This window comes from Toxorhynchites rutilus, chromosome 1 (genome assembly GCF_029784135.1).
Source record: "Toxorhynchites rutilus septentrionalis strain SRP chromosome 1, ASM2978413v1, whole genome shotgun sequence".
Lineage (NCBI taxonomy): Eukaryota > Metazoa > Arthropoda > Insecta > Diptera > Culicidae > Toxorhynchites > Toxorhynchites rutilus.
Window position 1 is genome coordinate 51,647,188 of NC_073744.1, and position 576,716 is coordinate 52,223,903.

The 576,716-nt window shown below is 38.8% G+C and overlaps 5 protein-coding genes, 1 long non-coding RNA gene and 1 pseudogene across 7 annotated transcripts; 1 reads left to right on the forward strand and 6 right to left on the reverse strand.

Moving 5' to 3' along the window:
- Nucleotides 1-10,459: 10,459 nt before the first annotated feature.
- Nucleotides 10,460-330,359, reverse strand: LOC129765293 (octopamine receptor beta-2R). Of its 2 annotated transcripts, XM_055765460.1 has the most exons (9): nucleotides 328,925-330,359; nucleotides 246,650-246,669; nucleotides 47,763-48,009; nucleotides 46,747-47,617; nucleotides 46,591-46,689; nucleotides 46,204-46,302; nucleotides 45,617-45,738; nucleotides 12,155-12,608; nucleotides 10,460-12,082 (listed from the first exon to the last, which is right to left on the reverse strand). In XM_055765460.1, exons 4-9 carry the CDS (start codon nucleotides 47,220-47,222, stop codon nucleotides 11,764-11,766), a joined length of 1,569 nt encoding a protein of 522 aa, XP_055621435.1. In that variant the 5' UTR covers nucleotides 47,223-47,617; nucleotides 47,763-48,009; nucleotides 246,650-246,669; nucleotides 328,925-330,359; the 3' UTR covers nucleotides 10,460-11,763. The 2 variants fall into 2 exon arrangements, with proteins under 2 accessions (XP_055621435.1, XP_055621426.1); XM_055765451.1 differs by having other exon boundaries at nucleotides 46,747-48,009.
- Nucleotides 222,621-232,567, reverse strand: LOC129780792 (DNA ligase 1-like; annotated as a pseudogene).
- Nucleotides 232,913-233,848, forward strand: LOC129780808 (probable cyclin-dependent serine/threonine-protein kinase DDB_G0292550). Its single transcript, XM_055789142.1, has one exon. It carries the CDS (start codon nucleotides 232,913-232,915, stop codon nucleotides 233,846-233,848), a length of 936 nt encoding a protein of 311 aa, XP_055645117.1.
- A 14,017-nt stretch (nucleotides 330,360-344,376) lies between the features above and the next one.
- Nucleotides 344,377-347,233, reverse strand: LOC129762382 (uncharacterized). The gene is made up of 5 exons (XR_008740607.1): nucleotides 346,670-347,233; nucleotides 346,360-346,606; nucleotides 346,207-346,293; nucleotides 345,792-346,149; nucleotides 344,377-345,736 (listed from the first exon to the last, which is right to left on the reverse strand). It is a non-coding gene; the product is annotated as an uncharacterized LOC129762382 (long non-coding RNA).
- A 60,252-nt stretch (nucleotides 347,234-407,485) lies between these two features.
- Nucleotides 407,486-409,162, reverse strand: LOC129780840 (uncharacterized). Its single transcript, XM_055789143.1, has one exon. It carries the CDS (start codon nucleotides 409,160-409,162, stop codon nucleotides 407,486-407,488), a length of 1,677 nt encoding a protein of 558 aa, XP_055645118.1.
- Nucleotides 409,163-409,958: 796 nt separating this feature from the next.
- LOC129780856 (uncharacterized) lies at nucleotides 409,959-412,763 on the reverse strand. The gene has a single exon (XM_055789144.1). It carries the CDS (start codon nucleotides 412,761-412,763, stop codon nucleotides 409,959-409,961), a length of 2,805 nt encoding a protein of 934 aa, XP_055645119.1.
- Nucleotides 412,764-551,475: 138,712 nt separating this feature from the next.
- Nucleotides 551,476-553,851, reverse strand: LOC129780887 (uncharacterized). Its single transcript, XM_055789146.1, has one exon. The coding sequence runs from the start codon at nucleotides 553,849-553,851 to the stop codon at nucleotides 551,476-551,478; it is 2,376 nt and encodes a 791-aa protein (XP_055645121.1).
- Between the last annotated feature and the right edge of the window lie 22,865 nt (nucleotides 553,852-576,716).

The window sequence follows — 576,716 nt, forward strand, 5'->3', positions numbered from 1 at the left end:
ATGACATATTTTTTTTATCATGAATGTCTGTTCTTTTTGATTACAAGAAATAAATATTCGCTCGATTAATCGAATACTGAAAGACAATTATTCGAATGAATCGAATATTCAAAAATGACCCCACGATTAATCGACAATCGAATAAACGAAAAATTTAGACATCTCTTTTTGCAGTCAAATCCCTTTCCACAGTCCTCTGTATATTTATACCGTTTCCCCTCGCGCACTTATTGACGACACGGTCACACCTTTATTCCACCATCTTGGGTCGGACATTGCTAAAGGATCGTATCCTATGTTTCAAACTAACCGGGCATTACATTGACCCCAGAGAAAATTGGGAAAAACGAAAACGAGAAAATGAATTTATAATGGAAATGAGGCATACACCTAATTTTTTTTTATTCTTCATTATAGAGACTTTCAGCCGTAGGCTGGTTCATCTCTTTAGATGCATACACCTTATATTTTTCCCGCGCCTCAATATTTCTAGCCTACTACACTTTTTCAAAGCGGTTGTTTCTGTTGCAGTTGTTTACTGCGGCGACTTATTCCGGTCACGTAACAGTAACGTAACACGTAACAGTACAGATCACTCACATCTTTATAAAACGATGTTTTTATTCATAATCTTGCGGAAAAATCTATATAAATAAAAACGTAAGGCAATATCTGTTGGTAAGCGGAAACCCCGCAGAAGGGATGGTCCAATTGTAGCCTTCTTTATTTTGTTGTATTCGTCTCTTCCCGTAGATCAATATAGTGGAGTGAAAAACCGGAAAATTTTCAGAAAACCCTGAAGGGAGGTCGGAAAATTCGGAAAATTGAATTCCCACATGTTCGAAAATTACATCATAATAATCGTTTTTAGTCCATTCGATATTTGCGCTATCGAAATTGATCTTCGTTCGTAAGTGGAAATGGATTTTCAGGCGAAATAATGCATTTCCATATCTTATATCTATAAATAAAAATGGATGGCCAAATGTGTTGGTAAGCGTAAAACCCGAGGAAGGAATGGTTCAATTGAGTCATCTATATTCCGTTCTATTCGTCTCTTCCCGTAGATCAATATAGCGGTGAGAAAAATCGGAAAATTCGGAAAATTGAATTCCCATATGTTCTACAATTAGCTAAGCGTTGTTAGTCCATTTGATGTTGGCGCTAACGAAATTGATTTTTGTTCGAAAGTGGAAAAGGATTTTCAGACGGAATAACGCATTCCTATATCTTCTATCTATATAAACAAAAATGGAAGGCCAAATGTGTTGGTGTGATCAAAACTCGAGGAAGGAATGGTCCGATTTGAGCTGTCTTTATTTTGTAATATTCTCTGTAGCAAACGGAGAAACATGTTATTTCCAAATGCTTGAAGAATCTTGAACGAGAATTGTGTCTGAAAATAATTTTATATTATAAGGACGAATTTTTGTACTAAACAATTTATAGTAAAAGGAAATTGTAAAGGGTCAAAGGGTAATCAATCAATGAAGAGTTCAGTGATTGGGCTCACTAACGTTCACTTAGTAAAAAAACGTAGATGTTTGAAAGTATTCAAATCAAAAAATCGGGACGAAGTTCGTCGGGTCAGCTAGTATAAAATAAAATTGTTCGTTCGACCGTACCGTTCTGAATCATATTTCGGACGCTTAAGGCATATGATGCAGAAAACAGATCTCAACTTTACGCACAGGTTTGGTTGATATTTTTCATAAATTAGTTCAATATGCTTTTAAGCTTTCTACTTTGGTACCTATTTGATTAAAAACATTAAAAAAATCATCGAATAAAATGCTTTTCAAATCAAGCGAATAAGAATCAAACTTCGGACACCATTTATGAAAAAATCAAATTTCGGACAGATTGAATTCAAATTTCGGCCATTTTATTTTGTAATTTTTTGAGCGAAAAATATAATAAAAATATAATTAAGTGTAATTTTATAGTCAACTGCGAAACACTTACCAAGCAATCACAGTAATCTGATAACGATGATGAGAACTGATGTAACACGAGAGAAGTTTGAATATTCATGAAATTCTACGTGCTCACGTTAAGCAAACGTCAAACACAAACGATAATGAGTGGATTTTGGATTTTGGATGGATTTTTTCCTACTATGTAATAATTCAAATGTAATTATCAAATGAAGTGATAGTGAAACCAATGGTTTACTCTAAAGAAGCAATTGTAATATTAATTTTATAGTTATATCATCAGTGCATCAAGCATTTCAAGATATTAAAACAAAGTGTCCGAAATATGATTCAGAACGGTTATTAAACTGGATTGATTCAAGTGAGGGGAACTTTTCACATTTCATTAGACAACAGGTTACTGTTTATGAAAAATCCGGTGTATTAGTATGTAGCAATATATAATTGACTAGCTGACCCGGCAAACTTCGGCCCGCCCAAAATTTATTTTTCGTTATCACTAAGCGCACGTTCATAGGTTCAATCGCAGAACTGTTAATTGATTGATTGAATAATCTACCCTTTAAAATTTCCTTTTACTATAAAATTCCTAGTACTCCTACCAAAACTCGCCATCGTACAATTCCTTTCTCGAGTTTTTCTTTCTCTTATCAACACATTCGGTGACCCATTTTTATTTAGATAGATAGAAGAAGATATAGGAGTGCGTTTTATCACATTGAAAAATAAAACAATTGTCATGTTTGGTTGAAATATGTGTATTATTTTTACGGGACTCCCTCTCCATTTCAGAGGAGGGAAGGGTGTCATACCATCATTGAAACATTTCTCATATTCAAAAACCTCCATATGTCTAATTTGGTTTTATTTGCTTGATTAATTCTCGATTAATGCAGAAATTTGTGTTTCATTTGTATGGCAGCCCCCTCTTAGCGAAGGGGGTGGAGTGTCTAACCACCATAGAAACATTTATTGCACCCTGAATCATCCATATGCCTAATTTGGTTTCATTGGCTTGATTAATTCTCGAGTGATGCAGAAATTTGTGTTTCATTTGTATGGCAGACACTTTATTTATTAGACTTTATTTCGTTTTCACTGTGAAATGGCGCCCTCAGTTTCTATTTTGCGCATGGAGAGATCATGAAAAATCTCGTGTTATTCCCACGAAAACAAAAATGAATCATGTATCAAACATCTTCAGTTGCTTTTACAAGACCAGTCAAATTCCATCCGATCGTTTCGGGACCACCAACAAGTTCGAAAGAGTTGAATTTTATGTTAATAACAATTCCATACTTATACTCATCCACCCACACACTAACAAAACAAAAACTTTCAGCAATCTTTCAAAATATTCATTCATTCATTCATTAAAAATTTATTCAGATACAATTTCAAATAAATGATTACCGAGCCAACGGTAGTCGTACGTCTACTTCTTGTTTTTTCATGTGAGAAAGGTATTTTCTGACTTCAAGGGGATGAATAAAAAATTTTCAAAAAAACGAAACATACATGCAAAAAAAGAATAAAATAAAATTGTAAGGGGTTGTATCTAGGACACGACCGCATATTTTCGACGTAGAACTACGCAATTGCATTCTGCAATCCACTTGTTTACCACTTCCAATATTATTTCAGAATGCATCGAAATTTTTGTAATAGATTATGTTCATCGTTACAAATAAATTTGATGAACGTTCTTTTACGTTTGACGTGATGCCTAGGACTACCAAAATATGTGAACGGAAGAATTGTCAAACGATCATTGTATTTTACATTTTCCTCTGCAATTTTTGCACATCTCATGTTTACGTAGTTCTCGAAGCACGAAAGTTCATTCATCTCAAGTATTTGAAATGACGATTTTCCCAGGCTTCTCAGTTCAAAAGTAAGTTTTAGGGAAACATATTCCGGTCTGCACAACGACAACCGAGTACCAAAGTAATCAACACCAAAAACTACCCCCGACTTGCATGTATTTGCAAAGCGGATTCCCCCAGGCACATTAATTTTGAAGCCCGTGTTAGGGAAACACAGCACAGTGGGGAAAAAATACCACCGACTTGCATGTTTTGACAAAGCGGATTCCCCCAGGCACATTGATTTTGAAGTCCGTGTTAGGGAAACACAGCTCGGTGGGAACAAAAATACCCTCGACTTGCGGATTTCCACAGGTACATCGATTTTGTAGTGTGTGTTGGGGAAACCGTAAATCGGGCCAATCAAAACTTGGCAGTTAGAGTGTTTAGATAACGCTTGACATTTTACAGTTATTCAATTGTTCATCTCATTAAAAATAACATTTTATTAATTGTGATAGACGCGTAGAAATATTTTCTATTAATTGTTGCAAACATCTTTCCGATCTGTTAAGAAATGTTCGAGTTATAAGCATTCGAAATACGGGTAGGGTTAGCACGCAAATTGGCAGAACAAATGTATGGGAAAAAAAGTTGTTTCCAGTTTTCATGAATTTAAACCGTTTAAAGATTAGCGAATTGTAATGTATAGCATATCAAACAAATCTTAGAAAATTTCCGATTCGATTGGTATGCAAATCATGAGAATTCGTTCACAGTGAAAATAGTTATTAACGTTAACTTTATTTCATAAAAACGTGACCGGTTTTCTGATTTGGCACCCTTCCTGAAAGACGTAGTTCTACGTCAAAAATTTCTTTGATTCGATTATATACAGGATTCGATTATATACAGTGAAAAGAAATCAAAAACTGTTTATAATCGAGTCCGCCTTGTATTTCGGTTTATGAGTTAACAGAGAAGCGATATTACGTATGTAGGGGAGCCGCGGGTAAGAAGGACAGTGGGGATATAATGGACAGGTGGTTGATTATGAATTTCAAATTTCTTTTGATGGGAAACCCTTCTGCATGCTATTCTAAAATATAATTCTATAAACCATCATATGACAATAAATACTGATCAAAAGTGGTATAGAGAAACAAAAACCGGAAATCGAACATGATTCCGCGTGTGGATGTAACTTTTGCGGCTTCGATATTAAGCATTTTGAGTGATTCAATTGCAAAATTTAATTCGCTGATGGTTATATTTCGGTTTGTGAGTTGACAGAGAAGCGATATTAGGTATGTACGGAAAAGTAAATTCATTCGTAAGTGGTAAATTTAAATTATTGACATAATTGCACTGGGAGGGTTGAATGGACAGTCACTTCCATAATCACATCCAATGCATGATGGAAATTGAAGGGAGGAATATTGAACTCTTTTTTATATTGCTTTCTCTTTTTGTTCTATTTCAGTTACTGGACGCACAAAAACTGAGAGAGAGTGAAATTATTCCTCTCGCGAGCGATAAACCTCTACGCTTCGTATATTATGCAGGGGTTAGACACCAGTTCAATATAGGCTACCCAAAATCAAAATCAATATGGCGTCATTTGTTTACCAACACATCATTTGCGAGGATTGAAATCGTTGAAATCACGGAGATAGTAATGCGCTGCTTTATTTCTAACTGCATGAGCGATTTTCAGGTGTTCACATGTAACATGGAGTTTAAAGTTAGCCACTATTCGACTATATAACCGGACCGAGTTGTAAACAATAGTAATTGACAGAACCAAAATGTCAGTGAACCGCAGCAATATTGGGTACACTGGCAATATGAGGGATTTGACGTTTTAGTCATACCTCTGATATTATGAACCTGTCCATATCCCCCCCACTACATGTCCATTATACCCACACCGATAAAAATGTTCTACTTTTCGGCTTGTTTTATTTTCACTAAAAAACATGGAAAAGCACATTTTTATAAAACATTTGGCCAGTTATTTCGAAAACCAGTATATTGAACTGTGAGAAACTGCATTTAAATTTTTGAAAACATGAGTTTCCAAAGATAAAATTGAAGTTTTCCTTAACATGTCCGTCTTACCCCCATCTCCCATACAGAAAAGTAAATTCATCTGTGAGTGGTAAATTTAAATTATTGGAATAATTGCACTGGTGGGGTTGAAATGGACAGTCACATCCATAATCAGATCCAATGCACGATGAAAAGTGAAGGAAGAATATTCAACTCATTTTCCTATTGCTTTTTCTGTTTGTTCTGTTTCAGATACTGAACACACAAACACTGAGAGAGAGCGAAATTATCTCTCTCGCAAGCGATAAACTTCTACGCTTCGTATATTATGAACCTGTCCATATTCCCCCCACTACACGTTCATAATACCCGCACCGATAAAAATGTTTACTTTTCGGTTTGTTTTAATTTCAGTAAAAAAACATGAAAAACACATTGTTTTATAATGATCGATCAATTATTTGGAAAACCAGTATATTGAACCGAAACTAGGTATGACGGTATGACGAAAAGAAACTGCCTTTAAGTTTTGAAAAACATGAGTTTCCAAAGATACAATTAAAGTCCTTCTTAACATGACCGTATTACCCCCACTTCCCGTGTTTGGACATCATGTGCGACATTGGGATCAAACAACGTATCCAAAAATACTACGTATACAAACATCTCACATGTTCAAACACAGGTACGAGAAATTCTTGTTTGTGTGCAAACACAAAACTGCGAAAACAGCGTGAGCATGTTCATCTCGTACGCAGTGTTTTATGTGCGACACGGAAGACTGATCGCAACACAACAACTCGAACTGTTCCCATCCTGCATTATAACACGCCGTTAATGTCCAATTATAACGGTATTTTTAATTTTTCATTTCATTTTCATGTTCATTGCTGTTAATTTCGCTGCAGCTGTTCATGGTTGCATTCACATAATCCAACACGCAACACAATATGCGCTCACTCACGAGTGGCACTCACCAGCCGACGAACAACACATATATACATAGTAATGTTGGTGGCAGACTGCTCTTGAAGAACTAACACATACACGAGGGAAATCACTGCGCATGCCTTAAGCGGGATTTGAGAGATCATTGGTAGTTCTACCACGATCGGGAGCAGATCATTTTTCTCCTCCCCGAGGAAGCACGTGGCGTGCTAACGCTGCGGCGTCGTTGCAGCCATAGCCGCGGAAGAAAAGTTATTTGATGGCTGAGTGTTATTCCGCCAAGGATAAAGGTGTCGTTGCGGTCTTCATTGCAAAATCTGTTCGGCGGTTGTATTTACGAAGATAAAGCGTGATCGCGAAATCATTATTTCTCACGGCCATTGTCGCGAAATTCTCGCTTAATGTATATTCATTCACGGAAATTAAAAGCTTGGTTATGGTCATAGCCGCGAAATTTGAAAGTGAATTCAGAAAGAAATAAGAAGTTGGATAATCGGTATCCTCTGAATAGTCGTTATGATGCTGCTGCCTTATTATCCTAGCGGAGAAGAGTTGAAGTCACGGATAATAGCTTGTTGGTGGTGTTGCTACCTCATGGTTAACGCGGAGTGAAGAAAAGCTGGTTTTCGTAGAGCAACAGCTAGCTGTGTATGCAGCTGATTTTGTGACGCTTGGTGGCGGGATTGTCTGACCGTGGTGGCGGAATTTCCGGTTCAGCAGCATCTTGATAGCGGCCATCTTAGTGAAAAGAGTACCGACCGTAGAAGGACAAAGGACGCTGTGAACAGAATACGCCAGAGCAGCCAATTGGAGGAGCACATGGGTGGGTGCGCATTTAGTTATTTGTGCATGCGTGTTGATGCTCATGTGTGTGTAAGTGTCAACTTAAGTTGCGTTGTGCTGAATTAACTTTGAGCATGATGGCGGCTCAATAATCTGCCGCATCATGCATTTTGTAAACCAGAAACGAAGCTAGTTAGATAAAATAAATTAGTTGTCACATGGTCCGAAAAATCAACTTTTTCCTTTTATTCACAAAAATTCATCACTTTTGAACCACTGAAACAACTCAGATAATCGACATATTGAATGAACTATTCTTCTATGAAAAAATATCAGATTTATTCGGAAAAATAAGATTGGATTCCAATCGCATAGATCTAGTCTAGTCGCATATGAATATTGAATGAAGACTGAAAACATCTTTTAAAAATCATAACTCATAAATGAAAAAATAACACATCTCTAATTTTTGGATATGTTATGTAAAAATACCTCAGCTTCAAAAAAATATATATAGCCCCCTTGGTTCCGGAACCATGTACACTATAAAAAAGCAAATACAATCAATAGTCACGAAGACAAAATAAATTTTTTTTCGCCAATATTATATTTTTTTTCAAAGAAAGCTGGCTCATTGGCTTCAATTTGATATGATTTTTGGAGAAAGTCATGTTTTGAAAAAAAGGAAAAGTAGATTTTTCGGACCACCCTAAAATGAAAATGGACAACCTAATGAAAAAATAAGAAATACGGGTCTAATTATCAGAATGGCTGAATAATGATTTTCATTGACACAACGCACTCTCTCACATGACTGAATATTATCTTGTTTTCGCCAGATTTAACCCCCGATTATCCGGGATTCGATTATCCGGAGTTTTAGACTCGATTATCCGGAGTATTTTAGTTTTGATATTCGGAAATTTTGAATAATTTGTATAATAATTCCATATTGAATAGCTAATATGGGTATCAAAAGAAAGCGCTTGACTAGTGGAATGCAGTTATTTATGCAAAATGCAAATCCAAGATGGCGGCCACTACAAAATGGCGGATTGCATATTTTCTCAGAACTCCATCAATATTGGTATCAAATGAAAGGGCTTGACTAGTAGAATACAGTTATTTATGAAAAATTCAAATCCAAAATGGCCACCACCACAAAATGGTGCCATATATATTTTTGTCACAACCCCATCATTATGGGTATCAAATGAAAGGGCTTGACTAGTAGAATACAGTTATTTACGAAAAATGCAAATCTAAGATGGTGGCCACTACAAAATGGCGGATTACCTATTTTCTCAGAACCCCATCAATTTGGGTATCAAATAAAAAGGCTTGACTAGTAGAACATAGTTATTTATGAAAAATGCCCAAAATGTATCAAAAGAAAGTTCTCGACTAGTAGAACATAGCAGATAATGAAAAAACCAATTTCAAGATGGCCGCAGTCCCCAAACAACTAATTATTGTTTGAATGGTTTCATTCAGCTTGACCTGTTTCTATGTATGTTTGAGTGTTTGTTGGGTTGTCCCACATTAATAGAAAATTGACCCCGTTCCTGTTGACTGATTGATCTGAAATTTGGAATATACATTGAATTCTACTGTCATTATAAAACTGCGTATTTTCTGATCTTTAAAAATTCAATTTGACCGCCGCAAAAAAATGGCTAAATGGCTTGATTTGGAGAATACACTACACTATGAACAACATAAGTTCGAAAAGGTCGCCGCCACAAAATGGTCGACTATGTATTTTTTTCAATCCCCTCAATATTGGTATCAAATGAAATGATTTGACTAATAGAATACAGTACAGGTCGGGCTCGATTATATACAGACTCGATTAGATGTGATTCTATTATATACAATTTTGAACTCGATTATATTTAGTTTGGAAAAAAAAATTTTTTTTTTTATATTTTTTGAAATGGCTTATTTCATGAAGAAATGTAACTTTTCAACGTTAAGGTGAAGTTGAAGCGGCTATTACATGTACAGTGGGGTAAAAATCGTGATTTTTTCAGATTTTTCATCAGCAATTGTTTATATCGATATTGCAGGCAAATTAAGAAATATAGAAGTTGTGCGTCAAAGAACAAATTATGGAGCGGTTAAAGAAATTCATTTTAATTGATAGAAACAATCTAGTTTAATATAAATTTATAGGATAAAATTAATAATAACACATTAAAAATTATTAACTTTTTAGTGTTTCACTTCCAAAATGTTATTAAAATTCACTAATATATCCTGTACTAAATTTTCTCATCTTTCAAATGAAATCATCATAATCGTAGCGTACTTTTTAATGTAGAGCCAGTCCGAAACAAAAAAAAGTTCTGTAACTCTGTCATTGTTGAAATTCGAACATATGCGTAGGAGGATTTTTTTCATCAAATATGATCGTCTATCACCTCCTGAGGGAATCTGGATAAATTTTTTTTTTTCATGTGATAAAGGTGTTTTCTGACTTTAAGGGGATGAATCAAAAATCAAATTCCTCTTTTATTCTCGAAAAACGAAAAATACATGCAAAAAAAACAAATAAAGAAAAAAAATTGTTTTGACTCGATTATCCGGAGAATTCGATTATCCGGAGTGAAAAAAAAAATCAATACCCCGGATAATCGAGTCCGACCTGTATTCCTAATTTTCATTTCTGAAATGGCATCCACTAATTAAAAGATCATCGTAGAATATCGTAGTTCAGAAACGTTATATTGGTTGAGAAAATGCATTTCAACTCAAATCATTGGGTTATTTTCACAGGTTTAGTATAGCAAGCCAGCCTAATTATTAATATAATATTAAAACGAAAAGTCAAAACATTAGAAATTTTGCCGACTAAACCAAACGATAATTGTATCAATAAATTTCCCCCTCGTCAGGAATGACATCAATCATACCCATATATCGGAAAAAAATATGACCATTTAACATTTAAACGAAGACTCTGGCCCAGCTTGAATTGCGCAATTATAATGACTTGATAGCACCTGAAACTTAAGTATGACATCATCTCTGTTGGTCTACATTATGCACTACGAAATAATAACGAACAAACTGAACTGAATCGCGAGTTTATTTAGCACCACGGAATCATAAAGTCACACGCTGAGACTATCACAAAACCTTACCATAAACTATTCAACACGTACCGTTCAGCTCATGATAAACATCCGAGATTAATAACAAAATCATATTTCTATCTCTCCGCTATGGCGTGTACCTTAGTTTGTTTTTTTACTACTTATTTTTTTTCACTTATCCCTAGCATCCGTTCACTCTAATGGGAAGGATCTCATGAAATGCACGCTCGTTCTCACAACAAAATTACACTAGCAATTATTTCACTCGTTTACTCTCACTCTAAAGTGGGGTAGAAAAACTTTCTCCGCCTCATTTCCGCCCAAGATGAGACCACCTACGAACGACGAAGGTTTTTTTCCCCCTAACGGGTAATTAAATGTAACTTAGTTGTTTTGGTTAAAGCTATATTTTTTTCCCTTTTTTGAACCCTTGCCTCTCGTTTCCATTTTGCTTTTTCTCCTTTTTGTGCTTGTGACAACAATCTGCAAAACGATGGGGTAGAGAGGCGCACTAAACTGACAATGCGGAAGGAAGCCATTTCGGAGATTCGCTTCGTTGGCAGCCCTCCGGTCGAAACGCGATCCATTAGAGCTTTATTTTTTGTTTGTCTCACTCTCCATCGCTTCCTAGCTGCAAAACCAGAAGCTCTGTAATGGAGGAAAAACGAAATAAATCCAAGTGCATAAATATAAAAAAATTCACTTCGTTCCACATTGTTTGTTTGTCTATTTGCTGAGCTTCCGTGTCGCAAAAAGTGTGTCATTTTTGTGGCTTTTTCCTGTGTGGTTTTTCCAGCAACACTTCACGTTTGCAGTTTCGCCAAAAAAACAACTCTTGCTGTCACTGGAAGAAGTTTACTCCCCGTACATTCGGTACTCGTTTCTAGATTTGAGCGGAAGAAACTAACATCGTTCACACACGCTAATGGGACTCTCAACGAAGATTGCCGTCCATTCACTTAGCCGCATTAAATTATTCTAATTAGCTTGTCTTTGTTCTAATTTTTGGTATTTTTAGCCGTGTTGCATTTTGTTGTTGTTATTTTTCGTGCTAAATCTAGCTTTCTCCCTTAACTCTACGAACTCGATACTCTAACGTCACACACGGGACTGTCGGGTAGGATTTGCCGGTAGGAGGTATTAGAGACTCTCACCGACCTCACTGTTGAAGCGATCGTTCTGCGACGGCCGCAGATAGCTCTCCGAGTAGACACTCTTCGCTCGGCAGTCATAGCGCAGGCTGGACCTTCGCACGTTGATGTCCAGCGGAGACGTCTCCCGGCGCCACCAGGCGCAGAACATACAGTCCAGGGTATTTCGGAAGGCTTCCCGAAAGTCCCGATTGAAGTAGGCATAGATCAGTGGGTTCAACGTCGAGTTGAAGTAGCCGACCCAGAAGACTAGGGCGACCACGATGTCCGGATTCGGACAGGCATCGCAGAGCGACGTGATGATGTACCTAAAACGAATCGATTGTTTAGTTAGCCATTCCTTAAAGGTAGCCTTGCGGCGTGTGTAATTCAGGTTCAACCATAGAAAAAACGGAAGCCAGCAGAGGATGAACGTCCCCATGATGATCCCGAGCGTTCGTGCAGCCTTATGTTCTCTTTTCATCTTGATCAGATGACGGTCCTTAGTGGGCGTCTGCTCGGCGTCCACCTCGTGCATCGTGAGCGTCTTCGACGAACCGGATCCACTAAGGGCTTCTCCGTTGGTGCCGCCGCCTGCGCTGCTGCTCCCCACTCCCCCACCCCCTCCTGTGTTGTGCTGATGCATCAGCATGGCAGTACCTTGGCGCAACGCCAGCTGCTTCTCCTGCCGATTGGCCTCGCGGAATATCTGGAAGTAGGTGAACACCATGATCGTGCACGGGATGAAGAACGAGATCGAGCTGGAGATGACGGCGTACGGTTTGTTCACGATGAACAGACAGCTGTCCGGATTGTTGAGCACATCCTCCTTGTGCTTGTCCGTGGTGTACCAACCTGGAGAGGTGAGAAAAATAGGATTATACATGCTGAAATAGAATGTTTAGACTATTTTTGTTTTTCATGGAGACGGGGAATATATTGGAATGAAAATACGATAGAATTCGATGAGCGTAGAGTGTGAGGTATTCTATGAGATCGTAAAACGATATAGAGCAGGAGTGGCCAAAGGGTGGAACTATGTGGACAGGGTTGCCAACTATAATTTAAAAAAAATCAGGAAGAATGAATATAAAAATAAGGATAAATCAGGATAACTCATATTGGGTTGTCCGAAAAGTTATTGTCGATTTTTGGGAAAACAAAAACATCATATTCATTCAAAGCATTATAATTCAATTTTATATCCATAGTTCTGTTTCACACTCCTTTGTCATCTTTCACACAGCTTAAATATTCTATCCTCCCAGAACATGTTTGCTTTCTCGTCTAAAACTTCTGCAAGCAATACATGTGTGAAACAGGTTGCTTGGTAGTAGCTCATAATACAGAATCCATTCCAAATCCTACCAGAAACAGAGTATATCCTCCTTCGGGCGAAGATCGGATATGTAAAAGAATTAATGAGCATGGTATAAATCCTCTAATAAGCGGAAATACTAGTGTTTCGCTTGACTTTTTGACCGTTTTTTCCCCGAAAAACGTACAGCATCACTACAGCCAATTGCAGAGAAATCAATATTCGAATTTTCACTGAATTCATCATTCATGCTTTGGAATGAATATTTACTCAACAAATGAGGAAGGCATATCAGCAGTGGAAGACTTGTTGAATTTTTCCTAGTTTTATGATATTTAGTACGCCTCTAAATATATTTACCATAGTCCCATCATTTAAAGTTATTCTACTTTGGATCAGACGAACAAATTACATATAAAATCTTTTTATATTGACTGTGGATTCAAAAAGATTCTCTTCAATAATTTTAACTCTGAAACGTATTCCTACATTAATAACTCTGGGGATACATCTACATTAGGGTGCCAATGAAAATTGTCATATCTAGTTTCAAAAAGTTACCCCATAAAAAATGTTCACCGCCTCGAAAAAACACCCTATGCCAAATATCAGCTCGATCGAACTTAAAGGAGAGTGGCGCAAAGCTGCCAAAGTTTGAGTTTTTTGAAAATCGAAAAATCACCCAAGGGGGGAAATCGGGTTTCGAAAACAAAATTTTTGATGTCTTAAAATTGCATGAAACGTCGAGATCTAATGTCGAGTTCGGGTTTAGCTGCGGTGGAAGACAGACGAGTCCGTTCGCGCTGTTATTTTTTTCAATTATTGTGCTTCTGTGTTTTTTTTTTTTAGTTTTTTAGTGATACAAGAAAGTGTGATAGAAATTCCAAATGGATCTGGAGTTTGTTGGAATTCTCAGATCGAATAAAATGTATTTAGTTATCCACTTTTTGAACACTTTTATTTTGTTAACGAGACGCTGAACATTAATAGACATGCTATTGCTTTGTCCGTTTTGCAAAGTTCATTTTGTGTTCGCAGTTGTGTGTGTTTCAAAATATACAGTGCAATGGTGGCTAAATTTCTAGAATATTATAGTGTATCAGTTAATTTTAATTTAGTTGTATTATTTTGAAAATGCCCACATTCGGTCGTGTTTATTTTCTTTGCTCATTTCATTTAACGATGCCCGCTATAAGTGTGAGTGTGTGAGTGAGGTACAGAAAATTCTCGGTGGCTGCCAGAAGAGCGGTCGAATTGTATTTGATTCCTTCAGTGATTCTATCACCATTACGTGATTTTCAAATTCATATGTGAAATAAAAATATATTTAAGTCGCTGGGCGCAATGAGAATCGCGATGGTGAAATAAAGTGAAAAAATTAACAACTTACGAACCATGCTTTGATTCCATGTGTGTTTGTGTTTCTTGATTTCAACCTAATGAAGAGTGCAGTGTGTGCAGTAATGATATTATCGCAAGTAACGGGATCGTGCATAGCAGGATAATTTGTTTTAGGCTTTTGACGTGGGACTACGTCTAACCGGAATATATGGAGGGTAAAATGAAAACCTAAACACAGAACATGCAGGAAAAAATGAAAGATTTCGAATGCTTATAGCTCGAACATTTCGTACTGGATAGGAGAGATGTTTGCATCACTTAATAGGGAATATTTCTACGCATCTATCGCAACTAACAAAATGTTGTTTTTCATTAGATAAACAATTGAATAACTGTAAAATATTAGGCGTTATCTAAACGCCCTAACTGCATCGTTTTGATTGGCCCGATTTACGGTTTCCCTAACACAGCCATCAAAACCAAGCAGCCTTGGGGAAATCGGCATTGCAAATACATGAAAGTAGGGGGACTTTTGTTCTCATCGAAAAATGTTCCCTAACACAGACTTTAAAACCAAGCAGCGAAATCGGCATTGCAAACACACGAAAGAGCCTAGAGGCGAGTGAACTGAAAAGTTTAAACCCTCTTAAAGCCAAAAAGAAGAAAAAGAACACACGAAAGTAGGGGGAGCTTTTGTTCCCACCGAAATGTGTTTATTTATTTGTTTATTTGTCAATTCATCAACGGGCTGTAAGGGCCCCAATGATGTGCTTAAGGATATATAAAATTCTAAATCTACATTTAAATCTAAACATGAATCAAATGACATCGTGTTACAACTGATTACATCGAATTACAGTCATCACATATTAAAGATACACTTAAAAACAATAATCACGTGACTGTTTGTTCAGTAAAAAAAGTGCTAAATCTCCGACGAAGAAGCGTTCGGGATAAATGGTAATCGAACAGCTGGGCTACCCTGTTGAAAAGTCTTTGTAGACCATTTAATCCACCGAACATGCCGTAGTTTGTACGTAGGGCGGGCAATCGTAACATCAAGTTATTTCGGAGAGCCCGAGGTCGAACGTTGAAATTAATTTTTTCCAGAAGACCGGGACAATCGATGCGTCCTTGTAAGGTATCAGCTATCATCAAAGCCCTGGCTGTGTCTCTACGAACCGACAAAGTTTCCAAGCTGATCAGCTGACATCGACTCTGGTAACTCGGTAATCGGAGGGGGTCAGTCCACGGCAATCTACGCAGAGCATATCTTATAAACCTTCGTTGAACTGATTCGATCCTTTCGACACCGTTGCTGTAGTGTGGAATCCAAACAGCTGCACCATACTCTAAGATGGAGCGAGTGAGGGAGCAGTAAAGGGACTTCAGACAGTAGATGTCGGTAAAACTTTTAGCAATCCTGAAGATGAACCCCAGAGTTCTGGATGCTTTATTCACCATGTATGTGATGTGTGGTTTGAAAGAGAGTTGCACGTCTAAAATGACACCCAGGTCCTTGACTTCGCTGACACGCTCAATTTCCGTGCCGAACAGGACATAGTTGTGCAATATGGTCTGTCTCGTGCGCGAAAACGAGATGACAGAACATTTAGCGGGGTTAACCTCCATTCGGTTTAGAATACACCAATCGGCAAAAGCATCCATCTGTCGTTGAAGGAAGCGACAATCTTCAATCGAGCTGACCTGAAGGTAAATTTTTAAATCGTCAGCATATGATAGCCGTGGACCTTCAATTACCAGATTTACGTCATTAAAGTATATCAGAAATATCAAGGGGCCCAGATGGCTACCTTGTGGTATACCAGACGTAGCAGCGAAAAAAGGGGATTGGCAATCACCTATAACGACGGCTAGTCGAAGGCCAGTGAGGTATGATTGAAACCATTGTAGAAGGTTGCCGTTAATCCCAAGCCTGTCCAGTTTGGCGACAGCTATACTGTGGTTTAATCTATCGAAGGCTGCAGTCAGATCCGTATAAATAGCGTCCGTTTGGGCATGCTTCAACATGCTGTCGGTAATGTAAGAAGTGAGGCACAGTAAATTTGTGGTGGTGGAGCGGCCCGTCATGAATCCGTGTTGGTCAGTACTTATGTACGGTTTGCTGAGAGCGTCTAGCGGTTCCAAAATAACGAGCTCAAATAGTTTTGCCAAAGCGCAAAGCGAAGTGATGCCGCGATAATTGTTAATATCTCGTCTATTTCCCTTTTTATGGACTGGGAACATATGCGATATTTTCCAACAGGTCGGAAAAACACCGGTGGCTACAGAGAGTTGAAATATGTGGAGCAGCGGGATCAATAGGTCATTCATGTGCGTTTTGAGAAAAGCTGAAGGTGACCCAGATCCGGATAAAGGAAACCGTTGCGTGATTTCTTCCAGGAGATTCCTGGGATATTATAATCACCCATCAAGATGATTTCATCTGTTGCTTTAGCGACTTCCAGAACGGAGAAAACTGACTGGCAATGGATCTCGATAAGTTCACGTTCTCGTGTTCGGTCAGGAGGGATATACAATGCGCATAGATATAAAGTGCGGTCGCCAAGTGTGATCGCCGTCCATACCTGCTCTAGACAAGACCATTTTTGGTTTTCTACAGCCCTCGTCTCAAGTCTAGAGTTCACGGCTACTAAAACGCCACCGCCTCTAGCCTTACGACTATTATCAGCGTTCCTATCGCAACGAAAAATAGAGATAATACAGATTAATAGAGATTTCTAAACCAAGGTGCCTGGAGAAATCGGTATTTCAAATTCATGCAAGTCGGGGGTATTTTTGTTCCGACTGGAATGTGTTTCCCTAACACAGACTTCAAATCCATGAAGCGTGGGGAAATCGGCATTGCGAATTCATACAAATCGGGGGTATTTTTGTTCCGATTGAAATGTGTTTCCCTAACACAGACTTCAAAACCGAGGTTTCTGGGGAAATCGGCTCTGCAAATAAATGCAAACTGCGAGTACTTTTGTCCTCGTTTGCCTTTGTGCAGAGTGGAATATGTCTGTCCTAACATGATCTTCTAAACTTAGGAACCTGGGAAAATCGTGCAGCCACTAGAAGCGAATGAACTTCCCAGTTTCAAGCAAATTCGAGATTCGAGAAGTATGTACACTTTTGGGATGTAAACTTCAGAGGGAAATGTAAAATAAAATAATCGTTAGATAATTTTTTTTTTGTCTTTATTGGAAAGATTTTCAGCCTTAGGCTGGTTCATCAAACGTTTGATAATTCTTCCGTACATATATTTTGTTCTAGTCATCATACCAAACGTAAAAGGTCCGTCATTAAATTTACTTGTAACGAAGAACAATCAATCACAATAAATTTACAAAAAAAACTTTACACGGCATTTGTTAATTTTTTTCACTCACAGAGCAAATATATTGAACTCAATTGAATTTGGAAACTGTTTCATTCAATCAAGAATTTAATCAATACAAACGAATGATTGCTAAGCTAAGGTAGTTCCACGTGAACCTTGCGGTTATATAATAGATATAACCCACTCATTTTTTTGTTTCAATATCATTTTTTATATTAGTGGAGCTGAGCAGCCGTTCAGACCAGATGAGCTTGTTTGCACTCTGCCTTCTTTTCGCGGTATTTATGTTTATTCAACATTTTATTTGTTCTGAGAAGTTCATGATAAAAGTATTCCCTGCCTTGTGGATTCGTAATTTAGTGAAATCTATTTAGGCTCGCTTGCTAATTATCGAAAATGTGAATTGTAGTGATCGGTGTAAAATTTTCATTCCCGCATATGTAGTAGTTCACCCGCGTTCGTTGCGTTGCTCTAGCTCGCGGATGTGTATGGAATAAAGTTTTATACTAATGAATGTGAATACATAGGTTACGTAGTGGAGCAATGTTGCCTAGCAGAGAATCTAATTGGATTTCGATTCTTGCGCGAGTGATGTTGGTGTATTGGTATATATCTATTCAGAGAGCGTAAATATAACGGGCTTGAGTGATTCGCAGGTTTTAAAATCACAGTCTGTTTCTATGACTTTAGTATTTTAGTTGTAGTTCAAATATCACCAAAGCAATGAAGCGTTGCACTGTAATGACACTGGAAATCATGGAAGTTTCTATATTAATTATTTTATAATTATGAGTATTTGATCTGTATTTTCAGTTTCGTTTTTCAGTTGGTGTGTCTATGTAGAAGTTAATGTATTATTCTGCCGTTGCGATTGGAGTTCTTGAAAGGGTACCTGCAAAATACATATCGCGGATACGTTTGATTATGGAGGAGTTCTCTCGGTTACCTTCTCTCTCTTTCGTCATTTGTTTAATAGTTTACATAATTGTATCACTTACCATAGTGAATCCTGATGCTTACCTCATCCCACTAACAACTATCCCTTCCATGATTATGGCTAGGGTACCACGTTATAGAGGCGACCCTTCTGGCCTTCGGGCGGCGATTATCATACTAACATTCCTTCCTTTCCCCTGGTGACTGTAAGGACGTGGCCGGCGTCGTTATTGACCATTTAAAGCTCGAATTACCGAAAATTGCACAACGAGAATAATTTGCTAGTCCCAAGCGTCATTCTATGTGTTCTTTGTGCAATTTGGTTGGTTCAGGTCAATCACGGAGAGCAACCACGAAGTGTACAGTCTACCAAAGCTCAAGCTCAAGAAACGTCGAGATCTAATGTCATCTCGAAAAAAAAATTTGTCAAAAATTTACACTCTGGGACTTAGTTTTTTCCGAAATACGAGACGAAACCTATGGTTCTGGGTACCAATAAAAATAGTTATCTCGATTTTTCATTCGGAACTTGCTGTGAAATGTTGATTAGCACGATAATATACCCTATGCAAAATATAAGCTCATTCGAACTACATTTATTAGTTGCAGTGCAGTTGTTAAAATTTGAGTTTTTTTTTTTAAACAAAAGATCACCAAAAATCGGGGTTTTCAAAAAAATTTGTTGATGCCAATGTCTTAAAATTACATTACTCGTCGAGATTTAATGTTATCTCGAAAAAAAATTTAGTAAAAAAAAATTTATTTTGGCGCTTGGTTGTTTTTCCGTCTGGAAAGTCGATTTTTGATAAAAAAAATTTTTCGAGATAACTGTAAATCTCGACGTGTCATGCAATTCTAAGATATTTGGCACAAAAAAAAATTTGAAAACTCCGATTTCCGGTGATATTTCGGTTTTCAAAAAACTCAAATTTTAACGACTGCAACACTGATAAATGAAGAGCTAATACTTTCGTGCAAATCAACATTTCGCAACAAGTTCCGAATGAAAAATCGAGATAACTATTTTTATTGGCACTTAAAACCATACGTTTCGTCTCGTTTTTCGGAAGAAAAAGTCCCAGGGTGTCGATTTTTGACAAAAAAAAATCGAGATGACACTAGATCTCGACGTTTCATGCAATTTTAAGACATTTGGCATCAAAGATTTTTTTTTTCGAAAACCCCGATTTCCTATACCACGCCCTCCTTGGGTGATTTTTCGATTTTTCAAAAAAACTGGTGGACATTTTGTATAGGGTAACTTTTTGAAATTTAAGGGTCGATTTTGTCCCATACATTCATTGGCACCCTAATCTACATACACATTATCCTCAATAAAGCAATGTTGTAACTCAAACTTAATCTCGTTGTAATTTCATAAATTCGTCAGAAAATCTGGTTTCATGAGATGAACTGATCCATATTCTGAAATGCGATCGAGTCAGAATTATCCGATCGGATCGTACTTTTTCAATCTGAAATCCCTTCGACTCAAGTCCAATGGAGTTGTGATAATGTGGTAATCTCACATAGACGACATTGCGCTTCGTGTTCCATTTCTGTAAAAATGGTAACGGATTTTCGGGTAGAATAAACACGCTTTTAAAACGAAAAATATAAATGAAAAAGATAAAAAATAAAGAAAAATAGTTAAATTAAAGTGAGGATTATGTCTAAGTATTTTAGTAACATCGAATAATAACTTACTTCCAAATGTTAATGGCTAACAAGCATACCTAAATATCAACAATGCAGACATTGATACTAAACATAGTATCATATTCGCTTAAACTGAGCAAAACATTCAATGCTCATATTTATGTTGAGTTTCGCATTTCGATGCTTTATTTGTATTTTGTTGTTGACAAAGTTGTTGAAAAATAATGGACTATTTGGAAAAAATTATATTTTAAATACACTGTTAGAAAAACTTACTGAAAAATTAAATTTTATTTCAAAAACTTTTATATTTCAAAACACCTCCCTTCGATACTTTGTGGAATCGTGACTATTAAGGAAAAGTAACATGAAAACTAAAATCTTCACGCGACTCCACATGAGAAACTATATAAAACTATATGTATTGAAATTGCATAAATTTTTTAAAATTCATATCTTCATTCTGGTGAATCCGACACGTCACCACTATACGTCGAACTTTGTAAAATTAGAACTGTTTTCCAATAAAAATTTACACAAACAATATCGAGATATAAAAGTTTTTAATATTAAATTTAATTTTTGAGTAAGATATTTCAACAGTGTATTTATAATATTATTTTTCTTAACTAGTTTCGTTGATTTTTAAACAACTTTGTCGAACATTATGTTTCAATCATGCATCTGGATTTTGAGTTACGATTTTTTGAAAGAAATATCAATGATTTTGAATACGCCGTTTTCAAAAATCAGTTGTAATTTAAATTGGTCATATAACAATGAAAATTGTGATTTGAGGTAGTTTCCATCATAAGTACCAAGCTTCAAAAAATCAGTGTTTTTCAACCAGGAATTTTGGTGGAGGCTCGTGCATGGTTTGGGCGGGATTCTGTGCAACCGGAAAGCTCAAAATAGTTTTCCCAGCATTCAGGGATTACACACATGTTCTGAAATCCTCTCTCCTACCGTTTTTGCCTGGATATCGTCAAAAAAAATCACATTCCAGCAAAACAATGCTAATATTATATACCAGCAAGTAATCTAAGCAGCGGATTAAGGACCAAAAACTTATTTTTTTGGACTGGCCAACTCGCTTTCCAGACTTGAATCCTGTTGAAAATCTTAGGGAGGATCCTTGTACACAGAATTTACACTGAGAGAAAACGATACACCACGATTGAAGAGAACAAGGTCACAATTTCCGAAAAATGGAAAAATATCGAGATGAACGGATTTCTCGAATTTGGTAAATAGTATTCCAACACGAATTTTCAAGGTTATTGGTCGAAATGGCAAGATTCACAATAATTGACATGTAAATCAGCCGATCGTTTTGAATTTTTCGTTGATAATACTTATGAATTTTGAAGTGGTCTTATAGAAACTGGACAGCTAAAATTATCATATTTAAGTACAATAAATAAACAAACAACTTTTTTGAACGAAATTGACGTTATATACACTTTATTCTAAGCATTCAACAATGTATGAATGTATCTTGTTAATATTCTAAATGTTTGTGTCGCAACGAGATAAGATTAGGGTGGTCTTATAGAAGTTGGACAGAGTGTTCATAGTATTTTTTTTTTGAATCTAGATTGCCACCACGATGTTTGACCAATTATTTTGATCTCAAAATAGCGTTCATCGTATCGTTGCTCAGCTGATTTCAAAGTTTATTTTTGTTCTGATTATATTCAGAAAAAAATCGCTCGACAGTTGCGAGTAGTGAAGCATAGTGAGAACGTTACAAACAAGGCATCGAAAAAGGGAGCGAACCGTGAATTCTTATTAGGCATCCCAATTTTTGTCCACTAACCCTGTATATGCTTGTTTTCTGAAATTGTGATTTCCTTACGAAGTAATTTTATCTTTCGGCTACATAACTAATTCTCCACATCTTGTACATTCCCATTGAAGAATCCTGGAAATGCTTCTAATACAACATTAATGATAGTCAAATTGGAAAAGTTTCTGGGCCCTAACATTGCTGTAGACTTGAGCGTCGAATAATCAAAATCGTATTTTTTTCTCATTTGTTTGATCAGCTCCACGAAAAAAACTGCGATAAATATCCTTTGAAATGATCTGCCTTTCGCTGTCCATTTTTGTGATAATTTTTCCGCGGCTATTCCAACCTAAAAATTCTTATCGCTTTTCAAATGATCTTCGTATTTAATAGCATTGGACATTCATACAACGTTAGATTCCTCGATATTAGATATTAGATATTAATATTAAAAACAAACGATTCAATCTGTTGGTCTGGGGCAAAACAAACGTCGCAACGTCTGACGCGAATCCTTTCAGACGATCTTGGTAAGGAATTTCGTCCTTATGAAACTGATCAATCATTGCATTGTAAATGCTTTTGAGATCAGCAGCACCTAGCGATACTGCGGCGTAAAATTTGTCGTGTACCTTAACGTTGCTTTGTTCAAATGTAAGAAATTTCACAAATGTAGACAAATCTGTACTAATCTGTACTCTGTACCGCAGAAAATCTGTACCAAAAATAACGGAAAAATCTGTACCATTCCAGATAAATCTGTACGTGTGGCAACACTGGTTGTGTATTATAAGGTTTAATCAACTGTGAACATCTCTTCACCCTCAACTGATTTAAATTTTTGGATACTTACAAAAACAGAAATTTGAGCCATAAAAGATAGGGGGAGCTGATTGAAACGAATTGATCGAAGAATTGTTGTACAAGAATCCCGTCCTAGAGCAAAATAATAAATTGCATTTTGCAATAAATTTAAAAATGAATGTATTGTTTACGCAATTGTTATATGGATAAAGCTTTTAATATCGAATTCAGACAATAACTTGAAGTATCGTTTGTTTCACTTAGAAAACATTCACTGCACAAAATGAGTTGAAATACATGAAAATCTTTAACGCTGAAAATAAATTGGACTTGATTCAAAAGTTCTAAAAGGGTACTAAAAAGACAACATTGTCTAATGAATTCAATGTGCCGCACAACGCGAATATTCAAATTCATCCATTTCAGAAAAAATCATCATCAAAAATATGGAGTCGTGAAAAGGGTAAGAATAAAGGCTTCAATGATGTTCAATTGGTATATTTTGCCTGGCGATGAGATTAAAAAGGGGCCTATTGAATGTATTTTTTTTTTTATTAATTCGTTTATTTTTACAGGCTCAGTTACTTAAGTTTAAAGGAGCCGAATTCTTAAATATAATTTAAAACTATATATATAAACAATTTTTCTTACATCTATGGTTAGTAAGGTGGAAAACCGATTACTCGCGGTGTACTCGAGTTTAGGAGGGTGACACATTTTTAGGAGAAGGATGGGATAAATGGAAATTGTAACAATGTTGATGAACACTCATTTCTAAAATCTATTCGTATATCTATAGTGTATTTACATTTCAACTTATTCTACTATTTATAGCAAGGGGACGAATTACCCGCGAAGGAAGGAAAAGAGGGTATAAGGATGTAGGGACAATCACACACGAAGATCTATAGCTTTAAGGAAAACATATATATGGGACATGTAATCAAGGTCTAACCGAGCCAACACATCTCTCACCGGCACATTGGGCTGTCTTCCTCGGGCCCGAAGGGAGTTTTCTAAATTCGATCTGGCGACCAGATACACCTCGCAAGACCAAACAATGTGCTCGATGTCGTGATAACCTTGGCCACAAACGCAGAGAATGCTGCTTGCAAGATTGAAACGGAAGAGTAGTGCATCTAACGAACAGTGATTGGACATGAGTCGGGAGAAGGTGCGAATAAAGTCCCGACTCAAGTCCAGACTTTTGAACCACGGTTTGAGGCTAACCTTAGGGATAATCGAGTGAAACCACCGGCCCAATTCATCTTCATTCCACTTGCGTTGCCAGTTAGCGATGTTATTTTTGCGGACTAAAGAATAAAATTCATTGAAGGCGATTTGACGCTGATAAATGTCGCCTTCAATTGCACCTACCTTTGCCAATGAGTCAGCCCTCTCATTACCCGGAATTGAGCAATGTGAAGGGACCCAGACAAAGGTAATGACATAACAGCGTCTGGTTAAAGCACTCAAATTTTCTCGTATTCTCTCAAGGAAGTACGGCGAGTGCTTTTCCGGCCTCACTGAACGGATAGCTTCGACAGAGCTAAGACTATCCGTTACAATGTAATAGTGTTCAACAGGTCGTGAGGCGACGCTGTCCAGCGCCCAGTATATCGCTGCCAATTCAGCAATATACACAGAGCAAGGATTCTGAAAACTGTGGGTGGTGCTAAAAATTTCGTTGAACACTCCAAATCCTGTGGACTCATTCATAGAGGACCCATCAGTAAAGTACATATTATCACAATTAATACGCCCATACTTTGCATTGAAGATCGTAGGAACGAACCCCAATCTAAGATAATCTGGATTTTCATGGATTTCCTCCTTCATGAACAGATCGAAATGTACAGAGGAATTGATGTAGTCAGGAAAACAAACACGGTTGGGAATATACGAAGAAGGAACAACCTGCATAGAGGTGAATTCATGATATGAACTCATGAATCCAGAATGAAAATTTAGCTCGATCAATTGCTCAAAATTTCCGATCACCAATGGGTTCATAACCTTACACCGGATGAGGAACCGAAGAGATAATAAATTGAAGCGATCTTTTAGTGGGAGTACGCCTGCCAAAACCACGAGGCTCATGGTATGCGTTGAGGGCATACATCCCAACGCAATACGGAGACAAAGATACTGAATTCGCTCGAGTTTAATTAAGTGTGTTTTGGCAGCTGATTGAAAACAGAAACTGCCATACTCCATCACTGAGAGAATAGTTGTTCTATACAACATTATAAGATCTTCGGGATGGGCTCCCCACCAGGTGCCGGTAATTGTACGGAGAAAGTTTATTCTTTGTTGACATTTTTTACTCAGATACCTAATATGGGCCCCCACGTACATTTGGAGTCGAACCAGACCCCAAGATACTTGAATGACATAGCATGAGTGATCGGTTTACCCAAAAGTTGAAGCTTTGGTTTTGCTGGTCTATGCTTCCTAGAAAAAACCACCATCTCTGTTTTCTCCGTGGAGAATTCGATCCCTAGCCCAATGGCCTAGGTTGAAAAATTGTTCAAAGTATCTTGTAAGGGTCCTTGCAGGTCGGATTCGTTTGGTCCTACGACAGACACCACTCCATCATCTGCAAGTTGTCTTAGGCTGCAATTTTGTATAAGGCAATTGTCGATGTCGCTTACATAGAAGTTGTACAAAAAGGGGCTTAAACATGAGCCCTGGGGGAGGCCCATGTAAGAGACCCGACTTACTGCCGAATCTCCGTGAGAAAAGTTCAAATGTTTCTCACAAAGCAAGTTATATAACATATTATTCAATAGAGGTGGCAGACCCCGAGAGTGTAATTTGTCCGACAAAACCTCTATTGAAACAGAATCGAAAGCCCCCTTTATGTCCAAGAATACTGAAGCCATTTGTTTTTTTTCGGCGTAAGCCATTTGAATTTCTGAAGAAAGCAACGCAAGACAATCATTCGTCCCCTTGCCCCTGCAGAACCCATATTGTGTATCTGAGAGTAGGCCATTCGTTTCAATCCATCGATCAAGGCGAAACAAGATCATTTTCTCCAACAATTTCCGTATACAAGACAGCATTGCTATTGGGCGGTACGAATTGAAGTTGGACGCGGGTTTTCCGGGTTTTTGAATAGCTATAACTCGTACTTGTCTCCAATCATCTGGAACAATATTATTCTCCAGAAACCGATTGAATAAATTCAACAAGCGATGTTTCGCCACATCAGGGAGGTTTTTCAGCAAGTTGAACTTAATTCTATCCGATCCCGGAGCAGAATTGTTACATGAAAGCAGAGCAAGAGAGAATTCTACCATCGAAAACTCGGAATCAAGATCGCACCTATCTTGTGGTATATCTCGAACAATTTTTTGCACAGGAGCGGAATCAGGACAAACCTTCCGTGCAAAATTAAAAATCCATCGATGTGAATATTCTTCGCTTTCATTCGTTGAAGAGCGATTTCTCATGTTTCGAGCCACTTTCCATAATTTTTTCATTGACGTTTCTCGTGACAAACCTCCCACGAAATTTCGCCAATAAGCACGTTTTTTCCCTTTGATTAAGTTTTTAAATTGATCTTCAAGGGCTAAATACGTTTGAAAATTTTCAGGGGTTCCACGTTTCCGAAAAGCTTTAAATGCATTCGATTTTTCTACATAAAGCTTGGAACACTGGCTATCCCACCATAGATTGGGAGGCCTTCGACGAATAGTGGAGCCTGGGATGGGTTTCGTTTGAGCGCGAACCGCGCTGTCATAGGTCAAACGAGAAAGGAAGTTATACTCCTCCAATGGAGGTAAACCATCTCTGGAATTGATGGCTAGAGCAATCGCGTCCGCATATTTTTTCCAGTCAATGTGTCTTGTGAGGTCATATGCCATGTTTATAGATTCAGAAGAATTCGACCCAATGGTGATGGAAATTTTGATTGGCAAGTGATCACTACCGTTGGGGTTCTGGATTATATTCCACTTGCAATCTAACGATAGTGAATTCGAGCAAAGCGAGAGGTCAAGAGCACTTGGGTTAGCAGGAGGTTTAGGTACACGTGAGCACATGTTCAGGAAGGAGTGAGCACATGTCATCCAGTTGTTTCCGGCTAACCGCAGCTCTCGGAGGCCAATACAAGCTGACAATACAGAGGTCTTTGCCTCTGATGTTTGCATGACAAGCAACAGCTTCGATCCCTCCAATAGGTGGAAGGTCAATTCTAAAAAATGAGTGGCACTTATTGATCCCCAAAAGCACCCCTCCGTATCTATCATCACGGTCCAAGCGTATAATATTAAAATCGTGGAAAGAGATATCATCTCGCGAAGAAAGCCAAGTTTCGGACAGAGCAAAAACATCACAATTGAAGTTATGAATTAAAAATTTTAATGTATCCAATTTAGGGATAAGACTACGACAATTCCACTGTAAAACAGTGATATCTCCAACCTCTCTATTTGAATTAGACATCAAGAGAGATAATCATTGCAAGGAGGGGCCATGTTTGCATCAATTGTTGCAAAATTGTCTTTAATACTGGAAGCATTGAGATGACAATGGTTCTGATGGGGTCGGGAACATTAAAACACTTGAAGATTTGATCCAAAAGGTCAGACAACTTTATAAATCCCGATTGGGAAGTTGAGCTGGACGGAAAAATAGGGACAGTTGGGGTTTTTGATGTCCCCTCGAGTGCTGGGTCGTTCGAAGGTGAACTATTCCCACGGAAGCCAGGAGGAACCTGATTTTGCTTGTCCGCTGCACTCGATTTTTTAGGCAAGCTAACATGGGGTATCACCGGCGGGACTTGTTCTTGAAATTTGGGAGTGGTCACATTTTTGCGCCGTGGATTCCCTTTGAAAATAAACGGTGTGCCCCCGTTACCTGTATCCGCGTCCATTTCGTCAACTGGCAACGTAGCGAAGACATTTTGTGTGTTGATTGGTTGTTGTTGTTGAGCCAGTGGAGAAGCGCCCTTTAAAATTTCCGCAAAAGTGCGTTTTGAGCGTTCCTTCAAAGAGCGCTTCTGTTTCTCCCAGCGACTCTTATAAGTTTCACAAGCTGAGAGCACGTGTGGGGATCCCCCGCAATATGGACACTTTTGCTCAGTCGCATTGCAGGATTTCCCCACATGTTGCTCTCCGCAAGTGGCACAGCGCTCCTTGTTGGCGCAACAATCTGCTGTATGACCAACTGACTTGCATTTGTTGCAAGTCATGGGCTTTGGCACGAAGGGTCGCAGTGGTAGCCTCAATTTGTCCACCATAACGTAGTCAGGGAGGGCGGAACCAGCAAAAGTTACTCGAAACGAGTCGGACGGCGTGAATTTTGTTTTTCCCTCTTCCCGGGACACTTTTCCTAATTGATGGCAGTCCAAAATTTTAACTTTCGTCAAAGGGAGTTTTTTGAATCTGCCATCTCCTTGTTTTATGAATTCGCTCGTCAGACCCGTTTCTGTTATCACCCCCGAAATTTCTACGTTATGGGAAGGTACGTACACGCGATATTCTAAAATGAACCGATTGTCAGCAACAATCTCGTTAGCTTGCTTCCGATCAGTCACGACAACACGCAGTTTGTTCGGTCGAACCTTGGAAATTTCGACCATGGAGGAATAATTTTTTGTCAGATCTTTCATAATCTGAATGACATTCAAAGCTTTTCCTTGTGGCTTGGGCCGGAAGAAAACAACCCACGGGCCTGTTCCAGGTGCATCTTCTGGGTATATCTTGACACGGGGAGCGGAGACAACTGAGGGGGCAGACGAAGACGAGGATTGAGTGGAAGAGGATAAAACAGAGGGGAGGGACGAGGTAGATGGTTGAGTGGGATCGGAAGTAACAGGTGAGGAATGCGAAGTCGTCGGCTGAGTGGAAGCGGGAAGGTTAAGGGTTTGAGAGGAGAGGTTTGCGGATTTCTTAGAGGGGGGCTTTTTAGAGTGGCTTGAATCTTCTTCGGAAGAATTATCTTCCGGTGAGGGAACGCGCTTGAGCGACTTCCCGGCCCCTTTTTGTGCAACCGAGGGGGAGTCAATATTTTCATCGTAAGAGATCTCCATATTTGGAGATCTCTCACACTCTTCCATAGTTTATACGGATGATAATTATAATAATATTTTATAATAATTTCTATAACCTAATAAAATAATAATAACAATAATAATATTTATACAAAATACTTGGTAGTGCACACCAGTGCAGCTAATCAGAAAGCGACTGCTCCTCAATCGATTGGTCGCAGGCACAGCTGTGATAGCTAAACAAACAATCACGCTCCGGTCCACACTAAACGCACACACCAATGCAGATGAACTGGAAACTTCTCGATCGGTTGAACACGTGATCGACGCTCGCCGCAATTGAAATTTTGTATCACACACACACGCACTGTCGGCGGTCACACAGTATCCGAATGCGGGATAATGGCAAAACACGGCGAAATAAATCGTCACTCCAGCTTTCTGCTGATAACACTTTGTTTTTTGTTGTGCTCAAACGAATTGTATAAACAAAGCGTATGGATACAACACGGCAGAAAATACACCAGCTAACGGTAACCGAGAACGATAACGATAACGGAGTGACACAATATACGTCTGATTACTCGAAGGTCTCGACGCGGAATCCTATTGAATGTATTGAATGAATTGAAAAATCATTCATGAAAAATCAGGGAGTGATTGAGCATTCAACAACGAAACTATAAGCCCACCCTCTCAAAACCAGCCAGCAGGTGCTACGGTAAGTGTCATGAAACAATACATGTTGTATGCTTACCAAGCGCGGTGCGGGAAAATATCGATGTTTTGAGAAAAATAAAAAATGCCGTTTTTGTTTGTGATACTTGTCTCTTGTTACATGAAAATGGTTTCGGAAATAATCACTATGATGACTCCGTCAGTAAAATTTTGAGTAATATAAATGAGCTGAAAGGTTTAGTTGACTTGGCCAACAACTTTGAGCTCAAAGTCAAAGAGGCAGTACGGACGGAAATTGGTAATCTATTAAAAAACAATATTGATATTAACGCAGATGCAGAGGAAACACCTCAGCGGTACAATCTGCGTTCAAATTCGAAAAAGCGCCGACGTGACGAGCCAGCAAATCAAAATGAAAATACAACTCCATTGAGTTTTGCTGCGGTTTTGAAAGATGCTAGGAAAACAACAAATGAGAGTGTAGCTGATAAAAAAACTAGTACAAAAAACAAAATTTTGACCAGGGAAAAAGTTTTAATCATTAAGCCAAAAACAACGCAAGAGTCAGATGTTACAAGACAAGCTTTGAAAGAAAATGTTAATCCCAAGGGATTAAATATAAATGGCCTGCGAAACGGGAAAAATGGCGCTGTTGTTGTCTCTGCTATGGATAAAAACTCAATAGAGTTATTGAAGGATAATTTTGAAAAAAAATTGGGTCAGGACTACGAGGTTAAAATACCAGAAGCACTAAAACCGACCATTAAAATAATCGGATTTAGCGAGGAATTAAATGAAAATGATTTAAAAATAACGTTGATGAAGCAAAACCCTTTGTTGCATAAAAATAAGCATTTTCAAGTGAGAAAAATTTACAGTAACAACGCTATGAAATACAATAAATACAGTGCAATTATAGAAGTCGATGGCGATACATATAATAAAATTATGGAAGCCAAGTCAGTATTTTGTGGTTTCGAAAAATGTCGGGTAGTTGATGGGTTGATGGTTCTTAGATGTTTCAAGTGTTGCGAATATGGCCATAAAATTGTCGATTGCAAATCAGAGCTTAGTGTATGCCCAAAATGCGGTAAAAATCATCAATTCAAAGATTGTAAATCCGAAGAAATTCAATGTTCCAATTGCACCAAAATTAAAAATGAGCGAAAATTAGACATAGATACAAAGCATTTTGCTTTGTATCTATGTCTAATGTTCCTTCGCAACTACGAAAGGAAAAAGGGGCAGGTGGATTTCTCCATCTAGCCATCCAAGAAAGGAGCATATGATATACTTTACCTGAATGTGGCAGGATTACGCACACATTTCGACGAAATTGAAATCTTGGTATCCAACAAAAAACCGAAAATACTAATATTGGTTGAAACACACTTGACGGTTTCAACCGATCTAAATGAATTCAATGTAGCTGGTAATTCAATGGTAAATTGCTTGTCGAGATCTGAACATACTGGAGGTGTATCTATGTACATTTCGAACCTTATGAAATTTAAAGAAATCTATAAAGATACATACGGGGACAATTGGTTTCTAGCTGTAGAAGTCAGAGGATGCAAAATGGCTGAGATATACGCTGGCATATACCATTCGCCTAGTAGTAGCGATAGGGACTTTTTAGAATTTCTGGAAGATTTGTGGCTGCAACACATTCAAATTCATGAACAAAAGAGAATAATCATTACTGGTGATTTTAATATTGATTGGGCCGAACGTAAGAAATCTCATGAATTGAAAGCAATCACACAAGCGCTGGATTCAAACAGAGAACTAATGATCACACCAGAATAACAAGGACAACTTCGACGACTATTGATTTAGTTTTTACTAATTTTGACGATGGTGTTATCGAGATTCTTCATGACAGCAAAATCTCGGATCATGAAACAATTGGTACAGAACAAAATAATGCCGATTGGAGAACACTCCTCTCTTCATGATGTTGCAAAAAATCTTGAGGAAGCACTTTGCTCTTCAATGAAAAAGATATTGACCCCTAGAGGATCAGGCATTCCAGCACAAAGACAGAGCGGAGACAAAGCTTGGTATACCACTACGCTAGCTTCCATCAGAAGAAAACGGGATCGTTACCTAATAATAGCTAAACGTACAAACAGTATTAAATATTGGGACATGTACAAAGTATGGAGAAATATTTATGTACGTGAACTAAAGAATTCCAAAAATAAATAAATTCAAAGTGAAATAATGGCAGTTCAACATGATCCAAAGAAGCTGTGGAAAAAAATAAAAGATTTGTGTAATCCATGCGGAAGTAAAGATATCGACATTGAATTTGACGGTAATACAGAATGTAATTTCATAACAGCTGAAAAATTGAACAAATTTTTCACGTCAAGTGTGGAGGAAATCCACAATGGTATTGTGCCTCCTACAAATCGACTAAATCTTGCTTTTCCTAGTTTGTCTTCACAATGGAGATGCTTTAGAACCATCAGTATGGAAACACTGAGGAAGGTTGTGATGGATTTGAGAAATTGTGCGGGTGTTGACGATATCAATAAAACGGTATTAGTAGATGCATTTGATTTAATCAAAGAGAATCTACTATATATAGTAAATGAGTCGATGATTCGAGGTGAATGCCCACATAGTTGGAAGAAATCGGTTGTCATACCGATTCCAAAAAATCCGAAATCGACCAAACCAGAAGACCGTAGACCAGTTAATATATTACCAATGTACGAAAAAATCCTAGAAATCGTTGTCAAAGATCAACTTCTGGAACATATAACGGAAAATGAAATACTGGTAGATGAACAGTCTGGATTTAGGAAAAACCACTCTTGTGAAACGGCTCTTAATTTGTTGCTTCTAAAATGGAAACAGGCTATAGAGGAGAAGAAAGTTATTTTGACGGTATTTATTGATTTGAAAAGGGCCTTCGAGACAGTAGACCGGTGTAAATTGATAAAACTACTTTCCAGTTATGATGTAACTGGACCTGTATTGACGTGGTTTGAAAGCTACTTAAGCGGGCGAACACAAATCACTATTTATAGGGACAGTAGATCATCGGCGGGATCAGTGAATCTGGGTGTGCCTCAAGGAAGTGTTCTGGGGCCGTTACTTTTCTTGCTTTATATCAATGACATCAAACAGGTGTTAAATGACAGCGACGTGAATTTGTTCGCTGACGACACAGCGATATTTGTTGTGGCAGATACATTGCAAGACTGTTACAGAAAAATGAATCTTGAACTACAAAACTTAGATGACTGGTTAAAATGGAAAAATTTCAATTAAATATAAGTAAAACGAAATACATGGTAGTGTCGACACGCAGTCTTGATAGTGGCAATCTAAGTATAAGTATAGATGGGCAACCCGTAGAAAGAGTATCATCAATCAAATATCTTGGCGTTATTCTAGACGAAACGCTGCTTTTTGAAGAGAACATTAATTATACTATAAAGAAGGCAGCTCAAAAATATGGAGTGCTTTGTAGAATAAATCGTTTCTTGACTTTTGAAAGCAAAATAACGATCTACAAAGCGCTGATCGCTCCACATTTTGATTATTGTGCATCTGTACTATTTCTTGCAAATAAGAGACAGATGCAAAGAATGCAAATGTTGCAAAACAAGGCTATGCGCCTGATATTGAGATGTGATCGACGAACTCCGCGGAGATTCATGCTAGAATGCCTACAATGGATGTCAGTCAGTCAGCGTAAATAATATTGCACGCTCACGTTTATATACAAAATGACTAATAATATGACGCCGAATTACCTACGAAACACTATAATGTATGGAAGAGACATGCATCGATATAATACAAGACAAGCAAGCGACCTCAGAACCATGAACTTCCGAATGTCGTGTACCCAAAATTCATTTTTTTATAAGGGATATCGACTGTATAATACCTTACCCATTGAGGCAAAGACAGCAACAAGCCTTCGAATGTTTCGTAGTATTTATAAAGAGTTTTTGAAACATGATTTAGATTTTTGACCTGGTGTGTAATCAATGTTAGTATGTAAGATGACGAAGCTATTACGGATTAAAAAAAAAAATTTTTTTTTTTGTGCTTTTGTCTTTTTTATCATTAGACTATGATGATGGTGGTATTTTATTTGTTTGTACTCGTTTTTAATTAATTTATTTTTTTTTTATACATTTCGAGTAGTCTACAACAGTTTGAGCATCGTGCACGTGAAACGGCATAGAGAAGCTTAACATTGAGCATTGGCTAAAAAAATTATTCTGTTTTTAAGAAAATCATATTCTAAGGGATTGAAAGTGGAAATTGCGAACAAGCTAGGGATAGCTCAACCGGAATTCTTGTAAATTTTTCTTTTTTTACAGATGATTGACGAGATCTTTCTGTGTTGTGGCAGATCTCATTGCAGATTCTGATTGAAGCGAAGCCAATTTGAATGAAGGGCCTGAAGTATCGGCTGGAATTAGGCTTAGGTTTGCTCAGCTGTCTGGTCTCGAAAACGACTAACAGATCGTTGTCGGGTATCCAGTAAAGCGGGATTTCCTTTGTAAATTCAAAGCTGGTATGGATATAGGTATTAGGTTCGATTCCTGATCGGTCAAGGGTCTTCCCGGATTGGAAATTCTCTTGACATGCCTTGGAATATCTAGCGTTCATATAATGCCTTTACTTGCTCTTTCGAGTGACAATCTATGTATATGCTCTTAACTAATATACTGGTTTTGTTTGTATTATAAAAGAAATCCATATATATATATGTATAGTTATCAAAGAAAATTCGTCCAGCTCAAATCGTTGTAGGAAAATAAAGTGGGACCGTCATCATTATTACATAATGAATAGAGTACTGTTTTAGGTGTAGGTGCATGTGTGTGTGTTTTTTTTTATCTTTAGACTATGATGATGATGGTATGTTGTTTTTATTATTTTTTTTTCTTCAATTTTTAATAATTTTAGTTATTAGATTAGTTTAAAAATAATTGTGAAGTCTACAAGAGTTTGAGCATCGCGCGCGTGAACCGGCATAGTAAAATTTGAAATTGAACATTGGCAAAAGTGATTTTTTTCTTTGTTTTTGTTTTGTTTAATAAGATCGATCCATTCCAAGGGATTGAAAGTGGAAACTGAAAAGAAGCTAGGGATAGCTCAACCGGAATACTTGTAAATTTATCCTTTTGACAGATGATTGACGAGATCTTTCTGTGTTGTGGCAGATCTCATTGCAGATTCAGATTGACGCGATTATACCCCAGGTTGAATGAAGGGCCTGAAGTATCGGCTGGAATTAGGCTTAGGTTTGCTCAGCTGTCTGGTCTCGAAACGATTAACAGATCGTTGTCGGGTATCCAGTAAAGCGGGATTTCCTTTGTAAATTCAAGGCTGGTACTGACATAGGTATTAGGTTCAATTCCTGATCGGTCAAGGGTCTTCCCGGGTTGGAAATTCTCTTGACATGCCTTGGGAGAGTTACTGGGCCTGAAGTGTCGGCTAGAATTAGGCTCGGGGTTGCTCAGTTGTCTGGACTCGAAAGCGATCGCATTAGTAGATCGTTCTCGGGAATCTAGTAAAGCGGGAAATCCCTTGTAAATTCATGGCTAATGCTGATATAGGCATTGGGTTCGATTCCCGATCGGTCAAGTGTCTTCCCGGATTGGAAATTCTCTTGACATGCCATGGAATATTTAGCGTTTAGATAATGCCCTTACTTGTTCTTTTGATAAACAATCTATGCCAGTGGTACAACCAGACCGTTTTTTGTTTTTAACTAGCTTACTGGTTGATTTGATATTACAAAGAAACTCCTCCATATAATTATCCACAAGATAACTCGTCCAGCTCAAACCTATGTAGGGGAAAGAGGTGGGACCATCATCATTATTTAAGGTGCTTTCCAGATTATCTATGCAATTTATCAATAAAAAAAAATAACCAATTATCCTTTTTTTCTATCTAAGGAAAATTTCTATCGGACGAATGAGCTAAATTTCATATTCATTGTTTAATGTTTTTTGTTCCAAGATGGTTAGACATCAATTGCTTTTGTTTCTAATGTAATTTGATTGCTTTGCGTGAGCTTGGTCGTTTCTCTCCCTATAGCGACATCTGAGCTCTCTATAACGACAATCTTTTATAGCGACAATTCTCTATAACGAGGGTCCCTTGTGATGTCACTATAGAGAGCGTTCACTGTATAAAAATTAATCAAACCATCCTAATCCGTTGAACATCGCATCACGGGAAGCAAGGTTAGTGACAATTTTGATGAGGTTAATGTATGCATACATTATATGAAAATATCGTTGCACATGTTCACAATGTACCCATCGACGTTACTAACCGTAGAAAATATTCCTACAAGCCGTTCGTGACCCTTCAAGGTTCCATTAATTTAATTAATCATCACCGCAGCAAAAACAAACTCTTCCAGCAACACAACCTTTCTCCGCGCGGAATGAGCAGTCGAAGAAGGGCCAAAAGAAAAATCACGACGAAAACTACTCCTAATCATGCAATGTCACAATCCGCTACATAAACCCACCCCGCTAAGGGCGGTCAAAGGTGATGATAATCCCCACGTGCCGCCAAAGTTTTCTCACCTCCCGTCAATCGCGTCTGGGCGCTGAACATGAATGTCCGCGTCCGTGCATGTTTGTCGTCGAAAAGGACTACCTCCTGGAATCGTGCCATCGGAATCGGTTCGAACGCAAAGGTCAACCAAAACATGTGTGCGGGCTATAAATTATTTATGTCGCCACTGAACCTTTGGGTCCCTAACACAGCGATTGCGCCGGCTTAGAGCTGCAGAACTTTGCAACGCAGAATTTATTTGCGCTGGGATGGCCGTAAATATTAAAATACGAGTGTAAAATCCACAGCAGCTGTAACGGGAGTGCTTTCCTCGTGCGGCAGTCGACAAAGTTAAACGAGGATGGATAAAAAAAAAAAGAATAGTTTTACGACCTGGTTCAGTCGGTCGGAAACAGCTAACGAGTCCCCCGAGAGACTTTCGAGTGAGATATTTCCCCGAATGATAGTTAAAATGTTAGTCTCCCCCTGTGCGCTGACTCTGGGCCCCTCCCCAACGACCAGTAGGCTGACCATATTTTTTGCCGACGAGAGACGTTTAATTAGCTCGTGTGGTCATTACCAACACTACCCGCCCGATTAGTACATGACGAATGGATGTTTAGATGAAAGATTGAAATGGCATGGTTTACTGTTTCGGTTGAAACCGGGAACTAGACTGGGGTCGTTTAGGTGCGATTCTGGGTCATGAAGACAAATTGCATTTTAATACGGTGTCGTGTCGAATGCGTTAGCGTGGTATTTTCTGTACAGGTGATGCCAGCAATTAATATATTTTAACGGCTCGTTTGCGTAGGAATGAAGCGTGCAATGGTAGCAGCTTATGATTAGCCTTTCATAAATTATTTGGAACCACATTTTAGCCAAATGATGGTAAAAATTTGAAAATACAATGAATAATAGCGCAACATTGCTGTGTGTAATATTTTATTTATCAGCCTTTGGCTGAAAATCTCTTTAATAAAGAAAGAAAAAGAAGAAGAAAAAAATTATTTATACTCATACCCATGAAGCAACGATTTACGTAGAACTACGTCTTTCATTAAGGGTGCCAAATCAGAAAACAGGTCACGTTTTTATGAAATAAAGTTAACGTTAATAACTATTTTTGCTGCGAACGGATTTTAACGATTCGCATACCAATCGAATCGGAAATTTTCTTATTTCCGATATTCTAAGATTTGGTAGCAAAACTATTTCCGCCAAGGATAACAGCTAAGCTAATCCAGACAGGCAATAATCATAGAAAGGGCTTGTGTTGAGAAGAGCGCAAAACAGAGATAAGTGTGTGTATATTTAGATGCTTCAAGCCATCGATATATTTGTGTGCGTACGTGCGTGCTTCATAACCCGTACGTAAAAATAGTGCATCTTCGCTACGCTGAAACCCCATTTGTATCTGCTCCCGTATGCATTGGTAGTGCAAATTATGCAGCCGTAATGATAAATTTCAACAAGGAGGGGAGATAACGGGGGGGATATTTGTGCTAGGGTATTAGAAATGAATCTCGGCTGAGGCAAATATTCAGTCTTTTCCCAAGCAGTTAACATTGTTTGTTTTCCGTCATCATAAATGTCACGAATGGTTGCTTGACATTGCATCAATGCATTGAACTGACGCCATGGCGAAGCAGGCGTCAAGGTTGTGCGCCAAAAATTATTTGGGGAATACATCTCGAATGTCGTGCTTGAATGTTATAAGTTATTTGGCTTCGCAAAACTGCCTTCAACTAGGATTGCAGTTGCGCTAATCTTGATCATAATGAAGCCATGCTACTCTCTTCGAGGTTGTTGAGAATAACAGAAAGAGATTATTTCGTTTATTTATTCACCACTAGCTGACCCGGCAAACTTCGTCCCGCCAAAAATTTGTTTTTTTGTTATCAATACCTTCACACATTCACGTTTTTTTACTATGAGCAAGTTCATGGGTCCAATCGCAGAACTGTTCATTGATTGATCTTCTGTTCGTCTCCGTTGAATTTACTTTTTACTATAAAAATCCTAGTATTTCTAACAAAACTCATCATATCAGATTATTTTCAGGAGTGCGTTTCATCACATTAAAATCCATTTCCAGTTTTGAGCAAAGATCAATCGCGCTAGCGCAAACATCAAATGGACTAACAGCACTCGTCACTTTGTAATTGTAGAACATATGGGAGTTTAATTTTCCGAATTTTCCCTTTCTCATTCAGAGCTTTCCGAAAATTTTCAATTGTCATGTTGGCTGGAATATTTTTGATTGAGATATGTGTAATATTTTTATGGGACCCCCTCTCCATCCCAGAGGAGGGAGGGGCGTCATACCATTATAGATACATTTCTCATACCCAAAAACCCTCACATCCCAAATTGTGCTTGATTAGCTTTCGAGTTATGCAGCAATTTGGTTTCATTTGTCTGACACCCCACCCTTAGAGAGCGGGAGGAGTGTCTCACCACCATAGACATATTTATTGCATCCTAAAACCTCCGCATGCCAAACTTGGTTTCGTTTGCTTGATTAATTCTCGTGTAATGCAGAAATTTGTGTTTCATTTGTTTGGCAGTCCCCTCTAGGAGAGGGGGAGGAGTATCTAACTACCGTAAAAACATTTATTGCACCCTAAAACCTCCACATGCCAAATGTGGTTTCATTTGCTTGATTAATTCTCGAGTGTGTTTCATTTGTATGGCAACCCCCCCTTAGAGAGGGGGGTGGCGAGTCTTACCATCATAGAAATATTTATTGTACCCTAGAACCTCCACATGCCAAATTTGGTTTTATTCGCTTGATAAATTCGCGAGTAATGCATAAATTTGTGTTTCATTTGTATAGCAGCTCCCCCTTAGAGAGGGGAGAGGGGTCTCAAACTGTCACGAAAACCTTCCCCGGGCCCAAAAACCCCTACATACCAATTTCCATGTTGATCGGTTCAGTAGTTTCCGAGTCCATAAGAATCAGAGAGACAGACAGACAGACAGACAGACAGAAATCCATTTTTATATATAGATTAAGTCAATGGGAAAAAAATCCGTTTGAAGGTAGAGGTGGAGGCTGGAATAGGGGTTGTCCCATACAATTAGTTTCGATTGTCCGCAGTAGATCTTTATACGTAGAAATTTCTAAATTCAAATGAATACTTTGAATTAATATTTAAACATACCTAATACCTAATTTATTGAAACATGAGTGTAGTTAGGATGATCAGGGTACGTTTAATGTATTTAAATCTGGTTATCAACAGCGTACTTTTTGCTTCAAAAATCATAAATTCAAATGAGAATATTCATTCAATAAACATAAATAATATGATCATTCGAAAATTCATGGACGCAGTAAGGAAAAGAAAAAGTTTGGGTAGGAGTGTTGAAATTGTTCCAAAAAATACAAAATCACTACCTTTGATTTCGCTTGGGTAGTTAAAGATGTTTTTGTGATTCTCAAAATATGTCTCATCATCATTTTCATATGTTGCGATATTATCGCGAAGTAACAATTCGGCTGAAACGTATAAAAGGTAACACAGTAAAAGTATTTTTTTATGCAAAATTCAATTTTATTATTTACCATAATTGCCTTCGAGAGCGATACATCGATTATAGCGATCTTGGAACTTGATACCATTTTTATAGTACTCTTTCGATTTTTTCGTTTCAGTAATCACTTCATGGTCGGTCTTAAATTTCTTGTCAGCGAGCATTCTCAAAAGGTCTGCGAACAGAAAATAGTCGCTGGGGTCCAGATCTGGAGAATACGGTGGATGCAGAAGCAATTCGATTCAAATTCATGCAATTTTGCCATCGTTTTCATTGATTTGTGACAAGGTGCATTATCTTGATGAAACAGCAATAACAAAAGTTGCTTCACTATCAATGCTGTAACTCAGGAACCAGTTGAACGATCGCTGTCAAATTGTGACACGTATCTATTAAAAGATGGTGCTTTGTGATAGTCAAGTAGATTTTTGCAAGAGCCGCCATCTAGACGTTAACCTTATGAACTTTTCAGCAGAACTGTTAAAATTATTAAAACTTGTTTGGCAAATAATTATTTTATTAATTATAATTTAATTTAAAATTATGTATTATTTTTTTGCGTGTATATCAGAGTGCTAATGAAAATTGTCATTTCAAATTTTCGAAAGGGACTTCCTGAAAAATGTTGATTCCCGCAAAAAACACTACACAAAATTTCAGCTCAATCGAACCTGAATTACTAGTGTAGCTGTAGCTGAACTTGACCATTTGAATAATATTTTTATCCATGAGTTATAACAAGGTAATGAGTATTTTTTTTCGATTTTCAAAACACAACTCCTTTCCCCAGGAAGCGCAAAACAATTACTTTACATACTGTTTTTTTAATTTTTTTAAATTTTTTTTTATTTAATTGAATAATTATCCGGAATGAAAAAAAACAATACTCCGGATAATCGAATCCGATCTGTACAGCAAAAGAAATGCTTGTTATATTTTTGAAATAATGGTTCCACCATACTATATAAAATACACGTTTTAGACAATAACATATTTAATTCGATTTTATCAGAATGTTTGTATCGACAGTTTGGTGTGACATAAAAAAAACACCCGATTCATGCCAAATCGACGAAAACTCATCAAGAGACCCCTCGATATATTTTGTTTTGACATTTGGAAACACAACATCGGCACAGCGAATTACGTTAGATGAGTCGAGTTACAGTCGAGTTTTTTTTTGGAGGCGATTAGCATGACATTTGTCACTAGACGAGATTTGCAGTCGTATCCTTTTCTGTTATTGACTCGGATATGAAATAAGAGAACAATTTCGCGTTCAATTTTTTTTAAAAGATCAACTTGACAGTTGTCTTTTAAAAATCACTAAATCACTTAATTTAAGTCTGTTCGCAACATATAAAAGGTATGAGAAACGACTTTCGATTTAAAAAAAACAGAGATTCTCACTGGAAGCTACGATAAACACGATTCTTCTGGTACTTCTGGTACGATTTGCGATTAAATGTTCCTCTAATTTACTTCATATTTTGCAAAATCGGCTAGAAAAAACGGCTGAACGTATCAATATGAAACGTTTACAGATATTTAGGGAACACATTAGGCTACAAATCTGCCTGAAAACATTAGAACTTACTGCGATGTTTGCCGAATTACAGTGGATTTTGTAAACCACCATAAAAATCCTGTTTTTGGCAATTTTTAAAAATCGATGCAAAAAATTTACATAATTTTTCTTTCGTCGTAGAGCAATTCCAAATGAAATCGACAAATGATAAAACATTTGTATTTTTGATTCGAATGAAAGTTTGTATTCCGTTTGGGTTGGAGGAAATATGAGTTTTCCACAGCAATTGGGAATTTTTTGACTGAAGTGTAACTTTTGAGAAGGGCGTATCAATTTTAGTAAGAGAAATCTTTGATAATCTATATCTTAAGAACTATGAGTCGTACCGAAATAGTGTCTTAGAAAGAGTTATAGAGTATTGATGTTAAAATGCCCTATATTGCCCTGTCCTATATTCCAGAAACTATACAAAATAGAAAGTTGATGTCTTCATATATTTTTCATATTTTTTAAAGATCTAAAACTTTGTCGAACATAATATATTGCTATCTGGACTTTAAACAAAAATTAGGATTAGTTGTAATATTTTCAAAGAAAACATGAAAAAGTTGTTGTTGGAAAACCTTTTTCCTCGTAAAAGTACCCATCCTCCAATGTATGGATGACTTGTTGAAAATTGTAAGGATTATTCATATAATTTTTTTGAGAATTAAAAAAAAAAGTTTTTAAGAAAAATGAATTTTAATTTTTAAAATATTTTTTTTTCAGAGAAATTTTAGTTCAAAAAAATGTTGGTATTTTTTTTTGGAAAACAATTTTCTACATTTCATCCTTTGACCGAATTTTGTAGGTATTATACTTTTTGAGTTATAATTTTTTGTTAAAAATCAAGAAAAAATTGTTGGCCCTTTTAAAAAAGTGGTATAATTCTTGTTTGAATATTTCAAGTATGCAAATTTGTTTAAAAGACACACGTGCTTACACCCACAACGTTTCGTTGCTATCTGAGATGGTGCTGCCAACTCCTAAGACGAGTGGCATGGAATGCCGCTGTACCACTCCGTTCAGTTGGCAAAGAGGTATTAACATTCAAAATCATGCACTCCAAGCGTCACGCTCTCGTTTTCGAAACATTGAACTTACCCCCCGGTATAGAAATGGAACACGTAGTCCTACGTCGAAAAAACATTTTATTGTTTTCTGTGTAATTTTGATTTTCATATTTTCACGTTGATCCCCGTTTCGGATCCTAGGGAATGGCATTGAGCTTTTCGTTAAAAACTGTTGATCACTGGAATTATATATAGTTGCACAATAAGGAAATATAAAAAATGGTCTGTTTTTGGGTGTTCTGTGATATTTGATTATTTTTAGCCGAATTTCTGACTATTTTCTTTTTGTTCAATAAATAACTTTGGGAGCAGGGACCGACACTGATATTATGCAAATATTCTTTGCACCGGTTAAGTGAAAAGCGCAGCAAGAACAATGCGTGTTAATAGTTCCTTACAACTCGTTATAGACAGTGATGCCTCTAACCAGAGCACGTTCCCTAATATCCTGACGAACACTTAATTTTGCCTGATTTTTCTGAAATGATCCTGGTTTTTTTCTGGTTTTGGTACATTTCACTTAATCTGAATGAATATTATCCGTAATAAATATACAAAGTACAACTGTCAACAAGTACAAAGTACAACTGTCATATTAATTTTCATTAAAAAAAACTCTCCGGTTCGCATTTGTACAGTGTTTAATTCTTCCGTTCATTATCTATCTATTCCAAAGCGATCCGCGTTTTCGAATCGCATTTATCAAAGCATTTAAAAACATTTATTAAAGCTTGAATTTGGCGTGAAAGAAATATAAATAACCACTCGATGTTTTTCGAATGCTTAAAACACGCAGTTCTAACACTTACCTAACCATTTGTTTTTATTTTTTTATGCTGTTTTCATAAAAACTAATCATTATGGTATAAATTGTTATTCGATACAGTTTTTGTTCTATACTTGTCACCATTTGCGAAGAAACGTGTTCCTCTATTTCGTAGAATTATACGTAGAATTATGTATTCGATACGGAAAATTAAATTTTCATTTTTAATTTTTATTCTAAAAGTGCGTTGCAAACCCTATAAGATTTTCGCTTCACAATGACAGAAAACAAAACTCAATGCCGTCAACGCGATTCATGCAATTCTAAGACATTTGGCATCAACAAATATTTTTTGAAAACCACGATTTCCTTTACTCGAGGGGTTGTATCCGAGACACGACCGCTTAGGACGTAGGACTACGTAATCTTTGTTTTTTAATTTGTTGGTTTATCATCACGGATATTATTTGCGAATGCGTCGAAATTTCATAAATAAGTCTTCAGTAAAAAAAGTTCCGGGGACCTGAGTAGGTTTAATGGCTTGCGTGGTTTTATAGAATCATTTCGAGAATCAACGATTCTTTTTGCCTTTGCGAGAACAATACACTAATTGGTCATATGTCGCAATTTGTTTCTTTATATCAATGCACGCAATGCACTGAGTATTTAACGATAGACATCTTCCGTGCATCGCCATTCATCAAGCATCAAATACGCGTCTAACAGATGTACACAGTTGCAGCGATAAAAATTAAACATCGCGAGAATGACCGTTTATGAAAAATCGTTCCTCGACTCTCGGTCAAAACCGTCAACAAAGCTAGGAGTTTGTTGCATCAGAGCTGTTATCTCTATTCTACCGGCTGCATAAGTTGCCCGTTATTGATAGCTCTGTTCGGGAAAGCACAGAACTGGACAAAACAAATGTGTGGGGAAATGGGAATGCTTCCAATTTTCATCAATTTAAACCATATACAGCTCATAGTCTCATTGTAATATATAGTACAATATAAAACAATTTAATATAGCATATATTAAAATCCGTTCGCATCAAAAATAGTTATTACCGTTAACTTTATTTCATAAAAACGTGACCTGTTTTCTAATTTTGCACCCTTAATGTAAGACGTTGTCCTACGTCAAAAACTCAAACTTTGACGGCTGTTCGACACTAGTAAATGAAGTCCGACTGAGTTGATATTTTTCGCTTTGAAAATTCAAAGGTCACATTTTTCCCATACATCCATTGGCACTCTAATGTACAGCATGAAAAATACCTTGAACAGTTTTCGACGAGAAAGCAATATTCCGGGAGGATAGACTTTTTGAGCTGCGTAAAAAATGACGAAAGATTGTGAAACAAAACTGTGCCTATAAAATTGAATAAGTGTATAGAGAAAAATGATGCTTTTGTTTTCCCAAAAATCGACACCAAATTTCAGGACAACCCAATATGAGCTATTCTGATTTCCTCCTGATTTTTGAAAATAATAGTTGTCCTCTAACAATTAACAGAATTTGCGGATCCTTCGGATTGAGAAGATATCGATTTTGGCTGCTCATTGTTTACACGGAAGAAATAGTGCATGTTCAGTCCACCGCTCAGCGCAGAGCACTGAATTTACGAGCGACAGGAAGGTGGTGGAAGGAAGACAACAAAAGGACGATCGCGAGGATACACACACCAACATACGCCCCACCCGTGGGGAGAGTGCATTGCGAGCGACAACATCCTGCACTGCGTGCAGGGAGAAAGGGACTTCTATTTCAACCGCCAAAGGAAGAGGTTTATTTTATGTGCTGAACTCACGATAGAAGAAAGAGCTTAAAAGAAAGTTTGATATTTGATCTTGTAAAATTTGCTGTAAATATAAAATGTGTATAAAGAATTAAGTGACTTATTTGCTACCAACCGATTAATCCCTCATTCGGTCCGTGGTATAGTTTTTGGTTTTGGATTGGTCCTTAACAGGACCAAAGAAGCGAATGGAATGTTCCATTTGCTTCGCATCGCACGCGGCACTGGGCCGCTCGGAATCATTTCCGTGGAAACGCATTCTCTCCTAAGTAGCATAACTGCTACTTTGGTTGAGATTGCCATATTCGTTGACCTTGCGTGTCAGCCGCATGGGCGGCTGTGGAGAAATTTGGATCGAGCACGCACAAACATGATCGCAGCAAAATACAGTCCACTGCTTGGTGAAACAACAGTGCACTTCAAAGAATGTTCCAGCTGGCATTCGAATGACCCTATTTTCTGAAGAACGTTGAAGTTATTGCACCCCTACATACGACATTGGTCGCATAGTTGCTGTCGTAATTGGTCATAAGGGAGTACGCATTGGAATATTGCGTAGCCGGCACCGTATGATAAAAAAATTGAAAAAATCGAAAAGAAACGCCAATTTAGCCATCCTATATCAGCAAATAATATACCACTCGTCTCCATGAAAATGTGAATTTCCGCTCCATATTCGCAATATTGATACTTACCGGCGAAGATCGGTACGAATGACAACAGTGCTGGTGATATCCAGGTATTGAGTAACATTATGGCTACGACTCGTTTTGTCATGCTTATCGGATACTTAAGTGGTTTCACTATCGCATAATACCTGTGTGTGTGCGCGTGTGTGATACGTGATGCATATCGGCACAGATGAGGAAAAATAGAAGAAAAAAAACCGTGCATTCGAATCAGTAGAGCCAGCAAGCGAACATACTTTCGGTGGTTTATTATTTAATTAAATTTGAAATGAAATTGACAATTGAATATTCGATCCACATAATCTGCTTATCGTCAATGGCGCTAGCGGATGCAGATATCCATACCATACCGCACACGGAAGTGATCCTCATCCGCGTCCATGACATGTGTAGGAGAGCCTGTCGAATCCACACGATGTTCGTTGCATTTTCGACCCATTAGGGAATATTTTTATCAATATTTATCATTGGATTTGGTTATCCCATCGTTACGAAGAGCATGGTAAGGTTTTTTTTTCTATCATTCACATACAACGGAGAATATTCAATTGCAATTGCAATACTCAACGCTATCAACCCCGGGACGGACTCACCTATCCACTGAAATACAACACAAGTGCAGTATGCTGGCGGTTGAGAAGTACACATCCAAGCTGTTCCACACATCGCACATGAAGGATCCAAACTTCCAACTTTGTCACCGGGGGTGGATTTAAATTTCATTACGTTTTCGTTGCGCAGGAATGTCGTTGGCGGGTTTTTACAGCGTGATGAACCATTTCCACGATGTCCCCAATGGATTAGGAGCGGTGGTTGAAAACGAATACAAAACAAAAAAGCACAAATGAATACATTGAAACGAGGGATAGTTATATTCTGCGCCATTATCTGAACTGTGCTTAACATTCTCGTTTCGCGAACTTCAAAGGCGTGTTTGTTTCAGTTGGAAGTATGTTTATTTTTTTGTATAGCAGACTTACCTTCCCGTAATTTGTACGCTAAAATTAAATGTCATGGCCATCATCGCCACCATAATATCGGCCATGGCGAGTGATACCACGAAATAATTCGTAATGACCCTGCGAAGTGAAACGATAAAGTTAAAGCATTTCGAGTGCATTGAACAATTTTCTTACCTTAATTTTCTATGACGCTTAACCGATATGATGACGAGCAGGTTGCCAAAAATGGCAGCCACGATGATGAACATCATAATCGACGCCTTCAGGACTAACAGCACGACGTCCAGCCATTCGCCGCTGGCAATGCTTTCGTCAATGACGGTTTCGGTTCCAGCGATTTCCATCGGATCGAGCGAGGGTGCACTGGTGCTGTACCCCCGGAGGATCATGTTACCCCCGACTGAATCAACTGATCCGCCGCCTCGACCAGGACCCGTTCCAAGAGCCGCGTTCGAACCGATTCCAAAAACCGCTGCCGAGGAAGAACCGGCGGCCGAGGCCAGCGCCGAACTTGTACCGTTGAAGAACAGTCCGATCCCACCGCCACCACCGCTGGTGGAACTGTCCTGTGCGAAAGATGACCGGGAGAAGGAAGATGCTGATGCTGAATACATATATTTCGATAGATCATCGTTGGAAGGATTCATCATACACCGTACACGACGACACACACAGCAACTGGAGCACGCAAGCCTGCCTAAAAGCTATTTCACACTAAATTAGACCAAGTGGATCTACTACCGAGGATCGATATAACGCTCACAAACACCTATTATTTTTAAACTCACAACCACGACTTTTCAATTATTTCACACTCAACTGAACCTTTTTTTTTGCCTCCACCTGCGACTGATTTGCACTCAATTGAAATTTATATTTATTGCTAATGAACACCCACTCATGTGCCGGAACGTGTAGTCGCGCCCTCCCTCATCTTCTGCCGTTTGCACCTGCAGGACGATTATTTTGAATTACACCCATCACTTTTGAACTTTCCGGTTCTACTGCACCGATAAACTGCAAAAACTTTCGCTGTATTCTCCACCTGTGTGTATATATATTTTTTTTTATATTAATAACAACATTTATGTGCACTCTCGGCACAACACAATTCATCCGATTCCACCGGATCGTGCTCACTGATGCTTCAATTTAGACCTGATAGTCATTAATTTTCGCGTAAACTTCACCTTCGCGATAGTCATCATGATTGCCGTTCCACGGTGGGGCCGCCCCGGCAATTGCCGCCCTCATGGAAGATCCTTGCGTTTGCTTGCACGCTGTGAACAATATCGACCCAACGCAGCCGCCTAGCGCCGGCTGGTGATGGTCCCGTCGTTCGGTGCTGACCCGACGAACGAGACGAGAGGCTCCATCCTTGGCTTGTTCCGGATGTTTGCTTGTTCGCGTCGTTTGTAGGCGCCTGTGGGGGGTGATCTGGAAGGGGGACAGGAGATGACAAATGGACCGTGAATGAAATTATATTAAAGTACAAGCGTATTGTTTGCATTTATTCTGTTGAAGTGCTGTATGATTCTAGATCGTTTATAAGGTTCCTAAAAAAATCGGCATTACATCGTACATACGGTGAAAAATGTAGATGAAGCGAAATGAAACATAAAGTTCAATAGATTTGTACATATGTATGTAGTTCGCCTTTGCTATCATTCAGAATACAGTTAGTGTGGCGAAACACAACTTTTTCCGGAATATCATCTAAAATTGTCACCGAAGCATACTATAGACGGATTCCAACCCAACTAGGAGTTGGCAACACCATCTCAGATAGCAGTGAAACGTTGTATGTGTAAACACATGGATCTCTTATGTAACTTTGCATACTTGAAATGTTCAGAAAGGAATTAGATTACTTTTTGGAAAAGGCGAACAAAAAAAAGTCACAGCAGGGCTGTGTCCGAGACACTACCGCATAGTTGACGTAAGATTCCGTTAGGCTATCTGTTGTTTTGGATATGTTTGAATAATCACATTATTAAACTCTTCGATAATGGTTTGGTAGCCCGGAAAAGGGACGTTTGTTTATTCAACCCATTTCCATTTTCGCTTCAAACCCAACGGAACACGGAACTCCTTCATTTTCCCAATTTTACTCGTCGCATGAACTTTCCTTGGGAGAAAAAAAATCGTTTCATATTTCAAGTCATTTTAATACAACCACTACCATACAATTTTACACTTTCACTTGTGCTAAAAGTTTTACAACGCATGATCGGTCACTGATATGAAATTCCACGAAGCAACCAACATAAAACTTCCGAATTTAAATTTTATTTATATTCTATGAAACATAGGTTCTATTCAGTTCATTGAAACATCATTGTTCAATCAATCCATCGGAAGATTCTTATTGGAACGAAAATAAAAAAAACACTCGTTCATCGCTCCCAACTTTTTCGCCAGCACGTATGCAATCAGCAATGCTCACGCTAGTTACAATGAGCACTATATATTTATGCGCGTCGTTTGTTAAACTATCTTTCTTTCTTTCTTTGTTTTTAAGAGGCTTTAAACTTTGCAGTTCATTCGCCTCTAATTAAACTATCGACAACGAGGTTATTTATATGCTGATTTCCCCCAGGTACCTTGAATTTGAAATCTTTGTTAGGAAATACATGTCGGAATAACAAAAGCTCCCCCTACGTTCATGTGTTTGTAATGCCGATTTCTCCCAGGCAGCGTGGTTTTAATGTCTTTGTTAGGGAACACGCTTCGGTAGGAACAAAAGTCCCCTTTACTTTGATGTATTTGCAATGCCGATTTCTCCGTATCTTCAATTTCGACCAATCAGAACGAGGTTTTTCGTTTGAAGATTTTTCGATTGTTTGATAGTTAGTTTCATATGATATATTATTTTATCCATTGTGATGAATTGTTATGGAGTGCTCAGATCGATTGATGCAAATATCTCGTAAATCCATCAGGAAATAACTGGCCAATAATTGTAAGTACACGAGCCGCCGCATGTATCGTCAATGTCGACCAATCAGAGGTGGGCATTTCCGTTAGGATAGGGGTTGAAATTATTCAATTGTTCGATAGTTAGTATCATGACATATATTATTTTATTCAATGTAAAAAATTGTTATGGAGTGTCGAAATTGATTGACGCAAAAATCTCATCAATCCATCATTAAATGACTGAGCAATAAGCGTTTGAAATTGGACAATTTTCACGATGTGCTCGATTTTCGATTTTCAATTTGTACCCCAATATGTTCCCGAAAGACGTTATCCTACGTCAAAATTCTGGTATTTTTTACAATAAAAAAAAAATCTCAAATCTATAATCTATAATACCTACAAACTTTTGTTCAATTTATTCAAACTTCCATAAAAAACACCGATAAAAAGATAAAAAATAACGAATGAAACGATTTCGACGGAAGTTGGTATGATGTTTCATGATGCCATGTATTTCATTAATGTAACTGATATGTGTGAGCTCTCAAAAGTTAAATTTAACGAAAAAAAATGGGTGGGTTATATCTTAGACATAACCGCAAGGTTGACGCGGGACTATCTTAGTTTAGTTAGTTAGGGACTATCTTAGTTAGTTAGTTAGTTTAGTAATCATTTATTTTTATTGAATAAATTTTTGATTGAATAAAATAATTCCCGAATTTAATTTAATTCAATATATTTGCTTTGTGAGTAAAAATATTGAACAAATGCCTTGTAAGGTCAATTCATACATTGTACAATTACTGCCCTTTTACGTTTTGTATGATGCCTAGGACTTAAAAAAAATAAAATATGTCAACGGAAGAGTTATCAAACGATTATTGTGTTTTACATTTCCCTCTGAAGTTTGTATCTCTTGTGTGTACGCACTTCTCGAATACTGAATTTACTTGATTTGATGAACTTCAGGCACTCATTTTCTATTTTGACATGTACTTCGAGCGCATATTGTTTAATCAATAGGCGTTCTCGCAGCAAATGGTTATCAACATTTTGCCTAATCTTCCAATGATATGCGTAGAAATTCAGATTGCAGAAGACATGCAGGCATATCCTTCAATGCTATCTTGAATAGCTGAGCCAAAACGTTGTGTAATCCGTATTAGGAAAACACTTTCCGGAAAGCAAAAAAAAAACATGCGGGTGCAAATATATCATATTCATATACTATATTCCAGTCTGCACAAAGGCAAGCGAATACAAAAGTATTCGCAATTTGCATTTATTTGCAAAGCCGATTTCCCCAGACACCTTGGTTTTGAAGTCTGTGCTAGGGAAACACATCTCAGTCGGAACAAAAATACCTCCAACTTGCATGTGTTTGCAGTGCTGATTTCCCCCAGGCACCTTGCTTTTGAAATCTCTGTTAGGGAACACATTTCGGTGGGAACAAAAACTCCCCCTACTTTCAGGTATTTGCAATGCCGATTTCTCCAATGCTGCTTGGTTTTGAAGTCTATGTTAGGGAACACATCTCGGTGAGAACGAAAATCCCCCTACTTTCATGTATTTGCAATGCCGATTACTTCAAGGCTGCGTGGTTATGAAGTCTGTGTTGGGGAAACCGTAAATCGGACCAATCAAAACGAGGCAGTTAGGGCGTTTAGATAACGCTTAAAATTTCACAGTTATTCAACTGTTTTTCTAATGAAAAATAACATTTTATTAATTGCGATAGATGCGTAGAAATATTCCCTATCAATTGATGCAAACATCTTTCCGATCCAGTAAAAAATGTTAGAGAAATAAGCATTCGAAATCTTTCATTTTTTCCTGCATGTTCTGTGCAGGAAAAAATTTTCCATTTTACCCCCCATATATTCCGGTTAGACGTAGTCCCACGTCAAAAGTAACTTTTGTCGTAAAGTTGAAAAATGAAATAAAGAAAATCAATATTCATATCGTTCAAATGCTGTCTCGTTGGACGAAAAAAAAATGGGTGGGTTATATCTATGATATAACCGCAAGGTTGACGTGGGACTACCTTAGCTTAATAATCATTTGTATGTATTGATTGAATTTTTGATTGAATGAAACAATTTCCGAATTAAATTGAATTCAATATATTTGCGTTGTGAGTAAAAAGTTTGAACAAATGCCATGTCTCTAGTGTCTGCACGATCTTACCAGGTACCTAAGTTTAGGAGACCGTGTTAGGGAAACGCATTCGAGTCTGCACAAAAACAAGCGAGTATAAAAGTACTCGCAGTTGGTTTGGAAGCCTTTATAGGTAATCGGCTTTCAGTCGGAACAAAAATACTCCCGACCTGCATGAATTTGCAATCCCAATTTTCCTAGACACCTTGGTTCTGAAGCCTGTGTTGGGGAAACACATTTCAGTCGGAACAAAAATGCTCCCGAATTGAATGTATTTGCAATGCCAACCTTCCCACGCTCCTTGGATTTGAAGTCTGTGTTAAAGAAACGCATTTCGGTGGGAACAAAAGCTGCCCCTACTTTCATGTATTTGCAATGTCGGTTTCGCCAATGCTGCTTGGTTTTGAAGTCTGTGTTAGGGAACATATTTCGGAGAGAACAAAAGTCCCCCTACTTTCATGTATTTTCAATTCCGATTTCCCCAACGCTGCTTGGCTTTGAAGTCTGTGTTGGGGAAACCGTAAATCGGGCTAATCAAAACGAGGCAGTTAGGGCGTTTAGATAACGCTTAACATTTTACAGTTATTCAATTATTTATCTAATGAAAAATGACATTTTATCAATTGCGATAGATGCGTAGAAATATTCCCTATCAATTGATGCAAACATCTCTCCGATTCAGTAGAAAATGTTCGAGTTATAAGCATTCGAAATCTTGCATTTTTTCCTGCATGTTCAGTGTCTACGTTTTCATTTTACCCCCCATATATTCCGGTTAGACGTAGTCCCACGTCAATATACGCTTCCCTTTCCCTTAAATTTATAACTGATGGGTCTCGTACATGAATTTGGAAACCAACGATACGCCAGACAACAATGGAGCTGATGTATCGTTCTTATTTGGAATCGCATTTCTTCGTTGTTGTCATTCAATCACGGAGTATTCACAGCGGTATTCTTATTTAGAATCACAGCCATATTGCCAGTTCCTTTATTTACGGACTTGCAGTTATATAAATTGCTCTTTGCTGAGGCTTAGGCGAATATGGTACTACTCAGTGATTTTTAATTTCAATGTCTGCGTTGTTGATATTTGTGAATACATTATCAGTATTTATTCGTTGATATATTAGATATTCGCCTACGCTAAGAAAACACTTTGTACATATTCCATCTACCGTGTAAGACGATAAAGATTTCGAATTACCGCATGGATCATACACCATTATTGTGGTAACAGTATCGAACAGTGATTCATTTTCCGGAATCCGATTGGTTTGAAACTGGATCGAATTTCACGATCACTCGATGTCATTTAAATACGTAGAAGACATAGTCCTGACCAGGGATGGTAAAAAATCACATTCAACGATCAATGAATAAGTATATCCCTCTAGTCGGATATTTCTAAATCACCCCCAGCAGGCGATGCTCTTTTATTCTTCATATGTACACAGAGAGAATACTTGGAACGGTGAGCTACCAAGATCTCAAAAAAGCAATATGAAAGCGGAATCCTCACTGCTTGCACTCTCGAAACATTACTTCTACTACTCAAGTTTTATCGTGAGTGCAAGCCACAAACGGTTAATCCCATTCCATAGAGCGGATGATGAGTTCTTGATCGGAAAGTGTAACAAGAGACGATCAACTGAAATCTTACGACACTCGTCGAGGGATTTTTAATTCTCTATTGCATTGTCCGCAGTGAGTGGCTGACTCAGTCTCGTGTCGATTTTATTTTTCTGTCGTCTCCCGCCCGATGAACAGCAGACGGGTAATGGATGCAAGTGATTAATTTTATTACCAGCAGATTTGGGCGAATCTCATCCCGCCCGAAATCGTTTTTAGATACCAATAATTCTGAACATTCACAGTTCTCTCCAAATAATTTTTCCAATAGTAATTCAATTAGTGACTTCACGAAACACCTTTCGAATTCGATTGAATGTCAGACCCTTTCTTATTTTGTAGAGAAAACGGATCACATATTTGATTAATTCAATTCTGTGTGGTTACGTTCTTCGTTGCGAATAAATGTAATGAATTAGTATGGACGTATTTTATTCATATATCGTGGACTTCCGACATATCTGGCAGTAGATTTATCGAACGACTAATGTTTTTTATATCCCTTCAAACTTGTTGCATCTCTCAAGTGTACATACTGCTTTGACCGCAGATTTGCATGGTTAAATCTGGTTAATTTCAGGTATTCAGTCTTCATTTTGTCGAATGAATACTGTTGGAAAAATAGGTATCGCAGCAAATGATTATCAACATCCTACCTTATCATCAAACGGTATGCTAAGAATTTCAGTGAACTGACGGCATTGGAATATATGCTTTGTGGGGACCACACAATTATTATCAGAGCTGATAAACACCCGACTGGAAGTCATGAACATCAATTCAATGTGCCCAAGATAAATTTATCCTTTAAAGGTCTTTAATCTTTCTAAAGATGATCATATGGAATATATTCCAATGTCGTCTGGAATAACCTATCCAACACCTTATGATCGTAATATTGTTTTTGCTATTATTCTGATGTTTCATAACACGGCACTCTATTGATTATTCGCCGAAAATGAATAAAAAATATCCTTGAAGTTAGCCTACGGTTTTAGTAGCAGTGCAATATGGTGAGCCAGTCTCAGGATAAGAAAACATTTAAAAATAAAGGTTTTTTTTTGAATGAATCAATAGTAAAACAAAACGTCAAAAAATTACTCAGCTTTGTGATAGCAGAGAATCATTATCCATTTGAGTTGTATGAGTATTCGCCCCCCCCCCCCCCCCCACACTAACTGTGGATAGTCTAACTGCATACAAATTATGTAGAGTTTTTACAATCCAAAAATTTTATGAGTAAATATTTACGTGCTTACACAAAAAAAAAACATATGTTGACATATTTGCGCTAATTTATGTTTTTTGATTAATTCAAGGTAATCAAGGTCTTTTCTAGCCACCAGTTTACTCGGGCCCGAAAAAAGAGGTCTGTATTTGGGCTGGCGGAAAAATATATCTCGCAAGACCACGTGTTCGATGTCGTAATAGCCTTGGCCAATAACGCATTTACATTAACTCATAAAATTAGTGATTTGAGGGGGATTATTGTTTGTAGTCTCTTGTAGATTAATTTAAATACCATCTGAAAAATTCTCTGTGAAACATTAAACATTAAAGTCGTCCTATCTGCTGTAGCGCATTTTTTTATTTTACCCAGATTCATCGAAGTAAACGCACTCGGAAAGGAAAATTGAACGCCCGGACGAGAGAGCGAGAATCGTACGTCATAGAGACACTCATTCCCATGGAGCAAATTCTTGTTAGGAGTTGTAAACAAAACGAGGACGGAGAGTAACTCAATTATTCGAACTACTTTCAGTCTAGCAATGCTTTGGTCAACTCAGAGTTACCAAGAGAAAATCATTTGGTTATGATGGGTGAGGATTAATAGTTAGTCGCAGTTTGCACAGATTGCGATCTGTGCAGTTTGCGATTAATCGTAAATCACATCATGCTCCCTTGTTTTCCATCCTTGGTCCTGACATTAACTTAACTTTTTGACGTAGGACTACGTCTAACCGGAAGATATAGGGGGTGAAATGGAAATCTAGGCACTGAACAAGTAGGAAAAAATGCAAGATTTGGAACGCTTATAACTCGAGCATTTCTCAATAGATCGCAAAGGTTTTTGCATCAATTGATAGGAAATATATCTACGCATCTATCATAACGAATAACATTTCATTTTTCTTGAGATAAATAATTGAATAATTGTGAAATATCAACCATTGTCCAAATACACTATGTGCCCATTTTTGATTGGTCCATTTTGTGCTCCTCAAATCGTACCGACCAAAACGGGCAACCAGAGCAGCAGCGAAATAGAATGAAGCACGATTGGAAAGGAAAAAGAAAAAAATGAGGGAAACATTGGTCGCAGTCTCACACATGCGTAATTCTCGAGCCAGCCAGTCAGCTTCAAAATCCCCTCTCCGCTGCCGTAACGATCATTCTCATCCGAACCGTACACCACATCGTTTCGCATCACCTCACATCAACAAACCAACACAAGCAGCCATGGTTGGATATGGCAAAGGAGGAAAAGTGAAGGGAAAGGCAAAATCCCGCTCGAACCTTGATCTGGAGTTCCCGCTCGTGTTGATCTGGAGTTCCCCGCAAGGGTAGCTAGGCCGAGCGCGTTAGTACCAGTGTACCAGTCCACCTAGCCGGCGTTATATAGCTTCGGCCGCCGAAGTGATCGAGTTAGCTGGCAAAGCTGTTCGCGACGATAAGAAAACCTGCATTCGGAACAGAACACATTCGGTTCGGTGAACATCAAGACAACAGGCAGTTGCAGCGAGTGGCGAGTGGCAAACGCAATCGCAAAACGGCATCAGGTAACAGAAGAAAAAAGTTTGTTCTTTATACAAACTGCTTTGGCGGCAAATCCAGAACAAGGCGGCATCGAGGGCGTTCGAAATGGTTTTTTTCAAAACCACGAGTACTAAGTTTTCTAAATTGGAACCATTCCATAAAACAAGGCGCTTTTCAGGGCCATTAAACCTTCCAAAAAAGAGTTTAGGAAATAAAGTTCAATGCTTTCTAAAACATTATCCAAAATAATAATAAAACACAAATTGATGTTTTCATAATTTGTTTGCCAGGATCTGATGAGTATGTGAATTTGGCAGTTGTTCTGAGCTTATTGATAGTTGGGGACTTTCCTGATTATTCAATTTTCACCAATTCTTAAATTGTTTCGAGATTGAAAGTACAGTAATCTACAATTAGTTCGACATTTAGCTAATTGGACGGACATGTAATGTGACTTATTTAGTTGGACATTTTTGTAAACATAGAGATCCAAATTATGATCCCACATTGAAAGTCGACACTGTACCACTGTCATCGCAAATGTTCAATTACAGGTTAAAATTACCTCCAATCCGGCACTGAGTAGTGGTAATGCGACGTGTCATTGAATGTAATTTACTGTAAAATATGTCACAAGCTGGATGGGAAGAAATTTTCCAACTGTGAAAGCTGTGGCGAGTGACAACAAATCGCTAAACAGGAAGGTTTAGCCGAACAAGATGGGGATATCGAGTGATAACAAAACAATAAACTCTTTAGACTTTTTGTGATCCTGAAAAGGACCCTTTTTAGTCTGTATGTGAATCCAACGAGCGAACAAATCGTAATGAATGTATTTTTTTGCCATCGCTCCCTTTTAACGCTCATTCGTTCGTCTCGTTGGACCCGCCCCTTTGGCTGAGTCTGCCGATTTGTCTCTATCCTGTGAGTGTGTACCGCTAGAGTATAAAACACGCGGACCCCAAAAAAATATCTTATTTTCCTTTAAACCGTAAACCCGTGTGGTTGTACGGCATCGGCATCGTGTACTCAACAAAGGAGGAAAAGAGAAGGGAAAGGCAAAATCCCGCTCGAACCGTGGTGGTCTGCAATTTCCCGTAGGTGTATCCGCCAATTGCACCGGAAAAGGTAGCTAGGTCGAGCGCGTTAGTACTTGTGTACCAGTCCATCTAGCCGGCGTTATATAGTTTCGGCCGCCGGAGTGATCGAGTTAGCTGGCAAAGCTGCTCGCGACGATAAGAAAACCTGCATTCGGAACATAACACATTCGGTTCGGTGGACATCAAGACAACAGGCAGTTGCAGCGAATGGCGAGTGGCAAACGCAATCGCAAAACGGCATCAGGTAGCAGAAGAAAAAAGTTTGTTCTTTATACAAACTGCTTTGGCGGCAAATCCAGAACAAGGCGGCATCGAGGGCGTTCGAAATGGTTTTTTTCAAAACCACGAGTACTAAGTTTTCTAAATTGGAACCATTCCATAAAACAAGGCGCTTTTCAGAGCCATTAAACCTTCCAAAAAAGAGTTTAGGAAATAAAGTTCAATGCTTTCTAAAACATTATCCAAAATAATAATAAAACACAAATTGATGTTTTCATAATTTGTTTGCCAGGATTTGATGAGTATGTGAATTTGGCAGTTGTTCTGAGCTTATTGATAGTTGGGGACTTTCCTGATTATTCAATTTTCACCAATTCTTAAATTGTTTCCAGATTTAAAGTACAGTAATCTACAATTAGTTCGACATTTAGCTAATTGGACGGACATGTAATGCGACTTATTTAGTTGGACATTTTTGTAAACATAGAGATCCAAATTATGACCCCACATTGAAAGTCGACACTGTACCACTGTCATCGCAAATGTTCAATTACAGGTTAAAATTACCTCCAATCCGGCACTGAGTGGTGGTAATGCGACGTGCCATTGAATGTAATTTACTGTAAAATATGTCACAAGCTGGATGGGAAGAAATTTTCCAACTGTGAAAGCTGTGGCGAGTGACAACAAATCGCCAAACAGGAAGGTTTAGCCGAACAAGATGGGGATATCGAGTGATAACAAAACAATAAACTCTTTAGACTTTTTGTGATCCTGAAAAGGACCCTTTTTAGTCTGTATGTGAATCCAACGAGCGAACAAATCGTAATGAATGTATTTTTTTGCCATCGCTCCCTTTTAACGCTCATTCGTTCGTCTCGTTGGACCCGCCCCTTTGGCTGAGTCTGCCGATTTGTCTCTATCCTGTGAGTGTGTACCGCTAGAGTATAAAACACGCGGACCCCAAAAAAATATCTTATTTTCCTTTAAACCGTAAACCCGTGTGGTTGTACGGCATCGGCATCGTGTACTCAACAAAGGAGGAAAAGAGAAGGGAAAGGCAAAATCCCGCTCGAACCGTGGTGGTCTGCAATTTCCCGTAGGTGTATCCGCCAATTGCACCGGAAAAGGTAGCTAGGTCGAGCGCGTTAGTACTTGTGTACCAGTCCATCTAGCCGGCGTTATATAGTTTCGGCCGCCGGAGTGATCGAGTTAGCTGGCAAAGCTGCTCGCGACGATAAGAAAACCTGCATTCGGAACATAACACATTCGGTTCGGTGGACATCAAGACAACAGGCAGTTGCAGCGAATGGCGAGTGGCAAACGCAATCGCAAAACGGCATCAGGTAGCAGAAGAAAAAAGTTTGTTTATACAAACTGCTTTGGTGGCAAATCCAGAACAAGGCGGCATCGAGGGCGTTCGAAATGGTTTTTTTCAAAACCACGAGTACTAAGTTTTCTAAATTGGAACCATTCCATAAAACAAGGCGCTTTTCAGAGCCATTAAACCTTCCAAAAAAGAGTTTAGGAAATAAAGTTCAATGCTTTCTAAAACATTATCCAAAATAATAATAAAACACAAATTGATGTTTTCATAATTTGTTTGCCAGGATTTGATGAGTATGTGAATTTGGCAGTTGTTCTGAGCTTATTGATAGTTGGGGACTTTCCTGATTATTCAATTTTCACCAATTCTTAAATTGTTTCCAGATTTAAAGTACAGTAATCTACAATTAGTTCGACATTTAGCTAATTGGACGGACATGTAATGCGACTTATTTAGTTGGACATTTTTGTAAACATAGAGATCCAAATTATGACCCCACATTGAAAGTCGACACTGTACCACTGTCATCGCAAATGTTCAATTACAGGTTAAAATTACCTCCAATCCGGCACTGAGTGGTGGTAATGCGACGTGCCATTGAATGTAATTTACTGTAAAATATGTCACAAGCTGGATGGGAAGAAATTTTCCAACTGTGAAAGCTGTGGCGAGTGACAACAAATCGCTAAACAGGAAGGTTTAGCCGAACAAGATGGGGATATCGAGTGATAACAAAACAATAAACTCTTTAGACTTTTTGTGATCCTGAAAAGGACCCTTTTTAGTCTGTATGTGAATCCAACGAGCGAACAAATCGTAATGAATGTATTTTTTTGCCATCGCTCCCTTTTAACGCTCATTCGTTCGTCTCGTTGGACCCGCCCCTTTGGCTGAGTCTGCCGATTTGTCTCTATCCTGTGAGTGTGTACCGCTAGAGTATAAAACACGCGGACCCCAAAAAAATATCTTATTTTCCTTTAAACCGTAAACCCGTGTGGTTGTACGGCATCGGCATCGTGTACTCAACAAAGGAGGAAAAGAGAAGGGAAAGGCAAAATCCCGCTCGAACCGTGGTGGTCTGCAATTTCCCGTAGGTGTATCCGCCAATTGCACCGGAAAAGGTAGCTAGGTCGAGCGCGTTAGTACTTGTGTACCAGTCCATCTAGCCGGCGTTATATAGTTTCGGCCGCCGGAGTGATCGAGTTAGCTGGCAAAGCTGCTCGCGACGATAAGAAAACCTGCATTCGGAACATAACACATTCGGTTCGGTGGACATCAAGACAACAGGCAGTTGCAGCGAATGGCGAGTGGCAAACGCAATCGCAAAACGGCATCAGGTAGCAGAAGAAAAAAGTTTGTTTATACAAACTGCTTTGGTGGCAAATCCAGAACAAGGCGGCATCGAGGGCGTTCGAAATGGTTTTTTTCAAAACCACGAGTACTAAGTTTTCTAAATTGGAACCATTCCATAAAACAAGGCGCTTTTCAGAGCCATTAAACCTTCCAAAAAAGAGTTTAGGAAATAAAGTTCAATGCTTTCTAAAACATTATCCAAAATAATAATAAAACACAAATTGATGTTTTCATAATTTGTTTGCCAGGATTTGATGAGTATGTGAATTTGGCAGTTGTTCTGAGCTTATTGATAGTTGGGGACTTTCCTGATTATTCAATTTTCACCAATTCTTAAATTGTTTCCAGATTTAAAGTACAGTAATCTACAATTAGTTCGACATTTAGCTAATTGGACGGACATGTAATGCGACTTATTTAGTTGGACATTTTTGTAAACATAGAGATCCAAATTATGACCCCACATTGAAAGTCGACACTGTACCACTGTCATCGCAAATGTTCAATTACAGGTTAAAATTACCTCCAATCCGGCACTGAGTGGTGGTAATGCGACGTGCCATTGAATGTAATTTACTGTAAAATATGTCACAAGCTGGATGGGAAGAAATTTTCCAACTGTGAAAGCTGTGGCGAGTGACAACAAATCGCTAAACAGGAAGGTTTAGCCGAACAAGATGGGGATATCGAGTGATAACAAAACAATAAACTCTTTAGACTTTTTGTGATCCTGAAAAGGACCCTTTTTAGTCTGTATGTGAATCCAACGAGCGAACAAATCGTAATGAATGTATTTTTTTGCCATCGCTCCCTTTTAACGCTCATTCGTTCGTCTCGTTGGACCCGCCCCTTTGGCTGAGTCTGCCGATTTGTCTCTATCCTGTGAGTGTGTACCGCTAGAGTATAAAACACGCGGACCCCAAAAAAATATCTTATTTTCCTTTAAACCGTAAACCCGTGTGGTTGTACGGCATCGGCATCGTGTACTCAACAAAGGAGGAAAAGAGAAGGGAAAGGCAAAATCCCGCTCGAACCGTGGTGGTCTGCAATTTCCCGTAGGTGTATCCGCCAATTGCACCGGAAAAGGTAGCTAGGTCGAGCGCGTTAGTACTTGTGTACCAGTCCATCTAGCCGGCGTTATATAGTTTCGGCCGCCGGAGTGATCGAGTTAGCTGGCAAAGCTGCTCGCGACGATAAGAAAACCTGCATTCGGAACATAACACATTCGGTTCGGTGGACATCAAGACAACAGGCAGTTGCAGCGAATGGCGAGTGGCAAACGCAATCGCAAAACGGCATCAGGTAGCAGAAGAAAAAAGTTTGTTTATACAAACTGCTTTGGTGGCAAATCCAGAACAAGGCGGCATCGAGGGCGTTCGAAATGGTTTTTTTCAAAACCACGAGTACTAAGTTTTCTAAATTGGAACCATTCCATAAAACAAGGCGCTTTTCAGAGCCATTAAACCTTCCAAAAAAGAGTTTAGGAAATAAAGTTCAATGCTTTCTAAAACATTATCCAAAATAATAATAAAACACAAATTGATGTTTTCATAATTTGTTTGCCAGGATTTGATGAGTATGTGAATTTGGCAGTTGTTCTGAGCTTATTGATAGTTGGGGACTTTCCTGATTATTCAATTTTCACCAATTCTTAAATTGTTTCCAGATTTAAAGTACAGTAATCTACAATTAGTTCGACATTTAGCTAATTGGACGGACATGTAATGCGACTTATTTAGTTGGACATTTTTGTAAACATAGAGATCCAAATTATGACCCCACATTGAAAGTCGACACTGTACCACTGTCATCGCAAATGTTCAATTACAGGTTAAAATTACCTCCAATCCGGCACTGAGTGGTGGTAATGCGACGTGCCATTGAATGTAATTTACTGTAAAATATGTCACAAGCTGGATGGGAAGAAATTTTCCAACTGTGAAAGCTGTGGCGAGTGACAACAAATCGCCAAACAGGAAGGTTTAGCCGAACAAGATGGGAATATCGAGTGATAACAAAAACACAACACCAAAGGTTCTTTTCAGAACCATCAACATATTCATAAAGAGTAAACAGTAAACTAATCCATTTTTCAGGTAGATAGGTAGGTATTCACGTAGGTGAAGAAAATAAAACAATATATTTAAAATATATATTTAACAAAAGCTGTCCCCTTTGTATAGTCCTACGTCACTCCGGTTATGTCCCCGACATTACCCACCCGTCTTTTTGTCTATAAATTTCCTTCCATTTCCGCCAAAACTGTATCCACAACATATAATCATCGTCAGACACAAAATTCGTTCAAGATTTTTCCCCCGAATGCAGATAACGTGTTGCCTTTTCACATCGAACACATTTCACATATGTAGAATTAACTTTCATTCGAAAAAATTGGTTTAGAAGCGTGTTTCTTCCTCCCGTATATCCATTTTACATTTTGTCTATGTCGAATTGCGTCGCAAGGCTGACACATTTGCACAACTCGATTGGACTTTCGTGGAACGGATTTCAGAATGCAAAATCGCAATCCGTTCGGATAATTTTGACTCTGAATATATGTTGTCGACACAACATAAAATTCATCGATCGTACTCCTTTCTTTTATTCGTCTCATATAGCTATTCATAAATATTATTTCAAAATGATTAATGATGTTCATAATGAAGGGAGTACCTGTGACAGGATCACGTGGTCTAATGTCTGTGCAACATTCATCTTGTTCTTTCAGAACGGTCGGGCATCTTTCGTCAAACATATTTATTCTGACTTGCATTGTGGTCACACACATTCTAGAGCTCGCCACTCATAATACATTCAAGGTGTATTGTTTGGTGTTGAAATCTCAACTAAGTACTACTAAAAATGATGCAAGTAATATTACGATGAAAAGACGAACGTGGAGAACGTTAGTGCTATCGAAGAAGAACATGGAGAGAGTCGTATGAACGATGTGCGTTAACGATGAATTCCAGATTATTGTTTTTTCTTCGAATCACAATTTCTCGCGTCATTGTGCAGACACCTTCTATGATTTTAGTAATACATGTGCACTGAATCTAGACACGTGCTTTCCAGCAGATGTTTTATCAGAATTGATGACAATAATGTGATTGTCATTTTGTAAACCGAGCATGTGTGATTTGAAGTATTTCAATAATTCGTTGTGCTCATGCAAAAATACTTCCAGCACGCCGGCGATACACCTTCTTTTAGACGAAGTGAGATTACTTGTGAATGTGTGGATGAAAGTTCGATCTAGCGCCATCTGCGCCAACATAAATAAATTCGTTCTGTTTGAAAAACGACCGACGGGTAAATTTTTTGAATATTGTTTGAACAAAACAACTAAAATCGCGATTAAAAATAAGGTTTGGGGGTTTAAATTTGTGGTTATATGTATTGTTTGAAGTCATATTTAAGAAAAAAAATCTGATTTTTTTTCCTGTATAGAGGCACTCTAATCGGTATTAAATATTTAGTAATCGGTATCATAGAGGTATCGTATAGAGTTTACAACCTATTTTCATGCTTACCAAGTTTTTTGTGCATTATTTCATCAAAATCAGTCGAACCATCTCGGAGGAGTTCTGTAACAAACACCGTGACACGAGATTTTTGTAAATAGATATGTAGCTATTCCATGCCAAACCGGTATAGTGGCTCTCAGATTTTCATCAAAAGTAGTAATTTTGTTCTTTATCGCAAAACCTTACACCCATTTTTTTTTTTTCATTAGGGTGCCCATTTCCATTTTATAGTGGTTCGAAAAATATATTTTTTTACTTTTTCCCAAAAATTATTTTTTTTCAAAAATTCATAACTTTTGAATTACTGAACCGATTTAGATGGTCGGCATATCAAAATGTAGCCAATAAGCCAACCTTTTTTGAAGAATGGTTCTAGTCGCAAAGATCTAGTCTAGTCACATAGGAATATTGAACGAAGACTTAAAACATGTTAAATTTGCAAAATAATAACATAACAAATTAGCATCTCTGATATCGAGAAATGTTATGTAAAAATTTTCTGCTTTCCATAAAAAATATAAATAATATGGCGTGCTCTAGTCCAAAGCCATGAAAACAATAAAAAACGACTACAATCAATAATATGGAAAATAAAATCCATTTTATTTGCAAGTTGAATATTTCATATATATTTTTGAAAATTTTTTTTTTGGCTTCAATTTGATATGTCGAAATCGGTGCAGTGGTTCAAAAGTTATGGTTAAAAAGTCATTTTTGAGAAAAAGTGGAAAAAAATATTTTTCGGACCACCATAAAATGGAAATGGACACCCTAATGAAAAGATAAAAAATACAGGTCTAATGTTTTGCGCTAAAGAACAAAATTACCACTTTTGACGAAAATCTGAGAACCACTATATCGGTTTGACATGGAATGACTGTATGAATACATTAACTTCCGATGTTTGGGTTACTTGTTGGAAACTGTATGGGCTATGTGTTTTCGTGAAGAAATAAGTTTGATTTTTTAAATTATTTTTTTTCAAATTTTTTTTCGAAATTTTTCGATGAAAACCAAAATAATTTCCTACATTTTATTTTTTCATTATCATTTTGTAGATCTTATAGTTTTTGGATCGAATTTTTTCAAAAAAAATGTTGAAAAAAACTCAAATTAAAAAAAAATCTCACACAAAACCTGTTAGATCTACAAAATTTCAGTCAAAGAATGAAATGTAGGAAATTATTTGTTTTTTGTTATCAGATTTCAAAATTTGTTTTTTGTTATCAATACCTTTAAACATTCACGTTTTCTTACGAAGCGCAAGTTCATGAGTCCAATCGCAGAACTGTTCATTGATTGATCTTCGAATCGACCCCGTTGAATTTACCTTTTACTATAAAATTCCCAGTACTTCTACCAAAACTCATCATTATCATATCAGATTATTTTCAGACACAATCCTTGTTCAAGATTTTTCAACCACTTGCAAATAACATGTTTCTCCGTTACATGGAATAAATGTTTGATACAGAAAATATGATAGAATAAAGACAGACCCCTCCCCTCTTCAGCCTTAGAGAGGGGGAGGAGTGCCTATTCACCACAGAAACGTTTCGTGTCCCCTAAAATCTTCACATGCCAAATTTGGCTCCATTTGCTTGATTAATTTTCTAGCTATGCAAAAATTTGTTTTTCGTTTGCATGACAGTCCACCCTAAAAGAGGAGTATCGAACCACCATAGAAACGTTTATTGCATCCTAAAACCTCCATATGCCAAATTTGGTTTAGTTTGCTTGATTAGTTCTCGAGCTATGCAGAAATTTGTGTTTCATTTGTATGGGATCCCCACCCCCTTTAGAGAGGGGGGGAGTGTCGAATAAGCTGAGAAATGTTTCTTCCCCATAAAACCTCCATATGCCAAATTTAGTTCCGTTTGCATGATTAGTTCTTGAATTATGCGAAAATGTATGCTTCATTTGTATGGCAGCACCCCTTAGAGAGGGGGGTGGAGTGTCTAACAACCGTGAAAACATTTATTGCGCCCTAAAACCTCCATATACCTAATTTGGTTTCGTTTTCTTGAATAATTCTCGAGTAATGCAGAAATTAGTGTTTCATTCTTGAAGCCTACCCCCCCTCCTAAGAGAGGGGGAGGAATACCTAACCACCATAGAATCATTTATTGCACCCTAAAACCTCCATATGCCAAATTTGGTTTCATTTACTTGAATAGTTCTCGAGTAAAACAAAAATATGTTTCATTTGTATTGCAGTCCCCCCTTAGAGTATCTTACCACCATAGAGAAATTTATTGCATTATTACATATTGCATATTATCTGAGAGGCAATGAAGGCATGAAAAAAAAAAATATTGAATTTAAGAATTGACCATGTTCATTTTGTTTATTGGCCCTAAAACATGACCTGTTCAAAGTTTCACCTCAATCGGACATGATTTAGCGGTGCCCCAAATTGGTTTTTGAGTAGGGCGTATTCAAAATCGTTGATCTCGTTCAAACAACCATGTCATCCAAATCCAGATGTCAGATTAGAATATGATATTTAACAAAGTTGTTGGAAATATATATTAAAACGTTGGAAATAAATATATAAATATTCGAAAATTTACTAAACAAAGATTTCACAAAGTATTGAATACTTTGTGAAATCGTAACCATTTAAGAAAAGTAACAATGATAATAGAATCTACATGCGATTCAACATGAAAAACAATACATAACATTTTCTCACAGGACATACCGTTCTCGAGATATAACCAATTTAAACTAGTTCGTGAAACATCAGAAAATGGATACTGCTGCTACTCACTAGGACTGAGATTCCGAAATTTTACTAACATTATTTTCATAATAAGAGATTGATTATATCTCGCCCCTTTGTGATTCTCATGCCAGTCAGTATACATATATTTCGCTGCAGTGCTGCGAAACGATCACTTCGCATTGATTGTTCATCCGAGGAGGTCACTTTGGGTTTCCTAAGAGTTGTATTGTTGATTTTTCAGTTTTTTCTGCCACAACCGGCTGAATGCTGAAGTCAGTCAGTGCTAAATACCGTTCGTTTTTGGTTAACAACATGCATACATGCAGACCGGAATGTGTTTCTCCAACACAGACTTCAAAATCAAGGTGGAAATTTGCATTGCAAATACATGCGATACAGGCGATCTGGCGTAGTGGTGATATCAGCACCTTCACGCTAAAGGTCACGAGTTCTCACTCCCGACATTCTTCCGAAATGAAAGTAAAGTGACGAACTAGCCGAAGGTGCTGAAAGTCACTATAATACAGAAAGGAAGGAAAACACAAATTCAGAGGGGAATGTAAAATGCGATGATCGTTTGACAGTTCTTCCACTCATATACTTTAATAGAAGGATAACGGATGCATACTTGCATACTTATTCATCAAATTTACTTGCAATGAAGAACTTAATTTATCGCAATGCTTGAATTGACCTAACATGGTTTCTGTTCAAACTCTTTACTTACAAAGTAATGACGTTGAGTTCAGTTGAGTTCGGAAATTGTTCCACTAGTTTAATCAATAATTAAATCAATACAAACAAATGATTCTTAAGCCAACGATAGTCCTACGCTATCCTTGCGGTTATATTATATATATAACACAGCCTTTTTTTTGATAAACTATTGAATACAGGTCGGACTCGATTATATACAATTTGAGACTTGATTTTACTTTTTAATTTTTTTTTATATTAAAAAAAAAATAGCTTATTTCAAGTAAAAATATAATAATGCTACGTTAAATTGAAAGATAATTTGCCTTTTCAATACAGTAGAGTAAAAATCTGAAAATTTTGAATATTTTAATCGAAGGCTTACTAGCAGGTGTTTAAATTATTTTGTAGCGACATTAAAAAAAGATAGAAGCTGGGTGTTAGAGATCAAATTGTAGGACGTTTAGAGAGTTTTAATTTGGTTGATAGAAACAAAAATGTTACTATAAAAACAATTAACTATTGATTTTTGACGTAGGACTACGTCTTTCATTTCTATACCGGGGTGTAAAATCAAAGTTTCGAAAACGAAAGCGTTACGCCGGAGACCGAGATTTTGAGCGTTAATAGCTCCTAAACAACTGAACGAAATGGTATGATAAACACTTCATTCGAAAGATAAAATGTCTACGCGTTATATACTTGTTACTTTTTGATCCAAAAACTTGTTTCAATAGTCTTAAAATTGCTTTCAAAACAGGCTATTGAAATCACCAATCGGTATATAAGCGAGCGGCGCTCGGAAATCCACTCAGTTCTAATTGAACAGCGATTGGAGCATGTTGTCGCTGTTGCGGTGAAGCTCTTTATTTATCATGAAAGCGCGGATGAACGGTGTCACCAAGAGCCTGTTTGTGCACCCTAGGCCAGAAGGGAATCTATCAGGAGGAGAGTGATGCCACAAACGGTTCCCTGGGAAGACATCGCTACACACACATACACGCGCGGCTATTAACAGGTGGTTATCGAGTTGACATTAACCACTGGTGGGCTTCCAGTATCGAGGAAAATGTGGAAATATCTAATCGTTACTGAAAATAATCTGCCAGTTCCTTTGGGAATTTTCAAAATATATTCATGTGAAAGAGTTTAATTGAATGTTTTCTATCCATGTAACACTGTGACCAAATATGTTTCAATCAAGTGCTATTAACAGGTGGTTATCGAGTTGGCATTAACCACTGGTGGGCTTCCAGTATCGAGGAAAATGTGGAAATAACTAATCGTTACTGAAAATAATCTGCCAGTTCCTTTGGGAATTTTCAAAATATATTCATGTGAAAGAGTTTAATTGAATGTTTTCTATCAATGTAACACTGTGACCAAATACATTTGGTTTTGTGGTTTTTCAAACAATCGCAATTAACAGGATAGCTTCAGAAGATTATTCTTCCCCATCAGTAGGATATTTCCGTATCCAATATTGTATGCGCCCGCAATCGATTATTGCTCAGTCGCCGAAAGTTCCGAGCTCAGAGAGTTCATTCCCCTCTAGTTTGCCTTCCAAATTGCCATCGTAAACCACACCTTCTCTCGATTCAATCACACACAAAAAGCATACTTAAGCGATATTCTGGTGGTGAGACACATTCATTTTTCGTGAGGACATCGACAAGACAACATCGTTGCCTAACGTGCTGGAGGAGGTGGACGGCGAAGGATCGACACATACACGCGCAGAACTCTTTCCGTTAGGATGCCATTCAGCATCGGGAAAGTTCCGGAAAGATCTAATCATTGCTGGAAAATAATCTGCCAGTTCCTCTGGGAATTTTCAAAATATATTCATGTGAAAGAGTTTAATTGAATGTTTTCTATCCATGTTACACTGTGACCAAATATGTTTCAATCAAGTGCTATTAACAGGTGGTTATCGAGTTGGCATTAACCACTGGTGGGCTTCCAGTATCGAGGAAAATGTGGAAATATCTAATCGTTACTGAAAATAATCTGCCAGTTCCTTTGGGAATTTTCAAAATATATTCATGTGAAAGAGTTTAATTGAATGTTTTCTATCCATGTAACACTGTGACCAAATACATTTGGTTTTGTGGTTTTTCAATCAATCGCAATTAACAGGATAGCTTCAGAAGATTATTCTTCCCCATCAGTAGGATATTTCCGTATCCAATATTGTATGCGCCCGCAATCGATTATTGCTCAGTCGCCGAAAGTTCCGAGCTCAGAGAGTTCATTCCCCTCTAGTTTGCCTTCCAAATTGCCATCGTAAACCACACCTTCTCTCGATTCAATCACACACAAAAAGCATACTTAAGCGATATTCTGGTGGTGAGACACATTCATTTTTCGTGAGGACATCGACAAGACAACATCGTTGCCTAACGTGCTGGAGGAGGTGGACGGCGAAGGATCGACACATACACGCGCAGAACTCTTTCCGTTAGGATGCCATTCAGCATCGGGAAAGTTCCGGAAAGATCTAATCATTGCTGGAAAATAATCTGCCAGTTCCTCTGGGAATTTTCAAAATATATTCATGTGAAAGAGTTTAATTGAATGTTTTCTATCCATGTTACACTGTGACCAAATATGTTTCAATCAAGTGCTATTAACAGGTGGTTATCGAGTTGACATTAACCACTGGTGGGCTTCCAGTATCGAGGAAAATGTGGAAATATCTAATCGTTACTGAAAATAATCTGCCAGTTCCTTTGGGAATTTTCAAAATATATTCATGTGAAAGAGTTTAATTGAATGTTTTCTATCCATGTAACACTGTGACCAAATACATTTGGTTTTGTGGTTTTTCAATCAATCGCAATTAACAGGATAGCTTCAGAAGATTATTCTTCCCCATCAGTAGGATATTTCCGTATCCAATATTGTATGCGCCCGCAATCGATTATTGCTCAGTCGCCGAAAGTTCCGAGCTCAGAGAGTTCATTCCCCTCTAGTTTGCCTTCCAAATTGCCATCGTAAACCACACCTTCTCTCGATTCAATCACACACAAAAAGCATACTTAAGCGATATTCTGGTGGTGAGACACATTCATTTTTCGTGAGGACATCGACAAGACAACATCGTTGCCTAACGTGCTGGAGGAGGTGGACGGCGAAGGATCGACACATACACGCGCAGAACTCTTTCCGTTAGGATGCCATTCAGCATCGGGAAAGTTCCGGAAAGATCTAATCATTGCTGGAAAATAATCTGCCAGTTCCTCTGGGAATTTTCAAAATATATTCATGTGAAAGAGTTTAATTGAATGTTTTCTATCCATGTTACACTGTGACCAAATATGTTTCAATCAAGTGCTATTAACAGGTGGTTATCGAGTTGGCATTAACCACTGGTGGGCTTCCAGTATCGAGGAAAATGTGGAAATATCTAATCGTTACTGAAAATAATCTGCCAGTTCCTTTGGGAATTTTCAAAATATATTCATGTGAAAGAGTTTAATTGAATGTTTTCTATCCATGTAACACTGTGACCAAATACATTTGGTTTTGTGGTTTTTCAATCAATCGCAATTAACAGGATAGCTTCAGAAGATTATTCTTCCCCATCAGTAGGATATTTCCGTATCCAATAGTGTATGCGCCCGCAATCGATTATTGCTCAGTCGCCGAAAGTTCCGAGCTCAGAGAGTTCATTCCCCTCTAGTTTGCCTTCCAAATTGCCATCGTAAACCACACCTTCTCTCGATTCAATCACACACAAAAAGCATACTTAAGCGATATTCTGGTGGTGAGACACATTCATTTTTCGTGAGGACATCGACAAGACAACATCGTTGCCTAACGTGCTGGAGGAGGTGGACGGTGAAGGATCGCCACATACACGCGCAGAACTCTTTCCGTTAGGATGCCATTCAGCATCGGGAAAGTTCCGGAAAGATCTAATCATTGCTGGAAAATAATCTGCCAGTTCCTCTGGGAATTTTCAAAATATATTCATGTGAAAGAGTTTAATTGAATGTTTTCTATCCATGTTACACTGTGACCAAATATGTTTCAATCAAGTGCTATTAACAGGTGGTTATCGAGTTGGCATTAACCACTGGTGGGCTTCCAGTATCGAGGAAAATGTGGAAATATCTAATCGTTACTGAAAATAATCTGCCAGTTCCTCTGGGAATTTTCAAAATGTATTCATGTGAAAGAGTTTAATTGAATGTTTTCTATCCATGTAACACTGTGACCAAATATGTTTCAATCAAGTGCTATTAACAGGTGGTTATCGAGTTGGCATTAACCACTGGTGGGCTTCCAGTATCGAGGAAAATGTGGAAATAACTAATCGTTACTGAAAATAATCTGCCAGTTCCTCTGGGAATTTTCAAAATATATTCATGTGAAAGAGTTTAATTGAATGTTTTCTATCCATGTAACACTGTGACCAAATACATTTGGTTTTGTGGTTTTTCAATCAATCGCAATTAACAGGATAGCTTCAGAAGATTATTCTTCCCCATCAGTAGGATATTTCCGTATCCAATATTGTATGCGCCCGCAATCGATTATTGCTCAGTCGCCGAAAGTTCCGAGCTCAGAGAGTTCATTCCCCTCTAGTTTGCCTTCCAAATTGCCATCGTAAACCACACCTTCTCTCGATTCAATCACACACAAAAAGCATACTTAAGCGATATTCTGGTGGTGAGACACATTCATTTTTCGTGAGGACATCGACAAGACAACATCGTTGCCTAACGTGCTGGAGGAGGTGGACGGCGAAGGATCGACACATACACGCGCAGAACTCTTTCCGTTAGGATGCCATTCAGCATCGGGAAAGTTCCGGAAAGATCTAATCATTGCTGGAAAATAATCTGCCAGTTCCTCTGGGAATTTTCAAAATATATTCATGTGAAAGAGTTTAATTGAATGTTTTCTATCCATGTTACACTGTGACCAAATATGTTTCAATCAAGTGCTATTAACAGGTGGTTATCGAGTTGGCATTAACCACTGGTGGGCTTCCAGTATCGAGGAAAATGTGGAAATAACTAATCGTTACTGAAAATAATCTGCCAGTTCCTCTGGGAATTTTCAAAATGTATTCATGTGAAAGAGTTTAATTGAATGTTTTCTATCCATGTAACACTGTGACCAAATATGTTTCAATCAAGTGCTATTAACAGGTGGTTATCGAGTTGGCATTAACCACTGGTGGGCTTCCAGTATCGAGGAAAATGTGGAAATAACTAATCGTTACTGAAAATAATCTGCCAGTTCCTCTGGGAATTTTCAAAATATATTCATGTGAAAGAGTTTAATTGAATGTTTTCTATCCATGTTACACTGTGACCAAATATGTTTCAATCAAGTGCTATTAACAGGTGGTTATCGAGTTGGCATTAACCACTGGTGGGCTTCCAGTATCGAGGAAAATGTGGAAATATCTAATCGTTACTGAAAATAATCTGCCAGTTCCTTTGGGAATTTTCAAAATATATTCATGTGAAAGAGTTTAATTGAATGTTTTCTATCCATGTAACACTGTGACCAAATACATTTGGTTTTGTGGTTTTTCAATCAATCGCAATTAACAGGATAGCTTCAGAAGATTATTCTTCCCCATCAGTAGGATATTTCCGTATCCAATATTGTATGCGCCCGCAATCGATTATTGCTCAGTCGCCGAAAGTTCCGAGCTCAGAGAGTTCATTCCCCTCTAGTTTGCCTTCCAAATTGCCATCGTAAACCACACCTTCTCTCGATTCAATCACACACAAAAAGCATACTTAAGCGATATTCTGGTGGTGAGACACATTCATTTTTCGTGAGGACATCGACAAGACAACATCGTTGCCTAACGTGCTGGAGGAGGTGGACGGCGAAGGATCGACACATACACGCGCAGAACTCTTTCCGTTAGGATGCCATTCAGCATCGGGAAAGTTCCGGAAAGATCTAATCATTGCTGGAAAATAATCTGCCAGTTCCTCTGGGAATTTTCAAAATATATTCATGTGAAAGAGTTTAATTGAATGTTTTCTATCCATGTTACACTGTGACCAAATATGTTTCAATCAAGTGCTATTAACAGGTGGTTATCGAGTTGGCATTAACCACTGGTGGGCTTCCAGTATCGAGGAAAATGTGGAAATATCTAATCGTTACTGAAAATAATCTGCCAGTTCCTTTGGGAATTTTCAAAATATATTCATGTGAAAGAGTTTAATTGAATGTTTTCTATCCATGTAACACTGTGACCAAATACATTTGGTTTTGTGGTTTTTCAATCAATCGCAATTAACAGGATAGCTTCAGAAGATTATTCTTCCCCATCAGTAGGATATTTCCGTATCCAATATTGTATGCGCCCGCAATCGATTATTGCTCAGTCGCCGAAAGTTCCGAGCTCAGAGAGTTCATTCCCCTCTAGTTTGCCTTCCAAATTGCCATCGTAAACCACACCTTCTCTCGATTCAATCACACACAAAAAGCATACTTAAGCGATATTCTGGTGGTGAGACACATTCATTTTTCGTGAGGACATCGACAAGACAAAATCGTTGCCTAACGTGCTGGAGGAGGTGGACGGTGAAGGATCGACACATACACGCGCAGAACTCTTTCCGTTAGGATGCCATTCAGCATCGGGAAAGTTCCGGAAAGATCTAATCATTGCTGGAAAATAATCTGCCAGTTCCTCTGGGAATTTTCAAAATATATTCATGTGAAAGAGTTTAATTGAATGTTTTCTATCCATGTTACACTGTGACCAAATATGTTTCAATCAAGTGCTATTAACAGGTGGTTATCGAGTTGGCATTAACCACTGGTGGGCTTCCAGTATCGAGGAAAATGTGGAAATATCTAATCGTTACTGAAAATAATCTGCCAGTTCCTTTGGGAATTTTCAAAATATATTCATGTGAAAGAGTTTAATTGAATGTTTTCTATCCATGTAACACTGTGACCAAATACATTTGGTTTTGTGGTTTTTCAATCAATCGCAATTAACAGGATAGCTTCAGAAGATTATTCTTCCCCATCAGTAGGATATTTCCGTATCCAATATTGTATGCGCCCGCAATCGATTATTGCTCAGTCGCCGAAAGTTCCGAGCTCAGAGAGTTCATTCCCCTCTAGTTTGCCTTCCAAATTGCCATCGTAAACCACGCCTTCTCTCTATTCAATCACACACAAAAAGCATACTTAAGCGATATGCTGGTGGTGAGACACATTCATTTTTCGTGAGGACATCGACAAGACAACATCGTTGCCTAACGTGCTGGAGGAGGTGGACGGCGAAGCATCGACACATACACGCGCAGAACTCTTTCCGTTAGGATGCCATTCAGCATCGGGAAAGTTCCGGAAAGATCTAATCATTGCTGGAAAATAATCTGCCAGTTCCTCTGGGAATTTTCAAAATATATTCATGTGAAAGAGTTTAATTGAATGTTTTCTATCCATGTAACACTGTGACCAAATATATTTCAATCATGTGCTATTAACAGGTGGTTATCGAGTTGGCATTAACCACTGGTGGGCTTCCAGTATCGAGGAAAATGTGGAAATAACTAATCGCTACTGAAAATAATCTGCCAGTTCCTCTGGGAATTTTCAAAATATATTCATGTGAAAGAGTTTAATTGAATGTTTTCTATCCATGTAACACTGTGACCAAATATGTTTCAATCAAGTGCTATTAACAGATGGTTATCGAGTTAGCATTAACCACTGGTGGGCTTCCAGTATCGAGGAAAATGTGGAAATATCTAATCGTTACTGAAAATAATCTGCCAGTTCCTCTGGGAATTTAAAATTACATTCATGTGAAAGAGTTTATTTTAATGTTTTCTATCCATGAAACACTGTGACCAAATACATTTGGTTTTGTGATTTTTCAATCAATCGCAATTAACAGGATAGCTTCTGAAGATTATTCTTCCCCATCAGTAGGATATTTCCGTATCCAATATTGGATGCATAAAACCTTGTGGCTCCAACGTAACGCTCTCGTTTTCGAAGTTCTCCAAATATTCATTCATTCATAATGAATTCAGATTCAACTTCAAACAAATGATCTCTAAATCAACGATAGTCCTACGTCACCCTTGCGGTTATACCATAGATATAACCCACTTCCTGTTTTTTCATTTCCAAAATGTTATTAAAGTCCACAAATTTATATGTTTCACTACTATAACCTGTACTAAATTTTCTCATCTTTCAAATGGGAGCAACAGAATCGGCATACGTAGCGTACTTTTTGAATGAGAACCTATTTGAGGCAAACAAAGCACGAAACAAAACAAAAGTTCAATAACTCTGTCGTATTTATGACTTTGAAAGAATTAGTCAGAAATTCCATTCTTCTTTCCTACACAAAAAACAAGAAATATATGTGTATGAAACAATTTGAAAAATATTTTGTTTTTGATTCGGTTATATACAGTGAAATGAAATCGGAGTCTGCATATAATCGAGTTCGCCGTGTTTGTCAAGCATTATCTAAACGCCCCTAATCTACCGTTTTCATTAACCCAATTTGTGCTGCTCGAATTGTACCGATCAAAAAAAAGTATCTAGGGTAACAGCGGGATACAATTTGAGTATACCACGATACCACTGAGAAAACAATCGTAGTTATCCAAAACATACGTAGCGAATGTTGTCCATGCATATAATTCTATCCAAGAGGAATATGAAAAATAAGACAACGAAGCCGACACACACATGCTACTTTGCTGCTGGAAGCCTGAAGGGAAGCGAAACATTGCGTCGTAAGCCACACCCTTTTGCTAGTCTTTATGGATAAACTTCGATACTCCGTTCCAAAACGACTATTCATTTTCTAACCGAGAGGCAGTTTACATCAAGCGAAGCGGAGCAACTGAGATCAGTCCAAGAGACATCCCACGACTACTTCATAAGGTGTAATTGGAAAGGATTTGACTACGTCTAACCGGAAGATATAGGGAGTTGAAATGAGAATCTAGGCACCGAACATGAAATCCGGAAAAAATTATAGATTTCGAATGCTTATAACCCGAGCATTTCTTGATAGATCGCAAAGGTGTTTGCATCAATTGATAGGAAATATTTCTTCGCGTCTATCACAATGAGTAACATTTTATTTTTCTTGAAATAAACAATTGAATAGTTGTGAAAGTTCAAGCATTGTAAAAACACATGTGCCTCGTTTTGATTGGTCCTTTTTATGCTCCTCAAATGGGTCTGACTAAAAGGAGCAACCAGGGGGTCTCCGTAGCCACATTGGTTGCGCGTTCGCTTAGTAAGCGATCGATCGTGAGTTTCAAAACTCAGGGCCCTCATTGACCATGTTTGTGTTGTTACAGAATAACTACGTCCACGCAACAATCATCAGCGATGGAGATCGATCCACGGTCGAAATAAGATCGATTCATCCATACAACTGCTCTGCTCTGCAAGACACATCGGGCTGCTGTTCTATAAATAACTCAACAATGATCAATCAACTGTCTCCGCTGTTCGGTCTAACTGGATAATGGAAGAACAGATAGAAAACTCTTACGCCTAAATGGCTACTGTGTAGATGTACCATATGCAATGGTATAGCAGGAATACTGAGAAAATGGCAACTGTGTAATGTGCTAATTATAGATAATGATAATCATGTGACCAGTACACGATTAAAATTCGGCTCTGTTTCAGATAAAATGCTAATGAGCCTAAAATAAATATATGGGATAAAAAAAAGGAGCAACCATAGTAACAGCGGGATATAATTTGAATAGAAGCAAAGAATTATAAGAAGTAAAATATAAAAATTGATTTTTGTTTGCTTGTGTTAATTAAGGTGTATTTTTGAGCTTATTGGTGGTTGGGGTATTTCAGATCGATCATTCAGTTCGTGCATGGTTTCCAAATTGAAAGCGGCATCGAAGTACAACACATTCCAAGCCGGATAGAAAGAAGAATTTTTCCAACAACGAGGGCAGTGTTCATTATTATTGTTACCACCAACACCATCGATTTCAGATTTTTGTTGCTGTTCTGCGAGAGATGCTGAATAGTATAATTGTGGATTATTTGTTTGGGAGCGTTAGAGATGTAATTTTGCTATTTACGTACTGAAAAACCACTCAGATATTCGATAAGTTATTTAAATTGACAGCTCTTGTTATAGCCCTACGTCTCATCGGTTATGTTCCCGACATTACCCACCTATCTTTTTGCACAAAATCGTAACACGGGATGGAAGATGACCCCCTACAATCCAGAGCACAGAAAATCGTGAGGTATACCTTGAATCAACGGCAAAAAGTGACCGATCCGAATACTTGTGGCAAAACAGCGAAGCTGTGCCTGTACTCTTTGCATGGTATTAAAAATGTCACTGAAATGAAACAGTTATTTTTAATTTAGCTTCATTCCACTTAAATTTTTCCGAACCTTTCCCAAAATTACTTCATTCAACAGCACCAGGCAATATATTTGCCCAATGCCATTCGGATCCTATGTGAATCCGAGCTTCCAATCTACCACAGATAAACCACCGAAACTAACTTCGAAAACCAGCTTGATATCAAACAATTTACCATATTGTCGGGCCCTCCTACGCGCTCGAAAACAAAGCTTGCGAAAATCCTGTTTACGAGCAAAAGAACGATCTTTTTTCCGCTTGGCAGCCGGCCGATATCACGGGCAAAATCAGACCATCTTTTCCATCGTGGATGGGACGCTACGAGCCAACCATATGTGTACCGAGGGTGCGGATGCGGATGTCATTAGGCCCTGAGGCGACAGAGTACATTAGGGAAACCTTTGTAGTCTTCCAAACAACACAAAACATCAACCGAGGAAATGAAAACATAACCACGGCTGAGAGACACTCTACAGGCTCTGCGACACAGGTATAGCTTATTCACTGTTGGTTCCGTCGTACCCTCCGGATGGGGACGCTAAGGAAATGATGTAGAGTGTGGTTTTCCATAATGAAAATAAAGAAAACTATGGTTGAAGGATGTGACGCACATCTTGAATAGGAAGAGGAGGAAAAAAACTGTTAACAGCACTCTGCAATGAGATGGGTTATGTTTTTTCCCTCATCTTTAATTGGGTTTTTGATGAATGTTTTTCGATGGAAATTTGAGTCTGGGACATCGTAGATTCGAGCAACGATGATTTTGAAGTAATTCACAATTCCAACTCACCACCCAAGCACAGTTCGTCTGATGTACCAACGTCATGACTTACGCAAATCATTCGTAATCACTTTAAAGTCAAGAAAGGAATGAAAAACTCGGTAAAAACTTATCTCGCCTAGCATTTGCATAGCTGACGGAATTCTACGAAATCAGCCATCATCGGTCTTCCATTACCGAAATGAGCTTTCCATTCATTGGCATGCCGGTGAGGCAACACAAACACAATCGCTCAAACCACCCATCGCCTCACCATCTTTCTAGAAGAGAAATGCGACCACATTCTTCCATGTCTCTTCCTGTATGTGTGTTTACACCGAAAGCACTCCGGAGCAGCTTTCGCGTTCGGGTGCTTCGGGTGCGTTGAACATTGTGACGTTGCTTCCCCCAACGAACGAGCGATAATTTTTGTGCGCTCTACGGGAATGTTAATTGTGTTTCATAGCCTGCAGCTTACTCTTCCCCGCTCGATGGAGGCCCTGTCCCGAGGAATGTCCAACATTTAAAATATGTTCACATTCTTCCTTAGGCGTCTGTATGAGAGACAGTCTTTCGCTCTGAAGTCATCGTCCTCCTCCCTGAGCTGTAGTCAGCTTTTACTTTGTCAGTCAGTCAGCATGCATAGGTTTCCAATCTCATCCAATATTCACTTCCCCGAAGCGATGTGAGTTCTGTTCGACTTATGGCGCTGTCGGTATATGAATGGTGCCCTTAGTATCTCTAACGCTACACAAAGGCGGAATATCACCTCAATGAAGACGTTTGATGATTGGTCACTCGGGCTTTGGGAGGGCTTACGTTGGAAGCAAAATTTGTTATGTGTATTCGCTAGAAATTGAAACAATCGGAAAATACTCGGAACTGTTTCGATGATTAATGTTCAGATGGAATTTCCATAGAATTAATTAAAGGGTGTGTCACATCAAATTGCATCACGGAAAAAACGCTGTAGAAATTTAATTTTTAGGAATTATATCTTCAGCTTTCGCTTATAATCAGATAAGAGTGTATAGATCACGTTGGCCATGCTTCACTGTCAATTTTTCGTAAATTTGGAAAATGTCGTCGAACGAAAAAGAGCGTCGTGAATTAATCCTGTGCACTAATTTCGAGAATCCGGAGTTGTCACATCGGGACATCGGTAAGATGCTGGGAATCGTCCAATCCACGGTCAGCAGAGTACTAAAACGATACTTCGAGAACCTAACCATCGACCGGAAGGTAAAGAACGGCAAAAATGGATGCTCCGTCAGTGAAAAAGATCACAAGCGCGTAGTTAAGCAGTTTAGACGTGATCCGAGAAGGTCGGTCCGGGATGTCGCCAATAAGCTGAATTTGTCAAGTTCATTCGTCCAGCGGACCAAGCAGTGGGAGGGCCTGCGTACATACAAGGTTCAGAAGGCTCCTAACCGCGACGAAAGGCAAAACATGGTGGGGAAGACGCGAGCTCGGAAGCTGTACACCGAAATGCTGACGAAGCCGCATTGCCTGGTAATGGACGACGAAACCTACGTCAAAGCGGACTTTCGTCAGCAGCCGGCCTGTTGTTCTTCTCCGCAGAGGACAAATTCAGCGTTCCGGAGGAGATTCGCAAGCAGAAACTATCCAAGTTTGCCAAAAAGTACATGGTGTGGCAAGCGATCTGCTCTTGCGGAAAGCGGAGCACCCCCTTCGTGAAGACCGGCACGGTAAACGGGCAGGTTTACCTTAAGGAGTGCCTACAGAAGCGCTTACTACCACTATTGAAGCAGCACGAGGGCCCGACCATCTTCTGGCCGGATTTCGCTTCGTGCCACTATTCAAAGGACGTGTTGGAGTGGTACGAAGCCAACGGGGTCACCTTCGTGCCAAAGGAAATGAACCCGCCCAACGCGCCGGAGCTTCGCCCAATAGAGAAATATTGGGCGATTATGAAGCAGGCCCTCCGGAAGAACCCAAAAGTTGTCAAATCGGAGGCGGACTTCAAGAGAAAATGGATTTCTGTTAAAAAAAACTACAACCTGACGTTGTACAGAACCTTATGGACGGGGTAAAGAGGAAGGTGCGAGCATACGGGCTTGGGCTCGAAGTATGAATAAAAAGAAAATGCCAAAAGTTGTTTAATAGTTTTTATTTTACTGTCTAAAATTTTCAAAAGGATCGGTCTACTGGGCGAATTTCTACAGCGGTTTTTCCGTGATGCAATTTGATGTGACACACCCTTTATTAACTACATTTCTTCTGAGGACATTCTTCTATACAGACAACAATGACATTCGGTAATTGAAGTCTATTTAAAAGAAATCCACATTCGAAAAAGTGTTCAAATGGAGTCCAGAAAATCTGGAAAATTGTCAAATTTCCACGAATTTCAATCAAATAAACAACCACTGGTACAATTTAGGTTCGATGAAGGTAAACAAAAATACTAGTTTATACACTCGACAAATAATAGAGAAACAGATGCTTGATCAGACCCAGGAACAGGATATCCAAGTACAGTCACCTCCGATTGTGGCAAATATATTGGACTGCGTCGTCGTGTAAAAAATATCGCTTGTGTTTTAGATGGATTCACCTTCGTTTTCCAACGTCGCTGAAACTCCTCGAGTGCATCCTGAGGATTTTGTAGCTGGTCTATGACCCTTTATGTGTTTTTATCTGCGGCAATGTAGCCCGTGTCCATTTAGGTAACCTAATCTCCGGCGTCAGGGTCCGCGTTAACATAATCACTTCACTTACCGCAGTGAATCCTGATTCTTAATCCTCCCCACTAACAACTATCCCTTCCATGATAAACGCTAGGGAACCACGCTATAGAGGCGACCCTTCTGGCCTTCAGGCGGTGACTGTAAGGATCACCGAAAATTGCACAACGAGAATGATTTGCTAGTCCCAAGCGTCTGTTCTGGGATCGATACCAGGTGTCTTGGCCAGATTCCAGACCAGAAAAATTGGATTGAGACCATCTCGAATTCTGCATAGATCTTTTCACTGCTTTTCGAGCATTTTCAAACACTCCGTTCTTGATGGCCTGCGTTGCTCTTTCAAGCTCTCCCTTCTTCTAACGTTGTCTGCCTATCCTTTTTTGTAATTCAGCGGCATCTGAAATCAATTATACCAAAACCTGTAGGACCAATTCACCCCACAGAAACGTGTCCATGTCACCCCATAAACATGCAAAAATTGAAATGCAATTAATTCCATTTATTGTTATCAAACTGACAGTTTCGCTGCATCAAATTGTTCCTCTCCTGTAGACGAACAGAACTTTACTGTACAATACACGAAAAGTTTGTTTAATCAGCGGGAAAAACCTTAAAACCACGATCGGAAAACTCACATTTTTTGACAATCAAAGTGCTTGTTGTGTTCATGCTACCGTTTCCTTCCACCTATCGAATTTTACCAAAGTTTTTTTTACGTTAGTTACATGCGGTTCAACAATAGAAGGAGATGGCACTATAAAAAATCTAAGTTGAGCCGTACTTTTTGAGATAAAGGGGTGGTCCAAATCACCCCATATGCCCAACTCACCCCGTGTTACCCTACTCCGAGATTTTTGAGGATCAAAAAAATCAAAACTTTGGAGGTGGATTGTTTTTTCCGGATGTTAGGAATAAAATGAAGTGTTCAGGTATTTGAGGTGTATTTGTGTATTGGTTATTATTTAAGGTATATTTGAAGATGTATTTTCCATTATTTGAGTGCATGAAAAATAATTATTACACTGTTGACAGCTGGATATGCAGTTGCTGTTTGAAAATCGGTACCTTGCTGGTTGTATCGGTTTTGAAGCAACGGGGTGTAAGAGGACGAATTCCAATGAACATTTTGAAATTTCAGGACAATATCTAAAACGTTACATAGAGGTTTTAGAAAATTAAAAAATTGCCTCAATTGCCACAAAAAATTGCAGCATTTGATAAAGCACAAAAAAATGGTGCCATTTTTTGTTAGATAAAAATAGATATCAAAAAACGGTTTCGAAGAAAACGCGTTTAAAATTCGTACAGCAACACTATATCCCTTGAGGTGACCTCATACTTTTGGTTGTAGCTTTCCAACGAAATCAAATATCGAAAAATCTTTTCAGGACAACATTTCTGAGGGCATAAGCTTCCCAAAGTAGCAAAAAAAATCCATTTTGTCGACCTTCCAGACCGGGGTCCCTCTTAATATTTTGAGCCAGGTTCTCGTCTAATCTTTGGACATAATTGCTCTATTGTCACCAAAGATTAGACGAGAACCTGGCTCAAAATGTTAAGATAGACCCCGGTCTCGAAGGTCGACAAAATGGATTTCCAAGATTATCTCCAAGATCATCCCTTTATTAATTCTGCCAACTGATTAATGCCTATCATTGTAATGCATCGAGATCCGGACACCTCAACGCTCACGATAAGTTGAACTACTAAAATATATTTACGTATCATAGCAAGAAAAATTACCGTTCCTATAGAATAAGAAGACTTTTTGAACAAAAATAACATGATTATGTTATATTTGTTCAAAAATTACTGTATCGGCAAAAGGAGAATAATTCTCAATACGCATCGACTCGCAGGAAAAAGATTGCTCGTTGCGTTGTGGGGGAAAAGGAGTGGCTTGTGACATCGAAAGAACAAACTCATGTTAATGGTCTAATTATTAGCTTTATTTGACGTAGAACTACGTCTTTCATTAAGGGTGCCAAATCAGAAAACAGGTCACGTTTTTATGAAATAAAGTTAACGTTAATAACTATTTTTGCCGCGAACGGATTTTGGCGATTCACATACTAAACGAATCGGAAATTTCGTAAGATTTATTTAATATGCTATACATTAGAATCCCCTGGTTTGTAAATGGTTAAAATTCATGAAAACTTGAGGCGTTTCCATTTTCCCATACCTTTGTTCTGTCCATTTGTGTGCTTTCCCGAACAGACCTGTCAATAATGAGCAACTTATCGACGACCAACGGAGGGGAAATCGTAGGATTCAAAGTGAACAAAGGAAAAGTAGAAGAATGAAGGGGAATACTTGCCTAGAGTATAAACAGTGGATCTCGCTGAGGCAAACTTTCATTCGGCATCGGACTGTTGAGCAATCCAGTTCACTTTGCTTTCGCTGCGCTTCGATCTAAGATTAGAGCCCACCAGTGGTAATTCAACTTGGATATCGTCGTTTGGTTTTTCTGTTCGTTTTTCGCGTTATTCGTATCGTGTGTTTTTCTTTCCGCGTCATAAATTGGACGCTTCGCGTAGTGTATGATGAGCAAGAAGAAGAGGAAGGCAGGCTCGAGTCCTGCAAAAAACGAACGCATTGCCAGGGGCAATAATATTTCGAGGCAAGCGTCATCCAATGATGCACGCGATGTTGGTGCAGTGAAAAGCGCTCGCACTGAACCGAGCTTTAGCGAGTGTGACACCGCATCGCACAACAGCGAAGTAGGCGATTTCGGCGCGTCGGTCGAAAATGTAAACGTCGTTACCCAGGCAGCAACCAAAATCAAGCTCCCCCGCTGGTGGTGAAGGCGGTCGCTCTTGACAAACTCATCGACGAATTCGCATCGATGGGTGTTACAGCAGAGTACAAGCTGTGTGGCATAATTCAGTCTTTTTCCAAGCAGTTAACATTGTTTGTTTTCCGTCATCATAAGGGCTTCGTTGGTGCCTTTGAGAATGCATCAATGCATTAAACTGACGTTATGGCGAAGCAGGCGTTTAGGTTGTGCGTCAAAAAAATATTTGGGGAATACCAAGCATCTTGAATGTCTTACTGGAATGTAATGAAAGTTATTTGGGTTCGCGTGCCAGTTGCAAAACTGCCTTCAGCTAGGATTGCATTAGCGCTATGAAGCATTACTACTGTTTTCGAGGTTGTTATTAACCAAAAGAGTTTATTTCGCCTGTTTAGTCACCGAGAAAGAAAATGTCGTTCTGGAATTTTGTATGTGGTTTCGATTGCCAGTAGCAAAACTTCCTCCAATAAGGGTGATAGCTGCGCTTCTCTCGAGCATGAGAAAGAAATACAACTTTTTTCGAGGCCAGTAATATTAACAGAAGCGTTTCTTTTGAGAATAGCGCAAAATGATGAGAAGTGTTTATATTCCTAGTAGTTTCAAGCCACCAATGTATGGCTCTGTATGCATGCTATGGCGAACGCTTGTTTGGCGCTTGGTTTACGTTGTACGAACGATGCCTAGAGGTGCGATTCCTTTAAGGAAATACTAAACAACATGTAGCATGATATTTGATACTTGCAAGTGTTGTCATTGTTGTTTCCATGCGGTGCCAAAAATATATTGATGTAGTTATGAGATGTGGAATAATGGTGCTGGTGCAACATGTATATAATCGACTCTAGCCGAGTCTATGTCAATTGCGAAAAAGGCCAAAAAAAAAAGCGTTCGAGGTAAATTTTCATTGCATTGACATGAAATAAATTGCGACTTACGATCAGCTAATGTATTGTTTTGCGAGGGCAAGAATGAATCATCAATCAATTATCGTCAACGAATTCTACAATGAAAAAACCATTTCAGAGATTATTCTACTAAGCAGTTGTTTCTAAAATTTCACAGCATTATAGAATAATATCCGAAGGTATAAATAAGCGACTTATATAGAATAACAGCGTAGTTCTACGTCAACAATGCGGTCGTATCTTAGACACAACCTCCTATAATTTTTTTATTATATCCACTGTTTTATATATTTTAATAAAAAAAACAGGAAGTGGGTTATATCTATGGTATAACCGCAAGGGTAACGTAGGACTATCGTTGATTTAGAGATCATTTGTATGAAGTTGAATCTGAATTCATTCTGAATGAATGAATATTTGGAGATCTTCGAAAACGAGAGCGTTACGTTGGAGGCACAAGGTTTTATGCATTCAATATTGGATACGGAAATATCCTACTGATGGGGAAGAATAATCTTCAGAAGCTATCCTGTTGATTGCGATTGATTGAAAAATCACAAAACCTAATGTATTTGGTCACAGTGTTACATGGATAGAAAACATTCAATTAAATTCTTTCACATGAATATATTTTGAAAATTCCCAAAGGAACTGGCAGATTATTTTCAGTAACGATTAGATATTTCCACATTTTCCTCGATACTGGAAGCCCACCAGTGGTTAATGCCAACTCGATAACCACCTGTTAATAGCCGCACGTGTATGTGTGTGTAGCGATGTCTTCCCAGGGAACCGTTGGTGGCATCACTCTCCTCCTGATAGATTCCCTTCTGGCCTAGGGTGCACAAACAGGCTCTTGGTGACACCGTTCATCCGCGCTTTCATGATAAATAAAGAGCTTCACCGCAACAGCGACAACATGCTCCAATCGCTGTTCAATTAGAACTGAGTGGATTTCCGAGCGCCGCTCGCTTATATACCGATTGGTTTCCAACTGTGAAAGCTGTGGCGAGTGCAAACGCAATAGCTAAACAGGAAGGTTTAACCGAATATGGGAATATCGAGTGATAACAAAAACACAACACCAAAGGTTCTTTTCAGAACCATCAACATATTCATAAATAGTAAACAGTAAACTAATCCATTTTTCAGGTAGATAGGTAGGTATTCACGTAGGAGAAGAAAATAAAACAATATACTTAAAATATATATTTAACAAAAGCTGTCCCCTTTGTATAGTCCTACGTCACTTCGGTTATGTCCCCGACATTACCCACCCGTCTTTTTTCTCTCCTTAAAACACTCATCAACCATACCGATCAGTAGAGAACATGGTTAAGAGTTCTAGTATGCATTTCAATGCCTAAGTCGCGACTTCACAGTGACGCAAGAAATTGTGATTCGAAAAAGAAACCATAATCTGTAATTCATCGTTGACACACACGAACTACTGCAATTCCCACGACACACACAGCAATAGCGACGTTAGGAAGAATACATTACCTTGCGAGACGCTATCATAAGCAAAGCCGACACAGTCTTTTCTATTGCCTGGTCAAAACACAATGCATTGTGATGACATTACAGCGCGTGTGTTGGAACAAGTCCGGTCTGATTCAGTCCCATCTATTTCTGGATGTATTCGGTTGAATGGAAGAAGCGAGTATTACATTATACACACATTTTAAGTTTGGTCAGTCCAAAAAATACGCCCTGAGGAAATCGATAGTGTAATTCCCTCAGAAATCCCAGATCAACTACTCCCCCGTATTCTGAAAACCGATTGAGTCAGAACTTGAACGGATTACAATTTTGCATTCTGTGATCCGTCTCAAATGTAATCAACTCAATTCCAATCGAGTTGTGCAAATGTAACAACCTTGACACCTTGCCATATTTGACATATATAACATTGAGTACCGTGTTCCATTTCTGAGAAGCAAAAATGGTAATGGATATTCGGGTGAAACAAATAAGCTTTTAAAATATTATGGTCAGGACTTTGGCTTCTATGTATTTAAATGACATCGTGTGATAATTTTCATCCAAATTTCAACAATTTATCTGATAAAGAATAAATTGCTCCACAATTACGGATGAAGTACTTTAACGTTCATTTTGCAACAAGGCAAGATTGTCACATTTGCATAGAACGATTGAACCTGAGTCGAGCGGATTCAAGAATGCTAAAGTCGATGCGTGGAATAAGCTTAAGTTTTAAACCTATGGGATTCCGGAATGTGAATGACTGTTCAATACTGTTACCACAAGCATGGTTCATGGCCCATGCTGTGATTTGAAAGTTTTATCGTCTTGCATGGCAGATGGAAAATGTACAACGTGTTTCAAAATTAGAATGAAGTGAATACTCCTTAATTGAATGACAATGACGAAATAAGGCGGCTTCAAATAGGACGGTATGAGTTGTCTGACGTATCGTGGGCTTCCCAATTCATGAACGGATGAACGGGACCCAGCAGTCATGAATTTGGCCGTCCATTTTGAAAATAACAAGCGTGATTTTCCACCTGCTATTTTCTCTTTAAATGCAACTTTTAAGAGATCAAAGATGTCGATTACGTTAATGAAGTACATTGAATCAAGAAACATCATTCAAATTTCCGTCCAAATGATTTCATTGGTTTTTTTAATTCGATTAATTTTATAGATTGCTAAAACATTCAAACACACTTGCAATACATTAGTTATATTTTATTTAACACCCAACAACAATATTGACTATTGACTAGAATTAATTTATATGGCAGGACAACGTTTGCCGGGTTAGCTAGTATGTTAATAAAATGCTTTCTCTTCCAAACAAAAATCGCGCCTTCAAAACCACCTCAAGCAAACCTTTCTCCCCAAGAGTTCCTACTTGCATCTCTTCTTCAAACAACTCAACGGATTGGTATCGGCTTCTTATCACTGTGAGGATGGTTTCATGTCACGTGAAGCTTTCCCCTCAATAATGAAGCTTCTTGCAGCATTTGATAAAGCACACTCAGCCAACAGCAAAGTAAAGTTTGCAAATTCTTCGCAAACAAGCAATACAGGAATGCATTGATAATGGAATTTTTAGATATGTATGCACTTTCGTTTCTCCCTCGTCTGCGGTGGAATATTTGTTCGTGGAATGTATATTCCTAGTCGACTCGAAGTACACATCCCAAGGCAAGGAGGAGATGCTGATGCTTGTGAGGATTTTCCCTCGCAGCAACTGGGTCATTAGTAGCAAGAGCTATCGATTTTGCTAGTTTGGAACCCACATGCTTGCTCCTGATTTTGCCTAGTTCTCTCCATGAGTGTGGGAGGCAGCGATGAGAGCGGATGCTGCAAGGACGATACTCGGCGTGAGAGTTTAGGAGCGACATCTTCCTCCTAATAGCGAAATATTCAGGATGAAAGTTTAGGTGTATGGAAGGAAAGATATATGGAAGGAAAGCTCACTGCGAAGCTGTTATGATCTCTTACTGTTCAGTTGAAAGATTTTACGAACAGTTATCTAATATAACACAATCTATCGGTCAGCTGTTATCTATCATTCACACAGAGTACATCGTCTGCCACAACTGGTTCGCTTATATTAATCTGCTTCTGTTGTTCCAAAACCCACTCGTGTCGACTCGAGCAAGATTATGACGGCGCCGATTCATACGCGGATAAATCTTATTTAATAGCCATTTGTATCGTTGAAACGTTTCATGTATTCCGAAGAAAAACACCATTATGTCCACAAGTCACGCGAAAAGCATTATGTTGGCACTATTTTCTATGCCACCTACACTCAAATTGCACACCATCCATGTAAATAAACTTGTGAATGACATCTAAATAAACGAAGCGAGCGACAGTTTGAACACTAGAGGCCGATGACTTGGGTTCACGTCATGAGTCAAACAGCACAAAGCGTACAATCTGTTCTAAATACGGCTTTGAACGCATAAAAATAGAAAATTCTCCACCAAAATACTGCCACACTCACATAATCTTGGCCAGGCATTGATAAATTTATTTTCTTCTGTTAACCTCCCTTGATTCGATGTCCCACCTACTCGTGGCGTGAGCATTATTCCACGCACCTGTCACAGTGGATCATCCAGCTCTTGGTCATCAGAAGGTTGGGTGGTTGGCAGAACTAATCGCACGCCACTCGCACCTCGAACACTCGCCTCCCAACGGTCCGACGATGTTTCTTTAACTGCTTGCGCGAGATGATTGTTTGTTTGATGGTTCCCCTCGCTATCCTCTTCACGGACCCCGAGGAGCTCGGTCCATGTTGGCTAATCTTCATCATCACCATTATCAGCCCTATCCCCCCGCGCCAACATTTGGCGCTCAATATCGCTATCGTTGACGACTTTTGCCAGCAGAACCGATTTATCACCCATAGTGGGTGTGTTTTGAAACTGCGGGCGCTTCACGATTGGGCAATAATTCAACTTGAGTGGCATCGAAGATTAACTATTGGTTTGAGAACCGACAGCGGACCTTCATCGGGCTGAAAATTGGAACTTTCAAGGATATTGACTTCATACTATTTTCTTTCTATCGGGAACAACTTGTAACTAATTCTTTTTTCCACACTGTTTATCCGATACATTGCGACATATATAAGTTACTGTAATTGATGTGTTTTCAACATCATTTTCATGTCGTCCTTCTGAATCACAACGTTCGTTAAATGCGAGTGCGAAAACATCTAGGGGAGATGGGGGTAAGACGGACATGTTGAGGAAAACTTCAATTGTATCTTTGGAAACTCATGTTTTCAAAAATTTAAAAGCAGTTTCATACTGTTCAATATACTGATTTTCGAGGTAACTGGCCAAATATTTTATAAAAATGCGTTTTTTCGTGTTTTTTACTCAAATTCAAACAAGCCGAAAAGTAGAACATTTTTATCGATGCGGGTATAATGGACATGTAGTGGGGGGAATATGGACAGGTTCATAATATACGAAGCGTAGAGGTTTATCGCTCGCGAGAGGAATAATTTTACTCTCTCTCAGTGTTTGTGCGTCCAGTAACTGAAATAGCACAAAAAGAGACAGCATTATAAAAAATAGTTCAATATTCTTCCCATCACTTTCTATCATGCATTGAATGTGATTATGGAAGTGACTGTCCATTTCAACCTCACCAGTGCACTGCCCATGTTTGCATAGGAGACGTAATCACCATTAGTGTTGGTAAAACGCAATTTTGTTGTGCCTACAAGCGTAACCACGCAAATTTCCAATGAAATAATCTGTCCAGTAGAAGAACATTATCGGCAAAAAGAGGGCCTAGGAGATTTTGCGGATTTAAACATATTTTTTGACGTGGGACTACGTCTAACCGGAAGATATAGGGGGTGAAATGAAAATCTAGGCACTGAACAAGTAGGAAAAAATGCAAGATTTGAAACGCTTATAACTCGAGCATTTCTCAATAGATCGCAAAGGTTTTTGCATCAATTGATAGGAAATACATCTACGCATCTATCATAACGAATAACATTTCATTTTTCTTGAGATAAATAATAGAATAATTGTGGAATATCAAGCATTGTCCAAATGCACTATGTGCCCATTTTTGATAGGTCCATTTTGTGCTCCTCAAATCGTACCGACCAAAACGGGCAACCAGAGCAGCAGCGAAATACAATGAAGCACGATTGGAAAGGAAAAAGAAAAAAAAATGAACGAAACATTGGTCGCAGTCTCACACATGCGTAATTCTCGAGCCAGCCAGTCAGCTTAAAAATCCCCGCTCCGCTGCCGTAACTATCATTCTTTGTGTGGACACCGACTGGACAACATCGTTGCTGGACGGGCTGGACGGCGAGGGATCGAGTGCCTTTCTCAAGGCAAGAGCGTGGAGGTGGTAGCGCTGGAGTAGAGTAGAGTAGAGTTTTCAAAGGGCCTTTCTCAAGGCTAGAGAAGAATGAACTGCAAAAGTTTAAAGTCTCTATAATACAAGACCTTCCTTCCTTCCTTCCGTAACGATCATTCTCATCCAAACCGTACACCACATCGTTTCGCATCACATCACATCAACAAACCAACACAAGCAGCCATGGTTGGATATGGCAAAGGAGGAAAAGTGAAGATAAAGGCAAAATCCCGCTCGAAAAGTGTTGGTTTGCAATTCCCCATAGGTATATTCGCCAATTGCTCCGCAAGGGTAGCTAGGCCGAGCGCGTTAGTACCAGTGCATCAGTCCACCTAGTTGGCGTTACATAGTTTCGGCCGCCGAAGTGATGAGTTGGCTGGCAAAGCTGCTCACGACGATAAGAAAACCCGCATTCAGAACAGACCACATTCAGTTCGGAGGACATCAAGACAACAACGGGCAGTTGCAGCGAGTGGCGAGTGGCAAACGCAATCGCAAAACGGCAGCAGGTAGCATAAGAAAAAAGTTTGTTCTTTATACAAACTACTTTGGTGACAAATCCAGAACAAGTTGGCATCGAGGGCGTTCGAAATGGATTTTTTTTTTCAAAACCACGAGTACTAAATTTTCTAAGTTGGAACCATTCCATAAAACACGGCACTTAAAAGTATTAAAAGTTTTTCACAATACCAATGCATTCTAAAGTGACATAATATGACATATAATATAAACTGATTTATTTTGTTTATGCTTGTTTTTGAACTTATTGGTGGTTGGGGTCTTTCAAATTGATCATTCAGTTTTCACAAACCCATGCATGGTTTCCGAATTAAAAGTGGCTTCAAATTACAACACATTGTATGCAGGATGGTATTAACTAATTTTCTCGGTAGCAAAAACAGCCTTCTTTGGTTGATAACTGATGTTGAAAATTGACTGACGTTACATCTGCATTGTATAGAAAAATAACTAAGGAGCAACATGATGAGCTATGTATTTCCTGCTGCTCTGTTCTTATTTTAAAGGACTTTAATCCGAAGGTCATCCATCCCTGTATTTACTGTTGGTTTGTCAGAACGCTTATAGCTCGTAAGAACATAAAACAATATATTTAAAATATATATTCAGCAAAAGCTGTCCCCTTTGTATAGTTCTACGTCACTCCGGTTATGTCCCCGACATTACCCACCCGTCTTTTACATTTGGAAAACGCTTACGTCTATTAAGCGGACAATCAATCGTTTCAATGAACATTTGTTCGCATTGATAGACGTAATCATCAGGTTGCTCTGTCTGTAGCGTTAGTATTTACATTTCCGATAATAGTCAAAACGTTTTCTTCGGTAAGTTTAGTTGTTATCGGATAAAACCGAAAAGGCTTGGAAGAAATTTTGTGAAATGTCTGAAAAAAGGTTGTAGCACGGTACTGATTTCGACATATGGAAGCCCCTCGTTTCTTAAATCTGAAGTCAGATCCAACACAATCTCGTATGTGTGGATCTGAGTTCCTCCCTTCTGTTTGGATGAATGGCAGAGCGAGAGCCTCTCCGCTTTGTAGATTTGAGCAACTTGCCATAATGGGTGCTGGATGTGATTCGGCGGCTGTGTTTTAGCCAAGACACCCACATACCAATACACCCGAAAGACTCATGCTTTCCTTTATTTCACTTTTTTTCGTTTGGATATTTCCTCCAAACAGCAGAGTCTTTCGGCGGGGGTTCTCTTGTTCTTGGAACCTCAAAAACCCGGCAAGCGACTCGATTTGAACTGCGCTCGGGAGGTTAAAGGTGAATGTTTGAATATGAGACCGATGTAGGGGCAAGGGAATTTGACATGACTTGCGTGATTATTAACTTCGTTAATAATTACGCAGTTCCGGTTCCATTGATAAGTGCGCTGATCTGAGGACCAAAAATTATGTTCGTCCATTTCAACTTGGACCGTGGACCGAGGCAGGAGTGGTGATAGTTTTTTTCAAACCGCGAGAAAAGTTGAAGAAGGTAGTTGGTGCTTTGGTATCACGTGTTAGTTATACTCAAATGTGTGTTTTTTTTTGTTAATTTTCGATAGCTTCTTTAGTAACTAAAAGTTAGTAAAACTAAATTGTACCCTCCCACTCATCGGCTCAATAAATTTTGGAGGTAAGAACGACATTGTGGCTTTGTATAATGTGGTGTAATTTTGATTGGCTTTCTGTGTATGATGGTCTGTGAACGTCTTAGGAAGTGCCGCTTCTGACCCCACGGAGCAACGTTGAAACAGGCCGATCATCCAATCAAGGCTCATCGTTCTCGCACCCTGAGTGAAACGCGCTGCGCACCAAAACCTTAGCAGCCGCAGCAAGGCTCACCGGAAACAGCATCATACGCCCACTCATATTGGAGCAGAAGCCGACCGCTTATCTGCGCATAATCCCCGGTCGCGACGAACCCGCTCGCCTCTCGGGCGTTACGGGTTACAAGGTGCTCTGGATTTGTTGCGAGTCTAGAATAGTACTTTTTTCCTGAATACTCTGGGATATGATAAGAACAGCAGGTTCGTGCTTTTTTTTTCAATTATAGGAGAAGTGTATAATACGCACCCCCTAAGCGAAAATGGATTTATCTTGACCGTGCTCTTGAAATTTATGATAACAACTACGTCAGTACGTAGATTAGTTAACCCTCAGTCTTCTGTATTTTAGATACTGAATAACAAAAAAAAAATCGTAGTACTTTTGTTATTCAGTATCTAAAATACAGAACGATTACAGATGACTGAGGGTTAACTAATCTATGTACTGACGTAGTTGTTACCTTAAATTTCAAGAGCACTGTCAAGATAAATCCATTCTCGCTTAGGGGGTGCGTATTACACACTTCTCCTATACTACGAATTTTATTTCGTAAGGTGCCCAAATTCTAAATTTCCAGTCATACGGTGTTAAATGGCCCAGCAGAAGTATAATATGCCCATGAGTTGTCTCCTATACAAACATGGGCAGTGCAATTATTTCAATAATTTAAATTTAACTCTTTGTGGTCGTTTGTCTGCTCTCAGCCACCACAGCAAGAAATCATGCAAATCTTATATTTTACTCAACCAAGTATCAGTTTATGCTATTCCTAAACGAAGCTTGATGTCTAGTGACCCTGTTCACGAATCAATACGGTGCTCCTATGAGCAATAACGGGTGTTAAATAAAAAATGAGAATTTTTTCAATACCTTTCAGTAACTCAAATAAAGAGCGTAAAATTTTCTTTCTCCAAGAAAATTGCTCTTTGGGCTTCCTAGAAACAGTAGGCGTGTTTGGTTTTGCTAGTTTGAATTTAGTCAAAGCAAAGATGGCGTCGAAACAGCACGTGCTCCGCGAACGCATTGTACGGTTCTACGAAACGCATTTTCAGCAAGGAAAAAAGTTGCCACCTTGAACTTTTTAAGGAAGAAAATGTACCTGTCAGTACGGTATATCGTATCCTGGGTTCCCTGAACGTAGAGCGGAAGGTCGGAAGTGGTCGTCCGGTGACGATAATGACGAAGCAGAGGAAGACATCGTTAAAGAAGCTGTTTGACAACAAGGACGCAACCAGCCTGCGTAACGCCGGTCGGAAATATGGCTGCTCCCACGTATTTATCCATCGGACCCTCAAGATGGAAGGAATCGTCTGCAGGAAGAAGACGAGGTCGCCGGAGTACACGGAGGAGCAGATTGAGACGGTTAAATCACAGTGTCGGTGGATGACCAAAAAATACCGCGGGACGTCTTTCGTTCTGGACGACAAAAGCTATTTTCCGCTGTCCAAAACGCATACTCCAGGAAATGATAATTACTACTCCAACGACAAGTCATCCACACCGCCTGGAGAAAAAGATACCGTTCGTGCCGAAAGATCGTAACCCAACAAACTTGCCCCAGTGCCGCCCAATAGAGGATTTCTTTGGCTCACTCAGTGCCCTAGTGTATAAAAACAAGAAGACGAAGCAACTGACTACAAGAATCCGGAAAATGGACGTAAGTGCCGTACAACGTTCTTGTGAGAGCATCGCGACAAAGTTGCGTCGAACAGCAGACCACGGCCCTTACTCAAACATTCACTGACATTTTTTTGAAGAAAATACATTATGTTATTAATAAAAAATACTGAAATCCATGAAAAAAAAATTTATATGTGATTGAACAAATTCTCATTTTTTATTTAACACCCGTTAGATAACGGTACTCAGTATCAAACAAAGTAGTCACTCACACGAAACAACACACAGTACGTAGAATGCATAGGAATGTGGGACAAAAATCAAAACAGCAAAATTCAGCCATTGTAACACTTGGGTGTGATAGAAAAGATTGTTCATAAGTAACAAAACTACTGTTTGCATAAATGTCTAATGTTATTTGAATAATCGCATAAGTGCCTCAAGCGACAAAATCTTTGTTCATTTAAAGTGAGAAGTTCTGATCATTTCGGATACGTATAAATCATTATTTGAGCAACTGGTTCAAATTATGTTGAAGTTGCCTTTAAGAGCAGAATAAATGTTTGCATAAGTGTCTTATGTCATCTGAATAATTTCAAGTTAAAAAAGTCTTTGTTTTTAATGTAAAAAGTGCTGATCTGTTCGGATACACATTGCTGGCATTATTTAAACATTAACTGCATCGATGGTAAAAATGTATCATATCCAACGGATAATAAAAAGAAAATTATGTATTGATTATACTTCCTATGATTTACTCTAGGAGACTGTTTCTAAAGATTTCACATGAAGACGAATTATGAAATATAATTTTGATGTAAAGACATCACATTAAAATACATTGTTAAATTATTATATTGGTAATCTATAGCTCAAAAAAAAATGAAAAAATGTTTATAATTACATAATCTTGCAGGTATCACCGCTTTTTCAAGGAGAAATAATTCCGACCAGTACGACACCCATGCCCAAATTTAATACGACCGCAAAGGGTTAACAATTACGAATGAAATTATTTTTCCGTACATACCTAATATCGCTTCTCTGTTAACTCACAAACCAAAATACAGGGTTTTCCAACTTTAAATTCCGAAAGTAAATTGAAATAAAACACACTTAGAATTCGAATTTCGATGAAACTTTTATTTCAAATTAAAGTTTGGTTTATGCCATTATGTGTGAAATACAACATCATTCAAATGTCCACCTAGGGCTTCCTCGCACACCTTGATCCGGAACAGGTAATTTTCGATGACTTTTCGGCACATATGGGGCGGTATCTCGGTCATAACTTCACGAATGTTGTCTTTCAAATGTTCAAGAGTTTGCGGAGAGTTGGCATAGACACGGCCTTTCGCATAACCCCACAAAAAAAAGTCTAGCGGGTTCAAATCGCATGATCTGGACGGCCAATTGGCATCACCAAAACGCGAAATTATGCGTCCCTCAAATTTCGTTCGCAATATGGCCATGTTCGGTCGTGTTGTGTGGCACGTGGCGCCGTCCTGCTGAAACCACATGTCATCCGTATCCATATCTTCAATTTGTGGCAAAAAAAAATCGGTTAACATGCGGCCATAGCGCTCACCATTCACAGTTACCGTGTCGCTGTCCTCATTTTCAAAGAAATACGGCCCGATGACTCCACCAGACCATAATGCGCACCAAACAGTGACTTTTGGCGGATGCAATGGCCTCTCAACAATCACGTGTGGATTTTCTGAGCCCCATATGCGGAAATTTTGGGTGTTCACATAGCCACCGAGCTCGAAATGTTGCTCATCTCTGAAGAAAATTTGATGCGAAAATTCAGCATTTTGCTGCTGTTGTTCGTTCACCCAATCGACGTATGCCCGACGCATGCAACTATACAAATCAACCACCTGTCCATTATACCCCCACTGTCCTTCTTACCCGCGGCTCCCCTAGAACGCCGTAAATTTATTTTATGGACGGAAGCAAATTTCCTTTTTAAGGACTCATTTGTATACATTATATATTTATTTTTTACATGCAATTTATTATAGAAGAAGGAAAGTAGTCTGTGTTGTATACAAGAGCGAATTCAATTCGGTGAACCCCCTGGCACAACAAAATTTGCTACATAAGTCGAATAATTTAATTTCCGAACTTCACTCACCTATACATAAACATGGAAATAGAGTCTGGAAAGGAAAGGGATAGAAAATAGAAAAACAATAAAGACAAGGGAAAGTATTGTAACTATTGTAACTATTGAGGATATATTTCAAAAGGAATTGAGGAAAAAGGGTTTTAAAGGAGGAACCCATTACCCGAAGGAAAGATCACATCATTACAAGATTGGAGGCATAGGAGGATAAACCCATTATACAACCATGTAGCGCGTACCGCATATTTAAATTTGAGAGTCCCACTGCAAGCTCTGCAAAGCTCCCGAGACTTGACTTTCCAGCGACGGAGAGCCAATTTTAAGATTTTTTTTTCTTAAACTCGAAAACCCGGCACGAATTTCGGCTTAACCGGGACTAGGAGGGGAAGAGCCCAGTTCCTGGCCAATCGAGCGAGTGCTCACATGCCGGTCTACTTGGATGATTTCAACGATTTTATCGGTTTCCACGACGATTGGCTCACCAGTACGGGGTGTATCTTCGACAGCCACTATACCAGAAGGAAATCGATCAAACCAACTCTGTGCTGTGCGAATCGTTACAGTATCGGGTCCATAAACTACACGATTTTTTTCGGCCGCCTTCGTTGCAGTTTTACCTCGTTGCCATACAAGTCAAACACGAATTTCTGCATTATTCGAGAATTAATCAAGCAAATGAAACCAAATTTGGCATGTGGTTTTGGGGTACAATAAATGTTTCTATGGTGGTTAGATATTCCTCCCCCCTCTCTAAGGGTAGGCTGCCATATAAATGAAACACAAATTTCTGCGTAACTCGAGAATTAATCACGCAAATCAAACTTGGGATGTGAAGGTTTTTGGGTACGAGAAATGTTTCTACGGTGAGTAGACACCCCTACCTCCTCTGGAATGGGGGGAGGGCTCCATAAAAATAATACACATATTTCAATCAAACATATTCCAACCGAACATTACAATTAAAAATTAAAAATAAAAATGGATCGCCGAATGTTAGAGGCGAATGAACTGAAAAGTTTAGAGCCTCTTCAATCCAACATCATAATCATCATCATCGCGGAATGTGTTGATAAGAGAAAAACTCGAGAAAGGAATTGTCCGATTTAGGGCTGTCTTTGTTCTATCATTTTTTCTGTATCCTAAATTTAATCCATGTAAGTTTCTCCGTTACATGTTATCTGCAGGTGGTTGAAAAATCTTGAACGAGAATTGTGAAAATAATCTGACATTATAATGACGAGTTTTGGTTGAAGTACTAGGAATTTTTTAATAAAAGATAATTTTAAAGGGTAGATGATAACGTGAATGTGATAACGAAAAATAAATTTTGGGCAGGACGAAGATTGCCAGGTCAGCTAGTTCTGAATAATTTATTAATTGATTTCGATATTCATCAGTATACATGATTAAATTCCATTCCGCGATTAGTATTTCGTGTTGACAGGGAACAATGATTTGCCTTGGAGTCACACAGCAGATTTGTGTCAGCCATTGTGGAATAGATTATGATTGATATATTGGGGGAAAAAGGATAAGTGCTTTTGATAGCCGGTTTGAAATTTCGATTACTCATCCGTCTATCAAACGAGATGCGATGCTCCCTGGAGCCATGCGGAACGTTGTAGGTGGAATTTGCGTTACTATCGAATGATGCATGCCGTTTCCTGACGAAGCTACCTTTCATGAAACGGATCTGGAACTGTTGGCTGAATTTGAAGAATGAAAATTTTCCTGGAAACACAATTCGCCAGCGAACGTCCACCCCTATCAGCATTTTAAAAAACCTCTTGGAACTTTATTGGAAATACAAATGCAGAGTACTTATGAGAACGATTATAACTGGTAATTAAAGCACCCCAAAACTGTTCGACCGCAAACGAGATAAGCGTCGCGCAGTCACGGCTACAGGTCGACGCATCCCGTTGTCAGTCAGCGGAACATGAGTTCACGTTCAAGATCAATGACATCTATTTCTGTCGTCGTTGGGAAGACTGACGAAACCAGCCGAACATCAGGCAGATGCGAGCGGCCGGATGCAAGTGGTCAACCTTAAAGAACACCGATGCTGCTTTTTCTGTACTGCTAAAAATAGGATACGTTCCGATGCTTCAACGACGCAGAATGCCAATGAGCTGTCGTCGCGGCAAATTCACAGCCGGTATTATTTGTAAATCTGTGTGTTCATACACTCCACTAAACCGTGCAACGCACAAACCACTTTAGGATAGCTTTTCGGGTCGATTAGAATATATTTATCATGATGAGTTACCAATGGGAGAAGTGTAATTTTTTGAACAGCGTTTTCAACATCTGGCACCCTTGAGATAGTTGATTCCCTCACCGGAAGAGTATTCAATTAGTTATCCTGCCAAGCAGTTCGCAAAAAATGCCCTGAAAAGATCATTCTGATCATTGTAAGTCTCTTCCTGTCAGGTTTAACAATCCAGTACCGAGTCCCGTGAGGCTACATTTTCTACTACACTATACTTTTACATGACAGCAACAGTCCAAGTTTAATACTTGCACAACGATAGAGAATGCACGAATGATGACAGGCTCTGTGCAACGAATGTATTCATTCCGGTATATTGAAGCTATACTAGTTATGGAATGCAAATTTATACCGAAGAATCCATGCTGATTGTACTGCAGCATCCCTGCGGATCTACTATTTGAGATATGCTTAGGATGCAAAAAAAAACGGAACAATTAGCACATTTTTGTATTGTGAAACGATTCAAGTTATTCGACGATTAGAAGTCTTTGCAGTGCTGTTATAATGTCTCGTTAACAACATCGAAGAGATTTTCCAATTCAGAAATAGATTGGAGCACTCGAGCCGTTTCTGTGTCGAAATGGAAATTTATTGCCCCCGGGCTTACGACCTTTCCAATAGTGGTGGTTCGGTTGATTTACTATATTAACAAGACCGGTCGGTCACAAGTGGGGCGGATAGGCGTTAAAGTTCTAAATTTGATTTCAGTCTCGGTTCGTTTCGTACACCAACACATGACACCCTCCCCCTCAGCTTCAAACCAGAGCGCATCGATGGATGGCCAACTGATGGCCAGCCGCTGCTTCGAAATCGTAAATCAAATATTGTGAGTGAAATTGATTTATTTACTTCGTGCGGAGTAGATCACGTTCATCTATTGCTGGTACGCTTCGTTTACCAGCGATACTTTTGAGTCAATATTCGCTCTCCCGTCTGACAGTGAAAGATTATGCAATTATCGATGGTGAAGAAAAACGCAAAACACCCAGATATATGAGCTAGCGAAATGGAGTTGGCACCGAAGCTGCCACAATGTATCACATAGTTGCGAATTTCGGACAGTTCTGATCATCGCTCAAAGGTGAAAACAAAAAAAAAAAAAGAACTTAAAGGGAAAAGGAAAATATTTCGAATTTATTCGAGTCACAGAAATCAAGTGACCGGAGTGCTTAAACCAGAAACAGGGCCGATACAAAACATAAAATTTCTCCTCCTTTTCATGAACAGACATATAAGCGAGTCTGCATGCATTCACATCCTGCATTCTGCCTGCCTGTATTCGTGATGACGGTTTCTCCAGTTGCCTTAGTTTTGCGTCCGTGTTTGGGAACACATTCCGATCGCCACAAAAGCAATCATCATCAATGAACTAGATTGTAATGATTTCAATACTCTGTTTTCGGAGCAATTTTTAAGCTATTGAAAATATTTTTTGGAACAATAAGTGACAACCATATAACTCTTTGACATTTTATCTTTCGTATGAAGTGATTATTATACCACTCCATTCAGCCGGTAAAGAGGTATTACCGTTCAAAACCTCGCACTCCAGCGTCACTCTCTCGTTTCCGAAACTTTGAACTTACACCCCGGTACAGAAATGAAAGACGTAGTCCTACGTCAAAATGCGCTAAAAAAAAGTACAAACACAAAAGGTCTGGCCGGGTAAGGAAGTAAAAAGTGCCCCCAAACCAAACCACTAGCTGTATGGCAAATATTGTATAGGACATTAAATAAGAAATTTTGACGGTTTATTTGAACCCCTATGTAGTTTAACATAGGATCTATAGTGGAAAGCGTACTTTTTCGTTTATTTCACGCCATCCTCAAAAGCTTCGAGATAAAAATTTGAAAAAATACTGAATGTGCATCTTACTACGGTGTATCAAGAAAAGTTATAAAAAAAAATCATCAAAAATTTTAGTACTAAAACTTATTTTGAAATTTTGAATTTTTTTTTTGGGATTTGGAGATTCAGTACTACTCTAGTTGATATTTAAATGTGTTTCTACGGGTTTTTTTTAGACATGTGGGATTTTTTCAGATTTTTTTCAGAGAGAGAGTCTGGCTGGGTAGAGAGTGAGTGAAGTCCCCCAAACCAAATCACCAGCTGTATTGAAAATATTGTATAGGGTACTAATTAAAACATTTTGGCAGTAGTACCATATATTTGAGTCCTTATATGGTACACCATAGGATCTATGGTGAAAAATGCACCTTTTCGTTTTTTCACGCCATTCTCAATAGCTTTGAGACAACAATATGAAGAAAAAAATACTGAAAGTACATCTTACTTAGGTGTACCGATCAATATTTTCAAACAATTTTTTCATCAGAAAAACAAACACAAAAAAAAATTTAAATTAATTTTTATTTTTATTTTGAATTGAATTTAATTTTTTTTTATTTTGAGATTCAGTGCTACTCTAGTTTGCAATCAAATTTCTTCCTACGTCTGTTTTAGGTATGTGTGATTTTTTTCAGAATTTTTAGAGTGGTTTTCGCTGTACAAAAAAATTATATATATTTTCAGGCATTTCAAAATTTGGAAAAAAAATACTCTGAGACCAAATTTAACTCTAATTTTTATTTAAATGCGTTCGTATGTCTTGTTTTAAAACGGTTTTATTTAGTTTGCCCTGTAATCTGTATGTTTGTGACATGTTTGTCTGTAGCGCTGGCCCACACTAATAGAAATTTGACCCCCTTCCTGTTGACCGATTGATCTGAAATTTGGAACACACCTTTATCTCTGTAATCATTATAAAACTGCGTATTTCATGATCTTGAAAATTCAAGATGGCGGCCGCTACAAAATAGTGGATCACATATTTTCTCAAAACCTCATCAATATGGGTTTTCCAAAACCCCATCAATATGGGTATCAAATGAAAGGGCTTGACTAGTAGAATACGGTTATTCAAGAAAAATGCAAATCCAAGACGGCTGCCACTACAAAATGGCGGACTACATATTTTCTCAAAATTTCATTAATATGGGTATCAAATAAAAGGGCTTGACTAATAGAATACGGTTATTTATGATAAATGTGAATCCAAGATGGCTGCCACTACAAAATGGCGGACTACATATTTTCTCAAAACCTCATTAATATGGGTATCAAATGAAAGGGTTTGACTAGTAGAACACGGTTATTTATGAAAAATGCAAATCCAAGATGGCTGCCACTATCAAATGGCGGGCTGCATATTTTCTCAAACCCGATTAATATGAGTATCAAATGAAAGGGCTTGAATAGTAGATCACAGTAGATCATGAAACATCGAAATTCAAGATGGCCGCTATCACAAAATAGCCAATTACTTTATCAAACGGTTTTATTTAGCTTGAACTGTTCGTATGTATGTTTGTATGTCTGTAGGGTTGTCCCACATTAATAGAAATTTGACCAATAGGAACTGACCGAATTTATAAAATACCTTTATCACTGCTGTCATTTTGAAACTGCTTATCTTGAAAAATCCAATTTGGCCGCCGCTACAAAATAGCTGATTGAGATATGTGTATCAAACGAACGAACTTGACACACTATGTATTTTCTGCAATCCACTCAATATCGGTATCAAATGAAATGTTTTGACTGATAGAATACAGTACAATGGTTTTTCCCTTTTTCCTTTAGAGTTTTCCGAAAATTTTCAATTGTCATGTTTGGATGGAATATGTGTAATATTTTTATGGGACCCGCTCTCCATTCCAGAGGAGGGAGGGGTGTCATACCATCATAGAAACATTTCTCATTCCCAAAAACACTCACATCCCAAATTGTGCTTGACTAGTTCTCGAGTTATGTAGAAGTTTGTGTTTCGTTTGTATGGTAGCCCCCCTTAGAGAAGGGGAGGAGTGGATTCACCATAGAAACGTTTCCTGCCTCGTAAAACTTTCACATGCTAAATTTGGCTCCATTTGCTTGATTAGTTTTCGAGTTATGCATAAATTTGTGTTTCATTTCTGTGGAACACCCCCTCCCCCGTCCCCCTCAGAAAGGTGGGAGGAGTGTTGAACCACCTTAGAAATGTTTCTTGCCCCCTAAAACCTCCACATGCCAATTATTAGGTCAGTTTGCTTGATTAGTTTTATGAACTATGCAACAATGTATGTTTCATTTGCCCAATTTCCTCCATATGCCAAATTTCGTTTCATTTGTTTGATTAATTCCCTAGTAATGTAGAAATTTGTGTTTCATTTGTATGGCTTTTTACGCCCTTACCCGGCCAGGCCCTTTGCTTGCATACTAATTGGTTTTGTTTGGAATCAGCAAACCGCAAAACGAAGAGGATTGTTTTTGTAAACCATGTCAAGTGTTTCGCATCTCCGAACCAGAAATAGGGAAAATGCACAATGATTCGAGCATTGAGTGTCGAGTATCGATGATACTTTATGATTTAACATTATGATTACTAGCAACGGCTCCCACCGGTCCACTAGGAAGTTACTTCCGAACTCGTGGTTGCATGAAGTGGTGGAAAAATACGCTCCGATGCACCTGATTACCGGCTGTTTTCATTTTAAAAAGCAAACTCAGCCGCGCTGCTATCCTTGTCTCGTATACCCTTGCACATCGTTTTTCTTCATGGTCTCTCGATCGAAACTAGTAATTAATTTGTACACCGATGAGAGTGTGTGTGTGTGCAGGATCCTGTGGAGGCTGTGGGACCTGTGATGGCAACCGATGTCGAATATGTTGCAAGTTTACACCATAATTCACTTGCAATTCCGGGAAGTTGTTCGCAATCCAGTGAATAGCTGATTTAGCTGCCGGGCTCGTGCGGTTTTTGCGGTTTAGCTCAAATTCCAATTTCTAGTAGCGATGATAACGCTTGGAATGTTCTCTCTCTGCAATGTTTGCAACACGGTGGGCAATCCCATGTCAATGTAATTCAAATTCATATATCAGGAAACTGTGGTGCAGCGGCGTGTGGGTTTCCTTGTTCCCACGGGGATTATCAATTCGCAGTACAATCATATTTGTTTATCAGTGCACGATAATCCACGTCGGCGGGATTTGGTTTACTCGTGTTTTCAAAACTCCACCTCATCGTTTTGAGACAAGAGAAGATTATTTCGAAATTACGCCCACGTAGCTTCGCCTTGAATGGGCAGATAATTTTCAGAGATTTATCCCAAAGTTTGAAAACACTCTTCTGTGCTCGGTAGCCGGAGCGTTGTTTTAAGTTGGCTCATTCGTTCGATTCGCTTGGTTCTGTTCTTTCCTGGCGATCTGCAAAAATAACAGAAGAAAGTAACCGAGCGTGAAAACAACTCAGCTCACTCCGACGGCACTTGTTTGCATGAAATTATGATGTTTTCGCGGATTTGCAGCTGTTTTCGCTGGTGTGTATGTATAAATCCTATTCATTTTTATCACGGTTCCCCTCCACGACGCCAACAACGTCGGCTAGAGGGGATCGGTGGGCGGTTTCGCCGGTCGAGAGGTTGAAGTGTTTTCACAACATATCGGGGCGAATTTTGCTTGGCGACCGCCACATTCAGATTTAGCCGGATTCGAGCGACGGTACTTCCATTCATGTCGGTGGATTGTTATCTACGGGTCGTTTATCCCCTATGGGGAGCTTTCCTAGCACTCGTGTCAACGACTTCACACTTCAACGCTCTTTCTGTGGCGCTGCAATGTGCTCATTTTCTCGGAAGGTTGCCAGAGACCCTTATTTTGATCACTCGAATACCACAATAGGTGTTGGATAGTAGCGTTGTACATGGTTTTGGACGTGTCGAGTTGACGGCCGAGGCTAACATGATTCATTTCGCCGTTTGTATACAACTTAATATTGAATCTTTATTTGTATATTGTCTCAAAGGATTACTCCAACGAACATCAGCGTCTTAATTGGCATTGAAGTGGCTGGCGTGTTTGTTTATGTTCGCCTTTTCTACCTCGCTTGGTGGACTCACAGTGAGAGAGATTTTGAAGTGTGTTTTTCTCGAGTTTATCCATCAGAAATAATATTCTAGGATTAGCCTTATATTTGTTTGTCGGATGAATGTTTATTGAATGGACCGATGGAGGTAAGGTACGGTAAAAGGTACGATTAAGAATGGATTGAACTGATGCCTTCTGCAAAATAATCCCCATAAGTTGGTCCAGTCAATAAACAATTAAGAGTATATGTTAAGTATGAAGGTTCACTTTACGTATATGTTATGACTTTTTTCAAAAGTTCACAACTTTTGAACTAAAGGGTGTGTCACATCAAATTGCATCTCGGAAAAAACGCTGTAGAAATTTAATTTTTAGGAATTATATCTTCAGCTTTCGCTTATAATCAGATAAGAGTGTATAGATCACGTTGGCCATGCTTCACTGTCAATTTTTCGTAAATTTTGAAAAATGTCGTCGAACGAAAAAGAGCGTCGTGAATTAATTCTGCGCATTCATTTCGAGAATCCGGAGTTGTCACATCGGGACATCGGTAAGATGCTGGGAATCGTCCAATCCACGGTCAGCAGAGTACTAAAACGATACTTCGAGAACCTAACCATCGACCGTAAGGTGAAGAACGGCAAAAATGGATGCTCCGTCAGTGAAAAAGATCACAACTACGCGCTACTTAAGCAGTTTAGACGTGATCCGAGAAGTTCGGTCCGGGATGTCGCCAATAAGCTGAATTTGTTAAGTTCATTCGTCCAGCGGACCAAGCAGCGGGAGGGCCTGCGTACATACAAGGTTCAGAAGGCTCCTAACCGCGACGAAAGGCAAAACATGGTGGGGAAGACGCGAGCCCGGAAGCTGTACACCGAAATGCTGACGAAGCTGCATTGCCTGGTAATGGACGACGAAACCTACGTCAAAGCGGACTTTCGTCAGCTGCCGGGCCTGTTGTTCTTCTCCGCAGAGGACAAATTCAGCGTTCCGGAGGAGATTCGCAAGCAGAAACTATCCAAGTTTGCCAAAAAGTACATGGTGTGGCAAGCGATCTGCTCTTGCGGAAAGCGGAGCGCCCCCTTCGTGATGACCGGCACGGTAAACGGGCAGGTTTACCTTAAGGAGTGCCTACAGAAGCGCTTACTACCACTATTGAAGCAGCACGAGGGCCCGACCATCTTCTGGCCGGATCTCGCTTCGTGCCACTATTCAAAGGACGTGTTGGAGTGGTACGAAGCCAACGGGGTCACCTTCGTGCCAAAGGAAATGAACCCGCCCAACGCGCCGGAGCTTCGCCCAATAGAGAAATATTGGGCGATTATAAAGCAGGCCCTCCGGAAGAACCCAAAAGTTGTCAAATCGGAGGCGGACTTCAAGAGAAAATGGATTTCTGTTCAAAAAAAAAAACTACAACCTGACGATGTACAGCACCTTATGGACGGGGTAGAGAGGAAGGTGCGAGTATACGGGCTTGGGCTCGAAGTATGAATAAAAAGAAAATGCCAAAAGTTGTTTAATAGTTTTTATTTTACTGTCTAAAATTTTCAAAAGGATCGGTCTACTGGGCGAATTTCTACAGCGTTTTTTCCGTGATGCAATTTGATGTGACACACCCTTTATTGCACCGATCCAGATGATCGACATATCAAATTTAAAAAAATCTTCCTTGAAAAAAATCATGCCTGCAAAAATGAATTTTGTTTCCGTAATTATTGATTTTATTGTTTACGTGGCTTTGGAATAGAGGGCGCTATATATACTTTTTATGTATTTTTCTAATTTGAGGTTTTTTCTTACATAATATATCAAAAAATCAGAGTCAAGTCTGTCTAGAGTCAAGAAGACGCACCACGATTTGGGACGTTGCTGATTGATGGTCAGCTGCATCCCAATAGGAAGTATCCCGTGTCGGGCACTCGTACAGAGCATTGGAGACAGCAACATCACAATTACGAAAACACTTGTAATACAAACCTCGAGCCAACCGCGAGTAATCGGTTACATATCATTAGCATAGTTGTAAGGCAAACATTGTCGAAATATTGAACTCCCGGCCCCGTTAGGCTGACGCCATATGAGCCTTAATAAAAATATATATTTTTGGATAAAAAAAAATCAGAGAGGCTTTTTCGTTTTTGAGTTATGATTTTTCAAAGTTAACCGATTGGAAAGAAGATGGATTCAGATGATTGATATTAGAGATGGAACGGCCTATCCGGCCGGCTATCGGATAGCGACTCACTATCCGGCCGAATACCAGATATTAGAAAAAAAAAACTTATTAACACTTTAAGGACCGGGAAGAAATCTGTAGACATACGCCTGGGACCGCACGTTTTGACTTGTGTCAAGTTGCTTGATTTGCTTGCAAGTTCTTAAGAGGAAAAGGATCTGAGAAAAGTTATAGGCCAAGTTTTTTTCCCATTTATTTATTTTAGGCTCATTAGCATTTTAGCTGTAACAAAGCCGAATTTTAATCGTGTACATGTCACATGGTTATCATATCTATAATTAGCACATTACACAGTTGCCATTCGCCAGTATTTCTTCGATACCATTACATATGGTACATTCACACAGTAGCCATTTAGGCGTGAGACTATTCTTTCTGTTCTTCCATTATCCAGTTGGACCACCGGACAGCGGAGACAGTTGATTGATCATTGTTGAGTTATTTATAGAACAGCAACCCGATGTGTCTTGCAGAGCAGAGCAGTTGTATGGAGAATCGATCTTATTTCGACCGTGGATCGATCTCCATCGCTGATGATTGTTGCGTGGACGTAACGCGCATTGAATGGTCCACAACAACGTTATAGAAATCGAATGAAAGATAGTTGATAACGTTAATTGGATTTGCTATCATTGAAAAAAAAACAGAAAGAAATCGATTGTAATGACCATGTAAATTATGCTTTAAAGAGTTTTATATCCCATCTTCATGCGTTAATATTTCACGATTTTAAAGCATCTCAAAAATCGCCTCAAAATTTCGACTTCACACTCTATTGCTTCTTTTTTTCGGGGGTGAAAAAGTTCTATTTCCATTTTCGATAAATTTATTAATTTCCCTCCTACAACTTGTATACAGTTTGGCCCATACCATTTCTCAGACTCTTTTCCGGCCACCGAAAATTCGGCTGAATATGGATAAAAGTATTCTCTATCCAATGAATGTTATCTCAAAATGTGTTTCGGGTTCTTTCAAATAACTTTTTAAAATTTTCTTTAAATCAATTTATTTCCCCCATTCAAGTTATATAGGTTTTGGGCTATAACTTTCCTTAGACCCTTTTCCGACTAATGGAAATTTTGAGAAAGATAGATAAAAACATTCTATATCGAATAAGTACTATCTCGAGATTGTGTTTTGGGTCCTTTCAAATAACTTTTTTTCAATTTTCTTTAATATAAATAATTTCTCCCATATAACTTAGCTTATAGCTTTTCTCAGACCCTTTTCCGATTAATAAAATTGTGGCCGGAAGATGGGTAAAATATTTCTCTATGAAGTAACTTCGATAACTCTATTCGAACAACTTTTTTTGATTTTCAAAATTCTGTATCTATTCCTATATTGACCCATGCCCACGTTTCAGTCTATAACTATAACGGTAACGAAGGAACGCGAAAACGAGAAATCTCGTGAGCGGTCCGCAAAGTATTAACATAAGGTAAATCATAACACAATCTATATATCTATATATTTAAAAATGAATTTCTGTCTGTCTGTCTGATTCTTATGGACTCGAAAACTACTGAACCGATCGACATGAAAATTGGTATGTGTGGTTTTTTGGGGTCGGGGGAGGTTCTTATGATACATCGAGAACCCCCCCCCCCCCTCTCTAAGCTGCCATACAACTGAAACACAAATTTCTGCATTACTCGAGAATTAATCAAACAAACAAAACCAAATTTGACATGTAAAGTTTAGGGGGCACGAAACATTTCTATGGCGAATAGACACTCCTCCCCCTCTCTAAGAGGGGACTGCTGTTCAAATGAAACACAAACTTCTGCATAACATGAGAACCAATCAAGCAAATGGAGCTAAATTTTAGATGTGAAGGTTTTTGGATACGAGAATTGTTTCCATGATAGTATGACACCCCTCCCTCCTCTGGGTCCAATAAAAATAATACACATATTTCAACCAAACATATTCCAACCAAACAAGACAATTGAAAATTTTCGGAAAATTCTGAAGGAAAGTGGGAAAATTACGAAACATTTCGTACTTACGAGAGTGTTTTTTGCGGGAAGCACTTCATTACTTCAATTTGATGAAAAAAGCTGCGGAAAGTCATCGATACAGCCACAAACGCAACAAGAACTTACAGATACACTTGGAGAAGCTCAGCAATTCATATCCGATTGTTCAAAGGCAATGCGAATGATCCAAAAGAGAGGACATTGGGTGTCGTATGAATTGAAGCCACGAGACGTCGAAAGCCGTTTTTCCACGTGCGAAAAACTTCTCCAACGGCATAAAAGAAAGTTTTTTTTTGCATCGAATCGTTACTGGCTATGAAAAGAGGGTCCATTACGACAATCCTCAACGTCGGGTAAAGTATAGATACCCCGGTAATGCATCAACATTGACGGCCGCGTGGAATATTCACGGTCAGAAGGTTATGCTGTCTATTTGGTGAGACTAGCTGGGTGTTTGAGCTGTGCACTGAAGGAAAAACGGCCACAAAACGAGCAAAGACACGATAAAGTTATTTTGCAGCACGACAACGCTCAGTTGCATGTTGCGAATCCGGTCAAAACATACTTCTTTCTTCTTCTTCAATGGCACTAACGTTCCTAGAGGAACTTCGCCGTCTCAGCGTAGTATTATTTGCGTCATTTTTTATTAGTACTTAGTTGAGATTTCTATGCCAAATAACACGCCTTGAATGCATTCTGAATGGCAAGCTCTAGAATACGCGTGATCACAGTGCAAGTCGGAAGAAAATTTCTTTGACGAAAAATTCCCCCGACCAGAACGGGAATCGAACCCGAACACCCGGCATGTTAGTTATGACGCTAACCACTCGGCCACGGGAGCACTCAAAACATACTTGGAAACGCTGAAATGGTAGGTCAAATCCCACCCGCCGTATTCTTCAGACATTGCTTCGTCCAATTACTATCTTTTTCGATCGATGCAACCTGGCCTGGTTGACCAACACTTCTCCAATGTTGATGAAGCCAAAAATTGGATCGATTCGTGGTTAGCCGACAAACCGTTCGATTATTGCTGCAAATGGGTCCATGAATTGCCAGAAAGATGGGAAAAAGTTGAGACTTGCGATGGGCAATACTTTGAATATTGAATTTGTAACCATTTGTGCAGAATAAAGCATTAAGTTTTGAAAAAGAAGAAGAAACTCACCGGTACTACTAATAGAATAAAGACAGCCCTAAATCGGTCAACTCCTTTCTCGAGTTTTGCTCTTATCAACACATTCGGCGATCCATTTTTATGTTTATAGATAGAAGACGATAAAGGAGTGCGTTTTATCACATTGAAATCCGTTTCAACTTTCGAACAATGATCAATTTCGTTAGCCCAAACATTAAATGGACTAACAACGCTCGTCAATATGTAATTATTGAACATATGAAATTCGATATATTCGAAGTGGCAAAAAACTATGTTGTTTACGCTTCAACTTTTTGACATACACTGAAAAAGACGCGCAATGACAATAGCTTTCCAGTGAATGTCTGGAAATTTGATTCACTGGAATAATAATCAAGTTACGCCATCTGTTGTAAACCCGAAGAAACTTACCGGTACATCTAATATGATTTTTCAAATTAACCGATCGTGCAAAATATCAATTTGTTCCTCTTTTTCCAAAAATGAGTTTTCTCAAAAATTCATAACTTTTTAAATACTGGACCGATTCAGATTCCTCTATTCACGGACTCGCAGTTGTATTAATTGCTTTTCATCGATCTGCAGAACTCAACAGAAATATGAAAACTGAATGTTTTGCTCAGCTGAGGCGAATATGCAACGATTTTCAATGTTAATATCTGCGTTGTTGATATTTGTGAGTAATTGTCCGCCATTATCTGTATTGGTTCGTTGATATATTGGATATCCGCCCACGCCATGAACCATACTTGTGGTAACAGTATCGAACAGTCATTCATATTCCGGAATCCGATTGGTTTGAAACAAGATCGAACTTCAGGATTCGATCGATATCGACTTATACAATCTTAATTCCGTTCGACTTTTTTGTTTTAAGAGCGTATTTATTCCACTCGAATATACATTACCATTTTTGTGAAGCAAAAATTGAGCTCAATGCATAATGCCCGGAGGTGCATTTAAGTGGAAATTAACATTTGGAGCTCGACAGTTAGTCTCTAAACAAAAACTGTCTTCGATAAAGTTTTTACACATAATAGAGCGCCCATTTTTTATGTTATCAAAAATATGGTGACCAAAATTTTCGATGAAACAAAAAAAACAACTTTCTTATCTTGAAAGATAGAGGTAAACTAAATTCGACAATATTGTAGCTCCAGTTATTGCAAACAACTTTGTGAGACAAAGATTTTTTCTATCTCTTGAAATAGCCGATGTAGCACTTTTTCGTATGTTGCGTTTCCTTTTGTTTCCAATATCTCGTATTGTGTAGAGTGAAATATGCTCTTTCAAATGCTGCCAGTAAACAAAAAAAAAGTTTGAGTAAAAAAGCCGTTTTTCATGATGACCCTAACGCAACATACAAAAAAAAGCGCTAAATCGATTATTATAAGAGATAGAAAAAAGCTTTGTTCTACAAAGTTGCTTACAATTACTGGAGCTACAACATTACTCAACTACATTTATCTCTATCTATAACGATAAGAAAGGTAGTTTTTTAATTTAGATCCAAATTTCAATCAGCTGGACATTTATTAACCTAATCAACACGATACATATTCACACCGCGGATAGCTCAGTAATATCAGCAAACCTATGCTGTTCATCGGTTGGACGTCTGAGAGCCCTAAGAACCGTAAATTAACGTAAAGTAGGTAGAAAGCCGGGGGAGGCCCATAGGGAGCGAGCAGCAAAACCACTCGTACTTCCGCTAACAAGCTGAAATATAGCTTCCATTTGCATGATAACGCACCCCGCATTCCCCTGTGGCAAGTCGTAGTGCTCAACTGTGGCGGCGCATCATAAAACTGGCGATATGTTTGAATAAAGGTGAACACGAGAAAATCCGAACACGCCGAAAATGCTGCCATTTATTTAATGTATGAGTAAACTTTTTTTTTTTGGATTTCACCAAATTACGTTAGAGTTTATAGAACTCGCCAAATGTTGAACGCTTAAGCTACGTATGTTCATATATTCTAGATTTCTTCGTGATAACACATGAAATTACTGAAAACTCCCCACCATCACTATATAGCAACAATCAAACGTCAATTATTGTTATATTTATTATATTAGAACATTTGCGTAGTGTGACACACAACACTATCAATTGTTCAAAAACCGTCATTCATTTCTCTCTAAATGTAATAATCAACACACTCGTGCTGTAATACAAACTCCACTCCAAATCTAGAATACCACATCCTCCCCCCACATTAAAAATAACAAATAAATTCATCAGCTTTATCGATCATATTACAGAATCTCTGGGGTCTTCTGATCTGCTACGTGTCAAGGCGCTTCGTGATTGATTCTCCGTTATCTGGCACCTTCAGACGAACAGGACTTCTTAGGATCCTTTGTTAGTGATTTATGTGTTGTCAAAATGACTGCAATATCTTTGTGTTGATTCAAGAACTTCCTCCCGCGCTGTTTGAATAAAAATGAGGGTAAATTTAGAGAAAAGACAAAAAAAACTTTGCCTGCATGTATTCTTTGAAAAAAATTCATTTTATTAGCAAAAGTTGGCCTTGGGCTTGACCCGACTCAACTGTTTCGATCTTAGAGAAAACATTTTTCTGGCATCCCTTCTCGTTAGTTTCATTTCGAAATACTGGAAATACAGGTAATAAAGATAGTGGAGTTGCGAGCGACATCGCATGTGCTGCCATAACCAGCTTTCACATCGCAACGTCAATACTTGTGTCTACATTCAACTGCCGTGAAATACCTTGAACATTGCTGTTTCTTCCATATTCACATAGAACGCCATATTCACAACGACGCCATCACATTTTGCTTACCAATACTGATATACTTCTTCTACTACTTCACCTCGATATCTAACTCATTGTTTTCAACTGTTTCCCCGTCAGTGTTTGCCAAATGATCCACTCAATGAAAAAATCGCTTTCGTTCGTTCAAATATGATCTTTCAGGAAACATTTCCCCCAGCGGTATTCTATTATGGTTATGTGCTGCAAATCACGACACAAAAGAGAACGAGACAACTCTGCATCGGCTCGCACTTCATTGCACACCAGCATGCAAGCAAAGCTATCATATACGCTTTCAGTGCAGAAAGCTTATTTTCTTCTTTGCCTCTAACATATGCATACCGACCTCTCCATGCATCATGAAACAGCAGGATCATACGGACAACGCAAAGCGAAAGATTCATATTCAGCTAATGTAGCAGATCCTGATTTTTAAGTCTCAGAGAGTGCAAACTATATGATTATTTAGCTCGATAGAGGCTAAGGGAAGGGTAGTCAGATTATATTTTCCATTTTTAACGCCGCTATCCCTTTAAATGTGTATATTCATATAGACCGCATAGTTTTACTAGCAACACCGCTCCAGTGAGAAGCAAAAACTCTCGCGTTTTATCTCTTTTCCCATTCGCTGCTCTCCGCAAATGGTGACTAAATGATGACGTAATTTTTCTCGTATCATTTATTGCTTTGCACTTTTCTGTGCAGTGGGTTTCGCTATAGTAAAATGGGACAATATATGCGGTTCAAACTTGTATGCAGGCTTCGAAAATGGTATGCGATGTTTGATACAGATCGGATATGCAATCAACAGTCTTCATTCCTCTCTTAGTTTAATCACTAAATATTACACAAGTGATTACTGACATTCATACAAGTATCTGAATGATCCTCTCATATTTGGTTATATGTTCGGGAGAGTTTACTTGCATGACACATTGTGTATCATTCGATTTTGATCGAAATCCAAACACTGCAGAACACCATTGAGAAAATATGTTTTCTTGAACCACGTGTGGTATTCTAGATTTAGAGTGGGACGAACATATAACCAAATATGAGAGGATCATTCAGATACTTGTATGAATGTCAGCAATCACTTTTGTAACATTTAGTGATTAAACTAAGAGAGGAACGAAGACTGTTGTTTGCATATTCGAGTTGTATCAAACATGGCACACTATTTTCGAAGCCTGCATACAAGTTTGAACCGCATATATCGTCTCATTTTACTATAGCGAAACCCACTGCACAGACAAGTGTAAAGCAATAAATGATACAAGAAAAATTACGTCATAATTACGTCACCATTTGCGGAGAGCAGCGAATGGGAAAAGAGATAAAACGCGAGAGTTTTTGCTTCTCACTGGAGCGGTGTTGCTAGTAAAACTATGCGGTCTATATGAATATACACATTTAAAGGGATAGCGGCGTTAAAAATGGAAAATATAATCTGACTACCCTTCCCTTAGCCTCTATCGAGCTAAATAATCATATAGTTTGCACTCTCTGAGACTTAAAAATCAGGATCTGCTACATTAGCTGAATATGAATCTTTCGCTTTGCGTTGTCCGTATGATCCTGCTGTTTCATGATGCATGGAGAGGTCGGTATGCATATGTTAGAGGCAAAGAAGAAAATAAGCTTTCTGCACTGAAAGCGTATATGATAGCTTTGCTTGCATGCTGGTGTGCAATGAAGTGCGAGCCGATGCAGAGTTGTCTCGTTCTCTTTTGTGTCGTGATTTGCAGCACATAACCATAATAGAATACCGCTGGGGGAAATGTTTCCTGAAAGATCATATTTAAACGAACGAAAGCGATTTTTTCAATGAGTGGATCATTTGGCAAACACTGGTGTTCTGGCACCCAAATGATGAACACATATCCATCCATTCAACCAAATGTTGAACGATCCTCGCTAGATGTTGAACAGTTAGTTTCTTTGTTCAACAAAATTCGTTCGTGAGTCCAAGGCGCTTAGAAGTATACCCTAAGGTGGGCCAATATGTGAAAAACATTCTGTAGCTATTTTGAAAGTATACTGTTTTTTTTTGTAAACGAAACACAACACGGTTGTGCGAAACCTCGCTTATGATCAGCCTTTATCCTTAACGCTTCAGGGAAATAATTTCCATTCTTCTTTCATGTTTCCGTAACCAACTTAGTGACAAAACGGCCTCACCTAGTATCATTTACCCGTCTTGCGTGAAACAATCCGGTAAAGTAAATAAACCAGTGACGAAAGCAGGGATGCCAGATATGAGTAAAATGAATACCATTTTGTTTTATTATTTTCTTCAAATTCTTTTCTCTGCTAGAATTAACGAGTAATATATAAGAAGGAAAAAATGAGTATAGTCGCATATTCAAAATTATAAAAGGATAAAATTGAGTATGGTCACATACCTTAAATTGTTTTCAAAAGTGGACGTTTCAATTACATCGGATTGTTGTCTTCGTTATATTTTTTCTTTTGTTGATTTGCACACTAGAAAACACCAAAATAATTGAATTTTAGCTGCAGTTTTAATTACACTTGCACATTTCTGAACAAAAAATTATACGAGGTTGTGTTCAAGACATGACCGCATTGTTAACGTAGAACTACGCTGTAGTTTAATTCAAGTCTCTTGTTTATAACTTCAGATATTATTTTATAATGCTACGAAAATTTTGAAATAACCATTCTACCAGTTTGGTCGCCCTGAATTTTTTTTAATTGTAGAATCATTTGACAATAAATGTTTGATGATTCAATCTTGTGCTCGCAGAACAATACATGCTCGAGATAAGCGCAGCTGTCATCCATAGTGGAGAAAGTTTTGCTACTGGCAAGCGAAACCAAGTCACATACAAAATTCCAGAAAAAAATCCTTTTCCTTCGTTCACGGAGACTCTACATCTCACGATTTCCCCTTCGTTGCTCGTCGATAAGTTGCTCGTTATTGACAGCTCTGTTCGGGAAAGCACACAAATGGACAGAACAAATGTATGGGGAAATGGAAATGCTTCCAATTTTCATCAATTCAAACCATATACAGACTATGGGATTGTAATGTATAGCATATCAAATAAATCTTAGGGAATTTCCGATTCGTTTGGTATGTAAATCGCCAGAATCCGCTCACGGCAAAAATAGTTATTAACGTTATTAATTCATTTTTTCAAGTTTATTTCATAAAAACGTGACCTGTTTTCTGATTTGGCACCCTTAATGAACGTCAAAACGTTATATCATGTTCTTCAAAAATTACTGGCTCCCCTTCTAATGGGAAAGACAATTTGAGGTTATGGGAACGTTCGACAAATGGAATATGAGATAAAAAATAACAGAATCTGAAAATATATTATTCATATAATATTTTAGTGTAACAGGACCCGGATGATTAAAGAACTGTTGAAACATTCTTTCGGACGTTGTGAAAAAATAGGGGCAGTGAAAAATTCGCAACTGTTTTTATTATAAAGCTTATTTTAAGGATGCACTTTCTTGTTTCTATGTTTTGAAAATTGCAGAGCCAAATGATCATTGATTACACAATATTTTTCAATCGCATTTTCAAAGGTAAGGGTTATGCGAATGTTATCAATTTGGGCAACATAACATGTGTTGGGAACACTGCACTGAGCGCAAAAATCCCGCCGCTGAAAATTAGGTATATTTACTAAAGGCTGATTTAGACGATGCCAGTCAACGCTCTAGTTGAAGTATCCAGTGAATAGAGAATAGACACTCTGTTCCAGTTAGTGGCCAATTACTTGTTCGATACTGGTACAAGTTACTTGAACAGAGTGTCTATTCTCTGTTCACTGGATACTTCAACTAGAGCGCTGACTGGCATCGTCTAAATCAACCTTAAGTGATCGCAGACAACTTCGGGAGCTATATGTTCTGCGGTGTAAACAAAACAAAAGGAGGAAAGTAAACAAATGGAATTTGAAAAGTAAAAGAAAAGTTGGAGTAGAGAAAGAATAGGTATTCGAAATCAAAGTCCAAAGAAGTTGGAAGTAAATTAGATAGAGGTTTTCGAAGAGATTTTTTATTAAGTAGTAATTATTTGAAATCGCTGTAAGTAATCATTATAACATTTATTACACTATTCAATGTATAAATCGAACTTAACTTACAGCAATAGAAAATTGAATAGCAGCAGGAGAATCGGGAATTGAATTCGATTATTAAAATGCTGATAGTGAGTAATTAAAATATTATTATATTCATCCAAACTCATATAATTAAATCAAAACTAAACTCAAATTAGGTTTGAAAAATAATCCGTCGTTATTTGAGCGGCATCTGCAAGGAACTTCAGAACGAAACTATAATTGTAAGTTTTATTATAAAATTTGAAAACAAATTGTTACTAAACTAAATGCAATAAACTCCAGCTTTGATCTGTCATAAACAAGACTGATTCAAGGAGTTTCGAACTAAGTCCGAACAACATGTGTAACTTTCAAACGATGATGTTTTCGAAGATAGTGTTTGGAAAACAACAATTGAAACTGATTTCTAGTTAGAATTCCTCAGACTGTTCAACATTTGGAAAATGTTCAACAATTAGCGAGGTACCCTATAATTTGATTTTTTGTTTATTGGGATTCATATGTCATCGGAGCAAACGCGATGCGAATCGATCCCGAGCTCTCGTGCTTGAATCATCTTAAATATTCACGATTTGTGAAGTCTTGCAACGCTTCAGAAAGCCTCTCACCATCGCCAGGAGACCCAGAAGTGACAGAAACCCGAAGTTGTCATCGAGGGACGGAAGTTTATCAGAATGGTTGAGTAATACTGGTCGATTTTAGAGGAGAAATTGACGAAAAAATGTGAAACTGCAAACGACGAAAAGAAGTTGATGCAAAAGATGATGGGTGGTGCTCGGGGCAAATTCGAGCAATGGGCTGTGGTAAGAAGTAAGGCTGAACCAATGGTTTTATAATCAGCATAAAACAAATTCACTGGAAAACAGACAGTGAAACTCATGATAACTCTGACACAATTTTCGTGCCCAATTTTTTTCGTGCTCAACATTAACTGTGCCCCAGAGTACCGCTATGCATATGCATAATCCGTCCGATGTGACTTCAACCATTGACCATCATCACGCTGCACTGCACGGCAGATCGGTTGACTGGAGCAGAAGAGAGAAAAAAAACTCGATGAAAAGCGGAAAAGTAGGCAACTGGAAAACGCGCTCCACCGGCTCCACCGAGGGTATAAGTACTTTCCAAATGTGACGGAAATGAAACCTAGTGCTTGGAGAAATTTTAACGATTTTCATGGGGAAATTATTCGTCGTGCTCTCTGAGAGCACGAAGAGTAATAAATTCCGGCAAAAGTTGGATGCGTCACCGAAACGCTTTATTTGCCGCTGCTGCTATGGAGGACGAAATGATTCTGTTTGTGACCTCTGCCATTTGCAGCGACTTAGAGTATACTAAATCAATTGGAATGAGGTATAATTTAATGTACCCTAAATGTGCTCCACGATAGAGCAGTTTCATCAGAACCATATATATATTCACCATTCAAACTCTTGTTTAACCTCAATTGCATGTAACGTGGTTCCCAGCATTCGCGTGTTTGTTACGGGCGATGTTTGAAGGCCCAATTTTGGGGCTTGTCTCCACACCAGCACATCCAAACCATGTCATGTGTTATTGATTCAGCATCATTTGTCAATTTGCTGCACTAATCAAGCTACCAGAATAAATTGGTTATGCCATTTCACTTTATTGACTCCATCGGTTGGCTTTCGCCGGCAACTGATTTCAATCGATGCGATCATCGACGGCACCAACGCCATTCAACTCGGATGTTCGGGGACATGGCCGTGAGCCATACCGCAAGGTGACTACCACTACTTTCCACTTTGATATGGATAGCATTTCGATTATGTCACTTTGCACCGCTTGGGATTTTACTGATAACCATCGAACAGCATGCTGTTCTGCAGTAGTCACGAAACAGTGACCGTCATTGGAATCGGTTTTTACCAGAGGGCTGCACAAATGAAACAAAATATCGCCAACGGTATCGCGAAGACAGGTATGGAATTACAGAAGGGACAGGATGTTGTGAATATTGGATAACTGAAAAGCCGCACGCGTTGATGGCACTCAAATTTAATGCATTTTGACCCCGGGAATATAAAATAATTGAGATTGAGTGATTTTCGTTCGTGTTTGGATAATCCGATAGTTCCAATTTTTAGAAATTCAACACCACAAAACATACCGTTATCTCTCGATATGTTGCGGAAATGTGCTATTTTCGTGCACCACAAGATAGCTATAACCAAAAAAAATATTTAGTTCAATATGTTCCCGAAAGATCTAATCTTACATCAAAAATACATTATCCGAATAAAACTTTTCTAAATTCCTTGTAGAGAACATGATACACTATTGAATAGGGTTTTTGTTTAATTTCATTGGTTGCGATATCACCACTGCCCAAAGCTAAATTGGATACTTATTCTAAATGAAAAATTTAATATTCGTTCAAATTTTTTATTTAAAAATGTGTTTATTTCTTTCTTGCATTTAACACTTTATTTGCACCATGTCACATACCGTTTCTTTCAATTTTGTGTTTGCTAATATAGAGCAGAATAACATTTTGACGTAGGACTACGTCTAACCGGAAGATATAGGGGATGAAATGGAAATCTAGGCACTGAACAAGTAGGAAAAAATGCAAGATTTGGAACGCTTATAACTCGAGCATTTCTCAATAGATCGCAAAGGTTTTTGCATCAATTGATAGGAAATATATCTACGCATCTATCATAATGAATAACATTTCATTTTTCATGAGATAAATAATTGAATAATTGTGAAATATCAAGCATTGTCAAAATGCCCTATGTGCCCATTTTTGATTGGTCCATTTTGTGCTCCTCAAATCGTACCGACCAAAACGGGCAACCAGAGCAGCAGCGAAATAGAATGAAGCACGATTGGAAAGGAAAAAGAAAAAATATGAACGCAACATTGGTCGCAGTCTCACACATGCGTAATTCTCGAGCCAGCCAGTCAGCTTAAAAATCCCCGCTCTGCTGCCGTAACGATCATTCTCATCCAAACCATACACCACATCGTTTCGCATCACATCACATCAACAAACCAACACAAGCTGCCATGGTTGGATATGGCAAAGGAGGAAAAGTGAAGGGAAAGGCAAAATCCCCCCCGGACCGTGTTAGTCTGGAGTTCCCCGCAAGGGTAGCTAGGCCGAGCGCGTTAGTACCAGTGCATCAGTCCACCTAGCCGGCGTTATATAGTTTCGGCCGCCGAAGTGATCGAGTTAGCTGGCAAAGCTGCTCGCGACGATAAGAAAACCCGCATTCGGAACAGAACACATTCGGTTCGGTGGACATCAAGACAACAGGCAGTTTCAGCGAGTGGCGAGTGGCAAACGCAATCGCAAAACGGCATCAGGTAGCAGAAGAAAAAAGTTTGTTCTTTATACAAACTGCTTTGGTGGCAAATCCAGAACAAGGCGGCATCGAGGGCGTTCGAAATGGTTTTTTTGACGTAGGACTACGTCTTTCATTTCTATACCGGGGTGTAAAATCAAAGTTTCGAAAACGAAAGCGTTACGCCGGAGACCGAGATTTTGAGCGTTAATAGCTCCTAAACAACTGAACGAAATGGTATGATAAACACTTCTTTCGAAAGATAAAATGTCTACGCGTTATATACTTGTTACTTTTTGATCCAAAAACTTGTTTCAATAGTCTTAAAATTGCTTTCAAAACAGGCTATTGAAATCACCAATCGGTATATAAGCGAGCGGCGCTCGGGAATCCACTCAGTTCTAATTGAACAGCGATTGGAGCATGTTGTCGCTGTTGCGGTGAAGCTCTTTATTTATCATGAAAGCGCGGATGAACGGTGTCACCAAGAGCCTGTTTGTGCACCTTAGGCCAGAAGGGAATCTATCAGGAGGAGAGTGATGCCACAAACGGTTCCCTGGGAAGACATCGCTACACACACATACACGCGCGGCTATTAACAGGTGGTTATCGAGTTGGCATTAACCACTGGTGGGCTTCCAGTATCGAGGAAAATGTGGAAATATCTAATCGTTACTGAAAATAATCTGCCAGTTCCTCTGGGAATTTTCAAAATATATTCATGTAAAAGAGTTTAATTGAATGTTTTCTATCCATGTTACACTGTGACCAAATATGTTTCAATCAAGTGCTATTAACAGGTGGTTATCGAGTTGGCATTAACCACTGGTGGGCTTCCAGTATCGAGGAAAATGTGGAAATATCTAATCGTTACTGAAAATAATCTGCCAGTTCCTTTGGGAATTTCAAAATATATTCATGTGAAAGAGTTTAATTGAATGTTTTCTATCCATGTTACACTGTGACCAAATATGTTTCAATCAATTGCTATTAACAGGTGGTTATCGAGTTGGCATTAACCACTGGTGGGCTTCCAGTATCGAAGAAAATGTGGAAATATCTAATCGTTACTGAAAATAATCTGCCAGTTCCTTTGGGAATTTTCAAAATATATTCATGTGAAAGAGTTTAATTGAATGTTTTCTATCCATGTAACACTGTGACCAAATACATTTGGTTTTGTGGTTTTTCAATCAATCGCAATTAACAGGATAGCTTCAGAAGATTATTCTTCCCCATCAGTAGGATATTTCCGTATCCAATATTGTATGCGCCCGCAATCGATTATTGCTCAGTCGCCGAAAGTTCCGAGCTCAGAGAGTTCATTCCCCTCTAGTTTGCCTTCCAAATTGCCATCGTAAACCACACCTTCTCTCGATTCAATCACACACAAAAAGCATACTTAAGCGATATTCTGGTGGTGAGACACATTCATTTTTCGTGAGGACATCGACAAGACAACATCGTTGCCTAACGTGCTGGAGGAGGTGGATGGCGAAGGATCGACACATACACGCGCAGAACTCTTTCCGTTAGGATGCCATTCAGCATCGAGAAAGTTCCGGAAAGATCTAATCATTGCTGGAAAATAATCTGCCAGTTCCTTTGGGAATTTTCAAAATATATTCATGTGAAAGAGTTTAATTGAATGTTTTCTATCCATGTAACACTGTGACCAAATATGTTTCAATCAAGTGCTATTAACAGGTGGTTATCGAGTTGGTATTAACCACTGGTGGGCTTCCAGTATCGAGGAAAATGTGGAAATAACTAATCGTTACTGAAAATAATCTGCCAGTTCCTCTGGGAATTTTCAAAATTTATTCATGTGAAAGAGTTTAATTGAATGTTTTCTATCCATGTAACACTGTGACCAAATACATTAGGTTTTGTGATTTTTCAATCAATCGCAATCAACAGGATAGCTTCTGAAGATTATTCTTCCCCATCAGTAGGATATTTCCGTATTCAATATTGTATGCGCCCGCAATCGATTATTGCTCAGTCGCCGAAAGTTCCGAGCTCAGAGAGTTCATTCCCCTCTAGTTTGCCTTCCAAATTGCCATCGTAAACCACACCTTCTCTCGATTCAATCACACACAAAAAGCATACTTAAGCGATATTCTGGTGGTGAGACACATTCATTTTTCGTGAGGACATCGACAAGACAACATCGTTGCCTAACGTGCTGGAGGAGGTGGATGGCGAAGGATCGACACATACACGCGCAGAACTCTTTCCGTTAGGATGCCATTCAGCATCGAGAAAGTTTCGGAAAGATCTAATCATTGCTGGAAAATAATCTGCCAGTTCCTTTGGGAATTTTCAAAATATATTCATGTGAAAGAGTTTATTTTAATGTTTTCTATCCATGTAACACTGTGACCAAATACATTAGGTTTTGTGATTTTTCAATCAATCGCAATCAACAGGATAGCTTCTGAAGATTATTCTTCCCCATCAGTAGGATATTTCCGTATCCAATATTGGATGCATAAAACCTTGTGCCTCCAACGTAACGCTCTCGTTTTCGAAGTTCTCCAAATATTCATTCATTCAGAATGAATTCAGATTCAACTTCATACAAATGATCTCTAAATCAACGATAGTCCTACGTCACCCTTGCGGTTATACCATAGATATAACCCACTTCCTGTTTTCAAAACCACGAGTACTAAGTTTTCTAAATTGGAACCATTCCATAAAACAGGGCGCTTTTCAGGGCCATTAAACCTTCCAGAAAAGAGTTTAGGAAATACAGTTCAATGCTTTCTAAAACATTATCCAAAATAATAATAAAACACAAATTGATTTTTTCATAATTTGTTTGCCAGGATCTGATGAGTATGTGAATTTGGCAGTTGTTCTGAGCTTATTGATTTTCAACAATTCTTAAATTGCTTCTAGATTGAAAGTACAGTAATTTACACTTATCTCGACATTTAGCTAATTGGACGGACCTGTAATGCGACATATTTAGTTGGACATTTTTGTAAACATAGAGTTCGGGGTCCAAATTATGACCCCACATTGAAAGTCGACACTGTACCACTGTCATCACAAATGTTCAATTACAGGTTAAAATTACCTCCAATCCGACACTGAGTGGTGGTAATGCGACGTGCCATTGAATGTAATTTACAATTTACTGTAAAATATGTCACAAGCTGCATGGGAAGAAAATTTCCAACTGTGAAAGCTGTGGCGAGTGGCAAACGCAATAGCTAAACAGGAAGGTTTAACCGAACAAGATAGGAATATCGAGTGATAACAAAAACACAACACCAAAGGTTTTTTTCAGAACCATCAACATGTTCATAAAGAGTAAACAGTAAACTAATCCATTTTTCAGGTAGATAGGTAGGTATTCACGTAGGAGAAGAAAATAAAACAATAAATTTAAAATATATATTTAACAAAAGCTGTCCCCTTTGTATAGTCCTACGTCACTCCGGTTATGTCCCCGACATTACCCACCCGTCTTTTTTTTACATTAATTTTGATTTTATTCATATTAATTTTTGATATTTACAAAGTTCATACAGGCTAAGTGAGACCTAATGGTTTTCATCTTTGTTATAACGTTTTTTCAATAATTGTCAATTATTTAATTTTGAAATTAATTATGTTTCTAATAAATTGATTGATAAATGTATGAACATTTAGTGATGAGGAATATAAAATTATTAATAAAAAGAAAGCTACCTACTTAATCTAACTTAACCTATTGTACAGAAATCTTTTATTTACAGATTTTGGATAATCATATGTTCGGAAAATGAGCACCTCTCTCTGTATTTCTGATTGTAACGGGCAAATTTCACCTCTAGGGTATCCAGGAAAGCTTTCTCGTGTACCTCGCTTGTTCTCGTCCAAGGCGGCAGACTAAGGATCATCTTAAGGATTTTGTTTTGTACACGCTGGAGTCTCAGCCTGTGAGTCATGGCACATCCCTTCCATACCGGGACCGCGTATTACTTGTTTGTAGACTGCCAACTGATTTTCTAAGTTCAGTTTTGAAGTTCTACATATAAGAGGGTACAAAGACCGGACAAGTATGTTGCATTTTAAAATTATTTTATTAACATGAGACCTGAAGATCAGTTGTCTGTCTAGCGTGAGTCCTAAGTAAACTACCTCTTCGGACCACTGAAGCAGAATAACCGGCCGTCGGCTGTATTTATACAGCCATTCCATGCCAAACCTATATAGTGGTTCCCAGATTTTCGTCAAAAGCAGTAATTTTGTTCTTTATCCCAAAACATTAGACCCGTATGTTTTTCATTAGGGTACCCATTCTCATTTTAGGGTGGTTCGGAAAATATTTTTTTCCACTTTTTCGTAAAAATGACTCATTTCAAAAATTCATAACTTTTGAACCACTGAACCGATTTAAATGATCGACATATCAAATTGCAGCCAATGAGCTAGTATTTTTATCAAAAAATGTTGAACTTGCTAAGAAGATGAATCTTACTTTCGTTATTATTGATTGTAGTCCTCTTTTTATTGTTTTCATGGCTTTGGACTAGAGGTCGCTATATATTTTTATATTTTTTCTTGAAAGCTGAGGATTTTTTACATAATATATGTCGATATCAGAGATCCTATGTTTTCGTTTTTGAGATATGATTTTTCAAAGTTAACCGGTGGTTCGAAAAATAATGTTTCCCCCTTTATCCAAAAATGACTTTTTGCAAAAAATCATAACATTTGAACTTCTGAACCGATTTATATGATCGATATATTAAATTGAAGCGAATAAACTAAACTTCTCTAAAAAATAACACACTTGCGGGAAGATTGGATTTTAGTTGCATAGGTCAAGTCTAGTTACATAGGAATATTGAACGAAGACATGAAACATGTTAAATTTGCAAAATAATAACTCAAAGACGAAAAAACATCTCCGATATCGAAATATGTTATGTAAAAAATCGACAACTTTTCTTAAAAAATATTAAAAAATATAGCGCATTCTATCTTCAACCGAGAAAACTATGAAAAACTAACCAAATCAATAATTACTGTTTACTTGAAATATGGGCCCTCGCCCTCCGGGTGGTTCTTTTCTTGGCTGCTTCTCTCGGGTTTAGAGATCAAATTTGTGCAACAATAGGTTGATTGAAAATCCAATTACAAAATTCAATTTATTTTCTCTACTATCTGACAACGTCTGCAATTTAACAATTTATTTACAATAATTTGGTATAATATAATAATATAATAATATAATAATACGGCAAACTTCGTCCCGCCCGCACGTTCATAGGCCCAATCGCAGAACTGTTCATTGATTGATTTTCTATTTTACCATTTAAAATTACCCTTTACAATAAAATTCCTAGTGCTTCTACCAAAACTCGTCATTATGATATCAGATTATTTTCAGAGACAATTCTCGTTCATGATGTTGTAAACCACTTGCAAATAACATGTTTCTCCCTTACATGGAATAAAAGTTTTATACAGAAAATATGATAGAATAAAGACAGCCCTAAATCGGCCAATCCCTTGCTCGAATTCTGCTCTTATCAACACATTCGGTGATCCATTTTTATTTATATAGATAGAAAACGATATAGGAGTGCGTTTTATCACATTAAAAAAAATCAATTGTCATGTTTGGTTGGAAAATGTGTATTATTTTTACGGGACTCCCTCTCCATTTTAGAGGAGGGAAGGGTGTCATACCATCATTGAAACATTTCTCATATTTAAAAACTTTCACATGCCAAATTTGGCTCCATCTGATTAATTAATTTTCGAGTTATGCAGAAATTTGTGTTTCATTTGTATGGTAGCCTCCCCTTAGAGAGGAGGGAGGAGTGGCATTCATTACTCCCTAAAACCTCTATATGCAAAATTTTGTTCCATTTGATTGATTAGTTCTCGAGTTATGCAGATATTTGTGTCATTTCTATTGCAGCCTCCCCTTAGAAAGGTGGGAGGAGTATTGAAACACCTTAGAAATGTTTCTTGCCCCCTAAAAGCTCCACATTCCAAATTTGGTTCCGTTTGCTTGATTAATTCCCGAGTAATGCAGAAATTTGTGTTTCATTTGTATGGCAGCCCCCTTAGAGAGGAAGTGTCGATTCACCATAGAAACGTTACGTGCCCCCTAAAACCTCCATATGCCTATTTGCTTCATTAATTCTTGAGTAACGCTGAAATTTGTGTTTCATTTGTTTTCGCGACCAAAGCGCGAAGTTTGAGCAATTATTCCGAATTCCCAGATTCCCTAGTCCTTCCTTATTCTTTTTCCATACAATCCCTTTCCCATCCGACCCACTCCCTTCCTTTCAGAACGCAGTGTGTGGGGTATGGCACGAACACATCCAGTCTTGAATATACCCCGACGCAATGCAGAAGAAACGAACGCATACAAACAAATAAGTGTAGACATAATATCCTTCCCAATATAATATCATTCCAACTCCAACCTTTTAACGTGTAACGTCGCCATTAATAAATTCTGTTAGTGTTTAGAAGTTTTCTAAAGTGTCTTAATTTTCCACGCAAGTAAAATCCAAATGGTCTTCCAACAGAGCAGAATTTTATTTCGTTTGCTTGAATAATTCTCGAGCAATACAAAAATTTGTGTTTCATTTGTATGACAGCCCCCCCTTAGAGAGGGGGGAGGGTTCTCGAACTAACATAAGAAGCTTCCCCGACCCCAAAAACCCCTACACACCAACACACCAATTTATATGTCGATCGGTTCAGTAGTTTCCGAGTCCATAAGTATCAGACAGAAAGACAGAGAGACATCACATATATATATATATATATATATATATATATATATATATATATATATATATATATATATATATATAATAACTTATATTAAGGAAACATCTGTGCAACTGGCTGTTAACAAAGAATGGGAACATTAGAAGATGCATGCTCTCAACGCATTCATGACAAGGATCATGAGATAGGCCAAAGATTGCAAATAGCCAACAACAATCTAAGCAGCAGCGATAAGGACTCCCACGACGAAAGCGAGAATGCAGGAATCCTAAACAAACCGATGAAGATGGAAACTGGAGGAACACAAACAGAAGCGCAATACCACAACAACGGAGGAGACGGAGATAAGCATGTTGGCATGGCAAGAGAAGAAAAGGTTGAACGTTGTAGCAAATCTGAAAATAAATTAGTCTTAGTCCTAATGTCGTAGAGTAGAGTACTCTTTAAATCCGAAAGCCCGGATCGGGTCTTTAACTTATATATATATATATATATATATATATATATATATATATATATATATATATATATATATATATATATATATATATATATATATATATATATATATATATATATATATATATATATATATATATATATATATATATATATATATATATATATATATATATATAGATTTTTCATTTTCATCATTTTCATCATATTTTATCATGGGTAACAAATCATTGGGGCGCGCGGCTATGATGAAAAACCTTATGCGACCCGCGTCATGGCTTTACCTGGCCACCACTGCTCCAGAAGAATATGGTTTTTTTTATCTATATTGCAATAGATTGTTATGTCACGAGATTGTATGAAGACGTCTAGAATGAACAGAATCGTGAACCTTATGATGAAGATGCTCTCCGGCAAAATAAAATGCGATGAGTGCTTCCAGGACCGCCATCTAGAACCGACTATAAAGTACGGTTGTGGAAGCGTCATGGTGCGGGGCTGTTTCTCGTGGGCTGGAGTGGGAAACTTAGCGCTGGTATTATGATTGCCAATGGTTACATCGAAATTTTGTGCGAGAGCTTGGAATAATTCGTGTTGAAAATTGGGCTGTAGGATAACTACGGTTTCCAGCAAGAAAATGACCAGAAGAATACAGCAACATTCTTCCGATTGGCCATAATCAACGCATTGGTGTGGCCACCCCAAAGGCCAGACTTAAATCCTATTAATAATTTATGGGCGACTTTGGATAACAAGGTGGACAAAACTGACGTAACGAAAAAGCAAAACTATTGGCTTGGGACGAGCTGGACCCCCAACACCTCCAGAATCTCGTGGAGAGTGTGCCAAAACGTTATCAGTTGATTGTCGAGACCAAAAGAGGCTCGATTTTTTGTTTTTTTTTGTTTTTATTTTATTGTTTTTTAATTAACCTTGAAGCAGAGTCATACCCTAGAAGTACCCATTTAGGAACTAAAGTATTTTTATGTTTTCTATCAACGATACTCAAATGGCAAAATGGCCCACTTATGACTTACTTTTACGTAGTATAGTATACCGATAAGTACGTTACTGAACACCGATTTATTTCTATTAGCAGAATATTGATAGCGATTAGACATACCGAGAATGTATTAATCATATTTTCAATGAAAGTCTTGGATGATGTCTAATCGCTTTTTTGAGTTTTTTTAATCGAATCAGTTGTGATTGAATCGGTATACACTCTTAACTAAATGAAACATACGACGATGAGATTAGAACATCAAGAACAAGTACGATTATTGATTGCCATTAGAGAGCACGAGAGCAAATTCTTTGATTCTGCGTCTAAATTCAATATCACTAATGGACAGCAATAGTGGATCGGGACAGACCATATAAACTTCAAGGGTACAACCAATATGAAAGGTCTGGTTTGAACTTTTATAGTTTCTGGCTCGATGTTGTAGCCGGGGTCGACTGGGATTTCCTCAGCCCCTCTCCCCACCCACTGTGGTCCATACCGTAACTCAAAGTGCGCCAATACAGAAAGCACAAGTCCGTAAAGTGAGCGCTGTGGAATGGTTTCCTCTTGCTATTATCTAATTTGCTCTAATGTGATGCTGCCTTCCCTGCTTCATCTCCGATTACCCGTTTATGCTCCCATCCTTACCCGCATGTCGACCCTGATTCCGTACAATGCCGCAAAATGGTATATATCATGGCACATAAAAGTCTATATTAGATCGCAACCATACTGTGGTTGGCTTCGAAACAATAGTTCTAAGCTTCGGCACAGCTGGCTGACAAAACGGTGGCTGCTCCTCGAAAAATATAGTTCTTCTCTGCAGAAAAGCGGGTATCCAGCTGCAGCAGAATCCTTAGTCATGGTATTTATCATCCTTATAGCTGGAATAGTTGGGATTAACTTTCCCCTGGTTCCTACACGAGGAATAGCTAAAACCAGAAGGGGGCCTCCAGTAGTGCTACGTTAAACCATCTCATAAAGCTACGCCTGGATGAACATTGAAGTGTCGAAGCAATAAATCCGTGGTAATTAATTAACACTCAGTTGACGGAATATGATTTGAAGTGTGTGCTTACTCGAGAGCACACTCGATGTACATTTATATCTGTTGGATTGTTTTTGAGATTGAAATTAGACTCAACCTTATCGAACGATGATTCAAATCGAATTACCTAATTTGATTCATTTTGGTTGACAACTGAATTTCGGAGGTTATTTTTCAGTTTTTCAACTGAAGCTGTTTTTTTTTTTTTGACGTAGGGCTACGTCTTTCATTTCTATTGAGGGGGTAAAATCAAAGTTACGAAAACGAAAACGTTACGCCGGAGACCGAGATTTTGAGAATAGATCCTAAACAACTGAACGAAATGGTATGATAAACACTTCATTCGAAAGATAAAATATCTACGCGTTATATACTTGTTACTTTTTCATCCAAAAACTTGTTCCAATAGCCTTAAAATTGCTTTCAAAACAGGCTATTGAAATCACCAATCGGTATGTAAGCGAGCGTCGCTCGGAAATCTACTCAGTTATAATTGAACAGCGATTGAAGCATGTTGTCGCAGGGACGAATGACCTTTGGGTTAAAGTCCCTTCAAAAACAAGAACAGAACAGAACAGCATGTTGTCGCGATCATTCATCGTTCGATAGCCGAAGTGACAACATCACAGTAGGACTTTTTCTCTCGCTCGAGTTTGTTTTTTGATCGTGTTCGTTCAAGTTTTCTTTTTGCGCGTTGGCAAGTGACGCTCTGTTAGACCCAGCCATGGGTGATACGCGTGGTGGCGCGAGTGTAAACAATTCCGGGAAGCGCTCCCGGTCGGTTATGAACGTCGATCCGTCGACCGTCGCTGCTGATCCGTCGGCAAAAAGGCTTTTAGCAAACAATCGGTGTGCTGTGCTGGAAAATGGCGCTGAGAAGAAAACGTACAAAGGAGAAAGTGTTTCCTTTCTTAAATGTGCAATCCGTCTGTGCACAGAAGGGTTCAAAATAATGGTTCCGGCAATGAACCACTACGCTGCGGTGGAAACGCTATTAAAGAACCTGAAGGTCGAGAATTTCTCCCATGATATCGAGGCCAACAAGCCTCTCAAAGTGGATTTGCGCGGCCTTCCTGACATGGACGTAGACACGCTGTTGAAGGAGCTCAAGGAAAAAAGGCTGAAGCCAGAGATCATCCATAAAATGAAGGGGCATGACCAGAAACGTAAATATCGAGACCAACTGTATCTAGTAAACATGGTGAAAAATTCCACGTGTCTCAAGGATTTGGAAAACATCCGCACCCTTTTCCACTTCGCCGTGAAGTGGGAGCGCTACCGTCCGGTACACCGTGACGTCACGCAATGTAACAATTGTTTGTTGTTCGGACACGGCACCAGAAACTGCCACATTGCAAACCGGTGTATCAAATGTGGAGCTACGCACGCCGCTGATGCGTGCGGTTTAATGAAGGATGCTGACCCAGTATGTGCCAACTGTGGAGCTGGTCACCTGGCCACCAGTAGGGCTTGCCCTAAACGTCATCCTCGTCGCCCCCAGGACTTTCCTGGAATCAAGATCGTTCCACTCCAGTTGTGTCCGGAGAGACTGACGATTCCCCGTTCACCTCTCAAGAACTCGTCACTGTTGGCGGAGGTAATAAATATCTGCGAAACTGCGAAACACGATCTGAACAGCTGCAAGCGGCCTTTGCTCTCATCGACAAATATGGACCGTGAAAACCCCCGAATAGCAAACTGGAACGCTTGCTCGCTCAAGAGCAAGAGCATGGAGTTCATCGGTTTTCTCAACGAGCAGAACATCGACATCGCCATCGTCACAGAAACTCATCTAAAGCCCGAAGTCAACATCCTGATTTCCGGCTCCTTAGGCTTGATCGAACGAACTCTAGGGGTGGAGGAGTGGCTGTTATTTTGAGAAGGAATGTTTGCTGTAAGTTACTACCATGACTTCAACTGAGGACCATTGAAGCTTTAGGGGTGGAAGCTTCCACTTCTGTTGGCCCAATCACCTTTATCGCGGCCTATTGTCCGCGGCAAACGAATGTTAGAGATGGCTCGACAGCAGCCTTGAAACGTGACATTGTGAAGCTCACTCGCAGGAGCGAAAACTTCATTATTGCCGGCGACCTGAATGCCAAGCACCAAGCCTGGGGCAACAGTCGGCGTAACCAGAACGGAACTGTGCTCGCTGAGGATCTGCAGGCGGCGCAGTACACCATCTTGAGCCCGGACTCTCCCACCCGGTTGAGCCGATCCGGTGCTCATTCAACCATCGATTTCTTCCTCACCAACATGGCAAACATATCGAATCCCGTCGTCTACCAGGTTCTCAGCTCGGACCACTATCCGGTGGTGGCTGAGGTTGGCTCCACTGTCCATAGCTTCCAAGTATCCAGGCGCAACTACCATCATGCTGATTGGGTGCGGTTTCGGCAATGCGTTGATGAGTCCATCGATTACGAAGCCCAGCCGGAGACAACTGATGACATTGACCAGTGTCTTCATCGTATTAACGAGATGATTTCCCGCTCAAGGGAGAACAATATTCCATCATCCAGACAAGTGAGTAATACTCTGAACCTCGGTACAAATACCAAAAACCTCATTCGTCTCCGTAATGCTATTAGGCGGCAGTACCAGCGTACTGGTCAACCCAACTTAAAAACACATGGCAACCGCTTTACAAAAGTTATCCAAGCCAGGATGGTGGATCTTCGCAATTAAAATTTCAATAATTTAATCCCCTCTCTCCCAGATTGTGCTAAGCCGTTCTGGAAGATCACAAAAGTCTTGAAAAACAAGCCTAAACCCATTCCACCACTGATTCCACTGCATCGCCCGAATGATTTCGACAACATCCTGAATCTGGAGCTCAAACATTTGAGTCCCAGTTTTTTCAATCATCTGGCATTGATCTTCAACCAATATCTCCGACTTGGCTATTTCCCCTCGTGTTGGAAGTCATCCAAAGTCATTCCCATCCGGAAACCTGGGTAGGATCCCACGTCCCCTTCTAGTTACAGACCTATCAGCCTTCTTTCAGGGTTATCAAAGCTGTTTGAACCAACGTCTTTTGATATCTGCCGAAGGGAATAACATTTTGATCGATGAGCAGTTCGGTTTTAGGAAGGGTCGATCGACTATTCATCAGCTGATCCGAGTCACCAACATTCTCAGACGGAACAAGTCTGTCTCTAAAACATCAGCCATGGCATTGTTGGACGTGGGAAAAGCGTTCGATAACGTCTGGCATGATGGCTTGGTCTATAAGCTGCAACGATACGGTCTTCCAATTTTCCTCGTGAAAATCATTCAGAGCTATTTACTAGACAGGACATTCCGAGTCTCTCTCAACGGCTCCAACTCCGATGCTTTTTACATTAGCTCGGGTGCACCACAAGGAAGTATTCTTGGACCCATTTTATTCAACCTATTTACATCTGACATTCCAACTCTCCCTGATGGAGGAATAATGTCGATGTTCGCGGATGACACATCCATAGTATATAGCGGAAGAGTTATCGGACCTCTCACTGCCAAACTCCAGAGAGGCTTGAATGTCCTGTCTGAGTACTATAGCAGCTGGAAGATCAGTATCAATGCAGCGAAAACCCAGGTCATCATTTTCCCTCATTCTAGGTCTCCCAGACTTGTTCCGTCTGAGAATAACTCAATACGATTGAATGGCTCAGTGGTGGAATGGACTAAAGAGGCAGGGTACATTGGCCTCACACTAGACAGCAAGCTTCTTTTCAGGAAGCATATTGATAAAACGAGCACTAAGGGCAATTCCTAATTAGCTCATTATATCCACTCATACATAGGAGATCCACCTTATCCTTGAAAAATAAGTTTGCTGTCTATAAACAAATTATCTTGCCTGTCATCGAGTACGGTATGCCTATTTGGGAGAGTTGTGCTAACAGCCACCATCTCAAACTGCAGAGGATCCAAAACAAGATCCTCAGGATGATTTTGAATAGTCCCCCTCGAACTCGAAACTCTGAGGTCCACCGTCTGGCTGGTGTAGCGACCCTGGAGGAACGGAGAACGGTAGTTCTAGAGAGGTTCAGAGTTGCTTGTCTGCGATCCGCCCATTTGATTGTACGCGATCTTGTTCACTAGGTTAGGTTATCAAATTCTTTCAATTAGGTAGGTTGTCAAATTTTTCAATTAGTTAGGTTATCAAATTCATCTAATCCTTTACTTGCCTTCAAAGTATAATTTTGTATAACCAGTTGAAAACAACAAACTTTGAATATTATGATACTGTGAATTCCAAAGATGAAGAGCCGTTTAGGCTAAATCAATTGATATGTATAACCAAATTTATAGAACATTTGTTAATGTAAATAAAAGTTATTTTACTACAAGAGCATGTTGTCGCTGTTGTGGTGAAGCTAACTTTGTTTATCATGAAAGCGCTTCCGCTTGAGACATCGGAGCAGCCACCACACACACACAAACATACACGCGCGGAACTATTTTCGTGTGGTTGCCATCCAGCATCGAGAAGATTCCGGAAAGATGTCATCGTTGCTGAAAAATCATCTACCAGTTCTCCTTGGAATTGAAAAATTCATTCATGCGAAAGAGTTTGATGATTATTGCTTAGTCGCTGGAAGTTTCAAACTCAGAGAGTTCATTCGCCTCTAGTTTGCCTTCCAAGTTTCTATCGTAAACCACACCTTCTCTCGATTCAATCACGGACAAAAAGCATACTTAAGTGATACTCTGGTGGTGAAACGCATTCATTTTTAGTGAGGACATCGACAAGACAACAGCGTTACTGAACGAGCTGAACGAACTGAACGAGCTAGACGAGCTGGACGGCGAGGGATCGATGGATTTATACCTGGCCTGACCTGACCTGAAACGGATTCAGTTTGTTTGGAACTGTGAAGGAGCGCAGAAAAGCCGATCCATCAGGAGGAGAAGAGAAGGCGACCAAGAGAGTATCAGTATCGAAAAACATCGGAGACATCGGAGCAGCCGCAACACACACACATACACGCGCGGAACTATTTTCGTTTGGTTGCCATCCAGCGTCGAGAAGATTCCGGAAAGATGTTATCGTTGCTGAAAAATAATCTGCCAGTTCCCTTAGAATTGAAATCTTCATTCAAGCGAAAGAGTTTATTATATTTTCTATCGATATAATACTGCGACCACGTCTTTCGGCAATTTATTAGAGGTGCTATGAATCTTAAGAAGATATTCCCGCTCCACGCGCACTGGCAACCGATGTTTACTCGACAATTTCTCAAACGAGAAATGGGTGTTGTGAGAAAGGATGAGCGAACGCAAAAACTATGTAGACTGATTTGATGCAACAGATATTTTGTCTATAAGCAATGTATTATGTATTATACAACTTTCGTGTGATTGCTTCTTTTGCTGAATATTGTCCCTTCAACGTAATGCTCTCGTTTTCGAAGCCCCCAAATATTCATTTATCCATTCATTCAGAATTGATTCTGATGCAACTAAAAACAAAACAATCACTGAATCAACGATAGTCCTGCGTCACCCTTGCGGTTATACCACAAATATAAACTACTTCTTGTTTTATTTGAACACAATTGAACAAACAAAAACGATTGACTCCTTTTACGGATTTAAAGACAGGGGTCACTCTACGAAATTAAAAATGAACGGTAATTACGGAAACGGTCTGGCTGGTTAACAAAGTAAAAAGTGAAAGTGAAAACACATTTATTATATATTTCCTTTTCTTATACATTTCTTAAAAACAGTATGCGAGCTAAAAAAAAGTGATTCGTTCTGCACATTCAATTTTTTAAAAGTCGAATTGTTTATTGTCATTCTGTGTGAATTGCCTTCTGCTGATGTTATTGTATCATATATTCCAGAGTTGTTACCACGATGAAATTTCTTATTGAAGGAGTTGCATAAGAGTGTTCGAAATTGAAAGTAAAATTGTCCGGAATTCAAATCATGAATAAAAAAGTGTCTTGATTTAAAATCAAGGCACAATGAAGAAGTTTACAAATTTTGATCAAATATTACATGATTTTTCATGCTGAGATATATCAATATTTTTTAGTAGTTGATGTTACCATCGTAAGCGCCTAAGTGTCCGGATTTTGAAGCATTACTATAAATTTCACCCTTCTAAACTCGAGTCAGGGGGTCTCCGTAGCCACATTGGTTGCGCGTTCGCTTAGTAAGCGATCGATCATGAGTTCAAAACTCAGGGCCCCCATTGACCATCTTTGTATTGTTACAGGATAACTACGTCCACGCAACAATCATCAGCGATGGAGATCGATCCACGGTCGAAATAAGATCGATTCATCCATACAACTGCTCTGCTCTGCAGAAATATCGGGCTGCTGTTCTATAAATAACTCAACAATGGATCAACGACTGTCTCCGCTGTCCAGTCTTAACTGTGGATAATGGAAGAACAGGTAGAAAACTCTTTCGCCTAAATGGCTACTGTGTAAATATGTACCATTTGCAATGGTATAGAAGGGAATATTCTAACGCCGAAAAATGGCAACTGTGTAATGTGCTAATTATAGATATGATAAATATGTGACATGTACACGATTAAAATTCGGCTCTGTTACAGCTAAAATGCTAATGAGCCTAAAATAAACAAAAGGGATAAAAAAAAATAAACTCGAGTCGACCGCGAATAATCGGTTTCCTACCTTATTAACCTCAAAATTAAGGCAGTATTCTAGTCTAGAAATTTGAAAAAAAAAACAAAAAAAAAATTCCTTCATATTTCTGTAGTTTAGACATTCAAGAATATACCCTAGAAAGGAAATCGGGATCGAAAATCCCATTATTTATCGAGTTAGAGCCATTTTTGTGATGCGGTATCTAACCTGGTACGGCCATAACAATGAACCTCAAACGCGTTTTCCTCGAAACTAGTTTTTTTTTTCAATTTGGCGTACACGATATCTCAAGTTATACTGAACCGATTGATGTCGAATTTCTATGAATACAATAAGTATACATCTCTTTATCGCATGATAAAAATTATATATTATAATATTTTTCAAATTTCACTATTTTCAAAAAAAATGGGGAAACGTGAGAAAAAACGTTTTAAACTGCATTTTGTTTTTTAAACGGCCGCCATTTTGTCAAAAAAGATGTTTTTGACTTATCCGCGTTTCATGCGATAGCGGCAACTTTACTGATTTAGAATCTGTTCGATTTTTTTGTTTCAGATAACCACAAGGACTGGAATCGGATACGCGATGGCACAATTTTTTTTTGAACCTCCTCACTTTATCAGCCTGTAATTGTTCTAGTCAAAAATATTTTTTCTTAGTTCAATGTTTGTTTTATTGCTAAAAGATAAATGAACAAATAATGTATCATAAAAATACTTTTTGAGCTCGAAAACACGTCCGAAATTCGTGACTCTACACTAGAAACCCTCCTTAAGGAAAAAGGTTTATATTTATACATGTCGGACTCGATTATCCGGAGTATTGATTATTTTTCCCTCCGGATAATCGAGTAATTTAAAAAAAAGAATTTTCTCTCGGTAAACGTAATATAATTATGATTTGCACTTATTCAATAAACATTTTTACCTAGCTTAACCCGTTTGTACGATTGTGACTTTGTAACTTTGTAGCTTTGTCTGTAGCGCTGTGCCACATTCATAGAAATTTAACCCCCATCCTTTTGACCGATTGAACTGCAATTTGGAAAACATCTTTATTTTTGGTGTCATTATAAAACTGCGTATTTCATGATCTTGGAAAATTCAATTTGGCCGTCGCTAAAAATAGCTGAATGACATGACTTGGAGAACACAAAACGTAATAAACAGCATAAATTCAAAAAGGACCGTTTAACTTAAATGTTTTTTGACGTAGAACTACGTCTTTCATTAAAGGTGCCAAATCAGAAAACAGGTCACGTTTTTATGAAATAAAGATAACGTTAATAACTATTTTTAACGTGAACGGATTTTGGCGAATTACATACTAAACGAATCGGAAATTCCCTAAGATTTGTTTAATATGCTATACATTAGAATCCCTTGGTTTGTAAATGGTTAAAATTCATGAAAACTTTAAGCGTTTCTATTTTCCCATACATTTGTTCAATCCATTTGTGTGCTTTCCCTAACAGAGCTGTAAATAACGAGCAACTTATCGACGAGTAACGAAGGGGAAATGGGGAAGGGGAGAGGCGAATGAACTGAAAAGTTTAAACCCTCTTAAAACCAAAAAGAAGAAGAAGAAGAAGGGGAAATCGTAGGATATGAAGTCACCGTGAACAAAGGAAAAGAAGAAGAATGAAGGGGAATACTTGCCTAGAGTATAAACAGTGGATCTCACTGAGGCAAACTTTCATTCGGCATCGGACTGTTGAGCAATACAGTTCACTTTGCTTTTGCTGCGCTTCGATCTAAGATTGGACCCCACCAGTGGTAATTCAACTTGGATATCGTCGTGTGGTTTTCCAGTTCGTTTTTCGCGTTATTCGTCTCGTGTGTTTTTCTTTCTGCGTCATAAATTGGACGCTTCGCATAGTATGTGATGAGCAAGAAGAAGAGGAAGGCTGGCTCGAGCCCTGCAAAAAACGAACGCATTGCCGGGGGCAATAAAATTTCGAGGCAAGCGTCATCTAATGATGCACACGATGTTGGTGCAGTGAAAAGCGCTCGCACTGAATCGAGCCTTCGCATCGAACAACAGCGAAGTAGGTGACTTCGACGCGGGGGTCGAAAATGTAAACGCCGTTACCCAGGCAGCAACCAGCTCCCCCCGCCGGTGGTGAACACGGTTGCTCTTGACAAACTCATCAGCGAATTCGCATCGATGGGTGTTACAGCAGAGTACAAGCTGTGTGGCATAATTCAGTCTTTTTTCAAGCAGTGAACATTGTTTGTTTTCCGTCATCATAAGGGCTTCGATGGTGCTTTTGACATTGCATGGATGTATTAAACTGACGTTATGGCGAAGCAGGTGTTAAGGTTGTGCGCCATCATTTGGGGAATACCAAGCATCTTGAATGTCGTACTGAAATGTTATAAGTTATTTGGGTTCGCGTGCCAGTCGCAAAACTGCCTTCAACTACGATTGTATTTGCACTGGTCTTGATCATAATGAAGCATGGCTACTGTTTTCGAGGTTGTTGATATTAAAAAAGAGTTTATTTCGCTTGTTTAAACACCATGAAAGTGAATATCGTTCTGGAATTTTGTATGTAATTAGGTTTCGCTTGCCAGTAGCAAAACTTCCTTCACTAAGGGTGACAGCTGCTGTTACCGATGAAGTAACAAGACGGGGTTTCCAAAACCTGAATACTTCTTTATTAAGACGTATTAAATTTTCCTGTAATGATTTACATTGATTTCAATAATAGTTCATAGCAGTGGTTAATTCAATTCATATTGGTTTTGAATTCATTCCCGTCTATTCAATGCAGTCCGAAATTTACTGCCGGACGGTAACTGCTTTCTTAGCTGTGACCTAGTTCGCACTGCGGGTTTTATTTTTATGAGAAACTAAAATAATTATTCATCAATTGTTAATCATACCTGATTAGGAAATCAATTCTTAAGAATATAATCTAAGTTATATGATCGATTGTTCGTCACTTTTCGCAATCAGTGACTATCAAAATAAGTATGTGTTATTAATAATTTCACTTGCAGTTGGATAAACTAAATACCTCACTAAAGCCACTTAAGAGTTTAATTTAGAAAACTTCTGCCTATTGCGCTTGAATATAACTGAATTTTTTACACCTGTACGTTAAGAGCTATCACATGCAGTCCACTCGAGGTTCAATAGCACAATGCCATGTCCACACAATAGTACGTAAGTGCTATGACCTCTTCCGTAGCGTCATTGCGTGCGTATTTGTTCGAGTTGACCTACGCTGATGACCGATCGATGGCGATCCTTTGGGATCAAGAAGACTGTTTTGTAAAAAGGGCGCAACAGCTGCGCTTATCTCAAGTATGAGAAAGTAATGCAACTTTTTCGGGGCCAGTAATATAAACAGAAGTGTTTCTTTTGAGAACAGCGCAAAATGATGAGAAGTGTTTATATTCCTAGTAGTTTCAAGCCACCAATGTATGGCTCTGTATGCATGCTATGGCGAACGCTTGTTTGGCGCTTGGTTTACGTTGTACGAACGATGCCTGGAGGTGCAATTCCACTGAGGCAATACTTAATAACATGTAGCATGATATTTGATACTTGCAAGTGTTGTTATTGTTGTAGTTTCCTCGCGGTGCCAAAGATATATTGATATAATCGACTGTAATCGAGTCTATGTCAATTGCGAAAAAGGCCACCGGAATAGCGTGCGAGGTAAATTTTCAATGCATTGAGATGAAATAAATTGCGACATACGATCAGCTAGTGTATTGCTCTGCGAAGGCAAGAATGAATCATCAGTCAATTATCGTCAACTGATTCTACAATGAAAAAAACATTTCAAAGATTGTTCTACTAAGCAGTTGTTTCTAAAATTTCACAGCATTATAGAACAATATCCGAAGGTTTTAACAAGCGAGTTTTATAATATAACAACGTAGTTCTACGTCAACAATGCGGTCGTATATTGGACACAACCTCCTAAAATTTTTTTACTTATTTTATTTTCTAGTTTCAGATCATGGAAAACGCAGTTTTATAATGACAGTAGCAAGAATAGAATGTTCCAAATTTCAGATCAATCAGTGATCAGGAACGGGGTCAAATTTCAATTAATGTGGAACAACCCTACAAACACTCAAACATACATACAAACATGGCAAGATGAATGAAGCCATTAGAAATCAATTGTTTATTTGGGAACTGCGGTCATCTTGGATTTGGATTTTTCATGGTCTACTGCAGTGGTGGCCACACTTTTGGGCACTACGGGCGACTACTTGTTCAAATATTAGGCTGCGGTCTACCAATGTTGACTGTATCAAAAAGTCATTAGAAAATGAATTTAGTACTAGACAATAAAACAAAGTTTGAACTAGAATTGGGTGATCTTGCATCGATATTCAGAAGATCGATCTTTTCCTCTCCGATTTCCGATGTTTTGGATCGATTCATTGTACTCCAAAAAATCGCAAAAGTCGATCTTTTCGATCTTTTTGATATTTTTGATCGTAGATTTTTTTTGTAAATTTGTTTTTCAGCGAATAATGATTTTGACCGTTCGAGTGCGGAGGATAGCGCTCTTATAGGAATCACCTAATACCAATAATACAAGAAACGCGATTAATGCAAGAACACCTAACTTTTTTTTAGTAGGTCCCAAAATTCACTACTGTATAAAGGATTAAATACTTCAATTCGATGCCCAGAAATATCAAACGAGCGGCAACAATAGCTGAGTCCAAAGAATTGTGTCTCTCACATGTGAAATCTGTGTTGTGAACTTGTAAAAATGTTTCAATGTTTCTATGTTTGCATAAACTATCATGTTCGTATTGATGATGATGGATTTTTGTTGCATTATTGTTGTTGTGAATTAGATTTGAAAAAAATATTTATGAGTAGTCTACAAAAGCTTGAGCCACGCGCGCGTTTCGGTAGACATAGAAAACTTGATTTTGAACACTGGCGAAAATAGTTATACAATTAAATGTTCTAGGGTCTTCAGTGGAAACCGGATTCAAACCAGGGGTAGCCCAGACAGAATACTCGTAAACTATCGTATTAGAGGATGGGTTATATCGAGTTTTTTCTGTACCACGACAGATCGCAGTGTAAGTATCTAGTGGAAACTTGAGGATAACGGGTTCGATTCCCGATCAGTCAAGGATCTTCCCGGGTTGGAAATTTGCTTGACATGCCTTGGGATTATATCTTTATTTTTCGATGTCCATTCTTTTGTTCAATATTCTTATGATAGTAATTTATGTCTGCAACAGAACCAGTCCGTTTTATTTTGCATACTGGTTCCTGATGTGCTTTGTTAAACTTTAAAAATCATCTTAATGATAAATCGTCTTCCTCAAACCATTGTAGGGGTATGAGGTGGGACCATCATCATCATCATCATCATCAAACGATTTCGTCTTTCGCGAATATATTGGGTATACAAATTGAAAAATCTAGATACTGTCGCTGAAGGCTCATCCATTTTTCGATGAATTTAAGAAATGGTTTCAAGCGCCCCTTTTTGCTAAAGCTTTTTTGAATATACTCAAACTCATCCACATTTTTGGCACTTTCTCACAAAATATGTTCCGCATTCTAACGATTAATCTCATCAAAAACCACTCGACAAGCAGCAGTTTGTAAGCAGTTTTGTATGTTTGGTCATTACCAAACAAATTGATACGATTTATACTTACACCTCACTTGGGCGACAGTGAAAATTTTGACGAAATTGGATGGTGACATCAAGTCCAGCTGAAGCGTTCTTTTTTTAAACTGAGACTACCACCAAGATTTCGACTAAATGCCAGACGTATAGCACGATTGGATTTTATTGGATTATTGTCAGTGGATTTATAGATGAATATCAGTTGTTGCATTTCTAATAATAACTTTCAATTAATTATTTAATTAAATGATTCTATAACGGTACACAATAAATGCACTGGAAAATACAATTTGTGTCACAGACTGTGCGTGTCTCTGTAATTTTGCTAATGGGTTTTTGCTGATGCTATTTTTAGGCATTATTTGTATTCATTAAAAGCAAAAAAAGAATTACCTCTAATGGGTCATACCGAGACACCACTCAGTGTCGCAATAGAGGCGATTATGACCTGTAATTAGACTTATCAACGAACACAACAAACTGTGAAAAATATGTTAAAACCGGAAAATCTAACAAATAATCACTAGGAAAGTGTGCAAAATACATAATCTAGTAAAATGGTTCAAAACACTCCTAAAAATTCATCGCGTTGTTGAAACTTGCACAAAGGAGGTTTACAAAAACGTCCAATTAGAGAATCATATCAAAATATCCAATCATTCGTGTCGCATTACTTACTTGAATGGCGTTAACGTTCCCTGTGGAACTTTTGCCGTCTCAACGTATGCATTAATTAGCGTCATTTATTAATACTTAGTTGAGATTTCTTAAGCCAAATAACACGCCTTGAATGTATTCCGAGGGGCAAGCTCTAGAATACGCGTGACCACAGTGCAAGTCAAAGGAAATTTCTTTGACGAAAAATCCCCCGACCAGAACGGGAATCGAACCCGAAAACCCGGCATGATAATGTGAGACACTCGGCCACGGGTGCACACGTGTCGCATTACAGGTATGTCCAATTAGCTAGATGTTTTCTAATTAAATGAAAATTATTAATTCTCGGTCTGTGAGACCAATTAACCAATTAACTAGAAGTATAAGAACTATCCATCGGAAATATTGGCCCCTATTATGTAAATTGAATCGAACGATCAATTCGATCCCTATAACTATAACTATCATTTTGTAAAGCGATAGAATCTTATCGAATCGAGTTCTTTCTCTAAACTTTTTTTTTTCTTGAAACGTCTCTGAATTGTTTCTTAAAGCAAAGCATCAGGAACGCAACAAAAAATCCAAACAGCTCGAAAAATTATGCCGACAGCTTTCACCCGACTGTATCTATAACAGTAAAATAAAGCTAACAAGTAAAATTTTTTTCAACTATAATTACATAATAGGGCCCAATATTTAATTTTAGAAAATTTATAATTTCTCATTCATCACTGTTGTTCTATTCATGACTATGTTTCTTGAGAAAAACAATCTGCACAATTAATTCACATTACTTAAAATTTACTTTTAAAATTAAAATAACAATACTTCATTGAAACTCGCATACGCAATCTTCAAAAGCGAAGTTTTCTTCGAAAATTTAGTTTTTATTGATTTTAGAAACCTTATGCAGGATGTTTCCAACATTATTTAAGTTATTCCTTGTGACAATTCTTTAGTTTATTACAAATGGTCGAACAACTGGATGTGTTAATATTAAAGAACTAACAATCTGAAAAAAAAATATTTAAAACCGAAACTTTAATGAAGAAATACTCTTACGACTAATTTGTTTTATTGAGGTTAGCATAAACACCTTATAAAATGATCACGGCAAAAAGTGGAGGGATATTTACTCCATTGCATTCGGAGGTGACACTATCCTAGACCAGCTCTGCCGTAATCTCGCAAAGTGACGCAAGCGCCAACATTGACATTTTACGTTTTTTGTTATAGATCGATGAAGAACACCAGATCCTACCAAACAACTGTGAAAATTTACAGAAATGTGAAAAAATGACCTCGTGAAAGCTTGAAAACGGAGTGGCGCAAGCGCCATTTCCACTGTGATGGGGCGCAAGCGCCATTTTCCTTATGTTGTGACGTAATTTGATAGCGATGCGATGTGATTTTTTTATCTGTTCTGATAGAGTACGATGAACGAGCAGGGACAGTAAATTTCACATAACAACATTTTCCGTAATGAACGTTTAGCATAATAAAAGTCACATGCCTTCTTTTTTAAAAAAAAAAAACACTTTTCCGAAAAGCTTGTCATGCCAAAAATTTTAATCAAAAACAGTCCATCCCCATGAAATGTTACTTTTATAATAGCAATTTTGTTTCAGAATTACAAATCATGTACTAAGAAGCTCACAAAACCATGAGCTTGAGCTTGAACTTGGGTAGACTGTACAATTCGTAGTTGCTCTCCGTGATTGACCTGAACCAACCAAATTGCACAAAGAACACACAGAATGCTAAGAAGCTCACAAAACCATGTACTTTAAATTCATAAAATCAAACTCATCTTAAAGTAAAGTTTATTTTAGATTGAAGTGTATTGCTGTTCTCAGCTATAGCTCATAAAGATTAGAACTAAATAGTTCAAACTCATCAATTTAATTGTTGATTACAAGGATTCCCTAATATGTAGTGTCTTTTTTCTTCAGGCATCAAGGGACAAAGCTTCTTGACGATATTTACTTTCCTCGCCTGTTCAGTTTCTCTTTCGGATAAATTGAAGCTGATTGTTGATTGAAGGCAAATGTCGCATTTGGTGAACAGCTGCACTCTTCTAAATGCTCCAATCGAAACGAAACACATCTTGTAACAAAACTCAAAACATCCTCGCGTAAACTGTATTTGTTTTACTTCGGATAATTTCGGACGGCATTATGTTATTTAACACGGATGGTTTCAATTGCATTTTGAATTCAAAAAATCGGTGCTGTCCATAATTATTACAATCGGGTTCTCAACTACGTTAGCCTGCTCAACGTATTCTACAAAGTCGGAAAAGGTTGTGAATTCTTCTCCCTGATGCTTTCTCATGCTTCGCTCAACGGCGGCATGTTGGAGAAAATAATTGGAAATAGATTCTCACATACCTTGATGGATGAACACCAACCGGTTGTGGAAACAGCGAATTAAATTTGCTGTTTCCACAACAAACTGGCGTTGGTGGCATAGCTTAAATAAAACTGCATTTTTTTCAAAAATCAAGCCGATGGCAATGTTTTTCCATCAACAATACACATTTTGTACAGATCAGATTTTCATAATGTATGCGTATGCTGATTATACATGCAATTTTACAAAAAGTCCCGTACTGAAAATTCTTACCTCTGGCGCTTGCGTCAGTTTGCGAGATTACGGCAGAGCTGGCGGGCGCCTAGGAATACCCACGCGGGCGACCGGTAGACCGCGGACTACCGTTTGGCCATCCCTGGTCTACTGTGTTCTACCAGTCGAGCACTTTCATTTGATACCCATATTGATGGGGCTTTGAAAAAAATATATGGCGTCTTTTTGTGGTGGAGGTCATTTTGGATTTTGCATTTTTCATAAATAACTGTGTTCTACTAGTCAATCCCTTTCATTCGATATCCATATTGATGGGATTCTGAGAAAATATGTAATCCGCCATTTTGTAGTGTCCGCCAAATTGAATTTGCATTTTTCATAAATAACTGTGTACTACTAGCAAAGCCCTTTAATTTATACCCATATTGATTATTATACAAATCATTCAAAATTTCCGATCTAAAAGTAAGAAAAATCAAAAATAAAATACTCCTGATAATCGAGTCTAAAATTCCGGATAATCGAGCCTCCGATAATCGAGTCCGACCTGTACTAGTAAAATATAGTATAGAGTTTGGCTCCTTTAATCCTATTACAGGCTCTGTTACGTCTGTATGAATAAACGAATTAAAAAAAAACAGGAAGTGGGTTATATCTATGGTATAACCGCAAGGGTGACGTAGGACTATCGTTGATTTAGAGATCATTTGTTTGAAGTTGAATCTAAATCCATTCTGAATGAATGAATAAATGAATATTTGGGGGACTTCGAAAACGAGAGCGTTACGTTGGAGGCACAAGGTTTTATGCATCCAATATAGGATACGAAAAACCTTGTTCTTCAGAAGCTAACCTGCTAACTGTACTTGATTGACAAATCACAAACCCAAATGTATTATATGGATAGAAAACATTCATATAAACTCTTTCGCTTGAATGTAATTTTCAATTCCAAGGGGAACTGGCAGATTATTTTCCAGCAACGATTAGATATTTCCACATTTTCCTCGATACTGGAAGCCCACCAGTGGTTAATACTAACTCGATAACCACCTGTTAATAGTACTTGATTGAAAAATATTTGGTCACAGTGTTACATGAATAGAAAACATTCAAATAAAATCTTTCACATGAATGTATTTTTAAATTCCCAGAGGAACTGGCAGATTATTTTCCAGAAATGATTAGATCTTTCCGGAACTTTCTCGATGCTGAATGGCATCCAAACGGAAAGAATTCTGCGCGTGTATGTGTCGATCCTTCGCCGTCCACCTCCTCCAGCACGTTAGGCAACGATGTTGTCTTGTCGATGTCCTCACGAAAAATGAATGTGTCTCACCACCAGAATATCGCTTAAGTATGCTTTTTGTGTGTGATTGAATCGAGAGTAGGTGTGGTTTACGATGGCAATTTGGAAGGCAAACTAGAGGGGAATGAACTCTCTGAGCTCGGAACTTTCGGCGACTGAGCAATAATCGATTGCGGGCGCATACAATATTGGATACGGAAATATCCTACTGATGGGGAAGAATAATCTTCAGAAGCTATTCTGTTAATTGCGATTGATTGAAAAATCACAAAACCAAATGTATTTGGTCACAGTGTTATATGGATAGAAAACATTAAAATAAACTCTTTCACATGAATGTATTTTTAAATTCCCAGGGGAACTGGCAGATTATTTTCAGTAACGATCAGATATTTCCACATTTTCCTCGATACTGGAAGCCCTCCAGTGGTTAATACTAACTCGATAACCACATGTTAATAGTACTTGATTGAAAAATATTTGGTCACAGTGTTACATGGATAGAAAACATTAAAATGAACTCTTTCACATGAATGTATGTTTAAATTCCCAGAGGAATTGGCAGATTATTTTCCAGAAATGATTAGATCTTTCCGGAACTTTTTCGATGCTGAATGGCATCCAAACGGAAAGAATTCCGCGCGTGTATGTGTGTGTGTAGCGATGTCTTCCCGGGAAACCATTTGTGGCATCACTCTCCTCCTGATGGATTCCCTTCTGGCCTAAGGTGCACAAACAGGCTCTTGGTGACACCGTTCATCCGCGCTTTCATAATAAACGAAGAGCTTCACCACAACAGCGACAACATGCTCCAATCGCTGTTCAATTAGAACTGAGTGGATTTCCGAGCGGCGCTCGCTTATATACCGATTGGTGATTTCAATAGCCTGTTTTGAAAGCAATTTTAAGACTATTGAAACCAGTTTTTGGATCAAAAAGTAACAAGTATAGAATGCGTAGACATTTTATCTTTCGAATGAAGTGTTTATCATACCATTTCGTTTAGTTGTTTAGGAGCTATTAACGCTCAAAATCTCGGTCTCCGGCGTAACGCTTTCGTTTTCGAAACTTTGATTTTACACCCCGGTATAGAAATGAAAGACGTAGTCCTACGTCAGAACTACTAGTGACCTTGCAGTGATGCTAATACTTACCAGAGCTAATATGGCGTTCTGTCGATTAAAAAAAAACAAACACGAAATATCTTCAGTTGTCCATGAATGGAGAAAGTGGGAAGTAAGTTTGTAGCGTATGTTGAAGAGTAGTCGCCGCAGTATCGAACGTGATTGCGCGTGCCGTATGAATTGCGCTATCACAATTAGATCGTTCCGGCGCGATGCGGCAGCAAAAAAAAACACGTGCAATATCCACACACACACAACTACAGTGCTTAACCAAAATGTATGGTCAGTTGGATTTGACTATCAATAATATTGGTTCATTGACATTCGAGAAAAAAAAAGCAGCATTTCGCCCATTCGAATGCATGGAAACATTGGAACAGGAAATCGAACAACATTTCGATTGCACACTGTTGCCAGTGGGTAGGCGGGGACAGAATGGAAGCCAATTTTTCAATCAGAACAAATACGCGAACATGGCCGGCGAATTCGCTGTCCAAAGTACGGCCGACGGTTGATCCGTTCGATGGTTCCAGCGGTGGTGGAACTCAATCATTGCAATTTATTTATGTGTGACGAGAAAAGAGCACCGCACGTAAGACACGGTCAGAGGCTCAGAAGTTTTGTTGTGTCGCTCGGACACGTCCCGTGTGGATCGTAAAATTCAAACGATAATACGTTACGTGATGATGTAACCCTTTGGCAGGGCGCGAGGCTGGAATGCGTGAGCACTTCGCCGCTGGAGAATGCTATCGAGCGAGCTCTGGGGAGTGATGATGTTCTTTTTTTTTGTGCCTCACTACAAATACCACCATAACCCCAGTGGGGCTTTCCACGGAGCTCCAGAGTCGAGTGTTATGTTATCTCGTAAACGTAAACAAAGCGAACACTTTGTAGAATTGAACGGTGGCGGTTTCGGATCGAGGATTGAATGAGATGCATGATTGATGAGATGTTTCCATGTTGTTCAGTTTGTTGTTTTTCGCGTCTGTGTTTTATAACGGGGTAAAATTTAATTTACAGCAGTTTTTTTTTTGTATGATGGAATCGTGGCTACAATAAAAGCTTTGATTTTTGAGCTCTTCCTTTTGGCAGGTGTGTTATGAGATGAATCAGCCTACTGCTCGAATTTTTCAATGCAATTTTGGACTCGATTATATACAGTTCGAAAATTTTTTGTTTATATTTCATATACAGTCAACTCTCCCTAACTCGATATCCAAAGGGACCATCGGTTAGGGAGGTATCGAGATACAGAACATTTTTTCCTAATTTGTTTTATGTCTTAAATTGTCATATATTAGGGTAAGTGTCCCAATTATGGTATTAATTTGAATTTTTGATTCATTCCCTTAAAGTGAAAAAACACCTTTCTCATATAAAAAAAAAATATTTTTTCCAAAATCTTTCAGGAGGTGATAGACGGTTATATTTCACGAAAAAATCCTTCTACGCATATGTTAGAATTTCAACGATGACAGACTTATAGAACTTTTTCTTTGTTTCGGATTCTGTTGGCTCAAACTGATTCTACATTGAAAAGTATGCTACGTAATCCGATTTTGTTGCTTTCATTTGAAAGATGAGAAAATTTAGTACAGGATATAGTAGTGGAACATCTAAATTAGTGGATTAAAATAACATTTTTGAAGTGGAAAATTTAAAAGTTTTTTTTTATTTGTAATTATTAATTTTATCCTAAAAATTCATACTAAACTTGATTGTTTCTATCAATTAAATTAAAGCTCTCTAACCTCTCTACAATTTGTTCTTTGACGAACAAACTTCTATCTCTCTTAAATTCGCTGAAATATCGATATAAACAATTCCTGATGAAGAAATTGAATTCTGATTAATCCACTGTACTTATAAAAGCCACTTAAATTTCACCTTAATGCTGAAAGGTTAATTTTTTTTCTTGAAATTATTCATATTTGAATTATAAAACAAATATTTTTTGTTCAAACTGTATACAATCGAGTCCTAAATTTTACATAATCGAATCATATATAATCGAGTTTGTATATAATCGAGTCCGACTTGCACGAGGTACTAGGTTAATAAAGAAAATATTGATTAAGTATGTTACTCAAACTGTCAATTCTGACCAACCTTATATGCTATTGGTCTAGATACAATTTTCCATTCCGATTCCATTTTTACTTTAGTTTGAGTAGTGTTGATACCGCACTTTGTGCAATACTGAAATTATTTGCAGCTTCAGACCCCTTCCGTTCATATTTTTCGACCTGCTCGATGATGCTCAAACCTTGCGCTATGGTTAGCGTTTTGATTGTTCGCTTGAAAGGTTTCTCGTGGTTTTCCATACTTGAAAAGAAACTGTTTGATGACACGAACACTCCGTCTTCACTTTCAAGGGCAATTGAAATCTGAGGTAATAACGCACAAAAACATGTACGCGAAAATCAATCGAGTTAGGGAGGTGAAAATCCATGGAAAAATGAATCAAAACACATCGAGTAAGAGAGGCATCGAGTTAGGGAGGTATCGTGTTATGGAGAGAAGAATGCTTGTAAAATCGAAGGTGCCATGAAATCCATCGAGTTAGGGAAAATATCGAGATACAGAACATCGAGTTAGGGAGAGTTGACTGTATTGTGCGTCTATTCCCTAACTGGACACGACGGTTCGAAACAGTCGCATTTGAAACGGTCATAAAAATTGTCGCGTTTGCCGTTGACAGCTAAACATGTCAAAAATGACAAATCCAATTATAGTCATCGTATTCCGCCAGTATTTTCGATTATTCAATTATTGAAAACGTTCAGCATCGTCGGGCTAACATCAACACAAAATATCATCGTTTGTATGGCTACTACTTCCTAGGATTATCACGATCACAGTTAAGTACAATCTACAAGAAGTCCAAATCAACCATCAGTTCCTGGATTGTGGAATATGAACGAGAAGGAATAATAACTCGTAGCAAACGTCAGAGTACTTTTAGAAAGATTGATGTAGACAAACGAACTTGGTTGATAAACCTGTACCAGAAAAATCCTATCTTGTATCTCGACGAAGCTCGCCAACAGTTCATCATGCACTTTGGAGTCTCAATCAGCGCATCGTCAATTTGTAAAATATTAAACGCATATGGAACGACATGGAAAGTCTTGGAGAGGAGAGCTATCCAGATCTTCTTCTTCTTCTTCAATGGCACTAACGTTCCTAGAGGAACTTCGCCGTCACAACGTAGTATTACTTGCGTCATTTTTATTAGTACTTAGTTGAGATTTCTATGCCAAATAACACGCCTTGAATGCATTCTGAGTGGCAAGCTCTAGAATACGCGTGATCACAGTGCAAGTCGGAGGAAATTTCTTTGACGAAAAATTCCCCCGACCAGAACGGGAATCGAACCCGAACACCCGGCATGTTAGTTATGACGCTAACCACTCGGCCAAGGGAGCACAAGGGAGCTATCCAGATACGCCAAGTAGATATCGAAAGATATGTTAATGAATTGGGCTGTTTTCAATGGGATCTTCACCAACTCCTTTTTCTTGACGAAGTTGCCTTGCAAATACAGAGATCATGCGCAACCGAGGATACGGAATTATAGGACATAAGTTAATGTTTAGAGGAGAGTTTTGCAGGAAACCACGAATTTCGTGTCTCTGCTTTTTAGGGCAAGCTGGCATAGTAGAAAGTTTTGAAACAGAAGGTACATTCACGCGTCAAAAATTTTTCGATTGCGGTCGAAAAATGGCTCTTTTCAATGGTAATGTACGATCATATCCAGGTAAATTTTCAGTGTGGGTGATGGACGGTGCTCGCATTCATTGTGATGCGAATATCATACAATATTTGCGCTCTTTGGGAATAATTCTTCTCTTTTTACCAGCTTACTGTCCATTTTCCAATCCAATTGAAGTTATTTTTGGATTAATTAAGAGATATTTGAAGAGAACTTTCAAAGAGAGTGATAATATGCCACTATCGAGTGCTGTTCAAGCCGCACTTACCAAATTTACCTTATATAATTGCACAGAACTGTTTTCATAATGCGGTTATGCTTCTGGTGGTAAATTCGATTCATCGGTTATGTATCAATAAAGTACAAAAATTATAAATGTTTTCTTTTATTTATTCATCAGTTGAATCCATGTAAGAAAATCAGTACTAAATTAAATGATTATAGTTTTCTTCTGGCGGCAACGAAGAGTTCATTGCGTCCAACAATGAACGAGAATTTCTCACTTGAGCTTTAAGTTCGTGTATTTGTGCATGAACATCCGAAACATTAATAACGAGAGAGTCCGTTCACACAAAATATCAATAGATGACGAAATACTCTCGTTAATATTATAAGCCACTTGCAGCCCATGACGTGTGGCTTTGAGTTGGTTTCCTTCCGAGAGTGGCACAACTCGAAACAGGTGAAGATATTCATCCGGTGGAGCTTCCGTCATTAACTTTGATCGCACATCTCCCGGTTGTGCAAGGATGTAATTCGCCCATTTTTCCCACGAAGCATGTAGCGCAGTGTAGTGCGAGTGCATTGCTCTCAACTGTTCAATGCAATCGAAAATTTCCTGAGTGGCTGGCGCTCCTGTTTTGTCTTTTTGTTCGAAGTGCGGTAATTTCTTGTTCACCATTTGCCATAATGTATGTGATGTAATCGCAACGGAATGTTTAAATATGTGGACTTCAACTTCACTTCCACGCCATTTCGACAACAACTTTGTGTTCATACTCAAATCATGAAATGTGTATAGCTTTTCTGTCTTCCCGTGTTTCAGAAAAATGTATTTCTCAGTATCAGTCACATCCGGAGTCTGCTGGACTGCCCATCTTACATCTTTTTCGGCCTCAACATGTTCAACAACGACTTCGCGAGAAACAAAATCCTTGCAAATTTCCCAAATACACCGGCGTAATTTAGACAGTGTTCGTCCATACACATCTATTTAGTATATCGGATCCGTCAAATGTTGTGTTCGAAACAAACGAATGTAAAATATTTCAACAAAATGAAATCGATACTTTCTGTATTCCGTTGCTGATAGATTAATAGTGACGTGTTTTCGGGAACCCATTTCTCTGGATCCTTCATTTGCAGCTGTATCTTCCATTGAATCCTGAAAAAAATATAGGGTCTTGGTATCACTGGCTTACTTAGAGTTACAGTTGGATAGCAATGATATGTAATATGTTCTTACTATTTCGGAAGATTGCTCGTTTTCCTCAGTATTTTCATAGCCGTCACTATTATATACTGACTTCAGGAACTCCAAATCACAGAATTCAGCGTCCTCACCAGGAAACTCGTTTAAAGCGTCATCCATCTTCTGTAAAGTTAACTAAATTTTGACGTCCATCTTCTGTAAAGTTAACTAAAATTTGTTTTTCATTAGATAAACAATTGAATAACTGTAAAATATTAGGCGTTATCTAAACGCCCTAACTGCATCGTTTTGATTGGCCCGGTTTACGGTTTCCCTAACACAGCCATCAAAACCAAGCAGCCTTGGGGAAATCGGCATTGCAAATACATGAAAGTAGGGGGACTTTTGTTCTCATCGAAAAATGTTCCCTAACACAGACTTTTAACCCAACAAGCGAAATCGGCATTGCAAACACACGAGCCTAGAGGCGAGTGAACTGAAAAGTTTAAACCCTCTTAAAGCCAAAAAGAAGAAGAAGAACACACGAAAGTAGGGGGAGCTTTTGTTCCCACCGAAATGTGTTCCCTAATAGAGATTTCTAAACCAAGGTGCCTGGAGAAATCGGTATTTCAAATTCATGCAAGTCGGGGGTATTTTTGTTCCGACTGGAATGTGTTTCCCTAACACAGACTTCAAATCCATGGAGCGTGGGGAAATCGGCATTGCGAATTCATACAAATCGGGGGTATTTTTGTTCCGATTGAAATGTGTTTCTCTAACACAGACTTCAAAACCGATGTTTCTGGGGAAATCGGCTCTGCAAATAAATGCAAACTGTGAGTACTTTTGTCCTCGCTTGCCTTTGTGCAGAGTGGAATATGTCTGTCCTAACATGATCTTCTAAACTTAGGAACCTGGGAAAATCGTGCAGACACTAGAAGCGAATGAACTTCCCAGTTTCAAGCAAATTCGAGATTCGAGAAGTATGTACACTTTTGGGATGTAAACTTCAGAGAGAAATGTAAAATAAAATAATCGTTTGATAATTTATCTTTGTCTTTATTGGAAAGATTTTCAGCCTTAGGCTGGTTCATCAAACGTTTGATAATTCTTCCGTACATATATTTTGTTCTAGTCATCATACCAAACGTAAAAGGTCCGTTATTAAATTTACTTGTAACGAAGAACAATCAATCACAATAAATGAATTGACTTTACACGGCATTTGTTCATTTTTTTCACTCACAGAGCAAATATATTGAACTCAATTGAATTTGGAAACTGTTTCATTCAATCAAGAATTTAATCAATACAAACGAATGATTGCTAAGCTAAGGTAGTTCCACGTCAACCTTACGGTTATATCATAGATATAACCCACTAATTATTTTATCACAAAAAAAAATTCAGCAAAATTATTGTAATTCAACCGTAAAATTCAATTTCAAACCTGTTTTACTGTAAACTATTTCGCCAGTTCAATTCATCCGGGGTTTGTTTTGATTTGTGTTTTGACATTTGAAAGAAAGTTGAAGGGGTGATCAGTGAGGTTTTCCATGAATTTAATCAACCCTCTTAAAAAGCGAAGATTCAAATAGGAAGCTGAAATGACCTCAGAATCCAACAGTCAAGTAAATTCACAATATGTTTTTTTTTTTGAAGAAAAAATGTAATATTTCAACTTTAAGGTGAAATTTAATTGGCTATCATAAGTACAGTGGAGTTGAAAATCGTGGGTTTTGATTATTTGATGATCGAATTCTCACCACAAATTGTTCATAACAATATTTAACCGAAATTAAGAAAGATAGCAGTTGGGTGTCAAGGAACAAATTGTAGAGCAGTGAATTTGAGTGATAGAAACAATCAAGTTTACTATGATTTTTGGGATAAAGTTAATATGACGCTAACCAGGAATCCCTACGTTGTGTCCAATGAGGTACATATCGAGGTGGAGCAGTAGACGAAGTATATCTGTATTGACAAGCTAAACATCGTGTCGTAATTGTTCGCATTCAATATGGAATGTATATGGAAGAAACGAAAAGAATGTTCGAAGTACTCATGGTTGCATGATAATTTGAGCCAAAATTCTCGTGCAATCATTCAATTGTTTGTTTTTTTATCAGATAACAACTCTATTGTGGTTTATTTCGGTTATTTATGCGGCAAAAGGGTCCAGAGAGCAGTCGTATGCTTAGTTCTCGAAAGCAGCAACATTTTCGGTGAAATTTTGGTTAATTGGCGATAATTTTCTCACATCATACACACCGACACTGAGAGCCTTCGAAACATCAACTTTATAACGTTGAAATAATGAAACTTCGTTTGTATCTATGAACGTGGGGGATTTTTGGGGGACAGATGTCTTTTTCGACGTGATTTGACAAATATTCACTGAACGCTATCACATTAGCCTCATATTCAGCGGGGACTTCAACAAAGTGTACGTTTTTAATTGATAAATTACTTCCAGAAAATAGCATTTTCACTTGGATGCGGTGAGCAACGCCTGACGTCACTATTTGAGAAATAGTTATGGCAGCGCATGCTATTTTGCTCGAAATCCTACCATCTTCATTACCTTTTTTCCAGAACATTTCATTGTGTCTAACTAAAATTCGCGATGATCCACAGCACCACTCACCAGACGAAACTTTCAAACGAAAGAGCTAAGCTTTGTAATTTTTTGGTTAATTTTATTTAAGTAAAACTTTCATCCACACTGTTGAAGCTTTCTATTGGTACTGACCTGAATTCTTGGGTAGGGGAAGACGGGGTAAGACGGCCACCCAAAATTGAGGCATTTCATTGTATCAGCATCGATCTTTAGGATGTTTTCCGCAATCACGTTGACTTCCAAAAGTCTTTTTTTATTTCATAATGTTATATGATATATTAAAAAAGGTATGAAAAAGGTGCTACTAAAATCATGATGGGTCAGTTTGGCCACCATGAAACACATGGCCACATGAAATGACTTGTGAATGTAGGCGTATAGAGTATAACTGTATCTGGTAAAATTGTGCTACATATCAAGGTCGTTGTATTTTAGATCAAGCGTGACAAGAGTGGGAGGTGTTATTTTTCCTGAGTTACCTATCCCGTGCGTAATGCGCAATTATGCGAAATTATTATAATTAAAAATAATTATATTTGATATCTGAAAAAAAAGCATTGAATTTATCGTGAATGCGCCTTGAGTTATTCAACCAACAAATTTGAAGTGGTGTGATGTTTCTCATTCAATTCGTCAATTAGGCGCGTTTCAAAGGTGCGTTTATGGCAAATCACATCTTTTACAACAGTGGCCACCTTGCCCCCGCTATGAGTCAAGCAAAAGTGCTCCAAATAATTCTATGAATGCTTCAAAACATACCGTTTTCTACACAAACACACTTAACAGGTCTGTGTGTTTACTAGTGTAACATTGGTTTTACAGGACATGTCCATATACACCACTAAAACACTAAATTTCTTGCATGCAAAATAACAAATCGGTGCTCGTCCCCATCTGAAAAGTTTTATTTTTATTGTTTATCGTGACGTTTTTATATACACACGTAAAAAAGGGTATAGATGATTGAGTGTAATGCAATACACATAAATAATGTATTACAATTGTCCAATAGTTCATTGTTTCAATAATCTAGAGACTGGCCATCTTACCCCGGGTGGCCATCTTCCCCCGTCCTCCCCTTCAATATAGCTTTAGCCTAATGTTTGTTTTAGGGTTGTTAAATTGATTAGTCGATGCATCATTTTTTGGGCAACAATGAAGCTGGCTGCGTACTGCTGCTGAACATTACACTATTGTTCATCATCTTCTTAACCACAATCTTTTAAGTTTCTCACTTCTAAAATGTTATTTGACTATATCCTATACTAAATTTTGTCATCTCTCAAACGGGAGCAACAGAATCGTCTTACGTGGCGTTCTTTTTAATATAGAACCGAATGTTTGAGGCGAACATCATAAACAAATACCTGAAGCAAAAAAAAAGTTCTATTACACTGTCATTGTTGAAATTCGTTCATATGCGCAGAAGGATGTCGAATATGATCGTTTATCACCTCCTTAGAAATTCTGGATAAATTTTTTTTTTTTTTCATGTGAGAAATGTGTTTTCTGACTTTAAGGGAATGAATCAAAAATTAAATTATTGTTTTATATTCAAAAAACTAAAATTACATGTAAAAAGACGAATAAAAAAAATAATTTCTCGATTATATACAGGATTCGATTATATACAGAGAAAAGGAATCGGAATCTGTACATAATCGAGTCCGCCCTGTATATGCATCCATAGAATGTGTCCTTGGGTATAGTTTAATGAACAACGGTATCTTGCTCTATTGATAATGCAAAAGTTCTGAAAGTTCTACTTTGACTTTGATTTCTTGTCAATAAAAAAGTCATATAAAAATTAAATTTTATATCAAATGCAGGTCTACTGTGTAATTTTCTATTATTTTATCTGTCTATCAACATATTGGGCCTCATTCGGTAATCGGTAGTCATTCGTATCGGATGTATTTATTGATAGCTCCTGCGGTGGTTAGAACGAAAACGTCCATCATCGTTCTTTCTTAAGTCGAAGTGGTTTCTTTTGTTGTGGTTTCTTTTCTTTCGCATCAGACTGTGTTAGAACAATTGAGTTGGTGAATTGAGTTAGCCAGTGGTGCGTTCCGTACACGAAAGCGAAAACGCGCCCCGACTGCGTGCACCGGACCACATACGTGAATAAGTGGAGTGCGCAAGCAAATCTAAGTCAACGAGAGGAGAAATTATTCCACAGCGAGCGCTGTAATCTTTTGTTCGTGCATCGGCATTGATTGCCCGTTCGACACCAATACACTGACGATAGTGTGGAGAGCGTGGTCAGCGGAAGCAGTCATTGAATCATACGCACTGTGTGCAAATTTAGGTATAGTCATAAAAAATTAATTATAAGATAGTTTTTTTTTTTTCATTATTTTTATTTCATTATTATTTTCTATATATTATATACAAAAATCATAATTAGTATTAAAGTTCCACGTAATGGCAGAGGGTGGTGGGGAGTCTCCTTATATGGAGATCTCCGACATGGAAACAAGTGACTCCCCCTTATGTATGAAAAAGGAAACAGGAAGAGCACTCAAACGCGATAACTCTTCCGGGGACGAGTCAACTCACCCTACTAAGCCCCCCTCGAAAAAACTCGCAAGTCTCCCTCCCCAACTTTCCGATTCTCCCACTCTCCCTCCTCAGCCCTCTAATACTCCCACTCTCCCTCCCCCTTCCTCGGTTTCGCTTCCTCCTTCTGATATTACCGTTACAACTCAATCCTCGTCCTCGTCTTCTCCCTCTGTTGTCTCCGCTCCACGTATCAGAGTCTATCCAGAAGATGCACCAGGAACTGGCCCGTGGGTTGTTTTCTTCCGGCCAAAACCAAATGGAAAAGGCCTTAACGTGATTCAGATCATGAAAGATCTGACCAGATACACTTCCGTAGAAGAAATTTTCAAGGTCAGACCGAACAAATTACGAGTTGTCGTGTCTGAACGGAAGGATGCAAACGAGATTGTTGCTGATAAGCATTTCATCCTCGAATATCGCGTATGGATTCCCTCCAATGACGTAGAAATCGGGGGGGTGATAACTGAAACGGGTCTGACGTGCGAAAAAATTAGAAGTGAAGGAGTTGGCAAGTTCAAGAAGCTCCCTTCGGCGGAAGTCATAATCTTGGACTGTCGCCAACTCGGTAAAGTCTCCCAAGAAAAGGAAATAACAAAATTCACGCCGTCCGACTCGTTTAGAGTAACTTTTGCTGGTTCCGCTCTCCCGGACTACGTTATGGTGGACAAATTAAGGCTACCGGTGCGACTCTTCGTGCCAAAGCCCATGACTTGCCAAAAATGCAAGTCAGTCGGCCACACTTCAGCTTATTGTGGCAACAAGGAGCGCTGTGCAACTTGCGGAGAGCAACATGTGGGCGAATCTTGCAGTGCGACTGAGCATAAGTGTCCATATTGTGGGGGGACTCCACATGTGCTCTCAGCTTGTGAAACTTACAAGAGTCGCTGGGAGAAACAGAAGCGCTCTTTAAAGGAACGCTCGAAGCGCACTTTTGCGGAAATTTTGAAGGGCGCTTCTCCACTGGCCCAACAACAACAACAATCAATATCGACACACAATACCTTTTCCACGTTGCCAGTTGACGAAATGGAAGCGGACACAGCTAGCGGGGGCACACCGTGTATTTTCAAAGGGAATCCCCGGCGCAAAAATGTGACCACTCCCAAATTTCAAGAACAAGTCCCCCCGGTGAAAACCCCTGTTAGCTTGCCTAAAAAATCGAGTGCAGCGGACAAGCCAAATCAGGTTCCTCCTGGCTTCCGTGGGAATAGTTCACCTTCGAACGACCCAGCACTCGAGGGGACATCAAAAACCCAAACTGCCCCTATTTGTCCGTCCAGCTCAACTTCCCAATCGGGATTTATAAAGTTGACTGACCTTGTGGATCAAATCTTCACGTGTTTTAATGTTTCCGACTCCATCAGAACCATTGTCATCTCAATGCTTCCAGTATTAAAGACAATTCTGCAACAATTGATGCAAACATGGCCCCTCCTTGCAATGATTATCTCTCTTGATGTCTAATTCAAATAGAGAGGTCGGAGATATCACTGTTTTACAGTGGAATTGTCGTAGTCTTATACCTAAATTGGATACGTTCAAATTTTTAATTCATAACTTCAACTGTGATGTTTTTGCTCTGTCCGAAACTTGGCTCTCTTCTCAAAATGATCTCTCTTTCCACGATTTTAATATTATACGCTTGGACCGTGATGACAGATACGGAGGGGTGCTATTGGGGATCAATAAGTGCCACTCATTTTTTAGAATTGACCTTCCACCTATTGGAGGGATCGAAGCTGTTGCTTGTCATGCAAACATCAGAGGCAAAGACCTCTGTATAGTCAGCTTGTATTGGCCTCCGAGAGCTGCGGTTAGCCGCTCTTGATGACATGTGCTCACTCCTTTCTGAGCCACGATTGATCTTGGGAGACTTCAAGTCTCACGGAACTGCCTGGGGGGAACAGTACGACGACAATCGTTCATTGTTGATATATGACCTTTGTAACAGCTTCAATATGACTGTTTTGAACACTGGGGAAACAACACGTGTACCTAAACCTTCTGCTAAACCAAGTGCTCTTGACCTCTCGCTTTGCTCGAATTCACTATCGTTAGATTGCAAGTGGAATGTAATCCAGGACCCCAACGGTAGTGACCACTTGCCAATCAAAATTTCCATCATCATTGGTTCGAATTCTTCTGAATCTATAAACATGGCATATGACCTCACAAGACACATTGACTGGAAAAAATATGCGGACGCGATTGCTCTAGCCATCAATTCCAGAGATGGTTTGCCTCCATTGGAGGAGTATAACTTCATTTCTCGTTTGATATATGACAGCGCGGTTCGCGCTCAAACGAAACCCATCCCAGGCTCCACTATTCGTCGAAGGCCTCTTAATCCATGGTGGGATAGCCAATGTTCCAAGCTTTATCAGGATAAATCGAATGCATTTAAAGCTTTTCGGAAACGTGGAACCCCTGAAAATTTTCAAACGTATTTAGCCCTTGAGAATCAGTTCAAAAATTTGATCAAAGGGAAAAAACGTGCTTATTGGCGAAATTTCGTGGGAGGTTTATCACGAGAAACGTCAATGAAAAAATTATGGAAAGTGGCTCGAAACATGAGAAATCGCTCTTCATCGAATGAAAGCGAGGAATATTCACATCGATGGATTTTTAATTTTGCACGGAAGGTTTGTCCTGATTCCGCACCTGTGCAAAAAATTGTTCGAGATATACCACAAGATAGGTGCGATCTTGATTCCGAGTTTTCGATGGTAGAATTCTCTCTTGCTCTGCTTTCATGTAACAATTCTGCTCCGGGATCGGATAGAATTAAGTTCAACTTGCTGAAAAACCTCCCTGATGTGGCGAAACATCGCTTGTTGAACTTATTCAATCGGTTTCTGGAGCATAATATTGTTCCAGATGATTGGAGACAAGTGCGAGTTATAGCTATTCAAAAACCCGGAAAACCCGCGTCCGACTTCAATTCGTACCGCCCAATAGCAATGCTGTCTTGTATACGGAAATTGTTGGAGAAAATGATCTTGTTTCGCCTCGATCGATGGGTTGAAACGAATGGCCTACTCTCAGATACACAATATGGGTTCCGCAGGGGCAAGGGGACGAATGATTGTCTTGCGTTGCTTTCTTCAGAAATTCAAATGGCTTACGCCGGAAAAAAAACAAATGGCTTCAGTATTCTTGGACATAAAGGGGGCCTTTGATTCTGTTTCAATAGAGGTTTTGTCAGACAAATTACACTCTCGGGGTCTGCCGCCTCTATTGAATAATATGTTATATAACTTGCTTTGTGAGAAACATTTGAACTTTTCTCACGGAGATTGGGCAGTAAGTCGGGTCTCTTACATGGGCCTCCCCCAGGGCTCATGTTTAAGCCCCCTTTTGTACAACTTCTATGTAAGCGACATCGACAATTGCCTTACACAAAATTGCAGCCTAAGACAACTTGCAGATGATGGAGTGGTGTCTGTCGTAGGATCAAACGAATCCGACCTGCAAGGACCCTTACAAGATACTTTGAACAATTTTTCAACCTGGGCCATTGGGCTAGGGATCGAATTCTCCACGGAGAAAACAGAGATGGTGGTTTTTTCTAGGAAGCATAGACCAGCAAAACCAAAGCTTCAACTTTTGGGTAAACCGATCACTCATGCTATGTCATTCAAGTATCTTGGGGTCTGGTTCGACTCCAAATGTACTTGGGGGGCCCATATTAGGTATCTGAGTAAAAAATGCCAACAAAGAATAAACTTTCTCCGTACAATTACCGGCACCTGGTGGGGAGCCCATCCCGAAGATCTTATAATGTTGTATCGAACAACTATTCTCTCAGTGATGGAGTACGGCAGTTTCTGTTTTCAATCAGCTGCCAAAACACACCTCATTAAACTCGAGCGAATTCAGTATCTTTGACTCCGTATCGCGTTGGGATGTATGCCCTCAACGCATACCATGAGTCTCGAGGTTTTGGCAGGCCTACTCCCACTAAAAGATCGCTTCAATTTATTATCTCTTCGGTTCTTCATCCGGTGTAAGGTCATGAACCCATTGGTGATCGGGAATTTTGAGCAGCTGATCGAGCTAAATTTTCACTCCGGATTCATGAGTTCATATCATGAATTCATCTCCATGCAGGTTGATCCTTCTTCGTATATTCCCAACCGTGTTTGTTTCCCTGACTACATCAATTCCTCTGTGCATTTTGATCTGTCCATGAAGCAAGATATCCATGGATATTCAGATTACCAACGATCGAGGATCGCTCCAACGATCTTCGATGAAAAATATAGGGGTATCAATTGTGATAATATGTACTTTACTGATGGGTCCACTATAAATGAGTCCACAGGATTTGGAGTGTTCAACGAATTTTTTAGCACCTCACACTGTCTTCAGAATCCTTGCTCAGTGTATATTGCTGAATTGGCAGCAATTCATTGGGCGCTGGACAGCGTCGCCTCACGACCTGTTGAACACTATTACATTGTAACGGATAGTCTTAGCTCTGTCGAAGCTATCCGTTCAGTGAGGCCGGAAAAGCACTCGCCGTACTTCCTTGAGAGAATACGAGAAATTTTGAGTGCTTTATCCAGACGCTGTTATGTCATTACCTTTATCTGGGTCCCTTCACATTGCTCCATTCCGGGTAATGAGAGGGCTGACTCATTAGCAAAGGTAGGTGCAATTGAAGGCGATATTTATCAGCGTCAAATCGCCTTCAATGAATTTTATTCTTTAGTCCGCAAAAATACCATCGCTAACTGGCAACGCAAATGGAACGAAGATGAATTGGGCCGGTGGTTTCACTCGATTATCCCTAAGGTTAGCCTCAATCCGTGGTTCAAAAGTCTGGAATTGAGTCGGGACTTTATTCGCACCTTCTCCCAACTCATGTCCAATCACTGTTCTTTAGATGCACTACTCTTTCGTTTCAATCTTGCCAGCAGCAATCTCTGTGTTTGTGGCCAAGGTTATCGCGACATCGAGCACGTTGTTTGGTCGTGCGAGGTGTATCTGGTCGCCAGATCGAATTTAGAAAACTCCCTTCGGGCCCGAGGAAGACAGCCCAATGTGCCGGTGAGAGATGTGTTGGCTCGGTTAGACCTTGATTACATGTCCCATATATATGTTTTCCTTAAAGCTATCGATCTTCGTGTGTGATTGTCCCTATGTCCTTATACCCTCCTTTCCTTCCTTTGCGGGTAATTCGTCCCCTTGCTATAAATAGTAGAATAAGTTGAAATGTAAAAACACTATAGATATACAAACAGATTTAAGAATTGAGTGTTACATTGTTACAGTTTCCTTATACCCCATCCTTCTCCTAAAAATATGTCACCCTTCTAAACTCGAGTACACCGCGAGTAATCGGTTTTCCACCTTACTAACCATAGATGTAAGAAAATTGTTTATATATATAATTTTGAAATTATATTTAAGAATTCGGCTCCTTTAAACTTAAGTTACTGAGCCTGCAAAAATAAACGAATTAATAAAAAAAAAAAAAGACGGGTGGGTAATGTCGGGGACATAACCGGAGTGACGTAGGACTATACAAAGGGGACAGCTTTTGTTAAATATATATTTTAAATATATTGTTTTATTTTCTTCTTCTACGTGAATACCTACCTATCTACATGAAAAATGGATTAGTTTACTGTTTACTCTTTATGAATATGTTGATGGTTCTGAAAAGAACCTTTGGTGTTGTGTTTTTGTTATCACTCGATATTCTCATCTTGTTCGGTTAAACATGTTTAGCTGTTGCGTTTACCACTCGCCACAGCTTTCACAGTTGGAAAATTTCTTCCCATCCAGCTTGTGACATATTGTTCAGTAAATTACATTTAATGCGACGTGCCGGAGAAACACTTTGCCACTCACTGAAACTAATTGTTGTCTTGATGAGCGCCGAACCGAAGCTGCTCTGTTCTTGATGCGGGTTTTCTGATTGTCGTGAGCAGCTTTGCAAGCCAACTCGAGCACTCCGACGGCCGAAACTCTATAATCGCTGTTCGGTATACTGGTGCTCCGGCACCAATCCGTTCGGCCTAGTTACCCTTGCGGAGCAATCAGTGAATGCGACCAACAGGGAACTGGAGACCTGCACGGTTCGAGTGAGACTTTGCCTTTCCCTTAACTTGTCCTCCTTTGTTACGTCCACGATGCCAAGCCGTACAACCACACGGGTTTACGGTTTGAAAGAAAATAAGATATTTTTTTGGGGTTCGCGTGTTTTATACTCTAGCGGTACACACTCACAGGATAGAGACAAATCGGCAGACTCAGCCAGAGGGGCGAGTCCAACGAGACGAACGAATGAGCGTTAAAAGGGAGCGATGGCAAAAAAATACATTCATTACGATTTGTTCGCTCGTTGGATTCACATACAGGCTAAAAAGGGTCCTTTTCAGGATCACAAAATTATCTTCAATCTAAAGCGTTTATTGTTTTGTTGTCACTCGATATCCCCATCTTGTTCGGCTAAACCTTCCTGTTTAGCGATCACTTCGGCAGCCGAAACTAACGGCGGCTAGGTGGACTGGTGCACTGGTAATAACGCGCTCGGCCTAGCTACCCTTGCGGAGCAATTGGCGAATACACCTACGGGAAACTACAGTCCAAAATGGTTCGAGCGGAATTTTGCCTTTCCCTTCACTTTTCCTCCTTTGCCATATCCAGACATGGCTGCTTGTGTTAGTTTGTTGATGTGTTGTGATGCGAACCGATGTGGTGTACGGTTTGAACGAGAATGATCGTTACGGCAGCGGAGCGGGGATTTTTAAGCTGACTGGCTGGCTCGAGAATTACGCATGTGTGAGACTGCGACCAATGTTTCGTTCATTTTTTTTCTTTTTCCTTTCCAATCGTGCTTCATTCTATTTCGCTGCTGCTCTGGTTGCCCGTTTTGGTCGGTACGATTTGAGGAGCACAAAATGGACCAATCAAAAATGGGCACATAGTGCATTTTGACAATGCTTGATATTTCACAATTATTCAATTATTTATCTCAAGAAAAATGAAATGTTATTCGTTATGATAGATGCGTAGATATATTTCCTATCAATTGATGCAAAAACCTTTGCGATCTATTGAGAAATGCTCGAGTTATAAGCGTTCCAAATCTTGCATTTTTTCCTACTTGTTCAGTGCCTAGATTTCCATTTCACCCCCTATATCTTCCGGTTAGACGTAGTCCTACGTCAAAAAAAACATATTGGGCCTGATCACGAACTTCACTTCACGGTGAAAACGAAATTAAGTGCATACAAATTGCATACAATCCATTCCGTTTTCACCGTTTCAAGTGACATTCGTGATCAGGCCCATTCACTCATCTATATTGTTATAATATTGTACTATCTGTAGATGTGAGTTGTAAACAGTGTTGTCACAAGTAAACATTTATCTGGAAGGATACAGATTTTTTCGTTTCTTTTGGGAAAGGATTCTGTGCGGCTTAAATTACAGATTTTAGTCCTACAGTACAGATTGGTGCATATTTTTTTAGTCGAGATGAGAAAGATATTCGATTTCAATTATTCTACCCTAAAGGCTACTGCAATATTAAATCCCAGAAATTTTTCCAATCTTAAATTTATCAATGCAGTATTGTAAGCATTTCTAGCTTGCTGGGAATTTGCGAATATCGTTCCCTAGAAGTGAAATTGTGCAGGATTGATAAAAAGGAATTTTTAATTTTGAAATCATTATTTTTTTTACGATATTTTTCAAATTGTTTCATGTTTTTGAAAGAAACTCAAACAATTTTCTATATTTCATTACCAGACCAAAATTTTGTAGGTCTGATAGATTTTGAGTCAGTAATTTTTTTAAATTTAAAGTTATTTTTAACTTGTTTCGAAAAATTTTAACTAAAAAACTATTAGATGTACAATTTTTTTTTATCAGATAATGAAATATAGGAAATCACTCAATCTCTCATGAAATATCGTTAGAAAATCGTTGAAAAAATATCTTTGGAAAAAAATTATTTTAGAACTTAAAATTATTATTTTCGAAAACATATTTTTTCAAAATTATGAACGAAAATCATATGAAGAGTCCGTATAATTACCATCACAGGAAAAGAGTTTCTATAACAACGATTTTTTGATGTTTTCTTTGAAAAATTGCTTTTAATGTTCTACTCTTTAATTTTTTTATGTATAAATTTTCGTTATTGACACATTCTGCAAACTTTTTTTCTTTTTAGAAACATATCAAGAACATTCCTTACGCAAGAATTTACACACAAAAATGCTCCTTGAGTCTCCATATAAAAATAACATGTATTCCAAGAACTATAAAAGATGAATAGATGAAAAATAACCGTCGACAAAAGTCCATACTTTAATAAGAACTAAAACTTTGTCGAATACACTATACCGCTATCTTGTCTTTAGACAAAATTATTGATTTACATTTTTTTCAAAAAAAAAAAAATCTTGAAAGAGTTGTTGTTAGAAAAACATTTTTTTCCTGTGGAAGTGCTGGTAATTGAATGCCAATCATATTATTTTTTGAGATGTGAAAAAATACGTTTTTGAGAAAAATGAATTTCAATTTACATTTTTTTTCAATTTTGTATTCTTTTATGAAAACTCAAACAATTTCCTATATTTCATACTTCGACTAATATTTTGTAGGTAAATGACCAATGTATTTACATCCACAACGTTTCACTGCAATCTGAGATGATGCTGCCAATGCTGCCAGTCGAGTTGGTATGAAATTCGTCACATGCCATTTCAGCGCTCAAAAATTGAGCCGAGAAAGAGTATGAGGAGATGTCATTGTCGGTTTCTATTTTTGTCCCGTGTCCAGGTAGTGAAGATTGAACTCTTTTTATGGTCTAGAGTTAACACTAAAATTTCAGCAGTTTTGATTTTGTAAATGGTCTTCTCAAAAGCTAGAGACATGTCAACATTAGAATTTAAAACCTCTAAAACACAAAAAAGAACAAAAATAAGAAGTCGCAAATAAGAAGAACAATATATTTGACAACTGACGGATTTAATGTCAACTAACCATTGGCAACACCATCTCAGTTCGCAGTGATATTTCGCAGGTGTAAAACATTGTCCATTGAAGCAACTTTGCATGCTTTGCAAATCTCTAAAAATAATTAGACGACTTTTTGAAAAGGGCCCAAATTTTTTTTTTAAATTGATGAAAAAAAATTTGTTCAGAGAATTAAATGAATGAAATTGTTTAGATTAAAAAATGTCATATAAATTGAAAAAAAAAATTGAAATTTGCTAAAAATTAAATTCTCGAAAAAATTATATGAATAGGACATACAATAACCAACAAGCCAACCATACATTGGAAGATGGGCATTGACACAAGGAATTTGTTTTTCTATCAGCAACGATGTGGGATACTGTATGAGTTGTTCATATAGAACAATTCTACGCCCAATCAGCCCATTGCTGAGCTGACTCTCTCCATTTTTTTAACTTGTCTCTTATGATGGAGTGTACAAAAAAAAAATTGGTCATTACCATATAACCAACTTAAATTACGACTTGTTTTTTTAGAAGATCGTTTTGTGGTGAGCAGAAGCACTCCTCGCAAAAATACTCTCGTTGGTACGAAATTCGACACATTCGAAGTGAACTATGTTGTTTACGCTTCAACTGTTTGACATATACTGAAAAAGGCGCATAATGACAGTAGCTTTTCCATCGAATGTCTGGAAATTTGATTCACTGGAATAATAATCAAGTTACGCCATCTGTTGCAAAACCGAAGAAACTTACCGGTACACCTAATATGTACAAAGTTTTAATACAATCGAAGAGGGTCGTGTCAAAATTTGTTGTTTTCTGGATGGTTTGACGGGGAATTGCTCTATAATTTTTTCCATAATAAAAAAAAGATTTTTGAGAAAAATAAATTTTGGTTTTCAAAACTATATTTTCTCAGTGTACATTTGTTTCTTATAATATGTTTGATATTTTATTTAAAATTAAAATTTAAACAATTGTCTACACTTCATTGTTTGACTAGAACTATCGTTTCACTCCTATCATTTATGAGAGGAAATTCTCTCAGAAGAAGAATTGCACCGAGTAATACATAAGTAGTAATTTTTCAAAGATAACGTGAAAAATTTCGTTGTTGGAAAAACTCTTTTCCTGCTGCAGTTCTCTTTTGCTTGTTAGTTATTGAATGGGATTTTCATATTTTTTTAGAATTTAAAAAAAAAACATTTTTTTGAGAAAAATGAATTTTTTCTTGTTTTTTCTTCTTAAATGGCACTAACGTTCCTAGAGGACTAGAGGAATTTCGCCTTCTCAACGTAGTGTTACTTGCATCGTTTTTAACTAGTACTTAGTTGAAGTTTCTATGCCAAATAACACGCCTTGAATGTATTGAGTGGCAAGTATATGAGTGGCAAGTTTCAGAATACGCGTGTCCACAGTGCAAGTCAGAGGAAATTTCTTTGACGAAAAATTCCCCCGACCAGAACGGGAATCGAACCCGAACCCCCGGCGTGTTAGGTGTGACACTAACCACTCAGCCACGGGAGAACAATGAATGAATTTAATTTTTTCATATACTTTTTCCAGTGTCATTTTTATTTCATCAATTGTTTTACATTAGTTATTCAGGAGCCTGCTATATGCTGAAAAATGCTATATATTTTAGAAGTTATAACGGATGAAAAGATGAGCTCTTAATTTCGTTTAAAATTTTGCCGGATGCACCATATCACTTTCATGACCTTAAACTACATTATGATGAATTGTAACTTTTTCCAAAAAATCACGAAAAATTTGTGGCTGGTAAGCCCATCTTCTTATATATGGATGACTTGTTTGTTATTGTATGGGCTATTCAGTTTTTGTTCAAAAATTTTTGAGAAATTTAATTTTAAATTTGGAAAAATCAGTGTAGTCTTTTTTTTTTAAATTGATATTTGTTTGATATTTTTAAATAATGGTGTATGTCTTATAGTTCTTGAGTTAGAAAATTTCATAAAAAATTAAGAAAAAAAAGAACTAAGACCTTTTCTCAAAAGTCGTCAGATTTTTTTTTGAGATTTCAACTATGCAAAGTTGCTTAATACGAATTTCATGCCAACTAATCTCAGAGGTTGGTAGCACCATTTCAGCTAGCAGTGAAACATTGTGGGGGTAAATACATTGGTCATTTAAGCAACTTTGAATATTTGTAATCTTCAAAAAAGCATCTGATTATTTTTTGAAAAGGGCTGTAACTTCAAAAGTATAATATCTACAAAATGCTGGATGACATATAAAATGCAAAAAGTTGTTTAACTTTTCATAAAAAAATTTTAAAAATACACTAAAAAAAGGTATGAACTTTTGTCGAAGACGTCAACTTTCTATCTTTCTATCAAAGTAGAAAATTTTCATAAAAATACCAAACATGAGTCTCCATACAAAAATGCTTTATATTCCTGAAACTATTATAAAGCATTTTTGTATGGAGACTCATGTTTGGTATTTTTATGAAAATTTTCTACTTTGCATCCTTTGACCAGAATTTCGTAGGTATTAAAGATTTTGTGCTATAATTTTTTGTAAAAATTTAAGAAAAAAATGTTTTTGCCTTTTTTCAAAAAGTAGTCTTATTCTTTTTTTGAATGTTTGAAGTATGTAAAGTTGTTTAAATGGCACAAAGTTTCACTGCAATCTGAGATGGTGCTGCCAACTTCCAAGGCGACTTGGCATAATTTACTTCAACTGCTGCTCTCAGCGTTGCCAATGTTCAAGTTTAAACTGGATTCCTCCAGTTTTTTTTTCTCGATCCTGTCTTTCAGTTGAACCCTAAAATCATCCAGTTTTTTGGAATATCGTCCAGTTTTATCCAGTTTATTTTATACGTGTGGTTACCCATTTTATGTAAAATAAATTTACGATGATAAATATTATCTCTCCCCCTACCTTCCTATTTTTGACATTTATCGTTCGATCGATTTCGTTCAATTCGTCGGTGTTTTGTTGAAAATGCCAAAACAAAGAGATTTTCCGAATGCTGGAAACTCAAAAAACTACTTCAAAAACAGGGTATTACTCAATTTTTGTCTTATTAAACAGCCTACCCAAGAATCAACGTGCAATACTGTGTTTCAATTTATAAAAATATCAGATTTCTAGGTCCTCCAAACCATTCTGAAGTTCAGACTATTTGATCTGCCATTTCATCCACGACTGGTACAATGCTCATAGCAAGAAACTTACCCAAAATAGTTCATAGAGCCCGCGTGCTATGCTGGCTTTGAGTTTATATAAACATCAGATGTTACAGGTCTTTCAAATTATTCTAAAGTTCAGAAGGTCATAGAGTAAATGGTCTCCATTGTCTTTAATTGATATGAGTATAAAATCCAATCGTTTACATTAAATGGATATTAGTTTCTCATGGTCACTCAAAGCAGTTTTAGTTCTAAATATCATTAATTTATTGCATAATTTAAACTCCGCTAACGAGCTAATGCATACGTTGCATAAAATGCATATGAACCATAGTGTATATTTCATAAAAAGCATACTATTCATATTTTTTCAAAAATACTTTCTCGAGCAAGGGGAAGTATCTAAGGAAACCTTATCTTGATCTTGATACCGAAAATTGGTTTGGACACGGCTAATATAAGATGTAAATTAGCAATGAATAATACCAACAAAAATTGAGAGAAATAGCTTCTCAATTCCGAAATTTGATCATTTTTGGTATTTTGGTATTGGCAATACTTGAGCAGTGTTGTTTTGACATTGTAGTATTGAAACAATAATGTGGAAAGTTGTTTATGGTATTTTCTCATGATTATATTTCATGCTAATCCGTACCGAGACTCCGAGACTCTTCAAGTTTTGCCCAAAGAAAACCATCCCTCAAATATTGTTTCACAGTAATTACAGTTACAGTTTTATGAAAAAAAAATTCTATTTCTCAAGCATTGGAATAGGTAAAAAAATCATTTAAGATAAATCACAGCCGATCATCTCAAGGGGGTAGTACACTATGGAAACTTGAATAAAATAAAATAAAAAATATTTCTGGCTTAAAATGTTGTCTTAGATGTCTACTTTACTGTAGTTAAGTTACAAGCCAATTAGTGGACCTAAGTCTTTGCGTAAGGAGCGCGGATTCAAAATTTAAAGCCTGTTTTTCTCGAAACTATGTTTTGCAAACTCCATCCGATTTTAATGAAATAGATTTTCCAAGATTCTCCACTAAATTTCCTGTCATCGTACGTAGGATTTTTTGATATTTTGAAAAATATAATTTTGGTGAATGTTTTTGTTTCGATTTTTGAGGCAAAAACGCAATTTTTTTAACAAAAAAATGTTGCCATTTCGTCAAAAATTAATATTTTGAAAAAATCCTACGTACGATGACAGAAAATATATTCAAGATTGCGTAAAAAAATCATTGGTTGAAATGGGTCCTCTAGAAAAACTTGTAGAACTCCCACTATTTTACAAGGTTTTGGCCGCAAGAGTTCAACAAACCGGTTGCGGCTATTCAGGGGACAGTCCAATTGACACCATTTTATTTTTTGTTTGTTAAGTAATATATACCTATTAAAATTGTGAAAACTGTGATATCAAAAAATCGGGAAAATCACATACTTTTTATGATGTTCATAGTGTACTACCCCCTTAAAATAAAAAGGTTTTACAGGATCCAGTTTTCTTCCAGTTTTTTTAAGAGCAATCTTCCAGTTTTTTGAAAAGTATTATTGGCAACCCTGGCTCCTCTGCTTCCGTGCGGATTGTAGCTCATCAACAATTCCGCTATGATTTTTCGACGTAGAGCTACGTCTTTCATTAAGGGTGCAAAATCAAAAAACAGGTCACGTTTTTATGAAATAAAGTAAACGTTAATAACTATTTTTGCCGCGAACGGATTTTGGCGATTTATATACCAAACGAATCGGAAATTCCCTAAGATTGGTTTGATATGCTATACATTACAATCCCATAGTTTGTATGTGGTTTAAATTGATGATTTTGATTTGAATTTGAAGCATTCCCATTTTCTCATACATTTGTTCGGTCCATTTGTGTGCTTTCCCGAACAGAGCTGTCAAAAACGAGCAACTTATCGACGAACAACAAAGGGAAAATCGTAAGATGTAAAGTGAACAAAGGAAGGAGAAGAAGAAGGAAGGGGAATATTCGCCTAGAGTATAAACAATGGATCTCGCTGAGGCAAACTTTCATTCTTCGTGAGGGCATCGACTGGACAACACCGTTGCTTGGCGAGCTGGACGGCGAGGGATCGAATGCCTTTCTCAAGGCAATGGGGGTGGAGGAGTAATATAATGGATAAAGTAAAGTTTTTCAAGGACCTTTTCGAAGGTTAGAGACGAATGAACTGAAGATGTTAAAAGTCTCAAGCAGAGAAGGAAGGCAAACTTTCAGTATCGTTCTGTATTCAAAGCAATGACAATCGCTTGTTCTTCCTTGTTTTGTGTCATCACATGGTTTCGTTTCGGATTGTGCTGTGGACGCGACCAAATTACTCACTCGCTGATGTCTCTAGCATTGCAATCATTGCATCAAACTGACGCCATTGCATTAAAGTTCTGAGATACACAATTGTGTGGGGAATCATCAAGACTATCGTCAGCTCACCAAGAAAATAAATGTTCTGGAATTTTGTCAGTGATTCGGTTATATTTAGTTGCTTCAATCCATCTATGTATGGATGTTTGTGAGCGTACGTGCGTGCTCGTACGTTAAAATAGTTCATCTTCACTACGCTGAAACCCCATTTGTATCTGCTCCCGTGTGCATTGGCCCTGTAACGATGCAACAATCGCTTATTTTTTATGCTATGATTGTCGATTGTTTTGTGTTGCAAGTTATGCAGTCGTAATGATAAATATAAACATGGAGGGAAGATAGCGGGAGGTAAATATTTACGCTAGGGTATTGGTAATGAATCTCTGCTGAGGCAAATATTCAGCCTTTTCTCAAGCAATTAACATTGTTTGTTTTCTGTCATCAATGCATTGAACTGACGCTATGGCGAAGCAGGTGTTAAGGTTGTGCACCAAAAAATTATTTGGGGAATACCAAGTTATTCAATAAGTTATATTAAGTTATTAATTTATTTGGGCTCGCGTGCCAGTCGCAAAACTGCTTTCAACTAGGATTGCATTTGCGCTAATTTAGCATAATTTAGCGCATTATTGCTAATTTAGCAATAATGAAGCAGTGCTACTCTTTTCAAGGTTGGTGAGATTAACAGATAGAGTTTATTTCGTTTATTTAGTCACCAAGAAAGTAAATGTCGTTCTGGAATTTTGTATGTGATTTGGTTTCCCTTGCCAGTATCAAAACTTTCTCCACTAAGGATGACAGTTGCGCTTATCTCGAGCGAAATATTGTTCTGCGAGCACAAGAATTAATCATCAAACAATTATCATCAAATGATTCTACAATAAAAAAAACATTTCAGAGCGACCAAACTGGTAGAATAGATATTTAAAAATTGTCGTTGCATTATAAAATAATATCCGCAGTTATAAACAAGCGACTTGAATTAAACCACAGCGTAGTTCTACGTCAACAATGCGGTCGTGTATTGAACACAACCTCCTATATTTTTTTCTGTTAGAGATAGTTGCTCAGTTATAAGAAAACAATAGTTTTAAGTAAAAAAATGGTAATTGTTCAATGTTTCATGCTATTCAATGTCGAATATTTCTTCAGCAGCGTATGTGTAAGTGGAAAATGGAATTAAAGATAGCCAACATCATGACCGAAATCAACCGTATCTGGCCGATTCGGTGTGGGATTGCTTCATACTGCTGTCCTGAGCATTTACAACGAGCCTCATGCCCCCTTGATAGGATGTTATCGTCGATTAATCGAAATATGTATCAACTCTGATTAGTTCCCCAATTCTGGTCGATTCGTGACGTTGTCCGGTATCCTTTTATCTGCGGGGATGTTGGAAGCGGCTAATAAAGGGTGTGTCACATCAAATTGCATCACGGAAAAAACGCTGTAGAAATTCGCCCAGTAGACCGATCCTTTTGAAAATTTTAGACAGTAAAATAAAAACTATTAAACAACTTTTGGCATTTTCTTTTTATTCATACTTCGAGCCCAAGCCCGTATGCTCGCACCTTCCTCTTTACCCCGTCCATAAGGTTCTGTACAACGTCTGGTTGTAGATTTTTTTTAAACAGAAATCCATTTTCTGTTGAAGTCCGCCTCCGATTTGACAACTTTTGGGTTCTTCCGGAGGGCTTGCTTCATAATCGCCCATTATTTCTCGGGTTCATTTCCTTTGGCACGAAGGTGACCCCGTTGGCTTCGTACCACTCCAACACGTCCTTCGAATAGTGGCACGAAGCGAGATCCGACCAGAAGATGGTCGGGCCCTCGTGCTGCATCAATAGTGGTAGTAAGCGCTTCTGTAGGCACTCCTTAAGGTAAACCTGCCCGTTTACCGTGCCGGTCATCACGAAGGGGGCGCTCCGCTTTCCGCAAGAGCAGATCGCTTGCCACACCATGTACTTTTTGGCAAACTTGGATAGTTTCTGCTTGCGAATCTCCTCCGGAACGCTGAATTTGTCCTCTGCGGAGAAGAACAACAGGCCCGGCAGCTGACGAAAGTCCGCTTTGACGTAGGTTTCGTCGTCCATTACCAGGCAATGCGGCTTCGTCAGCATTTCGGTGTACAGCTTCCGGGCTCGCGTCTTCCCCACCATGTGTTGCCTTTCGTCGCGGTTAGGAGCCTTCTGAACCTTGTATTACGCAGGCCCTCCCGCTGCTTGGTCCGCTGGACGAATGAACTTGACAAATTCAGCTTATTGGCGACATCCCGGACCGAACTTCTCGGATCACGTCTAAACTGCTTAACTACGCGCTTGTGATCTTTTTCACTGACAGAGCATCCATTTTTGCCGTTCTTCACCTTCCGGTCGATGGTTAGGTTCTCGAAGTATCGTTTTAGTACTCTGCTGACCGGGGATTGGACGATTCCCAGCATCTTTCCGATGTCCCGATGTGACAACTCCGGATTCTCGAAATGAGTGCACAGGATTAATTCACGACGCTCTTTTTCGTTCGACGACATTTTTCCAAATTTACGAAAAATTGACAGTGAAGCATGGCCAACGTAATCTATACACTCTTATTTGATTATAAGCGAAAGCTGAAGATATAATTCCTAAAAATTAAATTTCTACAGCGTTTTTTCCGTGATGCAATTTGATGTGACACACCCTTTATATTAGCAAATTCATTGAATTCAGGTTGCTTTAAGATATATTTAAGTTTGAGGAAGCGTTTCGTTTGAAGCAGTGGCACGAAAAGACAGGTCGCAACAGTTGGAATGTGGAATATATCAATGTGTATAACCGAGTACGAATTGGGTCAATTTGTGTTTGCATTTTACCAGGAACCAAATTATTTTTCGAAATAAAATAAATAATGCTACCAGTTTCCTAAGAAACTAACATAAAAATATTGACCGGAATAGAACGGGGAAATGTGGTTTGTAAAGTCTTTAGGTATAATAACGCTAACACAAACTTCTCAATAGTCAGTCAAGTGATTCCTCGAGAATTAAGTATGTGAGATATGTTCCCTAGCCATGATTGAGTACTCCAGAAATGTCCATCAAATTAGAGAACGGTCTGCTTGCAAAGCATGAAAACCGACCAGACCCTCTTTGGTCTACCCATATTTGTATGAATCTCCAATCTCTAGTTGATCAGTGTAAGGTTTCTGTGCGGGAAAACCCAACGGAAGCTATTATTTCTCGTATATAAATATAATCCTCCCTCATGTTACTAATGTTTGCCGAAACTACTTGGGAATAAATCAGTCATATCCAGCAGTGGCCACTTTCCCTCAAAAGTGGAGCACACATAGAAAAGTTTACCAAACTAGTGTTTCCACTGAACTTCGGCTCTTGCCTCGCTAAATTCCTGGTTATCCTGGTTATCACACATACATACAACCATGTTCTAAGCCTGCTGAACGTAAAACTCATTTCGGTAAAACATTTCGTGCAACAGATCGCGCCAACTGCAGCCCGGAGAATGGATTGCGCACTTTTTCCGGATGTTATTTGGTGCCAAAACCAACGACAGCAGCCCTGTTGGAAAGTAGTTTTCCCGTTTTAATCTTGGCGACACCGGTTGCAGTGGCAGCACCCGGAAAACCCAGCACATACCCTGTTGTGGGACTGGCTTTCGGTGCGAACGGAACTGTGGGAACCGTTGGAGGGGCACCAACAGATGTGGCGAAAGTTTTTGCTTTTCGAAAAACTTCTCAATTCCGTAGCTACAAGCGGGTGGTGCCATTCGCTGAGGTAGCACTGTGTTTCGCTTATGTAGATGAAAATTTGCTGGGGTTTGAGTTCTTTACTAGCTCTACTGATAAAACTACAACTTGTTTCTCAAATTTCCGTATTGTGTTGGAAAGACGACTTCATGTTTTATTATATATTCTTTGTTTGGTGTTGGTTCCTATTTTTTTCAGTTAATCAAAATGAAACCATCAAAATCTAACCAATCATTTCAAATCGAATTCCACTTCACAACGGAAACATATTGGAATCCAATAATTTATTCGCAATGGTCCATTAGAAGAAAAAAGGTTTCTCTGCTTACTGCTAACTGGACGGATGCCAGAACTTGATGAACAAGTCTTGTTTACTTGGCCGCAACTTTTGCCAACGATTTAACCCTTTCTTTATTCCTACCAGAGCTCTCAATAAAGCTTAGCGAAGAAAGATTCCACCCGGCACCTCTCGTTCTCCCGCCCCACCAGGACTGATACCGTCTTAAGCTGATAACTTTTGCAATATTGTGCAGTGGCCAAACGTACGGTCTTCCGGGTGTGCGAGTGGGAGTGGGAAAGCTATTAAATCACTCCTTGCAGCCATCGGGGATGGCTACAAATTATGCTACCTAATCGTTATGCAGGTCAGACCATAGCGGTCGCAGGAGTTGCTCACACCACACGATTCCCGATGAAGTTTTCCAATCGGCCAATCTCCGACGGCTAACGAAGGAAACCAGTTTGTGGGCAATGTAAACAGTGCTTTCCGCAAGCTGTTGAAACATCGATCCTGAGGCGATCACAATTAGAGGATTGTTCATTTTTATTATTTTTACAAAGAAAAGTTGTTTTGTTCCGGGAGGGGAAGAGCTCAAAACACGAAACGTGATTCCGCCTGCAGCGAAACATTGTGGTAGGGACTGGAACAGAAGGAAAACTTGGCACCACATTTGAATTGTAATTCACGTTCGAATTCGAATAATATTTGTTCTGGGGTTTCGAATAAATTTGGTTCTGTTTAGAAGACTGTCGTGAAACGAAGCTTCGAAAAATGTTTTTTTTTTCTCCATTCGTTCTGGGAATACGCTGACTTTCAATTAACGATGGTAAGCATGGACGAACTTTGCTAGTACAGCGCGGACTCGATTATATACAGTTTTTGATTTCTTTTCACTGTATATAATCAAAAACAAACGTTACAGAAGAGTTTTGTCCGAGACACGACCGCATAGCTGACGTAGGATTCCGTTAGGCTATCTGTTGATTTTGGATATGTTTGAAGAATTATGTCGTTAAACTCTTTGATAATGATTTGGTGGTCCTGAAAAAGGCCGTTTTTTTGGTTGTTGGGTATTGTTTGTTCACTCCACCTGTGTTTACCAAGTGATTATGCCAGAAGGGTGGTAAACAATCGTTGGATGTCGCGTATCAGATAAAAGATACCGAACTGGAACGAGATATGATGAAAATCGCCCTCTGTGATTCTAGACAAGAAGCCTCCTGTGTTATGTATGGATGAAATAAAGAAAAAAAAACACCAATGTAATATAAAATAATTACCAATACCGAACACAATTATCAATTTTTCTCATCGGTAGAAAAATGTTACTTTAATATTGAGAAAACATATTTGAAATGGAAAAGGAAATTTTGTTTTATAATTTTTACTTTCTGAGTGTTTATTCAACCCAATACGAATTTTAATTGGATTAACAACACCTAATACTATATGTAGAGCATATGGGAAATCAATTTTTCTAATATTTCTTTACTTTTCCAATTTTTCTTGCCGTATAAACTTTCCTTGGGTGAAAATGAATACAGCCGGCTTAAACCAATCCGTTCTCGAGCGGGAACACACCTTCGTTTTTGTTTATGAAAATTGAAATAAATCGTTTCATATATCAAGTCATTTTTAACACAACTGCCACCATATACAATTTTATACTTACATTTGTGCTAAATTTTTCACAATCCCCGATCAGTCATTGATATGAACCTTCGCGAAGCAACCAACATTAAATTTTCAAATTTAAATTTTATTTGCAATGTCGATTTCCCCCAGGTAGCTTGGTGCTCCCTTGGCCGAGTGGTTAGCGTCATAACTAACATGCCGGGTGTTCGGGTTCGATTCCCGTTCTGGTCGGGGGATTTTTTCGTCAAAGAAATTTCGTCCGACTTGCACTGTGATCACGCGTATTCTAGAGCTTGCCACTCAGAATGCATTCAAGGCGTGTTATTTGGCATAGAAATCTCAACTAAGTACTAATAAAAATGACGCAAGTAATACTACGTTGAGACGGCGAAGTTCCTCTAGGAACGTTAGTGCCATTGAAGAAGAAGAAGAAGAAATACATAAAAGTAGGGGGAGCTTTTGTTCCTATCGAAATGTATTCCCTAACAGAGGCATCGAATTCAAGCTACCTGAAGGAAAACGGCATTGCAAATATATGTAAGATGGGGGAATTTTTATATTGCAAGTAAGGTGATGATACGATAAATTCTAACAAATAAAATTTAAATTTGGAGCTTTTATGTTGGTTGCTTTGTCAAATTCCGTATCAATGACCAATCGTGTATTGTGAAAAATCCAGCATAGGTGTAAGTGTAAAATTGTATGGTAGCAGTTGTGTTAAAAATGACTTGATGTATGAAAAGATTTATTTCAATTTTCATAAATAAAAACCAAGGTGTGTTCCCGCTCGAGAACGGGTCGTTTGGTTTAAGCTGTCTGTTTTGTTGTGTTCATTTTCAAAATTGGAAAAGTGAAGAAAAAGTGATTTCCCATATGCTCTACATGTAGTATTAGATGTTGTTAGTCCAATAAAAATTCGCATAGGGTTGAATAAGCAGCCAGAAAGTAAAAATTATAAAAGAAAATTACCTTTTCCATTTCAAATTTGTTTTCTATATATTAAAGTAACGTGTTTCTACTGATGAGAAAAATTGATAATTGTGTTCGGTATTGGTGATTATCTTATATTACATTGATGAGTTTTTTTTCCTTATTTCATCCATACATATCACAGGAGGCATCTCATCTAGGATCACAGAGGGCGGTTTTAATCATATCTCGTTTCTTCAGTATCTTTTATCTGATACGCACCATCCAACGACTGTTTACCATTCTTCTGTCATTATCACTCGGAACACACTGGTGGTGAACCAACAATACCCAACAACCAAAAAAACGGCCCTTTTCAGGGCCACCAAATCACTATCAGAGTTTAACAATGTAATTCTTCAAACATATCCAAAATCAACAGATAGCCTAACGGAATCCTACGTCAACTATGCGGTCGTGTCTCCGACGCAACTCTCGTGTGACTTTTTCTTGAAAATAAATTTGAAATCACATCAGAAATGTTAACAGATAACAAAAATCAATCTTCCAGTATTTGGTTTGGCCCTCTTTGGCGTTCAGCACTGTCTGCAAGCGCCGAGGCGAGATTTTTGGTCACTGTAAACGGAATGCTCTCCCAGATCTCCTTAATCGTCGTTTCGAGTTCTGCTTCGTTCCCTGATTTTTTATTCTTCAGACATTTCTTGATTCCTCACTATAGATGCTCAATAGTGTTCAAATCCGGAGTGATTGCGGAGGTGTTTGAGTTGATTGGGACATTATAGAGTAGGCACTCCCGCACGATGAGATCATTTTACTTCGGGTCATTATCCTGTTGAAAGTAGTATTCACGAAAGAGAGATTTCTGTACCGGACTTTGAAGGTTACGTTTCAGGATATCCAATGAAGCAATGTCCATCGCCGAATCGATAAACTCCATGGTTCCAGTTACAGAAACCGCCATCGTACCATACATCATCTGACTGCCACTGCCGTGTTTTACTGTGGGAACCATATGCTGAATCTGGAGCACCGATCCTGGTTTCCTTCACACCATCTGTCCTTCATCCGATTCAAAGGGATTGATTTTCATCTCGTATAAAGCACCTTGTTTCAGAACTCCTTAGGTCTGTTTACATATGCCTTAGCAAACTGTAGTCCTTTTTTCATATTCACCTTTGAGATGAAAGACTCTTCACGGTCAACACGACCTCTCAGATTGTTCCTGTATGCTACTCTCCGGACAGTGTCTGTGCTGACAGGTCTTCCAATGGTGCCGGCTACTTCGGTAGTCAATTTAGGAATTTTTGTTTTAAAGTTCGCATAATTACTCGTTCATCATCAGAAGACAAGATACGTTTTATCTTCTACTCGGGAGATTTTCCATGGTTCCTTCATATTTCCACTTGTTAATGTTTTTTTTGCTGTATAGTGGTTTCTTCCGGGTATAGCTGCTATTTCCTGCAATGTCTTTCCACGGAAATTCATAGTAATTATCGTGGTTCACGTAATAATATCTATTTCTTTCCTCTAACTTGATATTTTGATAAACACTTTTCCAAACAACAACAAAACATAGTAGAGAAAACAGAGATGGTGGTTTTTTCTAGGAAGCATAGACCAGCAAAACCAAAGCTTCAACTTTTGGGTAAACCGATTACTCATGCTATGTCATTCAAGTATCTTGGGGTTTGGTTCGACTCCAAATGTACTTGGGGGGGCCATATTAGGTATCTGAGTAAAAAATGTCAACAAAGAATAAACTTTCTCCGTACAATTACCGGCACCTGGTGGGGAGCCCATCCCGAAGATCTTATAATGTTGTATCGAACAACTATTCTCTCAGTGATGGAGTATGGCAGTTTCTGTTTTCAATCAGCTGCCAAAACACACCTCATTAAACTCGAGCGAATTCAGTATCTTTGTCTCCGTATCGCGTTGGGATGTATGCCCTCAACGCATACCATGAGCCTCGAGGTTTTGGCAGGCGTACTCCCACTAAAAGATCGCTTCAATTTATTATCTCTTCGGTTCCTCATCCGGTGTAAGGTTATGAACCCATTGGTGATCGGAAATTTTGAGCAGTTGATCGAGCTAAATTCTCACTCTGGATTCATGAGCCCATATCATGAATTCATCTCCATGCAGGTTGATCCTTCTTCGTATATTCCCAACCGTGTTTGTTTTCCTGACTACATCAATTCCTCTGTACATTGTGATCTGTCCATGAAGCAATATATCCATGAATATTCAGATTATCAACAATCGAGGATCGCTCCAACGATCTTCGATGCAAAGTATGGGGGTATCAATTGTGATAATATGTACTTTACTGATGGGTCCACTATAAACGAGTTCACAGGATTTGGAGTGTTCAACAAAATTTTCAGCACCTCTCATAGTCTTCAGTTTCCTTGCTCAGTGTATATTGCTGAATTGGCAGCGATACACTGGGCGCTGGACAGCGTCGCCTCACGACCTGTTGAACACTATTACATTGTAACGGATAGTCCTAGCTCCGTCGAAGCTATCCGTTCAGTGAGGCCGGAAAAGCACTCGCCGTACTTCCTTGAGAGAATACGAGAAATTTTGAGTGCTTTATCCAGACGCTGTTATGTCATTACCTTTGTGTGGGTCCCTTCTCATTGCTCAATTCCGGGTAATGAGAGGGCTGACTCATTAGCAAAGGTAGGTGCGATTGAAGGCGATATTTATCAGCGTCAAATCGCCTTCAATGAATTTTACTCTTTAGTCCGTAAAAATACCATCGCTAACTGGCAACGCAAATGGAACGAAGGTGAATTGGGCCGGTGTCTCCACTCGATTATCCCTGAGGTTAGCCTCAATCCGTGGTTCAAAAGTCTGGACTTGAGTCGGGACTTTATTCGCACCTTCTCCCGACTCATGTCCAATCACTGTTCGTTAGACGCGCTACTCTTTCGTTTCAATCTGGCCGGCAGCAATATCTGCGTTTGTGGCCGAGGTTACCACGACATCGAACACGTTGTTTGGTCGTGTGATGTGTATCTTGTTGCCAGATCGAATTTAGAGAACTCCCTTCGGGCCCGAGGAAGGCAGCCCAATGTGCCGGTGAGAGATGTGTTGGCTTGGTTAGACCTTGATTAAATGTCCCAAATATGTATATGTTTTCCTTAAATCTATCGATGTTCGTGTGTGATTATCCTTATTATCCGCTTGCTATAAACAGGAGAATGAAATGTAAATTCACAATAGATGTACGAATAGATTTAAGAATTGAGTGTGTGTGATTATCAACATTGTAATAATTTCCTTATACCCCATCCTTTTCCTGAGAAAAATATGTCACCCTTCTAATCTCGAGTCCACCGCGAGTAATCGGTTTCCCACATTACTAAACATAGATTTAAGAAAATTATTCATATATATAGTTTTAAAAATATATTTAAGATTTCGGCTCCTTTAAACTTATGTAACTGAGCCTGTAAAAATAAACGAATTTATAAAAAAAAAACAAAACATAAACCGATACTGCCCAAGCAGTGGTTAAGTGTTGACACCAATCACTGACGAAAAAATACGCTAATTCGCAAAAATCTTACTTACAAGGCTAATTTGCTCGGATAAATTTATGGGGTACTCTCAATTTTGCGATGCCTGGAATAGAGATTGTTTTAATTTTTTAGGAATGAACAATTAGCAGAAAAATTTTCGCGGAATTTTATTATTTTATATTATTACATTACATTATATTACATAATATACGTCCATCACCATAAGTGCCCGTAAAGGGCAAGTTCACACGCGGACCACACGAAGCTGGTAATGAGAATTAATAATGCACAGCTTGACAAACTTGACAAACTTGACATCGTGCGGTATTCTAAAAACGCTCTAGGTGGGAGTAAACGAAGAAGGGGGGGGGGGGGGGTGGTGTACCATTTAGCAACTGCACAAAAACAATTGCTGCTCGTTTCACTCCGATGCTGATGCTGCAAAGCCGCATAGAAATGCTCGGTAGCGAGATGGCTTAACGTGGGTTTTTGAGTAAGGGGCTGAAAGCGCCTCTGTATTCAAATCTACCGATTACGCTAATGCAGATGTTGTTGATAAATAATAGATATGCAGTGCTGTGGGATAAACCCCTCCTCGTATGACTCTATTCATTTACAGTCAATTAATTTTCTCTGCCCACGTTTAAGACCCACAGTGTTTGCGATAATCGAGTCGGAGCAATGATTATACGTGGCTTTTATGATTATGCATCACGGTCAAATGTTTGTATGGCAGAGTATCATCGACACAGGACTGCCGAAAAGCGTGAGAAATCGCTTATTGGCTACCCGCCGGTCATATGCAGAACCCAAGTGCGCCACACGGATGCATCCGATTGTATCCATCCACCAACGACAAGTGCAGCTGTCCAAAAGCAGCGCTTACGTCACGACCGAGTAGACTATCGGTTACCAATCACCGGAAGGTAATAATGATGGATGAGCATACTCGAATGGCTTTCGATGATCGGTGGCATTTACAAGCCGTAACCCGGTGGGAAATGGGAAAAATATAAATCAATCATATCGGTCAGCTCCCGGTAAAGCTAATGCAAACTAATCATACCCATTCGGGATGATATCATTCCGAGTGGTAATGAATACCACCACCCGTTATGGGTAACCATAAAAATAATTCACTTACCACTGATGGATTGTTTTATTGTCGAACGACGAGCAGCGATTATCAAATAAAGCATTGCTGATCACATCGCAGATAAGCCGCTATCGGCAATTAAAGCTGAGACACTGCAAATTATCAGTGACAGTTGTTCCAGGACATTTCACAACCACTCACTGTAACAGAGCATAATGCATTGTTTTATAGTGCGATGAATCGCGCACCGTGATCCGGAGCGAATAAGCGAAACCGATAGACGCTAATTGCGGCGTTAATTTGAATAATTGATTTCGCTGTAATTAAGCCAATCAAGATTATTATCGCCATTAAGATCTCTATCGGAGAGGATTTAAAAATAAGCGACACGCGTGGATTGTCGCAAACAAGCGATCATTGCCTGTCCAGAGTGAATGAATCCTTCCATAGTTGTGGGACCCTGGGGGACTTCCATAAATATACGCAAGTTATTTGCGAACACTTCATTCGGAGTAACGATTCTAACACAGGATACAATCAGTGGTACTGGAACTTGGCCATCCATGGGAATATAAACTTTGTCAGAATTTTTTTTTTTTTTTTTTAGTCAGTTACTGCAGTGCTGCTACTTTTTTTTTGTCAAGTATTGTTTATTTATTTCTAGTATTTACATCACAAATTCATTATAATTTAAAAAGAATTCAAGTTCAGTGATATCTATTGCATTGTTATGATTTTCGATATAGTTTGTATAGATTATGAATAACCTCAGAATTTCAATTTTACTTGCTGGTGCGATGTTGTTGAGTACCGGTCGTAAAAGATCGTCAAAAGTGAATCTTCGCCACCCACCCAGTGTCGTCGTAAATCGCAGTTGCATGTACCGTCATGCAGCAGTCACTCTGGGGCACTCGCTGAACTTATGCTTCAGCGTCTCCGTAGTCGCGATGCAGCGTTCACAATTCTGATCGCTTGCTCGCCCGATGATGTTGAACAATCTACGATGTTCTGTCTTTTCATTCACCAACAGATAAAGGTCACTGCGCTGGCTCGATGACACTTTTTTCGTGGAAATGTTTAGCCAGATTTTCTTCCAGTTTCGGCTCGGGTATTTTCGTTCCACTCTAGGCGGTTCCTGTTGTTCCGGATATAATCTGTGTATTTGGTCGCAGGTGGGGTTTTGCTGCATATGCTGCGGCAGCAAGATGATCTGTTGACACATGACTTTCAAACAGGGACATTCAGCGGGATAGGGGATGTTTTGGCTTAATACGGATTGATAAAACGGCATTGAATTGATTTCTTTCAAGTGGCGATTGACCAGAAGTGCCTTGCTTTTGATTACCGGTAAGTGTAGCTTAAGTCCGCCTTGTTCTTTGCTACGCGCAAATTGTTGCATTGGGACACGTGCTGACAAACCACGAAATAGGAAAGTTCCCATCATCGCAGTCAGTTTCGCAGTATGAATGCACTGTGGTGGTAATATCGATGCGACGTACCACGCCTTTGATGGGATAAACGTGTTCAGCAGCATAACCTTCTGTTGTAAGTTTAGGGATGGCATGTTATGCATCTCCATTATTTGCGCAATTCTGGATATCAAACTGTCCCAGTTCAATTTTGCCATCAGTCGCACTGAATTGACAAAAATAATGCCCAACACCTTAACCTTCTCTGCTGTCTGCAGCCCTGGTATCGTCAGCGGATCTTCATTGATGAAACCGACATCTATTGCCACTGTTTTTGGACGATTGAGTTTTGCTCCAGCTACTATCTCGAAATCGCCAAATACTTTAAAAATACGTTCAATTGTTGACGTTGAAGTTGCGATCGAGGGGGGTCTCCGTAGCCACATTGGTTGCGCGTTCGCTTAGCAAGCGATCGATCATGAGTTCAAAACTCAGGGCCCTCATTGACCATCTTTGTGTTGTTACAGAATAACTACGTCCACGCAACAATCATCAGCGATGGAGATCGATCCACGGTCGAAATAATATCGATTCATCCATACAACTGCTCTGCTCTGCAAGACACATCAGGCTGTGCTGTTCTATAAATAACTCAAAAATGATCAATCAACTGTCTCCGCAGTCCGGTCTAACTAGATAATGGAAGAACAGATAGAAAACTCTTACGCCCCTAAATGGCTATTGTGTAAATGTGTACCATATGCAATGGTATAGAAGGGAATACTCTATCGCCGAAAAATGGCAACTGTTCGGCTCTATTACAGCTAAAATGCTAGTGAGCCTAAAATAAACAAAAGGGATAAAAAAAAGGTGCGATCGCCGTAATGTCATCGGCGTACGCAACGCATAAATCATCACCACATATACGCTCCAAATGTGTAAGAAGTGGATGCAGATATATCACGAAAAGAAGCATGGACAACGGATCACCTTGACAGAACGCTCTATTCGGATCGGTTGTGACAGGCGCCCATTCATGAGCAGCCGCGACGAAGAGGCATCTTCCACCCTGGAGATCCAGCTACGGAGCTCGGATTAATTCCCAGAGAGAGAGAGTAAGGCCGGTGTAGGAACTCATGAGAAACCCGATCAAAAGTGTGTTCTAAATCGAAAGATATCAACTTTCCTTTCTGTTTGTTCGTTATCATTCGGACCAGTCGATCCTTCAGCGAAAGAGAGGCTTGAAAAATTGACCGATTGGCATTTGCGCATTTCTGTAAAAGTAAAAGTTCTAAGCGAGCTTTCATCACTCTACTCAGAATTTTGTAGTCAACATTGAGCAGGGTTATAGGACGGTATGACCGCGCTGTAGTTTCACCACCTTTCTTTTTCACCAACACGATTATGCCATCGGGGACCGCTGAGGGGAGCTCGTTTCTTCTCGCTTCATTGATTATGAAGTAGAGTTCTCTATATATTACGTCAAATATTCGCTGGTAAAATTCTACCGGTAACCCATCGGATCCGGGTGATTTCCTCTTTTGCGAGGTTCGGATGACATGTTTGATCTCACTGACGGTGATTTCATTCATCAGTGTTGTGTTAGCTTCATCGTTCTCGGGTATAGCTGTCTCGCATTCAAAGTTTTCTTCTGATATCGGCCTTTCCTCTTCCTCCGCATACAGATCCACGAAGTACTGAAAGATGTGCTGTTCGACTTCACTAGAACCCACTATTTGTTCTCCTCGCTCGTTCTGAAGTTCTGTCATTTCTGTTCTTTTTCGTCGTCTGTCAGCAAGTTGAAACGTGGATAAGTTTTCCCCCGCTACGAGTGTCTCGTTGATGCGTATAAAATTTTGCGCAAGCTTCCGTTGCAGAGAAAGCATTTGAGCTTTAACGCGATTGATTGTGACCAGCATGTCGAGATTTCTGTAGTAGTCATCATATGCGACTCGCAATTGTGCGTAAAGCCGTTGATGTTCACCCTTGAAGATGTTGAATATTTCTCTTGACTTCCATCGGGAAAAAGATCTAATTTTCGGTTTCGCGAACGACAACCACCATGCCATCCAGCTGGGAAAATTCCTCCACCGTCGGGTCCAAAATTGCCATCGAATTTGGAATTCTTGTATATTCTCGAGAGTCAAAAGATGCGGACGGATACACCAGAAACCGCGTCCTTGTTCGCGGCCAAGATGGGAAAGGCAAATACGAGCTGTTAACGCCTTGTGGTCTGTGAAAGAACACACGTGTGTTGAAGCGCTACGAAGCTGCTCGCGTAGCCCTGCGCTTACCTATATACGATCGAGCCTGGATGCCGCATTGTGTGTGATATACGTGGGCGCTTGAGTAGTGGGATATAGCTTCAGCCACAAGTCGTGTAGCTGCAGTTGCTGTACAGTCGCTTGCAGTGCCGGACTCCAGTTGGCACTCGTAGAGTCGCTTGGATGTAACAGGCAATTGAAATCACCAGCGAGAATTACGTTTCGTGTGTTGTAGCGAAGATAGTATGCAAAATCGCTCTCTCTCTCTCGGCACGTAAAGCTGTACCTGAAGGTGCGTAGACGTTGCAGAGAGTAGTATTCTGGATTCGTAATGCGATTAGACGGCCATCCAGACTCTTTTCGACGTGAGAGAATTGGATATGTTCTTTCAGCGCTATCGCCGTTCCCCGTCTTGCGTGATCTACGTTGCAGACGACGTTAAAATTGGGAAGAGATAGCCGCTCATTTTCTACCTCCTGTAGGAACACGATGTCTAGCTCCTGTGTTCGGACAAACGTACGGAGTGCGTCAATCTTCGTTGGGTTCGTTATCGTGTATATATTTATCGAGGTAATATTGTAGCTGGAGAATTCAGCCATTAGGATAGTATATTATCTCCTTCGCGCATGTTGTCCTCATCATCAGTGCTGAAAATATTCACGTTCACGACATTCAAATTCAGCGAATTGCTGCCTTCCTTGTATTGATAACCTACTGCTCAAGCGAGAGTCGATAAATATGGAACAACACTGTCAATGAACCCCAGTGGAATGAACATCAACATCAGCTTGTCATAAAGTTCATTTTTCATTTGCACCTTCCTCATGGTATTCGTAAGGTCGAAAAAGAAGATCATTGCGTGTTAGTGAAAATCAAAGCATAAAATTCAATGTCACCAATTGAGAGTAAAATCGATTAATGGTAAAGGATGGCAATCCATCACACAAAATTCTTGTTTTTGGCGAGTTCGGCAATAGAATGTATAGAATAACTCTTGCTACGTTTAATGAATCTACTCACGATTACCCGGAAATGACATACACCACCATTTATATGTGCAGTGGGTGACACGTTTTCAATAAAAATTCACTGCAAGCGATGAAGATCAACTTAACGTTCGTGATAATCACCTGAAATTATTGACAGTAATGGAAGTGCCTGAATGCAGGCTTTTCGAAATTCGTTCATGCTGTTTTCGATCAATATACCAGACAAAGCTCATGCGTCTCGACTCTTGTGTTATACTCATTATGACAGATATGATGTTGAGTTTCAACAGAAGAGAATTCATCCGATACTGGGAAAAATCTAATTCCTTAATTCGTGAATAAATTTTGATAATTTGTGGCACTGCTCATCATTACTGCGAAGCTTCTTGCCTGGTGGGCGATCGCGGAGATTTCTCGTAGAGCGAGAAGAACCAACAGATGAGTCAGTATCGTTCCCATCGGACTTGCTGCTAACAGTTTTGCGTGTCACTCTACTGTTAGCAGGGGGTAATTGACCTGTTGTGACGGTCAACGACCTACTGTCCGATGGTTGAGTCAAACCCCAGGTAGAGGGTAACGTAGGGAAGTTTTGTTCGGTGGACTCCGGTGATGGTAACGGCTGGTGCTGAGTAGTTTTTTTTTTGGTGGTGGCATGGTTGCGGACTTGGAAGCGCTTGTCTTTTTTTGTTCTGTTCTAGGAACGAGTTCCACAGGGTCTTTGTTGGTTTGGTTCGTTGTTTTCGGCGGTATCAGTGAGGTACCCATCTGCTTTGCAGCTTCGGCATATGACTTTTGCACGCAAGTAGCCCCGATGTGTATGTACTCGCGGCAGTGTCGACAAGTTTGTCGTTGTCCAAAATAAGACACCTGTGTCATCTCTCCGTCGATGCTGACCCACGACTCGATGTTTTGTTTAACGATCATTTTTACTATTCTAATACCGGTTGGTGTACCGGAAAAGAAAACGTTGGCTCCGTTTAGTTGCTCCCGAATTGAGATGACATCACGGTATTTTGAGAGTAATTCGGTGATTTTTTTATCCGACACATCCTCGCACAAATCGAAGAGCCTCACTTCCACTGCTCCCTCCTCTAGCGTGATCCTCAACGGATAATTTTTACCGTCGACGATTAACTCGTGTTTGTTGTCGTGCTCTTCGCAGATTTTTTGCGCCAACGATAGGTCGGTGACTCTCACAAAAGTAACACCGAGAGTTCTGCTGTTCTGGATACGTAGTACATCACTTTGTTCCAACCCCAGAATAGTCGCACAGAATTGGTGGATTTTTACATTATCCGGCTTCTTCGGCACATTCGAAAAATCTATTCGAAAGGTATTTTCTCGGCGGCCCATCGCGAAGTCGTTTGGACGCACAGCGACACGGAACGGCTCAGCGATGAGCAGAAAGCGTAATGGAAATATTCCCTATAGAACTGATATAAATTTAGCTTGTGTTCGACTTCCACGGAACGATAGCAAGAACGCTTTTGTTCAGCACGGAAGTTGAGCGCTCACTGTATAACAACAATCCCTCGCAAAATCGTCAATTTTTTATGTGATGCTCTCAGAATCAGAATTCAGAATGGAATTCAAATTTGGAATTTATAATCAAAGATTTTTTGTTTGTTTTCGCCAGTTAAATTTGTAGTTCTGAACCGACTTCTCTTGGGACTTAGGAACGGCGTTTATTCTATATTGTCAGTAGTGTCAAAAGAAAAATGTGACAATTTGGTTACATCCTTAGCGCTGCTCTATCCATTCTAGCGTTTCATTACCATTGTGTGTTTTCAGGGCTTTGAAAAAATGTATTTTAATGTCTATGGAATTTCGATTGAATGCTCTTTAAGATTGCGGTAGTTTCCAAAATTATTGCAATTTAGCAATAGTTTTGATGCGGTACTACTTACAACCGGAGTATATTGGGGTGATATGAAAACCTACACACAGAACACCCAGGAAAAAATGGAAGAATGCTTTTAACTCGAACATTTCTTAATAGATCAGAAAGATGTTTGCATCAATTGATAGGAAATATTTCTACGCGCCTATCACAAGTAATAAAATGTTATATTTCATGAGATAAACAATTGAATAACTGTTAAAAGACAAGCGTTATCAAAATGCCAAGTTTTGATTGGCCCGATTTACGGCCTCCTCAACACAGACTTCAAAATCAATGTACCTTTGGGAATCCGCTTTGCAAATATATGTAACCTGCGAGTACTTTTGTTCTCACTTGTTTTTGTGCAGACCGGAATATGTTTCCCTAAAACGTCATTTCAAATACTAGAGGTGAATTAACTTCCGCGGCTCGAGAACTACGTAAACATGAGAGATGCAATAATTTCAGATGGGAATTTAAAATACAATGATCGTTTGACAATTCTTCCGTTTACATTTTTTTGTAGTCGTAGACATCACATCACACGTAAACGGACGGTCATCAAATTTACTTGTAAGAAACATAATCTATTACAATGCATAAATCGATCTTACATGGTAACTGTCCAAACATTTTACTTGCAAAGTAAATATGATGAATCCAATTGAATTCGAAAATTGTTTCATTCATTCGATAATTTAATCAATACAATACAAATGCTCAAAAATATAACCCACTATTTTTTTTCCTCGATGACATTCTCTTCATTTGTTGTTGTGTTTAGAACCGTACGTGCGACAAAAAATTGTAAAAAAAAATTGGTAGGTTATATCTATGATATAACCGCAAGGTTGACGTGGGACTACCTTATCTTAGTAATCATTTGTTTGTGTTGATTAAAATTTTGATTGAATGAAACAATTTCCGAATTCAATTGAATTTAATATATTTACTTTGTGAGTAAAAAGATCGTATAATGCCATGTAAGGTCAATTCATCCAATAGATTTTTCTCCGTTACAAGTAAATTTAATGACAGTCCTTTTACGTTGGGTATGATGACATCTTGGTTTTGATGTCTCTGTTAGGCCTGACCTGCACTTGCAATGCCAATTTCCTCAGACACCCTGGTTCTGAAGTCTGTGTTAGGGGAACACATTTCAGTCGGAACGAAAATGCCCCCGACTTGTATGTATTTACAATGTCAATTTCCCCACGATCCATGGATTTGAAGTCTGTGTTTGGGAAACACATTTCAGTCGGAACAAAAATACCCCCGACTTTCATGTATTTGCAATGCCGATTTCTCTAACGCTGCTTGGTTTTGAAGTCTGTGTTAGGACACACATTTCGGTGCGAACAAAAGTCACCATATTTCATGTGTTTGCAATGCCGATTTCCCCAAGGCTGCTTGGTTCTGATGGCTGTGTTGGGAAAACCGTAATTCGGGCCAATCAAAACGAGCTAGTTTGGGCGTTTAAATAACGCTTAACATTTTACAGTTAATCAATTGATTATCTAATGAAAAATAACGTTTTATTAATTGCGATAGAAGCGTACAAATATTACGTATCAATTGATGCAAACATCTTTCCGATCCAGTAAGAAATGTTCGAGTTATAAGCATTCGGAATCTTTCATTTTTTCCTACATGTTCTATGTTTAGGTTTTCATTTTACCCCCCATATACTCCGGTTAGACGTAGTACCACGTCAAAATTGTTAACATGTTATGGACTATCTTCTGACAGATAAGTGATCGGATAGTGGAATACATATGTTATTCTTATTACTTTCTATCCACTTTTCCAAAATTTGATGATTAAGAAGCGAGCGCTGACGTACAAATAATGAAATATCTTTTAGAACCGCAGGTAACTGCACCTAAGCCATATGTGTCCTCAAAGAGAACATATGCCATAGAACTACCATAGAAACGTTTATCGATCCCTAAAACCTCTATATGCTAAGTTTGATTCCATTTGTTTGATTAGTTCTCGAGTTGTTCAGCGCCCACCCCCCTCTTTAGAGAGGGGAAAGGAGTGTCAAACGCCCATAAAATCATGTATTGCTCCCTAAAACCTCTATATGCTAAGTTTGATTCAATTTGCTTGATTAGTTCTCTCCTTGATAGGTGGGTGGAGTGTTAAACCACCTTAGAAATGTTTCTTGCCCCCTATACCTCCACATGCCAAACTTGGTTCCGTTTGTTTGATTAGTTTTTGAATTATGCAGAAATGCATGCTTCGTTTGTATGACAGTCCCTTCCCCCTCTCAGAGAGAGGGGAGGAGTGTCTATTCACTATAGAAACGTTTCGTGTCCTCTAAAATCTTCGCATGCCAAATTTGGCTCCATTTACTTGATTAGTTTTCGAGTTATGCAGAAATTTGTCTTTCATTGTAATGAAAGAGATGGAGGTGGAGTATCTAACCACCATAGAATCATTTGTTGCACCCTAAAACCCACACACATTTACATACACCCCCCCTCCCCCCCTGAAGAGGGGGAGGAGTATCTATCATAGAATCATTCATTGAACCCTAAAACCTCCACATGCCAAATTTCGTTTCATTTGCTTGATTAGTTCTCGAGTAATGTAGAAATTTGTGCTTCATTTGTATGGCAGCACACGAAAATGTATTTTTTCTGCCGAAGATGAAATGTTTTCTGCCAACGCTAGTTTGGGTGTAGCTTATAATGAATTACTGGGATAAGTTTATTTAAGTTTATCACTTCCAACATGTTATTTAAATCCACTAATTTAAATGTTTCATAATCAGTTCAGTTCAGTTCTTTGTTTTTAAGAGGCTTTAAACTTTGCAGTTCATTCGCCTCTATTCAAAATCATATCCTGTATTAAATTATATCATCTTAAAAATGGAAGCAACAGAATCGTCATACGTAGCGTACTTTTTGGTGTAGAGCCAGTTTAAGGCTAACAGATCAAGGAACAATAAAGAAGTTCAATAATTCTGTCATTGTTGAAATTCGACCATATGCGAAGAAGAATGTTTTTCGTCGAATATGATCGTCTATCACCGTCTATCATGTGATAAATATGTTTTCTAACTTTAAGGTGATGATTTCAAAATAGAAATCTTTTTCTATATTCAATAAACGAAAAATATATGTATAAAAAACAAATGAAAAAAAATTACTCGATGAAGTATAGTGGAAAGAAATCGGAAACTGTATATAATCGAGACCGGCCTATATATCGCCATTTTGTTGTTGCGGCCTTTTTGGAACGGCATTTTTCATAAATTACTGTGTTCTACTAGTCGATACCCATATTGATGGGGTTTTGGAAAAAAATTCAGGCATTCCATGTTAAATCGATCAAGTGGTTCTCAGATTTCCATGAAAAGTGGTAGTTTTGTTCTTTATCGCAGAATATTAGACCCGATTTTTTTTTATCGTTAGGTTGACCATTTCCATTTTAGGGAGGTCCAAAAAATATACTTTTTCCCAAAAATGACTTTTTCAAAATACTTTTGAACCGCTACACCGATTCAGATTATCGATATATCAAATGGAAGCCAATGATCTAGTCTTTTATTAGAAAATATTGAAATTGCAAAAAATGGATTTTATTTCCGTAATTATTGATTGTAGTCATTTTTTATTGTTTTCATGGCTTTTTATATTTTTCCTTGAAAGCTGAGATTTTTACATAACATATCTCGATATCTGATATGCTATTTTTTGTTTTATTTTTAAGATATGATTTAAGATAAGATTTCAAAGTTAACCGCTGGTCCAAAAAAATATTTTTCCACTTTTATCCAAAAATGACTTTTTGCAAAAATTCATAACACTTGGACTACTGAACCGATTTAGATAATCGACACATTGACTATCTTACCGCAAGTGCGATATTTTTTCAACGAAGTTTAGCTTCAATGGCTTCAATTTAATGTTTATTTATTTATTTTATTTCGTCAATCAAATGTAGACTACATACATATGTTATTACAATGTTTTCTTATAGACTAACTAGCTGACCCGGCAAACTTCGTTCCGCCCAAAATTTGTTTTTTGTTATCAATATCTTCAAACATTCACGTTTTCTTACTATGAGCAAGTTCATGGGTGCAATCGCAGAACTGTTCATTGATTGATCTTCTATTCGACCCCGTTGAATTTATCTTTTACTATAAAATTCCTAGTATTCCTAGTTTCTAACAAAACTCATCATTATAATATCAGATTATTTTCAGACTTAATTCTCTTTTCCTTTTTCCTTCAAAGTTTTCCGAAAATTTTCAATTGTCATGTTTGGTTGGAATATTTTTGGTTGAAATATGTGTAATATTTTTATGGGACCCCCTCTTCATTCCAGATGATGGTTAGGTGGTTGGGAATATTGAACGAAGACTTAAAACATGTTGAATGTGCAAAATAATAACTCAAAAACCAAAAATAACACCTCTCTGATTTTCGAATATATTGGGTTGGGTAAAAAGAAATGTCGTATATTGTCAATATATGGCAACACTTAAACATATCTTGTGTTGTACTTATCGCATCGGGTCATACTATACGGCTATTCAAAGACGACAATCTGTGCTACAAGTGTCGTTTTGACAGTGTTGTGATTGTCCTTTTTCAGTCTCAAGTTATAGCGCGTCAAAGATGTAGTCCACCAAGCAAGAAATTCGCCATATTTTACGTTTTTACTACCTGCGAGGTAAAACTGCAACGAAGGTGGCCGAAAACATTCGTGTAGTTTATGGACCCGATACTGTAACGATTCGCACAGCACAGCGTTGGTTTGATCGATTTCGTTCTGGTGTAGTGGCTGTCGAAGATACACCCCGTACTGGTAGGCCAATCGTCGTGGAAACCGACAAAATCGTTGAAATCACCCAAGCAGACCGGCATGTGAGCACTCGCTCGATTGACCAGGAACTGGGTATAGACCATAAAACCGTTTGGGGCCATTTGCAGAAAATTGGATTCCAAAAAAAGCTGGATGTATGGGTGCCACACGAGTTGACGCACAAAAAACTTTTAGACCGAATCAACGCCTGCGATGCACTGCTGAAACGGAACGAACTCGACCCATTTTTGAAGAAGATGGCCACTGGTGATGAAAAGTGGATCACGTACGACAACCTACAGCGAAAAAAGTCGTAGTCTAAGCGCGGTGAGCCGGCCCAAGCCATCGCCAAGCCCGGATTGACGTCCAGGAAGGTTTTGCTGTGTGTTTGCTGGGATTTGAAGGGAATCATCCACTATGAACTGCTCAACTATGGCCAGACCCTCAACTCGGTTCTCTACTGTGAGCAGCTTAACCGTTTGAAGCAGGCGATTGACCTGAAGCGGCCAAAAATGATTTATAGGAATGGTGTTGTTTTCCACCAGGACAACGCTCGGCCTCACACATCTTTGATGACCCACCAGAAGCTACGGAAGCTCGAATGGGATGTCCTATTGCACCCACCGTATAGTCCGGACCTGGCTCCAAGTGATTATCATCTCTTCCGGTCCATGCAAAACGCTCTTGGTGATACTAAGTTGGCCTCAAAAGAGGCTTGCGAAAACTGGGTGTCTGAGTTTTTTGCAAATAAGGAGGGGGAAGGGGAGGGGGGGTTATAAGGGGGGGTTTGATAATGAAGTTACCTTCTAAATGACAACAAGTTTGTGAACAAAACGGCGCATATTTGACCTAAATTGGATAATTTTAAGTATGTTAAATAAAGCGTCAAGTTTCGATCAGAAATACGACATTTCTTTTTCCCCAACCCTATATTATGTAAAAATACTTTAGCTTTTCAGAAAAAAAAATATTAAAAAATATAGCGCCCTCTATCTTTAACCGAGAAAAGTATGAAAAACCAACTCAATCAATGATTACAAAAACAAAAATCAAAATTTTTCGCAAAAGTAATATTTTTCCAAAGAAAGTTAACTCTTGAACTTCAGTTTGATATGTCGATCATCTGAATCGGTTCAGTGGTTCAAAAGTTATGAACTTTTGAAAAAACTATATTTTGGAAAAAATGGGAAAAAGTTGTTTTTGGACCACCCTGAAATGAAAATGGTCACCCTAGTAAAAAATTAAAAAGATGTGGGTCTAATGTTTTGCGATAAAAAACAAAATTACCACTTTTGACGAAAATCTGAGAGCCACTATTTCGGTTTGGCATGGAATGGATGTATATTTAAATCGCCATTTTGTGGTGGCGGCCATTTTGTATTTGCATTCCTCATAAAAAACGGTGTTCTTCTAGTCAATTACACAATTTGATACACATATTGATGAGGTTTTGAACAAATATGTATTCCGCCATTTTGAAGCTACCGTCATTTAGGATTTTCAAAATGATGAAATACGCAGTTTTATAATGACTGCAGAGATAAAGGTCTGTTCCAAATTTCAGATCAATCGATCAACAGGAAGGTGGCAAAATTTCCATTAATGTGAGACGGCGCTACAGACAAATATGTTACAGGGCAAGCCGAATAAAACCGTTGAAAAACAAATACAATAAATAATAACTAATTGGGTTTAATTTGATATGTCGATCATCTGAATCGGTACGATAGTTGAAAAGTTATGAATTTTTGGAAAAAGTTGATTTTTTGAACCACTCTAAAATAGTAATGGGCACCTTGAAGAAAAAACTAAATAAAAACGGGTCTAATATTTTACGATAAGGAACCCATTTTCACGCTAGCGTTTGAACGTCCATAACGTCCTCGTCCTTATCAAATTGATAATAGTTTCAACAAAGGCAACTTTCGAAAAACAGCTTATTAATGGAAGCATAAAGTCAAACTGAAACTGACCATCGTTTGTTCAATACATACTGTTCCCCAAGCCCATATCAAACATCCTTCCTGTTTCCCATGTTGGGCACGACATCCGCTGCTGCTTTGACAGATGACCCGGGGACGACTCCCTCTAGCGTTATTATGAGCTCATTTCGGTTTTGTTTTTTTTTCTTTCTGTTCTCTGTGGTGGCATTCCCAGCCGAGTAACCGCAGATGTACGAGTCCTAAATAAATAGACTTCAAACGAGCGCACGTCCGTGCTGTTTGCGCAAAAAGTTTACCAGGACTACAGTTGTCTTTCGTTAGCTGGTAGAGATAATTAGGCATGAACATGAGCATAGCAATTGATATGAAGAGCTACGTGTTTGCAGGTTTCATTAGGCGTCGTCCATTGTCCGAATCGGGATGGGGACATTATAACAAAAACAAAACGACTAAACGGCAGAAAGTTACATCTGGCTGACGGATGCCCATCGAACAATGCCGAGAACCAAGTGAGAGGGGATGTCGTTTGACTCAACAAAACTTCCGATACAGCATTTATGGTGTGCGCCATGGTGAAGCAAAGGCTACTTCCGATTTCACCGGAATGGTTAACTCGTGTGTTTTATTTGTGCCAACGCTAGACCAAAACGGGGAAAGATGCCTGATAGCGTCATTAGCGTTAATTCCACGCCAACGAATTCAATCCACATATAATGCCTTGAGTTCGGGCTCAAATTAATGCTAGAAGCTAGCCGAAATGGAACGGGGAACCAATGACAACACGCGATGTCGAAAGAGTTGACTCATATCGGCGGCTCGACGGCGGAGACCAGACGGCGCCAAGAGTGGGAAAAAAATGACAACGTCATGGAAAGCATTCAGGCTGGTGGAAAGAACAGACATCCCCATGTTCTGCTGTGTGAGAGATAAACGAAAATTATATCTCTATGCGAGTAGGAAAAAGTGTTATGATCACGCGTGAGTGGATTTGGCTCGAGGTCAAACATTTATGAGCAATTAACGCGCTCAACAAATGAAGAGGAGAACTGTGGTGTCGTTTACCGAATATGTGAGTGTTGTGTTGTGTTGTTGTACATCTTGCTCGTAATAATATTCTCTCTAATTAAAACCTTGTTATTTTTGAATTAATTTCTTGAACCACCGTCGCTGTGGTTGGGGAATGACGGTAAAAATGCTCAAACCAACTTTCCGAACTATCAGCCGAACTTTTACACCATGGTAAGACCGATAGTAGATACATAATCCGACCACTCGTTCCGGTTTGTCAGCCTTGGAATGGGTGCGAAAACAGTGGTTGCCACAGATTATTTTTACCCCATCCAACGGTCGCAGCTGGTGCATCGTCACACCGCAAGCCAGGCCCAGGCACCGGCAGTGATTTGTATTCAAATCTTCGACTCAATGTAACCATCAGTACCCACCGTCACCACAACATATGTAAACGAGGGAGCCACGGAGACGGAGATGAAGAATGGAACGGATGTTTCATCCCGGTGCCATTGAAAAAGGGTGAACGGACCGCAGGAGAACCGGGGGTTTTGCATTAAAAAACCACAAAAGTACTGTCGCAGCATTATATAATAACTTACTTCTATGCAGCTGAACGAAACGATGTGCTCGTATTCGTATGCACAGTAGCGGACGGAAAAAAGATTACATTATCAATTCTCGCTTACTGTCCGGGACCCGTAAGTTACCGAAAATAAATTACAACAGGTGACATTCGTGCATTGATTTACGAAGAAGATAGCGTTCCAACAGTTGTGCCCTTTCCTTCACATTCGAACGTAAAGCAAACACACGGGAAAAGCGACTGAAATAAATGAAATAGACGGAAGTGATAGCGAGAGTTTGTCGTTCGTACTTTTGAATACCTTTGCCTCCAAGGCCATTTGTATGTGTGGGTAGCCCACATACACACACCGCACCGCTTCATTCAGAACACAGTTTATGTTCGACCGAATATACTTAAGCAATGCATTTGTCTTTATTTCTCAGCTCATTTTTTTACCGCTGCTTCCACCAGCGTTGCTTCCCGGCTATGATAATTTTATGGAGATTATTTGTGGAGCTATCCAGATAGCTTGTACGGTTCCGTGGTAGCAACTGTATACGGCACCATTCTCGAGATTGAAATCATTTGAATTTCAGATGTAGCACGTGATGGCTGTTAACGAATGATTACCTTCCGCATCTTAAGGGACATTGAGCAGTGTGGAGTGAACAGCTGGCAAACTGTGATCGGTTAGCATTTTTCATCTACCACAAACCACGGCGGTTGATGGACCAACATGACAGCATAAACCACACCCAACGGTCACACGAGTACAACACCTGGAAAGACGTTACCCATACGCAAATATATCATCAAGAGCCAACTGCTGCTTTGGAAAGCAATTAATGTCGTTGCTATTTGCAAAAATGGTTACAAATTTAATATTTGAAGTATTCCCCATCGCTAGTCACAACTTTTCCTATCTTTCAGTCAATTCTCGCGTAACTTTTGAAAAGGTCCAATGTAACATTTTCGCCAACTCGAGAAAAACGTGGTTGAAGACCTGAACATTATTTCGCGAATTGTCTTAAAAGCTATCAATCTTTATCACTGTTTTCACCACTAGCTGTCAAGAATATCTCCGTAAAACCAATCGTAACTATTGTTCCGTGATTTGAGATTAAGGTTGAAGCCTCAGAGCGAAAAATGTTACATTGGACGTTTTGACTGCCCGCGTTTGCACATTGGACATATTACGTTGCACTATAAAAATGTGAAACTAACTAATAAACAACAATCCAAATATCAGCATTTCGTTCTAAAGACTGATTATTATTGTTATCACTCGTTGAATTGCACTGAAATCGATAACAACACCTGTAAGAAACAAATTCCAAAACGACCGAAGTACGACTGCGAGTTTTTTTTTGACTGCTTTGTTACTTCGGAAGTTTCGGCCGTCGGAGGAAAGTGGCGTCCGAAGTAACAGCCGGGTGCTTAAAATTCGAATCTGTACATTGGATATTTTTTGTATCGGCGACAAAAAGATGAAGCAGATAGATACGTGAACGATTGTTTTTGTAATACATTCAATGATTGAAAACTAATAGCGTGCATCCATTAACTCGATTTGTTTACATTTGTTACATAGGACCTTTTCAAAAGTTACGCGAGAATTCACGGATCCCTTTGCGGAAATAATCGGTCGGTTTGTCGGCTAATTACGAATCGATCCAATTTTTGACTTCATCAAAATTTGGAGAAGTGCTTGTCAACCAGGCCATGTTGCATCGATCGAAAAAGGTAGTAATCGGACGGAGCAATGACTGGAGAATACTGCGGGTGGGATAGAACCTCCCATTTCAGTGTTTCCAAGTATGTTTTGACCGGTTTCGCGACATGCGGCCGAGCATTGTCGTGCTGCAAAATAACTTTGTCGTGTCTTTGCTCGTGTTGTGGCTCAAACGTATCAATTGTCATCGATAGAGGTCCCCCGTAATGGTTTCATTCGGTTTTAGCAGCTCATAGTACACCACACCCAGCTGGTCCTATCAAATAGACAGCATAACCTTCTGGTCATAAATATTCCCCGCGGCCGTCTATGTTGATACATGGCCGGGGTATCCATACGTTTAGGATTGTTGTAATGGACCCACTTTCAAACGCCAGTAACGAGTCGTTGCAAAAAAAAAATTATAGGAGGTTGTGTTCAATACACGACCGCATTGTTGACGTAGAACTACGCTGTAGTTTAATTCAACTCGCTTGTTTATAACTACGGATATTATTTTATAATGTTACGTATATTTTGAAATAACCATTCCATCAGTTTGGTCGCCCTGAAATGTTTCTTTTATTGTATAATCATTTGACGATAATTGTTTTATTATTCATTCTTGTGCCCGCAGAACAATAAATGCTTGGGATAAGCGCAGCTGTCATCCTTAGTGGAGAAAGTATTGCTACTGGCAAGCGAAACCAAATCACATACAAAATCTCAGAACGACATTTACTTTTTGGTGACTAAGTAAACGAAATAAACTCTATCTGTTAATCTCAACAACCTCGAAAAGAGTAGCGCTGCTTCAGATTAACACAAATGCAATCCTTGTTGAAAGCAGTTTTGCGATTAGCACTCAATCCCAAATAAATTAATAACTTAAAATAACTTATTGAATAACTTGGTATTCCCCAAATAATTCTTTGGTGCACAACCTTAAACCTGCTTCGCCATTGCGTCAGTTCCATGCATTGATGACAGAAAACAAACAATGTTAACTGCTTGGAAAAAGGCTGAATATTTGCCTCAGCAGAGATTCATTTCCAATACCCTAGCATAAATATTTCACTCCCGCTATCTCACCTCCTTGTTTATATTTATCATTATGACTGCATAATTTGCAACATCAAACAATCGTCAATCATAGCGTCATCATAGCATCGTTACAAGGCCAATGCACACGGGAGCAGATACAAATGAGGTTTCAGCGTAGCGAAGATGCACTATTTTTACGCACGGGTTATGAAGCACGCACGTACGCATACAAATATCCATATATCGATGGCTTGAAGCAACTAAATATACACACACTTATCTCCGTTCTGCACTCTTCTCAACAGAAGTCCTTTCTGTTAATATTTCCAGTCTAGATTAGCTTAGCTGTCATCCTTTGTGGAAATTTCCTACCGTCATGCGAAACCAAATCACTTACAAAATAAAACATTTATTTTTTTTGTGAGCTAACGATAGCCTATCTTGATGATTCTGCACACAATTGAATAGCTCAGCGCCTCAATGCAATGGCGTCAGTTTGATGCAATGATTGGAATGCTAGAGACATCAGCGAGTGAGTAATTTGGTCGCGTCCACAGCTCAATCCGAAACGAAGACATGTGATGACGCAACACAAGGAAGAACAAGCGATATTCATTGCTTTAAATACAGAACGATACTGTAACTCTTCAGTTAATTGTCTTCTTCTTCTTCTTCTTTTTGGCTTTAAGAGGGTTTAAACTTTTCAGTTCATTCGCCTCTAAGTTAATTGTCTCTAACCTTCAAATAGCCCCATGGAAAACTTAACTTTATCCATAATATAACTCCTCCACCCCCATTGCCTTGAGAAAGGCATCTCTCGCCGTCCAGCTCGCTCAGCAACGATGTTGTTCAGTCGATTTCCTCATGAAGAATGAAAGTTTGCCTATATATATATATTAAAGCGTATTATATTTTTCAATTTGTTTTGGGATACATATACATTTTTAAGTGATACATTTCAATTTTCAACCTTCATTACAAAATTTACATATTTTTCAAATATGGAATTATTTTTTTTTTTTTTTTTTTTCAATGATATTTTGATTTTGATATTCCTATATCAATGATATTTTAATTTTTTATCCTACTTAACCTAACTTTAAATTTTAATAAGCCTAATTTATCAACGCTCGGATGAGCGGATATTCCGAGTTTGTAGAGCTCATGACAAGTTTTTCAACTGAGGCTTCAATACGTTCCTCGATTGTTTTGCAGTTGGCAGCTTCATGCAGTTCTCTTATCCGGGTGTCATATGGGGCGTCGAGGATCATTCTTAGAAGACGATTCTGAATCACCTGCAGCTTTTTCTTGTGGGTGGAAGCACACGCACCCCACACAGGCATCGCGTAGCTAATCACTGGAACAATAATCGCCTTGAAGACTGCCAGTTTATTAAGTCTAGACAGTCGTGAACGTCGGGATATCAGCGGATAAAGCGCCTGAGTAAGCCTCGTGCATCTCACTACCAATTTGTCTGTGTGAGATCTATATAGCTGCTTGTCGTCAATGGTGACACCAAGGTAGAACACTTCCTTCGACCAATCAACTGGACGGTCATTTACTTTGACGAAGCAGTTAGCAGGCGGAAGCAGTTTCGGTGATTGCCGGTGTCGGAATACAATGGCTTGGCTTTTCGACTCATTGACTTTAATTTTCCAGTCATTTAAATATGACACGTGCGCAGTTATGCTTCTCTGGAGTCTGGATCTGTAAACCATGGGAAGGCGACCATTTGCCATGATGACACTGTCGTCCGCGTACAGTGCCAGGTGGCAGCCATCTGGAAGTGGCGGGACGTCCGAGGTGTATATTATATACAAGATTGGACCAAGGAGGCTGCCTTGTGGTACTCCAGCAGTGACCAATTTTAGCTCTGAAGAGGCTCCTGGAAGATTGACTCTAAAAGCTCTATTAGTGAGATATTCTCTTACCATTCTGACGAGATAGTCCGGAAAATTTGTCTAGACCAACTTGTGAATGAGCCCGTTGTGCCACACGTTGTCGAACGCTTTCTCTACGTCTAGAAGGACCATAGCGGTGTTGTTGGAGAGCGCTCTGTTTCGCCGAATGATGTTTTCAACACGAACCAACTGATGAACCGTTGAATGCCCCTTTCGAAAGCCAAATTGCTCAGGTACAATGATATTTCTTTCTTCGATGTGGAGCATCAGTCGCTGGAGAATTAGCCTCTCAAAAACCTTACTCACTGCCGATAGCAGTGTGATGGGCCTGTAGCTTCTGGAGTTGCATGGATCCTTACCAGGTTTCAGGATAGGGATTACTTTCCCCGTCTTCCACCAAGTCGGGAAATGTTTCAGCTGGAAACAACGCGTGAATGTTGTTGCGAGAAAGCAATAAGCTTTGTTGGAGAGTTTTTTTAACACCAGGTTGAATATACCATCTACTCCGGGTGCCTTCATATTTTTACCGCGTTTTACGGCATCACGTACTTCATTCTCTGTTACTCGACCCTCAAACGCAGCGTCGTCAATCTGCTCATTAAGTTGCAGAATGGTGTGCAGCACAGCAGGTTCATGGCAGCTAACCATGCCAGCGCCGATGTTATGTGCCTCGACCAGCCTATCTGCACTTTCATTCGCCTTCTCAGCAGGCGATACGAGAATGTGTCCGGTGTCATCCTTCAGTGGCGGGATGACAGAAGGCCGCTGCTTTAAAATTTTGGCCACTTTCCAGAACGGCTTCGAGTAGTCGCTTAGTTGTTGTACACTGCTGGTAAAGTGTTGATTTCTGATCATCAACATTCGATCTCTTATCACGCTGTTGAGATAGATGACAACCTGTTTTTTCTGAAGGCAGCCAGTGCGCTGGAATTGCCTCCTGACGGTGTTACGTTGCTGAATGAGTCGTCTTGTGTCAATGTCAATTCTGGTGAAATGTTTTCTCACTTGGACCCGGCGAATACATGTTTCTTCTGCAGCGTGTATGGCATCCTCGAAGATGCCCAACTGGTGGTCTATGGCTTCAACGGATGAAAGGTCCGGTTCGTCGGATAAGCTTCTATCCACTAGACGACTGAAGGCTATCCAGTTGACATGATGAAAATCTCGTGTCATCGCTGGCGGACCTAGAGCAGGACAGAAATCAATTTCGCACGTAATCGGATAGTGGTCCGAACTCAGATCATTATGCGTGACCGGTTTGGATAGTTCCAGATCAGACAGATATATATCTAACGTGGAGGTTATTCCAGCTGGCGATAAGAATGTTGGTTCATCCGGGAAGTGTACAACGCTAGTTCCTGAGCTGAGATGGTCCGCAAGAATTTCCCCATTTTTATTGTTTCTGTGATTACGCCATAATATGTGGCGCGCGTTCAGATCACCGGCCACCACGAAGTTGGTTTGCATATCTGTGAGCTTGCGTAGGTCATCCACGAAGAATTGAGAAGTGCCGTTACTGTCCACACACTGCCTTGGTAGGTAGACGGCAAAGAGGGTGAAGTTTCCACTGGAAGTGTGTATTTTTACTCCGATCGCTTCAACAACGGTGGTTCTCAGATGCGGGACAATTTCATAGCGAATGCCCTGTCTGATGATGATCGCCACACCTCCACCGCTTGAGTTGGGGCGGTCCAACCGGATAACTATATGTACTGGAAGAGAGAAGCTCGTCGACGGGTTAAGCCGGGTTTCGGTGATCACTCCTACATCGACGTGGTGACGAGATAAAAAGCAATTTAGCTCAATCCTTTTCGCCCGAACAGAACGGGCGTTCCAATTTAAAATTTTGATGCGGGGCTCAATTGACCCCATATTTGCACGCCATGTATCCTAGGACCTTGAATTGTTCCGAACGAGATTTGCACTGATTTAATCTTCCACAGAGCTCATTGAAGATGGTCCACAGCTCGGATGAACTAAAGAGCGATTGTTCATTTTGCATCGAGGCGGTACTGGCTGCTTGCTCTTGCATCCTAGCTCGGATACGGGGATCGAGAACTCGTGCGTAGCTTACGGTATTGCTTGGAAATTGGAAACCAGCTGAATTGGTTGGTGTAGCTTGTTCTGAAACATTTGCTATCGGGGGGAACTCGTTGTTGTTTAATTCAGGAACTACTGGCCTTTTCGTTGGCCTCACGTTTGTTCTATTCATATTCGTTGCTTGCTGCCTAATGCGGATATAATCGGTACGTTTAGAGCAGTTGCGATCTGTGGCTGGGTGAGCCCCACCACAATTTGCACACCGTTTATTTGTATCGGTACTCGTGGGACATTTTTCAGTTGTATGGGCGGCCCCACAATTATTACATCTGCTTTTTAGGTGGCAATTTCGTGTGCCATGGCCGTGATGAAGACAGTTCGAGCACTGTGTTACGTCAGCACGCTTATTTCGATACGCTTGCCAACGGACAACAAGATTCGCAACGAATTTTACCTCTTGCAACTTCTTAAGGGTATAAGGGTATATACATCCTTTCGCAAATTGGATCAGGTATAGCGCATCGTCTTGATTCACTTCAGCTTTGCGATTTATCTGATGTACAGATAGAGTCTCGAGATTGCACTCGGTTTTCAAAATACCTTGCAGCTCCTTTGAGTCAACAAGTGGGAGACCGCGAATAACTACACGATAGGGCCTCTCCCCAGGTTTATCATGAGTATAGTATTCGAAATTGCATTTCTGCAAATAGTTTTCGATTATGTTGAAGTCTTCAGTAGAATCGCAAAGAAGTTTTATTCCAAAACGCGTGATCTTGAACTTGGGAGTTACTCCACTTTTCGGAATCGACTCCATTAGAGATGATATCTGTACATTTTTAACTACCAGCGGCGGAAGCTTCTTTTTCCTAGATGAGTTTTCCGGTTGTGCAATAGTTGGACTATCCGATTCCATATTGGAACAGTCCGATAGTGATGCATATGAATTCTCCTTGAGCATCTGTTTTTCCATGTTGTCAGCTGGGTGAGCCAGCTTTTTCCTTTTCAACGTTTTTAATGTGTGATCACATGAGCCATGAGCCGCATCCGAAGACGATTTCATTCCGAAATCACGCGGTTTATTGTATCGAAGAAAGACGCCGATTTGCCTTGAGAAAGGCAGCTATAACAACACTTTTAGAAAATCGACAAAGCACTTGTTTACGCGACGACGGTTAAAACACGAATGATGTTGATGAAAGTTTGCCTCAACGAGATCCACTGTTTATACTCTATGCAAATATTCCCCTTCGTTCTTCTTCTTTTCCTTTGTTCACGGAGACTTTACATCTTACGATTTTCCCTTCGTTGCTCGTCGATGAGTTACTCGTTATTGACAGCTCTGTTCGGGAAAGCTCACAAATGGACGGAACAAATGTATGAGGAAATAGGAATGCTTCCAATTTTCATCAATCTAAACCATAGACAGACTATGGGATTGTAATGTATAGCATATCAAACAAATCTTAAGGAATTCCCGATTCGTTTGGTATGTAGAAATCGCCAAAATCCGTTCGCGGCAGAAATAGTTATTAATGTTAACTTTATTTCATAAAAACGTGACCTGTTTTCTGATTTGGCACCCTTAATGAAAGACGTAGTTCTACGTCAAAACCCTTTCTTTCATTCCGTAGGAGCAGTTGTTCGCACGTGGAAAAACGGCGTTCAACGTCGCGTGGCTTCAATTCATACGGCACCCAATGATCTATCTTTCGAATCATCCTCATTGCTTTTAAACGATCGGATATGGTTTGCTGAGCTACCCCGAGTGTATCTGCAAGTTCTTGTTGCGTTTGTGACGGATCTCGATCAATTCTTCATCTTCAAACTTTTTTGGCGGTCCGGAACGTTCTTCGTCTGCCAAGTCAAAATTATCACTTTAAAACCGTGCAAAACACGTCTGACACGTTCGCTCAGTTGGAGCTTGGTCACGATAAACTTCCACCAAAATGCGATGACTTTCCGCAGTTTTTTTCTTCATATTGAAATAATAAAGTGACACTCCCCGTGAAAACACCCTCGTTGGTACGAAATTCGACATATTCGAAGTGGTAGAAAACTCTGTTATTTACGCTTCAACTTTTTGACGTATACTGAAAAAGACGCGCAATGACAGTAATTTTAAAATAAATGTCTGGAAATGTGATTCACTGGAATAATAATCAAGTTACGCCATCTGTTGTAAAACTGTATTCTGGTATATATGTCATTTTTATATGGATGCTCCTGAACAAATAATGTTTTACTCATAACATTTTTGTGTCAAATTTCTATAAATACGAGGATAGGCAGATAAGTAATGCAAATTCATCGTCGTTTACAGGATGTTTAATGTGACGATACTGTTGATATGTCTACTGTGATTCGATGGGTAATAAAACATCGTGATTGCCAATCTGTAAATTTTTAATTAATTGTTACACATCAAATCACATATGAATGCCCCTCACAGCAAATCTTCAAATCGAATATGACGTCAATTGTTTACGAAATTCTGCTTTTTAACTGAGCCAAATACCAGTTAACGTTCGCCCAGTTAAACAGCTATCCAGTCAAACCAGTGGTGGCATTCCGCATTTCGAAACGAGTGATTTATGTTCGTTTCGACTACTTTCGCCAATATGGATCCCGAAGCGAGCTCGAAACGATTGAAACGAATAAGCTAGTAGTATAGTTTCGAGCACAGTTTGGCATTACGTAACATTGTGTTCAAGAATTTTGACGTAGGACTACGTCTTTGATTTTTATATAGTCACTCTACGAAAAATGAAACGTTTTATTAAGAGTTTTCAAATGCATATTACGCAGAATCGTTCTTACGATATATGTTATAACATATACCATTAGACGGCAAATTTATCCAAATTTTATTTTGCCTTAGACATCAACAGTGAAAATAATTAAACAAGTGAGCAATTCAACAAATAAGAGAGGTATGTTTTGCGAGCGAATGCGAAGGTGAATCATGTATTATGCATTCTTTCTTTCAACTTTTTTTCTTTCGTTTCCATGAATGTTGTATGCAACATAAAATTTTGTGCAATAGTTCGTTCTATCAAACAAGTTAGCAAGACCTTTTTTGAATCTAATAAGAAATCAGATGCATGATTTCATACATCACTCAAGTTTCATGCAAGATTTCATCGATGGAACGGGGAAAGTGTCGCCCATACAGTGATCGTTAGTTAACCCCTTGCCGTATGATTTAATTTCCAATAACAGGACCCAAACGCGAGCACATTGAATCGTCCCGATACTCTGTTGAGTGTGTGCATCTTACTTACGTTCGTAGCAGTCCCGCATCATCACGCCCCTGAAGCATGTATCCATTTCACATCGATAGACCACGAGTGAGGTTCGATTTTGTACGTTCTTGAACAGTCTAATCGCAACGAGTGACGTTATACGTGAAGGCAAACAGCAAAAGCTATATATTGAAGATGACATCTATTATTGATACATAACTGCTTTGAAAACTGGACTAACGTACGCCCAGTTATAGATAAGTCCAGTTGAAGATAGTCCAGTTAGTGAATGACTTCTGTGTATGACGGGGTGACGAACATCGAGTGTGCGAGTGTCTTCCGGGCTGCGGCAACATGGGCAATTGTACAGCGAAAATGATATCAATACTAGGAGGGTGGCATCGATTATCATTCAAGGACTTCTTGAGACCGTAATGCATCACAAAAATGAAACGAAATGGAATATTAATAATCTTTATGACTCATATTCATAATTCTCAATGACTTAATTCCTTCTATGATAGATTGAGCAGTAGAATCAATACGACTTGAGCTCGAACTATCCGAAAAACGTGAATAATGATTTAACAAACGAACGGGATTCGCAAGAAAAAAGTGGCGTTTAGTAGGCAGATGAAAAAACTCATTTATACGAAAACTAGAATAGGCGATTCGTTTGAATTGTTTAATTTCCGAAAGTTCGAATGAATAGATTTGATTCGAACGAATTTCATGTGTATTTTACTTCAAAATATAACGAAATCGTTTCATGTGTATTTTTTACCTCAAATGTAACGAAATCGTAAGTATTTTCAAATTGTTTTTTGTTTCTTCCCCATAAAATTTATGTTCGATGTAATCAATGACGATATTTTTGACGTAGAACTACGTCTTTCATTAAGGGTGCCAAATCAGAATACAGGTCACGTTTTATGAAATAAAGTTAACGTTAATAACTATTTTTGCCGTGAACGGATTCTGGCGGTTTACATACCAAACTAATCGGAAATTCTCTAAGATTTGTTTGATATACTATACATTATAATCCCATAGTCTGTATATGATTTAAATTGATGAAAATTGGAAGCATTCCCATTTCCTCATATATTTGCTCTGTCCATTTGTGTGCTTTCCCGAACAGAGCTGTCAATAACGGGCAACTTATGGACGAGCAACGAAGGGGAAATCGTAAGACTTAAAGTCTTCGTGAACAAAGGAAAAGAAGAAGAACGAAGGGGAATATTTGCCTAGAGTATAAACAGTGGATCTCGCTGAGGCAAACGTTCATCCCTCGTGAGGACACTGACTGGACAACACCATTGCTGGGCGAGCTGGACGATGAGTGATCGAATGCCTTTCTCAAGGTAATTATTAGGGTATTAGTAATAAATCTCTGCTGAGGCAAATATTCAGCCTTTTTCCAAGCAATTAACGTTGTTTGTTTTCTGTCGTCAATGCATTGAACTGACGCTATGGTGAAGCAGGTGTTAAGGTTATGCACCAAAAAAATATTTGGGGAATACCAAGTTATTCAATAAGTTATAATAAGTCATTAATTTATTTGGGTTCGCGTGCAAATAGAGTTTATTTCGCTCATTTAGTCACCAAGGAAGTAAATGTCGTTCTGGAATTTTGTATGTGATTTGGTTTCGCTTGCCAGCAGCAAAACTTTCTCCACTATGGATGACTGCTGCGCTTTTCTCGAGCATGTATTGTGCTGCGAGCACAAAAATAAATCATCAAAATGATACTACATTTAAAAAAACATCTCAGAGCGACCAAACTGGTAGAATGGTTATTGGGTAATTTTTGTAGCATTATAAAATAATATCCGCAGTTATAAACAAGCGACTTGAATTAAACCACAGCGTAGTTCTACGTCAACAATGCGGTCGTGTCTTGAACACAACCTCCTATAATTTTTTTTGTTTGCAGCCCACATATACTTCATCTACCATTCCACCCTGTTATGTGTCATAGTTAAACTAACAGATGTCTGGACAATGAAAAGAATTACATAAAAAAAACAGGAAGTGGGTTATATCTATGGTATAACCGCAAGGGTGACGTAGGACTATCGTTGATTTAGAGATCATTTGTTCGAAGTTGAATCTAAATCCATTCTGAATGAATGAATAAATGAATATTTGGGGGACTTCGAAAACGAGAGCGTTACGTTGAAGGCACAAGGTTTTATGCATCCAATATAGGATACGAAAAACCTTGTTCTGAAGAATAATCTTCAGAAGCTAACCTGCTAACTGTACTTGATTGACAAATCACAAACCCAAATGTATTATATGGATATTTTATGGATAGAAAACATTAAAATAAACTCTTTCGCTTGAATGTAATTTTCAATTCCAAGGGGAACTGGTAGATTATTTTCCAGCAACGATTAGATATTTCCACATTTTCCTCGATACTGGAAGCCCACCAGTGGTTAATACTAACTCGATAACCACCTGTTAATAGTACTTGATTGAAAAATATTTGGTCACAGTGTTACATGGATAGAAAACATTAAAATAAACTCTTTCACATGAATGTATTTTCAAATTCCCAGAGGAACTGGCAGATCATTTTCCAGCAATGATTAGATCTTTCCGGAACTTTCTCGATGCTGAATGGCATCCAAACGGAAAGAATTCTGCGCGTGTATGTGTCGATCCTTCGCCGTTCACCTCCTCCAGCACGTTAGGCAACGATGGTGTCTTGTCGATGTCCTCACGAAAAATGAATGTGTCTCACCACCAGAATATCGCTTAAGTATGCTTTTTGTGTGTGATTGAATCGAGAGAAGGTGTGGTTTACGATGGCAATTTGGAAGGCAAACTAGAGGGGAATGAACTCTCTGAGCTCGGAACTTTCGGCGACTGAGCAATAATCGATTGCGGGCGCATACAATATTGGATACGGAAATATCCTACTGATGGGGAAGAATAATCTTCTGAAGCTATCCTGTTAATTGCGATTGATTGAAAAATCACAAAACCAAATGTATTTGGTCACAGTGTTACATGGATAGAAAACATTCAAATAAACTCTTTCACATGAATGTATTTTTAAATTCCCAGAGGAACTGGCAGATTATTTTCAGTAACGATCAGATATTTCTACATTTTCCTCGATACTGGAAGCCCACCAGTGGTTAATGCTAATTCGATAACCATCTGTTAATAGCACTTGATTGAAACATATTTGGTCACAGTGTTACATGGATAGAAAACATTCAAATAAACTTTTTCACATGAATGTATTTTTAAATTCCAAGAGGAACTGGCAGATTATTTTCCAGAAAAGATTAGATCTTTCCGGAACTTTCTCAATGCTGAATGGCATCCAAACGGAAAGAATTCCGCGCGTGTATGTGTGTGTAGCGATGTCTTCCCAGGGAACCGTTTGTGGCATCACTCTCCTCCTGATGGATTCCCTTCTGGCCTAGGGTGCACAAACAGGCTCTTGGTGACACCGTTCATCCACGCTTTCATGATAAACGAAGAGCTTCACCACAACAGCGACAACATGCTCCAATCGCTGTTCAATTAGAACTGAGTGGATTCCCGCCCGGCGCTTGCTTATATACCGATTGGTGATTTCAATAGTCTGTTTTGAAAGCAATTTTAAGACTATTGAAACAAGTTTTTGGATCAAAATGTAGCAAGTATAGAAAGCGTGGACATTTTATCTTTCGAATGAAGTGTTTATCATACCATTTCATTCAGTTGTTTAGGAGCTATTAACGCTCAAAATCTCGGTCTCCGGCGTAACGCTTTCGTTTTCGAAACTTTGATTTTACACCCCGATATAGAAATGAAAGACGTAGTCCTACGTCAAAACGGTCTGAACAATCACAGTCCTACGTCAAACTACCGTCCGTGCCCATAGGCTCAGACCCTTCTACTTTTTTTACCTCGAAACGAGAACAAACGTCTCGACAAGAAATAGTTTATCGTCGTATGGGAAAGTGCTAGTAAAACGTTGATTTTAATACTAACACTTACATCAAACAAAATTTTAATTGCATTCTCTTAAGGTTTGGCGTTTATTTGTACCAGTATGTGAGTATAAACACAATACGTTTAGTATGCTGCCTAATTATACCCTTGTTATTTTAACACTATGCAACAGTGCAAAAAAACGGGAGGAACCAAACGTTTGAATGTGTATGAAGGAAACGTGGTGATTTCTACCGGATTGAGCGCTATCAACTCTGGGTTAGCTTTGGCCAAATCGTTTGATATTTCAAGAAGGCCTCGCCCTTCGTTTCGTGGAACGTTAGGATCTCCGTTGGAAATTCAGGCTGAAGAAGAAAAAGATGCTATCGCCGAAGTATACTTCAAAGAAGAATCGGAAGGCGGTCGTATAGAAGCGGGAGAACAAGTTGAACTCAACGTGCAGCTTGAACTAGCTAGAACATTTACGAAGATATGGCAGAAGAACAATGTAACGAGACGCAAAAATCTTTATTGGAAGCAAAAAAGAGAAAGCTTAAAAGTTAAACAACAATCGCTTGCGTTGCAGTTGAAGCAACTTGAGTCAAATCAAACTAGCATTCAAGGTAATGTTGAGTACTAGGAATTATTTTTTAAATATTTTTTTTAAATTTATTGTTTAAGATTGATAATTGTGTTATGTGAATTTGGTCTCGAAGGGTTCTCACAGGATCTGAAAATGCAAAGGAGGTCGCAAATATAGTTGCCGGATTGGTTTTCCAGGTCCGAGGCAGAATAGAAAACGCGGTGAGATCCTTTGTACCTTACAAAATCTGCAGGTACAGAGGGAATTTTTGTGATTGTGTGTGTAAGAGTAAACTGAATAAATGGGAAGACTGGGAAGTGATGGCCGTTGGATGGCTGTACAACCTAACCAGTCGAAACAATTTACCACACCGAGTATGAAAATTATTCAACAATTGCTGAGTCTTAATAAGAAAGGTCTCAGCACATTTACTGGTCTTATAACAGGACCCTGTCCGAGCAAATGGCATCTCAAAAACATAGGTTTAGTACAAGATGATTCGTGTCGAATTTCGTAACAAGGAAAGTGTTTTTGCGGGGAGTGTTACTTCATTACTTCAATATGAAGAAAAAGCTGCGGAAAGTCATCGCATTTTGGTGAAAGTTTATCGTGACCATGCTCCAACTGAAGGAACGTGTCAGACGTGGTTTGCACGGTTCAAAGGAGGTAATTTTGACTTGGAAAACGAAGAACGTTCCGGACCGCCAACAAAGTTTGAAGATGAAGAATCGGAGGCTTTACTCGATCAAGATCCGTCACAAACGCCGTATTCTCCAGACATTGCTCCGATTCGATTCGTGGGTAGCCGACAAACAGCGCGATTATTTCCATAAAGGGATCCGTGAATGGGCAATACTTTGAATTTTAAATTGGTAACCATTTATGCAGAATAAAGCATTAATTTTTGAAGAAAAAAAACGAATAAACTCACCGGTACTTCTATTACAATTGTGTAATTTTAGGCTTTATTGGTATTTATTTAAAGAAAAAAGATATAATTGAATGAAAAAACTCCAGAAAATATTTTTTCTTTAACTCCATTCAGTCATTTAATAGTCATTTAATTCAATTCTAGTGCAAATGAAACTTGGTAGCCAAAAAGTGGGGACAGACCTCATGCCAAACATGAAGGATCGTGTAAAACGAAAAGCCTGAACCTTGACCTTTGTACAATTCCATTCCAAATCGGCCAAAAAAACAGTAAATCTTGATCCGACCCTCTCCGATTTTTTTCAAACTTGGTGAAACTTGTGATGAAAGCTATAAAAAAACAACCCTCTCGTAATACCATGATAGGTACTATTGCGATGATAGGTACTTCTATCCTATATAAAGTATTATTCACCTATATTCATGATTATTCAGCTAAAAATGAGAAAAAGACGTTTCCATCACTGAGTGATGTTGGTGGTTGCGTCAACCATGCATATTTGGGCAGCACAGTTATGTCTGCTCCCTGATAACCGAATTGAATCGTATCTGGAGAAGTCATTTCGAACAAAGTTCCAAAAAAGTTGTACTGAAATTATTTTCGTTCATTATTTTCTTTGCCATTGGGATCGGGACGACACATCGGCGCATTGTTACATCTTACCCTCGGATACCTAACTTGTGGTACCACTTTCAGTGGAATCTCCGTCACCTCACACCCGGCGGGTCGTAAAGTTGCTCTTATTGCTGATGGATCTGTTTGCGGCAAACGAGCAAAAAAGCGAATCAAACTTTTTCAATTAATACGCTCCCCCTTTTTCCGATAATGAAGAGATAATCGGTTTATATTGTGCAAGGTTCGCTTTTCGGTCGCCCGCGCAATAGTTTCCCGCCAGTGGGAAATTCGGAAAGTTTTCCGACGCGGCCAAACAGCTGACGGTCGCGGCGGAAATAATTGCTTACCAAAGTGTTTAAAGTTTTGCTTCTCGGGGAGTGAAAAATTGGGTCAGATAAAAGAGTTTGGATGATGGGAAATTTGAAATTCACGAGAAATAGCTATCAGTACTTTGCCTGCATGTTCGTTCATACTTCCGGTTTATATATCTATTTTATACAAAAGTTTATTTACATTCCTCAAACTGTAAACAGTGAATCAATGTTGTCCTCGTTTCCTATCTACTCTCATTGGCATGGAACAAACATCCATGCGAATTCTCGACTAGCAGAACGGGAGCAACAATGTCAAGTTGAAATCGATTTCGATTTGGCCGTCAACAACGAAAAAAAAAAGGGTTTAAGGCATGATCACCGTTTTATTTGGAGTGCGCTTTTCCCCGAACCATTCCCTAATTCCGTATACCGTCCCACCCCGTTCAGAATCCTGCGATGACTATATATATATGCACCCCGTGATAGCGATTTTCCACCACCGCTTGAGCAGGGGCGGCGTGAAGCGGAATCGAAAGGGGAGGGGGGCATGAGTGTTAGGCTATAAATACTAAATGTCGCGAATCGCAGGAATGGGGAGCGAATGAAAAATCGTGCACTCGTGTGATTTTACTCTGTTTCATTTACCACGTTCGCTCTGTCGCCGCTCAATTGTCAAGTAAGCGGCACAAAACAGTGGAAGGGTGGTGGGGTGATAGGGGGGCAACGTTACGATTCGAAATGCTAATGAAACTGGTCGTACGATTTATGGTGCCGCATTTCGCGCGTATTCAGCATAAATGCGGAAAATTCACAAAGCACATCTTTTGTCAGCGCGGCGTTTTTTCTTTGCTATCGTAATCCCGATACCGAGTCGAGCATAATTTTTTGAAGCTGTGCCAACAGAGTGCAAATTGTACCGAAATAGTTCCTCGGCTTAGAGTGGCACGCGATTTTGCAGCCATGACAGAGTGTTGACCTTGGCCTACTCCGCCACTGGAGGTGTTGTTATTGTCAGGGGCAGAATCGGGTTATTTTTGGACTTGTTTCGAGCGATTTGTAGTTTAACGTGGATTTGATAAGGAGTTATCGTGGAATTTAGCAGTCCCCAACAGTTGTCACGATGAGGCAAACACGTGGTCATCTCAAACATTTTGAGACAAGTGATAGGTTATGATACCAGTTATGAAGATTGGCTATTTTCATAGTTAAAACTGAAAAATATATATTCCGATTCATACATTCTGTCAAATATACACCGGGAATTTGCATTTTTCAATTTTCCCGATGATTTTTTGGTTTATTTTTATTTTTTTCAATTTTGTTTATTTTGAGTGGTCTTAATGTCAATTTTGATGGGCGATCTGGTAGATAGTTTTAAATTATTTACTTTTCATCGATGTGTTCAACATTTAAAGTGTCATAAAAAATCTATCTATATATATAAAAATGGATTTCTGTCTGTGTGTCTGTCTGTCTGATTCTTATAGACTCGGAAACTACTGAACCGATACAAATGAAACACAAATTTGTGCATAACTCGAGAATTAATGAAGCAAATGAAACCAAATTTGGCATGTGATGGTTTTAGGGTGCAATAATTGATTCTATGATGGTTAGTCCTTCCACCCCCCTCCCTAAGAGGGGCTGCCATACAAATGAAACACAAATTTCTGCATAACTCGGGAACTATTCAAGCAAATGGAACCAAATTAGATATATGGAGATTTTAGGGGGCGATAAATGATTCTATGGTGGTTAGATTTGTGCAGTTTATGGACCCGATACAGTTTCCATTTCCACCGCACAACGATGGTTTCAACGTTTTCGTTCTGGTGTAGAGGTCGTCGAAGATGCGCCAGATGTCGTCCAAAATTGCCACAAAATCGCTGAATTAGCCGAGAAAGACCGGCATAGTAGCAGCCGTAGCATCGGCCAAGAGCTGGGGATAAGTCATCAAACCGTTATTAACCATTTGAAGAAGCTTGGATTCACAATGTATGTCGATGTCGATGTATGGGTGCCACACACGTTGACGCGAAAAAAAACATCTTTGACCGTATCGACGCATGTGAATCGCTGCTGAATCGCAACAAAATCGACCCGTTTCTGAAGCGGATGGTGACTGGCGATGAAAAGTGGGTCACTTACGACAACGTGAAGCGCAAACGGTCGTGGTCGAAGCCCGCTGAAGCGGCTCAGACGGTGGCCAAGACCTCATTAACGGCCAGGAAGGTCTTGCTGTGTGTTTGGTGGGATTGTCAAGGAATAATCTATTATGAGCTGCTTCCCTATGGCCAAACGCTCAATTTGGACCTGTACTGCCAACAACTGGACCGCTTGAAGGTAGCACTCATGAAGAAGAGGCCATCTTTGATAAACAGAGGCCGCATTGTCTTCCATCAGGACAACGCCAGGCCACGCTCCGGGAGCTCGGATGGGAGGTTCTTTTGCATCCGCCGTATAGTCCGGACCTTGCACCAAGTGACTACCACCTGTTTTTGTCCATGGCGAACGAGCTAGGTAGTCAGAAGTTAGCCACAAAAGAGGCCTGTGAAAATTGGCTATCCGAGATTTTGCCAATAAGGAAGCGAGCTTCTATAACAGGGGTATTATGAAGTTGGCATCTCGTTGGGAACAAGTCATCGAACAAAACGGCGCATATTTGACTTAAAACAGATGATGGTAACTAATTTTATGAACAAATGAAAATTCAAAAAAACTACCGCAGGACTTTTTTGACAGCCTAATATATATAGGAGTACGGAGTAAGGAGTAGGAGTAAGTTTAATCGTTTTTTTTCAAAAATTAATGCTTTATTCTGCAAAAATTGTTACAAATTTAATATTCAAAGAATTGCTCATAGCTGGTCACAACTTTTTCCCATCTTTCTGGCAACTCACGGATCCCTTTGAGGAAATAATCGGCTGGTTTGTCGGCTAACCACGAATCGATCCTATTTTTGACTTCATCAAAATTGGAGAAGTGCTGGTCAACCAGGCCATGTTGTATCTATCGAAAAAGGTAGTAATCGGACATGAGCCCTCGGACGGAGCCACGGACCTCCCATTTCAGCGTTTCCAAGTATGTTCTGGACCGGTTTCGCGACATGTGGCCTAGCATTGTCGTGCTGCAAAATAACTTTATCGTGTCTTTGCTCGTATTGTGATATTTTTTCCTTCATTGCAAGGCTCAAATGCATCAATTGTGGTCGGTAGACATCCCTCGTAATGGTTTCATTCGGTTTTAGCAGCTCATAGTACACCACACCCAGCTGGTCACACCAAATAAAGGGTGTGTCACATCAAATTGCATCACGGAAAAATCGCTGTAGAAATTTAATTTTTAGGAATTATATCTTCAGCTTTCGCTTATAATCAGATAAGAGTGTATAGATCACGTTGGCCATGCTTCACTGTCAATTTTTCGTAAAATTGGAAAAATGCCGTCGAACGAAAAAGAGCGTCGTGAATTAATCCTGTGCACTCATTTCAAGAATCCGGAGTTGTCACATTGGGACATCGGTAAGATGCTGGGAATCGTCCAATCCACGGTCAGCAGAGTACTAAAACGATACTTCGAGAACCTAACCATCGACCGGAAGGTGAAGAACGGCAAAAATGGATGCTCCGTCAGTGAAAAAGATCACAAGCGCGTAGTTAAGCAGTTTAGACGTGATCCGAGAAGTTCGGTCCGGGATGTCGCCAATAAGCTGAATTTGTCAAGTTCATTCGTCCAGCGGACCAAGCAGCGGGAGGGCCTGCGTACATACAAGGTTCAGAAGGCTCCTAACCGCGACGAAAGGCAAAACATGGTGGGGAAGACGCGAGCCGACGAAGCCGCATTGACTGGTAATGGACGACGAAACCTACGTCAAAGCGGACTTTCGTCAGCTGCCGGGCCTGTTGCTCATCCCCGCAGAGGACAAATTCAGCGTTCCGGAGGAGATTCGAAAGCAGAAACTATCCAAGTTTGCCAAAAAGTACATGGTGTGGCAAGCGATCTGCTCTTGCGGAAAGCGGAGCGCCCCCTTCGTGATGACCGGCACGGTAAACGGGCAGGTTTACCTTAAGGAGTGCCTACAGAAGCGCTTACTACCACTATTGAAGCAGCACGAGGGCCCGACCATCTTCTGGCCGGATCTCGCTTCGTACCACTATTCAAAGGACGTGTTGGAGTGGTACGAAGCCAACGGGGTCACCTTCGTGCCAAAGGAAATGAACCCGCCCAACGCGGCGGAGCTTCGCCCAATAGAGAAATATTGGGCGATTATGAAGCAGGCCCTCCGGAAGAACCCAAAAGTTGTCAAATCGGAGGCGGACTTCAAGAGAAAATGGATTTCTGTTAAAAAAAACTACAACCTGACGTTGTACAGAACCTTATGGACGGGGTAAAGAGGAAGGTGCGAGCATACGGGCTTGGGCTCGAATTATGAATAAAAAGAAAATGCCAAAAGTTATTTAATAGTTTTTATTCTACTGTCTAAAATTTTCAAAAGGATCGGTCTACTGGGCGAATTTCTACAGCGTTTTTTCCGTGATGCAATTTGATGTGACACACCCTTTATACAGCATAACCTTCTGGCCATAAATATTCCGCGCGGCCGTCGATGTTGATGCATGGCCGGGGTATCCATACGTTACCCGACGTTCAGGATTGTCGTAATGAACCCACTTTTTATCACCAATAACGTTTCAATGCAAAACGGCGTTCGACGTCTCGTGGCTTCAATTCATACGGCACCCAATGTCCTATCTTTCGGATCATTCCCATTGCTTTTAAACGATCGCATATGGTTTGTTGAGCTACTCCAAATGTATCTGCAAGTTCTTGCTGCGTTTGTGACGAATCTTGATCGAGTAAAGCATCCAATTCTTCATCTCCAAACTTTTTTGGCGGTCCGGAACGTTCTTCGTCTTCCAAGTCAAAATTATCACTTTTATACCGTGCAAACCACATCTGACACGTTCCTTCAGTTGGAGCATGGTCACGATAAACTTCCACCAAAATGCGATGACTTTTCGCAGCTTTTTTCTTCACATTGAAGTAATGAAATGACACACCCCGCAAAAACACTCTCGTTGGTACGAAATTCGACATATTCAAAGTGGCAAAAAACTATGTTGTTTACGCTTTTTGACATATACTTAAAAAGACGCGCAATGACAGTAGGTTTCCAATGAATGTCTGGAAATGTGATTCACTCGAATAATAAACAAGTTACGCCATCTGTTGTGAAACCGAAGAAACATACCGGTTCACCTAATATATTTCCATGAAAATTTAAACAGTTTCCTACGAATCAATCAATTTGATCAAAATGTTTAGGTTTCATAGTTTTTTAGTAATATTTTTTTTGTTCATTCAAGAATAAAAGACTAACCCTTTTCAAAAAGTAGTTTAATTTTTTTTTTTGAGATTTCGAGTATGCAAAGTTACATAAATGACACGCACAACGTTTCAAAGCAATCCGAGATGGTGCTGCCAACTCCTAAGACGAGTTGGCATGACATTCGTCTGTTGACTCTTTTTCTTGATCATGGCTCAATATTGCGCTGAACCAACCTGTTGATGTTTTCGTACAGCAAATTAAATCAATCAATCTATCAATCAATTAATCAATGAATCAGCGAATCGATAAATGAATTAATCAAAAACTCAATAAATCATCGAAGAAATCAATACGATTGGACCGATATTTCAGATTGGCCCGAAAAACTACTGCCCTATCAACCGAACTGCCCACCAATTGACTCCAGTTGATCCTTCGACTTCGGATGAGGTGATAATTATCACCGATAACGATGGCAGATGGTGATGTGCAACAAGGAATGGATGGAAATAAGATGTGATCACGGCATGCCACTCTCCCGACAATCATTTATTCAATTTGCTCCACCTAACAGCTCGGACAATTGCATAAGTGCACGAACAGCATCTTTCCGTTGGACCGTTTTATTCTCGTTCATTTCGATTCTGCCAGCTGAAAGGGGATCGGAATCGAAACGAAACGGTGTCTCCAAAGCGCATAACGTCCAATTGTCGCCTTCTTATATGGCTCTGTCACTGAGACACGGCCATAAATTCATTGTTGTTAGTCGTGTTCTACCCCAGCGCGACATACAATTCAGCATGAAGTGTGATGCATTGATGCATGGCTTTTCGTTGTCGTATGGTAATTGCAAATCATGCAATCATGCACTTGCCGGGAACCATCACGCGCGGGCTGTCTTCGCTTCGCCGCTCGGGGGGAGGATTAAAAATACGATCGGTGAGCTTGCCCGGGTCTCTTTCGAAGGTGGAGAAGCGGGTGGCGAACTGATTGGTTCGTGTTTACTGCTTCGTGATTTAAGGGTTTAGCACTTCATTGAAAAGTGATTCGAAGCGATACTTGATAAAGCATCAAATGTGATGCATATTTCATTGAAGAATACGTAGCACGCGAATATAATGGTACATTTCGATTAAAAACAAAATGGATACCACCCAACGGTCATCGAATTCTCCTGCAGGATCTCGATGATCTTCCGATCTTCTATCGGACCATTTGCTCCATTAGACCAAATGCAGTCAAACATGAGTTTAAAAAACGTTTGCAGCAAATGCTCATTTCAGTAGTCCGGGCAACAACTTTCTCTGGCATATTATACAAGTAAATATCAATGGTCGAACAATAGCTTCAATTTGGTTGGAATAATCTATATATATAAAATTCTCGTCTCACGATGTTCGTGGCCGATTTTCATGAAGTTGTGCACTGAAAACTTGGTATGCATGAGAATAGGACGTAAACTATAGAGTCCCCCCACAATTATGGGTCACTCAACGAATTGGCTTACCATATAATAGATTATTATTGGATGTTCATTGATATTTTTTTCGGTAAAAATGTCCACTTTGACACTTAAACACATACTTTCTAGTATCCCATTGATATTTACTCAAATTTATTTGGTAAACTTCGCTAATGAATGGAAAAGTTCGGAGTTAGCAAGTCACAATTATGGGTCAATTTGATACCTAATATGAGTCACTTGTTGATATGGAGCCCAAAGCGATAAAATAACGTGTTTATTACAACTGTTTACAATATTTTGTACTACAGAAATTATCTATGAACCACGTTAACTCGTTTTAGAACATTGGATAATATCGAAAGATATGATATCAAATCCGATTACCACTCTTCTAGTATTATTTTCCAACACACATAAAATGAACTAAATTTTCCATACGTAGGAACAAGTGAATTCAGTATACAGAAAAAAATAGCCCTTTAGGCAGCGTACACAAATTATGTAACGCTCTTAGGAGGGAGGGAGAGTACCTATCATCGTCATTACAAAGCAAAATCTCCCATGAAAAAAGCGTTAATTAAGGGAAGGGAGGGGGTCTAAAATCTCCAAAAAATTTGTTACGTAATTTGTGTACACTGCCTTACTTCATACAACTTTTTTGATGGTTTAAAAACAATAATAAACCTTTTTTGTACATAAAAATAGCTTCAATAAAAGTCTACCTAAATATCGATTGATTAATAGTTGGTTGACAAAAATGAATAGTCAAACCCGTGCCAGCATGATGCCAAAAAGAAATGGTTAAATAAACACTACTAAGCAAAAGATTAACATACACGAGAAAACTTATTTTTTAGAGAAAAAAAAGGTTAAATGTAACAGAAATTTCTTGTTGTTCTACTCAAACTTAAAGACCTTTTTTTAAGTGAAGTTTTTGTTATGAATAATAAAACAACTTAAGACGAAAAATCTCTTGGACTATCGTTTTATTCATTTAAACAGAAAAAAGCATAATTCTGGATTTCGTATTGATGATTAACTTAAAATCAGTTTATGGTTAAAACATAAAAATAAAAAGTGGAAAAAAGACTTAAAGTGCGCGTCGTTTACATATTTAAGGTGTCTTTTTCTTCTTTCTTGGAGGATTATTCTCCTTTTACTGCTTCAATTTTTGCTTCTGAAGTTTTTCTTCCTGTCTTTTCTTCTTCTTACAATCTTTCTCCTTTTCTTTCTGGATTCGGATCAGTTTTCGTTCTTCGGCCTTAGCTAGTTTTGATTCCTCCTTTAGTTTTTTCTCGTCGTCCTTTTTATCATACCATTGCCGCCATCTATTACTGGTTGCGACCGATGGTACGTGTTCTTGTCGTCTTGATTTTGAATCGTTACTTTTGTCGTTAGCTTTTGGCCAAATTAAAATACCGTCAAATGGATCTTCTTGTACTGCATCTTCCGGTGTAATGGCAGCAGAAGTCACTACGTCTTCATTGGCTTGATACGATTGTTCGTTACATGTTTGCTCGGATGATTCATCTAAAAAATATTATGTGAGAATTAGCAATTATTCCATCTACCTACTTCTAATTGAGCCATAGCGGATCAAAGAGGTCTATAAACCATTTGCAAGAGATTTTTGTGTTCAAAGTGTGACTTGCAGATGGTCATTCTAAGAAAATTTGAGAAAAAAAACTTTGGAGCTGTTATTTCCTTCTAAAATTTGGGCGATAAATGAAAATTCCATTATTGATGTTTAATCAGTTTGCGTTTCGCGAAAAGCTTACTCTATAGCACATAGACCATTCTGATTCTAATCGGCTCAACTGTTGATCTTGTTCACGCTTACCATGAATAGTACTTTGTTGCTCAAGAGAAGTACACGTACCATCTTCTTCAATTACCAGCTCCAGGGTAACACTCTGGAACTGCTCCAAAGGTTCAGTGAACATCAAACCTTCCGACTTGTCCTTAATTATCTTCCAGTAGTTGAAAAGCGCCAACTCATCAAACGGACCGTACCAGAATTCATTCTTCCAATCCAACATAAACCTTGCCAGCTGATCGTCACTGAGGCTTTTTTCAACATAGTGTAGTTGAAGCTGGAATTCGTACTTGCCGTCCTCTGGTTCTTGTCTCTCGGGAGAGGTTTCTGCATCTAGAGAGGCATTAGGAACAATTTCCGTACAGGCGTTCACGTTACTAGGCAATCGACTGAAATCCACTTCGTTTACATCCCAAGGGCAAAGACCACACAGTTTGAATGCTTTTTTCAAACATTCCTCGGAGTTCGTGAAATTATCCAGCGCTGTTTTCAATAGTGAGCAAAAGTTCAGTTTAGTTACTTTTGCGTTACTAAAGGGTGTGTCACATCAAATTGCATCACGGAAAAAACTTTATTTCCGTAGAAATTTAATTTTTAGGAATTATATCTTCAGCTTTCGCTTATAATCAGATAAGAGTGTATGGATCACGTTGGCCATATTTCACTGTCAATTTTTCGTAAATTTGGAAAAATGTCGTCGAACGAAAAAGAGCGTCGTGAATTAATCGTGCGCACTTATTTCGAGAATCCGGAGTTGTCACATCGGAACATCGGTAATATGCTGGGAATCGTCCGATCCACGGTCAGCAGAGTACTAAAACGATACTTCGAGAACCTAACCATCGACCGAAAGGTGAAGAACGGCAAAAATGGATGCTCCGTCAGTGAAAAAGATCACAAGCGCGTAGTTAAGCAGTTTAGACGTGATCCGAGAAGTTCGGTCCGGGATGTCGCCAATAAGCTGAATTTGTCAAGTTTATTCGTCCAGCGGACCAAGCAGCGGGAGGGCCTGCGTACATACAAGGTTCAGAAGGCTCCTAACCGCGACGAAAGGCAAAACATGGTGGGGAAGACGCGAGCCGGAAGCTGTACACCGAAATGCTGACGAAGCCGCATTGCCTGGTAATGGACGACGAAACCTACGTCAAAGCGGACTTTCGTCAGCTGCCGGGCCTGTTGTTCTTCTCCGCAGAGGACAAATTCAGCGTTCCGGAGGAGATTCGCAAGCAGAAACTATCCAAGTTTGCCAAAAAGTACATGGTGTGGCAAGCGATCTGCTCTTGCGGAAAGCGGAGCGCCCCCTTCGTGATGACCGGCACGGTAAACGGGCAGGTTTACCTTAAGGAGTGCCTACAGAAGCGCTTACTACCACTATTGAAGCAGTACGAGGGCCCGACCATCTTCTGGCCGGATCTCGCTTCGTGCCACTATTCGAAGGACGTGTTGGAGTGGTACGAAGCAAACGGGGTCACCTTCGTGCCAAAGGAAATGAACCCGCCCAACGCGCCGGAGCTTCGCCCAATAGAGAAATATTGGGCGATAATGAAGCAGGCCCTCCGGAAGAACCCAAAAGTTGTCAAATCGGAGGCGGACTTCAAGAGAAAATGGATTTCTGTTCAAAAAAAAAACTACAACCTGACGTTGTACAGAACCTTATGGACGGGGTAAAGAGGAAGGTGCGAGCATACGGGCTTGGGCTCGAAGTATGAATAAAAAGAAAATGCCAAAAGTTGTTTAATAGTTTTTATTTTACTGTCTAAAATTTTGAAAAGGATCGGTCTACTGGGCGAATTTCTACAGCGTTTTTTCCGTGATGCAATTTGATGTGACACACCCTTTAATAGTAATGGCGTGGTATAGGTAATGTAACGGCTAGTATGTATGTGTGGGTGGAGCGCTGTGCTACATTGGAGAAGAGTAGCAGCAACGTGAGCAGGAAAGGAATATCCAGCTGCTCTCTGGGATGCCAGCGAGGTTGAAAAGGCGCAGTGATGCTATTACCACTACTGGGACGTCACACCACCGGCTGTTGGAGTGTTTTTGTGTGCGTATAATGCGTGCCTTTGTTTGTAACAGCTGCAGCATCTGTGTTGCCAGAGATTTATACTTGTCTCGTCAACATTTACCCTTTCGCTACGACCGAAGTGTGTGTGTGTGTGTAAAGAGATTTTAGATAAGTTCTCTCGGTTACCTTCTCAGGTTTCCCAAAAATAACTCTGTTGCCACGATTGCAGTTGAAAAAGAAAATATATCGCTTGTTTGATAAGATTCAGAGGAGTTATATCGCTTACCTTCTCAGGTTTCCCAAAATAACTCTCAGTTGCCAGGACTGGATTTCCATACAGAATACTCGATTATTAATGAAGTTTATTGGCGATCCGATTGGTTCAGAAGAGTTCTATCGGTTACAATTTCATGTTTCCCTAAAATAACTCATAATCTTCACAATTGAGCTTAAAAAAAACACCACGCGCGTTGGATAAGAGAATGTATCGTCGGTTTGATAAGGTTTGGAGGAATTTTCTCGGTTACCTTCTCAGGTTTCCCAAAAATAACTCTGTTGCCACGATTGCAGTTGAAAAAGAGTATATCGCTGGTTTGATAAGGTTCAGAAGAGTTATATCGGTTACATTCTCAGGCTTCCCAAAATAAATATCAACCGCCAAGATTGGATTTCCATACAGAATACTCGATTATTAACGGAGTTTATCGACAATCAGATTGGTTTTGAAGGCGCGTTTTTAGAATCACATCACTCACCACAGTGAATCCTGATTTTTCTTAACCATGCCCACTAACAACTATCCCTTCCATGATAAACGCTAGGGAACCACGCTATAGAGGCGACCCTTCTGGCCTTCGGGCGGCGAATATCATACTAACATTCCTTTCCTTCCCCTGGTGACTGTAAGGACGTGGCCGGCGTCGTTATTGACAATTTAAAGCTCGAAAATTGTACAACGAGAATGATTTGCTAGTCCCAAGCGTCATTCTGTGTGTTCTTTGTGAAATTTGGTTGGTTCAGGTCAATCACGGAGAGCAACTACGAATTGTACAGTCTACCCAAGCTCAAGCTCAAGCTCAGTTTCTGGAGCATAATGTTGCTCAGGATGATTAGAGGCGAACAATACGCGAAGCTGACTTGAATTCGTTCTGCTCAAAGGCGATGCTGTCTCGTGTATGGCAGGGAACGAATGATTGTCATGCACTGCTTTCTTCAAAAATTTAGGCGGCTATTTTTCTGGAATCGTCATTCTTCCATCAAATCTCTTCTATGGATCTACCTTATAAGCGGTAATCTCACAAGTGTGTTAACAGAGTCAGATGGTTCCCAAAGCCAACCCAGCTGCCAGGGTATCGCACTCCTTTTTTTTGGTTCGGACTCAACGCATAACGAATTCGAAATATAGCTTCAAAATCCGCCCATTCGACGCGAATTAATGAAATTTTCCGAAGTTCGACACAGTGATGATAAAACGGTTGAGATCCAGGTGGGTAGCGCCAAAACGCCAAAACCAAACCCCGGTCGGCCTTTCGGAAATCCTGCCGAACGGAATCATATCCGCCAAAGTGTGGATTAAATGAAAATTCGCCCGCTAATTTATTTACTAAACGCTATCCGCCGGTATCTGTTTTTGAGCGTTTCCCGTGCGGAGGGCCAAATTAATAATGCAACCAGCTGCCGTGTTGTTGGTTGTTGGCAGCGGAGATTAACCTGGCTGTTTCCGCTCCGTTCGCCGGTTATGAGATGGTTCCACTTATTGATACCGGTGTGAGGGAGGGTGAAAATTCTGTAGGGAAATCGATACAGGTTTTTTGATCATAAGCAGGGTAAATATTTTATATAATTTAAGTTAATCAGCTCGTTTGACAGCGGTAAACCGGCGGTGATGGATTTTAAGGCGAAGATCATGTGTCATATTTGGGTGTAAGAGGCTCGGAACAATGCCGGCCAACCCTTGTCAACTCCTCAGCGAACCCCCGAATGAGCGGTAAAAGACAAACGTAACATCCTTACAAAAGCTCAGAAAATAAACAAATAAACAAACCATAGTTTATTACTGGGAGCATCTATTATTCACAATCACAACAAGTCCACTACATCACACAACCGAGTGAGCAGCAATTCATGCGTTTACCGTCGAAGTCAAGAGTCACCCTTCTAATTCAATAGAAACACCACACAGTTTTCTCCATAAATATATAATTCAATTGCGGATCACTTTTCTGCCCGGTTGGGATAACGCAAAGCTGAATCAATATTTTCCATCTGCCAGTATTAAGGGTCACTCTTGCGTAGAACTAGCAGCACCGAATGCACTGAACGCTATCCCTGGCATGGCTTCACGTTACGTCCTCCCAGCAAAGTGGGGGGGGGGGGGGTTGTTACGAAAATGTCTTTGATGTCCATTGATCCGTGTGGAATACTTGAACAAACCGAATGCACGAATTCGAGCACCGCCCATAACAGCTGTGGGAAAATATTTGAACTTTCGTGATTGGATTGCTCTTTGCGATCGATCATTTATTGCTTGGTTTTGATTATATTTAGGGGGAAAATGATTTTTATCCAATTTGTGGGTCGGAATTGTTTATTCAACGAGTAAATTAATCCAATCTAGTGCAGTTGGGAAAATAGTTTTGCGCAAAAAAGGAATGTATGCCTGCTCTATTTGGTAGACCAACCTCGCCTTCGCAATCATGCTGGATGCCTAATTCGCGAATAGGACATCGGGAACTGATATTAGAAGATATTGTAGAATTTGTGAAAGTCAACATTAAATTACGTTTTTCTGCATCAAAAGTTTATGAAATACATAACATTTTGTGTGACATACGTCAGGGGAACTTCAATATACAGTGATCAAAAGTATCCCGGAATCCCGTTCATAAAATTCTAAGTACTATCCCTCCCACAGTCTCTCTACGTAGGTTAGGGCGGGGCTAGTTGGTCATAGGGGTAAGTTGGTCAGTTACGATAGCTTGGAATCTGAGCGTCCAAAAAAATTGCGATCTATGGATGAAAAATAGCGAATTGATGATACAAAAAAGTAAGCAATTTGGAAAAACTTTTAATTAAGTAGGTTATAAAATACGGACATGATTCCGATTTTGCCAAAAATCATTCATAAAATGTGTTCTAAAACTGTTTTTTTTAATAATTCGTTTATTTTTACAGGCTTAGTTACTTAAGTTTGAAGGAGCCGAATTCTTAAATTTAATTTTAAAACTATATGTATAAACAATTTTCTTACATCTATGGTTAGTAAGGTGGGAAACCGATTACTCGCGGTGTACTCGAGTTTAGAAGGGTGACATATTTTTAGGAGAAGGATGGGATATAAGGAAATCGTCACAATGTTGACGAACACTCAATTCGTAAATCTATTCGTATTTCTATAGTGCATTCACGTTTCAATATATTCTACTGTTTATAACAAGGGGACGAATTACCCGCAAAGGAAGGAAAGGAGGGTATAAAACTGGTTAATAACCATTAGCTTTGAATGCTAATGGAAATCGCTTTTAAAATTATTTTTATTGAATTTTCATGACTATTCTTTTATACATAGAGGGGTTAGTTAGTCACAAAAATTGCTCGTTTGAGAGCAACGCATATAGAATTTTCAGGTATGCCGTGTTTAATTACGCAAGATATAAACAAATATAGAAAGCATATGTTTTACTGCTAAACCCAGTGTATTTGAAACGAGACAAGCTGAGATCAACCATCACACAAACCACTTGCAATATAATTGAAATATTTCTATTTTTTTGCTATGAAATTTTCATGAAATATAATAAACGCTATCATTGAATATCAGAACTCACAATAACGCATTGAGTAATGTAGCATACCTGGAAGCTATTTCTATATACTTTGGGGCAAACGGTACAAATGTCATAAAAACAAATGCAAGCAAGAATACGAGCGGTTGTGCGTGGCAGGGATGTCAGGTGTTTTTTTTTTCAAAAGTATTGACATGGTACGAGAAAATGGCCAGGGCAGGTTAATATATTGTATAGTAGGGCCAAAATAATACAAATTCAATGTCACAATCATTCGAATTTTCGATGTCTTCTAGAGACAATATGTATTCACACCGCTTCGTTCGCTGAGACTAAAGCCCTACTTTTTTTGACGATATTTTCGGCCACTAGCTAGAATTTCATGGAAATAATATGTTTTAAGAATCCACATACGTTATCATACTGAAATGTCTTCACATATTTCATAATGTCTTCAAAATGTCTTCACAAAATCAAATGTCTTTAAAATAAAGACATGTCTTCAAACCTGGCATCTCTGGTTTGCCACAAAGTGGAAGAGAGACGAAATCGCTAGAAAAGATTGCCTGACTAATTTTCAACAACGATGATAATTTGAATTTTTCATTCATTTGTTTTTTCACTTGCTACATGATATTAGCTAACTGTTTTTGTTTTGATTTAATTAATTAATTTATAATGAAGGAAACTTCTGATGGCAAAGCGTTTATTATTTGCTCAAAACAAAACATGCCTATTATTGACCAACTTACCCCGTGTGTGGGGTTAGTTAGTCAATTTATTCTGAAATATAAAGATGTTAAATAAAAGAAACATATCAAATAATGATAGGGTAAAATGTAAGCTTCATTGTGGTACATAACATTCTAATGCAAAACTTCGTACTACATAGTTATAGCCAAATTTATTAAAAAATGACCAACTAGCCCTGCCCTACCCTACTAGCAGGTATGTGAGTCTGGTTAATATTTTAAATGTTGCTAGCAGGGTTGTATGCATTACTTCGATTTGAGATATATTATGTTGGGGTTATCCAGTTATCCATTATTTTTGGGTGAAATTCAAAACTATTTTTAATATTAGGCTGTCAAAAAAGTCCTGCGGTATTTCCGCGAGGTGTCATTGTAAGCGCGTAGTTCTAGTTGTATTCATTGTATCGAGTCATACTATAGCTTGTTGGAAAGGCTATAATATAGTCCTTGACAGTGTTTTGTTTGGTTAAGTCGTTCGTGAGTCGTATAGTGTCGCAAATATAGAGCAAAATAAAGAGAAAATCCGACATATTTTACAGTACTACTATGACAAAGGCAAAAATGCATTTGAAGCTGCCAATAAAATTTGTGCAGTTTATGGACCCGATACAGTTTCCATTTCCACCGCACAACGATGGTTTCAACGTTTTCGTTCTGGTGTAGAGGTCGCCGAAGATGCGCCACGCTCCGGAAGGCCTGTCGTCGAAAATTGCGACAAAATCGCTGAATTAGCCGAGAAAGACCGGCATAGTAGCAGCCGTAGCATCGGCCAAGAGCTGGGATAAGTCATCAAACCGTTATTAACCATTTGAAGGAGCTTGGATTCACAAAGAAGTTCGATGTATGGGTGCCACACACGTTGACGCAAAAAAACATCTTTGACCGTATCGACGCATGTGAATCGCTGCTGAATCGCAACAAAATCGACCCGTTTCTGAAGCGGATGGTGACTGGCGATGAAAAGTGGGTCACTTACGACAACGTGAAGCGCAAACGGTCGTGGTCGAAGTGTAATATGATCACGCTTAAACCCAACTCATCAATATTCGAGGCCTCTAAGGCAATAAACCACCCCGAGGGCGCTGGGCGATATAAACATAAAATGTGATACGATACCCGAGCCAGCAATCTGGCCCAAGGGTTCGTTTACTATTTATGATTGTATAACTCGACGCGCACCAAGGGCAGCGGCGAGTTTGTCTTCCTTCCGCCCCGCTGCGAGTTTAGCTAGCAGCAGAAATTTAACCAAACATGTGGCGCGCATCCGGCACACATGTTTCAGCACTTTCTTTTCCTATTTACTTTGACCCACAAAGAAGTGCTTTCTCTCTCTCTCCGAAGAACGCGTCTGACCAAGGCCATCACAGCCCACTCTAACTGCTGGTGCGATGCTCCGCCCAGCATAATTTGTAAATATTCTGTGTAGAGTTTAAGCCTATTTTTGTAAACTAGTATTTAAGCCCCGAGAGTCTTTTCTTTGAATATAGATATAGATGTCAGTTGACAGTATACAGTAGAAAGGCGACGCTTGTACGAATAGCGTTTGTGTTTTAATTTACCAAATCCGAAAGTCGACGCCACTGAATGGCGTAAGTTCCTTCTTCACGTTTACATGGCGACCAGTGACACCGAGTCACGAGTGAACCGACAGATCCGATGCTGTTATCGCGTATTAAAGTGAATTTAAACGCAGAGTTTAGAGCCTACTGAGCAGAGGCAATGGTGAACTGCAAAGTTTAAAGCCTTTTAAAAACAAGAAGAAGAAGAAGCCTACTGTTGTGTTGTGTGTGTTAGGTCCCAACCAACCGGGTACGGTGTGAATATGAATCATTTAAGCTAAGAAAAATTCGCTAAATGAACTTTTAAACCAACCGGACGCAGTGCAAGTGTGAATAAATTGAGTAACGAAACATTCAGCGAAAAGATGGTGAAAGTGAAAATCGGCAAAGCGGGGAAGAAATTGGACCCCAGCGGAAACTATTGAAGCCGTTTACGAAAAATTAGAATCGCAGACACAAGTGAAATCGTGAAGCTGACAGTAGCCACCGGGCCAACCAGGATAAATAACATTCGCAAGCCAAGCAGTATTTCAAAAAAAAAATGAACATCGATTTGGATCCAACTGGACACCCCTGAGATCTGACGGACGCAGAGGCACCCACGCCCCCCCCACCCCCGAGAAGAGGACACTTGCGGAGAAAACGTGGCGTAAGTCAGACTCGAGTTAGTCTAATCCTTTTATATACGGATATCATGTAATAAATTTATAGTCGAGGCACAAAATATTTTTTATCGTAATACCCACGCGGCAGTAGGAATAGGTAGTAGGAATTAGAAAAAAAAAAAAAGCAATTACAATACCCACAAAATTGGTTTTACATATGTACCGTTGAACATGGGGTTATTTAATACCAAACCCGTTAGTAACACGGGCGACGCTCAAATCCAAATTTTAAATCACCTAGAGAACCACAGTGTAATGCACGAAGCTCAAGGAGCGATTATCTGCGTCACACTTGCCCTCACATCCATACTACTAATTTCGAAAATATACAAAGCATATAAGGCATGCATGAATGCACATGCTATGCAAGCGGCAAAAGCTCACGCAGCCGTAGTCGACACCGTCTAAAAGAATTCGAAAATTTTAAAACATGCGTTCGAACGCAACCTCAGCATAATAAATTCTTTACCGATAACCATTTTTCCTTGTCTCCTTGAATGGACGAAGTAACAAAGCTCATCCAATTGAATATACAAAAACTAAAACATATACACCTGACTATACAACAGGAACTGGTCAGAAAACTAAGGAAAAGTACTTTAGCCAAACGCCTCACGGAAGCGGAAGCGCTCGTGAAACAGATTAAAAAATTGTCGTCTACGTTACTAGACACAACCCACGGCTCAGAAATCATAAAAATAACCGAAAAGGCGGACCAACTTTTGAACGCAATTAAGGCGTCAATCGAAAAGGGTAGACCAAGAACACTCAAGGAAATTGCGCTAGCCGTCCTATTTTGCCTCAGGTTACAAAGAAAACCGAAAATGGCTAGCATACTCGAAATAATCAAGACTACATCGTCTATAGTTCCGCAATTCGACGGAAACATAGACAAACTGAAAGCCTTCGCTGACGCTTTAAACTTGGTGAAAACATTTGAAACACCGGAAAACAAAGCAACCATAATTAACGTCATACTAACCAAACTAGAGGGACGGGCGAGAAATGCCTTCACTGAAACACCGACATCGGTGAGCGAGATAAGCAAAATTTTAAAAGCTAAAATAACGACCAGCCCACCGGAACAAGTTCTAGCTAAAATGGCTAACTTGAAACAAAACGGTGGAATCGAACAATTTTGCCTGGATTTAGAAAAATTGGTGTTCAGTTTGGAAACAGCGTACACCGCTAAAGAAATTCCGCCCCAAGTTGCCAAATCTATGGCAAACAAAGAAGGCGTCAAACATTTAGCCGGAGGGTTAAAAAACGAAAAAACCTCGCTCATCATAAGAGCAGGGAATTTCAATTCATACTCCGACGCGATGACTAAAGCGTTGGAGGAAAACTTAAATAATGCGAGCGCATCAGTATTTGCATACTCGCAAACCAACAGAAACGCCAACCGTTTCAACAACAACGTTGACACACATTATAATAATTACAGGCGCAGGCCAAACGACTTCCATAACCGCGGTAGAAACCAAAACAATTTCAACCGCAACAATTTCAACCAAAATAATTTTCAAAACCAACCGCGTAATAACTATAACCGTTTTGGCCAGCAAAACCAAGTTCGAGACCAATTCTCAAACATAAACCCACAGCGAAATAACAACAACAACAATAGGCGGAATACAAATTTTAACCGCCCTCAGCAATACATCCGCCTAACGGGAAACGAGTCACAACCGACGGACGCCCTCCAGTCCGAACCGGCATTGACATTGGAGGAAAACAAACATTACGGAGACCAACATTAAATATTTTTAAATGCGACGTGAATTGTTCAATGTTCGTTACACTATACTTACAAATGTCAAGCAAACCATGTATATTAATAATTGATACAGGCGCTGACATCTCAATAGTAAAAGAAGAAAAAATTAACGGAAAACAATTAATACACCCCGGAAATAGATGCATTATTAATGGAGTTACGGAGGGAAAGACCGAATCCATAGCGAGCACAAATACAAATATCATTTTTGACGATATCCAAATTCCACACCAATTTCAAATCGTCAACAACAAGTTTCCTATAATTGCAGATGGCATTTTAGGCAGAGATTTCCTCACCAAATATGAATGTAACCTATGCCTCAAAACATGGCTAATGACCTTCAACTATGAAAACACCAAAATTGAAATTCCGATTCAAGATAGCTGGGAAAACAATTACATTATTCCCCCTAGATGCCAAATTATAAAACACTTCCCGTCACTCAACCTAAACGATGATGCCCTTGTGATCGCACAAGAAATCAAACCAGGCATTTTTTGCGCAAACACAATAATAAACCCAAACTCACAATTCATTACAATAATTAACACAAATACCACACCAACATCAATCCCAAAAACCTTCGCCCCCACCACTATCCCCCTTAAAGAATACACCATAAATCACATTACAACGGAATTAGGAGAAAACCCAAAAGGTAGACACGAGAAACTGATTAAGGAACTCAATTTGAATCATACACCCCAACATGCCCAGGAGAAATTAACAGAATTATGCACTAAATACAACGACATTTTTGCACTAGAAGACGACATATTGACAACCACCAACTTCTACAAGCAAACCATTCACCTTCAAGACAAGACACCCGTTTACATAAAGAATTATCGAACCCCGGAAGCACAAATTTCAGAAATAAATAACCAAATCAGCCACATGCTAAATAACAAAATAATCCAAAATTCCACCTCACCATACAATTCTCCCATCCTCTTAGTCCCAAAGAAATCAAATACTCAAGATAAAAAATGGCGATTAGTGGTTGACTTTCGACAACTAAATAAAAAGATAACCCCAGATAAATTCCCCCTACCAAGAATCGACGAAATCCTCGATCATTTGGGCAGAGCCAAATATTTTACAACCCTAGACTTAATGTCAGGTTTCCACCAAATCGAACTTGACGAAAAATCAAAAAAGTACACAGCATTTTCGACCTCTAACGGTCACTACGAATTCAATAGGTTACCATTCGGTCTAAATATATCACCAAATAGCTTTCAGAGAATGATGTCCATAGCACTTAGCGGACTCCCACCTGAATGTGCATTCCTTTACATCGACGACATCATCGTCGTCGGCTGCTCAATAAACCATCACCTTATTAACTTGGAAAACGTTTTCAAACAATTACAAAACTACAACTTAAAATTAAATCCCAAAAAATGCTCCTTCTTCAGACCAGACGTAACATATCTAGGTCACAACATTTCAGCGGCAGGTATACAGCCCGACCAATCTAAGTTTTCAGCGGTAACAAACTACCCCACACCATCATCAGCAGATGAAGTGAGGCGTTTTGTTGCCTTTTGCAACTATTACCGGAGGTTCATACAAAATTTCGCAGAAATAGCGTACCCATTAAACAAATTGCTCAGAAAAAACGCAAAATTTGATTGGTCTCCCGAATGCCAAAATGCATTCAATAAATTGAAAAACGAACTTATCTCACCAAAAGTTCTCAAATTCCCCGATTTCACACAAGAATTCACCCTAATAACCGATGCTTCAAAAATAGCATGCGGCGCCGTCTTAGCCCAAGAAAACGACGGTATAGAACTACCCATTGCATACGCAAGCAAAGCCTTCACAAAAGGTGAAGCCAATAAATCGACAATTGAACAGGAATTGACAGCAATTCACTGGGCAATTACGTACTTTAGACCATACCTCTACGGGAGGAAATTCACAGTAAAAACGGATCACAGACCGTTAGTATATTTATTTTCAATGAAAGATCCCTCATCAAAACTCACAAGAATGAGGTTGGATCTTGAAGAATTCCATTTTGATGTAAAATACGTTCAAGGTAAGCTAAATGTGACTGCAGATGCGCTATCACGAATAGCAATTAATTCCGAGGCACTTAAAACTATAAAAGTCCTGGGTATACAAACCAGAGCAATGACTAGAAAACTAAACGAAACGAATAACGACACAGAAATTACAGACAATAATTCAAACCCCGACGATACTGAGTCTGATCAGCTCAGAGCGTACGAGGCTATTGAACCCCGAGAATGGCAAAACCTACCTAAACTTCTATGCGGACGCGCATTAGAAATGAATAAAGAAACAAACGCTAGCGGAAACAAAAATTTGAAATGCGCAATAATGAATAAAAAAAGAACCGAAGAAAAGTCGTCGACAATAATTGAAAATGCAAGCAACACAAAAGAATCCCTGGGAAAACTAGTAAAGAAAGTTGAAAATATGGCCAAAAACTTGAAAATTAGCATGATAGCTCTAGCGTTATCAAGCGTAATTTTCCAAATATGCAGCGTGCAAACCTTTAAGAAGATTTGTAATGACACGCTCAAAGACTTGCAAATAGTGCTCTACACACCCAAGCGTGTGATAGAAAGCCAAAACGAAAGGTTCGAAATTATAAAAAACAATCACGATACACCCACTGGTGGACATACAGGAGTCACCAGACTATACAAAAAGTTAAGCAGACTCTATTCTTGGAGTGGCATGAAAAAAGATATCAGTAGCTACATCAAGAAGTGCATAAAATGCCAGCAAAATAAACACACAATACGAACAAACGAAAATTTCGTCGAAATTAAAACACCCCAAAAAGCATTCGACTGCGTATCGATTGACACAATTGGACCATTTAACAGATCCAATAATGGAAACCGATACGCACTGACCATTCAATGCAACTTAACAAAATACATCATTATTAAACCCACAATAGACAAACAAGCATCCACCATAGCCAAAGCCTTCATAGAAAACTTAATTCTGGTCTATGGAATTCCAAAACTCATCCAAACAGACCAAGGAACTGAATATAAGAACGAGTTATTCGAAAACATAGCTTCATTACTGAAGTTTAAACAAAATTTTTCCACTCCATATCACCCTCAATCAATAGGAAGCCTGGAAAGGAACCATCGTTGTCTTAACGAGTACGTAAGGCAATTCGTCAACCAAGCACAGAGTGACTGGGATGAATGGTTGCCTTACTACACATTCTGCTACAACACAACACCACACACAGATTTCTCATACACTCCATTCGAGTTAGTTTTTGGAACGAATGCTAAATTACCACAAAACCTCACAACAAGCACATATATAGAACCAATTTACAACATGGATTTATATTACAAAGAACTTAAATATAAACTACAAATAGCATCAAATACCGCTAGGGAAATAATTGATAAGGTAAGAAAAGCCAGAAATGAGACACAGAAAACCATGGCTAGACCATCAAAAGTAGCCATTAATGATCTAGTATTTCTATCAAACGAAAACAGATCCAAATTAGACAAAGTATACGTAGGACCATATATAATAATTGACATTAAACACCCTAACGTAACAATAAGAGATGATCAAACCAATAAAGTCCAGACTGTACATAAAAACAGAATAATACCATATGAGCAACCCCACCCTAAGGGGAAAGGGATACCTAGTTAGCAGTTAATCCTTCCGACAGTTATTATCAAATGTAAAATGTATATATTAGTTAGTTAGCAGTTAATCCTTCCGACAGTTATTATCAAATGTAAAATGTATATATTAAACAAATATTAAAAATAAATATATTTATAAGCAAATAGAACACCCAACGAAGACAACCCGTATAATCATATTATAAGGATAATCTTTATAAACAAACTTAATTTTTACCTGAATACACGAAAAATGTACATATCACAAACATTGAATAAACACTAAAATTGTAAGGTCAGACGAATCTTTCCACCTAATTTAACTTGAATGACTTCTCAATGTTACGTCATTCTCCGAAAGGGGAAAGGTGTAATATGATCACGCTTAAACCCAACTCATCAATATTCGAGGCCTCTAAGGCAATAAACCACCCCGAGGGCGCTGGGCGATATAAACATAAAATGTGATACGATACCCGAGCCAGCAATCTGGCCCAAGGGTTCGTTTACTATTTATGATTGTATAACTCGACGCGCACCAAGGGCAGCGGCGAGTTTGTCTTCCTTCCGCCCCGCTGCGAGTTTAGCTAGCAGCAGAAATTTAACCAAACATGTGGCGCGCATCCGGCACACATGTTTCAGCACTTTCTTTTCCTATTTACTTTGACCCACAAAGAAGTGCTTTCTCTCTCTCTCCGAAGAACGCGTCTGACCAAGGCCATCACAGCCCACTCTAACTGCTGGTGCGATGCTCCGCCCAGCATAATTTGTAAATATTCTGTGTAGAGTTTAAGCCTATTTTTGTAAACTAGTATTTAAGCCCCGAGAGTCTTTTCTTTGAATATAGATATAGATGTCAGTTGACAGTATACAGTAGAAAGGCGACGCTTGTACGAATAGCGTTTGTGTTTTAATTTACCAAATCCGAAAGTCGACGCCACTGAATGGCGTAAGTTCCTTCTTCACGTTTACAGAAGCCCGCTGAAGCGGCTCAGACGGTGGCCAAGCCCTCATTAACGGCCAGGAAGTTTCTGCTGTGTGTTTGGTGGGATTGTCAAGGAATAATCTATTATGAGCTGCTTCCCTATGGCCAAACGTTCAATTCGGACCTGTACTGCCAACAACTGGACCGCTTGAAGGTAGCACTCATGAAGAAGAAGCCATCTTTGATAAACAGAGGCCGCATTGTCTTCCATCAGGACAACGCCAGGCCACACACTTCTTTGGTGACGCGCCAGAAGCTCCGGGAGCTCGGATGGGAGGTTCTTTTGCATCCGCCGTATAGTCCGGACCTTGCACCAGGTGACTACCACCTGTTTTTGTCCATGGCGAACGAGCTAGGTAGTCAGAAGTTAGCCACAAAAGAGGCCTGTGAAAATTGGCTATCCGAGATTTTGCCAATAAGGAAGCGAGTTTCTATAACAGGGGTATTATGAAGTTGGCATCTCGTTGGGAACAAGTCATCGAACAAAACGGCGCATATTTGACTTGAAACAGATGATTGTAACTAATTTTATGAACAAATGAAAATTCAAAAAAAAATACCGCAGGACTTTTTTGACAGCCTAATATATAAATTGAGTGATGTCTGTCTGTCTTTCTGTCTTTCTGTCTGTCTGATTCTTATGGACTTGGAAACTACTGAACCGATCGACATGATAATTGGTATGTAGGGGTTTTTGGGGCCGGGGAAGGTTTTCGTGACATTTTGAGACCCCTACCCCCTTTCTAAGGGGGGCCTGCCATACAAATGAAACACAAATTTCTGCATTACTCGAGAATTAATTAAGCAAATAAAACCAAATTTGGCATGTAACGTAACGGAGAAACATGTTATTTGCAAGTGGTTGAAAAATCTTGAACGGGAGTTGTGTCTGAAAATAATCTGATATCTGATATGTCGAGTTTTGGTAGAAGTACTAGGAATTTTATAGTAAAAGGTAATTTGAAAGGGTAGATAAGAAGATCAATCAATAAATAATTCTGCGACCTATGATCAGCGCTTAGTAAGAAAACGTGGATGTGATAACGAAAAATAAATGTTGTACGGGATGAAGTTTGCCGGGTCAGCTAGTAATAAATAAATATATAAATAAATAAATTTGCCGAGAAACGCATAGTACACACAAACTAGCGTTGGCAGAAAACATTTCATCTCCGACAGAAAAAAAGACGGGTGGGTAATGTCGGTGACATAACCGGAGTGACGTAGGACTATACAAAGGGGACAGCTTTTGCTAAATATATATTTTAAATATATTGTTTTATTTTCTTCTCCTACGTGAATACCTACCTCTCTACCTGAAAAATGTATTAGTTTACTGTTTACTCTTTATGAACATGTTGGGGGTTCTGAAAAGAACCTTTGGTGTTGTGTTTTTGCGTTTTTTTTTACAAACTTGATTCTTAATTTTTTTCTGAAGGCTTTGTACTTATTAAATGTTCAACGTCGGGCATCTTTCGGCGTATACACATATCGTACAATCAAAATGATGGCTGGCTGTGATAGGGAATGCATAGGTGGTCATCAGTTCGTTCACTATCATATATTTCACTATTGAGCACATTACCGTACCTTAAGCTGTGGTTTCGGAGACGAATGAATTGTAAGATTTGTAGTCTCCGCAAACAAAGTAAATAAAAATGAAAAAGAACTGAGGTTTTGGAGACGAACTCTACGATCTTTCGAGAAATAAACGAGCTATAAGCGTTCTGAAAAACCAACAGTAAATACAGGGACGGATGACCTTCGAATTAAAGCCCTTTAAAATAAGAACAGAGCAGCAGGAAATACATAGCTCATCGTGTTGCTCCTTAGTTATTTCTCTATGCAATGCAGATGTAACGTCAGTCAATTTTCAACATCAGTTATCAACCAAAGAAAGCAGTTCTTGCTACCGAGAAAATTCGTTAATGCCATCCTGCATACAATGTGTTGTAATTTGAAGCCACTTTTAATTCGGAAACCATACATGGGTTTGTGAAAACTGAATGAACAATTTAAAAGACCCCAACCACCAATAAGTTCAAGAACAAGTATAAACAAAAAAAATCAGTTTATATTATATGTCATATTATGTCACTTATAGTGTATTGGTATTGTGAAAAACTTTTAATAACTCTTATTTGAAAGGTTTAATGGCCCTGAAAAGCGCCGTGTTTTACGGTGGCTGGTTTTGCCACCAAAGCAGTCTGTATAAACAAACTTTTTCTTTCTTCTACCTGCTGCCGTTTTGCGATTGCGTTTGCCTCTCGCTGAAACTAGTTGTTGCCTTGATGAGCGCCGAACCGAAGCTGCTCTGTTCTTGATGCGGGTTTTCTGATTGTCGTGAGCAGCTTTGCAAGCCAACTCGAGCACTCCGACGGCCGAAACTCTATAATCGCTGTTAGGTATACTGGTGCTCCGGCACCAATCCGTTCGGCCTAGTTACCCTTGCGGAGCAATCAGTGAATGCGACCAACTGGGAACTGGAGACCTGCACGGTTGGAGTGAGACTTTGCCTTTCCCTTAACTTGTCCTCCTTTGTTACGTCCACACGTCCACGTTGCTGCTTGTTTTCTTTTTATGATGTGATGCGATGCGATGTTAAACGATGCCGTACAACCACACTGGTTTACGGTTTGAAAGAAAATGAGATATTTTTTTGAGGTACGCGCGTTTTATACCCTAGCGGTACACGCTCACAGGATAGAGATAAATCGGCAGACTCAGTCAAAGGGGCGTGTCCAACGAGACGAACGAATGAGCGTTAAAAGGCAGCGATGGCAAAAAAATACATTCATTACGATTTGTTCGCTCGTTGGATTCACATGCAGGCTAAAAAGGGTCCTTTTCAGGATCACAAAATTATCTTTAATCTAAAGAGTTTATTGTTTTGTTATCACTGGATATCCCCATCTTGTTCGGCTAAACCTTCCTGTTTAGCGATTGCGTTTGCCACTCGCCACAGCTTTCACAGTTGGAAAATTTCTCCCCATCCTGCTTGTGACATGTTGTACAGTAAATTACATTCAATGACACGTCGCATTACCACCACTCAGTATCGGATTGGAGGTAATTTTAACCTGTAATTGAACATTTGCGATGACAGCGGTACAGTGTCGACTTTCAATGTGGGGTCATAATTTGGACCCCGAACTCTATGTTTACAAAAATGTCCAACTAAATATGTCGCATTACAGGTCCGTCCAATTAGCTAAATATCGAGATAAGTGTAAATTACTGTACTTTCAATCTAGAAGCAATTTAAGAATTGAGAGAAAATCAATAAGCTCAGAACAACTGCCAAATTCACATACTCATCATATCCTGGCAAACAAATTATGAAAAAATCAATTTGTGTTTTATTATTATTTTGAATATTGTTTTAGAAAGCATTGAACTGTATTTCCTTCTTTTATGGAAGGTTTAATGGCCCTGAAAAGCGCCTTGTTTTATGGAATGGTCCCAATTTAGAAAACTTAGTACTCGTGGTTTTGAAAAAAAACCATTTCGAACGCCCTCGATGCCGCCTTATTCTGGATTTGCCACCAAGGCCGTTTGTATAAAGAACAAACTTTTTTCTTCTGCTACCTGCTGCCGTTTTGCGATTGCGTTTGCCGCTCGCCACTCGCTGCAACTGCCTGTTGTCTTGATGTCAACCGAACCGAATGTGTTCTGTTCCGAATGCGGGTTTTCTTATCGTCGCGAGCAGCTTTGCCGGCTAACTCGATCACTTCGGCGGCCGAAACTATATAACGCCGGCTAGGTGGACTGGTGCACTGGTACTAACGCGCTCGGCCTAGCTACCCTTGCGGGGAACTCCAGATCAACACGGTTCGATCGGGATTTTGCCTTTCCCTTCACTTTTCCTCCTTTACCATGTCCATACATGGCTGCTTGGGTTGGTTTGTTGATGTGTTGTGATGCGAACCGATGTGGTGTACGGTTTGGATGAGAATGATCGTTACGGCAGCGGAGCGGGGATTTTTAAGCTGACTGGCTGGCTCGAGAATTACGCATGTGTGAGACTGCCACCAATGTTTCGTTCATATTTTTTCTTTTTCCTTTCCAATCGTGCTTCATTGTATTTCGCTGCTGCTCTGGTTGCCCGTTTTGGTCGGTACGATTTGAGGAGCACAAAATGGACCAATCAAAAATGGGCACATAGTGCATTTGGACAATGCTTGATATTTCACAATTATTCAATTATTTATCTCAAGAAAAATGAAATGTTATTCGTTATGATAGATGCGTAGATATATTTCCTATCAATTGATGTAAAAACCTTTGCGATCTATTGAGAAATGCTCGAGTTATAAGCGTTCCAAATCTTGCATTTTTTCCTACTTGTTCAGTGCCTAGATTTCCATTTCACCCCCTATATCTTCCGGTTAGACGTAGTCCTACGTCAAAATGCCTTGCCTCGTGTGCTGATGGGTGAAATGAACAAATGAAAGCTTCTTTTTTTCAAAAGCCTTAAAATGTTTGTATGTGTGGGAGCAGACATCTCAGACTGACTGGGATTGTACCAAAAAAAAGTCCAATCGATGTCAACGGGGATCGAACCAACACCGGCTGGAATTCAAAGCTGTTTACGCGACCACGCTATCCACATAACCACTGGTGCTGTTGCATAAATGCGTGATAATATTACACTTCTATATAAAATGAAACTGGAAAGTGTTTTCTAAGAGTAAAAAGGAGAGCATAAACGTGAATCTATATCTTTCTCGGTCTGGGCCGTACATGTGGCAAAGTATACAAAAAGCTTTAATGCGTGCTTTTTTGCAATGTATCTCTCGTTTCGCTGGCTCATATTGCTACAGCATATAGGTTATTCAAATACTATACCAGTATGAGAAAGTAGCACATTTTCTGTTATTTTAAGCTCATTGTAATGTAATAAATCAGCATGCCAATACATGTGCTAAAAAATGGGTGGGTTATATCTATGATATAACCGCAAGGTTGAACTGGGACTACCGTTGTCTTAGTAAGCATTTGAATTGTATAGATAAAACTATCTATTGAATGAAACAATTTTCGAATTCAATTGATTTCAACATATTTGCGATGTAAATAAAAAGTTTGAGCATTCATCTCTAGTATCTGAGAAGACTATTTTCCCAGGCTTCTCAGTTTAGAAGTCGTTTTAGGAAAACAAATTCAAAGGGAACAAAAGTACCCCCGACTTGCATGTATTTACAAAGCGGATTCCCCCAGGCACCTTGATTTTATAGTCCTGGTTAGAGAAACACAGCTCGATGAGAACAAAAATACCCCCGACTTGAATTTATTTGCAGAGCGGATTCCCTTAGGGCACCTTGGGTTTGAAATCCGTGTTATGGAAACACATTTCAATGAGAACAAAAGTACCCCCGACTTGCATGTATTTGCAAAGCGGATTCCCCAGGCACCTTGGTTTTTAAGTCCGTGTTAGGGAAACACAGCTCGGTGGGAACAAAAATACCCCCTACGCGCATGTTTATTTGCAAAGCGGATTCCCCCAGGTGCATTGATTTTGAAGTCTGTTTTGGGGAAACCGTAAAACGGGCCTTTTAAAACGAGGTAGTTAGGGTGTTTACATAACGCTTGACGTTTTACAGTTATTCAATTGTTTATCTTATGAAAAATAACATTTTATTAATTGTGATAAATGCGTAGAAATATTTCTCATCAATTGATGCAAACATATTTTTTTATTTTTTTTTATTTTATTGTCGTCAATCTAAATTGTAGACCGATACATTCTTAATACTACTTAAAACTACTTACTTAAAACTAAAAATCTAAAGAGAGCTGGCTGGATAATTTATCCGTTTAATTGAAAAGACGATTTTAACAAGTTACAGGATCAATTTTTTTTATTTATTTATTTATTTCGTCAAACCAGAGTAGACTAAATATGCTGCCCAAATATTACAGTGCAATTTAACGATATCTTATTCTATTCATATAGTCTTTGAGCATTGACCTTGACATGTTTACATCAATTGTTTCACTGTGTTCGTTACAGAGGCTCATCATACGATTAATAGGACTATATTTGGCATAATTCGTTCTTCGATTATCTATGTACAAAATGTTAGGGTTTCTCAGGTTCCTAATCGGTGCGTAAAAATTCAGGTTTCCTAATATTTCTTCTGAGTCCACTCGATGTGATATGATATCAATAATAAATAGAATCATGGCAGAGTTCCGACGTTCTTTAAGGCTTTTAATATTGATTAGCATACAGCGTGCTTCATATGGAGGTAGATGATATGAAGACCAGCCTAGTTTACGAAGTGCAAATAACAAAAATGGTTTTTGTACAGATTCAATTCTGTCTTCGTGTGAAGTTATGTAGGGGGACCATACAATACTACAGTATTCGAGAATTGATCTGACGTATGTAATATACAATGTTTTTATTGTTTACGGATCGTGGAAATGGTAACTAAAGCGTTTAATGAAGCTCAACATATTATTTGCTCTATGGATGATTGTATTATAATGATCCACGAAGGTTAGTTTCGAATCTAAGATCACACCTAAATCTCTTACTCGTTGACATCTACTGATGGGTTGATTACCCAGTATAACACCATTGTTCAATGGTGTTCTTCTTCTTGTAAAAGTAATCAAAGTGCATTTTCTAACATTCAGCTGTAATAAACTCTTGGTGCACCAATTATAAACTATATCAACTTCATTTTTGAATGTTTGAGAGTCTTCTTCATTCTTTATTTCCATATACAGTTTCATATCATCTGCGTAGATAAGTGCCTTAACACTGTTAAGAAAAACGCAAACGTCATTAACAAATAAAATGAACAAAAGTGGCCCCAAATGAGAGCCTTGAGGAACTCCGGATGTAACAAATATTGGTTTTGAAATTTCCCCATTAAATCTTACCATTTGGGTGCGGTCAGTCGAATATGATTTCCGATCTATTATGAAATGTTTGAGTTATAGACATTCGAAATCTTTCATTTTTTTTTGCATGTTCCGTGTATGGGTTTTCATTTCACCTCCATATACTCCGGTTAGACGTAGTCCCACGTCAAAATTAATTTTGGGTGTACATCTTGTCCTTCCTAAGAAAACAACATAACGTATCAAACGTTGAACAACAGAGCGATTTTTAGTACACAACTTGTATGCTCGATGAATACAGTGTAAGGATTAAAAAATGCAATCATTTTTACGAGCAACACAAATCCGTTGGTCCACACTCGTGAAGTGATGTAGTTGCTACCTAATAATAACCTCAAAATCCCCATGATTTTTCGAGATCGTGACCTTTCACCAATATGGAATACGCCTGAAATAATTACACCGGAACGACAAACGCTGGGCGGACTCAGCTTCTGATTGCTGATTGATCGGCGGTCAGTGGAATTGACACACAATCGGAAATCCGACGCAGCATTGAATTTCCGATGGATTATTGTCAGTCGAGCCTATTATGCATCCCAAATGCTTTTGACCGCGGGTGTGTATGCGTGGGCGTGCCAAAACCCAACAGCAGCATCGCGATGCATTTTCGACAGCTCTTCATTGTGGACATTTGGGAACGCGAAAATCGGTAGCCGCGTGGGTGCAAGCATGCCTTCTGAAATTTAGCGAACAAATTCAACTGGAAATACCGGCGCAGACAAAACGAGCGGAATAATTATAACCGGCAGTTAATTAGAGCTGGGATTACTAACGGTTCCGTTTGTTGGAGTCTCATTGGAAATGCCTTGTTCGAGTTCATGCTGGTAGGCGGGTGCATATATATGCAGTTCGGCGCGCTTTCGTTACAATCGAACAATGAGCAAATGTGATCAGCGGAAATTTGACAGCATCGGTAATTTTTGTCCGGAAAAGTGCTACTGTTTCATGCCCGCTGCAAGTGTTTATTGTGTTGGCATCCATTAGAGAATTTTCATTGAACATTTGCCAGCTATTTGCTTACTCTCCGTAATGAGTAACATAAATCAACTGGGGTTGATAATTTGGACACGGAATCAATGCACTGATTGATTTTGGACATGAATTCATTAAATTTTATCACTGATTGTTCATAGCACTAAATTTAGTTATCTAATTACCTGCTAATTTGAAACATGGAGTTTCACAACGTTGATTCAGAGTACGTTCTGTTCCAAATACATACCTTTTATCGATATGAAAAATCTGAAAGAAAACAAAATAAATAATGTTGAATATTTCATACACAATTACAGATGATTGGGAATGTTTCTAACGGAAAGTATGTTTTTATGACACAGAAAATATTGCAAAAACACTTAAGCTTAATATACCTGCACGTTATTGCTCTTTTTATATGTTCAAAAAAAAAATATCTGAAAAATTCATAACGTCAGTTCACGGAAGCACCCAAAACGCCGGCTGCACCAATCGAAAGCAAATAGCCTCCGGAACAACGAGTCCACATTTTCTACAGAACAACGATTACGATCAGATTTTGGAAGCTTATCGGTGTCTTCCCGGAATCCACGCCGCGCTCCGTTTTGCTATCATCTCGTCGCCTGGGGAAATTTCCTTGAATTTGAATTTCCCGCAACACGAAAGACAACACGTGATACATAGTAGTCGGCATTGCGATCTGTGTGCAAGCTCCGATTTGTTTGGGAATCCAATTGCCTGGGCTGGATCCGATCACTGGAACTAATGCGCTTGCATTTCGTTCCGGCGTAGCAATGGAGATTTGCTCCGAAAACATCCCGGCTTCCGGACAATGATGTTTTTGTCGAGATTGTTATCGTTGATAAGTAAAGTCTTCCCAACCAGAATGGAATTGTTTCAAATGATCACATATTCCAATCATTTTTTTTGACGTAGGACTACGTCTAACCGGAAGATATAGGGGGTGAAATGGAAATCTAGGCACTGAACAAGTAGGAAAAAATGCAAGATTTGGAACGCTTATAACTCGAGCATTTCTCAATAGATCGCAAAGGTTTTTGCATCTATTGATAGGAAATATATCTACGCATCTATCATAATGAATAACATTTCATTTTTCTTGAGATAAATAATTGAATAATTGTGAAATATCAAGCATTGTCAAAATGCACTATGTGCCCATTTTTGATTGGTCCATTTTGTGCTCCTCAAATCGTACCGACCAAAACGGGCAACCAAAGCAGCAGCGAAATAGAATGAAGCACGATTGGAAAGAAAAAAGAAAAAAATGAACGAAACATTGGTCGCAGTCTCACACATGCGTAATTCTCTAGCCAGCCAGTCAGCTTAAAAATCCCCGATCCGCTGCCATAACGATAATTCTCATTCAAACCGTACACCACATCGGTTCGCATCACAACAAATCAACAAACCAACCCAAGCAGCCATGTCTGGACATGGTAAAGGAGGAAAAGTGAAGGGAAAGGCAAAATCCCGCTCGAACCGTGTTGATCTGGAGTTCCCCGCAAGGGTAGCTAGGCCGAGCGTGTTAGTACCAGTGCACCAGTTCACCTAGCCGGCGTTATATAGTTTCGGCCACCGAAGTGATCGAGTTAGCTGGCAAAGCTGCTCGCGACGATAAGAAAACCCGCATTCGGAACAGAACACATTCGGTTCGGTGGACATCAAGACAACAGGCAGTTGCAGCGAGTGGCAAACGCAATCGCAAAACGGCAGCTGGTAGCAGAAGAAAAAAGTTTGTTCTTTATACAATCTGCTTTGGTGGCAAATCCAGAATAAGGCGGCATCGAGGGCGTTCGAAATGGTTTTTTTCAAAACCACGAGTACTAAGTTTTCTAAAATTCCATAAAACAGGGCGCTTATCAGGGCCATTAAACCATTCAAAAAAGAGTTTACGAAATACAGTTCAATGCTTTCTAAAACAATATCCAAAATAATAATAAAACACAAATTGATTTTTTCATAATTTGTTTGCCAGTATATGATGAGTATGTGAATTTGGCAGTTGTTTCGAGCTTATTTATGGTTGGGGACTTTCCCGATTATTCAATATTCATTAATTTTTAAATTGCTTCTAGATTGAAAGTACGGTAATTTACATTTAGCTCGACATTCAGCTAATTGGACGGACCTGTAATGCGACATATTTAGTTGGACATTTTTGTAAACATAGAGTTCGAGGTCCAAATTATGACCCCACATCGAAAGTCGACATTGTACCACTGTCATCGCAAATGTTCAATTACAGGTTAAAATCGCCTCCAATGCTACACTGAGTGGTGTTTTGGCACGTCGCATTAAATGTAATTTACTGTACAACATGTCACAAGCTGGATAGGAAGAAATTTTCCAAATGTGAAATCTGTGGCGAGTGGCAAACGCAATCGCTAAACAGAAAGGTTTAGCCGAACAAGATGGGGATATCGAGTGATAACAAAACAATAAACTCTTTAGATTGAAGATAATTTTGTGATCCTGAAAAGGACCCTTTTTAGCCTGCATGTAAATCCAACGAGCGAACAAATCGTAATGAATGTATTTTTTGCCATCGCTGCCTTTTAACGCTCATTCGTTCGTCTCGTTGGACTCGCCCCTTTGACTGAGTCTGCCGATTTGTCTCTATCCTGTGAGCGTGTACCGCTAAAGTACAAAACGCGCGGATCCACTGAAAAATATCTCATTCTCTTTCAAACCGTAAATCAGTGTGGTTGTATGGCATCGTTTCACATCACATCGCATAAACGGATTGGTGCCGGAGCACCAGTATACCTAATAGCGGTTATAGAATTTCGGCCGCCGAAGTGATCGAGTTGGCTGGCAAAGCTGCTCACGACAATAAGAAAACCCGCCTACAGAACAGAGCACATTCGGTTCGGTGGCAACAACTAGTTTCAGCGAGTGGCAAACGCAATCGCAAAACGGCAGCAGGTAGAAGAAGGAAAAAGTTTGTTTATACAGACTGCTTTGGTGGCAAAATCAGCCACCGTAAAACACGGCGCTTTTCAGGGCCATTAAACCTTTCAACGAAGAGTTATTGAAAGTTTTTCACAATACCAATGCATTCTAAAGAGACATAATATGACATATAATATAAACTGATTTATTTTGTTTATCTTGTTCTTGAACTTATTGGTGGTTGGGGTCTTTTAAATTGATCATTCAGTTTTCACAAACCCATGCATGGTTTCCGAATTAAAAATGGCTTCAAATTACAACACATTGTATGCAGGATGGCATTAACGAATTTTCTCGGTAGCAAGAACTGCTTTCTTTGGTTGATAACTGATGTTGAAAAATGAATGACGTTACATCTGCATTGTATAGAAAAATAACTAAGGAGCAACATGATGAGCTATGTATTTCCTTATTCTTCTTTCTTTGTTTTTAAGAGGCTTTGAACTTTGCAGTTCATTCGCCTCTATGTATTTCCTGTTGCTCTGTTCTTATTTTAAAGGGCTTTAATCCGAAGGTCATTCGTCCATGTATTTACTGTTGGTTTTTCAGAACGCTCATAGCTCGTTTATTTCTCGACAGATCGTAGAGTTCGTCTCCAAAACCTCAGTTCTTTTTCATTTTTATTCACTTTGTTTGCGGAAACTACAAATCTTACAATTCATTCGTCTCCGAAACACGGAAACAGTTTAAGGTACTGTAATGTGCTCAATAGTGAAATATATGATAGTGAATGAGCTGATGACCACCTATGCATCCCCTATCACAGCCATCATTTTGATTGTACGATATGTGCATACGCCGAAAGATGCCCGGCGTTGAACATTTAATAAGTACAAAGCCTTCGGAAAAAAATCAAGAATTAACTATAAGACAAAAATAAAAAAAATTGAGAAAGTTTGTAAAAAAAAACGCAAAAACACAACACCAAAGGTTCTTTTCAGAATCCCCAACATGTTCATGAAGAGTAAACAGTAAACTAATCCATTTTTCAGGTAGATAGGTAGGTATTCACGTAGCAGAAGAAAATAAAACAATATATTTAAAATATATATTTAGCAAAAGCTGTCCCCTTTGTATAGTCCTACGTCACTCCGGTTATGTCCCCGACATTACCCACCCGTCTTTTTTTTGTAAAAATTAAGATTTTGTTTTGTGATGAAGAAGGGTCTGAGCCTATGGGGCACGAACGAAAATTTTGACGTATGACTGTGATTGTTCAGAACAGTTGTTTTTTTCTTTTGAATGTAATTCTGTAATTCATTGTTCAGAAATCTGTTCGTTGAACTCCTTTGAAACTCCAAATAGTAACCCTCAAAAGGGCCGTTTTTTATACGAACCCATAACCGTCGAACGGTTTGTACCGAACAAAACACAAGAAAATAAGCTTCAGGCAGGAAGTTCAACTGTCTAACTGAAAATGATTAATGAATATCAGTGTGACACATAAGAGGGTGGTAATGGCAGATGAAGGTAAACAAAAAAGTCACAGGAGGATTGTGTCCGGGACACGACCGCATAGTTGACGTAGGATTCCGTTAGGCTATCTGTTGATTTTGGATATGTTGGAAAAATTACATCGGTAAACTCTTTGATAATGATTTGGTGGCTCTGAAAAGGGCTGTTTTGTTTGGTTGTTGGGTATTGTGTGTTCACTCCACCAGTGTTTACCGAGTGATGATGACAGAAAGATAGTAAACAGTCGTTGGATGGTGCGTATCAGATAAAAGATGCCGAAGTCAAACGAGATATGATGAAAACCGTCCTCTGTGATTCTAGACGAGAAGCCTCCTGTGTTATGTTTGGATGAAATAAAGAGAAAAAACTCATCAATGTAATATAAGATAATTAGCAATACCGAACACAATTATTAATTTTTCTCATCAGTAAAAATTTGTTACTTTATTATAGAGAAAACATATTTGAAATAGAAAAGGTAATTTTCTTTTATAATTTTTACTTTCTGAGTGTTTATTCAACCCAATGCGAATCTTAATTGGACTAACACCTATACTATTCTATATGTAGAGCATATGGGAAATCACTTTTTCTAATATTTCTTCACTTTTCCAAATTTTCTCGCCGTATGAACTTTCTTTGGGAGAAAATATTTATATTTATATTTATATTTATATTTTTGAAATTAAGTGGAGAGGGATAAGGTGCTTCTCTAGAAATCGCAAACTATATTTAAAAAAATGTTTATTGGTCGACAACAGTATATGTAATGATTTGATGCGCGCAAAATATGTGCAATTTTTGCAAATTTTCTGTTAGCACTAAACACAAGTTCCATGTAAGATCATGTTTCATAATTTTCACTAACAATCAATCATACATACAATCACGATAACACGTACACGCAATAGGCCAAACAATGGATTGAAGGCAGCAAAAAAGTCTTTTTTTCTCAACTTGCCCTCACTAGAAGATTTTATGTTTACCTAATGAATGAATCACCTCCAGATTTTTCCCCCAGATTTTTTTTCTGATGATCTGAAAGTATATGAATGTTACGCGGAATTAAAAAAAACATTAAATTGAAAATATATAGCTTTGTGTTTAAAACTACGAAAATGTAATTTAATGTTTAACCCTAAATTTAAAAGCCCGTAAATGGCAATATCATTTTATTTTTCTTACAAGCGTTTTCGTTATATTTATTCATTCCATCCAGCGCAAATCAGTTAAGCTGCACGCGTTCGTTCGCAAACAGTTCCCCCGCAAACACTTCGTTTTCAAACAGTTCTTTCCCATACAGTTTAATCTCAATCAGTTCGCTCTGAAACTGTTCATTCGCAAACCGTTCGCTCGCAATCAGTTAGTGGCGAACCATACTTTGAAAAAGAACGACCGTTCGTTCACTCTTTTTGGCGAACTAGTTCTTTCGTATCGTTCGTGAAAGGTTTGCCCATCTCTAGTGGGAACAAAAGCTCCCCCTACTTTCATGTATTTGCAATGCCGATTTCCCTCAGGCCGCTTGGTTTTGATGTCTTTGTTAGGGAACCGCCGCATGTGTCGTCAATTTCGACCAATCAAAACGGTCCAATTAACGAAGAATCACTGTATGGGTGACACTTTCCTCGTTTTTTTTATCCCATCAGTTTATTAGGCTCATTTAGCAGTTCAGCTGTAATAGAGCTGAATTTATTCGTGTGCATTTTTATCTTAAGATAACTTTTGTTGTTTATTAAACTGTTACCATTTTTAGGCGTAAGAGTATTCCTATCTATCGATAAACATTTATTTTATCTATTACACAGTAGCCGTTTTAGCGTAAGAGTATTCCTATTCTATCGATACACTTTCCTCGTTACTTTGATGAAATGTTGCATCTGATTACTTCAACAAGTTTACATTCGAAAAAGGTCTTGCTATTTTTTTTATTGATGGAACGAATTAATGCACACAATTTTGTGTTGCATACAACATTCATGGGAACGAAGTTGAGAAAAGGAATGTATTATACATGATTTATGCTCGCATCAGCTTGCAAATCATACCTTTTTTATTTTTTTTGACGTAAGACTACGTGTTACATGAAAGGTGCCAAATCAGAAAACAGGTCACGTTGTTATGAAATAAAGTTAACCTTAATAACTATTTTTGCTGCGAACGGATTTTAACGATTCGCATACCAAATGAATCGGAAATTCCCTAAGATTTGTTTGATATGCTATACATTACAATCCCATAGTCTGTATATGGTTTTAACTGATGAAAATTGGAAACATTCCCATTTCCCCATACGTTTGTTCTGTCCATTTGTGTGCTTTCCCGAACAGAGCTATCAATAACGAGCAACTTATTCAGCCGCTAGAATAGAAACAACGAAGGGAGATAGCGAAAAGAGAATATTTGCGAAGTAAATTCCACCCTTGCATAGTAAGTAAGCTGTCACTAGCGTATAAGTATTGCATCTCCTATGAGGAAAATTCTCATAATCTTTCTGTGCCCGAAACAACGAAGGTCGCTTATTCTGCTCGTTTTGTGTTTTTTGTTTCCCCTCGAGTTGGGAACGGTAGCGAATATTTCACTTGAAGTGCACCAGGCATTGCAATTAACACAACCATCCGAGCCAAAAAAGGAAGGCGAAAAAAAAGAAAAGTGCAAATGATTATTGTTCGCTTCTAGCCATCAGTGTTTGGTATTGTGTGTGTTGCTTGTTTTCGTTGCGCGAAACATAGAACTTGTTCATTTCCTGTACATGTGAATAACACACCTTGCCATTTGTTGCCAGTTGCCATTTGTATTTGCTCCTGCGCATCGGCTCTGTTCTGATGCAACAAGCTGTTGGATGCGTGTTTGATGCTTGTTGAATGGCGATGAATGGAAGATGCCTCTCGTTAAATACTCAGTTCAATACGTGCATTGATATAAAGAAACAAAATGCGACATATGATCAGTTAGTGCATTGTTCTTGCAAAGGCATGAAAGAATCGTTGCTTCTCGAAATGATTTTACAAAACCACGCAAGCCATTAACTCTTTTCAGGGTTCTCGGAACTTTTTACCAAAGAGTTATTTATGAAATTTCGATGTATTCGCAAATAATATCCGAAATGATAAATCAACAAATTTTAGAACAAAAGAATGCGTAGTCCTACGTCCTAAGCGATCGTGTCTCGGATACAACCCCTCAATTTTTTTTATTCAAATTGCTCACTTGTTTTGTTATTTTCACTGTTTATGTCTCAGCCGAAAAAATTGACGGATAAATTGGTAATATGCATTTGAGAACTCCTAGTAAACGTTACATTTTTTTTAGAGTGACCTCCCTCTAAAGAAATCAAAGGCGTAGTCCTACGTCAAATAAAAATCTTTATTGTGGTAGACGCATAGAAATATTTCCAATAAATTGATGCTAATATCTTTGTGATTTATTGAAAAATGATCAAGTTATAAGCGTTCGAAATCTTTCTTTCAAGGAATACATGTTCGGTTCGGTTTAGGTTTTCATTTTATCTCCCCATTTAGTTGTCTGCTCTCGGCTCAGATGCTGATGAGCCTGTGCATCGTAACTAAAAGTATAATATTATATCTATAGTTGGTAATGTTGTTTATTAAGCTGTGTGAAATTAGATTTATATTTTCATGGGTCATGTATGCAGGCTTGCACATTTTCGCATTGCAGTGAATTTATTGTTACTTTCTAGGCCCATCATAAAATCATCATGGGGGTCTCCGTAGCCACATTGGTTGCGCGTCCGCTTAGAAAGCGATCGATCGTGAGTTCAAAACTCAGAGCCCTCATTGACCGTCTTTGTGTTGTTACAGAATAACTACGTCCAAGCAACAATCACCAGCGATGAAGATCGATCCACGGTCGAAATAAGGTCGATTCATCCATACAACTGTTCTATTAATAACACAACAATGATCATACCAACTGTCCCCGCTGCCGGTTGTCCAACTGGATAATGGAAGAACAGTAAGAAAGCTCTTACGCCTAAATGGCTACTGTGTAAATATGTACCATATGCAATGGTACAGAAGGGAATACTCTAACGCTGAAAAATGGCAACTGTGTAATGTGCTAATTATAGATATGATAAACATGTGACATATACACGATTAAAATTCGGCTCTGTTACAGTTAAAATGCTAATGAGCCTAAAATAACCAAGAAGAGATAAAAAAAAATTAAGTCATCTAATCATCATAAACAGTCTTTTACTTAACGGCTTGCAGTTTTCCACAAATAACCTTCTAACAAGTCATGACATGGCTCGCAATATCATTTGTTGGTAAACTGAGAGGTAAACCAAATAATTTGGTCTCCTCACTTGAGGTTGTGGATAAAAGAAAAACTCTGACTCCTGTTTGAGATATGCTTTTCTTGATTCGAAAATTACGCCGGAGCTGGCGATAAATATTCTAGAGGAATAGCTCAATTATTTCAATCCGCTTTGGGGAACACTCAGATCACATTTGTGCAAGGCTCTGTCCTTGAAAAACATCAAGCGCATTGACCTTTTTAGATGATTCTTAATTCGTTTAATTGGATCCTAAAGACGCAGAATATCGCGGACTTTCAATGACTCCAGGATTTATTAGCACGAGCAATAATTGGAATTTCGCTAGTTGCAATAAATTAAACAGATATATGATCGCCGGTAGAACACCGATACGGAATGACTCGTAAACAAACGATCCGCGAACCGTCAAATTTGAAATCTACCCATCCACCAGTGGACTGCAACAATCGTAACTCATTTGTTTGAATATCTGGCACAATCTACCGTTCGGCTAGTAGAGCTGAAATATGGCCCATCAAGAACAATTACGCCGAACACGGGATAAAATCCGCTGCAGCTGAACATTGTTAGTCGATTTGCCGACCAACCAAAGACGATGGCAGACCATCATTTGCCACCAACAATAAATTTATATTTGTCTCTCGCGCGGCCCGCAGCCAAGCATAACGATCCGTTCTAAAACATCCGTTTGTGTTATACAATTTGTCTACTGAATGCACGATCCACTCGGCAGACGTATTCACTCTACTCAGCCCTACCTCCCCCCACCGAATTCCGCTTCTGTGAGGGGGCCAAACAATATTCCAACGACTTTTGTCACGAGTAGGAAACCCGAGGGGAACCCAACAATGTAGACCGCTTCAATTGAGTCTAATCGGTGCCCCTCGAAGTAGTTCTCTAACCTTTTGAATGAGTCGGCATCCTTCTGCTTCTTGGCAATGAACAGCGAAAGGATTTGCCTGATTATCTCGTCGTTGGCAACGCCAGGAGGCAAGAGGAAGCGAGCAAGACGACGAGTCGGACAGGGGCGATTTATTCTTGAAAATAATCTGATCTAACGGCACCTTTCGGTCTAAAATAAGAATCAAATCAGTCGAGTGATGCTGGGAGGAACGTGTGGTGGGTTAAAAATATTACCATCGAAAATGTCAAGTGCTTTGAGACGTTATTAGGCGAGAGCGGAAGGTAAATACAGCGGGGGAAAATCCTATAAGCGCACCTGGGTTTTCTGAAAATTCTAGATATATAGTAGATAAAACCATTCCTTTTTTACGTAGTGATTTCCTAATGACTAAATGTGTACTAACTTTGTTGTTTAAGTCATCATTGGTGCAAACATATTTTTTTACTAAAACATTTTTAAAATTATGGTGCGAAATTCTCATAAGCGCAACTGGCATTTTAAATAATTTCCCACCAACATGTAAACATTTTGGCCATTTTTCAACACATCCTGGTAAGGTTGTATCGTGAGAACGAGTTAACCACAATCATCTAAGCAGTGAAGTAGCGCAATTGAATTTGAAGCACGATGCCGAAAGGAAAGTTCTTGAACGAAACTGAGCGGAGATTAATAACCGAATTGAAGGATATTGGTTTAAGCAACCGGGAGATAGCAAAGAGGATCGATAGAGGAGAAACAGTGATCCGGAATTTTTTCAAGAAGGGCCCAAAATATGGCATCAGAAGGAAGAATAAAGGTAACTGCAAATTTTCAAACCGCGACTGGAACCGCATCATTCAGCTTGAGGAGACTGGAAAATTTCATGCTTCGGAAATAAAGCAAGAACTGGACCTTCCCATATCCAAACGACGTGTTTCCCAAATTTTGCGAGGATCTGGACATCTGGTTTACACGAAGAAGGCAAAGAAACCATACCTCACCCCAAGGCACATTAAAACAAGATTGGATTTCGCTAAACAGCACATGGATTGGAAGGCAGAGTGGGATGAAGTGATCTTTTCCGACGAGAAAAAGTTCAATCTTGATGGTCCCGACTGCTGCGCGTATTATTGGCATGATCTACGAAAAAATCCCAAAGTGAAGTTGAGCAGGAATTTTGGTGGTGGAAGTCTCATGGTGTGGGCTGCGTTTTCGAGAAAAGGGAAGACTCCTATCGCCACTATTTCGACAAGGATGAACTCCGACAACTATGTAGAGCTACTGGACAGTGTTTTGGTACCATTTGCAGAAGACATTATGGACGACAACTTAATCTTAGAGCAGGATAATCCTGCCATTCACGTAAGCAAGAAATCATTGTCATGGTTTTCCGAAAGAAACATTCAGGTTATGGACTGGCTAGCTCGTAGCCCGGATCTCAATCACATCGAGAATCTCTGGGGAATCCTGGCAAGGCGAGTCTACAGTGGTGGACGGCAATTTGCAACAGTTCGTGAGTTGGAGAGATGTGTAAGGGACGAGTGGAATAAAATTCCACATGAAATGTTGGATATTCTGATTGAGTCAATGCCAAACCGTGTCTATGAAACTATTCTGAAAAATGGTAAACCAACCAAATATTGAATGCTGTCATTTTCATGTATAAATCGTTCTTTGAGAATAAAGTCTGATGTGCGCTTATAAGAATTTCTACCTTGAAAACACGTTTTTCTCATTCTGAATAACTGTTGAGAATAGGATTGGGACTTTTCTTGGCAAGATAAACTTGATGTTCGAAGGTCATTTAAATCCCATGAAAATATTTTGGAAATATATATATCTAGTTAATCTTACAGCCCAAAATATACATGTGCGCTTAGAGGAATTTCTTGCACTTTAGTCACAATCAGTGCATCAAATCAAGAAATGATACATAGGATTTGAGTTTAACAATCGAGGCAAGCTGAAGTATGATGATAATTCATCGGCCCACCACAATGTTTGCATTCCAAAACGAAACTTGATCCGAAGCTGCGTGTCGACGGTCCTTGAAAATAATTTCAGAGTCCCCCGCACCCGTTTCGCCTATAAAGCTCAACGGAATTTGTGTCCCCCCTCCCCACGTTAAAAGTATTCTGAACTAGAAAGCCGCTTCTGTCGAATTAGCCCTCGAAAGCACAGCGCTTGAAATGGATAAGAAACACAACAAACCCTCCACCCCCACGAGTAACCCTCCCACTTGAGCGGTTAAACATTTTTAATTATTAGCAAATATCAATTAGACCGATGCCTGGAGGCTTTCGTCTACTTCCCGGTTGACAACTTCAACAGCACCAAAATCTGCTTCACTAGGGGTGAAATTTTAAGCTGATGAAATTCAATTACACAGATGGGAAGTTTGTCCAACGAAAACAAATCAGAAAAGTTCTAACCGACCGTCGTTTTCGCTATGCGAAATAAACACCAGTCAAAAGTGGTGGGGCTGTTTGTTTACGACAATACGTCTTAATACGTTCGAAGTTTAATGCCTGGGGTACTTCTCGGGAGCGTTTTTATGGTTTAATTTCAGTTCCTGGCGTGCAGTGCCATATATTGAGAGCTGACTAGGCCAAGAGTGAAGGTTTCTAATGAAAAATTCGAGGGATTGTATCCTAGACACGACCACTTAGGAACGTAGGACTACGCAATCTATTTTTTCGAAATTTGTTGGTTCATTATTTCGGATATTATTTGCGAATGCGTCGAAATTTTGTAAATAACTCTTTAGTCAAAAGTTCCGGGGACCATGAAAAGGTTTAATGGCTTGTGTGGTTTTGTAGAATCATTTCGAGAGGGAACGATTCTTTCTTGCTTTTGCGAGAACAATACACTAATTGGTCATATGTCGCAATTTGTTTCTTTATATCAATGCGCGCATTGCACTGAGTATTTAACGAGAGGCATCTTCCGTGCGTCGCCATTCAACAAGCATCAAACACGCGTCTAAAGCCGGGTTCAGACGTGTGTGAGGCAAGACGTGCCGCCGTCTCAAATTCCACCATATATTATATGCCGTCTCGAGCTCGATCAATTATCACAACCGCCCTCTTCAGAGAGAGTCAAACAGCCAACAAGGTAAGACGTGCATTCATGATCCGAGTGCAATGTTGACGTAGAACTACGCTGTTATTTTATATAAGTCGCTTGTTTATACCTTCGGATATTATTCTATAATGCTGTGAAATTTTAGAAACAACTGCTTAGTAGAATAATCTCTGAAATGATTTTTTCATTGTAGAATCAGTTGACGATAATTGATTGATGATTCATTCTTGCCCTCGCAAAACAATCGTATGTCGCAATTTATTTTATGTCAATGCATTGAAAATTTACCTCGAAGGCTATTCCGGTGGTCTTTTTCGAAATTGACATAGACTCGGCTACAGTCGATTATATACATGTTGCACCAGCACTATTATTCCATATCTCATAACTACATCAATATATCTTTGGCACCGCATGTAAACAACAACAATGACAACACTTGCAAGTATCAAATATCATGCAACATGTTATTTAGTATTGCCTCAAAGGAATCGCACCTCTAGATATCGTTGGTACAAACTAAGCGTAAACCAAGCGCCAAACAAGCGTTCGCCATAGCATACATACAGAGTCATACATTGGTGGCTTGAAACTACTAGCAATATAAACATTTCTCATCATTTTGCGCTATTCTCAAAAGAAACGCTTCTGTTAATATCACTGGCCTCGAAAATAGTTGCATTACTTTCTAATGCTCGAGATAAGCGCAGCTGTCTCCCTTAGTGGAGGAAGTTTTGCTACTGGCAAGCAAAACCTAATCACATACAAAATTCCAGAACATTTACTTCCTTGATGACTAAACAAGAGAAATAAACTCTTTTTGTTAATAACAACCTCTAAAACAGTAGCAATGCTTCATTATGATCAATATTAGCGCAAATGCAATCCTAGTTGAAGGCAGTTTTGCGACTGGCACGCGAACCCAAATAACTCATAACATTCCAGTAAGATGTTTAAGATGCTTAGTATTCCCAAATAATTTTTTGGTGCACAACCTTAACGTTTGCTTCGCCATAACGTCAGTTTAATGCATTGATGCATTCTCAAAGGCACAAACCCTTATGAAGACGGAAAATAAACAATGTTAACTGCTTGAAAAAAGACCGAATTATGCCACACAGCTTGTACTCTGCTGTAACACGCATCGATGCGAATTCGCTGATGAGTTTGTCAAGAGCGACCGCCTTCACCACCAGCGGGGGGAGCTTGATTTTGGTTGCTGCCTGGGCGTTTACATTTTCGACCGACGCGCCGAAATCGCCTACTTCGCTGTTGTTCGGTGCGGTGTCACATTCGCGAAGGCTCGGTTCAGTGCGAGCGCTTTTCACTGCATCAACACCGCGTGCATCATTAGATGACGCTTACCTCGAAATTTTATTGCCCCTGGCAATGCGTTCGTTTTTTGCAGGGCGCGAGCCTGCCTTCCTCTTCTTCTTGCTCATCGCACACAACTCGAAGCGTCCAATTTATGAGCTTGAGCTTGGGTAGACTGTACAATTCGTAATTGCTCTCCGTGATTGACCTGAACCAACCAAATTGCACAAAGAACACACAGAATGACGCTTGGGACTAGCAAATCATTCTCGTTGTGCAATTTTCGGTGATTCAAGCTTTCAATGGTCAATAACGACGCCGGCCACGTCCTTACAGTCACCAGGGGAAGGGAAGGAATGTTAGTATGACATTCGCCGCCCGAAGGCCAGAAGGGTCGCCTCTATAGCGTGGTTCCCTAGCGTTTATCATGGGAAGGATGTGTGTTAGTGGGTAGGGTAAAAAATCAGGATTCACTGTGGTAGGTGATGAGATGTGTATGTGTATGCGGACTTTCAACCACTCGACGAAGCGATATCCTGAAAATCGATTATGTTTCGATTACCCGAAGGCCGAACGATATATTTTGGGTTCATTGTGTGTCTAACTTTTCAATTATTCATATATTTTGACACCCAACGACGGAGGTTATCCATAAGAAAGTCACCGGAAAAACCTATGTACTAAAGCAAACATCGCATACTTTGTGATTCTTCGAATTTTTCATATTAGGCGACGAAGAATCCATGAGAAACCTGAGAAGGTCACCGGGAAACTCCTCTATAATAAAAATGAACTTACAATACACCTATAGTTTCTAATTATGAAATATTTTTATTCCCGACGACGGAGGATTTATGGGAAACATGAGAAGGTCACTGGGAAACTTCTCTACAATAATGCTAACCTATATTATATTTCGTGAACGCTCACGTCGCATATGTTCTAATTTTTTACATATTTTTATAACCAATGACGGAGGATCTAAGAGAAATCTGAGAAGGGCAACGGAAAATACCTCTGCACTAAAGCAAACATTGCATACTTTCTGATTCTTTGAATTTTTCATACTAGACACCGAAAAATCAATGAAAAACCTGAGAAGGTCACCGGAAAACACCTCTGTAATAAAAGCGAACCTGCAATACTCCTATAGTTTCTAATTATAAAATATTTGTATACCGGACGATGAAGGGTCCACGAGAAACCTAAGAAGGTCATCGGGAAACAATAATGCTAACCCACAACATATTTCGTGGACGCTCACGTCGCATACTTTCTGATTTTTAAAATAATTTTACACCTAACAAAAAAAGTCCACTAAAACTTAGAGGTTCAACGTGAAACACCTTCACGCTAAAGCAAACTTTTTATACTTTTTGAATTTTAGATTCTTTTATATCCGACGACGGAGGATCCATGAGAAACCAGAGGAAGTCATCAGGAAATACCTCCAGCCCGGCGGCCGCTTCGATTCTAAAATCTAGAATCTAAAGGCGAGCATTTGAAATTCAACTCCCACATATTAAATCTCGAATTGAAAATTCCGGATATTCTGATGTTTGAGTTCTTCTTGAGCACGCGTCCAAAATGGGAATCTGAAAATCTGAAAGAAAACAAAACATGCAAATAAAAAACACCCAGCCCTATTGTGATTCCCCAAAGAAGTTAAATGCGCTAGAAATAGGAGAAAAAGGGAGAAAACTTAGCTTATGTAGCTCCTCGTTGAGCACATGTTGGCAGCGTCTCGTTGTATGCTGGTGCCATCATTATGGTGCAGAAGAATGAAAAACATTCCAGACAAATTTACGCTCGTTGAACAGGGGAGAACACGAATAAACACGAGTAAGCATCGGGTTGAAGATGCGAGGTACGTACAGTTATCAAGAGAAACTGTCACAAACTTCTAATGATACGCTCTTTGACGAAACTAAAAACGGAGCAATACAAAACGCGTGCACACAATATGGTTGCCTACAGTGGAACTCCGTAAAAAACTAAATAATGGAAAACATTTCTTTTCCTGTTCTATCACTGTAAAATGATTAAAATTCTAGTCGTTGGCACTAACTGACACTGAAGCATTCGCAGTAAACATCGTTTTTTAATCGGCTAAATTACTGCAGTGGCAAATCACTCCACGCAACGTATTTTCCCACACTTTTAATAACTGCTATTTGCACGCATTCCTCCAACAACAGCAATCGAAGATCACTTTCAAGAGTTTAAAAAAAAATTCTTTATGCACATCACACTTAATTGTAACCGACATACAATTCATCATCAACAAAACGCGAGAACATGCTGTATCATGTCGAATTATGATATGCGACCCGAAACAAAATTGTGTGCGGAGAAAACGACAACGCGTCCGCACGCGATGACTCTCATGGAGTTACTCACTAGCGCGACCGAGTGTTGAGTGATAAAAACTGATCTTCCATCATCTTGCGTTCTTAGAGGCGAATGAACTGAAAAGTTTAAAGCCTCTTTAATTCAACATCATCATCTTGCGTTCGCACATAACAACTCGAAGCGTCCAATTTATGACGCGGAAAGTAGAACACACGATACGTATAACGCGAAAAACGGACAGAAAAACAGAAAGTGGGTTATATCTATGGTATAACCGTAATGGTGACGTAGGACTATCGTTGATTCAGTGATCCTTTGTTTGAAGTTGAATCTGAATCCATTCTGAATGAATGAATAAATGAATATTTGAAAGACTTCGAAAATGAGAGCGTTACGTTGGAGGTACAAGGTTTTATGCATCCAATATTGGATACGAAAATATCCTACTGATGGGGAAGAACAATCTTCAGAAGCTATCCTGTTAACTGCGATTGATTAAAAAATCACAAAACCAAATGTATTTGGTCACAGTGTTACATGGATAGAAAACATTCAAATAAACTCTTTCACATGAATGTATTTTTAAATCCCCAGAGGAACTGGCATTTTTTTTCCGGATCTTTCTCGATGCTGAATGGCATCCAAACGGAAAGAATTCCGCGCGTGTATGTGCGTGTGTGTAGCGGCTGCTTCGAGATCTTCCCGGGGAACCGTTTGTGGCATCACTCTCCTCCTGATGGATTCATGTCTGGCCTAAAGTGCACAAACAGGCTCTTGGTGACACCGTTCATCAGCGCTTTCATGATAAACGAAGAGCTTCACCACAACAGCGACAACATGCTCCAATCGCTGTTCAATTAGAACTGAGTGGATTTCCGAGCGGCGCTCGCTTATATACCGATTGATGATTTCAATAGCCTGTTTTGAAAGCAATTTTAAGACTATTGAAACAAGTTTTTGGATCAAAAAATTAGTGGGTTATATCTATGATATAACCGCAAGGTTCACGTGGAACTCCTCAGCTTAGCAATCATTCGTTTGTATTGATTAAATTCTTGATTGAATGAAACAGTTTACAAATTCAATTGAGTTCAATATATTTACTCTGTGAGTGAAAAAAATGAACAAATGCCGTGTAAAGTCAATTCATTTATTGTGATTGATTGTTCTTCGTTACAAGTAAATTTAATGACGGACCTTTTACGTTTGGTATGATGACTAGAACAAAATATATGTACGGAAGAATTATCAAACGTTTGATGAACCAGCCTAAGGCTGAAAATCTTTCCAATAAAGACAAAAAAAAAATTGTCAAACGATTATTTTATTTTACATTTCCCTCTGAAGTTTACATCCCAAAAGTGTACATACTTCTCGAATCTCGAATTTGCTTGAAACTGGGAAGTTCATTCGCTTCTAGTGGCTGCACGATTTTCCCAGGTTCCTAAGTTTAGAAGATCATGTTAGGATAGACATATTCCACTCTGCACAAAGGCAAGCGAGGACAGAAGTACTCGCAGTTTGCATTTATTTGCAGAGCCGATTTCCCCAGAAACCTCGGTTTTGAAGTCTGTGTTAGGGAAACACATTTCAATCGGAACAAAAATACCCCCGATTTGTATGAATTCGCAATGCCGATTTCCCCACGCTTCATGGATTTGAAGTCTGTGTTAGGGAAACACATTCCAGTCGGAACAAAAATACCCCCGACTTGCATGAATTTGAAATACCGATTTCTCCAGGCACCTTGGTTTAGAAATCTCTATTAGGGAACACATTTCGGTGGGAACAAAAGCTCCCCCTACTTTCGTGTGTTCTTTTTCTTCTTTTTGGCTTTAATAGTTAAACTTTTCAGTTCACTCGCCTCTAGGCTCTTTCGTGCGCTTGCAATGCCGATTTCGCTGCTTGGTTTTAAAGTCTGTGTTAGGGAACATTTTTCGATGAGAACAAAAGTCCCCCTACGTTCATGTATTTGCAATGCCGATTTCCCCAAGGCTGCTTGGTTTTGATGGCTGTGTTAGGGAAACCGTAAATCGGGCCAATCAAAACGATGCAGTTAGGGCGTTTAGATAACGCCTAATATTTTACAGTTATTCAATTGTTTATCTAATGAAAAACAACATTTTGTTAGTTGCGATAGATGCGTAGAAATATTCCCTATCAAGTGATGCAAACATCTCTCCTATCCAGTACGAAATGTTCGAGCTATAAGCATTCGAAATCTTTCATTTTTTCCTGCATGTTCTGTGTTTAGGTTTTCATTTTACCTTCCATATATTCCGGTTAGACGTAGTCCCACGTCAAAAGTAACAAGTATAGAACGCGTAGACATTTTATCTTTCGAATGAAGTGTTTATCATACCATTTCGTTCAGTTGTTTAGGAGCTATTAACGCTCAAAATCTCGGTCTCCGGCGTAACGCCCCGGTATAGAAATGAAAGACGTAGTCCTACGTCAAAATCAAACGACGATTTCCAAGTTGGATTACCACTGGTGGGGTCCAATCTTAGATCGAAACGCAGCGAAAGCAAAGTGAACTTTACTCAACAGTCCGATGCCGAATGAAAGTTTGCCTTTTTTTTTTAAAGCTTAAAGTTCATTTATTTGAGGATTTTTTAAAATTACAAAATTTGGTTTACAGATCAATTTCTCAGCCTTAGGGGCCCGGCATCTTTGGTACATTTTGGATTTACTAATTGTTTGATATTTTTGGTTGTGAGCCTAGTTTACATATGTTCCCGAAAAAAAGGGATGTATTAATTATTAATTTGAAAAATTTGATAACCTACCTAACTAAAATCTAATTAAAAATTTGAAAACTATGGGACCAGTTCCCGGATGATTGCGTGCGGAGACTGCTGGCAAAACCCCCTGAACCTAGACAGGATTTGAGATTTTCGTTCTTCCAGCACCTGAAGACCAAACAGACGGTGGATCTCAGTATTTCGGGTCCTTGGTGGACTATCCAGGATCATCCGAAGGATCTTGTTCTGGATGATCTGCAGCTTCTGATGATGGCAATTTGCACATCCCTCCCAGATTGGCAAACCATATTCGTTCGCCGGTAGAATGATCTGTTTATGTATCGTAAGCTTGTTTCTTTGCGACAGAGTGGATTTTCGCGTGATGAGCGGGTATAGCGACTTAATGAGTTTGGAACACTTCGAGGATATTTTTTTCACATGGGATGCAAAGTTCAAATTCCTGTCCAGGGTGAGACCAAGGTAGACAACCTCACTCGACCAATTAATGGGAGTGTTGCTGAGGTGGACGTTCACATCATCAGGTGGAACAAGTCGTGGTGATTTTGAGTGCGGAAATATAATGGTCTGTGTTTTCGCCGCGTTGATGCGAATCTTCCAGGATGTTAAGTAGTCTTTAAATCCTACGATTTCCCCTTCGTTCGTCGTCGATAAGTTGCTCGTTATTGATAGCTCTGTTCGGGAAAGCACTCAAATGGACAGAACAAATGTATGGGAAATAGAAACACTTAAAGTTTTCATGAATTTTAACCATTTACTAACAAAGGGATTCTAATTTATGGCATATTAAACAAATCTTACGGAATTTCCGATTTGTTTAGTATATAAATCGTCAAAATCCGTTCGCGGCAAAAATAGTTATTAACGTTTACTTTATTTCATAAAAACGTGACCTGTTTTCTGATTTGACACCCTTAATGAAAGACGTAGTTCTACGTCAAAAATATCCTGGAAATCACCCATTGGCATCCATTAAATAATCTGGTGCGACCTTTGAGGAAGTGAATCCAAAGTAATGGATTTGTTGTGCTCAGGGAAAAGTGAGAAAGTTGAGTCGCAATTTTATATGTGCGCTGCGAAATAGAGAGGTGTATTGCGAGTACACAGTGAGTTGAGAGCAGCGCAGCTATAGGAAAAAACAGCGTGTTGAGAGGACAGCTGGAATAAAATGCGTGTTGTGAGAACCGCAGACACTAATGGAAAAAGGCGTGTTGTGAGCAGTGCCGAAAATATTCACGTTCACGGCATTCAATTACGGCGAATTTCAGCCTGCCTTGTATTGACAACCTACTGCTCAAGCGAGAGTCGATAAATATGGAACATCACTATCAATGAACACCAGTGCAATGAACATCAACATCAGCTTGCCATAAAGTTAATTTTTCATTTGCATATTTATTTTCGCCATGATATTCGTAACGTCGAAATTGAATATCATTGCGTGTAAGTGAAAATCAAAGCGTAAAATTCAGCGTCAATTAATTGAGAGTGAAATCGAGGTAAAGGATAGCCATTTATTATAAAAAAATCTTGTTTTTGGCAACTTCGGCAATGGAATGTATGGTATAACTCTAGCTATATTTTATGAATCTACTCCCGATTGGCCAGAAATGGCATACACCCCAATTATATGGGCAATGGGTGACAATAACAGACGAGCGAAAAACGAACATAATCTTGTTTTGATTTCCGGTTTAATGATACTGGCTATGAATGACTAGCAATCATATAAAACCCCTACGATATGGGTATTGGATGGAAGGGCTTAAACAGCGGAAGTCGAGTATCGTATTCCGATGCCATTTTGGAGAAAGAGATAGTGGCTTCCGGTTCATTGAAAACCGCCCCATGAGACCGAAAATGGAGTTAGTGAAGTGGAGTTAGATGAAGAAAGTGTTAAAAACTAAGATCGTGTCAGAGCGAAATGGCGATAGTAAAAGATCATATAAAGCGAAAACGGAAACGGGAACGGACCGTACCCTTCACGTTAAAGATCGCGAGTTCAATTCTCAACGAAAGCTAATGTTGCCTTCTCCGGATTCCTTTGTTTCTAAATATGGTAATCAAACACGTTTTCAATAGAAATTCACTGCAAGTGATGAAGATCAACTTAACGTTCGTGATAATCACCTGAAATTATTGACAGTAATGGAAGTGCCTGAATGCAGGCTTTCCGAAATTCGTTCATGCTCTATTCGATCAATATACTAGATAAACCTCACGCGTCTCAACTCTTGTGTTATACTCATTATGACAGATATGGCGTTGAGTTTCAACAGAAGAAAATTCATCCGACACTGGGAAAAATGCTAATGTCTTCATTCGTGAACAGATTTTGATAATTTGTGGCACTGATTCGGAACTTATTGAATCTTGGAGGAGTGATATTTTGGTGCTGAGAAAGATATCATCAAGACGGTTATTTGGCGGCGTCTGACATTCAGATGGAACTCCGTGAACAATAAAACATATTTTTAATTCATTTTTGTTCCACATGAAAATCCTGATAGTTAAATTTAGGAGCTTGGTAGAGTTCATCACTCTAGATTTACATAAAGTTGTAAATCGTCAGCGTAAACCTTTTCAAACAAACTTTGTGAAGCTCTGACAGCATTTGTTCCCAGAGCTGCCCTTTTTCGTTGCGTGGGAATAGTTTCAAACCGTTGATGCCATTGTCTGAATTCCATCGGTTTTACGCTATGGTATGAAAAAACGATGCACCTAGAAAATCGAACGCCCTCCCACCGATAAGCTTCGCTAATCACTTCCATTGATTGGAACTTGGAGAGCTATGGTTGCATTTGGTTGGGGTGCTTCAGCTCGGAGCATTCGCCTGTGTCGTGTTTTCCAACCAGGAAAGATGAACCTTCGCGTTCCCGGGTCACAGTGACGGCCATTCTCTTTTGGGCATGGAAATCCTCTGGGGGAACCCGCAGGCACTTACACTTCATACATCCCCACCAATGATCGATTCAATGATTAAAACACGTTGTTGAGCAGCTGCCGTCGCTCTAAGGCTCAGGGCATCAGATTTATATACGATTTCGAGATTGCATTGTCCATAATGTGCTCCTGTGATCCCGATTACAGTACATAAATTATGTTGATTCTACAATGTACACATTTCGGTAGCATGCCGGTAGGTGTGACCCGCGTGCGGTGTTAAAGGTAATGAATATGTTCGCGTAAATGAAAGTGTTTTATTGTGAAATTAAACTCGGTCAGTTTAAGTTTTAGACGTAGAACTACGTCATTTGGAAACATTTCGCTCAATAGCAAAAATGATATATTTTATAGAACTGCATACAGATCGTTTTCATATAAGTTCGACATAAATCGGTTCAGTAGAACTTGAAATATCGTGTACGTCAATTTGAAAAAAACTAGTTTCGAAAAAAGGCGTTTGAAGTTTGGTGTCGAGATACCACATCATTAAAATGGCCACAACTCGGTAGTTAATGGAATTTTCGAAAAGTTCTTTTGTAGGTATATTTTCGAATGCCTAAACTTCAGAAATATGAGCTTGAGCTTGGATAGACTGTTCAATTCGTAGTTGCTCTCCGTGATTGACCTGAACCAACCAAATTGCACAAAGAACACACAGAATGATGCTTGGGACTAGCAAATCATTCTCGTTGTGTAATTTTCGGTGATTCGAGCTTTAAGTGGTCAATAGCGACGCCGGCCACGTCCTTACAGTCACCAGGGGAAGGGAAGGAATGTTAGTATGATATTCGCCGCCCGAAGGCCAGAAGGGTCGCCTCTATAGCGTGGTTCCCTAGTGTTTATCATGGAAGGGATAGTTGTTAGTGGGAATGATTAAGAAAAATTAGGATTCACTGCGGTAAGTAATGTGATTCTAGAAACGTTAACTCTCAACTATTCGGCGAAATGGGATTTGAAGAAAATATACATTCTTATCGGACCGGTCATGCATTTCGTTATTCATCGTGCGTAGTACATAGATATTTTTCCTGACCTGAGAAGGTCATAGAAACTCCTTTAAAAACACTTGATCTATATAATTTTGTTCAATCGCGGATACCAAGGTTATTTTGGCAACCTGGGAAGGTCGCTAGGAAAGCCTTTTAGTATTCCTCTGATCGACGATACAATCTTAACCTGAGTAGGTCAGAAGATCAAATTCTTTTAAGGTGAAGGTGGAAGGAAGTCACAAATGGCCGCCACAATGGCGCTCATTTCTCTCATCTCCCTCCCTCACCCCTCGCTCGAAAATCGATAAATTTGCGGAACAGTGTGAATAAAATGATCGTTTTTGCACACTTCCCATCAAGTACTATCAACCAAACTCTAATCGATTACTCAAAAGATATTAAATTTTTCAATTTTTATTTTTTTTCAACTCGAAAGTTGAATTTTCATTTTTCAATTTTCCACAATGGTTTTGATTGTATTGGTGAAGGCATCGTTATTTTTTCGACACTGATGCCAGACAACATCATCAAAACAGGTATAAAAACCACTCAATAAAATGTTATTCCTGAGTCATAGCGTTTCATGCCATGAAAATCAATAAAAAAAATTGTGTTGATATCAATACAATTACTGTTTTTACATTTAATGGGTCTATAATGTAAGTTTCAGCAACTTTAACATTAGTTAAGAAACTTGCATTGCAGAGCTCGGAACACTGCCACGGCTGCCTATGCTATCAAAAATAGTAAACGGAAAAGTATTACATTCAATCAAAATGCTTCGGCCAACGAAGAGAAAGGTTAAGGCTCTCGAACGTGGATATGTGAAAACAATACGATTAAGGAACAAAAATATTAAGGAATTATCAACATCGAGAACTTGTTAATATCAAAAGAGCCGCAATTCGCATATGTTATAGATTTGCTCATGTTACGCTCGCGTATAATCAGAATTTTACTTCATATGCAAATATACCTTCTATATATATGCATATTTGCAATTGTTCATCGGAACACATCGTTCATACATTTTACTTTAGTACTGAATTGTTATTTTTTCAAATGTATTCTGAAGGGTGTGCCACATCAAATTGCATCACGGAAAAAACGCTGTAGAAATTCGCCCAGTAGACCGATCCTTTTGAAAATTTTAGACAGTAAAATAAAAACTATTAAACAACTTTTGGCATTTTCTTTTTATTCATACTTCGAGCCCAAGCCCGTATGCTCGCACCTTCCTCTTTACCTCGTCCATAAGGTTCTGTACAACGTCAGGTTGTATTTTTTTTTTTTGAACAGAAATCCATTTTCTCTTGAAGTCCGCCTCCGATTTGACAACTTTTGGGTTCTTCCGGAGGGCCTGCTTCATAATCGCCCAATATTTCTTTATTGAGCGAAGCTCCGGCGCGTTGGGCGGGTTCATTTCCTTTGGCACGAAGGTGACCCCGTTGGCTTCGTACCACTCCAACACGTCCTTTGAATAGTGGCACGAAGCGAGATCCGGCCAGAAAATGGTCGGGCCCTCGTGCTGCTTCAATAGTGGTAGTAAGCGCTTCTGTAGGCACTCCTTAAGGTAAACCTGCCCGTTTACCGTGCCGGTCATCACGCTTCCACGCTTCCGCAAGAGCAGATCGCTTGCCACACCATGTACTTTTTGGCAAACTTGGATAGTTTCTGCTTGCGAATCTCCTCCGGAACGCTGAATTTGTCCTCTGCGGAGAAGAACAACAGGCCCGGCAGCTGGCGAAAGTCCGCTTTGACGTAGGTTTCGTCGTCCATTACCAGACAATGCGGCTTCGTCAGCATTTCGGTGTACAGCTTCCGGGCTCGCGTCTTTCCCACCATGTTTTGCCTTTCGTCGCGGTTAGGAGCCTTCTGAACCTTGTATGTACGCAGGCCCTTCCGCTGCTTGGTCCGCTGGACGAATGAACTTGACAAATTCAGCTTATTGGCGACATCCCGGACCGAACTTCTCGGATCACGTCTAAACTGCTTAACTACGCGCTTGTGATCTTTTTCACTGACGGAGCATCCATTTTTGCCGTTCTTCACCTTCCGGTCGATGGTTAGGTTCTCGAAGTATCGTTTTAGTACTCTGCTGACCGTGGATTGGACGATTCCCAGCATCTTACCGATGTCCCGATGTGACAACTCCGGATTCTCGAAATGAGTGCGCAGGATTAATTCACGACGCTCTTTTTCGTTCGACGACATTTTTCCAAATTTACGAAAAATTTACAGTGAAGCATGGCCAACGTGATCTATACACTCTTATCTGATTATAAGCGAAAGCTGAAGATATAATTCCTAAAAAAAACAGGAAGTGGGTTATATCTATGGTATAACCGCAAGGGTGACGTAGGACTATCGTTGATTTAGAGATCATTTGTTTGAAGTTGAATCTGAATGAATGAATATTTGGGGGACTTCGAAAACGAGAGCGTTACGTTGGAGGCACAAGGTTTTATGCATCCAATATTGGATACGGAAATATCCTACTGATGGGGAAGAATAATCTATCCTGCTATCCTGTTAATTGCGATTGATTGAAAAATCATAAAACCAAAAAACATTCAAATAAACTCTTTCACATGAATGCATTTTTAAATTCCCAGAAGAACTGGCAGATTATTTTCAGTAACGATAAAATTGTGGAGCTTCCGATATTCACTGCAAGGGTTCCTCAATGCCGGTAGTATAAGCCTACAGTGAAATCACCCGATACAGAGAGGAAATATTGTGGCTTACCTATTCGACCGTTGTCTGCTGAAGGAGGAAATGATGTGACATATGTGCTACTACTACTGCTATGATATAACACCAACATCACTGTTATACTGTCAGCTGCGAGGGGTAGGGCATTGTGCATTTAATCTCTCTTCTACGCACCACACAAAAATATTTCCACATTTTCCTCGATACTGGAAGCCCACCAGTGGTTTATGCTAACTCGATAACCATCTGTTAATAGCACTTGATTGAAACATATTTGGTCACAGTGTTACATGGATAGAAAACATTCAAATAACTCTTTCACATGAATGTATTTGTAGATTCCCAGAGGAACTGGCAGATAAATTTCCGGATTTTTCTCGATGCTGAATGGCATCCAAACGGAAAGAATTCCGTGCGTGTTTGTGTGCGTGTATGTGTGTGTGTAGCGGCTGCTTCGATGGTCACCTTCTCTTCTCCTGAAGGATCGGCTTCTCTGTGCTCCCTCACAGTTTCAAACAAACTGCTTGCGTTTCAGGGCAGATCTTCGCCGTCCAGCACCCTCAGCAACGATGTTGTCTTGTCGATGTCCTCACGAAAAAAGAATGCATCTCACCACCAGAATATCGCTTAAGTATGCTTTTTGTGCGTGATTGAATCGAGAGAAGGCGTGGTTTACGATGGGAATTTGGAAGGCAAACTAGAGGGGAATGAACTCTCTGAGCTCGGAACTTTCGGCGACTGAGCAATAATCGATTGCGGGCGCATACAATATTGGATACGGAAATATTCTACTGATGGGGAAGAATAATCTTCAGAAGCTATCCTGTTAATTGCGATTGATTGAAAAATCACAAAACCAAATGTATTTGATCACAGTGTTACATGGATAGAAAACATTCAAATAAACTCTTTCACATGAATGTATTTTTAAATTCCCAGAGGAACTGGCAGATTATTTTCCGGATCTTTCTCGATGCTGAACATCCAAACATCTAAACGCCAGGAAAGAAATCCAGGCATCCAAACGGAAAGAATTCCGCGCGTGTATGTGTGTGTGTAGCGGCTGCTTCGAGATCTTCCCGGGGAACCGTTTGTGGCATCACTCTCCTCCTGATGGATTCCCTTCTGGCCTAAGGTGCACAAACAGGCTCTTGGTGACACCGTTCATTCGCGCTTTCATGATAAACGAAGAGCTTCACCACAACAGCGACAAGATGCTCCAATCGCTGTTCAATTTGAACTGAGTGGATTTCCGAGCGGCGCTCGCTTATATACCGATTGGTGATTTCAATAGCCTGTTTTGAAAGCAATTTTAAGACTATTGAAACAAGTTTTTGGATCAGAAAGTAACAAGTATAGAACGCGTAGACATTTTATCTTTCGAAAGAAGTGTTTATCATATCATTTCGTTCAGTTGTTTAGGAGCTATTAACGCTCAAAATCTCGGTCTCAGGCGTAACGCTTTCGTTTTCGAAACTTTGATTTTACACCCCGGTATAGAAATGAAAGACGTAGTCCTACGTCAAAATTAAATTTCTACAGCGTTTTTTCCGTGATGCAATTTGATGTGACACACCCTTTAAGACTCGTGACAGTGAAGCGCCACACAGTCTGATAAGTGAATTGATTCATTTACGTACAAAAATCAAAACAAACGAAACAAATTGCTCTTTTCTCACAAACACTATTACCCCATTTTTACACGTGGTTTTACCTATACTACAACAATGGCTTCCTTCCAGCTTCACCTTAAACTCGCTAAAACTGACTATGTATTTCGATGTTCGTCACTTGTATTATCTTCACACCCTCCCTGTGCAGCTCAAGAGGACAAAAACAGAACACATCTAAACAGGAAAACACAAACACTTTTATCGGTGTATGCAATATAAATTTGACTTTTACATCATTTTTTCTTTGTGTGATATATCCCACTACGCACACTACTCTAGTATCTTAGCAATAGCAACAGAAATGGGAGCCTCCCTCATCCCAATGTAAACATGTTACATAAAAAAAAATCGAAGCGATGCAGCCTAAATACGCAACATACTATCCCACAATCCGAGCTCGCATCACATCGTTTTCACATGTTAGTCCCGCGAACTATCTGGAACAAACCGTTGTTAACACCAAAGCTAACCCCCTCCCACATCCCCACATAACACCACACTATGTTACACAAGCGCCACACACACAACCCCACACGATGTCGCATGTATAGAACTGGTCTGAAAAACCCAAGCAAATCGTTCGTCGCAACAACGCATATACGAGAGAAACTTCATAAAACGAACGCGAGCCCGATAGAGCGCTTGCAGCGTGCATATGTATTAGTGATCTGTTGGGCAGGCAAAAGAGATCGCTGCATAGGATTAATATTGATCGACAAGATTGAACTTTGTTTAAATGATTATTTTAGCGAAATAATTACTAAAATTACGCGCTACACTATATTAATAACATGCAAATATATGTCTCTTTCCAAAAAAAAAATACGTTTAGCGTCAAAGCCATATACACGGAGAAAAATAGAAATTTCTGTTACGGCTATGGTCCATATCAATGGAAGCAGATTGATTATTCAAAAAGTTTCACAGAAACAATGTGTGCTCCCATTTAGTCTTAGTGCTTAATATTCGTTTGCAGATATCCTTAATCGGTGGTTAGTTTCGCCAAAAAAGCAGATGATTATGTTGAAATTAAGAACATATTCAGCAAGAAAGATCAACCAGCCCTCAGATATGATGTTCGGGTACCTGAATGCTCTGCGGAGAAGTGAAATATGGTTATAAGAAAATTAATCGGAAACGAAGAAAATCCATGAATTGGCTAATTCATGGAAAATACAAGGAGGCATTCGAACGTGAGCTCGAGCCTCTGTGTCTTGAATCTAGGTCCGAACATGCTGATAATCCTTTCCCGTTATTTTTTCGATTCTAATCTAGTGCAAAAATCGCTCAATGAACATCACGAAATGGGTGCTAGTAAGTTAAGCAATATGCGTCATCCAAAAGCTCTTGTTCGGTAAATAGCTTGCCTAACTGTTTTACAAAGTTAATGTTAGTTTTATGAAATATTTTGCTCTAATAGAGAGATCGCAACTATATTTCAATCATCTACAAGAACGTCGATTGATAATGAATCCGCTTCTGCTGCATAGAAGCTACGAATGTAAACAAATGATGTTTGCCCAACAGATGATCTGGATGTATGTGTAGCAAGAGCCCTATTGGAAGATAGAACACCAAACGAAGAGAACTCTCACTAATACACGCAAAACGAACAAATGAGTGCGCCCGATTGATTTTTTCATCAAAATGTTTATTTTTGTAATTTGTGCTGAATTCAATCAGATTCCACTGCTTTCAAATTCACGAAGGCGGACAGCACACTCTTGAACTATTCGAAATATGGTTAATCATCGAAACGGCTGAAAACACAAATAATCGGCAGTTCAATCACACAGCACAAACGCGCGCGTTCTATCCAGTAGGGTAACACGGGGTGATTTGGTCATATGGGGTGATTTGGACCACCTCTTTATCTCAAAAATTACGGCTCAACTTGGATTTTCTATAATGTCATTTCCTTCTATTGTTGAACCATATGTACCTAAAGTAAGAAAAACTTTAGTAAAACTTCACAAGTAGAGGGAAACGGTAGCATAAATACATCAAGTACTTTGAGCGTCAAAAAATGTGAGTTTTCCGATCGTGGTTTTAAGGTTTTTCCCGCTGATTAAACAAACTTTTCGTTTATTGTGCAGTAAAGTTCTGTTCGCCTACAGAAGAGGAACAATTTGATGCAGCGAAACTGTAAGTTTGATAACAATAAATGAAATTAATTGCATTTCATTCAATTTTTGCATGTTGTGTGGGGTTTTTTTTATCCCTTTTGTTTATTTTAGACTCATTAGCATTTTAGCAGTAACAGAGCCGAATTTCAATAGTGTACATGTCACATGTTTATCATATCTGTAATTAGCACTTTACACAGTTGCCATGTTTTCGGCGTTAGAGTATTCCCTTCTATACCGTTGCATATGGTACACATTTACACAGTTGCCATATAGGCGTAAGAGTTTTCGTTCTGTTCTTCCATTATCCAGTTAGACCGGACAGCGGAGACAGTTGATTGATCATTGTTGAGTTATTTATAGAACAGCAGCCCGATGTGTCTTGCAGAGCAGAGCAGTTGTATGGATGAATCGATCTTATTTCGACCGTGGATCGATCTCCATCGCTGATGATTGTTGCGTGGACGTAGTTATTCTGTAACAACACAAAGATGGTCAATGAGGGCCCTGAGTTTTGAACTCACGATCGATCGCTTACTAAGCGAACGCGCAACCAATGTGGCTACGGAGACCCCCTGTTGTGTGGGGTGACATGGACACGTTTTTGTGGGGTGAATTGGTCCTACAGATTTGAGGTTTTACTTTGGTCTAATGGATTCCAGATGCCGCCGAATTACAAGAAGAGAATGGACAGACAACGTTGGAAGAAGGAAGAACTTGAAAGAGCAACGCAGGCCATTGAGAACGGATTTTCTTTGATCAAGCATGAAAAAAGTGTTTGAAAATACTCGACCAACAGGGAAAAGATTCATGCAGAATTCGAGATGGTGTCAATCCAACTTTTCTGGACTGGAATCTGGCCAAGACACCTGGTATCGATCCCAAAACATTGTTACTGATTGTAACATTATCCCAAAATACTTTACATAAACATAAGTATGTTTTTTTCGATTAAACACACACTAAACCAAATCACCCCACATCAAATTTTAATGTCCAAAAATCATCTCTTTTATTTTATGATATATTTGGTAGATTGAAGCTTTTTATATTGATTAAACATTATTTATTGAGAGAGAAAAAAGTGTAGCTCAGTATACAATGGGACATTTAGACCGTATTGGTTTGGAAATATTAGGCGATTTGCTTAGGTGGTCCAAATTCCCCCCTTTTCCCCTACGTAGCTTAACCCGAATGCCTAAACTTCAGAAATTTGAAGAAATAATAATACTCATTGCAACCGTTCAATGTATACTTCTACTGATCCCCGAATTCTTGGAATGAATTGGTATATCATCAAATAATACAGACAACGATGGTCGTCAACCCCTGGAGGACGATTTGTTGAGCTGAGGAAGGTGATGGTGTCCCATAATTGAATCGGCTGAGTTCGCCCATAGGCAATATTCTCCGAACAATCACGTCAAAATTGAACATCGTTTAATGTCGTGCTCCCGCTAAAAGCATCGCTAATGATATTTAATTGACTTCCGCTGGAATAATTAGTGTTCCAAAGTGTTGACCATAATGCTGCTACAGCGATAGGGGCTCCGTTCAGCTGGGCGCAGATATTCCGGAAGAAACCATTTCTCATTTACATTGCATCCTTCAAAGCGTCAGATCGTTCGAGCAATGATGTCCTCCAGCTTGGTACATGTGCTCCACTGCTACGGTATGATGGTGGCTTCTCATCTCAGCTTACCTTAGCCGTAAGTTCTATTGTGCCACACGGCTGTTCACAAGTCACATATCTCGTGAAAGCAAAGACCTCCGGTGCCTCGGCGCCCGGGAAGGAGCATTGGAGATGTGATTTTTCTTTCACCATGCCAAGCTTGGCAGGAGCTCTCTAGCCATGGAAGCAGAACGGTCTTTTCGCACGGCCCGCACATACACAGCTACTAATTACAGTTTCAGTCAGGTAATTCACCATTTTGCCCACCACCGCTTATTAAGGTTGGTGCGGACCCAGAGGCTCTTGTTTGGCTCACGCAGCTGATGTTGAGAAGGGAAAACGGAATCGCTTGTCTGGCGAGAATCAAGAGCATGCAATTTTATTTCATGCCATAAATTGGTATGATTCTTCGTCTGGCATCGTTCCACGATATTCTGCCTCCCACTGGGATGCAGCAGGAGCAGGAATGAGAGCAGTCTGCATGCCAGATCCGCCAGCTGTGGGATAATTTATTCGCTTTTGCATCTGCCGCTACCCGAAGTGGGCAGGAGGATTAAATTGTGCAAGTCAGGTTCGGTTAATTCTTTGGCAAATACCCCAAGAATTTCATTTCGGTACAATTTTTTTTTTTTTTTTAATTTTATTATAGACGCTTTAACGATATCGTCATTCGCGTCTTACTCGAAATCAATAAATAATTATAATAGATTGAATATCATGGTCTTTTTCAGGAACTTCAGCAGTTTCTTCACACTGTCATTACTGTTTTTGAGGATTTCCTTTAGATTACCACGAATACCTTCCATTTCACGTTCTTGTTTCAGTAGTGAACATTTCGTAAGAATATGTTCAATTGTAAGTCTTTGTTGGCATCTGCACGTTGGGGGGTCTGCGTAGGGTTGCAGAAGAAATCCATGCGTGAGTACTGTATGGCCTATTCGAACACGTGTCAAAGCTCTTTGGTCCCGAGCATTTGGTTGATCCGCTCCTGCAGTTACCGTACACTTTATTTGATTTAGTTGAGTTGTTGGACTGGAATGTTTCCAGTCTTGGTGCCATGCTAGCCAGATTTTATTTTTAACCATTCTCTTGGCATCTCCACCACTGAGTTCGGGAAATTTAATTACTCCTGACCTTCCTCTGTTAGCGAGTACGTCCGCTATTTCATTGCCTGTAATTCCGCTGTGACCCGGAATCCATACGAAAGTTACATTCCTTTTGCATGCATCTATCTCACAAGTTTGAACCCATGGGTTCTTGGATGATCCCGCTCCCAGGGCATTTAAACAACTTGCACTATCGGAAAAAATTACTGATGATGATTTCTTCGGTGTATTTTCTAAGGCGATGCGCAAAGCCATTAGCTCAGCACCGAAAACCGAACAGTCGTCGCTCAACCTGCCACAAAGCTCAAGGTTATCCGAATAAACTCCGAAACCTGTTTTACCATCTGCTTTAGATCCATCCGTGAAAATTTTATGAAAATCGATGTATTTTGTATTCAATAAATCATTGAAAATTGCTCTCGCTTTTTCTTTGTTTTCTCCTGCTCTCACTTGTGCCTTTATAGACCAATCAATCTTAGGTGGTTGGTAGTACCATGGTGGGCTTCTGATTCGTCGCCTTGCCGTAACAGTAGGAAATGCTTCGTTTGTTAATGTTTCGAATGATGTGTTGGCTCTTCTAAGTAGAGCGCAATCGTGGACGGTTCTGCCTATTTCTTTGAAGCGAATAGCTGTATTTACTTCGTGTAGTGTTGCTACATATTCGAAAGGAAGTACTCCAGCTTCCACCATCACTGCTCTGATTGGACTTGTTGGAAAGGCACTGGTAGCTATACGTATGGCCTTGTTATAGACTGGCTTGAGAATGGTAACGACATTTTGTCTAGCTCTACTGGTAAAAGAAAAACCGTACAGAAGCCTGGATGGGACTAAAGCATTTGTTGTGTATAAACGACTCTTTTTTGCAGCTAATGCTTTACCACTTATCACTCTTAACAATTTCGGTACAATGGAATTAAAGCTCTGAAGTAGAAATAATACAGGCGCTTTCATAAAAAAAAAAACTCACAGGCAGCAGGTCAATTTCAATATATTATGCTGCCCCTATGCCTAACGTTTGATAGAGTATATTGAATGCCACAGTAAACCCCGGAAAAGATAATGAATTCAATAATCATAATTTCGTACCGTCAAATGCTTCCCTTATCTATCGTACAATCATCTCTCCAGTGTCACTTGAATAAACAATCAACCACTTCGGTATTCAACACATTTGCTTTCGATTGAACTCATCAAAACAAATATCCACTTGGGGACGAATTGCACTCAACATTTTGTTCGTCGTTCTTTTTTTTTCGTCAGCCGAACCCGGCAAACCAAGTGGTCCTCTATTGTAGCAATTGTAGAGCTTAGGGGCCGAACCTAAGCGACAGTGACCACGGTCTTCCAAGCGCTACTTTGGCTCGGGGTGGGGGGAGACACTTATCAGAAATGATCTCTAGCAGCTGCCGACTGCTGACTGAGAGTTTGTTTGTTTATCCACGATGTCAAACTTTCCCTCGTGATGAGCACTTTGGAATGCAGTTTCAGTAGAAGTTAAATTTAATTGTGAAAAACGTTCATTCTGAGATGTCTGAGGTTTTTGAGGAAAGTCATCCTATTTAATGTGCTTCTGAAAAGGTACCTCAATTTCCAATGTAACTGTTTGTTTCATAAATATGGGATTCAAATTAGCTCGTACAATACATCATCATGCTGCCTTCATATAACAAGCTTGAATTTTGCGTTTCACATCAGCCAGAAGAGTTTGTTCAAAATGTTTGGCATTTTAACCTCCTGCTTCATCGTCCGCTCCATCGGAGCCCAAATTATTACGATTGGGTGTAGGTCAAGATAAATGGGAAGATTAACCAGTTTTGGTACAACAATGACATTATTGGCTTCATACCACTCCATCACGGTTCTGGTATAGTGACATGATGCCAGATCGGGCTGAAACAAACAAATTTTCTCGATCGTGGGTTCAAAACTCAGGACCCTCAATTGACCATTTTTGTGTTTTTATAGAATAACTACGTCCAAGCAACAATCATCAGCGATGGAGATCGATCCACGATCGAAATAAGATCGATTCGTCCATTCAATTGCTCTGCACTGCAAGAAATATCGGGCTGTTGTGCTATAAATAACACAACAATGATCATATCAACTGTCTCCGCTGTCCGGTGGTCGAACTGAATGAAAGAACAGAAGGAATACTCTTACGCCTAAATGGCTTCTGTATAATGTACAATTTAAAGATATGATAAAACATGTTACATGTACACAATTAAAATCCGACTCTCTTACAGCTAAAATACTAATGAGCCTAAAAAATTAAAAAAAAAGAAATGAAAAAAAAGCATTTCTTGTGACTTTTGATGAAAGGCAGTAACGGTTTTTGCACGCACTCTGGTAAATTTTCATGTTGAATGTGCCTGTGATGCCAAAGATATCTGCCAGAATTGACGAATTTCATGCCAACTCATCCTAGGAGTAGGCATCTCGGATTGCAATGAAACGTTGTGAGTGTAAAGACATTGGTCATTTAGGAAGCTTTGCATACTTCAAATCTCCAAAAAAGAATACATGAAAACTATTTTTTGTAAAGGTTCAAAGTTTTTTTTAAGATATTATTTTTCAAATTTAACATGTTTTAAGTCCTCATTCAATATTCCTATGTGATTAGACTAGACCTATGCGACTAGAATCCAGTCTTCCCACACGTGTGATATTTTTTCAAAGAAGGTTAGCTGATTAGCTTTAATTTGACATGTCGGTTCAGTGATTCAAAAGTTATGAATTTTTGAAAAAAGTTGAAAAACATAAATGTTCGGCATCTCTGATATCGAGATATGTTATGTAAAAATTGCTCAGCTTTCAAGGAAAAATATAAAAAAATATAGTGCTCTCTAGTTCAAAGCCATGAAAACAACAAAAACAACTACAACCAATAATTACGAAAACAAAATCCATTGTTTTTACAAGCTCAATATTTTTAACAAAAAGCTAGCTCATTTGCTTCAATTTGATGGAAAAGTATTACATTCAATTAAAATGTCTCGGCCAACGAAGAGAAGGGTTAAAGCTCTCCAACGTGAATATGTGAAAAAAATACATATACAGGTCGGTTATCCGGAATTTTAGACTCGATTATCCGAAGTATTTTATTTTTGATTTTCGGAAATTTTGAATAATTTGTATAATAATTCCATATTGAATAACCAATATGGGTATCAAATGAAAGGGCTTGACTAAGTCATATTTGAAATATAAAAAAAATATTTTTTTCCAAACTGTATATAATCGAGTCCAAAATTGTATATAATCGAATCACATATAATCGAGTCTGTCCTGTATCAAATGAAAGGGATTGACTAGTAGAATACAGTTATTTATGAAAAATGCAAATCCAAGATGGCCTCCACCACACGATGGCGCCATATATATTTTTTTCACAACCCCATCAATATGGGTATCAAATGAAAGGGCTTGACTAGTAGAACACAGTTATTTATAGAAAATGCAAATCCAAGATGGCGGTCACAACAAAATGGTGGATTACGCCTTTTTTCAGAATGAAAATGCTTGACTAGTAGAATACAGTTATTTATGAAAAATGAAAAATGAAAAAATATATATTTGGCGCCACTTTGTGGTGGCGGCCATTTTGGATTTGTATTTTTTAATAAATAACTGTATTCTACTAGTCAATCCCTTTCATTTGATACAGGACAGACTCGATTATATACAGACTCGATTATATGTGATTCGATTATATACAATTTTGGACTCGATTATATACAGTTTGGAAAAAAATATTTTTTTTATATTTCAAATATGACTTATTTCAAGAAGAAATGTAACCTTTCAACGGTAAGGTGAAATTTGAGTGGATATTACATGTACAGTGGGGTAAAAATAGTGATTTTTGGAGATTTTGCTTGAATAGAATTTGGGTGTCAAAGAACAAATTGTAGAGCGGTTTGAGAGCTTCAATTTAATTGATAGGAACAATTCAATTAGTATACTTTTTAGGATAAAAGTAATGATAACACATTAAAATTAACTTTTAAGTTTTTCACTTCCAAAATTTTATTAAAATACACTAATTTAGATGTTCCACTACTATATCCTATACTAAATTTTCTCATTTTTCAAATGAAGGCAACATAGTTGCCTTCCGTAGCGTATTTTCTAATGTAGAGCCAGTTTGAGGCAACAGAGTCCGAAACAGAAAAAATGTTCTATAACTCTGTCATTATTGAAATTCGAACATATGCGTAGAAGAATTTTTTCATCAAATATGATCGCCTATCACCTCCTGAGAGAATCTGGATAAATTTATTTTTTTCATGTGAGAGAGGTGTTTTCTGACTTTAAGGGTATGAATTAAAACTCAAATTCCTTTTTTATATTCAAAATACAAAAAATACATGCAAAAAAACCAATAAAAACTTTTTTTTTGACTCGATTATCCGGAGTGAAAAAAAAATTAATACACCGGATAATCGAGTCCGACCTGTATTAAGGAATTATCAACATCATGTTACTGTGCAGAAGAACTTGTTAATACCAAAGGAACCCCGATTCGCTCATGTTACCGAAATTTGCTCATGTTACGCTCGCGTATGATCAGAATTTTGCTTCACGCCTTCTATATATATATATATATATATATATATATATATATATATATATATATATATATATATATATATATATATATATATATATATATATATATATATATATATATATATATATATATATATATTTATTTATTTATTTGCAATTGTTCATCGGAACACATCGTTCATACATTTTATTTTAGTATTGAATTGCTATTTTTCCAAATGTATTCTAAGACTCGTGTCAGTTAAGCGCCACACAGTCTTATAAGTGGATTTATCTATTTACGTATCAAAATCAAAACAAACTGTGTGATTTGCTCTTCTCTCACAAACACTATTACCCCATTTTTACACGTCGTTTCACGTATACTACTACAATGGCTTCGTTCCACCTTCACCGGAAAGCAGCCAAATTCTATATCTAATTTTACGGTCTTATTCTACGGTTAATAGGATGGAGAACCGGTTACTCGCGGGCTCCTCGAGGTAAGTGTCCACCATTTATATTAAGTCCACACTCGAAAAAAAAACCCCAAATTCACGAATTGTACGATTCGATCTTGGCTATTTGCCAAATTGTCATGTTGTCAAAATTGATCGGGTAGTTAAAAAAATATGAAACCGGATTTTTCGTAGAAAATGCACGTTTATTCTTCTCAAATGATTCAAAATATTTAATTCAAACGTTTGCACATTTTTTCCATCTTTCAGTCGGTTTATGAAAAAAAAAGTTTTTTTTCTCCATATTTCTAAAGTTTACACATTCAGTAATATACACTAGAAAATATTTAAAAAAAAATCCATTATCTACCGTGCTGTAGACATTCTAGTGATGCGGTATCTAATCTAGTGCGGCGTTGATACAAAACTTCAAACGCATTTTTTTTCGAAACAAGTTTTTTCAACGATATCTCGATATCTCGATATCTCAAGTCCTTCTGAACCGATTTCCTCAAATTTGATATGAATAAATCTTCATACATCTCTCTATCGCATGGAAAAATTAACAAGTATAATTTTTCAATTTTACTGTTTTTGATAATTAAAAAACGTGCAAAAAAAGCAATTCCTTTCTTCAAACGGCCGCCGTTTTATCAAAAAAGATGTATTGAATTTGTCCGAGGTTCACATTTTTTGATTCAAAATAACCGAATAGATTTATTTTCATTAGAAATTTCGAAACCGCTGCTCACATAAGGGGCGAACACGAAATTATTGCGACACCGAAAATGTCATGCCAATTTTCTTATAATGTTTAGAATGAAACCAAAATTTTAGGGTAGTTTTATACATATATTAGGCTGTCAAAAAAGTCCTGCGGTATTTTTTTTTGAATTTTCATTTGTTCATAAAATTAGTTACAATCATCTGTTTTAAGTCAAATATGCGCCGTTTTGTTCGATGACTTGATGCCAACTTCATAATACTCCTGTTATAGAAGCTCGCTTCCTTATTGGCAAAAAACTCGGATAGCCAATTTTCACAGGCCTCTTTTGTGGCTAACTTCTGACTACCTAGCTTGTTCGCCATGGGCAAAAACAGCTGGTAGTCACCTGGTGCAAGGTCCGGACTATACGGCGGATGCAAAAGAACCTCCCATCCGAGCTCCCGGAGCTTCTGGCGCGTCATCAAAGAAGTGTGCGGCCTGGCGTTGTTCTGATGGAAGACAATGCGGCCTCTGTTTATCAAAGATGGCCTCTTCTTCATGAGTGCTACCTTCAAGCGGTCCAGTTGTTGGCAGTACAGGTCCGAATTGAGCGTTTGGCCATAGGGAAGCAACTCATAATAGATTATTCCTTGACAATCCCACCAAACACACAGCAGAACCTTCCTGGCCGTTAATGAGTGCTTGGCCACCGTCTGAGCCGCTTCAGCGGGCTTCGACCACGACCGTTTGCGCTTCACGTTGTCGTAAGTGACCCACTTTTCATCGCCAGTCACCATCCGCTTCAGAAACAGGTCGATTTTATTGCGATTCACATGCGTCGATACGGTCAAAGATGTTTTTTGCGTCAACGTGTGTGGCACCCATACATCGAACTTCTTTGTGAATCCAAGCTTCTTCAAATGGTTAATAACGGTTTGATGACTTATCCCCAGCTCTTGGTCGATGCTACGGCTGCTACTATGCCGGTCTTTCTCGGCTAATTCAGCGATTTTGTCGCAATTTTCGACGACAGGCCTTCCGGAGCGTGGCGCATCTTCGACGACCTCTACACCAGAACGAAAACGTTGAAACCATCGTTGTGCGGTGGAAATGGAAACTGTATCGGGTCCATAAACTGCACAAATTTTATTGGCCGCTTGAGATGCATTTTTGCCTTTGTCATAGTAGTACTGTAAAATATGTCGGATTTTCTCTTTATTTTGCTCCATATTTGCGACACTATAACTCACGAACGACTTAACCAAACAAAACACTGTCAAGGACTATATTATAGCTATGAGCCTTAATAAAAATATATATTTTGGATAAAAAAAAAATATTATAGCGCGCAAAATACCTTTCCAACAAGCTATAGTATGACTCGATACAATGAATACAACTAGAACTACGCGCTTACAACGACACCTCGCGGAAATACCGCAGGACTTTTTTGACAGCCTAATATATCCTTCAAAAATCAAAAGAAAAGTTGATCGATGGAGCCTTGAGTGTAAAATTGAACGCATTTTCGCTTGATGCCCTTCCATCATAGTCTTTACAGTGTCATCCGGTACCAGTTTCTCAGTTTTTTCCATTTTCTTAACATGTCCTTCTCGTTTTTGACTGTCTTCTTGCTCTTCCGAAGTTCCCGCTTCATTATTGCCCAGTACTGCTCCACCGGGCGCAGCTCCGGACAGTTTGGCGGGTTCATGTCCTTTGGAACAAAATTAACAGAATTGGCCTCATACCACTCCAGGACACTTTCAGAATAGTGGCATGATGCCAAATATGGTCAAAATAGCGGAGCTTCGTCGTGCTGCTGCAAGAACGGCAAACGGCGCTTCTCGAGGCACTCAGATTTGTAGATCTCGCCATTTACTGTGACTTTTGTCACGAAAGGCTCACTCCTCAGTCCGCAAGAGCAGATGGCCTGCCAAATGAGATATTTGGAGGCGAACTTCGACATTTTCTTCTTCTTAAATTTGTCGTCCACATCGAACTTGCTCTTGCCGGTGAAAAACTCCAACCCCGGAATTTGCTTAAAATCGGCTTTTTTGTACGTTTCGTCGTCCATCACACAGCAGCCATATTTTGTCAGCATCTTCTCGTAGAGCTTCCGTGCCCGAGTTTTAGCCGTCGATTGTTGCCGCTCATCGCGGTTTGGGAAGTTCTGTACCTTGTGTGTATGTAGTCCAGCTCTCTTCTTTGCATTCTGGACGTAGCTCTGCGACATGCCGATTTTTTTTAGCCAAATCACGGCTTGAGACGTTGGGATTAGCTTTAATCATCCGCTTCACCTTTCCCTCCGTCTTTTTGTTCTTCGGTCCCGGTTTTCTTCCAGCTCCTTTGCCGTGGTCCAACGTCAACCGCTCCTGGAGCCGCTTCAACACTCCGGAGACGGTTGAATGATGAATGTTCAAAATTTTTCCCAACTGCCGGTGCGACAGGTCAGGAAATTCCAGGTGTTTGGAAAGAATTTGTTCTCTCGACTCACGTTGGTTCACCTCCATTTTCGTTAAATCGAAAAACACGACTTCGAGTTTGACAGCATGTAGACAATACACATCAATGAAAAAGTGTGCAAAATTTGGTTGATTTTTAGCCAATGGTAAACAAGCTATGCCCTGTTGAATGTGTCGCAATAATTTCGTGTTCGCCCTTTATTTCGGAGTTCCATGGTGTGAGAATGGATATGACCAAGACGTCATGACATGCGTAAAGGATAACGGATTTACTTGCAACGAAGTAATCTACCTGACCTGACGTTATCTACCAAAATAAATCGCATTGACATAGTTCAAACTCATTTTATGATTCGCTCGAACTCTTTAATTACAATAAAAATGGGGTGTTGAATTTAATTGAATTTGAAATATGTTTTATTAAATCAATAATTGAAAAAAAAAATCGAAAAATTAGGCAACATTCTGCTAGTAGCAAATAAATCCAGAATCAGTCGATTACAACTCAACAATCGATGCATATTACTCCAAACATAATCGCCTCTGATCCGTCCGTCATACGCCTCTCTCCATTTCCCGACAATTGGCATTGGTTTAGCTAATTTGAATATCGAGACATTCTGAATAAATTAAATGTCGGCGGAAACAAACAGGCCGCCAACTAATCTGACGCGCAGATCGGTGTTCGGCTTTGCTGGTGGCCCTCCAAATTGTATTAGCGAACAGCATCCGCATCGAATTGAATTAGCGTATGTCAAAAAAGAACGCTCGGCAACGAGTGCAATACTTTTCCTACAGCTGCACAGTCGTTCGTATGTTCGTTGGTTGGGTCATATGGTGCTAGAACCAAACCCAATTGTTTAAATTGGATACAAATGAACACGCGTTCCCTTGATAGCTTGACAGAGGTGCCGGCAATTCACGCGCCCTTCCTCCAACACTCATCCACCCCACCTCCCCCCGCACCCATTGGGTTGTCGGAATTGGAAGCCATCGATGCAATCACGGTCGCGGAAACGCGTTCCACCGGAAGCGATATTGGTCCGCCGAAGCATGGCTCTGTTTCTCTCTGACCCGTTCTTGGTAAGTATCCGCGCTGTTCGGTTCTCAGTTGGAACACGAAGCGGAAAAAGGCACATATTGATAATCGATTGCTGGCCGAGCGGAAAAATAACAACTTACTTATTTATTATTCTCTTTTCATTGGCGGCGTTCAAATGGAATGAAAGTATACGCTTTCTGCGGATGGAATTAAGTGCGATGTTTGCGGACGGCACCCCGAACCGGAAAAACCTTCTGGGAAAAACATCAAAATTCCATTAAGTGATGTTTTCTCTTCGTTTTCGGTGCTTTAAAGTGAAGTACCGCAACTTATGGGCATTTGCAGTAATGTTATGCATATCAAGGGAACTTCAATTATTTGTAAAAGGGGTTAGACAAAAAGAATGAGACTAACAGAACTAGGTCAATGCACAAATGGTCATTACTGTTCGAACTATGGGAACATTTTTTTAAAGACTTTGGGGTGGCTAGTGAACATAGGATATAGTCCAATTTATCAAGGGGTGTGTTGAATGTGTCATATTGCTCGTATTTTAAATACACTCTGTCCAACTTCTATAAGACCACCCTGATTCTATTTTGTTGCAACACAAACAGTTAGAATTTCAACTAGATACAATCATACTTTGTTGAATGCTTAGAATAAAGTATATTTAACGTTTATTCCATTCAAAAGAGTTGTTCGTTTGTTTATTGTGCTTAAATATGAAACTTTCAGTTGTCCAGTTTTTATAAGACCATTTCAAAATTCATGAATATTATCAATGAAAAATTCAAAACGATCGGCTGATTTACATGTCAATAATTGGCAACTTTGCCATTTCGGCTAATACTCCGGAAAATTCGTGTTGGGATACTTTTTACCAAATGCTGCTGAACGATTTTCTCGATATTTTTTCGATGTTTCCGAAATTGCGACCTTTCGCTCTTCAATCGTGGTGAACCGTTTTCCCTCAGTGTAGATTCTACGTACTAGGATCCCTCTAAGATTTTCAACAGGATTCAAGTCTGGAGAGTGAGGCGGCCAGTCCAAAAAAATATGTTTTTGGTCCTTATTCCTCTGCTTAGTTTCCTTGCTGATACGAATATGATATGATATGTAAATTTTTTGTGACGATATCCACGCAAAAACGGTAGGAGAGAGGATTCCAGAACATGTATCCTCCTTCTTACCGTATCCTTGAGGGTTCGTCAAATAATTGATTAATACTTGATGGGATATGTGTGGATTCCGGAATGCACATTGACAACACTGCCAGTTATAAATGTTTCACCATATTCGCTCATCCCATAATTCGTACATACCTTTTCCCGACGAGCGAACCTTGAGTTCGCCTGACAGCCGATGTAAACACATCACACAGCAAATCGGGCCCCGGCTCTTGTTCCAGCCGCAGCAGAGGTAAGACGTGTTATCGAGTTCCGAGGCAATATAGTATAACCCACGGATCTCGGTTATTCACAGGATCGTCCAATCCGACGAGAAATTTCTCTGATATCAACATTTTTTGACGTAGGACTACGTCTAACCGGAAGATATAGGGGGTGAAATGGAAATCTAGGCACTGAACAAGTAGGAAAAAATGCAAGATTTAGAACGCTTATAACACGAGCATTTCTCAATAGATCGCAAAGGTTTTTGCATCAATTGATAGGAAATATATCTACGCATCTATCACAACGAATAACATTTCATTTTTCTTGAGATAAATAATTGAATAATTGTGAAATATCAAGCGTTGTCAAAATGCACTATGTGCCCATTTTTGATTGGTCCATTTTGTGCTCCTCAAATCGTACCGACCAAAACGGGCAACCAGCGGCAGCAGCGAAATAGAATGAAGCACGCTTGGAAAGGAAAAAGAAAAAAATGAACGATACATTGGTCGCAGTCTCACACATGCGTAATTCTCGAGCCAGCCAGTCAGCTTAAACATCCCCGCTCCGCTGCCGTAACGATCATTCTTTGTGTGGACACCGACTGGACAACATCGTTGCTGGACGAGCTGGACGGCGAGGGATCGAGTGCCTTTCTCAAGGCAAGAGGGCGGAGGTGGTAGCGCTGGAGTAGAGTAATAGAGTAGAGTAGAGTTTTCAAAAGGCCTTTCTCAAGGCTAGAGACGAATGAACTGCAAAAGTTTAAAGTCTCTATAATTCAAGACCTTCCTTCCTTCCGTAACGATCATTCTTTGTGTGGACACCGACTGGACAACATCGTTGCTGGACGGCGAGGGATCGAGTGCCTTTCTCAAGGCAAGAGGGCGGAGGTGGTAGCGCTGAAGTAGAATAGAGTAGAGTTTTCAAAGGGCTTTTCTCAAGGCTAGAGACGAATGAACTGCAAAAGTTTAAAGTCTCTATAATTCAAGACCTTCCTTCCTTCCGTAACGATCACTCTCATTCAAACCGTACACCACATCGGTTCGCATCACAACACATCAACAAACCAACCCAAGCAGCCATGTCTGGACATGGTAAAGGAGGAAAAATGAAGGGAAAGGCAAAATCCCGCTCGAACCGTGTTTAGTTTCGGCCGCCGAAGTGATCGAGTTAGCTGGCAAAGCTGCTCGCGACGATAAGAAAACCCGCATTCGGAACAGAACACATTTGGTTCGGTGGACATCAAGACAACAGGCAGTTGCAGCGAGTGGCGAGTGGCAAACGCAATCGCAAAACGGCATCAGGTACCAGAAGAAAAAAGTTTGTTCTTTATACAAACTGCGTTGGTGGCAAATCCAGAACAAGGCGGCATCGAGGGCATTCGAAATGGTTTTTTTTTCAAAACCACGAGTACTAAGTTGTCTAAATTGGAACCATTCCATAAAACAAGGCGCTTTTCAGGGCCATTAAACCTTCCAAAAAAGAGTTTACGAAATACAGTTCAATGCTTTCTAAAACATTATCCAAAATAATAATAAAACACAAATTGATTTTTTCATAATTTGTTTGCCAGGATCTGATGAGTATGTGAATTTGGCAGTTGTTCTGAGCTTATTGATAGTTGGGGACTTTCCTGATTATTCAATTTTCATCAATTCTTAAATAGTTTCCAGATTGAAAGTACAGCAATTTACAATTAGTTCGACAGTTAGCTAATTGGACGGACATGTAATGCGACTTATTTAGTTGGACATTTTTGTAAACATAGAGATCCAAATTATGACCCCACATTGAAAGTCGACACTGTACCACTGTCATCGCAAATATTCAATTACAGGTTAAAATCGCCTCCAATGCGACACTGAGTGGCGCTTCGGCACGTCGCATTGAATGTAATTTACTGTACAACATGTCACAAAGCTGGATGGGAAGAAATTTTCCAACTGTGAAAGCTGTGGCGAGTGGCAACAAATCGCTAAACAGGAAGGTTTAGCCGAACAAGATGGGGATATCGAGTGATAACAAAACAATAAACTCTTTAGATTGAAGATAATTTTGTGATCCTGAAAAGGACCCTTTTTAGCCTGCATGTGAATCCAACGAGCGAACAAATCGTAGTGAATGTATTTTTTTGCCATCGCTCCCTTTTAACGCTCATTCGTTCGTCTCGTTGGACTCGCCCCTCTGGCTGAGTCTGCCGATTTGTCTCTATTCTGTGAGTGTGTACCGCTAGAGTATAAAACACGCGGACCCCAAAAAAAATATCTTATTTTCTTTCAAACCGTAAACCCGTGTGGTTGTACGGCATCGGCATCGTGGACGTAACAAAGGAGGACAAGTTAAGGGAAAGGCAAAGTCTCACTCGAACCGTGCAGGTCTCCAGTTCCCTGTTGGTCGCATTCACTGATTGCTCCGCAAGGGTAACTAGGCCGAACGGATTGGTGCCGGAGCACCAATATTCCTAGCAGCGATTATAGAGTTTCGGCCGTCGGAGTGCTCGAGTTGGCTTGCAAAGCTGCTCACGACAATCAGAAAACCCGCATCAAGAACAGAGCAGCTTCGGTTCGGCGCTCATCAAGGCAACAATTAGTTTCAGTGAGTGGCAAAGTGTTTCTCCGGCACGTCGCATTAAATGTAATTTACTGAACAACATGTACAAGCTGGATAGGAAGAAATTTTCCAACTGTGAAAGCTGTGACGAGTGGCAAACGCAATAGCTAAACAGGAAGGTTTAACCGAACAAGATGGGAATATCGAGTGATAACAAAAACACAACACTAAAGGTTCTTTTCAGAACCATCAACATGTTCATAAAGAGTAAACAGTAAACTAATCCATTTTTCAGGGAGATAGGTAGGTATTCACGTAGGAGAAGAAAATAAAACAATATATTTAAAATATATATTTAACAAAAGCTGTTCCGTTTGTATAGTCCTACGTCACTCCGGTTATGTCCCCGACATTACCCACCCGTCTTTTTTTTTTTGGTGAAATACATCGATTTGTCTTTCTTTTCTCTCCTGACCACTTTTCCCTTCGGCATTTTCCAGATTTATTGATCAAAACAACTAAAACAACGGAAAAATGTAACTGGTCTTATAGAAACTTGACACTTTTTTTTTATCCCATTTATTTATTTATTAGGCTCATTAGCATTTTAGCTGTAACAGAGCCGGGTTTTAATCGTGTACATGTACATATGTTTGTTTCTATAAATTGTAAATTACACAGTAGTTAGTAAAGGGTGTGTCACATCAAATTTCATCACGAAAAAAACGCTGTAGAAATTTAATATTTAGGAATTATATCTTCAGCTTTCGCTTATAATCAGATAAGAGTGTATAGATCACGTTGGCCATGCTTCACTGTCAATTTTTCGTAAATTTGGAAAAATGTCGTCGAACGAAAAAGAGCGTCGTGAATTAATCCTGTGCACTCATTTCGAGAATCCGGAGTTGTCACATCGGGACATCGGTAAGATGCTGGGAATCGTCCAATCCACGGTCAGCAGAGTACTAAAACGATACTTCGAGAACCTAACCATCGACCGGAAGGTGAAGAACGGCAAAAATGGATGCTCCGTCAGTGAAAAAGATCACAAGCGCGTAGTTAAGCAGTTTAGACGTGATCCGAGAAGTTCGGTCCGGGATGTCGCCAATAAGCTGAATTTGTCAAGTTCATTCGTCCAGCGGACCAAGCAGCGGGAGGGCCTGCGTACATACAAGGTTCAGAAGGCTCCTAACCGCGACGAAAGGCAAAACATGGTGGGGAAGACGCGAGCCCGGAAGCTGTACACCGAAATGCTGACGACGCCGCATTGCCTGGTAATGGACGACGAAACCTACGTCAAAGCGGACTTTCGTCAGCTGCCGGGCCTGTTGTTCTTCTCCGCAGAGGACAAATTCAGCGTTCCGGAGGAGATTCGCAAGCAGAAACTATCCAAGTTTGCCAAAAAGTACATGGTGTGGCAAGCGATCTGCTCTTACACCACTATTGAAGCAGCACGAGGGCCCGACCATTTTCTGGCCGGATCTCGCTTCGTGCCACTATTCAAAGGACGTGTTGGAGTGGTACGAAGCCAACGGGGTCACCTTCGTGCCAAAGGAAATGAACCCGCCCAACGCGCCGGAGCTTCGCCCAATAGAGAAATATTGGGCGATTATGAAGCAGGCCTTCCTTAAGAACCCAAAAGTTTTCAAATCGGAGGCGGACTTCAAGAGAAAATGGATTTCTGTTCAAAAAAACTACAACCTGACGTTGTACAGAACCTTATGGACGGGGTAAAGAGGAAGGTGCGAGCATACGGGCTTGGGCTCGAAGTATGAATAAAAAGAAAATGCCAAATGTTGTTTAATAGTTTTTATTTTACTGTCTAAAATTTTCAAAAGGATCGGTCTACTGGGCGAATTTCTACAGCGTTTTTTCCGTGATGCAATTTGATGTAACACACCCTTTATGTACACAATATTAGAATTTTGAAGAATTTCCCTCGGTTATCTTCTCAGGTTTCCCAAGGATAACTCTCAACCGTCGCAATTGGAGCTCGATAAAGAGTTCGTACGTTTTCTGGCCTTATTGGTTTTACAGTAGATTATTCGGTTACCTTCTCAGGTTTCCCAAGGATAACTCACCATCGTTGTTGAATAAAAAATATACACGTCAAATAACGGAATATACCACCGGTAGGATTGGTTTTTGAGGGAGTTTTCTCGGTTACCCACGTTTTATTGTCGATAAAAAGTACGTGTGGTTAAATAATAGAATATTTGTCCGGCTCTTAATTTTACAGGGTTTTCTTCTTAGGACACCTTATAGCAATTCCAAATGAAATCGTCCTAAAAATGCAGATTTTAAATTATTGTATTTTTGATTCCAATGAAAGTGTGTATTCCGTTTGGGTTAGAGGAAATATAAGTTTTTCACAGAAATTGGGAATTTTTTGACTCAAGCATAACTTTTGAAAAGGACGTATCGATTTTAGTAAGAGAAATCTTTGATAATTTATATCTCGAAAACTATGAGTCGTACCGAAATAGTGTCTTAGAAAGAGTTATAGAGTATTTATGGTTGAATATGAAAAAAATGTACACTGAGAAAAAAAATTTGTACTCTTTTTTTTATTTACAAAATAAAAATTCAATTTGAAATATCCAAAATACATATTTTTTAATTTTTTTTAAATTTTATCATACGAAAAATAATGGGCCCAAGATGGTAAAACTATATTTGACGAATTTTGTGGAACATCGAATTTTTAGGAATTTTCTAAACTTCGAATTTTTGTATGTTAACAATCATTTTTATCCACAAATTATGAATCCTGATGTTATTTAAAGCAAAAACGGTTATTCTCAATCTCCTTCTAAATGTAGCCATTCTCGAAATATTTAAAAAAATATTTCTAATTTATTGTCTTTTTTATAGTAAATTATTTCTTTTAATATGTTTGTCGTGTTATACCGTTTCCAAATACATCATCACGGTTCATTTTCTGACTCAAGCGTAACTTTTGAAAAGGGCTATCGATTTGAGTAAGAGAAATCTTTGATAATTTATATCTCAAAAAAATATGAGTCGTACCGAAATAGTGTGTTAGAAAGAGTTATGGAGTATTGTTGGCTTAATTTGAAAAAAAAATATACACTGAGAAGAAAAATTAGTACTCTTTTTTTATTCACAAAATAAAATTTTAATTTGCGATATCAAAAAATATGTATTTTTTTATATTTTTTTCAAATTTTTCATATAAAATAGAAGTCATGTAGAAAATTTAAAAAATAGGCGCAAGATGGTAAAACTATTTTTGACGAAATTTGTGGAACATCGAATTTTTAGGAATTTTCGAAACTTCGAATTTTTGTATGTTAGCAATCATTCTTAGCCACAAATTATGAATTCTGATGTGATTTAAAACAAAAAAGGTTATTATCAATCTCCTTCTAAATGCAACCATTCTCGAGATATTTAAAAAAAACATTATTTATAATCTTTTTTATAGTAAATAATCTCTTTTAATATGTTTGTCGTGTTATACCGTCATGTTCATGAAATTTTATGTAATTTCATATAATTTCCAACAATTTTTTTGATTGATTGAAGTTTGTATTAAGATAAAAAAGATTTTTTAGTTTCGCTACGTTTTGTATTAACCCACATGTCTTCGAATGTTTCGTAACGTAACTCCTAAACACATGTCTTTGCCATAACGATGTATTTGGAGAAGTTGTTGGAAATTCTAAGTGAATTCATAAAATCTCATGAACATGATGGTATAACACGACAAACATATTTAAAGGGCCTATTTACTATTAAAAAGACAATAAATTACAAATATTTTTTTAAATATCTCGAGAATGGCTACATTTAGAAGGAGATTGATAATAACCTTTTTTGTTTTAAATAACATCAGGATTCATAATTTGTGATCAAAAATGACTGCTAACACACAAAAAATCGAATTTGCGAAAATTCCTAAAAATTCCATGTTCCACAAAGTTCGTCAAAAATAGTTGTACCATCTTGGGCCCATTTTTTAAATTTTCTACATGACTTCTATTTTATATGAAAAAATTGAAAAAAATATAAAAAAATACATATTTTTTGATATCGCAAATCAAAATTTTATTTTGTAAATAAAAAAAAGAGTATCAATTTTTCTTTTCAGTGTTTTTTTTTTCAAATTAAGCCAACAATACTTTATAACTCTTTCTAACACACTATTTCGGTACGACTCATATTTTTTGAGATATAAATTATCAAAGATTTCTCTTACTCAAATCGATAGCCCTTTTCAAAAGTTACGCTTGAGTCAAAAAATGAACCATGATGATGTATTTGGAAAAGTTGTTGGAAATTATAAGCAAATTCGTAAAATTTCATGAACATGACGGTATAACACGACAAACATATTGGAAGGGATTATTTACTGTAAAAAAGACAATAAATTAGAAATATTTTTTTTTTAATATTTCTAGAATGGCTACGATTAGAAGGAGATTGATAATAACCTTTTTTGTTTCAAATCACATCAGGATTCATAATTTGTGGCTAAAAATGATTGGTAACATACAAAAATTCGAAGTTTCGAAAATTCCTAAAAATTCGATGTTCCACAACGTTCGTCGAAAATAGTTTTACCATATTGGGCCCATTTTTTAAATTTTCTGCATGACTTCTATTTTATATGAAAAAATTGAAAAAAATTAAAAAATATGTATTTTGGATATTGCAAATTGAATTTTTATTTTGTAAATAAAACAAGAGTACTAATTTTTTTTCTCAGTGAACTTTTTTTTTCATTTTCAACCATCAATACTCTATAACTCATTCTAAGACACTATTTCGGTACGAAAGATAATCTCTGTCGCATGTGATTTTCGGATTTTCGTTTCATCGAGTGGTAGATAGTTTGCGTTTACAAAATCAGGCTAGCTATGATTTGAGAGCATATAATTTTTTCACACATTTGTGCAGACCGCATGGTCTAACACGAACCACAAAATCAGACAACGGGTCTCGGACACAACCCTTCCAGTTTTTTCATCTTTCTTCTCGAATTGGCTTCTTAAAAATACAAAAATAAATCCCTATGCTTGAATCGAAATGCAGCACACTAGAAGCAACCATTTTTAAAAGAGCATACAGCTTGATCTATCATCCTGAATTATCAAAAAAAAGTTTTTTTAGCCGCAAATTATCTGTCCTCCGATAGTGAGTTTGAGTCTAAAAAAAGAAAATTAACACAACCTTGCAATGTGCTCACGATGTAAAATTGACCGCCTTGAACATTTTGTTAGAAAAAATGAACATGAAAATGTTAATCACATTGATGTCTTGTTATTTGATCATTATAGAAAAATCGTACGAACAAGTCCCAAATTTTGTCGGTAGTAGACGAAAGTACCGACAAAATTTTCAATTAGCAGCCCGTTAAAAGGTACTCATTGTCAGAATGATCACCATGATTAAGAGGATGTCTTGGAATGTTAGATACCTATATGATTGAACGAAGTTGGCTTATCATCGATGTTATTCAAATTCATTCATCCACAGCCACAGGATGGAAATTCCCGCGCACTTTCGCGAACGGATATTTTCCCATGACAGAAAGTGTCACCACCAAAGGGCCACCGGCAACATGAGTTCACGGGATAGATGCGGGAAGTCAAAAGAAAAAAAAAACAACGCAAACATAGCAGCAAAGACAGGACTAATATTGGATGAAAAAAGCTCTTCACAGATATGTTTACCAGCTTGCCTGGAAGCATAATACTCGACAAACAATCCGTTTACGCGATATACCACGCTGTGATGGGTTGAGAGGGGTTGGGAGCATGGGAGGGAAAAAAGTACGCACGATTTAAAAACCCATCAAAACCCCTCACCCCCTGCCATCACATATACATTAATTCAGCTCAAATGGATAGCAAACACATGTGTGTCAATCTCCGTCGCCATACAATGTTGTTTTGACGGCAAACAGCAGTCAACAAAGTTTCTCGAGAGCTAATTTCCACAAGTGCACCCGTGAACAGACCTTCGGGCAAAGGACTTGTTTTCAAGGGTATGCGCGTGTGACGTAACGAGCTAATGAAAGTGAACACTTCGCGCAGCTGGGACTCTAACTAAATTGGTTTCCAATGCTTTAAATGGCTGTTCCTGATGAGTTTGTCAAACTTATCAAACGTGTAATCTTGTTTCCAACCAAAGTGGCGAGAAGAACAATTTTCGTTTATGAATTTAACATGCGTTTCCCACGCTACCGCTTGACTTGTTGGCGCTTTATGTTGACTTACATACGAACCGTCAACCAGCACTAGCTTCCCGTCACACACACGGGAAAATAAAGTAAGTCTCTTATCGTCAATATTTGATCACCTATCGCCAGTAAACAGAAGCAAGCCGTCTCTTGAAGTGATGTGGCGGCGAATGTGTTCTGACCGGTGATGGAAGCAGATTATCATTTTTGTTTTATTTGAAATTAATGTCCTTTCGCTTCATAGGCTAAGCAACGATTATTCAAAGTACACGTTGTTGCCTTTACGCAATTATCATTATCAGCATACAATACTGCGATATCAGAGCTGCTCTGATGTTGATATCATTCGAGGGTAATATTGTTCTCTGGGCACGTTTCATGTATAAATCTTCTGCTGACTATCGAGATATAATAGAGTAGCCCTCGGACATCGGTAGGATCAAGTTTCTCCGGCGACAGCTTAAACACCCTCACGTTCTCGTACTTCACTCAACTGGAGATCGAAAGTTGAAATCCACTTCAATCGAGGTACATATATAACTTTGTCCGAATTGAATAAATAAGACTCATTTCATAAAATTATGCCAGCATTGGATTCAAAACAAATTTTACTTTTTTATTAAATGGCAGGAGAAAATCTGTAACGTTATCTGAATCCATTTATATATTCATAGAAAGAGCAAAATGCAACAGGGGGGAGCTGCCATACAAATGAAACACAAATTTCTGCATTACTCGAGAATGAATCAAGCAAATGAAACGAAATTTGGCATGTGAAAGTTTTTGGGGTGCAAATGATTCTATGGGTGATACAGAAATGATTCTTTTTGTGACACAGTTTTCAGTCGATCACATGCAAGCAGTGTCTTAGAATATCAACAAATATTCACGAGAAACGAATATGATTTTGTTCCAGTGTAAATAACTTTTTTCCAGCTTGAAACACACTGTCCTCATTATATTGATGACAATAACAAACGAGTTCATGTTGTTCATATCGCTCTTGCATGAACAAATTTGCTATAATGAATGAATGCGACATTGAGTGGGGTTCATAACTTCGCTGTTATTTATACTTTGGATATCGAAAGCAACAAATTGATATTCATCACATCCGAAACGATATTCGTTCTGGCAGTGAATTTAAGTTCAAAATAAATTTTATTTGGCGAGACGGTAGCAACGGCATATGCAGAATGGATACAACGAGTGGTTTTAGCTACCGTCAAGTCATTTGCGACATCGGGAATTTCATAAGGTATTTCCGATTACGGCATCCGGCAACTGCAAAACCCAACCGCACACAGCAGCCTCAGGTTAGAAGTTAACAACAGCTGATATTCAGTTGGCTGAAATGAAATTCAGTTCTGACGTTTCCGATAATCAAGATGAAAATGACACTGGGTGGAAAAAATAAATATCAAAACATATTGAAGGACAAAAGTTCATTTGTTCATATTCAATGGTTGCCTGGATCTGAAATTTTAATTTTCGTTTGGAATATATAGGTTTTCGATGCAACCTAGCCCGAAAATCTATGCATTTGATCTTAGCGAAGATGATTTTTTCCAACACTGCATGCAAGAATCTTCACAGTTTTGACGTAGAACTACGTCTTTCATTAAGGGAGAAAATCATTTTTATGAAATAAAGTTAAGGTTAATAACTATTTTTGCCGCGAACGGATTTCGGTGATTGACATACTAAACGAATCGGAAATTCCGTAAGATTTGTTTAATATGCTATACATTAGAATCCCCTGGTTTGTAAATGGTTAAAATTCATGAAAACTTTAAGCGTTTCCATTTTCCCATACAATGGTTCTGTCCATTTGTGTGCTTTCCCGAACAGAGCTGTCAATAACGAGCAACTTATCGCCGACCAACGAAGGGGAAATTGTAGGATTTAATGTCTCCGTGAACAAAGGAAAAGTAAAATAATGAAGGGGAATACTTGCCTAGAGTATAAACAGTGGATCTCGCTGAGGCAAACTTTCATTCGGCATCGGACTGTTGAGCAATCCAGTTCACTTTGCTGCGCTTCGATCTAAGATTGAACCCCACCAGTGGTAATCCAACTTGGATATCGTCGTTTGGTTTTTCTCTTCGTTTTTCGCGTTATTCGTATCGTGTGTTTTTCTTTCCGCGTAGGACGTTTCGCGTAGTGTGTGTTGAGCAAGAAGAAGAGGAAGGCAGGCTCAAGTCCTGCAAAAAACGAACGCATTGCCAGGGGCATTAAAATTTCGAGGCAAGCGTCATCTAATGATGCACGCGATGTTGGTGTAGTGAAAAGCGCTCGCACTGAACCGAGCCTTTGCGAGTGTGACACCGCATCGAACAACAGCAAAGTGGGCGATTTTGGCGCGTCGGTCGAAAATGTAAACGCTGTTACCCAGGCAGCAACCAAAATCAAGCTCCCCCGCTGGTGATGAAGGCGGTCGCTCTTGACAAACTCATCAACGAATTCGCATCGAGTACAGCAGAGTACAAGCTGTGTGCCATAATTCAGTCTTTTTCCAAGCAGTTAACATTGTTTGTTTTCCATCATCATAAGGGCTTCATTGGTGCCTTTGAGAATGCATTAATGCATGAAACTGACGTTATGGCGAAGCCGGCGTTGAGGTTGTTCGCCAAAAAATTGTTTGGGGAATACCAAGTATCTTGAATGTCTTACTGGAATGTTATAAGTTATTTGGGTTCGCATGCCAGTCGCAAAACTGCCTTCAACTAGTATTGCATTTGCGCTAATATTGATCATAATGAAGCATTGCTACTGTTTTTGAGGTTGTTATTAACAAAAATAGTTTGTTTCGCGTGTTTAGTCACCAAGAAAGTAAATGTCGCTCTGCAATTTTGTATGTGACTACGTTTCGCTTGCCAGTAGCAAACCTTCCTCCACCTAGGGTGACAGTTGCGCAAGAGAAGCGAATGCAACTTTTTTCGAGGCCAGTAATATTGACAGAAGCGTTTCTTATGAGAATAGCGCAAAATGATGAGAAGTGTTTATATTCCTAATAGTTTCAAGCAACCAATGTATGGCTCTGTATGCATGCTATGGCGAACGCTTGTTTGGCGCTTGGTTTACGTTGTACGAACGATGCCTAGAGGTGCGATTTCTTTGAGGAAATACTAAATAACATGTAGCATGATATTTGATACTTGCAAGTGTTGTCATTGTTGTTGTTTCCATGCGGTGCCAAAGATATATTGATGTAGTTATTAGATGTGGAATAATGGTGCTGGTGCAACAAGTATATAATCGACTGTAGCCGAGTGTATGTCAATTGCGCGAAAGGCCACCGGAATAGCTTTCGAGGTAAATTTTCAATGCATTGCCTTGAAATAAATTGTGACATACGATCAGCTAGTGTATTGTTTTGCGAGGGAAAGAATGAATTATCAATCAATTATCGTCAACTGATTCTACAGTACAGAGCATCGACGACTGCAACATACCAATTGTGAGAACACTTGTAATACTAACCTCGAGCCAACCGCGAGTAATCGGTTACATATTACTAACATAGTTGTAAGACAAAAATTGTCAAAATATTGGACTCGCGGCCCCGTCAGGCTAACGCCACATGTGCCTTAATAAAATATATATTTTGGAAAAAAAAACTGATTCTACAATGAAAAAGCCATTTCAGAAATTATTTTATCAAGCAGTTGTTTCTAAAATTTCACAGCATTGTAGAATAATGTCCGAAGGTATAAATAAGGTATAACACATTTTATATAAAATAACATATAAAATAACAGCGTAGTTCTACGTCAACAATGCGGTCGTATCTTGGGCACGACCTCCTATAATTTTTAGTGAAGAGTTTTTGAAGCGACCGACACATCCATAATCTCTTTTCGAGTCAAACCCATTTCGGTTATTACGCCGTCTATTTCGACGTTGCAACAGGGCACGTATACACGATACTCAATCGCAAAAAGGTCGTGGCAACAGTATTTGAAAGACTAGTTCATAACATTTTATATACCGCATGTCAACTGATGATATCTAAATATCAACATGGCTTCGTCAATAAACGATCGACAACGACTAACCTGATGACGTTCATTAACTTTTTGTCAACGGAAATCGAGCTCAGTCACCAGGTAGATGCAATTTACTTCGATTTTTCGAAAGCGTTAGACAAGGTTTTCCACGAACTTGCAGTAGCGAAGCTTAGTCACCTAGGTTTTCCGTATTGCATGTGTGCGTGGTTGCGTTCCTACCTATCTGGACGGTGGGCGTATGCAAACATCAATGGCTCCCACTCTCGAAATTTTCCCATCACATCAGGGGTGCCACAGGGAAGTGTTCTTGGGCCACTTATCTTCGGTTTGTTCATAAACGACCTGAGCTTTCGACTGAATGCTGGAAGACTTCTCTATGCCGACGACCTGAAAATTTATAGATCAATAACATCTCATCTTGACTGTTGCGCGCTTCAGGCTGACGTAGAGGAGCTACGGCGGTTGTGTGTAGAAAACGGATTTGAATTGAATATCAAAAAATGCAAAACTGTGTCCTTCACTCTGATGAAGTCTCGAATTAAATTCCGTTATTCAGTCGGGCCTGAAACACTAGAGTGTGTTGATTCCTTTCGCGACCTTGGAGTCGTCCTCGATAACAAACTGAGGTCCAATGAACATATCAGCGTCACTACCGCTAAAGCGTTCGCTACCCTTGGTTTTGTTCGTCGGTGCACCAATAACTTCAGAGATGTTCACGCAATCAAATCGCTATACTGCTCCTTAGTACGTAGCATTTTGGAGTATGCTGCCTGCGTGTGGTCTCCGTTTCACAGCACCCAATTCACACAAATGGAGCGAGTACAGCGTAGTTTCATTAGATATGCTCTCCGACACCTCCCTTGGATAGATCCAGACCATCTCCCGACTACTCGAGCCGCTGCAGACTGATCGCGTTGGAATCGTTAGCTTCTAGGCGTGCCAACCTTCAGAAAATATTTGTGTTTGATCTGTTAACTGGGAATTTTGACTGTTCATCCTTATTATATGATGTTTCATTCTATGTACCATTCCGACAACTACGTGAGCGAGATTTGTTGTTTATCAATCGCCATAGGACTTCCTACGGATTCCATAACCCCTTAGATAATTGTTTCTGTGAATTCAATAGTTCTTGTGCCGTGTTCGATTTTAACGTGTCCAAAACTGTCTTTAAAAATAGGATTAAGAATTTAATATAAGCATTCCGTCTGTGGAATTATAAACAATTCGAGACGGTGATGTAAATAAATAAATAAAGGTCGTAGCACGTGATTTTTTTCGCTGGGGTCCTGCTTGAGACGACAACTCGTAGTTTGTCTGGCCCCATCCGTGTAATCTCGATAACATCGGAAAAATTCTGAGTTAGTTCCTTCGAGATGCGAATGACATTGAGAGGTTTAGATTTTCGTCTTTAGTATACAATGAATGGGCCTTTGGATTCTTTTGGATGAAAATCCTGTTTTTCGTCAATTTCTTAATCTTTGGAACTTCTAACTTCATAAACAGAATGTCTTCCTCAATTTCTGCTTCCTCTTTCTGCTCTTCAGGAGGAGGTTCGGTATCGGAAATATTCAATGGCGTCAATGGGGGATCCTTCCCGCCCTCAGCCATATAAAAAAATTATAGGAGGTTGTGTCCAAGATACAACCGCATTGTTGACGTAGAACTACGCTGTTATTCTATATAAGTCGCTTATTCATACCTTCGGATATTATTCTATAATGCTGTGAAATTTTAGAAACAACTGCTTAGTAGAATAATCTCTGAAATGTTTTTTTCATTGTAGAATTTGTTGACGATAATTGATTGATGATTCATTCTTGCCCTCGCAAAACAATACACTAGATGATCGTAAGTCGCAATTTATGTCAATGTTATGTCAATGCAATGAAAATTGATGAATGCACCATTATTTCACATCTCATAACTACATCAATATATCTTTGGCACCACATGGAAACAACAACAATGACAACAGTTGCAAGTATCAAATATCATGCTACATGTTATTTAGTATTGCCTTAAAGGAATCGCACCTCTAGGCATCGTTCGTACAACGTAAACCAAGCACCAAACAAGCGTTCGCCATAGCATGCATACAGAGCCATACATTGGTGGCTTGAAACTACTAGGAATATAAAACACTTCTCATCATTTTGCGCTATTCTCAAAAGAAACGCTTCTGTTCATATTACTGGCCTCGAAAAAAGTTGTATTTCTTTCTCATGCTCGAGAGAAGCGCAGCTATCACCCTTAGTGGAGGAAGTTTTGCTACTGGCAAGCGAAACCACATACAAAATTCCAGAACGACATTTACTTTTCGGTGACTAAACAAGCGAAATAAACTCTTTTTGTTAATAACAACCTCGAAAACAGTAGCAATGCTTCATAGCGCTAATGCAATCCTAGCTGAAGGAACTTTTGCAACTGGCACGCGAACCCAAATAACTTATAACATTCCAGTAAGACATTCAAAATGCTTGGTATTCCCCAAATATTTTTTTTGACGCACAACCTTATGATGACGGAAAACAAACAATGTTAACTGCTTGGAAAAAGACTGGATTATTCCACACAGCTTGTACTCTGCTGTAACACCCATCGATGCGAATTCGCTGATGATTTTGTCAAGAACGACCGCCTTCACCACCAGCAGGGGGAGCTTGATTTTGGTTGCTGCCTGGGTAACGGCGTTTACGTTTTCGACCGACGCGCCGAAATCACCTACTTCGCTGTTGTGCGATCCGGTATCACACTCGCGAAGGCTCGGTTCAGTGCGAGCGCTTTTCACTGCACCAACATCGCGTGCATCATTAGATGACGCTTGCCTCGAAATATTATTGCCCCTGGCAATGCGTTCGTTTTTTGCAGGGCTCGAGCCTGCCTTCCTCTTCTTCTTGCTCATCACACACTACGCGAAACGTCCTACGCGGAAAGAAAAACACACGATACGAATAACGTGAAAAACGAACAGAAAAATCAAACGACGATATCCAAGTTGGATTACCACTGGTGGGGTCCAATCTTAGATCGAAGCGCAGCGAAAGCAAAGTGAACTGGATTGCTCAACAGTCCGATGCCGAATGAAAGTTTGCCTCAGCGAGATCCACTGTTTATACTCTAGGAAAGTATTCCCCTTCATTCTTCTACTTTTCCTTTGTTCATGGGGACTTTGAATCCTACGATTTTCCCTCCGTTGGTCGTCGATAAGTTGCTCGTTATTGACAGGTCTGTTCGGGAAAGCACACAAATGGACAGAACAAATGTATGGGACAATGGAAACGCCTCAAGTTTTCATGAATTTTAACTATTTACAAACCAGGGGATTCTAATGTATAGCATATTAAACAAATCTTACGGAATTTCCGATTCGTTTAGTATGTGAATCGCCAAAATCCGTTCGCGGCAAAAATAGTTATTAACGTTAACTTTATTTCATAAAAACGTGGCCTGTTTTCTGATTTGACACCCTTAATGAAAGACGTAGTTCTACGTCAAAAAAATCGGTCAACTGTTCGATATGAACAGAATATAATGATAATCAAAATAAATAAATAAGTGAAAAAAAATAAAATGTGTTTTTATAAGCCTATCCTGCGAATATTCATTTCTTTCTTTTTATATTATATAACATGCTAAAATGAAAAAAGTTCCAATAAAAATTCAACGGTATATAAGAAACAATGATCACCCCTAATGCCAACGTTTGCCGATTTGGTTACCACAAAGTTGAACAATAGTGTAAATCGTGCACAAAAGGTAGAAGGAATGATAGGAAAACAAAAGAAAAATAAATTTCTACTTGCCGCGGCTGTGTGGCGTGTGTGATGAATGTGATTTGGATCCTCAGCGCGCACCACTTTGAACTTCGGCTCCACTCGCAAGCGCAACCGATGAAAAAACACACTATTATTCGATGTGAGAAAAACACCTTTGTTGGATCGATTATAAACTCGTCCGATTTGCTTGCGAGTTGTCAAAACAATGATTTTTATATTTTGTAATTATTGATGATAGTAGTTTTTTTTTGTTATTATTTTTATGGCTTTGGACTAACAGGCGCTATATTTCTTTATATTTTTTTCTTGAAGTCTGAGGATTTTTTACATAACATATCTCGTTTTTTTTTGTTTTTGAGATATGATTTTTCGAAAAAAACGAAAAAAAAACGAAAAAAAGCATCAGAGAGATATGTTATGTAAACAATCCTCAGCTCTCAAGAAAAAATATGAAAATATATAGCGCATTTTAGTCCAAAGCCATGAAAGCAATATCAAAAAAATACGGGTCTAATGGTTTGCGATGAATACCAAATTACACTTTAGACGAAAATCATCAATCATCATCAAAGCATTTTTATAATATATATTCCAGACCAATATAAAAGCAATATGAGAGAACGAAACAAGATACACATTGCAAATAAGCACGCATTAAAGCTTTGTAAGCTTTGTAAGACACACGGCCAATACTGAATAAGATATATACGTTTATGCTCTCCTTTTTGCTCTTTTAAATTACTTATCATGCTTACTTTAATAATATCTAACCTCATTTCATAATGAGGTACAATATTCTCACTTATTTGTACAACAGTACTAGTGGCTATGTTAAAGTGACCAGATGGTCAGAGGTTTAACGCGGGACACAAAAAACAAAATGTTATGTATATACGTTATGTGAACATAAACCATATTTTAGCGAGTCTAATAAATTGATCAGTATTATTTCTCTCTGAATATCGGCACACAGTGATTTTTCGGTGGTTTAGATTTTGTTTACGCCCGAAAATCACTCGTTCAATCAGAGCATTTACGCCTGGCAAGCACGATTCAAATTCTACAATTTTCTTCAAATTACCGAATGGAATGCTCGAAAATTCCAATTCATTTTTCATCGAATGGACTTTGGAAATGGACTTTCGAAAATCTTTCGGATGGCGAAGAAAGATAATTTATAGGAACAAATTTTCTTTAAATCTTACGTTTATTAAGTCTACAACAAAAATGATTCAAGTTTGTTGATTCGCTGCAGCAGCACTGTCAAGCAACTTGATGATTTTTCCATACTGCAAGCTCCACCCCACAGCGAAAGAGTTGGACATCCTGAGGCACTTTGTGTCCGCCAGATGTAGCCGATCTGGTATTTACAATATCATCTCTTTGCCGCTCCTTAAGCCGGGATATCGAAGCAACCGGCCAAACGGTGGAGAAGAATCTGGCCAAAATGACATTTTTATGCGGAAGCGTCAGACGAGACCGGCCGTATCTGAGCAGCAGGCAATCACCAGAAGAAGTAGCTTGAGGTGCTGGTAAAAAAAAGTGAAAAACTTCTTTTCGTACTCATAATGAAAGACGAGACGTACTTGATGCTAGAATTCAACGAATGGCAGGGAACGGGGTACTTTACGTTCCCCAGGTAAGCGATGACGTCGAATATATCATCCACATCAAGTTCTCGAAGAAGGTCCTTCTCTGACAGACGTAAGGGAATGTCCAAGCCGCTCTTTTGACGTAGGACTACGTCTTTCATTTCTATACCGGGGTGTAAAATCAAAGTTTCGAAAACGAAAGCGTTACGCCGGAGACCGAGATTTTGAGCGTTAATAGCTCCTAAACAACTGAACGAAATGGTATGATAAACACTTCATTCGAAAGATAAAATGTCTACGCGTTATATACTTGTTACTTTTTGATCCAAAAACTTGTTTCAATAGTCTTAAAATTGCTTTCAAAACAGGCTATTGAAATCACCAATCGGTATATAAGCGAGCGGCGCTCGGAAATCCACTCAGTTCTAATTGAACAGCGATTGGAGCATGTTGTCGCTGTTGCGGTGAAGCTTTTTATTTATCATGAAAGCGCGGATGAACGGTGTCACCAAGAGCCTGTTTGTGCACCCTAGGCCAGAAGGGAATCTATCAGGAGGAGAGTGATGCCACAAACGGTTCCCTGGGAAGACATCGCTACACACACACATACACGCGCGGCTATTAACAGGTGGTTATCGAGTTAGCATTAACCACTGGTGGGCTTCCAGTATCGAGGAATATGTGGAAATATCTAATCGTTACTGAAAATAATCTGCCAGTTCCTTTGGGAATTTTCAAAATATATTCATGTGAAAGAGTTTAATTGAATGTTTTCTATCCATGTAACACTGTGACCAAATACATTTGGTTTTGTGGTTTTTCAATCAATCGCAATTAACAGGATAGCTTCTGAAGATTATTCTTCCCCATCAGTAGGATATTTCCGTATCCAATATTGTATGCGCCCGCAAGCGACTATTGCTCAGTCGCCGAAAGTTCCGAGCTCAGAGAGTTCATTCCCCTCTAGTTTGCCTTCCAAATTGCCATCGTAAACCACACCTTCTCTCGATTCAATCACACACAAAAAGCATACTTAAGCGATATTCTGGTGGTGAGACACATTCATTTTTCGTGAGGACATCGACAAGACAACATCGTTGCCTAACGTGCTGGAGGAGGTGGACGGCGAAGGATCGACACATACACGCGCAGAACTCTTTTCGTTAGGATGCCATTCAACATCGAGAAAGTTCCGGAAAGATCTAATCATTGCTGGAAAATAATCTGCCAGTTACTTTGGCAATTTTCAAGATATATTCATGTGAAAGAGTTTAATTGAATGTTTTCTATCCATGTAACACTGTGACCAAATACATTTGGTTTTGTGGTTTTTCAATCAATCGCAATTAACAGGATAGCTTCTGAAGATTATTCTTCCCCATCAGTAGGATATTTCCGTATCCAATATTGGATGCATAAAACCTTGTGCCTCCAACGTAACGCTCTCGTTTTCGAAGTTTTCCAAATATTCATTCATTCAGAATGAATTCAGATTCAACTTCATACAAATGATCTCTAAATCAACGATAGTCCTACGTCACCCTTGCGGTTATACCATAGATATAACCCACTTCCTGTTTTTTCGAGTCATATGGTGAACGGGGAGATATATAGTACGAAGTGCTTGCCGGAGTTGGGAAGGTGATGTAGTCTTTTTGCCAAACCTGGGATCAGCCCATTATGCCAAAAGATCACTGGAGGATGGATCGGCTGAAGATAAACATTGTCGCGAAGACCACCAACCTTCCCAACATTCCCCAGCTGCGCCCGATAGAAAACTTTTGGGCGAATGGCCAAAATAGAGAAACAGACGACCACCAAACCAAGAAAAGGTAAAATAACACGCCGATATACATCTTTTCATCGGCCATGTTTCAGGTTCCGGCCAACTTCCGTAAGACCGCCTAGCGCTTCATTTACGATACTTCATCAAACAACTCTGCCTCTTCCTGTCGAGTATACACTAGTTCTTCCGGCTTATTTAAAACGTTAAACCCTGACCGAGCTAGGGGACCGAAGATGAACTTTTCGTCTGACTCACGTTGGTCCCTGCGGATCAATAGGGGTCTTTTAGAAAAAAATCATTTTCCAATTTTTTTGCTGTCGCTTCCAGTTAACACTCTCCAAACAAAAAGCCCAATGTCGGTGCGATAAAACCAGCTAAAGGTATGATTCTTTGGATGCATTAGAAGCGCTCAGTCTATCAAATAAAAGTTTTTTTTTTGAGGTTCATCCATTTAAGAAAATCAACATGATCAAATTGTGATATTGAAATATATTGATATCGCGGGACATTTTCGTTTCTTTTGCCAAATGCGGGACGTTTCGCGGGACGGAATCTTACGCGGGACATTTTGTTGAAATGCGGGACTGTCCCGCGTAACGCGAGACGTCTGGTCAGTTTAGGCTATGTGGATAGCGTAGTCGTGTTAACACTTTCATCGCCATCGCCAGTGGGTAACAGTTTCCTCGTTCGAATTGAATAGGATTTTAAAAAGGAATTTGACAGAATAGGCACCTTAATGTAGCTATAAGATATGTAGAAAAGTAGTAAAATTATAACCATATTAATATAATGTTTATACAATACTTTTTATCAATTTATAGCACGGATGGATTGTACTGTAGTTTTTTGCGTGCCCGTATAACACGACTTTGGCTTGTGCTATTGTTGTCAATTCGTCTTCAAACTGAAAAAAATTCGCTAGTTCATGTAAAAGTTGTTCACAAACTATGTGTGATCTTCATTTAATAATTCATCCGCAAGTTGGGCCCCGCAAGAAACTCAAAAACGGCGCATTGGACGACGAACGTGTTAAACAGCCTTGCATTCCAGCCTGCCTTGGTCCCTGCCCGGCATCGTGTGGACTATTTTTTTGGGTACAATTCCAAGCTGACGTTCAGTATGAGAGAAAGAAAGATCTGCTCTCATACACATTTTAAAACTCTTGAAAAATGTACTTTTATTTGTTCATTCCACCCTTCAGTACATGAAAAAGCATTGTGTCTGCCGAAGATGATATTTTTTCTGCCAACGCTAGTCTGGGTGTAGAAGCTTGTGGTTCGCGCAAAAAACTCTATTCCTCTTTCTTATCGTTTTATCGTTTTTCTGTCCAACAATTCAAACGAAAGCAAACGGAAAGAAAGAAAGCGATGCCCTTTTCATTTCACTGTCCGTCTTACTCCCACCAGATACAGCCCATTTCGCCCCACCAGTAAGATTATTTGAATCATTCACAAATGTTGGCAGCATTTCAATACTCATCTTAAAATTTGTTATGGTCTCAGGCCCATCAGGGGTTTTTTTCAAAGCCACTTAGACTTTTATTGTGGAAGATAGTTCAGCAAAAATTCACGCTCGATGAAAATATTTTGAATTTTGTTTAAGTATACGAAGGGTAAGATAGGCTCTATGGGGCATTGTAGACTACTATGCGTCCCCATCGTTTCCATGCACGTGATGTGTATACAGCTCACGCTCACGCAAAAAAATCGGATAGTTCTTTATAATTTTTTTTTAGCTCCGTCGATGGTAACACTGCATTCCCCACTTCGGGACGAGAATATTCGGCTACTCGTTCAGTCTGATCGGATGATTTTTAGTGCCAAGATGAACAATTTACAAGAAAGTGTATTTTTAGTGAAATCGTATTACTCGAGCAACCGAAGCCTTAATGAAACTTTGTCCTCTTTTGGTAAGAGTTTTAACATTCACGTACCCCCATTCATCGATTACTTCCTCTGGGGGTACGTGAAGGACCATTGTTATGTTAAGGCAGTATTCTAGTCTAGAAATTTAAAAAAATAAAAAAAAAATCTTCATATTTCTGTAGTTTGGGCATTCAAGAATGTACCCTAGAAAGGATTTATAGGAAATCCTATTATTTACCGGGTTAGAGCCATTTTAGTGGTGCGGTATCTAACCTGCTATGGCCATAACAATGAACTTCAAAGGCATTTTTTTCGAAACTAGTCAAACTGGCATACACGATATCTCAAGTTCTACTGAACCGATTCATGTCAAATTTATATGGATACAATCTGCAGGCATCTCGCTATCGCATGAACCTCTAAAAATAATATTTCTTAATTTTGCTTTTTCTAAAAAAAACGGGAAACGTGAGAAAACACGTTTTAAACCTCAGTTTGTTCTTCAAACGGCCGCTGTTTTGTCAAAAAGGATGTTTTTGACTTGTCCGAGGTTCATGCGATAGCGGCATTTTTACTGATTCAGAATCTGTTCGATTTTTTCGTTTCAGATAAACAGAAAGACTGGAATCGTGTACGCCATGGCCCAACTTTTTTTTAAACCCTCTCACTTCATCAGCTATTAAAATTTGTTGCGTGAGCGTTTAATCTGAGAAACCCTGTATATAGCGGATCAATGACATTCTATTAAAAAGATATGTTTTTCCGAAACGGCTACGAGTTCATTGCGAATTGTTTGATGTGTTATGTAAAATTAAATTATTTTACATTTAAAAATATTATATGAAGTGGTCGTTGCAGACAATTACACTGAAATAAATTTTTGTTCTGTCAGTTTAATTCTTTTTTTCATACTTTCTCCATGCAAAATGAAATTATCCAAAAATTACAAAATTACAAAAAACGGCACAGCGGTTGAGAAGATATAATTTATTTTAAAAATAACGATTTAAAAAAAACACTATTTTTGTGTCTAACTTGGAAAGAAACAATCTAATGACGACATAAAAAACGGGTCTATTTTTTCGATAAGGAATCATACTACAAAATATTACCAAGTTCTGAGAGATCGTATAACTTTTTTCTGTGGAATTGATGCACGTAAAGGAATTGACTTTTCAAAATCATAATACTCAAAATCGAAGTCGCAATACATCCGCACGTAGAATCACTAATACGTTTCGTCAAATACGTATGAAATTGTAAAGTAAAATCTTCCCGCTGAACATTTTAATTTAATTTTTTTTTAAGTTGGTAATTCTGTCAGTAGTCTTATAGTAAATTTTTAGCGCGATCTGTCATTTGATTTGTTTATAGCGTCATTAAGAACAAGTTGATTTGGTTTTTAGTCGTATATTTTAATATGGACTAGCTGACCCGGCAAACTTCGTCCTGCCCAAAATTTATATGTTTGGGAGCCCCTCTTTAGAGAGGGAAAAGGAGTGTCAAACCACCATAAAACATTTATTGTACCCTAACATCTCCACATGCCAAATTTCATCCCATTTTCCTAATTAATTCTCGAGTAATGCAGAAATTTGTGTTTCATTTCCGTGGCAGTCCCCCCTTATAGAGGGGGGTGGAGTATCTAAACACTATAGAAACATTACACACTAAAACCTCCACATGCCAAATTTTGTTCCATTTGCTTGATTAATTCTCGAGTAATGAAGAAATTTGTGTTTCATTTCTATGGCAACCCCCCTTAGAGAGAGGGGTGAAGTTTCTAAACACTATAGAAACATTTATTGTACAGTAACATCTCCACATGCCAAATTTCGTTTCATTTGCTTGATTAATTCTCGAGTAATGAATAAATTTGTGTTTCATTTGTATGGCAGCCAATCCACCTCCCCCCCCCTAGAGAGGGGGGTTGAGTGTCTAACCACCATAGAAACATTTATTGCACCCTAGAACCTCCACATGCCAAATTTCGTTCCATTTTCTTGATTAACTCTCGAGTAATGTAGAAAGGGCCTGGCCGGGTAAGGGAGTAAAAAGTGCCCCCAAACCAAATCACTGCTGTATGGCAAATATTGTAAAGGATATCAAATAAAAAATTTTGGCGGTTTATTTGAACCCCTATGTGGTTTGACGTAGGATCTATAGTGAAAAACGAACTTTTTCGTTTATTTCACGCCATCCTCAATAGATCCGAGATAAACATTTGAAAAAAATACTGAATGTACATCTTACCACGGTGTATCAAGAAAAATTATCAAAAAAATTTTTCATCAAAAATTTTAGTACTAAAAACAATATTTAAATTTTGAAATTTTGTTTTGGGATTTAGAGATTCAGTACTACTCTAATTCATATTTAAACGTGTTCTTCGGCTTTTCTAGATTGATAAACATCTTCAAGTTGTTTTTTTTTTCAAATATCTAATAATAAAAATAAAATAATTAAAAAAAATAATACACAATACAAAAAAATGTTATAGATTTTCTGGCATTTCGAAATTTTGAAGAAAAAATATAACTTTGAGACCACAAATCCGATTTGTTTTTTTTTTTAATTTTAATCTATCAATCAGAGATCGAAATCCTCGCTCGGATGCACGATAAATATTCAGTCAATCAATCTAGTTTTCGATGAACCGTGTATGGTTGATATTTTCGTCTCTTCCATTTCACCGAAAATTCTTTTTCGGAGAGAAAGAGATGTGGAAAATCTCTATCTCGGAAGTTCAACGAGAATGCTTTTTCGTCTCTCATTTGGTACTGAAAATATGGAGCGAAAAATCATAGCTAACTTTACCAACGTTAGTCTGTTAGGACAGCGTCCAAACGATCTGCATTTGGACAACGTCCAAAGGACAATTGTACAAATATTAATCCATCTCATGTACACTTCACGATGAAACCCAATATTGCCGCATATTTTCATGCAATGTTTTCAGCTGTACTGAGGAAGTGAAAAATCATTATCGGCATCAAGGAGTCACTGAAAACGAAACCATTTTTCGGCAATCATAACTCGATGAAAAATAAAAATCGGCATTGAATTTCTCGCGAGAATCGAAGTGAGCGTATAACATTCTCTCGCCTCCTATATTCTCAGCTATTTTTCCCTGTGGGTGAAAACGGATGTTTTTCGTCTCGAATCGGCGAGAATTTCGATCTCTGCTTTCAATTGAAAACCACGAATACAATAAAATAATCGATTTCTAAAAATAAAAATAATAATGCAGACGATGAAGAAAATTAGTTTTGTGTCACACAATGCTCTTAAAAATTCAGGAAAAATTACGCCACATGTATAAAAAAGACACATACGAACGCATTTAAATAAAAATTTGAGCAGAAGTGGGTCTCAAAGTTATATTTTTTTTTAAATTTCGAAATGCCAGAAAATCTATAAAATTTTTTTGTACCGTGTATTTTTTTTTATTTTATTGTTATTATTAGATATTTGAAAAAAAAAAACAGTTTGAAGATATTTATCAATCTAGAAAAGCCGTAAGAGCACATTTAAATATGAATTAGAGTAGTACTGAGTCTCTAAATCCGAATTTTTTTTTTTTTAGAATTAAAATATATTTTTTAATACTAAAATTTTTGATGAAATTTTTTTTGATAATTTTTCTTGATACACCGTGGTAAGCTGTACATTCAGTATTTGTTTCAAATTTTTATCTCGGATCTATTGAGGATGGCGTGAAATTAACGAAAAAGTACGTTTTTCACTATAGATCCTACGTCAAACCACATAGGGGTTCAAATAAACCACCAAAATTTATTATTTAATATCCTTTACAATATTTGCCATACAGCTAGTGATTTTGTGTTGCAAACTAAATTTCTTGTGCCGAAACGTTGAAAATTTTGCAATATACATTTGTTGACTCAACTATGTCGAAAACACGGGTCTAAGGAATTCAAAGACGGCCGAGAAGAGATGAACGATTTGCCACGTCAAGAACGACCATTCACCTCTTCAGCAGATAAAAAAATCGACAAAACAAAAGGAATTCTTCTTCTTCTTCTTAAATGGCACTAACGTTCCTAGAGGAACTTCGCCGTCTCAACGTAGTATTACTTGCGTCATTTTTATTAGTACTTAGTTGAGATTTCTATGCCAAATAACACGCCTTGAATGCATTCTGAGTGGCAAGCTCTAGAATACGCGTGATCACAGTGCAAGTCGGAGGAAATTTCTTTGACGAAAAATTCCCCCGACCAGAACGGGAATCGAACCCGAACACCCGGCATGTTAGTTATGACGCTAACCACTCGGCCAAGGGAGCACAAACAAAAGGAATACTACTTGTAAATTTTCATTTAAGTTCGAGAGAGTTAGCCCGTAAATTAAATATTTCCCACGAGACCGTACGTCAAATTTTGGTTGATGTGTTGGGTATGAGAAAAGTCGCACCACGACTGGTGTCGAAAAAGCTCAATTTTCTTCAAGAATTTAATCACAATCTAGCTGCTGAAAACATGCTGGAATGATCAAATTCTGATTACACGTTCATCCAACGCATAATGGCTGACAACGAGACATGGGTGTGACTTTTTCCGAAACTCAAAGCCGCTTTGTGGGATTTGTTTTGACGGCTTTGAAGACGTGCATTCTTGAATACAGCTATAAAAATTATTGCGATGACTGACTTGTTCGTTGGAAAAAAGTATATTGCTTCAGAAGGGAACTATGATGAAGGCGATAATACAAATTTAGATGATAAATAAAGAATTTTCTTTAAAAACACAAATTCCCAGTATATATTTGACAGAATGTAATTGTCAGTTTTTCTCACCTTTTATACTTTTAAAAAGACCGCATATCATGGTATAACATGAATTTGATTCCTCATCAATATGAATATGCATTTAAGCAGGTGACTGTTAAAATCGATCGCATGTCCATCTTACCTCCTCTGTCCAGCTTATCCACAGCTCCTCTACATTATTTCAAAGGTACAAATGTCTTCTTTTGAAATATCATACGCAGATATTATTTGACTGGTTCTGTTGTAAATTGACTATCAAATAGCAATAGGCGAAAATTGTGATCAAAAACAGCAAGGCATGTCAATAAAATTTCCAACCATATTACAGTACGTTAGTTTACGAGTATTCCGTCCGGGCTATTCCAAGCTCGAATCCAGTTTCCCCAATAGACCCTATAAAATCAGCTCACATTTGAAAATCATGTACGGTGAAATGTGTTACCCCGTCACACTAAAATGGGTTCATAATTACAACAGCGGTGACATTATTCTTTAATGTCTCAGCCAGAGCCTTCGAGGCTTTGTCACAACCATTCCCAGCGTACATGTCTGCTTTTCCCCTTCTTTTGTTCTGTCCAATCCATCAACGCTGAAACCTCTGACCATCCAAAGAAAACTTCAAGAAAAGTAAAAACATAAACAAAGCCACTCTTTTCACTATTGGCTGGCGAAAAGGGGTGAAAAAAAAGGCTACGAAACTACCCTCGGTTCCGGGCACTGGCGCGATAGTCATCGGCAGTGTGATCGGGAAGCTTCCTTTTTTTCGCGTCCTCCCCAACGAAGAAAAGATGGATGACCAGCATGACGATCGGACTTGGCGCATGAAAAAATAACACCTCCCCGTTGGTTACCCCATGAACCGGATGGTTGGAAAAGGGATTTTCAATTTCCGACGGCTTTCTTTTTCTGCTGTTTCATGTTCAGTGTCGCCCTCGCGCTAGGGTAGAGTGAACAAACTTCGTCCATTATTCTCATCATCGATTGATAGTTGTTGGCGAACCGGGATTGTAAACCCCCCATCGCACCCGGTCGATGAAATCAAGTTGGGTTTTCCCAGGGACTTCCAACCGTGTGGGATGGTTGTTTTTGCTGTCATTCGTAACGCTAGGTTGGGAAATTCGTACGTAAGGGATTTTAGCTCCCTCTGGTGAATTGAATTACTTTGAGTGATGGTTTCCTATCTCTGAATCTTTTTTTTTCGTTCGTGTTGCTGCCTCAACAAAAGCCGAGATTCACGATTCAACGGAACCGTGTTTGTAATGTTTTGGAAGGTGGTCCTGGTGGATTGGGGTTTGTCGGAAGGAAATGGTTTTTTTTTTTGGTAAGGGTTTGGGTCTTTTCTCTAAAAAAATGACTTCTTCAGCTCTAGCCCGATGGAGAATGATTAGTCTGTTTGCAATAAATAATAATATTAATCCAGTTAGCTGATTACTCGCGGTATGTCTGTGTTAGTATGTCCACCTCCATTTCGGATCACTTTGAAAACTCGTTTTGGCATCGAGTCAGACAGCTTTTGAAATGTTGCCATATTGATTATAGCCCACCACTCCTGAATTACTGCCTTGAGGCTGCAAATGTTGTCTAATTGTCATCCGTTTGCATAGACCATCTCGGTCAAGATTCTCCACAGATTCTCTATGGGATTGCAATCGACCTCAAGCAGGTCGTTCAAGAAGCGAAATGTCCTTCTCAGCAAACCATGCCTTCGATTGCTTGGAAACGTGGATCTATGCATTATCCTGCTGAAAAAACCATATCCTCGGTAGCGCTATTCTCAACATGGCCAATCAAAACGTCCTCCAGTAATTGAAGATACTTTTCGGAGTTCATTCGGGTGATAATGAAACAAATGGGAGGTTTGCTGTGATAGGAAACGGCTCCCCACACTGTCAAACTTTCGCCCCCAAAGTTTCGCTTCGATCTCACGACCAATAGCAACTGTAACAATCCGAACCATCCAAATTGAACTTTTTTCGCCGGAAAATACAACATTTCTCCATTCCAGTTTCTATTCCATGGATTGCCGGGCGAAAATGAGATGGTTCTGCTTATGGGCGGCGGTCAGTTTCGGCTTCCCTCGAAGTTTCTTCCACATGATGTTTGGTGACTTGTTCAAGATGCGCGCAATATGCCTCTTCGTTACTGGAACAACCGATTCTGCCTTAATGTATGAGCAGAACATCGTTTCCTGGTTGCTTCGTGTCTTATTCGACCTTTAAGCAGAGCTGCGATTTGTCGTGAGAATCAAGTGATGGTACTAACACAAAGATAATCAACAAATTTTGTACTACGATTATCTTTGGTGACCATCCCAAAGCCAGTTCAATAGTGTAAGAAGAGTATTATCACAACACTAACACATGGTGAGCTTCTACTTGACAGTAGAAAACCGAGCTCTTTGGTGAGTGTCCTGTTGCTGAAATATCAGAATAGTGCGACACTCAAAAGTCTAGCTGATGGTTTGGTGTTTGGCGATATTCACAACATTCGCCTCTTTGTGTTCGTTCTTTACGACCAGGGATGCCAGATGTGAATATATAGTTTCATTTTAAATATAATTTGAAGAATATTGTATTTTCAGGCATGTATTTTCTTTTCATCTTTTCAGATGGCCTTAATGTTTTTAGTGGCATTTCGCCGACTCTACGTAGTATTACACGTGTCATTTGTATTAGTACTTAGTTTGTGGAATGACACGCCTTGACTATCCCCTCTATTGAGGATCCCGATCGGGTTTGAAATTAGCAAAATAATGCATTCGAACGGGTTTCAACGTTCGACTTCGATTTTTTTTACCAAATTTGTTTCTCATCATTGCAACGGTGCTAAATTTATAGACATGTTCGCAATTTTACTGATGTTGCCTATCCTGTTGCAGACTTATATTTTTAGTTACTAGCTGCAGGGATACGGTATTTCTACTCTTTATGACTTGATTCTCTACGCTAACAACCCCTTTTTTATACATTACTTTGCTATTCTCGCGGTTACAAAAATATCTGCCATTTATACACATCAACATTTCAATTTTTTGTCGAAGACTTTCAAAAAAAAACATCTGACATCTCTGGAGGTGATGACATTTAGAGCCCCCGCACACTACAGACTTTTTTTTTCAGCCGACAGTTTGGTCGGATCGGCGTACTGGTGCAAAAACCGACCCAATTGAATCGGTGTAATGTGCGCACATGCATACCTCTCCGTACTGATTAAGAAGCCGACCGAACTATCGGTCGACAAGTCAGTCTGCAGCATGCGGGGGTTCTTACTTTGACAAAGGCCAACACGAAAACAACAAGTCACCAAGTATTTTTGTATACATTATACATCAAATATTTTTGTGTACAATGGCTCTCTGGGTTGACCGCTACCGACCGCGCCAGCTGTTCAAACTGGACTACCACAAAACGCAAGTTACACATCTGATTAAGCTTCGCTCCCAGAGAGAAGTCGGGTATTATGAACACCGGATGCAGCAAGGAAGCAAATATATATTCCATCTGGAATTGTTCGTGGCGCAGTTAAAGGCACGGTATAAGAAGTTTCTCAATAAAGCCTCAATGCAAGAGGATGATTTTTGAGCGATTCTTTAAGATCGCAATTTTCTTTCGTTTTATGAAAAAATAAAATTTTTGTGTTCATCTCACGTTTATTAACTAAACTTCAATAGTTCTGGTAATGATTAACTCAAAATAAAAAAAAACACGCCTTGTCGGTTTTCAATCGGATCGTTTTCATGATCCGCAAATAATTATGAAATGGTAAATTTATCAATATACTTAAATACCATTTCATTCAAAAACCATTATGCTGCACCATGTTCATTTGAAAATTATATTTAATGTAACTTTTAAAATCATGACACCATAATATTTTTTATTATATATGTTTGTTCATTTCAACTACAAGAAATAAATATTCGCTCGATTAATCGAATACTGAAGGACAGTTGTTCGAATGAATCGAATATTGACCCACGATTAATCGATAATCGAATTAAAGAAAAATTTAGACATCTCTAGCAACAACAACAACTTCTACTTCAACAAACGAATCTAAACAACCGTCGCGATTGTCAAAAATGATTGGAACTGTATGATCACTCACATTTCTACTACCATCATACGCCACAACCACCGCTCTCGTAACGTAAAGTTGTAAACAGAGCGATCGGCAGTGAGAGGCATTGGAACCAACCGTCATTTGGTTAGGTGTCAGAAACAAGAGAGTGAGTATCACTTCTGAATATTTGGATCTCACGTACCGTGAGAGGAATTGAGTGACTATGGTCAGCTTTTTTGTGACATTGACGGTGATGGATTGCAGCTCTGCCTTTAAGACGTAAAGTAACTTTGGTGTTTCCATTTGTTGGTCGTTATATCCCATATTTCTGACACTATTTAGAGAAATTCCGTACCACTTTCTCAGATCGACCATTTTTTGTTATGATCGAGCGATTAGAAAACTTTTGCTCACTGAATATCTTTATTATTTTCCGCCCCTCTTCCGTCAATAGAATACCTTTCGCCATTTCTTTAAATTTTACGTAGATCACTAATCTGACCAACTTCTTATGTTGCACATCTAATATTTACCTTGTAAATTGAACATTCCCAAGTATTTTTTTCAAAAAAGACGGATGAAGGCTTGGTGATTAGACGAAAACCTGATTTTATGCCCTGCGGCTAAACGTATGTCTCGGGAAAAAACGACGTTTGAATGTTTATATCCAGCGCTGCCGCCTTGTGTGTGTGTGTGATTGTGACGCGCATCCTTTCAATAAAAGTGACTTAATTATACTACCACTACAACAAATAAGTATCCCGATAAAAAGAACATTCCTTGTTGTTTTGTAAGTGTTTCAAGTTTTTTCCAAGTGCGGCTAAACGAATGTCTATCACTGTATAGGGCCTGATTATCGAATACACTTCACGGTGAAAACGAAATGAAATGTATCCGCGATGACAACGGTACGGTGTCGACATCTGGATACGAAATTAGTTTCCCACTAAAACTCATCATTATAAGATCAAATTATCTTCAGATAAAATTTTTGTATGTGTTTTTGTGTGTGTAAAATTTTGTATTTTGTTTGTATTATTTTGAGATTATTATACCACATGAACAAAACAAAGTTTTCCACTCACATTGAATACCAGTTTTATACGAAGAAGTTAATTTTTATAAATGATTCTTATTTGAAAAGTGCTCAATCTGCCTGAAAACTCATTATTATCTTCGACACTTCACTAATTCGTAAAACGTAGTTCAATGGCGTGCCATTTATTTCGTTTCCACCGTGAAGTGTATTCGAGAATCAGGCATGTAGTGTCATTTTGTGATGATAGCCATTTTTGATTCACATTTTTCATAAATTACTGTGTTCTACTAGGTCATCCCTTCCGTTCGTTGCACATATTGATGGGGTTTAAAAAAATGTGTACTCCACCATTTTGTAGCGGCCGCCATCTATGATTTTCAAGATCATGGAATACGCAGTTTCACAATGACTGCATATAGAATAGTGTGGTTCAAATTTCAGATCAATCGGTCAACAGGAAGGGTGTCAAATTTATATTAATGTGGGCGCTACAGACAAACACGTTACAATCATATTAAGGGTCAAGCTAAATATAACCGTTTGAAAATACTAATAATATTTTAATCGTATCGTTTTTATGTGTAAACTCACGCGATTGACATGTTCTGTAAACTTTTTTCTGAATAGATTTTTTTTCGAACGATGGGAGTAGAACTTTTTTTTCTCAGGAGTCTCCATGCAAAAATGACACATATCTCTGAAGTTATAAAATATAGAGAGTTGACTTCTTTGAGAAAAAATCAAACATTAAAATTATCATAAACATGAAAAAAACTTTTGTTGTAAAACATTTTTGCCTCAAGAAACCACCATCGGTTTTTATTTTCAATATGGCCTGTTGATAGAAAATTTTCTCAGATTTAAAAAAATTCGATTTTGAGAAAAGTAAAATTAAAATCATATATTATCACTCGAAAAAAAAAATTAAGGGACAGAGTATGAACTCGGAATCTACTGAACCGATGGAAATTGGTATGTAGGGGTTTTTAGGGTCGGGGAAGGGGGGCTGCCATACAAATGAAACACAAATTTCTGCATTACTCGAGAATTAATCAAGCAAGTAAAACCAAATTAGGCATATTGAGGTTTTAAGGGACACGAAACGTCTATATGGTAGATAGACACTTCTCCCCTCTCTCTGAAGGAGAGGGGGACTGCCATACCAATGAAGCATACATTTCTGCATAACTCAAGAACTAATCAAGCAAACGGAACCAAATTTGGCATGTGGAGGTTTAAGAGGACAAGAAACATTTCTAAGGTGGTTCAACACTCCTCTCACCTCTCTAAGTGGGGGCTGCCATAGAAATGAAACATAAATTTTTGCATTACTCGAGAACTAATCAAGCAAATGGAATCAAATTCGGCATATGGAGGTTTTAGGGAGCAATAAATGTTTTTATGGTGGTTTGACACTCCTTTCTCCTCTTTAAATAGGAGGAGGGGAGGGTGCTGAACAACTCGAGAACTAATCAAACAAATGGAATTAAACTTAGCATATAGAGGTTTTAGGGATTGATAAACGTTTCTATGGTGGTTCGACACTCCTCCCTCCTAACTAGGGGGAGGCTACCAAACAAATGAAACACAAATTCCTGCATAACTCGAAAACTAATCAATCAAATGGAGCCAAATTTGGCAAGTGAAGGTTTTTGAATATGAGAAAAGTTTCTATGATGGTATGACACCCCTCTCTCCACTGAAATGGAGAGGGGGTCCCGTGAAAATAATACACATATTTTAACCAACCATGACAATTGAATTTTTTTTAATGTGATAAAACGCTCTCCTATATCTTCTTCTATCAATATAAAAAAAAAATGGATCACCGAATGTGTTGATAAGAGCAGAACTCGAGAAAGGAATTGTCCGATTTAGGTCTGTCTTTATTCTATCATATTTTCTGTATCAAACATTTATTCCAAGTAACGGAGAAACATGTTATTTGCAAGTGCTTGAAAAATCTTGAACGAGAATTGTGTCTGAAAATAATCTGATATTATAATGGCGAGTTTTGGTAGGATTTTTTTTGTAAAGGGTAATTTTAAAGGGTAGATTAGAAAATCAACCAATGAAAAGTTCTGCGATTGGGCCCATGAACATGCGCTTAGTAAAAAAAAACCTGAATGTGATAAAGAAAAGTAAATTTTAGGCCGGACAAAGTTTCCCGGTAGAGCTAGTTACTGAATAAATTTCCTATCTAATAGCGTATGCGTTTGAAATACTTTAATTTTTTGTTACATTTTTCGTAGAGTGGTCTCCGTATATAGAAATAAAAGACATAGTTCTACGTCAAAATCAGTCCTATATGTTGCCGTATCATCCATCTTATGATTCACAAACGGATTCCACAGCAATCGTTTTTTTCAATAATTAACTTATGGTTAGCATTTTCAACTAACTGTTTTTGTTTTGAAGGTCTACTAAGCAAACAATATTCTGAAAAGGCCCTCACAGAGCTCGCTTAACCAACGGATGCGCGACCATTTGAATGCTACGGCCCCCACAACATGCGGAAATTTGGTTAGATGTTGCATAAGTATTGATACAGTCATACCTCGATATGAGGCAACCTCGATATAACGTAACTTTTTAAGATGTTTTAGAATTAAAAATAAACAATGCAGAAATAGTTTTTGAGGTATAAATTATTTCAAATAAATGTTTCTTTTAGGTCTTTTTCTCAATATTTTGTGAATATGTCCTATCTAAACTCAAGAATAATATGTTTCACATTTTCAAAACAAGAACTGGCCTAGTTGACTTAAAAACAGATAAAGCATTTGAACATTTGAACTTATTAAAATAAATGTCAAGTTTTCATTTAGGATCTCAATCTGTATAATGGAATTAATTAATAAAGTTGAATTAATTTAGTTTAATGGACATTTCATAAAAATAAACAATGACATCAATTTAGCTGATTGAAGCTTTTCAGGAAATATGTTTATCGATTCGTGTTACTTTTATCTGAATTTATTTCATTATTTTTTAATAAAAAGAAACTTGTGGAAAAGCAATGTACGGATTGTTTTGTATTACAGTTCACGACAATTTCTCTTATGAAATACGCATGCATATTTTTGGACGCTTGGTGTTATTACGGTTTTTTTGACGAAGAACTACGTCTTTCAGGAAGGGTGCCAAATCAGAAAACAGGTCACGTTTTTATGAAATAAAGTTAACGTTAATAACTTTTTTCACTGTGAACGAATTCTCATGATTCGCATATCAATCGAATCGGAAATTCTCTAAGATTTGTTTGACATGCTAAACATTACAATTCGCTTATCTCTAAACGGTTTAATTTCATGAAAACTGGAAGAACTTCCTTTTTCCCCATACATTTGTTCTGCCGATTTGTGTGCTAACCCTACCCGTGTTTCGAATGCTTATAACTCGAACATTTCTTAACAGATCGGACAGATGTTTGAATCAATAGGAAATATTTCTACGCGTCTGTCACAATTAATAAAATATTATTTTTCATGAGATGAGCAATTGAATAATTGTAAAATGTCGAGCGTTATTTAAACGCCCTAACTAACAAGTTTTGATTGGCCCGATTTACGGTTCCCCCAACACAGACTTCAAAATCGATGTACCTGATGTATCGATGTACCGTTTTTCAAATATACATGCAAGTAGGGGGTATTTTTGTTCCCACCGAGCTGTGTTTCCCTAACACAGACCCTAACCCGCTTTGCAAATACATGCAAGTCGGTGTCATTTTTTGGTGTTGAGTACTTTTGTACTCGCTTGTCGTTGTACAGACCGGAATATATTTCTCTAAAACGTACTTTTAAACGGAGAAGAATCATTTCAGATACTAGAGGTGAATGAACTTTCGCGGTTCGAGAACTACGTAAACATGGGATGTGCAATATTTTCAGAGAAAAATGTAAAATACAATGATCGTTTGACAATTCTTCTGTTCATATATTTTGCTAGTCCTAGGCATCATATCAAACGCAAAAAGACGTTATCAAATTTATTTGTAACGAAGAACATAATCTATTACAAATATTTCGATGCATTCTAAAATAATATTCGAAGTGGTAATCAAGTGGATTGCATAATATAATTGCGTAGTTTTACGTCGAAAATATGCGGTCGTGTCTTAGATACAACCCCTTACAATTTTTTAACTTTTAGTATAACTTTTGTAGTAAAATATTCCCAACATCTGTACCCTATAAAAAGTAATTATCTTAGCTCTTTTAATTTACGAGCCGAGAAACTTAATTTCCATAACACTGACCCAAATATAAATTATCAGATATCGTCAGCTGAAAATGCATAACCACTTGAACCATACGCAACATGTGCCTTCCGCTCTCGTTGTAAATTCAAACAAATGTCAACATCGAAATTTATGCTTAGGGGAAGGGGGGCATAGTGGTCACCCTAAGGAATATGCCCATTTCCAGCGCCCACATACTGATTCAATTCCCGTTTCTCGAATAATAATATAGTTCAACTCATTGTTCTTCAAGATAGCAAACGGCTTTTACTATAAAAAATCAAAATAGTACATTTTTTATCATTAGAAAAAAAGGTGAAAAATCGAACATTTTTTTTACTTGGAGGTAAAGTGGTCACTCGTACACATCAAGCTGAATGGGATAGATTTATGCGTTTTTTTTTTCGTCCAAGTTTGTTCACATCATATTTGAGATACTAGGTAGATGTATGAAACAAGCTCGGCGTATTCACCTATAGTCTCAATTTGAATTTTCTCATGCACATAAAACGTATTAAGAAACACATAACGTTTCGCATAATGAGGCTTGGTTTAGTTGGAATGGCATATTTATCCAGGGTCAAAGCCACAAAAGGATCTTCTTCAAGAGCAGAATGTGATGCGGTATATCAGCTTTAGTAAACAGAACATTGTAAGTTGTTATTCAGCTATGGCCACTTTGAAAATAATTTCTATGCTAATTAATCGCTGAGATTGAACAAAATATCTGTTCACCTCTCCTAGAATGTGTGAACAGTCGTCCAAACTGATGATTTGTCCAATATATCAGATTGAATAAACTAAATTTCACGAGAAATTCCTTAGATACCATGCGCACTAAACTACGGCCGAATGGCTATCGAGAGAGTAATTTCTGTTTTTATTTATATTTTGACATGCGAAAGCTCTACTGAAGTACAGAGTGACTCGAAAGTCATTAAATTCTTCAAACATAAGGTGACATCTGTAGACAATAGTAATACTACCAAACAAGCGGGTGACCACTTTGCCCCCACTACCCTTACATTCAATTCTTTCCACTTGTCCTACGAATGCAGGTCAAGAAAAAAAAAATAATAACATATCGGCGAGTAATGGTAAACAGATGGCCCACATGGTTTGTTCTACTTTTTCGGTCACGCTCGATTGTATCGACGTTGTGATTGGTTAATATCATTGGAGACCAGGAAGAAAAATTATAGGCAAAGTGTAGACTTAAGGTTTCATTAAGTTAAGTGTTAGAAATAAATGACATTCATGTTGAAGACACCAAACAGTGAACAAGTATCGTTATTGTGGCTTTCGCCACGAAGTCCGAACTTCCCATAATTAGGAACACGACACTTTGAACATGTTTCAAGAACAAAAGTCAGAGCAGAAGAATTCAGAGGCCGTTTGGAGATAAAGTAAGTCAAACATATAAACTATAAAATAAACATTGATTCTAGAGATGAAACGGGCCAATATTTGCTATCCGGTCGTATATCGGATTTGGGAAAAATCCACAATTTCTCATTAACACAACATAAAAACGGGCCAATATTTGCTATCCGGTCGTATATCGGATTTGGGAAAAATCCACAATTTCTCATTAACACAACATAAAAACGGGCCAATATTTGCTATCCGGTCGTATATCGGATTTGGGAAAAATCCACAATTTCTCATTAACACAACATAAATCATAACAAAATAGCTCATTAGCTAGCTAGCATAGCATAGCAAAATCATTTAAAAATATGGTTTGACTACTGAAATGCCAGATTTTTTAAATTAAATTGATATTTATTTATGAACAGTACTCAAAATTACCCAGTGGTACATTATGATGAATAAATAAGAAACTTTCAGAAGTTGATGATGAAAACCAATTACGCTTTGCTTCGTACACCTGGCCAACTTCAGAGAACAGTATTCGCAATAATACTACTGCAAGGAGCTGAAAGATAAACTCTAGCCCTCGATTGATTGCTTAGATTTTAATGACCACCAAATGTGAGGATCGTGATTGCGATCGATGTTAATTCTAATGTTTTCACGTTTCATCGATTTCGTTAGCAACGGGATTTTTTTCCCCGAACGCGACGCTGACTATTATTTTCATTCGCCACTTCGTCGAAATAGTCCCAAAAGGTTTTTCGTGAGTTTCGTATAAATGGTTTGATTCAGTTTCGTCTCTTTTGCTTCATTTACAGGTTTTGAAGACGACGATGAGATGTTACTCTCAGAAGATTCGTTGCAAGATATTTTATATACTCCAATAACTTTGCCAGCAAGACTGTTTTGATTCCAGAACTCCCAAATAGTCCGACTGAATTCTTGGGTCTAAAAAGATTGCAATTAAGTAATTCTAGGAAGATCAGTAGTTGAATCCTTATCAGAATAAAAAACCTGTTGAAGATTCCTTGCAGAAAACTTGATATTCTATTGAAAGATATCCATTAGAAACGGAAAATTAATTCATAGTTCATTATTTTTATGTAAAAATGTGTTTATATCTTCTAAAATGTAATCATTTATTCGATTCATGCACAAATTCAGTGTCTTCCAATTTCGTATTAGCAAATAAAAAGCCAAATATCCGGCTACCCGGCCTTGAAGCTAGCCGGAAATCCGGTATCAGGCCACACTACTATCCGTGTCATCACTAATTAATACTGATTTCACTTCAATTTTTTTCAGATCTACGAAAATTATCTTAAATGGGCATAAGAAACGTTTATAAATACAGCTAGTTGATAGAAAATTAGTCTTCGCGCATTTTTGAGTAATCATGGACCCCTTTTTTCATTAATTAAAAAAAATTGCTTCGATATAGCGTAACTTGATATAACGTAACGAGAAAAACAACTAACTAACTAACTAACTAACAACTAACAGGCTAACGCCACATGTGCCTTAATAAAATATATATTTTGGGAAAAAACGAGAATCTAAAGTTGTCTTATAGCGAGGTACAACTGTACTAGTATTGAAGATAGAGAAAAATGCATTTTTTCTGAATTTTCCTATTTGCGATTTATTTTTGCACTTAAAACCAGCAAGTACTTGTTCAAGGTCCCAACATAATAACATGTTTGAATAACTCTTGGGCAAATTGTGCCATATGGCTAGTGCAATTTTGTTCTGAAAATAAGCCATCGATCGATTCAATTCAGTATCCAGTTGAAAGCAGCGCTCCAATTTCACTTGATTTAGATCTCCATTTGAATGAATCATCGCATTACTTTGTTCTATAATTGTTCTATAATCTAAAGCTGAATCCCCACCACTGGTTTCCATGCATTTCAATCAATTTACTGAACGGTTGTCAAACACGATTCCATCATACGGCGGATGAACCGCTCAAGCAAGAATGACATAATAATTGTAGCTGTAATATTATAAGCTTGTTTTAATCCCACTGGTCTCCTTGGTATTCTTTCTGATATAAATGTGACGGTGGTAATTAGTGAACGGTCAAATGCCTCCCGACGACACGGTTTAAATTTAATTTTAACAGTTGATCTGTTTCGAAAATGAAATCACCTCCCAATTGGGGAGGAGACAGCCAAAAAGGCGCGCAATGCAGCGAGTGGCAGCAGACAACATACAGCGAGAAACCCATCCCCTCATACGCATACTAACTTGTGGGCTGCCCAAACAGCGTGTCCTTGGGATTCCGCCTTTCCGCCGCTGGCGCCTTCTTCCCGAGCACTGGAACACACAGTGGAAAAATTAACTTTTTCGCCTTGGAACGACCTTCACTCGGATACACTCTCCTTGTGGATCCAGAACGACACTGGGGCACAGGTTTTTCACTTCCCTTTCCCTCTGTTGCGACTCACGGAATTTCGCTATTTGCGTCTGGCCTTGCCTACACCACTGCCAAGGAGTTGCGACGCAGCACGAGGCTGCCTTTTAGCCGTCACTGATGGCCCCGATTTGCTTTCCCTCGCTCACATCGTGACTTCTGCCCGCTTATTTCCGTTTCCAGTGCTTCACACTTGATAGAATACAACAACAAAAAAAAACCCGCACACACAAACACAAAGTGCGAATGTCAGGCGCCACAAAAAGGAAAATTCTTTTCTACATCAATTAAAACCGTACCGTGATAGCAAACTCTCAGGAACACAACGGAAACTAGAGCGCGACGAGCGGCTTCTTGAGATTTTCCTTGCCAACAGAACAGCGACTATATGCCGTCCGAAGCACGATAAACACCTATGCTCATCAAAGCCACTCTTGGAGCACGGGCCCCATAGATCACACCTGATGCCAAACCGTAATCATTACCAATTTCCTGTACACGTATGTCTTCTCTAGCACAGGGATAATCACCAATCTCTGATCCCCCTTTGGGTTGGCGGTGGTAAGCTGCTCGTCTCGAGCTGCTTTTGATAGAGCCTTCACCGCACGGCAAGAAAGTAAGAATCTTTAATATGCTTTCGTGTCACACACACACCACCCACTATCTGAAATTTATGATCGCCTTTCTCCGTTGGCGGCGATGGCTGATTAGATAGTAATCTTCCGTTTCCTCCTTTCTCACACTTACCCTGATCGGGATAACACCACAATGAACTAACAATAACACGAAAAAAATGAAACTCCAGTCGCTTAGCGCGCAAAAAACCGTCTCTCACTGCCCGCACTGCTTTCACGCGCTTTCAATTCAATTGCCAACGCCACGGCAAAATATTTTCCTTTCCACCGGAAGTGCCTTCTCCAACCGAAATATGCACATAGCGCGCTCTGTCTGTGTGTGGAGCTATGCTGGCTGGTTTTCCCACCTGAGCAACACCAAAGTGATTTAGCGCTGCGACAATCCGCGAATACCGAGTAGAACTGGGACCAAGAGCGAAATCTCGACTAGTGATTGGGCCCTAGGAGCGAAAAACAGCGCTTCGCCTGTGCTCTGTCTGTGCGAAGATGCGACGTCGCGACGGCACCGAAAACAAAACGAGCAGAGAACCGATTGCGACGGCGATGATGACGACACCGACGACGACGACGACGACGTCGGCAGCGATGATTGCGGACGCCCGCTTGTTTCAAACGATATCAGCAGCAGCTGCGGCGGCGACGACGGAAACATTCTCACGAGAACACCCCGAGAACTCTTGTGCGCTACCGGCCGGGATGAGCACATTTTCTGTTGCTCAATTCTCGCGCTCATGCGCTCGTGAGAACCACCCACCCGGGGGCGGCCGCCCGTGAGGTGGAACTAATCAGGGAGCTCGCTATTGAAGCGATGAACTCTCGATGTTCATTTGGCAGGATGGAACGAGCTCCAATAACGGATGTTGATGGAATGCAGATTGGGATGACATTATCTTTCACCGCGACCTCTGCGTTTGAGGGAAAATAGCTGTGGAAATTAAGTTTGATAACTTGTTGATAACTATTGACAAAAAAAAAAGACTGGAACAGTCGAATTTCACAAGTTTACATTGGGGCGAACTCTTCACCACTGAAAGGAACAGGAAGTACCGTTTGTCTTAAATTCCGAATATTTCATTTTTAAATGTAAAGAGTCCGGCCGAGTATGGAAGTAAAAATTGCCCCCAAACCAAATGGAAAATATTGTATAGGGTACTAAATAAGAAATTTTGACAATTTATTTGAACCCCTATGAGGTTCAAAAAAGGATCTATGGTAAAAAAAACGTACTTTTTAGTTTTTTGCACGCCATTCTCGATAGCTTTAAGATAAAAATTTAATAAAAAGTGCATCTTATAATGGTGTATCGATAAATATTATTAAAAAAAATCATCAAAAATTTATGTACTAGAAAATTCTTGAAATATTGAAATTTTTTTTGAAGATTTAGAGATTCACTACTAAAGTAAATGATTTTGGTTTTCCAGTCGAAAATATGATCATGGTTTGTCCACTTTTTTGAATGCTCTAGTTCAGCACACCTTTGTCAAATTAGGTATTCGAATGTTTCAAAACATATAAATAAAATTGTCTTTTACATGATTTACAGTATTTTTATAGTATACTAGCTGACCCGGCAAACTTCGTCCCGCCCAAATTTTTTTTTTCGTTATCACATCCACGTTTTCTTACTGAGCGCACTTCATGGGTCTAATCGCAGAACTGTACATTGATTGGTCTTCTAATCTACGCTTAAAAGTTATCTTTTACTATAATATTTCAAACTCGACATTATAATATCAGATTATTTTCAGACACAATTCTCGTGCAAGATTTTTCATCCACTTGCAAATAACATGTTTCTCCGTTACATGGAATAAATGTTTGATACAGAAAATATGATAGAATAAAAACAGCCCTGAATCGGACAATTCCTTTCTCGAGTTTTGCTCTTATTAACACATTCGGCAATTCATTTTTATTTAAATAGGTAGAATACGATATAGGAGTGTGTTTTATCACATTAAAATCAATTTCCACTTTAGAACGAAGATCAATTTTGTTACCGCAAACATTAAATGGACCAACAACGCTTGTCAATATGTAATTGTAGAACACATGCGAATTGAATTTTTCGAATTTTCCCATTTTCCTTTAGAGTTTTCCGAAAATTTCAATTGTCATGTTTGGTTGAAATATGGGTATTATTTTTATGGGACACTCTCTCCTTTCCAGAGGAGGAAGGGGTGTCATACCATCATAGAAACATTTCTCGTACCCAAAAACCCTCACATCCCAAATGTTCAAGTGATGCAGAGATTTGTGTTTCATTTGTATGGCAGTCCCTTCTTAGAGAGGAGGGAGGAGTCTCCTACCACTATAGAAACATTTATTGCACCCTAAAACCTCTGCATACCAAATTTTGTTTCGTTTGCTTGATTAATTCTCGAGTAATGCAGAAATTTGTGTCTCATTTATATGGCAGCCCCCCATAAAGAGGGGGAGAAGTATCTCACCAGCATTGAAACATTTATTGCACCCTAAAACCTTCATATGCCAAATTTGGTTTCGTTTGCTTGATTAATTCTCGAGAAATGCAGAAATTTGTGTTTCATTTGTTTGGTAGCTCCCCCTTACAGAGGGGGGAAGGGGTGTCGAACTATCATAAGAACCTTCCCCAAAAACTCCTACATACCAATTTTCAGTAGGATCGGTTCAGTAGTTTCCGAGTCCATAAGAATCAGACAGACTGATAGACAGACAGAAATCCATTTTTATAGATATAGATTTTTAAGGATTCACATGTTTTAAAGGATTATAAAATTCACCTTCTCTTGGTTTCAATGCGCTCCTCATTTGAGCTGACTTTTAATCAATCACCAGATGATTATTTGGCACGTATTCAGACCTTTTCTGAATTATAACACTTACAAATATTGTAGACATCATGCTTGCAAACTATTTGTATCAGATTTACATAACTAAACCATTAAATTAACGCATTTCGATGACCTCAATTCTGATCATGAGTCGTACAATTCACTAATGTTGTTTTGTCCACATGATTTCTATGGCAACCGCTTGGCGCGCTGCAGTTGGTTTATGGTGTCCTTCGCGCATAGCAGAAATAAAGTTTCTCTGTGTTGAGTGTGTTGAGGTGAACACTTTTAAAATGCCCAAGAAAAGGCAATATTCTGAAGAAAACCTAAATTATGAATGGATCAATATGATGATAGTAAACTCAAACAATGATAAACATCTACTTGTAAATTCGAATTTTTTCATTCATTTCTAAACCCGGTGATTTCTAAACCCGGACAAACCATGATCATAATTTCTCTTTGAGGAGAATCGTTAAAAAACATAAAAATTTGTATAATTTGAACGCCTTATGGTAGTATTAACAACTTGAGACTTGGGGCTTTTCAACAAATACAAGCTCGTATCGATTATAAGTGATTTTCATGAGGAAAAATCGATTTGCATTTACTAGTTTACACTCTAAATTGGACAAACCAAGATAATTTACCCTACTCTAATTCGTGTTTAAATGTGTTTCTACGTCTTTTCTAGAAATTTGTGTTTTTTTTCAGAATTTCAACAGTGTTGCGCGATACAAAAAATCTATATACAGGTCGGATTCGATTATCCGGAGTATTTTATTTTTGATTTTCGGAAATTTTGAATAATTTGTATAATAATTCCATATTGAATAGCTAGTATGGGTATCAAATGAAAATGCTCGACTGGTAGAACACAGTAGATCATGAAAAATTTAATCCCAAGAGGACCGCAGTTCCCAAATAAACAATTACTTATTAATGGTTTCATTCAGCTTGCCCTGTTTGTCTGTATGTTTGAGTGTTTGTAGGGTTGTCCCAAATTAATTGAAATTTGACCCTGTTCCTGATCACTGGTTGATCTGAAATTTGGAACATACCTTTAATTCTACTGCCATTATAAATCTGCGTATTTAAAAACACTTCCATTTGATACCCATATTGATGAGATTTTGGAAAAAGAATATGCGAGGGCGGTTGGATAAGTACTTAGCCTCATTGCCCGATGGTGTCAGTATCACAAGAGAGATTACTTATCGTGTAGTACATTCTCGTAAACGGCTACTTTCTAAACTTCAGCCGAATCGGTAGTTTTGTTTTGACCGTGTGTGAAAGCGGACTACGAACTGCTACCCCATTCTCCATATTTGGCCCCGCGCGACTTTTTTTTGTTTCCAAGCTTGCTAGTTGGCGAGCTTTTCAAGTTACTCGCCGGGCAGAAATTTGAGTCGAATGAGAAGGGCATCGCCGCCTCGGAGGCCTACTTTGCAGACCTCGAGAAAACGTATTTTTCAGATGGGTTAAAAAACTTGGAGCATCGATGGGTCAAGTGTATCGAGCTAATCGGGCTGCCTTCGTATATGGCGCCATTTTGTGGTGGCGGCCATTTTGGATTTTCAAAATCATGGAATACGCAGTTTTATAATGACACCAGAGATAAAGATGTGTTCCAAATTTCAGATCAATCGGTCAACAAGAAGGGGGCTAATTTATATTAATGTGGTACAGTGCTACAGACAAAGATACAAAGTCACAAACATACAAACGAGTCAAGCTAGATAAAACCGTTTAAGAAATAAGTGCAAATCATAATTATATTCATTTACCGAGAGTAAATTAGTTTTTTTATGATTCGATTATCTGGAGGATTCGTTTATCCGGGGTGAAAAAAACCAATACTCCGGATAATCGAGTCCGACCTATATTCACATAATTTTGATTTTTTTTTAATTTTGAGACTGAGTACTGGTTAAATTTCTATTTTAACATGTTCGTATGTGAGTTTTGATATTTGTGTTTTTTTCGGAAATGTTGTATAAGGTATTAAATGTTGTATAAGGTATTAAATTAGCAAAATTAAGTTTTTTTTTGAATCCCTATATGGTTCACTATAAGAGCTGTAGTCAAAAACGTAGTTTTTCTTTTTTTCACGCCATACTCAATAGGCTTGGTAATAAAAGATCGAGAAAATACCTAAAGTACGTCTATTCATAAACAATTCATAAAAATTTCACGACAATTCATAAAAATTTTCTATAGAAAATTTTTTTTTTTAATTTAATTCAATTTTTGGTCTTTCAAAAATTTGCTTTGATATTTGTTTTTTTTCTGAATTTTAAGGGCTTCGTGGTACAATTTCATAATAGTTTGAAATTTTAGAATTATAAAATTATGTTCTGAGGCACTGCTATGTTCGTACTTGTTTTTTATATTAATTATTTTTTCATCATGTATAGTAATGCATCGAAATCCGAGCGCTTAAGCGCTTACGAATATAACTTCAACTACTAAAAAATATTTAAATATCATAGCATGAAAAATTCGCGTTCCTATAGAATTAGAAGGAAATAATTTATTAATTTAGAACTTATTAACGGGTGCGTCATAAGTAGCGGGACTAAATGGAAACACATTTAGTGCAAAAGTTTTTTTTATAAATTCAATTATTTATTGTATTTTCAAAAGATACCACTACAAGAAGGCACCATATATATATATATATATATATATATATATATATATATATATATATATATATATATATATATATATATATATATATATATATATATATATATATATATATATATAAATTATATATATATATATATATTTTTTTTTTTTTTTTTTTTTCAAAATCCTATCAATATGGGTATCAAACGAAAGAAGATTGACTAGTAGAATACAATTATTGATGAAAAATGTAAGTCCAAGATGGTGATCGCTACAAAATGGATGATTATATATTTTCTCTAAATCCCGTCAAAATGGGTATCAAATGAAAAGGGATTGACGAGTAGACAGCTATTCATGAAAAATGAAAATCCATTTGATGAAATATATAAATCTTGGATTTATATTTTTCGTCAATGACTGTATTCCACTAGTCAAGCCCTTTCACTTGATACGCATATTGATGCAGTTTTGAAAAAAATATATGGCACCATTTTATGGTGGCGGCCATTTTGCATTTGCATTTTTCCTAAATAACAGTGTTTTACTAGTCAATCCCTTTCGTTTGATACCCATATTGATGGAGTTCTGGGAAAATATGTAATCCACCATTTTGTAGCGGCCGCCATCTTGGATTTACATTTTCCAACGATAATTGTATTCTAATAGTCAAACCCTTTCATTTGATACCATTTGATTTGATATTGAAAAGGTTTGGAAAAAATATATATTTTTTTGTTAAAATATATTTTAATATATTTTGTGCTGGCGGCTATTTTGGATTTGAATTTTTCATAAATAGCTGTGTTCTACCAGTCAATCCCTTTCGTTTGATACACATATTGATTTCACATATTGATTTATATTTTCAAGATCATGAAATACGCAGTTTTATAATGGCTGCAGATATTAAGGTGTGTTCTAAATTTCAGATCAATCGGTCAACAGGAAGGGGGTTAAATTTCTATTAAAGTGAAACAGCGCTATAGACAAAGGTACAAAGTTACCCACGTACATACAAACGGGTAATATAATCGACCCCGTCCTGTATACCGAAGAGTTTTTCGGTTTCCTGGATCGAACATCTTTACTCCACACTCCATACTACATACTAAGGCTTCTAACATACCCTTACGCAACTCCTTCAATGATAAATTTAACTTTTGACTGTCCGGATTTAAAATCATTTTCTGAATGTGCTTTCTATTCCGGACATGAGTTTGTGGAATTCACATTAATTTTTGATTTTTGACATTTTTTTGTCACAGCAAGGTACAATGTTTGACACTAAACTAAATTGATACAATAGTAACTATTCAGTCACATTAATTCAACATGCAAAAAATGTCATGGTTTTGACATGATATTGAATGTAATGAAAAAGTGATTAAAAAGCGTCCGGATTCAGAAGCATCACTGTATCGAGTATTAAACGTACTATTTTAAGGCAATTTTCGAATACAGAATACATAAAAATGGATTTTACGTTGGAAAAAGTATATTGATTCAGAATGGACATATTTTGAAGGCGATAATATAAATTTAGATGATTAATAAAATATTTTCTTAAAAAACGCAAATTCCCGGTATAAATTTGACAGAATGTATTGCATATTTAGTGAACATAGAGTTGTCAATTAAAAACTCGATACATAAAATATTTCCAATTGTGATAGTAGAACGGTGAAAATTGTGTGACAATAAACATTTTAAATACCAAATGTCAAATAACACCCAAGCACGGACGAATGAAACTAAATTTGTAAAAAAATAATACTTAATTATTTTTCACAACCTGACCAAAAAAATTATCAAGTTGTTCAACAACTTCCAACTAATATCGCCGGTGAGCTGGAAGCCTTTTTGGATGAGCACAATGAATTATTGAAATAATTCTTATCACACCCATGCTCGGAATGCAAAATAACAGTCACGCCATTGTCGTCAATCCTGATAAAAAACCGATTGAAGAGCACGTGTGTAGATCCAATGCGCCACAGTTACTTTAATTATTAGGAACATCATTACTCATTTTGAATTAATATTTTAATATTATGTGGATGGAGGAGACGAGACAAACAAAAGAGCGCCCTCGATGGATTCTTATGTGTGTCGTTTGGTGAATTGGCGCAGTCAGGACAACGTCATTCTAGGATGTCTTGAGCTGTGTCAATAATCCATGGTGCGAACGACTGTGATTCCTATGAGACAATCAACAGAAGCGGTACGAGGAATGATAGCGAGACGCTATCATGAGTAACACCTACACAACCTTTGCGCAAACGACAGCACGTGTGTTCAAACAAAAGAAATGCAGTCTTTAATGGGCTCTGTTGCTGGATGTATACAAGATTTATAGAAGAATCGTTAAGTTCGGACTGTTTTCTAAGTATTTAAACAACATCGAGTAATGATTTTCATCCAAATTTAAGCAATTTAAAAGTATTTTCGTGTCTGCTAATCTGAAACAGATTAAATTGCTCCACGAATACGGATTACTTATTTTGAAGTTTATTTTGCGCCGAGGCAAGGTTGCTACATTTCATAGCACGAATGATCAGATTTCTGAATGCATAAGACGAATTCTGAGATCCGATCGATCCGGTCCATTTCTCTGTACATCATAGATCTCATCTCCATCTCCACATCACACTCAGGTTCGGGAGGTTCCCACGGTCCAATGCAATACACGGTCAAATCTTCACGTATCTGCTCGATATCCACATGGAATCTATCCTTCATCGGTCATAATCAATTGATTTTATAGATCGTTGAAACATTTGAACACACATGTATGTACATGTATTGCAATACATTAGTTATTTTTTATTCAACAGTCAAAATATTCACTATATATTTACATATATATATATATATATATATATATATATATATACATATATATATATATATATATATATATATATATATATATATATATATATATATATATATATATATATATATTTCTGCATAACTCGAAAGTCAATCAAGAACAATTTGGGATGTGAGGGTTTTTGGGTATGAGAAATGTTTCTATGATGGTATGACACCTCTCCAAACATGACAATTGAAAATTTTCGGAAAACTCTGAAGGAAAAAGGGAAAATTCGGAAAATTAAATTCCAATATGTTCTACAATTACATAGTGACAAGTGCTGTTAGTCCATTTGATGTTTGCGCTAACGATATTGATCTTTGTTCGAAACTGGAAATGGATTTCAATGTGATGAAACGCACTCCTATATCTTCTTCTATCTATACAAAAAAAAGGATCGCCAAATATGTTCATAAGAGCAGAACTCGAGGAGTGAATTGTACGATTTAGGGTTGTCTTTATTCTATCATATTTTCTGTATAAAACATTTATTCCATGTAACGGAGAAACATGTTATTTACAAGTGGTTGAAAAATCTTGAACGAGAATTGTGTCTGAAATATTCTGATATTATAATAATGAGTTTTGTTAGAAATACTAGAAATTTTATAGTAGAGGAGTCTCTCACGGGCAGTCGTCGAGTAAAGATCTTTTTCTCGTACGCTCCGCGTTCAGTTCTGCTTGTTTTTTCCCCGTAAGAGTAGTCGCAAAACTGGCGGTTTAGTGATCTAAAAGTGCTGTTTCGAAACCTCTCCGAAATAGTTTTCCGTCAAAATAATAGTATTTCATTCAATAATTCTATAAATTGTGAATGTGTGAATTATAATGTGTACATATCGGATTTGCGCTGATGGTGAAAAAATAATTGTCCATTATTGTACAGTATAAATGTGTGTTTTTTTCATTACGTTGGATGAGAGCTGATTTATATGTGTGTACATCAGAAAAGCACAGTGCGAGAAGCGCAACTCTCTTGAGTTCAATGCTTTGTAGTAGTGTAGTAATCATTCGCGAGTGTTAGCTAAAGCGATATACAAGTGAGGTTAAGAGCTAAGTGGTGCGGACTCAATCCACTTCATTTTCAAGCAAATTCATGCATTTTTTCAGGCGATTTCTTGCAATAAATTTTCAGACCACCAGAGATGCCAGATTTATAGATATTTTTGTAAATTTACAGACATATCTGTAAAATATTTTTTTATTTTTGCAGACTTTTTGGATATAAGAATATTTCACAGGTTTTCGAAAAACGAGAGGCTCTATTCATCACATCAAAGATATTCGACAGACCGTATGTCATTTTTACATGGTTTTAATACATAAAAAGTTTTTATACATCCGTTCCATGCCAAACCGATATAGTGGTTCTCAGATTTTCGTCAAAAGTGGTAATTTTATTCTTTATCGTGCAACAAAAGACCTGTATTTTTTAATTTTTTTTATTACGGTACCCATTTCCATTTTAGGGTAGTCCAAAAAATTATTTTTTCACTTTTTCCAAAAAATGATTTTGACGTAGAACTACGTCTTTCATTAAGGGTGCCAAATCAGAAAACAGGTTACGTTTTCATGAAATAAAGTTAACGTCAATAACTATTTCTGCCACGAACGGATTTTGGCGATTCACATATCGAACGAATCGAAAATTCCCTAAGATTTGTTTGCTATGCTATGCATTACGATCCACTGGTGTGTAAATGATTAAAATTCAAGAAAACTATAAGCGTTTCCATTTCCCCATACACTTATTTCGTCCATTTGTTTGCTTTCCCGAACAGAGCTGTCAATAACGGGCATCTTATACGGCCGCTAAAATAGAAACAACGAAGGAGGATAACGAAAAGAGAATATTTGCGAACTGAACTCCACCTTTGCATAGTAAGTTAGCTGCTAGCGTATATATATTGCATCTCCCCTGAGGAAAATTCTCAAAATCTTTCTGTGCCCGAAACAACAATGGTCGCTTATTCTGCTCGTTTTGTGTTTTATGTTTCCCCTCGAGCTGTGGCCGCTAGCGAATATTCCACATGGAGTGTGTTTCGATGTTTCATTTTTATCGCTGCAACTGTGTGTATCTGTTATGCTTCCTTTACAATGCAGGCTTTTAATCGCATGCGAAATACTCACTCGCGATATTTTTCAATGCAGCTCTTTACAATGCTTAGCGATATCGCGCGATAATCTGTCATAATCTGTCTGTCAAACCTGCATCCCTCTAATCATACTGTAATTATTTGTAATGGACAAGATCGTACTAGATTGGTGGAACAAAATCATTTCGCTAGAAATGTGAATGGAAGTATAAAACTCCAAATAATTAATAATTGAAAAACTAACGAATTCAATCAAATATTAACAAAAATGTGTAAAAATAATTATGATTATGCAGCAATGCGCTTGCAATAAGTGATCGATTCAGCTCTCATTTTATGAAGCGTTTCATATGTACAGAGCTGAACATTTCTTTCGATATATCGTTCCACCTATCAAGCATATTTTGTTCCACCTGTCTGATGTATATAGTGTCTCCTGTCAAAGCAACGCGATTTTCGCAGCCAAAGCTTGGAGAGCTCTATCTTTTTTCGCACTAACATGTGTGATTTCGCGCTTTGCTCTGATTGGTTGACGAGTAAAAATCGCGTTTGAAGGAAAAAAATCGCGCTCATTGTAGATGATTGTAAATCCGGCATTAGTCGCGTGTTTGATGCTTGTTGAATGGCGATGCACGGAAGATGCCTCTCATTAAATACTCAGTGCAATGCGTTCATTGATAAAAAGAAAGAAATTGCGACATATGACCAATTAGTGTACTGTTCTCGCAAAGGCAAGAGAGAATCGTTGATTCTCGAAATGATTCTACAAAACCACGCAAGCTATTAAAGCTTTTTAGGGTCCCGGAACTTTTTACCAAAGTGTTATTTATGAAATTTCGAGGTATTCGCAAATAATATCCGAAATGATAAACCAACAAATTTCAAAAAAAGATTGCGTAGTCCGTAGTCGTAGCTTCGTGTCTCGGATACAACCTAAGGTCGTGTCTCGGATACAACCGCTAGAGTATTAAAATAATATAAAGAATATCGAACAAAAATGTTCATTCGAATTTTAACTTAAATTTGCTTTCGGGTTTTCTTATGACGAAATATGGGTTACTGTTCGATATTGTTACTACAGACGTGGTTCATGGTTGTGCGGTGATCTGGAACTTTTAAAGCCTTACATGGCAGATGGAAAATATACACTGCATTTTCTTAAAGATTTCACCAACGACACGGCTGCAAGCCGTGGTGAATGTCCAATATATCAACGAAGAAGTACTGATAATGACGTACAATCATTCATAAAAATTAACAACGCAGACATTGACATGGAAAAACGTTCGGCAGTGGCATATTCACCTCAGCTGAGCTAAACATTGAATGCTCATATTAATGTTATGTTCGCTGGTTCGATGAAAAACAACCCATTTTCAACAACGAAATTTATATTGATTTTCTTAATTTTTTTTTATCTTTTATTTGTCTACTTTATGACAAAAATATATTCCCTTTTTCACTTTACATCAAATGATCAAGAAAATAAACATGACAGATTCGTGAATGGAATACATCGGGAATGGAATACAAGGAATGGTTTGCATTTTTCACAATTCCACGGAATGTAAAACACAAGTATGTAGTAAACACAAGAATCACGAACATTTCACGTATGTGTAGATCGTCAAAACTTTAAAACACACTTACAACACATTAGTTTTTTTTTTACAACCAACATATTCACTAGAAATAATATATATATATATATATATATATATATATATATATATATATATATATATATATATATATTTCATATTACGTGCATCGCAATGTACAAAGTAATGAACCTGCGAAAATTAACGTTAAAAAGACATTTCTACAGATCTGCACACTTTTACAGACTTTTCAACATTTTTAACAGACATTCACATGTTTTTACAGACTATTTTTAAAAATTATCTGGCATCTCTTCGTTCCACTGTTTATCGAATATTTTGAAATCGCAGGTGTAAACATATACGTGACTCTGACTTCGTTTGGTTTTATTTCGTTCGGAAAAATATAAAAAAAGGGGACATTAAAAATGCATTGCTCAGTGAAAGGCTGCCCGAATACGAGTGAAAAAGTTCGCATAAGCTTACATCGTATACCATCGGAAACGTTTTTACAAAAGCGCTGGGTCGATTTTTGCGGAGACGACAAACTAGTTCCGAATAAGGGTTCCCGTATCTGTGGAGTAAGTACGATGTTTGAATTATTGAAAACCAAAAGTGTAGCAAACCTTTCATACACATTTTCAGGATCATTTTGATAGAAATACATCTTTTCATTTCAATCGGAAAGGAAACCTCGTGAGAAACCGTAATGCCTTCCCAACAATTAAGCCGGTAGTTGACTCAGAAGAGTACGTCCATCAACACGATGCGCAGGTTGCTTTACCGTTATATTCATCACCAGCACTAGCGGATCATAGTTACGCGGATTTCATTCAGGAAGATCCTAATCCACCTTCTGACAACATCGTAGAACCTTATTGTGGAGTTCCGAAAGCATCAAAAAGCCATGCGAAATCCTATCCATCTGTTCGAGACAAATTGAAAACATCAAAATGTTGTGCTAAATATCAGAGGTATTTTTTCTGTTGTATTAAACATATCATTCAGATTATTTTAATTATAGATTACTTGGTATGTGGCGTCAGAAAGCTCGCTATTGGAAATCGAAATTTAACCAACTGAGCAAGCAGTTCGAAGTTCCACAGCGCCTCAGTAAAGTTTTCGATGAAGACCAGATTCAGATGGTACTCGGAAACGTTAAAAAAGTTAAGGAGTGGTCAGAAGCAACCTTGGTCCGCGGTTTGCAAACACGATTTTCCTGCGGAAAGGGATACGAATTTCTTCGTAAGAATCATCTGCCGTATCCATCCACTCGTACGCTTCTCGAACACATTCAGGGCATTCCATTTGATTCAGGTAGATTGATGTTATTTAGGCGTTTGAGTCATTTATTGTTTATTATATATTACCGGCATTACTTGTGGAAACAGCATTTACTTTAAACTTAAAATGTAGTTTATCTTTATTCCATTGTTATTTTTGCACTATCCTCAATTGTTCATTCATCTCTCTAATGTACATGTAGTTCTTACATATACATGTCATCTCACACTCACAAATATTATCACATATAGGTACGCAGCTACCACACTTATTCTGTTCGTACATTCACATACACAGTCACCTTGGTAAAGTTCTATTTCACGTTTATATATATGCATATCTTTATTGCTCAGGTGTCCTGGATGACGTGATTGCTTTGCTAGCGGAAAAGGTCTCTGTGCTGGATGACAGTGCAAAAGATTGTGGCTTATTTCTTGACGAGATGAGCATTGACGAATCTAGAGAAATATGTCCGAAAAATAAGCACTGGTATGGTAATGTGACATTACCACCTTCCGACGCTCTAGCCACTAAGGGATTGGTTTTCATGCTGGGTGGCGTCGCATCACGTTGGAAGCAGATCGTAGCATTTGAATTTACGGGCAATGCGATTCCGGGAGGTCAACTAAAATCAATAGTTATAGATATTATTGAGAAAGCCGAGAGAAAAAACCTACGAGTCCATTTTGTCACATCCGATTGTGGCAGTGCCAACAAAACGATGTGGAATGAGTTCGGAGTGAAAGCCGTGAAAACTGCTCTTCAGAACGATTTATCAATCGAACATCCATGTCACGGGCATAGAAGGCTAGAGTTCATACCCGATTCAGTGCATATATTCAAAAATTTTGTGCATGAATGGATAGCCAACAAGGAGATCTATCTGCCTGAATGGTACGTTCAACTACGCGACTTGCAGTCAAATGTGGTAGACCGTGACCAACTAAAAATGCTGATAAGAGAGGAAAGCCAGGATGATGTTACGTACACGTTGGTCGGCCGACTTTCCCAAGTGGACGTAGATTTCGAAAACAGGCCACTCTCTAACGTTGATAAGATGAAGGTGTCCAACGCCACAAAATTTTGTAATAGCACCATTGCAGCTGCGCTGCAAGTTGTTGGTGAAAAAACCAATCAACCTAGTCAGAGAACTACCGGTGTGTTCTTGGCTGATATGGCAAATTGGTATAGGATAATGAATTCTCGTGAAGATGACCAAGCGTTGCGGCCTTCCGAGTCAATTCATTATAATCGTTCGATTGAACATGCTGAGATGATTACGAAGCTTATGACTGATATCAAAGTAGGACGAAGTGCGCTTTGGAAGCCCTGGCAAACCGCTGCAGTTATTGCCACTAAAGCAGTTCTAAGACTTCAATCACATTTGTTCAATGTTATGAATTACTCTGTTTTTTATACATCGCGATGCACGCAAGATTGTCTGGAGAATGTTTTCTCTATCATTCGCTCGAAACAAAAACGACCAACGGCACTCCAAATGAAGCAGCATTTGCGCACTGTTTCTCTGTCGCAATGCATGCACGTCCCAAATGGCAGTTCATATGACGTTGATGACCGAAATCACCTCATTTCGTTCAATGACCTGTTGAAGGATAGGAGTCGAAATAAAACAATCAATGATTCGGGAGATTCGTTAACTGCCACAGACCGTGGCTTGGCATCGTCATCAAAACAAAGCTTTTCTGCGACGGAGGCAATAGATTCATCAATGGAGACGGTTTTTGAATGTGTTCCTGATGTTTCAGCTCAAAATTCCGGAGATAATCCTTATGACTTCGCTTTAATCGATCCAGTGGTTTATGGGAGTCATATTGTTTCATATAAAGACAATTCTAAACTGAATGGTTTGTTTGACCGTTGCCATAAAATAATCGCAACTTCAATCATGCGTAAAAAAGCATGTAACGATTGTCTATCGGTTTGCACAACTCAAGTTCCGTTTGATTTACAAATGAGCCGCTATACTGTTTTATTACAGAAGCAAACAGAAACATCACATAATTATCCTTCTGCAGATTTTTTTTATTACTTCGTGACGTTAGATTCCTGCTACACGCAACTGCAAGACGAAGGGATCGAAAATTCAGGAAAAGTTTATTCGAAATATTTAAGCTCTTTGCCGATCCCAATAGTTCTACCAAGCTGCCACGATTTGAAGAGTTTTTTCGTTGCATCGTTGATACATCACAGATTAAATACAGAAAAAATCTGGAAAATCAGGAAAACAAAACACGACAGTCGAAGTATGTTAAATTAAATATTAAGTTTTGATCCTGATTTTTCGCCTTTCAAATGTAACTCGTAATGAATTTTGTAATTGTGTTATTTTTAAGAAAAGAAAAAAAATAATATAAGAAAAAAATATATATATAATATTGATAATCTATTTTTTAATTTTTAGCGGTCAGAGTTTTAAAGGCTTAACTGATATAATGACGCGAACTAAAATCTAATTGCTGTTTGGTTTAGAACATTCTAATTATACTAAAACTTCAGTTCCTTCCAAAATGTCAACTAGGCTGTCTTATTTTGCTAGTGTTTAAACACATCTTCCGAACAGTTAGTAATAAAGATGGACTATCATAAATTTGTTGAAATTGGAACCCGCAAGAACTTTTGTTAACTGCCAACCGCTGCTTTTATCTGAGTATACCTATGGCCAACATTCACACCGGAAATTACAACTGTAAAAATAGAAAAAATATTGAAAGAACATCGAGTGACACATTTTTCCATTACCTGAAATATACTGCCTATAGTTCGACTCCAGCTTGTTCATACATTTCCTTAGATGCCTTTGCTAATCTTATAACTGCTGGATAACCCGAGTCTTGGATTTCTTCCATGTGTTTTGATAATTTAGTAGCAGCGAAACTTAACAGATTTGAATTCTGGATACAACGATGTTGATAGAAAATAAATAAATCCTAATTCTAATGCATGAACTCCAATGATAAACGTTCAATGATACAATACATACGATGAACAAAGAGTAAATAACAACATGTTTAAATTAAACTTAAAAAAAACTTCATTACTCTTTCATGAAATTGCTCTATAGATGTGAATTCATATATTATTCCTCTACGCCGAAAATCTGCAAGAGAATTGTTATGAATACTTCTTCCGTGCAGCGCATTTTATTTTCTGATACCGATGGAACTGTTCAGGAAAATCGATACAAAGTTCTCAAATAACACACTTTGATGATGTTCCAACACTAACACCGGACGATATTTGCCTGCAAATACAAAAATAAAACTTCAGAGCATGTTCCATGTATGTAAAATAGTTCTCACATTCTTACCTTCAACTCTTTGAGATAACTCGTTAGTCCATCATCATTCAAAGAAATCGAATGTTAAGATGTGTATAGCTGAAGGTAGCTAGTTTTTTTTTAATCTTTGAAACTTTGTTGTGGTTTGATCCTTTTGAAAAATGAACGCCTAACACTAACATCCTGGAACTAACTCTGAGTTCGAAAACACAGTTTCGATCAAATCCATCACGTATATGAACTGTGTCGTTCGATTTGTGCTTTATCTGTTTGAATTCTGCAAAAACCAAATGATATTAAAAACTTCCTTTATTTCTTCAACAAGCTAAGCTAAACTTACCAAGAATGTGAAAGCACAAGAACTGTTTCTAATGTGGCATGCTCGACGGTTGATCTTCGCACTGAATACAAGAAACTAATTCTTTTTGCAAATATCAGCATTATCGGCGATCACATATTTTTGCATTCCTTTAACAAATATATTTCACAGGAGCTTCCACAGGCTCCCACAAACGAGGATATTCCAAGATTAGTGCTTTTTCTTGTTTCCAGGCATAGGTTGTTCTTTATAGTGATAACTGTGCAAAGAATTTGTTACTGATTTCTATGTAGTATTATATGAAGGCCCGCTTCACTAGCAAAGTTGTTTTCACCGACGTTAAAAATCGTACCGTCCATTTTCACAGTGAAATGTTTTGATACCTAATGACGTTTCACTTTTGCTTTGTATGTACTTATCGAAATTCGCCAATGTCGAATTTTGCTCCCACATTAAAATCATGGAGTTAACTAAGCTTATTCGTTTTTGGAGGTTGCAATGGTCAATTGAACAGTTGACGAAAAATTGTAGTTCGATCATTTTATAAGTATTATTATTTTTGCCTTTGATAACAATACCTTTTTTATAGAGTTGAATACCATAAGAAAAATAACACACCTGATCGTTGGATCTTGTTTGACATTTCAATTGGATCTTTTTTGACAGCCGTTTTAATTCAGTCCGCACTACCTAGGTTAAGAGGCTCTCCGTCTTCAGACATGTATCTGTATGTGCAATGGTGTTGTTGATTTCATGCGCGAGAGTATGCAGTTAGAATATGACCGATCGTTAAAATGAGTGCCTACAGGAGCGGCACGATACAACTAATGCGCTAAGTTTATTTTTCTTTATTGACGTAGAACTACGTGTTTCAATAATGGTGCCAAATCAGAAAACAGGTCACGTTTTTATGAAATAAAGTTAACGTTAATAACTATTTTTGCCGCAAACGGATTTTGGCGATTTACATACCAAACGAATCGGAAGTTCCCTAAGATTTGATTGATATTCTATACATCACAATTCCCTGGTGTGTAAAGGGTTAAAATTCATGAAAACTATAAGCGTTCTCATTTTCCCATACATTTGTTCTGTCCATTTGTGTGCTTTCCCGAACAGAACTGTCAATAACGAGCAACTTATCGACGACCAACGGAGGGGAAATCGTAGGATTGAAAGTCTCCGTGAACGAAAGAAAAGTAGAAGAATAAAGGGGAATACTTGCCTAGAGTATAAACAGTGGATCTCGCTGAGACAAACTTTAGAGGCGAATGAACTGCAAAGTTTAAAGCCTCTTAAAACAAAGAAAGAAAGAAAAGGCAAACTTTCATTCGGCATCGAACTGTTGAGCAATCCAGTTCACTTTGCTTTCGCTGCGCTTCGATCTAAGATTGGACCCCACCAGTGGTAATCCAACTTGGATATCGTCGTTTGGTTTTTCTGTTCGTTTTTCGCGTTATTCGTATCATGTGTTTTTCTTTCCTCGTCATAAATTGGACGCTTCGCGTAGTGTGTGATGAGCAAGAAGAAGAGGAAGGCAGGCTCGAGCCCTGCAAAAAACGAACGCATTGCCAGGGGCAATCAAATTTCGAGGCAAGCGTCATCTAATGATGCACGCGATGTTGGTGCGAAGTAGGCGATTTCGGCGCGACGGTCGAAAATGTAAAGGCCGTTACCCAGGCAGCAACCAAAATCAAGCTCTACCCGCTGGTGGTGAAGGCGGTCGCTCTTGACAAACTCATCAGCGAATTCGCATCGATGGGTGTTTGAGCAGAGTACAAGCTGTGTGGCACAATTCAGTCTTTTTCCAAGCAGTTAACATTGTTTGTTTTCCGTCATCATAAGGGCTTCGTTGGTGCCATTGATAATTCATCAATGCATTAAACTGACGTTATGGCGAAGCAGACGTTAAGGTGCGCCAAAGCATTATAGAATAATATCCGAATGTATAAACAAGCGACTTATATAAAATAACAGCGTAGTTCTACGTCAACAATTCGGTCGTATCTTGGACACAACCTCCTTTAATTTTGTTTGTACTATATAACATATATTTTGTTTCTCTCATTACAAATTCTGTTTTGTTGATGTGTCGTCATTTGAAAACAAGGCGGCAACGTACTCTCGGCATAGGTAACATATTTTTGCGGCACTGTACATATGTGGAAATAGAGAACGTTATGAGTTTCTTATTCAAATAAGTATTGGTGAATATATTTCTGTTCTCTGTTCCCTCGTTACAAGTGCATACGTATGTAGAACAAATATAATGTAGCTTTATGTGTTGTCTCTTTCTCGCTTGGAATTCGTTATTCTGCTCCGCATTTCCTCATTATAGACTTGATCAATAAATTCCGATATAGGTTCCAAATATTGTTGCAGCAGATGTGAGTTGTATCATATCTAGGTACGTGGCTTAGCAACAATGTTTCTTATTTCAGGATTGCAATCTTTCTATTTGAGCAACCATGACCAATTTTTAAAATTTCTTAAATTTTGAATAGGTCTGGTGTTTATAAAAATAAACATGTGAAAGTGTTTTGTATTCGTTAGTAGCTTTGTATTTGTATATTGTTGTGAATGTTGCATGTTTTTGTAAATATTTGGATAGGTGTGTGTTTATGTATGCGTGTATACATTAAAATAAAAATAAAAAGCTCGCGACGCGATAAGCCAAAAATACATCGTCAGTTTATTATATTATCAAGAAATTTTCCCGATATCCTTCTCAGGTTGCCTATAAATATCCATGGCCATGTATGTCAAATATGAAATAGTTCGCGACTCAATAAACTCCGAAGTATATCGATGAGTAGTCATATTTCCGGATTTTTTCGGTATCCTTCTCAGGATGCCTACGGATACTCTCCGCCGTCAGGTGCTCAAATATGTTGAATGTGAAATAGTTCGCGACATGATAACCCACGCAATTCATCGACGATATATTATATTATAAAATGTTTTACCGGTATCCTTCTCAGGATGCCTATAGATTCAAATGAGTTAAAATGAAATTGTACGCATCACGATAAACCACTATCCTTCCCGTTCACTTACCGCAGTGAAACCAGATTCTTAATCCTCCCACTAACAACTATCCCTTCCATGATAAACGCTAAGGAGCCACGCTATAGAGGCGACGCTTCTGGCCTTCGGGCGGCGAATATCATACTAACATTACTTCCTTTCCTCTGGTAACTGTAAGGACGTGGCCGGCGTCGTTATTGACCATTTAAAGCTCGAATCACCGAAAATTGTACAACGAGAATGATTTGCTAGTCCCAAGCGTCATTCTGTGTGTTCTTTGTGCAATTTGGTTGGTTCAGGTCAATCACGGAGAGCAACTACGAATTGTACAGTCAAGCTCAAGCTTAATACTAGAAATTTTATAGTAAAAAGTAAATTCAACGGAGACGAAAAGTAAGAAAACGTGAATGTTTGAAGGTATTGATAACAAAAAACAAATTTTTGGCGGGACAAAGTTTGCCGGGTCAGCTAGTTTAAAATAAAAATGTAATTTATTAATCACACATAGGTGTCCGTCTTTCCCGATTTTCCCCTACATATTTTACATATTTTTCGACATATTTTTCGTCAATGCGGTGCTACAATAAGGCAGAGAAGGGAGGCTTCCAGTTTCTCCTGTTTTTGCCAGGGGTTAGACATCAATTGAATATAGGCTACCAAAAATCAAAATCAGCATGGCGTCATTTGTTTATCAACATATCATTTGCGAGGATTGTAATCGTTGAAATCACGGAGATAGTAAAAATAAATAAAAATGGGTTGCTTTATTTCTAGCTGCATGAGCGATTTTAATATTTCGGTTTCACATGCAACTGTTCACATTTAACATGGAGTTTAAAGTTAGCCACTATTCGACTATATAACCGGACCGATTTGTAAACAACAGTAATAGATAGAATCAAAATGTCAGTGAACCGCAGCGTTTTAGTCATACCCCTGGTTTCTTTCAACTGCCAAAAAAAATCAAATTCAACACGCACACAGAAGAAATCTGAAAGCTGACGAAAGTAGGAAATTCATTAAAATAAAGCAGTTAAGTAATTGTAGTCCAAGAATCACGTCCTGATAAGAATAAATTTGCGTTGTTCACATGCAGAATAACAGAATGCAGAATGTTGGCCAACCACTTTCGAACCATTCTTAAAAATCCTGCTTCCAAAAGGTTTTAGGGGTGTGAAAGTTTCCTCAAATCCAATTCATATTGTGCTAATGTCTCGTACCTTTTCGTGATTACGAATTCCGAATTGCTAAATCCCAATGTGAGTACACGTGTGTTTCATTCGTTCACCCGTAAAGCTCAGATGTTCCATTTTAATATACACGTGCCAGGAAGCCACCCTCTGATCCCTTGCTAATGAGTGACAGTATACCCTCCTGATTTCCAGGACGCTACCTTCCGCCCTGACCACTGCTTTCACCGCTTCGAGTGCCAAAATGATGCTCCACTGGGGAGGATGTGTTTATTTGTCCGTGTTATTTCCGGAGCATTTTATGGGAGGCAGAACATTGCTGTCGCATCTATATAAATTCAAGATAAGCTGCTACCAGCAGCCACCGTGGCGGTTGACTTTTCGTGCCCAACTCGGTAAACAAAAGCAACCGTCGTTCTTTCCCCGGCGGAGGACCAATGATGGAGAGAGAGAGAGATGCTCGCACAGATCAGTCCTCGTGACAGGGAGGCGGGAAGATCGAGCACCTGGTTTGCGCGTGGGAACAATTCCGCAACGAGCCACAACTCCGAATGCATGTTTCCTATTTGGGAAACCGTTCCTCTCTGTTAAACAAATAGCACAGCATTTGAGCAATGAGCACGGTTGGAGCGGTTGGGCGCTCGGTACTGCAGCCTTCAAAGGAGAAGCACTGTTCACCTGTGCAGAATAAAGTTATTACACTTTAGGGAATCCGCTTTGATAAGGATTTAATTCTGCTGAGTGCGAATGAAGTGCCAAGGCTTCAGTTCAGGTGCGGTATTTGAACTGCATCCGGAAACAAGAAATGCACACATTTGTACTATGAAATTGTGCTACTTATTTCATCAGAACGAGGGAATCTTCTCAAAATAGCTTTGTTTTTGTTTCATTTTTTCGTATATACCAGGAGTGCGAGTTGAAATTGTCGGGTTGATGTGCGAGCAGCGTTTTATGCATTCCTTCAACTCGAATCCATTTTTTTTTAATTTCCAAAGATGTGTAAGAGCTCGGTTGGAAATACAGCCAATCCCTGCCAAACCGATATAGTGGTTTTCAGATTTTTGTTAAAAGTGGTAGTTTTGTTCTTTTCTCAAAATATTATACCCGTATTTTTTTTATTTTTTCACTAGAGTGCCCATTTCCATTTTGAGGGTTGTCCGAGAAATTACCTTTTTTACCTTTTTTTTTTCAAAAAGCCACGACTTTTGAACTACTGGACTGATTCAGATAGTTCGACAAATCAAATTGAAGCCAATGAGTTATGCTTTTTTTGGAAAAAATATTGCACTTGCAGAACAATCGAATTTTGTTTTCATAATTATTGATTGTATTTGTAATTCATAGTTTACATCAGGGGTTCTCAAACTATTTTGGGTAATAGACCCCTTTTCCAGAATTAGGTGATACCTCAGATAGGCCAATTTTTTTAAACAAAAATATATTCCTAGTTTTTGTCTTATTCATACAAAATTCTTACTAACTTAACACCAGGTTTAAAATCGGCTGCACTTGTATTCCATCTCCACATATTCCACTTTTATGCATTGATCGATATTGATGTCTATTTTCTTTTTTCTTCCTTCAAAAAGTCCGTAAACCTAGTGTTAAAGACTTTGTGGTTGGTTAGCCTGTTATGAGGCCGTAATACTATATTGCCACCCACAAAAAATTGTTTATGCCGCAGTTGGAATATTATTTAAATATTTTGCTTAACCAAAGACTTCTAAATGTATCTGCCAATACTCAAATTTTTTAGGGCTGTCTGAAATGTACGATATGAATTTGGTAGTCACTTTTATGTAAAAAAAAACAGGAAGTGGGTTATATCTATAATATAACCGCAAGGGTGACGTAGGACAATCGTTGATTTAGAGATCATTTGTTTGAAGTTGAATCTGAATTCATTCTGAATGAATGAATATTTGGAGAACTTCGAAAACGAGAGCGTTACGTTGGAGGCACAAGGTTTTATGCATCCAATATTGGATACGGAAATATCCTACTGATGGGGAAGAATAATCTTCAGAAGCTATCCTGTTAATTACGATTGATTGAAAAACCACAAAACCAAATGTATTTGGTCACAGTGTTACATGAATAGAAAACATTAAAATAAACTCTTTCATATGAATGTAATTTTAAATTCCCAGAGGAACTGGCAGATTATTTTCAGTAACGATTAGATATTTCCACATTTTCCTCGATACAGGAAGCCCACCAGTGGTTTATGCTAACTCGATAACCATCTGTTAATAGCACTTGATTGAAACATATTTGGTCACAGTGTTACATGGATAGAAAACATTAAAATAAACTCTTTCACATGAATGTATTTTCAAATTCCCAGAGGAACCGGCAGATTATTTTCCGGATCTTTCTCGATGCTGAATGGCATCCAAACGGAAAGAATTCCGCGCGTGTATGTGTGTGTGTAGCGGCTGCTTCGAGATCTTCCCGGAGAACCGTTTGTGGCATCACTCTCCTCCTGATGGATTCGCTTCTGGTTTAAGGTGCACAAACAGGCTCTTGGTGACACCGTTCATCTGCGCTTTCATAGTAAACGAAATTAGCTTCACCACAACAGCGACAACATGCTCCAATCAATGTTCAATTAGAACTGAGTGGCTTTCCGAGCGGCGCTCGCTTATATACCGATTGGTGATTTCAATAGCCTATTTTGAAAGCAAATTTAAGACTATTGAAACAAGTTTTTGGATCAGAAAGTAATAAGTATAGAACGCGTAGACATTTTATCTTTCGAATGAAGTGTTTATCATACCATTTCGTTCAGTTGTTTAGGAGCTATTAACACTCAAAATCTCGGTCTCCGGCGTAACGCTTTCGTTTTCGAAACTTTGATTTTACACCCCGGTATAGAAATGAAAGACGTAGTCCTACGTCAAAACACGATTTCAAAGCGCCGGCAAAAAAATCTGTTTAAATTCGTTGAACATGCAACAGGTTGACAAGTTTTCCACTGTAAGCGTTCTTTTTAGGATCTACTGTGTAAGTTCATGCAGTTTCTTCAATAAAAAATGGTGCATTTGATAAAAAAAATTTCCTTTGTAAGTCTGTATAAAAAAAAATCGATGCACTAGATTTATTATTTTAATTTTTGTATAACCAAAAGCACAATAAAATTAGCTTGCTAACGGGCAGTGGCAATTATATTGCCACCAATTTTTTCAACTGTTTCAATAGTTTGTTTTTTTTATCAAACATAATGAGTGCTCCCTTAGGTAAGGATAATATTCTCTGAGGTTGGAGTCTATTGCTTGCCTAGTTCCCACGGCCTTATGAAGGGTTAAGTCAGGGTTGCCAGGTGTATTGAACAGAAATCTGGATGTAGGAAATGTGCACCAGACATGTGCACCAAACCACTATCTTCAGTGTTCAGTAAATTTTTGGGATGAATTTTCTCAATAATCGGAATGGCGTTTCACCACCACGGGTAGTTGTGGCCAGAACTTTACCCCGAAACATGACTACATTGGGTCGTTCATCCATAAAAAACTAAAAATTCAACATTGTGCAGCTCTCTGAGTTCCTCATGAACTGCATGAATCGTTTTAATGGGAATTAGATTTGGAAAATTTTCAGTAAGTGGTAGAAAGGTTTGATGCTCTTCTGATGACATTGGACGGGTCCAGCGTTGTCAGATTTATCATAACCGAGTCGTTGAAGTTGAAGTTGGTATATGATTATTAGCCTTAAATTCGCTGAGCCGATCAACAGATATTTTTTCATCGTTTACGTACTCGCTAATGAGTAGTTCAACCGTTGTCCCAACCTACACATTTTCCAAGCTCTCGGTAATTTTGTTGATCATTTATGGAAGTAATATCCAATATCGTGCTGAAAAGTCGTGAAATGCTCGAATGAAGAATCGGTAGAACTATCACTTTGAAATAGCTTGTTCATGTTGATAATCACTTTGAGTGTGTTCTCAACATGATTAATATGTTTCACTAATCCAAAGTAGATTCATAGTGGTTCATATCTGTCAAGTACTCTTTGTGCCATTGCTTCTAGTGAAAGCCATCTAGTTCCGCATGGATGCAGCAATTTCAAGGGTTTCCATTGAAGAATTTCTTGAACACTTACTAGTACGGAAGGGACTGCAGCTAAGACAGCTATTGGTTTGCTCAATTTCATCTGGAATATGCTTACACGCATACGAAGAGCATAAGGCAGAACTATAACAAATACACTTCATAATGAAAAGCGATGGCAAATCTTTTTTAAACAGAGCGCCAAGAGTGTTGCCTGGTGAAGTGATGGTCCTTGCTTCATCAGCCCCATACCCAATCAAATAAATTTGGTATGCAATTTTGTTCATCTTGAACAACGAAACCATCTCGTCATACAACGTTCTATAATCCGTTTCGGTAACCTGTATAAGGTCACAAAAACAATCATTCACGAACAGTATACCATCCTCCCAATAGCTAGTTATAGCTAGCAATAGCTACTACGAGTTATCATACAATGTTTGACCGAAGCCAAATATTTATAAGTCAAATTGACAGATAAAATTTGATCAACGTGTACTGATCAAATATACTCGAAACAAAACAGGACAAGCAAATATACAGTTATTGGATGCCTAAAATACGTTTTTGGTATGTTCTTCGAACCTGTCGGTACATGGTTAGGTTACCTTAAATATTTCAGTCGAATTTTTTTCCATTTTCAATGTTTGACATTGTTCGCCACTATTGATAATTGAAGAGTGGCAAACAAAATAGTGTTTGTACAGATTTCAAACAAATCTTTATCTGACAAAAAGTTCCGATATATATTTGACTTCCGGACAAACAGTATACGACTACCTTAAGGCTAGTGACCAAGGATGCAAAATTTCGAAAGAACATGTTGAAATCGAAAAGCAATTTTTATCAGTGCAAAATATCTCCACCGACATTCTTCACTTCTTTCTATCGCGGTGCCGCTGTGCCTATGACCGCTGGCTCACCATCTCGTTTGTTTTGATATAGTTTTCGTTCCATCAACAGAAATATCAGTTCATTCTCGATGTCAGTGAATGCTCAAGCCGAAAATATCACCTTTCATTGCGTCCTGGTGAAATTTTCGTTGGTCATACACCCATAAACTCAGCACTCAAATGTGCCGTTGCCCATCGATGTGTGTGCAATAAGCTGCACAAAAATGGGACCGAGGCTAGAAACATACTAGGAAAACACACACGAACACGCGTTTAAACGTCTGACGCGGTGTCAGTGAGATGATATTTCCTTGTATGGAATTTTGTTCCCTTCCACTGTCAGCTGATCGAAGATGCGTATGAAAATTTCGGGCGTAAATTCTCAGTGAGACAGTGGAACGAATGAGTGTGGGGAATAATGCAAAAACCAAATGTTCCACGTGACGGAGTATCGGTTGCATGGAACTAAGTTTAGTTCATTTGTCATGAACTGCAGGGGAATTGGTGGTTGATTTTGATGTTGTCTCAATATCTTGCGCTGTCAGTAAAGTGAGTGTGAGATTTTGCAACTCTGCTAGTGACTATTTTTACGACAAATCCGTCGGTTCGTCGGCAATCAAACTGAACGGATTGCTTCGCAAATGACTAATGGACTCCTCGTGTTGAATATATTGACTTGACATCTTTTTCTCATCAAAATTCAACAAAATAAATAGATGTAAAATTACGTAAATATTAATTTAATTGTAAATATGTTAATACGAATACTGGAGTAGGCACTTATACTGTATCTTGAAAGTTTCAAACAAGAACTTGTGTTAATTATTGGGGGTCAATCTTTAGACCTCGTCGACCCCCAAAATCAATTTTCGTTCATTTCAACCCCTGAGAAACCAAAATCGACCCCAAGGGATCGATATCGACCACTTTGAGAACCAATGGTTTACATGATCTCGGGATTAACGGCGCTATATATTTTTATATTTTTTCTTGAAGGCTGAGGATTTTTCCCATGAACAATCCAAGAATCATAGATGTGTTCTTTTTCTTTTTGAAGTGATGATTTTTCAAAGTTAACCGGTGGTTTCAAAAATCATTCATCTCTTTTTTTCCGAAAATGCCGTATTCCAAAAAATCATAACTTTTAAACTAGTGAACCGATTCAGATAAACGACATATAAAAATGAAGTTAATGAACTATTCTTCTTTGAAAAAATATTACACTTTGCCGAAAAAATGGATTCTAGTCGCATAGGAATATTGAACGAAGACCGAAGATATGTTAACTTTGAAAAATCATATCTCAAAAAAGAAAAACAACACATCTCTGATTTCTAGATACATTATGTGACAAAAAACTCAGCTTTTGAGAGATAATATACAAAAATATAGCGTTCTTGCTCCCGTAACCATGTAAGCTATAAATAGCAAATACAATCAATGATAACGAAAACAAAACCCAATTTTTTCCCAAGTCTAACATTTATTTCAAAAATCAGCTAATTCGCTTTAATTTAATATGACATCTGTTCGAATCGGCCCGGTAGTTAAAAATTTATGAATTTTTGAAAAAAGTCATCAAAAGTCATGGAAAAAATATTTAGATGGGTTAACTTTGGAAAAGAGTAACTTAAAAAAAAGCATACATCTCTGATTTATGGATATGTTATGTGAAAAATCCTCAGCTTTCAAGAAAAAGTATAAAAAATATACATAGCGCCCTTGGTCCCGAGACTATGTAAATTATAAAATACAAATACAGTCAATAATTACGAAAACAATATTCTTATATGTTTCGAGTACTGCATTTTTCAAAAAAATATCAGCTGATTGGCTTCAATTTCATTCGTCGATCATCTGAAAAGGTATAGGGACATAAACAAGTCATTTTTGGAAAAAGGGGAAAAAGCTGATTTTTCGGACCACCATTAAATAGAAATGGTCACCCTACAAAAAAAAAAAAAAATATGGGGCCAATGTTTCGCGATCAGGGACAAAACTACCAGTTTTCAAGAAAATCTGAAAACCACTATATCGGTATGGCATGGAATGGCATATGTATATTTTTGTGCGAGAAATGGGGACCGCACAAAAAAATCATAAAAAAATCGTACTGAACTTCACCAGTAGCTTTAGAAATTGTTAGAAAATAGTTTTTAGCGTCAATCGAAATTGTCCAACTATGTTAATCTCTATCTATAAAGATAAGAAAGTTTGATTTCTCATTTCATCGGCAATTTTGGTCACCCTATTTGTGATAATATAAAAATGAGCACTCTATCATATGTAACAACTTTGCCGAAGACAGTTTTTGTCTAGAGAATAACTATCGAGCTCTAAATGCTAATGTCCACTTAAATGCATCTGTATTCGATATTTATTGTTTTCATGGCTTTGAACTAGAGGATGCTATATTTTTTAAAATATTTTTTCTTGGAAGCTGAGAAAAATCATACAAAAACAACAAAAAAAAAACTTTTTAGGCTGTTTTTGTTGTTTTTGCATGAATTTTTAGGCTTTTTTTTTTGTTGTTTTGATGATTTATCGAAGTTAACCGGTGGTCCGAAAAATAATTTTTCCCATTTTATCCAAAAATGATTTTTTGCAAAAATTCATAACATTTGAACTACTGAACCGATCTAGATGATCGATATGTCAAATTGAAGCCAGTAACCGTCTTTGAAAAATATCATACCTGCGGGAAGATCGGATTCTAGACGCATAGGTTCAGTCTAGTCACATAGAAAAATTGAACGAAGACTTAGAACATGTTGAATTTGCAAAATAAGAACTCAAATACAAACACAAATACTCCTCTCTCAATTTCGGATATAAAGGGTGTGTCACATCAAATTGCATCACGGAAAAAACGCTGTAGAAATTCGCCCAGTAGACCGATCCTTTTGAAAATTTTAGACAGTAAAATAAAAACTATTAAACAACTTTTGGCATTTTCTTTTTATTCATACTTCGAGCCCAAGCCCGTATGCTCGTACCTTCCTCTTTACCCCGTCCATAAGGTTCTGTACAACGTCAGGTTGTAGTTTTTTTTTTTAACAGAAATCCATTTTCTCTTGAAGTCCGCCTCCGATTTGACAACTTTTGGGTTCTTCCGGAGGGCCTGCTTCATAATCGCCCAATATTTCTCAATTGAGCGAAGCTCCGGCGCGTTGGGCGGGTTCATTTCCTTTGGCACGAAGGTGACCCCGTTGGCTTCGTACCACTCCAACACGTCCTTTGAATAGTGGCACGAAGCGAGATCCGGCCAGAAGATGGTCGGGCCCTCGTGCTGCTTCAATAGTGGTAGTAAGCGCTTCTGTAGGCACTCCTTAAGGTAAACCTGCCCGTTTACCGTGCCGGTCATCACGAAGGGGGCGCTCCGCTTTCCGCAAGAGCAGATCGCTTGCCACACCATGTACTTTTTGGCAAACTTGGATAGTTTCTGCTTGCGAATCTCCTCCGGAACGCTGAATTTGTCCTATGCGGAGAAGAACAACAGGCCCGGCAGCTGACGAAAGTCCACTTTGACGTAGGTTTCGTCGTCCATTACCAGGCAATGCGGCTTCGTCAGCATTTCGGTTTACAGCTTCCGGGCTCGCGTCTTCCCCACCATGTTTTGCCTTTCGTCGCGGTTAGGAGCCTTCTGAACCTTGTATGTACGCAGGCCCTCCCGCTGCTTGGTCCGCTGGACGAATGAACTTGACAAATTCTGCTTATTGGCGACATCCCGGACCGAACTTCTCGGATCACGTCTAAACTGCTTAACTACGCGCTTGTGATCTTTTTCACTGACGGAGCATCCATTTTTGCCGTTCTTCGCCTTCCGGTCGATGGTTAGGTTCCCGAAGTATCGTTTTAGTACTCTGCTGACCGTGGATTGGACGATTCCCAGCATCTTACCGATGTACCGATGTGACAACTCCGGATTCTTGAAATGAGTGTACAAGATTAATTCACGACGCTCTTTTTCGTTCGACGACATTTTTCCAAATTTACGAAAAATTGACAGTGAAGCATGGCCAACGTGATCTATACACTCTTATCTGATTATAAAACCAAAGCTGAAGATATAATTCCTAAAAATTAAATTTCTACAGCGTTTTTTCCGTGATGCAATTTGATGTGACACACCCTTTATTATGTTAAAAATTCAGCTTTCTCAAAAATATATAAAAATATATAAAATATAAAATATATAAAACTATGAAAAACTAACTCAATCAATAATTAAATAAACTAAAATCCAAATTTTTCGCAAAAGTCATATTTTTTCAAAAAAAAACTAACTCATAAGCTTCAATTTGATATGTTTATCATCTGAATCGATCCAGTAGTTCAAAAGATATGAGTTTTTCTAGTGAAACAAAGGGAGAAAATTGTTTTTTCGAACCAACGGTTAACTTTGAAAAACAATGTCTCAAAAACGAAAAAAAGCATCTCGGACATCGAGATATGTTATGTAAGAAATCCTTAGCTTTCAAGAAAAAAAAGCGCTCTCTAACCCTAAGCCATAAAAACAATAAAAAACGACTACAATCAATAAATACGAAAATAAAATCCATTTTTTGCGAGTTCTATTTTTTTCAATTAAAAACTATTAAAAACTAAAAGCTAAAACATTGGCTTCAATTTGATACGTCGGTCATCTAATTCGGTTCAGCGGTTCAAAAGTTATGAATTTTCAAACAAGTCAAACAGACAAAGTGAAAAAAATTGTTTTTTTCAGACCACCCTAAAATGAAAATGGGCACCATAATAAAAAAATTAAAAAAAATATATCGGTTTGACATGGAACGGCTGTATTATTATTGTGTTTAATCACAATGAAACCGTTTAGTTTAAATAGGGTTTTTTACTTGTTGTAATTCATTTGATGTTGAATTCCAAAAATTTGTTAGTGTCATTCTGCCAAAAACAAAGTATCTTGGTTGATCAGCGTATTAAAAATTTTGAGTGTCGTTCCGAAGAAAAGGCTATTTGCAACATTCGCCACTTTGTTTTATCATTTAAGGAAAAAAGCGGCTGACGTTTGTTTGTTGTAGCTTTATTTCGAAAACTTTATTTTTGATTATGGCAACCAGGGTTGCCATAATCAAATCTGTGTTTTTGGTCTCAAAAAATATTTTTATCTGTGTTTTTTGTCAGAAAATCTGTATCGAAATCTGTATTAACTCTTTGCAGTCATTTGTTCGCTCTCAGCCACCACCGCAAAGAAATATACTAATATTATAATTTATGCAACAATGTATCAGTTCACACTTTTTCTAAACTAATTTTTAACGTCTTGTGAACTTATTCAACAAACCAAAACGGTGCTACTATGAATCATAGATAACGGTACTCAGTATAAACAAAAAATGTCATCCGTGCTCGGGGAAAGGATTAATGGAAAACTACATGTATTGCGGCACTGTATAGATGTTCAGAGCACTGTTTTGTATGTTAAAACAGAAAGATAAAAGGCGAACGATGACAAACTAACTATTTCGGTGATACATGCGACAGATATCACGCGAAAAAGCAAATTATAGCAAATATTTTTTTAAACATAAACATAAAAACATTGTTTAATAAATACTTATCAGAAGTTCACAAAAATAAAGGAATCTTGCTCATCTTCCAAAGTTATTTATCACTGCTACTTCAAGTAAAAATAATTGCGACCAGTACTTGTATACAGTATACATGTCGAAATTTAAAACCACCGCAAAGAGTTAAATTTATAAGTTCATTTAGCTGACCCGACTAACTTTGTCCTGTCACGTTCTTTCAGGAAGCGAACGCTCATGACTTGAATTCCAGAAAATTAATTGATCAATCCTTCAATTGGCATTTGTCACTGCTAGACACGAAAATAAATAGATACATAGAAAATAAATATCAATCTATCATTTGCAATTAACTCTATCAGATTATCAAACTCGAGAGCAGTTCAAATTGCTCTATTTTGTCCGATTTTTTTTCCTTTTTCCTTCAAAATTTTCAAAAAAAAAACAATTTTTTTCACCGTTACACTGATCTACGGAGGGATCTCAGCTCAAATCGGACAATCCTTAGTCGTATTTGATAACCAAATTTAAGCGATTCATTTTCATTTTCCACCTGAAAATCCATTAATATTTACAAAATCGCGAAACATAACTATCAATTTCGTTAAAATCAATTCCAATTGAATAAATTAACTTCAATCAGACAAACTTTTTTTTTTTTTTTTATTAAATCGTTTATTTTTACAGGCTCAGTTACATAAGTTTAAAGGAGCCAAACTCCTGACTGTATTGTTACAAGTATATATAAACATTTTTCCTTAATTCTAATGTTAATGGTGTAGAAAACCGATTACTCGCGGTCTACTCGAGTTTAGAAGGGTGACATATTTTCTTCAGGAAAAGGAAGGGATAAAAGGATATGTTGACAATGTTCACTCTCACATTCACACTCACATTCATTACACTCAATTCTTAAGCCTATCTTATATCTACTATGTTTTTACAGTTCACCTTATTCTATTGTTAATAAGAAGGGATTTGATTTCTCGCGAAGAAAAAGGAAAAGGAGAATATAAGGATATAAGGATAATCAGACACGAAGATCGATAACTTTTAGGAAGACATATATTTGGGACATGTAATCAAGGTCTAAACCAGCCAACACATCTCTCACCGGCACATTGGGCTGCCTTCCTCTAGCCCGAAGAGAGTTTTCTAAATTCGATCTGGCAACAAGATACTCCTCGCACGACCAAACAACGTGTTCGACGTCGTGGTAACCTTGGCCGCAGGCACAGATATTGCTGTCGGCAAGATCAAAACGAAAGAGTAGCGCGTTTAACGAACAGTGATTGGACATGAGTCGGGAGAAGGTGCGAATAAAGTCCCGACTCAAGTCCAGACTTTTGAACCATGGTTTGAGGCTAACCTTAGGGATAATTGAGTGGAGCCACCGGCCCAATTCATCTTCGTTCCATTTGCGTTGCCAGTTAACGATGGTATTTATACGAACGTATACGAACTAAAGAATAAAATTCATTGAAGGCGATTTGACGCTGATAAATTTCGCCTTCAATTGCACCTACCTTTGCTAATGAGTCAGCCCTCTCATTACCCGGAATTGAGCAATGTGAAGGGACCCAGACAAAGGTAATGACATAACAGCGTCTGGATAAAGCACTCAAAATTTCTCGTATTCTCTCAAGGAAGTACGGCGAGTGCTTTTCCGGCCTCACTGAACGGATAGCTTCAACAGAGCTAAGACTATCTGTTACAATGTAATAGTGTTCAACAGGTCGTGAGGCGACGCTGTCCAGCGCCCAGTGTATTGCTGCCAATTCAGCAATATACACTGAGCAAGGATACTGAAGACTGTGTGAGGTGCTAAAAAAATTGTTGAACACTCCAAATCCTGTGGACTCATTCATAGAGGACCCATCAGTAAAGTACATATTATCACAATTGACACGCCCATACTTTGCTTCGAAAATCGTAGGAACGATCCCCGATCGATGATAATCTGGAATTCCATGGATATCCTGCTTCATGGACAGATCAAAATGTACAGAGGAATTGATGTAGTCAGGAAAACAAACACGGTTGGGAATATACGAAGAAGGATCAACCTGCATGGAGACGAATTCATGATATGAGCTCATGAATCCAGAATGAAAATTTAGCTCGATCAGCTGCTCAAAATTTCCGATCACCGATGGGTTCATGACCTTACACCGGATGAGGAACCGAAGAGATAATAAATTGAAGCGATCTTTTAGTGGGAGTAGGCCTGCCAAAACCTCGAGACTCATGGTATGCGTTGAGGGCATACATCCCAACGCAATACGGAGACAAAGATACTGAATTCGCTCGAGTTTAATGAGGTGTGTTTTGGCAGCTGATTGAAAACAGAAACTGCCATACTCCATCACTGAGAGAATAGTTGTTCGATACAACATTATAAGATCTTCGGGATGGGCTCCCCACCAGGTGCCGGTAATTGTACGGAGAAAGTTTATTCTTTGTTGACATTTTTTACTCAGATACCTAATATGGGCCCCCCAAGTACATTTGGAGTCGAACCATACCCCAAGATACTTGAATGACATAGCATGAGTGATCGGTTTACCCAAAAGTTGAAGCTTTGGTTTTGCTGGTCTATGTTTCCTAGAAAAAACCACCATCTCTGTTTTCTCCGTGGAGAATTCGATCCCTAGCCCAATGGCCCAGGTTGAAAAATTGTTCAAAGTATCTTGTAAGGGTCCTTGCAGGTCGGATTCGTTTGATCCTACGACAGACACCACTCCATCATCTGCAAGTTGTCTTAGGCTGCAATTTTGTGTAAGGCAATTGTCGATGTCGCTTACATAGAAGTTGTACAAAAGGGGGCTTAAACATGAGCCCTGGGGGAGGCCCATGTAAGAGAACCGACTTACTGCCGAATCTCCGTGAGAAAAGTTCAAATGTTTCTCACAAAGCAAGTTATATAACATATTATTCAATAGAGGCGGCAGACCCCGAAAGTGTAATTTGTCTGACAAAACCTCTATTGAAACAGAATCAAAGGCCCCCTTTATGTCCAAGAATACTGAAGCCATTTGTTTTTTTCCGGCGTAAGCCATTTGAATTTCTGAAGAAAGCAACGCAAGACAATCATTCGTCCCCTTGCCCCTGCGGAACCCATATTGTGTATCTGAGAGTAAGCCATTCGTTTCAACCCAACGATCAAGGCGAAACAAGATCATTTTCTCCAACAATTTCCGTATACAAGACAGCATTGCTATTGGGCGGTACGAATTGAAGTCGGACGCGGGCTTTCCGGGTTTTTTAATAGCTATAACTCGTACTTGTCTCCAATCATCTGGAACAATATTATGCTCCATAAACCGATTGAATAAATTCAACAAGCGATGTTTCGCCACATCAGGGAGGTTTTTCAGCAAGTTGAACTTAATTCTATCCGATCCCGGCGCAGAATTGTTACATGAAAGGAGAGCAAGAGAGAATTCTACCATCGAAAACTCGGAATCAAGATCGCACCTATCTTGTGAAATATCTCGAACAATTTTTTGTACAGGAACGGAATCGGGACAAACCTTCCGTGCAAAATTTAAAATCCATCGATGTGAATATTCCTCGCTTTCATTCGTTGAAGAGCGATTTCTCATGTTTCGAGCCACTTTCCATAATTTTTTCATTGACGTTTCTCGTGACAGACCTCCCACGAAATTTCGCCAATAAGCACGTTTTTTCCCTTTGATCAAGTTTTTAAATTGATTTTCAAGGGATAAATACGTTTGAAAATTCTCAATGGTTCCACTTTTCCGAAAAGCTTTAAATGCATTCGATTTATCCTGATAAAGCTTGGAACATTGGCTATCCCACCATGGATTGGGAGGCCTTCGACGAATAGTGGAACCTGGGATGGGTTTCGTTTGAGCGCGAACCGCGCTGTCATAGATCAAACGAGAAAGGAAGTTATACTCCTCCAATGGAGGTAAACCATCTTTGGAATTGATGGCTAGAGCAATCGCGTCCGCATATTTTTTCCAGTCAATGTGTCTTGTGAGGTCATATGCCATGTTTATAGATTCAGAAGAATTCGACCCAATGGTGATGGAAATTTCGATTGGCAAGTGATCACTACCGTTGGGATCCTGGATTACATTCCACTTGCAATCTAACGATAGTGAATTCGAGCAAAGCGAGAGGTCAAGAGCACTTGGGTTAGCAGGAGGTTTAGGTACACGTGTTGTTTCCCCAGTGTTCAAAACGGTCATATTGAAGCTGTTACAAAGGTCATATATCAACGATGAACGATTGTCGTCGTACTGTTCCCCCCAGGCAGTTCCGTGAGAGTTGAAGTCTCCCAAGATCAATCGTGGCTCAGGAAGGAGTGAGCACATGTCAACAAGTTGCTTGCGGCTAACCGCAGATCTCGGAGGCCAATACAAGCTGACTATACAAAGGTCTTTGCCTCTGATGTTTGCATGACAGGCAACAGCTTCGATCCCTCCAATAGGTGGAAGGTCAATTCTAAAAAAAGAGTGACACTTATTGATCCCCAATAGTACCCCTCCGTATCTGTCATCGCGGTCCAAGCGTATTATATTAAAATCGTGGAAAGAGAGATCATTTTGAGAAGAGAGCCAGGTTTCGGACAGTGCAAAAACATCACAATTGACTTTATGAATTAGAAATTTGAATGTATCCAATTTAGGGGTAAGACTACGACAATTCCACTGTAAAACAGTGATATCTCCGACCTCTCTATTTAAATTAGACATCAAGAGAGATAATCATTGCAAGGAGGGGCCATGTTTGCATCAATTGTTGCAAAATTGTCTTTAATACTGGAAGCATTGAGATGACAATGGTTCTGATGGAGTCGGAAACATTAAAACACTTGAAGATTTGATCCAAAAGGTCAGACAACTTTATAAATCCCGATTGGGAAGTTGAGCTGGACGGAAAAATAGGGACAGTTGGGGTTTTTGATGTCCCCTCGAGTGCTGGGTCGTTCGAAGATGAACTATTCCCACGGAAACCAGGGGGAACCTGATTTTGCTTGTCCGCTGCACTCGATTTTTTAGGCAAGCTAACAGGGGGTATCACCGGAGGGACTTGTCCTTGAACTTTGGGAGTGGTCACATTTTTGCGCCGGGGATTCCCTTTGGAAATAACCGTTGTGCCCCCGCTAGCTGTGTCCGCTTCTATTTCGTCAACTGGCAACGTAGCGAAGACATTATGTGTGTTGATTGGTTGTTGCTCTTGAGCCAGTGGAGAAGCGCCCTTCAAAATTTCCGCAAAAGTGCGCTTCGAGCGTTCCTTCAAAGAGCGCTTCTGTTTATCCCAGCGACTCTTGTAAGTTTCACAAGCTGAGAGCTCATGTGGGGATCCCCCGCAATATGGACATTTATGCTCAGTCGCACTGCAGGATTTCCCCTCATGTTGCTCTCCGCAAGTGGCACAGCGCTCCTTGTTGGCGCAATAATCTGCTGTATGACCAACTGACTTGCATTTGTTGCAAGTCATGGGCTTTGGCACGAAGAGTCGCACTGGAAGCCTTAATTTATCCACCATAACGTAGTCAGGGAGGGCGGAACCAGCAAAAGTTACTCGAAACGAGTTGGACGGCGTGAATTTTTTTTCTTCCCCATTCTGGGAAACTTTTCCTAGTTGCTGGCAGTCCAGTATTTTAATTTGCTTCAAAGGGAGCTGTTTAAATCTGCCATCTCCCTCTTTTATTATTTCGCTCGTCAGACCCGTTTCTGTAATCACCCCCGCAATTTCTACGTTATGGCAGGGCACATATACGCGATATTCTATTACAAAACGATTGTCGACAACAATATCGTTAGCGTGCTTCCGATTAGCCACGACAACACGCAGTTTGTTCGGTCTAGCCTTTCTAATTTCGACCACGGAGGAATAATATCTTGCCAGATCTTTAGAAATTTGAATGACATTTAGAGATTTTCCTTTTGGTTTGGGCCGGAAGAAAACAACCCATGGGCCAGATCCAGGTGAATCTTCTGGATAGACCTTGACACGAGGAGAGGAAACAACTGAGGGGGACGAGGTCGATTGTTGAGCGGGATCAGGAACAGTAGGGCTGGGAGGCAAGTTCGGGAGTTGATCGGAAGCGGGAGCAGGAGATTGAGGGGGTGAAGAGGAAAGGTTTGCAAATTTTCTTGAGGGGGGCTTGTTTAGGTGACTTAACTCTCCCTCTAAAGAGACATCCGATGGGGGAACGCGTTTAAGCGACTTTCCAGCTCCCGTAGATATGGAGGGGTAGACAGTGGATTCAATCTCCATGTCAACGGTTCCTTCTTCATCTGCCATTTAAAGTGGCAGATGTACACTTTTTAGTTAATTTTTCAATTTTTTGTTTGTTTTTTCTTTCTAAAGCTAATAAACTTAACCTAATAAAATTATTGATACTTATAATGCACACCACACCAATGCGGATAATCTCCAACGCGTATCAATCCTTCGGTGCAGCTGAACCGGTGTATCGCACCACAGCACGATAATGGTGTCGATGACGAGAGGCGATAAATTCACCAGCACACAGCACACAGCGCCCGCGCTGCAGGCCTTCTTCCTCCTGCTTGTTGTGTCCGCTTCAATGCAATCCAGCTACAATCTAGGGAATCCCGTTATTGCGCACAATCACTTGACCAGTCACGAGAATAACGGTATCACTTCAACGATACACGATCACGAAATATATGCGTCCGGCGGCTTCGAACTTAGGAAGACGAATGAGACAAACTTATCATTGAAGAAAAAATTCCTAATAATTTTTTTTTCGATTCCACTTTTCACTTTTCACTTTTCATATGCGTAGCCGTTTTTTTAAATTTCCTTTTTTCAAATATTGTTCAAAGTATTCTATCATTTTAATTTGAGTGGATACAGACACAACAATATATGGACGACTCAAATCTGATCAGCCGTTCTCTTGTGATGATGAGTTATACGCACGTGGGAAAAACCTCAAATAATCTTTATATGCATAAGATTTTGGAGCATAATCTTATAGTTATTATAAATTTGACGGTGTTGATGGTATCCACGTCAAAATTCGCATTTACTGTGCTTTGGTAGGAAAAAGATAAACAGTGATATTTATTTATTGTAAAGCTAGCTGATGACGCAGACTTTGGCGTCTTTCCGCCTTAAATTGAACTTGAGAAAGCAGTATTACACGCTACACATGAATACCAAAATGACTCTCATTCAGAATTTTTCGAATGCTATATGAGAAAAACAGGAAGTTGGTTATATCTATGGTATAACCGCAATGGTGACGTAGGACTATCGTTGATTCAGTGATCATTTGTTTGAAGTTCAATCTGAATCCATTCTGAATGAAGAATAAATGAATATTCGGGGGACTTCGAAAACGAGAGCGTTACGTTAGAGGTACAAGGTTTTATGCATCCAATATTGGATACGAAAATATCCTACTGATGAGGAAGAATAATCTTCAGATCTTTCCTGCTAATTGCCCTTGATTGAAAAATCACAGAACGAAATGTATTTGGTCGCAGTGTTATATGGTTAGAAAACATTAAAATAAACTCTTTCGCTTGCATGTTATTTTCAATGCCAAGGGGAACTGGCAGATTATTTTGCAGCAGCGATATCTTTCCGGGTTCTTCTCGAAGTCCATCACTAGAAAACATTAAAATAAATCATTTTAATTCTTTTCTTATCATTAGAAAACATTAAAATAAACTCTTTCGCATGAATTTATCAATTCGCAGGGGAACTGGCAGAATATTTTTCAGCAACGATAATATTCTTCCGGAATCTTCTCGATGCTGGATGGCATTTAAACGAAAGAAGTTCCGCACGTATATATGTGTGTGTGTGTCGGCTGCTTTGATGTCTCAAACAGAATCGTTTTTCGGTGCTGATACTCTCTCGGTCGTCTTCTCTTCTTCTGATGGATCGGTTTTTCTGCGCTCCCTCACAGTTCCAAACTAACTGAATGCGTTTCATGTCAGGTAATAAATCTCTTGATCCCTCGCCGTCCAGCTCATCCAGCACGTTCAATAACGATGTTGTCTTGTCGATGTCCTCACGAAAAATGATTGCGTTTCATGATGATGATGTTGAATTAAGGAGGCTTTAAATTTTTCAGTTCATTCGCCTCTAACAGATTGCGTTTCACCACCAGAATATCGCTTAAGTATACTTTTTGTCCGTGATTGAATAGAAAGAAGGTGTGGTTTACGATGGCAATTTGGAAGGCAAACCAGAGGCGAATGAACTCTCTGAGTTTGAAACTTTCAGCGACTGAGCAATAATCGATTGAGAATTATGTTTTTCGCGATGCGAAACATTTTCCGTTGCGCGCGCATCCAATATTGGAAACGAACATATCCTACTGATAGGGAAGAAAAATCTTCAGAAGCTTTCCTGCTAATTGCACTTGATTGAAAAATCACAAAACCAAATGTATTTGGTCGCAGCGTTATATGTTAGAAAACATTAAAATAAACTCTTTAGCATGAATGTATTTTTCAATTACCAGGGGAACTGGCAAATTATTTTTCAGCAACAATAACATCTTCCCAGATTCTCTCCGATACTCGAAGCCCACCAGTGGTTAATGCTAACTCGATAACCACCTGTTAATAGAACTTAATTGAAAAATATTTGGTCGCAGTGTTACATGGATAGAAAACATTAAAATGAACTCTTTCGCATGAATGTATTATTCAGTTCCCAGAGGAACTGGCAGATTATTTTTCAGCAACGATTGAATCTTTCCGGAATTTTCTCGATGCTGAATGGCATCCAAACGAAGTGTTCCGCGCGTGTATGTGTGTGTGTGGCGGCTGCTCCGAACTCTTTCCGGGGAACCGTTTGTGGCATCACTCTCCTCTTGATGGATTCCCTTCTGGCCTAAGGTGCACAAACAGGCTCTTGGTGGCACCGTTCATCCGCGCTTTCATGATAAACGGAAAGCTTCACCACAACAGCGACAACATGCTCCAATCGCTGTTCAATTAGAACTGAGTGGATTTCCGAGCGGCGCTCGCATATATACCGATTGGTGATCTCAATAGCCTGTTTTGAAAGCAATTTTAAGGCTATTGCAACAAGTTTTTGGATCAAAAAGTAACAAGTATATAACGCGTAGACATTTTATCTTTCGAATGAATTGTTTATCATACCATTTCGTTCAGCTGTTTAGGAGCTATTAACGCTCAAAATCTCGGTCTCCGGCGTAACGCTTTCGTTTTCGAAATTTTGATTTTACACCCCGGTATAGAAATGAAAGACGTAGTCCTACGTCAAAAATGATGAATTGGGAAACAATATTATTGTGATCAAGGCATAACTAATATTGGATCGTTATTTTGAAAAATCTGTAAATCTGTATGGAAACCTAAAAAATCTGTAATCTGGATCTACAGATTCTTGGTTTCGAAAAGACTGATAAATCTGTATAAATACAGGTTATTCTGTAGATATGGTAACCCTGCGCCCAACAATATTTTGACTTTCTCCTGGTGAGGCCAGGCCTTTTACTGCAAAGTTAAATCGTATCGGCCGGAAGACGATGCTCTATTAGCCAGGAGAGTCTGGTGCATCATGAGCTACTAAACCTTGGTTAATGGTTGAATACAGATCGCTACCGAAAACAAATGACAAATTCAAAAATTGCATTGATGGAAAAAAACCGGAATAAGAACGAAAGTTTTGATATTTTGAAAGTGATATTGTTGGTAGATGTGACTTTTAATCTTTTACAATAGCGTGTAAAAATATTAATCAGTTAATTTCGTTTTAAAATGCATACAGGAACCCATTATTTCACTAAGTCTCACCACATTGTATGTATTTGTTGACATATTCCGATTAGAGATCGGAATATGTCAGTAGGGGAAATGGGGGGAATTTGGACCACCTAGGCAAATTAAAAATGTCACTTTGTACACTGAGCTACACTTGTAGTCTCTCAATCAATAATGTTTAATCTTTATATCAAGCTTCAAATTACCAAATATTATATTTCATAAAATAAAAGAGATGATTTTTGGACAATAAAATTTGATGCGGGGTGATTTGGTCCAGTGTGTGTTTCATCGAAAAAATCATACTTATGTTCATATAAAGTATTTTGGGATAATGTTATAATCAGTAACAGTGTTCTGGGATCGATACCAGGTGTCTTGGCCAGATTCCAGACCAGAAAAATTGGAATGAGACCATCTCGAATTCTGCATGGATATTTTCACTGTTGTTCGAGTATTTTCGAACACTTTCGATGCTTGGTCTAAGAAAATCCGTTCTTGATGGCGTTGCTCTTTCAAGCTCCTCCTTCTTCCAACGTTGTATGCCCATCCTCTTTTTTGTAATTCAGCGGCATTTTGAATCAATTAGACCAAAGAAAAGCCTCAAACCTGTAGGACCAATTCACCCCACAGAAACGTGTCCATGTCACCCCACACAACATGCAAAAATTGAAATGCAATTAATTTAATTTATTTTAATTTGATTACAGTTTCGCTTCATCAAATTCTTCCTCTTCTGTAGACGAACAGAACTTTACTGAACAATACTCTAAAAGTTTGTTTAATCAGCGGGAAAAACCTTAAAACCACGATCGGAAAACTCACATTTTTTGACCATCAAAGTGCTTGCTGTGTTCACGCTACCATTTCATTCCACCTGTCGAATTTTACCAAAGCTTTTTTACGTTAAGTACATACGGTTCAACAATAAAAGGAGATGACGTTATAAAAAAATCCAAGTTGAGCCGTACTTTTCGAGATAAAGGGGTGGTCCAAATCACCCCATATGTCCAACGCACCCCGTGTTACCCTACTGCAGTGGAAAGTGAAATCGAAAAAAATGATTACGCATTTTCTCTACAATGATAAGTTTGTCCGATTGGAGTTAATTTATTTAATTGGCATTGATTTTGACGACATTGATATTTATGTTTTGCCATTTTGTAAATATTAATGGATTTTCAGGAGGAAAATGAAAATGAATCGTCAAAATGGGGTTATCAAATTCGAGTAAAGATTGTCCGATTTGAGCTGAGATCTCTTCGTAGATCAATGTAATGGTGAGAAAAATTGTTTTTTTTATTTGAAATTTTTTAAGAAAAAAGGAAAAAAAAATGAGCAACTTGAAACTGCTGTCGAGCTTGGTAATCTGATAGAGTTAATTGCAAATTATAGATTGATTTTTATTTTCTATTATAGAATTTTAGACTTTAAAATACATTCGAACAATTAATTTTCTGGAATGCAAGCCACGAGCGTTCGAACGTGAATGTTCAGAAGTATTGATATCAAAAAATCAATTTTGGGCAAGACAAAGTTAGCCGGGTCAGCTAAATGAACTTATAAATTCAACCTTTTGCGGTGGTCTCAAATTTCGACATGTATCGCAATTATTTTTACTTGAAGAAGCAGTGATGTAGAAATTTGAAGGATGAACAAGATTTTTTTTGTTTTTGTAAACTTCTGATAAGTATTTACTAAACAATGTTTTTATGTTGATGATTGAAAAATATTTGGTATAATTCATTTTCGCGTGATATCTGTCGCATGTATCACCGAAATAATTAGTTTGTCACCTTTCGCCTTTTATATTTGTGTTTGAACATACAAAACAATGCTCTTTGCATCTATATAATGCCGCAATACATGGAGTTTTCCATTAATCCTTTCCCCGAGCACGGATGACAACTTTTGTGTATACTGAGTATCGTTATCTATTACTCATAGTAGTACCGTTTTGGTTCGTGAATAAGTTCACAAGACATAAAAAGTCGGTTAAAAAAAGTGTGAACTGATACATTGTTGCATAAATTTTAATATTAGTATACTTCTTTGCTGTGGTGACTGAGAGCAGACAAATGACCGCAAAGAATTAATACAGATTTCGATACAGATTTTCTGAGAAAAAAACACAGATAAAAAGATTTTTTTAGATCAAAAACACAGAATTTATTATGGCAACCCTGTACAGGAGCCATGGTTAGAGAGGGCGACTTTCATCATATCTCATTCCACTTCGGCATTGTCTATTTTGGTATGCACCATCCAATGACTAATCACCATCCTTCTGTTGACATCTTTCGGTTGTAAACATTGGTGGATTGAACAAACGATACCCAACAACCAAACAAAACGGCCCTATTCAGGGCCATCAAATCATTATCAAAGAGTTTAATGTTGTAATTTTTGAAACATATTCAAAATCAGCATGCAACAGATAGCCTTACGGAATCCTACGTCAACTATGCGGTAGAGTTTCGGACACAACCCTCCTGTCACTTTTTTAGCGTTTAGTACATTATCTGCATTCAGCCACCCCATGCCAAACCGATGAAGTGGTTCTCAGATTTTCGTTGAAAGTGGTAATTTTTTTCCTTATCGTAAAATGTTAGACCGGTATTTTTTATTATTTCATTAGGGTGCCCATTTCCATTTTAGAGTGGTCCAAAAAATCAGTTTTTTTTTTCCACTTTCTCCCAAAAATGATTTTTTTTTTCAAAATTTCATAACCTTCGAACCACTGAACCGACTTGGATGATCGAATATAAAAATAAAACCAATTTTTTTTGCAAGCTCTATATTTTTCGATGACTAGCTCATTGGCTTCAATTTGATACGTTGTGGATCTAAATCGGTTCAGTGGATCAAAAGTTATGAATTTTTGAAAAAAGTCATTTTTGGGAAAAAGTGGAAGAATGGGCTAAAATGAAAATGAAAAAAAAATTAAAAAATACTTATACTAATATTTTGCGATAACGAACAAAATAACTATTTTTCACGAAAATCTGAGAACCACTATGTCGATTTGACATGGTATGGCTGCGTTTAATCACAATCGTTCAATCGTTTAATAGCTTAGGTTTTTTACTTGATTTTCAAAAAAATATGTTAGTGTCATTCTGCCAAAAACAAAGTATCTTGGTTGATCAGCGTATTAAAAATTTCGAGTTTCGTTCCGAAGAAAAGGCTATTTGCGACATTCGCCGCTTTGTTTTATCATTTGATGAAAAAAGCGGTTGACGTTTGTTTGTTGTAGCTTTATTTCGAGAACCCTACGTCCAAAAATGTTTTGACTTTCTCCTGGTGAAGCCAGGCCATTGTGGGACCAGGAAAGTATGGTGCACCATGAGTTACTAAACCTTGGTTAAAAGTTGGATACAGATCGCTACCGACAACAAATGACAAATTCAAAAAATGCATTGATGGAAAAAGACGAACGAAAATTTTGATATTTTGAATGTGATATTGTTGGTAGATGTGACTTTTAATCTTTCACAGTAGAATGTAAAAATATTAATGAGCCAATTCCGTTTTAAATTGCATACAGGGACCCATTCTTTCACTATGTCCCACCACATTGAATGTATTTGTTGACATATTCCGATTAGAGATCATACTAGCAGTACTCCGAATCACCTACATGTTCTTTTTTTGTGCCAAGGAGCTGACTGTGTAAATGAAAATGGAGTGCACCGCTAACATGGTGTCCCATCCGAGCCCAGAGCCATTCCCGTGATTATGGCATTCGTGTGAAACTTTCAACTATTCCAACCTCACTCCCCACGGTACATGCTGTGAATCACCGCGTTCCACTTCATTTGTGGGGGATCTTCGGGTGTGAGAATGGCACCAGGTGCTCACAAACTTCTACACGGTAATTAACGTAAATTCGGGATTGTGTGATTGCAAGCACTAATCCCTCTCCGTGCAAAGGAAGTGTTTCGGTAGACACCCGAGAGAGAGAAAGAGAAGGGACGCCAGGAAACAGGTGCAAGTAAATTAAGCACTAATAATCATCACCATCACATCACCGGTAGTTTGTTTCACCGGCGCCGGTATCTGATGGTGGCGCTGAAAGTCGTGTTTTGTGAAGCGTAAGCACATGCGGAAAGATTCCTCCCAGCAAGGATGCGAGAGAGAGGGAGATAGAGATAGTTCTAGAATATTGCTGACTTTCCTTTCCGCAAGTTCAGAAGCAGTCGTGTGTGCAATAGCGTATCCGTAGCACATTATTTCAACTAAAACTTACCGATTTCAGCACAGTCGGAAAAGCATTCACCCAGTGAAAAGCGTCTGCAATTTTCCACTTTCAAAGCACGTCCCAACGGTTATAAATTTCATCCACCTGCTAGCACTTGTCGCGTTGTTTTCACTTCGGTTTGCTGTCCTAATTAGCATCTATTTCGAAACGATAGTGGAACGGTGTGAATTACACCTTTTTAATTAGCGATAATTAATTTGTTTGTTCCCCAACATTCATGGAGATGATATCTTCCGTCGCCTTCTGAGTAAATGGTTTCGAGAGCTCCCGGCTGGAAGACTTCCTGGTTCCAGGGGCCGCTTCCCTTATCCCAATGCTTCATCCCTTCGGTGGATAGTTGTTTATGGGAAAAACGCGATTGTGTATTATGATATATGAGCATCATTTGTTGGATAACAATTTCAATGCACCCCCTCCTCTCCCTATGTTTGTGTATGAAAACTGATTACCATCCGTTCGAATATAAATTACACAACCGAAACAATTATGGCGAACCACTTTCCCCGGTCCATTTGTTTCGGAAATATGTTCGATAAATGATTCATTCGATCGGTACAAATTTTTAATTGTAGGAACACATGTGTTGTTGATATCACATACGTTCAATACACCTCGGCTCAATTTGTACATACAGCAATTCCATGAAAAAATAAAATGATCTACCGAGACCAATATTAGCCCTGAATTACTTCCAAGCCCCGTATATTTGTTCCTTTTCCGAGAAATTTAGACCCATCTATACGTTTAGATGAAAAGTTTAAAAATGTTCGTTTCTTGTGAGTCTGAAGGAGTCGAGGCCTAATAGACCCTAGCTCTATATGTATTTCATTTTCAGACAGCTAAAGCTTTTTTAGTATAAAATTCTAAGGAACTCTTATTTTTGACGTAGGACTACGTCTTTCATTTCTATACCGGGGTGTAAAATCAAAGTTTCGAAAACGAAAGCGTTACGCCGGAGACCGAGATTTTGAGCGTTAATAGCTCCTAAACAACTGAACGAGATGGTTTGATAAACACTTTATTCGAAAGATAAAATGTCTACTTGTTACTTTTTGATCCAAAAACTTGTTTCAATAGTCTTATTACATACTTAATACTTGAGCGATATTTTGGTGGCGAAACGCATTCATTTTTCGTGAGGACACAGACTGGACAACATCGTTGCTGGACGAGCTGGACGGCGAGGGATCGAGTGATTCATTATCTGACCTGACCTGAACCGCATCCAGTATGTTTCGAACTGTGTGGGAGCGCAGAAGAGCCGAACCATCAGGAGGAGAAGAGGAGGCGATCAAGAGAGTACCAGTATCGAAAATTGGTTCCGTTTGATGCATCGGAGCAGCCGCCACACACACATTTGACATAGCTCTTGTTATGACTTTATTTATACCAATTGTTTCTTTTCAGATTCGCACATGGGCTCACCAATCAAACCATACGGCAATCACTCATTTCAGGTCCACATAACACCAAACCGGTGCTTTTCAGGACCACTTCACAACTTTGAAAGAGTTCAATTGAAGTTTTCCAACTTTGTATGATAATTTAATTCATATACTCATCCGTTCTCAGATTTACAAAAAAGAATTTTCACCAATCTTGCAATTTATTCATTCATCCATTTATTGAGAATTGATTCAGATGCAACTTCAAACAAATGATCACTAAATCAACGATAGTCCTACGTCACCCTTGTGGTTATACCACGGATGTAATCCACTTCCTGTTTTTTGACGTAGGACTACGTATTTCATTTCTGTAGCGGGGCGTAAGTTCAAAGTTTCGAGAACGAGAGAGTGACGCTGGACCGCAAGGTTTTGAACGTTAATACCTCTCTACCGGCTGAATGGAGTAATATAATAATCACTTCATCCGAAAGATGAATTGTCAACGAGTTATATGATTGTCACTTATTGGTCCAAAAAATCGTTTCAATAGCTTAAAAATTGCTTTGAAAGCAAGCTATTGAATTCATAACGCTAGCTCATTTATGATGATTGGTGCTCTATCATCTAGCTCATTTATGATGATTGGTGAACGCAATGTGTTCCCGAACACGGACGCAAAATCTAGGCACCTGGAGAAACCGTCATAGCGAATACATGCAAGCTGTTATTTTTTTTTTTTTTTTTTGCTCGCTTGCATTAGTGTTTGGGAAACCATAGCGGACACATGCAAGGCGTGAGTACTTTCACTCGCATCAGTTTCCGTTCTGCTTTCGCATGGAACAGTCATGAAAAATTGTTTGCGTGTGAATGCGTCCGAGCGAAGGAATATTCGCACCCATTTACGTGGAATGGAACAGTCGTGAAAAATAGCCACATCACGATAAAAACGAAATGAATTTTATGCAAGGTTGTATACACTTTATTTCGCTTTCAACGTGAAATGGCGCCCTCAGTTTCTATTCTGCGTATGGAGTGATCATGAAAAATCTCTTGTTATTCTCACGAAAACAAAAATGAATCATGTATCAAACATCTTTAGTTGCTTTACAAGGCCACTCAAACTGCATCGGTTCGTTTCGGGACCACCAACAAGTTCGAAAGAGTTGAATTTTATGTTAATAACAATTCCATACTTATACTCATCAACCTACACACTAACAAGAAAAATTTCAGTAATCTTTCAAAATATTCATTCATGCATTAAGAATTGATTCAGAACCAATTTCAATTACAGAAGAACCTCCATTATCCGCGATGCAGATTATCCGCAAAAGCGAGTTCCCTAGTATTTCTATAGATCTTCCCGAAATTTGTCATTCAGTGGTGGAGTTTTGCGCTTTTGTTTTGTTGTCATGACTTTCACATTATCTGAACATTGGTGTACAGATGGATAGTTTAATGCTTCCTGTATTGATGAAACATAGTTTTCATGCTAAAACATCTTTTTTGTCGTGTTTACACCTCATTTTTAACCCTTCATTGCGTTATCCGCGATTTTCGTTATACGCGGTAACCTAGCCCGACTATTCCGCGGATAATCGGGGTTCTACTGTAAATGATTACCGAGCCAACGGTAGTCCTACGTCTACCTCGCGGTTATATCACGGATATAACCCACTTCTTGTTTTTTAAATTGGATTTCTGCAATGCAAATAATGAATTTGACGGTTCAAAAATGATTAAATAAACGTTGGAAGCAACTGAAGAGAACAATGAAGCATGGAAAGCTCCATACTAAAAATATGAAGACACTAAAGGTCCTAGCTGGGTAAGGAAGTAAAAAGTGCCCCCAAACCAAATCACCAGCTCTATGGAAAATATTGTATAAGGTACCAAATAAGAAATTTTGACTATTTGAAACGTTAGACTAAGTCTTTCATTAAGGGTTCCAAATCAGAAAACAGGTCACGTTTCTATGAAATAAAGTTTACGCTAATTTTGCTGCGAACGGATTCTGATTATTTGCATACCAATTGAATCGGAAATTCTCTATGGTTTGTTTGATATGATATACATTACAATCGGTGACCGGAATAAATCGCCACAGTAAACAACTGCAACAGAAACAACCGCTTAGAAAAAGTGTAGTAGGCTAGAAATATTTGGCGCGGGAAAAACATCATGTGCCTCACATTTCTATTATAAATTTATTCTCTTGTTCTCGTTTTTCGAAATTTATTCTGAGGACAATGTAATGGGGACGAAGTCCCCATTTGGCGAGGATAAGGAATCGAGGCGGCCCATGCCGCCAAGATGACGCAATCCGAGTCCACCGCCGACCCGCCGTCGGAAGCGGCGGTGTCTCGCACGCAAACCTGGGATCCACTGATTGCCCGGTTAGTTTGAAACATAGGATACGATCCTTTAGCAATGTCCGACCGAGCTCTAGCGAGCGTCGGACGGTATACGTCTGCCCGGGGCGTTACGTTTGCCTGGGGCGATACGTTTGCCCGGTTAATTCTTGTTTTGAAATACAATACCGCGCCACAATATTTATAGCCTACTACACATTTTATAAGCGGTGGTTTCTGTTGCAGTCGTTTTCTGTGGCGATTTATTCCGGGAACCATTACAATCCTATAGTCTCTAAATAGATTAAATTGATGAAAGTTGGCAGCATTCTCATTTTCCCATACATTTGTTCTGTCCATTTGTGTGCTTCCCTGTCCGTATTGTCAATAACGGGCAACTTATGCAGCCGCGAGAATAGAAATAACGGTATCTCCTTCGAGAATTTTTCAATATTTCAAGATTTTTTAGCGCTTCAATTTTTGACGTAGGACTACGTCTTTGATTTCTATATAGGGGGGTCACTCTACGAAAAATGTAACGTTTATTGAGAGTTTTCAAATACATATTACGCAAAATCGTTCTTATGATATATGTTATAATATATACCATTAGACGGCAAATTTATCCAGCATTTTTTTTCGCCTGAGGCACAAACAGTGGAAATAATGAAACAAGTGAGCAATTTAACAAATAAAAGAGTTATGTTTCACGAGCGGATGCGAAGGCCATGTGTTATGCATTGTGATAGTCTGCAAACGAACATTATTTCACCGAAAAAGCTACTGTTCTCGATGCCTAATAATAAGAATATGACAATGGAAAGAAATCAAAATACCATAGCTATCCATTAAAAATAAGGCAACTTCACGATTTCATGTGTATTTTACCTCAAAATATCACGAAATCGCGAGTATTTTCAACTTGTTTTTTCGTTTCTTCCCCATTAATTTCATATTAAATGTAATAAATGACGATATAATTTGTTTTGTTTACCGATTCACATATAATTCCCTGTCATGTGTCCTACTGATATTCATCAATCATTTCCAGTGAGACAGTTAAACTTCCTGCCAGAAGCTTATTGTCTCTGTGTTCGTTACAAACCGTTTGAAGTTTATGAGTACATATAACAAACAGCCCTTTTCAGGGCTACTATTTAGAGTTTCAAAAAGGGTCAAACTAACAGATTTCTGAGCAATGAAAAGAATTACTTTTGAAATAACCATGTGTTCTGAACAATCACAGTCCTACGTCAAACTTCCGTCCGTGCCCCTGGCTCAGACCCTTCTATTTTTTTCTTGAAATTTTTATTTCAAATTTATTGAGAATGGCGCACAGTGGTCCCTCAGAATTTCTAGGTGACATTAATTAGAAAAATGAATGGAAATGCCTTGAAATTTTGTGTACGGATATTTTCGAAGGCGCTGAATTTATTTTTGAGTCATTATGGCAGTGTTGGAAAAAATCATCTTCGCTAAGGTCAAATGCATAAATTTTCGGGCTAGGTTCCATCGAAAACCTATATATTCCAAACGAAAATTTAAATGACAGATCCAGGCAACCATTGAATATGAGCAAATGAACTTTTGTCCTTCAATATGTTTTGATGTTTATTTTTTCCACTCAGTGTCATTTTCATCTTGATTATCGGAAACGTCAGAACTGAATTTCATTTCAGTCAAATAAATATCAGCTGTTGTTAATTTCTAACCTGAGGCTGCTGTGTGCGGTTGGGTTTTGCAGTTGCCGGATGCCGTAATCGGAAATACCTTATGAAATTCCCGATGTCGCAAATGACTTGACGGTAGCTAAAACCACTCGTTGTATCCATTTTGCATATGCCGTTGCTACCGTCTCGCCAAATAAAATTTATTTTGAACTTAAATTCACTGCCAGAACGAATATCGTTTCGGATATGATGAATATCAATTTGTTGCTTTTGATATCCAAAGTATAAATCAAGGCGCCTAGAAGTATATACTAAGGTGGGCTAACTTGCTAAAACCACTCTTTAGCCATCTTGGAAGTCTACTGTGTTTTGTTTGTAAACAAAACACAATACGCTATTGCCGAAGCTCGCTCGTGATCAGTCTGTCTCTTTCACGCTACAAGCAAATAATTCCCCTTCTACTTTCTTCCGTGCTGTTTTCATATACCGCTCCCCTAACCAACTTAGTGACGAAACGGCCTCACCTAGTACCATAGACCCGTCTTGGTATAAATAACAGCCCAGTTATGAACCCCTCTTAATGTCGCATTCATTCATTATAGCAAATTTGCTAATGCAACAGCGATATGAATAAAATGAACTCGTTTGTTATTGTCATCAATATAATGAGGGCAGTGTGTTTCAAGCTAAGACAAGACCAGACAACTGGCTTCTTACTCTTTTTCGTCGTCCAAAAACGAAGCCATGACATGAAGATGCCAGAGCTGCCAAATATTATAAAATATCGGATTTTTCAAATTTCTATTTTAATGAATCGTAACATTTGGTTGGTGCGAATTCAATGATTATTGCATATTTTCAAATAGACAATCTCAAAAATATGCTTTAAAAGGATAAAATAAGTCTTTTAAATACCCATATCTATAATATAATCGTTTCCAAAACAAATTTGGGATTTTTTTTTAGCAAATAAATCTAATCTGACAACCGTTACAGCGTTATGCAGATTCTCATTGTCTGAACCAAAACATTCTATCTTATTATATGAGCAGGAATACAACCAAAACAACGTTAAGAAGCCATTTTATTCATACAAAACGTAATTCAAAAATAAAAATGAAGTGTAAAGCCTTAAATTGTGAGCGAAGGACGGATACTCATCCTGAGTATAAATTTTATCGGTTCCCTCAAGACAAAAATATTCGGAAAGAATGGATTGATTTTGCGGAACAGTGAATTAGAAGTTCCATTCTTTGAAATCAAATCAAGCACAAGAATATGTAGCGTAAGTATTAAAAACTAATTCTAAAACATATCCTAATACTAGTATATATACAGGCTCATTTTGTTGATGGGAAATACAATGAAAATGGAGTTACGAAAATTCCGACCTTAGCTGCATCCGCGAATGAGGAATGGGAAGAGATACAAAGTATTGAGAACAATTATGATTTGGTTGACGTATATGAAGGAGATAAACAACTACAGGAAGAAATATTTCGTTTGAAACATCAAATTTCCAAGCTGAAAAGGTAGTGTGTCAAAAAATATGTTATTTTCTAATATTTTATATTGATGTAACCGTTAATAGAATTGTAAAACAATGGAAGAAAAAATGCGGATATCTGACCTCGAGAATTCGTGGAAAACAACCCTTGAAGAAGCTTTTCAGAGAAGATCAAATTAAGCTATTAACAGGAGAGGTTAAAAAAGTGAAACGTTGGTCCAATGAAACGATTACGGAAAATTTACAAATTCGGTTTGCATGTCAAGGTGGATACGACAAGCTTATTCAAAAAGGCTTCCCGTTCCCATCCACGAGGACTCTACTACGCCAAATTGAAGGAGTTCGTTTCAGTCCTGGTATGTAATTATAATCATATGTCTCATCGCATGTTAATATATGAAATGATATTTTGTAGGTATTCTTGAAGATATATTCGAGCTGCTACAACATAAAGTCTCCACAATGTCGGTTGAAGAAAAGGACTGCGGATTGGTTCTAGACGAAATGAGCATAGACGAGGCAAATGAGTTTTGCCAAAATACGAAGCAGTTTGTTGGAACAACAACGCTTCCTATGTCCCAAACTTTAGCCTGTAAAGCTTTGGTATTCATGCTAGTTGGAATCGCAGCGCGCTGGAAACAGGTGGTTGCTTTCGAGTACACCGGCAACTCTATACAAAAAGAGTTTTTGAAGAATGCTGTATTGTCTGCAGTTTCAAGAGCAGAGGGAATCAGTTTGCGTGTCCATTTTATAACAACAGATTCCGGGTTCGAAAACCAGCGCATGTGGAAGGATTTGGGGATCGATATTCGTCGCAAAAATGAGACATTAAATGCTGCGATACCTCATCCAAACGCTGAGAACAGAATGCTAGAGATCATACCCGATCCCGTACACGTATTTAAAAATACAGTACATGGCTGGTTGAACAATGTCTACCTGAAAGTTCCGGATTGGTATGTTCGTGAAAAAAAGCTAACATCCAATATTGTTCATCGAGACCATTTAACTACAATCGTGAACTCCGAAATAAACAACACGTTGCGGCTTTGTCGCAGACTAACGGCCTCGGATGTGTGCTTTGACAACAGAACATCTTCAATAGATAAAATGAAAGTATGCAACGCAACAAAATATTGCAACAGGACGGTGGCTGCAGCATTGAAGTTTCATGCGGAAATACGAGAATTACCGGAGCTTCTTACTACCGCATGCTTCATAGAAGACTTTGCTCGATGGTTCGAGCTTATCAATAATAGGGCAGAAGAAAAAGTATTTTGTTTGAATGATCCTATGAAATATGACGAGGATATCGCTCATCTGAAGACCATGGTGCGGTTAATGTATGATCTCCAAGTAGGACACGGACATTGGAAACCATGGCAAACAAGTGTAATCGTTTGCACGAATGCAATTGTGAGGTTGACAGATCGGCTTTTGCATGAAGGAAAAGGTCACCCTAACGAAAAAATAAAAAATACGTGTCTAATATTTTGCAATAAAGAAAGAAACTACCACTTTTCATGGAAATCTGAGAAGCACTATATCGGTTTGACATGGAATGGAATGAAAAATATAAATTTTTCAATTCAATCAAAATATAGTAACAAAATAATTAGGTAAAACGTGTATACAATTCCTTCACATTTCCTCTAAACTAAGTATCGTAATATCAATTAAATTCATTTTTTTTCTAAATTCAATACAAACCCAACGTAATTTATTTTTATTGGCAACACTGGAAAAATCGACTTTGTTTACAAAATTTATCGAAATCGACCAATCAGAAATCAGAACGACTGACAGAAATTTGGTCCGTATCTGACAGAAATTTGGTCCGTAAAAGACCCCCTATTGTCTGATCTTATCTTAGGTTTCAAGCTGAAAAAAAGTCATTTACACTAGAACAAAATCATATTCGTTTCTCGTGAATATTTGTTGATATTCTAAGACACTGCATTATGGTTATGAACTCCAAAGCAAGGGCTATGGGAGGGGGGAAATTTTGAAATTTTCGGAAAAAACACGTGTGGGGTGTCTAAATAAAAATTTTCAAACTTCCTGAAAACGTTTTCAATATTCTTTTTACCCAAAACCCAAAAGGGGGTGCAGGGGGAGAGGATAAAATTTAAACAAAAATCGAAAAACACGTGCAGGGTATCAAAATATTTATGGCATTCTTTCATAGAGTGGCCAGAAGTAATAAAGGGAAAGTGTAGAGCGGACTCTAAGGAAGACATTTTAATATAAAAAACTTTGGAGGTATTTGGAGAATTTTTTGTAGGTCTACTTTTGTATAAATTCAATGTAGAAGATGTACTAACTTTCGAACACTCATTTCACAGCTTCAAAACTTTGTAAACTAGAAACGGAATACAAATTCGAAATCAGCATAAAATTCTCTATCCAAAACACCATCACATTATTTTTTAACGTATTTTGTAGCATTTGTGCAAAATTTGAAAAACATGCGTATTTATCGCTACACTGGTTCACTGCATTAAACACCACGTTGCCGCGTCGTTATCGCAACGAATATCGTTACGGACACTGTTGCCATATGTGATACTAGATGCCTTGAAGGTTATAGAACAAAACTAGACCATTCATTCGGTCAGGCATTGTTGTTCATTTTTCTATTTAACGCCACCTAAAATTTCTGAGGGACCACTGTGTGGTGTGCAGAAAATTGAAAAGTACGCTTTTCGATTGTGTAACATTTATCCGAATACCATTCACCCGAAACACGTTACCCGAAGCACATTTACTCGAAAGTAACAAATACCCGAATGAAGTCGCCGAGGTGACGCAATCCGAGTCTGAAGCGGCGGCCTCTCACAAGCAAACCTGTGTTTCATTGATTGCCCGGTTAGTTTGAAACAAAGGAGACGATCTTTTAATTAGGCATACGTTTGGCCGGATAATTTTGGCTTCCAAAATACGAATGACGGGCAAACGTAATGTACCAGGCAAAAAAAAAACAAGTTTATAGAGTTTTTTTCATTCTTAAAATGAGCTGCTCTTTGGTGTTATTCTTTTCGTTCTAAATATTTGAGTTGAATTCAACAAACGTAAATATCTTAATTCAATAATAACAGAAAATTACTTTTTCTTTGACAAATGAGCTTCTCTGTTGGATGGTGTTCAATTGATTTTAATTTAGTATCAGAATTATTCACAAAATTGAAATGTTTTCTTGGATTTTTTTTTCATTCATATTCCGGATTATTAATCAGTCGGATAAATGTTCTAACCAGATAAATGGTATTCGAGTGACTTTTTTTCTCGTAAATGCTCTGAAGTCTCGCTGTGATATGAAGCCTGTCCACGTTAAATTTCAGACACCAAGATGATGCCAGTAAAACAAAAATTCACGTAATACAACAAAACCGATTGTTTATTTCAATAAAATAGACTTATATCTAAAACAAGGAAAGCTTACTTCGATGTTAATTACGTTGTCTGTAAAATTCAGGAACTTTCTTGGGAACATCTGCCATTAGGTTCCGTTCAGTATCCTCAGATATGCTGGCGGCGGCGCTTTTCCATCTCCTCTTGAAATCATTAATGCCATTCGCTTTCTTCTTAGTTTCGAATAGTTTTCGCTTAATCAGAGCCCAGCACTTTTCCGAAGGCGAAGTTCTGGACAGTTCGGTGGATTTGCTGTTTTTGGCACATATTTGACCTCATGTGCATTACACCATTCCAGGATGGATTTTGCATAGTGACAAGAGACCAAATCTGGCCAAACCACGCTGGGGAGTCGTCGCTTCTTGTGAATGGTAACAACCGCCTCTAGAGACATTCCTTCATGTAGACATCTATGTTGATAGTGACGGTAGAGACGAAAGATTTGGATTTTCGGCCACAACTGCATATGGTCTGCCAATCCAAGTACTTTTTGGGGAGCTTAGACTGCTTCTTGGTCCGGAAACACTCGGCTGCGGCATTCCTTCGCATTGCAGTATTAAAAGCGAGACCCGGAAGCTGTTTGAAGTCTTCGAGAACATAAGTTTCATCGTCCATTATGGTGCATGAACATTTTAAAACTGGGTGTAAAGCACCATAGCACGGCTTTTTGCAGTGAAATTTTGCTTATCATCACGATTGGGCACGTTTTTCACTTTGTACGCCTTCAGTCCATACCTCTGCTCAGTCTTCCATGTTTCACAAAAAACACTGCGTCCGGAATAAACATGTCCACGCTGCTGTTCACAGTTTTGTGTTTGAGTACAAACATGATTTTTTCGTACCTATGTTAGAAAATGTGACATGTTTGTATTCGTGGTATGTTTGGACATACGATGTTTAATCCCAATGTATCACATGATGTTCGAACATGGTGTACAGTTTCTCTTGCATTTTCACCCCAAGCACCGGCAGTGCGTAGAGTAGAAGAAGCGAATCGGACACCAGACCACCTCCACTCAACGCGTGGTGTGTTGGTATGTTGACATGGAAAAAATGCTTTCCTTTCATGACAATGGGTGCTTCATCAAAAATATTGGGCAAATAAAATAAACCTCTTTTTCTGTTCTGAACAAAATAAACATCGATTGATATGAGAGTTTTTCACATTTGATATCATTATTTAGTGCACGCATCAATTTATATATTGAATTCATGTAACATTCGCTATTATTAGCTATTTGAACAAGTACCAAAATTGAATTATTCAGCAGTGACATGTTAGACGTGACGCTAACCTCTCGACCACGGGAGCAACAATTTTGGCTGGATCTTTGAATACAAATGGCCAATACTGCTTGTTCGCGACGATCGCGACCCGAGCTATAAAACGAGCGGAGAAGAGGAGAAGAAAGGATGATGCAATCGCATGCACACATAGCATATGTAGTGCAGTGTAAGTGTAGCTTTCAGTTTTTTCCTTCATTCAGTTTGTGATAACATCGAGAAATTAATGGTGTGTTTTAGCCGCTGAAATTTCTCTGCTGGTTCTGCTGTGTGCCGCTGAAGGTTGCATCTAAAACTAAATTTTTGGGTATTTATTTTTTTGGTCAGCATTTGTACGACGTCGCCCGCTATGCAGTCGGCTCCCCAGACTTTAATTGCCAACATGCACGCAAAAAAAAATAGAATGCTTCTTTCTATTCAGAGAATGTTTTCTTTGAACGAAACCAAAGATTATTTAATCAGACTTGCAAAATGTGCATGAACGATCTATAAACTTTTACTTAGTCGCGGCAATACATACACACACTCTTTACAGATACACGGGCCGAACGTTGTGCAGTCCACTGATGATTCAACAAGAGCCAAAGGTTGTACCGCTCATGACAACTCTACACGAGCTGATGATTGCGCCGGCTAGTGATCATTCTATCCTGGATTCCTCGAGTCGAAAAAGACGCACCACGCTAGATATGGGGTGCAGACTAGGGGGTCGTTGCTGATTAACGGTCAGCTGCATCCCAATAGGAAGTATCCCATGTCGGGCACACGTACAGAGCACTGAAGACTGCAACATCCCAATTATGAGAACACTTGTAATACTAACCTCGAGCCAACCGCGAGTAATCGGTTACATATTACTAACATAGTTGTAAGCAAACATTGTCAAAATATTGAACTCCCGGCCCCGTTAGGCTGACGCCATATGAGCCTTAATAAAAATATATATTTTGGTGCATGAACTTATAGCCTCTTAGTTCGTGCAATTTTCGAAATGCGAACTAAATTTCAAGTTCGTTTCTGTGAAGTATTCTACGAAGAAATGTTTTGGGATGAATAATTTCTTTCCGTGTATGAAAAGAAACGAAACGAAAGCAATGAATACTGCGACATCGGGTGATATGTTTGTACATGATGTTCTTGAATTATAAACATCGTGTTTGTTTTCACATGTCTATGTTTGTGTATCATTGTTCGTGTTGGGGATAGACACTCAACACTAGCGAGAATCATGTTCGAATTCAAACAAAAACATGGAATTTTCACGTGTCACGTGTTTCAAGTGTTTTTCGGAAGACTGCCTCTGCTTCACTTTTTGTACATCTGAATTTGATTCTCCAACCTTTCGAGCCACATTTCTAACTGAAAGGTTGGGATGTTTCTCAATAATGTCAACCACTTTTCGGTCCATCTGTCGGGAGCATACTTTTCGATTTGTTCCGCTTCCAACCTTCCGAGCCACAGTTAAGCGCTGGTCAAAAGATTTGCTCACACTAAACACGGTACTCTTCTGCAGTTTTAGCTTTTTGGCGAGATCGCGTACCGACAGTGTTGGATTTTGCTGCCCTTCGCGCAAAATGCGTTTGCGTACTTCCACTTGATTCGACGCCATTTTACCAAACTGAAGAAGAATGTAAACATGTTGGACAACGAAATAAAAAGGAGGGTTTCAGCTGTCATACAAGTGAAATATTTCATTGATTAGTGAAATATTTCATAAACTACACTGAAAGAAAAGTGTCCGAAATTTAACATGGACGGGCTTTAAAAATGTTCTTTTACCTCCTTCCAACATATCATCTATATTTTATCTTGTTTGTTTTTCAACAGATTTCATTTTATGAATTTCATGGCGACTGTTAGAAATTGACAGGTGTCTTCTACGTGATCCAAACGACTGTATAATGTTTATAATCAAATTTCTTTTTCATAACATTCAAAAATATGGTACACAACGCCGCTTTTTCTCGTCTTTGCTCTTTCCATGCAAAATACGAGTTCTTGGATACCAGTCAATGTAAAAATGTGATCATTTTAATAGCAGTTATCAGAATTAAACACAAAATACCTCCTAACAATAAATAGTTGTAAATTCGGGTAAAAATCCATTCGGGTAAATAGTATCCCATTCGGGTGATTGGAATTCGGATGAATGTCTCTCGGGTAAATGTGACACAATCCGATTTTCACCAAAGATCCTTTGGTAAACCAGATAGGGGTCCAAAGAAATAGTGAAAATTTCTTATTTGGTACCCTATACAATATTTTCCATAGAGTTGGCGATTTGGTTTGGGGGCACATTTTATTTCCTTACCCAGAAAAGCCAACAATCGTAACCGTAAGTGACGAATCTCTCCCACCAGAAATCCCACCAAATGTCATCATTAATCTGTGGAATGAACGAAGGATATTCCCGACAAGCACCGGCTTCCGTATTATCTAGAAAAGCACCAGACACATAAAAAACACTTGGTCTTGATTAATCGCGAAGATAGTCAGCAAAAAAATGGTTCAAAGCCATTCGAATCACATGACGAGAAGCTTCCTCCCGGGTGTGTTTACATTTCCGGCCTTCGTTTGACGGGGAAACGTGTAAACTGGCAGACCCGAGTGCGCACGTGTGTGTGCATGTGCGAGGGTGGAATATTTTTGTTCGGTGGGACTATATCAACAAGGCCTTTTTTCCCTTCCGCGTGTTCCACCAAAGTTGATGACGATGATGGGAAAGGTGTAATGCTCCTCCATTCATCGGAACAGCTGTAATCCTCCGGTGAAACATTAGTAGCAGTTATCCCTCAAAATTGCCTCGGTCACAATATTGAGAATCAATCAAAAGGGAACCCGAAGGGGGTGCGTATGATGTGCGAGCGTGGGATGAAACGATGTGCTGGCAGGTCAAACAACAGAAATGTATATCTACCGTTCGCATGCTGCGGGGGAGTAGGATACGCTTCCGAGCGAATGTGTGCGCTTTGGCTTCGGAACGGACAAAAACGCTGCCCGCCATATTGCTGATGGAGTGTCCATTATGAGTTAGCCAGACAGTCGAGATAGAAAACGATTGACTATTTGCGGATATTAGAAACGATATTTGTGACAATGGCTTCGCATTATCTGGGTAAGAAATGGAGAATTGCAGCTGGTGGGAGGCGACCGCATTCGAAATGAATTTTGTTAATACTTAACGGTATAGTAGTGGAATGTGAATTAATTAAATTTCAAGAAGTCATCGACTTTTGACATTCGATCGGGCAAACATTGTTTCCGGTAATCTCGTAAGCTTTCCAGTAAACTTCAACTGAAACCATCACCATTTCGATAAACCACCACGGATTTCAAGGGAATGTGATCTGCAATTTGGAATGTTTTCCAATTTGTAGCCGTGTTTAAATTCCATCAAATACTCCAACACTCCTCCGCGTGGTAAACGCTGTTCCACTCTCTCCAATCTGTCGGATCGGTGGAGCAGATTCCCGAGAAAGGTGCTTAAAACCGCCTCGCTCGTTCCAAACAAAGATTCAATTTCAATCAAGAACTGCCTCATTCAGGATTCGCGAAACCATGAAACGGCAATGATGCTTTATTTCAGACAGGGTGGTCTCTCGCTCTTTCTCTCTCTACCACCCAGGATATAGAACTTGAATGAGATTTAATAAACCTAATCTCGCCAAGCCACGGTACCCCGCAAGCGAGCTTTTGTGTCTCATCAGGACGACGGAGTGCCATCGGTGGCATTGATGGTATCCCAGAGTGAGCTCAAAGTACGATTATCTAACTCCTAGAGATGTTCAGCCCCACAATTATTCGGAAAGAGGGATTGCAAACGTTTTCAGCGTCGAGTGCCTTCATTCTCGGATCCTGGCGCTTGGGATCCGTTCTCGAGAAATACCAATTTCGGGGCTGTACTCGCGGTTGGGAGGAATCCGTACGAGCAGCTGGTGTGCAATCTCCAATGCTTTTCATCGCAATGGAATTTCAACTCAACGATTATAACACTACTTGGAAACAAGCTTCAACTCCAGTTAAATCGCAACACATATTATTCAGACCCGCTCACGAGGATTCACCACTGGGCCCGACAAACTCATATCGGTGATCACTTGCCTAGGAATGCCTTTCAGTGGTCGCAAGCCAACCTCTAAAGATGGAAACCAACCGCTTGAGGTTATTTGATGCTGTTCATTGTTCGAAAATTACGATAAATAGCCAAGCGATGAGCAACGATGACATTCAATTTGCTCCGTACAAAACAGATTGGGGTGTTCGGTGATTGATCGGATAGTGTTTGATCAGGAATTGAATTTCGAAAGCTTACACCGTATCGAGAATTTGTCCGGACAGAATAACTTCTTCCAGAATGACTTTGGAATATTCCAAATTTTTACATCCTCGATTTGGATGAAATGTTGCTTATGCTTTCGGTACAAGAGGCTAAGTATTTACAAAGGGTGGAAGCATTGTTCTGGCTGAAAAGTAATTTTGCGAAAAGGACGTATGAACTGTGTTTACGAAGATCTTCTTCTTCTGTAGGAGCATTGTACCACTGCCACCATTAGTTTCATCTATTGTAGTGCACTCCAGCATTGCTATGTACGCAGTGTCAGTTCGTTTCATCACTCAGGGCATAAGTGATAGTGGCATCAGGACTTTGCATACCCCTCACGAAGGTATGACTTCCTTCATGAAGTTCCTTATCTTTTTTTGTTCAGCAGACCAAATCTCGTTCGGCATAAGAATGCCCTTTCCAAGAATCCGCAGTCTTCGCTGAATTAGTGTACTGCATTGACACAGTAAATGTTCCGAAGTTTCAGCTTCGAAATTGCAGAAACGACAGTTAACATCTGTTAGTTTTCCGTTTTTTGACGTGGGACTACGTCTAACCGGAATATATGGAGGGTAAAATGAAAACCTAAACACAGAACATGCAGGAAAAAATGAAAGATTCCGAATGCTTATAACTCGAACATTTCTTACTGGATCGGAAAGATGTTTGCATCAATTTATAGGGAATATTTCTACGCATCTATCGCAACTAACAAAATGTTTTTGTTTTTGGTGAAATGGAAATCTAGGCACTGAACAAGTAGGAAAAAATGCAAGATTTGGAACGCTTATAACTCGAGCATTTCTCAATAGATCGCAAAGGTTTTTGCATCAATTGATAGGAAATATATCTACGCATCTATCATAACGAATAACATTTCATTTTTCTTGAGATAAATAATTGAATAATTGTGATATCAAGCATTGTCAAAATGCACTATGTGCCCATTTTTGATTGGTCCATTTTGTGCTCCTCAAATCGTACCGACCAAAACGGGCAACCAGAGCAGCAGCGAAATAGAATGAAACACGATTGGAAAGGAAAAAGAAAAAAAATGAACGAAACATTGGTCGCAGTCTCAATTCTCGAGCCAGCCAGTACGCTTAAAAATCCCCGCTCCGCTGCCGTAACGATCATTCTCATTCAAACCGTACACCACATCGGTTCGCATCACAACACATCAACAAACCAACCCAAGCAGCCATGTCTGGACATGGTAAAGGAGGAAAAGTGAAGGGAAAGGCAAAATCCCGCTCGAACCGTGTTGATCTGGAGTTCCCCGCAAGGGTAGCTAGGCCGAGCGCGTTAGTACCAGTGCACCAGTCCACCTAGCCGGCGTTATATAGTTTCGACCGCCAAACTGATCGAGTTAGCTGGCAAAGCTGCTCGCGACGATAAGAAAATCCGCATTCGAAACAGAACACATTCGGTTTGGTGGACATCAAGACAACAGGCAGTTGCAGCGAGTGGCGAGTGGCAAACGCAATCGCAAAACGGCATCAGGTAGCAGAAGAAAAAAGTTTGTTCTTTATATAAACTGCTTTGGTGGCAAATCCAGAACAAGGCGGCATCGAGGGCGTTCGAAATGGTTTTTTTCAAAACCAAGAGTACTAAGTTTTCTAAATTGGAACCATTCCATAAAACAAGGCGCTTTTCAGGGCCATTAAACCTTCCAAAAAAGAGTTTACGAAATACAGTTCAATGCTTTCTAAAACATTATCCAAAATAATAATAAACCACAAATTGATTTTTTCATAATTTGTTTGCCAGGATCTGATGAGTATGAAAATTTGGCAGTTGTGCTGAGCTTATTGAAGGTTGGGGACTTTCCCGATTATTCAATTTTCACCAATTCTTAAATTGCTTCTAGATTGAAAGTACAGTAATTTATATTTAGCTCGACATTTAGATAATTGGATGGACCTGTAATGCGACATTTTTGTGACCATAGAGTTCGGGGCCCAATTAAGACCCCACATTGAAAGTCGACACTGAGTGTTTCTCCGGCACGTCGCATTAAATGTAATTTACTGAACAACATGTCACAAGCTGGATGGGAAGAAATTTTCCAACTGTGAAAGCTGTGGCGAGTGGCAAATGCAATAGCAAAACAGGAAGGTTTAACCGAACAAGATGGGAATATCGAGTGATAACAAAAACACAACACCAAAGGTTCTCTTCAGAACCATCAACATATTCATAAAGAGTAAACAGTAAACTAATCCATTTTTCAGGTAGATAGGTCACGTAGGATAAGAAAATAAAACAATATATTTAAAATATATATTTAACAAAAGCTGTCCCCTTTGTATAGTCTTACGTCACTCCGGTTATGTCCCCGACATTACCCACCCGTCTTTTTTCATTAGATAAACAATTGAATAACTGTAAAATATTAGGCGTTATCTAAACGCCCTAACTGCATCGTTTTGATTGGTCCGATTTACGGTTTCCCTAACACAGCCATCAAAACCAAGCAGCCTTGGGGAAATCGGCATTGCAAATACATGAAAGTAGGGGGACTTTTGTTCTCATCGAAAAATGATCCCTAACACAGACTTTAAAACCAAGCAGCGAAATCGGCATTGCAAACACACGAAAGAGCCTAGAGGTGAATGAACTGAAAAGTTTAAACCCTCTTAAAGCCAAAAAGAAGAAGAAGAACACACGAAAGTAGGGGGAGCTTTTGTTCCCACCGAAATGTGTTCCCTAATGGAGATTTCTAAACCAAGGTGCCTGGAGAAATCGGTATTTCAAATTCATGCAAGTCGGGGGTATTTTTGTTCCGACTGGAATGTGTTTCCCTAACACAGACTTCAAATCCATGGAGCGTGGGCAAATCGGCATTGCGAATTCATACAAATCGGGGGTATTTTTATTCCGATTGAAATGTGTTTCCCTAACACAGACTTCAAAACCGAGGTTTCTGGGGAAATCGGCTCTGCAAATAAATGCAAACTGCGAGTACTTTTGTCCTCGCTTGTCTTTGTGCAGAGTGGAATATGTCTGTCCTAATGATCTTCTAAACTTTGGAACCTGGGAAAATCGTGCAGACACTAGAAGCGAATGAACTTCCCAGTTTCAAGCATATTCGAGATTCGAGAAGTATGTACACTTTTGGGATGTAAACTTCAGAGGGAAATGTAAAATAAAATAATCGTTTGATAATTTTTTTTTGTCTTTATTGGAAAGATTTTCAGCCTTAGGCTGGTTCATCAAACGTTTGATAATTCTTCCGTACATATATTTTGTTCTAGTCATCATACCAAACGTAAAAGGTCCGTCATTAAATTTACTTGTAACGAAGAACAATCAATCACAATAAATTAATTGGCTTTACATGGCATTTGTTCATTTTTTTTACTCACAGAGCAAATATATTGAACTCAATTGAATTTGGAAACTGTTTCATTCAATCAAGAATTTAATCAATACAAACGAATGATTGCTAAGCTAAGGTAGTTCCACGTCAACCTTGCGGTTATATCATAGATATAACCCACTCATTTTTTTTTTACTCGAACATGATTTTCGCTAGTGTTGAATATCTATCCCAAACACGAACAATGATACCCAAACATAAACATGTGTAAACAAAAAAAACGATGTTTATAATTCAAGAACATCATGTACAAACATACCACCCAATGTCGCAGTATTCATTGCTTTCGTTTCGTTTCGTTTCGTGCACGTAAAGAAATTATTCATCCTAAAAAATTTCTTCGTAGAATACTTTTGACGTAGGATTACGTCTTTCGGGAACATATTGGGGTACACATTGAAAATCGAGCAAATCGTGAAAATTGTCCAATTTCAAACGCTTATTGCTCAGTCATTTCATGATGGATTGATGAAATTTTTGCGTCAGTCGATTGCGGTACTCCATAACAATTGTTTTATAAATGTATTGAAGAAAATAATATATGTCATGAAACTAACTATTGAACAATTGAAAAAATCTCAACCCCTATCCTAACGGAAATACCCACTTCAGATTGGTTGAAATTGACGACACATGCGGTGGGTCCCTAACAGAGATATCAAAACCAAGCTGCCTAGAGGAAATCAACATTGCAAATACATAAATGTAGGGGGAGCTTTTGTTCCTACCGAAATGTATTCCCTAACAGGGATATCAAAGCCAAGCTGCCTAGGAGAAATCGACATTGCAAATATAATATATGCATGTCGGAGACATTTTTATATTGCAAGTAAAGAGAGTGATACGATTAATTCTAGCAAATACAATTTAAATTTGGAACTTTAATGTTGGTTGCTTCGACAAATTTCGTATCAATGATCGATCGTGTATTGTGAAAAATTTAGCACAAGTGTAAGTGTAAAATTGTATATGGTAACAGTTGTGTTAAAAATGATTTGATATATGAAACGATTTATTTCAATTTTTTCAAAATGAAAACCAAAGTGTGTTCCCGCTCGAGAACGGGTCGTTTGGTTTAAGTGGTCTATTTTGTTGTGTTCATTTTCACCCAAGGAAAGTTTATACGGCGAAAAAAAAGGAAAAGTGAAGAAATATTAGAAAAAGTGATCTCTCATATGCTCTACACATAGAACTAGTTGTTGTTAGTCCAATTAAAATTCGCATTGAGTTGAATAAACACTCAGAAATTAAAAATTATAAAAGAAAATTACCTTTTCCATTTCAAATATGTTTTCTCTATATAAAAGTAACATGTTTTTACAGATGAGAAAAATTGATAATTGTGTTCGGTATTGGTAATTATCTTATATTACATTGCACAATGATCCAGGAGATGAATTTAACTGGAAAATAGCATTCAGAGCTCGACAGTTATTCTATAGACAAAAATTGTCTTCGACAAAGTTGTTACGTATGATAAAGCGCTCATTTTTATGTTGCCAAAAATAGGGTGACCATCATTTTCGATGAAATAAAAAATCTAACTTTCTTATCTCTATGGATAGAGGTAAACATAGTTCGACAATGTTTTAGTCCCAGTTATTTAAAACATATTTTAATATCTTTGTCTCCGTATTGCGTTGGGATGTATGCCCTCAACGCATACCATGAGTCTCGAGGTTTTGGCAGGCGTACTCCCACTAAAAGATCGCTTCAATTTATTATCTCTTCGGTTCCTCATCCGGTGTAAGGTTATGAACCCATTGGTGATCGGAAATTTTGGGCAGCTTATCGAGCTAAATTTTCATTCAGGATTCATGAGCTCATATCATGAATTCATCTCCATACAGGTTGATCCTTCTTCGTATACTCCCAAACGTGTTTGTTTTCCTGACTACATCAATTCCTCTGTACATTTTTATCTGTTCATGAAGGAGAAAATCCATGGAATTCCAGATTATCATCGATCGGGGATCGTTCCTACGATCTTCAATGCAAAGTATGGGCGTGTCAATTGTGATGATATGTACTTTTCTGATGGGTCCTCTATGAATGAGTCCACAGGATTTGGAGTGTTCAACGAAATTTTTAGCACCTCCCACAGTTTTCAGAATCCTTGCTCTGTGTATATTGCTGAATTGGCAGCAATACATTGGGCGCTGGACAGCGTCGCCTCACGACCTGTTGAAAACTATTACATTGTAACAGATAGTCTTAGTTCTGTCGAAGCTATCCGTTCAGTGAGGCCGGGAAATCACTCGCCGTACTTCCTTGAGAGAATACGAGAAAATTTGAGTGCTTTAACCAGACGCTGTTATGTCATTACCTTTGTCTGGGTCCCTTCACATTGCTCAATTCCGGGTAACGAGAGGGCTGACTCATTGGCAAAGGTAGGTGCAATTGAAGGCGACATTTATCAGCGTCAAATCGCTTTCAATGAATTTTATTCTTTAGTCCGTAAAAATCCCATCGCTAACTGGCAACGTAAGTGGAACGAAAATGAATTGGGTCGGTGGCTTCACTCGATTATCCCTAAGGTTAGCCTCAAACCATGGTTCAAAAGTCTGGACTTAAGTCGGGACTTTATTCGCACCTTTTCTCGACTCATGTCCAATCACTGTTTGTTAGACGCGCTACTCTTTCGTTTTAATCTTGCCGATGGCAATATCTGTGCTTGTGGCCAAGGCTACCATGACATCGAACACGTTGTTTGGTCGTGCGAGGAGTATCTTGTTGCCAGATCGAATTTAGAAAACTCTCTTCGGGCTAGAGGAAGGCAGCCCAACGTGCCGGTGAGAGATGTGTTGGCTCGGTTAGACCTTGATTACATGTCCCAAATATATGTCTTCCTAAAAGCTATCGATCTTCGTGTGTGATTGTCCTTATATCCTTATATTCTCCTTTTCCTTTTCCTTCGCGAGAAATCAAATCCCTTCTTACTAACAATAGAATAAGGTGAAATGTAAATACATGTTAGATATAAGATAGGCTTAAGAATTGAGTATGATGAATGTGAGTGCGAATGTGAGTGTGAACATTGTCAACATATCCCTATATCCCATCCTTTTCCTGAAACAAAATGTCACCCTTCTAAACTCGAGCAAGCTGCGAGTAATCGGTTCTCTACTTCATTAACATTAGAATTAATAAAAAATGTTTATATATACTTGTAACTATACAGATAGGAGTTTGGCTCCTTTAAACTTATGTAACTGAGCCTGTAAAAATAAACGATTTAATAAAAAAAAAATTAAAACATATTTGTAGAACAAAGTTTATTTCTATCTCTTGAAATAACCGATATTGCACTTTTTTCTTAATTTACGTTAGGGTCACCATTAAAAAACAGTTTTTATGGTCTAGCTTTTATATTTAAAATTCTTCATACAAACTGTCTTCGAAAAACTTTTAGAACATACTGATATTTGTATCACTTTGCGATGCAGAACTTGTCAATATCTCAATTTCACTCAAAGTTATTGATATTTCTTCCCAAAAAATACGCTCTCTTGAATTGCTTGCAATTCTTTCTGGGGCAAATATAAAAAAAATGGTTGTTACGGGATTTGACTGAACAAATTTCACTCTATATAATATGTGATTTACAAAGATATATTGATATTGACGAATTCTGCATAGCAAAATTGATAAGGTCTAAAAGTCGTACGAAAACAATTTTGATGTAGAATTTTAAATATAAAAGTTAGAGAAAAATAACCGGTTTTTTCATGGTTATCCTAATGCAACTTAGTTAAAAAACAACTTTGTGGGAGATATTTATTCTTTAGACAAAAACTGTCTTCAACTAAGTTGTAACATATGACAGAGCGCTCATTTTTAGGTTATCAAAAATAGGGTGACCAAAAATGTCGATGAAATAAAAAATCTAACTTTGTCGTAAAATTGCTTGATTTGTCGATATTAACTGTTATCTCGAAAAAAAAAATGTTTAGGCATATAATTAACCTAATTCTACGTAGTTCTACGTCGAAACTGCGATCGTGTCCCAGATACAACTCCTTACATTTTCGTTTTTAGTAGTACACCCAAAATTGATTTTTAGCTCATGTTTTGTCATTCCGATTTATGACATCAAATGAGACATAACATAACAGAAAATGTCATGACTCACAAATACTGGTAAGCATTTGTATAATATACATGAGATTAATACGAGCGAGCGAAACAAAAGACAAATAAGCTTTCCGCATACCTTGCCACATACACGGCCCGGACCGAGATAGATATTGTTCTCATTCATGCGCTCCTTTTTTACTCTTAGAAAACACTTTCCAACTTCATTATATAATCAGGTGCAATATTATCACGTATTTGCTGAACAACTGCCGAAGCATCATTAGCCATGTGGATAGCGTTGTCGTGAGAAATAGCTTTGCATTCCAGCCGGCCTTGGTTCGATCCCTATTGACGTCGCATGGACTTGTTTTTGGCACAATCCCAAATGAAATGAGAAAAGAAAACAGAAAGAGATGTCTGCTCGCATACATACAAACCATTTTTAAGCTTTTAAAATAGCTCATTAGGCGTCGTGCACAAATTACTTAACGCTAAAAATGCGATTTTCGGACCCCCCTCCCCCTCAAGGAAAACAAAATCATGATTCTTATAGGCAGACTTACTATTTTTCAAAATTCCATTCTACATTCTTCTTGTTTCGTTCTACAGCCTTACGTCATCTTTAGTACAGCTCAGAAATTCTATCCTCGTATTTTTTTATGCTGACCAGTTCTTGCCATTGGGAGAATTTTGTAGAGATCCTTTGATCGTTTATATTTTTTTCCTAACACCTACAGCATCACTACAGTGATTTTCTGAGAAATCAATATTCAGAATTTCTTTGAATTCATCGTCCATACTTTGGAATGAATCTTCATTCATTAAAAGAAAAAAATCAGATCGACAGTGGACAGAGCCTGAGAAATGGGTACCACATCCAAGGAAGGCAGCTGCTGTTGTGTGTGGAGTGAGTGTATGTGTGGGAATACATACGTATATGTATGAGTAGCATCACTCATTGCAATCTTCATACCCACAAATGCATGAAAATGAATCTTGCGGAACGTTAATTTCGAGGGTACGTATAGTATACTGTAGTTTTGGTACAGATCGGATGAAGTGTTCCTTTAATCTACTCCAAACTGTGATTAATCGGCTAGAAAACCGGCTGAACGTAGCAATATGAAACGTTCAAAAAATTGTAGGTGATATAATTGGATAAATTGGGTTACCAGAAATTTTTTTTGAAACATTTTAAAAACATTTTTTACCACTGTTTTTAAAATCGATACAAAAAATTCAAATCATTTTCTTTTCGTCAAAGTAACCAATTAATTTTTTTACAGAATTTATCGGAGTTTTCAAAACTACCGATCGATTTGTGGAGCGATCATTATTTATTGAATTATTCATCATCAAAGACAAAAGAGTAGCAATCAAATGAAATCTGTTTAATAAGGTTGATTGGATTTGCTATTGAATTGGTTAACAAAAATTGTGTTTGTCCACAAAAAGTTTGAAATCACAGTAATAAATAGATTTTTTATTTCTTTCAGATATTTTTGTCCTCTACATCTAGACACTACCAGATAAAATGTGTTCGTCAAATATTTCAAAACTTAAATGTTAAAGCTTCAAAATGATGTACAACCCATCCATGCGTTGATATTTCACGAAGTTACAGCTTTTCAAAAATCACCTAAAAATTTCGACTCCGCACTCTGTTCCTCTATTTTTTATCTCGATTGTCTTGTGGTACTTGAAATATTAGGCTGTCAAAAAAGTCCTGCGGTATTTCCGCGAGGTGTCGTTGTAAGCGCGTAGTTCTAGTTGTATTCATTGTATCGAGTCATACTATAGCTTGTTGGAAAGGCATTTTTGCGCGCTATAATATAACAGTGTTTTGTTTGATTAAGTCGTTCGTGAGTTATAGTGTCGCAAATATGGAGCAAAATAAAGAGAAAATCCGACATATATTACAGTACTAAAGGGTGTGTCATATCAAATTGCATCACGGAAAAAACGCTGTAGAAATTCGCCCAGTAGACCGATCCTTTTGAAAATTTTAGACAGTGAAATAAAAACTATTAAACAACTTTTGGCATTTTCTTTTTATTCATACTTCGAGCCCAAGCCCGTATGCCTTCCTCTTTACCCCGTCCATAAGGTTCTGTACAACGTCAAGTTGTAGTTTTTTTTGAACAGAAATCCATTTTCTCTTGAAGTCCGCCTCCGATTTGACAACTTTTGGGTTCTTCCGGAGGGCCTGCTTCATAATCGCCCAATATTTCTCTATTGGGCGAAGCTCCGGCGCGTTGGGCGGGTTCATTTCCTTTGGCACGAAGGTGACCCCGTTGGCTTCGTACCACTCCAACACGTCCTTGGAATAGTGGCACGAAGCGAGATCTGGCCAGAAGATGGTCGGGCCCTCGTGCTGCTTCAATAGTGGTAGTAAGCGCTTCTGTAGGCACTCCTTAAGGTAAACCTGCCCGTTTCCCGTGCCGGTCATCACGAAGGGGGTGCTCCGCTTTCCGCAAGAGCAGATCGCTTGCCACACCATGTACTTTTTGGCAAACTTGGATAGTTTCTGCTTGCGAATCTCCTCCGAAACGCTGAATTTGTCCTCTGCGGAGAAGAACAACAGGCCCGGCAGCTGACGAAAGTCCGCTTTGACGTAGGTTTCGTCGTCCATTACCAGGCAATGCGGCTTCGTCAGCATTTCGGTGTACAGCTTCCGGGCTCGCGTCTTCCCCACCATGTTTTGCCTTTCGTCGCGGTTAGGAGCCTTCTGAACCTTGTATGTACGCAGGCCCTTCCGCTGCTTGGTCCGCTGGACGAATGAACTTGACAAATTCAGCTTATTGGCGACATCCCGGACCGAACTTCTCGGATCACGTCTAAACTGCTTAACTACGCGCTTGTGATCTTTTTCACTGACGGAGCATCCATTTTTGCCATTCTTCACCTTCCGGTCGATGGTTAGGTTCTCGAAGTATCGTTTTAGTACTCTGCTGACCGTGGATTGGACGATTCCCAGCATCTTACCGATGTCCCGATGTGACAACTCCGGATTCTCGAAATGAGTGCACAGGATTAATTCACGACGCTCTTTTTCGTTCGACGACATTTTTCCAAATTTACGAAAAATTGACAGTGAAGCATGGCCAACGTGATATATACACTCTTATCTGATTATAAGCAAAAGATGAAGATATAATTCCTAAAAATTAAATTTCTACAGCGTTTTTTCCGTGATGCAATTTGATGTGACACACCCTTTACTATTACAAAGGCAAAAATGCATCTCAAGCTGCCAATAAAATTTGTGCAGTTTATGGACCCGATACAGTTTCCATTTCCACCGCACAACGATGGTTTCAACGTTTTCGTTCTGGTGTAGAGGTCGTCGAAGATGCGCCACGCTCCGGAAGGTCTATCGTCGAAAATTGCGACAAAATCGCTGAATTAGCCGAGAAAGTCCGGTATAGTAGCAGCCGTAGCATCGGCCAAGAGCTGGGGATAAGTCATCAAACCGTTATTAACCATTTGAAGAAGCTTAGATTCACAAAGAAGCTCGATGTATGGGTGCCACACACGTTGACGCAAAAAAACATCTTTGACCGTATCGACGCATGTGAATCGCTGCCGAATCGCAACAAAATCGACCCGTTTCTGAAGCGGATGGTGACTGGCGATGAAAAGTGGGTCACTTACGACAACGTGAAGCGCAAACGGTCGTGGTCAAAGCCCGCTGAAGCGGCTCAGACGGTGGCCAAGCCCTCATTAACGGCCAGGAAGGTTCTGCTGTGTGTTTGGTGGGATTGTCAAGGAATAATCTATTATGAGCTGCTTCCCTATGGCCAAACGCTCAATTCGGACCTGTACTGCCAACAACTGGACCGCTTGAAGGTAGCACTCATGAAGAAGAGGCCATCTTTGATAAACAGAGGCCGCATTGTCTTCCATCAGGACAACGCCAGGCCACACACTTCTTTGGTGACGCCCTAGAAGCTCCGGGAGCTCGGATGGGATGTTCTTTTGCATCCGCCGTATAGTCCGGACCTTGCACCAAGTGACTACCACCTGTTTTTGTCCATGGCGAACGAGCTAGGTAGTCAGAAGTTAGCCACAAAAGAGGCCTGTGAAAATTGGCTATCCGAGTTTTTTGCCAATAAGGAAGCGAGCTTCTATAACAGGGGTATTATGAAGTTGGCATCTCATTGGGAACAAGTCATCGAACAAAACGGCGCATATTTGAATTAAAACAGATGATTCTAACTAATTTTATGAACAAATGAAAATTAAAAAAAAATACCGCAGGACTTTTTTGACAGCTTAATATGTTGGCTCACATGAATCACGGTCGTCCAGCGATAACCTTGGAAAAAGAAACCTGGGTTACAGATAAAAATCTGTTCACGGTGGAAACTGTTGTGTCCTTCAATATAGTGTATCTGCTACCGATGAAACGGAGCAAAAGTTATAACTTACGCATCACAATCGACCCGGATAAAATCAACATACTTTGTGGAGGAAAGTTATAACTTCATTGTACGACGAAACATTAATTTAATTCTGTACAGGGTATGGCACTTGCGTTTATCTGGCTCAGTGGCTGATATTTGTGGATATCTGAATGATCGGATTAGGATTGGTGGTTACTACATGTGGTAAGATAAGGAAGAGAATGAAAAACCCTTTACTAATCTCTCAAAGTCTACACTAGTGTATTAGATTTCAAGCTACATAAGCGATTACATCGAATGAAAACACATGGTGTTATGGTGGCTAAATTGTATGTGGTTCTCCATTGTTGCGACGTTTGAGCAAATGCTGTACAGAGATTAACGGTAGGCTGATAGCTTAATTCAATTTCAAATTACTCTGATAAGTAGATTTCGCGAACGCCGGTTGCAGCAATTCGACTGCTTCAGCACATAACGATCGCAGCCTCATAATGAAAAGGGTTGAATCACGAAGTAGGTGGAAAACGTAGTACTAATATATAATCATGCCATCGTTTCGCCAAACATCGTGTTCGAAAGTTGCAACATAAAAAGTAATCCCCTCCACGAGCATGACGCTGTAAAACATCACACTCCATTACAAATATTTCGTACGAAAGTGTCACCGAAGCAACGTTTGTTGGACTTCATCCTTTGGCCCCAATCAGGATGATGGAAATACTCATGATAAATTCATCCCTCCCTCAGCTAGCCACCGGATATTGTCACACCTCAACTGCACCGGATCACCGGTTGTGTGAGTGTCTATTGCACCTCCCCGTGACTTCACATGACTAGGAATTATATTTCCCAATTCCAACTTATTTCCACCCACAACTTTTCCTATATATCACAGAAGAACCAAATAAACGAACTCACGCCGAGTTACCAGCGGTTCACAAAGTGATAAAATACTGGGAACATAATCTACTGAACAGCTCGGGATGATCCAACTGATTGGGTATACCAGTTCCGATGGGAAAAGTTTTAATTAATGTTAAAATGCAGGTTCCAACTTTTTGGGAACATTACAAATTGCGATGGGTTATTGAAAGTGATAGTTCTGCTTCCGGAATGATATTTGAATAAGTATTTTCTAGTCGTTATACATTCACCATGGAATTTTGTTAACTGGCTTTCCAGATTGGACGCAAAATATCTCGTGTGAGATATATTTTGCACACTCAGACTGTTCAGCATACTTCAGTCTTGGGGTCATTTCGTCCAATGAATGGTATTCTCTATAAAATTGAAGCAAACAAAATGTTTCGGCAGAATTCAGTCTTTCATGGTTGTCATCCGATTCTCAGGTTATTGATTGATATGAGTGAACTAAGTTTAGCTTCCTTCATTTTATTCAATTTGGTCTTCGAATACGGATGCTTATACATTAGCCTTAATTCATCAAGTTTCTTACATCACAATTGGCTTGTTTGCATGTTCAATTTTATCTTCTCCGTTTATTCAATTATTCTGACTACTTCAGAATGTTCGAACTTGTCTCTATCTGTAAAATCATTCCCCGGAATTGGCTTGAAATCCGCTTTTTACATACGTATGAGTGTGATTTCGTCAACGTTTTAGTACCCTGACCAGGGCCCGAAATCTTCGAAGATGAAAAATTCAAATCGACTCTCCTCTCAGTAGCTTCGCTTCGACTAGGACTAGTCATTCGCATTATGGCATTCGCCGGCAACATAATTTGAATTGACTAGGGAAAGAATTGACGAGCGTTGAAAGCGAGGATGACTGATGAACCATTTTAATCAATGGTTATTCTAATTGACGTGATCTGAGAGAGAACCAGTCACGGTGAGCCAAAGGGGAGAAATTGAAACCTTTTGAAAATTTTAACGTGACATTTTTTTCAAGATCTGTTTATGTAAAAATAATTTTGACGTCGGACTACGTCTTCATTTCTATACTGGGGTATAAGTTCATAGTTTCGAAAACGAGGGCGAAGCCTTAATACATCTTTGCCGGTGGGAAGAAATGGTATGTTTTGCCACTGCATCCATAAAATGTCTACTTGTTATACAGGGTCTTTCAGATTAAACGCTCACGCAACAAATTTTAATAACTTCTACAAAAGTGAACCGATTTTTATTTTTAATAAACGAAAATAAAGCTTATTTCAGGACATTTTCGATGTGACCACCCCTTTTTGGATAACGCGTTTTAAACGGTGAACAAAATTTTTCATGCAAAACTCTAGCATTACGACTTGGATGCTGTTGAAAATCCGAGTTATTTACTCTTCAAGTTCCTCCAAATTTTGTAGCTTATTAACACAGAAACGGTACTTCACGTACCCCCAGAGGAAGTGATCGACGACGAGAATTGTTGAAATTCTTACCATAAGAGGACAAAGTTTCATTGAGGCTTCGGTTGCTCGAGTAATCACTAAAAATACACGTTCTTGTAAATTGTACATCTTGACACTAAAAACCATCGCAGTGTTACCATCGACGGAGTGAAAAAAAAATATAAGGAGCTATTCGATATTTTTGCGTGAGCGTTCAATCTGAAAGACCCTGAATGATAAAATGATTAAATGTCTACGCGTTATACGTAAATCTGTAATTTTTTCTCTCCTGAAACATCAAATGGAAGCCCTGAAAAAACCATGGCCTATATGAACTTGTATCCTTTAAACTGGTTAGATGAGATAACGTGGTAGAATCCGGAACCACATTCTTTTCAAAAATGTACACAAAATACCATTAAAGCCATTACTACCCTTTTTCTTCTTTTTTTAATATATAGGGTAAATGATCTTGGTTTGTCCTATTTGGGGTGTTTTTACGCAACTAAATAGTAAATGCAAATCGATTTTTCTTCATGAAAATCACACATAATCGATACGAGTTTGGGTTTGTTGAAAAGCCCCAAGTCTCTAGTTACTAATACTACCATAAGGTGTTGAAATTATTCAATTTTTTTGTTTTTTAACGATTTTCCTTAAAGAAGAATTATGATCATGGTTTGACCACCTCTGATCATGGTTTGCCCAAAAAAATGATCATGGTTTATCCGGTTTTAGAAATCTCCATTTTTGAATGAAAACATTCGAATTCACAATTAGATGTTGCATTTATCATTGCTTGAGTTATTCATAATTTAGGCTTTCTTCAGAATATTGTCTTTTCTTGGGCATTTTAGAAGTGTTCACCTCAACACAATCAACACAGAAAAACCATACTTCTGCTATGCGCGAAGCACACCATAAACAAACATAAACAAACTGCAGCGCGCCAAGCGGTTGCCATAGAAATCATGTGGACAAAACAACACTATTGAATTGGACAACTCATGATCAGAATTGAGTTCATCAAAATGCGTTAATTTAATGGTTTAGCTATGTAAATCCGATACAAATGGTGAGCAAGCATGATGTTTACAATATTTATAAGTGTTGTAATCCAGAAAAGGTCTGAATACGTGTGATTTCGTAAAAATATACTATCAAACTACTATAAATCATGTAAAAGGCAATTTCATTTATATGTTTCGAAACATTCGAAGGCCTTATTTGACACAGGAGCGCTGAATTAGAGCATTCAAAAAAGTGGGCAAAGCATGATCATATTTTCGACTGGACAAACCAAGATCATTTACCCTAGTCACTATATAGTGACTTTCAAAGCTTTCGGCTGGTTCGTCACTGTTACTCCCATTTTGGGAAAATTTCGAGAGTGAGAATTGAACTAATGACCCTTAGCGTAAGAGTTATGAATTTTACAATTTTACAATTCACACACTTTTTATTGTTACACAGTTTTACATATAATTCACAAACTATTAATTTTACATTTAACATTTAGAAACTATTTACAACAAAGAATAATTAACAAAGGAATAAACTTGTTCGGTGAGCCTGGGTCCTGGGTTCCGTGTGGTTGGTTTGGCGGTGCTAAGTCAACTCAACTCTATCGTTTGATACGAGTTCTCCAGGACCTATCGATTGGGTTTTGCGATGTTTTTCTCGTTGAGATTAGCCGAGGATTTTTATCTCTCTCCGATCGATCTCACTGCTGCTAATGCGAATTAGCGGCAGTTGATGATTGTGCGATGATTGTGGTCATCTCTCTCCTATTGCGTTACGTAGTTTGGATGATGAGATATATCTACTCGTTCAGGGCCGGATTCTTCGCTAAGCTGGGTATATGTACTTGCAGACATCCTGGCCCACCCAGAAATAGCCGTATTTCTGAAAAGAATAAAAGAATTCCTCTTCGATTGGGATAGGAAGGGAAGGGTAATGACTGGTTTGTTTATTTGATTATGACTTCCTTCTCGTTATCTGGATCTGGCAGGATACAGATCTTCTCCACTGGACGCTTCAGCAACCCTGTTGCCGTCTTAACGGTGACCACCCGGAACACCCCGTCGGTGCCTGGATGTAGCTCCTGGATTCGGGCCATCTTCCAACGGGTTGGAGGTTGATTCTCGTCACAAAGGACTACAAGTTTTCCGATCTCGATGTTTACGGAGGCACGCCACCGTTTCGATCGCCCTTGAAGTTGGCTGAGGTATTCCCGATGCCATCTGCGCCAGAAATCTTGCAGACGACGTTGAACTAGTTGCCAGTGCTTGAGCCTATTCACTCGAATCGTTTGGAAGTCCTGATCTGGAAGCTGCTGTATGGAGGCTCCAATCAGAAAATGTGCTGGAGTCAATGGCTCCAGATCGTTGGGATTGTCCGATAAAACTGTCATCGGCCGTGAGTTGAGGCATGCTTCTGCTTGCACTAATAGTGTCTGCATGTCTTCGATGGACACAGGATGATTTCCAATCACCCGCAGGAGATGAAATTTTGCACTGCGAACGGCTGCTTCCCACAGTCCGCCAAAGTGGGGCGCACTAGGGGGGTTGAAGTGCCAATTGATGCCCTCAGCAGAGCACTCCTTTTGTATAATTTCATGGTGATTACGGTCTTTCAGCTTGACTAAAAGCTCTTTCAGCTGATTTCGGGCTCCGACAAAATTGGTGCCGTTGTCGGAGTAGATATCAGTGCACCGACCTCTGCGACCAATGAACCTTCGTAACGCCTGCAGGAAACGCTCCGTAGACAAATCTGATGCCAACTCCAGGTGCACCGCTTTGGTGCAAAGACACACAAACAAGGCTACGTATGCCTTGACCGCTGTTCGTCGTGGCCCTGGTCGAATATAAACGGGTCCGAAGTAATCGACGCCCGATTTTTGGAAAGGCCGCGCTGCTGTAACGCGTGGCGAGGGTAGTTCACCCATCAGTTGTTGAGTGGCTCGTGGTTTAACCCGGAAGCACGTTCGGCATTGGTGTATTATGTGTCTCACAACACTTCTGCCACCTAATGGCCAAAAACGAAGACGACAGGTTCCTAGTAACAACTGAGGACCCGCATGCAGTAATTTCTCGTGGTAATGACGAAGCAGTAGCCGTGTAAACCTATGTTTAGCTGGAAGGACCATTGGGTGCTTCGTTTGCTCTGACTCCGCAGAGTGTTTGAGCCTTCCGCCGACTCGTAGAACTTGATCCTTATCAATAAACGGATTAAACCAACGTAGAGGGGATTTTCCGTGGACTAACTTTCCATTTCTGAGCGCCTTGAGCTCCTGTGCGAACGTCTCTCGCTGAACGCACCGCACAAGCGTTGATTCTGCTTCTCGCAGTTCAGATGTAGTTAGAAAACCAGCGCCCTTTGACCCCTTTTTCTGGAGTAGCCTTATGAACCTTCGGTATATCGCAGTGCTCCGTATCAACTGCGTGTAATAGTTGAATCTTGCAAAAAACGTTTCGTTGAAATCTGCATACGGACAAGCTATCGCTGTTGCTACACAGCAACGCATTTCCTCTCTCCCTTCATCGTCTGGCATATGATTCGGTAGGGATGGCCAATTTTCTTGGTCCATAGCCAACCAGCTTGGACCTTTCCACCATAAGCTGTTGTCGCGAATCTCGCTAGGCATGAGTCCCCTGGATATTAAGTCAGCGGGGTTGTCGATCCCGGGAACGTGTCGCCAGTGAAAATCTTCTGTAGCCAACTGTATCTTGGAAACCCGATTTGCAATGAATGTAACCCATGTTGCCGGAGGTGATTGAAGCCATCGGAGGACGCAGGTAGAGTTTGTCCAAAAGAATGCGTCTGCTTGTATTTTGAGTGCACGCTGTACCCTTTTGAAGAGCTCAACACCGAGAAGTGCACCGCAAAGCTCGAGTCTGGGGATTGTCTGCACTCTGAGAGGGGTAACCTTGGACCTAGAAGTCAACAAACGTATTAGAACGTTGTTTTCCTCATCTCGACTACGCAAATAAATGCAGGCACCATATGCCTTCTGCGACGCATCAGAAAAGCAGTGAATTTGGAAATCCACTGCATTTGGTATGACAACACATCGATCGAATTCAATGTCGTTCAGCAAAGGGAGTTGTTGTTGATATGTTTTCCAGTTTTCGCACACTGTGGGAGGCAGTGGCTGATCCCAGTCCAACCGATTTCCACCTTGATCGGTCAATGTCCATAAGGATTGCATACATATTTTGGCAGTTGTAATTACTGGACCAATATCCCCTTCTGGGTCAAAAAGAGTAGCAATTCGGGATAAAATAAGCCGTTTCGTAAGAACCTCGCTATGTTCCACAGGAGGTATAGTGAAATGAAATTTGAAAACATCCTTTTTAGGTATCCATATTAGACCCAATGTCTTCACAGAAGGATAAGCGTCCAAAACTATGCCCGTTGAATCGGGAATTGCCAAGTAACTCTTAGGAACATCTCTTAGAACATCTGGGTGATTTGACGCCCACTTTCTCAATCGAAAACCTCCACTTTCCATCATCTTTTCCAGGTTTCAATCGAAAACCTCCACTTTCCATCATCTTTTCCAATTCGAATCTCAGTCGCAACGCTTCTTCAACGTCATCAGTTCCTGTTAACACGTCATCCATATACGTGTCCTCGCTAACGGCTCTTGCTGCGATGGGAAATCGTTGTTCCTCCTCCATTGCTAGCTGTTTCAGCGTTCTCGTGGCAAGAAACGGAGCTGATTTGGTTCCATACATCACCGTGTTTAGTTCGTAGACTGATACCTCTTCGGACGGTGATTCGCGCCAAAGGATGCATTGTAGTGACCGATCTTCTTGGTGTACATTGATTTGGCGGAACATCTTTTCCACGTCCGCAACCAGCATGATTTGCTTGATTCGACATCGTAGGATAATGGACCTCAAGTCATCCTGTATTATTGGGCCCACCAAGAGGCAATCATTTAATGATTTTCCGGATTTCGTTTTGCAGGAGGCATCGAACACCACCCTAACCTTAGTCGTTGTGCTTGCCTCCTTGATGACTGGGTGATGTGGCAGGTAACAACGCTGACATGGATTAATTTCCTCACCAACTACCTTCCGCATGTGTCCAAGCTGCTGATACTCCGACATAAACGCGATATACTGTTCCCGTAATCCGTCATCCCTGGCTAACCGTCGTTCGGTCCCATGAAGCCGTCGCAAAGCGATGTCCCTCGACTCGCCTAACTGCGCCAAAACGTCTCCATTTCTCGGTAGCGAAACAGTAAACCGCCCATCTGTCTCTCGCCGTACCGTATTTGCATAAAACAACTCGCACCGTGTCTCCTCCGGTGAAAACCCTTTGCTTTGTTTTTCAGCCGTAGACATATTGCAATTTATGCGTAAGGGATGATTTACTACGGACAGTCCACCACAGACAATCCATCCAAAGACCGACTCATTCAGCGATGGCAAATTCTCTCCTAAGCTGATTCTACGACCTGTCTCGAAGTAGTCAAAGAAGGATTCGATCCCTAGAACGACATCCACGCTCTTAGATATACAGAAGGAAGGATCGGCCAACTCTACCCCTTCTGGTATCTTCCACCCAATTGTATTCACATTGGCCGTGGGTAAGTTCACTGTCACTCGAGGCAGTACGAGGAAGTTCAACTCACGGGAAAAATTCGAAACTCTCGACTTGACGGTAGCATAAATGCGTTGATTTACCCTGGTTGATGTTTGTCCGATTCCTAATACTGAGATGTCCACCTTATCTCGATTAACCTTCAGGAATTGACTTAATCTTACGGAGAGAAAATTGCTCTCGGACCCGGAATCGAGTAGCGCTCGAGCTGGATATTGGTTGCCATCGTCATCTTCCAACAGCACGACTGCTGTAGCTAACAGGACTTGTGAGGAATATTGCTGTACGGTGCCGGAAATCATACTGTTGGATGCTAGGTTTGCAACATGAGTGGAATTCGTTGGGCCCTTGCCCCCAATTGGATTGTTCGAGCTACTGGTTTTACCACTGTTAGCTGTGCTCGTCCCGCCATCCTTCCCCAACTTAAAGCACACCAGGGTATGGTGTCGTCCCTTGCATTTGCGACATGAGAACCTTGACTGACAATCCTTCGCCTGATGGCCCGTTCTGAAGCAGTTTCGACACAAAGCGTGAGTTCGAAGAAGTGCCTCTCGATCTGACATGTTCATCTGGAGAAATGTTGAACATAGGTGTAAAAGATGATTGGAAGAACACGCTATACAGCGAACCACTGTCGCCGTACTGAAACTGGCCTTTACCCCAGCAGCTTTCGGTTTGGTTACAGGTTGTTGTGAGTTGGAAACGGTCTTCATAGGCATTGACTCCAATACGTGTATCCGTCTTCGAATGAACTCCGTCAAATCAGCCACGGTATCTCGTTCCTTACTAGCCGTGAATTCCTCCCAACCTCTGCGAGTAACAGGGTCCAACCGTGACGTCAGTATATTCACTAGCAGGAGATCTTTATATTCAACCTGTTGGATAATTTGATCTAACGTCTGCACAGTCCTTTCAAAACCTTCCAGTAGCTCATGCAGTTCCGCAATGGATTCCTTGTTGATCGTTGGCAGCGAAAAGAGTGACTGAACCTGGCGCCTTCTTAGCTGTTTGCTGTCATTGTATCGCTTCAGCAGCATCTCCCAAGCGATGTGGTAGTTTGTCGTCGTAATTTGTAGAGGATCGATTAGATTTCGTGGTTCCCCTATCAAACAGCCCTTCAAATAATGAAGTTTTTCTACCTCTGGAAGATCCGGCTTCGAATGGATCACAGAAATGAACAAATCTCGGAAGCTGATCCATTCGTCAATATCCCCATTGAACGTTTGTAATCGGATTTGTGGTAGACGAACGTGCTCATGCGTATGAGGAATAGGATTATCCTCTGAACAGACCGATTGGTTTTTCACTGGTAGATCCGTCATTCCTCTCATCTTATCCTTGAGAAAGGATTTGACGTGGTAAAACCGTTCACAGAATTCCTGTCGCTCCTCATCGTAGGTCCCATCGGAGGGATCAAAATCGTCGTGCACCTTGATTTCGATCAGCGTCTCACCATATTTTTCCAAAAGGTTTTCCAATCTCTCTAGGCGAACCTCCACCTCACCGATGGTTGTATCCTCCTTGTAACGATCAACAAAATGCCCGATGTCATTTACAGTAGCTTGCATCTCCTTCAACTTCGTTGTCAGCACCTTCAACGACGACGGTTTTTTGGATGATGATGTACTCCTCATGGCGATGTGTAATTAAACCCAGTATGGAGAAACAGAAAGGATCGGATGCAGTAAGCAATATAGGATGCCTAGCTCGGCTAGACATACACTATTCTTTCACTGACCTGACGAAACAGTCACTGATGCCCAGTTGTAGCAATAAAGATTCCAGTCTCACCAGCGTTAGCAGTTAACGTTGCTCGGGTACCCCATCAACGTTCAAAAACTCGGAATTTTGGATAGGACGGGGAGAAAAACTTGGTGTAGTAACAATAGAATGCCAGCCTTGACTGGGCATATACCAGTGTATCTCACCTGGAGAAACTAGTACTGCTTCCAAATGTACAACAAACATACAAATTCGATCCGAAATGTGTGTACCCAATTAGCTCTTCATATATATTGCACAACCAGAATAAATATAATAGGATGTGTTGTGCCACAATACTTCCTTTATGTGCAATATCGAGTCTCAATAGTAACAGAAGGTGATCAGCAGGAAAAGTGAATCGAAGAGGAAAATATTCTCAAAATTGTGTATTTCTCTAAACCTAGCTTGGCAGACATATACTGCTCTTAGACTCACCCAGAGAAATATAATTTGATGCCTCCTCTTCTACCGGAAATTGTTGGCAATTGTGATTGCCAGCATCCAAGGAAACGCGTTGATAACCAAGATCCAATTGAGCCAATAAATTTGCCGGGAATTATCCGAGTGCCGAAAATCCTTTCCTGGTTCCAGTATCCAAAGGAGTATTGTCTTGTATGGTTCCTATTGTTCCTATGTTCCTATGGGTCCATTCAGCATGCACAATAGCGCTTTGTTGTACTATTGTTTGAAGTCACACTGGCTGCCAATTCCTTTGTCCTCATACAATAAACTCACATGCCATTGTTTTCCGCGGGTAGATGGTAGACCATGCAGATGAAATCGAATGCCGGAATTAGAATCTACCTTTTTTCCTAGCTCGGCTGGACATATAGGTTTCGGTCCAACTCACCTGGAAAACCTTTTCCATCGACGGATGTCCAGTCCAGAGCACCTGATACAAAGCTGATGATATTCTTCGTTGCGCCGTCGGTGTTCCTTTTGATGAAAGTGTATGAATCCTCTTGATGCGTCCTTATCCGGTTCGAAGGACCAGCTTATGTGGGGGAGTTGTGGGTCCTTCCTTCGATATTCCGGTGGCTTCTCCCTCACATAGATGGGGATTGATAAAAGGACTCTCCCGCAATTTTACAATTCACACACTTTTTATTGTTACACAGTATTACATATAATTCACAAACTATTAATTTTACATTTAACATTTAGAAACTATTTACAACAAAGAATAATTAACAAAGGAATAAACTTGTCCGGTGAGCCTGGGTCCTGGGTTCCGTGTGGTTGGTTTGGCGGTGCCAAGTCAACTCAACTCTATCGTTTGATACGAGTTCTCCAGGACCTATCGATTGGGTTTTGCGATGTTTTTCTCGTTGAGATTAGCCGAGGATTTTTATCTCTCTCCGATCGATCTCACTGCTGCTAATGCGAATTAGCGGCAGTTGATGATTGTGCGATGATTGTGGTCATCTCTCTCCTATTGCGTTACGTAGTTTGGATGATGAGATATATCTACTCGTTCAGGGCCGGATTCTTCGCTAAGCTGGGTATATGTACTTGCAGACACCCTCCAACCCCCTTTTTCTCCTGTTTATCTGCAGAAAAAGACAAAGAATCATAATTCATCATTTTTCAACACAAGTCAAAATAGTTAAGATCTATATAAATATAAGCCTAAGCCAAATAAATCTATGACTAGAGAAATATATTATAGATAAAAATAGCATTTCTTCTTCGTTGCCACATTATACGGAACATTGTTTGTAAGGGGTTGTAATAACATTATAGCCAGGTGATGTTAATCAACACGTTGAGCCTCAATTTTTTTCGCTGCGCTTTCCATTCATCCCGTATCAAGAACGTTTGCACAATATCAGGGTCGATCCCAGTTAGGAATTCGACTAGAAAGTATTCACATTTTGTAAAACATCCGAAAACAAACCGTATAGATTTTAAATTTCTGATTCTGTAACTCTCAGTCCCAGTCAGTCAGCGCTTTCCTACCAAAAAGTTCACCGTCGGCCCCTAGGGACCGACGCGGGGCTCAACGTGTTAAGTGTCCTATGGCCATTAGTGCCTGATTCGGAAGTTCGTGTAGCTGCTGTAGTAAACTGATCTCATTGAGTGCTAATTTCTGCTAATGGAGGGGGAAGGAGACAACACCAAACAACATGCTCGATATCATAATATCCTGGACCAACATTCCATAAATTATTAGTAGCAAGACCTACACGAAAAAAATCCATTGATGAAATTGAATTGAGCACGAATTGACAACACAACAAATAAAAAATAATTCATAACACGTATTGACTCGCAATGTAAGCTTACGCCCGTATTTAGGCAACAAAATTGTTCGTTGCGTCGGGGAGTTCAGTTCAGTTCTTTGTTTTTAAGAGGCTCTAAACTTTGCAGTTCATTCGCCTTTGACGCGTCAGGGAGGATATAAGTGGTTAGTGCAATCGAAAAAAACACACCCATTTTAATCGTTAAATTGTTTAACGTTTTTTCTATATTCTCTGTTCGTGTTTCAAGTAAAAAAAAAGCTGGATAAATTTGCTGTCTAATGGTTTACAACACAACATATGTCGCAATAATGACTTTGAGTAATATGCGTTTGAAAACTTTGATTGATTACAGTTACATTTTTCGTAGAGCTACTCCCCCTATATAGAAATCAAAGACATAGTCCTATGTCAAAAGACCCAAACTTCCTGCTGTGAAGTGGGCGACCAGCAAGAAGAAAGCTACTGCTACTGCTACAAAACTCAAAAAACAAGAAGTGGGTTATATCTGTGATATAACCGCAAGGTAGACGTAGGACTACCGTTGGCTCGGTAATTATTCATTTGAAATTGCATCTGAATCAATTCTTAATTAATGAATGAATGAATATTTTGAAATATTGCTGAAATTTTTTTTTCAGTTTGTGGGTGGATGAGTATAAGTAAGGGATTTTTATTAACACAAAATTCAACTCCTTCGAACTTGTTGGTGGTCCCAAAACGAACCGATGAAATTTGAGTGGCCTTGTAAAAGCAACTGAAGATGTTTGATACGTGATTGATTTTTGTTTTCGTGAGAATAACACGAGATTTTTCATGATCACTCCATGCGCAGAATAGAAACTGAGGGCGCCATTTCATGGTAAAAACGAAATAAAGTCCATATAACCTTGTATAAAATTCATTTCGTTTCTATCGTGATGAGGCAATTTTTCATGACTGTTCCAAGCGAAAGCATAACAGAAACTGATGCTATTGGATTGTATCACGGGAACATCAAGTCGAATGCGGAAATGGGTGCGAATATTCCTCCGCTCGGACGCATTCACACGCAAACAATTTTTCATGACTGTCCCATGCGAAAGCAGAACAGAAACTGATGCGAGTAAAAGTACTCACGCCTTGCATGTGTCCGCTATGGTTTCCCAAACACTAATGCAAGCGAGAAAGAGAAATCACAGCTTGCATGAATTCGCTATGACGGTTTCTCCAGGTGCCTAGATTTTGCGTCCGTGTTCGGGAACACATTACGATCACCAATCATCATCAATGAGTTAGATTGTTATGACTTCAACAGCTTGCTTTCAAAACAATTATTAAGCTATTGAAACGATTTTTTGGACCAATAAGTGACAATCATATAACTCGTTGACACTTTATCTTTTGGATGAAGTGATTATTGTGCCAGTCCATTCAGCCGTTAAAGAGGTATGAACGTTCAAAACCTTGCAGTCCAGCGTCACTCTCTCGATTTCGAAACTTTGAACTTACCCCCAGTACAGGAATGAAAGACGTAGTCCTACGTCAAAAACACATTGCATCTGTGAGAAATCAATGTTGACTCTTTTCATTGGGGGCTTAACTACCTCTTATTTGATGTATTTCACATACGCTACATATTCACATTGCATCGGAGAGTATCCAATCATCGCCCACATTGCCAAAATCAATTAACTGAGCTTACAACAATAAACCAACCTGGAACCGGTGAATTTATATATTGGGGTGTCGCTGTACCGAATCAAATGAAATTGCGCCGGATCGCAAAAGGCAAACACTAATCGGAACTGCCCAATCAAAACATGAAAAGATGAGTAATGTCGGGGACTAGATGGGGACGGGGAATTTATGCGGGACAAGTATGTATGGGGAAGTATGGAAAATCGAGATGGCCATTTTCAATAGTTCCGAAAAAACAAGTCTCAGAGAGTCGATTTTTGACAAGAGAAATTTTTCGAGATAACACTAAATCTCGACGTTTCATGCAACTTGAAGACATCTGGCATCAATTGTTTTTTTTTGTAAACTCCGAATTTATTTACCTACTTGGAAGGTGTTCGGGGGTAAAAAAACAAAGCTTTGAGCGATTTGAGGCACTCCTAAATCATGTCCAATTTAGCTAAAATTTTGCACAGATAATTGAAATAAAATAATGGACCCATAAACTATTCTCCATCAATTTACAAGAGGACTCGAAGGCATTCCAAATTTGTTCAAATTTTGAATGAAATTTTTCACTTGAATAAAAAAAAAAATAACTAAAATGTTATTGTTATTAAAAAATTTTCATTCTAAAATAATAACCGATAATATACCTGTGGAAATCCTCTTTGCAAATATACATGTAAGCAGAGTTACCAACAATTAAAAGAAACTGGAAGATTGCTCTTAGAAAAACTGAAAGAAAACTGGATCCTGAAGAATCGGTTTATTTCAAGAAGTTCGGCTTTGATTTATTTAAAATCATTTTTTACCCCTTCAGTGTTTGAGAAATACAATTTACTTCGAAGCTTCGTGTAATTTTTACTTGTAGTCCATAAGATAGCGAAATAAACTATTATTTAACCATTCGAGTAGATCAAAATAACGTTTCCCCACACTCGAACATTACTATGAAACAACATTTGAGGATCTCTAGAACCTCTAAAAAATACGGTTTTATTTGGATAAAACTTGGAAAATCTCGTACTTATTGCTTGACAATGTGATTGATTAAGATGCTTGTGTTTCTTCTGACCATCTTCGTTGCTATCTTTTTCGCACTCACGAAGAATGAGGAATAAGAAAACTCCGCCTGCGAGTGAGGGAACTCTATAGTAGCATTTCCGAAAAAGAACTTAGAACTGTTGAAAAACAAGAGGGTCCAAAAAATCGCCTTCAATGAATTTTACTCTTTAGTCCGTAAAAATACCATCGCTAACTGGCAACGCAAATGGAACGAAGATGAATTGGGCCGGTGGCTTCACTCGATTATCCCTAAGGTTAGCCTCAAACCATGGTTCAAAAGTCTGGACTTGAGTCGGGACTTTATTCGCACCTTCTCCCGACTCATGTCCAATCACTGTTCGTTAGACGCGCTACTCTTTCGTTTCAATCTGGCCGGCAGCAATATCTGCGTTTGTGGCCGAGGTTACCACGACATCGAACACGTTGTTTGGTCGTGTGAGGTGTATCTTGTTGCCAGATCGAATTTAGAGAACTCCCTTCGGGCTAGAGGAAGGCAGCCCAATGTGCCGGTGAGAGATGTGTTGGCTCGGTTAGACCTTGATTACATGTCCCAAATATATGTTTTCCTTAAATCTATCGATGTTCGTGTGTGATTATCCTTATATCCTTATACCCTCCATTTCTTCCTTTGTGAGTAATTGGTCCGCTTGCTATAAACAGAAGAATGAAATGTAAATTCACAACTGATGTACGAATAGATTTAAGAATTGAGTGTGTGTGATTATCAACATTGTAATAATTTCCTTATACTCCATCCTTTTCCTGAGAAAATGTCACCCTTTTAATCTCGAGTCCACCACGAGTAATCGGTTTCCCACATTACTAACCATACATTTAAGAAAATTGTTCATATATATAGTTTTAAAAAAATATTTAAGATTTCGGCTCCTTTAAACTTATGTAACTGAGCCTGTAAAAATAAACGAATTTATAAAAAAAAAAAAAAAAAAGAGGGTCCAAAAACCCTAATGAGGACGGTTGTAATAGCTGTTATTAATGGCTTATACTTAAAGAAAGATAACTCTTCGTCGTCGCGATTGAAGTTCGATACAGAGTATGCGCGATTGATAACGAAACATATTGTTGAGAATATTGGTTTTCGAGGAGTTCTCTCGGTTACCTCCTCAGGTTACCAAAAGACAACTCTCCTCCGTCGTGATTAAATTCCTATAAAGCGTACGCGCAATGCGTAATGGAACATATCTCCGGGACGATTGTTTCTAGAGAAGTTATCTCGGCTTCTCAGGTTTCCAAAAGATTATTCTCCGCCTTCGAGATCGAAGTTCGATATAGCTGAATAACGAAATATATCCAGGTCCGATCGGTTTTAGAGTTCTTCAGATAATCTTTTCAGGTTCCCAAATGTAACTCTTCGCCATCGCGAATGGAATTCTATAAAGTGTATACGCTATGAATAATATAAGATATCGCCGGGACGATTGATTTTAGAGGAGTTCTCTCGGATATCTTCTCGGTGGGGAGCTCTTTCCACAGTCGAGAATGGATTCCGATTAAAAAAGATGCGATAAATAATAGAATATATAGCCGATCTTAATTTATAGGTTTTTCTTTTCAGGTTACCTAACTGTAATATTTGCCGCATGATTTTCAGATTTGAATTTCGTCGAATGATTATTCATAAAATTCATAAATTTTCATAAATTGTGAATTTATTTTAAAGAAAATTGGTAAAACTCAAGGACACGTATGAAAAAAACTGGATAAAACTGGACAAATTTTCGAAAAACTGGAAGATTTTAGGGTTTAACAGTTTGACTGGATCGAGGAAAAAAAAACTGAAGGAACCCAGTTTACACAGGAACAATGGCAACGCTGCATGTAAGTCGGGGGTATTTTTGCTCCCACCGAGCTGTGTTTCCCTAACACGGACTTCAAAATTAATGTGCCTGGGGGAATCCGCTTTGCAAATACATGCAGGTCGGGGGTATTTTTCGGTGTTGAGTACTTTTGTACTCGCTTGTCGTTGTGCAGACCGGAATATGTTTCCCTAAAACGTACAAGGTTTTCCACTTCGGGCTTCCGAAAGTATACAGCCCTGCGCTGACAACCGTTTGACATAGCTGTCAACCAAAGTGTCATATCGTTAGTTGAATGTCTGCCATTTTACAATATGGATCGTTTTAGCATCGCACAACGTGTTAATTTTGTTAAATTATACTATAAAAATGATGAAAAACCAGCAAATATTTTTCGAGCATTACGGACGGATTTTGGTCGTCATGGACGGCCTACAGAGCACACAATCGCTAATGTAGTGCGTAAATTCGAACAAACTGGATCCGTAGCGGATATTGTGAAACCTGTGCATCATCGTAATGTGCGTTCGACCGAAAATATTGCTGCTGTTGCTTCGATTCCATGGCGTGTTCAGCAATTGGGCTTGTCAAACACATCATTGTGGCGAATTTTGCATTTGGACTTGCACCTACATCCATATAAAGTCCAACTGGTACAAAAATTAGAGCGTGGTGACCATGGAATGCGTCGGGCATACGTCGATTGGGTGAACGAACAACAGCAGCAAAATGCTGAATTTTCGCATCAAATTTTCTTCAGCGATGAGGCACATTTCGAGCTCGGTGGCTATGTGAACACCCAAAATTTCCGTATATGGGGCTCAGAAAATCCACACGTGATTGTTGAGAGGCCATTGCATCCGCCAAAAGTCACTGTTTGGTGCGCATTATGGTCTGGTGGAGTCATCGGGCCGTATTTCTTTGAAAATGAGGACGGCGAGACGGTAACTGTGAATGGTGAGCGCTACGGCCGCATGTTAACCGATTTTTTTTGCCACAAATTGAAGATATGGATACGGATGACATGTGGTTTCATCAGGACGGCGCCACGTGTCACACAACACGAAAGAACATGGCCATATTGCGAACGAAATTTGAGGGACTCATAATTTCGCGTTTTGGTGATGCCGATTGGCCGTCCAGATCATGCGATTTGAACCCGCTAGACTTTTTTTTGTGGGGTTATGCGAAAGACCGTGTCTATGCCAACTCTCCGCAAACTCTTGAACATTTGAAAAACAACATCCGTGAAGTTATGACCGAGATACCGCCCCATATGTGCCGAAAAGTCATTGAAAATTACCTGTTCCGGATCAAGGTGTGCGAGGAAGCCCTAGGTGGACATTTGAATGATGTTGTATTTCACACATAATGGCATAAACCAAACTTTAATTTCAAATAAAAGTTTCATCGAAATTCGAATTCTAAGTGTGTTTTATTTCAATTTACTTTCGGAATTTAAAGTTGAAAAACCCTGTACTTTTAAACTGAGAAGTCTGGGAAAATCGTCATTTCAGATACTAGAGGTGAATGAACTTTCGCGGTTCGAGAACTACGTAACCATGAGATGTGCGATAATTTCAGAGGGAAATGTAAAATACAACGATCTGTTGACAGTTCTTCCGTTCACATATTTTGGTAGTTCTAGGCATCATAATCAACGTAACGTTAATCAAATTTATTCGTAACGAAGAACATAAAGGGTGTGTCACATCAAATTGCATCACGGAAAAAACGCTGTAGAAATTTAATTTTTAGGAATTATATCTTCAGCTTTCGCTTATAATCAGATAAGAGTGTATAGATCACGTTGGCCATGCTTCACTGTAAATTTTTCGTAAATTTGGAAAAATGTCGTCGAACGAAAAAGAGCGTCGTGAATTAATCCTGTGCACTCATTTCGAGAATCCGGAGTTGTCACATCGGGACATCGGTGAGATGCTGGGAATCGTCCAATCCACGGTCAGCAGAGTACTAAAACGATACTTCGAGAACCTAACCATCGACCGGAAGGTGAAGAACGGCAAAAATGGATGCTCCGTCAGTGAAAAAGATCACAAGCGCGTAGTTAAGCAGTTTAGACGTGATCCGAGAAGTTCGGTCCGGGATGTCGCCAATAAGCTGAATTTGTCAAGTTCATTCGTCCAGCGGACCAAGCAGCGGGAGGGCCTGCGTACATACAAGGTTCAGAAGGCTCCTAACCGCGACGAAAGGCAAAATATGGTGGGGAAGACGCGAGCCCGGAAGCTGTACACCAAAATGCTGACGAAGCTGCATTGCCTGGTAATGGACGACGAAACCTACGTCAAAGCGGACTTTCGTCAGCTGCCGGGCCTGTTGTTCTTCTCCGCAGAGGACAAATTCAGCGTTCCGGAGGAGATTCGCAAGCAGAAACTATTCAAGTTTGCCAAAAAGTACATGGTGTGGCAAGCGATCTGCTCTTGCGGAAAGCGGAGCGCCCCCTTCGTGATGACCGGCACGGTAAACGGGCAGGTTTACCTTAAGGAGTGCCTACAGAAGCGCTTACTACCACTATTGAAGCAGCACGAGGGCCCGACCATCTTCTGGCCGGAACTCGCTTCGTGCCACTATTCAAAGGACGTGTTGGAGTGGTACGAAACCAACGGGGTCACCTTCGTGCCAAACGAAATGAACCCGCCCAACACGCCGGAGCTTCGCCCAATAGAGAAATATTGGGCGATTATGAAGCAGGCCCTCCGGAAGAACCCAAAAGTTGTCAAATCGGAGGCGGACTTCAAGAGAAAATGGATTTCTGTTAAAAATAAACTACAACCTGACGTTGTACAGAACCTTATGGACGGGGTAGAGAGGAAGGTGCGAGCATACGGGCTTGGGCTCGAAGTATGAATAAAAAGAAAATGCCAAAAGTTGTTTAATAGTTTTTATTTTACTGTCTAAAATTTTCAAAAGGATCGGTCTACTGGGCGAATTTCTACAGCGTTTTTTCCGTGATGCAATTTGATGTGACACACCCTTTAATCTATTACAAAAATTTCGATGCATTCTAAAATAATATTCGAAGTGGTAAACAGTGGATTGCATAGCTCAACGTCGACAATATGCGGTCGTGTCCTAGATACAACCTCTTACAATTTTTTTCATAGGTGGTAAATCACAGATGTTTCAATGTATCGACTTATTTTCAATATAACATGACAATCCGGAAAAAATCTTTATTCTTTTTATCAACTTTCTCCTGAACCGTATACACCATATACACCACAATATCAAGTTTCACTCAAAAATCATGAATAATCACTTTCGAACAGCGAATACATTTGCAAGTCCAATGTCCGAATTCATGTCACAATGATTGTGTCCGCCCAAATTCAGCGCGTCTCACATTTAGCACGCGACAAGCATTCGGCCGCATCGGTCAATGTAAATTTGGCCTAAGTTTAATTGCTTTCCGAAGAACGGAGGACGACGACGGGGCGGAGATTATCTCCGGAGGAACGAACTTTGACGGGTTCTCCATCATTGCATTAGCAGGGTATTTAGCAGCACACTTCCATCGGCGTAACCGCATCCCGGGAGATCCTGAAATTTACATAATTATTCACGCAAAAAAAGCCCCTCCCTTTGGAGCGGAATAAAAACGCGAATGAAAACGGGGGAAAAAAATGCCAAGATTAAGGTGAGATATATTGAAAAGAAAGTTATCCCCGCGGGTCAACAGAAGGACTTCAACGGTAGATCGTCTGCTGGGGAAATGTTTATTTATGCGGTTCCATTTTGAATGGTTCATTATCCGTGTCACCAGGCCCTGGAGTCTGCCGACAGAGGGACAAAAAGCTCATAATTAGGCTGGGTTTTGCACGGTAACTCAAGCACAAGTGGCGCCCAATGTTTCGGGATTTCCCGATAAATTAATGGTGGGGTTTCCTTTTTTGCGGACTATATTTCCTATCGCCCAAAAATAATGGTTAGAGTGTTCCAGGATGAACCGTTATTTTTATATGGTGGCATCTGCAAACAAGCGAAGTAATAACTGGCAATAATTTTTGTTGTTGCCTTGTTTCCTTCCCACAAATATATTTCTTGGATGTGGAAGATCTGGAGGTTGAGCGCCATGTTGGTTGAAGCCAAAGCCAATTAACTCTCGGCAGGGAAGACCCATCGTATGCAACTGTATAAGGATGGCAGCCTTTTTAATTAATTACGTCCGTGCGGACAATTATTTTCATGTGTTACTTGGCATCGCACTATGAATTCGTTCCAACGTCTCAACTATTACAAATAATCATAAGTGACACATGTTAAAGTGGTAGTCGGTTGAGAAAAATCATCCTTCTGGTAAATATGGGAATCGTGATTAGATGAGTGTGGGTTACAATTCATATATGAAAATAATGACTATCAATTGAACAAGAGTGGAAAGTTGGAATGGAATGGGCAACAGTTGTTTGTGGCAGGGTCTAGACTAAAGGTTTCAGATTGTGATTAAAATCTCGAACCCGACGCAATTGATACTGCCAGAGGCGCAGTCCACATACAATGGGAACATTTTTAGGGGAGTAGGGGCACAAAAATTTCACGTTCGTCCACCTAGAGGAGGAAGGGGTATAAATAATGTTCCCATGAACACGATAAGAAAATAATTGAATCTATAATTCAACATTCAATTATATTCAAAAGAAAAGAAAAGAAATTCTGCATTTTCGCAAATTTTCCAATCCTCCCATCCTACCCTGAATATTTCGTATTTCTTCATGAAAGGTTCAGTTCGACAATCCATATTTTTATCATAACGACCATTCATTGCCAAACCGACATAGTGGTTCTCAGACTTTCGTAAAAACTGATAGATTTTTTTATTTGTTGTTGATATAGCAGAATCCGTATTTTTTTTTTTTATTTTATCTTTAAGGTGACCATTTTCATTTTAGAGTGGTGCGAAAAATTGTTTTTTCCCGTTTTTACCAAAAAAAAAGGCTTTTTTTTAAATTCATAACTTTTGTACTACGGTATCGATTCAGATGATCGAAAAAAATAAAGTTGCAGCAAATTTGAATTTTGTTTTCGTTCTTTTTGATTGTATTTGTTTTTTTTATGGTTTTCATGGCCTCGGGACCAAGAGCGAAATATCTTTTTATATTTTTTCTTGAAAGCTGAGGTTTTATTACATAACATATCCAAAAATCAAGAAGGCGTTATTTTTTGTTCTTCAGTTATGCGTAAAATCTATTCATTCCCCTTTTGACACCACAAAAATTTATAACTTTGGATCTACTGCACCGATTCGGATGATTGACATACTAAATTAAAGCCAATTTGCTAGCCTTTTTTGAAAAATATTAGGGGAAGGTTAGTCCGACCGGTGACCATGAAACGACCACCCCTTGGATCTCGAGAACGGCGCTACGTAACGCATATTTGTGCATAAGTTCTTTTACAACCGCTCTAGCGTTTTCTTTGTCTAAGAGCCCCCGCACACTGCAGACTTTTTTCCAGCCGATAGTTTACACAAAGTTTCACACTAGCCAACTTTTGACCGACTATTCTCAAACGACTGTGAATTTTATTTGTAATCGCGATTATTCGATGTATTCATATTTTGATTTCAAATTATTCCATACAAAATTACTCGATTATAATTTCAGATATTCGATTATTTGAATTAATCGAACGATTAACCGACGTCTCTAGACCTGACATGACCTGACCTGACCTGACCTGACCTGAGCCGATCCATCAGGAGAAGAAAATAAGGCGACCAAGAGACTATCAGCATCGAAAAACATCGGAGACATCGGAGCAGCCGCCACACACACATACACGCACGGGACGATTCCGGAAAGATGTTATCATTGCTAAAAAATAACCTGCCAGGTCCCTTGAAATTGAAAATTACATTCAAGCGAAAGAGTTTATTATGTTATCTATCCATATAATACTGCGATCAAAGACATTTGGTTTTGTGATTATTCAATCAAGTGCGATCAACGTAAGACCATGGCTTTCGACCATTTATTAGAGGTGCAATGAATCTTAAGAAGGAATTCCCGCTCTACGCGCATTGGCAAACGATGTTTACTCAACAATTTCTCAAACGAGGAACTGGTGTTGTGAGAAAGGATGAGCGAACGCAAAAATTATATAGACTAATTTGATGCAACAGATATTTTGTCTATTGGAAATGGCATAAAAATCATATCACAATACAAGCAATGTATTATGTATTATACAACTTTCATGTGATTGCTTCTTTTGCTGAATATTGTGTATTCATTCATTCAGAATTGATTCAGATGCAACTAAAAACAAATGATCACTAAATCAACGATAGTCCTACGTCACCCTTGTGGTTGTACCCCAGATATAACCCACTTCCAGTTTTTAGAACAAAGTTTTATTGACATAGGACTATGTCTTTGTTTTCTATATAGGGGGGTCACTCTACGAAAAATGTAACGATTTATTAAGAGTTTTTAAACGCATATTACTCAAATTGGTTATTGCGACATATGTTGTGTTATGTATCATTAGACAGGAAATTTATCTAGTATTTCTTTGCTTAAAACATGAACAGCGAATATAGTAAAAAAAAAGTTAACATTTTGACGGTTTAAATGGGTGTTTTCTTGCGATTGCACTAATCACTCGCTTTCCTCCCCGATGCAACGAGCAATATTTTTGTCTAGATTCGGGCGTTAGCTCACAATGTGAGTTGATACGTATAATGAGTTATTCTCCATTCACCGATAACAGGCATTTATCAGTTATTGTATTGTATGTTGCCCAATCAATTCGCGCTCAATTCACATTTTTATCGTGTAGGTCTTGCTACTAACAATTTATGCAATTGTGGTCCAGGATGTCATAATACCGAACATGTTGTTTGGTTATGTAAAAATGCAACTAATGAATTTAACTGGCTGCTGATTTAGAAGATCGAAAGGGTATACCCACGAAAATTAGATTATGATGGCTTGAGTAGTCGCGATCTTACCGGGCTATAAATTTATTACAAACAGTGTTCCGGACAACGTGGTAATGAAGGAGATAATGCTATATTTATCTATAATATATTTTTGTAGTCATAGATTGATTTGACTCAGGCTTATATTTATGTAGGTCTTAACTATTTAGACTTGTGTTTAAAAATGATACAGGATGACTCTTTGTCTTCTTCTGCATGATTGAATAAACAGAAGAAAAGGGTAGTAATGGCTTTAATGGTATTTTTGTGTACATTTTTGAACAGAATGTGATACCGAATTCTACCACGTTATGTCATCTAACCCGTTTCAAGGATACAAGTACATACAGGAAACGGCCGCCAACGAATATTGTTTATGCTTGCCCCAAAATGAATGACAAACGAATGAAGAGAGCGTATTTTTTGAGAAGAAGTATCAATAACTTTGAGTAGAGTTGCGATATTGAGAAGTTCTGCATCGCAAAATGTTTGTCTTGGTAAGCTCTAAAAGTCTTCTTAAAACAGTTTGCATGTAAAATTTTCAATATAAACGTTAGAGCAAAAAAAACGTTTTTTGATGGTGACCCTAACGCAACTTAGAAAAAAGCGCTATATCGGTTTAAACTTTGTTCTAAAATTTTTTTTCTCAATGATTGGGGCTATAACATTGTAGAACTATGTTTACCTCTATCTATAAAGATAAGAAAGTCGATCATCTGAATCGGTCCAGTAGTTCAAAGGGAAATTTTTTTTTAAAAAAGACTTTTTTTTTAGATGAAAGGGGAAACATTATTTTCGGACCATTGGCTAACTTTGAAAGATCATAACTCAATAATGAACAAATATAACACCGGCAACCTTCTGAACTTTGTGAAAAACCTCGGGTCAAACCGAACTTTCGAGGTAAAAGTTGGGTACATCAGTTTTAGGCGCCTCGTTTTATATTTTCATATCCGGCAAGAAACATTATTTATTTACCCGTTTCGTCACAGACGCCACAGGACGCGTGTTGTTAAATCAGGAAAAGCGGATTCTGAATCTGATGACAGTTATGAAGTAGAAGAAGGGGAAGAAGAAGAAGATTATTGTTTTGATTTGTTATTTTTGACGTAGAGCTACGTCTTTCAGGAAGAGTGCCAAATAAATAAAAAAGCACGTTTTTATGAAATAAAGTTAACGTTAGTAACTATTTTCACAGCGAACGGATTCTGATGATTTGCATACCAATCGAATTGGAAATTCTCTAAGATTTGTTTGATATGCTATACATTACAATTCCCTAATCCTTAAACTTTTTAAATAAATGAAAACTGGAAGCATTCCCATTTTCCCATACATATGTTCTGCCGATGTGTGTGCTTCCCGTACCCGTACCGTCAATAACGAGCAACTGATGCATTCGTTTCAGCCCGTTTTCAACTTATTTGGATTAATAAGCCATCCACGATTTGAACCCACACTCATTCGGGATCAACCGTCGTCGCGTTAAGAAGTGTCTTTCGGTACCTAGTAAAATGTTGAAAATACTGCCTTTCTCAAGGCATTTTGCCCTTTTCCAGTTCAGTGTGCTTTTAATATGAAAACTTCGTCGGATGTAAACCAGAGTTCAGTGGATCACAAATCTAAAAGGAAAAAACGTGGTCATTCAGCAGATGGCATGGAAAATCAGCTTCTTAACAGGAACCCGTTCTCATCACTGTCGGACTGTATTCAAACAGAGCCAGATGGCCCAGCAGAAGTTCAACCGAAAAAATCAACTCATAAGAAGAAACAACCTCCACTGGTTGTTAAAAATGTGGAAATAAAAACCCTCGTCGAATCAATTCCAAAATGTGGTGTGAATCCGATGTTTAAAATCACTCGGTTCGGAACAAAAATTATTTGCGACTCAGCTGAGGAATTCAACAAAGTGGAAAAATATATACAGAAATGCGAGTATGAATACTACACACACGACAAACCTGGAGAAAGACCCTATCGAGTTGTTCTTCGTGGTCTTCCATTGGTCGACCCTAAGGAGCTTCAATCACTGTTACAAAGCGAATGCAAACTTGAATGCAATGCCGTACACATCATCAAACGAAAACTCGAGTCTGTGAATCAAGATGATGCAATATATCTTGTTCAATTCCAAAAAGGGTACACTACCCTTAAGAAGCTGCTTGAGGTCAAATATGTTGCGAATTTCTTTATCCGTTGGCAGGCCTATCGTGCTGACGTAACTCAGTGTATGAATTGCCTGTACCACGGTCATGGAACTCGGAACTGCCACCTGAAGGGCAGGTGTAACAATTGTGGAGCTGCTCATGCTACGGAAAGCTGTCCAACGAAAACTGAACCAGCCAAAAGATGTGCAAATTGTGCAGGGTCACATCCAGCAACAGATCGTAGTTGTCCTAAACGCGCCGACTATATACGTATCCGGCAACAAACAACACATTCAAATCGAACAAGTAGAACATCAACCAAAAGACCACCTGTGCCAGAATTCAATGAGAAAGAGTTTCCTCCTATGCCAAACTCTGTGGAACCAATACGACCTTCAAATTCAGTAAGCTCTCAGATTCCAAGCTACGCCGGAAGCTACTCTCGTTGTCTTGATCCTCGCATCAGAGCTAAAATGCAAGAACAAGCTGTAAATCCCAGCCCAACGGAAAGCGATCAAGCCTTATACAGTTCCTCTGAATTGTGGGCAATTTTCAACGAGCTCTGTGAACGTATAAAACTGTGCAAAACTCGCGTGGACCAAATGCAGGTTCTTAACGATATGATGTTCAGATATGGGGTCAATTGAGCCCCGCAAAATCAGAATTGCAAATTGGAACGCTCGCTCTGTTCGACCGAAGAAGATTGAATTGTGCAACTTTTTGGCCCAACAAAATATCGACGTGGGCATTATCACAGAAACCCGGCTAAACCCTTCTAATAATTTCTCGCTTCCAAATTACATTATAACCCGGCTAGATCGTTCCAATCAAAGTGGTGGCGGTGTGGCAATCATAATCAGGCGTGGCATCAAGTTCGAAATAATTTCTCATCCAAAGACAAAAATCATCGAGGCAGTAGGCGTGAAAATCCATAGTTTTCGTGGTCACATTACGTTTTTTGCTGTTTATACACCAAGACAGTGCGTGGATAGAAACGGTTCGTCAAATATCTTTGTAGAGGACTTGGAGAAACTTACTAATAATAGATCAAGGTTCGTGATTGCAGGCGATCTTAACGCTCGTCATGGCTTGTGGCTGAATCAAATTTGTAATAAAAAATGGCAAACTATTAGCCGATCATCTCTGTTCTGGAACCTGTTCCATCCACTTCTCGGATGAACCAACATTTTTATCACCATCGGGATCAACTTCCACGATAGATTTGTTTCTGTCAGATTTGCCATTATCGAAACCGATTACACACTATGGGTTAAGTTCCGATCACTATCCGGTGGTGTGCGAATTGGAATGCTCTCCAACTTCAGTTCCAGCTATGAAGCGAAGAGATTATCATGGAGTTGATTGGGTGGCCTTCAACCGAATAGTTGATACACATCTTCCTGATGATCCGATACTATCAAGTACAGAAGCGATCGAAAACCACTTGGGCATTTTTGAACATGCAATCCACGTTGCAGAGGACACTTGCGTCCAATGGGTACCTGTTAGAGAGACATACATCGATTCATATACAAAACGTATAATTCAGCAGAGAAACGCCGTACGAAGACAGTTTCAACGAACGGGTTGCCTAATCAAGAAACAAGAAACCCGCTTTCTCAGTCATCTCATTGCTGATCGGATGGGGTATATTAGAAACCAGAAGTTTGCTAGTGAGATAGAGCGTCTAGGAATACATTCAAACCCTTTTTGGAAATTAACGAAAATACTAAAACGGAAACCGAAATCTTTACCTCCACTAAAGGATGATTTAGGTGGAATACCGGTATCACCGTCGGAGAAGGCGAATGCTATCGCGAAAAAATTAGTTGAGGCCCATAACCTAGGAGGAAACATCGTAAGTTCAAACGAAGCTGCAGTTGAACAATCAATTATACAACTAAACATGCGAAATGAAAACCCAGTTGCTGTTAATGTAACGGCAGCCGACGTTAACATGGCTGTGAAACTCGGGAAGAATATGAAGGCCCCGGGAACCGATGCTATTTTCAACTTAGTACTGAAAAAATTAAATAACAGAACCTACAACTTCTTGGCCGCTATCTTCACCAGGTATTTTCCTACCAGATGGAAAACAGGTAAAGTCATTCCGATACACAAACCAGGGAAAGATCCTACGCTTCCAGCGAGTTACAGGCCAATTACGCTTCTGTCTGCGGTGAGCAAAATTCTTGAACGTATAATCCTCCAGCGGCTGATGATACATATCGATCAACAACAAATCATTATTCCGGAGCAGTTTGGATTTCGCAAACGTCATTCCACAGTACACCAATTGGTTCGTGTGGAAAAAATCATCAAGAGGAACAAGGCTTTATCTAACAACTGTGCTATGGTGCTACTAGACGTGGAGAAGGCCTTCGATAACGTTTGGCACGATGGCCTAATCCATAAATTAGTAGGAGCAAATTTCCCACTGTACCTAGTAAAAATGGTGCGTAGTTATTTGAAGACGAGAAAATTTCGTGTGCATATTACTGGTTCCTGCTCTGAACTATGTGATATTTCTGCGGGTGTACCTCAAGGCAGTCTTTTGGGCCCCATTCTATATGTGGTATACACCTCCGACGTTCCCCAACTACCAGCTGGTTGCAGTCTTGCATTATACGCAGATGACAGCGCCATCATTGCGAATGGCAGGATACCAGTGCATTATAGATCAAGACTTCAACGAGGAGTAACGAGTTATGTGGAATACCTTCATAGTTGGAAGATTAAAGTAAATGAGGGAAAAAGTCAAGCTATTCTGTTTAAGCATCGCCCTTCGCCGAAGTTATCCCCTCCACCAAACTGCTACATCAGTGTAAACGGCAGCCGCGTGAATTGGACCAACGAAGTAAAGTACCTCGGAGTTATTATGGACGATAAATTACTGTACCGTGCACACACGGATGAAATCAGGCGTAAATGTATTGGTCTATTGCAGTCCCTATACCCACTGATAAATCGAAGATCCAAGCTTCATTTGGAAAATAAATTAGCAGTATTCAAAATGATTATTGCTCCTGTTGTTAATTACGCCATGCCGGTATGGGGTTCCTGTGCTGAGATGCACAAGAAAAAACTGCAAATAGTGCAGAACAAACTCTTGAGGATGATCCTTGATGCACCACCTCGAACTAGAATTAGAGACCTGCATAGTATTTCCGGGTGCAAAACCATTCAGCAACGTATAGACGAGTCCTACGAGTGGTTAACAGCGAGCGCTGCATCGTCTGAACATCGTCTCATTCGTGAGCTAACAAATTAGGAAATTATAAAAATTTAGGTTAAGTAGGTTATAAAATTAAAATCAATATATGATGAAGATTCATCAAATCTAAAAATAAATTTACAAAACAAAAATTTAAAAAAACAAACATAATAATAATGTAAAAGGTTGTAAAGGTTGAAAAATTGAAAATTATATCTCTTGAAAATGAAAACATATGTATAACACTATAGAACTGAATAAAATTATAATTAATCTGTAAAAAAAAAAAAAAAAAAAGTTGAACCCACACCACTTCTCGTTTGGTGGTCATCGGAGCGACATCGTTGCTGACGAACATCGATCGAGAATGGATTGATTCCCTATCAGGAATGACAAGGGAAGGAGGAGTATGGAGTAGAGTTTCGTTCCACTGATAGAATGGAATGAAACCACAGTTGCGAGCGAGGAGTAGGAAGCGCAACAAACGAGCGGACATCACTCATACCTAATGTTGTAACGTAATGTCATCTATTAGACACACACAGCTCGATGCAAGAATTGAAGATATTGCGAAACTGCATTGCAATTTCATCCGCACACCTTTGAAGAAGAAGAAGCCCTCCGTATCAAAGTGTGTTTTGACAAAGCAGGTGTCAGCAGCATACGGAAAATTTTTGTGCTAGTATGGAAGACTATTCAGAATTTTGGAATACGGACATAAACTGCATTTATTTAAATACAATGTATCTTTCATGGAAGTATGCTTTCAAATCCCAGTAGGAAAACCTTAAACTTTTTCCACCCGAAACTTTAAAATAGACCCCTATATTGAAAGGTTAGGCATAGTCTCACGTCAAAACAAGCGGATTGAATAATATAATTCCGTGGTTCTACGTCGAACATGCGGTCGTGTCCTAGATACAACCCCTTACAAATTTTCATTAACTGTATTGTAATAATTTGTAATCTAAAAAAAATTATACGTATTACAAAATTTGTTTGGTTTGAGGGGTCGTCCATAAACTACGTGATTTTTTTTTCAACGCCCAGTGAGTTTTCTTGTGCTCAAAGATCATAAAATTATATAGAAAAGTGTGTAAAAAATATTGCGTAGAAAAGGGTGCCATAAAATGATGAAATGATGAGAAGAGATGATTTTTGGACATTAAAATTTGATGCGGTTTGATTTGGATCGTCTGTGGGGTGATTTGGTCTTGTATGTTGCATCGGAAAAACCATACTTACGTTTATGTAAAGTAATCCAGGATAATATTACAATCAGTAAGAGTGTTCTAGGGTCGATACCAGGTATCATGGCGGGAAAACCAGAAAAATAGCATTGAGACCATTTCGAATTCTGCATGGAACTTTTCACTGTTGTTCGAGCATTTTTAACCACTTTCGATGCTTGGTCATAGAAAATTCGTCCTTGAAGGCCTGCGTTACTCTTTCAAGCACCTATCTCTTCCAACGTTGTCTGTCCATCCTTTTTTTCGTAATTCAGTGGCATCTGGAATCAACTAGATCAATGAATAGATTCAAACATGTATCACCATTTCACCCCACAGAAACGTGTCGATATCACCCCACACAGCATGCAAAAATTAAAATGCAATTAATTTCATTTAATTTTATCAAACAGTTTCGCTGCATCACTTTGTTCCTTTTCTATAGGCAAACAGAACTTTACTGCACGATACACGAAAAATTCGTTCAATCAGCGGAAAAACCTTAAATCCACGATTGAAAACTTACATTTTCTGACAATCAAAGCACTTTTTTATGTTCATGATATCGTTTCCCTACACCTGTTAAATTTTACCAAAGTGGTTTTACGTTTGGTACATACGGTTCAAAAATAAAATGAGATGACAGATATCCAAGCTGAGCCGTATTTTTTGAGATAGAAGTGTGGTCCAAATCACCCCGTATGACCAAATCACCCCAACTTATCCTACTTCCCAACTCGTTAAGCTTAAATTATACATAGTCTATTTTTCATCAACAAGGCAACGAAGGCAACGGTGTACTCCTTGATCCATATAATCTATTCCGCCACCAGCCCTTCGTTTGACAAGACGTGTGATGTGCAAGTGTCTAGACACCAAACCTGAAGGATACAAAAGGATGCCAGCTGTACGTGCATATTACCTTAATACATATACACTTATGTGTGTTCCCTGAGCTTGGTGTGAATTTAAAGCATAAAGGCAACAGACGGATAAATTTCATCTCTGACATTTGGAAGGGCGCTTCCGAGATGCACTCTTGTGTGAAGTCGATATCAAAAGCAGGGACTGAACTTTTACGGTTTGTGGCCTTTCACCTGATAAAGAGAAAACGTTGGTTGAATGAAAGAGGTAGAAACCTTCGGCGGGGAGCGGTTAGTCTGGCCCCTTTTCACTTCAGGAGTGTTCTGAAACTTATCTTACCCGAACACGGTGTAACGTTTGAGTTGATATTTGGTGTTTTGTTCATCCCACGTTGTTTGGTCGTTCGATATTCGTTCGTATCAGCTTTTGTGTTTAAAACGTTCAAACTCGGTTAAAGCCAAGCAGCTCTTCGAAGCGACCCAGTATTTTTTTTTCTGATGTAAGAAGCATTCGCTTCTATGAAGTTTGTGAGATTCTCTTCCTCGCCCTCCTTATCGCTTCATCGATTTTTCCGCATCCCAAATAATGGACATCGCGTGATAGATGTATTTCACTGTCAAATGCCCATTTGGAGCAGCCGGCTGAAAACGTTGATCGCAGAAATTAATAACAACAGCAGCAGCAGCGACAGGAAAGCAACGCTTCCTTCTCGACGTCATTCATTAGGATTCCACCTCTGGTCAACTCTCTGACACTCTCAATCAAAACCTGTTTCGAAGCAAAATGTTCGATCCATCGTTTGGCAGCATTCGCCGATCTCACTCTCTCTCACGTTATCGCGTTTATGGTTAGTAATGAATTTTATCACAATGATGCTTTCATTTTTTCCTCCCCCACTTTTGATGGACGGAAAGGTGCTTTCAGCAATAACCGTTTTTCGTGGAATACCACCGAGTAGCGTACGATAAATCAAATTTTATTGCCAATAGCTACCCGGAGGGCTCTGTGACCTTCACAGAGAAGGGGAAGAGGATACCGCAACCGTTCGGCGGGAACACGGCAGGCTACAATTACATCGATGTGGGAGGTGTTTGAAGGGCGCACCGTGCTACAGAGCAGCATCGGCACCAAATGAGCCATCCATCAGTGTAATAGATCCAGCGCAGCACATAGAGAAATGTGGCAGTAATTGTAATGTTAGTGTAGGATTTATTACGCAATTTATGGTGTGATTTATGAGAGGGGCTGGGATTACAAACCCTCCTGCTGGGTTTTCGTCATAAGAGCTCTGAATCAATTGTATCGCATGAGAATACGTCTTGGAAAAGATTCATGATTGATTGTTGAATTTGAAGAACATGAACCAATTGTGACACAACTGTTGTAATGTGTTCCGTTTTTGGTAAATATTAGGCTGTCAAAAAAATCCTGCGGTATTTCCGCGAGGTGACGTTGTAAGCGCGTAGTTCTAGTTGTATTCATTGTATCGAGTCATACTATAGCTTGTTGGAAAGGTATTTTTGCGCGCTATAATATAGTCCTTGATAGTGTTTTGTTTGGTTAAGTCGTTCGTGAGTTATAGTGTCGCAAATATGGAGCAAAATAAAGAGAAAATCCGACATATTTTACAGTACTACTATGACAAAGGCAAAAATGCATCTCAAGCTGCCAATAAAATTTGTGCAGTTTATGGACACGATAAGGCTCCCATTTCCACCGCACAACGATGGTTTCAACGTTTTCGTACTGGCGTAGAAGTCGTCGAAGATGCGCCACGCTCCGGAAGGCCTGTCGTCGAAAATTGCGACAACATCGCTGAATTAGCCGAGAAAGCCCGGCATAGTAGCAGCCGTAGCATCGGCCAAGAGCTGGGGATAAGTCATCAAACCGTTATTTACCATTTGAAGAAGCTTGAATTCACAAAGAAGCTCGATGTATGGGTGCCACACACGTTGACGCAAAAAAACATCTTTGACCGTATCGACGCATGTGAATCGCTGCTGAATCGCAACAAAATCGACCTGTTTCTGAAGCGGATGGTGACTGGCGATGAAAAGTGGGTCACTTGAGACAACGTGAAGCGCAAACAGTCGTGGTCGAAGCCCGCCGAAGCGGCTCAGACGGTGGCCAAGCCCTCATTAACGGCCAGGAAGGTTCTGCTGTGTGTTTGGTGGGATTGTCAAGGAATAATCTATTATGAGCTGCTTCCCTATGGCCAAACGCTCAATTCGGACCTGTACTGTCACCAACTGGACCGCTTGAAGGTAGCACTCATGAAGAAGAGGCCATCTTTGATAAACAGAGGCCGCATTGTCTTCCATCAGGACAACGCCAGGCCACACACTTCTTTGGTGACGCGCCAGAAGCTCCGGGAGCTCGGATGGGAGGTTCTTTTGCATCCGCCGTATAGTCCGGACCTTGCACCAAGTGACTACCACCTGTTTTTGTCCATGGCGAACGAGCTAGGTAGTCAGAAGTTAGCCACAAAAGAGGCCTGTGAAAATTGGCTATCCGAGTTTTTTGCCAATAAGGAAGCGAGCTTCTATAACAGGGGTATTATGAAGTTGGCATCTCGTTGGGAACAAGTCATCGAACAAAACGGCGCATATTTGACTTAAAACAGATGATTGTAACTAATTTTATGAACAAATGAAAATTCAAAAAAAATACCGCAGGAGTTTTTTGATAGCCTAATATTTCTATTTGTTTCACTTTTACTATAGAATTCCTAGTACTTTTATCAAAATTTGTCACTATAATATCAGATTATTTTCAGACACAATCCTCGTTCAAAATTTTACCACTTGCAAATAACATGTTTTCCGTTACAAGAAATAAATGTTTGATACAGAAAATATGATAGAATACAAACAGTCCTAAATCGAACAATTCCTTTCTCGAGTTTTGCTATTATCAACACATTTGGCGATCCATTTTTATTTATATAGATATAAGACGATAAAGGAGTGCGTTTCACCATATTAATAAAATCCATTTCCACTTTCGAACAAAAATAAATATCGTTAGCGCAAAAATCAAATGGACTAACAACGTTTGTCAGTTTGAAATTGTAGAACATATGGGAATTGCATTTTCGAAAATTTTCCCATTTTCTTCAGAGTTTTCCGAAAATATTTAATTGTCATGTTTGGTTGGAATATGTTTGATTGAAATATGTGTAGTATTCTTATGGGTCCACCCCTCCATTCCAGAGGGGGGAGGGGTGTCATACCATCATATAAATATTTATTGCTCCCTAAAACCTCACATGCCAAATTTGGTTCCATTTGCGTGATTGGTTCTCGAGTAATGCAGCCACGCCCCCTCCCCCCTCAGGGAGGGGGTAGGAGTGTCAAATCACCATAGAAGGATTTATTGCCCCCTACAACCTCCATATACTGAAATTGGTTCCATTTGCTTGATTAGTTCTTCAGTTATGCAGAAACTTATGCTTCATCTATATGGTAGACCACCCACTCTCCCCCTTAAAGAGAGGGTAGGAGTATTGATTAACCATAGTAACTTCCAAATGCCAAATTTGGCTCGATTTGCTTGGTTAATTTTCAAGCTTTGCAGAAATGTATGCTTGAGTTGTATGGAAGCCCCCGTTAGAGAGGGAGAGAAGTGTCTATTCACCATAGAAACGTTTCTTGTCCCCTAAAACCTTCACATACAAAATTTGGCTCCATTTGCTTGATTAGTTTTCGAGTTACGCAGAAATTTGTGTTTCATTTGTATGGCAGCCCCCCTTTAGAGAGGAAGAGGGGTCTCGAACTATCATAGCGACTATTCCCCGACCTCAAAAAGCCCTACATACCAATTTTCATGTCGATCGGTTCAGTAGTTTCCAAGTCCATAAGAATCAGACAGACATAAATCCATTTATATGTACACTCTGTCCAACTTCTATAAGACCAGGTGATGATCTTGCTGCTTTGTGTCATTGTGAACAAACAATGCTCCGATTCATATTCTAGTGTGTAGGTATTGGTGATGTGTAGGTATTGGTGATTTCCATATGAAAATCATAAAGGGCGAACACGAAATTATTGCGACACATTCAACAGGGCATAACTTTTCTACCATTGGGTAAAAATCAACCAAATTTTGCACACTTTCTCATTGATGTGTATTGTCTACATGCTGTCAAACTCGAAGTCGTGTTTTTCGATGCAACGAAACTGGAGGTGAACCAACGCGAGTCGAGAGAACAAATTCTTTCCAAACACCTGGAATTTCCTGACCTGTCGCACCGGCAGTTGGGAAAAATGTTGAACATTCACCATTCAACCGTCTCCAGAGTGTTGAAGCGGTTCCAGGAGCGGTTGCCGTTGGACCACGGCAAAGGAGCTGGAAGAAAATCGGGACCGAAGAACAAAAAGACGGAGGGAAAGGTGAAGCGGATGATTAAAGCAAATCCCAACGTCTCAAGTCGTGATTTGGCTAAAAAGATCGGCATGTTGCACATCTACATCCAGAATGCAAAGAAGAGAGCTGGACTACATACATACAAGATACAGAACTTCCCAAACCGCGATGAGCGGCAACAATCGACGGCTAAAACTCGGGCACGGAAGCTCTACGAGAAGATGCTGACAAAATATGGCTGCTGTGTGATGGACGACGAAACGTATATAAAAGCCGATTTTAAGCAAATTCCGGGGTTGGAGTTTTTCACCGGCAAGAGCAAGTTCGATGTGGACGACAAACTTAAGAAGAAGAAAATGGCAAAGTTCGCCTCCAAATATCTCGTTTGGTAGGCCATCTGCTCTTGCGGACTGAGGAGTGACCCTTTCGTGACAAAGGGCACAGTAAATGGCGAGATCTACAAATCTGAGTGCCTCGAGAAGCGCCTTTTGCCGTTCTTACAGCAGCACGACGAAGCTCCGCTATTTTGGCCGGATTTGGCATCATGCCACTATTCTAAAAGTGTCCTGGAGTGGAATGAGGCCAATTCTGTCCATTTTGTTCCAAAGGACGTGAACCCGCCAAACTGTTCGGAGCTGCGCCCGGTGGACCAGTACTGGGCAATAATGAAGCGGGAACTTCGGAAGAGCAAGAAGACAGTCAAAGACGAGAAGGACATGTTAAGAAAATGGAAGAAAAATGAGAAACTGGTACCGGATGACACTGTAAAGACTTTGATGGAGGGCATCAAGCGAATTCGTTCTGATGCGTTCAATTTTACACTCAAGGCTCCATCGATTAACTTTTCTTTTGATTTTTGAAGTGAATATATGTATAAAACTACCCTAAAATTTTGGTTTGATTCTAAACATTATAAGAAAATTGGCATGACATTTTCGGTGTCGCAATAATTTCGGGTTCGCCCCTTATGTGTATGTGCAAGCGCTAAGCGTAAACGAATGTTTTCGTATTTTTCAACTGTCAAGTTTCTATAAAACCAGTTACATTTTCCGTTGTTTTAGTTGTTTTGATAAATTAAATCTGGAAAATGCCGAAGGGAAAAGTTCTCACGAAGAGAGAAGAGCGACAAATCGCTGCATTTCACCAAGAAAATGTTGGCATCAGAGAAATTTCTCGTCGGATTGGACGATCCCATCCAAAGTGCTCAATTATTTGGCGACTCCTCAATGATACAGTAAGAAGGAGAGAGCTCCACGTAAATCGAAGCTTTCTGACCGGGATAAGCGGGAAATTGCACTAACTATAGCTTCTAATATATCAAAATCGCTTATGCAAATAAAGCAATATTTCAACTTCTCTACTACTCGGGTGACAATTCGTCAAATTTTGGTAAAAAATCCTCACAGAAAGAAGACTTAAAAGATTAAAACTCCTCATCTTACACCATCTCACCTCGGAAGACGTCTGAGTTTTGCCAAAGCTCACATGAACCGACAGTGGGAAATGGTATGTAGTGGCAAAAAATGTTTCCAAAAGAATACATTTTGCTGTATACCATAACGTAGAGTTTTTCAATGTATAGGTTATCTTCACTGACGAAAACAAGTTCAATTTGGATGGTCTTGATGGTTTCAACGCGTACTGGCGTGACTTACGGAAGAAGGAACAGTATTTTTCAACCAGCAATTTTGGTGGAGGCTCGTGCATGGTTTGGGCGGGATTCTGCGCAATCGGAGAGCTCAAAATAGCTTTTACATCATTCAAGGATTATATACATGTTCTGGAATCCTCTCCTCTACCGTTTTTGCGTGGATATCGTCACAACAAATTCACATTCCAGCAGAACAATGATTCTATTCATACCAGCAAGTAAACTTTTTGGACTGGCCGACTCGCTCTCCAGACTTGAATCCTGTTGAAAATCTTAGGGATGATCCTTGTACGCAGAATCTACACTGAGGGAAAACGGTACACCACGATTGAAGAACTCAAGGTCGCAGAAAAATGGAAAAATAACGAGAAATCCGTTCAGCAGAATTTGGTAAACAGTGTTCCAACACGAATTTTTCAAGCTTATTAGTCAAAATGGCAAGGTTACCAATTATTGACGTGTAAGTCAGCCTATTGTTTTGAACTTTTCATTGATAATACTTATGAATTTTGAAGTGGTCTTATAGAAACTGGACAGCTGAAATTATCATATTTAAGCACACTAAATAAACAAACAACTCTTTTGAAAGGAATTGACGTTAAATATACTTTATTCTAAGCAGTCTACAATGTATGAATGTATCTTGTTGAAATTCTAACTGTTTGTGTTGCAACGAAATAGAATCAGGGTGGTCTTCTGAAGTTGGACAGAGTGTATATACTAGGGTGCCAATGAATGTACGGGAGAAAAATCGAATTTGAAATTCAAATTTCAAAAAGTTACTCTATACAAAATATTCACCACCTCGAAAAAACACCTTAGGCAAAATATCAGCTCAATCGGATTTAAGGGAGAGTGGCGCAAAGCGGCCAAAGTTTGAGTTTTTTGAGAATAGAAAAATCACCCAGAGGGGGGAGTAAAGGAAATCGGGGTTTTCAAAAAAAAAAAAATGATGCCGAATGTCCTAAAATTGCATGAAACGTCGAGATCTAGTGTCATCTCGAAAAAAAATGTTTTGTTAAAAATCGGCACTCTGGGACTTTGACAGTTTTTGTTTTCGAGATAACAGTAAATCTCGACGAGTAATGCAATTTTAAGACATTTGGCATTAAACTTTTTTTTTTGAGAACCCCGATTTAAAAAAAAAAACTAAAATTTCCTGATTTTCAGGATTTTCACTATCAAAAAGTCAGGCGAAACACTAGCATTTCCACTTATGCGAGGATTTATACCATGCTTATTAGTTCTTTTACATATGCGGTCTTCGTCCGAAGAAAGATATACGCTGTTTCTGGTGGGATTTGGATTGGATTCTGTATTATGAGCTACTATTAAGCTACCTGTTTCTCACATGTATGGCTCGCAGCAGTTTTCGACGAGGAAGCAAACATGTTCTGCAAGGATAGAATATTTAAGCTGTGTGGAAGATGGCGAAAAATTGTGAAACAGAACTATGGATATAAAATTAAATTATAATGCTTTGATTGAAAATTATGTTTTTGTTTTCCCAAAAATCGACATTATCCTGATTTATCCTGATTTTTATTTTCATTCTGTCGATTTTTTCGAATTATAATTGGCAACCCTGTCTGCAACGCTAATAAGTGAAGTTCGAATGAGCTAATATTTTGCATAGGGTATATTATCGTACAAATCAACATTCCACAGCAAGTTCCAAATGAAAAATCGAGGTAACTATTTTAATTGGTACCCAAAACCATACGTTTCGTCTCGTATCCCGAAAAAGTCCCGAAAGAGTGTCGATTTTTGACATTTTTTTTTAGATGACACTAGATCTTGACGTTTCATGCAATTTTAAGACATTTGGCATCAAAGAAATGTTTTTAAACCTCGACCTTCGGTGATTTTTTGTTTTTCAAAAAACTCAAATTTTAAACCTTTGAATACGGGGGAGCGCGATAGCTCTCCTCTTGTTATATGCCAAAAGTGCGGGGAGCGCGGTAGCGCTCTTCTTGTTCCATGTTAATATTTTTGACTTGAAATATTAACATCGAACAAGAAGAGCGCTACCGCGCTCCCCGCAATTTAAAAAAAAATATATATATACAAATAAGAAAGTCAATGCTAATAAATTTTATAAACCCCACTTTTTATGTGTGTATTTTTACATTAATACAACTTTTATGACCTAATCAGTTATCTGCGTTCCTTAGTATTTTTTTCAAATATACCCAAACTTGCTCCGCACTCAACCGGTTAACGTTTGTGACACGAGTAAATGAAGTTCGAATGAGAAATAACTAGAAATAATTTAAATGGCAGAACAACGTTTGCCGAGTCAACTAGTTTTCCTTATAAAATTCGAAATGCGTCAAAATGACGCATCCCGTATACCTAGTGTAAAACACGATTTTTTCGTCTGTGCTTTCAAGCAAAATTGAACGGTGAAGAAACGACCCAAAACAGATTTATTATTTATTATTTATTATTTATTCATCTGACTTTTTGTTGTCTTAATGAATTAAGATGGGGAAAACCCAAAAATAGAAGGCCAAAACCCCGTATCTTTTCATTCACATGCAAAACATATATAAGTATAAAAAAGTAGCACATTTTGAACACAACAAATATAAAAAAGTAAATAATAATAGGCGTCAACTGTGGTCAAATCATAAAAAAATAACAAAAAACTGATTGGGAACTGGGCCCTTGTCCATAGTTAATGTCGTTGTCAGTGGTTCATCCTATTCAGTTCTGTGAGTCTGTGTTTGAATGCGGACGCAGTAGAGTCAAAATCAAAGTGAGCGAAAACTTCATTGAAACTTGCCGACATGAATCGCACAGGGTCATGGATGCCGTACAAAGTATTTCGGGGCTCAAGAAGCAGAAAGTTTCGTTGGCGAAGCAGTCGTTCAGGAGCGTAGATGTTAAGTTGTCCTCATAATTCCGGTGCGTCAGCTTCTCCGTTGAAAATTTTTGCAACAAACACAGCTTGGTCAATACTCCTTCTCTGTTCCAGTGTCTGCAGTCCCAGCAATCTGCATCGATCTTCGTATCGGGGAAGGTTCAATGGATCTCGCCACGGAAGACGTCGGAGGGCATATCTAACGAATTTCCTCTGTATTGCTTCGACTCTTGCGGTCCATGTTGACTGGTATGGGCACCAAACTACAGAGTTAAATTCCAGAGTCGATCGCACCAGAGTGCAGTAGAGAGACCGGAGACAAAGTGGGTCGTTAAACTTTTGGGATATTTTAAACATGAATCCCAGCTGGCGGTTAGCTCTAGAAATAATGTCGTTGTAATGTGATCGGAAGGTGAATGCTGAGTCTAGGATGATCCCGAGATCATGAACTTGATATACACGATCGAGAGACTGTCCGTCAATTGCGTAATCGTATTCTGTCGGATTGAGCTTGCGGTGGAACGTGATAACGTTGCATTTATGAATGCTTAGCGTTAGCATGTTCCGTGTACACCATTCAGTGAAACGATTCAGCAGCCGTTGTAAGGCGTAACAGTCCTCAATACTCCTCATGACCATGTAGAGTTTGACGTCGTCAGCGTAAAACAGTCGATAGCCGGGTGGTAGTGTGACAGATAGCTCATTAATAAATATTGAAAATAGCAAGGGACCCAGATTGCTCCCTTATGGCACGCCAGATAAATTCGAGAAATGTTCCGAAGTTACCGACCCAATGCTAACAGTGAGCCTACGATTTAAGAGGTATGATTTGAACCAGCTGATAATATCCGCGGAGATACCGATTCTCCCTAATCGTTCCAACAGTATTCCATGATCAACTCTATCGAAGGCAGATTTCAAGTCTGTGTAGACGGTGTCGACTTGGGCACCAGCATCAATGTTTTTTATACAAAAAGAGGCGAACTGAACTAGGTTCGTGGTAGTTGACCTTTTCGGATAAAACCCGTGCTGATCCATGGCAATGTAATTCATGCAAGAGTCGAAAAGTAGGTCGTTCATAAGAATTTCGAAAACCTTGGAGCAGGCGCAAAGCGAAGTTATTCCTCTGTAGTTCTCAACATTCTGCCGATCCCCTTTTTTAAACACAGGAAACATGATAGACGTCTTCCAGCTTGTGGGAAAGCAGCGTTGCCTTAATGACAGATTAAAGATGGACGTGAGTGGAGAAACCAACTCGTCACAACATTTTTTAAGGATGTAGGTAGGTATTCCATCAGGACTGGATATTGAACATCTCAATTTGTTTATGGCGAATTTCACTTGATTCGGTGTGATCTCGAGGTTTCCCAGATGGCACACATCTCTTGGTGTATCTCTACAAGCGTCCAAGATTCTTGACGAAATCGTGTCGTTGAATGCGCTTTTGAAGTGAGTTGCAAACAATCTACATTTTTCTGCAGTTGAATGAACAACCTCGTTGCCCAGAAACATTTCCGCGGGCAACCCATTGTTATCCTTCCGTTTTGACTTCACGAATTTCCAAAAATGTGCAGGGTGTCTACGTAAATCTTCTTGAGTCCGTATGCTGTAGCGTTTGTATAAATAGCGGTTATATATTCGGTAACTGTCACTAGCCCGCGCGAAATGTTGCTTGGTATATAAGCACCGGGATCTGCAATAAACTCGAAGCGCCTTCGATCTTAGACATTTTAGATGTCTTAGGTGTGCATTTCCCCAGGGTGGCTTTGGAGACGGTCTGCGCAGTGGGATGAAATCAACCAAATGACTTTTAAGCAAGCTTGTAAAGCAATCAACTGCAACGTTTATATCGTCAGCGGATTCTAAGAAATGCCAATCAGTTTGGCGAAGGGCTTCTAGTAAGCCTTCAGTATTGATTCGATGAAAGTCAAGTCCAGGTTCATCCGGAATGTTTACAAGTACGATGGACTGTGAGAGACTAACTGTCAACTCCAAAGCAGGATGGTTGGAGTTAAGAACGGAGAGCGGTTCGGCTGCTTCTTCGAGAAGACATCGTGAGAGCGTAGCTTTATTCACCAGGGCAAAATCCAAAATTCGTGCATTCTGATTGGTAATATGGTTGATTTGAGATAAACCGTGCAAACTGAAACCGTCTAGTAACGAAGCACAAGCGACAGTAATGCTAGATTGCAAGGCATCAACGGAAGGACGATCGTTTCTTGGAGTGTTCCAGAAAAGTCCCGACTGATAGTAGTCACCAAGCAAAATGGCAAGATCATTATCCCCAAGGCGGGAATAGACCGCTGCAATTGACTCAATATGATCACTAACGCTTGCTAAATCATTTTTGCGGTCAGGTGGTAGATAAATAGCACCGATACTCATTGAGCAATATTGCAGCTTCACCTTGACCCAAACCTGTTCGAGTGTAACATTTACAGATGTGGGATCGATGTATCCGTTGAGGTTATCTGAAATAGCAATCAACACTCCACCGCCAGTTGATTTGCGACTGTTGACTTTGCTGCGATCTGTTCTAAGAACTGTGTACGAATCTCCAAAAACTTGTGATGAAAAAATTTTATCGTCGAGCCAAGTTTCCGTCAGCACAATTACATCATAATGGCAGGATGAAATGGCCAAGAAAACGTCGTCAATTTTTGTTCGCATTCCCCGAACATTCTGGTAATAAACCGTTAATTCCCCAGAAACAATCAGCGGAGACGGTGATGAAAGATGTTCTGTTTCGATGATTGGTGACCGACAAGCAGCAGAATCGACGGATGTTTCAGGGTTCGTGTCACTGTTAATGGGACCAATTTCAGGAAGCGAAGAAGCGAAATTACAGCCGTACTTGCCTGAGGTAGCAAGTTGGAAGACTCCCTCGCTAGCTCCAGACACAGGAACGGAATGTCTTGGATGGCAGGAACAGTCGGCGGAGAGACGACACCGGCGCTCGACTGTGTCGGGCGGCTTGGGAGCTTTCATTATGCTGTTTTGTGTGCATTCCGTTGGGAGTAACCATGGGCGACCGGATGGATGGTAACTATACGACGTTGTCATTCTTGGTAACCAGATGTGACTCGTGAATCGTAACGAGTATCAGGTACGAAATTGAAGTATAAGGAATTGTACTCGCCTGCACTAAAGGGCTGGAAGACCCCTTTTCCGTGCCAAAACACAGGTACGGGACGACTGTTGACCGTTGACGGGAAGGACACGACTGTGATGGAGGGATAGAGGCCTTCCAAATGGCTTATATTGTTGCGTCCCGGGCTGGAGGAATCAAACTCGTTATAGGCGTGATCGGAGGTTGTGTAGTTTCTGGTGGCAGCAACAGTGTTGTTGGCTTCTTGTGCTTCAGTGGAAATCGAAATTTTTGGGAGCCGTAATCTTAGAATTCCCGAAATAGCAAACCTTCGGGCCATGTTGATGGATCCAGTGCTTTTTCTCTGGTCGAATGGTCGAGGCCAATTTTAAGGGATAGGAAAGTAAGAGATTCTAACTCTTCGGGATGAGCTTCGCCACGGAAATATTATCTTCAATCCCGAGATTGGCTTTGACCATAGCCGATACCGCTTCCACTCAGACGTCGGGACGAATTTTGGATAAATATAACCAGAATTTCCGATCGGCATCATTGAAACAAATAGGCACTGAAACAACATTTTCCATCGGCTTTTTGCTTCCTATTTGGCAATTCTCGGGAGTTCGCGTAGTGTAATCGGTCTCACGGGGACGTTTCATAGCTCTGCGCTGTTCAAGTGCTAGCCAGCCTATGCTTGTAGCGGGTGAGAACTCAGCAACGGGCTTAGAGTGCAGATGTTTTGTTTCGCAGTGCAACTCAGTAATCGCAGTCGTGAGCGTGCAGATTGTTCGTCTGCCTGGCGCGTGATAGCACGAAAATGCGAATTTTCGAAAAGCTCAGCGCATTGGTCAAACATCCAAAAAAGGTCGTTTCTGTTGGATGCGAAGTATAACTGCAGCGCACGAGTTACACCAGAACAGGCATTCATGTGAAAAACTGCACCACAGTAGCCGCGGCAGATAACGAAATCGATGCCCGTGATTGCATTAGAGCACTTAGCGCAGTTCTTAACCATGATGACGCGCCTTTAGGTAGGCTATATAGTACGCGTGCAAATCAGTTGGATGCAAGGGGAGCGTGCAATCGAACGAGCTTTTTATGGTTTTTGTTTTATCCCAGCAGATGTCGCTTCAAAAGAGAAAATTGACGTGGGGAATAGTACGACTTTGTTGTTTTTAGACACCAACGAATGCACAAACTCGCAACGTAAAATTTCATCACAACGGTAAAAATAAATAATATACAAATGAACAGAATCAACGATGAAGTACTGATAGACAGTGATGACTCAAAAACAAGATTAAAGGACGTAAAAAACACAATAATCGACGGTGATAATCACGACAGGAAAATTTAACTTGTACACATAAGGCAGTGCCGTGTAAGAGTGATTATTCTAGTAGATGACTTCAGGGAATAATACCTGATACAGATGATACAGAAGAGCACACCTGTAGTAAATGTCTTACCAATTTTCATATGGGTAATCACTATTTTTCTCCAATATTTTTCAATTCATACTTCATTCTAATTTTAGCTGAGACGAACACAGCAAAATAAAGAAAGCTTAAAAAACTCCAGTCAAGTTCGTATTTTTTCCCTCCTCATCAAATCAAACTACTCCACTCGCTCCATCCTAATCCTAAATCCTAGTCCTGTCCAATTAATCTAGTGTTTAGGTATTATTAAATTGTTAGTCTTAAGTACATAGATAATAAGTTATATTTTAAGGTGAAATTTGACTCTGTAAACGTTAGATAATAAGTAATTGAGTCTGATTAATAAACGTTTTTTGAAAAAAAAAAAAAAAAGTTCGTATTTCCATAGTATTTTTTCCGTATATTGTCCCTAATTTTACACCAATTCACGGAACAATGTAAGTGTATTACAAAGTGCCTCCAGGCCCAATCATTTCGGCCGCTCTTCTATCGATAATTAGCGAAACGTCTCTGCCGGAGGTCGTGTTCCCCATCATTCGCCTCATGAGCGAGAGCAATCAACGAGTTGTGTCGCCCCGAGGAAAATTTCATTCCAAATCAATTACGGTTTTATTCGATTTGTCACATCAATCGCAGCGCGGGCTATAATTACATGTTTCTCGTATACTCAGAGCTATCGTGATAGGGAAGAACATTCGATCGATGGTTTGGCTGTCGAACGACAATAGGCGCAAATAATTGCCACATGCTAATTAAATTACCACGGGGCCTCGGCCAATTCTGTGCAGGTTTTAAGTTTGTTCGAACGTTACCGTCAAGATGACATACAGGTGTTTGCCAAATAATCTCCCCGTCGTATGAATCGATAATAATCTCTTTGGAGTTTATTGGGTCTAACATGGTTCAGACAAATTAATGCGAATAATTTCGTACTTTATAGTCCCCAATCTGTCCTGACTAAGCTTTAAGGGACCGATATCAGTGAAATTTACGATCCCATATTACGAATCGGTTGCAAATTGACGCTCTGACCCTTTCCCTAATTAAATAATGACGGTAACGAAGGCTGCAAGCACTCGAAGGCGGCGGCTCCGCTGCTAAATTGGGACCAATCATGCAATAGTGCCATTATTGGTGTCGTTTCCTTTTCCGGGCGGACAACAAGTCAATAGTTGCCCATTATTTCCGACCCGACCGTCGTAGGCGAAGGCGTAAATGGAGGACATGGGTTGCGAAAATTTGGTGCCAAACCAATTAATTTGAATTGATTCACCGTATATTACCGTCAACGGGTTCGACGGATCAACAATGGGTCTGCAGGTGAGCTGTATCCGTATCATCGCCGCTGGCAGGACTTTCTTCGGCGGCGGAAATGATTAATCGCCTCTCCGTAAACATAAAGCCCTTGTCAATTTCAAGGAGGTTACAAAAGCCAACCATGAAATATTAGAGCAACACATAAATTCGCTCTTCTCGTTAGGCATTTTGTTGTGCCACTTTCAACGCCCGTCCATTACGAACAATGGACCCCTTCGGTGGTGCAAAACACAGAGTGGCTTCGAATCCATTTTAGTGGCATTTCTCATAGTACCTGGCGATGGTTTTTTGTCCCATCATTGCTATTAGGCCTCCTGGCATCCGTTTTATTACCACAAATGTCACACAAGCGAAACACGCTGGACTAAGAAGGGAAGAGAGGCCCCCCGAACGATTGCAGAAACGAAAGCCCATCTGAAATGTTGAAAGGTAAAAATAAATCTCAATGCTAAAACCCACATAGGTACCAATGAATGCCGTGTATGCTGAATGTACGAATGAGTGCGGAAAATGGAATTCCACCCAAGTCGCTCGTTTCGTATTTTACCCCCTTTTTGGGGTGGGATTTATCACTCGATGGAATAATATCACCTAGGGGGGGCGGCGCGGTAGTGTGAGTGCACGAAAAAGTAAAACAATAAATATACCGTAACTTACAATCGGTCCGAAGGTAAGCCATATTTTTGCTCATTAAAATAGAACCCGTTCGGCTGACAGGCAACGGAAGCGGCACTAAGGCAAAAATCCTTCGCCGGAAATGTAAATTCAAAGCCAAAGCCTCAAATGTGTTTGTGTATTCGGCGAGGGGGAACTGAAATATAATCGTCCATTTATTTGCGGCAGTTACGGATGTCGGCCTGAATTGGAGGGGAATCGCTGGATTTGTTTTTTTCCGCACCTGGACCAACGTATGGCGGTATAAATTCTACACTTTTTGGGACTATAATACGAGCCGTGATAAATGGGTCTCCGTGGGCACGAAAGCAGGAATCTTTTACAGCGGGTTTTTTTTTCGTTGATTGAATCTTTCGCTCAACCCGCTTTTATGTATTTTATTGCGGCTTGAGACCTGTGAACATTTTACCCGTTATTGTAAAAAAAAAGCCGCAAATGCACAACCTGTCGAGTGTTGTTTATGACTAGGGCTTTTGGCGGGTTCCATCCATGGTGGGGGTGAGTAAATCCAACGATTGGGTTAGACTTTGGGCAGACTTGGTTCGAATTTCTGGAACAATGCTGTTGGCAGCAAAAACGGCTACAAAACGTGAAATGCGTCATTCATTTTTAATCCACGATCCATTCCCTGAAATAAAATTACAAATCAGTTTCACCTCGCTGCTGTCGCTCATTGCGCTTGATTATTTTCTAAATCTAGCCTACAATATCTCTAAGCTAACATTCCTCCATTACACCCGTGTTGATATATTCCTCATCAGGGAAAGGAAATGAGCGCTCTCAGTGTTATCCATTTGTTTCTAAAATGTTCTGCCATTTGTTTAGCAGGTGGTACGACTTGCTGAGCTCAACGAGCGGAAAATCTGAGCATCCGTCGTGCAGGCTGACAATCGTGAACTATACGGAAGAAACTCCCCCGTTTCCCCTTGGCTGGTTCATGCTGGCATCAACTGGTACCTGTTGCAGAGTGGGAGCAAAGCGTTCACCAAGCACCACCAACAGGAGCGCCAATCTCAGATTCAGTTCTCTATCAGGCAGTAAATTGAAACGAGTTCCGTCACGGTGACATTCCGGCAATGTACCGCTGGCGACGAAGTTCGGAAGTCGAGCCGAAATCCGGTAGCAAATTCAATTTACTAGCGATTGATTAGCCTGTCATCAGCCAGACATAATCAGTTACAACGATGAATTACTAGTGCTTCGTTGGTGGAGACCCGACCAGAAAGGGGTCATTCTTTCGGTGGATGGCGTCTGAAATGGAAAATCAGACATTTTTTATGTTGTACTTTTTGACGTAGGGTGCAGCCAGGTGCCAAATCTGGAAACAGATTGCGATTTGATGAAATAATGTTAGCCCTTATAATTATTTCTATTACAAACGAGTTTTGATGATTTGCATACCAACCGAATCGGAAATTCTCTAAATAAACCCATAAAACCCATATTTTCCCATTGATTTGTTCTGCCCTTCTGGGTGCTTACCTACAGGTGCTGTCAATAAATGTGAAAGAAGAGAGAAAATATTGCGATTTAGGCTCCGCCATTCCTCGAAAGCTCGAAGAGATATATGCTTGAATCTAAAAGAAATATTTCTACGTACTTATTACAATAATGAAAACTAAACATGTTTTGAAGTTAACTATTGAACAACTGGAAAATGTGAAGCATTATCTTAACGAAAATTCCGCGATCTGATTGGCCGACTGGTACAAGCAATCTGTACTATCTCAGTTGTGCTGGAAAAAGCGCATATAATGTAGATGCAGTGATGCAACATGTCACGTTGTATAAATTACGCGACTCTGCGACACTCTAGTGTCACTCTAGGCAGCGATCAGCCAACATCTAACTAATCAAGCAAATCGAGCTAAATTTGGCATGTGGAGGTTTGTATCGTGAATCAACACTCCTTCCCTCTCTCTAAGGGGGATGGGGGACTACCACACAGATGAAGCATAAGTTTCTGCATAACTCAAGAACAAATCAAGCAAACGGAACCAAATTTGGGATGTGAGGGTTTTTGGGTACGAGAAATGTTTCTAGGATGGTATGACACCCTTCCCTGCTCTGGAATGGAGAGGGTGTTCTAAAAAATTAAAACACATATTCCTACCAAACATTGAAAATTTTCGGAAGACTCTGATTTCTAATAGGAAAATTTGCGAAAATTCAATTCCCATATATTCTATAATTTCATAGTGACAAGCGTTGTCAGTCCATTTGATGTTTGCGTTAACGAAATTGATCTTTGTTCGAAAGTCAAAATTGATTTTAATGTGATAAAACTCACTCCTATAGCTTCTTTTATCTATATAAATAAAAATGTATCGCCGAATATGCTGATGAGAGCAAAACTCGAGGAATGCATTGTCCGATTTAGGACTGTCTTTATTGTATCATATTTTCTGTATCAAATATTTATTCCATATAACGGAAACATTATTGGTTGGAAAATCTTGAACGAGAATTGTGTCTGAAAATAATGCCCTAATAATATGATATTATAATGACGAGTTTTGGTAGAAGTACTAGAATTTCATACAGCGGAAAAAAATTGTTTGACTCGATTATACACAGTTTTCGATTTCTTTTCACTGTATATAATCCAATCCTGTATATAATCGAGTCAAACCATTTTTTTTTTTCGTTTCCGTTTATTGAAAATAAAAGATGAATTTTATTGTTGATTCATCCCCTTAAAGTTAGAAAACACCTTTCTCACACAGCCATCCCATGCCAAACCGATATAGTGGTTCTCTGATTTTCGTCAAAAGTGGTAGTTTTGTTCTTTATCGCAAATTATGAGACCCGTATTTTTTATTTTTTCGTTAGGGTGACCATTTCCATTTAAGGGTGGTCCAAAGAAACAATTTTTTCGCATTTTTTTTCGATTTTTTGGACCATCGGCTAACTTTGAAAAATCATAACTCAAAAACGAAAAAAAACGCTTCCCTGGTTTCGAGATATGTTGTGTGAAAAATCATCAGCTTTCCAGAAAAAAAAACAATAGCGCCTGTGGCCCCGAGACTATGAAAACAATAAAAAACGATTACAATCAGTGGAACATCTAAATTAGTGGATTTAAATAACTTTTTTGGAAGTAAAAATTTCATAGTTAGTAATTTTTAATGTGTGTTTATTAAGTTTATTCCAAAAATTCATATTGAACTTGTTTGTTTTCATCGATCAAATTCAAGTTCTCAAAACACTCTACAAATTGTTCTTTGACTCCTAACTTTAATCTTTCTTAATTTCGCTGCAATATCGATATAAGCAATTCCCGGTGAAAATTCAAGCAAAATCTTCAAAAATCACGATTTTCACCCACTGTACGTATAACAGCCATTTGAATTCCACCTTAACGTTCAAAGTTTACATTTTCTCTTAAAACAAGTCATATCTGAATTGTAAATTTTTTTTTTCTCAAACTGTATATAATCGAGTCCAAAATTGTATATAATCGAGTCCGACCTGTAGTAAAAGGTAATTTTAAAGGGTAGATTAGAAGAACAATCAATGAACAGTTCTTCGATTGGACCCATGAACGTATGCTTAGTAAGAAAACGTGAAAATGATAACGAAAAATAAATTTTGTGTGGGACGAAGTTTGCCGGGTGAGCTAGTTACATATAAACAACTGGAAAAGAGGGTTTTAGTACAAGTGAGATGTGGTACATACTAGGAATCAATATACGAAACAATAACATCAAGAATACTATTTTAGACGCTCTCATGTCAGAATAGGGCCACTCAAAATGGCCACTAATGAGGTTTACGGAATCATTCAAATATTCATATAATACGTAACACACTCAGGTAGGAAGAGGGGATACCTTGTGGAAATTTGTTAATAAATAAATCCCTATAAGTCTAAGCATTTTTATGCAAATGATTTCTTTCATTGATACAGCAATCACCGTCTAATTACGTCCGGCATCTGCAACAATGTTTAAAAAATAGTCGATTTTCACTGGGTTCAACTTACCCCAGGGTTAAAAAAAGAGGATGAGTTAAAATACTCAGAGAAAAATATTTTTCAGTTTAGTTTTCAAAACTTGATTATCTCTATTTGACTACCTGACATGCAATTCTGGCGATATTTTTTTTAAAAACATCAGTATTTTCGGACCGTTTAAGACAGCGCGCAAAAAATGTTTGTTTTGACTTCACAAACGAGGAAAAGTAAACAAAGACGCGGATTGCGTTAAGGCATTCCAATAATCTGGAAATAGCTGTCATGAGGTGGGTTGAAAGATATTGTTTACTGAAGAAATATATCACGTCAATCCATCATTCCTAGTAAAAGTTATGGCTTCGTTTCAGCTTACCCCGTATTTCTTACCCCTGTGTATCTTATCTGAAGATGGGTGAGATGAATGTTCCTAAAGGCTATATCTCAGCTTAGATGGAGGACAGGACATATCTAAAGGCTCTTCTCTTCTACCTTCGCGATTGCCCGCTTTTTTCACATCCTTGCCAATTTTGTAATGACCCGGAATCTAACAGAAGGAGATGTTTTTCTCTGAAAAGTATGCGTTTGGTTCAGCTTATATGGGGATTTCGCACATGTCACGTTGCGAACTTTTAAGTTTAAAGCCTCTATGAAAGAAACGAAGGTAAAAAGCATGTCACATTGCATCAGTCGAGAGGTATAAATGTTTTTACTCGGTAACTTTCTTGTTTTTAGTTTCACTCTTGATAGCGATCAACCAAAGCCATATGCTGTGAATGAGACTGAGAGACTGAGAGGCAATAAGTTTGTAGTTCTACGTTAACAATGCGGTCGTGCCTTGGGTATTGGCCTCTAATATGTTTTTATAATTTTAATTTATTAATTTATTCAATTTATTTTTATAAATTTGTTCTTTTTCCTGTTCCTGTTCCTGTTCCTGTTCCTGTTCCTGTTCCTGTTCCTGTTCCTGTTACTGTTCCTGTTCCTGTTCCTGTTCCTGTTCCTGTTCCTGTTCCTGTTCCTGTTCCTGTTCCTGTTCCTGTTCCTGTTCCTGTTCCTGTATTTAATTTATTAACAGGTATTTAATTAGATAACCATTTTCAAGTGTATAACAACCGTTGAACAGCGATCATTAAGGTACTCGTCAGTGATCGAAAGGAAACTGTTGCGTTTTACCGAATATCATTGATGAAATATGGTGCTGTAGCGTATAAAGAGATGCCCCCAAACCGAACCCTGCCCTAGAGAGAACTGAATCAAAGTTGTGTCAGATTGAAGCGATGCATACAAACAGCCCCATAATTTCGTTGATCCCCTTTATACAAACCGAACAAGCTGGCAGTGACGACAGACATCATCAGTAACTGCAAATGTTTCACTTTTTAACGATGCTTTTCAACTTTCTCAACCCAATCCGAAGCGCCCACCTGAGACGTGCCTCTGTCAGAAGCCAGCCAGCAGTAGCATCCTTTTCACAATCCTTCCGCAGCACCATGGCTGATTTCGAGTGCGGGTGGTACACTTTTCGTAGAGATCTCTGAATAACCTCACTCGGGCTGCTGCATCCGTCAGGTTGAGGCTTTCCCCTTGATGGGAAACAGCACGTTTTTCCCATGCTTACAGTGTTGCAGCTCTGGTCTCTCGGGTAGACCAACAAAGGGAATCTGGTGCACGTTTGGCTGCTGGTGGGGACGTTGCGGAATGCGGAACGGTGACTGGAAGGTGGAAGGGGAAGCGCAGTCAGGTTCAGGTGGAAAAAAGCACAAGTGCTGCTGCATTCTGGAGTGCACGAGAGGAAAATCGATACGCATACAAAATGGGGCAAATATTGAATCCATGAATTCGTGTTCCTTCGATAACGAACGCGTTATTTTATCTGTGAAACAACTTCAACCATTGCGAGAACGTGTAATAATTCATTTGAGCAGCAGAATTGATAATAGAGAAGGGCAACTCAACGTTGCATAACATAATAATATCCTGGCATATCAGTCAACGCATGTCTCGCTGGTATCGAACACAGTCTCTATTGACGAGTTTCGTGCCAACGTTGGCAGCACTATCTCAGATAGTAGAGAAAAGATGTGGGTGTAAAGACATGTGTCATTTAAGGAACTTTGCATACTTGAAATATTCGAAAAAGATTATTTTAAAAAGATTAGACTACTTTATGGAAAAAGCCAAATTCTTTACAAAAAATTATAACTTAAGAACTATGATACCTACAAAATTATTGTCAAAGGATGAAATGTAGAAAATTGTTTCAATTTTCACAGAAAACTACCAAAAATTTTTTGGAAAAAAATTTCGCTGAAAAAAAATTATTTTCTAAATTTTAAATTAATTTTCTTCAAAAACTTATTTTTTTAAATTCCCAAATAGCCCTTACAATTTCCAATAGGTCATCCATACATCGGAAGATGGGCACTTTTACAAGGAAAAAGTTTTTCTAACAACAACTTTTTCATGTTTTCTTTGAAAAAAAAAAATGGAAATAATCCTAATTTTGTCTACAGTCATGATTGTGATATAGCGTATTCGACAAAGTTTTAGATCTTATTAAAATGTAAACTTTTGTCGAAGACGTCAACTTTCTATCTTTTATAGTTTTTGGAACATAAATCATTTTTGTATGCAGACTCCTGAAAAAAATAATGTTTTGTTCGTAACGTTTTTGTGTGTAAATTCTCACGTTTGACAGGTTCTTGACATGTTTCTAAATAGAAAAAAGTAAGCACAGTAAGCATTTCAAATGCGATAATTTATACATGAAAATGTAACGAATTGACCATTAATAGTATTTTTTCAAATAAAAAATGAAAAACATTGTCCATGTAAATGTGCCCATCGTCCGTTGTATGGAAAACTTGTTAGAAATTTTAAGGGTAGCTGGAACAACAGTGGCATGCCGAGCCGAACCTCGATGCCACTGTTGTTCCAGCTACCACAACCTCGCATTTCAACGCTCTTTCTTCCAACTGTCATCAGGAAATTAGTGTATATTACCAAAACGTTGGCGGTATCAACAACAAGGTCGACGATTTCCGGGTAGCTGTATCAGACCAATGCTACGACATAGTAGTTCTCACGGAGACTTGGTTGGACTCACGTATACTCTCTCACCAAGTGTTCGGCTGCGATTACGATGTTTTTCGTTGCGATAGGAACGCTGATAATAGTCGTAAGGCTAGAGGCGGAGGCGTTTTAGTAGCCGTGAACTCTAGACTTGAGACGAGGGCTGTAGAAAACCAAAAATGGTCTTGTCTAGAGCAGGTATGGACGGCGATCACACTTGGCGACCGCACTTTATATCTATGCGCATTGTATATCCCTCCTGACCGAACACGAGAACGTGAACTTATCGAGATCCATTGCCAGTCAGTTTTCTCCGTTCTGGAAGTCGCTAAAGCAACAGATGAAATCATCTTGATGGGTGATTATAATATCCCAGGAATCTCCTGGAAGAAATCACGCAACGGTTTCCTTTATCCGGATCTGGGTCACTCAGCCCTCCATTCCAACGCGTCTTTCATGCTAGATACTTATAGCTTAGCCACTCTCTCGCAAATTAATCACGTCACTAACGAGAACGGCCGTAGCCTGGATCTTTGCTTTGTGAGTGCGCAGGACACAGCCCACAGGACACAGTATCATTCTTATGCGAGGCTCCCGCTCCTCTCGTGAAACTTACCCCTCATCACCCACCCTTGCTGGTTGCCGTTGGCACAAAACTGTTACAGGATATCAATATTTCACCTGTAGTCGTTTCTTACGACTTTCGAAATGCTGACCATCGTAATATCAGCCAGTTGTTCTCTAGCTTCAATTGGGGCGACATACTAGATACCGCTAACGTCGAGTCTGCAGCTGTAACATTCTCCAACGTCCTGGAATATGTCATTGATAGATATGTGCCAAAGAAGAAGTGCCTCCATACGTCCCGAAAACCGTGGCAAACACGCGAACTTCGACGAATGAAATCCATAAAGAGGGCCGCATTAAGAAAGTTCACCAGATACCGCACACAATCTCTTTTATGCCAGTATGCGATTTTTCCTGAATTATCAGCGCAGAATACAGAGGAAACTCAAATCCCGCCCAAAACAATTTTGGAATTTTATCAACGAGCAGCGCCATGAAGCTGGCCTGCCATCGTCTATGACGTTCAATGGAATTGCGGCCTCTACTCAGCAGGATATCTGCAACCTATTCTCAGAAAAATTCGCCAGTGTTTTCACCGATGAAACATTAACCGACGACTATATCAGGCATGCTGCTAGCTACCTCCCCCGTTCTAGCCAAACTCTGAGTAGGTTCGACATCAATACGGAGATGATTTCAAGATCATTCTCAAAGCTCAAAACGTCGTTCGACCCGGGACCCGACGGTATTCCTTCAGCTTTTCTCAAAACGCACATGAATGACCTATTGATCCCGCTGCTCCACATATTTCAACTCTCTGTAGCCACCGGTGTTTTTCCGACCTGTTGGAAAATATCGCATATGTTCCCAGTCCATAAAAAGGGAAATAGACGAGATATTAACAATTATCGCGGCATCACTTCGCTTTGCGCTTTGGCAAAACTATTTGAGCTCGTTATTTTGGAACCGCTAGACGCTCTCAGCAAACCGTACATAAGTACTGACCAACACGGATTCATGACGGGCCGCTCCACCACCACAAATTTACTGTGCCTCACTTCTTACATTACCGACAGCATGTTGAAGCACGCCCAAACGGACGCTATTTATACGGATCTGACTGCAGCCTTCGATAGATTAAACCACAGTATAGCTGTCGCCAAACTGGACAGGCTTGGGATTAACGGCAACCTTCTACAATGGTTTCAATCATACCTCACTGGCCGTCGACTAGCCGTCGTGATAGGTGATTGCCAATCCCCTTTTTTCGCTGCTACGTCTGGTATACCACAAGGTAGCCATCTGGGCCCCTTGATATTTCTGATATACTTTAATGACGTAAATCTGGTAATTGAAGGTCCACGGCTATCATATGCTGACGATTTAAAAATTTACCTTCAGGTCAGCTCGATTGAAGATTGTCGCTTCCTTCAACGACAGATGGATGCTTTTGCCGATTGGTGTATTCTAAACCGAATGGAGGTTAACCCCGCTAAATGTTCTGTCATCTCGTTTTCGCGCACGAGACAGACCATATTGCACAACTATGTCCTGTTCGGCACGGAAATTGAGCGTGTCAACGAAGTCAAGGACCTGGGTGTCATTTTAGACGTGCAACTCTCTTTCAAACCGCACATCACATACATGGTGAATAAAGCATCCAGAACTCTGGGGTTCATCTTCAGGATTGCTAAAAGTTTTACCGACATCTACTGTCTGAAGTCCCTCTACTGCTCCCTCACTCGCTCCATCTTAGAGTATGGTGCAGCTGTTTGGACTCCACACTACAGCAACGGTGTCGAAAGGATCGAATCAGTTCAACGAAGGTTTATAAGATATGCTCTGCGTAGATTGCCGTGGACTGACCCCCTCCGATTACCGAGTTACCAGAGTCGATGTCAGCTGATCAGCTTGGAAACTTTGTCGGTTCGTAGAGACACAGCCAGGGCTTTGATGATAGCTGATACCTTACAAGGACGCATCGATTGTCCCGGTCTTCTGGAAAAAATTAATTTCAACGTTCGACCTCGGGCTCTCCGAAATAACTTGATAAATATATTTTTAAATTTTTTTTTGTGATTTAGAGATTTAATACTACTCTAATTCATATTTAAATGTGTTCCTACGGCTTCTCTAGATATGTGTGATTTTTTTCAGTGTTGCACGGTACAATTTTTTTTTATATTTCCAAAGGGTCTGGCTGGATTAGGGAGTAAAAAATCCCCCAAACCTAATCACCAGCTGTATAGGGTACTAAATAAAACATTTTGGCAGTAGTACAATATATTTGAGTCCTTATATGGTACACCATAGAATCTATGGCGAAAAATGCAAAATGTTTTCGCTTCCATTTCACGCCATTCTCAATAGCTTTGAGACAAAAATATGAAAGAAACTGAAAGTACATCCTACTAAATATCTTCAACAATTTTTTATCAAAAAATCTAATAATAAAAAGACTTAAATACGCAGTACAAAAAAAATTATATATTTTCTGGCATTTCGAAATTTTGAAAAAAAAATATAACTTTGAGACCCACTTCTGCTCTAATTTTTATTAAAATGCATTCGTATGTGACTTTTTCTCTACATTTGGTGTAATTTTTCCTGAATTTTTAAGAGCATTGCGAGGCACAAAAATAATTTTCTTCATCGTCTGCATTTGTTCGAGAACTCGCGAGCTGATCGGACAAGTTTGAGAATCGATCCGATAACGGTGTTTTTTTTTCACGCAGATCTATATTGTGCTTTTTTTTCATCAGTGCTTGCGAGTGAAGCGAGCTCAATTAAAAGTGGTGCACGATCGAGACGCTGAGGATCCAGTTCAGATCAACACACATTCATCACACGCTACACAGCAGCGGCAAGTAGAAGTTTATTTTTCTATTGTTCCATATATCATTCCTTCAACCTCCTGTGTACGATTTACACCATTGTCCAACATTGTATTTACCAAATCGGCAAGCGTTGGCATTAGGGGTGTACATCTTTCTTACATTACCGTTGAACTTTTGTTGAAACTTTTTTTCATTTTTGAATTTTATACAATAAAAAATTGAAATAAATATTATATATATATATATATATATATATATATATATATATATATATATATATATATATATATATATATATATACCTTGAATACAAATATAATTTATTTACTCATTTATTTTTTTCTATTTTTTATTATTATTCTACACTGTTCACATCGAACAGGTGACTAATTCATTATTATGGCTGAGGGTGGGGAGGATCCCCCATCCACGTCATTGAATGTTTCTGATGCTGACCCACCTCCTGAAGAGCAGGAGGATGAAGCAGACGTTGAGGAGGAAAATTCTGTGTATGAAGTAGAAAGTTCTGAAGATGAGGAAATTGATGAAAAATGATTTTCGTCTAAAGGAATACCCGGAGGGATTCAAAGGTCCATTCATTGTATACTTTAGACGAAAATCAAAACCTCTTAATGTCATTCGCATCTCAAAAGAACTAACGCAGAAATTTTCCAAAGTTACTGAAATTACTCGGATGGGGCCAGACAAATTACGAGTTGTCGTCTCTTGCAGGACCCTGTTGCAACGTTGAAATAGACGGTGTAATAAACGAAAAGGGTTTGACTCGAAAAGAGATACTCGATGGTGTCGGTCGCTTCAAGAATTCCTCACTTAAAAGTGTGAAGATTCTTGAATGCGATCGACTGAAGTCTGTGTCACTTAAAAATGACAAACGAGTTCTCAATCGGACAAACTCTTTTCGAGTGACATTTGAGGGTTCCGCTCTTCCAAACTACGTTGCAATAGGTGCTCTTCGTTTACCTGTTCGGTTGTTTGTACCCCGGGTAATGAAATGCAACAAATGTATGCAACTCGGTCACACGGCCGCCTATTGTTGCAATAAACAACGTTGCGCAGATTGTGGAGAGAGTCATGATGGGACTTCTTGCGCAAAAGAGCGCAAGTGTCTTCATTGCGAAGGGGCCCCCATGATCTTTCTCAATGCCCGGTGTACATACAACGAGGGGAAAAACTCAAGCGTTCCTTAAAGGAACGTTCCAAGCGGACTTATGCAGAAATGCTTAAGAGTTCCGCCTCAACGACTCAGGACAATCCCTACTCCATTCTGCAGAACGACGAGCCTGTTGCAGACGCTCCCAATGCAGGAAGTTCCGGTACATCGCAGGGTGCCATTAGGAAAAGAAAAATTACTTCTTTTCCATCACTCCCCAGAAAGAAGACCGAAACTTCCCAAGTTGGAATGAAACCTCGTATCGAACGTGCTGAGAATAGACCGAAGCAAGTACCTCCTGGTTTAAGCGGTTCTTCTACGCACCAGGGGTCCTCAGAACTTCCCGGAGCAGAGCCCAACACGTCTGTTCCTTTTTCGCGGTCGAGGCAATAGCCACAATCTGGCTTGCTTGCGCTTTCTGACCTGGTGGACAATATTTTAAATGCTTTAAATATAAATGACCCTCTTAAAAGCATAGTATTATGTTTGCTCCCGATTGTGAGAACATTTTTGAAAGAAAAATGTGGTTTTTTAGCAGCGTTCATTTCCCTCGATGCCTGATTCAGTGCAAGAGGTCAAGGATTTGACCACTGTAATACAGTGGAATTGCAGAAGCATCATCCCTAAACTAGATCAATTTAAATTTTTAATTCATAGTTCTAACTGTGATGTATTTTCCCTCTGTGAAACATGGCTTTCTTCAGCCGACGAACTGAATTTCCACGATTTCAACATTATTCGCCTCGATCGAAATGACTCGTTTGGTGGCGTACTATTGGGGATCAAAAAATGTCACTCCTTCTATAGAGTCACTCTCCCATCGATGACAGGCATTGAAGTTGTCGCTTGCCAGACACAAATCAATGGCAAAGACCTCTGCATTGCCCCGATATATATTCCTCCAAGAACCATGGTTGGCCGCCATCAGTTTTTTGATATCATCGAGGCACTGCCGGAGCCGCGGCTAATCTTAGGTGACCTCAACTCCCATGGAACAGCATGGGGTTCACTCTACGATGACAACCGTGCCACTGTGATCTGTGCGACAACTTCAAATTGACAGTTTTGAATACTGGGGAAGCAACTAGAATAGCCAACTCTCCTGCACGGGCAAGCATGCTAGACATATCACTTTGCTCTTCTTCGTTATCCCTGGATTGCACGTGGAAGATAATCCAAGATCCCCACGGTAGTGACCACCTGCCAATAATTTTATCGATCGCCAATGAATCAGGTTCTCGTGAGTCAGTCGATATTGCGTATCACCTCACGAAAAATATTGACTGGAGAAAATTTGCAGAAATAATATCTGAAGCACTTGTTTCAATGCATGAACTTCCTCCACTCGAAGAGTATAATTTTATATCGAGTTTGATTTACGAAAGCGCACTTCAAGCTCAAAAGAAACGTGTTCCTGCTACCACTTTACGACGTCGTCCTCCGTCACTTTGGTGGGACAAGGAGTGTTCAAAGGTCTACCTTGAAAAATCATCCGCTTTCAAAAAATTCCGGAAAACTGGACTATTGGAATGGTTTGGAAAGCACCAAGCTCTAGAAGCCAAACTAAAAGGTCTGATTAAAGCAAAAAAGCGTGGATATTGGCGAAAGTTCGTCAATGGTTTGTCAAGGGAGACCGCTATGAGCACTCTTTGGAATACGGCTAGGAGAATGCGTGGCTGGAACCATACCAATGAAAGTGAGGAATACTCTGACCGTTGGATTTTCAAATTTGCAAGAAAGGTTTGTCCCGATTCCGTTCCTGCACAAAGCGTCGTACGCGACATTCCGCTCCAATGCGACTATGAGAATTTTTCGATGGTGGAATTCTCAATTGCCCTCCTCTCATGTAACAATTCAGCTCCGGGGTCGGACAAGATTAAATTCAACTTGTTGAAGAATCTTCCCGACTTGGCAAAACAGCGTTTGCTGAACTTGTTCAACAAGTTTCTGGAGCTGAATATTGTCCCGCATGACTGGAGACAAGTGAGAGTGATAGCCATACGGAAACCCAACAAGCCAGCTTGCGATCACAACTCGTATAGGCCGATTGCAATGTTATCCTGTATTCGTAAATTGTTAGAGAAAATTATTCTACTTCGTTTGGACAAGTGGGTTGAAGCGAACAATTTGCTGTCAAATACGCAGTTTGGCTTCCGCCGAGGTAGAGGGACAAATGATTGTCTCGCGCTGCTATCTTCTGAAATCCAAATCGCATTTGCTCGCAAAGAACAAATGGCTTCCGTTTTTCTCGATATAAAAGGGGCATTTGATTCAGTTTCCATGGAAATTCTCTCAGAGAAACTTCATAATCGTGGACTTTCACCAATTCTGAATAATTTCCTGTACAATTTACTGTCAGAAAAGCACATGTTTTTCAATCATGGCAGCTTGAAATCTTCTCGATACAGTTTTATGGGCCTACCACAAGGCTCCTGCCTAAGCCCCCTCTTGTACAGTTTTTACGTCAATGATATAGATGATTGCCTAACTAGAGACTGCACGCTGAGACAACTTGCAGACGATGAAGTTATTTCCATCACGGGTACTAATTCCGTCGTTCTGCAAAAGTCGTTGCAAGATACCCTGAAAAATCTGTTCACGTGGGCCCTCAAGCTGGGTATCGAATTCTCTACGGAGAAAACTGAAATGGTCGTTTTTTCTAGGAAGCACGAACCCGCCCAATTCTAGCTTCACCTATCCGGCAAAACGATCAAGCACTCGATGTTTTTCAAATACCTTGGAGTATATTTTGACTCTAAATGTACCTGGGGAATACACATTGCGTATTTGAAACAGAAATGCCAGCAAAGAATCAATTTTCTCCAAACAATTACCGGAACATGGTGGGGTGCCCATCCAGGAGACCTCATTCAGTTATACAAAACAACGATATTATCAGTGTTAGAATATGGCAGTTTTTGCTTCCGATCAGCTGCCAGGATTCATATTCTCAAGCTGGAGAGAATACAATATCGTTGCTTGCGTATAGCAATGGGGTGTTTGCATTCGACACATACGATGTGTCTCGAAGTTTTGGCAGGAGTACCCCCGCTTACTCTTCGGTTCACAGAATTATCCTACAGATTTCTCATCCGTTGCAAGATCATGAATCCATTGGTGATTGATAACTTCGAAAATCTACTCCAACTGATTCCTCAGTCAAGTTTTATGTCTTTATACCATGAGTACCTTACCCACGACGTGCACCCTTCACCAGGCATCTCCAACCAAGTTTGCTTCCCATACTTTTGCAATTCCTCTGTCATTTTTGATCTGTCCATGCGACAAAAAATCCATGGAATTCCAGATCATCTACGCTCAGATTCTATTCCGCCGATATTTTCGGCAGAATATGGGGGCATAGTTAGATCTGATAAAATGTTCTTTACTGACGGTTCATTCATAAACGGGTCCACTGGCTTTGGCATCTTCAATGAAAATTCCAGTGCCTCTTTCAAACTCAAAGATCCTTGTTCCGTGTATGTTGCTGAACTGGGTGCGATATATTACGCATTAGGGATCATTGAAACATTGCCCATCGACCACTATTTTATTTTTTCAGACAGTCTCAGCTCATTAGAGGCAATCCGCTCAATGAAGGTTGATAAACGCTCATCTTATTTCCTAACAAGAATAAGACAACTATTGAGTGTTTTGGTCGAAAAATTATTCAAGATTACCTTAGCATGGGTTCCCTCTCATTGCTCGATTCCGGGGAATGAGAAAGCGGACTCGCTAGCTAAGGTGGGCGCTTTAGAAGGCACTCTTTTTGAAAGGCAAATTGCTTATAATGAATTTTTCCACATTCCTCGTCAGTATACGCTCGTAAGTTGGCAGCGCATGTGGAGTGGAGATGAGTTCGGTCGTTGGTTACACACGATTATCCCTAAGGTCTCGACGAGGGCATGGTTCAAGGGATTGAATGTAGGTCGTGATTTCATTCGCGTGATATCTCGGCTTATGTCCAATCACTACAACCTAAACGCGCATCTCTATCGCATTGGGCTCGCAGCAAACAATCTTTGTGATTGTGGCGATGGCTACCACGACATCGAGCATGTTATCTGGTCGTGTATCCGGTTCCGTGCTGCTCGCTCTCAGCTCTCTAGAGCACTAAGAGCACAAGGCAGACAATCGGATATCCCCGTCCGGGATATCTTAGGTAGCCGTGATCCTGATGTTCTGCTTCATCTATACCTGTTCCTCAGAAACGCCGTTGTCAACGTTTAATGATGTTTCCTTCATTGTGTCCCCGTTTCATATCCCTCCTATCCGATCGATAAACTTTTACTTAGTTGCGGCAATACATACACACACTCTTTACAGACACACGGGCCAAAGGTTGTGCAGTCCACTGATCATTCAACAAGAGCAAAGGTTGTACCGCTCATGACAACTCTACACGAACTGATGATTGCGCCGGCTAGTGACCATTCTATCATGGATTCCTCGAGTCGAGAAAGACGCACCACGCTAGATATGAGGTACAGACTAGGGGGGCGTTGCTGATTAATGGTCAGCTGCATCCCAATAGGAAGTATCCCGTGTCGAGCACACGTACAGAGCATTGGAGACAGCATCATCCCAATTACGAAAACACTTGTAATACTAACCTCGAGCCAACCGCGAGTAATCGGTTACATATTACTAACATAGATAATAAGAAAAATTGTATTGAACTCCCGGCCCCGTGAGGCTAACGCCATATGAGCCTTTATAAAAATATATATTTTGGAAAAAAAAAAATCGTCTGCATTATTATTTTTATTTTTTTGAAATCATTATTTTATTGTATTCGTGGTTTTCAATTGTAAGATTAAAATTAAAAAAAATAATTCGATTTTTTTTAAGTGTTCTTCTCATTAATCCGAATGACTACAAGGACATTTTTTTCTTACACAGCTCCATCATACTGCTGGCTCCTATGAATTTGGTAAATCATCTAAATTAAAGGAAAAGATAATCTCATATATTTTAAGATACAAGAAGAAAAATGTTTGTACAGCGCAATGCTCTAAATATACCGACAAAATTTGGACATATAAGAAACAAAGTTTCAAAAGTAATAGAGCAGTAATGGGTCTCTAAATTCAAAATAAATTAAAAATGCCCAAAGGCCAAAAAAATTTTTTTTTTGCGCAATTCTCTTAAAAATTCAAGAAAAAAATAAGCTAAAGGTGGAAAAAACAATTCACACAAACGCATTTAAATAACAAATTAAAGTAAATTGGGTCTCAAAGTAATATCTTTTTTCCAAATTCCGAAATGCCTGAAAATATTTTTTTTGTATCGCGAAAAACACTCTGAAAATTCTGCAAAAAGTCATATATACCTAAAATGGACGTAGGAAGAAATTTGAATACAAACTAGAGTAGTACTGAATCTCAAAATAAAAAAAATAAAATTCAATTTAAAATAAAAATAAAAATTAATTTAAATTTTTTTTCAGTACTTGATTTTTTGATGAAAAAAATTGATTACAATATTGACCGATACACCTTAGTAAGATGTATTTTCAGTATTTTTTTCATATTTTTGTCTCAAAGTTATTGAGAAAGGCGTGAAATAAACGAAAAGGTGCATTTTTCATCATGGATCCTTTGGTGTACCATATAAGGACTCAAATATATTGTACTACTGCCAAAATGTTTTATTTAGCACCCTGTATAATATTTTCCATACAGCGGGTGATTTGGTTTGGGGGACTTTTTACTCCCTTACCCAGCCAGACTCTTCGGGAATATAAAAAATATTGTGCCGCGCAACACTGAAAAATATCATATTTTAGTACTAAAATTTTTGATGATTTTTTTTTCATAATTCTTCTTGGTACACCGTAGTTAGATGCACATTCAGTTTTTTTTTTCAAATTTTTATCTCGAAGCTATTGAGGATGACGTGAAATAATCGAAAAAGTACGTTTTTCACTATAGATCCTATGTTAAACCACATAGGAGTTCAAATAAACCGTCAAAATTTCTTATTCAATATGCTATACAATATTTGCCATACAGCTAGTGATCTGATTTTGGGGCACATTCCCTTACCCGGCCAGCCCCTTTTCCTCCAAAAAAATCTTTGATAATTTCCTATATTTCATTCTTTGACTAAAATGTTGTAGGTCTGAAAGAGTTTTTTGTGAGTTTTTTTTTTAAATCTTGTTTTAAAGTTACTTATTTTACAGATCTACAAAAGGTTGGTCAAAGATTGAAATGTAGGAAATTATTTAGGTTTTTATTAAAAAAATATCAAACAAAATTTTGGAAAAAAAATTCATTGAAAAAAAATATTTTGAAAATTAAAATTCATTTCTCTCGAAAACATTTGTTTTGAAAACTCGGAAAAAAATAAATATGAATAGTTCTTAGAATTTCCAACAAGTCACCCATATATTGGAAGATGGGCACATTTACATGAACAAAAAATACTATTAATGTTTAATTCGTTACATTGTTATGTATAAATTATCGCAATTTACATGCTCTGCTAACTTTTTTCTATTTAGAAACATGTCAAGAACATGTCCAACGAGAGAATATACACACAAAAATGTTACGAACAAAACATTTTTTTTAGGACTCTTCATACAAAAATGATTTATATTCCAAAAACTATAACAGATAGGAAGTTGACGTCTTCGACTAAAGTTCATATTTCAATAAGATCTAAGACTTTGTCGAATAGACTATATCGCTATCTTGACTTTAAATAAAATTAGGGGGAGTTGTATTTTTTTCAAAGAAAACATGAAAAAGTTGTTGTTAGAAAAACTTTTTCCCTGTAAAAGTACCCATCTTCCGATGTATGGACAACTTATTGGAAATCGTAAGGGCAATTCATATATAGAGGAACTGGTACAAATTCGGTACCCCGTGGGTAATTTGGTACCCCGGCGGTAATGAGCGCACTCTGGTAGTGAATAAAAAAAAAGTGTTCTAGTAAGGTAGTAACAAACGTCAGATGCCAAAAACGCAAAACATCTGTGTTTAAAAAAAAATCAAGTTTTGTTGTTTTTGAAATCTCGAAAATTCTACATGTGCGTCCTTTAAAAAATCATTAAAAATCGAATAGTGAGCCGATTTTAAATATTAAAGTTGATTTGGATCAAGAAATTGATGTTCTTCAACGAATTCGAGTAAGTGTATCGAGATTTTAATCACAAATTTCAAGGATTTCATTCCAAAGTGAAAATTCGGTATGCGGGTAATTTGACACCCCAATGTAAACATAGTGTTGATGATTCCCTGGGCCCATTCCGCCTGCACCGATTGCGAGACTGATTACTACGTTTGCGACTTTTGTAAAGACTTTTGATTCGTTTTACTTTTTGTTAGAAATAAATCGATATGAAATTTGCTCACTTTTTCTTGAAAAAAATCGTTTTTTGTAGCTCTTTGTTTTGTAAAATTGCATGCTTTTTCGTCAGAGTTGAGTTAATTTACGTAAGATAGTGTACTTCACTTCAATTTTGTATGAAAATGTCAAAAAATACATTTTTCAGTGATTTCAGGACGATTCTTTGAATTTGAAAAAATTAAAAAAATGGGGTGCCAAATTTATACCCAGGCATCTCGGGTACTCGAGTTTGAGTTGTTTCACTTCTATGCCCAAAGCTCCGAGCCAAATCAAGATTTTTGAAATCGGTTTGCGGGGAAATGCCCGCAATAGCTCCCTTCATAAGCTGACGTGATATGAAGAAATTCCGATCATTGGCCAAGAGCTAAGCCCAAAAAACAAAATGGGTTACCGAATTTGTACCAGTTCCTTTATTTTTGGGAATTTAAAAAAAAATACGTTTAGGAAAATGAATTTTAATTTTTGAAATCAATTTTTTTTCAGCGAAATTTTTTTCCAAACATTATTTGGTATTTTTGGTTTAAATTTATGAAAATTTAAACAATTTCCTACATTTCATCCTATGACAAGAATTTTATAGGCAGCATAGTTTTTAAGTTATAAATTTTTGAAAAAAATTAAGAAAAAAATGTCGGCTTTTTCAAAATGTAGTCTAATTCTTTTTCGAGTATTTCAAGTATTCAAAGTTACTTCAATGAACCATGTCTTTACACCCACAACGTTACACTACTATCTGAGATGGTGTTGCCAACTCTTAAGCCGAGTTGGCATGAGATTCGTCTATTTTCCCTTCAATTGTTTTCGTCTACCCTGTAATCAATTGGAAACCTTTTATCGGACTGAATCTGTTTCGGTTCGTTGATCCTTCGGTGATCGGAGAGTAACGAGCGAACAGACCGCCGTCAGTCTCATTGGGCACAACGTGAAAGGATAAAAATGAAACTAATTACAGAGAATCCATGTCACTAATCTTCTCCGGGAAACCAGACAGTCGCCCTGCAAATTGATTGGTCCTGGTTAGTTAACGTTGCCCGATAGCACCGTCGTCGTCGGTATCGTCTTCTCGATTGTGACATCAAGCTGTGTATCAGCTTACCACCATCATTATCGTCGAGACGGTTTGAGTGCAGCTTTCTTTCGACTGAGATTGGATAAAGAAAAAAAAAGTACAGAGAAATGCATTGTATATTATTCGTTCTACGTTGGTATGAATTCGTCATTGCTTATTCGAAATAAATTGATCGTGATATATAAATACACGCTTCGAATGAAAAACAATGTACAAAAAACCAACAACATTGTCAATATTTTTGATCAATTGACAAAAAATTATTGAAAGAAGTATCACAACCTCAACATTATCAAGCATCATTGTGAACTAAGTAAAGTGGTCGCTTTGGTTGACCGACACTAGACATAATCCAACGGCATTCACATACACTAATTACCCTCGCGTGCTTCTGAGAAGAGCTTATAACCACAAGCCACAAAGAACTACATCATCTTGCACTTGTTTCACGCTTCATTATCTCGAAAGGATTAGAAGGACACTGCTGTCAGAGCATACGCTTTGTTCCAAACACGCATTAAGACAACCATAAAACTTTCTGATCCGTCACGATGTAAAGCAAAATGAAGCTGTTACCAGCAATTGAATGATTGGACATTATCGCCAAGAGATCAAGCCAACCACATTCGACGAAAAATAAAGCATGGTGCTTTAGCCAGAAAACCTCCTCACACAGCTTGCACCTAAGCGCTAGCATATTATCTGGCCACTTTTATCGGAAGAAACTTTATTCCAACACCGTCCCCAGGTGCGAAACGCAGCAGAGAATAATAAATGAAGCTGGTGGTGGTGGGATCAAGCTCAAAGAGAAGCCACTTTACGGACACCGGGACACCGCAAACCGGACGGACGGGCAGGAGGCGGGTGGCGCAGACGAGCCCTGTCAACCTAGTGGCCGGAATGATTGACATCTGCGCCGGTGCCGTCCGCACTTGAAACGTGGCTGTGTCGCAACGCGGATGAAGACGTGTAATATTTCCCTGGATTAGACTGTAGAAATTGTTTCAAAGATAATAAAAAGGAAAATTGGTCAGCAGCTGCTACCACTGCCACTGGGTCTGGTCTCCGGTTCCCGGCATTGTGCCGGATTCGCTTCCGGGCATTCATTATGATTTCTTTCATCCTGCCGAGGAGATAAACCGAGTCATTCAGGCAGTGGAGGATAACGGTGCTGAACTTTTCATCTTCACATTCATTATTGAGTGAGCTGTCTACGATAAGAAGCCATGTTTGCGGGTCGGAAGCGAGTTTTATGCTAAAATGATTGGGTTATTCAACAATCGACTGTTTTCATGAAAATGATACCGAAACAAATCTTCTACTCAGTGAAGGTGATTGGTGTAGATGCATGGGTGAGAAGTAAAAAAAATAGTGCGATTTGTTCCGTATTAATGTAGGGTATTTGATGTTGGTTTATGCAGTCGAAAATCAGTCTTGTATTTTTCATGATTTTAGTAGATCAAAAGTTATGATTTTTTGTAGTGGGAAAAATGGGGAAAAAATGATTTTTCGGACCATCGCTTAACTTTGAAAAATCATAACTCAAAAATGAAAAAAAACGCCTCTCTGGTTTCGACACATGATATGTGAAAAATCTCTAGCTTTCCATAAAAAATATCCCGAGACTATGAAAACAATAAAAAACGAATACAATCAATAACAACGAGAGCAGAATTCAAATTTTCTGCAGTTCTGCAGTATTTAAAAAAAAAATTGGCTTTAATTTGATACGTCGATCATCTGAATCGGTGTAGCCGTTCGAAAGTTATGATTTTTTGGAAAAAGTCATTTTTTGAAAAAGTGGAAAAATTTTATTTTTCGGGCCACCTTAAAATGGAAATGGTAACTCTAACAAAAAAAATAAAAATTATATTGGATTGGGGAAAAAGAAATGTCGTATATTGTCTGTTTATCAAAGGCCTCTGTTTATCAAAGATGGCCTCTTCTTCATGAGTGCTACCTTTCAAGCGGTCCAGTTGTTGGCAGTACAGGTCCGAACTGAGCGTTTGGCCATAGGGAAGCAGCTCATAGTAGATTATTCCTTGACAATCCCACAAACACACAGCAGAACCTTCCTGGCCGTTAATGAGGGCTTGGCCACCGTCTGAGCCGCTTCAGCGGGCTTCGACCACGACCGTTTGCGCTTCACGTTGTCGTAAGTGACCCACTTTTCATCGCCAGTCACCATCCGCTTCAGAAACAGGTCGATTTTGTTGCGATTCAGCAGCGATTCACATGCGATACGGTCAAAGAAGTTTTTTTTGCGTCAACGTGTGTGGCACCCATACATCGAGCTTCTTTGTGAATCCAAGCTTCTTCAAATGGTTAATAACGGTTTGATGACTTATCCCCAGCTCTTGGCCGATGCTACGGCTGCTACTATGCCGGTCTTTCTCGGATAATTCAGCAATTTTGTCGCAATTTTCGACGACAGGCCTTCCGGAGCGTGGCGCATCTTCGACGACCTCTACACCAGAACGAAAACGTTGAAACCATCGTTGTGTGGTGGAAATGGAAACTGTATCGGGTCCATAATCTGCACAAATTTTATTGGCAGCTTGAGATGCATTTTTGCCTTTGTCATAGTAGTACTGTAAAATATGTCGGATTTTCTCTTTATTTTGCTCCATATTTGCGACACTATAACTCACGACCGACTTAACCAAACAAAACTGTCAACTGTCAAGGACTATATTATAGCGCGCAAAAATACCAAAAATTTCCAACAAGCTATAGTATGACTCGATACAATGAATACAACTAGAACTATGCGCTTACAACGACACCTCGCGGAAATACCGCAGGACTTTTTTGACAGCCTAATATATATGCAACCATTCCATGCAAACCGAAGAGTGGTTCTCAGATTTTCGTGGGAAGTGGGAATTTTGTTCTGTGTCGCAAACCATTAGACCTGTATTTTTTTATTTTTTTGTTATGGTGACCATTTCCATTTTAGGGTGGTTCATAACTTTTGAACTACTGAACCGATTCAAATGATCGATATATCAAATTAAAGCCAATTAGCTGATCTTATTTCAAAAAATACCAGAGTTGCACAAATTCTAATTTTGGTTTCGTTTTTAATGATTGTATTTGTTTTTTTTATATTTTTCATGGTCTCGGTACCAAGCACGCTATATTTTTTATAATTTTTTCTGGAAAGATGAGGATTTTTCACATAACATATCTCGAAACCAGGGAGGTGTTTTGACGTAGAACTACGTCTTTCATTAAGGGTGCCAAATCAGAAAACAGGTCACGTTTTTATGAAATAAAGTAAACGTTAATAACTATTTTTGCCGCGAACGGATTTTGGCGATTTACATACTAAACGAATCGGAAATTCCCTAAGATTTGTTTAATATGCTATACATTAGAATCCCCTGGTTTGTAAATGTGTAAAATTCATGAAAACTTTAAGCGTTTCCATTTTCCCATACATTTGTTCTGTCCATTTGTGTGCTTTCCCGAACAGAGCTGTCAATAACGAGCAACTCATCGACGACTAACGGAGGGGAAATCGTTGGATTTAAAGTCTCCGTGAACAGAGGAAAAGTAGAAGAATGAAGGGGAATACTTGCCTAGAGTATAAACAGTGGATCTCGCTGAGGCAAACTTTCATTCGGCATCGGATTGTTGAGCAATCCAGTTCACTTTGCTTTCGCTGCGCTTCGATCTAAGATTGGACCCCACCAGTGGTAATCCAACTTGGATATCGTCGTTTGGTTTTTCTGTTCGTTTTTCGCGTTATTCGTATCGTGTGTTTTTCTTTCCGCGTCATAAATTGGACGCTTCACGTAGTGTGTGATGAGCACGAAGAAGAGGAAGGCAGACTCGAGCCCTGCAAAAAACGAACGCATTGTCAGGGGCAATAAAATTTCGAGGCAAGCATCATCTAATGATGCACGCAATGTTGGTGCAGTGAAAAGCGCTCGCACCAAACAGAGCCTTCGCGAGTGTGACACTGCATCGAACAACAGCGAAGTAGGCGACTTCGGCGCGTCGGTCGAAAATGTAAACGCCGTTACCCAGGTAGCAACCAAAATCAAGCTCCCTCCGCTGGTGGTGAAGGCGGTCGCTCTTGACAAACTCATCAGCGAATTCGCATCGATGCGTGTTACAGCAGAGTACAAGCTGTGTGGCATAATTCAGTCTTTTTCCAAGCAGGGCTTCGTTGGTGCCTTTAACATTGCATCAATGCTTTAAACTGACGTTATGGCGAAGCAGGCGTTAAGGATGCGCGCCAAAAAATTATTTGGGGAATACCAGGCATCTTGAATGTCGTACTGGAATCTTATAAGTTATTTGGGTTCACGTGCCAGTCGCAAAACTGCCTTCAACTAGGATTGCATTTGCTCTAATATTAATCATAATGAAGCATTGCTACTGTTTTCGAGGTTGTTGATATTAACAAAAAGAGTTTATTTCACTTGTTTTGTCACCAAGAAAGTAAATGTCGTTCTGGAATTTTGTATGTGATTAGGTTTCGATTGCCAGTAGCAAAACTTCCTCCACTAAGGGTGACAGCTGCGCTTCTTTCGAGCATGAGAAAGTAATGCAACTTTTTTCGAGGCCAGTAATATTAACAGAAGCGTTTCTTTAGAGAATAGCGCAAAATGATGAGAATTGTTTATATTCCTAGTAGTTTCAAGCCACCAATGTATGGCTCTGTATGCATGTTATGGCGAACGCTTGTTTGGCGCTTGGTTTACGTTGTACGAACGATGCCTAGAGGTGCGATTCCTTTGAGGCAATACTAAATAACGTGTAGCATGATAGTTGATACTTGCAAGTGTTGTCATTGTTGTTGTTTCCATGCGGTGCCAAAGATATATTGATGTAGTTATGAGATGTGAAATAATGGTGCTGGTGCAACATGTATAAAATCGACTGTAGCCGAATCTATGTCAATTGCTAAAAAGGCTACCGGAATAGCGTTCGAGGTAAATTTTGAATGCTCAATGCTTGAAATAAATTGCGACATACGATCAGCTAGTGTATTGTTTTGCGAAGGCAAGAATGAATCATCAATCAATCATCGTCAACTGATTCTACAATAGAAAAACTCTCTAAAATTTCACTGTTTTCGAAAATTTATTACTTTTAAACTACTGAACCGATTCAGATGATCGATATATCAAATTAAAGCACACTAGCTAGTCTTTTTTGAAAAAAATAGCACACTTGCCAATTGTTTGGATTGTAGTCACATACATCCAGTCTAGTCGCATACAAATATTGAACGAAAACTGAAAACATGTTAACTTTGAAAAATCATAACTTAAAAACGAAAAATAACACTCTCACACACTCTCTGGTATTCGGATATATTATTTGAAAAAACCTCAGCTTTCAGGAAAAAATATAAAAAGCAATGGCGCTCTTGGTCCCGAAACGATGTAAGCTATAAAAAACAAATATAATCAATAATTATGAAAACAAAATCCATTTTTATTCAGAGTGTAATATTTTTTTCAAACAAGGCTATCTTATTGGCTTTAATTTGGTATGTCGTTCATCTGAATCGGTCAAGTAGATCAATAGTTATGATTTTTTGTAATGGGAAAATAGGGAAAAAAATGATTTTTCGGGTCATCGGGTAATTTTGAAAAATCATAACTCAAAAACGAAATAAAACTCCTCCCTGGTTTCGAGATATGTTATGTGGAATATTCTCAGCTTTCCAGAAAAATTATTAAAAAAATATAGCGCCTTTGGTCCCGAGACCATGAAAAATATAATTTTTCTGGTATTTTTTTCAAATAAGAGCAGCTAATTGGCTTTAATCTGATATGTCGATCATTTAAATCGGCTCAGTAGTTCAAAAGTTGGCTGCGTACTGTTACCATACCCTACAATTTTGTCCATCGTCTCGGAAGGAAACATCCTGTGATATTTATTTGTACTGATTAAGATTGTTAATACACTGCGTTTCACAACTATAGAACCACTCTTTTTTTTTTGAGTTTCCAGAGATATGTAAGAAGTCGGTTGAATTGAAGTATGTAGTGTAGGATGTAACAGCTATCTTCATTTAAAAGATTGGCCATTTGAACTTTATTGTTGTGTCATGGCGCGAAATATTCAAAAAACTAAAATTCCAGTATTTCAAAACTATAGAACCAGATGGAAAAACTCTCACTCCTTTACAAAATTAACGTCAATTTAACATGAATTACCATAAGTTTCTAATTCTTAAGTTATCTTTAGTTCTCAATCAGCTCAAATAACCCATTCGGGGTTGTTTTGACCAAGTTGCGTCATGTTGTAGTGTGTACATATTTCGCTCTACGCAGAGGATACTATTCTTCAAATCATTCATACTGCTTATAAGCTGCATCTACTATTCTTACGATCATTCCTCATAAGTTCTTGACTGGGTTCTGATTTGGTGAACAAGCTGACCAGTTCAGAGTCTGAAGCTCTTAATCATCAAACCATGCCATGAGTTTCCGGATTTTATGAATTGATGCCAAATTACACGATTATCACAATGTTTTTTATGTAAAAACAGCAGTAAATGATTCTGAAGTATTTCGTTGCACTTACGACTGTTCATTGGTGTTGATGGTAAGCTACCTAAACCAGGCCTTTTTGAGAAAATTCTCCCCAAACCATAAGAATCTCATCTTCAGAACTGCGAATCCAAAAAATAATCTGGAAGCTAATGCCATGGGTTTCACTACATCAGGAGAACTTCTCTGATAAAAATAAATCCAACTTGAATAGCATTTTACCATACTGGAAGGACTTACGGAACGTGTCATGTAATTTTTCAACTCATAACTTTGCAGGCGGCAGTTTGATGGTTTGAGGAAACCATTTTCGAACTTCTCATCAACACCAATGTACAGTCAGAAGAGCAATAAAGTACTTCAGAATCATTTACTTCTATTTTGCATCAAAAACACGGTGATAGTTGGGTATGTTGGCATCAATTCATAACATTCGGAAAGTCAAGGCATGGTTTATTACATAGGGGCTTCAGATTCTGGACTGGTCTGCTTGTTTACCAGATCAAACCCCTATCAAGAACTTATGAGGAGTGATCGTATGAATAGTAGATGCAGCTTATAAGCAGTATGAGTGATTTGAAGAGCTCAAACGAGCAGTGTCCTCTGCATAGAACGAGATACACACTACAACATGGCGCAGCTTAGTCAAAACAACCTCAAATAGGTTGTTTGAACTGATTGAGAACTGAAGATGACTTACGAATTAGAAACTTATGGTAATTCATGTTGAATTAACGTTAATTTTGTAAAGGAGTGAGAGTTTTTCTATCTGCTTCTATAGTTATGAAACACTGTAATTTTAGTTTTTTGAATATTTCGCGCCATGACACAACAATAAAGTTCAACTGGCCAGTTTCATAAATGAAGATAGTTGTTACATCCTACACCACATACTTCAATTCAACCTACTTCTTACATATCTCTGGAAACTCAGAAAAAATGAGTGGTTCTATAGTTGTGAAACGCAGTGTATTTTTGTGTGATTCTCTTCACACATGGAGAAAATGAATACATATTTTTACATGATGAATTTATTATGAAACTGATGTTGTGAACCTCGATGTATCATATTTGAACCATATTTTCATCATTTTTATTCAAAGTGTAATATTTTTTCAAACAAGGCTATCTTATTGGCTTTAATTTGATATGTCGTTCATCTGAATCGGTCAAGTAGATCAATAGTTATGATTTTTTGTAGTGGGAAAAATGGGAAAAAATTATTTTTCGGGTCATCGGAAACTCAGAAAAAATGAGTGGTTCTATAGTTGTGAAACGCAGTGTATTTTTGTGTGATTCTCTTCACACATAGAGAAAATGAATACATATTTTTACATGATGAATTTATTATGAAACTGATGTTGTGAACCTCGATGTATCATATTTGAACCATATTTTCATCATTTTTATTCAAAGTGTAATATTTTTTCAAACAAGGCTATCTTATTGGCTTTAATTTGATATGTCGTTCATCTGAATCGGTCAAGTAGATCAATAGTTATGATTTTTTGTAGTGAGAAAAATGGGAAAAAATTATTTTTCGGGTCATCGGAAACTCAGAAAAAATGAGTGGTTCTATAGTTGTGAAACGCAGTGTATTTTTGTGTGATTCTCTTCACACATAGAGAAAATGAATACATATTTTTACATGATGAATTTATTATGAAACTGATGTTGTGAACCTCGATGTATCATATTTGAAACATATTTTCATCTTAGTAAACAACCCATAACATTTGTGTCAAACTATTTTTCCAAATACAAATTCAGTGGAATCGCATAAATCAAGAAAAAACATTTTTTCGTAATAACTCAAAGCTTTTACGACAACAGCAACTGCCATTTTCGGACCCGGCCCAAATTCGCTCAGGGGAGAGCATTCGATTTTCCCCCTTTCATTGTTCGTAATGTTTATATGTCCCGAGATATCCTTGACAGCTTCTCGTGTACTGCCGTCTATTATATTTCCGGTGGCCTTCTTCTTCCTTGTAACGAAGGAAGCTGAAGCCGTTCGTTGCCAGCATCAGCAGCCAGGGCCATAGGATTATGAAAAATTCCACTCGTATCGGTCGCATATTTTCGCATCACCGTATTATCCCCATATTTATTATTCCGGTCGCCACTGAGGCAATCCACTCCAAACGGCACCAACAGGGCGACGGTGGCGATGTCGGTGCTGGCCAAGCATAAATAGTGCCTTTCCCGAGTCCGCCAAACTCCATTACATCGCCCCCATCCCCCCTCTGGTAACGGATACCGTCTCAGCACTTTATCCTGCCCTCCGGATGGGTTTAAATCAACACCAACCGGATGAAAAATAAACGCGATTTCCTCGATGTCGATGCGTCACCCTTAAATTATCTATTAGCGGCGGATAAATAGCTGATTCAGGCACCTATTTTGTAAATGACGGCAAAGTGCGCGATGATTACGATGACTCGACGGAGGGGAAGTTACGGGTGCAAATTGTCGATTAGAACAAAATATTACTGTGCCACGCATGAGAAAACTCGCGTTTTTGCCCACTTCATCACGACTTTCCCGTTGTGTAATGACTCTACCGGGATGAATAAATCCCATTACTTCCAAGGATGAACTAAGGACCCATCATCAACGATCGAATTCGCCGAAAGCATATTGCGTGCCGCTCAATCAGGATAAACCAGGTGGCATTTGTGCTTGCGCTACATTTCGCACGATATTCGAGAAATAAATAAATGATTAACGGATCGACAATGCGACGTGTTTAGCGTGTACAAATTGCTATTCAATCGATGATGACTTTAATTGATGATTTGCAGATGTTAGATGGATAGCATTTAGTATTATCTGATAAATGATAATTTGCGAAATAAATTGCCATTAATTCTGAGACTTTCTTATGGAGTTCGATAAATCAAGTTCGCCTCCTGGTGTAGGACGCGATACTACCCAAAACGTTTCAGGAGCTATCAGTTTAACATTCATTGACAGGTTTGAGAGGAAGAAATCCATTATTTTCCCTGTAAATCAGTAGTGATCTTTATCCCGGACAGTATCGATCAAACAACATCGTTTGAAAGGTGGCATTTCGCGTTAGGAAAATTTATTTGGCTGTTTTTTTGTTTGGAATGTCCAAATATCCATTCTATTTAGGCGCTCAATAGGTTATTCCAAGTATTGACTTCTTGTCATGAATAAGGACTGTGTCGAAAAGTCTTTAGCAACATTTATTCGTGAATAAAAATAAAACGCGTTTATTATTTCAACTTTTGTGTTTTGGTTTATTGAAGATCAGTGCAATGTGAAACAATAGTGTGTCTATAGAACAAACGCACTTTAAGCACACGGAAGACCTTTCATCAAATTTTACACAGTACCTGTTGTGCATTTCCTGGATGCTGCCGCCCATTTTTTTTCTGAATTCCGCCATGGTTTGGGAAACTGTTTCCTCCTTTTTGAAGATCCTTTTAACAATCGTCTAGTAACGTTCAATTGTCGGAGCTCTGGACAATTTGTTGGATTGATGTTTTTCTCGACGAATTGGATATTATTGTCTGAGAGCCACTGTAATACTGGCTTAGCGTAATGTACAGATGCCAAATCTGGCCAGAAGAGAGCGGTAGACTAATGCTTTTTATAGATCTCTTCTTCAAGTATTCGTCTTTGTAAATTTGAGCGTTGATTGTACCTTTTGTGAAGAAAATAGGAGGCCACAAACCACAAGTACACGTAGCTTGCCATATAAGAACCTTTTCTCAAAATTTTCCCAGTGCAATCTTGCATTAAGCATCGTCCACCTTCTCCTCTTGAATCCTGTTTGACGTATATTTCGTCGTCCATCAGGATGCACTGTTGGCTCGAGATTGTGGTTCTGCAGTTTTCTTAGGCACCTGCTGCTTTTTGTATATCTTCAAGAAGTTCCTGGCCTTAGCCTTAGTTCCTGAAGGTAGCACACTTTCCAGCACACCAAGTGTACAGAATTTTCTTTCTTGTCTCAAGATCAATTCTAGTCATTGCGAAAACGAATCGATTGCACAAACTTTTGTTGACATGTAAACAAACTTTTTGTTCCACGCACACTAAAAGAAGTTCACCCATTTTTGAGTAGAATCATTATTAAAGTTTTATTTTATTAATTACTTTTCGATACATTTCTTATTCGGTTTGGCCGTCGAAGTTCATATGTGCCTGAGATTTTCAGCGCTCTGGGTTATCACTGGACCGTGGACCTACTTTTCGTCCCCTGTCACAATTCGACGCGTCTTCGGATCTTGCTTTTGAAGTAGTCCGTGGCACGAAAATAATTAAGAATTGATTTTGCATCAGATTCATGGCTTTGAGACCGGGTCAAATCGCTTGCTCAGTCACTCCCAAAGATTTAGCGAGTGCCACTTGAGTTTAGCATTAATCACGGCCCAATAACGTTCCGAACATTGCCTCTTCAAGCATTACTAATCATTATTCGCGTCACTAGTGCCAGAATCGCTAAGTTTCAAAAGCAGGAGCCCATATTTTTGACGTAGGACAATGTCTTTCATTTGTATACTGGGGTTTAAGTTCAAAGTTTCGGAAACAAGAGCGTTACGCAAGATTAATAATACCTCCTAACCAACTGAACGAAATAGTATGATAACCACTCCATTCGAAATATAAATTGTCTACGCGTTATATTCTTGTTATCCAAAAATTTGTTACAATAGATCAATAATTGCTTCGAGAGCAAGCTATTGAAATCACAAAAATCTGGATATATGCGGGAAACAAGAAAATCCACTATCAAAAACCTGGTTTGATGTCGTTGAAAGCAGACACGGTTTGCTGAGGAGCATCGAACGACAATGGAGTGTCTTTGTCAAGAAAGTTGGAGAAGAAGTTTGAATTGAGTTGTCCCCAAGGGCCCTTCAGTCAGTCGGTCAGAATTCCTCTCAATATTTCTTGACTGGACTAGAAATGAATTGACGAGCGTTAAGAGCGAGGATGACTGATGAACCATTTTAGCAAATGGTTATTCTAACTGACGTGGCTAATGAATATAAATCTGCCTCTTCATTCAACCTGACTTCATTGCCCGTGTACACAATCATATTTTAACGTCCATATAAAACTTAATTTCTGATGCAAAAAAAAGTAGTTACACCATTAATGAACAGCTTCATTGTTTACGCACCGTAAGCTCAAACCAACGAACTTAGACTGCTACCAGGTAAATATGCTATAGAAGTCCTTGCGTTAGTATTAGTAAACTGCATCTGGTTGATATGCATATATCAATGTTCTGGAAGAAAGGTAATGAAGATGGTCGAGTTTCGAGCGACATAGCATGCGCTGCCATAACTATTTCGCAAATAGTGACGTCAGTCGCTGTGTTTATCTTTGATTGCCCACCGCATCCATGTAAAAATGCTATTTTCAGGAAGTAATTTATCAATTAAAAACGTACATTTTTGTAGAGCTCCCGCTGAATATGAGGCTAATGTGATAGTGTGGAGTGAATATTTGTGAAATCACGCCGAAAAAGACGGATAAAAGTGATATTTTCATGTGCCATTTTCACTGCCCCACGTTCATAGAAACAAACTAACTTTCATTATTTTACCGTTATGAAGTTGATGTTTCGAAGGCTCTCAGTGTCGGTGTGTATGTTGTGAGATAATAATCGCCAACCAATCAAAATTTCACCGGAAAAGTAACTGCTTTCGAGAACTAAGCATACGACTGCTCTCTGGACTTTTTTACCACATGAATAATCATAAATAAGCCCCGATATAATTGTCATCTGTTGAAAAACAACCAGTTGAATGATTACATGAGAATTTTGGCTCAAATTATCATACAACCGTGAGTACTTTCAACGTTGTTTTGTTTCTTCCATATACATTCCATATTGAATGCAAATAATTACAACACGATATTTTGCTTGCCAATACAGATACACTTCGCCTACTGCTCCACCTTTATATGTACCTCATTGTGCATATATGATGTCGCTTAACTCAATTTTTCGGTAGTGCATATCATAAAACCGATGTTTGTTGTACCCAATTACGACTTAATCTGTCGTGATAAATAAAATCAAATTTATCGCACTTTATACGATTTTAGATAAATCTTTATTCGATTCTACTTTATATACGACATAGAATATGCCAAGTTATACGATTTAATATTTGCTGGGTCAAGTTCCCCATGAGCACCGTTTGAGAACCACAGCTGTAGTTAATTGAGAAATCAGTTAGCACAGTAAACGAATAATGAGTAGGGCATCTTTTTTTTTAATAAATAAGCTCAAAACATCGGTATGGCATACTGTTTTATCAAGCACTCTCGGTTAGCTAATCCATCTTATCTATCACTTATCTTCAGTTTTTCCAACGATAATGTGAGTGATCGATCGTTTATGAGCTAAACTTTCGTATTCTGATTAATGATGAGTAGAATAATTGTGAGGCTGGTTTGTGTGAGGATGATTTAAGAAATTCATTTTATTAATTTTGACGTGGGATTACATTTAACCGGAATACATGAGGGGTAAAATGAAAACCTAAACACCGAATATGCAGGAAAAAATTAAAGATAGCTAATGCTTCTAAATCGAACATTTCTCATAGATCGGAATGATGTTTACATAAATTGATAGGAAATATTTCTACGCATCTATCACAAATAATAAAATGTAATTTTTCCTGGGATAAGCAATTGAGCAACTGTAAAATGTCAAGCGCTATCTAAACGACTTAGCTGCCCCGTTTTGAATGACCCGATTCACGGTTTCCCCAACACAGCCATTAAAACCAAGGTACCGGGGGCAATTGGCATCGTTTCATTTATTCAATAATTTAATCTATACAAACAAATGATTAAAAGTCCAACGGTACCCCCATGTAAACCATGCGGTTATATCATATATATCATATATAGCCCACAGATTTTAATAAAATTACTAGCTGACCCAGCAAACTTCGTCCCACCCAAAATTTGTTTTTTGTTATCAATACCTTCGAACATTCACGTTTTCTTACTAAGCGCAAGTTCATGAGTCCAATCGCAGAACTGTTCATTGGTTGATTCTCGAGTAATGCAGAAATTTGTGTTTCATTTGTATGGCAGACCCCCTCAGAGAGAGAGGTGGAGTGTCTAACCACCATAGAAACATTTATTGCACCATAAAACCTCCACATGCCAAATTTCGTTTCATTTGCTTGATTAATCCTCGAATAATGCAGAAATTTGTGTTCCATTTGTATGGCAGCCCCTCCTACCCCTTAGAGAGGGGGCAGTTGTCTCAAACTATCATGAAAACCTTTTCCGGCCCCAAAAATCACTACATACCAATTTTCATGTCGATCGGTTCAGTAGTTTCCGAGTCCATAAAAATCAGACAGACAGACTAACAGACAGACAGAAACCCATTTTTATATATATAGATGAGCTTGGACTTCGAAAACATATTCAGAACAAGGTTTAAAAGTTGGAAGGGTGATATCCAAGGCAAAACCGCATTGTTAACGTAGGACTGTGAAATCATAGCATTCAATTCGTATATTTATCACTTTCGGTATTATCTCAGAAAGGAAGAAAATTGAAAAACAAATTCATAAATAGAATGTTTAGAGGTCCTGATGCGTGATTTTGTTATTAACACGTTCGTCACCCCTCGTTCAAATTGAGTAGGAATTTTAAAAGGAATTTGATAGAATAGGTACAAAAATGTAACTATATGATCTGTGGAAAAATAATAAAATTTTGACCATGTTATTATAATGTTGATACTATACTTTTTAATGATTTATAGTACGGATGGTTTGTACTACAGTTTTTTTACGAAACCTATATAATATGACTTTTGCATGTGTTTTTGTTGTCAAAATGCCTTCAAATTAAAAAAAAATTGCTAGGTCCTGAAATAGTTGTCTAAGTTTAATCTTTATTTAATAATTTATCCACAAGTTGGGCCCCGCAAGAAACTCAGAAACGTCGCGTTGGGCGACGAACGTGTTAAACGGTGACATGTGCAAAACTAATTTCGCGAAAAATTCAGCTGCAAAAACGTTCCAATTTCAGTTTGCTATAGAAACCGATCATTGCAATTCTGATCTATCGTACACTTTGTCAAATAAACTGGGAGTGTGTTTCCAGCTTAGTTATTACCAAAAGAGAGAGTCGATGAAAAAAATCGGACATGTTACATACACCTCTTTCCATCTGACCCCCTCACATATGGTGTTGTCGCTGTATAGAGTGAATCTAGAATAAAAATCACAGAGTGGAATTATTTACACCTTCCGTTCGATGCAACATGACATATTTCATCATTATCACCTCATTACTTGCTATTCCAACAACACAACCAAAAGAACAGATTGCTTGTACCATTAAAACACAGAACTTATTGCATATCCAAGTAATTTATCATTATCTCTTAGCAAAATTATATCTCCAAAAACCAAAATTTCCAAAGATGTAATCCACAAATTATACTATGCACCATCTTTCGCAGATTATGGTCAGCTGCATCCCAATAGGAAGTATCCCGTGTCGGGCACACGTACAGAGCATCGAAGACTGCAACATACCAATTATGAGAACACTTGTAATACTAACCTCGAGCCAACCGCGAGTAATCGGTTACATATTACTAACATAGTTGTAAGACAAAAATTGTCAAAATATTGGACTCCCGGCCCCGTCAGGCTAACGCCACATGTGCCTTAATAAAATATATATTTTGGGAAAAAAAAAACTTTCGCAGAACATAAAATCTGAATCCGTTGTGTAGTGACGGCAACGACGACAACAACCGCATCGGGAAAAGATACAACCTGTGACTTGAACACAAAAACCAGCAACCGCAGCGGAACAAATTTCCACCTTAAGTTTTCATCCGAACAACACAGCTCTTACCGCTAGAAACTATCGTTTTTCACATCCGGATATAAATGCGTTGCACAATGACATCACTTTTTATCTAGAAACAATGCTGGACTTCACGAAAATTGAATGTTCGACCGGAAATAGCCACTAATAAGCCTGAAAACGCTCCTAACTTGACACAAGTTATTACTTTCAATATGCGTTTAATTATTTTCAACCGATTGATGCAAACATCATTGCGATCTATCAAGAAACGATGAATATCTTTCATTATGTCAGTTTTTAGATTTTCATTCTACTCTCCACCCATTTCAATCTCACGCTACAATCACTACCTGTTTTAGGTCAGTAATTGAACATTCTTCACGATGCGATCGATTTTCGTTTTTTAATTTGTACTCCAAATATGCTAGCGAAAGTCGTAATCCTACGTCAAAATTCGAAAACCAACTAAGTAAGTGAACTGACCTGATTCACTAGCTAAGTGCAGTGTTTGGTAATATTATGTGTACATAAAGTTATGCACCGACCAAATAAATAAATTAGGGGTAGTGAGAATTCGAAAAGGTTTTTTTATGCATATTAAATATTCTAATTGATTTGTTCATTTCTGGAATGGTATGAATGCCTTCAAGGGTGAATACATACTAAAAGTCATTACTCTACTGCAGAGACACTTAACGTTTTTTTTGCCACAAATACTTGTAAGTCATGGTGTCGCGAGCCGCAAAAAATTAATAAAGAACAGTGGCGTAGGGCTACCAAATAATAACCGGCGAGAAACAAACAATATAGAAGTTCAAAAAATAAACTATTTAGTACAAACATTTGGTAGCATTGACAAGGGCCGATTTATGAATGCTTTCACTGAGTGAGAGGTGCAAGCTTTCCGAGAAGTAATATAGCGCCAATTTGAGTAAATTTTCAAATAAACTCTCAGAATTAACATGTACTGTTGATTGCTCGCTGTCTATAGTTACACTGAAACACTGTACTTACTGTGTATCCAAGTGGTTTTTCAGTATCTCATAGTTAAATTACATTTCCAACGCTCCCAAAAACAAGTTGTAGACTAAACGACAAAAAAGTTCCCTGATATTCCCTGACTTTCAGAAAAACAAAAAAAATCTGAAAATTCTCTCTAGCGTGAAACACAGTATCATAATTTTGTCGCTTAGTCACAACCGATTCCTAGCGCATGTTTTCATATTGACATTCAGTGTTAATGTAAAAAAACCGGCTCAACGTTGGGGTGTCCATGCGAGGGACAGGAGATAATTTTTACGATGGAGAGTTCCGTATATTTATCGATAACAATATTTTATAAAAAATGGACCAGTTGTTAATTTTTCCGCAAATAGTGCGCAAACTGTTCGGAAGCCAATTTTTCATCGGAACCGATGACGGAATCGTCAAGAAAGAATGCGGCTTCCATCACAGAATATGTTAACAGCGGTCGGCTCATAACTTTAAAACCAGTGCTTTGAACATTCCACATGAAATCGCAAACGAAATAACAAACATCACTCATACACCTTTTAGCTTTTGAAGATGATTGTTATAACTTTGTTCAGCAAGCTAAGAGGTATCAACGCTACAATCCTTGCATCCCAAACGTAACGCTCTCGTTTTTGAAATTTTCTTTCGTTTTCACCCCAGTACAGATTATGTGGTACAAAAATACAGAAGCACTCTCCACCAGATGGCATGAAAAGTCGACGTGGTGTCTCCATCAAACGAAATTACACTACTCTGTGCGATATCTATCCATCATTCTTCCTTTATATCAAACAAAACAGCAGTGTCTGACATCAGCATTAAGAAAGCCTGCTCTCTGCTAGCTTGGGCGAGACCAAGGTGTGTATAAATATTAAAGGTGTGACCGTGTCGTCAAATAGTGCGCGAGGGGAAACGCTATAAATATTCAGAGGACTGTGGAAAGGGATTTGACTGCAAAAAGCGGGAAAAATATTTCCATCATCAACCGACACCGAGAGTCGATTTGTTCTCTTGAGCTGAAACATAAAATAAGATAGAGTATATTACAAACCTAGTTTTAACCGTAAAAGGCTTACATTTCAACTTTTCAATGCTTTTATTGCCACCCAAACAATTCCACACACAAAAATCAAAAAAAGAAATATTGCAGAATATTGCTGATTGTTTACACACACTGCAGAAAAAATCCAAGATGGCTGAAAGGCCTTTCTCATGAGGCGCGGTACCGTATTGTATTTATGGTGGGCGAGACTGTGAATAGAATAATGATGATAATGATTTGAATTATAGAGGCTTTACATTTCCTTAGTTTATTCTGCTTTAGTCTTGAAAAAGGACGATGACTGATGGCTCGTGGATACTGTGAAATCGCAAATAACTTGTTTATCTATAGAAATAAAAATAATTTGGTGTCCGTTCCTTACGATTTAACTCAAGAACGGAGCAACGGATTTGAACAGCCAGTATCAGAATTGATGCGTCTTAGTCTGAGTCAGGTTTATATGCCAAAAAAGTTATGAAAACCATTCGGAAAGTTGGAAAACTTGAAAGTCATTTTGTTTTCGTTATACACGGATGAAATTTTTGCGGTATATGATAAACTGTGTTGATGTAGTAAGTTTACTGTATTGCGCATGATGATGGACAGTCGCAATTACGTTTATGCGAAATTGAGTTAAATAATCATGAATGGACCGATGCGATGAAAACACAAATGTATTTGACGAATGTCGCTCAATTAATTAAATTTCAATGAATAGCACCATATTGTGCGTTGAATTCTGTGGAGGTTGCACCAAGCAGTAACGCGAGGCAATAAACGTTCAAGGAAGCTCCGCGAGAAATTGCTGATAAAATACCATTTCGTCATGATGAATAATGAAACGTATGACTGTACAAAAAATATAACTCGTTCAATCGGCAGAAGACTGCAAAATGAAGAAAAGAAGTTCGAATTCCCGAAATAGTTCCTTGTTCGGTTAATAATGTATAGCCGTGGATAGAAACGTGAGTGCTTTCAGAAGAGGTTGCTGCATTTTCTGGAGCAGCATTAGATTGATTGTCATTTCTGATTCAACTGATTGCCAGTTACTATTAAAATTCGATCGAACAGTGTCAATAGGCCAATAGTCAATGGTTAATGGTCTAACAATAAACATAAAATCTAACAATGTACACTTGACAAATAAAGAGAGGAACAAGGTGCGAAATCTAAATTTTTAAGTGATTTTTGAAATGCTGTAACGTAGCGAGAAATTAACGAATGAAGATGGGATGTACATCATTTTGAAGCTTCAATTTTGATGTGTGATATTTTCCATTTGTAATACCACCACCATTGACAATGCATATAATTGAAAATGCTTACATGTTATTCAGTCATACACCAACACTCTTCACCTAACGGTGTGACGCTAAGTGTCTTTCCATGTAGTCTCCTCCTGGGATTTGAAAATAAGGATTCAAAAAAAGATCAGAATTGCAATGCGTTTTCACATTTTCCATGCACAATTATACCTCCAAAGCGATCCACTGTCGAGAAAAATCTCTGTTCGCTGGCTGAAGAATAAATGCTGTTCGCAAATGCATGAATGATGAAATTTATTATATTTCTCTTCTGCTTTGCCATGAGAAAATCCATTTAGAAATACTCACTGCCGGTCGCTAGTTGGATGACTGATAAGTCGTTAATGAGCGAAGCGGACACACACGCGTTGTATTTTCGTTCAGATTGCGACAGGAGAGTTGAAATTCGTTTGCTACTGCTGATGTTGTTACTGCTTTGCTACCACTCCTGTTGATGATTTTGGATATTCCCATTGTAGGTTGACTACTTCACGGTTATAAAATGACTAATCGTTTCGATGAGGGTTTTTTTTACACAATGATGGGGCTTGCGATGCATTGTTGTGCTTCTCTTGCGATTAAATGTTTTGCTTTGCGTCTTCTCTTCCATTCTTTGTTTATGTCATAATCATATTCTTTTTCGTTGTGTGTGATATCAATACAAGTCGGACTCGATTATATACTAATTCGATTATATATGATTCGATTATATACAATTTATATATTCATATTCAGTTCAAAATAATTTATATTTAAGATTACTCATTGCAAGCGAAAAATATCTCAACGTTAAAGTGATAGTTAATTGGCTGTTATGAGTACAGTGGAGTAAAAATCCAGATTTTGGTATATTCTAGTACTCAATAAATTGAAAACGGGCGGAGCTTAAATTGCAATATTATCTCCATCCACATTGTGTTCGTTCTGCGGACAATGCTGCATTTGCTATTTGTATTTCATGAAAACGTGTCTTTGGCGCCATTACCGAAAAATCTAGTCCTTCACAAAAAATAGGTAATGATTCCTTAGGTGTTCGCTATTGTTACGCAAACAAAATAGTTTAGAATAAAGAAACATCAATTGCGGTCCAACCAGGCGAGCTTGTCGGGCAACATGTGGCCCGTGGCCCGCATGTTGAGTATAGCTGCTCTATTGTATCCGCTAGAAGTTCCAATCCAAAAGTAAATCGTACAACATGGACCAAAAAACCAGCATGAATTATTACTCCCCTGGCTTCTGGGTCTGCCACCGACATTCTCGTCTTAGCCAGATTTGGAATGATTTGTGTGATTCGATGCTTAAAAGGATCCCGAATATTGCAGCTTGGTTTCGAAATCAAACTGAGCATGACGACAGCGGAAGGATTTACTTCCGGAAGCAGGACGCCCCTCCCAAGCGGAGTGAGTAATGGTGAGCCGTAACTCTCGCAGTATGCGATTCGCAACTAAATATCCCACGAAAAGGTAAATACACGTCGGAAACGATCGCGTTCCACAATGTGTGCCAAGCTCCCCGGATTGATCCCAACGTTGCGCTTTCGGAATATTCTATTAAAATGTGATTTTATCCATTTTTAAACAGCGGTACTCCGCTCCAAACGAGCCATGAAAATGTCTTGAGTATAACTTCTTGCGTTTTATTCGTTGGTTCGGTTTTTTTTCTCTGTCTCCGCAAACTCACCCAGAGGCCGCGAGATCCCGCGAGACAAAGGTAAAGCTAATAATCCCCGAGCAGAGGCAGCTTTAGAAATTAAATTTTCATGTCGCTCGTTTTCCCGTGCTTATGCCTGCCGAAACGACTCTGGAGATATTATTTTCACGATATTTCATTCTGCATTAAACGAAATTGAGCTCGGCGAGAATAAATGTATTTCCAGCGAAAAAAAACACGATCAGCCCATCCGCAGCCAATCATGATGGTATTGTGGCGGAATGAAATCCAATTATGCAATCGAATAACGGAACGCCAAACCGAAGTGTGCATTTCGCACTTTTCGTCAACTGTTGGCAGGAAGCATAATGTGGAGCTAATGTTGTGTGTCATAATTACTTCGGAAAGCATCATTACTCGTCCCAACTAAATGCCCAAAGCTGCCAAATTATTACCCATACAGAGGATCGTTAATGGCACGTGTCCACAACTAAAGTGATAAGCTTCCATTAAAAATTAAAAAAAAAAATCCGTGGCTACCAGCGGCTGCTGAAACGACTTCCGGCGAATGTAATTCTGCTGGATTCCACTCACGTAATATCAATGCTATCAATTTCTATTGCATTTTCGGTATGTTCCTCGGCGTCGTTCGCAGAAATCATATCGAATTGGTGATACAGACGTCAGAGAGCACACCGAACACAATTCGTGGTAAGATTCTGGCGGGGAGCACCATAGCAGGATGGCACGGTAGCAGGATGCGGTGCGACCATTGGAGTAAATTAATTTTATCTGATTTCTGTCAATCACGCTATTCGGCGAGCTATTCGCCCTGCTGTCTCCTCTTCTCGGGAGGAAACGAAATCGAACTCACAGAAGAGGAAATATTTCTTTCGATTTATCTCACCTAATCCTGTTAGGCACTTCGCCTTCCACGGATGTTTATTTGTTCGGTTTTGAAGAGTGTAGTTCGTTGGGATGCCCTTAATGGTTTGACAACTCGATTCCGCCTCGGCTGTATGGGCTTTTGGTGAAACAGCGTTTAAGGGCATGATGGGATTTTGGGGCGAGATTATTTTTATTCCAATTCGTGTTCAGTGAGTTTGAGTGAGTTGTCTCGTTAATCTTCGTCGAACGAAAAATGGAAAGAAATGGTATCTCAATCCATCACGTTAATGAATAATCAATACATTGAATCAAATTATTCGAAATTTTTGCTCGACGTTTTCCAATGTAATTTGTAGAGGTTTATCAGCTCATTTTTGGTTGAAAATGAATAACACCAGAAAACTCATTTCATTGCCGCTCTATATTGCATTTCTCTGCAGCAAATTTTCGAAAGCCGAATTGCCTTCTGTGCTCACGCGTCTAGTTACCAGTTTTGTTTTACACGTGAAAATGTAAAGTATGAAGACTTAAACGTATTTTATTTGCGTAAATAACCAAACCGACTAAATCGTTTTGTGTAGAATTGTTACGAATGAAAAAGGCGGGTGGGTAATGTCGCGGATATAATCGGAGAGACGTACACTCTGTCCAACTTCGATAAGACCATCCTATGTGCTATTCGAAGATTGCAGGTTCGTGTCCTGTCACGGTCGCCATGTATTGTTTCTTGGCATTTCTTTCGTAATGATGATGTACGAGCTTCTTGGTGGTTATAATAATTCTGCCGGTGAACGTTGCGCGCTTACTTTAATTGTATCCACCATTTTCTATGTATAAGAATTCTGGCTATACTTAATCTAGGCGTGGTCAGACGCAATCTCGTAGACAGAGAAAGATAGCTTCAGTGAGTAAAAAGTAAATAGGAAAAAAGGAACTGAAAACAAACATGTTGTCGAAACGCAACATGTGTTTAACATTTGTTACCGCTAGCCAAACAAATGGCAAAGCGGAAAGAAAAACAAACGACTCCACGCCATGCGTTTCGGGTAAAGCAAACATAAATAATAAATAGACCCTTTATGACACTTTATGGTCGCATTGCACCGGCACCCTCGTGGGGATTTTATTGCCTTAGGTGCCCTGACTATTAGCGAGATGTGTGGCATTTCAAGTAATCATATTATATTACAGTATTATCAATGAAAAATTCAAAACGATCGACTGATTTACATGTCAATAATTGGCAACCTTGCCATATCGGCTAATAACCTGGAAAATTCTTGTCGGAATACTATTTACCAAATTCTTTTGAACGGATTTCTCGATATTTTTCCATGTTTCCGAAATTGCGACCTTGAGTGTAGATTCTGCGTACAAGGATCCCCCTAAGATTTTCAACAGGATTTAAGTCTAGAGAGCGAGCCAACCAGTCCAAAACATTAAGCTTTTGTTCCTTAATTCATTGCTTAGTTTCCTATCCACGCAAAAACGGTAGGAGAGAGGTTTCCAGAACACGTATGTAATCCTTGAATGATGTAAAAGCTATCTTGAGCTTCCCGGTTGCATAGAATCAAGCTCAAACCATGCACCAGCCTCCACCAAAATTCCCGATTGAAAAAAACTGTTCCTTATTCCGTAAATCACGCCAATACCCGTTGAAACCATCAGAAACATCCAAAATGGACATTTTTTCGCCAGTGAAGATAACCTATACATTGGAGAACTTTTCGTTATGGTATATAGCAAAATGTATTCTTTTGAAAACATTCTTTGTCACAACATACCATGTCCCACTGTCGGTTCATGTGAGCTTTGGCAAAACTCAGAAGTCTTCCGATGTGAGATAGTGTAAGATGAGGAGTTTTAACCTTTTCAGCACTCTTTATGTGAGGACTTTTTACCAAAAATTGACGAATTGTCACCCGAGAAACATTTGAATTCAAATATTGCTTTATTTACATGAGTGATTTTGAGGTATTCGAACCTGTTCTAGCTATTTCTCGTTTATCCCGGTCAGAGAGCTTCGATTTACGTGGAGTTCTCTCATTTTTACCGTATCCATGAGGATTCGCCAAATAATTGAGCACTACTTGATGGGATCGTCCAATCCGACATGAGATTTCTCTGATACCAACATTTTCTTGATGAAATACATCGATTTGTCTTTTTTTTCTTCGTAAGCACCTTTTTCCCTTCGGCATTTTTCAGATTTATTGATCAAACTATTGAGAAAGAACGGAAAACGTAACTAGTTTTATAGAAACTTGACACTTGAAAAATACAAAAAAAAATTTGTTTACGCTCAACGCTTGCACACACAAATATGAAAATCATAAAGTGTATGATAGTTACCAATACAAATACACTAGAATATAAACTGAAGCGTTGTTTGTTTACAATGACACAAAGCAGCATGATCATCACCTGGTCTTATAGAAGTTGGACAGAGTATAGGACTTCACCAAGGCCTGTCAATTCAAACATTCCTTTTTTTTTATTTTCATTTGTTCGAATATGTCGTATTTTATTCATATTTTTTTGTGAGTGAAGTAATCCACACGGAAAATGAATTGGTTGACTGAAAAAGTTAACTCTTCATAAAAACTTGGACGGTTCTGAAAAGAACCGTTGGTGTTGCTGACAGCGCTGCTAATTTTCAAATCATTCATCCAAAATCGAACGAACAGTTACAATCAATCATGCTTGACAACCCTTCTATTTACACGAAGTCAGTGAGCCAGTGATCATAAACAGCCATTCCATGCCAAACCAATATAGTGATTCTCAGATTCTCGTCAAATGTGGTAATTTTGTTCTTTATCGCAAAACTTTAGACCCGTATTTGAAAAACAATTTATTAGGGTGCCCATTTTTATTTTAGAGTGGTCCGAAAAAACATTTTTTCCACTTTTCCCTAAAATTAAGATGGGATGCTTTCTTTCGTTGTTGAAATATGATTTTTCAAATTTAACCGGTGATCCGAAAAATTATTTTTCTCCTTTCATCCTAAAAAGACTTTCCAAAAACTCATAACATTTGAACTACTGAACTGATTCAGATGATCGACATATTAAGGTGAAGGTGGAAACTAGCCATTGTAGTAGTATAGGTAAACCCACGTGTAAAAATGGGGTAATAGTGTTTGTAAGAGAAGAGCAAAGCACACGTAAATAGATCAATTCACTTATCAGACTGTGTGGCGCTCCATTGACACGTGTATTTGAATACATTTAAAAAAAAAATTCAATTTCAAACATTTCAATACTAAAGTAAGATTTGAGGGGCTTAAAATGAAAGGGGTGTAAGTGACATCATCGATTTCTCTACATCGACTCTCTCTTTTGATCAAAACTTAGCTGCAAACACATTCCCAGCTGTATTTAACAATTTGGAAGATAGATCAGAACCTCATGTATCGGATTCTATAGCAAACTCAAATTAGAACGTGTTTGCAGTTGAATTATTAACTGGAGAAAAAGTTGATGAAGAGAAATCGATCAAATCACTTACACCCTTACAGGGGCTTAGACCTCATTTATGAACGATATGTTCCGATGAACAATTGCAAATATAAATATATATTTATTTATTAGTTCATCTACACAGTCTTCGCAAAAAAAAAAATTAATTATTCATCCTTATACTAAACACATTTCTGGTTAAATCAAATTCAAACAAATAAAACACTTCATTAAAACGTTGGCAACAAACATCCAAGGGGTTATTTTGTCCATATAGGGTGCGATGCGTTGCTTGCCGAAAGAAAACAGATTGTCTGGTTGATCTACCTGGAGCGTTGATTCGAAGCATGCCCAAAAGGTTAGTTTGATTATTAAATATAGAAGGTGCATTTGCATATGAAGTAGAATTCTGATTATACGCGAGCGTAACATGAGCAAATTTATAACACATGCGAATTGAGGCTCTTTTAGTATTAACAAGTTTTTCCGCATAGTAACTCGATGTTGATAATTATTTAATATTTTCCTTCGTTGATCGTATTGTTTTCACATATTCACGTTTGAGAGCCTTAACCCTTCTCTTCGTTGGCCGACGTAATTTGATTGAATGTAATACTTTTCCGTTTACTGTTTTTGAAAGCATAGGCAGCCGTGGCAGTGTTCCGAGCTCTGCAATACAATTTTCTTAACCAATGTTAAAGTTGCTAAAACTTACATTATAGACCCATTAAACATAGAGATAATAATTGTATTGATATCAACACAATGTTATTCTATTGATTTTCATGACATGAAACGCTATGACTCAGGAATAACATTTTATTGAGTGGTTTTGATAGCTGTTTCGATGATGTTGTCTGGCATCAGTGTCGAAAAAAACGATGCTTTCACCAATACATTTGTGCTCCCGTGGCCGAGTGGTTAGCGTCATAATTAACATGCCGGGGGTTCGGGTTCAATTCCCGTTCTGGTCGGGGGAATTTTTCGTCAAAGAAATTTCCTCCGACTTGCACTGTGATCACGCGTATTCTAGAGCTTGCCACTCAGAATGCATTCAAGGCGTGTTATTTGGCATAGAAATCTCAACTAAGTACTAATAAAAATGACGCAAGTAATACTACGTTGAGACGGCGAAGTTCCTCTAGGAACGTTAGTGCCATTGAAGAAGAAGAAGAAGAAGACCATTGCCCAAAATTGAAAAATGAAAATTTAACTTTCAGAGCACTAGCTCGAGTTTTTCGACGTTTTTCACTATACAATGCGACAGCAGATGAAAATTTAATATCTTGTGAGTAATCGATTAGAGTTTGGTTGATATTACTTGCTGGGAAGTGTGCGAAAACGATCATTTTCTTCACACTGTTTCTCAAAATTATTGATTTTTTGGCGAGGGGTGAGGGAGGGAGATGAAAGAAATGAGCGCCATTGTGGCACCTATTCGTGGCTAGCTTCACCTTTACCTTAAATTGAAGCCTGTAACCTTTCTTGAAAAAATATCACACTAGCGGAAAGATTGGATTCTAATCGCATATGTCTTGTCTAGTCAAACAGAAATATTGAACGAAGATTTAAAACATGTTAAATTTGTAAAATAATAACTTAAAAACGAAAAATAACATTTCTCTCGGATATATTATCTGAAAAAAGCTGAAGCTTTCCAAAAAAAAAAATACAAAAAATATAGCGCTCTCAATCTTTAACCGAGAAAACTATGAAAAACTAACTCAATCAATAAACCGAAATCCAGATTTTTCGATGAAGTTTTTTCAATTTTTCTTCAAAGAAAACTAACTTATATACTTCAATTTGATATGTCGGTCATCTGAATCGGTCCAATAGTTCTAAGATAATGAATTTCTGTAGTGGAAAAAGGAGGAAAACTTTTTTTTTTGTAAAATCATATCTCAAAAACGAAATAAAAGCATCTCTGATATCGAGATATGTTATAAAAAAATACTCAGGGTTTTGTATTTTTCAACTACGTTATATTTCAATTACTATTCTAGGTGAATAGGCCCAGCTTATTCCATACGTGTACATAGCATTTCAATAATGATTCAAACAAAATAATAAACAACGCATAAACCTATCCCATTTAGACTGATTTGTTTAATTGTTCATTTCACCAGCTCCATGTGATCCTTTTCATCGCACACTAAAAACATGTTCGATCTGACGACTCTTTTTCTTTTAATGAAAAATGTACTTTTTTCACATTTTATAGTAAGAATCGTTCCATATCTTGAACAACACTTAGTTAGGCTAGAATATTCAACGTAAACCGGGAATTGTAGCGGTGTGTGGACGCAGTAAAAAGGCATATTTCTTAGCATGTCCATTGTATCACCTCCTCCCCTATTTGTTTTCGTTCGACTCCAAATATTCACATCATTCATATGAAAAGGAATAGCTTTTCGTTTTACAATGAAGTCATTCGGGACTCAATTTACGAAGTTAAAAATTTCAATCGATCGAGCAATGCTTCATTTGTTTACGAATGGTATTCTCAATCATTTTCGGTAATTTTGTTTCATTTGAGTTTGATTTTGTACCACACTGGTTGCTGGATTATAACTTTGGTGCTGTAAATGATGTTACTGGATTCCATTTTGGATTCGTTAAGGATGTTTTGGTGATGATGATGATGTTGTCTTGAATTCTAGAGGATTTAATTTTTATCAGTTCACTAGCTGACCCGGCAAACACTCACGTTTTCTTGCTCAGCGAACGTTCATTGGTCCAAACGCAGAACTTTTGATTGATTGATCTTCCCTTGTTTACCGTGTTTACAATTCCCTTTCACTTTCACATTTTCAGACACAATTCTCGTTCAAGATTTTTAAATCACTTGCAAATAACATGTTTCTCCCTTACATGGAATACATATTTGATACAGAAAATATACTAGAATTATGACATCTCAAAATTGACGATTGCTTTTTCGAGTTTTGTGCTTACCCCTTTGCTTGATTAGTTCTCGGAATGTGCAAAAATTTGTGTTTCATTTGTATGACAGCCTCCCCTTAAGGAGAGGAAAGGAGTGTCGCACCACAATAAAAACATTTCTTACCCCTTAATACCTCCGTATGCCAAATTGGGCTCTGTTTGCTTGCTTACTTCTCGAGTCATGTGACCTCCCCCTCTAGGAGAGGGGGGAGAAGCGTCGAAACACCATAGAAAAGAATCGTGCTCTCTAAAACCTCCATATGACAAATTTGATTCCGTTTCCTTGATTAGTTCTTGAGTTTTGCAGAAATTTGTGTTCATTTTGTATGGCAACCCCTCTTTAAAGAGAGGGGAGGAGTGTCGAATCACCATAGAAACATTTACCTCCTAAAACCTCCACATGCCAAATTTGATTCCTTTTTCTTGCTTGGTTCTTAAGTTATGCAGAAATTTGTGTTTCATTTGTATGGCAGCTCCCCTTAGAGAGGAGGGAGGAGTGTATTCACCATAGAAACGTTTCGTGCCCCGTAAAACCTTTACATGCCAAAGTTGGCTCCATTTGCTTGATTAGTTTTCGAGTTATGCAGAAATTTGTATTCCATTTGTATGACAGCCCACTCTTGAAGAGCGGGAAGAGTGTCTAACCACCATAGAAACATTTATTGCATCCTAAAACCTCCACATGCCAAATTTGGTTTCGTTTGCTTGATTAATTCTCGACTAATTCAGAAATTTGTGTTTCATTTGTATGGCAGAAGCCTCCCCCCTCCCTCAAAAAGGTGTGAGGAGTGTTGAACCACCTTAGAAATGTTTCTTGTCCCCTAAAACCTCCACATGCCAAATTTGGTTCAGTTTGCTGGATTTGTTCTTGAATTATGCAGAAATTTGTATAGCAGTACCCCTCCCCCCCCTCCATCAGAGAGAGGGGAGGAGTGTCTATTCACCATGGAAACGTTTCGTGTCCCTCAAAACATTCACATGACAAATTTGGCTCCATTTGCTTGATAAGTTTTCGAATTATGCAGAAATTTGTCTTTCATTTGTGTGGCAGCTCTCCCTTAGAGAGGAGGGAGGAGTGTCTATCCACCATAGAAACATTTATTGCACCCTAATACCTCAATATACCTAATTTGGTTTCATTTGCTCGAATAATACTCGAGTAATGCAGAAATATGTGTTTCATTTGTATGGCAACCCCCACCCCCCTTAGAAAGGGGGAGGAGTCTCAAACTATAATGAAAACCTTCCTCGGCCCCAAAAACCCCTACATACCAATTTTCATGTCGATCGGTTCAGTAGTTTCCGAGTCCATAAGAATCAGACAGACAGACAGACAGAAATCCATTTTTATATACAAAGATTTTTTTCCGCATATTTTTTTTTGTTTTATTGTTAAAAGATAAACAAACAAATAATGATATAGTGGATAGTAAAAATATTCTATGTTTTATTTTTTCAGAACTCGAAAAACGTCCATAATTCGTGCATCTACACTAGAATACTTCCTTGACCGGCCGGTTTTGTTTTGCTGTTTGTTTTAAAAGAAAAGCGTCTTCATCAGGGTGACTCGAAACGAAGAAATGACAAGTGTGTATAGAGGACATCGGAAAAATTGAAAATTGCTTCAAACTGGAAATACCAGGGGATATCGATTTCACCCACGGTGTCGATTTTACCCTGGTTTCCCCTACGGATAATTCCGTAGATCGGCCATCTCTGTTCACATATCGTCTGCATATGTGACCTTCTTGCCTTCATATGAACGACACACGAAGATCAGTTCGGATATACGTCCACAGAAACGGCCGAATTAAATTACTCCGCTCTGTTAAATTGCCTTTTGAAAAGCTAGCCGAATGCTACTGCAAATCCCTTTTTGGCAACCCACACACGCCTGGGTTGGGAGAAGTGCAACCCAGGACCAGAGCCAGAGGAAAAGCGATACACGACAGGATGATTACTGTTCAATTAAACTGATTGTACCAACTGCTGCTCGATGTGTGTCGATGTCTGTCCATGTAGCTCTATAATTGGAACATGAACCAATTGGGGGCGTGATTTATGTATTGAACAAACTGGGTAAGGATTCGGTTATCTAGAGCAAACGATTTCAAAGTGATTGTTATTCTGAATCGTAAATTTAATCCAATTAAGATTAGATTTTCTCTCACAACATGTATGTTTTTCTACCAAGATGAGCTTTTATTCAGAACAAAAAGGTTTTCGTTTCATGCGGAGCATCCCAAATACTGATTTTGATTACGTTAACGCGCTCAACACAACCCAGCTCTCGGTGGAGAAACAATGGCGTTATTCTGGCTTCTCCAATATTCACATTAACACACACACACACACACACACACACACACACGACGCAACCAAATTGAGCGCGTGAATCACAAAATCAGCGATGTTTGTTCGCAATCAACGACACCATAATGGAATTTGAATGTTCACACATGCAGTCATCCGGATCAGGGGCGAGGCATTGATGCGTTGAATTTTACAGCAAATAACAATTTTAGAGCATTGCTCTAGTCCTCTGGGATGAGATCGAAGGAGGCTGAGACAAAGGCAGCTGATAGCAGGACCACGTGTGCATGTACTTTGTATTGACGTAGGTCTACGTCTTTCATTTCTATACTGGGGTGTAAGTTCAAAAACGAGAGCGTTACACCGGAGCAACATGATTTTGAGCGTTAATACCTCCTAAACAACTGGACGAAATGGTATGATAAATACTTCATTCGAAAGATAAAAAAATGGGTGGGTTATATCTATAATATAACCGCAAGATTGACGTGGTACTACTTAAGCTTAGCAATCATTTCGATGAGCAGAAGATATGAAGGCATCTCAATTTCCTCAGACACCTTGGTTCTGATGTCTGTGTTGGAGAAACACATTTCGGTCGAAACAAAAATACCCACGACCTGCATGAATTTGCAATGCCAATTTCCCTACGCTCCATGGATTTGAAGTCTATGTTAGGGAAACACATATCAGTCGGGACAAAAATACCCCCGATTTTCATGTATTTGCAATGCTGATTTCTCTAAGGCTGCTTGGTTTTGATGGCTGTGTTAGGGAAACCGTAAATCGGGCCAATCAAAACGAGGCAGTTAGGGCGTTTAAATAACGCTTAACATTTTACAGTTTTTCAATTGTTTATCTAATGAAAAATAACATTTTATTAATTGCGATAGAAGCGTAGAAATATTCCCTATCATTTGATGCAAACATCTTTCTGGTCCAGTAAGAAATATACGAGTTATAAGCATTCGGAATCTTTCATTTTTCCTGCATGTTCTGTGTTTAGGTTTTCATTTTACCCCCCATATACTCCGGTTAGACGTAGTCCCACATCAAAATGTCTAGGCGTTATATGTTTGTTACTTATTGTTCCAAAAACATATCATGAAATCACTGATGAACGTTGTAACAAAGAGCCTGTTTCGCTGAAAATACCTGAAGACTTAAAACTTCTTCGGTACATTCGAATCTATTAAAAGTTTGCTTACAAGACATATAACTCGTAGACATTTTATCTTCAAATGAAATAATAATTATGTTACTTCGTACAGTCGACAAAGAGGTATTGAGGCTCAAAACCTACAAGCTTCCGTTTTCGAAAAACCTCCCTCCTCCCACCAAATATTCATTTATCCGATTTATACGAAACCAAATAACGAAACGAATTTTACATCATTTGAACGACTCGATGAGCAAATATATTTTATTTTTCTTGAACTACGTTTTGCTATTGAATAATACATCAATACATCAAAGCTTAAGTCGCGTGATCAGACTTTGATTTTGTGCAGCTTATAGAGAACCCATAAAATCTTCGTTGGAGTCTTAGAGGCGAATGAGCTGAACAGTTTAAAGCCTCTCAAAAAGAAACAACTGAACTGAACTTCGTTGGAGTTGAAGCTGTTAAAACAAGTGTTGAACTGACCGAGGGCAGACAAGTAACCATTTGCTGCAATAAATTGGTGAACGGTTGTACAATAAAAGTTCAAAAAATATTAATATAAATGAAAACATACCGATTTAGCATAAAACTATTCTATCAGAACCTGTCCTTATACTAAGCACATGGCTTCATGCCAATTCAATGACCCCTTTTCATTCCAGTTTTCGAATCTACGTTTCCAATCGCTGAAAGTAACATTACAAGCCTTACATTTTTGTGTGTTTTTTACTAGCACTACGTCGATATCTTCAACATCGTATAATAACTATGCCAAACGATGATACTTAATACAATATATGATGAAGCACAATGATAATAAAGCTTGATACATACAATGAATTCAATACAGATATCCATACGGATTTTCAAGAAAAAAAACTAAGATAAAAAGATTTTTTTAGATCGAAAACAAACATTTAATTATGGCAACCCTGGTCAGCATACGATCTTGATCCCACTGGGGTCGGTTACACGATCTCCACTATGGTTACTCGTACCTAAGGCGGCACCGAGGGAAGGTAGGGAGAAGCTGGAATCACGAATGGGATTTATTTTATGACTGCAGGTTAGGATGCCAATGAAAATGGTGATCTCGAATTTCAAAAAGTTACCCCATAAAAAGTTTTCACCACCTCGAAAAAACACCCTATGCAAAATAGCAACTCAATCGGACTTAAGGGAGAGTGGCGCAAAGCGGTCAAAGCGTTTCGTATTCCGAAAAAAAATAAGTCCCAGAGTGACTCACAACCTTCAAACGGTTTGTAACGAACAAAGAAAGACGATAAGCTTCTAGCAGGAAGATCAACTGTCTAACTAAAAAAGATTAATGATTGTCAGTGGGACACATAACAGGGTGGAATGGTAGATGAAGTATATGTGAATGGGTAAACAAAAAAATTATATCGTCATTGATTACATTGAATATAAAATTTATGAGGAGGAAACGAAAAAAAATGAGTGGGTTATATCTATGATATAACCGCAAGGTTCACGTGGAACTACCTTAGCTTAGCAATCATTCGTTTGTATTGATTAAATTCTTGATTGAATGAAACAGTTTCCAAATTCAATTGAGTTCAATATATTTGCTCTGTGAGTGAAAAAAATGAACAAATGCCGTGTAAAGTCAATTCATTTATTGTGATTGATTGTTCTTCGTTACAAGTAAATTTAATGACGAACCTTTTACGTTTGGTATGATGACTAGAACAAAATATATGTACGGAAGAATTATCAAACGTTTGATGAACCAGCCTAAGGCTGAAAATCTTTCCAATAAAGACAAAAAAAATTATCAAACGATTATTTTATTTTACATTTCCCTCTGAAGTTTACATCCCAAAAGTGTACATACTTCTCGAATCTCGAATTTGCTTGAAACTGGGAAGTTCATTCGCTTCTAGTGGCTGCACGATTTTCCCAGGTTCCTAAGTTTAGAAGATCATGTTAGGACAGACATATTCCACTCTGCACAAAGGCAAGCGAGGACAAAAGTACTCGCAGTTTGCATTTATTTGCAGAGCCGATTTCCCCAGAAACCTCGGTTTTGAAGTCTGTGTTAGGGAAACACATTTCAATCGGAACAAAAATACCCCCGATTTGTATGAATTCGCAATGCCGATTTCCCCACGCTTCATGGATTTGAAGTCTGTGTTAGGGAAACACATTCCAGTCGGAACAAAAATACCCTCGACTTGCATGAATTTGAAATACCGATTTCTCCAGGCACCTTGGTTTAGAAATCTCTATTAGGGAACACATTTCGGTGGGAACAAAAGCTCCCCCTACTTTCGTGTGTTCTTTTTCTTCTTTTTGGCTTTAAGAGGGTTTAAACTTTTCAGTTCATTCGCCTCTAACTTTTCGTGTGTTTGCAATGCCGATTTCGCTGCTTGGTTTTAAAGTCTGTGTTAGGGAACATTTTTCGATGAGAACAAAAGTCCCCCTACTTTCATGTATTTGCAATGCCGATTTCCCCAAGGCTGCTTGGTTTTGATGGCTGTGTTAGGGAAACCGTAAATCGGGCCAATCAAAACGATGCAGTTAGGGCGTTTAGATAACGCCTAATATTTTACAGTTATTCAATTGTTTATCTAATGAAAAACAACATTTTGTTAGTTGCGATAGATGCGTAGAAATATTCCCTATCAAGTGATGCAAACATCTCTCCTATCCAGTACGAAATGTTCGAGCTATAAGCATTCGAAATCTTTCATTTTTTCCTGCATGTTCTGTGTTTAGGTTTTCATTTTACCCTCCATATATTCCGGTTAGACGTAGTCCCACGTCAAAACATGTTGAAAATACTCACGATTTCGTGATATTTTGAGGTAAAATACACATGAAATCATAAAGTTGCTTTATTTTTAATGAATAGCTGTGGTATTGTGATTTCTTTTCATTGTCTTATTCTTATTATTAGGCATCGAGAGCAGTAGCTTTTTCGGTGAAATAATGGTCGTAATGTTCGACCATGAAGATTAATTAATTATTAATATTTCAATTATAAACGTTTCATATTTGGTCGGTATTAAGTCGGAGGGGATCAAGTCGCAAAATAGAAAATTTCGAGTTATTGATTACATTTGGTTAAGCATTATGTAAGCTGCATACCACATTTATCAGATTTCGAAAATCATGCATACAGCAGGTATAATTGTTCGAAATTGTTATGATTGATCAAACGAAACCCCTCAGAGTATGCAGTCAGAGCGGACCATGTAACATTTACCATGGCGAAATGGCTCTATATCATGTGCAGACAGAGTGGACCATGTATCAATCATTTGTATATCGAATTTGAACAATTTTCAAGCGCCGAATTCAAACCAACAAAACTTTTTTTCTTTGAAGCTAATAGGTACCTTGTTGAAATGTGCTTATACCCGTTAGTGTAAAATGTTCACACATTCTGAGTATATTAAAACATAAATTTGGTCCACTTTGACTGAACGGATCAGTGGAAAATGTGTGAATGATCGAAAAATATACTATTTCAGAGTGCTATTTAGACTGTAGATAATGACGATAATGAATCCGAATTTGACGATTCTATTGACGAATAGTTTCTGAGATGATTGAAAATAGGTAGTTTATACTTTAACATAATTAAAGCTATTATGCTGAACGCAACTAAATGTTTATGCAGTTCCAACCTCACACCCCTTCTCTCTCCAAGTTTTATAACAGAATGGCACACTTGGACTCACAACTGTTAATTGATTGAGAAATATTTCGAAATCGAAAATCTTAAAACATGCTTCATTTGGTTCAGTCAGAGAGGACCATGTACGTATAGGCAACCAAATAAGTGCCTTTTTGGGCGTGATTCTTGATGTTTTTTACAACATTTCTGAGAACAATATTAAACGAAAAAATTAAATGCTTTGAAAATTGCAGAGCACTGAACTTCAAGTTCGTTTTTCTCGCAATCTTAAAAATGTCACATGGTTCGGTCTGACTTAACACCGACCATTTGTGATGCGATGTAATGCCGATCTCAATAAGTCATCGCATGATAATCGCTACCTCCTCCTAATTAATGAACGATCACTGTATAGGGTCCCTTACACGATAAATAATAATGACATTACTTCATCAGAATGACAATAACAATGATCGTGTAAGGTTGACAAAATTGATATGAAGGGCAATAATGATGCAAATCCGGATTTTCTGATCTCGCTCCATCATTACTGTAATAGGGCAGGGACACTATCATTCGAGGTGTCTAGGATACTGTACGACATCTTGTGTCAAAATCTATGTTTGTGACCCAATTTACTCTCTATCAGATTAGTGGGCCCAAAGCAATTTAAAATTCTTCAAATTTGAATGAAAGTTCTTATTTGCTGTTACTTGAATGCATAAAACACGTAGCACTGAACCTCACTTGATCAATTTTCTATATTTTTTCTGAAATCCCTACTAAAACTCATTAGTATAAAATAAAATTACCACCAGAATTAGTTTTAGCTCAATATTTTTTCACCATTTACAGAAAACCTGTTGCTCTTTTACATAGAGCAACATATTTGATGCGAAAAAAAAATTATTTTCATTTAAACTTTTTGATTTTAAAAGTTTGTTTCTTCTACCTGAAAATCCGTTATCATTTTCGCTTCACAACGATGGAGCACGAAGCTTAAAATTGTAATTCGCGTTAGCGACGGTGCAGTGTCGACATCTTTTGCCCAAATGAGTGGGTGAAGCATACGGGTGAGATACGGTGTCGACATCTACGAAGGTATTAAATGGTAATGAATCAAGCATAAGCTATTGAGATTACTATTGAAAAAGATCTATTTTAAATTGTGAATAGATCAATGAAAAGAATTTCAAAATGGTTTTCAAAGGCTCATAACATATTGTTTTGAATCTTCTTAATCCATCACTGAAAGACATTATATTAACAGATCAAATTGTTGAAATCATAATTAGAAACCATTATGAGGAACAACTTTCGTTCTAGATTTTCTCATTGTTTGCAGAAAACCTTTCAAATTATTGATGTGGATGTTTATTTGATACAATAAAATTGATTTTCATTGATAGTTTTCATTTCGAAAATGTGTATATTTCTCTTACGACTATAAAGGCTAGAGTTGCTGCATTCCTCGAAGCAATAAAAATTATCGTGTAGGGTTGAAGCAGGTGTATGACACGATTATCGCTATCTCACTCTACCTACCGGCACCGCCTATCTCACTATCCCTCTGCTGTAAAAGTTCATCATCGACATCACGATATGTCAGATGGTGGTAAATTGGTAAAGTCTTGTCCAGTTAGAATCCGTACGGAAGAAATCATTTATATCTCGGAGATAGAATGACATACAAAAAAGAGTGATCAACCAAAAGAAAGATATATTCTTGCACTTTTACAAAAAAATGTCCTTAAAATTATTTTTCTTCATTTCTGATGAAACTTCTCACTTTTCTGGTGATTCCTCCCATCAAACGTTGCACAGCGGCAGTGTCGACCACTGTGGCCAGTTTTTTCCAGAATCTGGTCATCCCTGCAGCGTCCCGAGCCATTTTTCCGGTCTTCTTTAGCTTCCGCTTCATAATCGCCCAATATTTTTCAATTGGGCGGAATTGGGGGCAGTTTGGTGGGTTGAACTCCTTCTCGATAAAATCCACCCCGTTGTCGCGGTACCACTGGAGAACCTCCCGGCTATAGTGGTAACTCGCTAAATCAGGCCAAAACTTAACGGGACCATTGTGTGCCTTTATGAAAGGCAACACACGCTCCTTCAGGCACTCTTCCTTGTACAATTTCGAATCCATGGTCTTTGTAGTGATGAAAACCGGCGTCTTCGCACCACAGGTGCATATACCCTGCCAGATCATCATCTTCTTGGCAAATTTGTCCATGAACATGAACTTGAATTTGGCGGGGACATCGCCTCGTGCCGTGGAAAGATAAAATTTTTGTCCCGGAAGTTGGCCGAAGTCCATTTTTACATAAGTTTCGTCATCCTGGAGCAGGCATCCATGGTACTTCGTTAGTACCTGATAATACAACTTACGAGCGCGAGTTTTCGTCACTAGACTCTGCTTCATCGTCCTATTTGGTTGCTTGATTGCTTTGTAGGAATGAAGTCCAGCTCGGTGAATGATTCGTCGAACGGTACTACGAGCGGCACCGTATTTCTGAGCGATATCATGTTCGGACAGTCCAGGGTTTGCTCTGACGGTTCTCAACACCTTCCAATTCAGCTGACGATCGTAGGTTCCGCTTCGACGCTTCTTTTGAACCGCCCGGTCCACGCTGTTCCGCTCGCGGAATCGTCTGAGCACATCACATACGGTAGTTTTAGCGATATCCAACTGTTTCGCGATCTTCGCACCCGACCACGTTGGATTGTCAACGTGGGTGTGCAAGATTAATTTTCTTCTTCTGTCTTCCATGTGGAATAACTCCGGACTTACGGCACGAAAAAATTTGAAACTTTTACCACCAGAAGAGGAAACATTTGTAAACAAACCGCTGTAAAAACTTTCTTGCAGCGGCCACTGACTGTGCCGCTGTAAAATGTGCAACGCGTACGGATTCTAACTGGACAAGACTTTAATTCACGATGACGTCGACGTCTGGTGGCGACTTCAAATTTGAGCCATAATTTGTGAACCGACCGTCTTCGGCACTGGCTTGATACAAAATCATGGACCTTTCGGAGGAAAAATTGAACGCGCCCGGCGCAGTAGAAATTCTGAGTACTAATCCCCGAGCTTGACTGCCTCGAATGCTTTTATTATTCGTCATGTTTACAATTCTTGTTTTCTTATTTACTAATACAAAATTTGGCGCGCGCTAAATTCACGGGCACGCGCTTCGAATGGCTTTATTATTTGTTATGTTTACAATTCTTGTTTTCTTATTTACTAATACAAAATTTGGCGCGCGCTTCCTCGTGCTGACTCTGCACGCGATTGTGTAAAGAGCAACACAATTAAACTAGGGCAAATTTAGCATACGCGGAAACAAAAATTAACAACAGGGCCGTACATCTCCAAGGTGGATGTACTTTTGTAAATTGGCAACAACGCGCGTGTTAAAGTGAAATATGGAAAAATGGAGCGAAGCATTCTCCAAGCGTCTCTATAATGATGTCTGAAGCGATTAGGGCCGCTTCATTTGGGTCCCAAACTCGTTAGTGTAATCTCTACCAGATTAGAAGACACGGAGTCGGTTTTCAAATTTTAAAATTTGAATGAAAATTTTCACATACATTTTTTTAATTATTAGAAACACGTATTTCTGACTTTCATTCAACCATATGGCCATACAATTGCAACATTGTTGCTGAATTTTTTCATTATAATATAAAGTTATCTCCATAAACAATTTTCGTATGAGACTTTTTCCCCACCTGAAAACAAAAATGTTTTTAATTTAAACAGAATACTAATTTGATATGGAAAAGCTAATTATCGTTCATAAAAGCTAATTATAATTTCATAATTAATTAGTAAACGAAGCTCAATGCCGTCAACGCGGATCGCTGTTTTGAAGACAAATACTTTTGACGTTTGAGATGTTGACACCAGAAACATGGCGGGTGCCATACAGCTGGGTTGAAGCCAGGTAGTGCGGACTGAATCAAAACGGCTGTCAAAAAAGATCCAATTGAAATGTCAAAAGAGATCCAACGATCAGGAGTGTTATTTTTCTTATGATAATCAACACTATAAAAGAGGTATTGTTGTCAAGGGCAAAAATAATTAAAATTATAAAATGAACGAACTACATTTTTCCATCAAATGTTTAATTAACCATTGCATCTCTGAAAGAGCATCTCAGCCTTTCACTGAGCAACGCATTTTTAATGTCCTCTTTCTTTGACATAACGTTTTCCCGAACGAATTAAAAACAAACGAAGTCAGAGTCACGTACATGTTTACACCTGCGATTTGAAAATATTCTATAATATTATATAAATATTATATATATTTGAAAAAAGTGGAAGGAAGAGATGCCAGATGATTTTAAAAAAAAGTCTATAAAAACATGTGAATGTCTGTAAAAAATGTGGAAAAGTCTGTAAAAGTGTGAAGATCTATAGAAATGTCTTTTAACGTTAATTTTCACATATTCATTAATACTTTGTACATCGCGATGCACGTAAGATTGTATTTTGTATATATATACAGCCATTCCATGCCAAACCAATATAGTGGTTCTCAGATATTCGTCAAAAGTGGTAATTTTGTTCTTTATCGCAAAACATTAGACTCGTATTTTTTTTATTTTTTCATTAGGGTGCCCATTTCCATTTTGGGGTGATCCAAAAAATCAATTTTTTCACAAAATGACTGTTTTCAAAAATTTATAACTTTCGAACCACTTAACCGATTTAGATGATCGACATATCAAATTGAAGCCAATGAGCTTTAATTGAAAAATATTGAACTTGCAGAGAATATGGATCTTATTTTCGTAATTATTGATTCTAGTCGTTTTTTAATGTTTTCATGGCTATATTTTTTAATATTTTTTCTTGAAAGCTGAGAATTTTTTACATAAAATATCTCGATATCAGAGATGTATTTTTTTTCGTTTTTGAAATATGATTTTTCAAAACTAATCGATGGTTCGAAAAACAATTTTTCCCCACTACCCCACTTCTCCACTTCCCACTACAAAAAGTCATAACTTTTGAACTATTGGACCGATACATATCATCGACATATCAAATTAAAGCTTACGAGTTATTTTTTTTGAAAAAATATTACTTTTGCGAAAAAAATGAATTTTTGTTTTTGTAATTATTGATTGAGTTAGTTTTTCATAGTTTCCTCGATTAAAGATAGGAGCGCTATATTTTTTTATATTTTTTATGGAAAGCTGAGGGTTATTTATCTAACATATCTCGATATCAGATATGCTATAATTATCGTTTTTAAATTATAATTTTGTAAATTTAACATGTTTTAAGTCTTTGATCAATATTCCTATGTTACTAAAATAGACCTATGCGACTAGAATCCGATCTCTTCCCGCAAGTGTGATATTTTTTCAAATTTTGCTTATTGGCTTAAATTTAATATATCGATTCAGTAAGTTATATTTGGACAAAGTAGGAAAAATGATTTTTCAAATCATATCTAAAAAACGAAAAAATAGCATCTCTGATATCGAGATATGTTATTTAAAAAATCTTAGCTTTCAAGAAAAAATATTAAAAAATATAGCGCCCTCTAGTCCAAAGTCATGAAAAAAATAAAAAAAACTACTACAATCAATTTTTAAAATATAATTATTTTTTTCGCAAGTTAAATATTTTTTAATAAAAAGCTAGGTCATTAGTTTCAATTTTATATGTCGATTATCTAAATCGGTTCAGTGATTCAAAAGTTATGATTTTCATTTGTCATTTTTGGGAAAAAGTGGAAAAAAATGATTTTTCGGACCACCGTAAAATGGAAATGGGCACCCTACTGAAACAATAAAAAATACGGGTCTAATGTTTTGCGATAAAAACAAAATTACCACTTTTGACGAAAATCTAAGAACCACTATGTCAGTGGCAAACGTTGTTCTGTCATAAAAAATATTTCTAGTGAATATGTTAATTGTAAAATAAAAAATAACTTATGTGTTGTAAGTGTGTTTGAATGTTTCAACAATCTACACATACATACGCGTTGTTAATTTTTATAAAAATCAGTATTTCTTCGTTGATATATTGGACATTCACCAAGGCTTGCCGTCTTGCCGTTGGTGAAATTTATAAGAAAATGCAGTGTATATTTTCCATCCGCCATGCAAGGCTATACAAGTTTTAGATCACCACACGGCAATGAACCATGTCTGTGGTAACAATATCGAACAGTAACCCATATTTCGTCATAAGCAGACCCGAAAGCAAATGTAAGTTGTTGAAAATAGAATAAAAATTGTTATTCGATGTTGTTTAAATACTTAGAAGACATAGTCCTGATCCTAACTTAACTATTTTAATATAAATCTCCTTGAATTACAGAAAAACAATCTTATCCATAACAGAAAATAATTATCAGAGCCAATTTTCGTTCATGATTTTTCCCTACCTGCAGAGGAAGCAATTTTTCATTAATTGTGAATAATCGTATCCTCTTTTTCGTCTGCAATGATGTCAGGCCAAAAGTACTTATGTGTATGAGTTCCAAACTTCATACACACCAGATGGGCCAACCAGAAAGTCTGCCGGGCCGCAGGTTGAGTATCGCTAGTCTAACGTCATGTGTATTGATATAAACTAAATATAATAACTTTTCTGTATTTAGTTGAAATGTAAATACATACTAGTTATAAGATAGGTTTAAGAATTGAGTGTGATGAGTGTGAGTGAGAGTGTGAGTGTGAACATTGTCAACATATCCTTATATCCCATCCTATTCCTGATAAAAATATGTCACCCTTCTAAACTGGAGTCTAGCGCGAGTAATCGGTTTTCTACCTTATTAACAATAGAATTAAAGAAAATTGTTCATATATATATAGATATAGTTAATATGTTTAGTTAAGAATTCAGCTCCTTTAAACTTATATAACTGAGCCTGTAAAAATAAACGAATAAAAAAAATAAAAAAAACTTTTCTGTATTAAAACTATGGAAAAATGTCATATGGCGAGTCAAATGTATTTGATGTGATGAATAGAGCCTCTTATTTTTCAAAAACCTGTGGAATATTGTTATATCCAAAAAGTCTACAACAAAAATAAAAAGTGTTTTACAGATATCTCTGTAAATTTATAAACATATTTGTAAATCTGGCATCTCTGGTGGTCTGAGAATTTATTGCAAGAAATCGCTTGAAAGCATGCATTAATTTGCTTGAAAATGAAGTGAATTGAGCCCGCACCACTTATGGTTGAAGAATAATGATGATGCCGAATGGAGTGTGTATTGCTAGTATTGCCATTACTGATAATGTCGATGCTACTGATCGTGTAAGGGCCGCTTATGGATGACGCTTTTCTTGAAATGAAATCGATGTTGCGATAAAATGATGTTTGATGTTTGAATGATGCATGAAATCTTGCATCTGAGTACATTAACATCTTGCTGATTTGTTAGATAGAATGAATTATTGCACGCAATTTTGTGTTACATACAACATTCATGGGAACGAAGTTGGAAGACAGAATGCATAATACATTATTTACCTTCGCATCCGCTCGCAAAACATGCCTCTTTTATTTGTTAAATTGCTTACTTGTTTTATTATTTCCACTATTGATGCCTCAGGCGAAATGCTGGATAAAATTGCCGTCTAATGGTATATATTATAACATATATCGTAAGAACGATTCTGCGTAATATGCAATAATATGTAATATGCTTAATAAACGCTACATTTTTCGTAGAGTGACCCCCTATATAGAAATCAAAGACGTAGTCCTACGTCAAAAACACCCTATGCCAAATTTCAGCTATGCTTAGTCCATTCAGTTACCATCCAACAATCAAATCATCAAAAGCCGTTATTAACGTTTAAACTGTTTCGTCAAAACGTGCTATTTTGACGTGGGACTACGTCCAACCGGAATATATGGGGTGTAAAATGAAAACCTAAACACAGAACACGCAGGAAAAAATTAAGGATTTCGAATGTTTATAACTCGAACATTTCTTAATAGATCGGAAAGATGTTTGCATCAATTGATAGGAGATATTTCCACGCGTTCATCGTCATTAATAAAATGTAATTTTTCTGAGATAAGCATTTGATTGACTGTAAAATGTCAAGCGCCATCTAAACTGCCCTAACTGTCCCGTTTTGATCGTTTTTTTCTGTTTACGGTTTCCCCAACACAGTCATCAAAACCCAATCAATATTTTAATCAATACAAATAAATGATTACTAAGCCAACGTTAGTCCCACGTCAATCTTGCGGTTATATCATAGATATAACCCACCATTTTTTTTTAAACTGGAACCTTTGAAGGAAGACGTAATCCTTCGTCAGGAAGAAAACAATTAAATATAAAGCAGGAGTTTGTTTTCGATCCTTTCAAGGATAGCTCTTAAGTCGGCATAATCATACCAGCCGTGGAAATACTTCGTTTCCTCGGTATACCGAAGGCACATGTAAAGTTTTATTCAATTTCAAGAGGTTTGAGTCTTATTGATGCATTGTATGTCCCAGATTTATTCACTACAAAAATACATCCACAACTTCTCGACGATGACATGCGATCATAATGGAATCAAGCATGTAAGTACCAGCCCTGTTTAGTCCAAATGCTAACAACGATAAAAAAAAATCCAATTTATCGATTTCTCCGAAAATGAAGTTGGGTTTTAATCTTTGAAAATTCACGAACGGTAAAAAGGATATTGGTTACGCCTCATCAGCTTATCCTTCGTTGCTGGCGCCGTTGCCAAGTGCCCCTCTCCCCGTCGTGTTCCGTCGAAATGATAACCGACACGGGGCCAACCAGAACGTTTCAACAGCGTGGTACCCCACAGTGGTTTTCGGGGAGGAGGCAACAAAACCACACGTCTGGATCGCATTGTTGCTTCATGCTTGACTCGTTATACGGAAACGTCTTTTTTCGTTCTCCTCCATACCGCCCTGTCGGAAAACCTTGCCCAACATGCCGCACTATACGATGAAAAATGATTATTCTTAACTTGATTAATGTCTCACTGACGCTAATACCCTCACTGAAATTATGGTAATAGAGTTTTCCCGACGATGCCCACTTAATAACGTAATCGTGTTCCAGCACCAGGCGGAGATTTTCCTGATTACGCCCCGCACCCGAGAGAAGAAACGCATTAACCAAATTTGCGATGGGAAACAATGCGAAAGGAGGTTCGCTAGCTCCCACTAGAACTCACGAAGGATTCCAAATTCGACGAGAGGCAAAGATAAATTTCGGGATTGGTTTGTGGATGGCAAACAATTGTAGCCAACTGGAATCTTATGACGACATTGGCAGATCAAGATGTAATGTATTTTAATGAACTTTTGCGACAATTAGTGGATGCTTGGGATTCAAGAATGAGAAATGTGAACTTGATAATGTACAGAATCGCTTTTTTGGCAGCGGAACAGCAAATGGACGCTCTTATTTGACACTGTAGTTGTTTGTTTCTCTTATCTTCGAGACACATGATAGGTTTCGCTCCATTTCAGACAAGTGAAATATCCTGGGAGAGTTACTCGTCTGAACGAATAAATATAATACAGATAAACGTAAATGAAGACCCCATAACTTTTATTCCATTGCCGACATGGAATGCACTTAGAAAAAACCACGACGAGATGAGGGAAAACTAGGACCACGAATAAATCCCATTTTCACCAAACAGTTACCCTCGGTGCCAGCAAATGGGTATACTTTAAAGTTAAGTTGCAAGTATATAGAAACAGTCATCCACTCGTATCAATTCCCGCAACCATCCACATTCTTCTTATGTGCTCTCGCAACTCGATCGGATACATTGGAGCGCTTTCCGTTTTTTTTTCTCGTTGGGGTGAACCACTTTTCTATCCCATATACCCTTGAAACAGTGCACAAGTACACGGTCGCACACTCTGTGGGACAGTTTCAATGCCAGCACTGTTTTTATGCGTTTTTCATTGAGCTCTGTTTCTCTATGATCTGAATTTAGAAGAGTTGGGTAATCGAGATGACTGTGACATCAATGGGAAGATGAGGCGCCGCTACTGGGTTGTCAGCTGGCTTACGGTGGTCGGATCAGGGGAGAGAGAGGAGGAAACTAACCCTGTCTGATTTCCTTCGGGACGAGTACACGATGCATGAGATGATGATGCAATGGCTGAGTTTTTTTCCCACTACCAAAGATCAAAGCTTCAAGGTTTCATTCTAGAAATCATTTGATAACCATATCAAAATCAGGATGTCGCTTGAGACAGCTTTGAACTTGGGCACTCGCCTTGGCTTCACACTGTCCTTGATTGCTTGATTGTTTGCTTTTGAGCTTCCTAATTTGCTATCGTAACTTGACAAATGCTATTCTTGGCTAATAAATACTTGAGCGATATGACGCAAAAACGGATCAAAACGGAGCGGATGGGAATCAGCCAGCGAACCTGCTGCCCTTGATGACACCGTATTGGCCCAACGTATTACCGGTGTCAATATTTACCCTTCTGTCGTCCGGCCGTTGCTATTCCCACATAATGCCGCACTGCCGCAGGGCAACATCCTCGATTCTGTGCTCGGCTTGGCTGTTTCCAATTTTCCGTTCTGGTTACGCCCGATAATCTGCCGAGTGGTTTACATGGCACCTGGGACCTCTAAAACCATCTCCACTGTCACTGCGGTGGCTTCCAGGATATGCTGCTGCTGTCTCTAATAGTGCCATGTCCTATTGTCGGAAAAGAAATTGTGAGCCGTGAACTGTGCACAGTGCAAAAGTGATGCTAGTTTGATAGTTTGTATTTACTCGACCGGGTAGAAGGGAAATGTTTGTTCAAGTCGAGATTCGAGAACAAAGAATAGGTACACGTGTATACATTGGTAATGTATCGTTTTGAAATAATGAATCAACGAGGCATATGGATTTTTCGATTGCACAGGTTTGGATTACAATGTTTACTCATATCCTGGAATTAAAATGTATTCGATGGGTTTGTGGATGATGGTAGTGTCTAAATATATATATATATATATATATATATATATATATATATATATATATATATATATATATATATATATATATATATATATATATATATATATATATATATATATATATATATATATATATATATATATATATATATATATATATATACAACAATGTAAGTTTGATATATATATATATATATATATATATATATATATATATATATATATATATATATATATATATATATATATATATATATATATATATATATATATATATATATATATATATATATATATATATATATATATATTTTACCGTATATTACCAACATCCAGAGATGTGGTTTTTATGTTTTTTGAATTATGATTTTTCAATGTAACATGATTGGGTTGCGCAGATAGCTCAATGAAAAATGTAACAAATGAACTACAGTGAAAGCTCTCTATAGCGACTAGAGGTGGGCAAAATGGTTCTTTTTAGTGAGCGGATCAGAGCGGCTCTTTTTAACAGCTCACTCGCTCTTATCATTTCGCTTGTTTTTTCTTAGAGAATTCGATCAATTTAGTAAAAAGCTTAAGAAATTTATTGGTGTTACTGTTAAAATGTTCAATTTATTAATAAATGGTTGAAAAGTATGTTTTGAATATATTTTAAGTTAGATTTACATTTAAAAACATATAGATAGTGCACTTCGCTGCTCACTAATGAGCTGTCCCGTCTTCGAAAAGATTCGCTCACATGGAACAGACGTAGCAATGATGCATAGCCTGGTAAGCATAATCCGATATAGATTTGGGTAGACATGTTTCCTTGAATTCCACCAGGCAAGCGGGTCTCCATGTCTGGATAAATACGGTTCAGCAATGTATTTGTCCAGTTCCATGATGCAGGCAGTCCTTGGATCTTGTGTTGTTTGTAGTTTGCTGATGGTTTCGTCGAACTGCTCCCAAATAGATGACTTAGCAGCAGAAGGCTGGGGCTCAGGTTGTTGTTCCTCATCCGTTGCAGTACAATTTTGTTGCATCTCTTGCAAAAGAGCTTGGTATGTTTCGTTGAACATCGCCTGGTCAGAAAAACCTTGTTTTTTAAATCTTGGGTCTAGAAAAATAGCTTCAGCGATAAGATCATTCGATTCTCTATCTCCAAATCGTTTTACAAGACCACTATGTCACTCATCAACCAGCTTTTTGACAATTGGTGGAAGCGAATCGGATGATTGCTGTTTCAGTTTAGTTTGATCAATCATCATTCGTGCAAGTACTGCACTTTTGGACAAGGTGACGGATTTTTCAGCAGATATTTCAACAGTTACTTCATTGAAAGTACGAAGAATGTCCATGCTTGACTCGATGATTTCCCAGTCTTCATTATCCAGCGTACAGCGTTTCGGATCCAGTAAGGCCAATGTTGAAATTACAGACTCTTTATTCACCATCATTCGCTCTAACATATCAAATGTGGAGTTCCACCTCGTTGGAACATCCTGCTTTAGTTTTACAGTCGGTTTACCAAGCTTTTCCTGCATTTCGGTCAGTTTTGAGGCAGCATGGCTACTTTTTTTGAAAAATTGAGCGATAGTCTTGCACTTATCGACAACTTGTTGTATGGAGTTTTTAATCGCGTTCTGCACAACTAAGCTCAAGGAATGTGCAAAGCAGCCTAGCTGTCTCATGTTCAATATATTTGCTGCTGACTTCATATTGGAAGCGTTATCAGTAACAATTACAATCGTTTTACTTTCAATCCCAAACTTACGAAGCACATCACTCACCCACTTCGCAATATTCTCACCGGTATGCCCTGGCGTGAACTCTGAGCACTCCAGCAGGTATGATTTTAACGTACCATTTTAATCAATAAAATGTGCAGTGAGTGCATTGGAAGCTTGGAAGTGTGTAGGACGGATTAAGATGTATAAATTTCTTGAATTCCTCATCCTCAACAATTGAAAAAGGATGGAATTCCTTACAAATCATTTTTAATAGCTGGATGTCAATAAGCCGGCTTTTGTGAGGTTATATCGGTTTAACGATCTCGACGAATTGTGTCATCGAATACTGCGGGATGAACCGCGTAAAGTTTGACCCAGAGGTACTAGTGTCGGATGTCGTTGCAGATATTCGGTCTTGATTGCTGGGAAGAGATTGAGTTTGTACATCACCTGAAGTTTCAACAGCTTCTGCTGCGGGTTCAGAACGTGGCTCCGTCTGCTCTTTCGATGCATCATCTACTCTTTTCAGAGGAATCATGGGGTGCTTCGTTTTAAGGTGCCTCTTTAAGTTGCTTACAGATCCCGCAGACATAGCGACACGGGCTTTGCAGTACCGGCATAAACCTTTACCGTCTTCCTTGGAAAAATGGTACCAAATATCACTCTGCGTTCTTCCTTGCGGTAACTTTTTGGCTAAAAAAAGAATAAAGATGATTACTAATGAATCGTGCTCCGTTTGTCTATTTAAGCTTACCATTCAGATAAACGGAATATCCAATTTAATTTTACTGAAAAAACAACAGAGCAAACTCAAGCGTGGATACGTACCACCAAACTACGAGATTGAATGATTTTGCAATTTAATTGTTGACAGAAAAGCATAATCCGAGCAATAATCAATGATTTCGGTTGTTTGTGTTTGTGGGCAAACCGTCCCGCTCTCAATACCACTCAGAACAACTCTCGTTCGCTCAATTTTCGCTCGCTGCCACGGTCAGTAGTCAGTACTCAGATCAGTGGATGGAATACATACAGCAAACAGCACGTGGCATGCGCTGTCGCTCTCGCTCTCACTCTCGATCAGCTCTAGCTTGGTCGTTCGTATGCCAACTGCCAACGCCCAGCTCCCATTCAGGGATCAGGGGTTCTAGTTAAGTAGCTCGCGTGGCTTGGCTGGCGCGCGGTAATGCTAAGATCTTTTACGTAAAGGGTGTGTCACATCAAATTGCATCACGGAAAAAAACGCTGTAGAAATTCGCCCAGTTTTTATTCATACTTCGAGCCCAAGCCCGTATGCTCGCACCTTCCTCTTTACCTCGTCCATAAGGTTCTGTACAACGTCAGGTTGTAGTTTTTTTTTAACAGAAATCCATTTTCTCTTGAAGTCCGCCTCCGATTTGACAACTTTTGGGTTCTTCCGGAGGGCCAGCTTCATAATCGCCCAATATTTCTCTATTGGGCGAAGCTCCGGCGCGTTTGGCGGGTACATTTCCTTTGGCACGAAGGTGACCCCGTTGGCTTCGTACCACTCCAACACGTCCTTTGAATAGTGGCACGAAGCGAGATCCGGCCAGAAGATGGTCGGGCCCTCGTGCTGCTTCAATAGTGTTAGAAGCGCTTCTATAGGCACTCCTTAAGGTAAACCTGCCCGTTTACCGTGCCCGGAACGCTGAATTTGTCCTCTGCGGAGATGAACAACAGGCCCGGCAGCTGACGAAAGTCCGCTTTGACGTAGGTTTCGTCGTCCATTACCAGGCAATGCGGCTTCGTCAGCATTTTGGTGTACAGCTTCCGGGCTCGCGTCTTCCCCACCATGTTTTGCCTTTCGTCGCGGTTAGGAGCCTTCTGAACCTTGTATGTACGCAGGCCCTCCCGCTGCTTGGTCCGCTGGACGAATGAACTTGACAAATTCAGCTTATTGGCGACATCCCGGACCGAACTTCTCGGATCACGTCTAAAGTGCTTAACTACGCGCTTGTGATCTTTTTCACTGACGGAGCATCCAGCATGCTTCTGTTAATATTACTGACATCGAAAAAAGTTGCATTACTTTCTAACGCTCGAGATAACACAGCTGTCACCCTTAGTGGAGGAAGTTTTGCTACTGCAATGCTAAAGGCACCAACGAAGCCCTGCTTGGAGAAAGACTGCATTATCCCACACAGCTTGTACTCTGCTGTAACACGCATCGATGCGAATTCGCTGATGAGTTTGTCAAGAGCGACCGCCTTCACCACCAGCGGAGGGAGCTTGATTTTGGTTGCTACCTGGGTAACGGCGTTTACATTTTCGACCGACGCTCCGAAGTCGCCTACTTCCCTGTTGTTCGATGCAGTGTCACACTCGCGAAGGCTCGGTTCAGTGCGAGCGCTTTTCACTGCACCAACATCGCGTGCATCATTAGATGATGCTTGCCTCGAAATTTTATTGCCCCTGGCAATGCGTTCGTTTTTTGCAGGGCTCGAGCCTGCCTTCCTCTTCTTGCTCATCGCATACTACGCGAAGCGTCCAATTTATGACGCGGAAAGAAGAACACACGATACGTATAACGCGAAACACGAACAGAAAAATCAAACGACGATTTCCAAGTTGGATTACTACTGGTGGGGTCCAATCTTAGATCGAAGCCCAGCGAAAGCAAAGTGAACTGGATTGCTCAACAGTCCGATGCCGAATGAAAGTTTGCCTCAGAGAGATCCACAGTTTATACTCGAGGCCAGTCCTCCATTTGATTCTTCTACTTTTCCTTTGTTCACGAAGACTTTAAATCCTACGATTTCCCCTTCGTTGGTCGTCGATAAGTTGCTCGTTATTGACAGCTCTGTTCGGGAAAGCACACAAATGGACAGAACAAATGTATGGGGAAATGGAAACGCTTAAAGTTTTCATGAATGTTAACCATTTACGAACCAGGGGATTCGAATGTAAAGCACATTAAACAAATCTTAGGGAATTTCCGGTTCGTTTAGTATGTAAATCGCCAAAATCCGTTCACGGCAAAAATAGTTATTAACGTTAACTTTATTTCATAAAAACGTGACCTGTTTTCTGATTTGGCACCCTTAATGAAAGACGTAGTTCTACGTCAAAAATGCAAATCCAAGATGGCTGCCATCACAAAATGACGGATTACATATTTTCTCAAAACAAACTTGACCAGTAGATCACAGCTATTTAGGAAAATTCAAATCCAAGATAGTCAAAAACAAAATAGCCTTTTTTTTAACGGTTTCATTCAACTTGTATGTATGTACGTTTGTATGTCTGTAGGGTTGTCCCACATTAATAAAAATTTGACCCCGTTCCTTTTGATTTATTGATCTGAAATTTGGAACAAACCTTCATCTCTGCTGTCATTATAATAATGTGTATTCCATTATCTTGAAGAATCCAATTTGGCCGCCGGTATAAAATGGCTTAATGGTTTGACTTGAAGAATTCACTACATTATGAACAACATAAATTCAAAAAGGTGTATGTATTTTTTTGTAATCCCCTCAATATCGGTATTTACTTTTTTAATTCGTTTGTAAAGAAATATATACCTAATAAAACAGTGATATTAGATTAATAGTAGTAATTTATTTTCTCATTGAAAAAAATCGCGAAATTAACATACTTTTTTGATGTTCATAATGTACTACCCCCTTAAGGTGTCTGTCTTTAGCACCCTTCCCCTAACAAATGCCGGCGAAAACTAAGTTTAGGTCCACATATTTAACCCTAATGCCATTCCATATCAAGCTCGTGTCATGCGTTAAACTGAGTGAGTCTCGATTAGTTCCCCAAAAAAATTAAATACAGTGCTTCAATGTGTGAAAACTCGAAAACATTGCCGCTAAATAAAAACCGATTTGAGCGCGCGGGAACAGAATAACGAACCTATGTCACACAACACATCAACCGATACCTCCGCTGTTCCGGATGAGTTCGCTCCCAATTTCGGCACTTTGCTCCAGTAGTTGACGATGTTTGATGAATTTTTCGCACTACACAGCGGAAAAAGCAACAGAACCATCGATTCCAATTGCAAAGTTGAAAACGCTCTCCGCTCCTTTCGCCTTCCAATTGGCGCCACCATCCGGAGGATGTGTGGCTGCCTCCCGCATGGAATAAGGGTACACCATCATCCATGTGAGCATGTTGAGAGGCGACGATGCGGTGAATTCCGAAGCTCGGATGTTGAATTTTGCATGATGTGATTCTTTCAGCCGTGGAAACAGATGCAACTGGAAAACTGGCTCCAAATGGAAGCGGAACATGATCTGCCGGAAAAGACCCCAGGCATCGGTGGCATGTGTTATATGGGTAGGCGGAGCGCACTTTTTTTCGGGTCTGCCGCGTTTTTTTTTGTTTTTTTTTTCTCTCTCCTTTTGCACCAAATGCTTCAATCGTTTCAAGCCATTTGTCATCGTTGCTTCCGGGCGCGAAAGGACGCGAAAGTGTCGGAGACGGTGCGATGAGTCCCACCTGAATTGAAAGATCGTAACACACGTTTTTTATTGCAGTCGCAGTTAAACGACACAATCACGGAATTGTCAGACGACGAAATAGTGGTAGATTGGGCGATGATGGCTGGCATAAGGGAATGGATGTCATACAGTGTTATATAAATTGGGTTTTGATTCTTCCGGGCTAACTTTATCAACGCTTTTCAACGGTTCCGTCGTACCAGAATGATCCGTATCATTTTTTGGTTCAGTAGGTTTCATTATGAAGTTTTTTTTTTATTTTTATCGGAAGCTATATTTTTAGAATGGATGTTTGGAAAAGAGAAAAATATTACCGAAAATTGTCGTGAATGTAGACAGAATTTTCACGTTTCAAATATTGCTCAAAAGTTGGTTAAAACTTACTGAGAAGATATAATCTATACATTCATACGATTATTTTTTTTCGGTTTTTTATCACAACAAAATTACATGCATGTATTCACATTTTTCATATTTTTCAACTAACAAAACAGTCATTGATAAATGGTAGATTAAACACTATCACTAACACTATTTAACGAATTAAATCAAAATAAATGTTATGGAGGAAGATTCTGTTTTACTTCTGTGCAAATCCAAATGAAATCGGACTAAAAATGGAGATTTTTAAAACATGTATTTTTGAGTCGAACGAAAGTTTGTAATCCGTGTCGGTTGGAGGAAATATGAGTTTTTCACAGTTGACTCAAGTGTAACTTTTGAAAAGGGCGTATCGATTTTAGTAAGAGAAATATTAGATAACTTTGAAACTTGAGATCGTACCGAAATAGTGTCTTAGAAAGAGTTATAGAGTATTGATGTTGAAACGTGAAAAAATGTACACCGAGAAAAAAAAAATAGTACTCTTTTTTTATTTACAAAAAAAACATTGATATTGTAAAATATATATTTTTTTTTTCATATAACATAGAAGTCATGTAGAAAATCTAAAAAATGAGTCCAAGATGGTAAAACTATTCTTGAAAAACTTTGTGGAACATCGAATTTTTATTAATTTCGGAAACGTCAAATTTTTGTACGTTAACGTACAAAAACACTTTAGTTAAACTTGAGTCGAAAAATTCCCAAATGCTGTGGAAAACTCATATTTCCTCCAACCCAAATGTCGTTTGTCGATTTCATTTGGAATTGCTCTATGATAGGTACCGAGTAAGTCGATTGGATCAACCGAGTGAAAGCTATCGGTACATTTTTTCGAGTTGTTTGGATTACTTTTTGCATATTATATATTTTTCTTTGGAAAACGTTTTTGACATGCCTAAATATATACAATTTGCAAATATGAAATTCGAGCTCCATAAGAGAGTATCTTGATGTTTGAAACTTTGCTCCGTGTGATAGTGATAGTGATTCCACGGACTTCTCGATTCGATTTAAATAATGGGGTCTTCATTGCTACAGCTGTTTCTCAACATCTTTACAGTAGTAACTTTGAGATTTCCAGCAGCGGTAGCTGTTTTCTTTTCTTTTCTTCTCTGTAGCAACGATGACATCGTTTTGGTTTCTTCTTGGCGACTGTCTTTTCTCTCCACGCTCGACGCCCGCCGGCAATCGATACCACCAGACGAAAAAAGTTGCGTGCGGCTGTCCCCAATGCCCAGCCTTTATCTCCTCAAGCGGAAACCTTTTCCGATGCTTTCTTTGTCGTTTTCTTATCCTCAGGGGGAATCTTAGCCTCAGGGGGAGTCTTAAATGAACCCAACGACCAATGCCGGTTGTTTGCGACCCTCTCCGATTTTTTTGAAACTTGGTACTCCTGATGAAAGCTACCCAACATCTCAATTCTCTCATCTCATTTTAATATTACCAATTTAAATTACGACTGATTTTTAAAAAGGTCGTAATCAAAATCATTGATCTTTCTTTCGAAAACTCGTAACTCAAAATCGAAATGTCTGATTAAAATAAAATGTCTAACAAAGTTGTTGGAAAACCAATTAGCTATTTTGGAAAAATAACATTTATAATACACTGTTAAAAAATCTTATAAAAAAATTGAATTTAATATTAAAAACCTTAATATCTTACTAGCTGACCCGGCAAACTTCGTCCCGCCCAGAATTCATTTTTCTTTATCACATTCATGTTTTTTTTACTAAGCACTCATTGATTGATCTATCGTTTAAAATTACCTTTATCTATTAAATCCCTAGTACTTCTACCAAAACTCGTCATTATAATATCAGATTATTTTCAGAAATGAAACACAATCCTCGTTCAAGATTTTTCAACCACTTGCAACTACCATGTTTCTCCGTTACATGGAATAAATGTTTGATACAGATAAAATGATAGAATAAAGAGAGCCCTAAATCGGACAATTCCTTTATCGTATTTTGCTCTTATCAAAACATTCGGTGATCCATTTATATTTTTATAGATAGAAAAAGATATAGGAGTGCCTAAAACCACTATATGCTAAGTTTGATTCCATTTGTTTGATTAGTTCTCGAGTTGTTTAGCAACCTTCCCCCCCCCCCTCTGTTGAGAGGGGAAAGGAGTGTCGAACCACCATAAAACATTTATTGCTCCGTAAAATCTCCAAATGCCAAATTTGTTTCCAATTGCTTGATTATTTCTCGAGTAATGCAGAAATTTGTGCTTCATTTGTATGACAGCCACCTCCTCAGAGAGGGAGGAGAAGTGTCGATTCACCATAAAAACGTTTCGTGCCCCCTAAAACCTCCATATGCCTAATTTGGTTTTATTTGCTTGGTTAATTCTCGAGTAATACAAAATTTTGTGTTTCATCTGTATGGCGGCCCCCTCTAAGAGAAGGGGAGGAATATCTAACCACCATATAATCATTTACTGCACCATCAAACCTTCACATGCCAAATTTGCTTTCATATGCTTGATTAATTCTCGAGTAATGCAAAAATTTGTGATTCATTTATATGGCAGCCCTTAAAGAGGGGGTGGAGTGACTAACCACCGTAAAAACATTTATTGCACCCTAAAACCTCCACATGCCAAATTTGGTTTCATTTTCTTGATTAATTCTCGAGTAATATATACCTATGAGAGAGGGGAGGAGTATCTAACCACCATAGAATTATTTATTGCACCCTAAAACCTCCACATGCCAAATTTCGTTTCATTTGTTTGATTAATTCTCGAGTAATGTAGAAATTTGTGTTTCATTTGTATGGCAGAACCCCCCCCCCCTCCTCTTAGAGAGGGGGGAGGGGTCTCGAACTATCATAAGAACCTTCCCCGACCCCAAAAACCCCTACATACCAATTTTCATGTCGATCGGTTCAGTAGTTTCCGAGTCCATATGACTCAGAGAGACAGACAGAAATCCATTTATATATATATATAGAAAAGACACCCTATGCGAAATTTCAACTCAAACGGACTTAAGAGAGAGTGGCGCAAAGCGGTTAAAATTTGAGGTTAAAAAAAGGGGGGAGTGAAGGAAATCGAGGGTTTCAAAACAAAAAATTGTACTATGCAAAATGAAAAAAAATTGCATAACTCGTCGATATATACGGTTATCTAAATTTTTTTTTGGTCCAAAACTTACTTCAGACGGAGAAACAAGTGCAAAAGAAACTGTTTTTGACAAACAAAATTTCAAGATATCCGAACCTCTTCGATTTTTTTGAAACCTTGCACAGTGTTTTCCATTTCGGGCTTCCGAAAGTATACATCCCTGCGCTGACAACCGTTTGACATAGCTGTCAACCAAAGCGTCATATCGTTAGTTGAATGTCTACCATTTTACAATATGGATCGTTTTAGCATCGCACAACGTGTTAATTTTGTGAAATTATACTATAAAAATGATAAAAAACCGGCAAATGTTTATCGAGCATTACGGACGGATTTTGGTCGTCATGGACGGCCTACAGAGCACACAATCGCTAATGTAGTGCGTAAATTCGAGCAAACTGGATCCGTAGCGGATATTGTGAAACCTGTGCATCATCGAAATGTGCGTTCGGCCGAAAATCGTGCTGCTGTTGCTGCCAGTGTGGAGGATGACCCGAATGTTTCGATTCCACGGCGTGCTCAGCAATTGGGCTTGTCAAACACATCATTGTGGCGAATTTTGCATATGGACTTGCACCTACATCCATATAAAGTCAAACTGGTACAAAAATTAGAGCGTGGTGACCATGGAATGCGTCGGGCATACGTCGATTGGGTGAACGAACAACAGCAGCAAAATGCTGAATTTTTGCGTCAAATTTTCTTCAGCGATGAGGCACATTTCGAGCTCGGTGGCTATGTGAACACCCAAAATTTCCGTATATGGGGCTAAGAAAATCCACACGTGATTGTTGAGAGGCCATTGAATCCGCCAAAAGTCACTGTTTGGTGCGCATTATGGTCTGATGGAGTCGGTGACCGGAATAAATCGCCACAGTAAACAACTGCAACAGAAACAACCGCTTAGAAAAAGTGTAGTAGGCTAGAAATATTTGGCGCGGGAAAAACATCATGTGCCTCACATTTCTATTATAAATTTATTCTCTTGTTCTCGTTTTTCGAAATTTATTCTGAGGACAATGTAATGGGGACGAAGTCCCCATTTGGCGAGGATAAGGAATCGAGGCGGCCCATGCCGCCAAGATGACGCAATCCGAGTCCACCGCCGACCCGCCGTCGGAAGCGGCGGTGTCTCGCACGCAAACCTGGGATCCACTGATTGCCCGGTTAGTTTGAAACATAGGATACGATCCTTTAGCAATGTCCGACCGAGCTCTAGCGAGCGTCGGACGGTATACGTCTGCCCGGGGCGTTACGTTTGCCTGGGGCGATACGTTTGCCCGGTTAATTCTTGTTTTGAAATACAATACCGCGCCACAATATTTATAGCCTACTACACATTTTATAAGCGGTGGTTTCTGTTGCAGTCGTTTTCTGTGGCGATTTATTCCGGGAACCGATGGAGTCATCGGGCCGTATTTCTTTGAAAATGAGGACGGCGAGACGGTAACTGTGAATGGTGAGCGCTATGGCCGCATGTTAACCGATTTTTTTTCTGCCACAAATTGAAGATATGGATACGGATGACATGTGGTTTCAGCAGGACGGCGCCACGTGCCACACAACACGACCAAACATGGCCATATTGCGAACGAAATTTGAGGGACGCATAATTTCGCGTTTTGGTGATGCCAATTGGCCGTCCAGATCATGCGATTTGAACCCGCTAGACTTTTTTTTGTGGGGTTATGCGAAAGACCGTGTCTATGCCAACTCTCCGCAAACTCTTGAACATTTGAAAGACAACATCCGTGAAGTTATGACCGAGATACCGCCCCATATGTGCCGAAAAGTCATTGAAAATTACCTGTTCCGGATCAAGGTGTGCGAGGAAGCCCTAGGTGGACATTTGAATGATGTTGTATTTTACACATAATGGCACAAACCAAACTTTAATTTGAAATAAAAGTTTCATCGAAATTCTAATTCTTATTGGGTTTTATTTCAATTTACTTTCGGAATTTCAAGTTGGAAAACCCTGTACATAAACTGGCAACTACCCAAAATCACAATTTTTACTATCATATGACCAATTTTAATTACGACTGATTTTTTTATAAGAGCAGCAACTTTGATTTTTTTTCAAAAAACCGTTACTCGAAATCATGGTATCTGATTGAAATATTATGTACGGCAAAGTTGTCGGGAAATTATTAAACTATCTAGGAAATATAACATATTAAACACACATACACGTCTGCGACACTAATAAATGAAGTCCGATTGAGCTGATATTTTGCTTTGGGTATTTTATCGTGTAAAACAACATTTCGCACGAAGTGCCATATGGAAAATCGAGATGATCGTTTTAATTGGCACCCTAAACCATACGTTTCGCGTATTTCGAAAAAAAAAGTCCCAGAGTGTCCATTTTTGACAAAAAAAATCGAGATTACAGTAAATCTCGACGTTTCATGCAATTTTTGCATAGGGTGTTTTTTCGAGGTGGTAACTATGGGGTAACTTTTTTGGAATTCGAAATGACCATTTTCATTGGCACCCTGATACCAGTACTGTGTCTCAAAATTTAAAAAAAATCAAAATTTTATAAAAAAAAAATTTGTATCGCGCAACACTGCTAAAATTCTGAAAAAAATCATATATCTAGATAACGCGTAAAAACACATTTAAGGGGGACCCCTGTCTGGAAAGGTCGAAGAATATTGAATTTTCGTGATTTTTTTCGGATGTTAGCAATAAAGTGAAGTATGCGGGTGTTTTGGTTATTGTTTAAGGTATATTTGAAGATGTTTTTTTTTCATTTTCTGGGTGCACGAATAATGATTATTACGCTGTTGACAGCTGGATGCGTAGACGCGGCCTGAAAATCGGTACCTCATTGGTGGTATCGGTTCTGAAGCAACGGGGTGTCGCAGAACGAATTGCAATGAATATTTTGAAACTTTTGAACAATGCCTAAAGCGTTACGTAAGGGTTTTTCAAAAATTCAAAAAATTACCAAAATGGTGGCCATTTTTGTTAAAAAAGAAATCGCTGTTTAGAAGCTCATACAAAATCGAAAAAATGAGATATCAAAAAACTTTAATCGGTCAAGTAGATCCTGAGATATTGATACCACCAGTTGAAAAAACATGGTTTCGAGAAAAACTCATTGAAAAACTCGTGCAGCAATATTATATCTCTTGAGATGGTTTCATACTTTTGGCTGTAACTTTCTAACGAAATCAAATTATTCGTTATTTCGTTTTAGGACAGCATTTCTGCAAAAATGCAAAAAATTAAAATTCGATATTTTGGACCGTCAGACCGGGGTTGCCCCTTAAATACGGATTAGAGTAGTACTGAATCTCTAAAGCCCCCAGAGTTTGTTTTCAATATTTCATGATTTTGTTTAGTACTTCAGTTTTTGATGAAAAATTTTTTTTTGATAGTATTTCTCGATACACCATAGTGAGATGCATTATCAGTATTTTTAATCAAATTTTTATCTTGAAGGTATCGAGAATGGCATGCAAAAAACTGAAAAGGTGAACTATGGTGAACCTCATAGGGGTTCAAAAAAATAGTCAAAATTTCTTATTTGGTACCATATTCAACATCTTCGAATGGGTCATATAAAATTCATTGTGATGCATGATGCGACTCCATGGTAATGTTTGATGGAACAAATATACCGCACACTGACAAAAAAACACTGCGCGTCTCCAGGGCATCATATCTGCCGTAAATTGCTTCCAAACGGAGACAAATGAATCTAAAGATCTAAGCAGGGACTCTCAAAATGGCAACCCCATGGGGTCGATTTCGGTTTCCCAGGGGTCGACATAAACGAAAACTTATTTTGGGGGTCGACGAGGTCTAAAAATCGACCCCCATCAATTAACACAAGTACTCGTTTGAAACATTTAACATACTGTATAAGTTGTGTTACGTGAACCATCTTGTTATAAGAATGACTAACATTTTAGTAGAAAGTATTATTGTTGTAGTTTGTATTAATAATTATGAATTACACTTGATATTCACTGAATATTATGTTCCTTTATTTTTGAGAAAATGATGTCAAATTAACTCACTTAACAACCAACCGCAATGTTTTTGAGTTGGTAAGTATTTTATAAGAATGAGATAAAGATGAAACGTATAAGGTAATTTGGCTCTAGGTAGGCTTACCAAATAGTTCAGGAATAAAAACGGGACACCTAAGCCCGAAAAAAATCAAAAACTCATATTTTTTATGAAGAATTTTACTCAGTGATTGATACCGACAATAAAACCAATCAATCAAACATTCTTAGATGCATCTGCTTTGTTATTCATATCGAAAAAATATTTATATGCTGAAGAAACATTGCCAAGGAAGTTATGATTTATGGAAATTTTATCATAAAATTTGTCACGTTCCAGATCAATGTTTATTTAGGCATTTATAATAGCGTTTATGGTTTAAACATTGAGTTGCGACAGTATTGTGCTCAAATATTGATCATTGTGACAAATCCTTTCAACAGATGCGGTACTAACAGGCAAACACAGAATATAATTTGTAAGTTTCACGAATTCCTTACATTCTATAAATTTGTTTTCCCTTTTTGAACATATTCGCAACTGGTAAAGATTATTTGTTCCACTGTTTTAACTAATAACTAATAACTCCAGTGCCAAAACCTACAACCTTGAACCTGGCGCTCGCTAAGCATAGTGAAACAGCTAAATAAGCTCGTGTTTGGTTCGTGCTGTTTTAAATGGAATATAATACTGCTATGTTTCTCCTAGACTAGCCTTATCGTGAAAATTTTCCATAGTTTTAAGATTTTTCGTTTCCTGTATTACACCTAAATCAACTATTTTTGACGTAGGACTACTTCCTTCCAAATCAAAAAATCTTGCCAAATCAGAAAACATGTCACGATTTTATGAAATAGTTCGAAAGTTGGTAACTATTTTTGTTCCGAATCGATTTGAAAAAAAAATATTCAAAATATTCTATTCCGAGGAATGGGTGTAGCCGTGATGTATGATTTTTATATACCACTGCAAATTAGACGCGCGTAAATCGCTAGAAATGCAGATACAGGGTTCTTGCTAACGGGCACTGTAGAGAGTGGAGATGTTGCAAATTAAGTTCGTCCGCTTCTTGGATGACACTAACGTTCCCAGTGGAACTTTGGCCTTCTCAACGTAGGTATTAGTTGCATCATTTTTATTAGTAGTACATAGTTGAGATTCCTATGCCGGATAAAATGCTTTGAATGTATTCTGAAATGGCAAGTTTTAGAATACGCGTGACCACAGTTCAAGCCGGAAGAAATTTCTTTGACGAAAAATCCCCGGCCAGTACGGGAATCGAACCCGAACCTCCGGAATGATAATGTGGGACGCTAACAACTCGACCACGGGAGCACCCGTTTATAATTTATTAGGTATAAAGAAGCCATAAACCCAAGGGTAAATATAATACTTTGAGTTTTTTTTGGATTAGCAGCCATCCAATACAGAAAGACTTTAGACCGTCTCAATGACTGCTCATTTGAAACTCTTATTCGTTACACATTTTCAAGTGTTCTTCAACTCCCATTGTGCCGACAGAATTGTGCTTTCTGTAGCAATCACATAGTTCAAACCCGTTCGAATTGCTTTACGAATCGGGGACCGGCTCTGAGCGGGAAATGTCACAATGTCTCTTTGTTTCGTAATCACTGATAGTATTCACAAGAATGCGGATATGGCGAATCCCTAAAAACTATTAGAGTGATTGGAAATGGAATCTCAAGACAGCATAGCACCGGCCTTTCTACCCCCTCTGCCGCTGAAATGGTAAACGAGCGTAATCCGTAGTCCTGCATCAACAACATGGTCTTTTCTTGGACACAACCCTCTATATTTTTTAAGAATACTTTGCACCTCACTAGTCAAAAATACTTCTTCTCTTTTATATGGAGACATTCTTATAAAATCATCAAAATTAACAGCAACTTCATTCATCGTCGACAACGCCAAGTAATCGGACGTAAGTGTTCTCTATCCCGTTACCGTAATCGAGTACCACGAATATCGAGTACCGTTAGTTTTTTTCCCCGCCCTGGGTTTTTTTTCGCCGCGCATCTATCTCACCGTGGAACATCAGTGAGAGAAGAAAAGTTAGCCTCAAAGGCAGGCAAAGTGGCTGGCTTTCGATTTTCGTCGAACCAGCGCCATTACGGGCATCGATGGTCAATCGCACACTAATTGGTATTGGTGTGACCCGCCGTTCGTTAGTGTGAAGAAGCGTTCCAGACTACTCCTTGGTGGTGTGTGATACACTATCTCGTTTGTGCCGAGCACACAGCACGCGATCGGGTGATCGCTGAGTACAGCAGCACCGGTGTGTGCAATTAGGTATTTTTAGAAATAAATATATTTTAAGATTTGATAGAAATAAGATTTCAATAAAATATAATAATAATATTTCATATAATTGCCGACTATGGCAAATAGAGAGGGATCTCCAAGTATGGAGATCTCTTACAACGAAAATATTGAGATTCCCTCGATTGCCCAGAAAGGGGCCGGAAAGTCGCTAAAACGCGAAACAGAAGATGTATCTTCTGAAGAAGATTCAACCAACACTAAAATGCCCCCCTCCAAGAAATCCGCAAATCTCTCCTCTCAATCGCTTCACCCTCCTGTTTCCACTCAACCTTCGACCTCGCATTCCTCATCTGTTGTCTCCGATCCCCCTCAACCATCCATTTCCTCTCCCCCTTCTAACGACACCGTTCCCGCGCAAACCTCGTCCTCGTCTTCCCTTTCTGTTGTGTCCTCTCCCCGGGTCAAGGTTTATCCAGAAGACCTGGAACTGGTCCCTGGGTTGTTTTCTTCCGGCCCAAACCAAACGGAAAAGCGCTGATTGTTATTCAGATCACGAAAGATCTGACAAGATACTAATCCGTGATCGAAGTTTTGAAAGTTAGACCGAACAAACTGCGTGTTATCGTGGGTGATCGGAAACATGCAAACGATATTGTGATCGACCAGAGGTTCACCCTGGAGTATCGTGTCTACGTGCCGTCCCATGACGTAGAAATCTCGGGGGTGGTAACTGAAACGGGTCTGACGTGTAAAATGATAAAAGAAGGATTTGGAAAATTTAAAAGACTCCCTTTGGTGAGTGTTAAAATCTTGGACTGCCGCCAACTAGGGAAAGTCTCCCAAGAAGGGGGAGAGACTAAATTCACGCCATCCGACTCGTTTCGAGTAACTTTTGCTGGTTCCGCCCTCCCTGACTACGTCATGGTGGATAAATTGAGGCTGCCTTTGCGACTCTTCGTGCCAAAGTCCATGACATGCCAAAAATGCAAGTCAGTTGGTCACACTTCAGCTTATTGTGCCAACAAGGAGCGCTGTGCCACTTGCGGAGAGCAACATGAGGGGAAATCCTGCAGTGCGACTGAGCATAAATGTCCATATTGCGAGGGATCTCCACATGAGCTCTCAGCTTGTGAAACTTACAAGAGTCGCTGGGAGAAACAGAAGCGCTCTTTAAAGGAACGGTCGAAGCGCACTTTTGCGGAAATTTTAAAGGGCGCTTCTCCACTGGCCCAACAACAACAACAAACAATCTCCACACACAATGTTTTCTCTACGTTGCCAGTTGATGAAATGGAAGCGGACACAGCTAGCGGGGGCACACCGTTTATTTTCAGAGGGAATCCCCGGCGCAAAAATGTAACCATGTGTTCCCCCGGTGATACCCCCTGTTAGTTTGCCTAAAAAATCGAGTGCAGCGGACAAGCAAAATCAGGTTCCTCCCGGCTTCCGTGGGAATAGTTCACCCTCGAACGACCCAGCACTCGAGGGGACATCAAAAACCCCATCTGTCCATGTTTTTCCGTCCAGCTCAACTTCCCAATCGGGATTTATAAAGTTGACTGACCTTTTGGATCAAATCTTCACGTGTTTTAATGTCTCCGACTCCATCAGAACCATTGTCATCTCAATGCTTCCAGTATTAAAGACAATTTTGCAACAATTGATGCAAACATGGCCCCTCCTTGCAATGATTATCTCTCTTGATGTATAATTCAAATAGAGAGGTCGGAGATATCACTGTTTTACAGTGGAATTGTCGTAGTCTTATCCCTAAATTGGATACATTCAAATTTTTAATTCATAAGTTCAACTGTGAAGTTTTTGCTCTGTCCGAAACTTGGCTTTCTTCGCGAGATGATATCTCTTTCCACGATTTTAATATTATACGCTTGGACCGTGATGATAGATACGGAGGGGTGCTTTTGGGGATCAATAAGTGCCACTCATTTTTTAGAATTGACCTTCCAGCTATTGGAGGGATCGAAGCTGTTGCTTGTCATGCAAACATCAGAGGCAAAGACCTCTGTATTGTCAACTTGTATTGGCCTCCGAGAGCTGCGGTTAGCCGCAAGCAACTTGTTGACATGTGCTCACTCCTTCCTGAGCCACGATTGATCTTGGGAGATTTCAACTCTCATGGAACTGCCTGGGGGGAACAGTACGACGACAATCGTTCATTGTTGATATATGACCTTTGTAACAGCTTCAATATGACCGTTTTGAATACTGGGGAAACAACACGTGTACCTAAACCTCCTGCTAACCCAAGTGCTCTTGACCTTTCGCTTTGCTCGAATTCACTATCGTTAGATTGCATGTGGAATGTAATCCAGGACCCCAACGGTAGTGATCACTTGCCAATCAAAATTTCCATCACCATTGGGTCGAATTTTTCTGAATCTATAAACATGGCATATGACCTCACAAGACACATTGATTGGAAAAAAATATACGGACGCGATTGCTCTAGCCATCAATTCCAGAGATGGTTTACCTCCATTGGAGGAGTATAACTTCCTTTCTCGTTTGATCTATGACAGCGCGGTTCGCGCTCAAACGAAACCCATCCCAGGCTCCACTATTCGTCGAAGGCCTCCCAATCCATGGTGGGATAGCCAATGTTCCAAGCTTTTTGTAGAAAAATCGAATGCATTTAAAGCTTTTCGGAAACGTGGAACCCCTGAAAATTTTCAAACGTATTTATCCCTTGAGAACCAGTTCAAAAATTTGATCAAAGGGAAAAAACGTACTTATTGGCGAAATTTCGTGGGAGGTTTGTCACGAGAAACGTACATGAAAAAATTATGGAAAGTGGCTCGAAACATGAGAAATCGCTCTTCAACGAATGAAAGCGAAGAATATTCACATCGATGGATTTTTAATTTTGCACGGAAGGTTTGTCCTGATTCCGCTCCTGTACAAAAAATTGTTCGAGATATACCACAAGATAGGTGCGATCTTGATTCCGAGTTTTCGATGGTATGTAGCGTTGCCTGAACGGTCTTGGCTTTCTTCCATACACCTAAAACTCGACCAATCGTTTTAGCGTGCAACTCTCGACTCTTTTATTTTTCCGAAATTAATTCTACAAACTAATTCTTCTACCTTCGAATTTCTGGGGAGGCGCTTGGAGTTACCCCGCTATATCTGCCGATAAATAATTACGCGCCGAGTAATCAAAAAAATGTCCCGTGTGTGTTCAACTGCCACGAACCGAATGGAAACTTGAGATTTGTTTCACTCGCACAAAAATAACAAAATTGATGTACGTAAAAAAATGTAGACTCGGTAACAACATAATGTAATTAGAGAAGTGTTCGATTTTCGACAAGGGTGATGCACTTTTGGATCTTGACGACAAAGCGCAAGTGTGCTTCAATGAAATATGAAAAAATGGAGCGAAGCATTCTCCAAGCGTCTCTACATTCATATATGGAGGAATTAGGGTCGCTTCAGGTAGAATTCTCTCTTGCTCTCCTTTCTTGTAACAATTCTGCTCCGGGATCGGATAGAATTAAGTTCAACTTGCTGAAAAACCTCCCTGATGTGGCGAAACATCGCTTGTTGAATTTATTCAATCGGTTTCTGGAGCATAATATTGTTCCAGATGATTGGGGACAAGTACGAGTTATAGCTATTCAAAAAGCCGGAAAACCCGCGTCCGACTTCAATTCGTACCGCCCAATAGCAATGCTATCTTGTATACGGAAATTGTTGGAGAAAATGATCTTGTTTCGCCTTGATCGTTGGGTTGAAACGAATGGCTTACTCTCAGATACACAATATGGGTTCCGCAGGGGCAAGGGGACGAATGATTGTCTTGCGTTGCTTTCTTCAGAAATTCAAATGGCTTACGCCGAAAAAAAACAAATGGCTTCAGTATTCTTGGACATAAAGGGGGCCTTTGATTCTGTTTCAATAGAGGTTTTGTCGGACAAATTACACTCTCGGGGTCTGCCGCCTCTATTGAATAATATGTTATATAACTTGCTTTGTGAGAAGCATTTGAACTTTTCTCACGGAGATTCGGCAATAAGTCGGTTCTCTTACATGGGCCTCCCCCAGGGCTCATGTTTAAGCCCCCTTTTGTACAACTTCTATGTAAGCGACATCGACAATTGCCTTACACAAAATTGCAGCCTAAGACAACTTGCAGATGATGGAGTGGTGTCTGTCGTAGGATCAAACGAATCCGACCTGCAAGGACCCTTACAAGATACTTTGAACAATTTTTCAACCTGGGCCATTGGGCTAGGGATCGAATTCTCCACGGAGAAAACAGAGATGGTGGTTTTTTCTAGGAAGCATAGACCAGCAAAACCAAAGCTTCAACTTTTGGGTAAACCGATCACTCATGCTATGTCATTCAAGTATCTTGGGGTCTGGTTCGACTCCAAATGTACTTGGGGGGCCCATATTAGGTATCTGAGTAAAAAATATCAACAAAGAATAAACTTTCTCCGTACAATTACCGGCACCTGGTGGGGAGCCCATCCCGAAGATCTTATAATGTTGTATCGAACAACTATTCTCTCAGTGATGGAGTATGGCAGTTTCTGTTTTCAATCAGCTGCCAAAATACACCTCATTAAACTCGAGCGAGTTCAGTATCTTTGTCTCCGTATTGCGTTGGGATGTATGCCCTCAACGCATACCATGAGTCTCGAGGTTTTGGCAGGCGTAATCCCACTAAAAGATCGCTTCAATTTATTATCTCTTCGGTTTCTCATCCGGTGTAAGATTATGAACCCATTGGTGATCGGGAATTTTGAGCAGCTGATCGAGCTGAATTTTCGCTCCGGATTCATGAGTTCATATAATAAATTCATCTCCATGCAGGTTGATCCTTCTTCGTATATTCCCAATCGTGTTTGTTTCCCTGACTACATCAATTCCTCTGTGCATTTTGATCTGTTCATGAAGGAGAAAATCCATGAAAATCCAGATTATCTTAGATTGGGGTTCGTTCCTACAATCTTCAATGCAAAGTATGGGCGTATCAATTGTGATAATATATACTTTACTGATGGGTCCTCTATGAATGAGTCCACAGGATTTGGAGTGTTCAACGTATTTTTTAGCACCTCACACAGTCTTCAGAATCCTTGCTCGGTATATATTGCTGAATTGGCAGCGATATACTGGGCGCTGGACAGCGTCGCCTCACGACCTGTTGAACACTATTACATTGTAACGGATAGTCTTAGCTCTGTCGAAGCTATCCGTTCAGTGAGGCCGGAAAAGCACTCGCCGTACTTCCTTGAGAGAATACGAGAAATTTTGAGTGCTTTATCCAGACGCTGTTATGTCATTACCTTTGTGTGGGTCCCTTCTCATTGCTCCATTCCGGGTAATGAGAGGGCTGACTCATTAGCAAAGGTAGGTGCAATTGAAGGCGATATTTATCAGCGTCAAATCGCCTTCAATGTATTTTACTCTTTAGTCCGTAAAAATACCATCGCTAATTGGCAACGCAAATGGAACGAAGGTGAATTAGGCCGGTGGCTCCACTCGATTATCCCTAAGGTTAGCCTCAAACCATGGTTCAAAAGTCTGGACTTGAGTCGGGACTTTATTCGCACCTTCTCCCGACTCATGTCCAATCACTGTTCGTTAGACGCGTTACTCTTTTGTTTCAATCTGGCCGGTAGCAATCTCTGCATTTGTGGCCGAGGTTACCACGACATCGAACACGTTGTTTGGTCGTGTGAGGTGTATCTTGTTGCCAGATCGAATTTAGAAAATACCCTTCGGGCTAGAGGAAGGCAGCCCAATGTGCCGGTGAGAGATGTGTTGGCTCGGTTAGACCTTGATTACATGTCCCAAATATATGTTTTCCTTAAAGCTATCGATGTTCGTGTGTGATTATCCTTATATCCTTATACCCTGCTTTTCTTCCTTTACGAGTAATTGGTCCCCTTGCTTTAATCAGGAGAACAAGTTGAAATGTAAATTCACAATAGATATACGAATAGATTTAAGAATTGAGTGTTTGTGATTACCAACATTTTAATAATTTCCTTATATCCCATCCTTTTCCTGAAAAATTATGTCACCCTTCTAAACTCGAGTCCACCGCGAGTAATCGGTTTCCCACATTACTAACCATAGATTTAAGAAAATTGTTTGTATATATATATAGTTTTAAAAACATATTTAAGAATTCGACTCCTTTAAACTTACGTAACTGAGCCTGTAAAAATAAACGAATTAAAAAAAAAACAGCAACTTCAGAGGCAGATACATCATCTCTTTCAACAAGGCGAATAAATGTTCGAAATATCACTAACCAACCTCTGGTGAGAAGCAATTTAAGGGATGAGTTTTCAAATGAATCGTAATACAACAGGACATTATTATAAATATTTTTTCTCTATACTCAAAATACGGTACAAATTGGTAAAAAGACGGGGCAATCCAAAATGGTCTCAATGGTAGTCAGCCCAGCTATAGGGGTCGATGGTATCACTTCATTCTGGAAAAGGAGAGGAAGATAATTTTCAAGTGCTCCATCCAATAATAATCAACTTTATTCTCATAATATTAATAATAAACGAAATTAATCAACAATGAGCGTTCTTTCCGGAAGGAAAAACAACCGAAAACTTGAGTTCTCCAGATAAGTGAAGACAAAAGCCATCCCAAAACGGAGGTCGGAAACAACATATCTTTTTGGAAAAGGGGAAATTCCACCACGAGTGGTTGATAGTAATTTTCCGCATTGATATAATAACCTCTTCTTCGAACTGTCAGCCGACGGGGATGCACTTTTGGGCTTTGCAAGCTCGCAACCGCACTCGCAAAAATCCACGCGAAAATGCACAGAAGAGGAAAACTTTTCCTCTGCACCACCAGTGCAAACAAGCAGAATTTTCGGTTGGAGTGCACCCAACAGAGACAGCCGCGACAGAAGTGCAGCTTGATTTTTAGCAATCAAAAGCTGAACTTCACAGCTACTTTTGAAACTCATAACTTCACAGACTGGAGCCGAATCTGCATGGGATGGGAATGGCTCAAGTGGAAGTTTGTCATCTCGAAGACTTTGGTGACTTTGCTGAAATAGCTGCACCTAGAGTCGTCAAGATGTTCGTGTGACGTTCGTGGGATCATTCATGGCATTATTATGACGACGATCGGAAATGACTGCACTTTACCACTTATTGACTTTTTATTCACCACGAGGTGGGATCAATTTGAATAACCTTCTGGGCGGAGTTAAATAATTCACTAATTTCCCACGAGGAAGTGAATCACGAAGTTTCGCACGTGGAAATCAAATCCCCGAAAAATCACCCCAGGAAAATATTTGCTCTATTGAGAAACTTTGCATCGAGTCCATAATCCTAGAAACACAAGCATTATACCGTAAATAGGAAATTAAAGTAGGAACAATAAAAAAAAAGTTTCAGGAAATGGCAAGCAGACTGAGAAGCAAATATTGTGCCAGGAGATTAGCATGTTTTCATTTCCCACCCATCTCGGAGGATGGAGGAAAACGCTACTCAGAATGTTCGACGATTCGTGAGAAGAAGGGAAAAAAAGGTCTGAATCATTGATTGTGAGGATAGAACGGAAAAGTTTCGACCGGAATCAGTCTTGTTTTGTTTTTGTTGCAATGAAGAGTTTCTGGGAGTTTAAATGGCTCAAATTACGGTCCGAATTAGGGATTATATTATTCCGGTCTTTCCTGCAGCAAATCATCAAATGTTTATGTTCATCTAAAAGAATCGTTAGTAACAAAAGCAGTTCGAGTGAAATAATTTGATTAGAGCATTCGAAGAAATCCGTTCGTTTCTTCTAATCAGCTCGGATGAACTGTACAATTTGCGGTTGCTCTACATGGTCTTAATTTCTTTTGAAAGCGCGAGATATAGTCGACAAAAGCTCGCACATACACTTCTATACACGAATTTAGATTTCGAAGGCATTGAGATGCACAGCTGATTTGAACAGTAAGTGGGCTGGGTATGAAAATATCCGAAAAATTAGAAACATTCATTGAAGCTGCTGGATTCAGTCAAAATTATTCGGGGCTACTGATCTCAAAATCATCCGCGGAAACATATTGGAATCTGCTAGAAACCTTGCCGCGAGCAAGAATTTGATTCCCGGAATTTGTAAGAAATCGCAAATTTCGCATAAGTGTCATCGCTGATCAAGACACAACATTGCTGTTAAAGTATCGGGACCATAAACACCATTCAAAATTTCAGCCGTCTCGTTTCCATGTTCGTCATTATCAGAGAAAAACTGTCAAATAAAGGGTGTGTCACATCAAATTGCATCACGGAAAAAACGCTGTAGAAATTCGCCCAGTAGACCGATCCTTTTGAAAATTTTAGATAGTAAAATAAAAACTATTAAACAACTTTTGGCATTTTCTTTTTAATCATACTTCGAGCCCAAGCCCGTATGCTCGCACCTTCCTCGTTACCCCGTCCATAAGGTTCTGTACAACGTCAGGTTGCAGTTTTTTTTTGAACAGAAATCCATTTTCTCTTGAAGTCCGCCTCCGATTTGACAACTTTTGGGTTCTTCCGGAGGGCCAGCTTCATAATCGCCCAATATTTCTCTATTGGGCGAAGCTCCGGCGCGTTTGGCGGGTACATTTCCTTTGGCACGAAGGTGACCCCGTTGGCTTCGTACCACTCCAACACGTCCTTTGAATAGTGGCACGAAGCGAGATCCGGCCAGAAGATGGTCGGGCCCTCGTGCTGCTTCAATAGTGTTAGAAGCGCTTCTATAGGCACTCCTTAAGGTAAACCTGCCCGTTTACCGTGCCCGGAACGCTGAATTTGTCCTCTGCGGAGATGAACAACAGGCCCGGCAGCTGACGAAAGTCCGCTTTGACGTAGGTTTCGTCGTCCATTACCAGGCAATGCGGCTTCGTCAGCATTTTGGTGTACAGCTTCCGGGCTCGCGTCTTCCCCACCATGTTTTGCCTTTCGTCGCGGTTAGGAGCCTTCTGAACCTTGTATGTACGCAGGCCCTCCCGCTGCTTGGTCCGCTGGACGAATGAACTTGACAAATTCAGCTTATTGGCGACATCCCGGACCGAACTTCTCGGATCACGTCTAAACTGCTTAACTACGCGCTTGTGATCTTTTTCACTGACGGAGCATCCATTTTTGCCGTTCTTCACCTTCCGCTCGATGGTTAGGTTCTCGAAGTATCGTTTTAGTACTCTGCTGACCGTGGATTGGACGATTCCCAGCATCTTACCGATGTCCCGATGTGACAACTCCGGATTCTCGAAATGAGTGCGCAGGATTAATTCACGACGCTCTTCTTCGTTCGACGACATTTTTCCAAATTTACGAAAAATTGACAGTGAAGCATGGCCAACGTGATCTATACACTCTTATCTGATTATTAGCGAAAACTGAAGATATAATTCCTTAAAATTAAATTTCTACAGCGTTTTTTCCGTGATGCAATTTGATGTGACACACCCTTTATACCGAACTTTCTCGTTATTGAGTTCCATTATTATAAAGCTGTCAGCTCAAAATTCGCCCCCACAGGGGGAAGACCATCATCCGAAAACTTTGATAGTGCACTTACCGGTCCTTCGGTATGGCTATGTTTTCACATCATTCACATTCATATAGTCCGTAACCAACGGTATCCAATATCCGCCAACAGCAGTAGCTTCTGGGGGTCCCGGTGAGCTTTCGATGGGGGAATGTTGTTTTATGCAGAATATGCACTAAACATTCCCGAAAAGTTTTATTTGTCATACATTCATCATCCAAAGGTATCCCAATCGCGCTTATTGGTGTTGAAAATGTGGAATTGAAGTTGTGATAAACAGCGTTGTTGGTAATAGCAAGTTTTAAATAAAGAACCATGAGGTTATACAGAATTACGACCAAAGACCATTCGCGATGGAGCATATTATTACTATGCTCAATTTTAACATATTTTAATTTTAGTTTACTGATTGCCTTCACTATGATAAGATCTAAAGACGCTTGTCACATGGGATTTCGCGTGTAGAAGTAATTTTAGCTGCTTCGATCTTAAGCATTTTGAATGGTTTAATATCAAAATTCAATTCGCCGATGGTTATATGTCGGTTTGTGAGTTAACAGAGAAGCAATATTAGGTATATACGGGAAAGTAAATTCATTTTTGAGTGGGAAATTCGAATTATTGAAAAAATTGCACTGGTGGGGTAAAACGGACAGTTGCCAGTGGGAGTGAGATGGACAGTGAAAAGCCTGTTCAATCTATTCCTAAGGAATGCCCTGCTTCTATACATGTAAATCAAATCGCCAAATGTGGACTGTTTAGAAGCTGACTGGAACCACAAGCAATATAGTTGAGGGTCTGTCCATTTATACGGCTGAAAAGCACGATATCACTTCTAGGTGGATTAATTCGATTTTTTCATCATTCAACAGACATTCATGATGAATTCAGACCTTGTTTGAAGAAAATTATTCCTCTCGCGTTCGATAAACCTCTACGCTTCATATATTATAAACCTGTCCATATTACCCTCACTATATGCCCATCAAAAGTTTTGGGGAACATGAGTTTCCAAAGATACAATTGAAGTTCTACTTAAAATGTCCGTTTTACCCCCACCTCCCCTACATAGAAAATGAAAGTAATAGAGAAATAAATAAATTGGATACATTCTGCCAACTATATACCGAGAGTTTGTGTGTGTCAAAACGGGTCCTACGATGCGGTAATTTGAGTTAATTGGAAATAGGAAAAAGTCACACCCATGTCCCGTCGCCAATTTGATCGTTCAAGTATGCCTTCAGCCTCTTCGTTGCGCTTATATTTTTGAGGAAAATTACACTCTTTCGGCACTAGTCGTGCTGCAACTTTTCTCATGTCCACAACATGAACCAAAATATGACAAACGGACTCGTGAGAGATATGGACTGCCATACAAATGAAACACAAATTTCTGTATTACTCGAGAATTAATCAAGAATATGAAACCAAATTTGGCATGTGGAGGTTTTAGGGTGCAATAAATGTTTTTACGGTGGTTAGACACTCCACCCCCTCTCTAAGGGGGAGCTGCCATACATACGAAACGCAACTTTCTGCATAACTCCAACTTAGTGGAGGTTTTAGGGTGCAATAGATGTTTTTACGGTGGTTAGACACTCCACCCCCCTCTTTAAGGGGGACCCATACGAATGAAACACAAATTTCTGCATAACTCGAAATCAAGCAAATGGAGCCGAATTCGGCATGTGAAGGTTCTAGGGGGCACGAAACGTTCCTATGGTAGATAGACACTCCTCCCCTCTCTCTGAAGGAGAAGGAGCTGGTAGTGTGATAAAACGCACTGCTATATCTTCCTCTATCTATATAAATAAAAATGGATCACCGAATGTGTTGATAAGAGCAAAACTCGAGAAAAAAATTGTCCGATTTAGGGCTGTCTTTATTCTATCATATTTTCTGTATCAAACATTTATTCCATGTAACGGATAAACATGTTATTTGAAAGTGGTTGAAAAATCTTGAACGAGAATTTTTTCTGAAAATAATCTGATATTATATTGACGAATTTTGGTAAAAGTACTAGGAATTTTATAGTAAAAGGTAATTAAATTAGATTAGAGATTATAAAATCAATCAATGAACAGTTCTGCGAACGTGCGCTTAGTAAAAAAAACGTGAATATGAAAAATAAATTTTGGGCTGGACGAAGTTTGCCGGGTCAGCTAGTTGTTCTATATAGTTCCCAAGATCGGCGCACCAGAGATGGCGCATTAGACGAAGGGATAGAAGTAAATATTTATTGCCGGCAATTGACTAGATGATTCCCACTTTAACCTTTTTCGTGGGAAGCATGTTTTCATAAGACCCAAGGCGAGGGCGCTGTATGGACCACTCGAAAGGTGATAAAAATTGTTGTGTGTAGGTCTCGTCCTTTATCGCGCATGAAATGAGCGCGAAGGGCAGAGAAGGAATAGGGCAAAGAAACAAAAATGTTTATTTGGGATCCCACGCGGGTGGCGTAGAGGCAGATAAGAACAGGAAAATATGGAAAGGGACTCCTTTGCTGGCAACCAGCAAACAGTTAGGTAGTAAAATCTCACCAAATTGAGCTCCTTTAGCAATAACGGGAGGAAACAAGTGGGATAAATTTCATGTAGCGAATAGGCAGGCAGATAACCAGATGCGGTTTTGGTTATCTGAGTAGGAAAGGAAGATCTTTTCTCTCCCTTATAGATTTAGGCCTGGGTAAAAATTCGTGTATAATTTCGGAAGCAAATCAATTAACAAACCATATTTATTTCCCAAAATCAAGTTAACCATCAGGATCAAGTTCGCCGAGTTCAGCCAGCCGAACCCAACCAGTCGAGTCCAACATCCGCAACGCCAGGACTCCTAACAGGGAAGAAGTTAGAAAACACTGGCAATAATAACAGAGAAAATCCCAAACCGAAAAGCAGACCACTTACTTCACTTGGACGAACCATTCTGGAGCCGCCGGATTCTGAAGGGTTGGCGGCTGCCCTAGTCGGGATTTGCTGAAGTCGAGGGGCTTAGCTCATAAGAGAGGCAAGGCAAGATTTCGAAAAGTAACAAAAATCCAGGGAAATAAGTTCCCTGGTTAACAACCATTAATGAACCTATGTTTTCGACATAGTTGAGTCACCAAATGTATTCTGCAATATATTCAATGTTCGGCACAAGAAAATTTGTTTTCAACACAATATCTTCGACCAATAGAATTATCCATATCGAAAATTTTCTACCTGTTCCGCAACATGCGAGTTTTCTATGGGTGCCAATATTTGTGTTAGTTTTCTACCCTGCTGGTTAATCATTCTATACATGTTGCATGGTGATCCCGAAAGTAGGGGTCATAGCAAAGATATGTAGAGATCAAAAGACGTAGAGGTAGAGAGATATAGGGATATAGCAAAATAGAGGAATAGAGAAATAAAGAAATAGGAAAATAGAGAAATAGAAGAATAGAGCAATGAAGAAATAGTGAAACAGAAGAATAGAGAAATAGAGAAATTGAGAAATTGAGAAATAGAGAAATAGAGAAATAGAGAAATAGAGAAATTGAGAAATTGAGAAATTGAGAAATTGAGAAATTGAGAAATTGAGGAATGAAGAAATAGAGAAATAGACATATAAAAAAATAGAAGATTAGAGAAATAGACAAATAGACAAATAGAAAAATAGAGAAATAGAGAAATAGACAAATAGACAAATAGACAAATAGACAAATAGACAAATAGACAAATAGACAAATAGACAAATAGATAAATAGACAAATAGACAAATAGACAAATAGACAAATAGACAAATAGACAAATAGAAAAATGGACAAATAGACAAATAGACAAATAGACAAATAGACAAATAGACAAATAGACAAATAGACAAATAGACAAATTAACAAATAGACAAATAGACAAATAGACAAATAGAAAAATAGACAAATAGACAAATAGACAAATAGACAAATAGACAAATAGACAAATAGACAAATAGACAAATAGACAAATAGACAAATAGACAAATAGACAAATAGACAAATAGACAAATAGACAAATAGACAAATAGACAAATAGACAAATAGACAAATAGACAAATAGATAAATAGACAAATAGACAAATAGACAAATAGACAAATAGACAAATAGACAAATAGACAAATAGACAAATAGACAAATAGACAAATAGACAAATAGAAAAATAGACAAATAGACAAATAGACAAATAGACAAATAGACAAATAGACAAATAGACAAATAGACAAATAGACAAATAGACAAATAGACAAATAGACAAATAGACAAATAGACAAATAGACAAATAGACAAATAGACAAATAGACAAATAGACAAATAGACAAATAGACAAATAGACAAATAGACAAATAGACAAATAGACAAATAGACAAATAGACAAATAGACAAATAGACAAATAGACAAATAGACAAATAGACAAATAGACAAATAGACAAATAGACAAATAGACAAATAGACAAATAGACAAATAGACAAATAGACAAATAGACAAATAGACAAATAGACAAATAGACAAATATACAAATAGACAAATAGACGAATAGACAAATAGACAAATAGGCAAATAGACAAATAGACAAATAGACAAATAGACAAATAGACAAATAGATAGTGGAATAGTGACATAGAGAAATAGTGAAATAGAGAAATAAAGGAAAAGAGGAATAGAGAAGTAAAGAAATGAAGAAATAGAGAAATAGAGAAACAGAGAAATAGACACTAACTCGTCTAAGATGCTGCCAGGACCATATCAGATTCTAGTAAAAGCCATTTGAGCAACTTTGCATACTTGAAATCATCCACTCCATGCCGAACCGATATAGTAGTTCTCAAATTTCGTCAAAAGTAGTTGTTTTGTTCTTTACCGAAAAATATTAGACCAGTGTTTTTTTATGAGGCTATCAATTCCCATTTTAGAGTGGTCCGAAAAATATTTTTTTTCGCTTTTTCCGAAACATGACTTTTTACAAAAATTCATAACTTTCGAACTGCTCGACCGATTCAGATGATCGACATCTCAAATTAAAGCCAATTAGCCTTTTTTGAAAAAATGTTACAATTGCAAAAAAAATGGATTTTGTTTTCGTGATTTTTGATTGTATTTGTTTTTTTGTTGTTTGAAGGGCTTTGGACTAGAGAGTGCTATATTTTTTTAATATGTTTCCCTAAAAGCTGTGTTTTTTTACAGAACATATCCAAAAATCAGAAAGGCGTTTTTATCGTTTTTGAATTAGGATTTTTCATTGTTAACAAAATAGTTTGGATTTTGTTTTCGTAATTGCTATATTTTTCTATATATTTTCGACATCGACATCGACAAATGATAGATTTCGTGCCAACTCGACTGGTCATTGGCGGCAACATTCCAGATTGCAGCGAAACTTTTTCCCTGTAGCAGTGCCCTTCTTCCGAGGTATGGACGACTTGTTGGTAATTATTTGGGCAACTCACATATGTTTTTATTGCGGAATTTGAAGAAAAAAATTTAAGAAAAAAATCATTTTAATTTGAAAAAAAATTTATTTGTTTTATATTTTTGAATAGCAAGATACATACATTATCATTTTTAAAGCAACAATTTTTAGGTCAAAAAGTACTCTAATTCTTTTTTGAAGATTTCAAGTATGCAAAGTTAAATAACCAATGTCTTTAGATCCACGAAGTTTTACTTATATCTAAGATTGTGCTGTCAATAATAAATTTAATCATTCAATCACCATTTCCATAAAACCGACAAAATACCGTTAACGTTTGCATTATAAAAATGGACAAAACTTGCCGATTTTTCATGGGTGTTCACCTTCATAGCACAGACGACACTACCCATGCAGCTTCAATCATATTAACCCATGAGTCAGCAGAAAAAAAAATTGACAGCTCTATCAGTCGAACTCCAACCGTGATGGAGAAAACAGTAAAGCTACTCTGTTCAGGAGTGTGCGTGTTCAAAAAACGGTACCCCTCCGCGTCGAAAACGGACATCGTGCGTCACTTTGTGGACGCCGGATACGTCCGTTCCGGCATCTATAACATCTTGGCACAATTGGACAATAATCAGAGCATCGAAATAAAGCCCGGTTCCGGAGACCGACGACCCCGAGCGACATGAAGCTCCGAAGGATGTTGAATAGGAAGATCGAGAGAAAATTGGCTACATCGCTGCGTGCGCTTGGCCGGGAGGTCGCTGCTACTGGTCAAACAGTGAAAAAGTACCTGTCGAACATTGATATACATGTCAGGAAGCGGAAGTCCCGTCCTCTGATCTCGGAGATGGTGAACTGGCTGAATAAGATGGTCAAGTCGATTTTCCCGGCGAATCGCGACGTAGCGGTGTGGATGGACGACGAGACCTATCTCACCCTGGATGATAACGACTGGCAGGGCACTTCGTATTTTACTTCCTACACGAAGGAAGTAAGCTCCGAAATGAAGTTTAGTTCACGCTCCAAGCTCCCCAAGAAGGTGCTGCAGTGGGTAACAATCAGCGAGAAGGGGATGTCAAAGCCACTCTTCTTTAGCTCCGGAGTTGCGTCGTTCATCAAGAGATACCATAAGGGCGAAGACACGGTTTTCTGGTCGGATCTGGCGTCGGCCCTCTACTCGATGCGATCGTTGGAGGAGATGAAGCAGCTGAATGTCGATGTGGTACCCAAATACGCGAACCCGCCCAACGTCCCATCGGGAATTTCCGGGCAAACCTGGAGCGTTAGATCTACTCCAACAATTTTGTCGCGAAAACTGAGAAGGAATTGATCAATAAAACGAAGAAAGAACTCAAAACATGCCTACACGCATGTTTTCGTCCGCCATGGCGAATGTTCCGGTTAACTGGCGGAAGGCCGCTCGCAAGGGCGTAGATTTTTTTTCAAGTAAGTTAATATAATTACCTTCCATGGAGAATTAATAGAACTCAATTATCTGTCTTAGTTTTTTTATCACCATCCGAAAAAAATCCATTTTTTTCAAATCCAAACGCTACCACAAAATGCAGAATATCAGCTCAATGCTCATCAGTTCAAAACTGAGAAAAATAGGTAGCGAACCGTCCCCATGATTGTTTTCACAAAAAAATATTCTGCGAAGAGTTATCGCAATTATGCAATTTTCATATTTATTATGATCAGAGATGCCAACCTTCCTGATTTTTCAGGATTTCCCAGACTTTTTGACACGTTTCCTGATATCCTGACAAACACCCAATTTTGCCTGATTTTTCTGAGATGATCCTGATTTTCCCTGATTTTGTACTTTTTACTTCATTAGAATGAAAATTATCCGTAATAAATATACGAAGTTTTTCTGGTTGGAAATGAGAATTGTCATAATAGCTAACATAAAAAAGCTGTATAATGTATAATTTTTTTTTGTTATCTATATATTCCGAAGCGATTCGCTTTATCGAAGATATCCTGTCGACATTTATTGAAGCTTGAAGTTTGCGTGAAAGAAAATATCCTTTATTTATCATGTTTTCGACGAGAATGCAAACTGGGAGCATAACATTTAGGTTACGTGAAAGATGGCGAAAGATCTTGGAACAAAACTGTGCTCATCAACTTGAAAAAATTTATGTCTGCCTATAAAAATCATGCGTTCGTGTTTCCAAAAATCGGTTCGAACTTTCCAGACAACACAATATGAGCTATCCTGATTTCTGCTGATTTCTATTTTCATTCTCTCTGATTTTTGAAAATAATAGTTGGCAACCCTGATTATGATCAATCAGTTGCATCCTTCCTTGTTTTCGTCATAATTTTTCAGTTTTTCAAAAAACTTGGCTTTCGTTTTTCTGATTACATATGTCTTTGAACAATTTCCTGGATGCATACAACTCCTGCGCAAAAATCATTTATCCTTTTTCGACATCCGATCCATCAGAGCCACGTGATATTTCGAAAGAATGACGATAACCAACTGAATAAACAAGAACTGGGTGATGCAGAAAATGGACATAATTGAAAACAAATACTTCACTTAGCTCGTGATTTGGCTAAGTGAAGTATTTCTATCAATATTGCTTTTTGTGCACCATGTAGTGGATTGGCATCCGGTCAAATTCGACCCGTTCTTTTGCCGTTCTGTCTCCTGTCCGTTAACCGTGTTTAATGTTCGCACCAGAGATGACAGGTTTGAAGACATTTGACTTACTGTGAAGACATTTGATTTTGTGAAGACATTTTGAAAACATAATGAAATATGTGAAGACATTCCAGTATGTGAATTTTTGAGAGATATTATTTCCATAAAATTCTAACTATTGACCGAAAATTTCGTTTGCTTGCTTTTTATAGTTGTCACTTGTTTACTTTTGTTCTCAGTAATCAATGAAGACTTTTGTCTCGGGGTTGTATATTGATTATCCGCAGTGTATTTTGATATTGTATTTATTGACGAACTGCATTACATTTACGTTACATTTATTAACTAATTACTACATAACATTTTAACATTTCTTCAAATACGATAGACACAAGTATATTGATGGACGATTGACGGTACAATGGTTTCAAAAAGATCTCCTCTTACAATAACTATAGTACAATACCCTATTCTTACGAACATTAAATTTAACTCCGACAAATCTAGTACCACAATGAGTCTACTTGCACTGGTAAGCGTGCACCGAGAAATACCCAATAGAAACCCTCACCGAGTGGATACCGTTCACAGCTCTTGAATCCCGCAATATCCTCGCGCACCCTGAAGTGTCTCCGGACTTCTGAAGTAAACAGTGATCTTCTCTTGCGCCATGATGTTCAGTGATTAGCTTCATTATGATTAGTTGAGTTTCCTTCCATTGGCAACAAACAAAGTTTAGCTACAGGACGCTTAAATAGCCCACTTGATGTCCGCACGGTAACTACACGTACTATACCATCATTTCCAGGGTGTAATTCCTCAATGCGACCTTTCTTCCATAGCATTGGTGGATTATTTCCATCCACCATGATTACCAACATTCCTATATCCAATTTTATTGGTGATTTCCAGTTTTTCGACCTGGCCTGGAGTTGGGATAAATACTCAGTACGCCAACGTTTCCAGAAATCCTGCAATTGCCTTTGCACTAGTTGCCATCGACTTAAACGATTGAGCTGGACCGTGCTATAATCAGGATCCGGAATATTTTGAAGCGAGTCACCTGTCAGAAAATGAGCCGGAGTCAGAGTTTCCAGATCGGTTGGATCATCTGACATTGGGGTAAGCGGCCGGGAATTTAAACACGCTTCTACCTGGACCAAAAGGGTGCTGAAATCTTCTTGGGAGACCGGACTTTCTCCTAGTACACGTAGTAGATGGAATTTTGCTGAGCGTACCGCAGCTTCCCATAATCCACCAAAGTGTGGGGCTGCTGGAGGAATAAAGTGCCATTGCATCCCCTCGTTTGCACATTCCTTGGAGATAGCATCATGATGTCGCTGATCCTTGAGCAAATCGAACAACTCACACATTTTATTCTTTGCACCCACGAAATTAGTACCGTTATCGGAAAAGATGTCCGTGCATCGGCCACGTCGAGAAATAAACCGTCTCAAAGCCTGCAGAAATCGTTCAGTCGACAAATCCGTAACATGCTCCATATGCACTGCCTTCGTACTCATACACACAAACAGCGCTACATAAGTTTTTCTTGCAGGTTTTCGGCGGCCATCGCGGATATATACAGGTCCAAAATAGTCTATCCGGGTTTCAGGAATGCTCGACCTACTGTCACTCTTTCCCTTGGTAATTGACCCATTTGTTGTTGGATCAGAATTGGTTTTGCTCTGAAACACCGTTGGCATTGATGGACCACCCTTTTAGCAATGTTTCGGCCGCCTAATGGCCAGAAACGTAACCGGACAGCACTTAGCAGTAATTGTGGACCGGCGTGCAACAACTTTTCGTAAACAAAAATCATTGTGGTTAATGGATGCTTAGCCGGTAATACAATTTGATGCTTTGTTTCAGCTCGTTCTTGAGATTGGCTTAATCTCCCACCTACGCGTAGTATGCCGTCTTCCATAATAAAAGGATTGAACCATCGAAGTGATGAATTACGAGGCACTGGTTTGCTGTTCGACAGTGCTCTAATTTCTTGGTTGAACGCCAACCGTTGAACCAAGCGAAACAAAATCATTTCCGCTCCCTTGAGCTCGCTTGATGTAAGGAATCCAAAATTGTGATCCGATTTTGGGTTCCTCTGAAGCTCAATTAAACGCACCCAGTACGCCGTTGTTCGTATCATTTTTGTATATGACGAAAATTTCGATATGTACCAGATGTCGAACTCCGGTTCCACTGCCGTCAAACATGCTGCCACCTTGCGGCGGACCTCTGGCGGATCCTCGTCAACGACTGTTAGCTGACATGGCCAGTTTTCCTCAACTTCTTTCAACCAGCATGGGCCCTCCCACCACAAGCTGCATTTTCCGATGACATCTGGAGCTTCTTCTTCTTCTTCTTCTTCTTCAATGGCACTAACGTTCCTAGAGGAACTTCGCCGTCTCAACGTAGTATTACTTGCGTCATTTTTATTAGTACTTAGTTGAGATTTCTATGCCAAATAACACGCCTTGAATGCATTCTGAGTGGCAAGCTCTAGAATACGCGTGATCACAGTGCAAGTCGGAGGAAATTTCTTTGACGAAAAATTCCCCCGACCAGAACGGGAATCGAACCCGAACACCCGGCATGTTAGTTATGACGCTAACCACTCATTTGCTCACATTGTCTTCTTAATTCTATTGCTGTATTGACGTCATCCGTTCCTGTGATTAAGTCGTCGATGTACATATCTTCTTCGACTGCCTTCGCAGCTAGTGGATATCTCTCACGTTCATCAGATGCCAGTTGTTTCAAAGTGCGAGTTGCCAGGAATGGTGCGGGTTTCGTCCCGTAAGTTACTGTGGACAACTCGTACGTTGCAAGGTTTTCATTCTCATCAGCCCGCCATAAAATACTCTGCAGTGGTGCATCCTTGGGATCTATGTTTATCTGGCGAAACATTTTCTCAATGTCAGCCACAATCATCACTTGATAAGTTCGACAGCGAAGGATAATTGCCCTGAGGTCTCGTTGAATAACTGGACCCACGAACAATGCGTCATTTAAAGAAATACCGTTCGATGTTTTGCATGAGGCATCAAAAACTACTCTCAATTTCGTAGTGGTACTGGACTCCTTTAGAACAGCGTGATGCGGTAGATAACATCGCTTTAATTGATTTGATTGATCCTCCTCCACCTTCCGCATATGCCCCATTTCGATGTATTCTTTCATAAACCTTTGATATTGCTCTCGTAATATATCGTTTCGAGTGAGTCGTCGTTCCACGCTTTCGAAGCGTTTTTTAGCTATTTCCATTGATTCTCCTAATTTTGATATGATGTCCTCATTTTTTGGAAGTGTCACAGTGTAACGACCATCTGCACTGCGCTGCACTGTGCGCTGGAATGATTCCTCACAGCATGATTCCTCAGGTGAGTAGTTGGTAGTTCCTACTTCTTCGCAGGACCAAAATCGAGTTATAAGCTTCTCTAATCGATCTGATATTGCCATGTTGCAACTAATGCGTGAAATTGGTTCTTCTGATGCCATTTCTCCTGATACCACCCAGCCAAACACAGATTCTGTAAGTCGTGGTAAACTGTCTCCTAATGATATTTCATTTCCCGTTTGGAAGAAGCTGAAGAATGATTGTATTCCCAACACTAAATCGACGCTACCAGATTGATAAAATGCTGGATCGGCCAGTTCGATGCCGTCGGGCATGTTCCAGCCTTTCGTTTGTACTGTTGCAGTTGGTAGGTTGACTGTCACCCGCGGAAGAACTAGGAAACTCATTTTTTGCGCATATGGAGATGTTCGAGATCGAATTGTTGCATGTACTTTATGCTTTACACTTGTTGCCACACCGCCAATTCCCACTATAGAGACATCTACCTTTGTTCTGGATATTCTCATACGCTGGCATAATCTCTCCGAAACAAAATTGGATTCTGATCCTGAATCCAACAGCGCTCGTGCAGGGTACTTCAGTCCACAATTGTCTTCGATTAGCACTAAAGCTGTAGCTAAGAGAATTTTCGAAGATTGATTAACCGATGTTGTTGATGAAGCTGAATTTGTTGCCGCCATGTTTGCAACCCTTGAGTGTGATCTCTGATTTGCCGTGATTTCACCTGCTTCGCATGAGTTCCTGATGCTACTTTCACCTTCTTTTTTGAAACATACCATGGTGTGGTGTCGACCCTTGCAGTTACGGCAGGAATTTTTCGATAGACATTCCTTTGCCTGATGGCCCTTTTTAAAACAATTCCGACACAGATTGTTGGAGCGTAAAACTGATTCCTTACTCGGAATTGACATGCGCTGGAAGGTGGGACACAAATAAAGCCAATGTGTATCGGGACATGCAGGACATTTCCCGCTTATATGTGGAGCAGCATGGTGACTGACGCGTATTGGGGTTGGCCCTTTTCTAATAACTGCGGTTTGCTCGTGTTTATTTTCCGATGATTTAGCAGGGAGCGCTTCCAAAAATCGCACACGTCGCTGCAGAAATTCGATGAGTTCAGGAAGCGTATCTTGCTCTCTCGTAGAGGAAAATTCCTCCCACCCTCTTCGTGTGTATGGATCCAACCGGGAACTGAGAATATTCACCAGCAGTAAGTCTTTGAAATCTGCTGGTTGTGTTATCTGATCCAACGTGTTAACGATTTTCTCAAATCCTTCCAGTAATGAGCGCAATTCTACGACCGATTCCTTGACTATAGTTGGTAGTTTGAATAGTGCTTGCATCTGTTTCTTCTTCAATAGTTTGCTGTTATTATAACGCTTGAGCAACAATTCCCAGGCAATATGATAGTTTGCCTTTGCGATCTTCAAAGAATCGATTAGCGCCCTCGCTTCGCCTTCTAAACATCCTTTGAGATAATACAGTTTTTCTACGTCCGGTAACTCAGGCTTCAAATGAATTAGTGAAGTAAAAAGATCCCTAAAGCTGAGCCACTCGTCGATGTTACCGTCGAAACATTGCAGCTTAATCATTGGAAGACGTACATGTTCGGTTACTCCCTGCATTGTTGCATCTAATTGTCTTGTTGTTTGGTTCAAATTACCAGTATCTTCTAACTCCCTGGCCTTATCTAACAGAAATGATTTTACATCGTAATATCGATTTTCAAAAACTGAACGCTCCTTCACATAGACTTCTTCATCAGGTGAAAAATCTTCATGACACTCAATTTCGTAATAAATATCGTTTGTCTTTTCCCACAAATCATCCAACCTCTCAAGACGAACTGCGATCTGATTGGCGGTTGTCCCCTCAGGATATTCATTCAAAGGTTTGAAAGGTTTGAAAAAGAAGCCTGCAGTCCGTTGGGTTTCACTTGCAGTGACTTCATTGATACGGTTTTAACCTTCGATGATGAAGTTGATGCTGGTGGCATGATTGATGCGTCCAATTCACCTTTCTCTCACGATGATCTGCTCCACAGGAATGATTAGTCCAATAGCGTACGACTTGCCGATGTTCCGAATCGTTCGTTCACCAGTAACAGCGTTATTGTATCCAAGAAATTTCTCCGATTTTGATGATGCGATGAACGATCGCCAGTAAGCGTGATTTAAGACATGCGATTGAGAGATTTGTGTTAGAATCTAGTGTAGTGCCACGGCTGGACATGTACTAAATGTCTACTAACCTACACGGCTATAGAACGGTTCCTGGTACAAGTCCAATATGATCCAAGTTGATTTAAAATCCTCTGAACTTCTTTGATTGCCCCGTGAGATGCTCGATGATTTTTGCAGTGAAGATGTTCAATTCAAATTAAAATTCCAATGATGTCGACAATAGATCCTTTTATAAGTGATGATCCTTTTAATGGCGATGATCCTTTATTCTCATTGATCCTCTAATCCAGATCCGGTTCGAAGGACCATTTATGTATATTGATTATCCGCAGTGTATTTTGATATTGTATTTATTGACGAACTGCATTACATTTACGTTACATTTATTAACTAATTAACGAATTACTACATAACATTTAAACATTTCTTCAAATACGATAGACACAAGTATATTGATGGACGATTGACGGTACAATGGTTTCAAAAAGATCTCCTCTTACAATAACTATAGTACAATACCCTATTCTTACGAACATTTAAATTTAACTCCGACAAATCTAGTACCACAATGAGTCTACTTGCACTGGTAAGCGTGCACCGAGAAATACCCAATACCCTCACCGAGTGGATACCGTTCACAGCTCTTGAATCCCGCAACAGGGTCATTCACTTGCTTTTTTCAAGTTTGAAAAGCAGAAAATCGACAAGCATATAAAAAGAATTCAACAAAGCGACTTTTACTTCAAATTCTGAATAGCTTCAAGCGGTCTAAATACATATTGTCTCTAGAAACCATTAGCTCATTTGCGCTTGAGAATTCGAATGATTGTGACATAATATCTTTATTATTTTGGGCCTATACTATACTACAGATTAAGCTAAAACTTTCAAACGACCACTTCACAAATCGAAGGTTTTCCGGTAACATACCGTTCAAAGCTAAAATAAACAAATTGACAGTTGCGCAATATATTCTTTGTTCACATTTATTGAAATCAACTTCAAAACTTCAAGGTAAGTTTAATGAAATGCCCTATATAACAATACCAAATAGAATAAACATTGAATAAGCTATTAAACTTTGTTCAAAAGTAAGTTATGAATTTTAGTTTCCTCCGATATGAATGTGAACACATTTGAAGACATTTTTTCGCACCATATGAAGACATTTGGCATCCCTGGTTCGCACCGCGTGTTTATTCTTCCCTTTCCATTCTCTCTGTCAACCTCTCGAGGGGTTATCCAGACCAAGATTATTATATTAAGGTGAACCCAACACACGATTCAAAAATATTTTGTTGATGCTTATTGTATATTTTGATTGCTATTGCAAGCGATATTTTATTGCTTCAAAGGAAAAGTATTATTGCTTCGAAAATAGGGCGCGTCTACAGTAATGCTCTCTAGTCTATTATAAATATCAGTGAAATCTCTACTAATAATAGAGTATTGTTATACTCAGTGCAATGGCTAGGTTTACTCTTATCAACAGCAATCTTTTAGAGGGATTATGTGTGCAATAATGGGACACAATGAAAAGTACAGTTTTTTTCTACATTTTTCTTAATACAACAAAACTGTTTGAACTGGTTCATCAATATATACAATAAAACTGCCCTTAACGCAAAACAACGAAAATCGCAGGTAGTACCTTTCAACTGATGGCATCACATGAAGGCATTATCTACCATTAGATTCGAACCGTTCCGATACCTTTTATACGCCTACCTATGAATCCTGAAGTGATTAACGACAACAATAGAAATCGTCTGTCACCGGCAGCGAAATAATTTCTGAGGCAACAGCAAAAAGCTCAATTTCAAATGATGCGTTTATAATGGCGGCTACGTTAGGACACAAACAACGCACACCGCCTACACAGCCCCGCCTCCCACAGACAATTTGTTTGATTTCGCTTTCTATTGTTCGGTGTAATCAATCAGGAGCGCATTTAATTTTCCGCAGCAGCGACCTTTCGCTTGGCGTTTTTGCGGTGCGCTTTATCAGACTTGTTATCGGTAGCGGCGGAAGCTCACAGCAGTTAGTCCTCATCCGGTAGCATTCGAATGGCGGGCCACTGCCGGGGTCTATGCAATGCCATTCGTCCAAGACTGCCACTGACAGATGGTGACGTCTATGTGACGGCGCCGGGAAAAGAGACTCGGAGATTCAGAAAAGGTCCAGCATGCCGGGCGGCATGAATTTGTAGTGATGTCGTGCGGCTACTCTGTGCCCTGGAACATTGTAGCATTGCGGAGCTTGTGTTTAATATTCATTGGATAGCCAAGCCCTGTGAAGCTACGCTGGGTCCAATTGAAATTCTGCCTTCAACAGTGCTCCGTTTGTCCTCGGCTAGTAATTAAATAGATCTTTCAGCGTCTGAAAAACGTTGCTTCAATACGTACTCTACAGGATATTTCTAAACAGAAGCAACAGGGTTCGAGAATACATCACAAATAGGGAACCATCCTCCTGTACCCACGTTCAAAAGCAAACAACACCCATGGCAAACGAAATTCATCACACCTGATGAGGCGCTAAAAGACGGGCTGGAGAAATTGGACCGAAACCGGAAACGAGAGAGGTAATTATTTTAAAATGTTTGAATTAACGAGCTCTTTTGTCTTGTGCCATTTCCCCGGAAGGTATATTGGCTGGGCGTGCTTTCAGTTTCAGCTTTCATTGTAACCACGCCGAGCAACAGGAGACTGCCGAGTTAAGCGGCATTTCATTTTCAGCAAATTTGTAAACTTTTAACGACGCCGAAGTGCGCAAGGAAAAGCAAGAATTGCGGCTCACAATTGTAAAATATTTACGCAACAAACTTCGGTTGCTTGTTTTAGCATCGCTTTCAGAGGAATACCCGCAATCAGAATGATGAATATAATTTTGAATCAGAACGTTCCAAAGGCATTGCTTGACATAAAGCAGACAAGAGTGGCGTGAGCTTCACCAACGCTTCCCGAAGTGTCAGTTCTTTTCCGAGCGGAAGTGGGGACGATACAAAAACATCATCAGCTATTGCAATGACTACAAATGGTCGACGTTGAGTCAGAGTGGAGTAAATGACTAAGTCGAATGCTACATTTTGCTGTTATCTAATTAGATAAATGATACAAACAGAATGATCAACGATAATCTACACCTCTACACGTTTGACCATGGCGACTAGCAAAAAATTACACTATTGTAAATTCGAGAAAATGGTGAATTTGACAGTGACTTTCCAGACTCTTCACGTAGGACTTCGTCTTTGATTTTTACACTCAAACTAGCGTGGGCTATCTCTCTCCAATTCCGCGGGCACCCCGTGTTTACCATTTCTGCTCCACTTGGTCTAACCAACTCGCTCGCTGCGCTCCTCGTCGTCTCGTACCATCCGGATTCTCGATGACACCATTCTCGCAGGATAGTTGTCCGACATTCTTGCGACATGTCCTGCTGTAATCACTTTCTGGATACTGGATTCACCGGTGAGTTGCGTAAGCCGATGGTTCATTATTCGCCTCCATACACCGTCCTTCTGCACATCACCGAAGATGGTTCTAAACACCCGTCGTTCAAAGACTCCGAGTGTTTGCAGGTCCTCTTCGAGTGTTGCCCACGTTTGCGTCATAGGAGCGTTTGTACAGGGAACATTTCGCGAGATTGCTAAGTCTGTTTTATGTGTTTTTTTGAGACCATAGTAGGTACGCACGTACTGTGGACCAGAGCTCTGCATAGTCATAGTCAACTGAGGATAGTCAGCTGACTATCTGACTGACTATATCCGTATTCAATTAGTGATGACTTCTGGCTTCCTCACGCAGTTTCTCCGCCAAAAAGACTAAACAGTCAGTCGGGCGTTTAGTCGCTATCTCCCTCTACCGACTCGACTACATCATTTCATTCTTCCCAGTCAAATTGTCCTCATTGCATTTTAAAGTGACTTCCCCCAGAACGAATTCGTTCCTCTCTTTCTCTCTCTCTCTCTCTCTTCCATGTACGTGTGTACGCATCGATGTTCGAGTTCAACGTGGTTTGACATACGCTACAGGTGAGCTAGATTAGTTTGTATTGTACACGAAAATAACTCAAACGTATAAAATAGCGTGCAGTGTGTGTGCGCTATTTTGCACGCTATTTACTAATACTAACGCGAGGACCTTCATAGTATACTTGATAAATGTCTATGTTCGTTGGTTCGAATTCACGATGGGTAGACAATAAACCGTCCATTGATGGGGTAACTTCTTTTTTGCATCAGAAATCATGTCATCACGTAAATAACGTAAAAATAAAATTGAGTACGCGGGTATAAAATTAGTTTCAGGGGGAAATGGAAGTGTGGATTGAAGTCAGTTGAATGAAGAGGCATTCATTTTTCACCTTCGAAGATTTCGGGCCCTGCTGTAGACCCTCGCCAACACACTTTCTGCAGTGCTACGATGGTCAAACTTTCGGTTCTCCAGTGGTTCGAAAAGCACTCGTGTACTTCCGCTGAAGATCGAGATTGAGAGATCGACAATTCCACATCCCAAGTTTCCAATCGTCAATCCGTTTTCGTCGCCTGGGTCTATGTCAACTAGTTCGGTTCAACTCTTCTTGTGTATCTTTCTCGTTGCTTCGTGTTTTTGTAGTGCGGTTTGCAAGGCCTGCGGATCGACCTCACTACTATTCCGCAGAGGGATCTTCGTAATCCTGCTGTTTTACGTCCCGAGTACCACCAGTACTGATCGACGATGCTTGTAGCGGCGTCAATTAGCTTAAAGGAGCTGTTTCCGGGTTTTATTACTTTTCTTGGAGACTGCCAATGCCCTATTACTACTCATCATACCACGCCCTAGACAGTTCCCCTGAACCATTGCGAGCTAGGAAGAAACGATCTATGACAATAGAATTTCTGACCCGAACGGGAATCGAACCCGAAGCCCCCATTTTTGTAAGGGCAACGCTTTCCACTAGGACCACCCATCTGTGCCAAAGCGTCAGCACCAATGCACGAGAATATTACACCACATTACGAATCAAAATTGGATTCTTCTTAGAGAAAGTATTTCAACGTTTATTTGCAAAGTGTCTCTTATTTTTCTCTCGCATATTGCTCTTACACAACCGTTCCATGCCAAACCATCACTATATCGATATCAGATTTTCATGAAAAGTGCTAGTTTTGTTCCTTATCGTAAACTATTATGCCGGTTAGGCACATTTTCGTGAAAAGTGGTAGTTTTGTTCTTTATCGCAAAACATAGGACCCGTATTTTTTATCATTAGGGTGATCATTTCCATTTTAGGGTTGCCCAAATATTCAATTTTTTCCCATTTTTTCAAAAAAAAATTTTGTTGTTAAAGTCATAAAGTCATACTGCGCCGATTCAGATGATCGACATATCAAATTGAAGCCAATTATCTAGTCTCTTCCCGAAAAATATTATACGTGCAGAAATTTTGGATCTTGGTCTTGTAATTATTAATTGTATATTTTTTATAGTTTACATTGTCTCGCGCTATATCTATATATCTATATATATATATATATATATATATATATATATATATATATATATATATATATATATATATATATATATATATAAATGGATTTCTGTCTGTCTGTCTGTCTGATTCTTATGGACTTATGGAAACTACTGAACCGATCAACTTGAAAATTGGTATGTAGAGATTTTTTGGGCCGGGGAAGGTTTTCGTGATAGCTTGAGACCCCTGGAATAACATTACTCGAGAATTAATCAAGCAAATGAAACCAAATTAGGCATATGGAGGTTTTAGGGTAAAATAGATTTTTCTATGGCTTAGACACTCCACCTCCCTCTCTATGGGGGAGCTGCGATACAAATGAATCTGCATAATTCGAAAACTAATCAAATTTGCCAAATTTGTCATGCGAATGTTTTAGGGGACACGAAACGTTTCCATGGTGAATATACACTACTCCCTTCTCTCTGAGGGAGGGCTGCCATACAAATGAAACACTAATTTCTGCATTACTCGAGAATTAATCGAGCAAATGAAACCAAATTTGGCATGCGGAGGTTTTAACGTGCATTAAATGTTTTTGCGGTGGTTAGACACTCCATCCCCCTCTCTAAGGGGGAGCTGCCATACCAAATTCAACGTGGTCGATTAGAAGATCAATCAATGAACAGTTCTGCGATTGGACCTATGAACTTGCTCATAGTAAGAAAACGTGAATGTTTGAAGGTATTGATAACAAAAAAAAACAAATTTTGGGCGGAACGAAGTTTGCGAGGTCAGCTATTTTTTTTTCCTTGAAAGCAAAGATTTTTTTAAGATAACATAGCCAATATTCAGAGATGCGTTATTTTGCGTTATTTAGTTATGATTTTTCAAAATTAACCGATGGTCCGAAATTTTTTTTTCTCTTTTTTTTCCAAAAATAACTTTTATTTAAATTCATAACTTTTAAACTACCGGGCCGATTCAGATGATCGATATACCAATCTGGAGCCACATGAAATACCACATATGCATAAAAATTGGATTCTAGTCGACTAGATGTTATCTAGTCACATAGGAATATTGAACGAAAACTGAAAACATGTTAACTTTGCAAAAACACTCGAAAACGAAAAAAAAACACCTCTCTGATATTCGGATATGTTATGTAAAAAAACCTCAACTTTAAAAAAAAACATAAATTCGGTTCCTTAGTTCCGAAACCACTTAAGCTATGAAAAAACATAGAATCAAAAAATACGAAAAAAAAAATGTTTTTTTTTCAAGTGAAATGTTTTTTAACCAAAACTAGCTCATTGGCTTCAATTTGATATATCGATCCAGTAGTTCAATAGTTATGAATTATGGAAAAAGGTAATTTTTGAAAAAAAAGAAGGAAAAATTAATTTTTCGCACTCATCGCGCGGATAGTATCTTCATGTCCAAAATGTCGTGCAAAATGTATCCCACTCATTCTTTTGAAATGCTAACTAGCGAGATTAGGCTAGTGAAAAATGAACCTCTCGAAATGGATCTTGTTCATTTTTAGTGGCACTGAAAAGTGTTGAAAAATCCCAGGTCTTTTCAGCCCATGTACACCCAAAATTGATTTTTAGCTCATGTTTTGTCATCCCAATTTATTACATTAAATGAGCGTAAAAATGACAGAAAATGCCATGACTCACAAATACTGGTAATCATTTGTATAATATAGGGGAAAAGGGGGGAATTTGGACCACCTAAGCAAATCGCCTGTGCACCCGTGGCCGAGTGGTTAGCGTCCCACTCTATCATGCCGGGTGTTCGGGTTCGATTCCCGTTCTGGTTGGGGGATTTTTCGTCAAAGAAAGTTCTTCCGGCTTGCACTGTGGTCACGCGTATTCTAGAGCTTGCCACTCCAGAGTACATTCAAGGCGTGTTATTCGGCATAGAAATCTCAACCAAGTATTAATGAACGACGCTAGTTAATGAATACGTTGAGACGGCAAAAGTTCCACAGGGAACGTTAACGCCATTCAAGAAGAAGAAGAAGCAAATCTCCTGATATTTCCAAACCAATACGGTCTAAATAAAAAATGTCACATTGTATACTGAGCTACACTTGTTTTCTCTCAATCAATAATGTTTAATCATTTATCAAGCTTCAAATTACCAAATATATCATAAAATAAAAGAGATGATTTTTGGACATTAAAATATGATGCGGGGTGATTTGGACCGTCTGTGGGGTGATTTGGTCCAGTGTGTGTTTCATCGAAAAAAACCAATTTATGTTTATGTGAAGTATTTTGGAATAATGTTACAATCAGTAACAATGTTTTGGAATCGATACAAGGTGTCTTGGCCAGATTCCAGACCAGAAAAGTTAGATTGACACCATCTCGAATTCTGCATGAATCTTTTCACTGTTGGTCGAGCATTTTCAAACACTTTTAATGCTTGGCCAAAGAAAATCCGTTCTCGATGGCCTGCGTTGCTCTTTCAAGCTCCTTCTTCTTCCAACGTTGTCTGTCCATCCTCTTTTTGTAATTCAGTGGCATCTGGAATCAATTAGACCCAAGAAAAGTCTCAAACCTGTAGGACCAATTCACCCCACAGAAACGTGTCCATGTCACCCCACACAACAAAATTAAAATGCAATTGATTTCATTTGTTGTTATCAAACTTACAGTTTCGCTGCATCAAATTGTTCCTCTTCGGTAGACCAACAGAACTTTACTGCACAATACACGATAAATTTGTTTAATCAGCGGGAAAAACCTTAAAACCACGATCGGAAAACTCACATTTTTTGACAATCAAATTGCTTGTTGTGTTCATGCTACCGTTTCCTTCCACCTGTCGAATTTTACCAAAGTTTTTTTTACGTTAAGTACATACGGTTCAACAATAGAAGGAGATGGCAATACAAAAAATCCAAGTTGAGCCGTACTTTTTGAGATAAAGGGGTGGTCCAAATCACCCCATATGTCCAACTCACCCCGTGTTACCCTACATGGTACGGCAGTATAAGATTAATACGAGCGAGCGAAACAAGAGACACGTTTCAAATAAGCACGCATTACATGGCCACGCCCCAGACCATAGATCTCCTTTATGCTGGAAAGGGTTTGCTAGGAGTAAAATTAGAAAACACTTTCCAACTTCAATTTGTAATGAAATGTAATACTATCACGCTTCAGCATCATTAGCTATGTGGATAGCGTGATCGTGTAACAGTCTTGCATTCCAGCCGGCCTTGGTTCGATTTCCGTTGACGTCATTTGGACTTTTTTCTGGGTTCAATCCCAAAAAAAGATGAAAAAAGAAAAAAGACAGAGATGTCTGCTTACATACATCCGAACATTTTAAAGCGTTTGAGGACATATGACATTATTTGCCTATTTGACAAGATTCCCAAGCCCAAAAGATGACAAAAATAACTGCATAGATGGTGAATACCTAAAAAAAAAGGATACATTGCTCCAATTTCACTAAATTAACCCAAAACTTTTTTGCACCCTAAATATTTCAATACTTGAAACCTATCAAGAATAAATTACACTGCCCTGCCATTTATATTTCGTCGCTTCCTTCGTATCTTTGAATAGCATCAATAATCTTTAATAAAAGCATTCGTTAGTCTTCAATATATTCCACAAGTCGAAATGAAAAATTCATTAACTGCTACTCAGAGCTCGCCATGTTATCGATTCCACTCGCTTCCCAATTCATCTGAACCTGAACAAAACATCCCGATGAAACTTTTCCTCTTGAAACTGCGTCTGTAAACTTAGCTGAATGGAATCCAAAGGAGGAGGGCGGAATAGAAACAGTTTAATGTAATGAATCATCAATATGTTCCGGAAGTTCAAAAGTTTTAGTTTACTTCAGATGTTGTTTTTCGTTTGCATTTAATGTTTTTCTTTGTATTCCATTTTCGATTCATATTTGTAAATGAAGCATTTAATCAACTATATCAAGCATTTCGAGAAATGCTTGATATAGTTGATTAAATGCCATTAAACGACCCACACAACTCGCTATTCCGTTGCAGTACTCCCGTCATTAAACATCAGGCGAACTGGACCTAGCACAGAAAGTGTCTGTTCTTTCGCCTGATCTCGCAACACTTGAGCACTTAACGAGCATTTCGGCGGACGGCACTTTCGCGCACAAACAGTGTTAATTCATCATGACACTTTATGAGACCACACTCTGCATGAAAATCTGATGGCGATGGTCGCTCCGTGTTGGTCGATCGTTGGCCAACCTCGGATGCGGATTATAAACCATGACACATTCGGGACAGACAACAGCCGTGCCGGTCAATTTGAGCGAGCATTATTCAGCTAAATGGACTTCGCTGGGGACAATATCCCCCGGGGTGGGGATAACCCGATTATTAGATTCACCCACAAGCTTGACAGGTTAATTTTAAGTTTTCCACTTAACATCGGTGGGAAATTCTCTCCCCACATCTATTCCCCCAAAGAATGACCACCCATACAATCGATTCGGCCAGCTTAGCGAAACACAAATACCACTCAATCTATTGCTACCAATCACAGGGTATGTATCGAAAGTGACACAGATTACCAAATTGCTAGCGAGTGTTGACTTTGGCACGGAACGAACTAACCATAGCTCGGAGCACGACGCACCATGGGAATGGTTGACGATACGGCCTTTGGTCTGTGCCCTAAACCCTACGCGTTGCTTTCGACCATGATGATGATGCCGAAGAATGAAGGCAATCTCGTTGTCTGCCACGATTACATTTCACGGATAAATCCCTTGGGTAAGGTCGTCGAAAATGGCAAACCAGAAGACGGCCAGCCGCAGAAACGGAGATACCGCTGGAGCACACTTGATTTACACCAGCGAGCACTTATCGGATGGATATGCGGGTCAACTCAAGTGGTGATGCAAGTTCGGTTTTGATTATGGTCGTTTGTTGCGTGTTGGTTTTGATAATGTTCGAATAATGATATAACTTCATTTAAGGGAAATCGGGATAAAACCGATACCCTGATTTCCACCTGTTTCCAAGACTTTCCAGGTTTAAAGGGTGTGTCACATCAAATTGCATCACGGAAAAAACGCTGTAGAAATTTAATTTTTAGGAATTATATCTTCAGCTTCCGCTTATAATCAGATAAGAGTGTATAGATCACGTTGGCCATGCTTCACTGTCAATTTTTCGTAAATTTGGAAAAATGTCGTCGAACGAAAAAGAGCGTCGTGAATTGATCCTGTGCACTCATTTCGAGAATCCGGAGTTGTCACATCGGGACATCGGTAAGATGCTGGGAATCGTCCAATCCACGGTCAGCAGAGTACTAAAACGATACTTCGAGAACCTAACCATCGACCGGAAGGTGAAGAACGGCAAAAATGGATGCTCCGTCAGTGAAAAAAACAGGAAGTGGGTTATATCTATGGTATAACCGCAAGGGTGACGTAGGACTATCGTTGATTTAGAGATCATTTGTATGAAGTTGAATCTGAATTCATTCTGAATGAATGAATATTTGGAAAACTTCGAAAACGAGAGCGTTACGTTGGAGGCACAAGGTTTTATGCATCCAATATTGGATACGGAAATATCCTACTGATGGGGAAGAATAATCTTCAGAAGCTATCCTGTTGATTGCGATTGATTGAAAAACCACAAAACCAAATGTATTTGGTCACAGTGTTACATGGATAGAAAACATTCAATTAAACTCTTTCACATGAATATATTTTGAAAATTCCCAAAGGAACTGGTAGATTATTTTCAGTAACGATTAGTTATTTCCACATTTTCCTCGATACTGGAAGCCCACCAGTGGTTAATGCCAATTCGATAACCACCTGTTAATAGCACTTGATTGAAACATATTTGGTCACAGTGTTACATGGATAGAAAACATTCAATTAAACTCTTTCACATGAATATATTTTGAAAATTCCCAAAGGAACTGGCAGATTATTTTCAGTAACGATTAGTTATTTCCACATTTTCCTCGATACTGGAAGCCCACCAGTGGTTAATACCAACTCGATAACCACCTGTTAATAGCACTTGATTGAAACATTTTTGGTCACAGTGTTACATGGATAGAAAACATTCAATTAAACTCTTTCACATGAATATATTTTGAAAATTCCCAGAGGAACTGGCAGATTATTTTCCAGCATTGATTAGATCTTTCCGGAACTTTCTCGATGCTGAATGGCATCCTAACGGAAAGAGTTCTGCGCGTGTATGTGTCGATCCTTCGCCGTCCACCTCCTCCAGCACGTTAGGCAACGATGTTGTCTTGTCGATGTCCTCACGAAAAATGAATGTGTCTCACCACCAGAATATCGCTTAAGTATGCTTTTTGTGTGTGATTGAATCGAGAGAAGGTGTGGTTTACGATGGCAATTTGGAAGGCAAACTAGAGGGGAATGAACTCTCTGAGCTCGGAACTTTCGGCGACTGAGCAATAATCGATTGCGGGCGCATACAATATTGGATACGGAAATATCCTACTGATGGGGAAGAATAATCTTCTGAAGCTATCCTGTTAATTGCGATTGATTGAAAAACCACAAAACCAAATGTATTTGGTCACAGTGTTACATGGATAGAAAACATTCAATTAAACTCTTTCACATGAATATATTTTGAAAATTCCCAGAGGAACTGGCAGATTATTTTCAGTAACGATTAGTTATTTCCACATTTTCCTCGATACTGGAAGCCCACCAGTGGTTAATGCCAACTCGATAACCACCTGTTAATAGCACTTGATTGAAACATATTTGGTCACAGTGTTACATGGATAGAAAACATTCAATTAAACTCTTTCACATGAATATATTTTGAAAATTCCCAAAGGAACTGGCAGATTATTTTCCAGCATTGATTAGATCTTTCCGGAACTTTCTCGATGCTGAATGGCATCCTAACGGAAAGAGTTCTGCGCGTGTATGTGTCGATCCTTCGCCGTCCACCTCCTCCAGCACGTTAGGCAACGATGTTGTCTTGTCGATGTCCTCACGAAAAATGAATGTGTCTCACCACCAGAATATCGCTTAAGTATGCTTTTTGTGTGTGATTGAATCGAGAGAAGGTGTGGTTTACGATGGCAATTTGGAAGGCAAACTAGAGGGGAATGAACTCTCTGAGCTCGGAACTTTCGGCGACTGAGCAATAATCGATTGCGGGCGCATACAATATTGGATACGGAAATATCCTACTGATGGGGAAGAATAATCTTCTGAAGCTATCCTGTTAATTGCGATTGATTGAAAAACCACAAAACCAAATGTATTTGGTCACTGTGTTACATGGATAGAAAACATTCAATTAAACTCTTTCACATGAATATATTTTGAAAATTCCCAGAGGAACTGGCAGATTATTTTCAGTAACGATTAGTTATTTCCACATTTTCCTCGATACTGGAAGCCCACCAGTGGTTAATACCAACTCGATAACCACCTGTTAATAGCACTTGATTGAAACATATTTGGTCACAGTGTTACATGGATAGAAAACATTCAATTAAACTCTTTCACATGAATATATTTTGAAAATTCCCAGAGGAACTGGCAGATTATTTTCCAGCATTGATTAGATCTTTCCGGAACTTTCTCGATGCTGAATGGCATCCTAACGGAAAGAGTTCTGCGCGTGTATGTGTCGATCCTTCGCCGTCCACCTCCTCCAGCACGTTAGGCAACGATGTTGTCTTGTCGATGTCCTCACGAAAAATGAATGTGTCTCACCACCAGAATATCGCTTAAGTATGCTTTTTGTGTGTGATTGAATCGAGAGAAGGTGTGGTTTACGATGGCAATTTGGAAGGCAAACTAGAGGGGAATGAACTCTCTGAGCTCGGAACTTTCGGCGACTGAGCAATAATCGATTGCGGGCGCATACAATATTGGATACGGAAATATCCTACTGATGGGGAAGAATAATCTTCTGAAGCTATCCTGTTAATTGCGATTGATTGAAAAACCACAAAACCAAATGTATTTGGTCACAGTGTTACATGGATAGAAAACATTCAATTAAACTCTTTCACATGAATATATTTTGAAAATTCCCAGAGGAACTGGCAGATTATTTTCAGTAACAATTAGATATTTCCACATTTTCCTCGATACTGGAAGCCCACCAGTGGTTAATGCCAACTCGATAACCACCTGTTAATAGCCGCGCGTGTATGTGTGTGTAGCGATGTCTTCCCAGGGAACCGTTTGTGGCATCACTCTCCTCCTGATAGATTCCCTTCTGGCCTAGGGTGCACAAACAGGCTCTTGGTGACACCGTTCATCCGCGCTTTCATGATAAATAAAGAGCTTCACCGCAACAGCGACAACATGCTCCAATCGCTGTTCAATTAGAACTGAGTGGATTTCCGAGCGCCGCTCGCTTATATACCGATTGGTGATTTCAATAGCCTGTTTTGAAAGCAATTTTAAGACTATTGAAACAAGTTTTTGGATCAAAAAGTAACAAGTATATAACGCGTAGACATTTTATCTTTCGAATGAAGTGTTTATCATACCATTTCGTTCAGTTGTTTAGGAGCTATTAACGCTCAAAATCTCGGTCTCCGGCGTAACGCTTTCGTTTTCGAAACTTTGATTTTACACCCCGGTATAGAAATGAAAGACGTAGTCCTACGTCAAAAGATCACAAGCGCGTAGTTAAGCAGTTTAGACGTGATCCGAGAAGTTCGGTCCGGGATGTCGCCAATAAGCTAAATTTGTCAAGTTCATTCGTCCAGCGGACCAAGCAGCGGGAGGGCCTGCGTACATACAAGGTTCAGAAGGCTCCTAACCGCGACGAAAGGCAAAACATGGTGGGGAAGACGCGAGCCCGGAAGCTGCACACCGAAATACTGACGAAACCGCATTGCCTGATAATGGACGACGAAACCTACGTCAAAGCGGACTTTCGTCAGCTGCCGGGCCTGTTGTTCTTCTCCGCAGAGGACAATTTCAGCGTTCCGGAGGAGATTCGCAAGCAGAAACTATCCAAGTTTGCCAAAAAGTACATGGTGTGGCAAGCGATCTGCTCTTGCGGAAAGCGGAGCGCCCCCTTCGTGATGACCGGCACGGTAAACGGGCAGGTTTACCTTAAGGAGTGCCTACAGAAGCGCTTACTACCACTATTGAAGCAGCACGAGGGCCCGACCATCTTCTGGCCGGATCTCGCTTCGTGCCACTATACAAAGGACGTGTTGGAGTGGTACGAAGCCAACGGGGTCACCTTCGTGCCAAAGGAAATGAACCCGCCCAACGCGCCGGAGCTTCGCCCAATAGAGAAATATTGGGCGATTATGAAGCAGGCCCTCCGGAAGAACCCAAAAGTTGTCAAATCGGAGGCGGACTTCAAGAGAAAATGGATTTCTGTTCAAAAAAAACTACAACCTGACGTTGTACAGAACCTTATGGACGGGGTAAAGAGGAAGGTGCGAGCATACGGGCTTGGGCTCGAAGTATGAAGAAAAAGAAAATGCCAAAAGTTGTTTAATAGTTTTTATTTTACTGTCTAAAATTTTCAAAAGGATCGGTCTACTGGGCGAATTTCCCCACCCTTTATTCAACCTTAAATCGTTACAAAACCTTAGAATACAAAAATAATGTTTTTAGGTTAAATAAATGAGGGTGCGGGTAAGATCCACACCCTGTCGGGGTAAAACTGAAATTTTGAGAGATATGGATTCTTCAAAAGAGAGGGGGGGGGGACGAATGGAAGGTTTGGAATGATTCACGGTTGGCTTATTGAGCCCCACATGTGTCGTTGCCCAGGTTTGCGAAACTAATTAAACGAACACGGGCTCTACGACGGCCCGTGTTCGTTTAATTTTTCACCGTCAAATTAACTTTACGGCATATTGAAGTAAAACTTGATCTGAAGTACAATTATGCCGGAAGCAACAATCATCTATACGGCTAGAATCACGAGGTATTTCATGTGGCCGTCTTACCTCTAGTGATCACCAAGCTTACCCAGAATGATCTTGAGCTTGGGTAGACTGTACAATTCCTAGTTGCCCTCCGTGATTGACCTGAACCAACCAAATTGCACAAAGAACACACGGAATGACGCTTGGGACTAGTAAATCATTCTCGTTGTGCAATTTTCGGTGATTCGAACTTTAAATGGTCAATAACGACGCCGGTCACGTCCTTACAGTCACCAGAGGAAGGGAAGGAATGTTAGTATGATATTCGCCGCCCGAAGTCCAGAAGGGTCGCCTCTATAGCGTGGTTCCCTAGCGTTTATCATGGAAGGGATAGTTGTTAGTGGGAATGGTTAAGAAAAATCAGGATTCACTGCGGTAAGTGATGTGATTTCCTAAACGCGGAGTGTCAGCCATATAACGGAAACCTGGAAAGGCAATCCACAGCTCCTATAATTTCGCTATCTTGAAAACATGTGTATAATCAGATATCTGAATGTACGTGGGAAACATATTTCGATTACCTAACAAGGTCATCTAGAGAAATCCTGTATTCCTCGATATTTTAATCATTTATGATTTTTCCTTAAAACAAACACACAACATATACCCTCTACTAGAACTCTAGTCTGGGCACTCCTGAGATTCAAAGCAATAATAGCAACACTGCTAAATTTTATTTTTGCTAAAGCGGAACTTACACGGTCAACTTTATTGACAATATGATGACATTTGAGAGCATAATGACAGCTGAACATGACAGACAACGCAGAGATCCGGATTTTCTGATTTTTGGGCATCAATATCGTGACATTTCATATGGATGCATGATGTTGACGTTTTACCTCACGGACTTCCAGACTGAGTTGCCAGATTTGCAAGCGGACATTTAATTTTTGTTAGTCTTTTCTGCGATTGCAATTAAAATTTATAAACTTCTGACATTGTAGGAATCATAAATGAAAGCTTTTGGCTTGGAAAACTGATACAGTAATTTACATTTAATGCGACATGCCGAGGAGCCACTAAGTGTCGCATTTGAGGCGATTTTGACCTGTAATTGGACATTGACGATGAGAGTGGTACAGTGTCGACGTCTGGTGGCGAACTCGATGTTTACAAAATTGTCCAATTAGAGGTAAAAATGTCTAATTAAACGTGTCGCATTACAGGTATGTCCAATTAGAAAAATGTCGCATTAAATGTAAATTACGGTACGTTAAATAGAAAAATACGGTATTTCTCACGATACAAATCAAAACCTCAAAGTAAACTGACAAAAAAAGGATTTTTTTAACTTGAACCCAGTCATTCTTTGTGCTAGCGAGCGGGGCAGCCACTTTAGTCTAAGTTGAGTGTTTCTTCACACTCCGCTATAAAATTTGAAGGATGAGAAGATCTGGGAAAATCATAGGTGAAAAAACATCACGTGTTAATTCAAGTTACAGTAGAATCCCGATTATCTGCGGAATAGTCGGGTAAATTCACCGCGAATAACGAAAATCGCGGATGACCCATTAAAGGACCAAAAAAGAAATGCAAACACGAAAAAAGGTGTTTCAACATAAAAACTATGTTTTATCAATACAGAAATCATTAAACTATCCATCTATAAGGTCGTGTATACCAGTGGCTAAATAATGCAAAAGCCATGACCACAACAAAAAAGCATGGGCATACCACTCACTAACAAATTCCGGAAAGGCCTATTGATTTACTATGGAACTCGCAGTCGCGAATAATCCGCACGGCGGATCACCAGCTCGCAGATAATCGGGCTTCTACTGTCATAGTCTTATTTATGGAATAAAAACATTTGCTTGCAGATAATATAACTTGCATAAATTTTCGCAAACTCAAATAATCTGGCATCTCTGAAACTTGAAGGAACAGTCTGTATTTGTGAAGCGAGTATTATGATGTGTTTTTGAGAAGGAAAAACGAGTTTTAAAGTGTAAATTATGAATGAAAATTAACATTTCCGAATCAAATTAGTATTCTATTTGAATGCAAATCACTTTTTTCTGCAAGTGCCACAAAATCAACTAATTAAATAATACCAAGTAAATATTTTCATTCAAGTTTTACCAATTGAAAATTGCCTTTGAGCCTTCTAATCTGATGGAGAATAGTTTGGATCCCAAACTGGAATGTCGCCACTAGCCATCGCGGATATTTTCGTTGTCTCGGGTTGAGGGCGATATTGACCGTGTAAGGTGGCAAAATATTGATTGAGGTTAGATCGGATGTCGAAAGCCTAGCGGTCACGATATTGAAGACACTTATTGTCAATCATTTTGATCGTGTAAGGTGCCCATAACGCTTTCGTATATTTCATTCTCCTGCTCTGAATTGATGCACACCAACACTTGCATCTAGCACCGCATCACACAATACATATTTGCGAAAACCCGCTTTCCGTAAGAGCAGATCGCTTGCCACACCATGTACTTTTTGGCAAACTTGGATAGTTTCTGCTTGCGAATCTCCTCCGGAACGCTGAATTTGTCCTCTGCGGAGAAGAACAACAGGCCCGGCAGCTGACGAAAGTCCGCTTTGACGTAGGTTTCGTCGTCCATTACCAGGCAATGCGGCTTCGTCAGCATTTCGGTGTACAGCTTCCGGGCTCGCGTCTTCCCCACCATGTTTTGCCTTTCGTCGCGGTTAGGAGCCTTCTGAACCTTGTATGTACGCAGGCCCTCCCGCTGCTTGGTCCGCGGGACGAATGAACTTGACAAATTCAGCTTATTGGCGACATCCCGGACCGAACTTCTCGGCTCACGTCTAAACTGCTTAACTACGCGCTTGTGATCTTTTTCACTGACGGAGCATCCATTTTTGCCGTTCTTCACCTTCCGCTCGATGGTTAGGTTCTCGAAGTATCGTTTCAGTACTCTGCTGACCGTGGATTGGACGATTCCCAGCATCTTACCGATGTCCCGATGTGACAACTCCGGATTCTCTAATAAGTGCGCAGGATTAATTCACGACGCTCTTTTTCGTTCGACGACATTTTTCCAAATTTACGAAAAATTGACAGTGAAGCATGGCCAACGTGATCTATACACTCTTATCTGATTATAAGCGAAAACTGTTCCTAAAATTAAATTTCTACAGCGTTTTTTCCGTGATGCAATTTGATGTGACACATATCATAGCATGAACACTTAGCGTTCCTATAGAATTAGAAGGCCTTCATCTAAGTTATGAATCACAGAATTCCACAAAATCATGTTATATTTGTTCAAAATTTGAAATTTCTTTCATCGTGTCGTGATTTTAAATCCGGACACTTTTGCTTTTAAATCCGGACACTTTTGCTTTTAAATCCGGACACGTGTTTTCGTCGCAATTCTTTGAGAGAAATTATTTATAAATTATTGTAGAACTTATTAACGGGTGCATCATAAGTAGCGGAATTAAATGGAAACACGTTTGGTACAAAAGTTTTTTATTGATTCAATTATTTATTATATTTTCACACGATGACCACTACAAGATGGCACCATATACATATATTTTCAAAATACTATCAATATGGGTATCAAATGAAAGAGCTTGATTAGTAGAATACAGAAATTTATGAAAAATCTAAATCCAAGATGGCGGTCGCTACGAAATGGTGGATTACATGTTCCCTCAGAACCCCATCAATATGGGTGTCAAACGAAAGGGATTGACTAGTAGAACACAGTCATTGATGAAAAATGTAAATCCAAGATGGCGGCTGCTACAAAGTGGCGGATTACATATTTTCTCTAAACCCCACTAATATGTCTATCAAAAGACAGTTGTTCATGAAAAATGGAAATCCAAAATGGGCGCCACTACAAGATGGCACTATATATTTTTTTTCAAAACCCCATCAATATGGTCAATCTACTAGTCAATCCCTTTTGTTTGATACCCATATGGGGTTATGAGAAAATATGTTATCCACCATTTTGTGACGGCCGCCATCTTGGATTCACATTTTTCATCAATAATTGTATTTTACTAATCAAGCCCTTTAATTTGATAAGGTTTATAGAAAAAATATACATGGCGCCATTTTGTGCTGGCGGTTATTTGAGATTTGAATTTTTCATAGATAACTGTGTTCTACTAGTCAAGCCTTTTCGTTTGATACCCATATTGATGGGGTTTAGACAAAATATGAAATCTGCCATTTTATAGCGGCCGCCATTTTGGATTTTGAAGATCATGTAATACACAGTTTTATAATGACAGCAGAGATAAAGGTGTGTTCCAAATTTTAGATCAATCGGTCAACAGGAAATTAAATTTCTATAAATGTGGGACAGCGCTACAGGCAAATTACAAAGTTACCTACGTACATACAAACGGGTCCTATATTCGACCCCGTCCCATATACCGAAGAGTTTTGCGGTTTCCCGGAACGAAAATCTTCGCTCCACACTCCATACTCCATACTAAGGCTTCTAACTTACCCTTATGCAACTCTTTCAATGGGAAATTTAATCGTCAACTTTTGACCGTCCGGATTTAAAATCATTTTCTGAATGTGCTTTTTATTCCGGACATGGGTTCGTGAAATTCAAATTGATTTTTGATTTTTAACATTTTTTTTTGTTAACAGCTAGGTACTATGTTTGACACTAAACTAAATTGACACAATAGAAACCATCAGTCACAATCATTCAACATGCGAAAAATGTCATGGTTTTGGCATAATATTGAATGTAATGAAAAAGTGTCCGGATTAAAAAGCGTCCGGATTCAGAAGCATCACTGTACGGCGTGAATACGCATATTTAAACTTCTAAACAAAATGAAATGTAGGGAAATATACAAACACGATTTTGCCGTCAATGTATGAATTTTCTTCTATCTCGTGCATTTTCCCTGCGAAAAAGTCCTGAATACTAGGACTTCTACCCCAAACACACTAGTACACCTTTCTAAACCCAAAGTCATGTCATAATATTTTTTTAAACAAACACACATTGTTAACAGCGCGCGTCTATTCATTACCTATGTCGATCATGAACTAGATTATTGAATCTACAATCCTAGTGAATCTTTTTTTTATATATTACCCTGATTCTGTTAAACAATAATAGAAGAGTATGTACCACAATTAACTATGACAGAAACTCATGAAATCACGTGGAAAATCTGGAACCACATTCTGTTCAAAAATGTACACAAAAATACCATTAAAATCATTACTACCCCTTTTCTTCTGTTCATTCAATTATGCAGAGGAAGACAAGAAGTCATAAGCCTAATTCAAAAAAATCTAATCCTCCGTTGCCACGGTGTCCGGAACATTGTTTGTAGAGGGTTGTAATAACTTTATAGCTAGGTGATGTATATTGAGTATTCTATGGTCATGAGTACTTTCTTGGGAAGTTTGTAGTTGCTGTTCTGAACTGATCTCATCGGGTGGGAAAGGAGAATAGGCCAACGCACTCGAAAAAGTGAAGCGGCTTTCTAAGGAAGAAATATATGGGGATCATAATATTAACCCCGTTAGCGTATAATTTAATACGTCACACATCAAGTGATTTCACTACTCTTCAGAGCGTTCCAGCGCCCTATGTTATTCAAGTACACCACGAGTGAGATTCGATGTTGTACGTGAAGGGGTTAAGATCGCGACTACTCAAGCTATCATAATCTGATATGCGTGGGATCGAGATTCTAAATCAGCAGCCAGTTAAATTCATTAATTGCATTTCTTACATGACCAAACAACATGCTGATATTATGCCATCCTGGACCACAATTGCATAAATTGTTAGTAACAAGACCTACACGATGAATACGTTAATTGAGCCCGAATTGGTTGAACTTAGGGGATAATAAAATAAAATCATCTTCCAAGATCATCCCTCCATTTATTCTGCAAACTTAAAAAGGTCTGTTTATGGAGAATAGGTGGAGAATGGAGAATGGAGAAGTAATATGCATCAACTCACATTGTGAGCTAACGTCAAATTGCAGGCAAAAAGATTGCTCGTTGCGTCGGGGAGGAAAGCGAGTGGTTCTTTTTCTTCTTCTTCTTCAATGGCACTAACGTTCCTAGAGGAACTTCGCCGTCTCAACGTAGTATTACTTGCGTCATTTTTATTAGTACTTAGTTGATATTTCTATGCCAAATAACACGCCTTGAATGCATTCTGAGTGGCAAGCTCTAGAATACGCGTGATCACAGTGCAAGTCGGAGGAAATTTCTTTGACGAAAAATTCCCCCTACCAGAACGGGAATCGAGCCCGAACACCCGGCATGTTAGTTATGACGCTAACCACTCGGCCACGGGAGCACAAAAGCGAGTGGTTAGTGAAATCGAAAAACACAAACCCATTTTAATCGTCAAATTCTTTAACTTTTTTACTACATTTTCTGTTCGCGTTTCAAGCAAAAAATTACTGGATAAATTTCCTGTCTGATGGTATAGATTACAAACTATGTAGTAATAACGATTTTGACTGATATGCGTTTGAAATCTCTTAATAAATCGTAACTCTTTTCGTAGAGGAACCTCCCCACCATAGAAATCAAAGACATAGTCCTATGTCAAAATCTTCATCAAAAATTAAATGGCCTGGCCGGGTAAGGGAGTAAAAAGTGTCCCCAAACCAAATCACCAGCTGTATGGAAAATATTGTATAGAGTACTAAATAAAACATTTTGACAGTAGTACCATGACAGTTTAGTCCTTATATGGTACACCATAGAATCTATGGTGAAAAATGCACCTTCTCGTTTTTTTTCACGCCATTCTCGATAGTTTTGAGACAAAAATATGGAAAAAAATACTGAAAGTGCATCTTACTAAGGTGTATCGATCAATATTTTCAAACAATTTCTTAATCAAAAAATGTAATTATAAAAAAAATAAATATGCGGTACAAAAACAAATATTTTCTGGCATTTCGAAATTC

Excerpts from the sequence above, each read along its gene's own strand:
- LOC129780840 (XM_055789143.1), bottom strand. The coding sequence starts at position 409,162 with ATGCCTAGCGAGATTCGCGACAACAGCTTATGGTGGAAAGGTCCAAGC.
- LOC129765293 (XM_055765460.1), bottom strand. The coding sequence starts at position 47,222 with ATGATGAATCCTTCCAACGATGATCTATCGAAATATATGTATTCAGCA. Across the intron at positions 46,690-46,746 it reads AAGCGTCATAGAAAATTAAG|GGTCATTACGAATTATTTCG; the intron begins GTAAGAAAATTG and ends TTCACTTCGCAG. Across the intron at positions 46,303-46,590 it reads AGCGTACAAATTACGGGAAG|TTGGAAGTTTGGATCCTTCA; the intron begins GTAAGTCTGCTA and ends CCGGTGACAAAG.
- LOC129780887 (XM_055789146.1), bottom strand. The coding sequence starts at position 553,851 with ATGCAGGGAGTAACCGAACATGTACGTCTTCCAATGATTAAGCTGCAA.
- LOC129780808 (XM_055789142.1), top strand. The coding sequence starts at position 232,913 with ATGGCTAGCATACTCGAAATAATCAAGACTACATCGTCTATAGTTCCG.
- LOC129780856 (XM_055789144.1), bottom strand. The coding sequence starts at position 412,763 with ATGAGGAGTACATCATCATCCAAAAAACCGTCGTCGTTGAAGGTGCTG.